At 44.1% G+C, this 576,716-nt stretch overlaps 4 protein-coding genes across 14 annotated transcripts; 1 reads left to right on the forward strand and 3 right to left on the reverse strand.

Moving 5' to 3' along the window:
• Positions 1–27,163: 27,163 nt before the first annotated feature.
• On the reverse strand, positions 27,164–130,526 carry SMAD9 (SMAD family member 9). Of its 2 annotated transcripts, XM_030200387.1 has the most exons (8): positions 130,293–130,526; positions 123,860–123,944; positions 82,316–82,901; positions 62,654–62,902; positions 59,339–59,449; positions 56,691–56,912; positions 40,983–41,239; positions 27,164–28,279 (listed from the first exon to the last, which is right to left on the reverse strand). In XM_030200387.1, exons 3-8 carry the CDS (start codon positions 82,725–82,727, stop codon positions 28,136–28,138), a joined length of 1,395 nt encoding a protein of 464 aa, XP_030056247.1. In that variant the 5' UTR covers positions 82,728–82,901; positions 123,860–123,944; positions 130,293–130,526; the 3' UTR covers positions 27,164–28,135. The 2 variants fall into 2 exon arrangements, with proteins under 2 accessions (XP_030056247.1, XP_030056248.1); XM_030200388.1 differs by lacking the exon at positions 123,860–123,944.
• Positions 130,527–177,747: 47,221 nt separating this feature from the next.
• On the reverse strand, positions 177,748–263,619 carry ALG5 (ALG5 dolichyl-phosphate beta-glucosyltransferase). Its single transcript, XM_030200400.1, has 10 exons — positions 263,296–263,619; positions 255,155–255,323; positions 252,849–252,895; positions 246,968–247,036; positions 246,608–246,700; positions 241,950–242,063; positions 238,859–238,918; positions 223,383–223,534; positions 186,232–186,317; positions 177,748–178,641 (listed from the first exon to the last, which is right to left on the reverse strand). The coding sequence occupies exons 1-10, from the start codon at positions 263,353–263,355 to the stop codon at positions 178,526–178,528; spliced, it is 966 nt and encodes a 321-aa protein (XP_030056260.1). The 5' UTR covers positions 263,356–263,619; the 3' UTR covers positions 177,748–178,525.
• Positions 263,620–266,028: 2,409 nt separating this feature from the next.
• On the forward strand, positions 266,029–300,918 carry EXOSC8 (exosome component 8). Its single transcript, XM_030200401.1, has 11 exons — positions 266,029–266,296; positions 266,665–266,701; positions 278,577–278,640; positions 281,240–281,313; positions 282,832–282,877; positions 285,620–285,725; positions 285,833–285,878; positions 287,344–287,440; positions 290,880–291,000; positions 298,685–298,791; positions 300,627–300,918. The coding sequence occupies exons 1-11, from the start codon at positions 266,280–266,282 to the stop codon at positions 300,740–300,742; spliced, it is 831 nt and encodes a 276-aa protein (XP_030056261.1). The 5' UTR covers positions 266,029–266,279; the 3' UTR covers positions 300,743–300,918.
• Positions 300,919–301,011: 93 nt separating this feature from the next.
• SUPT20H (SPT20 homolog, SAGA complex component) lies at positions 301,012–468,935 on the reverse strand. Of its 10 annotated transcripts, none has more exons than XM_030200390.1 (24): positions 468,768–468,935; positions 430,385–430,475; positions 425,979–426,014; positions 423,495–423,553; positions 423,342–423,408; positions 414,364–414,490; positions 407,475–407,578; positions 401,414–401,530; positions 400,536–400,589; positions 382,396–382,535; positions 380,788–380,947; positions 380,623–380,679; positions 376,365–376,436; positions 371,693–371,850; positions 370,642–370,674; positions 362,845–362,962; positions 360,892–361,000; positions 358,288–358,443; positions 354,920–355,223; positions 333,235–333,386; positions 319,831–319,886; positions 306,722–306,841; positions 304,961–305,066; positions 301,012–301,258 (listed from the first exon to the last, which is right to left on the reverse strand). In XM_030200390.1, the coding sequence occupies exons 2-24, from the start codon at positions 430,388–430,390 to the stop codon at positions 301,164–301,166; spliced, it is 2,406 nt and encodes an 801-aa protein (XP_030056250.1). In that variant the 5' UTR covers positions 430,391–430,475; positions 468,768–468,935; the 3' UTR covers positions 301,012–301,163. The 10 variants fall into 10 exon arrangements, with proteins under 10 accessions (XP_030056250.1, XP_030056252.1, XP_030056255.1 ...); XM_030200392.1 differs by lacking the exon at positions 468,768–468,935 and adding an exon at positions 448,125–448,163; XM_030200395.1 differs by lacking the exon at positions 468,768–468,935 and adding an exon at positions 447,837–447,875 and having other exon boundaries at positions 425,979–426,011.
• Positions 468,936–576,716: the final 107,781 nt, after the last annotated feature.

Genomic DNA, 576,716 nt, shown 5'->3' on the forward strand with positions numbered 1-576,716 from the left:
GGAAAGTACTGGGTGAGAAGGAACAAGGATAGGGGAATTGAGTAGTGGTTAGGAGCCAAAAGCAGAGGTGAAAAGGTGGGTTTTCAGCATAGATTTGAAAACAGAGATGGAGCTAGGTGTACAGGCTCAGGAAGTCCATTCCAGGCATAAGGTGCCGCGAGGGAAAAGGAACGAAGCCTGGAATTAGCAGTGGAGGAGAAGGGGGACAACGAGAGATTACGGGGAGGAATGTAGGGAGAGAGGAGAGGTAATGGGGGGGGGGGGCTGCAGAATGGATGCATTTAAAGATCAGTAAGAGAAGTTTGAACTGTACGTGGAAGCGGACAGGGAGCCAGTGAAGTGTCTTGAGGAGTGGGCTAGTGTGGGTAAAATGATTTTGGTGGAAAATAAGTTGTGCCGCAGAATTTTGGACAGACTGGAGAGGAGAGAGATGGTTGAGCAGAAGACCAGTGAGAAGCAAATTGCAATAATCCAAGCGAGAGGTGACAAGGGTTTGGATAAGGGTTCTGGTAGCGTATTCAGAGAGGAAGGGGCGAATTTTGCTAATGTTGTAGACAAAGAAGCGACAGGTTTTGGCCGTCTGCTGGATGTTAGCGGAAAAGGAGCAAAAGGAATCAAAGATGACTCCTAGGTTGCGAGCAGATGAGACAGGGACGATGAGGGTGCCATCTACCGAAGTAGAGAATTGGGGGAGGGGCGAGGTGGGCTTGGGAGGAAAGACAAGCTCAGTTTTGGCCATGTTCAGTTTCAGGTGGCGGTGTGACATCCAGGCAGCTATGTCGGTCAAGCAGGCTGAAACTTTGGCCTGGGTTTCAGCAGTAATGTCAGGTGTGGAGATGTAGAGCTGAGTGTCGTCGGCATAAAGATGGTACTGGAAACCGTGAGATGAGATCAGAGAGCCCAGGGAAGAAGTGTAAATGGAAAAAAGAAGGGGGCCAAGGACAGATCCCTGAGGAACTCCCAACTGAGCGTGGGACAGGGGTGGAGGATGATCCACCAGAATATACTCTGAAGGTACAGTGGGAGAGATAAGAGGAGAACCAGGAAAGAACAGAGCCGTGAAATCCAAATGAGGACAGTGTGGCAAGAAGAAGACTATGATTGACAGTGTCAAAAGCAGCGTATAGATCGAGCAGGATAAGGATGGAGTAATGGCCTTTGGATTTGGCAAGGAATAGATCATTACAGACTTTGGTGAGTGCTGTTTCAGTTGAATGTAGAGGGCAAAAGCCGGATTGAAGTGGATCAAGGATGGCATGAGAGGAGAGAAAATCAAGGCAGCGGCTGTGAACGACACGCTCAAGTAACTTGGAGAGGAAGGGTCCAATGACGGTTTTTTGAGGAGCGGTGTGACCACAGCATGTTTGAAGGCGTCAGGAACAGTTGCAGTGGAAAGAGAGAGGTTGAGGATGTGACAGATAGAGGGGGTGATAGTGGGAGAAATGGAGTTAAGTAAGTTATAAGGTTTTATGGTCTAAAAAAGAGACTTTTAAAATGTTAAATACATATATGGTGACAAAATCTGGAACTACAGTTTCTAGTCTTTTCCTGTTCCAACCATTTTGCTAGACTGAGCATAAGTTACATTTTTAAAAAATACAAGTTTTCTAAGTTAATTGGTCACTGGGGTTTGATTAGTCAAATCTATGCCCTCATTAACTCACACTTGTAAAGCAGTGGATATATTATATTTTTGCTTTTTGTCCAAAAGCAATGCCACTGCTTTAATATTGGCTGACTATTTCATAGAGAATAAAACTGCTAAAGAACAAGTGTTTAAAATCTTAAGCATACAGAGTGTAATAACACATGGAGGGGCATTTTTGATATGATGTCTAAATCCGATGTTGAACGTTTTGTGAAAAACAGCCAATCCAGTAGCGAACATGGCCCTTTTCAAACCAGAAAATCAATAAAAGGTCCTCTTAAAGATTTGTTTAATATATCCTTGCAGATGGGAAAGGTTCCGAGGGATTGGAGAACGGCTGAGGTGGTCCCTCTTCACAAAAGTGGTGATAGGGAAGAAGCTGGAAACTACAGGCCGGTAAGCCTCACTTCGGTTATTGGAAAAGTAATGGAAGCGATGCTGAAGGAAAAATTTCCTGGAAGCCAATAAGTTGCAAGATCCGAGACAACATGGTTTTACGAAAGGGAAATCGTGCCAAACGAATCTCATTGAGTTCTTTGATTGGGTGACAGGAGAATTGAATCAGGGACGAGCTATGGACGTAATCTACTTAGATTTCAGCAAAGCTTTTGACACGGTTCCCCACAGGAGGCTCTTAAATTAACTGGATGGGCTGAAGATAGGACCCGAAGTGGTGAACTGGATTAGGAACTGGTTGACGGACAGACGCCAGAGGGTGGTGGTGAATGGAATTCGCTCAGAGGAGGGAAAGGTGAGTAGTGGAGTGCCTCAGGGATCGGTGCTGGGACCGATTCTGTTCAATATATTTGTGAGTGACATTGCCAAAGAGTTAGAAGGTAAAGTTTGCCTATTTGCGGATGATACTAAGGTCGGTAACAGAGTGGACACCCGGGAGGGAGTGGAAAACATGAAAAAGGATCTGAGGAAGCTAGAAGAATGTGCTCACTGTGTCTATCTTTTAGGACCATTTTTTTTTTTGGGGGGGGGGGGGGGGGGGGGGGGGGGGGGGGGGGGAGGCCAAGGGAAAAATGCACAAAAACAAGCCATTGGGATATGTGGGGGCTAGCATTCTTAGTAGACTGGCCACACTGACATCCCAGCACCTAGGGGCCACTGCAGTGGATTTCACATAAAAAGTCCCTGGTACACATACCACCATTACCCCCTTATATTGTATAGTGAACACTCCAAAACCCACCAAAAACTAAGTGTACCCAACTGTACATCACTACAGTAGCCCTTATGCTGCAGGTGTCACCTATATGTGGGTATAGCAGGTATTTTGGAGGGCTCACACGTTCCACCACCAGTTTGCCAGTTAGAGTGGGATAGGGGTCTGGGTCCCCTTCTCTACAGTCCACTGCACTGACCACTAGACTACCTGGGACCTGCTTGCTGCTCTAATAGAACTGGCCATAACATTTGATACTATTATAGAGCCTGGTATGTACTGTCACTGACACATCTTAGAGGTCTGGCGGGGGTGGGGGGGGGGGGTCTGTGACCACGGGAGGGAATAAAAGGGTTATGCCTTAATCCTTCCAGTGGTCATTTAGGGCACCATTTGGTCACTTGTGATTGACATTTTTGTCTGGACCTGTTTCAATTTTGGCCCTAGAGATTTTCATTTTGTTCCATTATTACAGAAAAATGTCTTTATCTTTTCGTTCTGCCTGTTTCCTGCCCAAAACACGCCCCCTTGAAATTTGGACAAAAGTGGAGCAAAATGACTAAGGAACTGAGTTTGATTCCCACTTCAGGCACAGGCAGCTCCTTGTGACTCTGGGCAAGTCACAACCCCATGTAAGCCGCATTGAGCCTGCCATGAGTGGGAAAAGCGTGGGGTACAAATGTAACAACAACAAAAAAAAACTTTGGAGTATCAGAATTTGCAACTTGTATGTTTCTAAGAGAAAAGAAGTCTTTCTGCCACCTTATGATTTTTTGTTTTGAAAATGTGCCCCTTAACTTTTAGATTATTTTTATTTCCACCTTATATAAATATAAACATTCTAAAATGCATATTTTTAATTCATGGGGTCACAATTTACATGATAACTTCACATGGTGTATGAAGATTTGGAAAATTTTCTTTAACTGTCCTGTTGATAATTAAGGAGTCAACTTGATGCAAGCAATGTATAGACAATTGGCTCACATTTGTGTAATTCTCAAATTTTGATTTGGAAAAGACAAAAGGCATACACATTTTATTGTTGTTTCCATGTTATTTTACAAAAAGGGCCAGTCACCCCTCTCTTTGAAAGTACTTTTTTTTTATTACATTTGTACCCTGTGCTTTTCCCACTCATGGCAGGCTCAATGTGGCTTACATGGGGCAATGGAGGGTTAAGTGACTTGCCTAGAGTCACAAGGTGCTGCCTGTGCCTGAAGTGGGATTTGAACTCAGTTCCTTGGGACCAAAGTCCATTACCCTAACCACTAGGCCACTCCTCCACTCCACAATTTGATAAGCGAGGGGTAGAAAAAGTCTTATAATGCCATGGGAACTGGCGTATGACAATGTGGATCAATACCTCATATATGGGTGATGTCCTCTTGTGACCCCCCCCCCCCCTTCCAAATGTCAGTAACGTGCGGTTTTGAATTTTCTGTTGTGTTCAATTTTTCCAATAATGCTCAATTTTTCTTGCACTGTTTGTATTTTTAAGAATGAAAGTGGTGAGCAATCAAAAAAGTGAAATCACTTACCTGTAGGCTCAGTCAGCTCTAATCTATGAGCTAACTGAGGCTACAGCTGATGAGCTGATTGATCTTACAGATTAGAGCTGACTGAGCTTACAGATAAGTGATTTCACTTTTTTGATTGCTCATTTTAGAAAGACCTCTGGATCTACAAGGCCCTTGGGAAGTGGATTTGGTGGAAATACAATACCCACACGTAGGACAATGTTACAAAAGACCGATTTTACGTCTTGATGGTGTATGGCTTACTGGATAAAACATTTGTAGTATGGAGAGGTTATTGCTCGAGCATGGAAACTTTAACAGAGAGTATGAATGATGACATTGCCATTTGCTACGATAAGCAACACCTGTTAATCTCTTATGACCCCATCAGGTGAAGAACTGTAATAAAAAATATGGGTTCATTGGCACTCCTCCGAGCAGATGACAAATTGGCTATCATTTTAGGGTTAGAGCCTAATGGTTTTACTAATAGTGTGAGCTTGCCCACTGACATCACAGCTGGTTTTAACACCTCCCTGGCCATCCCCATGGCCCCCCTCCTCTCTAGCCATCCTCAGCCCACGTTCTCACTATCTGTTTCCCACAGCCCCCTCCTCCCTAGCCATCCCCCTCAGCCCCTCATCCCTATCTCCCACAGCCCCCCTTCTCCCTCTCCTTTAGCAAAGGAGCATCAGTTAGTAGCGAAGCATTTTGTACCACTGCTGTGTTGCGCACTGGTTAAAGGGAAAAGTAATGAGTTTGTCACCTTCACATATAATAATCCCCCTTATGTCCTTGTGAAGAAGAACCATATTGATGCTATTTCCTTTGAAATAAAGATGGATCAGAACAGGCACAATTTATTTTGCTACAAGAAGGTGATCCTTAAGCTTTTTTTTTTTTTGTTACATTTGTACCCTGCGCTTTCCCACTCATGGCAGGCTCAATGTGGCCTACATGGGGCAATGGAGTGTTAAGTGACTTGCCCAGAGTCACAAGGAGCTGCCTGTGCCTGAAGTGGGAATCAAACTCAGTTTCTCAGGATTAAAGTCCACCACCTAACCACTAGGCCACTCCTCCACTCGCGACCTTGGAAAGTGAACGTGTTTTAATATGGTAGCAATTAAAACTTATGATGACCAGTGGCATGCAGAGATTATTTTGTAGCTCAGGCCAGTTGCAGGCTTTTACGGATCACCCGTTATGTATAGAACGTGGATTGGCGGTCTGTTTCATAGTCTCTTTAGAAAAGTGCTACCGTTGCTGAGAAGGGACATTAAGAATGTTAAATCGCATTTGAAAAGCGGGGCTAAAAACAGCCAAAGATGTGATGGGTCATATCACCATGGCTGTTCTGAATAACATGAACAACAACAAAGCTGAGCAGAACGGATCAGGAATAGCAGTTGTACAAAAAGCCCTTAAAAGAAAGTGAGGTGGGCAGACGCTTTTAGAAGGCCCACCTGAACCCCGTAAAAGAAAGAAACTGAACTGTGTAGTGTCTCAGAAGTTTAAGTGCAAGGCTAAGAAGAGAGTCAATGCTACAGAGCCAGAAGATATATTTTGAAAAAAAAATCATGACTTTTGTGCACAGTGGCTTGGAAGAATACGTTAAATCAGAATTGGACCTCTTTCAATTGTCACCCACACAAACCAGTATCGAAAAAAGCATTTATATGGAAATACCTCCTTTATTGGCCTTATCAGAAACCTCGCCGCTTGACAGTAAAGATTATTTGGATTTGAACAATACATTGTTGTATCTGACCTGTAAGATCATGAAAGAAGATGGAATGGACATTGCAGTGGTGGCCAAAGTGGTGCTAGAAAATTATCCGATAGCCTCTCCAGCCAACTGGACGTGACGATTGGAGACTGGCTCATCAGTCACAGCAACAACTGCTGCCCTTATAGAGCCCTCATGGAGCTGCTTCTCAATTATGGCAAAGGACCCCTCAAAATGCAGTTTACAAGTGGTCTGTTTTATAAACACTCAGCCAGGAGCCAAGAGTAGACAGACCCTGGCAGTCACAACGCCGGTTTCAACGAAAGGGCTCACTTTACAGCAGGTAGCCATAAAATAGAATTATAAGGTCATTTGCACAGTGATCTATTTTTCCAAGAAAAACTGATCAACGGCATAGATGTTAAGATAAAACTGAAGAGAATTAAAGATTGCATCTGTTTAATGAATTGGGATGATGAACAGATCCTGTTTACATCGTTGTTTATAAAGAGAGTAAAAGTGTCACCAGGAGTAAGGTTGGATCACATTGAAGCGCTGTTGAAGTCCAACGTCAAGTATGCTGTTGATCACGTGGGGCTGAAGGTGTTTAGCATACCTGCTAGAGCTCTTGTTTCCAACCAGGAAAACCTCTTTTTGGGACAGCTGCCCAAACTCATCATCCTGGGGTTTGTGGACAACGACACTTACAGTGGGTCCTATAGTAAAAACTTCTTTAATTTTCAATATTACAATATCAACTTTGCCGCTCTGTACATGGACAACAAACAAGTGGAGGGAAACCTCTGCAACTGATAAACGTATGAAAGATAGCGCTTTGATGATCAACCATATGGAGTTTTACAGAGGTTACACTTTGATGGCTTTTGATCTGTCATGTGACCAAGAATGCGCAGATCACTACTCCTTGATCAAAACCGGTATCTGTGCACAGAAATCCGCTTTGCGAATTCTTTGCCCCATACCATAAACATGGCTAGGGAGAAGGAAGGGCTGAGGGCGATGGTTAGAGAGAACAAGAGGGGCTATAGGGCTGTGGTGGATTAGTCTTTGTTAAAGAGGCTGCAGACTGATTGATCATAACATTAGGAAGAAACAGCAGCTGTTTTACCACCAGCTTTTTAAAAATAGCTAAACTCGCAAACAGCAAAATAAAATGGCTGTTGTTTCTTTTTTTTACTTTCTTTTGACTGTTAGAGCAAAACAAACCCTGTATAAAGCATTGTCCTGGACTATACATTCCACATGACCTTGCCTAGCTTTTTTTTTTTTAATGTATGTGTCTTAATAAAGCATTGTTCTGCCTCTATTTTCATTTAAAATGTAAAGAAAAAACTTTGCTTATCTGTAACTTTCCCTGTCAATAAAATATAATTGTTCATTTCTGTGATCTTCCCTAGCTTTGTCACATGTAGAGGTGGGGATGGGCAGGGTACATCATGATGTTAACCATGGAGTGGAGGAGTGACCTAGTGGTTAGAGCACTAGTTTTATAATCGAGAGGTGGCCAGTTCAAATCCCACTGCTGCTCCTTGTGATCTTGGGCAAGTCACTTAACCCTCCATTTCCTCAGGCATAAACTTAGATTGTGAGCCCTCCTGGGACAGAGAAATATCCAGCATACCTGAATGTAACTCAGCCTTGAGCAGCTACTGAAAAAGGTGTGAGCAAAATCTAAATCAGCATCTTTTTTAAAACAGACAAACTTGCAAACATAAAATATGTGGGTCTGGAGTTTTATCTCTGCCTGTTTGTTATGCAGGGCTATCTGCTGCTGATCCACATTGCCATGCTCTGATCCTACATACAGAAAACGGAGGGGGTTTGGGACAGGGGCGTAGCCAGACACCCAATTTTGGGTGGGCCAGAGCCAAAGATGGGTGGGCAGAAGAACTCAGCCGTGTCTCACAAGTAATTGGTCTCTCCCTCTCTTGCCTGCATGCCATATGGTCTCTCAAACATCCCCCCTCTCCAGCAGACCTTTTAAATAGCAGATTTTCACCGGCAGCGAGCAGCAACTAATACACACTGCTCATGTTGGCCCCACAGCCTTCCCTCTGATGTAACTTCCTGTTTCCATATAAGTGAGAATACATCAGAGGGAAGGCTATGAGTCCAGTGCGAGCAGTATGTATCAGTCGCTTATCGCTGCGGGCGAAGGTCTGCTATTTACAAGGTATGCAGGAGAGACAGTTGTTGGGAGTTTTCGGCTGGTGGGGCTTGGGGATCCCTACCAGCCACATCATAGGTGTACTGCTACCGAGTGGGCCTGCTTCCAAAGTGGGTGGGCCTGGGCCCACTCGGGCCCACCCTTGGCTACGCCACTGGTTTGGGAGAAACTGCAGCCTGATTGATCTTACACAATGAATAGCAAGCATGCTAAAAAGCTGAGAGGAGGGGAGGAGGAGTCCACTTGAAAGAAGAGAGTCCAAAGTTACAAACAGTAAAAGTCAGCATGTATTAAAAGTCTGATGCCTCCCCCCCCCCCCTCCACATGGTTTCTTGTGAAAGTTAATCCTACAATGACTTTGCGTCTGCTGCCTCGTGTTGTGAAAAAAAAACCAGATCCTTTTGAAAGGAAAATTCTGAAGTCTAAAATGCCTATTTTCTTTCCTATGAGAAAAAAAGCTTAAGCTGCACACTTTCCTCCTCAGCTGTAGGGAGCGGTGTTGGGCTGCATTTGACATCACTTCCCATCATGTGACCCCATCCAAGATAGCAGCTAGTAGTGGAATCAGGAAATGATGTAGCGTGCCCAGTGGTAGCCACCATTTTGGAAAAAGAGGTGTGGCTATGATGTCACATCCAGTGACATTACTAAAATGTGGATTCTGCAAAAGGAGGTGGGGCTATGCAAATAAGTCAGGAAAGGGGGAATGGCTATGCAAAAGGGGTGGGGTTTTGGCAGGGCTATGACATTGCATCGATTATGTCCTCAAAGGAGGTTTGGCTTTGTCATGCCCTCGCTTCTGATTGGCTGAGAACCCAGAAGTAGGCGGGTCACCTATCAACATCAATTAGTATGACCAATGCTGGTGAGATACAATACTTCTCTTTCCTTGTAGATAGTGTTTACTATATTTTCATTTGTCTCTGTTTTGATGCGATTTGGAATGCTTTGTGTGAAGGTGTTCATTTTGGCTTTTAGTTATAAATGTGTCTTTGAATAATTCTATTTGTATTGCAGTATTAGTATGGAGTCTATTTGTATGCAGACTTCTTTCCAGACCTGTTCTGCACACTTGTTTTCCTTAGAGGCCACACAATGAAAACATGTTTTTATTTTGGTGAACTCTACTGACTGGCTGTATTTTACTAACTCAAGAACAACTTCTAAAAATGAAGATGAAGAGAACTTGCAGAAACCACTGAGGTATCAGCAGAGAGATTTTTCACTGTATTAGTATAGAAATACAATACAATCAGAGACCATATTTATTATTTTGGGATTTTGCTCACAACTTTTTCAGTAGTAACTCAAGGTGAGTTATATTCAGGTACACTAAGTATTTCCCTGGCCCTGGAGGTCTCACAATCTAATTTTTGTACCTGAGACAATGGAAGGTAAAGTAACTTGCCCAAGATCATGAGGAGCAGCAGTGGGATTTGAATTGGCACCCTTGATAGCAAGCCCAGTGCTCTAACCACTAGGCTACTCCTCCATTCCTAATAAAAAATCTGGTACAGGTGGCATTTTTAAGCTCCTACTGCTATCAGCTTCTCTCCCTGCTTCTAGGTTCAAACAGTTGATCTGTATAAGAAAGAGGACTACAAACAAAAGTGAAGACCACAAAGGAGGGAAAAAAGGCCGCCCAGGATTTCCAATAGTCTCTTTATTACAGCAAGTTTATAAGCCCATTTCTAATGTGGCCATAAAAGAGGCATTTTTCTATTTGTTGAATATCTGACCGTGTGCTGTTAGTGATACCTCACAGCCATTTTAAAAAATGAATGTGGAAGCACCTACTGCCTCCTATTTAAAAATACATTGGCTTAGCTTATGCAGATCGCATATCTAATGTAGATAATCTAAAGTCAGTCCTGGAGTATCCCCTTGCTAGTCAGATTCTCAGGATATCCACAATGAATATGCACGAAAGAGATCTGAATACAATGGAAGCAGTGAATTTATTTATTTATTTATTAGGATTTATTTACTGCCTTTTTGAAGGAATTCACTCAAGGCGGTGTACAGTAAGAATAGAACAAACATGAACAATAGGCAATTACAGCAGTAAAAATATTCAAATAACAATACAAAGTATGGCATGGTATACTACTTACAATGTCAACACAATACGTAATAGAACACTTTAAATGATAGTGAAGGGTAAAGCTAAGATGTAACATATAGATTGATAAGAGAGTAAGAAGAGTTAGAAAGTAAAGAGACTGATTTAACGAAAGTTGCACACGAAGTCAGAGAGATGGTTAAATATTATCTCAGCTAGGGTAGAAGTGGATAAATATGTCCTGCTGCAGTATGTGCAGCCCAAGTCACTCTTTGTGTGTGTGAGACTAACAAGTTAGTTAGTTCTTCCATTAAAGGCCTGGTTGAAGAGCCAAGCTTTCACCTGCTTCCTGAAGTGGAGATAGTTTTGTGTTAAGCGGAGCCTTTCAGGCAGTGCATTCCAGAGTGTGGGGGCTACTCCAGAGAAGGCTCACTTGCGGTTATCACATCCTGTAATGTCTTTTGGAGAGGGTGTGGTTAGTGCAGTGGCGTACCAAGGGGGGGGGGGGCGGTGGGGGCGGTCCGCCCCGGGTGTCAGTGGGTGGGGGGTGTTCCGCTGCTGACTGCAGTCAGCCCTCGTCTCCTGCCTCCATCTGGGGCTTTTAAAAAAATTCTGAAAAGCAGCATGGCAGGCAGCGCTTCGTGTCTGCCCTGCCTGCTTGTAAAAGAAAGCGCCGGCAAACCTCCTCATCGACGTCACGACGTCGCGTTGGGTCTTCCCTCACTGGGTCCCGCCCTCGCGGGGGGCGGGACCCAGTGAGGGAAGACCCGACGCGACGTCGCGACATCGACGAGGAGATTTGCCGCTTTCTTTTACAAGCAGGCAGGGCAGACACGAAGCGCTGCCTGCCATGCTGCTTTTCAGAATTTTTTTAAAAGCCCCAGATGGAGGCAGGAGACGAGGGCTGTCGTCGAAGGTGGTAGGTGGGTCGAATTGGGGGGGGGGCTTAGATGGGCGAGGAGGGTTTCAGATGGGAGAAGGGGACTTGAGAGGGGGCCTCAGATGGGAGAAGGGGACGTGGGGAGGGGGGTCTCAGATGGGAGAAGAGGGGAGAAGGGGACTGGGCTGGGGAGAAGGGGGTGGGGGGTCTCAGATGGGAGAAGAGGACGTGGGGAGGGGTGTCTCAGATGGGAGAAGAGGGGAGAAGGGGACTGGGCTGGGGAGAAGGGGGGTGGGGGTCTCAGATGGGAGAAGGAGACTTGGGGAGGGGGGGTCTCAGATGGGAGAAGAGGGGAGAAGGGGACTGGGCGTCTCAGATGGGAGACGGGGACGTGGGGAGGGGGTCTCAGATGGGAGAAGAGGGGAGAAGGGGACTGGGCTGGGGAGAAGGGGTGGGGGTCTCAGATGGGAGAAGGGGACGTGGGGAGGGGGGTCTCAGATGGGAGAAGAGGGGAGAAGGGGACTGGGGTGGGGAGGGGGATCTCTGATGGGAGAAGGGGACGGGTGGGGAGAAGGGGGGTGGGGAAGGGGCCATGCGAGAAAATGGGAGCCATGCCTGGGGCTGGTGGGAAAATGGGTCTGGGGCTGAAAAGGGGTCCCTAATGCAAGGCATGTGGATTAAGGGGGCTGGAACTGGGGGCTGAAAAGGAGGGTAGGTGGGATAAGGGGGCTAGTACTGGAACTGGGGGCTGAAAAGGGACAGAGGCTGAAGCTGGGGGGACTGGGGGCTGAAAAGGGGACAGGGAGAAGTGGCTGGGGCTGAAGCTCGGGACTGGTGAGAGAAAAGGGCTGGGGCTGAAACTGCGGACTGGTGGGATAGTGGGGCTGAAAAGGGGGAGCAAGTGGGAGATGTGGGCTGGGGCTAGAACTAGGGGCAGGTGGGATAAGAGGGCTGGAACAGGGGACTGAAAAAAGGGGCAGAGAGAGAGAGAGAGGGGACAGACGATGGATGGATGGATGGATGGATGGATGGGGGGAGAGGGAGGGCAGACCCTTAATGGATGGGGGGTGAGGGAGGGCAGACCTTGGATGGATGGGGGGGAGAGAGGGAGGGCAGAAAGTGAATGGAAGGGGGAGAGAGAGGGCAGACATTGGATGGAGGGGACAGCAGAGAGGGCAGACACTGGATGGCAGAGAAAGAATGAAGACAGATGCTGGATGGAAGGAAGACAGTGAAAAGAAGATGAGGAAAGCAGAAACCAGAGACAACAAACTGTAAATAAAATATATATTTTTGTTTTTTTTGCTTTAGGATAAAGTAGTATTGTAGCTGTGTTAATAAATGTTTATAATAGAACATGTAAATAAGGTAATCTTTTTATTGGACTAATTTTAATACATTTTGACTAACTTTCGGAGAACAAAACCCCCTTCCTCAGGTCAGGTTAGGACACTGTAACACACTATACTGTATTGACCTGAGGAAGAAGGTTTTGGCCTCTGACAGCTAAATGTATTAGTCCAATAAAATGGTATTTTATTTTCTAAATCTGTTTTGCAAACATGTATCTATGCATTTTGTCTGCAGTGCAGCCAAATCACAAGAGGGCATGTTGGGAGCGTTTCAAAGGCGGGCTTAGAGCATGCCTAACACTTGGAAATTTTACAGCCATAATGGAATGAAACAAAAATGTCTAGGATGAAAACTTCAACGTTTTGGTCTAGACCTGTTTTTATAATGACTAAGACACAAAAAAGTGCCTTAAATGACCACTGGAGAAAATCACGGATAACTCCACCAGTGATCGCTGACCCCCCTCCCACCCTCCATGAATGTGAATAAAAATAGTACTCACCAGCCTCTATGACAGCCTCAAATGTTATAGCCAGGTCCATTAGAGCAGCATGCAGGTCCCTGGAGTAGTGTAGTGGTGGGTGCAGTGGACCCAGGTCCATACTTCCCCCTACCTATTATACTTGTGGTGAAAACTGTGACCATTCCAAAACTCACCAGAAACCCACTGTACCCACATATAGGTACCTTCTTCACCCATAAGGGCTGTTGTAGTGGTGTACAGTTGGAGTAGTGGGTTTTGGAGGATTCAACAGACAAGATAAGGGAGCAATGGTGAGATGTGTACCTGGAAGAATTTATATGACATCCACAATAGTGCCCCCTAGGGTGCCCCACTGCTCTCCTGGGATGTTTGGGGGACCAGTCTGCTAAAAATGCTGGCCCCTCCTACATCCCAATGGCTTGAATTTCTACATTGTTCACTTGTACTTTTTTTTTTTTTTCAAAAATGGCCTGAAATAATAAATGCACAGAGCACAAAATGAGCACCTTAGTATTCTATAAGAACACTTATGAATGTACGTGTTCTTATAGAATAGGTACACTGCCCATGGAAATATGGTGCCTAAATTGTGGTCCCCAGTTATACAAGGTGTCTGGAAAAAACGGGACCCCCAAGATTTTTCCAAATAGCCCAAGAATGTCCTACTGCAGCAGAAATTTCTGCCTGAAATTCAAGCTATTTCTGAATACTTTACTTTTCTACAGGATGGAGCTCCAGCGCATTGAGCTTGCAAAAGAGCTCTTAGGAGTGGAGGAGTAGCCTAGTGGTTAGTGCAGTGGACTTTGATCCTGGAGAACTGAGTTCAATTCCCACTGCAGCTCCTTGTGACTCTGGGCAAGTCACTTAACCCTCCATTGCCCCTGGTACAAAATAAGTACCTGAATGTATGTAAACCGCTTTGAATGTAGTTGCAAAAACCTCAGAAAGGCAGTATATCAAGTCCCATTTCCCTTTCCTTAATGAATGAAACTCCAAATGAACTGAGAAAGCAGTTCAGTGGCATCGAAGACTTTGTGAATGTGTCAAGTTTAAAAGAGGACACTTTGAACACAAATTATGAATTAAGTACGAATAAAACCCATTATATTAATGTATTTTCAAAGGTCAAACTAACACCCCCCCCACCCCCGTTTAGTAAGCTATGCTAGTGGCTGCTGTTACAGCCCATTCAAAGTGAATGGGCTGTAGCTTAGTAAACAGGGAGGCAAATGTTTAAACAATTGCAAAGTAAGTATTTTGAAATTATTTAAGGGATCCTGTTTTTTCCCGACACCAGACACCGTGTAGAATTGGCCATAGAATATTTTCAAAAAAGATTCAAATCTGGCAAGTAATCTTAGAGTGCCCATATCCACAGTGAAAGCAACACGCCCTACAAAAGATGACACCAGTGACTTACCAGAATAAAGTGGTCTTGAAATATCATTTAGGACTAAATTACCTAAAATGGCATTACTGAGCATTAGCACACAATTCCATTTTATGCAATAGGACCTATTTATGAATACAAAATATTTAGAAATCCACCCCAGTTTAAATTACCTTGCTTCATTATGTTGTGAGTATCTTGTAATTACTTATACAGTATCAGTAAAAAGCTAATCGCATTTAAATTATGCATATTAATTATTTAGGACTAAGGTTGCTCTCTCCAAATGAAGCATGTGTGGTATTGCCCCAAATCAGCTTAGTATGTTGATGTGCACTTAAATTTGCATTTTTGTGCTTAAATTGCTATATTGTAATTATAAGTCTTGTATTTATAGTCATTAAAAAATCACTTAAAAGTGCTTTAAAATTTTTTGTAGTCATTTTGGAGTTGCTTATTAAAAAAGAGTAATGTGAGAGGAAGACAATGAGGTCGACATTGAAATTCACTTATATTTTCCTTCTGCCTTGGATAAGGCTGACAAGCTGATCCAAGGGACTATTGAAAAGAAAGAGAGAGAGAGTTGGGGGGGGGGGGCAAAGTTGCTCTGCCTCCTCCCCCAACAAGCTTGGTCCATCGGCTACCTCCCCCCTTCCCTGGCACAGAGGTGTATCCAGGCTGTGCCAACCACAGATTCAAAGCCCTTCACTGCTCACTGCTCCCTTTCCTCCTCTATTATATTCCCAGTACTGTGCACACATTCACAACTCACAGTCACTTTCTGTTAGTGGTTGCCTGACTTTCAAATCTGTTTGCAGTACTGGCACTATCAAGAAAGTGGAGGACCAGTGGAAAGCAAAAAGCATAAGGTGCCACTATGAAGGAGAGGAAGGGGCAAGACGCCAGATCCCAGAGATCACTAGAGCAGCCAAGTGCAGCACAGGGCGGAGGAGAATTGGGGGAGGGGGCCCCGTACGGTTACAAAAGACTTAAAAGGTAGGCCCACAACGGAGAAAGAGCAGATAGGGCAGGTATTCACTGAGTATTTTGCTACCCTATATATGGCAGAGGCGCCCCCCCCCCCCCCCAGAGCAGGCCATGCAAGAGTACCTACACCATGCGGGGCTCTCCAAAATCACAGCAGAAGAGTTAGAGGCCTTGACTATGCCCTTAGGGCTGGGAGAACTACAATAGGTGATTAAGTCCCTAAAGCTGCGCTCAGCTCCAGGCCCTGATGGTTTCACAGGAGAATATTACAAAAGTCTACCTGGGGAAGCCCTGGCAGCTCTATTAGAATATTACAATGAGGTTATAGAAACGGGACAATTTCCAAGATATGCTAACACGGCTCTCATATCGTTAATACCTAAGCCGGGTAAACCCCATGACAGGGCTGAGTCTTATAGGCCAATCTCTCTCCTCAATGTAGACATTAAAATAATAGCTAAAATGTTGGAGGAGAGATTGGCCCAGTTCTTACCGCAGTTGATCAACGCAGAACAGGTAGGGTTTGTGAGAGGCAGGCATTCGGTACACGTCAGGAATCTCTTGCTGGCAATTGCAGCATGTAAACAAGATGGAGGGCCCTCCTTAGTAGTAAGTTTAGACGCGGAAAAGGCCTTTGACCGGGTCGGGTGGGACTTCTTGTTTCAGACCTTAGAAAGCATGGGTATAACGGGGTGGTTCCTGCGGGCTGTTCGTACTCTATATTGCAAGCCCACAGCGAGGGTTCTTGTAAATGGCACAAGAGAGTCAGAGTTCTAAATATGTCATGGAACGAGACAGGGGTGTCCACTCTCCCCGCTACTTTTTGTTTTATCCTTGGAGCCACTGCTGAGGATCATTGCATCTACCCAGGACCTTGAGGGGGTCACCTTGGCAGGTCATGACATCAGGACGTTGGCCTACGCAGATGATCTGCTGGTACTATTGAAAAACCCTACCCAGAGCTTAAGCAGGCTGCTGCAGATAATTGAACAATTTGGGAAATTTTCTGGCTTTAAATTAAATTTACACAAGTCCATTGCACTTCCCATTTTACCAGATGTCAAAACATCTTGGCCTGGACAGTTTCCCTTACAGTGGGCGCAGGGCATGATTAAGTATTTAGGAGTATGTATTCCAGCTGATTTGTCCCAGTTATATGAGCTAAATATACAACGCTTATTAAAAGACACTGAAAGACAATTGCAGGCATGGGGATCCCTTCCACTCTCTCTCCTGGGGCGTATTGCATTGTACAATATGATTGTAGTTACAAAGTGGCTCTACGTTTTTCCAAACTCTCCCGCTTTACTTAAAGAGGGGGGAGGAAAAGAAACTAATGAGGTTAAAACTGTTACTGAGAAATGACTGTTCCCTCTTTAGTTAACACAGATAAGAGGTAACCTGCAGTGAAGTGGCCAGCTATTTTAAAAACTTGTTCTGAGCTCTGATTGGCCCAGGAGCTCAAATTCATCAAGGAAATACTGGATTTTTCTCCAGTCTCAGATTGAAAAAGAGAAAGATCTCTTCACTGAGAGCCTGTGAACAGTTACATTTGATAATCTGTGAGCAGCTATATATCCTGATCTCCCCAGGTACTATTTAGATAGTAAACAAATGTGTAGATAATTTTATAATTGATCCATATTCAGTTACCTGTTATTGTGTACTGTTTTTGTTCCATCTGTTTTTATATTTTTCATGACAATAAACATTTTTAGTTTATTGCCTCTGCTTGTCTGGACTGACTAAGAATCCTGGTGGTTTGTGTGTTGAGTCTACGAGTGCTTTCTGAAAATTGTGGGACCACTGGGAGTGTGAACCCAGTAACCTAGGAATCACTGGGGATAACTTGAGAGCGGTAGACTCGCCGAGAGGCAATTGGGACACAGTCGGTAGGAGGAGGGTACTAGTGTAGAGCACAAACGGCAATCCAGTTTAGTATGGTCTGAAGAGGGTTTTGATGGAAACTCCACTAATTTGGAATGTGAGGATAGTGCTGGGCAGACTTTTAGGGTCTGTGTCCCATAAATGACAAGACAGATTTGGATAGGCTGAGTGGGCGTTGATGGCAACTTCAGTAGTTGGAATTTAAGGACAGGGCCAGGCAGACTTCTATGGTCTATGTCCCAGAAATGCCAAAGAGAGACAATGATCAAGTATTTTATATCACTTTCATTGTTGGTTTAATCATGACTTGATAATAAGTGTGACTGATGGGCAGACTGGATGGATCGTTCAGATTTGCCGTCATTTACTATATTACTATGTTACAAGATGCCGGGTCCATACCGTTCATTTTTTTCAACACGTATATTTGTAAAATGGATACTCTTGCTGCATTTGTCAGCAAGTACATGTGCACTCCTGCAGGTATTTTAGAAAAGGCCATCAGAATTGAGACTATAGCAGTGTGTATATTCAGCTGTAATGGTGAGCACTATTCCATCTAGGCAGCTAAATAATAGGGAGGCCTAATGCAGGCCTCAAATGAGATTTTTAGAATACAGACCATGAGGTCTGTCTTGACTTCCCAGTTACTCCGCCTCATTTCTCTGTCCTGTCAGTGCACTGTAGTTCTATTCTGTTTCCTTTCCCAGCCCAATTTTGGCTAGTATACACCGTTCTGATTCTAGCCTTGAAAGGCAGTATATCAAGTTTGAAATAAAGATAAAGGAGTAAACATTCAGCCAGCAGTGGTGAGCATTTTGCTGACCGTTGTCAGCTTTATTCCCGGATATTCAATGCCAGGCCATGTCTGGGCTTTGGCCGGCTGGTTAAGTCAATATTCAGAACTTAACCAGCCATGATTTGCCAAATAAAGATAGGACTGTATTTTATGCAGTCCCAATTATGCTACGAACTCTGTGCATGAGAAATGCTGCCTGAATTGGTAGACAGTGTAACCTATTATCTTACAGGTCATGAAAGGGGTCCTGCCTTTTGTTTACAGTTGGAGTTTCTTCTCTTCAAGTAAATACAGTATTGATGCTTGTATATTAGATTTCTGTCTTCTGTCATAGAAGCAAAAGTACATTTGAAAAAGTCTAAAATGAAACAACTACTCACTACCAAGTCTGGCAGCAGTCAGTATTTTTCAGTGCTTGGCCATGTTTGGGCTCTCGCATTGAATAAGCAGCATCAGCATGGCTCAGGTTATCTGCGGAGGGGCTCATAGGAATTAGGTGTGCTCTGCTGAAGGTGACTCGGGCTAGGCTTTAGTAAACTAGAGGAATAGTATTTCTTTGGAACATATGGTACAGATATAATTGTTTTATGTGGTTTCAGTCTCTTGCTGTTGTTTATATGACCTAAGCTGGTGCTACATAAGATATGGATAGTATTGTTTTTATCTAAGCAGATTTAGTTTTCTGTTGTTCTTTTTCTTACTGTTTTTAGCATACGTTGTTAGATGTTGATGCTGCTCATTTACACGCTATACCATATGCTGCTTTGGTTCTCCATCATTTCATACACTGAGCCATTGTTTTATTTTGTTGTTTTAGTCCAGTACATGGAATTGGTTTTACTGCACCACTGGAGTATGTATATATTTGTGTGATTTATTTATAAATTGTTTTATGATGTTTTATCTTTTAGTATTTTGTTCTGGTATGATTTATTTATACACATATGTATATGTTTTTTTATAATTGTTATATGTTAGCCCCTGACGCAGCCCTTTAGGAGGGCGAAATGCGGCCGTGCCGGGCCTATTTCAAATAATGTGGTGAATAAATTATTTTTCTCAACATTGCCTTTGGCGGTTCGCATCTTTTTTCTATTCCATGCTGGATCTTGAGAATTGCCTGCTTATTTGTTTTCTTGGACCTGGAATGAGCATTCCATATAGTAGGCCCAATCACACTAAATATTTTATTTCTGATGTACTTGTATTTAATGTGTCTGAAGTTTGGGAATACAAGTAGCTGCTGCTTACTCAATCTCACTAACCTGCTAGTAAATTAAGGAATTAAAAGGCCTGATAGAAAGAGTAGGTATCCAGATTGCTGCATCTTGTAGACCAGCAGGAGAATTTTATATATATCGGTGGATAATGGCAACCACTGTGCTTTTTTGAGCAGAGGCATAATGTGCTCATTAGTTCCCATAACAAGTAAAATTGCCACATTCTGGATGAGTTGAAATCATCAAGTCTCAGAGAGTTTGATACCTTGATATAATGCATTGGACCAGTGCCTGAAGGGCTGACTAGTGAAGCAGGGGCTTAATTGAGCAGATCTGTTTCAATTTATAGAAGCAACGTTTCACTACTGAAGAGATCTGTGACTCGCTGTCTCAATGTGCTTGCTGTGCTATGCAGTCTCACATGACTTCAAGAAGTGTTCACACCTTGACAGCATTATAAGGGAAATACAGGCAGTAACAGAAAGTCAGAACTAATTGGTGTCTGAAAAAACTCAACAATTTGAAGGCCCTGTTGGGAAATATTAAACACACAGTACAGCTGAAAGGAATACTGAATATTGGTGTCTAGCCCCTATGGGTCATGTGGAGGAGTTGATGCAATTGGACCTTTTAAAGGTGACTGCATGCAGCTTTGGTGCCCCCAAGTGGTACATAAGGAAACCTTACAATGTATGATTTAGCCTTTTTTACAACCTACTGTGGGATAACATGACCATGTGACTGCAAACTGGGAGGGGGGGTGGGGGGGGGTGGAGGAAAAAAAGAAGAAATCAATTTGTGAGGAGTTAGGCTTTATGAGAGAGTCTTTTTGGCTTATTCATCAATGCAAATAAAGTATTCAAACTAGGACAATTTTACTGTAGAAAAAGAATTGGAATCCATTCATAATTTATTCTTATAAACAGTTCCGGGAGTTACATAGGGGAGTTGTTAATTATTCTTGTTTTATGTCTAGCAAAATGTCTCATCCAGCATGGACAATATGCATTGCAAGTATTACAGAGAGAAAAAGAACTGATTTTGAATTTATTTTATTGTATAAATTTTAGTCCAAAAATACCTACTAACAGAGGCGAGCCAGAAAATCCACATAGTAGGGTTTTGACCCTTGGCTGTCACTTGTTCTTGGAGTGCACCGGCAGTCTTGAAGAGTGCCAAATGTGCACAAGATTCCCTGGACTTGTTTCATGCTATAATCTCTGCTGCATTTCAGCTAGGTGATCTTACCCCCCCCCCCCCCCCCTATTTACTAAGCCACACTAGCAGCTGCCATGCTCTAATGCTGATAAGGCTCATTCACTTTGAATGGGCTGTGTCGGCATTGCCATGCAGCTTAGTAAACAGGGGGGGGGGGGTTAATTCTTTTCCTGATCCTGTTGCTCCTTTCTATTCACTTCTGAAGTCTGATGTCCTTAACAGTTTAAATCATTGTTTGTCCACCTTCTGTCTACCCCCGTCCTTTGTGGTCCTCACATCAGAACTATGAGGGTCAGATCAGGTCAGCGCTCCCAGCAGTGCAACTTGAGCACCCTACACAGGTCGTGAGAACAGAGCACTAGAGTAAAAAGAAATAACTAACAAGATTCTCTACTAACTAAAAATAAATAATCATTTTAAAAACCATTACATTTGAAATTCTCTCTGTGGAGTAAGCTACTTGAGCACTCTCATCTGCTCCATCCCTTAGCATTCCACATTTTTTTGTGCACGTCTTTTTTTAAATACATTTCCTGAAAATATTTCAGGGTTTATTCTGGAAATGTTAAAAATGGGATGAAATCAGGGGGAGGGGGGAAGAAAGAAACCCAAATCCAACCTCTCCACCACCCCCCACCCCGCCCCCAAAATAGTAACATAAAGTCTTAGGGGCCCATTTACTAAGCTGCAGCAAAGAAAATGGTCTTGGCGTGCCCCTATGTGGGCCTTTCCCACTTACTAAGGTCATTTTTTATCAAGGGATAAAATGGCCTATTTTCAGATTTTTCCATTAATGGTCACACGTTAATTTTCCCTAAACTTGCTCTAATCAGTTAGCATGCAGCAATGCCAATACGCTGATTTGCATAGATGCACACACTCTCTACCTCCCCAGAAACGCCCCCTGCACTGAAAAAAAATTATTTTTTGGTGTGTGGGTAGCACGCACACATGGCAAAATTACCATTGGCCGCCTCAGCATGTCCCATGGTACACCATTTTTTTGCTGCAGTAAGCATGCGTTAGTGCTTACTGCAGTTTAAGGGTCCCTTAATTACCTACACAGTTTAGTAATCTGCTGACATCTTGCTATACCTAGAGTGTTTGTTTTTTTTATTTATTTATGTGGATTTATTTTACCACCTTTTTGAAGAAATTTACCCAAGGCTATGTACAGCAAGAACTGGGACATAGAAAATTTCAGCAGGAAAAAATTCAAATAACAGAACATATCATGACACATTATGGTACAATGTCAACACAACAAACCATCTTAATTGACTGTATAGGATTTAAACAGTTTCTCTGTTTATATCACGGAAAGAAATAGGGCTGTACTTACAAAATGAGTCCTACATTGTTGGGTCTCAGCCGCAGCATCACAATTTCCATTCTATTTCTTTCTAACATTTTTAGGGGCCTTTTTAGTAAGGCGCACTGAAAAATGGCCTGCGCTGGTGTAGGCGTGAGTATTGGATGCGCGCAGGTCTACTTTTCAGAACATCTGCAAAGAAGGCCTTTTTTTGCCAAAAATGGACACGCAGCACAATAAAAATCAGCGCGTGTCCATTTTTGGCCTGAGACCTTACCGCCACCCACTGTCTAAGCAGTAAGGTCTTATGCGTTAACCGGGCGGTAATCATCAGCACACATACACTGCCGATTACCACCCGGTTAGCGCCATGCGGTAGAATATAGAAATTATTTTCTGCCACACATTTTGGACATACTTCAAAATTAGAATTACCGCCCAGGGCACGCAGTAGCCGGGCGGTAGTTCTAATTTTGACGTGCGTTGTACGCACATAGGCGCCTACACGCCTTAGTAAAAGGGCCCCTTAGTTTTGTTTATTTTGTCATTTGATACACTGCTTTTTGGCATTTGTCAAGGATCAAGCAAAGTGGTTTAAAGAATTCAGAATTTTATTAATGTATGTCAAATTCACCTTTGTCTTACCATCTTGAACATTTCCAAGCTCTGACTTTCTTGCACATACTCAGCTACTGATTTGAATTTTTCTATAACTGCTATTATTTCTCATTTCTATAGCACTACAATTGTATACAGCACGAACAGCTGCATCTATAAGAGAGTCCCTCCACTGTAAAGCTCAGTCTAGCCAAGACACACAGACAAGACAAATAAGTGGCTTTAGGAAATGTATTTATTACAGTAAAACATGGTTAAAATCAACAAGGCTATAATCAAAGAGAGTCAAGGTTTAAGATTTAAAAGCAGCCTCAACAATGTGGGGTTTTTTTGTAGGATTTGGAATATGGCCAGAGAGGAAGCATGCAGAAAGGCTATTCCAGCCCTACGGTGAGGCAAGATGGAAAGCATGGAGTTGGGAGCTGGCAATGGAAGAAAAGGGCATAATGGAGGGTGACTTGGCTGATGAGTAGGAATAGGGAAAACAAGACAGGAGAGGTAACATAGCATGGACTGCACAGTGAACACACCTGTGGGTAAGAAGAAGCTGGTGAGCTAAAGCAGGGTCTAGAGAAGAGGGGTTTTAGCTAAGTCACATGGCTGAATTTTAAATAGATTCTAGTGGAGAAAAAAGTCCACTCAGCAGCAAACTGACGAGAAGCAGGTTGCAGTAGTCTATGTGACAGGTGATAAGAAAGTAGGTAACGGTTCTGGTAGCATGTCTAGAAATGGAGATAAATATACCGATGATATTATACAGAAAAGACTGACGTGTTTCTGGCCCACATTTTACTTTTTCTACATGTGAATATTTACATTCAGCAGGACATTAAACAGAAGCACTAGTTGGAGAATGAGATTAACATTAGTCTGATTTCCTGATCAGCTCCACCCCATATCTGTAGTGAGCTGTACGCTCCAAACGTGAATAGCCTCACTGCTGCAGTAGAAAAGTGCCTTATGTCTCGGTATTTTATAATAAAGACCCGGAGAAAATGCTTAAATAAGCTGAAAAATGGTGTAGAGTGCTAAGGGATCTTTCTATTAAGCTGCATTAGGTATTAACACGCGCCTAATGCAGCAAAAAATGGAGTACCGAGGAATGCGCTCAGATGTTTTGCGCTAATTTGGAAATCTGCATGCTGAACTGCATGCTAAAAAAATTTTGTCTTTTCTTTTTTTGAGGGGGCACGTCAGGGGCGGAGAGTGTGCGTTCCTGTGCTAACCGGTTAGCGCATCTACATTACTGCATGCTAACCGGTTAGCACACGGATACTGTAGGAGCTCTTACCTCCTCCAAAATGGGTGGTGGTAAGTGCTCATGCGATAATGTAAAAAAATGGCCGCACACTAATGGCAACATTAGCACATGGCTATTAATGCAACAAACAGAAAAAAATCCATTTTTACAGTCACAGTAAAAATGGCCTTTGCATGCTGGAAAAATCCCGCTTAAGGGCGCGTTAAGGTCTATTTTTACCACAGCTCTGCAAAAGGACTCCTAAAATCTGATGGGCCAATATCCAACTGGTACAGTGAACCAGTCTAAGGGGCCTATTTACAAAAGCGCGCTGAAAAATGGCCTGCGGTAGTGTAGACACATGTTTTGGGTGTGAGCAGAACCATTTTTCAGCGCACCTGTAAAAAATGCCTTTTTAAAATTTTTGCTGAAAACGGATGAGCGGTAAAATGAAAATTGCCGTGCATTCATTTTGGGTCTGAGACCTTACCGCCAGCCATCGACCTAGTGGTAAGGTCTCATGCGGTAGTGATCTACGCACATAGAGTGACGATTACCACCTGATTAGCGCCCGCATGCCAGAAAATAAAATTATTTTCCGGCGCGCCTAGTAAACAAGCGTCAAAAATGAAATTACAAGGGCCACGCAGTAGCCAGGCAGTAACTAAAAACTGACGTGCATTGGCCACGCGTAGGCACCTACGCGGCTTAGTAAGAGGGCCCCTAAGTTAAAAGCCAGCCACAGCATAACTTATCCATCTATTCAGCACCACTATCCGTACAGGTAGCGACCCTGAATCTACAGATAGTGTAGTGGCGTATTACTTATACACATAGCAAGTGAGTACCTGACTTTGTCGCACTTTCTTTTTTTTATACAGATACACTGCTAGGCCGGATCAACCTGGTGAAACTGGTGCTTTTTCCTAAATGGTTATACTTATTACAAATCCTGCCCCAGCGTCTTTTGCATAAAGACCTTAATAATCTTAACCGCCTTGTTTCACGTTTCTGCTGGGCTAACAGAAAACCAAAGTTACACTTTTCTTTCTTATTGGGAGGTTGGATACAAAGGGGTTTGGGGATTCCAAATATGAAATTATATAATCAGGTCTGCTAGACACTTGGGAGACTGGTTCCGTCAGAGCTCTACGTATACACCTTTGAAATCTGAGAAGGCATCTATGCCCCATACAGCTTTTATTCTTTGCTGCCGGGTGCCTACAATATTGCGGGGCAGTTTGTTGTTGACTCCAGTGCGGGGTGTATGGAGGATCTTGGTACATCATTTAGGAGGAGATCCCCAGGTCACAGATCAGCTGCCTATTAGAGGAAACATGACTTTTGAACCAGGGTTAGAAAACCAAATTTTTGATTTGTAGGAACAAAAAGGGATTTGTATTGCCTGCAAAAAGGGATTTGTATTGCCAGATTAAGCATTATATTAACTCCTTAGATAACAGGTCGCTAACTAGTAAAAATCGGAGAACAGATACAGGGCTTTATCAATGCAGTATCTGAGGAGGAACTCACCATCTCAGGTCTCCATAAAGCCTTATATCAAAGGGAACCTCCTAAAGATTTGGTGGCTTTGAAAACTAGATGGGAAGGGAATGTGGGGACCTCTCTAACTGACTGGGATATCACACATAGTCTGAAGGAGGTACCAATACGAAAGCCCTGTACAAGGTTGAGGGAATGTTATTTTAGTGGTGCACTGCGCTTACTGTGCGTAATCCCAATTATTCCATATGGGGGGTCTGCAGTCACCTCTCTGCTTCAAATGTGGGACTGCTGTCAATTCCTTTTATCACTCTTTCTAGCAGTGCCTGCAGATACAACACTTCTGGGGAAAAATTAGTCATTATTATCTTAACAATATTTTGGAGGAGAAGATAGCAGGATTGGCGGAACAATTTTTATTGGACAAATTGGGGTCTTACTGTAGCAGAAGTAAAAGCAATAATATATTGTTTCGAAAGCTGTGCCTCATGGCATGCAAATGCATATTGCAATATTGGATGAAATTAGAGCATCCAAATGATTGACACTGGAGAAACCACCTACACCAACTGGTGACTTGGGAAGCCACAGATGCCAGGGGCTTGCCCACGTAAAAGAAAACGTTTTTGGTTGATTTGGGATCCTTACATGCAATCACTTCACCCACGGGGCCAGGGTTTAATCCTTAATAACACGTAGACCCCAGTAAGATCCTATTATCATATGATCCAGGTACCTTGAATTTCTGTTGGGGGAGGGAGGATTCCTGCTGTTGTACTGTAGGATCAAAAGGCTACAAGAGTACAGGCCTTCAGATGCCGCTATGTGGATATGGTGATATTTTGGTTGCTATGGTCAATGGTTTATTCCTTTCAATAAAAATTGTTTAAACATAAAAATAATTTTTCAGAGGAGATGTGTCTTGGGTGGAGAATGGGTCTGGAAGCGTTAACCAGCTAGCACATTCACATTAGCATGTGCTTACTGGCTAATGCGTAGTTAATGCGGGAGCATTTAGTGCTCCCGAGTTAATTTTTTTTTGCATCTCCCATGTACTAATGGAAAAATAGCGTGGGACCTGCAAAAAGTCCTATTTTAGGGAGGCACTAGAAATGAATTTACTGCGTGGGAAAGATTCAAGTTAGCAGGCACTAAGCCCTTTTTTTTGGCGCATCTTAGTAAGAGGGCCCTTTTGAAATTCTAATATCTGAAAATGTTGAACACTAATCATCCTGCATTAGTACCCTGTTCCCACAGGCCAGTGTTCTTCAATGCAAGGCCCGGGAGCCAATGGCAGCCCCTGAACTCCTCTGGAATAGCCCCCATCCTCATTCTGCTTTTTTTTTTCTTTTTTTTTTTTTAATACTCTCTGCTTCCCTACCCATGTGCAGGACAGATATGCTCCATGGAAGGCTAGATGCAGATAAAAAATCTGTCCAGGCCTCAATTTAAGCCAGCATTTTTTAACTAGTTGTGCTGTGGAGTCTGCAGGGATCCCGTGGGAATCCGCTCCAGGTCTGCAGGAATCCCTGGGAATCTCCTCCAGGTCTGCAGAGATCCCATGGGGATGGAAATAGTTCATGTGAAATTCCCGTGGGAGTGTACAAGCTTCTTAGTGACCACCTACCTACCCAGGGTCCTCCAAAACATCCAAGTACCGCCTCCTCCTCTCTTCAGGAATTCAGCGCAGCCATATTTGCTCTCTGCCCAGGCAGAGGTTAGCAAGGCTCATGTCACTGATACACAACGGGGCCAGCAGCATCAGAGGTCACCTTATCTACAAGCACATGCATGTGGTGACCTCAATGTGCAGGCCAATGTGCGCTGAATTATTGAAGCGAGGATTCAAGAGGACTTGCTGTACAGTGCCAGTTAACCGTGGTTTGCCACTAAAGTGGTAAGTGTTAAATAATGCACCGGAGTTATAAAGTTAGCACCAATGCTGATCACATAAGTCTTTTTTTTTTAATTCATGCCAGAATTTTACAGGCTGATGATTCTAAGGTCTATTGTTTTGATAGGTTGTGGAGATTAATGTCACTGTGGTCTATAGCTTGTTGTAGTTCATACCATGCATAGAATTGTGAATCTGGCAGAGAAAAATTGCTTTTGCAAGGTATGAAACGTTTTGAATTCGTCTTGTATTAGCTGACCCAAAAACCAGATTTGCTTTGTACTACAAATAAGCAAAGGCACTTTATTCATTTGGAAATCTTAATCGGAAAGAATACATACTTTGTAAATGGGTCTCTGCCTGAGCCTCTAATGTATTTCAGTAGCATAATTAAATGAAATAACTACTTCTGAACATTACAGGCAGGAAATGGATCTTAGCGGGGATGGGCAAGTATGGGTTAGAATCCAGCGGTGTGCCTTGACAATTTTTGCACCGTATAAGTTTGCCACAAGATGAAAAAGGTTGAAAATCACTGGTTTAAGCATTTTAACTTACATTTACAATGAAGGAAAGTGGAGACAAGTTGAACAGAGCAGCAGCATCGTGTAAATCTTTGGACTTTCAAATTCTATTGAAATCAGACTGTTTGAGGCCTTCTCTTTATGCACAGAGTACACATTTTAAATACATTTTGCTACCATTCTTCAGTATTGACGTACCATGTTTTTCCTATATAAAGGCATATGAGCAGCTTCCTACAGTTTGAAAAGCCCTGCAAAAAAGAAGTGTCCTCTCACAGGATAAAATACCACATTCTGTATTAGAAGCAAGTCCTTCTAAAAGGACCTTGTAACATCACACAGGCATCAGCTTAACTAGAAGCCACAAACACAGATTCTGAAAATAACAAATATGTTTAGGAGAATGTACATATCTTTATATACAAAAGAAACTTCTCTTAACTGCCAATTTGAAATTCTGTGGAAGCCACTGCCTGCAATACCATAGTTGGAGTGAATGTGAACATGGCAGCTAAGAGACGGAAGAGATGGGGTTATGAGGCGAGCCCATCTGGGTCAGAACCTTGTCCAGCCACTGCAGTGGTCCATGCAGATGGATCTCGATCCAGCAAGGAGTGCTGGTGACATCCTGGCGATGGTACTCAGCTCCCCAACCCTGAGCAAAACAGAGAGATAAAAAAAAAAAGAAACTAAGTTTCTACCTGCCTCCAACCTCCCTCAGGTGGCTTAACTTTTCACCACCTGCACAGCTCATGTTACATTTCAGTGGACTGATATTCAGAAGAGGTTATGGTGCTTATTTATGTTCAACAATTTTTATTGATGACTTTATGCAATACAACTGTATCACGATGAACAAGGTGCAAACTAACCAAACGTATACAAGAAAGCCATTAAAGAGGCCTTCATCAAAATGTTTCACAATTTTCTCCTTTTTCCCATGCCCCACCCCCTATTACCTGATGCTTTTTTGTTATTTATTACAACAGAATATGTACATAGAAACACAAATCTTATTAAGAGAAAATAGCATGCGTCAACATCTCCTTTTCCCATTCCCACCTCCCTCTATACCCAACCCACTCCAGAAACAAGTATAGTATCAAGACCCCTATTTCCCAAACACAAAATTACACCCTCCCACCAACCCCCGTTACAGAATGGTTATGGTGCTTATTTCCAAAGAGCTATTCAGGTTTTAAATGCGCACACACTGGCATTTATACCAGTGCTTATCAATCATTTTGTGGTCATGACTTCATGATCGTAACCAAATAAAATTGTGTGACTCCTCAGGATGTAGAATTATGATGTTCCTATGGGATATTATATGTATAAGAGTCGATTTTGCTCAGTACACACATAAGTGCCAGTAAATATCAGTGCTGGATTTTGCAAAACTGCACATACATGGAAGAGATAATTAAAGAGCTATTTCTAAACCTCAATTTTTTTTTAGGTGAGAGTGATGAGCATGACGCCCCCTCACTTTCTCTTCAAAATCTCAGTTCCAAAGGAGCACTTAGCTCACACACCTGGGTGATTCATCAGAGGTGTAAATGACAAGGAAATCTTTGAAATACACATGCATAAAAACAAGTATATTTTAAAAGTCTGCCAGCACCATCCAAACAACATGCTCCTTGAAATCTGTTCGTGCTGTAGATATATGTGCTTTTCTAAGATTGCTACCAAGAAACATGTTAATAAAAAGAGAAGCATTATTCAGGGTTTTAAAAGGGTAAGTACTGGATTTTAGAAAAGTAGATGACCAGGAAGAACCAGTTAAGAAGCGAAACCAAATAAGGGACCTTATACTAAAACGCATTAAAAATGGGTTCAGCATGTTTTAATACAGAACGTTCCCATGCGCTAAGCCCATTTTTAATGTGGCCATAAAATAGGGCTTTTTTCTTTTTTGCAGACCGTGTGCTAATTTTTCTATTAGCACATGAAGCCTGCAAAAAATTAACATGAAAGTAATTACCGCCTCCTACTTGGGAGGTGCTATGTGCTCCTGCATTGCCTGCGTTATTCAGATAGCGTGCGCTAATCAACACTTCCACGCTCATCCCCGCCCATGGCACAGCCCCTCCGAAAAAAGTTTTGAAAAATAAACAACACTTGCTTAGTGCACAGGAAATGCCAAGTTAGCTCAGAACACTTTAATACATTTTATGGTAAGCGTTTTCCTGCACGTTAAGCACAAATTAGGGCTGAACGCCCTTTAGTAAAAGGGCCTCTGAAATCTCTGGGCCCTATATTCAGCTGGCGGTAATCAGCATTTTGCTCACCACCATTGGCATTATACCGAGAAATACAATGCCGAACCATGTCTGGACTCCAACATTGAAATTTCCGGGTATATGGAGCTGCTGAAAACAGAGATCCCATGGAGAAACAACATTACAAATAAACTAGGCAATCCAGAGACAAACCAGGAGACTTCAGTCGGTATGGAACAATTTATTAGTGAAGACGCAACACAGTACTGTGTTTCGGCCGGTAGCCTGCATCAGGAGTCTTTAAATAAAATGCAACACCATCAAACGGTCAGTGACCTTAGATTTGAGAAAGAGGAACAATGTGGTCACTTGATTACTTACCCCCACATTTTTTATCCAAAGGTCTTTTTAAAGACCACATTGTTCCTCTTTAAGGTTATTGACGGTTTGATGGTGTTGCATTTTATTTAAAGATTCCTGATGCAGGCTGCCAGCCGAAACACAGTACTGTGTCGAGTTTTTACTAATAAATTGTTCCATACTGACAAGTCTCCTAGCTTGGCTCTGGATCGCCTAGTCTATTTCCCACTCCTCTGTTTCTGCTGGTGAAAACATAGCCAGTTAAGTTTGATATTCAGCATTTAACCGGCTATAAATACGTCAGGCCCCCTCCCTGCCCATCTTCAAATCTTTGCTTAAAGCCCACCTCTTCAATGTCGCCTTCGGCACCTAACCTCTACACCTCTACCCAGGAAATCTAGACTGCCCAACTTGACATTTCGTTCTTTAGATTGTAAGCTCATTTGAGCAGGGACCGTCCTTCTTTGTTTATTTTTATTTTGTACAGCGCTGCATAACCCTAGTAGCGCTCTAGAAATGTTAAGTAGTAGTAGTAGTATAAATAACCGCATAAGGATAGGGCTGCGTTTTATGCAATCCTATTTATACAGCTATCTTAGCCGGTCAAGTGCTAAAAATCAGACCTTAAGTGCCAATCCCACCCCCGGAACACCCCCTAAAATAGGCAGCTTCAGCTTAGGCACTAGCTGGGCATTGTTAGTGACATTATCCAGTTAAGTGCTGCTGAAAATGCCCAATTAGCCCCAGAGAGATGATGTAAATGGCTAGGAATATTGGACCCTCTATTTTTTGGATTTTTGAAATGGTTTTAAATACCAGCGAGGTAAGCACATTTGTCCGCTCCATCACTGGTGCAAACCTCAGGTCCAAACGAGTAGTAAGCTGGCACTTACACCCCCACTCGAAGCATGTACAAATGCCCAATATTTAGATTGTAAAGAGTATGTAGGCAGCTCTGGGGAACAGAAAGAAAAGAAGAGAGCAAGAAACTACAACTCCCTGCAGGCCCCAAAGGAACCCTGGGATAGGCAAGAATACCCCCGGTACAGGCAGGCATTCCCCAAGAAAGAGCTAGAAAAAAGGAACTACAACTCCCAGCATGCCCCAAGGGAACTTGAGGATAAGAGAAACAATGTGCATTCCCATGAGTCACCAGAGGAGGGCCGCAGGGGAAGGAGTAAGGCTGATTCTCCAACCTGGTGGAAGAGGTGGTGGAACAAGTGGGTGGAGAAAGAAGGGACACCAAAGAACTCTAATGAAGGAAAGGGGGAGCAGCTGGAGGAGGGGCGGGGTGAAGAGAATATGGATTGGGCTCCTGAGGAGAGGGAGGCAGAGAGTGAGCCTGACCCTATGGAGCTGACTGAACCGGAGAACGCCCTGGAAGAGCCAATGGACTTTTCAGCTCTGGCACAGCGAAGGCCAGCGAAGTAGAGGGGCCAAGCCGGGTCAAGCGGGAGGAGGTCAGGTAGGAGTATGACTGACCAAGAGGGTGGGACCCTAGGCTTTGAGCCCGCGCAGAGCCACTGTGTTTTGAAAGCCTGGCTAAATTGAATGGTGGTTTGAAAGCCTGGCCAAAATTGAACTGTGTTTTGAAAGCCTGGCTAAAATTGAACTGTGTTTTGAAAGCCTGGCTAAATTGAACTGTGTTTTGAAAGCCTGGCTGCACGGAGATGTGTTTTGAAGCTTGGCAAAATTGAACTGTGTTTTGAAAGCCTGGCTAAAATTGAACTGTGGTTTTGAAAGCCTGGCTAAATTGAACTGTGTTTTGAAAGCCTGGCTAAAATTGAACTGTGGTTTTGAAAGCCTGGCTAAATTGAACTGTGTTTTGAAAGCCTGGCTAAAATTGAACTGTGGTTTTGAAAGCCTGGCTAAATTGAACTGTGTTTTGAAAGCCTGGCTAAAATTGAACTGTGGTTTTGAAAGCCTGGCTAAATTGAACTGTGTTTTGAAAGCCTGGCTGACTGAGCTGTGTTTTTTGAAGCTGGGCAAAATTGAACTGTGTTTTTGAAAGCCTGGCTGCACGGAGCGGTGTTTTGAAGCTTAGCCAAGATTGAACTGTGTTTTTGGAAGCCTGGCTAAGCTGAACAGTGTTTTGGCAAGCCGGGCTACACTGAACAGTGGGGGTTTTTTTTCTCTTTTCTTTTGCTGCTACTCTCCTGAGGAGAGAGGGAGAGGAAGCAGCTGTGGAATCCTGGACGGTGTAACTAACCGGCTTGAGTAAGGTGAAAGTGAAAAGGAGCAGTACTGGAGTGTGTCCTTGGGTGGTGGAGAGCTGCAACTACAGAAAAGGGGGATCCACTTTACAATTGGTGTCAGGAGTGGGATCGCTTCGCGGACCTGTCGCTCAAGGAGGCCAAGACCAGCAACACCGAAAAGCCCAGCGGAGGGGCCAACGCTGAGAAAGGCGCAGACCCGTCTAGGGTTCCGGTAAGCGGGGCCTAGATTGGGGGGAAGTCGAGGGATCCTAGGAAAAGGGGAAACATAAGTGGTGAAACCGCACTTGGGGTTGTCCTCTGTTTTTTTCTCCCCCAGGAGTCGTTGTTCCGGAGCAGAGATGGACCCCAAGGAGATCTTCGCTTGGATGACGATGCAGTTCCAGAAACAGCAAGAACTGACCGCGAAGATGGTGGAGGACTCCTTGACTGCGGCCCTAGAGCAGCAACAGCCGGTGCTGAATATGCTACAGGACTTTTTCCAGAGGGGGATCAAAGCTCCAAGGGACGTAGGAGCCGGAGCTACCGGACAGGGGCCAGGAGGAAGCGGTGCGGTAGGACCTGTATCCCTGAACTCACTTACATGGGGAAAGTTGTCTGAGCAGGATAATGTAGATGATTTCCTGACCGCATTCGAGAGGGTGGCAGTGGCCGCAGGATGGCCACAAGAGCAGTGGGCCATGCGGTTAGTGCCTTCATTATCTGGGGAGGCTCTAGGAGCCTTTAGAGACTTGGCTCCTGCGGACGCTGCCCACTATGGGAAGTTGAGAGAGGCCATTAAGGACCGATATGGACTGAGCACCCAGGCTTATAGGTGTAAGTTTCGGTCCACTAAATGGGACAAGGGGGAAACCCCTAAAGCGGTGGCCACTAAATTGATGGACTTGGTAAAAAAATGGTTGGAACCTGATCACCACACCACAGAAGAGATTCTTCAAGAATTGGTAGTGGAGCAGTTCCTGCAGGGCCTTCCCAGGGAGATTAGGGCGGGATTGGTCCAAAGGGGCTGTAAGACGGTAGAGGCCGTGACAGCCGGGTTGGAGTGTTACTTGGAAGCTCAACATTGGGGAGGACCCTACTGGGAGGAGGGGAAGTCCCGACCTCAGGGAGGTGGGGGTCCCAAAAGTTCCTGCCTTAAGACAGATCCCCAGGGAGGGAAGCCCAATTACAGCTGGGGGGGTAAGAAGCCAGTAGTGCCCCCCAGGCCCTGAAAAAAAGGCTACCTCCTATGAGGGGAAGATGTGTTATAAGTGTGGGAAGGTTGGGCACTTCAGGAAGGATTGCCCAGATCGAGAGGGATGGACCTCGCAGGTGACCCAAGGGTTTAGGCCTCGGTATACTGCCAAGGTGGAGGTGGAGGGTTTACCTATTGTAGCCATGTTAGACTCCGGGGCAGACCAGTCCATGATCTCTAGGAGGTTATGGGAACAAATAAGAAAGAGGAGGACAGGAGGTAAGGGTACCTATGAGGGAGCTGTGGCTATTCAATGTATACATGGGGCCAGTACGCGTTATACCCTCCATAGGGTTCAAGTGAAGGGGCCCACAGGAGAAATAGAGATAGCCCTTGCCGTTCTGCCCAGGTTGCCACAGGAGATGATTTTAGGAAGGGACTGGCCCCCGTTTACCGAATGTATGAGTGAAAAAAGAGTGTTGGTCACTACCCGCGCTCAGGCTCGGCGAAACCCTGAGGCGGAGGAAGAGGGCATAGGAGGTATTTTTCCTTTTCAAGGGGAGGTCTTAGGGGAGCCGGGTAAAGAGAAAAAGGGGAAAGCTGTGAAAAAAAAGGAGCAGAGGGGTAGACGGGAGGCCTTGGAGCAGGCAAAAAAAGAGAGTTATCTGCCAGTAGCCCCGAAAGAATTGAGGGAACAGTTTCCCCAGTTTCATAGGGAACAGGCCACGGACCCTACTTTAGAATATGCCTGGGAAAGGGCACGACAGGGGGAGGGCCGGGAGGTCCCGGGTTTCGTGATAGAGGGGGACATTCTATATCGCCGGGTACCAAATTGGGAGAATGCTGAAGCGGGGAGACAGCTAGTAGTGCCCCAAGCTTTCCGTCCCCTAGTAGTGAGGCTCGCTCATGATCACCCTTTGGGTGGGCATAAGGGCTCCCAAGCTACCCTGACGCAGATATTGGGGCGGTTTTATTGGCCAGGAGTTTATGGGGAGGTGGAGAGGTATTGCAAGTCCTGCCCCAACTGTCAAAAGGTGGCGGACCGGCTACCGCCTAAGGCGCCTTTAAAGCCCCTTCCTAGGGTGGAACAACCGGGGAGAAGAATCGCCATGGATATTATTGGGCCGGTAACAAAATCTCAGAGAGGCTTCCTCTATGTTTTAGTGGTTATGGATATGGCCACTAGGTACCCCTGGGCTATACCTTTGAGAAGCATATCCGCAAAGGGCATTGCCAGGGAACTGATAAAAATCTTTTGTGAGGTGGGATTCCCCCAAGAAGTTTTGACTGACAGGGGGTCCAACTTTATGTCCAGTACCTTAAGGCAAGTGTGGGAGGCTTTTGGCATACAGCATATCCGTACAGCGGCCTACCATCCTCAAACCAATGGGATGGTGGAACGTTTTAATAGAACTTTAAAGGGTATGCTAAAAAAAAGCGTTAGGCGAGGATAGGACAGGTTGGGACCAACTGTTGCCCTTCGTGTTATATGCCTACAGGGAGAAGGTGCAAGACTCCTTAGGAGTTTCGCCGTATGAACTAATGTTTGGCCGGAGGCCCAGGGGAATTTTAGATATATTGCAGGAGCAATGGGTACCCCCGGAAACACCCGATCAGTCAGTGGTCGAATATTTACAGGATCTGAGGGCCAGATTAGATAAGTTACAAGAATATTCCCAGGGTAGGCTGGAGCAGAGCCAAAATCAACAAAAGGAATATTATGATAAAGGTACTCGGGAAAGGGAGTTTGTAGTAGGAGATAGGGTCCTTATCCTAATCTCTGAGGATCCTCATAAGTTTGCCTCTAGGTGGAAGGGTCCCTGGGTTGTGAAGAAGAGACTAGGGCCTCTCACGTATGAGGTGGCGAACGAGAAGGGACGGGTCCAAACCTTCCATGTTAACCTGATGAAACCCTGGATAGCAAGGGTAGGCTTTCAGACCAGGGGGGAGGAAAAGGAGGGAGAGGAGTTGGGACCGCAAATAAGGGATATCTTCAAGCCAGGGGAGCCAGGGGTTAATCCCCGGTTGTCACAGGTACAAAAGAAAGAGATAGGAAGGCTCCTGCAGGGGTTTGAAGATGTGTTGACGGCCTGCCCGGGGAGTACTCACCTAGTGAAGCACGACATTATAACAGAAAGGGGTAAAGTAGTGAGGCAAAGGCCATATAGGCTCTCCCCCATGAAAAGGAGGGAGGTTATAAACCAGGTACAGGAAATGTTAGACTTTGGGGTGATTGAAGAGTCAAATAGCCCCTGGTCAAGCCCCGTGGTGTTAGTACCAAAACCGGAGGGGGAGTGGAGGTTCTGCATAGATTTCCACCAGCTTAATAATATCTCTCAAACAGATGCATATCCTATGTCCTTTATTGAGGAGCTGGTGGACAGGCTAGGATCCGCACAATATCTCACTACCCTGGACTTAACAAAAGGATACTGGCAGATTCCCCTTACTTCTGAGGCCCAAGCTAAGACCGCCTTTAGTACGCCCATAGGCCTGTACCAGTTTAAGAGATTACCCTTTGGCCTTAATTCAGCGGCTGCGAGCTGCCAGAGGTTACTGGACAGGGTTCTCCGACCACATCAGGCATATGCAGCCGCGTATATGGATGACGTGGTAATACATAGTGGGGACTGGAACACCCATTTAAAACAGGTAGAGGCGGTTCTGCAGGCTTTTAGGGAGGCAGGACTCACCCTGAACCCAAAAAAATTTTACTTTGCGCAGTACCGGGTGAAGTATTTAGGGTATAATGTGGGAAGGGGAGAGGTGCGGCCCTTATTAAATAAGGTTAAAAGCATCCAGGAGTTTCCCAGGCCAAACACCAAGAAACAATTGCGTAGATTCCTGGGGATGGTAGGGTATTACCGCAGGTTCATCCCTCAATTTTCCTCAATGGCCACTCCCTTGACTGACATGCTAAGAGGGAAGAATCCGGACCATTTGAGGTGGGGAGGGGAGGAGTTAAGGGCATTTGAACAGATGCAGAGAGCCCTGTGCCAAGAACCTGTGCTGAAGGCAGTTGATTTCGAGAAGCCCTTTGTCCTTCAAACAGATGCTTCGGGGAGGGGGTTAGGAGCAGTGCTGTCCCAGGAGCATGAAAGGGAGGAACACCCGGTACTCTACTTAAGCCGTAAGCTCCTGCCTCATGAGGAGCATTACTCCACCATAGAAAAGGAGTGTCTGGCCATACGATGGGCTGTGCAGGAGTGTAGTGTCTATTTAGAAGGGAGAAAATTTAAACTGGTAACGGACCATGCTCCCTTGAAATGGCTGAATCTGATGAAGAATAATAATGGGAGATTAATGAGATGGTACTTAGCGTTACAACCTTTCCAATATTCCGTGGAGCATCGCCCTGGGCGATGTTTAGGAAATGTTGATGCCCTGTCCCGGGTAGAGGAGGAGAATGAGAAAGAATGGGGGGATAGAAGTTTAAGGGGGGGGGGGGGGTATGTAAAGAGTATGTAGGCAGCTCTGGGGAACAGAAAGAAAAGAAGAGAGCAAGAAACTACAACTCCCTGCAGGCCCCAAAGGAACCCTGGGATAGGCAAGAATACCCCCGGTACAGGCAGGCATTCCCCAAGAAAGAGCTAGAAAAAAGGAACTACAACTCCCAGCATGCCCCAAGGGAACTTGAGGATAAGAGAAACAATGTGCATTCCCATGAGTCACCGGAGGAGGGCCGCAGGGGAAGAAGTAAGGCTGATTCTCCAACCTGGTGGAAGAGGTGGTGGAACAAGTGGGTGGAGAAAGAAGGGACACCAAAGAACTCTAATGAAGGAAAGGGGGAGCAGCTGGAGGAGGGGCGGGGTGAAGAGAATATGGATTGGGCTCCTGAGGAGAGGGAGGCAGAGAGTGAGCCTGACCCTATGGAGCTGACTGAACCGGAGAACGCCCTGGAAGAGCCAATGGACTTTTCAGCTCTGGCACAGCGAAAGCCAGCGAAGTAGAGGGGCCAAGCCGGGTCAAGCGGGAGGAGGTCAGGTAGGAGTATGACTGACCAAGAGGGTGGGACCCTAGGCTTTGAGCCCGCGCAGAGCCACTGTGTTTTGAAAGCCTGGCTAAATTGAATGGTGGTTTGAAAGCCTGGCTGCACGGAGCTGTGTTTTGAAGCTTGGCAAAATTGAACTGTGTTTTGAAAGCCTGGCCAAAATTGAACTGTGTTTTGAAAGCCTGGCTAAAATTGAACTGTGTTTTTGAAAGCCTGGCTAAATTGAACTGTGTTTTGAAAGCCTGGCTGCACGGAGATGTGTTTTGAAGCTTGGCAAAATTGAACTGTGTTTTGAAAGCCTGGCTAAAATTGAACTGTGGTTTTGAAAGCCTGGCTAAATTGAACTGTGTTTTGAAAGCCTGGCTGACTGAGCTGTGTTTTTTGAAGCTGGGCAAAATTGAACTGTGTTTTGAAAGCCTGGCTGAACTGAGCTGTGTTTTAAAGCTTGGACTACAATTGCACTGTGTTTTTGAAAGCCTGGCTGCACGGAGCGGTGTTTTGAAGCTTAGCCAGGATTGAACTGTGTTTTTGGAAGCCTGGCTAAGCTGAACAGTGTTTTGGCAAGCCGGGCTACACTGAACAGTGGGGGTTTTTTTTCTCTTTTCTTTTGCTGCTACTCTCCTGAGGAGAGAGGGAGAGGAAGCAGCTGTGGAATCCTGGACGGTGTAACTAACCGGCTTGAGTAAGGTGAAAGTGAAAAGGAGCAGTACTGGAGTGTGTCCTTGGGTGGTGGAGAGCTGCAACTACAGAAAAGGGGGATCCACTTTACAAGATTTAATTATTGTTTATGCAAAATCATAAATACTGTACATGAAAACATTTCATTACTGATCAAAACTTGCATACTGAAGATTTACCCGTACACAGTGGCTTTTCTAAACTTAAACTTAGATGTGTATCATTTATAACTGCAAATTTAATTTAGTTTTAATTTCAAATTTGGTTAACTGCCTAAGGGGTCCTTTTACTAAGGTGCGCCGAAAAATGGCTTACACTGATGCAGACACGTGTATTGGACGTGCGCAGATTCATTTTTCAGCGCACCTGCAAAAAAAGCCTTTTTTTGGCCAAAAATGGACATGTGGCGAAATGAAAATTGGCACGCATCCATTTTAGGCCCGAGACCTTACCACCACCCATTGACTTTGCAGTAGGGTCTCATGTGTTAACCGGGCGCTAATTGTCAGCAAGCGTACAATGCCGATTACTGCCAGGTTAGCGCCGTGCACCGTAGCGGACGTGTGTAAAAAATGAAATTACCGCCTGGGCCACACGGTAGCCGGGCAGTAGTTCAAAAGTGATGCGCGTACATGCCTACGTGGCTTAGTAAAAGAGCCCCTAAGCCACCAATCACTAGGCACTAAAATGACCTTCTCAATTTGGAAGCCCCTAGAGCAGGCCTAACTTCAGAAATATTGTTTAAGTGCAGTTATGGTGTTTTATATTCAAAACATTGCTATTGGTGTCTGCTCTATCTGAATATAGACACCCAACTTATAGCAGCTTAGGAGCCTGTATTGCAGGGCTTGCCAAACCGGCCTGGGGACTCCACACTCAGATGTTTATTAATTTTTTTTTTTTAGGATCTCCACTTCGACCGCATCTCGAATATTATGTGCAATTTTGATCACTGCATCTCAAAAAAGATATGGCAGAATTAGAAAAGGTACAGAGAAGGGCAACAAAAATGAAAAAGAGGTGGGACGACTTCCCTTTGAGGAAAGGCTAAAGTGGCTAGGGCGCTTCATGTTGGAGAAGAGACAATTGAGGAGAGATATGATAGAAGTCTATAGAATACTAAGTGGAGTGGAACACATGAATCGCTTGTTTACTTTTTCCAAAAACACGAGGACTAGGGGGCATGCAATGAAGCTAATAAGTAGTAAGTTTTAAACAAATTGGAGAAAATATCTCATCACTCAGGACTAGATTCTATATATCATGCCTAAAACAATCGGCACCAACACAAAATACACCTAGACATAGTCTATAAACTATGCCTAAATTTAGGCATACTTCATGGAATACCCCTAAATTTCCACACGGTTTATTTAATACACTGAGCGCCTATCCGTGCAACTAAATTTAGCCGCGGGCAGTTAAGCCAAGTAAAATGGTGGTAAATACCGATGCCTAAATTAGGTACAGACTGGGTGTATTCTATAACAACAGGCATTAATTTTAGAAATGCCCACAACCTGCCCATGGCCATGCCCCCTTTTCAAACTATGTACTTAGAATATATGCGCATCACATTACAGAATACACTTAGACGGTTTTGCACATAAATTCTACTTATTGCCAATTAGTGTCAATAATTGCTTGTTCATTGGCAATTGACGGCGCTAATTGGCTTGTTAATTAAGTGTGCACAACTCCAGAATATGACCGGATTTGCTTGTGCAATTTAAGTCGCGCTATATAAAATCTGGGGGTCTATGTGTAATTAACTCTGGAATACGTTGTCAGAAAATGTGGTAAAAGCAATTCGCTTAGCAGGGTTTAAAAAAGGTTTGGACAACTTCCTATAAGAGAAGTCCATGAGCCATGATTAAGAAGGACTTGGGAAAATCCACTGATTATTTCTAGGATAAGCAGCATAAAATCTGTTTAACTCTTTTGGGATCTTGCCAGGTACTTGTGACCTGAATTGGCCACTGCCTGAAACAAGATACTGGGCTTGATGTACTTTTGGTCTCTCCCTGTATGGTGATGATTATGTTCACAATGAAAAACCAGCAAGTCCTGGTAATGTTGAGTTGGCTGGTTTACAGGTAATAAGGGGGTAATTCTGTAACACAGCTATTAACATTTACATACCAACTACCTGCATATATGTTTAGAATAAAAGTATTTATATGCATAGGTGTGCACACGTGGGTAACTGCAGACTTCTGCCTAAGTACTGTTCGGTAAATACACACATAACTTACATAACATGTATGTACAAGGGGAACAAAAATAGGTAGAGCTTGACTGGGGATGAACTTAACATGTGTAACTTATAGAATACTGTAAATTACGTGTGTATCTGTAGCAACTAGGCCCTAACACACCACCAAATTGCTTGCTCCTAACTTTTAAAGCACATACATTCTTGGTTAGGCTGATATTCTATAAAAGGAAGTAGATAGAATAAGCTCCTATCAGATGCCCTGTTATACCACTGTCCTTGATCTTAATCCCAGTTCATGAGGGCCACCAACAGATCAAGTTTCAGGATAACCCTAATGAATGAGATTTGTATGCCAACTATCACCACTGAATGCAGATCTCTCTCGTGCATATTCATTAGGGGTATCCTGAAAACTTGATCTGTTGGTGGTCCTCAAGGTCTAGAAGTGAAGATCTAGGCCATAAGTAGTTTGAGGTGCCTCTTTTTGAGACATCCTTACCTTCACAAAGCTCATGCGGATGGTACACATTTTGGTCAGCTCATAGACCACCTCGAAGCCCTGGTTCACAGACTGGGCGAGCAGTTGGGCAAAGAGCTGGTTGTTGAAGATTTTAAGGCTGCAGCCACTGGGGATCTTACAGACGGTAGCGGGATGGAAGCCATGCTGATAGTTACAGTTGCGGCTCTGAACGAAAATGCTGCTGTCGCTCACACATTCAGCATAAACCTCACCCCCGACATAGTACAGGTGCACACCTGGAAGGAGCCAAACAGCCACATTAATCTATACAGATTGGCAAGAAGCACTATACCAATTTAAGTATCTTTCTTCTGGGATGACTGAAAAGCATACATACTTTATGGTCACACAAAACTCTGAAACAAACTTAGATTTTTATTCAATTCTGGTGTTTAAGGGGTCCTTTTACTAAGGCGTGCAGATGGATTTAGCATGCACTGACCATTAGTGTGTGTTAAGTGTCATGCAGCCTACTGCATATCTATGGGCTGCATGGCATTTACGGTTAGATTCTATATATGGCATAAAAAAAAAATTCAGCGCCGAAAAAAAGCACTATTTCATAAGTAAAGCTTAAAGTTAGGCATGGTTTATAGAATAGCATTTATGCCCAGGAATCGTACCTAACTGTAGGCGCGGCTATTTGCACCAACTGAAATGGGACCTAAGTGTTTTGCATAGCTCCTCTCACCTAGCCACTAGCACTAAGATTCAGCACACTGAGATGTTTCTATGCTGACAGGGCCCTGTTTACTAAGCCGTGCTAGAGGCTTGCTAGTATTTTTAGCCCGTTCTAATTATTAGCGTGTGCTAAACAGTAGAGACACCCATAGAAATATATGGGTGTCTCTAGTGTTTAGAAAAGCTTATTTTTAGGACGCACTAAAAACGCTAGCACACCTTAGTAAACAGGGCCCTTAGTGCAATGCCTGCATATGGAATTAAATAAATTATAAAAAGCCTGCATACAGTCTGAGGGAAGGAGATTAAAGAAAATGACCCTTGACTGCACAAACAACTGAAGTAAAATTAATTTGGTCTAAATATAAAAAGACCCTTAGGAATGAGAACAACCAACTAAGGAAAAGAAGAGCCAGGTGATCTTCTCAGTGGTCAAGCTAACAATGTGAATTTAATGTCACTTCTGATAACTCAGGGATGGGTAATCCACCTGGGTGCATGAACAGAAAAATCCCACACAACACAGAAAACAGAAGAAAAAGTGGGAAATGGACCAATGACTCCAGAGACTGGAACAACTGAGTTGAACAGGAAAACTTTATTACGGACTCGACACAGATCTGTATTTCGGCCACAGGCCTGCCTCAGAAATCTAAAAATATATAAAACAGTGCATAAACATAAAAAATAATGATAAAAAATGTATAACATGTACAATAAAATATAAAAAATGTTACAATTGTAAGTATGTAAAAATAAAACAAAATTTAGAAACTATCAAAAGGGGAAATCAAAGAATAAACCAAGTAGACAAAGCATAAATTAGATATCATACAACATGTCTATTTTTGATTTAAAAAAAACATATATAGAAATTTTGTTGTATTTTTACATATTTACAATTGTAACATTTTTTATATTTTATTGTACGTTATACATTTTTTATCATTACTTTTTATGTTTATGTACTGTTTTATATGTTTTTAGACTCCTGAGTAAGGCCTATGGCTGAAACACAGATCTGTGTCGAGTCCGTAATAAACGTTTCCTGTTCAACTCAGTTGTCCCAGTCTCTGGAGTCATTGGTCCGTTTCCCACTTTTTCTTCTGTTCACTTCTGATAACTCATCCATCAGTTATGAGTGTACATGTTGTTTCATTTTACTTAAGTTTTGTTTTGTCTTTTCATTTAAGGGCATACTAAAACCATTTAGTATCAGCTACACTAAAAAAAAAAAAAAAGAAGAAATATATATCAGCAATTCTATTTTATCATGTTTTCTTTCATCAGTTTTTGTTTTGTATCATTTTGACTTGGAAAAGACAAAAGGCATACACATTTTATTGTTGTTTCCATGTTATTTTACAAAAAAGGCCAGTCACCCCTATCTTTGAAAGTACTTTTTTTTTTTTTGTTACAGTTGTACCCTGTGCTTTCCCACTCATGGTAGGCTCAATGTGGCTTACATGGGGCAATGGAGGGTTAAGTGACTTGCCCAGAGTCACAAGGAGCTGCCTGTGCCTGAAGTGGGAATTGAACTCAGTTCCTCAGGACCAAAGTCCACCACCCTAACCATAGGAGCCAACTTTTCAAAATGATTGGGGGTGCTGAAATTTTTTTTTTACAGGTGGTGCATTCCCCACCGCACCCCCGCCCCCTCTCCTCCCCCCTCCCCCCACATTCCAGCCCCTCCCCTCCATCCCTCCCAATTCCAGGCTCCCTCCTGAGAAAGCACTGCGATTTCCAGCCTCACCAGCAGCACAGGGATATGGGTTCTGTGAAATTATTGGGTTCAAATGCTCACACTGGATTATGAATCAGCAAACATACTATTATTCTTTTATAATAAATTCACCAATAACCATCTTTGTACAAGCTAATTAGACTAGGGGGCCCTTTCTACTGAACTACATTAAGCTTTAGGCTTAACACACTGTAATGCAGATTTATATGTCTACACACCTAAATAAATAACCTTACCTACGTCATCTGGGGCTGGGCTGGCACCTTTCCCTGTACCTCGTCCTCTCTGGCTCACTCTCAGTCTCTGCCCTTCAATCTGGACCGCTAGTAAGCACACCACTGACCACACAGCAGCTGCCTTCGTGCTCCCGAGCTCTCCCTCTGCTGTCTGCAGGCTGCAGCATCCCGCGATTCCCGCCTATGCGGGACAGGAAGTTGAACAATGAAGCTGTGCAGGGCGGGCCATGGCAGGGAGCATCAGGGACTGGATCGGGAGCCGGCCCGGGACTCGGGAGAGACAGGACAGGCGGACCGAGGACATGATCACGCCGTCACGCGCGGTGCCACCGACCCACCCCACCACTGCCTAAGTTCGGGCTTCTTCGGCTTCGCAACGGTGGCTCCGCTTCGGGACCGGAAGCTCCTCTGTGCTCTGCCTCTCTGTTGCAGCATGGTGATGATTGATTGATCATCCCGCCTATGCGGAACCGGAAAGAGCAGAGCCAGAGGGAAAGCTTCCGATGGCGAACGAAGGCAGTGTCTGCACACGGAAAGTCAGTCCGGAGCATTGAAGGAAGGAGCCAGGTAGGAGGCAGAGCGAGTGGGTGGACGGACAGCATAGGCGGTCGGTGGCCCAACTGTTTGGGGAGGCTAAAGGGGGCGGGGTTAGGGGTGGGGCCAGGGGTGGGGCTTAAATCCATAATTGTCTGATCACACACAGAAAAAAAAAAATGTCACAATTAATACCTTTTATTAAATTTAGATATTAGCTATGTATCATATGTCAAAGAATAAAGTGGTTGCTCAAAGCATATACTAACCACAATCGCTCAACTGCAAAACACTATGCACAACTTTGTGCAAAAACACACTCTGAACCTTACTGTACCATAAATATTACACTGGGCAGAACCTAATACACCAATATACCACCCATATGGAAAATGCAGACCGTCAACAATATGAAACAAGGGATCATAATATCACAATTCTCATGTAGAGCCACAAAACATCCTAATTCATGTTTAATGTGGGATAAAATGTCATAAATAAGTAAATCAACTTTTAATGTTGCACACCTAATTCTCAAAGTGAACATATTCCAAACACTATAATGAAAATAAAATGATCTTTTCTACCTTTGTCGTCTGGTGACTTTGTTTTTCTGATTGTGCTGGCCCAGTATCCGATTCTGATGCTATCTGTCCTCTTAACTCCGTTTCCAGGGCTTCCTTTCCATTTATTTGTTTACTTTCCGCCTTTCTTCTTCATTTCTTGTCCTACATCCGTAAGTAAAAGCTGGGTCCTCCGCAAACTTGACTGTCCAGTGGATCCAGCTTTTGCCTATTTTCTTCATCCATGTGCAGTTTTTCTACTCTCTTCCTTTTCTGTTATCTCATCTCCTTCCTTCCTCACTCCTCCCTCCCCCTCCATGTCCAGCAACCCTCCTCTCCCCTTCCCTCCATCTAGCAACTCTCCTCTCCCCTCTCCTCTCCCCTTCTTCCACCATGTCCAGCAACCCTTCTCTCCCCTTCCCTCCATCCAGCAACCCTCCTTCCCCTTCTTCCACCATGTCCAGCAACCCTCCTCTCCCCTTCCCTCCATCCAGCAACCCTCTTCTCCCCTTCTTCCACCATATCCAGCAACCCTCCTCTCCCCTGCCCTCTCCTCTCCCCTTCTTCCACCATGTCCAGCAACCCTCCTCTCCCCTTCCCTCCATCCAGCAACCCTCCTCTCCCCTGCCCTCTCCTCTCCCCTTCTTCCACCATGTCCAGCAACCCTCCTTTCCCCTTCCCTCCATCCAGCAACCCTCCTCTCCCCTTCTTCCACCATATCCAGCAACCCTCCTCTCCCCTTCCCTCCATCAACCCTCCTCTCCCCTGCCCTCTCCTCTCCCCTTCTTCCACCATGTCCAGCAACCCTCCTCTCCCCTTCCCTCCATCCAGCAACCCTCCTCTCCCCTGCCCTCTCCTCTCCCCTTCTTCCACCATGTCCAGCAACCCTCCTTTCCCCTTCCCTCCATCCAGCAACCCTCCTCTCCCCTTCTTCCACCATGTCCAGCAACCCTCCTCTCCCCTTCCCTCCATCCAGCAACCCTCCTCTCCCCTGCCCTCTCCTCTCCTTCCACCATGTCCAGCAACCCTCCTCTCCCCTTCCCTCCATCCAGCAACCCTCCTCTCCCCTTCTTCCACCATGTGCAGCAACCCTCCTCTCCTCTCCCGTCTGCCCTGTTTCCTTCCGGGCCCCCCCCGCCCCGCCCCGCCGTACCTTTAAATATTATAGTTTTGCTGGAGTCGCGGGCAGCCGGCATTGAAGACATCGGCAGGCTTACGCCGGTTCCAGCAGCCTTCCCTTCCCTCGTTGCAAGTCGGATGATGGCTCCGCCCTCGTAGAAACAGGAAATACGTCAGAAGAGGGCGGAGCCATCATCCGACTTGCAACGAGGGAAGGGAAGGCTGCTGGAACCGGCGTAAGCCTGCCGATGTCTTCAATGCCGGCTGCCCGCGACTCCAGCAAAACTATAATATTTAAAGGTACGGCGGGCGGCGGGGGCGGGGTAGTGGCGGGCTGGGGAGGCTTAGCATCCCAAGCCTCTTATACGGGGCGCCTATGATGGACCGCACAGACAGCGGTGCAGCCAGCAGGGCAAGGAGTCGGAACGGACAGTGCAGGGAGGGAGCGGTCACGTCACCGTCGTCACGTGCCACTGCCAAATTATTGGAGGTGCTTGAGCACCCACAGCACCCACGGAGTCGGCGCCTATGACCCTAACCACTAGGTCACTCCTCTCCTCCCATTTAGCAATAGGGATGTTAGCGGCACACGGATGCCATGGAGAATTTAACAGTGATGCCTAACGGCATAATGCCATTCAGCACAACGTTTGCACTGTGCCTGGAGCAGCAAAATTCTGATATTAGTTTTATTTTTTTTGTTGTGTTTTATTATATTTGATTAATAACTGCAAGTTAATATGGGGTTAGGAGTCTAGTTATATGTGTTTCTTGTTCTTAGCAGGTATGTTTTTAATACTAACTTTTAATTTAGTATATAATTATGGTGCTTGTCATTCAGCTTTTCCTTATTTACTTACTACAAGCATGTTCTCTAACAATGTACTTGTTTATCCTCGAGCCTTAACCTATCCAATTGAGGTTTTACAGAATTCATTTTATCATCAACGATCCAGATGGAAAAGAAAAAAAATCATTTCAAGGTTTAAAGGATCGTAGATGTTCCTCACTCAAATATACTCAATGTCAAAAACGTTACAATTTAGATTACATCCCGATCCCTTATTATTATATGAATATACAATCAGTGTGAAATAAATTAGCACTGATTAAGGATAGGTTGGAGGAACATCATCCAGGATGTCTCTTTTTGACAGAGACCTGGCTTCTTTCCGAGGATGATCCACATCTTAAAGCATTCTGCCCTATAGGCTATGGTATAATCTCATTGTCATGAAAAGGAAGAAGAGGAGGGGGAGATTGCTCTTATCCATAAGAAGATATTGGAAGTCTCTCTCATTGATTCGTTTATGAATTCAGATCTGGAGATCTTGGCTCATCAGTTTAGAGATTCCACTCTCCAAGACCAATTAACATGTATATTATGCTACTGTCCACCAAGTAAGTGGCCTAAAGTGTGTTGAAGCATTCCTGGGTACATTTAAGGAAGGTACTCCCAATGGTGCCCAGCGTTTCACAATATCATGCTGCTGCCTCGTGAGTTTATTTGCACATCCTTTGAACTATCAGGCAAGTCTTTAGTGATTGCAAGTGGATAGTGGATCTTTTTGACCCTCAAGTGGTTTTCAGCAATGGGATAACCAATGTTGGTGTCAGGTGAAATAAGCTTTGAACTCCTGTTATACAGTGCTGTTACAGATATATTAAGGTGGACAAATAGGTAAAAGAAGCAATAGCAAAAGCTAGAAGGATGCCTGGGTGCATAGGCAGAGGAATGGACAGTAGGAAAAAGGAGGTGATAATGCCCCTGTATAGGACTCTGGTGAGACCTTATTTAGAATATTGTGTACATTCTGAAAACCACACCTTCAAAAAGATATAAAAAGGATAGAATCCCTGCTGGCGTTACAAGATGGCCGCCTGAATGCTGCGCGAGGTTGACTGAGAACGCTGAAAACTTTTCCTCCTTGAAATATGCCACATACTAAAAGGAAGGGTGCGACGAAAAGCCTATTGCCGAAGGCAATAACTTCGACCCCAACTCAGCAAACTCTCGATCACTTCTTGCAGAACATCCCACCTGAGACCGGTTTGGCGAGCCCGATGCTAAGCCCCGACGGAGGAGCGTCGGCGCTTCTGGGCTATGAGGTTTCTCTCATGCCGCCGGAGTTGATCCCGCCTCCCTGCCCTGCTTCGACCCGAGATGGGGAAACCCCGCTGGATGCGGAAGGCGCTGCTAGGGGGACTTCGTTCGGCAAACTACCTCGGAGTTCTGACGGGGAGGACTCAAAGTCCCAGGAAAATCCAGGAGAGGTTACATTAACGGAAGTCTGGAAAGCGGTTCAAGCTTTGACGGTAGCAGTGACTAAATCCACTAATGAATTTGCTACAATCGTGAGTAAACTAGAAAAATTTGATGCCTCATTGGAAAAAATAAAAAACGATACTAACACCCAAACTCAACAGACACAAATTGAAATTAATGGTTTAAAATCTTCAGTAGAAGCTCTAATTAAGGATAAACAATAATTCATCGGAAAATTGAATTAATGGAGAATAATAATAGACGTTTGAACTTGAGACTTTTGAACTTTCCTATTTCTTCATTGATAAAAGCAGATGAGTTATTTAAAATGTATTTGAAGGAAATTCTGCAGTTACCAGCTTCAAATTTACCCCCATATAATAAGATTTATTATTTACCTCTGAAAAAAGGTTTGAATACAGGTCCTGCAAGAAACTTACAAGGAGAACCCCAGGAACCACATGATCTGACTGCATTTCTGGAAGATTCTAATATGGATATAACTGATAGAGGAACATTATTGGTTCAATTTGTGCTTGAGCAAGACTTAAACCATATCTTTAAATTATATTTCAAAAATTCCACTAAAATGTTTTATGGACAGAAAATATGGATCTACCCAGATGTTGCGAAGGCAACTCAGGATAGAAGGAAACAATTTTTGGATTTAAGAAATGATATTAGAGCTTTGGGTGCATCGTTTTTGCTAGCTTACCCCTGTAAGTGGAGGATTAACTTTCAGGGGAATAAATATGTTTTCTCTGACCCTTTACAGCTACGATCTTTCCTAGAAATGAAAAAAATCAAGGCACCTGTTTTGTAATAACATCATTTATCAACTAGTAGTATATGTGGGTTTAAAGGCAAGCCGAATTATACAAAAAATTTTCTTTTTGATTCAAATGTCTCCTCATGTTTCTTAACGTCTCTCACCAATAGAGGTCTAAGGAAGAATGTATTTCTATCATTTTAGGTAGATATATGCAATATAATGTTACATGAGATTGTTGCTTTCTGTTTTTCCTGTGCAAGTTAATGTACTTGTAATTTAAAATCAATAAATAAATAAATAAATTAAAAAAAAAAAAAAAAAAAGGATAGAATCAGTCCAGAGGGCGGCTACTAAAATGGTCGGTGGTCTTTGTCATAAAGCATATGAAGACAGACTTAAAGACCTCAATACGTATAATTTGGAAGAAAGACAGGAGAGGGGAGATATGACAGAAACGTTTAAATTTGTTTTCTGTCATAAATGCACAGGAGGCGAATCTCTCAATTGAAAAGAAACACTGGAATATGGGGGCATAGGATGAAGGTGAAAGGGGATAGACTCAGGAGTAACCTAAGGAAAAACTTCTTTATAGAAAGGGTGGTAAATCGGTGGAATGGCCTCCCAGTGGAGGTGGGTGTACACGAGTGGAGCCAGGGCACACACTTAACACGTGTAACTGATAGAACACCATAAGTTATGTGCGTATCTCCCAAACTTAGGTGCACACATTTACACTGGCTCTATGGCTAGCATAAGTGCTTGGACCTAAGCGCATGCATACCCAGTTAAGGTAGTATTGTATAAAAGAATATAGGCACCTTTATAGCACCTATCAGATGCTCTCTGAGCACTTATATATAGGTGTATGGTATGGCACAGGTGGTGATTTTACAAATCCAAAATGAAATTGAGGATATCTGTAGTGAATCTGGATACGTATCACAAGGTGTTTTTTAATTATTATAAGAAGTTATATGCATAGCAACAATGTTACAATAATACTCATCAGGTTCAGTTAGAAGATCTGAAGCATATGCTTGATGCTTCAATGTCGGAGATGGAAATGAGACTTAAGATCAAGGAAAGCTATAGGCTCCAGCAGGTTCACATCAGTTTAATTAAAAAATTCACAACTATGCTGGCTCATTTGATAGTAAGAGTGTTAAATAAGGCTCCAAAAACAGGTTCACTGGCTCAATCATTTTCTAAAGCACATGTTACTTTAATCCATACAGATGGTAAAGATCCTCTGAAATGTAGCTCTTACAGACCAAGATCGCTACTCATTAAAGGCAGGAATTCCTCAGATAATGTTCATAGGGTACTGGACTTCCTAGAACAGTGTACTAGGTGTGCAACTGATCCTGTCGTCTTCTTGGTGCTGGATGCCAAAGTAAGTATTTGATACGTAAAGTCGCCCTTTCTTCTTCATGTGCTGAAGAAATTGAATTGCAGTCCAGTTTTTCTGAAGATAATAGAGACACTTTTTTTTTTTTAACTCAGCTTCAACACAGCTAAAGATTAATAGTAGGCTGTCCACAGAATTTAATTTGAGGTGAGAGACAAAGTAAGGCTGTCCTTTCTCTCCATTGTAATTCGTATTATCACCCGAGCCATTTGCACATTCTACTTGACTCAACAATAATATAGGAGGCATAGACTGTATTGAACAGAAAATAGTCCTATATGCAGGCAATCTTTCTTTTCCTTAGAAATTCAATTTGCTCTATGACTATTTATGAAGTTATATGAATCTTTTGGTAGGATGTTATTCTACAAATTGAATAAAGCTAAATCCATAATTCTATCTACAAATATACCGATGGAAATTATCACTGTTCTCTTTTCAATGGCAGAAGGCCAGTACAAGGTATTTGGGAGTGACTGTTCCTCTCTCTCTACAAAAACTGTATAGGCTGTATTACTCACCACGGCTAGAGAGTATGTGGAAAGATTTCAACAGGTGGAAACATATAGCTCCCTCTCTCTCAACAAGAATAAATGTCATTAAAATGAATGTCCTTTCCTGCTTTATGTATCATTCTACGTTTCCTTGTGAGATCTCTAATAGCTTCTTTTGCGAGTTAATCTCCAGATACATATAAGGTAAGTTTTGCACTTACAGCATGTTTATCAAAAAAATTAACGTGCAGCAAGTATATAGGCTGTGCAGTAAATATTGGGGGCATGCCCTGCATTTACCACACAGGACACCCAATCAATGCATGGTCACCGTGTTACATGCCTGGGCCGATAGTATGGGCCCTCCTTGTTATCAGCCCAGGCATGTAATGTGGTGGCCATGAATTAACACTCCATAGTACAGCTACTCATGGTTGCTCCCCAACCCCCACAACTCATCCCCCACTGACAAAAAAATCCCTGACCCCCTGACATCAAACCCCCAACCCTCTGTCACAACACCCTGCCCTTAATTCATAGTGAGGCAGTCAGGCACCCCGGCCTTGCCACATAAGCCCCACCCTCCCCACTTTCCCAAGACCTTCCCAGGAATCGGTATCAGTAGTGTAATGATCCCATATCTTGGAGGGGGTAGCATGGGTGGGCTTATATGGTAGCAGGCGGGGTTTTGAGTCAGGGGTTTAAGTCAGGGTGTAAGAGTTCTTGGCTGAGGGGTTATTCTGACCTGGGGGAGGGAATCAGGTCAAGGGGTGCAACACACTGGCGTAGTAGTGTTTATTCACCATGCTACCATTCTGTGGAGTGCAGCTGCACTTACTATTTTCTCTTGAGATGGCAATAAATGTGCTGCACTATTGGTAGTCAGGTATATAGATATGTCACGTGTTTTTAGTTCTATTACTGTATCATGACTCCTTTTTGAAACATTTGCTTTTCTGTAATAAATGTTATGAGGGTGTTGTATTTGTTTTGTCTGCTATGCTTTGCTTGTTACATTTTATAGGTTTTAAATTGGTATGATTTTTATTATTCAAGGCAGTGTATTTTATGTTGGTTTTGTTTTTAATTTATTTAGGCTACAGGTAAAGCAGAAATTGAAAAACATACATGCACACATACAATAATGCATACCCAGGTAAACAATCTGTCTGTGAATACATGACATCCAGGGATCAACAACAGGTGTACTTTCATGTGCAGGAAAAGAAGGTGGGCGCAGCAACATTAGGTTGGGAAACATAACCTGTGTAATTTTGCATTTACAAAAGAACATAAGAGTTGCCATACAAGGTCAGACCAAAGGTCTATCTAGTCCACTATCCTGCTTCCAACAGTGGCCAGTTCAGGATACAAGTTCCTGGAAGAGTCTCAAGAAGTAGCAAGATTCCATGTCACTGACCCCAGGAATAAGCAGTGGCTTTCCCCGGGTCCACCTTATTAAACAGTTTATGGACTTTACCTCCCAGAACTTATTCAAAACTTTTTATTTTTTTTTTTTTTGCAAACATGTTTATTGTAATTTTCCAATATAAGAACAAAGCGTTTGAAAAAGAAAACAGTAAAGAACTAGGAAAAATAAAATCACGAGTAATTCTGATAAGTAGGATAGAGTAAGGTATACAATACCCAATCCACTGGGAGTAACGTATTACAGTTATTTTAATTATCCAATTGTACTTTGTTCTTTTAGATGTGCTGATATTTGAGTATTTTATTATTGTTAGACTGTCACGATAATTTAAGCTGTTTATTTTCCATTAAGTTTCCTGTACAATGCCTTGGCTTTCTCCCAAGTTTTGTCATCAGAAAAACTTGGGAGAAAGCCATGCCTGTAGTTCTTTCTTTCAGACTGATATTTAAGCAGGGCTTAAGTTCTGGGGAAACGACCTAGAACACAGTTTTGCCACTTCTTTTCAGATACCAGAACAGCAGGATATTCTGCTCCAACTCCTCCCTTTTCGGGAGCCTGCAGGGAAGAAAAGGGATAGGGGGAGCTTGGAGCAGAGCAGAGAACAGTCTCTCCCTAACCTAGCCTGTATTCTCTTGTTGCTCTTGCCTCGGCCCATCTGCCCACCCCCCCCTTCTCTATAGTTCCACTTCCTTTTTACCTACAAATTATGCTCTGTTTGTAGTTTTATTCCTCCTTTCAAGTATGTGGCTGAATGCCAACCTAGTTAGCTTGTCTAACTGGCCGTGCTAGAATGTTCCAGATGATTCTTTCAAGATCTGACATCGTCAGGATACCACTGTGTGATACCAGCTTTGGAAAAAAAATAATCACTCTTGGTGGTTGATATTCAGCCAGCAGCGGTCAGTGTTTTGCTGACAGCCGCTGTCTTTATTCTCAGATATTCAATACCGGGCCATGTCCGGGCACCACAGCATTGAATATCCAGGCATACACGGGTGATTAAAGCATAGCCAGTCAAGGGGCCCTTTAACTAAGCCGCAGTAAAAGGGGCCCTGCAGTGGCATCCTACCGTAGCGTTCTTTTGGGTTGTGTTTTTTTTTTTTAAGAAAATGGCTGTGTGGTAAGTACAAACTTGAAATGCAGCCATTTCCTGGGACAGCCCTCACCGCCTCCAATTACTACTGAGTAATCCCCCAGCGGCAAAAATAAAAAATATTTCTGGTCATTTATAAAATATGTCCAAAATAGGCACCCTCCTGCCTTCTCACCTAGGCGACTTGTAATAAAATTACCCTCTACAAGATTTGTCTCATTTTGTATCTAGGTTTGGAACTCCAGATATCATAGGTATTCAGAACGGGTGTATTGGAAATTGAAACCGGTGAGACTATGTCGTTTTTTGAATTTCAGTGTTTCAAATATTGATGCAATCTTTAATTTTGCCCCATATTAATTACTGCAGTGGCCTTTATTTTATAGGTTTGGCATAAAATACACCTACAGTGACTACAGGCAGCATAAAATTCTTCTGGATGGGTGATTTTGGGTGTCCTAAAGAGGGGCACTGCTAGCTCAGCTGCACTGGCTGCCCAATTCAACTGCAATTTGAATTGATCACAGTGACCTTTTGTATTTTGAGGGAGAGGGGTGCTCATATTAACAAGAAAGGATTGACTGGTATGCACTAGAGAAAAGACTGAGATCTAGTCAGGATGTGTTATTAAATGTACCCTCAATGAAAGTGACAAAGGGAGTACAGAGTCATAAGTACATAAGTACATAAGTAGTGCCATACTGGGAAAGACCAAAGGTCCATCTAGCCCAGCATCCTGTCACCGACAGTGGCCAATCCAGGTCAAGGGCACCTGGCACGCTCCCCAAACGTAAAAACATTCCAGACAAGTTATACCTAAAAATGCGGAATTTTTCCAAGTCCATTTAATAGCGGTCTATGGACTTGTCCTTTAGGAATCTATCTAACCCCTTTTTAAACTCCGTCAAGCTAACCGCCCGTACCACGTTCTCCGGCAATGAATTCCAGAGTCTAATTACACGTTGGGTGAAGAAAAATTTTCTCCGATTCGTTTTAAATTTACCACACTGTAGCTTCAACTCATGCCCTCTAGTCCTAGTATTTTTGGATAGCGTGAACAGTCGCTTCACATCCACCCGATCCATTCCACTCATTATTTTATACACTTCTATCATATCTCCCCTCAGCCGTCTCTTCTCCAAGCTGAAAAGCCCTAGCCTTCTCAGCCTCTCTTCATAGGAAAGTCGTCCCATCCCCACTATCATTTTCGTCGCCCTTCGCTGTACCTTTTCCAATTCTACTATATCTTTTTGAGATACGGAGACCAGTACTGAACACAATACTCCAGGTGCGGTCGCACCATGGAGCGATACAACGGCATTATAACATCCGCACACCTGGACTCCATACCCTTCCTAATAACACCCAACATTCTATTCGCTTTCCTAGCCGCAGCAGCACACTGAGCAGAAGGTTTCAGCGTATCATCGACGACGACACCCAGATCCCTTTCTTGATCCGTAACTCCTAACGCGGAACCTTGCAAGACGTAGCTATAATTCGGGTTCCTCTTACCCACATGCATCACTTTGCACTTGTCAACATTGAACTTCATCTGCCACTTGCACGCCCATTCTCCCAGTCTCGCAAGGTCCTCCTGTAATCGTTCACATTCCTCCTGCGACTTGACGACCCTGAATAATTTTGTGTCATCGGCGAATTTAATTACCTCACTAGTTATTCCCATCTCTAGGTCATTTATAAATACATTAAAAAGCAACGGACCCAGCACAGACCCCTGCGGGACCCCACTAACTACCCTCCTCCACTGAGAATACTGGCCACGCAATCCTACTCTCTGCTTCCTATCTTTCAACCAGTTCTTAATCCATAATAATACCCTACCTCCGATTCCATGACTCTGCAATTTCTTCAGGAGTCTTTCGTGCGGCACTTTGTCAAACGCCTTCTGAAAATCCAGATATACAATATCAACCGGCTCCCCATTGTCCACATGTTTGCTTACCCCCTCAAAAAAATGCATTAGATTGGTGAGGCAAGACTTCCCTTCACTAAATCCGTGCTGACTTTGTCTCATCAGTCCATGTTTTTGTATATGCTCTGCAATTTTATTCTTAATAATAGCCTCCACCATCTTGCCCGGCACCGACGTCAGACTCACCGGTCTATAATTTCCCGGATCTCCTCTGGAACCTTTCTTAAAAATCGGAGTAACATTGGCTACCCTCCAGTCTTCCGGTATTACACTCGATTTTAGGGACAGATTGCATATTTCTAACAGTAGCTCCGCAAGTTCATTTTTAGTTCTATTAATACTCTGGGATGAATACCATCAGGTCCCGGTGATTTACTACTCTTCAGCTTGCTGAACTGACCCATTACATCCTCCAAGGTTACAGAGAATTTGTTTAGTTTCTCCGACTCCCCCGCTTCAAATATTCTTTCCGGCACCGGTGTCCCCCCCAAATCCTCCTCGGTGAAGACCGAAGCAAAGAATTCATTTAATTTCTCCGCTACGGCTTTGTCCTCCTTGATCGCCCCTTTAACACCATTTTCGTCCGGCGGCCCAACCGACTCTTTGGCCGGTTTCCTGCTTTTAATGTATCTAAAAAAGTTTTTACTATGTATTTTTGCTTCCAACGCTAATTTCTTCTCAAAGTCCTTTTTTGCCCTCCTTATCTCCGCTTTGCATTTGGCTTGGCATTCCTTATGATCTATCCTGTTACTTTCAGTTGGTTCTCTTCTCCACTTTCTGAAGGATTGTTTTTTGGCTCTAATGATTTCCTTTTTCAGTTCCAGCCCCATTGGGGTGGAATAGTTTGCTATTGTCTTGCACCATGAAAAGAACTGCTTGACCTTCCGGAAACATCTCATTAATCTTCTGTTCTCAGATGGAGCATAATGTTTTGGCAACTCTGCTGTTATGACTGTTGCATGGTGAAAGAGAGAGGATGGCTGAGCCTATATTTGTGTTTTATATGTAAGTTAGTGTTGATGTGTTTTTTATGATTTTATGAGTTGCTGTTTTATGAGTTTTATTTGTACATCACCTTGGGAGTAATCTTTTTGGATTTGGGAAGATGATTAATCAATCTGAATAAATAAAATAAATACAGTACAAAAGGCCTGATGTGTGATTTTAACTAGATAAATTTGGCAGGATATAAGCTATTTGTTACAGAAGAAATCTCACACTGTTAATAAAAATGCCTCAATTTTATAAAGTGATTTTCTTCTTTGGAAACCAACTTTGAACACTGAAGCTATGAGTATTTCTTACAATATAGAGTGGCTATTGCCATAATATGGAAAAATAACTGCAACACCTTTTTAGAATGAATAATCTCAGTACTTGAGCATTCTGTTTCTTTCCTATGCTCTTACCCTTTCCAATGTGCCTCCTGGTGTTTTCTATGGTAGAATTTCTGTTCACATTGGACAGAAGGCCCAGGCAGAACCTGCTCTTGTTCTTTGAAGGATCTGTGAACCCATCTATCAGTACGCTTCGAGAGGATGCTTGGAACGTCTCCCCTACTCGGTTGTTGAGTTCATAGTAAGCAACAGAGCACCAGTGCAGTGGCTCCTCATAGCAGACAGGTCGGAATTCTGAAAGAAAAACAATAGATTATGTACAGTGGAATCAGCCTAGAACTCCGTGCAGTAATATGGCAATTCTCATGCATATATGGCTAATTTTGAATCTAATTCGCCAAGCCTTTATTCCCATGGAAAAGAATGGGAGAAAAGCCTTCGAATTCAAAGGAGGAGAAGCCTAGTGGGGTTAAGGCACCAGGCTGACAAGAGAAGCCCTTTCAAATCCCACTACTGCTCCTTATGATCTTGGGGAAAGTTATTTAACCCTCCAATGCCTTGGGTACAAACTTAGATTGGGGGAACAGGGAAATACCTAGGGGCCGATATTCAAACCGCGGGAGTTAGACCGGCTAACTCCCACAGTCTGCGCTAAGCCCAGGTAGTCAATGCTGACCAGCATTGAATATCTGGTTTATTTTTGACCACTTTAAAGATACCCAGCTAAGTGAATATTCAGATTTAGCCCATTACTATCAAACCGGCCAAAGATATACCAGGTTTTCAAGTGATCAAATGACTGCTAAACCTGGTTTAAAAATTGGTGGACAGCTGGTTATATTGCATAATATAACCAGCTATCCATTAGCTGGTAACCAGAGATATTCAGCGGAGGATAGCCAGACTTCGGCGGGAGGGGGGTCCAGAGCCTGAGGTGAGGGGGCACATTTTGCCCCCCCCCCCCCGGCACCAACTTAAGAACTGAGGCCCCGATGCTCAGAAGCAAATGCACCGGATTAGCACCTGCATTTGCTAGCGAAGAATGCTCACAGCCGACGAGCATGTGAACCAACGAGCTCGCCAGCTCACAGCGCAATGAGCATGCAAATGAGGTCATTCCCTATTCCTTGCCAATGCTCAGTGGACAGTGCGCAAAACAAGAGAGCTCTTTCCGCTGTAAACTCTACATCAGCTCGGAGCAAGCATTAAGCTGTCTGGGCATCGGGGCCAACTAGGAAACTCCATACCTCATCTTTGCTTTCCCAACCCAAAGAGAGAAAAACCGACACTGCTGGGTTTATCCTCATCCTTGATGTTGCTTGGAAGTGCAGCATGTAGAATTCCAGCACTTCTTTCCAGGCTTTCTTTTTTTTTTTTTTTGACAAGAGCGACTGGCCCGATCCAGCACCGGAAGAATTTGGACGCACAGGTTGTGTAATGTCATAGAGGGATGGCGTCGAGTGGCACATGCCTCTTTTTGGCAGCTCAGGTAGAACCGTGGTGTAAGGGAGGTCAGTGGCTGATGAGCTGCTGGCTAACGAGCAAAGTCCCAGAGAAAAGACGGATGGTGTTGGTGACAGCAGGCTCCTTCTCCCCAATTTGACTGGAGATGCGCACAAGAGCTCTACTTGATGCACAACTCTTGAGTGCGTGCCTTCTTTTTCACTGCTCCTATGCTACGCCATGCCCTCCCCCTTTTCTTATTTGAAGTTTAGAGCTGCTTTGACGGCCCATTTCTCCTCTAGAGCTTTTGAGGCAGATAACTTGCCGGTTACCGACTTGAGCAATTCTGTTACTTTTGTCTTCTTCTTTTCTGCCTCTTTCCTATCCATGTTTGTAGTGCCTTTTCATTTCTTGTTTTAGATTTGTAAACCACTTTGACATTCTCCATTGAAAGATGGTATATCAAATGCCAATTAAACATTAACCCCCCAGTTCTATAAAAAGCACTAAAAATTGTGTGTGCAAATTTAGGCACATACCCAAATTGTGTGCACAATTTAACTGAATGAGCCAATTAGCACCAATAATTGGCTTTTTAAAACAAATTATTGGTGTTAATTGAAATCAATTAACATGTACGCGTGTAAATTTAGGTGCATGAGCCACACCTAAATTTTATACGTGTCCTGGAAAAGGGGATGCAGAAATGGGAGGGTCATGGGCATTTCGGGGTGGAGCATGGATTCCACTTATGCGTGCAATTACAGAATAAGGGGGTTCTGCACGTAAATCTAGACGTGGGCATTTACACCAGGTTTTTATTGGTGCAAATGGGCGCACCTAAATTTACAAGTGAGCCCCGCACTTAAGTGCTATTCTAGAATAGTGCTTAAGTGTTTTTTTCAGCACCAAGCTTTTAGGTGCCATTTAGAGAATTCACCCGTAAATGGTTATTATTCAGTGTCACCAGCTTATCTGAATATTCAGTTAAAATTAACCAATATACTTTAACCAGATATACTGCCACTGAATATTGGCATTAAAGAGCCCAGTCATCACTGCCGAATACAGGAAGTTCCAGCTATGAAACCTTCCTACCTAACAGCCTTAACAGGAAACATCTCATTGAATGTATGCCCAATGTTCCTAAATTAGAAATTATTGGAAAAGTACTGTATGTTACCCAGTAATAAAGCAGTTTTGGTTCTTTTAAGGTTTTCTTGGTACAAAATGCAGGGACCTAAACAGCACATGCAGGTTATCCTCAGTACAGTTACCTCTATTGGGCAAGGAAAGCACCAAGTTACAGTCATTTGTTGAGTTTGTAGGCCTTCCGTTGTGGTTTCCTGATGCTTCAGTTGGATTATACGGTGGAGGTGGTGTTTCAGCTACAAACAGGAATAAACCAGTATCAACATTTTGATAGGTTATAGTGTTTACTATATTCAATTACAAAAATCTTGCTGTGGGAATATTATACTTGTAAGGCCAATACATATAAAAGCCAGACAATTCAGAGTTGTAAAAGGCACAGCAACTTCAACTCCCCTTTGCATTGTCATTCCCTGGGCTTTACATTTTGATTAGACCGTGTCATTTTATTTGTTTATATGGTTTGTATTTTATGTGTTATATCTTTTAGACTCCTGATGCAGACCATATTAGCCGAAACACGACTCGTGTCGAGTCTTGGATGTGTATGAATAAAGTCTTTACTCCAGTGACATCGTCTAGTTTTTTTTATTTTGTGTCACCTTCGCTGTGTGGTGTGTGACTTTTGCCCAAACCAAAGCGCACTGGTCTGTAGGGCAGGAATTTCAAAACTTTGACTATCGATCCCCACAATTTTTAGTCAGTACTTATACATTCACAGAAAATTCTAAAACCTAGGGGCCCTTTTACTAAGCCGCGTAAGCGTCTACACGCGCCCAACACACGCCAAAATGAATTTACTGTTTGGCTACTGTGTGGCTCTTATGGTAATTTCATTTTTGGCGTGTGTCCGATATGCGTGTCTGAAAAATAATTTTTATTTTTGGACGCGCGTATTGGGCAAGTGGCATTTGACGCGCATAGGTCATTACCACCCCGTTACCGTGTGAGACTTCACCGTTAGGTCAATGGCTGGCAGTAAGGTCTCAGACCCAAAATGGACGCGTGGCAATTTTCATTTTGCCACACATCCATTTTCGGTAAAAATGTTAAAAAGGCATTATTTGCAGGTACGCTGAAAAATGATTCTGCACGCGCCCAAAACACACGCCTAAACTATCGCAGGCCATTTTTCAGCGCACCTTAGTAAAAGGACCCCCTAATTTCTAACTCCTCTTTCTCTGAACCTAGAAATATGAAAAACTAAACAGTATCAGCTCTGGCTTTAAACTCCAGGGGGTGAAGAATTTGAGTTTAAAACACAAAGATGCTTGTGAGCTAAATGAGGGCAAAATTTAGAAAAGTTTTTCAAACTAAATAATGTAGCTTACCTTGCTCTGCTCTATCTGGAAAACAAAACAAAACAACAACAAAAAACACTGAGCCAATTTTTCTTGAGGGAATGTGACACATACAGGTTGTGCCAGCCTTTATGAAGCAGAGGGCTTTCTTTAGTAACAATGACGTGATGAATAGAGGGGTTTAACACGGCAGTGCCCTTCTAAACATAAGTATGACGGCACTATTGAACCACCATAAATCCACGTTTTCATTCTTAAACACTAATATCACTGGCACACTCTGATTTTTGTAGCTACTCTATGTAGGGTGGTTGAGAAAAGAATCTGAGGCATATCTTCCTAGTACTACGAACAAGCAAAACCATTGGTTGTGCCAACAAATCCAATTCATAGCTTTTAACTTCAATTTAGACTTGAAGGTCATTGAGGTAAGCTCTCTTCTACTTGATCCCATTGTGAAAAAGAACAGGTTGTGTTAAAAGCAAGGAACAGAGGAGAAGCAGAAAAGGAAAGGTTGTAAATCACTGATGAACTGTATTCCCATCCCAGGCACACCACACCACATTTTCCAATGAATCAGCAGATATCCACATGTGATACATAATAGCTTTGAAAAGTGCCCGATCTTTATTGCATCAGAGATGCTAATTTATTTACCCAGATAAAATCATTTGACTGAAACATAGGCCCTCCTCAGCTGCTCTTGAAATGGTGAGCAGCTTCCAAAGCACAGGTTCATTCAGCTGATTAAAAGGAGGAGTTCCTCTGGGCGTGTTTAGGTATGGGAAGGAAATTAGCACCACTTCATAGGATTTCTGATCCCTCTCGGCCACCCACACGCACATAGCAGCTGCAGAATATGTAGATGCTTTTACAAGAACAAACTCTGCACCTGCTCATTTTAAAAGGGAAGCAATGTGGGTTGTTTAGCTTTCGTAACAGCTACAAGGTACAGAGGCTAAAATAGACTGCCCATGTGCACAGGGTCTCGGCTTCTGTAAAGAGCATTTTCAGCCCATAATTGACAATCTCCAACTGTGCTGTTCACTCCAGTTAAAAAAGCATTCACATTGCTGTCAATCTTTCAATTTTCAAATCTCTACACACGTACTTTTTCCAGTGGCTTTCCGCAGTTTTCTAAGGGAAAGTACAAGCATACTCGTCCTTTGAAAACTTCATTAAATACTTACAAAGATTTTGTACCTACTTTTCAAATGAGTACTTTCTTCATGGAAAATTGTGTGCAGTTTTGAAAATGCAAAACTGTGTGAGCTATTCCGCCCCTGAGAGCCTCTCTACACAATGTGGAGGGTGGGTGGGGAATTTCTAACTTTATTTATTGGCTGAATACAAGGAGAAGAGAAGGGTAAACACAGCTCTTTATTAACATTAATCATTATATTCTTGATATTTTGGATATCTCTGATATTGTTGATATCAACAGATACTTCTGATCTTTATTATATAGGGTGGGCATTTTCTAAGAACCCTTTAACCCATGTAAATCAGTATTAACCCAGATAAATTGCTTTTGCAGACTGTCTTCCCCATATAGATCACATGGCAAAAGAAAGGGTCAGAGTACACACACAAAACCAAGAGAAAACAGCACCAAGGGCCTCCAAGATGGGATAGTCAAGAGTCCTTTATTGATAAACCCGTCATGGGCTGTGTTTCAGCGTAAAACACACCTGCATCAGGGGATCAGATCAATTATAGTCAGACTCTTGAAAAAATGATATCACAGCTCACCACATCAAACCGGAGTCTTCCAGCTTGCAATTTCTAACTGATTAAGGAATCTAACCACCACAAACCTGCATCCCTATTTAGAGGACACTGGTTTGTAGCAGTTAGCTTCCTTAATCAGGTACAAATTGCAGGCTGGAAGACACAGGTTTGATTTGGTGAGCTGTGATATTGACCCCTGATGCAGGCATTCTTTATGCCAAAACACAGCCCACATCGGGTTTATCAATAAAGGACTCATGACTATCCCATCTTGGAGGGCCTTGGTGCTGTTTTCTCTTCGTTCCCCATGGATCATGCCATTCACAGGACTCTTAGCATAAAGAGTCTCTAGACTTCACCATCATTTCTAAGTAGGGCATTAATGGTTCCACCTTTGCTGTCTCTGACCTGTGACCTGGTATGGACTTCCTGGAGCAGAAGAACTTCCAGGGGAATCAGGGTAGCTGACGGGCGACTGAGGGAACATGTTGGGTGAAGCAGGGAAAGTGGGGCACGTGGCTTGCTGGAAGGATTCAGGGTAGGTTGCATTTTGTGGCATCAGTGGCTCACTGTGGAGAGATGCGCTCCGGAACTTAGCAAGCAGACTAAGCTGCGGATTAAACTCGCTGTGTCTTGGAACTAGCACCGGTGGCAGCACTGAAAAAGAAAAAAGAAAACCAAAGTTGCAGTTTTACGGTAGGCCTCCAGCTTTCACACTGAGCATCACAGAGAATCAATTTATAGAATGAAAAGTTCACATGTTATAATGCTGACATAAACATGCCTTATGTCAAAAGTGAAAAATGGTTCAAGCTGCGTTCATTGCTGCTTTCTTTTTATCCCTTCTCTCAGACTGACAGGAAATCATTGATTTGTTTATCAGGGCAGCTCATGTAACAAGATAAAAATAAATTCAAATCCAGTACCAAAAATATCTGACTGGCATTTGCATTCCCAAACCCGCGTGCATCTGAAGGTTTTTGTTAGAAAGCTTTACACTCTTTTGTTTATTTTATATAGCTTTCAATCCAATACTTTTTTTTTTTGGGGGGGGGGGGGTGCCCACTATATTGCCAGCTGCTTTCACTATGTTTGAAACAATGAAACCAAATATCTCTCCATTCGAAATTTAGCTCAATACAACATATACAAGAAGAGCTAAATGATTTAAACTCAAAATAAATAACTGAATGTGAATGTTCACGCTAACAGTGTTAAAACCTTTTGCATAATGTCGTCATTAGTCCATTTTAAACTACAGCATGAAAGTGAAAGTGCTTATTCATTCATAGTAACAAAGTAGATGACAGCAGAAAAAGACCGGCACGGTCCATCCAGTCTGCCCAACAAGATAAACTCATATGCGCTACTTTTTGTATATACCTGATCTTGACCGTAGAAGTCTGCCCAGCACTAGCCCCGCCTCCCAACCACTGGTGCTGCCCCCCAGGCTCCACTAAGCTTCTGTGGATCCATTCCTTCTGAACAGGATTCCTTTGTGCTTATCCCTTGCATTTTTTAATTCCGTTACCGTTTTCATTTCCACCACCTCCTGCGGGAGGGCATTTCAAGTATCCACCACTCTCTCCATGAAAAAATACTTTCTGACATTTTTCTTGAGTCTGCCCCCCCCCCCCCCCCCCTTCAATCTCATTTCATGTCCTCTAGTTCTACCGCCTTCCCATCTACGGAAAAGGTTCATTTGTGGATTAATACCTTTCAAATATTTGAATGTCTGTATCAAAACCCCCACTGTTTCTCCTTTCCTCCAGGGCATACATGTTCAGGTCAGCAAGTCTCTCCTCATACATCTTGTAACGCAAATCCCACACCATTTTTGTAGCTTTTCTTTGCACTGCTTCAATTCTTTTTACATCCTTAGCAAGATACGGCCTCCAAAACTGAACACAATACTCAAGGTGGGGCCTCACCAACGACTTATACAAGGCCATTAAAACCTCTTTTCTTCTGCTGGTCACACCTCTCTCTATACGGTCTAGCAACTCTTGTTTAAATTACTTCTTTTATATCACAGTATATTCAAATTTTAGCATCCATTCATCTCAGGCAGTTTTCTGCTTCCTGATGCAGGATCATGCTGAAGGAGGGCTCTTAAGATAGGTCTTTATTATAATTGGAAGACATTTTGAATGAAGATATGTTATGCTATACTGTGATCTAAAAATGGAGATGAACTGTTGAATTGATTTAAACAAGAATTTTTGAATGAGAACTTCCATTTTTACACTATGGAGTAAATTCAATAGGGCTCTTTTACTAAGCTGCGTAAGTGTCTACGCGCGCCAAAATGGACTTACCGCCCGACTACCAAGTGGCTCTTGCAGTAATTTCATTTTTGGCGCGCATCCAATACACGCATCTGAAAAATATTTTTTCTTTTCGGGCTTGCGTAATAGACGCTCGCCCATTGGCATTTGGTGCGCTTAGGTCATTACCGCTCAGTTACCATGTGAGTCTTTACCGCTAGGTCAATGGCTGGCGGTAAGGTCTCAAACCCAAAATGGACGTGCGGCAATTTTCATTTTGCCGCACGTCCATTTTCGGCAAAAAATTTTTAAAAAGCCTTTTTTACAGCCGAGCTGTAAAAATAGATTGGTGCGTGCCCCAAACCCGCATCTACACTACCGGAAAGCCATTTTTCAGCACGCCTTTGTAAAAGGACCCCTATAGCAGCACCTAAAAATTGGTGATGAAAATTTTACGCATTGAGCGCTATTCTATAAAGAGTACACATCCTTTATAGAATAGTGCTTAGGGCATAAACCGCGCCTAACTTTAGGCACCAGCAATTACATCTGCTAAAAGATGGTGTAAATACTGGCACCTAGTCTGTATTTACGCGTGTAAAATTTTGGAACACCTCAGAATGCCCCTGCAATGCCCCAAGGCTAGTCCCCCAAAATTTATGCGAATTAGGATTTGTGTGTTGATCGTTATAGAATACAATCTGCGTGTAAATCCTAATTAAGGCCAATTAACACCAATAATTGGTTTTTAGCAGCCAAATATTGGTGTGATTAAGTTGTGCACGCCAATCAGCTACGCACGCTGATTTGCGTGCACAACTTTAGTTACTGTTTATAGAATCCAGGGGTATATTTTAAAATGGACTAATGATGACATTGTGTAAAAGCTCCTAACCTATAGAGAGAACCTTGGCATGTTGAAATCCATCACAATCGATTATTTAGAGTTTAAATCATCTAGCTCTTCTTGTTGTATATGTTCACTGTGTTTGAACATGGATAGGACAAGGTTGCAGGACACCTACCACAATGCAGACTATGTGTCCACCTAGGGCGGCAGAATTCAGAAGGTGGGAGGGAGAAGCAAGGCTGGTCGGACAGCAGCAGTGCAGCACTTAGAAACAACTGTCAGTGCGGTGCAGGGTCTTTTGAGTACGTGTGTGCTCTAGGCCTGCCATGTCCCAACCCATCTGACAGGAAATCTGCATCAGAGGAGACAGGATGTGGCAAACCTTGAGCATACGCAGATGCTCAAGGGTCCTGCACTATGCATGCTGCCTTTGAAACTGCAGAATAGCCCAGGCAGAAGTAAGGGTACAGCAGCAAATGAACTGAAGGAGCAGAACTGACAAAGAAAAGAGGGAATGCTGGTCTCAGTGGGGGGAGGGAGGGGCAGAGATAGGAAGGGGATATGCTGAACACCTTGGGGATAAGGAAAGAAAGGGGAGATGCTGAATACCTGGGTGGGTAGGAAAAGGAAGATGCTGGAGTATAGGAGGGAAGGGAGATGCTGAACATGGAGAGGTAGTATGAAGAGGAGATGCTGGATATCGGGACGGGTAGGGAAAAGAAAGGGGAAATACTGGACATGAGGTGTAAAGATGGAAATATGCTGGGCATGAGAAGGTAAGGAAGGAAGATATTGAACTATAGTAGGGAAGAGAATGGGAGATGCTGGGCATGCAACAGAAAGAAAGAAAGAGATGCTGGATACAGGAGTAGAGACTGGAAGGGGAGATACTAGTCTTGGGGTTGGGGTGGGGAAGCAGAAGCAGATGCTCAACACAGAGAGGGGGTGGGAAATGAAAAAGAAGACGTGGACACAGAGGAGTATAGAGGGAAAGTGGGAATGCTGGACAAGAGGGGTCGAGAGGGCCTTGAAGCATCCCAAGGGGAAAAATGGGGGGGGGTGTCACATGGCTGAAATTTCATCTAGAGAATCGGACCTTTCAGTTGACCCCACATAGCTTTCCTGTGGTAATTAGTCACTAAGGGAATGAACTGAAATTTGCCCCGAGGCTTTGCCTTTAGCCAAAAGTTCCAGAAGATTCTTGCTAGGACCCTTCCCATAGGGCACAGACTCAGAGCAGGTACATCTGCTTTGCCTTTCTTCCTCATGTGATCACATTGTATGCCACCGCACCTGAAATATCATGTAATATATCTGCCCTATTCAATACCAGCATCCTGTATCTAAAATTAAAGAAATTCTGATGAGATCTGCAAGTAACTCTGTTGACTTCATGATAGTTCACTGATCTGATCACACTGAATGGTGTCAAGGAAAACAATCTGGAACATTCAAGAATCTTTTATGATTAGTGCTTGTCTTGTGTATGTGCACATCTCAAACATTATCAGTGAAACTCTTGTTTTAAATATGTTTTATTTTATGTTGTTTTGCATTTTTGTGAGGCCCAGCAGTTCACTTCTGCTCCTTTCAGCTTCCAGTTCAACTGGAACTGGGATCCAGTGATATGACCCTTCAACTGTAACTATCCAGATATATTTTTCCTCTATTTTATAACTACACTCCCTTAACCTAGTCATTTGGAGCAACAAGCCCTAGCTTGGGATCATATACCAAAGAATCTTCCATATCCCAACAATCATGAGCCTAAAATTCAGCCACTAGATGTCATTATTGCTGTTTAACTGACTCCCTCTCCACCCAAAGATCCATACAGAAAGCTGCATACTAGAGCCACTGACCACACAGCTGCTAATGCAAGCTTTCAGCACAAAAACTATTGCCTGGATACAGTAACCAATAAGTATGCAAATTCCTTCTGTGTTAAAATTGCAGCAGTAATCTACAATTCACTGTAAAAATGTCTCCCTTCCTGTCAATGAGTAAGGGGTGATTGGCTCATGCACTGATAGGAAGATGAACATTTTTTTAAAAATCTGCTGCAAAAGAAAGTCATCACAACACAACAAACGTCTGATGGCACCTCTCTCTCTCTCACTACCAACTTGACCCCACCTGGCCTGACTCAATAATAAATTCCCTGGTGTCTAGTGGCAGCCATCTTCCAACCTCCCCTCCTCCCTTCCCTCACTCAAAAACAAAAATCCCTGTGCATGGCACACCTTGCCACCCTCTTGACAAGACTCCCCCTTCGAGTCAAAAATAAAAATCCCAGTCTAGTGACAGCACCCAGACCACCACTCCCATCCCACTTGGCCGATATACCTTGAAGAGGCAGGAGAAATGCCCACTCCCTTCTGCCTCAGTGCTGCCATCTTAGAAAACAGCAGTGCCTGACCCTGAACAATGCATCCTGGGACACACTACATGGGATTAATCTGCTAATCTTAGCATTAAATGCATGAAATTCCCTTATTCGGCAGACTGACCCCACATGGTGTATCCCAGGATGCACTGTACAGGGTCAGGTGCTGCCATTTTCCAAGATGGCATCGTCAAGGAAGGAGTGAATGTGCATTGCTCCTGCTTCTTCTAGGCACACCAGCTGGGGAGGGGTCTGAGGGGGGGGTGCTGTTGAAAACCTGGGATTTTTATTTTTGAGTCAAGGGGAATGTGAGTCAAGTTGGGTGGGGGGGGGAGGAGGATACCAAGGATTTTTGTTTTTGAGTTGGGGGAGGAGGGGTTATGTTGGGGGTGGAGCTCCTAGACAACAGGGATATTTAGGGCCAATGCAGAAGCTATACTAGGGGCTGGGAGCTCAGGTTGGGGGGGGGTCTCATTATTCTTCTACGTCACCTCAAACATGGCAGAACATTTCTTCTCCGGTAGACATCAGCGCACAGCTTTAAAATGTCTCTGCATTGTTGTGGATTAGCTTGTAGCCTCCTTAACATACGTTTTAATATGCTGTATTCTGATGTCCACCACATGAGTTAACTACAACACTGAAACACTTTCTCCATTGAACGGCCATTAAAGGGCACAGAGCTCTCTTCAACTGCATGCTTCTTTCTGCCTGCAGTAGCTTTCTGCATCAGTCTTCCAGAGGTTGTGAACGATATCCCCATGGCATCCCCAGTTCCAGTCATCCCTAGGGAGTGAAGACCTCGTAATTGAATCTAGGTTTACTGAGTTGCCAGGCTATCCCCTCCCCTCCCCCCCCCCCCCCCCATTTATATTCCCAAATAAAATTCATTACATTAGAAACAGAGAAAAATGTAGGCATATAAACACCGCGGGAAACAGCATGTGCCAACTTCAACATTACCGCCAGGTGGGCACACTAACTGGACGGTAGTGTCGATTTGGTGTGTGCTACATTCGTGGTAGCCATACCTCTGCTTTGTAAAAAGACCCCTAAATAAATTGATTCTTTTGGGGGTTCGTTTTTTTCTCTCTTACAGATGAAGATTTTCCTAAACTATCTGGATCTGAAAACCCACGAGACCAAGGAGGTATTTCTCTGTAATTTATTCTTTCTGCCTTTAACTAATTTTTTTCCCTTTGTCTGTGTGCAGTCTTTCACCAATCTTCTTTGGTGAGTTAGTTCTTCTCCTTTCTTGCATTGGAGATCAGTAGTCTTCCTCCTCCTCTTCTTCTTTCCTTCTACATGTAGCACCTACTAACCTGTCTGTAAATAACTTCATAAAACAAACTAATTTCCTGACTATGATGGTTTTAATTCTTTTTTAAGGGACTTTAAATTAAATGTCATTTTTACTGGGGTTTTCTAAATACGTAAAATAACCTAATAATCCTTTTCCTTGTCTAGTGTCCTATTCTATTACTTGGTTCCCTATATTAAAAGTGCTGGCTTTTTGGTCATAGCAAACTTTATTGCAGCTCCTGTTTTCACACACACAATATTCAGAACTGGTGTACACACTCTTGCTCAGACTATCCCAACATTGGACCAGGGCCTTTTTTGTCAGACACCCCATGAGCCAAGGACAGCACTTCTAGTTTCCAGATCTCTTCTTGAGATCTTACCTCAGAATGAACAGTGTTACCCTTTTTCAGACCTTCTCTTTAACCCAATAGGCTGAATTTGGCTTTGCCCTGGTTTACAGGCCAAGCTTACTCAAAACATAGCGAAGTGTCTCAATTCTGCCAAAAATCCTTGAAATTGAAATATCAGTAGTATATCTTAAATTCAGCAATCAAACAACAAAAGGCAAATCAAGTACTACCACCTTAAAGGATCCTAAACTGCTTAAAATCTCTCACACTGGCAATATACACCTGAAACATTCAAAAGCTACCATACACTTTAGTAAGCTTACTGTATTTTCACTCTCACAATATACAATTTCTCCCAAACATTTTCTTTCACACAGGAGCACCTCAGATGCACATCTTTTCAGCTCCTTGTCTTCTGCCTTTCTCCCCAAATGAAACTGTCTCCATCTCCTAGCAGACTGACTCCACTGAAATCATCAGTGATTTCACCCTTTCCATCACAGAGCCCCTCGGTCAATCTCAGAAATGCACTAAGAAAACTCTAATAATTCTTGCATGCATCCATGCCTGGTCTTGTTGCAGAACAAAATTAAAATCAAATACAGATTCCACTGAAACTCCCTGTGAAGGGCCTGCAGAATGACCCGTATTGCACATAAGAGGAGGGAGTTTCAGGTGATTATGGCTGCTTTTGTTCCTGTCAAGTTGGGCCCTTGCGTATTCTGTGTTGTGATATGTTACTCCGACTTGTTGTTTTCCGTTGTATTGCTGTAGCAAATAAAAATATTTAAAAAATACAGAATCCAGTCATTCACCATAGTCTAAGAATCCTCTTTTTCCACAAAACTTGATTTTAAAAAGTCACTTTTTTCTACAGAAACCTACAGTTATCTATATATATAAAACTCATCCTCAATGTTCTGAAGACAGTGACGTCAGTGAAGCCAAGCCCTCACTTCCTTCAAAAAGGTTCAAAGGTTCGTGGTGGTGAAGCCACCAAAATCGCTACGGGCCCTGCCCTCAAGGGCGGAGCAATGGCAGAACAATGATGGCAGGGAGGGAGGCAGGGAGGCGGATGGAAAATCGCTACGGGCCCTGCCCTCAAGGGCGGAGCAATGGCAGAACAATGATGGCAGGGAGGGAGGCAGGGAGGCGGATGGAAAATCGCTACGGGCCCTGCCCTCGAGGGCGGAGCAATGGCAGAACAACCAAGGGGTTGGCAGGGAGGGAGGAAGGGAAGGAGGCAGGGAGGCGGGGGGGTGGGAAATCGCTACGGGCCCCGCCCTCGTGTCAAACGTCATGATGTTGAGGGCGGAGCAATGCAACAACAACGAACCAGTTGGGGGGGGGGTGTTGCCGACGATAACCTTGCTAGCGCCCGTTTTATCTGCTCAGAAACGGGCCTCTTTTACTAGTTCCACAATAAACACTAAAATCCATGGAAAAATTCCCAAATCCTCATTTATAGTGTTTTTACTTCACAAAGCAACAAATTAAGAAAATTGGAAAAAGAAATCCCACTAAAATCTATTTGGTTCATGTTAATACAAATTAAATCCAACCACCCTCTCATAACACCCTTGCTGCATTGATATTTTAACCCTTTTAATACACTTTAACCAATTATGCCAAATAAAACTAATAAAATAATTCTATAACCCCACCTGCTCCGGAGCCCTCCAAGCTCTAAATATAATTAAACTAATTGAAAACAATCTTAAAGCCTGCTAAATTAGGGAAGGTTTACTATATTCACATCAACTCTTGCATCAATAAACTCTTTCAACTGTTTTGGATCTACAAACTGGGGTCTGAACCAGAGGAAGCATCTATTGATTATTAATTTTTGTATTTTTTTCTTTTTTAATTTCCTTAATCTTGGAATCAAATTTCTTTAACTTGTGGACAAATGGGCTGTAAAGATATATACTTATCATTTTTGTTTCATAATGTTAAATAATGCCGACTGCATATTCACTTTATGTGGTGCTATATTGGAAAATTTAAATAAATAAAAAAAAATAAAAACAATCTTAAAAACCGAATACCCATAACATGAAAAATACTGAAAATTAAATTAAATCCTAACTAAACCCATCTCAAAACCCTCTTACTTGGCCCTCTTAGCCTGGTCCTAGCCACTTTTGTCCTTCTCCAGGCTCTGGATAGATCTCTGATGGCACCAGGACCAAGCCACAAACTCTGGCGGTAGGCCTGCCGCTTAGCCTAAAAGCACAGCCTCGGCTTCAATTTGGGCCTACTCCAGAGCTTCAGAACACTATTGAGCATACACTGTGGCCTAAGCCCAGCTCAGTCCTCAGCATTTCCTAGCCTCGACAGACGCATCGGCTGCCTTTCCTTAGGTGCACACAGTGTGCTGAAGGCCCTGCTCAGCCTCCTGAACCTTTGGGATGGTCCTGGAAGACCCAGGCCATTTCCAACTTGTCCCTGCCATCTGCACCATGCCTTAGGAACCCCCCCCCCCCCCCCCGGGACCCTGGATAAGCCTAGACCACCGGAACCACCTCCAGGCAACCTCGGGAGCCCAAAGAGGCACCCAGAAGCCCCAGGAAATCCCCAGGCAGCCACAGGACCACCTTCCCTGCCTTCACCCCAGGTAATTTAAAATTAACCCTTGGGTTACAAAAAGCATCCCTTATTCTATTGTTTCCAATGGATTAGTTAGTTCTACAGCTTATTTGATGAGCCAAGATGTAGAATCACACCTACTAGCCATCACTTCTTGCATATTTTTTCTCGATTGGTTGCTTCTTTCTCCATTAATGCTATCTATAACCCACCTAAATTTGTTTCAGCCCACCTGTTTTACTTCTTCCCAATCATGGCCTCTTTGTCTTAAAACAGAAGAAAAACCATGCCCTGTTGAGTCCAGCATCCTATTTGAGACAGTAGTCAGTTTCAATGGGAGAAAGTAACTGATTAACGTGATGGAGGAATGAGAAGAATTAGAGAGATTGCTGTGACTGAGGGGGAATGAGACACAAGGGGAATCTACTGAGGATAGGGGGTTGAGACAGGCCTGCACCACTGTTCCTACTTGTGAATGTATGGAGGAACAGAGAAGATGCTGGTGCCCACCCCCTTCACTTTCCTGTCTGTTCTCAAGTGTCCATATGTACAAGAGCAAAAAGCAATTAGAAAGACTCGACATGGCTGCGTTTCGGCAAAAATGCCTCAGTCAGGATTCCTATGGTCCAAAAGAACTCAATGTCATAAGCTCATGGACTCTGAGGTTTGTAAGTCTGGGTTTCAAGATAACCACATTAAATATACATATGATAAATTTGCATGCACTTCCTCAATTGTATGCAAATCTACCTCACACATATTCATTGTGGGTATCCTGAAAACCTGACTGGCTGGATGTATCCCAAGGACTGCATTGAGAACCCTTGTTATAGACTAAAAAGTTCATTAAGGCCCAAGTTTTCAAACAAAAAGTCCATTTCATCAGATGCATCCCTAAAAAAAGTATATAGATTCTTGTCTTCAACAGTTTATGCCTCAATAAATCTGTTCATTTATAAGGCGCCAACACCCTTATAAAAAAGATTTTTGGCACTCAGGAATAATGAGGACATAAGCAGGAATGAATTCATTTGTTTGACTCCAGCAATACATATAATAGCTGAATGCTACATTGAAAGGCAGAAGTTGAAAGACCTGGATTTAGAAATATTAGACCAGTGTGAAGTTTATAAAGGCAATTCTATAACCAAGTACCTAAACTCAGGCACCATCTCCCGGATTCTATAAACTTGCATAAACTACTTTACACTTAGTTTGGAAAATTGTGCATGTAAGTTACAGATTAAGATCAGTTATGCACGTAAAGTAGTTTAATAATTAACTAGCAATAATAGGCTATAATTGGCCTTAATTAGCACTAACGGGCATCAATTAGCAGTTACGCACGCAACTGCCCTAAATCTGTATTCTATAACATACACACGTTAATTTTATTGTGCGTACTTACTAGGGATGTGGCCGTGGAAAGGGCATGGGAGGGTCAAGGGTGTGCCTAGAAGTTACATGTGCAGTTCTAGAATACTCCACTTCAAACTTAGCAAATATACACCACAGGAAGACAAATATACAAAAATGAATATTCCCATAGTGATCCACCACAATAATAATCCTGCCAATCTCAGTGGTGTAACTTGCTGGTAATTAATTTTAACTGCAAGATTTATAACACCAACCTCCTCATCGATCAGGCAGTGTGAAATACATTTTTAAAAAATGAATGTAGCCAATTCAACCACAATAGAAACTTATTCTATTAATCAATTTTTCAAAAACTTCAAAAAGTACTCATCTTATGTTTATCCCCATCTGACAATACTCCATACTTTGTTAAGATGAGTACTTTTTGAAGTTTTTGAAAAACTGATTAGTACTGAATAACTTTCTATTGTGATTAAATTGGATACATTAATTTTAAAAAATATTCCTTCACACTGCCTGATCGATGAGGAGGTTGGTGTTGTAAATCTTGTGGTTAAAATTAATTACCTGCAAGTTATACCGCTGAGATCGGCAGGAGTATTATTGCGGTGGATCACTGTGGGAATATTCATTTTTGTGTTATAGAATACTAGTAAAAAAGGCCCGTTTCTGTTAGAAATGAAACGGGCGCTAGCAAGGTTTTCCTTGGAGTGTATGTTTCAGAAAGAGCGTGTGTGAGAGATGGAGCGTGTGTGTCAGAGAGAGAATGTGAGAGAGAGAGAGACAGAGTGTGTTTGTGCGAGAGAGAGAGTGTGTGAGAGACAGTGTTTGTGTTTCTGTGTGACACTGTGTGAGAGAGAGGGACAAAGACAGTGAGTGTGTGAGTGAGAGTGTATGTGGCAGACAGAGATTGAGTGACTGCGTGTGTGGTGTGAGGAACCCCCTCACCCCCTCCCTCTCCCCTGCCCCCTTGCAGCCAGGCATGTGCAGCGACCCTCCTCTCCCCGTGTTCCCCCTGCAGCCACCCATGTCCAGCATCTCCCTGCAGCCACCCATGCCCATCAACCCTCCTCTCCCCCTGCTGCGTCCTTCCTGTCTCCCCTGCTCCCCCTGCAGCCACCCATGTGGTCTCAGGCCCCCCCCCCCCCTCAGCATCCCTCCTGTCCCCCTGCAGGCACGCATGTGCAGCGTCCCTCCTCTCTCCCCTGTCCCCCCTGCAGCCAGCCATGTCCAGCGACCCTTCTGTCCCCCAGCCCCCCCTGCAGCTACCCATGTCCAGCGACCCTCCTCTCCTGTGCAGCCACCCAAGTCTGAGGACACTCCTCTCCTTTTTCACTGTTCCTCTCCTGTGGCCAGCCATGTCCATCGACCCACCTGTCCCCCCTGATGACCACCAACCCTTCTGTCCCCCCGCCCGCCCTGCAGTGTCCGTCCTGTATCCCCTGTCCTCCTTGCAGGCACCCATGTGGTGTGTGGAGCCCCATCCCTATCTCCCTGTTCCCTGCCCCCCCTGCAGCCACCCATGTGCAGCGACCCTCCCCTCCCCCTGCTTCCTTCCAGCCACCCATGTCCAGCGAGACCCCCACTTCCCCCCTCAGCCGGCGCAACACCCAAAGAAAGCCCCTTGTCCCCCCCCCCTTCGCGCATCACCCGACCCCCCACCGTGGCACATCACCAAGCCCCTCCCCCCTCATCAACCCCCTCGCCACCCGCTAATACAAACTGTGTCCTGCAGCTGCTGCTTCTGCTATTCAGTAGCAGCAGCCCGTACATAAAGAAACCCCCCCCCAAAAAAAATCCTCCTAAAACGCACCTCCGTTGAGAAGCATCTCACATTGGCTGAAGTCTCAGCATGAGCTCCTCCTCTCCCCTCTGACGTCTCGGCGTTTCTCCGGGGTCTTCCGGTAGGGACACTGACGTTGAGGGGAGAGGAGGAGCGGCTGCAGAGACGTCAGCCAATGTGAGATGGTTCTCCACGGAAGTGCGTTTTAGGAGGTTGTTTTTTTGTTTGTTTTCTTTATGTACGGGCTGCTGCTGCTGAATAGAAGCAGCAGCAGCCGTCAGACAGAGTGTGTACTAGCGGTCGCGGGTGGAGAGGCGGTCGATGTGGGGGGGAGGGGCTTGGTGAAGCGGCGGGGGAGGGGTTGGGTGATGCGGCGAGGAGGGAAGGGGGGTAGGGGCTTTCTGATGTCCCGTTGCACGGGTTGTTGTGGCAATGCGGCGGGGGGGCACTTAGAGGTGCCCCGTCGAGGCTGTTTGTGTGTGTGTGTGTGTGTTTGTATGTTTGTTTGTGTGTGTGTTTGTTTGTGTTTGTGTGTGTGTGTTTGTGTGTGTGTGTGTGTTTGTGTCTATGTTTTTGTGTGTGTGTGTGTTTCTGTGTGTGCGTTTGTGTGTGCATTTGTGTGTGTGTTTGCGTGTGTTGTGTGTGTGTGTGTGTGTTTGCGTTTGTGTGTGTGTATATGTGTGTGTGTGTGCATTTGTTTGTGTGTGTTTATGTGTGTTTGTGTGTTTATGTGTGTGTGTGTTTGTGTTTGCGTTTGTGTGTGTGTTTATGTGTGTGTGTGTTTGTGTTTGCGTTTGTGTGTGTGTTTATGTGTGTGTGTGTGCATTTGTTTGTGTGTGTTTATGTGTGTTTGTGTGTTTATGTGTGTGTGTGTTTGTGTTTGTGTTTGCGTGTGTTTGCGTTTGTGTGTGTGTTTATGTGTGTGTTTGCGTTTGTGTGTGTGTTTCTGTGTGTTTCTGTGTATGTGTGTTTGTGTGTGTTTGCGTTTGTGTGTGTGTGTGTGTGTGTGTGTTTGTGTATGTGTGTTTGTGTTTGTGTGTGTTTCTGTGTATGTGTGTTTGTGTGTGTTTGCGTTTGTGTGTGTGTTTGTGTGTTTATGTGTGTGTGTGCGTTTGCGTGTGTGTTTATGTGTGTGTATGTGTGCGTTTATGTGTGTGTATGTGTGTTTGTTTGTGTTTGTTTGTGTGTGTGTATGTGTGTTTGTTTGGGTGTGTGTGTGTGGGGGGGGGGGGTTGCGGGTGGCTTTTGTGGTCGTGTGGTTGGGGAGTTTGCCAGCAGTCTGTAGCGATTCCTAGGCAGGGGGAGGAGTACGGAAACACTCCCCCTGCCTGGGTTGTTGTTTGTTGGAGGGGGTTGCCAGTTGGTAGGGGTGCCTTTATGGATCCCTTTACTCTCTGTGTTCCGCCCTCGAGGGCGGGGCAGAGAGACATGGTGAGTTGGATGGCTTCACCACCATGAACTTACGAACTGTTTAGGGATTTTGCACATGGCTTCAGCAGGTTGTCTTCAGAATGTTGAGGTAGCGTTTTATGTACAGACTAGTAAAAAAGGCCCGTTTCTGACACAAATGAAACGGGCGCTAGCAAGGTTTTCCTCGGAGTGTGTATGTTTGGGAGAGTGTATGTGAGAGTGACTGTTTGAGAGTCAGAGTGAAAGTGTGAGTGTGTGAGAGAGAGAGTGAGTCTGTTTGTGAGAGAGTGTGTGTGTGAGAATGAGAGTGTGTGCAAGTGTGTATGTGAGACACAGTGTGAGAGAGAGTGTGTGTGGGCGAGAGAGTGTGTGTGACACAGATTCTCTGTGAGAGTGAGTGTATGAGACCAAGCGAGTGTGTGAGTGACTGTGTGGCACATAGAGAGTGAATGTGATACAGTGTGAGACAGAGTGTGTGAGAGTGAGAGTCAGAAAGACATTGTATATGAGAGAGAGAGTGTGAGCCCTGCCCTCCCAATCCATGGCCATCTGTCCCCTGCCCCCTCCATTCATCCTTTTCCAGCAATTCCCCTCTCTCCCTGAGCCCTGCCCTCCCAATCCATGCTCCTCTGTCACCTGTCCCCTCCATTCATCCCTATCCAGCAATTCCCCTCTCTCCCTGAGGCCTGCCCTGCAATCCATATCCATCCATGCCCATCTGTCTCCTCCATTCATCCCTATCCTCTGTCCCCTGCCCCCTCCATTCATCCCTTTCCAGCAATTCCCCTCTCTCCCTGAGCCCTGCCCTCCCAATCCATGCCCATCCATGTTCCTCTGTCACCTGCCCCTCCATTCATCCCTATCCAGCAATTCCCCTCTCTGCCTGAGCCCTGTCCTGCAATCCATATCCATCCATGCCCATCTGTCCCCTCCATTCATCCCTATCCAGCAATTCCCCTCTCCCTGAGTCCTGCCCTTCCAATCCATGCCCATCCTTGCTCCTCTGTCACCTGGCCCCTCCATTCATCCCTATCCAGCAATTCCCCTCTCTCCCTGAGGCCTGCCCTGCAATCCATATCCATCCATGCCCATCTGTCCCCTCCATTCATCCCTATCCAGCAATTCCCCTCTCCCTGAGTCCTGCCCTTCCAATCCATGCCCATCAATGCTCCTCTGTCACCTGGCCCCTCCATTCATCCCTATCCAGCAATTCCCCTCTCTCCCTGAGGCCTGCCCTGCAATCCATATCCATCCATGCCCATCTGTCCCCTCTATTCATCCCTATCCAGCAATTCCCCTCTCTCCCTGAGCCCTGCCCTCCCAATCCATGCCCATCCATGCTCCTCTGTCCCCTGCCGCCTCCATTCATCCTTTTCCAGCAAGTCCCCTCTCTCCCTTCCTTGACCCCCCCTCGCATCCATGCTCCTCTCTCTCCCATGTCCCAGCCTGGCCCGCCCTCTTCGCATCCATGCATCCCCTTTTGTTTTTTTCTTCTTTTTAAATTTACCTCCGTGGCGGTTCCGGCAGCGAAGCGTCAGGGAAGGAGGCGGTGCTCCCGACGTCTAGCTTTCCCTTCGCTGTGTTCCGCCTTCTTTTGACGTCATCCTTGACGTCAGAAGAAGGCGGAACACAGCGAAGGAAAGGCTAGACGTCGGGAGCGCCGCCTCCTTCCCTGACGCTTCGCTGCCGGATTTGTTTGGGTTTTTTTTCCGCCCTCGACATCATGACGTTTGACGCGAGGGCGGGGCAGAGACGGCTGGCTGGCTTGAAGGCTTCACACCACGAATCCACGAACCCTTCAGCCTGGGAGTGACGTCAGATGGCTTCAGAACGTTGTCCTCAGAACGTTGAGGGTGCGTTTTATTATATTAGATGGGGCATGGCTGAGGGCGGGTCTATGAGTGAGGGTGACTGGTCCTAGCCTATGAAGACTACAGGATTTTTGTGCTTCTCTGCCTTGGAGTGAGCTTCTCTGCCTTGGAGTGAGCTTCAGAATGTTCAAGGTGGGATTTATTAATATAGATTAGCATTTGCACGCCTAACTACCTACAGCCTTTGACATGGCATAAGTACTTGCGTCTAAAGTTAGGCACATTAAGAGGCTTATTTTCAAAGCACTTAGCCTCCCAAAGTTCCATAGAAACCTATGGAACTTAGCCTCCCAAAGTGCTTTGAAAATATGCCTCTAAGTGGCCTTTCACTAGTATTCTATAATGCAGGGGTCCTTAAATCCGGTCCTCGATGTCCACAACTCAGTCTGATTTTTAGGATTTCCACAATGAATATGTAAGAGATCTATTTCCATTCACTGCTTTCATTGCATGCAAATAAATCTCATACATATTCATTGTGGAAATCCTGAAAACCAGACTGGGTTGTGCACCTCGAGGACTGGAGTTGAGGACCCCTGCTATAATGGCAACTGCACACGCAACTGCCATTATAGATTCCATGCTTAGCATGCTGTATCCCGGCACCTAAATTTAGGTGCCCTTTCTTGAATCTACCCCCAATTTGTGCATACTAGCAATCATGTGTACCACTTTCCAATGTAAGTGCTAGCACTACGTTCTGTGGTATTCTATAAATGGTGCTCAAAATTAGGCGCCGGAAAAAATCGGAAATAGCGCTATTCTGTATAGGATGTGTGCAGTAGTGTAGCCAAGTTGTGACGCCAAGGGGAGTGGAGAAGCATGCGCTTGCACTGCGTAGGTGTGATGGACCAGCTGAAAAATGGGCACCAGCACGGTCCAAATTCAATTTAGGGGAGCAACCATTCCCCTGGCGCCCCACCTATCTATGCCACTGGGCGCGTGTCCTTTATAGAATAGCGCTTAAGTGGGGATCTTGTACCTAACTTTGGACTTATGTCTGTTGAAACCTGGTGTAAATGCTGACGCCCAAGTTAGGCGCGCTTACCCAGCATTCTATAATTACACATGCAAATTTTTGGAATGCCCGGACATGCCCATGCTCCTCCCATAGCCACACCCCCTTTTGATACACATTAAGGACTTAAGTGCACTGCCTTATAGAATAGTGCACAAATATTGAGTGCCAACTAACATCAATAACTGGTTGCTAGCACCCAATTATTGATGTAATTGAGCTCATTAAGCAATTAAATGGCATGTGCATTTCAGGTGTGCAAATCTGGGCATCATATATAGAATCTGAGGGACAATGTGTAACTGTAAGTGGGCAAACATGTGGGTGAGGCATGGGCACATCTCCAAAATATGTGCAAAACTTACAGACTATTATGAGTTAAACACATAGCTGGCTACCACTGTTCCCTCTAAGTTGAATGGGAGTCTTCTATCTATAGTCCTGCCAGTGGGGGGTGCTGTTTCACTATCACATTCACAGAAAAAACACAGAAGTGAAAAGAACACCAATATCCCACAAGGAGTTGCACGAAAAGACGAAGAGGGACAGGCAAATTCTGCAGGACTCCAAGGAACTTGCCTGTCCCTAGAGACTGAAAACAGAATATTGAAGCACCAACCCCTACTGGTAGCAATGCAGTTGAAGAACTCTTGCTCAGCTTAGCGATAACAGTGCTTGCCATACATAGGCATGTTCACTTACACCTGCCAATGACATGGCATAAGTGGGCATGCCGATGCCAACTTACACTAGTATTCCATAACAGAATCTTAGTGCCCAGATGCCAATATAGAATTGGCATTCAGCTTGCGGCCTCAATGCACCTAGTTATAGAATTGCCCCCTTTCAGCTTGAGGTGACTTCCCCTCATCTTAAATAACCTTCTCAGTTTAAAACAGACACCTTTTTACCTCTCTCCACCTTAACTGTCTTACCAAATTTACATGGGGATCAACAACACAGATTTCATGAACTAATATATTATAAATGAAATATTTCAGCCCTTCTGTGTCAAAAGTCACAAAATCAGCCTTAGCAAAGCTTGAGCAGGGTGAATAGGCTGAATCGATAAATGGGTCAGAAACACACACACCCTGTGAATACACAAGAATGCACCATCAGTGCTGAATACCAGCACCACATCTACGAAAATACCAAGCTCTAGGATTCAAAGAAGCACCACAACTTTCTGAAAAGCTCTCTCTAATTCTCTGCTCATGGCAAAGCTCTGCTAAAACAGAGCCCTTATTCTCCTCCCCAAAACAGACAGAAAAACAGTGTCTATGATACAGTTTTTACCACATAAATAAGCTAGACACTTTCCAAACATTCGAAGGTAATGTTTATTTTTCAGAGCAGAATGCCCTGCAAATGCATTCAATTAGGTAGGGAGACGTCCAGGAGAGGAGGAAGAGGCGGCCAAAAGACCCACCAGCCATTTTATGGGCTCACAGATGAGTCTGAACCGTTCTTATTTTATAAATGAATTACCTTAGATAAAGCAATCCCTTAGGTTCTTCATCCCTAACACTTTCATTTAACTGTAAATAAGAGGTTACAGCTATGATTTAGGTTTCACTAAAGGGCTCCTTTATTAAACTGCATTAAGGGCAGTTATAGAGGAATAGTCTCATTGTCAATCATCAGGCCCCTTCGTTTGATTCTTTCATTCAGTCATCCCTACTGTTTTTTCATATTCAGTTTTTGTGGGGAATTTGTTCTTCTTTCTTGGTTATTCTTCTAAACATTTAGGGCTAGATTCTGTATATAGTGTCTGAAAAATCTGCGTGGAAAAAAAAATCATGCCTAGGTTTATTCTCTAAAGTATGCCTAAATTTTATAGAATAGGCTTAAATGTCCATGCGGTATATAGACTACACTGAGCAGCTAGCCACGCAACTAAATTTGGTTGTGTCCATTTAGGCCACATTTTACTTGGTGTAAATCCAGACACCTAAATTGGGTGCAGACTGGGTATATTCTATAATAATGCGCATAGATTTTAGAAATGCCCATGTCGCACCTCCCTTTTCAACTATGCGACTTAGAATTTAGGCACACACTTAGTGAGTCGCGAGCATAAATCTCAATTAATGCCAATTAGTGCTAATTGCTTGTTACCATCCAATTAACAGTGCTGGTTAGGTAGTTAACCAATTAGGTTATGCGCATTGTTATAGAATACGCTTTGGTTTCCGCGTGAATTTTTAGGTGCCCTATGTAGAAGCCAGAGATAAATGCATAATTGCTGCATAAATGTTAGCGTCTACTTTATAGAATTAGCCTCTTAATGCCTGATTGGTCACCACCTTACAGAAACAGAGCCCGGTAAAGATCTTTAAAGTGAACTGGTTGGAGACAGTGAGCTCCATAGACTTACGACGTTACATGTTACTATGGAACTTTGTGAGTCTATGTGCTTTGAAAATGAGCACTAGTGTGTCTTGCACAGTAAGTAGAGGTATAAGGCCTTGTAGAAGCTTCTCCCTACCAGGTCTCAAGAACCCATAAATACAAAAAAGTTGTTCTGCAGCCTCAAAAATCTACCTCTATAACAGGGTTTCACCACAGAACCAGCTAAACAGTTGTGCAGAAACTTGGCAACAATATCACTGAAGTTATATTTATACATCTGTCATTCAAGGGAAGAGCTTTATAATCAGCATCTCGGAGTGGCCTAGTGGTTAGGGTGGTGGACTTTGGTCCTGGGGAACTGAGTTCAATTCCCACTTCAGGCACAGGCAGCTCCTTGTGACTCTGGGCAAGTCACTTAACCCTCCACTGCCCCATGTAAGCCACATTGAGCCTGCCATGAGTCGGAAAGCGCAGGGTACAAATGTAACAAAATAAAATAATCTCACCTGGGGTCTCCACCCTTCGGTAATGATAAGGATTGATGCACACTTCTTTCTGTTTTGAACCAAAGGGAAATTCACAACACTCCAGTGGCTTCAACTCATGGTGAGACTGCAGATCAGGCCAGCGCCAGACCCTGCAGTAAATGACATGGGGTAAACCTTTGCGATGAGACACCTGTAACCTTCCATCCAGTGACCGTGGAATGGTGACGCACTTGCTGGGCTGCCCAGGGCAACTGAGCGCTCTCTCTAGATCCTCCATGGCTCCTTTCTTCTTCTTTAGTTTTTTCACCAAGGAATCAACCGCCTTCTCTGCCCATTTCTCCTCTTCATCTCCTTGCTTCCAGCCCAGCAGTCTTTTCACTGCCGGGCTAGTGAAGGAGAATAGGGAACTTATAGGGGTGCTGGAGTGCATAAGTACTGTCAACACAGTCCAAGGAAATTTTCAGCAGTGAGTGGATGGCAGCCTCATTAAAGCAACATGCCTGTCCTACTTCTGCATTTGACTCTTTTCCGAAACAGCTTGGAATGCCTTCACATCTGCATTGTTTCTGATCTCACTGAAGAGGCAGGAAAATGTTGGGTTATCCTGGAAAGAGAATAAAAGTCTTGATCAGTTGTAAGTACAGGGGATCTCTGAGGGAGAGGAAGGGATTGTACAGCCTAGTAGTTGGTACAGATGGGAAGACTGGACAGGCAGTATGGTCTCTATTTGCCATCATTTTCTCTCTTTCTATGTATGCATATTTGACCCTTCCCAAAGTGTTCCATTTCCATGGAATTGAATAGCAAAGCAGTTTATAGCCATCACTGGTTATGAGTGATTCCTTTCTGCTTGCTTAAGAAAATCTTGACCAGTTATGTATCAGTATGATCATAGTTTTCCAGAGAAATCCTCTTCACCACAAAGAAAATCAATGTCTCATACAGATAACACTATACATATTTTGCACAGAAATGGGTCATTTTTCCCACCAGGTTCTGTAGAAGATAGGAACAGATTTTTTTAAATTGGGATTTATCAACTGCCTTTTTGAAGAGATTCACCCAAGGTAGTGTACAGCAGGTAAATTTTAATATAAAAATTGGAATTATATTAACAGCATCACAATAATAAAATGACCAAATAGAAGCACAAATACAATCAATAGGGCAAACTATTGTGTTAGAACTTCAAAAGTAAAAACTAGTTAAAAAGAAAACTGCCAATGTAGTTGGGTAACTGACATTTTTGAATATCCATTAGCCTTATTAAGGTATTATTTCTACCTTGCCTAATCTTGTAAGTTGATTCACCCACAGTCTTTTTGACCTCTGAACGGTGAACTTTATGAAAACCCAATAGCAATTGTCATAAAAGCATTCAGAGGTGTAGATGTGATAGTCTGATGTAACAACTGACAGAGGCAGGGGGAATCTTACAGTCTAAGGTGCCAATATTCAGATCGCGGGAGTTAGACCAGCTAAGTCCCATGGTCGGCGCTGAGGCCAGATATTCAATGCCGGGCCGTTTCCGGTGACCGGCATTGAAGATTCGGTTTATTTTTGGCTGATTTAAAGATAACCAGCTAAGTCAATATTCAGACTTACCCAGTTATCTTTAAACCGGTCAAAGATATCCCACATTTTTACGTGGCCAAATATGGCTACTAAACCAGCTTTAAGAATCGGCAGATAGCCGGTTATATCGGGCATATAATCGGTTATCTGCTAACTGGGGATATTCAGCAGGGAATAGCCGATTATCCCCCACCGAATATCGGCGGATATCTGGTTAAGCTCTATTTAACTAGTCAGCAGCCGTTCTGGCCTGTTAAATAGAGCTGAATATTGGGTGGGGAACAATTTATTGAGCATGAGCTTTCGAACACCAGAGTCCCCTTTGTCAGATGCATGAAATGAGGTTCAGGAGGTTGAAAATTTATATGAAAATGGGGGGGGGGGGGGTTACAGGATACAGAGTATAGAGAAGACCTTGAAAATGGGGTAGAAAGGGAGTGAAACAGCAGCATAGTAAATTAACTGACAACTGTGATCAGTGAGAGAAAACAAAGACAGGATGGCCTAAGAACAACTGGAAAAACTGAAGATGGACACAGTCATAGGATGGGGTGGGTGGAATCCATTCCAGGATACTGAGGGAGCTTAGCAGCCAATGCACAAAGCTTACCATGCTAGGAACATCTTATTTTGACTGCTTCTATCCAGTTTTTGCATGCATGTTATTTAATGAGCAATGCACAAAGGGTTTCTGCATCCATCTTACTAATTGAGGTAGCAGGTAATGATAATCCTATGCAAATATATTACAATGAGCTTATTAGTATTAAAATGAGTATTCTAAGCAATGCACAGCCGTTTCCGAGTGATGCCCAGAAAGGAACACCTATCTTTAACTTACAAAATTTTCCGTGAGGTCTGCAGCTATTGTTGCGTGACGGCAACTTTAGGGAGAAGACTCTGCTTGCATTTTTCAATAGCAAAACTTGTCCAAGAACAGAGAACAGCTTAGAGGGGTAAAGAAACAAGCGGGGGGAGGGGGGGGATTTCAGCAAGGAGGAAATTTTTTTCAATCGCAAATTACTCTGATGCTGGCTCCACCTTCCTCTTGCAACTCCTTCCCTCAGGCTACCCTGATGGTTTTGCTTGGGAATCTCCTCCTTGCTGAAAGCCCTCCCCCAGCCGACATCATAAGGGCTTTCTCCCAGCCAACTGGCTGTCTGCTTGTTCCTCCACCCCCTCTCAGTAGATAACATAGCTGCAGTCAATTGGCTGTGGAAAGCCCCTATGATGTCAGCCGGGGGGGGGGGGCAGAGAAACAGCCAATCGGCTGGGGGAAAACCCCTATGATGTCAGCTTGGGGCTTTCAGCATGGAGGAAATTCCCAATCATAAATCAGCAGAGGCAGCCCGAGGGAAGGCAAGTAAGCTGCAGGAGGAAGGTGGAACCAGAATCAAAGCACTGCAGGAGATAGGAGATAATGGGACAGTGGAGTCAGCAAGTAGTGCAGGGAAGAGTACAGTAGTGGGATTCCTGGGCATCTGCAGAACATGGTCACGTATCGTGAGACTGTTCTGCGCATGTGCTAGGCGCTTTCCCTACCCAGCTGCTTGCTAAATTTATGTGAATCTCATTTGCATGCAATTTCCTTTGAGCATTGCTTGCTATTTCAAAACTGATAACTTCTACAGCGGATCTAAACAGTCTTTGAGCATTGGCCCCTCAGAGAAGTTCTGGCGGGTCCTCTTAAAGGCTTGTTTAATAAATCCCTGGAGGCGGGAGAGGTTCTGTGGGACTGGAGAACAGAGGATGTGGTCCCTCTTCACAAGTGTTGACAAAGAAGAAGCAAGAAACTACAGACCGGTAAGCCTCATTTCAGTTATTGGAAAAGTAATGGAAGAGTTGCTGAATGAAAGGATAGTAGATTTCCTGGAATTCAACTGTTTACAAGATCTAAGGCAACATGGTTTTACCAAAGGTAAACCGTGCCAAACAAATTTGATTGAACTTGTTGACTGCGTGACAAGAGAACTGGATCGAGGCCGGGCAATAGATGTAATCTACTTGTATTCCAGCAAGCTTTTGACACGGTTCCTCATATAAGGCTCTTAAATAAACTTGACAGGCTGAAGTTAGGACTCAAAATGGTGAACTGGACTAGAAACTGGTTGATAGACAGATGCCAGAGGGTGGTGCTCAGTTGAATTCACTCAGAAGAAAGAAAGGTGAGTAGCGGAGTGCCTCACGGATCAGTGCTGGGGCAGATTCTGTTCAATATATTTGTAGCGAAAATGCCGAAGGTTTGAAAAGTAAGGTTTGCCTTTTTGCAAGATTTGTAATAGAGTGGACACCCCAGAAGGAGTGGAAAATATAAAAAAAGATCTGCAAAATTTAGAAGAATGGTCCAGTGTTTGGCAGTTAAAATTTAACACAAAGAAGTGCAGAGTGATGCATTTGGGAAGTAGAAATCCAAGGGAGCCATATGTCCTAGGAGGTGCGAGGCTAATGTGCACAGACAGGAAGAGGTACCTTGGGGCGATAGTATCTCAGAATTTGAAGGTGACAAAACAGTGTGGCAAGGCAGTGGTCATAGACAGAAGGATGATAAGCTGCATCGAGAGAGATGTAACCAGAAGAAGAAAGGAGGTGTTGATGCCTCTCTACAAGTTGTTGTTGAGGCCCCATCTGGAGTACTGTGTTTAGTTTTGGAGGCATATCTTGTAAGGAAGTGAAAAGACTAGGAGGCAGATGCACTAAACGTTTTTCATCGTTAAATGAGCCCTCAGGGAAGAATTTCCTATCCTTTCCATGCACTTAAGCCTATTTTCCGACGACAGTAGCAGCTAACGAAAACGGAATGGAGATGAGCAATTAGTGTGAAAACCCCATTGAAACGACATGCACTAACCTTTTCCGATTGCCTTTACGCAGGAAAAAGGCAGGAAAACTAACGAGAGGTCTGGACCTCTCGTTAGGACAGCTCTGTGCCAGGAAAAAGTGTTAATTGAAAAAATAAACAAACTTTGAGCCAATCCCAGCGCATTAGCAGAGCTAAAAGCGCTGTGATTGGTCCAAAGGACCTCAGAAAACACATAAAAAATAAAAATAAAAAAGGATCGGGAGGGGGCAAGGGCGCTCATCAGGAGCGTCCTGTACAGACGGCCTTGCCCCCCCCCCGCTGCTCCCCACTTTCCGCCGCTCCCCCCACCCCGAAAAAGCAAACTTCTAGAAGCCCCTGCCCCCCTCCCTTCCTCAGTACTCTCTGTCACCTGTGCTCCGCCTCCCGACATCCTCCGTCCGTGCCCCGCCCCCTTTTGGGGTCGTCGCCGCCATTCCCCTCCTCCATCGGGCCCCCCTTCCTCTTACCGGGCCCGTGCAGCGCCTCTCTCCTCTGTCCGAAGGCGCTGCACGGGCAAGAAGAACGCTGAATCAGCTGATGCCTGCTTTCGCGATGGGCGTCTTTCTCCTCCTGGGCCCGCCCCTGTCTGACGTCAGTAACCTACGTAGGTTACTGACGTCAGACAGGGGCGGGCCCAGGAGGAGAAAGACGCCCATCGCGAAGGCAGGCATCAGCTGATTCAGCGTTCTTCTTGCCCGTGCAGCGCCTTCGGACAGAGGAGAGAGGCGCTGCACGGGCCCGGTAAGAGGAAGGGGGGCCCGATGGAGGAGGGGAATGGCGGCGACGACCCCAAAAGGGGGCGGGGCACGGACGGAGGATGTCGGGAGGTGGAGCACAGGTGACAGAGTAGTGAGGAAGGGAGGGGGGCAGGGGCTTCTAGAAGTTTGCTTTTTCGGGGTGGGGGGAGCGGCGGAAAGTGGGGAGCAGCGGGGGGGGGGGCAAGGCCGTCTGTACAGGACGCTCCTGATGAGCGCCCTTGCCCCCTCCCGACCCTTTTTTTTTATTTTTGTTTTTATTTGGGAGCCATGTGCTTGCGATTTGACTGTGTTGTGACTGTTTGTGGCATGCGCAGAGCAGCTAACATAACGTTTGGCTGCTCTGCGCATGATTTGGGGGCCGATTAACGATGTGTATTGTGATTCTTTGATACATTGTACGTTTCACTACCGATCTCAGCATGTGTGACTTTTTTTTTTGGTGCATTTTTCGTTATTTTAAAATCGTTAGGGACTTTAACGATTTAGATTTTTTTACGTTTGGTTGCTGCATCTGCCTCTAGAAGCAGTCCAGAGGAAGGTGACAAAAATGGTACAAGGTTTGCGCCAAAAGACATATGAGAAGACAGGAAGACCTGAATATGTATATCCTAGAGAAAAAAAGGGACAGGGGAGATATGATACAGATATTTAAATACTTGAAAGGTATTAATATAGAAACAAATCTTTTCCAGAGAAGGGGAATTGGTAAAACTAGAGGACATGAATTAAGGTTGCGGGGCGGTAGAGGACATGAATTAAGGTTGCGGGGCGGTAGACTTAGGAGTAAGGTCACGAAATTCTTTTTCACAGAGAAGGTGGTTGAAGCCTGGAATGCCATCCCGAGGGAGGTGGTACAGGCACAAATGGTAGCAGAATTCAAAATGGCGTGGGATGAACACAGAGAATTTCTAATTAGAAAACGGATAGTATAAAAAAAACCTAAACTTAAATGGCTGTATTTGTGTGGATGTGTTGAATGACGCTTAGATGGCAACTAGGGCCGACGCCAGACTTGTACGGTCTGTGTCCCATATATGGCAATCCAGTTTGGGTTGGGCTGGAAAGGGCTTTGAAAGCAACTTCAGTGGCTGGAACTTGAGGACAGTACTGGGCAGAGTTTTACAATCTGTGTCCCGCAAAGTAGTCTGACGGACAAATTAACACTTTAGACCACATCCTCCCCATCTCCTTCCAACTAGACTGTTGCATTTTGAACTGTGTGGTTCAACACTTAACAGTCTTGAGAAATTTATTGCACATAAGAATTCTTGACTGATTAATTAATGGGTTGGTAGGGTTAATATGAGCTGTATAATTGGTTAGTGGGTACAGTATTAAGAAATGTATTTTTCTTATTTTTCTTCAATGAATACTTTGTCATTTTTTATTTGGTTTGGTCCCTCCATAATACGAGCTTAATAAAATATTTTTCTTGAGTGGTATATTTTGCTACGTATATTTATGGGGGTTTTTTTTATTTCTTTATTAAGCAAAACCAATGACACACACATTAGAAATGCCAAAGCACTTAGAAATATCAATCATGTAAAACTAATCAAATACAGCCACACAATTATACAAACATCTTCTTCAATAGTTCAGACCTATTCCTTTTCTTATTCCAAAAGGGTTCCACTGTGAGTGAGCGAGGAGAGAAAAGCTGGGGGGGGGGGGGGGGGGAAAGAAGGGAGATAAGATGAAGGGGGATTGGGGAGAAAGTGGAACAATGGGTATTTCATGTTTTCAGTCTTCCTTTGCTTGTTATCAGTATATATTAGTAAAATGAAGAAAAAAAAAGAGTAATAGTCCAGCCTAAGGTGCCAAGTTGCTGCTGGAACTGCACCACACCACAAAGGAGACAGGGCAGCTCCTATTGTTGTCATTCCCACTACTTTGACCTTCAGTTTCCTATGGCAAATCTACAAGGTAAAACACTTTGCATATTTTAATGGTAACAGAAATACTATATACTTAAAAACCAGTATGGAGCCTTCCTAACTGCTCCTCTTGCAATGATAAGTAGATAAGGGACTTGGTTGTGAGCTACATTGTAGCTCTGTTACCAAGGTACCCTTATTTGCCATTGACCCCTAGCAACAGTACCACAAGACTACCTCTAGGAGTCATAGGCATCATTTTGAACCTGGGCAGCAACAGGGGAGGGAACAGATGGAGGGGGTCACTCCTACGCTGTCCTGTCCACCAGGCCAGTACTTCACAACCTAATCCTCAGGGCATACTAGCCAGTCAGGTTTTCAGGATATCCATAATGAATATGTATGAGATAGATTTGCATACCAGGGAGGTGTTGCATACAAATTTCTCTCTCATGCATATTCATTGTGGATATCCTGAAAACCTGACTGGCAGGGTGTGCCCTGAGAACGGAATCGAGAACCACTATACCACCAGGGTTAACCCTGGTGGGAAGATGCATAGAAATGGGGAGAGGGTTGAGTGATACTCTGTGATACTCCTAAGTCGGGGGGGGGGGGGGGGGGGGAGATGTGCTCAGAGGGGTAGGGTTTGGCATCAGGGAGGGAGATGGCTGGTGTCTCCGCAATCATGGCGCCTTTTTTTTTAAGTTCTGGGGCCCAAGTCAAATGCATCATTAGATAGCACAAATGCACTCGCACTATGTGCTGATACATTTAACATGGGCCCATATAATAAGTGCATGTTCTGTGTGCTATCTTGCACGGCATTTGCTGACCATACCTAACAGTTTATGCACAGTCTTTGCATTTACCACAGATTAATTTTTACTCATGCAATAATGGAAAAACTTACCACATTTAATAGTAAACAGGCACTGAAGTGTTTTGAAATCCTTCATGCTGTCTCTGAAACTCAAGAAGTGAACAGCCCTTTTTAATGGAGTATCTTACACAGAATGGGATCTGATTAGTTTCTGCAACATGTGATCCTAGGGTCCATAGATTATTTCTCTTCTTTGATCCAAACAAGAATGCACCCTGAGTCTAGCCAGTAGGTGTCATTATTGTGTAATTGCTAAGTCCCCCTTCTCCCAGGGCTGTGCATGCTGCCTCCACAGCATTTCCAGCTCTGGTTTTCCCGGAAAATTTCTGACTCTCTTACTAATGGCTGTTCTCATGACCACACAAGAATTAAAGGGAATAATTTGTTTAAGAGAAAAAAAGACCTAGCATGTAATAGTTCTAATTATTAAAGGACATTACTTCTGAAATAGTAACAAGCCACAAAGGGTATGGATATCTTTATCAGAGGCAAAACAAACCGTGATGTATAACAGGATAAGAAAAGTGGGCTTGAAAACTACGATCAATGAGTTTCTTTCTTGTCTGCCTCGGGTGTTTGTTCTCAGTTCCTTCTTGCGAAATTCTGGCACTCTAGGCTTAGAAGGCAGGCCACGTTTCTTATCCGAAGTCTTTTCTATAGCGTAAGTACACAGTTGCACTTAATAAGCCAATGAATTCCTTTGACCATATATTATTGTATCAGTTAACACAAGATAATGCAATAGCATTCAGCAGTTATTATTTTTTTCCTAGCAGTTTTAAATAAACATGGCTATCACTTGCAGACAAATGAAATAAGTTGCCAGTGACATCAGAGCACTATTGTTGTCAGTGGGAAACATGCCAGGGTGTGTAGTAAAGTGAATGGGGCACTTAACTGCACACCATGTGATACAGCTCAAGATAAAAGGACTGCATTGCCTAATTCCATCCCTGCTCACTAGGTCCATTAAAGTATAATTTACAAACCTATATTGTCAGGTGGAGAAACTCTACAAGGCCCTGGTAAGAATCTACTCTATCAAACATATAAACGGCAAGTGACCGTACTCACTTGCAAATGTGCAGTACAGACTTCCCTCTTTGTCCCGCCCTCGCGTCAAGACGTCATGACGTCAGAGGGCGGAACAGAGAGGGAAACGGAGTCGAACTGTCGGAGGACGACGCCGCTGCCGCCGCCGCCGCCGCCTGGAAAGGAACATCGCGCGAAACAACCTCGACCTCCCCCCCATCCCCGCTGCCACTCCCGCCCCCCTCCTTATCGGGCCCCCTGCACTGACCTGACAGCGCCTCTCACCTCCGTGTGTAAGCGCTGCAGGCAGCAGCAGAGCGATCTGCTGCTGCCTGTAGCGCTTTCACACGGAGGTAAGAGGTACTGTCAGGTCAGTGCAGGGGGCCCGGCACGGAGGGGAGCGGGAGCGGCGGCGATGAGGGTAGCTGGACATGGGGGAAGGGCAGGGGGAGAGGCCATGGTTGCTGGACTTGGGGTGAGAGCAGGGCACAGAAGAGGGTTGCTGGACATGGGGGGGGGGAGGCCAAGGGAAAGACGAGGGTCGCTGGATATGGGGGGGAGGATCGGTGGACGGGGTGAGGCCAGGGGAGAGAGGAGGGCTGCAATACTCGCCCGTTTTTAAGGGCTTAATGGCTAGTAAAGGAATATAGTATCAAGGAACATACTACTAGCCTAACCAGGTATATATTATTATATATTTGGATTGTGATCACACCTTTTTCAGTAGAAGCTCAAGGTGAGTTACATTCAGGTACACTGGATATTTCCCTGTCAGGCTCACAATCTAAGTTTGTACCTGAGGCGAAGATCACAAGGAGAAGCAGTAGGATTTGAAGTAGGCATCAGTGGATGTCAAGACTGGTGCTCTAACTACTAGGCCTCTCCTCCATTCTACCCCTAGACCACTCCTACTTCCACTCCATATGTGCTTAATATGTAGGTGTGAGCACTTATGCCAGTCACACATCTGGTGTGTTAGCACCTAACAGCTGCGGGTACACACAACTTATAGTAGTGTAAGTAGGTTTGAGCTCTGCCCAAGCTCCTCCGATGTGTACACCCCCATGCAAATACATGCTATGTAAGTTAAACAGGAGTTGCAAAAAAAAAAAAAAACCACACACACACAGAGGAAGTGACCAAAAAATTAAACTCCACACCAAAGGTGCTGCAAACACTTTATTGATCTTCAATAGACTCAAGTCAAATTTCTTTGGAGCACTCTACCATATAAACCATTGTGCAATACCATAACTGAATTATTAGCGTTCACAGTAAAAAAAAAAAAAAAAAACATAAAGTGTAGCCCCGCCCCCAGATTACCTTACAATCCCTGATCATCTAGTGATATACCAAATCACACAATTCATATCGTATTCACCTTAATATAAACAAGTGACACCTCAAAAAGTCATCATCGGCAAAAGAACAGAGCCAGTTTACACAGCAGTAGTACAAGAACAGCAAGATCTCCAGAAGAAGCCATTGCGAAACAGGTCCCCGTTGGGACCGGAGCCGTCTGGACCTGTTAAGCCATGCTGTGTTGGGAGCCACAGCACTGCTCCAACACACAGAAGTCTACAGTAAATTGTTCCTGCTGAAAATTTCATGGTGGGAAGAACTTCTATGAGTCAAGAGTGCTCATTTTTGTGATTTAAGCAAGAATATAAGTAGACTGGTTTTGGAGGTTTTTCTGACCAATGATGACTTTTTGACTGGCTGCCAATTCAAGCGATTATACTAGAAGATCTACATATTTGTAGAATTATTGGCACCAGTTTGATGAGATCTTTTCCTCCCTTTTTTTTAAATAAAAAAAAAACTGTCTTAAAAAAATCACCTGAAAAAAAGTATGTGTGTTGGGAAGTTTTCCTTGACTTATTACATTTTACTTTAGCATTTCAAGGTAGGGTCTAGTGATATAGTCAGGATAGGAGCGATGCCTCAGTTGTAGCAGCCATTTTGAGAGAAGAACCAGCTTGGACAGGAGTAACTGGGGATCATTCCTTCCCAAACTATACCACTAGACCACCAGGGGGGCCTACAGGTGGGGGTGGGGAGGCACTCAGTGCAGGGGTCCAGAAGCAAGGGTAACCTGTTTGGGGGGGGGGAGGGGGAGGCAAATGGGAAAAAGCACAAATTTTTGGCTTCCACCAAAAACTCATGGTCATTTTTGGCAGAAACCAAAAACATAGCCAAACATTTAAAAATAACTTCTTTGCCAAAACCAGGCACAAAAAGGATTTGGGGCCAGTTTAGGTGCCAAAACTGAAACAGAAATTCAGTCAGCCTCTACACTGAATATCCAATTATATCTAGCCAGCTACAGTTCTGAAAAGGCGCACTAACCAATTAAGGGGCATAAGTATCAGTGTGGGCTACCATTATTTACCACAGGTTCCATTTTATGCAATGAGACCTAGGTACTAACAATTAGGATTAACAGTAAAATAACACATCTTAACGGTAGTCCACGTTCACAACTTTCCCACCCCCATAAGTTCTCTTTATTAGAAAAAAAAAAAAAAAAAAACAGTGATCCCTATTCCTCTCCCCTCAAGCCTGCAAATACATGCTGAATGGGGCTCTCTCCTCTGTTACAGAAACATATTAAACTGCACTTCCCCTCCCCCGCCTCCAACCAAACTCATTCCCACTCCTCCAATAACTAAAATATGGCCTAGCACATTCCACCTTTCAGTCCCACCCCTCCCACAATAGTAGAACCTGTGCCTACAAGCCCAAGGAGGTTTAATAGACAGGAGATGAAGTGACATCAGAACGCAGAAACCAATTAGGTCAGTCGAAGTTTCCCCTTCCCAGCACAGCTGTCATCCCTGTTCACTCAAACCAAAGCAAGCAAACCTATGAACTTCTGCATCCACCTTGTCGTTCTTTATTGTTGGTAGCATTTTTATTTAATCTCACTCATATTTTCAAACATGCCAGCTTGTGCAGCATACAGATGTACATAGAGGAAGTATAACAATGGCATAACTTTTCATAGGTAGAGTAGTAATTTGTTATAAATCTTAATCAGTGGTCAGTTGGAGGGGCTGGTTACAGGGACACCCTAGCACGTTATATTCGTGCAGAGATTTCTTTTCTCCTGGTAACAGGCCACTAAAACAGACATGTTATGAGAATCAGGTGCTCAACATTCAGTTTCTATCTATTTATTTATTTATGACATTCATATCCCACACTTAACATGTATTAGGTTTGAAAGCTTTTTTTTTCTCCCCTTTTCTGTGCCTAGATCAAAGAGAAAGATGGTTTGTGGGAACTTGCTCCTTCTGTTTAGAAGAATGCAGTGATACATTATAAAAATGCACTTAATATTGTTTATTACTATTATTTACTAAGGGTTGATATACAGCAGAAGTTAACTAAGTCAACTTCATGCTTTGTAATATAATTTTGAATAGCATTTTCTCAGTTATTACCCAAATACAAATAAAATTATAATGGTAATTATACAACCATGTCTGCCTCTTATGGTAGTTAGGATAACCTGGTCCTGTAGTTACCCAAGGCAGTCAGGTTTGTCCAGATATTGACAATGAATATTCATGAGAGAGATTTGCATACAGTGGAGGCAGTGCTTGTTATGAAATGCTTTGAGTCCTACTGATCTCTACATCTGTTGTGTTATTTTGGCTGGTGGAAACAGGTGGGCTTATAGGGAGGGAGGGGAGTACGGGAGGGGAAGAGTTTTGGGGGTATGTTCTCTGTAAAGGTTTTCATTGTGCCACGGTTTACTGTTTTTTTTTTTTCTTGTTCTGTATGAAGCTTATCAACTAACATGTTTTGCCTTTAATAAAGATGATTAAAACATACAAAATAAGTTTTGGATGCTACTAAATGATGTTACTGAATTCTATTATTCTGTCTCACTGTATTTCCAGTTTTGGCACAGTATAAGCCATCACAAGAACAAAATATAAGAAAACCAATATTAGTGGGGTAAAGACTAGGAAAGGAATGTGCTAGCCCAGTTTGCATACTGGAGGATTGAGGAGGTGACGGAGGATCCTGCGGCGGGGGGGGGGGGGGGGGGGGGGGAGAAGGGAGTGCCTGCTGCGCTATTAGATTCTTTTGTATTGCTTCCATAGGTTTGCCCACTAGATGGCATTAGGCTAATGTGTTTGTAGTTGCCTACCCCTCCTCATTGCCAGTTTTGTGTCGAGCAGGGTCGTAGCAAACTAAGGGTGCTGTGCTAAAAATTAGTATGCGCTAATGCTAGAGATACCCAGTGCTGTTTTTGTGACGGTACGTGCCGGTACGGCGTACCGGCACCTTTTTTCACCTGTCCTGACTTTGAGCTGTGCTCTCGCTCGCCGCTGCCTCTGCTCTGCCACCAACGGTACGGTAGCTGTCCTAAGCTTCTCTCTCAACCCCCCTCCCCATACCTGTTCCAATTCACCTTTCGAGCACTAACAGAAACAGCGTTTCACATTTAGCTGCCTGTCCTGCATCAGCCCAAGAATCTTTCTCTCTGCAGTGCCGAACCAGCGCGCCCCTGCGGAAACAGGAAGTTACAGCAAAGGGGGCGGAGCACAGCACGGCAGAGAGAAAGGACTCCTGAGATGACGCAGGGCAGGCAGCTGAACGTGGAACGCTGCTACTGTTAGCGCCAGAGAGGGAAAATCATTTCAAAATGTACTTGGTAGGTGGGATGCATGGGGAAGTGTTTACCGATGCTGGCAAGGGAGGGGGACAAGAAGAGAGACATGGGGAGGGAGGAAATGTTCATTTGACCTGTGCACAGGGGGTGGGGGGCGCAGGAGAGAGACATCCTGGACTCGAGGTTAGAAAAAGCAGGAGACTGCTGACGGGGTGAGTCTATCACACTGCTTCACCCAAAACAATTCCAAACGCTAACAATAGCAAAAAGATAATAAGAAATAAGGGACTGCCTATGCCTGTCCATCTGTAAAAAGTTTAAAGCTGTCCTAGTTGGATAGACAGTGTCTTCAAAGGTGGAGGAGAAAAAATTATTTTTTAACTTATTGGACACCTTTTTAATTTATTTGAAAGCTTCCCATATGTAGATATAAAGAAACTGTATTTTGTGCTCTTTTTTCTACACTGTCCTATACAATACAGTTGGCAAAATTTCAGTGAGGATAACCTGTTTCTTGATGGGTTCATCTTAACTGTTGCTGTAATCTGCTTTGGGAAGCCTGGTATTTTAAATATTGGAACATAGTAACATATATAGTAGATAACGGCAGAAAAAGACCTGCATGGTCCATCCAGTCTGCCCAACAAGATAAACTCATATGTGCTACTTTTTGTGTATACCTTACCTTGATTTGTACCTGTCCTTTTCAGGGCACAGACCGTGTAAGTCTGCCCACCACTATCCCCGCCTCCCAACCACCAGCCCCATCTCCCACCACCGGCTCTGGCACTGACCGTATAAGTCTCCCGCAGGAGATGGTGGAAATGAAAACGATAACAGAATTCAAGCACGCGTGGGATAAACATAAAGGAATCCTGTTCAGAAGGAATAGATCCTAAGGAGCTTAAATATTGGAAGTACTATTAAAATCTCTATTCATTGGGGCACATGGAATCGCATCTTCACCTAGACATAGATAGAGAGGAAAGCAGGAGAAAGAGAATTGCTGGACATGGATGGCTGGAGGGGTGGACAGGTAAGAGAGGAAAATCGTTGGACATGGAAAAGAGGAGAATTGCTGGACATGGATGACAGGGGAGGGGCAGGGGAGAGAGGAGAATCGCTGGACATGGATGGAAGGGGAGGGCAGGGGAGAGAGGAGAAGCGTTGGATATGGATGAGTGGGGAGGGCAGGAGAGAAAGGAGAATCGCTGGACATGGATGGCAGGGGAGGACAGGGGACAGAGGAGAATTGCTGGACATGGGAGGGGAGTGCAGGGGAGAGAGGAGAGCAGGAGATAGAGGAGAATTGCTGGACATGGATGGATGGAGGAGTTGGCGGGGAGAGAGGAGAAATGCTGGACTTGGATGGAGAAGAGGGCAGAGAGAATTATTGCTTTATATGGTTACAGGGGAGGGAAGGGAGAGGAGAAATGCTGGACATGGATGGAGGGCAGGAGAGAGGAGAAGTGCTGGACTTGGATGGAGGGGAGGAAAGAAAAAAGAAAAAGATGCACATGGATGAAGATTAGGGAAAGGGAAGAGAGGAGAAAAACTGCACATGGATGGAGAAAATAGGCAAAAGCTGGATCCACGTTATACCTCCTCCAGTCAATTCCATGGAGGAGGGCCAAGTTTTTACTTATGGATGTATGGCAAGAAATGAAGAAGAAAGGAGGAAAGTAATGAAATAATTGGAAAGGAAGCTCTGGAAACGGAGTTAAGGGAACAGATAGAGAGCAGTAGAATCAGAGACTGGGACCAACATGGATAGAAAAACAAAGTCACCAGACAACAAAGGTAGAAAAAAATCATTTTATTTTCATTTTAGTGTTTGAAATATGTCCAATTTGAGAATTTACATCTGCTGTCTTATTTTGCACTGGGTATCCTGGAGCTGTAACAGCTTACAGAAATTATTTCTAATGAAAAAAATCACGTTATTTTTTTTTCTCCTATACTAGTATAACATTTACATAGTAGATGCCGGCAGAAAAGACCTGCACGGTCCATCCTGATGTCTGTTTATATGCGCCATAGCTGGTATAAGGGGTGTGGCTAATATGGGGGTGGAGTCATATGTGGTGACCCCGCCCACAGTGAGTACCGGCACCTTTCTTTCTACAAAAAAAAGCACTGGAGATACCCATATATTCCAATGGTTGTCTCTACTGTTACAATGCTAATTTTTAGCATGCACTAAAAACGCTAGCCACCTTAGTAAATAGGGCACTGAGCTTTCAATCTAGCCTGTGAGCGTGAACTGGATCTCAGCCTTGGAATTGAGGGACAGTGGCTGCTTCCTCTAGCTGGTCTGGGGAAGCTGCAATAGGTAGGGAAACCAGTCTTCAGATGGGACCTCCCTCCTATTTGAAAGTGGCAGCACTGGGCACCAGCCAATAGGGCCCCCAGGTCAAAACGTTTGCCCATCCGTGGTGCAGCAGGACCATATCCATTCTCCTCTATTCCCTCAGAAACTCCACCCTCTTCAAAAATGTGTTGAACAGAAGGGTGAGGGGTGAATTAGCACCTTCTTAAACTCTTCTAGAATCCTGAAATGCACAGCCACATATCCCAGAGCCTTAAAAGCTACTGAAAGTTTCTGCAAGCAGGCATGATTATACACATGTCAAAACGAAATGAAGTTATATTTAAGTACTGACTTACTAATTATCAAGGTTGTTTGGTGATACTAATTACTTAGCTGTAAAAAGGTAAAAATGACAGCAGCAATGTGAATTTCTATAATTTTATTTTCTTCATGACATACAATCTAAAGTTTTGTGGGAGAATGTGAGCACATTACATTACCTTTGCATCAAAAAATGTAAATTGTATATATATATATATATTACGTACAAAAATGTATACATACACAACCACACGCATAGATGCAACATTTCCTCTCACAATAGCAAATATTATGTATCTTATTCCACACTCTTTTCTATTTTGAATCACTTTTCCATATGCCTGTGAAATGATTTAGTGAAATAGATGGGGAAAAGATTACAGTGCTCAGCCTCACAATACTTCCTGCCCTTTCTGTATCTGAGGAGCAGGGATTTCGGGCTGCCATCCTTCCCCTCCACTGCTATTCTATGGTTGCACAAGCGGGGGCCACACCTCAGTTTTCCTTAATGTTCTTTGTGAAATCCTACGGAACATGTCTCAACAGATCTCTTCAGTCCAACATTATATATGCTAACATACTTCATCTGAAGGTGCCCCAAAACTGAAAAACTGGGACAATATCAGGCAAATGATAATGAACCACTTATCCAACAAGTAGTTGTTTTTTCTGGGTAGAGCTTCAAATTGTTAGAAAACAACCAGTTTGCCATTGCTGAAAGGCAATTCTGCAAAGGCTGTAAATCAATGTTTAAAGGCTATACTGGGTAAACCAATAACATGTCATCAGCATAAATACAGCCGTTGGCAGTTAGGTGTGTAATTCCTAGCATTCTATAATATCCACGTGTAACTCCTAGGCACGTTCCTGACCCACCTATGCCCCTCCCATGGCTACGCCCCCTAGAAGCTGAGTGCCACAGAAAAATGAATGTGGTTTATAGAATAACGACCAAGGTTGTGCACGCAACTGACAATCGGTGTCAATTAGCACCAATCAACACCAATTTAAGTTAATATTAAAAGCCAATTATTAAATTAAGGTGCATAAACAACCACCTTGTTCTATAAACCAGGTGCCCAACTTTATACGCTCAAGAGTAGATTCTATAAATGGCGTTGAAAAATTGGCACTGAAAAATTTAAACGATGAGTGCTATTCTATAAAGGATCTGTATCCTTTATAGAACAGCGCTAAGTGCATAAACAATGCAGAATTACTTCGGTAATAAATGCCGGCACCTAAATTAGGCGCTGATTGAGTCTATTCTGCCCTAATGCGCATAACTTCTGGGAACTCCCCTGGAACACCTCCCTCCTCCAAAATGCCCCTCTCCACAGCCCCTTGAAATTTGCACAAGTTTTGTGCACATTATAGAATACGATGTGCATGTAACTGCCATTTAATGCCAATTAATGTCAATAATTGGTTGTTAGCAGTCAATTACTGGTGCTGATTGGCTCATTAATCAAGTTGCGTGTGCAAAACAGCTATGCGCGCACAACTTTAGTCACCATATAGCGAATCCAGAGGTATGTGTACAGTTGGTCACCCACATTTATAGAATTAGGGGGACCGTGTTCCTCAACAATATTGCTCAAATTGTCATATCATCTCAAGAAGAACACAGTCTCCTCCTAGAACTGCCAGACTTTGAGGGTAGGACTATGAAGCATGTGCTGACAGTTACGTATCATTTATACCTATAAATCATTACAATACTGGCACATGCCAAAATTATTCCTAAGGGACCTTTTACTAAGCCGCATATGTGCCTATGTGTGCCCAGCCTGCGTCAATTTGGAGTTACAGCCCGCTACCGCGAGGCCCAGGTATTAATTTCATTTTTATGGGCGTCCGCTACACGCACTGGAAAATATTTTTATTTTCCTGCATGCGCGCAGCAGAAACCGGGCAGTAATCGTCATTCTGTGCACATAGACGATTACCGCACGGTTACTGCATGAGACTTTACTGTTAAGTCAATGGCTGGCGGTAAAGTCTCAGACCCAAAATGGCACGTCCATTTTTGGCAAAAATTTAAAAAAGGCCTTTTTTACAGGCGCGCTGAAAAATGGATCTGCGTGCACCCAAAACATGTACCTACACTACGCAGCCCACTTTTTGGCGCACCTTAGTAAAAGGACTCCTAAGTGTTATTGAGAATATGCAAGTGTCTTACATACAGTGCACACACAGGTGGAGTCTGGGCAGAGCATACTGTAAGTTGCACACATATTTTGTTTATTTATTTTATGGATTTATATCCTGCTTTAAAATCGAAGTGGGTTACAATAAAAACATTCACAATATAAAACATATCCATCAGACATTAATGGACATATAAACTCATAAACCTTAAGTACTATAAATATACTAGAAAGAACTGCTAAGACAGACTAATCTTCATCCATCAATAAAAAGTTTTCAACAATTTCTTAGGCACACTTAGTTATGTCTAACTCATAGGCACATAGTTTCACTGTTAGGCTAGTATCCTATAAAGGAAAGTAGGATAGAATTACCCCCTTAGTGAAATAACACAAAATCCTGTCAAAAAAACACTCAGAACCTATAACAAACATATCATTTAAGCATTTGGATTTTGCTCATACGTTTTTCAGTAGTAGCTCAAGGTGAGTTGCATTTAGGTACACTTCGTGTTTCCCTCTTCCTGGAAGACTCAATATCTAATTTAGTACCTGAGGCAGTGGAGGGTTAATTGACTTGCCCAAGATCACAAGAAGCTGCAGTGAGATTTGCACCAGGCGCTCATCATATCAAGCCCAGTGCTCGAGTCTAACCACTAAGCTACTGCTAACGACAACAGTCAGAATTCTCAGGATTCAAACTGCAACAACTCTACCCATAAAAAAATAAAAAGCGACCCAATTTCAAAAGTTTGCCCAGGGCACCATAATTGGTAAATGCAGCCTTGAGAACACATGATACTGGAAAGCTAGAACAAGGTGGATTACTATTGATCCCTACATAGGAATTACACATTAACAGAACCCATCATACATGTAGAACGCAGCCAGACCCTCATTTACCATAATACAGAGTACAGAACCACAAATTAGGAATGGGAAACTGTAGCCAAAACTGAAATAGAAACCTCAAGAAAGCCAGACCGTGCAAATAGGGCAATGCCAGTAAAAAAGAAACTGATTGTATTTTGTATAGTATAGGAGGAAATGCTAACACAGAAGAGAGGCACATTAAGCAAAGCTGGCACATTCCAGTCCCTAACAATTCCAAATACTGTTGTTGTTCTTTCCTACCTTTGCTGTCTGGGCATTTATTTTGCTAATCAAATTGGTTACAGTCCATTTTCTATTTTCCTTCTGTAATACTAGCCGTTAAGCCTCTTAAAACGGGCGAGATTTCCAGCTACCCTCCTCGCCGCCGCTCCCTCCCCTCTCCACTGACCTGACAGCGCCTCTCACCTCCATGTGAAAACCCTGCAGGCAGCAGCAGATCGCTCTGCTGCTGCCTGCAGCGCTTCCACACGGAGGTGAGAGACGCTGTCAGGTCAGTGCAGGGGGCCTGATAAGCAGGAGGGCGGGAGCGGCGGCGGGGATGGGGAGGGAGGGTGGAGGTTGGTGCGCGCGATTTTCGTTTCCAGGCGGCAGCGTCCGACAGTGACTCCGACTCCGTTTCCCTCTTTGTTCCGCCCTCTGACATCATCACGTCTTGACGCGAGGGCGGGACAGAGAGGGAAGTCTCTACTGCGCATTTGCAGGTGAGTCGGTCACTTGCCGTTTATATGTTTGATGCTTCTGACATGGTGTCCTTTCCATTTCTCATGTCTTCTCTTTCTTCCCTATCTGTCCTTTCATTTTCTTTTAACATTTCTTACTTTTCTTCTTCTCCACTCATACTTAGCTTTTATCCCTCATTCTTCCTTCTCACCCTCCAGTCCTCAGTCTCTAGCAGCTTTTCATTTTTATTTTCACTTGTTCTCCAACTCTCCCATTTTCCTAGCTTCCCTTTCCCCCATCTTTCATTTACTCCCTAATCCCCCATTCCACTATAATACTCATCACATCCAAGACATCACCTACCTTCTGTTAACCTGTTCCCTCTACAGCCACAGCTTCTTCCATGCCACTCCATGCCCCTTCTGGCTTCCAGACCCTTTCTTCTTTCACTTACCACCTATCCAGCTTCCCATTCCCTCTCTTTCCACTCCTTTCAAGTCCCATTTCCAATTCTATCACCTCTTCCATCGTCTCCTGCCTCTTTCCTCTCTCAAGCCCTTCCTAGCTCTTCCACATCTTTCACACACTCTCTCTGCTCCTCTCTCCAGATACTCTTCTCTTCTTTCCATTCTTAGAGGCTCTTCTCACTTCAGATGTTACTGCCCCCTTTTCTCTCCCACCTTCCACTTTTCCCTCTTCAAACTCCCTCCATTCTTTCCTCCTTGACACTTGTTCCCTTCTTTCCTCCAAACGCGCTTTCCTCTTTCACTCACTTCCTCTTTCTACAGGCTATTCCCTCAAATGTTTAGAGCTATGGGTTGAGAACCAGGGAAACCAGGATTCAAATCCCACTGTAGCACCTTGTATTCTCAGACAAGACAGCACTTCCACTGCTTCAGCTACAAAGTTAGATTGGAAGGCATGTGGTGATAGTGAAATGCCTACTGTACCTAAATGTAACTCACCCTGAACAACTACTGAAAAGCTGTGAACTAAATCTGAAATCCCCTTCCTTTCTCACTCTGTTCCTGCAAATGCTCTTCCCTCTTTCTCACGCCTCTTTCTCCTTCAACATGCTACTTTCACTTCTCATCTTGATGCTCCCAAACTTCTTCTTACCCCACTACTACTACTACTTAACATTTCTAGAGCGCTACTAGGGTTACGCAGCGCTGTACAATTTAACAAAGAGAGACAGTCCCTACTCAAAGAGCTTACAATCTAATAGACAAGTGAGCGGTCGGCCCGATAGGGGCAGTCAAATTGGGGCAGTCTGGATTCACTGAACGGTAAGGGTTAGGTGCCGAACGCAGCATTGAAGAGGTGGGCTTTAAGCAAAGACTTGAAGACGGGCAGGGAGGGGGCTTGGCGTAAGGGCTCAGGAAGGTTGTTCCAAGCATAGGGTGAGGTGAGGCAGAATGAGCAGAGCCTGGAGTTGGCGGTGGTGGAGAAGGGTACTGAGAGGAGGGATTTATCCTGTGAACAGAGGTTACGGGCGGGAACGTAAGGGGAGATGAGGGTAGAAAGATAGTGAGGAGCAGCAGACTGAGTGCATTTGTAGGTAAGAAGGAGAAGCTTGAATTGAATTACACCGTTCTATCTTCTTCTCCCACTTCTCTCTCTGGAGGGGCTGGGTTGGTTGTAGTTACCTCAAGCACAATCTAACTCTTTACCACATATCCCACAAGCTGGCAGAAGGACAAGTGTTGACTCAGGCGTCACCTCCTGCTGCTGAAAGACCGCTCTCTGGTAAAAGCAGCAAGATCCTGTAACTCTTACCCTAAGTCTGCCCTGCAAAAGCAGAAGATATCCTATTCAAACACTGCTGCTGCTGACTAGAGAGAGGCTGCAAAGAGGTGGCTCAAATGATAAGCTAGGAAAGCAAGCCATTGAATCAGGCAAAGGAATGAGTAATATCAGGCCCACAGGCATATGTGCCTGATTGACTGAGAGGGGGAGGTAAACCTTTACAAACCTTTGTACTTCTTGATCCTATATTTTCCTTTCTTAATCATTCTTCAATTTCATTCTTGTTTTAGGTTTTCAGTTTTCATTTCTCTACCATTTTCTTATTTATTTTTCCTCTCCCTCTTTGATTTCTATTAGATGTTCTTTCGTCCTTTTCACTAAATGTTCTACCTTACTTTTATCTTTCTTCTTTCACTTATTTCATTTCCTATCTTATTTCTTTTCTTTTCCATTGGTTCTTCTTTATTGTATGCATACACTTTCATTCTCCTCTACACTCTCTCCCTCATATACCCCTTACTCTTCTTCTTCTTCTCCTCCTCCTCTCTCTCTCTCTCTCTCTCTCACACACACACACACACCTGCTCCCCCATTATTTACCCTCCTCTACTTCTTAAGTACTGCCACCCTTCCACTCCCACCACACATCCCTTATCTCTTTCCCTCCTCTTTCACCCATCCTCCCCTCACCACCCTCCTTCTCCCTTTATCTTTTCTCCTCCTCTCTCCTCTTCCACACCTCCATCCTTCTCATCTCTTTCCTTTCTCCCCTTTACATGCTCATATCTCTTTTCTTCTTCCTTCAATCTCCCTCCCTCTCGTCTTCTCTCCTCCACCTTCCTTCTCCCCATCCTCTTCCTTCACCCTTCCTCATGCTCTTTTACCATTTCTTCCTTTCACATCCTCTCCTTTCCTTATCTCCCTCTCATCTTAATAGTTCTTTCTCACCGCTCCTTCCTCCTTTTCCACCTCCCCCACCCCCAGTCTCTTATGTCTGCCTTTCACCCCCATGCTCACTCATACTTGGTCCCCTGCCTCCTCATCACCCTGGCTCTTCTTTCCCTCACCTATTCCCATCACTCTCCTAATCTGCCTCTCATTAAAGCTCCTGTCCCCATGCCTCCCTTCAACTCACCCCAAGCCAGCACAAATAGTGGCACCTCCCACAGCATCAACTTCCAGTAGTAAACGGGGCCAGTCTGTATTTGCAGCAAGATCTACTGGAACTTGCACAACTCTGGAAGCTGAAGCTCTGTGTAGGGTGTTTGTTGCACAGGGGATTATTAACACCCACTCATTATTTTGGCTTCCTGCCTGCCTGCACATTTGCTCCCTGGGTAGGGGAAGCTGAAATTTATATCTGCCACTGTAGTCCCTGGCCAACTCATATTGGAGCATTTGCACTGGTACTGTGGTGGCAAAGGGGTGGCAAGTCATTTTTTGGAAGTGACACTTGCCACCCCCAGAGCAACCCCTACTGTTGAGGCTGGCATGGTGGCTTAACGGCAAGTGCTGGGCATTGATATGCAAGGAGGCCTGGATTTGATTCTCAGGCCAGGCTCCCTGGGCTGTCTGGGAATCCTGTGGATGAAGCATCATTAACCCCTTGGTGGGAATCCCACTTAGTATTCAATGGCTACACCTAAATTTAAAGGGGTGTTTAATAAGGTGCAGTAAATAACTGTTGCTAAATTTACTATAGTAGTCACCAATCTGGGCAGTGGAGGAGTGGCCTAGTGGTTAGAGTGGTGGACTTTGGTCCTGGGGAACTGGGTTTGATTCCCACTGCAGGCACAGGCAGCTCCTTGTGACTCTGGGCAAGTCACTTAACCCTCCATTGCCCCAGGTACAAATAAGTACCTAAGTCGCATTGAGCCTGCCATGAGTGGGAAAGCGCAGGGTACAAATTAAAAAAAAAAAATTTGCAGGGTTGGCCCAAGGATATCTGATGACCTAGGTGAACCCTCAGCTATATGTTCCCCTTGAACTTGGGGCAGCTCAAGACCCTCCCCCTTTTGTCCAGCATGTCCCCTTCCTTTCCTTACTCCCCCATACTCCAGAATCTCCCCTTCACCACTCTACACCCCACATTCACATCTCCTCTCCCTTTCCTTACCCTTTGTCCAGCATCTCTTCCCTATTCCCCGCACTTGCTGTCCTACCTCTTCCTGGAACTGGGTGGAAGTGTTACATCCTGCTCCCCTCTGACACTACAGTTCCCTTCAAGGGAGGGAGGAATGTGTCAGTGCTTGAGTGCAAGTCTGTGTTTAATGGCCCCATACTAGGACTGAGTCTAACTGCAACTTCAGCCCAGGTCCAGGAAAAGGTGTGGCAGCAGTGATGGGGGCAGGGGACATTGGAGAGGGGACACTATAGACCGGTGAGTCTGACGTCGGTGCCGGGGAAAACGGTAGAGGCTATTATTAAAAACAAAATTACAGAGCACATCCGAGGACATGGATTACTGAGACCGAGTCAGCACGGCTTTTGTGTGGGGAAATCTTGCCTGACCAATTTACTTCAATTCTTTGAAGGAGTAAACAAACATGTGGACAAAGGGGAGCCGGTTGATATTGTGTATCTGGATTTTCAAAAGGCGTTTGACAAGGTACCTCATGAAAGGCTACAAAGGAAATTGGAGGGTCATGGGATAGGAGGAAATGTCCTATTGTGGATTAAAAACTGGTTGAAGGATAGGAAACAGAGTGGGGTTAAATGGGCAGTATTCACAATGGAGAAGGGTAGTTAGTGGGGTTCCTCAGGGGTCTGTGCTAGGACCGCTGCTTTTTAATATATTTATAAATGATTTAGAGATGGGAGTAACTAGCGAGGTAATTAAATTTGCTGATGACACAAAGTTATTCAAAGTAGTTAACTCGCGACAGGATTGTGAAAAATTACAAGAGGACCTTACGAGACTGGGCGGCTAAATGGCAGATGACGTTTAATGTGAGCAAGTGCAAGGTGATGCATGTGGGAAAAAAGAACCCGAATTATAGCTACGTCATGCAAGGTTCCACGTTAGGAGTTACGGACCAAGAAAGGGATCTGGGTGTCGTCGTCGATAACACGCTGAAACTTTCTGCTCAGTGTGCTGCTGCGGCTAGGAAAGCGAATAGAATGTTGGGTATTATTAGGAAAGGTATGGAAAACAGGTGTGAGGATGTTATAATGCCGTTGTATCGCTCCATGGTGCGACCGCACCTTGAGTATTGTGTTCAATTCTGGTCGCCACATCTCAAGAAAGATATAGTAGAATTGGAAAAGGTGCAGCGAAGGGTGACTAAAATGATAGCGGGGATGGGACAACTTCCCTATGAAGAAAGACTAAGGAGGCTAGGGCTATTCAGCTTGGAGAAGAGACGGCTGAGGGGAGACATGATAGAGGTATATAAAATAATGAGTGGAGTGGAACAGGTGGATGTGAAGTGTCTGTTCACGCTTTCCAAAAATACTAGGACTAGGGGGCATGCGATTAAACTACAGTGTAGTAAATTTAAAACAAATCGGAGAAAATGTTTCTTCACCCAACGTGTAATTAAACTCTGGAATTCATTGCTGGAAAATGTGGTGAAGGCGGTTAGCTTAGCAGAGTTTAAAAAGGGGTTGGACGATTTCCTAAAGGACAAGTCCATAAACCGCTACTAAACGGACTTGGAAAAATCCAAAATCCCAGGAATAACATGTATAGAATGTTTGTACGTTTGGGAAGCTTGCCAGGTGCCCTTGGCCTGGATTGGCCGCTGTCGTGGACAAGATGCTGGGCTCAATGGACCCTTGGTGTTTTCCCAGTATGGCATTACTTATGTACTTATGTACTGTTCTCCTGCTACCCCTCAAATGCTGCCTTCTTAGGCAGATGCCTAGTGACTGGGCCGGCCCTGCCAACCTGCACTAATTCATCATAGCGAAATTTAATATGGAAGTCACTAACCTGTTCCCACAATAAGTTTCATATTGTGTTGCTGCAGCCAGGAACATTATGGATTCCTGGCCACAACAATGCAAAGACAATGGATCCCAAGTCAAGCCTGGGGCCAGGGTAGGTACCAAATCACCCACACACCAATCACATCATCCCACCCTTGATAATGATGCTCAGACCTTCACCCCCAACAAACCCCTCTGATCATTCCCCCACCCCAAAACACATCCTCACCCCCAAGGGAGACCCACGCCCCCTCAAAAGACACTGCAGAACACCTTCCCCCTCAGCAAACAGCCTTCCCTCCTCCAAAAACACTCCTAGACCCCCATCTCTCCCAGAAGAAACCCCACTCCCCAAAGACCCTCCCCCAGGACCTACCAGGGGCTTCCCTGGTATTTATTGGGTGGGGCAGGAATGATACCCAGTCACTCTTGCCCCACTGGACAAAATGGTTCAAAATGGTTCCATTTATCCCCTAGTGGTAGCCTCCTTCATTTGCATGCTTTGCATCTCATTATTACATATTTCACATTGTGCAAAAAAAGATGCATTTGAGGCAAATGACGTAGGAATTTGACTTCTGACGTGCATTAAGGGGGTCAGTTCTATACCTGGGTACCTCCAATTAGACACCCAGAGAGTGTCTGGTAACAGACTATTTTATAAAGGAAAATAGGTGAATACTTTCCTTTATAGAATACTAATATAATCCAGGATATGCACACCTAACATTTAGGTGCTCACACTAACACCATCCATAGAGCTGAGGGTCTAAGTTGTGCGTAACTTACAGTATTCTGTACGTTATGAATGTGAAAGGCCTACCTATGTCCCATCCATGCTTCACGCCTGTGTATTACCCCCTTACAAATACACACTACGCAGGTAATTACAGAATGGTGCTTAGTCAGAAAACTAGTTTCTACATGTATAGGTACGCACATACACATATATGAAGCTAGTATATATGCGTAGAAATGGGAGTGTTTAATTTTAAGACTTGTCCCATAAGTGGCAAAAATCCAGTGTTATCCTCGTAATGCACATTAGTAACTACTCTCCTTAGGGTTTACACAGCTGAACACCAGAGCAAGCAGCAGTTAGTGGCCCCTGGCCAAAGCTGCTGTTAAACATGCAGCAGCCCAGGACAAAAATTTCAAAGAGGGCCCCAAATTCCACCAGTAGCCTGCGTCTCTTTCAGATTTAGCAAAGCTTGGAGACCCTCTGTAGTATGGAGCCCAGGACAACTGCTCTGTTTGCATCCCTCTAACATTCGCCCTGTCCTTGGCTGAGTACTGTTAACCAAGAAGGCTGCGTAGAGTTACGAAAGGAATATTAAGAAGGGGGAGGGGCCATAGGCAGATGCCAACCAAGGCTCACAGTAATGTCACCTAGTACAACTTGACTGACTGAAACTGGAATGTCTACACTGCAAAGAAATCAGCAACCCCTTCACCTTGTACAGTCCCTCAACACAGAGATCCCTCAACCAAAACATGTGGGAGCCACCAGAAAAGCATAAGGTCCTTTGAGATTCCGTGAACTCGTATCCAAAATGTGACAGACCAACTGTCATCCAAAAATTAATAACTCGGAGCACATTTCCATCTTTTTAATAAGGTATGACTGGGTGACTCAAGGCTATGCACACAGATTAAAACAATCAAGTACATAAACCAAGAATATATTGAATATTATTATTGTGCTAGTGTGGGAGAAGACATTAGTCATCACATGATTCTTTCTATAGAATCAATTTAGTGCTTTATTTTACTAAGCTCACAACATATTAAAGTGATTATTTCATAATACCTTTCATTGTGTACCAGTTAACAATGTACAAACATGGAGCTGAAATAGTACTGGTTTCTTAAAGCCCAGCTGAACATATAATTTCATTTCTGTAGCTCAAAGCCTTTTCATAAACTATTGCTGGGCAGTAGAGTGTGGCATAACAATAACTTATAAACTGGGCCGAGTTCAGGTATTTATCATTTATAAATCTAGGCATTTATTTCTTAGGCACTTTGATATTTTTGGAGAAAATTAGTGTGTGCAGGTGTTTTTGCATGAAGAACAAATATTTCCAGGTAAATTTTGGATAAAACAGTATAGTAGCCATATTAGTCCACTTATAAAGGTAATCAATAGAAATAAAAAAATGATACCTTTTTTATTGGACTAACGTAATACATTTTTTTATTAGCCTTTGAAGGCAATACCTCCTTCTTCAGATCAGATCATTTCTGATCTGATCGAAAGCTAATCAAAAAATGTATTAAGTTAATCTAATAAAAAAGGTATCTTATTTTTGTTTCTTTGTTTTATTTGTATTTCTTACAATAAAATTTTAAATGGACTCAATTTTGAAACATTTCCAACGTTTTAAAGCTTTTCTAAACCTGTAGTTAAAGTTGATTAAAAAATGGCCTAACACAAACAAAAGAAAAGAACAAACAAAACATAACAGAGAAAAGACTATGAGGTTGCCAACCCAACTACAGGTTGACTAAACAGGCAAACTAAGTCCTGGGTTCCACTGCCTGCACGGAGCAGTTGTTATGGTTTATTAAGATTTTCAATGCTGTCTTATCTGGCGCACGGGTCCAGGCGGTTTACAATCTAAAGTAAATTAGGGAAAGAAGTTCATTTTAATAACAGAAAAGAGTTCCATTCACTGAAGAACATTAGTAAGAAACATGAGATAGACATACATGAGTCAGTCAACGGCAGTTTGGGACTAAAAATGGCCAAAACTGCTGTGACCCATGTATAAGTCAAGGTTCCCTTCCAGCCCTCCCTCCCTCACCTGGTCCTGCACCCTTCTTTACCTCTCCTCTGCCCCCAAGTTCAGCATATCCCCCTCTCTCTCTCTCACCCCCCCCCCCCACACACCCCTGGGTCTATCCTAAAATGTATTTTTCTCTACAGGGAAAGGGGAAAGGGAATTGGGACTTGATATACCGCCTTTCTGTGGTTTTTGCAACTACATTCAAAGCGGTTTACATATTCAGGTACTTATTTTTGTACTGGGGCAATGGAGGGTTATAGAGGTCAACGACTATGGAAGCAGCAGCAATACACATATGCTGCCTGCGGCCTGACCTGGAAACTATCCTCTAAGGGGTCCCACCCCCCCCCCCCCCCCCTCTGATGCAATTTCCTCTTCCATCGAAGGTGGGACATTTCAAAGTAAAGGCTCCGGGTCAGGCCAAAGGCAGCGTATATGTATTGCTGCGGTTGCCAGCAACCTCTAAAGATAGAATGGGAAAATTAGGTTCTTACCGTGATAATTTTCTTTCCTTTAGTCATAGCAGATGCAGCCATTACAGATGGGTTGTGTCCATCAACCAGCAGAGGGAGATAGAGAGCACACTTTTTTCAGTGCCTCATACCAGCTTGCTCCACTGCCTCTCTTCAGTATTTGAAGCTTCCAAAGCAGTATGGCAAACCGCAATGGGAATAACATGAGCTTTCCTCACAGCGAACGATGGCCCTACAACAAAGGGCATTAACTCAGAATGGAGGGAATGAAACATCCTCCCGGAGGGCATAACCTCATCCTCCACTGAGACATAACTGGAGGGAATAAACTCATCCTCCAAAACATGAAACTGGAGGGAATTAAGTCATCCTCCTTTAATTGAACAAGAATCCTGAAGACTGTTTTCCGACTTTCTCCCAAGGACGGAATCTCCAGGAAACACGAACAGAACCTGAAATAGATTTACAGCAGATAGCATCAGACAGGGAGGGATCATGGCTGCATCTGCTATGACTAAAGGAAAGAAAATTATCACGGTAAGAACCTAATTTTCCCTTCCTTGTCATCAAGCAGATGCAGCCATTACAGATGAGATGTATCAAAGCAATCCCTAGATAGGGTGGGAACAAGCCACACCACGCGCCAGCACTTGCGCTCCAAAATGTGCGTCCCTCCTGGCAGCCACATCCAGCCTGTAATGTCGGGCAAAAGAGAGCTTAGAAGTCCCATGTTGCTGCACTACAAATCTCTTGAAGAGAGAGTGCTCCAGTTTCAGCCCAAGAAGCGGAAATTCCTCTAGTGGAATGCGCCTTAAAGGCATCAGGAGGAGGCCAGCCGGCAAGCAAATAAGCTGAAAAGATAGATTCTTTAAGCCAGTGGGCAATAGTGGCTTTAGATGCTGGAGACCCTCTGTGAGGACCTGATAGCAAAACAAACAGATGATCAGAGGTCCTGAAAGAGTTAGTAACTCGGCAGATACTGCAGCAGAGTCCTGCGCACGTCCAACAGGTGCAATTGCCCAAAAGATTCTGGAAACTCCTCCTCGACAAAGGAGGGCAAGAAAATAGGTTGGTTTAGGTGAAACGCTGAAACCACCTTAAGCAAGAAGGAAGGCACGGTCTGAACCGTGACCCCGGACTCTGAAAACTGCAGAAAAGGGTCTCTACAGGACAGCGCCTGGAGCTCTGACACCCGTCTCGCCGAAGTAATGGCCACTAACAAGACGGCCTTCAGTGTCAAATCTTTCTCTGAAGCACGCCGAAGCGGTTCAAAGGGAGCACCCTGAAGGGCCTTCAGCACTAGTCCCAGGTTCCAAGCTGGACAAGGTGCACGCACGGGAGGACAGAGCCGAAGCACCCCTCTAAGAAACTGTGCCACATCCGGATGAGCAGCTAAAGATACGCCTTCAACCTTGCCACGCAGGGAGGCCAACACTGCCACTTGCACCCGCAGGGAATTATAGGCCAAGCCTTTTTGTACACCATCCTGCAAAAAGTCCAGAATCGGCGAGACAGGAGCCCGCAGGGATGTGATCTCTCTGGAAGTACACCAGACTTCAAACTGGCGCCAAATCCTGGCATAAGCCACGGAAGTGGAACGCTTGCGGGCTTGCAGGAGAGTGGTAATTACTTTATTGGAATAGCCTCTGCCTCTCAATTGCGCCCTCTCAATCGCCAGGCCATAAGACCAAATCGGCCGGCATCCTCCATGGTCACCGGACCCTGTGACAACAGGTTGGGAACCAGAGGTAACTGAAGGGGATCCTCTACGAGCATCTGTCGGAGGTCCGCATACCAAGGCCTCCTGGGCCAATCCGGGGCGATGAGAACCACTTCTCCTGGATGCAGCCGAATCCACAGGAGCACTCGCCCTATCAAGGGCAATGGAGGGAACACATACAGTAGGCCCAGAGGCCTGCTTGTCGCCATTAGATCGATCATGGGCTTGCCCCACTTGGCACATATCTGCAGAAACCCTTCGTCTGCAAGTACCTACTCCGCTGGATCAAACTGATGCCTGCTTAGTTAATCGGCTTGCACGTTGCTCTGACCTGCAATGTGAGCTGCCAACAGAAACTGTAGATGCAGCTCGGCCCAGTGTCAAATTTGTTCGGCCTGCGCGGCTAGAGCTCTGCACTGAGTGCCGCCTTGTCGATTTATGTAGGCCACTGCTGTCGTGTTGTCCGACATCACTCTGACAGCCAATCCATCCAGGGTCACTTGAAAGGCCAGAAGCGCCTGAAACACCGCTTTCAACTCTAGGCAGTTGATGGACCACTCCGACTCCTCGGGTGTCCATAGACCCTGGGCATGCTTCCCCTTGCAATGTGCGCCCCAGCCTTTCAGACTGGCATCTGTCACCACTAGGCACCAATCGGGGAGCGCCAGTGGCATTCCTCGCCGCAACATGCTGTCTGAGAGCCACCACTCCATGCTGAGTCGGGCCGCAGGGAGCCAAGAGAGTCTGCATTGGTAATCCTGAGATACTGGAGACCATCTTTGGAGTAGAGCATACTGTAGAGGTCTCAGGTGCGCTCTCACCCAGGGCACCAGTTCCATGGTGGCCGTCATCGATCCAAGCAGCTGGACAATGTCCCAAGCTCGCGGGCGGGGCATCCTCAGGAGCAGACAGACCTGATTCTGAAGCTTGCACCACCTTTTCTCGGGTAGGAACACATACCCCGAGGCTGTGTCGAACCTGGCCCCCAAATATTCTAGAGACTACGAGGGGGTCAGGTGACCTTTGGCCAAATTGACGACCCAGCCCAGAGATTGAAGTACTGAGACCACTCTGGTTGTTACATGCTGACTCTCTGCAGCAGAGTTTGCTCGAATGAGCCAGTCGTCCAGGTACGAGTGAACCCGAATACCCTCTCGCCTTAGAAAGGCAGCTACTACCACCATAACCTTCGAAAAGGTGCGGGGAGCTGGAAATGCTTTCCCATCACCGCAAACCTCAGAAACTTCTGGTGCGGGGGCCAAATTGGAATGTGCAAGTAAGCTTCTTTCAGGTCCAGAGACGTGAGAAACTCTCCTGGCTGTACCGCCGCAATGACGGAGCGCAGGGTTTCCATGTGAAAATGCCGCACTCTCAGGGACTTGTTTAATTCTTTTAAGTCCAGAATAGGGCGAAAAGACCCTCCTTTTCGCGGCACCACAAAGTAGATGGAGTAGCGGCCGCAGCCGTGTTCGGCGGGAGGTACCGGGGACACGGCCCCTATCTGAATCAGACCTTGTAAAGTCTCCTCTACCGCCGCCCGTTTGGCGGCAGAACCGCATCGGGACTCCACAAACACGTCTCTTACAGGGGCGTCGAATTCTATTCTGTAACCGTCTCTGATCAGGTCCAAGACCCACTGATCTGAGGAAATGTTGGCCCACTCCTCGGCAAAGAGGGAAAGACGTCCTCCGATGACAGGACTCGAGGAGAGGGCCGGCGCACCATCATTGAGAGGGTCGCCCCTGAACTCCAGGCCTTGAGCCAGTGGAACGTTTGTCCGAGCGAAAGGAGTTCCTCTGCTGAAAACGGGCACGAGAACTGAACCCAGCAGAACGCCCCGGGCGGTACCTTCGAGCTTCACGGAAGCGAGGTCTGTAAGAGGAGTGGACCGCCGCACCCTTAGAGGAAGGCCGTGGCCTATCTTCGGGCAAGCGCTGAGGTTTAGCCTCACCCAGGCCCTTCACAATTTTCTGAAAAGGGCTCCGCTCCATCACCGGGCTGTTCCACTGCCTGTTGCAACCAAGCCAGGCAGGCTCTAGCAGCATAACAACTGCATGCAGACGCCCGAATAGTGAGACCTGCAATTTCAAATGACCGTTTAAGTGCTGATTCCAGTCTACGGTCTTGAATATCCTTCAGGGCAACACTTTCTTCAACAGGGAGGGTAGTTCTCTTTGTCACAGCTGTGACTAGGGCATCCACTTTAGGCATAGCAAAGCGAGCCATATGCTCCTCACTCAGAGGGTATAATTGCCTCATAGCCCTGGAAACTTTCAAAGGTCCCTCGGGGTCAGCCCATTGAGCCGAAATAAGCTCTTGGATGGAGTCATGCAAAGGAAAGGCTCGAGCAGGCTTTTTGGTACTAGCCATCCTAGGATTCACAGAGGAGGCTGTGCCACTGGCAGGGTCCTCAATAGAGAGAGCCTGCAGGGCATCAGAAATAAGCGCCGGCAGCTCATCACGGTGGAAAATCCTCACTGTGGAGGGATCGTCCAGATCCTGAGTCACTTCTGCACCAGACTCTGGCTCCTCAGACCATGAAGGCCTGCCAGAGTCCTCCGAATCCTCGCAGCCCGACCATGGGGGGGAAAATGGAGGTGCAGCACTCTCTGAAGGGGAATGAGCCCTTCTGCGCTTCATATTCTGCCAATTATCAGGGAATAATGCCTCAGAGGGCATACCCAGGCTAGAATCCACCGGGGGGGCATTAGAAGAGGCCCATGCCGGGCTTTGTGGGAGAGCTCTTTTAAGCATGTATGCTTTATGCATTAATAAGACAAAATCAGGGGAGAAAAACTCACCCTGGGCACCCGGATCTCTGCCGGGGCTAGTAGCTCTCATATCAGCCTCACTCCGAGGCCTCCCCCCGGGCTCAGGACTCTCCGTCTCAGCGGAGGTCACGCCATGTGGTAAATTCAAAATGGCGCCCGCTGCCAGCTCAGAGCGCGAAGAATCGTCGCTCACCATGCTCGGACCGGCTCTAACATCTGTACAGCACGATTTACAGAGCCCCGCTGCTGATCTGCGCTTGCACACTTGGAACAGCGCTTTACTGTCTCCGCAGCCATCGCCGAAAACGGCGGTAAAATTCAAAATTGCCCCGATCGCGGGCCCACCCCGGAGGAGTCAGAAAACACTCTTACCTCACTGGACCGAGTATCACAGCTCCAGTCCCACAGAAAAAGACAAGGAAAAACCTCTTCTTTTTTTTTTTTTTAACGCTGTGAGGAAAGCAGAGGTAAATAGAACTCCAGAGGCTCAGGTGAGTGGGAAAGGCAGGGAAAGGGCGAACCTATGTGCCTGCATGCACTGTTGGTGGGGAAGGACAGGGAAAGCTAAGCAATGTGTCCACATCCACGGAGGTATGGGTAAGGCAGGGAAAGGGCGAACCTATGTGCCTTTAAAGTGAAGCTGCTATAGCCTCCAACACCCCTGCTAACAACTGGCAAAAGCACAGGAGCAACCTCCAGGCAGATTTTAGATGGAGCTCGAAGCAGCTGCAGCCACTCTGCTAGGGGAGATAGAGAATACTGAAGAGAGGCAGTGGAGCAAGCTGGTATGAGGCACTGAAAAAAGTGTGCTCTCTATCTCCCTCTGCTGGTTGATGGACACAACCCATCTGTAATGGCTGCATCTGCTTGATGACAAGGAAGAAAGATATTGTACGGTAGACCAGGGGAGTGGGGGGGATACTGAACTGCAAATGGGAAGGAGGGTTCAGAGAAGGATGGGGATGCTGGACAGCAGGGGGGGGGGGGAGGGTTTAGGGAGAAATATATGCTCATGAAAAATGACATGGATAAGATAACCCTGTTTTAATGAAACCATTTTAAAGACTACATTTCTCAACATATACATTATTTATTTATTGCATTATACATGGTAAGTAGCTTAAAGACTGTTATTACAACTGTAGGACTAATTTCCTAAGACCTGATCTCAGACTAACTTCCCAAAGGCTCAAACAAATAAGCAGATTTTTAAGGCTGTCTTAAATTTCCTGTAGCACATCTCTGCCCAAAGTGAAAGAGGAAGACTATTCCACAAGGCAGGTGCTAGAAAGAAAAATGCAGCATGCTTTGTGGATTTTAACTGAGGTAGAGAATGGCCTGGAAGTACTAAGTGGTCCTGTTTGCTCTATTAGGTGCCTTTTTACTAAGTTGATGTAAAATGGGCCCTGAGCTAGTGGCAGCGGCCATTTTTGCCATATGCCAGGGTCCCTTTTACCACAGCGGGTGAAAGGCCAAAAACAGAAATGGCTGTGCGGTAAGTTCACAGTTGCCATGCAGCCATTTCAGGGGGGAGAACTTACTGCCACTCATTGAGGTGGTGGTAAGGGCTCACGTGCTAACCCAGCATGAACCGGGCAGTGTGTGCAGCACTGTCCAATTACCACCAGGTAACCCCTGCATTAGAAATTCATACCTGATTTTCTGTAGCGCTGGAAAAGGTACGCACAGGCAGTGGAACTACTACCAACACCCACGTTAGGCCGGCGGTAGTTCCAGGTTGCCACACGGCAACCCTTTAGAAAAAGGGCCCCTTAATTTTCCTATTAGCCCTCTTTTGCAGTCTCCACTCCTTCACTCCCATCTTCATCCCTATTTTTTCTCTTGTACCCTTTACCAGGGGCGTAGCTATGTGGGGCCACAGGGGCCTGGGCCCCCGTAGATTTGCCCCTGGACCCTCCCTCCCGCCGCCAACAACCCGCTGTCACCTACCTTTGCTGGCGGGGGACCCCAACCCCTGCCAGCCGAGGTTCTCTTCTTCCCAATCCCTTGCAAGGTATCGTTCTAGTCTGACGTCCTGCAGGCCCTCCCGCAGAAGTCTGGCTACGCCCCTGCCCTTTACATGCCTTTGTAAACACGTTCTCAAAAGTATCCGCAATAGTGCACATTCTTTCTCACAAATTTACAACTACTCCAAAGAAGGTATGAATGTGTGCGCATACTCCCCCGGATTCTATATGTGGTATCCAGACTTGCGCACCCCAGATAAGCGAACAAAATAATCGGGTAATGAGCAGGGGAAGAGACGGCTGAGGGGAGACATGATAGAGGTATATAAAATAATGAATGGAGTGGAACAGGTGGATGTGAAGCGTCTGTTCACACTTTCCAAAAATACTAGGGCTAGGGGGCATGCAATGAAACTACAGTGTAGTAAATTTCTTCACCCAACGCATAATTAAACTCTCCGTTGCCGGAGAAAGTGGTGAAGGCAGTTAGCTTGACAGAGTTTAAAAAGGAGTTAGACAGTTTCCTAAAGGAAATGGACTTGGGAAAAATCCACAATTCCAGGAATAACATGTATAGAATGTTTGTACATTTGGGAAGCTTGCCAGGTGCCCTTGGCCTGGATTGGCCGCTGTCGTGGACAGGATGCTGGGCTCGATGGACCCTTGGTCTTTTCCCAGTGTGGCATTACTTATGTACTATGACCATTAGACCACCTGAGGCAGGGGCCTTGGGCAGCATTCTTTTGGGAGCGGCATCTCCCCCTTCCTTCACCCCATTCCCCGGGTTTACCTCATTTTTTTGTTCTGTTAAAGCCTAACATCAATTTAGTTTTTCCAGGGCCGTTAATCAATAGGAATTCAGCAACCCGATGTGACATGCTCTCTGATTGGTTGATGGCCATCACCTACCAGTCAGTCAATACCTTCTTCAGCTTGTAACTAAAGGGAAGGGAAGGAGACGTATTTGGAATTTTGTTTGACAATTTTTTAAAATATAAATGTATAATGTCAAAGAAGCTTCCCATGAAATCAGCTGTATTTGAGCATTTCCCCGTAACTCAAGATGGAAAATATTTTCTGTGTCAGTGTATGACCCAGATGCCATGATGCCAAGATCACCACATATTCAAGCAGCAATAAAAATGCTGCTACAAGAGCTTCCAATCTTAAAAGACATTTACAGCGCTTTCATCCATAAGTATTCAAAGCTGCGAGTAAGGATAACAGTAAAAGGAAGGAACCAATGCTCAGTACTTCCAGCAGGTAAAGGATCAGCAAACATCACAGACATCGCATATGCTGTGTTGTGCACTCGAGAATGGCACAGGGACAAAATCTGTCCCATCCCCAACCCGTCCTCGCAAGCTCAGTCCATGTCCCAGCCCCATCCCTGCGAACTCTGTCCCCATAAGCCTCAAAACGTTATGTAATACAACACCAGAAATATAGAAAGAGATTTATTAACTCTTGTATTGTGAAAAATATAAAGATGGCACATGCCAGGGATGGTGTTAGGGCAACTGCCCTTGGCCCCTGACTAGGGAGGGCTCCAAGTCTGCTAGAAGCTGAAGAAAAGTGCAGCCTGGTAGTGGGCTTTGGGTTTTCCTCCCAAAATTCTGCCCTGGGTCCCAGCTATGTCTAACGCTAACTTTGGCAAGATGTACACTTCAATCACAATAATCACAAAATAGAAAAGAACATTATTTTTTCTACCTTTTGTTGACTGGTCATTTTATATTTAAAGTCATAGTCTCAGGTTTGGGTTTCTGCTTCCCCCTGTCTTCCCTTAATTCACTCACCAAGTTCTCCTGTCCATTTTACATCTCTTCTCTCTCCATTTCTGTGTCCCTATCGTCGTTCCCCCCCCCCCCCCCCCCCCCCCCGCATTCAGCATCTCCCTTCTGTGTCCCTTTACTTCCCTGTCCAGTATCTCCTCCTGTGTTGAACAACATCTCCTTTTTGTGTTTGCATTGCCTCTCTCTGTCCATATACCATCCCCAGGCAGCATCTTCCCTTTGTGTCCCTGTCCCCCCTGTTACCTCCCTGTGTCCAGTTTCTCTCCCTTTCTAACCCCATCCAGCATCTGGCTCACCTGCCTGCCCTCTTTCCCTATCTCCTTCCCACTGTGTGTTCAGTATTTGACTCCCTCTTCCTTCATCTCCTTGGTCCAGCATCTCTTTCTTCTTCCATCTAGCCCCCCCTCCTCCCATGGGTCCATTCAGCACCTCTCTCCTTTTCCTCCTCCTCCTCCAACAGGTCCAGCCAGCACCTCTCTCTTTTCCCTCCAGGCTAAGCCCTATCCCCTCCTACCACGGGTCCAATCAAACCCTCCCCCCCCCCCACATTTCCCTCCAGCGCCCCTCTCTCCTTTCCCTCCCATGGGTCCAGCCAGCACTTTTCTCCCCTCCCCTCCTCCTACCCACGAGTCTCACTTATAGGTTCCTGCAGCCAGAAGCAATTCACAGTCAGAGGCTGTCTCCATGGCCTTCCTCCTGCCACATCCTGCCCGCTCCACTGCAACTTCCTGTTTTGACACTAAACAGGAAGTTGCAGTAGAGAGGGCAGAATGTGGCAGAAGGAAAGCCAAGAAGACAGCCTGTGAATGCAAATCACTGCCGGCATGCATGAACCTGTGAGACCCGCAGGGAGGAGGATGAGAAGGGAGGAAATGATTTTTTACCACAGGAATAAAGCTTTTTACCATTCCCATGGGGTGGTAAAAAGATTTGTTTCCACATCCGTGGTGATTATAGTACTGCCATAACCGTGGACTTACCACAGTTTACCGCTGTATATCTACGGTAATGGTAACGGTATCCGTATCATTCTCTATTGTGCACACTCTGCAGTTGGCAATAAGAGACAAGGACAGGCTTCTGCTCTGATTGACAAGGTGAGGAATGTAGTTATTGCTGCCAGAACTCCTAAAGTTGTTTCTATTTTGATGAGATGTGCTGGAAAAGTGGCATTTACTGATCAAGCCATACACTAAAAACATAAGAACATAAATATTGCCATACTGGGACAGACCAAAGGTCCATGAAGCCCAGCATCCTGTTTCTAACAGTGGCCAATCCAGGTCACAAGTACCTGGCAAGATCCCAAAACAGTACTATACATTTTATGCTGCTTATCCTAGAAATAATCAAAAAATATAGCAAAAAATGGCAACCCTCCACCACTTATAATTTGAACCATACACAACTGTCAGTGGAGCAGCTCACACTTATTTATGCTTTAATAAGGGGATGTCTCATACTGTCACACAGGCACTTCTTTTTTGTGCTTCCTTAAAGCCTCAGCTTTAGTGACTCAGTTATAATCATCGACTACCCCCAACCACCGATAGTGCTGTCAACCACCTCAACATAAGTGTTCTGCAATAAATTAATCCATGTTTCAACTGTGCTTATATAACAAAAGCACTATAGAAATGATTACTAGTAGTAGTAGTAGAAGATAGCGCAGAAGCAAATGCTGGCCTTATCACTGAAAACTTCTTACGTTCAAGGAGAGGGTTTCCTCTGCATTTCTCACATTAAACTGCCAGTTTTGTGCTCTTTTCGGAAGGAAGCCCGTGCAGCCTTTAAGTGCTGAGAGTGAGAAACAAAGGTGTGCGAGTCCAAGCAAAACCAAAAGTAAAAGTCTGTTGTCCTGTGCTTAAATATAAGCCTTTCAAACATTTAAATGCAAACAATTTTTGAAAAGCTTTTTTTTTTTTTGTTTAAAGCAACTTACCAATTTTACAGGAAAACCTTGATCTGAAAAGAAGCAATATCACACAAAGAGGGGTTTACATTACATCAGAAAACAAACAAAGAAACATCTTAATCCACTCCTTATTTTACACAAAAGAAACAAAGAAATCAATAAAGTGATAATCCTATCTCAAGTCCACAAAAGGAAGGCGAGGCAAGGAACAATTCAAAGAAAGCCTAAAAGAAAAAGCAGAAAGCCAATACCAAGCTAAATATACGTTTACAGAGTAGATGTTGTTAGCATCGGTAATGGTGCAGGAGGGGTGAAAAACAGCTTAGAGACCAAGAGAATGAGAAGGTTCGAAAAAGATATATTTTACTGACTGCAGCTTTACCACACGTTTACAAGGAAAATTAAGCCAAAATATACCCCCTAATTGGAAAATACATGGACACAGTTTCAAAAAGGATTGACGCTTCCGTTGAGTTTGTCTGGAGATATCAGGGGAAAACTCTGACCTATGATTCAGGAATAGCTCTTGCCTGTGACGAAAAACAGCCTCAAAATCCAATCTCGAACTGGTTGTAGAACAAAATCCACAATCAACGTAGCCATCTGCATTCCCATAGTTTCACCTTCCATCGTCTGTGTTAAGTTCAAATTATCAAAAGGTACTTCGGACCCCTCTGTTACTGGATATTCAGAAGATTTATTACAAAAGGTGGCAAATATACTCAAACTAAACTGGCTTGCAGGCCAAGTATTAAAAATATATTTTTTTCCTAGGTTCAATGCTTCGATAATACATGCTCCAAGTGAATTTTTTGATCCAAAGAACTAGCGTTATAGCAGTTGAGAACGTCAGAGTCCTCTGACTGGCTGTTAGATCATTGGCGTCTCTGATAAATAGGAGCACCATTTTTAATATTACAAAGCTTTGGTTACTGAAACAGAGAATGGAAGGGTGAGCCCATGATAATCATCAAGGCAAGTCCTGGACAGTTCTTATACTAATTTCAACTGTATTTTTGCATTTTTAGAAAAATATGATAGAGCATCTAGAAGAGAAGCATTTTAGATGCCTGGCTAGAGACGGCAGCTCCTGACGAAGCGATATACAGCAAAACAGAAGGGCTCTGTAGAGCTTATGCCGTGCTGAATACAACGTTTGAGTTTATGTCCTGCTGAGTGCAGTGTTTTCACCAAAGCTAAGGGCCCTGTTTACTATGGGCATCTCTAGCGTTAGCACGTGCTAATTTTTAATGCACACTAAAAACGTTAGAACACCTATAGCGTGGCTTAGTAAACAGGGAAAGGTTATATAAAGTTATATATAAAAACTGAACTGAACAAACAAATAATTTAAGATATAGAAAATAGAATGGGGTAGGTTTTCAGACTCGTGATGTGGTACACAGTAGCTATGTTATAACTGTAGCACTGTTTTTACTGAATTCTTTCCTCCACCTGAATTAATATATGAATTGGTGCAAATAAGTAGCAGATGGAGTTGAATAGCCCATGTTGATAACTTCTTCTCTCAGTGCTTATGGGGATTTCAATGCTATCAACCATATCCATTACTTTTTTGGGCTATTATAATCGCCAAGCTAGCTTAGAAACACAAGGAAAGGATAGGTAGCCTGGCCTGGCACTGTACTTCCACAGGAACCCAGCAGGACCTACATGCATCACCGCAGGATCCCCGCGGACCTGGAAGGGTTCCCCACAGGAGTCCTGCGGGAACTATGGGATTCCCGATAACCCTGTTCCCATGCTGCTCTCTACTTTGAATATCTACCCCAATATTTTTAATTTAGTGTTAGCACTTTTATTCTCCAAAATAACATCAAATCAGAGGACACAGCAGGTTTTAGGGAACTGATGTAGTTCTTAAAGCTGAAATAAAGACTAGGGAACAATTCAATAACAGGGTGCCTCCAAGTAGGCTCCCTGAGAATATACACAGTGACAGCCTACTACATCTGGGTGCCTGGATTCCATTAAAGAATACTAATGCAACCCGGTATCAGTGCACCTTACATTTACATGTTCACAATTACACCAGCCCCAGACCTGGCATAACTGCAGTTACATCAGTGTGGGCGAAACATATTGTCACGAAAGGTCTAGATCCACCTGGGGTTACCCCTTGGCCACTTAGACGGTCTATCCCCACCACAGCTCAGGTCCACTTACACCTGTCACTCATGCTCTACACTAGCACCCTCCTCCCACTGACTGGGTCACAACCGCCTCTGGGCGAGTCTCCCGCTCTCAAATTTCCCCCGTGATTTCTAGGTTACCGGAGGCCACACTACCAGTGGTCCCACAGTTTCCAAAAAGCACTCAAAGACCCAACACACAAACCACCAGGATTCTTTATCAGTCCAGACAAGCAGGGCAAACAATTGTGTTTGTTCTCATAAAAATATTGAAGTGTGGACCGAAAAAGTGCAATTAGCAAACAGTAAGAAGTAACTGAAAAAAGTAGATCAATCAGAAAACTAAACATTTGTTTACTTTCTAAAAAGTACCTGGAGAGATCAGGACATAGAGCTGCTCACCAGTTTTACAGGGCTTCAGCAAAGAGCTTTCTCTATCTCTTCTTACGGGCTGAAACTGGAGAAAAAACCAGTACAAATTAAAAAATAAAAACTCCAGGGCCAATCAAAGCCCAGTCAATAAGTTTTAAAAGAGAGCTGGTAACATCACTATAGGCATTTCCTTTATCTGTAGGCTACCTAAAAGAAAGAAAAGTCAGTTCTTTTTAACAGCTTAAAACATAACATGCACCACCTGCTGGCCAAACTAGAGAAATGCACTTCAAGAATTAATAAAGGCAGTTTTACAGGCTTAAAACACACATATGTCACTTACTCTGTAAGTTACACATGCAAATAGGAGCCCCAACCACTGCCTGCCCATGCTCTACCCATGTGTATGCCACTCTTGCACTTATGCACAATACTGCTTACGCATGCCCTCACAAACTAGTGCTTAGGTGCACTGCTAGCACTTTCATGGGTACATATACACTTTACATGCGCAAAGGGCAAATAGATGAGGGTGCCGAGTTATAGAACTGCCCTTCATGGAAGGGCTATAAATTCCCCTTGTTACTGCAAATAAGATCTGCCCCAAAACGATTTCTAACTACCAGCCAGCATCCACCGAACAACTCAGAACTAACACTGAGGCCAATTACTTTCAATGAAGAACTGAACCACAATCACTGCTAACGGCTTTCGTTACTGGAAACTGACAATGTAATTCATCTACTATTCATAGGAGAGGGTGGCAGAATGTCATTCCTGGCAAGTTTCTTGCAATTTACTGGATTCTTACGCTGTCCTATTTATACCAGTTCTTTGGGTTTGCATACATTTGGCTCGGATTACATCCCGAAGTCCAACCACTGCGGTGATTTACACGGTGTGCTGAATCCTATCAGTGCTAGTGTTCCCTGTGCAAATCAGTATTTCTTCATTTGGCTTGGGGGGGGGGGGGATGAGAGTGTAGCTGCTGCCCACTGCATTAAGGCCCTCATGATCAAAAGCAAACTCTGGCGCTAGAGGCTGTTAACGCCATACTAGCGCCAGAGTTTGCAGCCGATCCATGATCAGAGCCCTCGAGCGCCTGAAACAGCGCACTCGAGGGCTCTCAGCGCAAGTAGCATGCAAATGCATGCTAAACAGGGCTTCTAGCGCAATTAGCTTGCAAATGCATGCTAATTGGCACTTAACGCATTCACCCCAATGATCAGCGACCAGTGCGCCAAAGATTGGGTCGCTGGCTGCAGCAAAATCAACGCCAGCTCCGAGCTGGCGTTAGATTTTGCGGATCATTGGGGAGGAATGGTGAGCCCTGTCCAGCATGCAGTTGCATGCTGGCAGGCCCCCCTTCCCCCCCCCCCCAAGGCAAACGCGAAATCGTTGATTGGCCGCCTCCGGCCAAAGGATCTCCTACTGTGATCCATCGAAGGGGGGGGGGGGGGCTGGAGGTCCGGTGGGAGATCCTTTGGCCGGAGGCGGCCAATCAACGATTTCTGGGGGTTTCGGGGGCTGGAGACCCACCGATCCTCCAGCTCCCCCCCCCCTGTCAGTGGGTGGGAGGGTGGGAGAGGGTTTGGCCGGCAGCGGCCACGACGTTTTCTGGGGGTTTGGGGGAGGGGGGGCCTCGTTGTTCGGGCCTCGGGGCAGGCTGTTTGACAGGTTTGGGCTTTTGACAGCCCAGACCTGTCAAACAAGTGCGGGAGGATTGTGCTGAGCATATGCTCAGGCGCAATTCTCCCGCACTTCAACATGATAATCAAAGATAATAGCGCTGCTTAGATTTGCATGCATTATCTTTGATCATCGATGCAGAAAAGCCCTGCGCTGTCCCGACGCTATTTTTAGGGCGCTGTTTGGAACAGCGCAGGGCTTTTGATCATCTGCCTATAAGTGCTCAGTCTCAGGAGCCCCACTGTGCATTCCCCTTAGGATAATCAAGCTCATTGCCAAATTATTCTATAGATACTATCATATGTCCTACCTGCTTTCAACTGCTTATTTTTTCCCCTTTCAAGGTCAAATCAATCTGTAAGTCTTGTTGCAGTGTTTTTGCAAAATCTGAGGACCTGCTGTTGAATACATTCACTATGTTAGAACTCAGAGAAGCAAAATGTAAATATACTTAGTGCTAAAATTGAAGTCTGTATGAGAAACCAAAAGGTGCAAAGATTTTGCACATCTGTTGGATAGCACAATTTTGAAATAGATGCAAAATCAGTCACTCAATAGATCCAAACCCACAAAGTGTATCAAAACTCAACATTTCTATATAATGAGAAAGTAATATCAATGAAAAAGTGCAATCTGAAAACGCACATCTTTTGCCCATGTAATTAATTTCCTGCAATTTCTGGAAAGGATATAATTGCACAAGCCCAAAAAACAAAAAAAACACAAAACACCTTGGCATGTTTACCCAAAAGGGCAAAATGAAAGAGAATGTTCAAAATGAAAGAACTAAGACAAGTTCAAGGAAACTAAGTTTTTTAAATTCTTTTTTTAACCCCACTTTTGCATGAGACTTAAACCTGATTCTACAACTTTTAGCAATCTGCAGCAAGACAAAATAACCCTTTTATAGTTTTGCTCAAAGAGAGGGATACTGCGCCCCCCCCCCCCCCCCATGTTAGCTTTCAGTTGCCTCTCAGGCTTATTTTCAAAAGGGATCGCCGGCGATCTTCCGACATAAATGGGGAGATCGTCGGCGATCTCCTGATCCCAGCCAAATCGGTATTATCGAAAGCCGATTTTGGCCGGCTTCAACTGCTGTTTCGTCGCAGCACCGGCCAACCTTCAAAGGGGCATGTTGGTAGGGTAGCAAAGGCGGGATGGGGGCACGGGTACGAGATGGCCGGCTTCGCCTTATAATGGAAAAAAAAAGAGGCCGGCTCAAACGAGCATTTCACCAGCCGGACTTGGTCCATTTATTTTTAGGACCAAGTTTAAAAAAAGTGCCCCAACTGACCAGATGACCACCGGAGGGAAGCGGGGATCACCTCCCCTTACTCCCCCAGTGGTCACCAACCCCATCCCACCCCAAAAAAAAAAAAATAAAACTTTTTTTGCCAGCCTGTATGCCAGCCTGAAATGTCATACCCAGCTCCTTGACAGCAGTATGCAGGTCCCTGGAGCAGTTTTTAGTGGGTGCAGTGCACTTCAGGCAGGTGGACCCAGGCCCATCCCCCCCTAACTGTTCCACTTGTGGTGGTTAATGTAGAGCCCTCCAAAAAACCCCAAAACCCACTGTACCCACATGTAGGTGCCCCCTTCACCCCTTAGAGCTATGGTAATGGTGTAGTGTTGTGGTGAGTGGGTTTTGGGAGGGATTTGGGGGGCTCAGCACACAAGGTAAGGGTGCTATGCACCTGGAAGCTATTTTTGGGGGGTTTTAAAAAACTTTTTAAGTGCCCCCTAGGGTGCCTGGTTGGTGTCCTGGCATGTGAGGGGGGCCAGTGCACTACAAATGCTGGCTCCTCCCACGGCCAAATGCCTTGCATTTCGCCAGGTTTGAGATGGCCGGGCCCAGTTTCCATTATGGCTGAAAAACGAAGCCAGCTATCTCATATAAACCCGATGATCCTTCTCTAAACCCGGCGAGCGATTTGGCTGGCGCCAAGCGTATGGGCTCTGCCCGCTTATGGCGCAGGCCCCGAAGATGGCCAGCTATCGATTGGCGCCATTCAATTATGCTCTTCTCTGTCACTTTGCACCTTGTTCAATATATCACATATTTTTTAAAGTTTTCTCCACCAAAATCATTTCTAGCTTTTCGGATGGAATAAGCAGTGCTCAGCACCTAACACAAATTATGCAGAGCTGAAATACATTTTAGTTTGGGGGGGAGGATTTCGATGGGTTGTTTCTCTGCCACACTGATGAAGTTATAGATTAAGGAACTAAAAACAGAAGGGAGACTAATACTTTGCTTCATGTATGCCCCAAACAACAAACAATAGAAAAAAACATAAATCCTCAAACTGTGTGTAGTGTAGTTTGTTCCTTTCAATGGTTGATTTGGTGAAATGTTTAAGTCTTGGAAGGCTGGGAATTCAGTGTATTTGGACTGGGAAATTTTATATTATTATTAATGCATTTAACTCGTGCTTTTTTCCAAGGCAAGTTCATTCAGGAATAGTAGGTATTTTTCTCTCTCCCTTGTGGGCTCACAATCTAAGGGGTCCTTTCTACTAAGCTGCCTTTACACAAGTCCTTCCCGTGCACTAACGCCATTTTCACCATGGCCATATAATGTCCTATTTTCTATTTATTTCATTAATGGCCATGCACTAATGTTACTATTAGTGAATGGCCATTGAAAAGAATTAATGTGGGAGCAGTAAAGGCTCTTGGGGTAACCCTTTGGTAACCAATGTGAACTAATGTACACATGATAACTGGTTACAATTTCCACACCCACTCTCTGCCCATGCCACACCCCCTTCCCCCCAAATTAAAGAAAAATAAATACTGCACATGCAGACGGCAAAAACTAACACAGTACGCTTTAGCTCATCCTACACAGGGTCACCAAGTGACAGAGCCATGCCTAGGGCAGGACCGCCCCCTCCCACTCAGGATGCAACTGCCACTGCCATCTCTCATGCACTCAGTCAGCCACCCCCCTCCACCCCCACCTTCCTATGACAGTGTGTCTGCTCCTCCCCATCCTCCAAGGGGTGCCCAGCTCCCTGCCCAGCTCCAGGTTATTGTCGCGTTAACGCAATCATCCGGGTCCCGACAGAAGCAGGATATACACACCCCCAATGCCAGGCCCGAAGAATTCCCCCCCCCCCCCTCAACAGCCCTGATCCTGCGTTAGGCAATTAGTGCCTAACACAGCTTTGTAAAGGGCCCCTAAATTTGTAGGTGAGGAATGGAGGGATTAAGAGATTTGCTCAAGGTCATAAGGCACCACGGTGTGATTTGAAACCACCTCCACACACACCCCCCTCTCAGACCACTGCTCTAACCATTGGGCTACTCATATTGTCCTATCCAAATGGGATTACAAATTTAAGGTACAGAAACTGCTATTTTAGGAGACAATTATTTAACACTCCATGCTGCCCCTTACCCATCTCCACCCTATATTTAGTAGAAATAAAACACTTCAGATGATGACCAAGCAAAGCCCCGCCTGCACTCAGGATTCTCCTGTTTTCTTCCCACTAGTGATGATTCTCCTAATGCACTTGAGTTCTGCACATTATCGATCAGAACTGCTCCATACAAAAAAAATTGCATTCAAAGGATGGGGAACTTCTTCCCCCCCCCCCCCCTAAATGATTCAAAACCTTGATATGTGTACTGAAAAAAAAGATAAAAGGTGAAACAATGCTAGGGTCTGCACATGAGGAAAAAAAAAGCCATGCCAGCTCTAGCCACCACCCTAGATAGGGAGTAGCCTGGACGGACAGACTGAACAGTTGCAGTTATGATTGGGAGTTCCGAGCTTGCAAAATAATGTATACAACTAAGTTCATTTCCTTAAATTTTCCTCTCTTTGATTTCTTTTAATAATATACAGGTTGTCTGGTGAAGGGTTTTATCTTTCTCTTCTGCGTAATGCTCGATTTGAGCACTCACAAAGGGCATCTTAGATTACATTTCTCCTTCCCTATATCTTTCCCATATGCAACACTGATTACGCACATTAACGACGTAATTCGCTATTCCACTTGCAGGTGTAATGCCACATGGCTTTCTTTCAAAAATACGTGCATCCTACTCAAGGAAAGCGAAAAAGAAAACAGGTACAAGCGATGGTGCGGCAAAAGATCAGAATAAAGTGTACGTTACTAGACCTCCCCGTCCTCTGTCTACATGAGTGATGATTAGAAGCATTTTGCGAGCCCAGCCATCCAGAGAAATAGTTTCCTTGGCGCTCCTCCTCCTCCTCCTTTCCGATCACAATACTGGCGTCAGTTTGTCTCCTGTATCTGTCCCCTCCCTCCTCCCCCCCTGCAAATATCTTCTAGCACACACACTAATATGAACGCCAAAAAGGAAAGACACAGAGCTCCAAAAAAACAGGACGACCAGCAGCTCTCACAGCCTCGCCAGCCAGACAGTGCATCGCTCGCAACTTTCTCTACATCTTTCAGTAGCTACAAATTCAGAGCAAATGAATCAATTGCGCCTGGCTACAGTTCAGGAGACTTCTCGATCCATTGCCATCCGGACCAGAGATTAAATCTGCCAAGGCGGGATGCCTCCTCAGGACACTTTAGTTTCTCTGAAAATTCGCGGCTTATAAATGTACGTGCAACCACGGGTACAAAATGGATCAATCCATACATGGGCGCCTAGAACTCTGTACACGAGCGCTGCTGCTGCTCTTCTTCTCTCTGCCGCCCCAGCCCATCCTCCCCCATGCTGTAGTTGCCTATCGCGTCCTCCCAGCACTGCCCCTTACCTCGCTGTCGGGAGACCCAGTCCCTCGTAGTGTCGGTACTGCCTAGCCGCAGCGGGGAGTGAGAAGTCAGCCGCCGCCACCGCCGCTGCTGCAGCAGGAGTAGTGGTGGCCCCCGGCGGCGTCAGTCAGGCTGGAGCCGCCCAGCAGCCTTCTGGCTATATTAGTGCGCCTGGCTGGAAGCGGCCCAGGACCTGTCTTTACTCACACACCCCCACACGCTGCACACAGAGAGATAGCTAGGCAGATAGATGCACGTAGTAACAGCATGCACGCTACATACACAACAAAAGGGTGGCACTGAAATAAAGGTTAACAGCTCACAACTAGAAGGTGATAACTTTTTTAGTGGACTATTAGCGTTCAAGAGCTAACACCTCTTTTCTCTAATCGATGACGTTACCAAAACCTGCCTAGATTCCTGTAGGTTTCATTTTGTACTGTAGTTATAACCAGTCGTACTGTGAAGGGAAAGTCGTTTACTACCAGGTGGGTGACTCGGGGACAAATACATTATGCACTCTTTTGTATTACAGATGAGCCCCTAGCAGGCTGTATCTGACAGCCACACCCACCCCATCCCCCTTAATCCTTCACTGCCATTGCTAATTCCTAAATTAGATTACTTCTAATTCCCACATTTCCAACTCAGGATCAGGGTTGCCAGGTAGAAATTTTTTTTCCAGCCCAATCCGGGCCAGAAACCAGCCCAAAACCCGCCCAAACACAAACCCCGCCCCTGACACCCCCACCCCCGCGTCACCGGCCCCGCCCCCGCCGTCACCGGCCCCGCCTCCCACGTCATCGGGCCCGCCTCCCCGTCATCGGCCCCGCCTCCCACGTCATCGGGCCCGCCTCCCTGTCATCAGCCCCGCCTCCCCGTCATCGGCCCCGCCTCCCACGTCATCGGCCCCGCCTCCCACGTCATCGGCCCCGCCCAAAACGTCACTAACCCCGCCCAAAAACGTCACTAACCCCGCCCCCCGCGGCCGAAAAAAATCAAAAAGCCGCCCAAAAAGCCGCCCGGAAGCCTAAAAAACCGCCCAAAAAACCGCAACCCGCCGCGGGCAAAAATTTCCCGCGGCGGGGCGCGGAAAACCGCCCAATTGGGCGGTAAAACCGCCCACCTGGCAACACTGCTCAGGATAGAATTTATTTGAACATCAGCTGCCTGAAAAGATACCAGTACTAGTAGCATCGCCTCTGATTGGCTAGTTAATATTCAATGTAAAAAAAAAAGTGCAGAATTTTGCATTGGAGGTTCAAAAGTTCAAGAAAGTGTACATAACAGGGGTAAGGGACTGGTATCATCTCTGATAATCTTAATAAAACAATGTAACAAGCTAATGCTCAAAGCCAGAAGAATGCTAGGGTGCACAGTGTAGCAAAATTACCAGAACAAATGAGGTGATCATAGGCATTGACAGGGGGATGATCAGATGCAAACGCCCCCTGATCAGAGCCCTCAAGCGCGTGAAACAATTCGCTCAAGGGCTCATGTCCAGCATGCATTTGCATGCTGGCAGGCCCCCATTCCCCCCCAACAGCAAACCTGCCAGCGACAGGGGGCTGGAGGTCCAGCGGACCTCCGGTCCCCCCGACAACCCCCCCCCCCAGGTTCAGGGAGTGCTGGAGATCTGGTGGGTCTCCAGCCCTCCCTAGTCCCCCAGCAAGGGTCCCTTATGGTCCAGTCCCCCCTACCCCCCTATCTTGTGGGTTGGAGGAGGGAGGGTAGCCTGCCTCCCTCCTCCTCCTGCGACACCGCAAAATGGCGGCACCCAGCCCTGCCCAGTGTATCCTGGGATGTGCTGGGCGGGGCTATACACCATATCCCTTATATGGTGTATAGACTAGTGCTGTACACTTGAACATGAAGAGACAGTCCCTGCTCGACAGAGCTTACAATCTAATTAGGACAGACAAACAGGACAAATAAGAGTGAAGGGAATTACTAAGGTGGGAATGATATACAGAGCAAAACCAGAAAGAAACAGTGATGCATGTTCCCCTGTACTATGCAAAATATACAGATAACAGACATAAATTTCAAAATGTGACGCATTCTACTCATTAAATTTTAAATTAATAAATAAAAATAAAACAAAAATGGAGAATAAAGTTATAATTTTTTATTGGACTAATTTAATGCATGTTTTTACTAACTTTCAGAGGCCAAAACCTCCTGGTCAGGATAGTTCACTGACCTGAGGAAGGAGGTTTTGGCCTTTGAAAGCTAGTCAAAAAATGTATTTAATTAGTCCAGTACAAAGGTATTACTTTATTTTTGGGGGGGGGGGGAGGGGGTGTATTATTTTAATTTATTAGCTTGTAAAGTGGAGTAATATGGCTACCTATTAAATAATATGGGGCACAATTAAAAAAGAAAAAAACAAATTTGTACTAAGAATGGCTGAAACTAAACTGACTGGCTAAATATTCAACCTGACTGACTCAGTTCTTGTCTTCACTACCTTTTTAGATTCTAAGAAACATGTCAAGTAGCTAGGGTCAAAAATATATATTATTTCATATTAGCAAAATTCATAAGCAGATGAGCAAATTTGAAAGGAGATTGAAGAAACATATCACTGTCTACAGTTCTGATTTCTTGACACATTGAAAGAAAAACCTTTCTCTTCTCCTGTGTTCATTTAGTGGTGGCAATGTTTGTGGCATATAAAAACTGACAGAGGCGCTCTATTACATCATCTCTTTTCCTTTTTAGGTGACACTGAAAGACACAACCTAGCTTATTTTTGGCTTCTTTTATCAAGCCACGCTAGTGGCTTCCGGTGCGGTAATGCTGACAAAACCCACTCACTTGGAATGAGCTCCATCAGCATTGCTGTGCGGGAACCGCTAGCACGGCTTAATAAAATAGGTCCTTTATGAATGATTAAGAATTAGGGACCCTTTTACTAAGCTGCGATAAGAAATGGGCTTAGCACACCCTCGCACAGGTCTTTCTTACATGTTAAGCCCATTTCTGGCATGGACATAAACTCGGCATTTTAATACTTATTATTTTTTTGTCCATGCACAATGTTAGCATTAGCACGTGGCCATTAAAAAATTAACACAGGAGCACTTACCACCTACTATTTTGGAGGTGGTAACAGCTCCGATGTTAAGCCTGTGTTATTCAATTAGCGCGTGCAGTGTCAGCATGCTGGCTGAATAGTGCATCTGGGCCCATTCTCTGCCCCGATATGCCTCCTCCAAAATTTATTTTTTAATTACCATGCAGTTAGCACATGCAGATGGAAAAACTGATGCGAAACACTTTAGCACGTCACATGTTAGGTGCACATTAGCACCTAATGCAGCATAGTAAAAGGGTCCCTTAGTTATATCTACATCAGAATGATATTTTATGTTCATTATTTTTATTAAATTATATATATTATACAACTCATAGAGCAATAATACAAGAAATTGGAAATACCTCATAACAAAATATTCAAAGTTATCCATAACTGAAATATCTTCACCATTTTCGTCCACTATACATTAGGTAAATTAGATCCAAGAAAGGAAAAACATTACTTAACATTGTATCTAAGAAGCAATACTAAATTAATGCTACCCAGGTAGCCTACTCCATGCCATCTTACAGTGTACATCTATGTCTAGACAATAACATTAACCTCTTCTTTAGACAGCAAAAAATCTTCTCTCTGCTTGGGATCAAAGAATTGAAATTGTTTAGACTGAAATAATATTTTTATTTTTATTACATTTGTTACATTTGTACCCCGCGCTTTCCCACTCATATATACATATATGGCATATACAAGGAAATTTAAGTACAAAATTTGCACCTAATGCCAAAGTCCTTGGGCGCAAAACCAAAAAGGCTTTAATCCTTTTCTGTGTTTCTCCAGACAAAGCTGGATAAATTCTTATTTTAGACCCCAAGAATAGAGAATCCAAATGACAAAAGGAAAGTCTCAGTACTGCATCTCGATCCATCTCCAGGGCAAAGGAAACCACCACAGTAGTTCTCTGAAATTACCTCTAATGAGGATTCCAAGAAAGATGTGAGATTCATAGCATCTCCTACTTGGGTTTGAGAAGTTCCAGGTAAAGTTTTTATGTTAGTTTGTAAGTACTGCTCCTGAGTTATAGGAGGCAATGAATCCCCAGCCATTCCTAGTATTTCAACCAAAATTTCTATAGGTGTAATTAAAGGTGATCTAGGAAAATTTGTCAGCCTCAAATTAAGCCTCCTAGATTGATTTTCTAAGTATTCCAAACGACGAAAGGTAAAGTTTCTTCCTTTAATTGAGACTTGTCCCACAGATTCTAATTGTTTTAATTTTCTCATCTAAAAGTTTCAATTCAGAGGATTGTTGAGCATTTACCAGTGCCTGGATAATGGCTGCTTCAGACAATACCTTAATTTCACTAGTGTTTTTAGTTATCAATACTTGTAAAGAAGATTGAATGTTAAATGTCAGGTCCCCGAGTGACTCCATTGTCACTACGGCTGGTTTTGCTATAGTCCCCGAAGAAAAAACAGGAAGAGAACATCAATAGACTGTTTCAAAGTACTCACTATCTGTGATGGCAATGTTTGTATTGCTAGTTGTTCCTCCAGCCTGGTGCTCCTAGTCGTTTCTCCCAGCATGGGCAGATTCCCTCCCTGCACACCCAGGTCCCCTACATTCAGAGCCTGAGCTGCCAGACTTGACTCCACGCTGCCCCTTCCTGGCTGAGGGGGAGCCGCACTTTGGACGGGGCTCAAGGAGACCCTGTCGACACTGCTGGCCAGCGCTGACGCGCCGGCTCCAACGGCAGGAGAAGAGGCTTGCCTGGGTCCAGGTGCTAACCTGAACTGATCCAAGGTCGTCTGGTGGTGGAGTTGGGTCCTGGTGGAGGTTGAGGGATTCTCCCGCACCTTCCCTCTCCTTTTCCCCATTGTCTGCGGGGATCCGGAGCCTCTCCCAACAGTGCTTCGATCAGGTAACTGGGCACGTCTGGTGCGATTAAACGCTATGCCGCCATCTTGGATCTATCCCCCAGATTGATATTTTATTAACATTATACCTCTGATGCAGATGGTAGCCGAAACATGATGATGTTTGGTTTTATGGATTTTACCGTGTTTTAGTTATTTATTTGATCACTGACAACAAAACTGAACGCATCCTACAGTACACCATTTTAAGCTGCATTAGGTGTACTTTAGCAACTAGCACAGCTTAGCAAAAGGGCCCCTTAGTGACACCGTTGAGACCTTGAAGATTGTGCTGGCTATAGGCTAGTGGTTCAGATTTCCATTCTAGACAGATTATCCAAGGCAATTATTGCAAATAGGTTACAGCATATATTGAAGACTGATTTGTTAAATGGAACTCAGTCTGGCTTTAGAAACCAGAGCACTGAGACTCTACTTGTTGGTCTCTTGAGAGATCTTAAGATGCAATTATATACAGTGGTGGAAATAAGTATTTGATCCCTTGCTGATTTTGTAAGTTTGCCCACTGACAAAGACATGAGCAGCCCATAATTGAAGGGTAGGTTATTGGTAACAGTGAGAGATAGCACATCACAAATTAAATCCGGAAAATCACATTGTGGAAAGTATATGAATTTATTTGCATTCTGCAGAGGGAAATAAGTATTTGATCCCCCACCAACCAGTAAGAGATCTGGCCCCTACAGACCAGGTAGATGCTCCAAATCAACTCGTTACCTGCATGACAGACAGCTGTCGGCAATGGTCACCTGTATGAAAGACACCTGTCCACAGACTCAGTGAATCAGTCAGACTCTAACCTCTACAAAATGGCCAAGAGCAAGGAGCTGTCTAAGGATGTCAGGGACAAGATCATACACCTGCACAAGGCTGGAATGGGCTACAAAACCATCAGTAAGACGCTGGGCGAGAAGGAGACAACTGTTGGTGCCATAGTAAGAAAATGGAAGAAGTACAAAATGACTGTCAATCGACAAAGATCTGGGGCTCCACGCAAAATCTCACCTCGTGGGGTATCCTTGATCATGAGGAAGGTTAGAAATCAGCCTACAACTACAAGGGGGGAACTTGTCAATGATCTCAAGGCAGCTGGGACCACTGTCACCACGAAAACCATTGGTAACACATTACGACATAACGGATTGCAATTCTGCAGTGCCCGCAAGGTCCCCCTGCTCCGGAAGGCACATGTGACGGCCCGTCTGAAGTTTGCCAGTGAACACCTGGATGATGCCGAGAGTGATTGGGAGAAGGTGCTGTGGTCAGATGAGACAAAAATTGAGCTCTTTGGCATGAACTCAACTCGCCGTGTTTGGAGGAAGAGAAATGCTGCCTATGACCCAAAGAACACCGTCCCCACTGTCAAGCATGGAGGTGGAAATGTTATGTTTTGGGGGTGTTTCTCTGCTAAGGGCACAGGACTACTTCACCGCATCAATGGGAGAATGGATGGGGCCATGTACCGTACAATTCTGAGTGACAACCTCCTTCCCTCCGCCAGGGCCTTAAAAATGGGTCGTGGCTGGGTCTTCCAGCACGACAATGACCCAAAACATACAGCCAAGGCAACAAAGGAGTGGCTCAGGAAGAAGCACATTAGGGTCATGGAGTGGCCTAGCCAGTCACCAGACCTTAATCCCATTGAAAACTTATGGAGGGAGCTGAAGCTGCGAGTTGCCAAGCGACAGCCCAGAACTCTTAATGATTTAGAGATGATCTGCAAAGAGGAGTGGACCAAAATTCCTCCTGACATGTGTGCAAACCTCATCATCAACTACAGAAGACGTCTGACCGCTGTGCTTGCCAACAAGGGTTTTGCCACCAAGTATTAGGTCTTGTTTGCCAGAGGGATTAAATACTTATTTCCCTCTGCAGAATGCAAATAAATTCATATACTTTCCACAATGTGATTTTCCGGATTTAATTTGTGATGTGCTATCTCTCACTGTTACCAATAACCTACCCTTCAATTATGGGCTGCTCATGTCTTTGTCAGTGGGCAAACTTACAAAATCAGCAAGGGATCAAATACTTATTTCCACCACTGTAAATGTAAAAAAAGACTAGTAATGCAGCTGGACTTAACTGTGGTATTTGACTTGGTGAATCACAATATACTAGTGGAAGAATTGAGTGCAATGGGAATAGCAGGTAAAGTCTTGAGATGGTGATCCTAAATGTGGTGTTTCAGAACGCGGCTCCATGTATTGTTGATTGCATTTCAAGTGTTTTCATTTGATGTTAAGTCATATCCATGATCTTTTTGAGAGATTTGACAGTATTTGATCCCTGACACAGGCACATGTTCGCCCAAACACGGCCCTTGTCAGACCTATCTAATAAAGATTCTTCATTGTTCCAGTCCTGAAGGCCCTTTTGTGCTGCTGTCTGCAAGCCAAGGACCTGTGGATTTGGAGGGATTTAGTTTCATCCCATGAGTTGTGAGTCACGTAACCACAGCATTGAAGCAGTGATTCCTTGGGGTAAGATCAGACATCAATGGGTCAACCCAATAAAACAACTGGATATCAGCAGCACAGTAGTAGTCGATGACTCCATGATCCTGTACTAACAAGGTCATAAGACTGAGGAAAATGTTAAAAAGGAAGCCAGAATTAAAACTTAGAAGCACCTCATGGAAGGACATGCAGCCATAGCCAAAGAGGCTTGACAAAAGGGGTGTGCCCCTTTGGAGCCCAGTCAGAGTTCATGTTGTAGGAGATTGTAAAATGGAAGAAAACATTATTTTTTCTGTCACACATGCAATGATCTTAGGTGTTCTGGACTACTGCAATATATTATATTGTGTGTCGGTCTTCCCAGCTAAGATACTGAGGTGCAGTCCAAAATACTGTGGCGGATTGTTGACTGGGGTAAGTAGATGGGAAAGGGCTCATCTATCTTTTTAAGGAAGCAGTATTGGCTCTCCATAAAGGAATGGGCAGAGTTGAAAATGATGATTTTGACGTTTAAGTTGTTACGATTTCCAAAACTGGCTTACGTAGGGGAGAAATTACACTGATATAGACTAGGTAGACCATAGGCTAGCTAAAATGTTCAAGTGAAGGATGCTTGTTGAGGTTATTAGAAAGCTTGCTGGTGGAAGTGCTTTCTCTATAGTGGCACCAACGTTTTGGAATGCAGTAGTTTGCCTATGGAGGTGTATTGTGGTTTTATCTTTCTTTTAGGGACAAGTTGAAAGCTTTTTTCTTTCCACCATAGTGAAGTGTAGTTGGTGATATTTGAATTTCTGCCATTAGGAATGGGAGATTTTGATTAGTTGATTTTGTACTTATTGACGTGATGTGGTATTATTTTATTGGTGTTGCCTGATTAAATTTTATATGTTAGATGTTCTTATGTTTTAATGTAACCATCATGTATATACGTTCTAAACTGCCTTCGATGATTGTCAGGAAGACGGTATATAAATATTTAAACATAAATAAATTGGTAAAAAGAAGGTTAAACCTAAAACCTCTCTTCTGGGTGCTCCTTTATTGACATGAGGACTTGTGGATAGTTCAAAAACTCATGGTGGATAAGCTGTAGACTCCTTCTCGGATTTGGGAGCATAAATGAGCTCTAGCAATAGGATTCCATCTATATGATTAATAGTTTTGGTTTACCTGGACTGAAACCTGTTTCTGGAGAAGTATTGGGGAAAGCTCTAGCAACAGGAATGAATTATAATTTAATGTCCTCTAAGAAACAGACAGGCTGCCTGGATTCTAGTTTGAATTTGCTCCCCTCCCAAAGGCAGTTATGATGCCACAAGTTCATCAGGGTGGGAAGAATCTTCTGATTAGTAAGGATGTCTCTGGTAGACATCTGGGATGTCATTTCTTGGACTAAAATTATGCTTCAGGGTTCAGTCGCTCAGTTGTGTTTGTTTATGATGGAAACTGTTGTCAAACTAGATGAACAGGAGTGGAGATGTTAACATGCTGAGTCATGTTTAACTAAATCAGAATCTCAAGTATTTATCTTGCAAATCACCAGACTGGGGCACATTAATGATAATTTACTACTGCACTAGAAGGTTAAGGCTATGGAGAATGTAGAGCTTGAGATTTCTAACTTTTCTGAAAACTCAACTACTTTCTCCTTCAGAATTGTTAGGAATGTATGTAAGGGATGCTTTCAAATTCCCTAATGTTGAGGTAATTGATATACTTCAAAGTTATTATAGTCCCTCTTATGTAAGTTTAGAAAATATCTCCCTACACCCCTCCCTGGGAACTCCATTCATCTAGTAAATCACTGTACCCTTCTCCATCACCAATTCCAGACTCCGTTAATTTTATTTTAGTGGATTGCATGCCTGAAATAGACTTCCCCAGTTGGTACGTCAAGTACCATCTCTGGCCATATTCAAATCTATTCTAAAAGCCCATCTTTTTGAGGCTTTTAAATCCTAACTCCTATTCACCTGTTCAGTACCCATGTCTATTTTAATAGTTTCCACTATATGTAATTCCCTTATTTATCTTGTTTGTCAGTCTTGAATAGATTTTAAGCTCTCTCGAGCATGGACTGTCTCATATGTGTTTAATGCATAGTGCTGCATACATCCAGTAGCACTAAAGAAATGATAAGTAGTAGTAGTAGTAGTAGGAAAACAGACTAGGGGGGGAGGAGGATGGTTCCATTTAATAGTATCTTTAGAGAAATCTCATGGCTTTTTTGGACTCTTCATCTGATGATATTTTGCTGAGTCACCCTGTTAGTTACTTTTGTCTCAAAAAAGATAAAGTTATATTATTAAAGGTATATTGGAAAAAATAAAAAGGTTTGTTTTGGTGGACAAAAGATTTTGGTATTGTCAAATGTGATGAGAGCCACTCAACTCTGTATAAATTTCTTTCTTTCTTTCTTTCTTTCTTTCTTCCTTTCTTTTTCTCTCTCTCTCTCTCTCTCAAAAAGGGAGGCAGAGAACCACAGCAGATCAATACCACAAATCACAGAAAAAACGTTTAAAAGCTTTTATATGTATTACGGTACATGATGGCAAATTAAAAATCACAACTTGATACGGCCATATTTTGCCCAAACTGGGCTTCAAAAGGGGTTAAATATAAAATAAACAAATTAGTAAAACATAAAAACACCACATTCACGAAGCAAAAATGATAGTCTTACCTAAACCAGGTAAAGATACTACATTAGTTTCTGATCATAGACCAATTTCTTTAATAAACCTTGATGATAGAATTTTATGCAAAAATACTGGCTCTTAGATTGTCAAAAGTCACGGATAGTATTATCCATCCAGATCAATGTGGTTTTATGCATAATAGATCCATGAGTGACAATGCCAGATTATTCTTTAACATCCTCCCTATAGCCAATAAACATACTGATAACCTAGTTGCTTTAACATTAGTCGCAGAAAAAGCGTTTCATAGGGTAGAATGGAAACTTCTTTTTGCTACCTTAGGGAAATTTGGATTAGGACCAAATTACATCAATATGGTTAAAATGCTTTATCAACATCCCAAAGCTAGTATTTTTGTAAATAACAAATTATCTTCTTATTTTTCAATTTCCATTATCTCCACTTTTATTTAACCTTGCCATTGAACCCTTAGCTAATAATATCTCTGACTTAAATATTGGTTCATGTTCTGTGAAACGTTCTCTTTATGCCATAGGAGCCGGCTCTGTGGGTGCTGTGGATGCTTGAGCATCTCCAATATTGAGAAAATTCCTTGTATATGTCCAGGGAGGGGTTATTTCCAGTGGGCTTAGCACCCCCAATAATTTTGAAAAATGAGGTCCCATGCTTTATGCAGATGTTTTATTAATTTACATCAACGTTTCCTCAATTCCCCACATTTTGTTACTAATTTCCTCATTCTCATCTATCTCAGGTTATAAAATAAATTGGGAGAAAACGGAGTATCTACTCTTGCATGATGATTTCAATATACAAGAATTAAGCCCATTCCCATTCACTATTCAAATATCTCATATAAAATATTTTGGCATTTATTTAGGAAGATCTATCATAGAAATTTTAGATAAAAACATGGATTTACTCCAAACTCTAAGGACATCTAGACAAAAATGGTCTCCATTACATTTAAACTGGTGGGGCAGATTAGAAATCATTAAAATGACCTTAGAACGAGTTAATTATTTGTTAGGTACGCTCCCAGTGGAACTTCATCCCAACTTTTTCAAGACAATTGATAGTACATTAACCTAATTTTTATGGCAATCTAAACCTCCATGAATCTCCCTCAACTGAAATTGCCCAAACAAGGGTTTTAATTGGTTTCAAGGGGAAGATCTTTTTACTACCCCTACATGACTTAAGTTGGAAAGGGAATTGTGATATCCAGTTCCATTAACAGTTTTGGCCCATCCTTATGTTTACTCATGTTCCATTCCTCACAAGAATAAACCAGTGTTGCATAATACTTCTTTAGCATTCAATTGACTAGTAAAGTCATTGCCGAAAAATCCTGGAGTGGAGTGGAGGAGTAGCCTAGTGGTTAGTGCAGTGGACTTTGATCCTGGGGAACTGAGTTCAATTCCCATTGCAGCTCCTTATGACTCTGGGCAAGTCACTTAACCCTCCATTGCCCCTGGTATAAAACCTGAATGTATGTAAACTGCTTTGAATGTAGTTGCAAAAACCTCAGAAAGGTGGTATATCAAGTCCCATTTCCCTAATGATATAGATGATATACCATTATGGAGGAATATACAATCAAACACTTATTTAGCCAATTTGGCAAAACTAAAATTTTCACACCTGAAACTGGATTATGACATTCCTGAATCTCAGTTTTTACATTGGTACCAGTTACAAGGTCTCATTAAATCAAACAACTGGGTCTTCACATGTAAATCCAATTTCCAATGTGTCTTCATTTATTGAAGGCCCCGTACATTGTCTCATCATGCCTCTTTTTTTTTATATAAAACATTTCAAACATAATAAATATTTCTGTAAAAGTATTTAGCAGGTATGGGAGAAGGATCTTGATGCTTCATTATTAGATGCTCAATGGTCTCTGATATGGTTTAAGGGTCCCAGAGCATCATTATTAGCTGCTATTACTCAATCTATGTTTTTTCTGTATCATAGAGTTTTATGGACCCCTCGTAAATATAAAGCGATTGATCCATCAAACTCAGATTTATGTTGGTCATGTAAAACACAGAAAGAAACTTTGATGCATTTAATTTATGAGTGTCCTAATACTTAAATTTTTTAGCAAGATGTCTGGTCCAAATTACAGGACATTTTTCAGTTTCAGTCGCCATTATTACCCAAGTATATAATATGGAAATCTATATCCATTCCCTTTATAATATCTGATGAAAACAAATTACATTTTTACTTCTTAATCACCATAGCTCTGAAACTGATAGTTTCTCATTGGAAAGACAATTCTCAGCTTAACATCTATATTTGGTGGAACTGGACTTTTATATAAAAAATATGAACAAGCTCTTCAATTTCATCAAAGCGATTTACCAGCCAGAATTAAAAAATAAAATACATTGAACTCTTTTCTATCTTCAAAGGTTTCTTAATTTATGGCTATGAATAACCACAGTAGCTTAGTTTTTGCAGCTGTCACATTACTAAGTTTGCAAATCATAAAAATTGCAAAAATTATAAAACGGGTGTTTCGGTGTTTACCGCCAGCTGTTGGAGAACGAGGCCAGTGCCGAGCAGACTTCTACAGTCTATGCCCTGAAAATGGCAAGGACAAATCAAGATCAAGTATACATGTGTAGTATCACATCATACCTTATGCTATGAGTTTATCTTGTTGGGTAGGCTGGATCAAATTGGTATTTTTGAAACCTATTTTGCAGACGTTTATCTATGCAATTTGCAGTGTGTCCAAATGACAAGGGGGCATGGCATTGGCATTTCAAAAGCAGGATTTGACATTTTGTAGCCATAATGGAGCAAAACAAAAACATCTTGGACTAAAACCAAGATGTTTTGATCTAGACCTGTTTTCAGAACAAATAATGCACAAAACATTGCCCTAAATGACCAGATGACAACTGGAGGGAATTCAACCCCAGTGGTCACTGAGCCCCTCCCACCCCCAAATACAACCCCAGTGGTCACTGACCCCCTCCCACCCCACAAAAATGTAAATAAAAATATGACTTACCAGCTTCTATGACAGCCTCAGATATTAAAGGCAGGTCTATTAGAGCAGCATGCATGTCCTTGGAGTAGTGTAGTGGTTGGTGCAGTACACAGTGAGGGACCCAGGCCCTTATCTCCCTCTACCTGTCACACTTGTGGTGGAAACTGTGACCATTCCTGGACTCACCAAAACCCTGCTGTACCCACATATAGGTGACCCTTTCATCTGTAAGGGCTATTGTAATGGTGTATAATGGGGGACAGTGGGTTTTGGAGGGCTTAGGTGACAAGATAAAGGAGCAAAGGTGAGATGTGCACCTGGGAGTATTTTCATTAAGTGCACAGAAGTGCACTCTAGGGTGCCCTATTGCTCTCCTGGGATGTCTGGGGGACCAGTCTACTAAAAATGCTGGCTCCTCATATATCCCAACAGCATGAATCTCTATATTTTGCACTTATTCTTTTTTTTTTTTTTTCAAAAATGGACCAAAAAAACCCAAAACATCCAAAGCACAAAACCTTGTTTGAAACAGAATTAAAAAAACAATGCGAGAGATGTTTTTCTTTTTTCGAAAATGATCTTATTTCCTATTCTGATTTTGGACTAATATTTCCATTTTCATATGGAATACACATTAGGGACTGCTTGAATACACATTAGGGACTGTTTTATAACTGGTCGCCAGAATGAGAGGGCAAAAATGTGCCTATCTTCAGCTTATTTTACAAAGGTACAGAGGAGCTTACGTGTTTTATAAAATGCTAGGGGCAAAGTGGCAGAAATTGCAGGTAAAACAAACCCATATGCTTTTATGCCTGCTCAGGTTCAGATGATCTGAACCTGAGCATGCCTACACCGGATGTGTGTATAAGTACACATGGAGGGGCAAAATGGAAAGATCGTCCAAGTACGAATTAGGGCGTTCTTACGATAACGTCCAAAAATAGACCTGTATAATGGAAAAATAGTGTGGGCGTTGTTCGACAATCGATTATCCCTGTAAGAAAACAATCAAATGACGAGCGCATAAGCGTGACTAAATTGGGCGCCCTAACACGGTCGACTATTGCAGGTGCAAACGACCAAATCACGTGGTGTGTAAAATAATGTACATAGGTGTATCGCAAGTACAGTACATGTTGTTCAGGCCATCCAGGTACGGAAATATATGACGAACGCATATATGTGTCAACTACAGACATATCATGCTGCTCCACCCATACATTCATCATATGTGCCCATCTGAATGTGCGGATCTGCATGCACTGTACACCTACTGAACATGCAGTAAATGTATATTGTGTATATGTGAAAAGGGTCGGGTGGGGTGCGTCATACTCATCTATAGAAGCCACGTTTCACACTCCTGCAGGCATGTGCACGTCAAAGACGTCTATGCTTACGAGGGCGTCCACGTGCTGATAGGGGCCATATATGGAATGGTCATCCATATATGGAGCTGTGCATGAAACGACGTCCCTCACGCAAGGTCGTCTATATAAGGCACTTCTTTTCCAACACGTGGAAAAATGGCACAACGCAGGGAGCCAAATTTTGGAGAAGAGGAGAGCCTGCTGCTTGTCCGGCTCTGCCTAAGGCACCGCCATCGCCTTTTCATCCAGCACCACCACCTGCCCCCCAGGCTGCAGGCCATGCGAGCCTGGTCCCGTATCCGGGAAAGGCTAGAAAGGTAAGGTTATGGCCCAACCCCCCTCCCCTCCTGTACCTACACATATAACAGCTCCGTCATCAATGTTACCAGCAGTAACTGGAGTGTCCATGCAAGGATCATGAGTAATATAGGAACATGCACAATCACTAATAATTTGTATGTTATTGAAACGACCACCATTCCCACATCCCTACAAGAATGTATTTCGTTAGGTTAGGTATGTGACTATGCTATTAGTGTTATGTGACAATTTCGTTAGTTATGTGAAGGCCACATTTTCCAACCCCTCTTTGCAGCCAGTGGGTTACAACGCCTCCGAATAGTGGAAGCATGAGACCAATGAAACCTATACCATACTTTATAACATGGTCATGATAACACATATAAAGTAGTTTAACAAGCATACATTATAATGTATACAAATGGTACTGTCTGGCCTCATGCCCACCTCTCTGGCATCATCTGCATAGGAACCAACTCGGTGGCTGCTGTGGGTGCTTCACCACCCCACCCCCAATATCAAATATGTATGGAGGGAGGGGTCATCTCCACTGGGGGTTCCACCCCCCAAAATGGAAAAAAGGTGGCTCCTATGATTCACTACCAATGGAGGTGCCCCCCCCCCCCAACACTGTAGACCCTCTCTCTCTGGTATGTGAATAGCAAATGAATGTGTGCAGAGGACAAAAAGGACCAACACCCCTGACCCCTGCTCTACAAACTTATATCTTACAGACGCTTTGGAGTCCACCGGGACCTCGAGTCCCTGCGGAGGCGGTTCCGCAGGGTGAGGCGGGAGAGGCCCGACGTCATCCGGGCGGTGCGAAGGCACCTCAGGGCTCGCCGTAAGTATTCAAAAACAGGACACCTGTATACAGATTACTACATACATTTCATGAATAAAGCAAATGTGTTGTACAATATCACTTCCCATGTGCCTAATAGCCACCTAGTAATACCATATCTGTCCCAGATCAAGGATGCAGGTTGCAGGGGTTCTCCCATGAGCGTGCTTGCAACGTCCGACCATCCCCCCGAGATGAATGAGATGATATGCCACACTTTACTATTCCCCTTATTGTGGTGGCTGATTACTGTGTCCTGGTACAGCTGCCTGAGGCCCTACTTTTACTGCATGTTATGGCCTAAATCACATAAAAGAATTGTGCTCAACACCCTTCCCACTGGCCCCCCCCCCCAATAACTCCTACAACAACTGCCCATCAACCCCTCGTTGCATCTCACAATGCAAACATGCTGGTCAGCAATGAATTTGGTATGGCAACATGTCCTGCGTGGTGTGTGTCAGAGGAGGGTCCAGGGTTCTGTTTCATGTCATCTGATGCAGCTCATTCCCCATGGGCATAGGCTACGCCTTACCACACCCTGCCCCATCCCCTGCCTCACGCCACCCAGCTACTGCACTATGCAAGCCATGGTGTATGCACTGATCTCAATCACACTCCTTTTACATACACAGGGCTCCACCAGCAGGAAGCTGAGCGGGAGGATGAGGAGGGCCACCACCTCCAGGAGGAGGAGGAGGAGGAGGAGGAGGAGGAGGAGCAGGAGGAGCAGGAGGAGGAACATCAAGAGGAGGGGCACCTGGATGAGGAGGAGGAGGAGCAGCCAGGCCAGGAGGCGGCCCACCAGGAGGACTCGGAGGACTCGGAGGAGGGAGTCCTCATCATAGATGAGGAGGACATTCATGAGGACCCCTCCCCACCTGCAGCGCCATCGCCTGGCCCACCTCCATCCCCTGGGCCAGCTTCCGTGTCCCCTGGCCCACCTCCATCCCCTGGGCCAGCTTCCGTGTCCCCTGCTGGCCCACCTCCATCCCCTGGGCCATCTTCTTCCGTGTCCCCTGGCCCACCTCCAGCCTTTGGGCCTGCCACTGTGGTGCGCCTCCTGCAGCAGCTGGTAGATGGCCAGCAGCAAATTATAGTTGGCCAGCAGCAACTTCTAGTTGGCCAGCACCAGCTGCTGCAGAAGGTGACAGCCCTACGGCAGGGCAATGAGCAGCTCCAGGGCCCACTAAGGGTACTGCTGGGGCTGCTCATTGCCCTGCTACAGAGGGCCTTACTAAGAGGGCGTGGCCGCCCTTAATTTAAATAGGGGGGGCCTGTTGGGGTTGTGCGTGTGGGGGGAGGGAATTGTTGGGGTTGTGTGTGTGGGGGGAGGGAATTGTTGGGGTTGTGTGTGTGGGGGGAGGGAAATGTTGGGGTTGTGTGTGTGGGGGGAGGGAAATGTTGGGGGTTCTGTGGGGGGTGGGGGAGGGAATTGTTGGGGTGTGTGGGGAGTTGTGGGGGGGAGGAGGGCATTGTTGGGGCTTATTTTGTAGGGGTGGGGGTGGGGGGGAAATAAATGTTTCTGTTATTATAATATAACTATCAGGGTGTGTGTGTGTGTTTGTCTCCCTTGTGCATTACATATCACCAAATGGTGCTGTTGAGTTGAGAGGAAGGAGGCAGCAATATGCATAGCATTAAATGTGCTGTGTGAATGAGAAGGTGATGTATGTCTGAGAATGTTGGCCAGACAGAACGCCACCTGTTCATTCCAACCTGCATGGCCATATGTGCAGGGGGGTTGGGCCAGGGAGGCTGGATGGATATTTGTGTTCATGAATACAAATGGCCAGCCAGCATCTCTCTCTCCCTTCCTCCCTCCCCTCCACCATACTGACCCACAATACAGAGTGCCATCAATAAGAGATTAATAGTGTACCACGTGTGATCTGCCAGGTACACACTTCCACATAACTCCAGGTACCACATACACAGTGTTTGCTGTCTGATGGACACATATCCGTACCCACAAGCCACATTGGTGGGGGGGGGGGGGGCCCAAGAAGGACCTACAAACAGCTGGCTCATATTTTCACATTGAATACATCAGCTATGGTATATAATGCTGAGGAGCAAAAGGGAAACAATGGGAAACCCAATAGATGGATGGTTACTTCATCACAGTTGCAATGTAATACTTGTGTTAGGGAAGGGCACAAAAAAATGATGCTCATTATTTGCAGCTGTGATGACACTTTCTCCAGTAGTCCATCAAGGTGTGTTACATTCAAGTATTCTGGGTTTGTGTCAAACTTTGTCTCTGAAGTAAGTGACTTGCCTTAGGTGGGATTTGAACCAGCAACCTTATGATTATAAGGCTGGTGCTCTAACCACTAGGCCACAGCAGCCACCAGGTTTTAGCCACCACCAGTTACTTTGGGTTGGTACCTGTACACACACCCCTCTCCCTCACCACCACGTCATAGGTCTCAGTGGCACTACCTGTAGCCACCTCGATCATTTTGTCCAGGCTACCGATTAAAAACAATGTAATGTGCATGTTCCCTACCCTACTACCTATGGAGCAATTTAGGAAGGTGTTCCATAATGTGCTATACACATCCATTGCATTAATCATTCTCCCCTCCCCCGCCTATGGACCTTGAGAATGGGTGGCCACTTCATAAATGGGGACTGGGGTACACCACATAAACAAGGAAGATGGAAGCTACCGGGAACCAATACAGCACCTCCAACAGCTGGCCCACACCACTGAGGACCTGCCAACCCCACAGTACAGTGCACAGGAACCTGGTGAAAAGAGAGCTACCTAACATCTGACTCCAGACTACATACATACAGTGAATGCACACTCCTTGACTATGAGCACAAAGAGAAGAGGTGGCAGACAAATGAGAGCTTACCATGAACGTCTGTTTCAAGACTGTGTAGTGCGCCTTTTATCTTCTGGAACATTAGCTGCACATCTCCCTGATTGAAATGACCCTCACCGAGGGGTGTTTGATTTGGGCCGACTGTACTAAATTCGTGGCCCCCACACACTGCCTGCTACAACTAGGCAGAGAGAATGGGAGAAAGAAAGGGAGCATCAGGGGATGTGGAAGACAGGAAACGGAAGGCGTGGTGGCTGAGGGCCAACAATAATTTCCCCCCCCCCCCCTAAATACACAGGTGTACCCAAGCATACATTGCTAAACACATACCTTCATATAAGTGAGGGTAAAACCCTGTAACTGATTATTACGAACATCGGGCAAGGTCTAAGTGCAGGAAATGGCAGGTAAAATGGCAATGAAGAAAGGGAAGGCAGGTGGAGACCCCCATACTTATCTACTCATAATCGAAAGCATGTGTTCCTAATCGCTATCTGAGCTGGGCACGCTTAGGAATTATGTGTATAATTGAAAAAGTAGCGCCCAAATCAGAAACGCCTATTCCCCCGTCTCAATGGGCGTTCTTGGCGCCTATATAAACGCCCACTTCGTATTTTCCAAAACCCCATTGGTACAATGCCACCACGCATGCCGCCGACCCGGAAGGGTAATTTTCTCGAGGCAGAGGTGGAGCTCCTGGTGCAAGAAATTGTACAGCGGCACCGGAGTCTGTTTGCTCCCACAGGGCAGAGGCTGGCAGCAACAGTAAAGCAGCGGGAATGGGAGGCAGTACGGGACAGCCTGAATGCTGTCTTCCATGCTGGGAGAGACGTGGAGGACTGCAAGAGGAAGTGGCGGAAGCTGAGGAGGGATGTTCGCAGGAAGGCAGGGGCCAATCCCCCAGGCAATGACACTGCCAACCTTACACCAATGGAGCTGATGGTGTACTCCCTCCTACCCCAGGAGGGCATCCACGGGATTGGCTCCATGGACACCTCGGGCCAGGCTGAGGACTCAGGTAGGTGTTTCATTATGCAGTTGGGGTATCTGTTGTGCTGCACTACACTTGTGTTGGGGTCAGGGGGAGGGAGGTGAGGAGTGGGGGGCAGGAGGAGGGAGGTAGGTGTGGGGGGGGGGAGTATCTCTGGCTGTCTTTATGTATATTAACAGCCCACCTTTATGATGCTGTTGTGACCTGGTAACCCCTACTCCCTAGCTCTCTACCCTTACTCCCTATCCCAACCGTTGTCATTGGGTTTCCTCTTACCTGTCCTGTGTGCCCATATTTATTGAATTAATTGTAAGCTCTATTTGAGTAGTGGTAGTGGTCATGTGTGTTATAGGAGCAAGCAGACAGGGTGGACAGGGTGGGTGCTGTGTGTGTGAGCACCCCCAATAATGAGGAAAGATCATGTAGCTGTGCAGGGAGGAGGGTTGGTCACTGGGCTTAGCACCCCCAATACTACTTTCCAGTTGGCTCCTATGGGTGTGGGTAGGTTACTACTGTGGCAGAACTTTGGGGGCCGTCCTTCCCTACTACTCCTCTATTTTCCCATTACCAACCTGTGCCTAGTTCCTCCTGTGACCTCTGTGCTCTACTGAGTGTGGGCCACATGCATTCAACTGAAGGAGCCTGTAATGGGGGTCATAAAGCAGTTCTATGCAGTTTAGCAAGTCAGTAGTAACACAACACATGCTGCAATGTTGTTCAATTTAACATTTATACAACTAACAGCTTGAGCACAACGTTGTGAGTGGTGTCCTTCTCTTGGCTGCTCATCCACCACCTCTACCCAGCTGCCTGCGGGGCTCTCTCTTTCGTACCCGTGTCAATTCCATTCCTCCTCACCATCTCTTTGCTGGGTCATCAGGTTGGGGGACATACCAATGTATATGAATGCTGAAAGACAAAAGTGGGTTATTTGCACCAACACTATTCCTCACTCTTGTGCTATACAGGTGAAGACTCGGAGGAGGCCGGCCCTAGTGGCCTGCAAGGCCAACGCCCTACACCATCCGTCCAGCCTGAACCTCCACAGCCTGCAGCACCAGCAGTCCAGCCTCCACCACCTGCACCAGCTATGCATCCTCTGCGTCCACCACCACCTGCACCAGCTGTCCAGCCTCTGCCACCACCACCACCTGCACCAGCTGTCCAGCCTCTGCCACCACCACCTGCACCAGCTGTCCAGCCTCTGCCACCACCACCACCACCTGCACCAGCTGTCCAGCCACCACCACCACCTGCACCAGCTGTCCAGCCTCTGCCACCACCACCACCACCTGCACCAGCAGAGGCCGCACCTCCAGCACCGGAGGACTTTGTTGAGGAGGAGGAGGAGGAGGGCCCAGCTCCCCGCCAGAGGCCATCTGGCCAAAGGAGGCAACTCCTGCGGCTGGCCACGGAGCTACTCCGCCACAACGTGCGCTTGGAGGAGTACCGGCAGCAGAAACTGGAGCTGCAGCGCCAAGCACTGGAGGCACAGCAGCGAGCACACCAGGAACTCCTCCAGGCGCACCGTGAAGGCCACCAGGAGGTGCTCCAGCAACTGAGACGGCTGGAGCAGAGCATCCAACACCTGCGCCCTCAGGGCACCGCGCCTACTCCAGCCCCCGTGCTGCTGGAGCAGCCCCTGCCATCAACATCCTCCTCCACTGACCACCAGCAACCACCAGCTAAGAGGTGGGCATTGCGCTCCTCAGCCTCCGCACCCACTCCTGCAGCACCCGCGAAATCTGCTCCCATTCTGGGTCCTGTGGCCAGACCACTAGAAGCAAGAAGGTGGCCCGATTTCCACGGTGCAGCCGAAGCCGCAGGCTGCCGTGGGGATACGGAGGAGGACACTGGGAGCAGCAGCTCAGAAGAGACTTCCCATGCAGCACCAGCTGCAAAGGAAGGGCGTGGGAGGGGTAGGAGGGGACGGGGGAAGGGAAGGGGAAAATGATGGGACATGCTGTAGGGTGAGGGTTGGTGGGAGGGGGGTGGGTGTGGGAGGGGGGTGGTGGTGGTGGTGGTGGTGGGGTTGACCAAACACATATGCACTGTATGTACAAAATAAATGTTCACTTACATTCACCTAAAACTTGTTTCAATGAGTCTTTGTCTTGCTCTTACGCCAAGCTGGTAGGCATTGAGCTCTGCTCTGTGGGCTGGGGGTGGAGGGGGCTCCTCTTCCAGCTCATCTGGGGCCTCTTCTGGTGGTGGCTGTGGCTCCTCTGGGAGAGGCTGTCCTCTGCGCTGGGCCAAATTGTGTAACATACAGCACGCCACAAAGATCTTGGCCACCTTTTCTGGACTGTAGAGCAGCTCTCCTCCAGACCGGTCCAGACAGCGGAAGCGGTTTTTCAATAAACCAAAGGTGCGCTCAATGATCCCCCGGGTGCTGCGATATTTCCTGTTGTAGGTTTCTTCTGGCCCTGGTTGTGGGTGGATCAGGGGGGTCATGAGCCATGTCCTCTGCGGGTAGCCTCGGTCACCTTTGCAGAAAAGCAGAATGAGATAGATGAGTGTGTATCGCTTGGAGCAGGTACAGGGGGGGCGTGGGGATTTGGATAGTGGGTTGTGGTGGAGGAAGCCAGGGCGGAGGGTTGCCCAGTGGAGGAGGTCTAGTATGGGTGGTACATGCATGTTGCACTTACCTAGTAGCCATCCACCAATGAACTCCCCTCGCTGGAACCTGCGGAAGATGCCCGAGTGCTGTAGGATGTAGGCATCGTGGCTGGAGCCGGGGTACCTGGCACACACGTCTAATATCTCCCCCTGGGCATCACATACAACTTGCATGTTCATAGAATGAAATGCCTTCCTATTTCTGTAGGTGGCTTCGTGTGCCCGGGGGGGTCTGAGGGCTACGTGTGTGCAGTCTATCACACCGATGACCGAGGGGAATCTAGCAACAGCATAGAAGGCGGCCATGTTGTTGTGCAGGGCCTGGGGGGTGGTGGGGAAAGTGATGTAGTGTGAGGTGTGAGTTATGAAGGCATCCAGGAACTGGGTGAGACAGTGTGAAATAGAAGCCTGGGTGAGGCCTGTGTTAGCAGCTAATACGGATTGAAAACTGCCAGTGGCCAGGACAGAGAGAGCGGAAGTGATTTTGAGGTGGGCAGGGATGGGGTTACTCCTACGTGTCTGGGGCTGAAGGAGGGGTGTCAGCTGCTCACACAGCTGACGAATGGTGGCCCTATCAAACCTGAACCTTGTTAGACACTGCTGGTCAGTGAGTTGTAGGAAGGTGGTGCGGGGCCTAAACACTCGGGCCCGTGAATACCTCCTGCGGTGGGTGGCCTCTTCGTGTAGCATGCATGCCACAAGTGCATTAAGTGCATCCATATCCCCACCACCAGTGCAAGTATTAGGACTAGTAGTCAAACAAACAGCAACACACACAGATCTGTCACTTCCAGCCACCACGCCCTCTGGCCACTCACTCGCCAAACAGTACAGGAACACAGAGACAAACGGAGGTCAGGGAATAGAGTATACACGTGGGAAGAGTGAATGGGGAGGGATAGGGGGAGGGGAAGGGGGCGATGGAGCAAAGGAGTAGGAGTAAGGAACGGTGAAAGGGTAAGACACAAAAAGAGGCAGGGCACACAGACGACCGTCACAGGTACTGAACACGCTCGGCTTTCTCTCTGCAACCACCACTTCAGCTCTTCCACCAACTGTATCGCCACTCTCCAACTACACACAATCGCTAATGGGTCTAAAGACGCATTCCCCCTTGCTCTGGTCGCTTTTATTTCGGGTCCATCATATTACGCCCATCTTCCCGCCCAACCAGAGCCCTTTCGCTATTCGTTATACGTTATACCCGTCCACGTCGTATCACCACCCCTAACACGCCCCCGACACGCCTCTTATTTGGACGTTTTTACGTCCACGTACGAGCGACACGGACGCACTGAAACATTGCTTTCAATTATATGGATTTACTCGTTTTTGTGAGATTAACGTCCATCTCCCGATTTAGGTCGACTCTTGGGCGTTTTTTTCGTTCGATTATAAGCAGGATAATCTTGCGATCATGCTTACCCTTTACCTGTGGAATAATTTTAAAGGAGCATTATCCCCCAGATTCTAAAAACGGGGACTAACGTTATGCATGCAAATCTGCATGCACAACCAATTTGCGTATGCAACTTAATTGCTTAACCAGCTAATCAGCGCCAATAATTGGCTGCTAACAATCAATTATTGTGGAGGAGTGGCCTAGTGGTTAGGGTGGTGGACTTTGGTCCTGAGGAACTGAGTCCAATTCCCACTTCAGGCACAGGTAGCTCCTTGTGACTCTGGGCAAGTCACTTAACCCTCCATTGCCCCACATAAGCCGCATTGAGCCTGCCATGAGTGGGAAAGCACAGGGTACAACTGTAACAAAAATAAAAATAAAAAAAATAAATTATTGGCACTAATTGGAACTTAAGCACACAACTTTCTAAGCGTATTCTGTAAAGTGGTGCGCATAAATTCTAATGTGTGGACCACAAAATGGGTGTGGCCCTGGGAGGGGCATGGGCTGGCTGTGTGCATTCCTAAAATTTATGCGCACTGTTACCAAATATGCTCGATCTGCACCTAAATAAGACGTGGGCATTTACACCAGGTTTTAGTTGATGTAAACAGCTGCACCTCAATTTTAATCACAGGGTGGCTGCTATGCATATTCTATAAGCCATGCCTAACTTTAGGCAAGGTATATAGAATAGCACTAAGCGTGGCCTTTTTTGGTGTTTAGTTTTTTTTGCACCATATATAGAATCTGACCCTATGGGGACAATTCAAAACTTGCTAATGCCATGCACTGAGCGCCAATTCTATAACAGCGTCTGTGAGCCAAGATGCCATTATAGAATGCTAGCGTCAACTTGAATTGGAACGCACTATAGCACTTAGGTATCAAATTATAGAATAATGCTTAGTGCACTTATATGTGTAACTGCCAATTTTGGCACCTCTGACACGTCCTAAGTGTCAGGAACAAGTTATAGAGGGGCCCTTTTACAAAGCAGCGGTAGGACTAATGTGTGGGTAGCTCGCACCAAATCGACACTACCACTGGGATAGCACTGGTGCCCGGTGGTAATTCTAAAGTTAGCGCATGCTGGTTCCTGCGGTAGAAAATGATTTTCTATTTTCTACTGTGGGGTGGGGAGGAGGGGATCCCGGTGGTAATCACAGCCAAATTGGCATGTGCTTCATGATTACTGTGCGAGTGGCTCATGAGCCTTTACCGCCAGGTCAATGGCTGGCAGTAAGGGCTTAGACCATAAATAGGCACACGCTACTTATCATTTTAGTGCACGCCCATTTCCCGGCCTATGGAAAAATGACCTTTTCCCCAAGCTGCGGTAAAAAATGGCCTAGCGTGCCCCAAATACACGTGCCCACACAATCGCAGGTCACTTTTTACTGCTGCTTAGTAAAAGGATCCCAGAATATGCTAATATTGGCAAATACTCAACAAATATACCCCTTAGTGGGGGAAACTTACCACTATTTCTTTACTGTCTCCTAACATAACTCTCAGATACTGCACCATAGGATGTAAGTTGACCATAGAAAGAGAAAAAATATCAGAAAAAAAATAAAAAATCTCTATAAAGGGTTATGGATTTGCTATATTGCGTTTCTGTGGTTACAACCAAAGTGGTTTACATATACTATATGCAGGTACTTTTTCTGTCACTAGTGGGCTCACAATCTGTTTGTACCTGGGGCAATAAGAGGGTTAAGGGGCCCTTTTACTAAGTTGCGTAAGCATCTACGTGCGCCCAACGTGTGCCAAAATGGTGTTACTGCCCAGCTACTGCTTGGCTCTTGCGGTAATTTCATTTTCAGCGTGCGTCCAAAAATAATTTTTATTTTCTGACGCATGCCAAGTGGCATTTGATGCACGTAAGTCATTGCCGCCCAGTTACCACGTGAGACTTTACCGCTAGGTCAATGGCTGGCGGTAAGGTCTCAGACCCAAAATGGACATTCGCCAATTTTGATTTTGACACATGTCCGTTTTCAGCAAAAATTTTAAAAAGGCATTTTTTGCAGGCATGTGAAAAATGGATCTACGCATGCCCAAAACAAGTGCCTACAGTACTGCTGGCCATTTGTCAGCGCACCTTAGTAAAAGGATCCTTAAGTGACTTGCCCAGGGCCACAAGGAGCTGTAGTGGAAATCAAACCCAGTTCCCTGGATTCTCATTCCACTGCACTAACCACTCCAGTGCTGCAAATTTGGGTTGAATGAGCATGAAGTGAATTAGAAAAGTCTCCTTAGAGTGGAACAGTAGCCTAGTGGTTAGTGCAGTGGACTTTGATCCTGGGGAACTGAGTTTGATTCCCACTGCAGCTCCCTGTGACTCTGGGCAAGTCACTTAACCCTCCATTGCTCCTGGTACAAAATAAGTACCTGAATATATGTAAACCGCTTAGAATGTAGTTGCAAAAACCTCAGAAAGGCGGTATATCAAGTCCCATTTCCCTTCCCCTTCCCTTCTTAGCTGAAATAAAGAATGAATGCCCTGAGGTCTTTAGAAGCCTGGAACATGAGCATACCAACAAGTTATTAACTCCTTATCTCAACTGATCTCTCAGAATGGGAAGGGGGCATCACTCAGCATATGTTCTCCCCTCCGAGTCATATTCCAGCATCTTCTGTGTGGATTATGGGGTATCATATCTCAAGCTGGCTTCATTCCCATTAATAAACAGTGACTCATCCATTTATGGTACATGCAGGTCTGCTTCTCTTCCCATCTCAGGGACATAGGGGATCTACACATCTTTTAAATATAATGTTTTGACGTAGGTTCTATCCCTTCATCAAGGGAGTCAAATGTCATAGGCTTTTTCTTTAGATCAGTCTAATGTGTGAAACGCATTTGGCAGCTTGCTTGCTGGAAACCCTCCATTAAAACAGAAGGTAATGCAGGGTGACAAAGAAAGTCACTGGCAAGGATAAATCTGTCTATGCATATGCAGTTATACACCATGAAGACAATAATGAAAGAAATAAAAGCCATTAAAATATATATTTACAGGTTGATGAAGGATACTGTGAGATTTTAAAAATGATTGAAAGGGTATCTGTTTGTGGAGGCACATGGAAGGGAGAATTTAGGGTAGATATAGATGTTATCTGTCATGGGATTTTATGTGATTTTAAGATGTAATGTTTCTGTTTTTGTCTTTTCTTGTGATTTTATGATTATGTATGTCAGTTATGTGATCTGCTTAGGTTTAAGAAGAATACAAATCAAAAACTAAACTAAACTCTAGAGTAAGCTATGCAAAACTTAGGGCCCTTTTATTAACCTGCAGTATAAAATGGGCTTAGCATGTTCTAATGCGGGACTTTCCCACTCGCTAAGTCCACTTTTTTTATTGTGGCTCTAAAATAGGGCTTTTTTTGTTTTTATCTTTGCTGGTCCCACACATTTCTTTTCTATTAACTACTACTACTACTACTTAACTTTTCTAGAGCGCTACTAGGGTTACGCAGCGCTGTATAGTTTAACAAAAAGGACAGTCCCTGCTCGAAAGAGCTTACAATCTAATGGGCAAAATGTCAAGTTGGAGCAGTCTAGATTTCCTGAATAGAGGTATGGTGGTTAGGTGCCGAAGGCAACATTGAAGAGGTGGGCTTTGAGCAAGGCTTTGAAGATGGGTAGGGAGGGGGCCTGGCGTATGGGCTCAGGGAGTTTATTCCAGGCATGGGGTGAGGCGAGGCAGAACCAATGGGACCAGCAAAAATGTTAATGCAGGAGCATTTCCTGCCTGTCGGTACTGAACAAATGTGCTCCTTCCTAGGCTCCTGTGTAGCTCTTCTAATATCAGGAACCATCCTAAACTTTAAATCCAAAACCAAGTCAGTTCAGTGACGAAAGAACAGGGCCGTGCCAAGGGTCTCTGCCGCCCCCCTGCAGACAATCAGTTGGCATGCGCCCCCCCCCCCCCCCCCCCGGACCTGCCTGGCTCCAAGGCGCATAGAAGAGTGTGAACAGTGTACATTATATTGCTTTTGTCATAGCCATGCCAGTGGCGTAGCCAGACTACCAATTTTGGATGGGCCTGAACCCAAAGTGGGTGGGCACAAAATTTTCTCTCTACCCCCCTCCCCCAGCAAAATTTAGTCACACTAATCAGATGCATTTGTCACACAGGGTAAAGTGCTGCTTTTCAGTGCATCAGATTTTAGAAAATTTATTTAATAGCCTAACACCCTTTTCAGTGAGCTTTCAGAGGCCAAAACCTCCTGCCTCAGGTCAGTATAATGCTGTTACGGTATCCTCTCCTGAACTAAGGAAGGAAGTATTGGTCTCTGAAACTTTATTAACAAAGGTACCATATTACTTTATCCTAAATTAAAAATAAAATTATTTTATTTACCTTTGTTGTATGGCCATTTACTTTTTCTCATTATGTTGCTCCCAGTCTCTAGATTCTGCTTTCCTTTGTTTTCGCTTAACTCTTCTGCCAGGGTTTCCTGACCATTTGTCATTTTTCTCTTCTTTTTTCTTTGCTTTCTTCAATATTTTTCTGCCTCTCTCTGTCCAGATTTAATTCATTCTTACTATCCATTCTTTAATTTCCTTCATCTACTTATGGCTTTTCATCTTTTTCTCACCCTTGTTCTCCCCATACCCCTTCCTCTTATTCTCCAGTCTTTCACTACTCCCCTTTTCCATCCAGCAGCTCTCCTCTTTCTCTCCCCATCCTTCCAGTGTCTCCCCTCTCTCTCCCCATCCTTCCAGTAGTCTCCCCTCTTTCTTTCTGCATCCTTCCATCCAGTGTCACCTCTTTCTCCCTACCCTACCCTGGAGCGAAGCAGGGGCAGTGACGTAAGAGACGGGAGGAGCCTGCAGAGCCAGCAGCCAATGCCTCAAGGCTGCCTGCGGTGCCGCACTTTCTTTTTTAAACATTTTTTGTCGTTACCACTCAGCTCAGTCAGCTGAGCACTTCTTCTTTTTGTAGCGCCGGCCCTGCTGCTCAACAGGAAAAGCAGCAGTGGCCGGCAGTGGGGGGCTGGCGCGCTGGGCAGGCCTGGAGGAAAAGTGAGCACTGCTTGTGGAATGTAGCAGGGCGGAGCTGAGGTAAGCGGCATAGGTAAGCACTGCGGCGGCGCCCTCCAGAGGTCGGCGCCCCCCTGCGGTGCTTACCCCGCTTACTGTGTTGGCACGGCCCTGCGAAAGAAATCACCACAGAAAACGATCTCTATCATGGGGAAAAGTAAAAGTCACCAACAGGGTACTCCTTTTGGTTGAGGTGGTAACAGACTGTTCTATAAATCTTGTAAGGTCCAGATTATCAGCTGATACCTCTTTCACTTCAATATCACCTCCTCTTCGTCCTTAATGCCACGTAGAGGGTATATAGTTGGCTTTACTCAGTGGGGGAAGGGAACTTTTAAAATCTCCAACATCTATTTCTTAAATAGATCCATCAGACTAGATATAAAAGATTTAGGAAAATTTAGTACTCTCAAATTTAAATATCACAAGAAATTGTCAATATCCTCCAACTTCTGATGGGTATCAATCTTGCCTTTAACAAAAGCCACTTCAGCTGCTTGGAGGTTCCCTATCAAACCCTCTACATTCTCCAACCATTCAGTTAAGGATTTGAAATCAGTAGATTGGCCACTAAACTTCTGCTGCATATGTGAAAGTGAAAGCAGAAACTAAACAGTGCAAAAGTGCCAAAGCATCCCAATTGCTACCAAGAATAACTTTTGCTGGTTTTCCAAAGATGGCAAATCAATACCAGATATACCTGTATTAGGAGGCAATTACCTTCCTCTTTACAGTGAGGTCCCAACTCCTCCCTCTCTGGCATCCAATCACCACTGCTTTACTGTATACTTGTACTAATGCTAAATATTTCTGTGCACTTGCACTTTATTTATTTATTTATTGCATTTGTATCCCACATTTTCCCACCTCTTTGCAGGCTCAATGTGGCTTACAATACATCATGAATGGTGGAAATACATAAGAAAATATACATTTAGTATTACAGAAAGATCTTGGGTAACATGATAATGATAAAACATGATAGTAGTGTAACAAGCAAATATTGTAAGACAATTCTGGATATTTGTGTAGGAGTTCACATTTTTTTATCTTTGTGGTATGCCTTGTTAAAGAGATGGGTCTTCAATAGTTTGCGAAAGTTAGTTAGTTCATAGATTGTTTTTAAGCTGCGCGTTCCAGAATTGCGTGCTCAAGTAGGAGAAGGTTGACGAATGCGCTAGTTTGTATTTTAGACCTTTACAGTTGGGGAAGTGAAGATTAAGGAATGTGCGGGATGATTTTTTAGCATTCCTGGGTGGTAAGTCTATCAGGTCTGACATGTAGGCTGGGGCATCTCCGTGAATGATTTTGTGAACTAGGGTACATATTTTGAACGTGATGCGTTCTTTAAGTGGGAACCAGTGTAGCTTTTCTCGTAGGGGCTTAGCACTTTCATATTTTGTTTTACCGAATATAAGTCTAGCTGCAGTGTTTTGAGCTGTCTGAAGTCTCTTGATTATTTGCTCTTTGCAGCCAGCGTAGAATGCGTTGCAGTAGTCTAGATGACTGAGTACCATTGATTGTACCAGGTTGCGGAAGACGGTCCTTGGGAAGAAAGGTCTTACTCTTTTTAATTTCCACATTGAGTGGAACATCTTCTTGGTTGTGTTTTTTGCGTGGTTCTCAAGTGTTAGGTGTCGGTCGATGGTAACTCCAAGAATTTTTAGGGTGTCCGAGATTGGAAGATTCAGTGTTGGTGTATTAATGGTTGTGAATTTGTTCGTGTTATGTTGAGAGGTGAGTATTAGGCATTGGTTTTTTTCTGCATTGAGTTTCAGCTGAAATGCATCCGCCCATGAATGCATAATATGTAGGCTTTGGTTGATGTAATTGGAAATTTCCTTTAAATCTTGTTCAAATGGGATGTAGATCATTACGTCGTCTGCGTATATGTATGGGTTGAGGTTTTGGTTTGATAGTAGTTTGGCCAAGGGTATCATCATTAAGTTGAATAAGGTCGGTGAGAGGGGGGATCCCTGTGGAACTCCGCATTCTGGTATCCATTTGGCTAATGTGGTCAAATTAGATGTCACTTGGTATGATCGTGTGGTTAAAGGCGCTAGACATGTCAAATTGTAGAAGTAGTATGTTCTTGCCAGTTGCAATCATTTGTTTGAATTTATTCATGAGAGTAACTAGTACTCTTTCAGTACTGTGGTTAGACCGAAATCCTGACTGGGACTCATGTAGTATTGAGAATTTGTTTAGATAGTTTGTGAGTTGTTTGGTCACCATCCCTTCTGTTAGTTTGGTTATTAAGGGAATGGATGCTACTGACCTGTAGTTAGTTAGTTCGCTAGCACTTTTCTTTGCGTCTTTGGGTATGGGGGGGTGAGTAGAATGTTTCCTTTCTCCTTCGGGAAGAATCCATTTTGTAACATATAGTTCACGTGATTCATTAGGTCTGTTATAAATTGTTGAGGGGCAGATGTCATAAGGTTGTTTGGGCATATGTCTAATTTGCAATGAGATTTGGCGAATCTTTTGAGCATTTGGGAGATGAGATCCTCCGATAATATCTCGAAGTTGGTCCAGGTTCTGTCTGCTGGGTAAACACCAGGGTCTGGATCTAGACAGTCAAGGAGTACAGCGTAATCGACGGTACTGACTGGTATTTTAAGTCGCAATTGTACGATTTTCTCATTGGAGTATCTCGCAAGATTGTCTTCTCCTGGTGTATCTTTACTCTTGGTTTTGATTGGTGTGATATCTAGTAGTTTGTTTACGAGTTGGAAGAGTTTATGTGTGTCTTTGTAGTTTGATCTAATTTCGGTTTTGTAATATAATCTTTTATTTTGTCTTATAGTATAAATCTATCTGCCAGTTAATTCATTTTTAGAAAATACCTTTATTATTTATTTGCTTACAAAACCTAATACCTTATATCATTCCTTCATACACACTCACTTACAAATGTACTCTCATACACATTTCACAATAAAACCTTAATGGAGCAAACCCACTAATACATGTTATATCCTAACTGTTCAAAATGCCCAGTAACTTCGGCAGGATATTTGTTCAAAAAGTTCCTCTGATGCTAGTGCTGCACTACCCCCACGGGGTGTGCCTGTTGCTTTAATCTTCCATACTGGTCACAGCACTGCACTGCAAGTTCAAAAAGTTCATCTAATTTTAGTGCAGCACTACCCCCTAGGGCAGTGATGGGCAACCTTTTGAGCTTGGTGTGTCAAAATTCGCGAAAAAACCGAGCATAACTCGGGTGGTGTGTCACTTCGAGAAAAATCTACTAGGGCCGCCCCCGGGCCCCCCCTACCCGAGATCGCTGCCCACCCGAGGTCGCTGGGCCCCCCCTCCACCTGATACCGGGCCCAGAACTAACCTTAAAGCCTCCTTTCACGTCGCAGCAAGCAGCAGCAGGGCAGACCTCTCCTCCTTCCTTCTGTGCTCTGCCCTCGCGGACGTTACGTCAGGCGAGGGCGGGACACGGAAGGAAGGAGTGGCCTGCCCTGCTGCTGCTTGCTGCGACGTGAAAGGAGGCTTTAAGGTTAGTTTCCGGGAGCGAGGAGGGAGGGCGGACCACACTGCAGCGGCGCCGCGTGTCATCAAAAATGGCTACGTGTGTCAGTGCTGACACGCGTGTCATAGGTTCGCCATCAGGGCCCTAGGGTGTGCTTGTTGCTTTAAACTCCCATCATAGCCACAGCACTACACAAAACTACCCTAGGGGGTAGTGCTGCACTAAAAGTAGATGAACTTTTTGAACTTGCAGTGCAGTGCTGTGACCAGTATGGAAGATTAAAGCAACAGGCACACCCCGTGGGGGTAGTGCAGCACTAGCATCAGAGGAACTTTTTGAACAAATATCCTGCTGAGGTTACTATTAGATTGTAAGCTCTTTGAGCAGGGACTGTCTTTCTTCTATATTTGTGCAGCGCTGCGTATGCCTTGTAGCGCTATAGAAATGCTAAATAGTAGTAGTAAAAGTAGTTACTGGGCATTTTGAACAGTTAGGATATAACATGTATTAGTGGGTTTGCTCCATTAAGGCTTTATTGTGAAATGTGTATGAGAGTACACTTGTAAGTGAGTGTGCAAGAGTGTGTATGAAGGAATGATATGTTAAGGTACTAGGTTTTGTAAGCAAATAAATAATAAAGGTATTTTCTAAAAATGAATTAACTGGCAGAGAGATTTATACTGTTAGTATTGTTGGTTCAGTTAGCAAGTAGGGTATAGCCCAGTATTATAAGGTTATTTTGTCTTATGGTATATTTATATTTTCTTTGAAGTTGTTTGGTAATTAATCAAATGCCTCCTTATAATCAATCCAGGTGTATGCGAATCTCTTTTTCTTCTTATAGAGTTTTTGAAGACTATTTTATCAGTATAGTAGCTGCTCCTGGGAGAAGAGGAGGGTCCTGTTAGCTGCCATTGAGGTAGTGGCACATAACTGGAAGCGAGTGGAGGGGCCCCAACCAGGGGAATGTTTGGATTAAGTGGGAGAAATTATGTTGTAAAATAAGCTAACAGCCTTGCTTAAAAATGGAAAGAACAATTTGAAGATGTTTGGTGCCCCTACCTTAATTTTGTGAACATTACATCGGAGTGACTCAAGGTAATAGCTATGGTTCCTATTGGTGTGACATTCCTGCAAGGGGGAGGTGGGAGGAGGAGGAGGAGGGGGGAGATATAATGCAGACAGCCTGTGTGGAAGGGGGGATGGGGAAGGGGGGTAGGGATAGGGGAGTGAGGAAGGGTGAAAAGATGCCGTTAGTAGGAGTGCCACTGTTTGATAACTATAACTGGTTCACAATATTTATGTTTGTTGCCTGAAATAAAAATAAAGTTATAATTAAAAAAAAAAATAAGTAGCTGGTCCTTTTGTTCTTAAATTTTTTAATTTTCCTTTCTGCTCAGCTCGCAAGAGAGTTTGATTGTAGATTGACTCCGATAAAATTCCAGTATATTTATTTATTTATTTGTGACATTTATGTCTCAAAGTATGCCAAACAAGTTTGAGTTCAATGTGGCCTAGAATAAACAGTATAGGATACATAAAAAAAGAATAATGCTTAAGAAAGTAATTTGTTGTAAGAATCTAATTTTACAATACAGTATCATAAACATACTGGGATAAATATAGAAGTTAACATTTAGAAAATCTATTATGAATGAGAAATTGTACATGAAGCAAAGAGAAAGTTAATGGTAAATAGAGTAATAACCAATTCAGGTACTAATTAATTGTTTGAGATATGGTCATTCTTTGTGAGGGTTTGTTTGAATAGGAACGATTTGAGGATTTTGAGGAATCTAGTATATTCCTGTATATTTCTTGTTTGGGTTGGTAAGGCGTTCCACCATTTGGTTCCTATGTAAGTGAAGTCTGCAGCCTGGACAGTTTTGGAGATCAATTTTGTAATTTGGGAGGTGTAGTCTGAGATAGTTTCTTGCCTCATATTTAGTGTTTCTCTGAATAGCTTGAATGCTGTAGGCCAACTAGTTATAAGTTGTTAATTTTCCGGAACTATTCTTTTTTGTTTACATAGTAACATTGTTGATGGCAGATAAAGACCTGTACTGTCCATCTAGTCTGTCCAAGAAGATAAATTCATAGTATAAGGTATGATACTTACAGTGGTGGAAATAAGTATTTGATCCCTTGCTGATTTTGTAAGTTTGCCCACTGACAAAGACATGAGCAGCCCATAATTGAAGGGTAGGTTATTGGTAACAGTGAGAGATAGCACATCATAAATTAAATCCGGAAAATCACATTGTGGAAAGTATATGAATTTATTTGCATTCTGCAGAGGGAAATAAGTATTTAATCCCTCTGGCAAACAAGACCTAATACTTGGTGGCAAAACCCTTGTTGGCAAGCACAGCGGTCAGACGTCTTCTGTAGTTGATGATGAGGTTTGCACACATGTCAGGAGGAATTTTGGTCCACTCCTCTTTGCAGATCATCTCTACATCATTAAGAGTTCTGGGCTGTCGCTTGGCAACTCGCAGCTTCAGCTCCCTCCATAAGTTTTCAATGGGATTAAGGTCTGGTGACTGGCTAGGCCACTCCATGACCCTAATGTGCTTCTTCCTGAGCCACTCCTTTGTTGCCTTGGCTGTATGTTTTGGGTCATTGTCGTGCTGGAAGACCCAGCCACGACCCATTTTTAAGGCCCTGGCGGAGGGAAGGAGGTTGTCACTCAGAATTGTACGGTACATGGCCCCATCCATTCTCCCATTGATGCGGTGAAGTAGTCCTGTGCCCTTAGCAGAGAAACACCCCCAAAACATAACATTTCCACCTCCATGCTTGACAGTGGGGACGGTGTTCTTTGGGTCATAGGCAGCATTTCTCTTCCTCCAAACACGGCGAGTTGAGTTCATGCCAAAGAGCTCAATTTTTGTCTCATCTGACCACAGCACCTTCTCCCAATCACTCTCGGCATCATCCAGGTGTTCACTGGCAAACTTCAGACGGGCCGTCACATGTGCCTTCCGGAGCAGGGGGACCTTGCGGGCACTGCAGGATTGCAATCCGTTATGTCGTAATGTGTTACCAATGGTTTTCGTGGTGACAGTGGTCCCAGCTGCCTTGAGATCATTGACAAGTTCCCCCCTTGTAGTTGTAGGCTGATTTCTAACCTTCCTCATGATCAAGGATACCCCACGAGGTGAGATTTTGCGTGGAGCCCCAGATCTTTGTCGATTGACAGTCATTTTGTACTTCTTCCATTTTCTTACTATGGCACCAACAGTTGTCTCCTTCTCGCCCAGCGTCTTACTGATGGTTTTGTAGCCCATTCCAGCCTTGTGCAGGTGTATGATCTTGTCCCTGACATCCTTAGACAGCTCCTTGCTCTTGGCCATTTTGTAGAGGTTAGAGTCTGACTGATTCACTGAGTCTGTGGACAGGTGTCTTTCATACAGGTGACCATTGCCGACAGCTGTCTGTCATGCAGGTAACGAGTTGATTTGGAGCATCTACCTGGTCTGTAGGGGCCAGATCTCTTACTGGTTGGTGGGGGATCAAATACTTATTTCCCTCTGCAGAATGCAAATAAATTCATATACTTTCCACAATGTGATTTTCCGGATTTAATTTGTGATGTGCTATCTCTCACTGTTACCAATAACCTACCCTTCAATTATGGGCTGCTCATGTCTTTGTCAGTGGGCAAACTTACAAAATCAGCAAGGGATCAAATACTTATTTCCACCACTGTATACTTGGTCTTGATTTGTCCTTTCCATTTTCAGGGCATGGGAAATATTCTCCTGTTACCCATTCCCCCCCCCCCCCTCCCCATACACACTCTCTCTCTCTAAAAACAACTTTTAATATCAAAAACTCTGATGTTCAATTATATACCTTTGCAGGATCCTTCTGAGATGGTGTTGGGGCGATCATGATTGATTTGTTTTCAAAATCAAAAATAGACCCGGGAAGACACACATTGACCTCTGTTGGTACAGTTTTTAGGTTTGCACCAACTGGTTCCTCATATCCCTGACACAGCCTGTACTCTTGGCAAAACATGGCCATGTTGAGCATCTGATTGTGAATCCTGGGAGCATCAATACAACTTATTAAAGACTGTGTTTTCTTCAATCTGTGGATATTATAGACTGACTGCCTTCTTGTTTCTTTACTTGGGCCTAAAAGATTGAAAATTAATTGGGGAGGAGAGTGGCAGAGGCTGAACGTGTGCTGAGTGCATCTAACACCCTTTCATCAGCCCTGCCTAAAATATTTACAGCATAACAGAGTTCTGTTCTAAGCTTTTACAACTTTCTGTTGCAATAGCAAATTCTGGAACATCTCACTTGTCAGATGCACCAAGAAACAAATATTTTGGTACTCAGGGAAAAGGTCAGATCAAGTTGTTCCTGTTGACAGATTTTAGGGTTTAGATGCCAGCTTTCCTTGGGGCTTCAAGCTTTCTCTTGATGGGTGAGGCATATGGGCTGCTTTAAACTGTTTTATGGTTTTTACAATTCATTACTTCAGATGCCATTTGTGTTTGGTAGGACAGTATAAAAGTTTATTATAAATAATAAAATAAACAATTAATTGTCCCCTTCTCCTCTTTTCCAGCTTAGCTTGCCATAACTATGATTGACTTTCTTAAAGTCCTTTTCTAAAAAAAGACTATAAAGCTTAGCAGAATTCGTTCTTAAATTCCTGGTTTGGATACAAGAACATTTTATTTTTTGGTCCTGGAATTTCCAGCTTACCTGAAAGAAGGTCTGGGATCTGGTCCCAGGTTCCTTTATTAATTTCTAACTGGGTTCCCTCCCCCACCCTTTCTCCTATTTATAACGGCTTGCTGCACACCCTGTAACATAGACCAGTTCCTCATCTCATATTTAACTGTATATGTAATTTGCCTTCAGTTTAGCTACTCATCTGTTTATCCCAATGACTTAGTACTACTCAGCTTGTCCTGTCTATATATTGCAACAGCATTTACCCCCTAAACTATCTATTAAGATGTTGTATTATGTGGTACAAACAGCATTAGCATCATGTATAATTGGAGTGAGCTTTGATGGCAGCTCTAGAATTGGGAAGTAAGACCAATGCTAGGAAGACTTCTAGGCCCTATGAATGGTAAAGATAGGTCAGGATCAAGGCTGGAGTGGGCTTCAGTGGTAACCCCAGTAGTTGAGAAGTAGGAGCAGTGTCAAGCAGAGATCTATGGTCTATACCCCCAAAACTGACTGGGAGAGATAAAGTATGCCAATGTTTAATTATGAAGAAGTAGAACCTACACATAGTGCCAGACAGAACTCTAGCCACCTTGTTTGTCAGGCCCCAGAAAGCAAACAATCAAATGGTCTGCAGACACCAGAATGGCAAAACGGATAGCAGACCAAAGTCAAAAAGAAGGATTTATTGAAATAGCAACAACACAGGAGGGGTATAGAACAAATTGACCAATGAAACTCAGGCTTTCATGATTTTATATATCTATATAGAGGCCCATTGAATTTCGATTTTGGATTTGGCACCAAAACTAGGCTGAAATAAGCAATTGCTTTATTTGAGTTTTGGTTAAAAATGCCACTGCCTTTTCGGTTGAAACTGAAACTTTTGGTCCTATGCCCTGTGGCTCTCTTCCCCTCACCCTGAACTGAAGGAGCTCAACTTCCTCCCTCCCTCCCCTCTTGAACAGAAGTCCCCTCTCCCAGACCCACCCGTAGGCCCCCTCTTGGCCTACTGTACACCCTGGCGGTCTTTCTACACAGAAGTGATCCCCGGTCACTCCTGCTCTTATCATCTCTGCAGTCAAAATGATTGCTGCGACTTCCAGTGGTAGTCTCATGAGACTGCCGCTGAAGGTTGTGGCAACCATTTTGGAATTGAAGCCAGCACAGACAGGAGCAATCTGCAGTTGCTCCTACCCATGTTGGCTCCAGTCCCAAAATGGCTGCCATGATCTCCAGAGGCAATCTCACGAGACTGCCACTGGAAGTCCACAACAGCCATTTTGACTGCTTGGGCAGGAACAACTGTGGATGGGGTTCAAGCTAAGTTGAAGTGGGGAGGGTAGATCCTGAAGCTAAGTCAAAGTGAGAGAGAGCTGCATAGGGTAGATCCTAGAGAGTGATATTACTGGGGATTGGGGAAAGAAGCAGCTGGGGGGGGGGGGGGGGGTCAGGCCTTTTGAGTGGAGACATTTTGCACAACAAATTACAAATAAAGATTGCAGAATTTTAAAATATTGTGCAGAGAATTTCCAAAATATTTACAGAGATTTTTTTGTTGTTTTGTACGGAATTCCCTCAAGAGTAATAGGTGGGATTCTTGCTGTTTGAATCATAGCATTAGTGCTACTGTTGTATGACATGTTTGCTAAATGTTGAATTTGGATTTTCTTTAGGTTTTGTATTTCATAGTGTCCCTGGAGTGGAGAAATTTGTGTTGCTATTGCTCAGATGACAGGAGAATCAGAATATTTTTTTTGTATTGTAACGTCTGTGGAAAAATGTCTGAGTTCTGATCTGCACTTGTTGGGGGGGGGGGGGGGGGGGAAGGTTGGACTTTTGTGGATGCAGCCCATGTTTATATTTAACTCTTAAAAACTACTATAATGTGTCAGACTAATGGTTTATGAGGGTCATATGTGCTATACAGTATGTCACATATATGAACATCATCTATCTGGTGTGTCACAACTTAATAAAGGTTAAGAATCATTGCCCCAGAGAAGGGGTTCTTAACTAATACACCTAGCCAGGCGGGTTTTCAGGATACCTACACAATCAGGTCTTAATTGCTGGTGGAATGGCCTAGAACACAGTTCCATCACTTCTTTTCTGACTCCAGAGCAAAAGGGATGTTCTCCTCTAGCCCTCTCTTTCAAGCTGCCTCCAGAGGAGAGTTGGTGAGGGGATGAGCCTGGAGCAGAGCACAGAACAGTCACTGTATTCTGAAATCCAGCCCCTTTTCTCCCATTGCTCCTGCCCCGGCCCACCTGCTCCTTCCACAGTCTCCACAGTTTCACTTCCTTTTTATCTACAAACTAAACCCTGCCTACAATGAATATGCATGAGATAGATTTGCATGGAATAGAGATAGCACATGCAAATTTATCTCATGCATATTCATTTTGGGTATCTTGAAAACCTGACTAGGTGTTTCTTGAGGACTAGATTGAGAATCCCTGTCCTCTAAACAGCATGCAGATCTTTCCATACCCCCAGATGAACTGCTAGAAAAGTTCATTCATTGGCTTTCAATATCGGTCATTGTGGTAGTAAAACTCAGTCTTTGGGATTGGCCAATCTTGGCATCTCGGAACAGAGGGTGAGGGGGCACACAGGCTCTGGCCCGGTGGCTCCTACCACACCAAAACTTGTGCCAGCTGCTACTTTCTACTACCTGCTTGGCCTGGCACCACTAAATCAGCTGGAGAGCGGGGAGATCCTTTTTTTGCTCCAGCTGCTCTGAATCCCAACACCACGTAGCTGCTAAAATCAAAGAGAATTGTGTCATGAGTGATACAGGAAGTATTTGTTCTCTTCTTTCAACTCATGTGCAGTGCCAGTGGCCAGAGTAGCTGGAGCAAAGACAGTTGCTCCCTTCTCTGCAGATTAATGGTATCGGGCAGGTGAGAGATGGGAGCTGTGACTTGGAATGGGCCTGATACAGAGGATGAGAGAAGGGCATTGGTGGTGGGAGAAGGACCAGAAGGAAAGATATTGTTGTGGGGGGGGGGGGGGGCGAAGGGAATGAGAAACATGAGTATATGTAGGGGAAGGTGAAGATGGAGGATCACAGTGATGGATGCTGTGGTTAAGGTGGAAGAAAGACAGAGTAGATGCTGGGGAAGTGGAGAAGGAAATATGGGAGAAGATGCAAGGACAATGGCTGCTGGAGAAAGGGAGAAAAGACAGAAGACTATGAAGAGTATGAGGGATAAAAAATATGTGACATAAGTGAGAGAGTGTCACAGTCATGCCCAGGTTTCAGGCTCTCTGTTATCTCGCCCCCTGGTGGCTGAATTGGATTGTCTGTGTTCCAGACTTCAGCCCAGTCCAGTCCGGATCTTCCGGCCTGCCAGACTTGCTTGTCTTGTTTGAGCCTGCACAGCACTCGTAGCTGCCTTGTGATTACTGCATCTGAATCTCAGCTGCTGCTGGGCTTATTAGCCATTGGAAACTCTCTGCTTTGCCTTTGCATCACTTAAAGCCCTGGTATGTTGGGGTGCTGGTGCACTTCTGCCTAGTCCAGTTATAGTCTGTAATTCTTGCCTGATTCTAGTTTAGTCTTTGTGTAGCTTTGTGTTCTGTATTGCTTGTTTTCTGTATTGCTTGTTTCCCAGTCTTGTTTCTTGTTTGTATGTCTTTGTCTAGTTCTTGGTTGCCTGTGTTTCTTGTTCAGTGGCTGCCTGGCAGCTTTCAGGCCTGTCCCTTGTCTGAGAGTCCTAGTCTAGTATTCTGCCTAGCCTCCCTGTGTGTTCTAGTCCCTGTGTGTATCCTGCTGGTATCCAGTTCCTGCCCTGTCCAGTAAATCCTGCCGGCCACCTGCACCTAGGGGCTCAACTCCTGAGGAACGGTGGGCAAGTGCAGGTGAAGTCTAGCTGTCCCTGTCAGAGTTCTGTCTTATCCCTGTGTGGGGTGGTTTTGCCTGCTGCTGCCGCTCCTCGGCAGTGGTCCAAGGGCTCACGATCCTAGTTCCTGCTTTTGGTAAATGTGACAGAGAGGGTGGAAATAGGAGAGGCAAAAGGGGGAATGGGAGTCTGAATAAGGGGGTAAGATATAAGAAAGTGACTAGTGGTGGGGAGAGGATAAATAACAGGGAAGGAGCAAGGTAGAGATCGGGGAGGCAATGAATGCAGAGGGTGGAAATGGGAGACTAGAAGTGGGTGAATAGGAGGCTGGGGAAGGAATGAGATGAGGTGGATGGAGAAGAAAGGAGAAAAGTATAGGAGGTGAAAAGCTGATAAGAAAGTGAAAGAGGAGATCAAGGCTTGTGGGGAGAAAGAGGAATGGAAACAAATGGTTTAGTCATCAGAGTTATGTCTAAGGAAGAAAACAGGACAGAGAAGAAACAGAAAATGAAAATGTTATCCTGATGTGGCTTGGAGAAAAGCAACAAAAGGTAGTGGTAAAGAGAGACCAGGACTAACCCCAATTGGAATAAACAAAATGGTCAGAAACAGTGGCGTAGCCACAGGTGGGCCTGGGTGGGCCGGGGCCCATCCACTTAGGGCTCAGGCCCACCCAACAGCAGCACATATTTAGTGCTAGCTAGTGGGGACCCCAAGCTCTGCCAGCTGAAGACCTCCCCCTGATGGTGCTGCAAACACTACTCTCCACTTCAGCAGTCTAAACTTCCTAAGCTGCTGATACTGGCCTCATCGCATTGGGGGGGGGGGGGGGGGGGGGGGGAGAGGAGAACACTTGGTGCCCACCCACTTCTTGACTAGGCCCACCCAAAATCTGCTGTCTGACTATGCCCCTGGTCAGAAAGCAAAGATACAAATTTATTTTTGATATTTAGAGAAAGATAACAGCTTTGAAAAATGTGCATTTCTTGTATTTTGTTCTGTATTGAAGGAATTGCATCATTTCTCTTTCGTCAGAGTTTCACTGCTCAGTCTGATTTCATTGGTTTTCCATATCATTTTTTTCCATATTTTTTTTTTTAATAAGTGATGGACAGTATTTTCCTTGTGTTGACATACAGGTTTCATATGGGAATCTGTAGCAGTCAATTGTGTTCTCTTTTCCCAACTGGATAAGAGCCTCCACACCCCCTATACTTAATAAAATACCCTCCTTCCATACCCCTGATCCCTGGAAATGTGCTAAGATTATAGAAAATTTGCAGTGTTGACTTTTCATAGGTAGGGTTGGTACAATTTGAATTCTTAATTTGGTGCTGGTATGGTAAGCTTCTGAATGTCTATTTACAAGGTTTCACCTTACACCACACCGTGTCTGGTAGTGGAGGGAGTTTGTGTTGCTATTGCCGATTTGACACTAGAGTTTGTATGTTGAGTTATAAAGTGAAATGTTCTACTTCTGTTCTATACCTCTTGTTGGGACACTTTTATTGGTTGATCTGGGAATGCCCCTGTGAATGAATAATTATATAATTTACATACTATTGATTTCTCTGTGAGTAGTTTTGCTCCTCATCCCAGACCTCGCTGGTGTGCAACTAGGCCCTGGCAGCCACGATCACCAGAGGGTTCAACCCTGGTAGAAAGGATTGCACATTTTTCTTTGTGTGTGGTTCAGCGGCATACCAAGGGCGGGGCAGTGGGGGCGGTCCGCCCCAGTTGCACGCCACTGGAGGGGTGCAGAGAGCAGCCGTGTGGCTCTCGGCTCCACTGGTTCCCTGCTCCCTCCGCCCTGGAGCTTACTTCCTGTTCCAGGGTGGAGGGAGCAGGGAGCCAGCGGAACCGAGAGCCATGCGGCTGCTCCCAACAGCTAAGCATGCACCCGGGGGGGAAGGGTGTTTGATGCACCGGGGGGGGGGGGGGGGGGGGGGGGGGGGTGTCATGCTGCCCCCGGGGGGGAGGTGCGCATCGGCGATCCACCACGGGTGGCAACCGACCTAGGATCATCACTGGTGTGGTTTGACTCTGGTTTTATGTGTATATTATATGGGAACCATCTCATCCCTCGCCTCAGGCAGCAGATTGCCCTTGAGCCTCCCCTTGTAAAAGGTGCTAAAACTCAGGCACCAAAAATGTGGGCACTAACCACCAATTCTATAACAGCAATATTGTGCATAGTTGCTGTTATAGAATACTAATGTAAGTTTGCATTTTGCTGCCTAACTCTAGGTGCGAGCACTTACGCTATGTCAATGGTTGATGTAAATGTCTGCACCCAAATACTGGCAGTTAAGCACATAATTGACAGTATTATTTATTGGGATTTATTAACTGTTTAAGGAATGGGCATAGTTTGGGGGGCGAGGGGGGCAGTGCCTCCCGCCACAAGCTGCCACCCCATCCTCCAATCCCTGAGCCGCTGGCAGCCTCTGTGAGAAAGCAGCACGCAAGCTGCTTTAGACCTGCTCCTGGAAGCCTTTCTTTCTCCTTCAACTTCCTGTTCCCTTGCAGGCGGGAAGCTGTAGGAGAGACAAGGGCCTTTGGGGCAAGTCTAAAGCAGCATGCGTGCTTCTTTCGCGGAGGCTGCCGGGGGATTGCAAGACAGGGGAGGGTGATACCAGGTGCCACTGGAAGACTCCGGGGGGGGGGGGGGGGGGGGAGCGGTAGCGGGAGAGACACGCCCCATCCTTTGCCCCCCCCCCCCAAACGAAACTGTCAAACTACGCCCATGGTTTAAGGTTTTTTTTTTTTTACAAAGGCATGCTATTGTTTTTAGCACGTGCTAAATGCTAGAGGTGCCCATAGGAATATATGGCCATCTCTAGTGTTTAGCGCATGCTTATTTTTAGCGCACACTAAAAACGCTAGAGCAGAGCACCTTTGAAAAAGGGGCCCTTTCTGAAGATATTGACAGCACCTAATTGCTTGGCACACCCCTCACCCATCCATACCCCCTCCCACGTCCATACCCTCCTTGGAGTTGCACACAATTTAAATTAGAAGCTAAGTTCACAGAATACATTCGGGAGTCATTTAATTCAATTTATTTATTTATTTCAACATCTAGCCTGTCCTCTCAACAAAGCCCAGCACAGGTTACACACATAAGTATACATTAGCGCAAATTAGTGCTTCTTGACACCAATTATTGGTAGCGCTAATTTAGGTATGCTCTTAAATGACCCCTGCATTCCCAAGCTGTAGCGCCAGTTATAGAATTTGCAGTATTTTGTGTGTGAGTCTTCCCATTTACCTTGGTAAACTTTCCACCATCTCTATGTGTAATGTGTGTTTATGGCTCTTTTGCATTTATGTGGCTGTTTGAACCTTTTTTTCCTTGTGCTTCTGATTTGAACAGCAGTCCAAAGCAAGAGCCATACTAAATATATAACGTTTATACCTTCATTGCCACTGCTAGTCTATTCTTATACCATTTTAAAAACTAACTCCTAACTCCTAGGCATCTGTTCAGTACCAATGTTTCTTTTAATCATTCCCACAATAAAGTAATTCCCTCATCCCCTTTTTGTCCTGTTTGTGTGTCTTGAATAGATTGTAAGCGCTGTTGAGCTGGTAGTGTCTTATACATGTTTAGGACCAGATTCTATATATGGAACCTAAAAAATCCACACGGTAAAGATTTCCACCTAAGCATATTCTATAAGTAGCAACTAGATTTAGGCATGGTATAAAGAATATGCTGAGGCAGAAATCCTAGTACCTTAAAGAACATGCATCCATTTAAGCCAATGAAAACATGGCCTAAATCCCTGTGCATAGATGCCATATTTTATAACTGTGCAGGTAAATTTTGGAACACCCACAATTCCCATCTCCTCACCCATAGCCACACCCCCCCTTTGAACTGTGTGCATTAGAATTTAGGCACAGCTCATTACAGACTATGCTTAGTGAGTTTTGTGCATAAATTCTAATTATTGCCAATTAGTGCTCATTATTGCTTATTATGTGCTGTTATCAATGCTGATTCAAGCTAATTAAGTTACACGCGCTGTTATAGAGCACGCCTAGACTTCGGTACAGATTTCTATTTTCAGTGCAGATCTCTAGGCGGCTATATAGAATTTGGGGGTTAGTGTACCACGCTGCATACGTCTAGTAGAGCTATAGAACTGATAAGTAGCAGTTGAAGGAGTAATATATATTGTGTACTGATTTTGTAATTTCTCAATGAAGTGAGGCATATATGTTTTCGTTGTTGGCATTCTATTCATTTACATTTATTGCATAAGATGTAAGAACTTTATGCAAAATATCCAACAGGTAGATAACTGTCACAGAATTTGAACATTTTGCAGCAGAGAATGACATGGGGACAAAGCTTGTCCCCTTTCCCCAGCCCATCCTCACGAGCTCTGTTCCTGGCCCCATGGACTCTGTCTGATCCCATCAGCAGAAGCCTCGAACAGTTAGCATTTTATATTTAAATAATTTTATTAAAATATAAAAAGCAACAATATTTTGTACAACTGTACAATATTTCTGACTCATTCTTTTATGTTGAATGATGTAGTAAAATGTTCTTCACGGGGGGGGGGGGGGGGGGGGGAAGGGGGAAGGAATAGGGAAGAAAAACTTCAGTTAATAAGTACTGTTATTAATGATAGCAAACTATATTACATTTTCATGTTTTATAGCAAAGCAACTTTAAAAGCATTAAATGCCATGATATTTCTTAATAAAATGAGTTCAGGAAGAGAGGGGGAACAGGTGGTGAATAAAAGCTCTATATTAAGTTGTAGATTTAATGGGATTTTTTTGGTTCCATGTGATATATCTGTAATGTTTACATCAAAAACAAATCCTTCATGAAAGCAATGCAGAAAATAGATTTGTACTTTAGTATTATTACCATAATTTTACAGCTTGACCTCTACAACCAACATTATTTAACCTTCTACAAAGGGTGCTATTACTCACATGCCATGCCCTACATGGTAGTCAGAAAGAACCTCACAATCATTCGCAAAACAGAAAGTTGCATCTGAAGGTGGGAGTCAGCAGAGGAAGGAAGGCCCTGGCGCAGGCCTATGGGGAATCTCCTTGCATCGTGAAAAGGAGGAAGGGAGGAAAGAACAAAGGAAGGAGGGAGAAAGTAAACGCTGGACCCACGGTAATCGCAGATTTTTTTACCGCGGGAGCAAAGTTTTTACCGCTCCTGTGGGGCGGTAAAAGGTTTCAATCCCACACCTGCAGTAGACCTTGGCAAATGTTTTTTTTTTTTTTTTTAACTGCGGATTTACCACAGGTCCCTGTCCCATCCTCTACTTACAACACCTTAAGTTTTGCACTCGAAGTGCATTAAGTGTACATTCTGTGCTGGTAAATGTGGAGGTTATATAGCCAGCATTTGCTCTGCATTTACCATGAGCCTACATTACATGCCTTTGCAGATAGCATGAAGGCATCAGCATTGTCTGCCGAGGCATACAATGCATGCCCCAACATCAATACAAAACACTAGAGGTTGGGCAATTCACATGTTTACGAAAAAAAGCCAGTTGTAAAAAGCTATTAACGCAGAGCCACCTCCCCCCCCTCTATGTTTACCTCAACAGCAGTGCTCAGGCTCCGGGCTTTTCTCTTCTTCCATGGCACTGCTTCAGAGTCCTTTTTCTTCCCCTGCAAAGTCAGGCTTTGCAGATACTTGAGCAACACCATGCAGGAAGTTGGGGGAAGTCTCACAGTTTCAAGTCCCGTGAGACTTCCCCCAACTTCCTGCAAAGCGCGGCTCAAGTATCTGAAAAGCCTGGCCGTGAGGGAGAAGAAAAGGGACTTTGAGGCAGTGCCAAGAGGAGAAAAGCCAGAGCCCTGCTATTGAGGTAAACGTGGGGAGAGGGGGTGGATCTGCATTAAAAAAAAAAGGGGGTGCCTGAGACAATAGAGGGTTCAACAGGAGAGAACCAGTAGGAAAGGGTGAGAGAGATGCCCAAAATGCATGCCCTGATTAAGCACAATTAAAATTTTTAATCGTTGCACACCCCTACAAAAAAACCCCTGCACATGTAGCAAGGCACATCAAGGTCCCTTCCCCCCTCCCCCAAATGATAGCACCCTAAATCCCAGACTCCCTCCACACCCCCATCTAGTGGATGGGGCAGGAGTGATCCATCTTTGCTTCCACTGTTGCTATCTGGGTTCAAAATAACAGCTATAATCCCTAACAGTAATCTTGTGGTACTACCGCAACTGCTCCTTATTTGGCATATTGATTCTTAGTAGTAGTAGTCGTCCTAAGACAACTGCTTGGGACCAGAGCTGCTATCTTATCCTGCATGACAATGGGGCAGAAACAGAGAAGGATCCCACCCATCCTGCCCACTAGACTACCAGGTATACCTTTGGATATGTCCCAGTGGGACTGGGTCAGGTTTTGACCCTTGTGGGTTGTTGAAGCAGCATACCACCACCTCTTGATGCAGCATTAACTGCAACAGTGCCAGTGTGTGGTATCAAATGTACACTGTGCTGACCATACCCTATCCCCATCCAGTTCCTGTCCCAATCCTCACTAAACAGCATGTTTTTTTTTTTGTTTTTTTTACTGTGTGGGAGCTCTTAGCACATGCCAATACCTGTGCTAACTGCTTAGCCATCTTGGTAAACAGGCCCCTTAGTTACCTAAATGTAATCTAATCTAACTCATTTTTGACATAACATGTGTTACTTTCTCTATAAGAACATGATTTCAGTGTGTGATCATTAAAAATAATACAAAAAAATGTCATACCCCACAATGTTTTCCAAATGCTTTTTATGTTTGTTATATAAAGTAATACACCTCTTCCTTCCTTTAAAGACCTTGAAATACTATACATGCCACCTTTATGAATTTCTGTGTACTGTTCTTCTGTATACTATATGGAAGTTTTAAAAATGACTTTTACAGTTATAATCAAGATACAACTCACATAGTGTGATCTCATTTGTAGGTAAAGTAACCAAAAATGTACAACTTGTGAGGTATAACTGGCTACTTTTAAAAGCACATTTCTGAACAGGATTACAACCTCCAGCCTATGTATTATTGCCTTAGTGCAATGATTCTCAAATCTTTAGCCTCTCCATAATGAATATTTGTGATGTATATCTGCATACAATTTGGTCAAAACCCAATGCAATGCTCACATCTGATTTAGAAAACTAGCCTTGAGGGGATGTCAAGGCCCTTGTTAGCCAACATCTGCCGTAGCGTTTGGCTTTCAAAAAATGGCACTCCCTTGACCTCCAGCTCTGCGCCTTACAGATGTAACTATAGAACAATAAATGCCCTCTCATGCTTCATTCAGTGCTGCACCTGGACATGAATCACAGTCCAGAGTTTTGGCACAGTCAGTTACCTGAAGGAACATACGTCATTTACCGCAAAAGCTAGTGAAAACTGCTTTATGCAACAAAGGACAGGAAGATCTGTGGTCTCCAGATGTTGAAACTTTTGAATTGTTATTTGTTCCAAGACAGGCTTACTAATGTCCATTAAAAAACAAACATCCCTCTTCCCCCCCCAAAAAACGCTCAAATACAGTACACAAAAATCAGCAAAGGCACGGATTCCAGTCCCTTCCATTTCCCTCAACTTTCGGACAGTGGTTCTGCTCAGATGTGTCTATCAGTGGGATAGGTGATGGCCAACAATTCAACTTATTTTTCCTTTGGCTTCAAGTTTCCAGGCACCAGTCAAATACCGCAGTCGTATAAAAAGAAGGTCTCTGCCCATCTGTAGCCAGCTCCAAAAAGGGACCAGTTTAGATCCTGGGGTGAAAAAGCAAAGAAATGCAGCATAAGAAAACTGCATCCATGCAGTACATTAGGGCACTTGTCCAAAGAAAAATAAATTACAACTAATGTAAGACAAATTGTAAATCTTATAGATATACCACTCATTTCATCTGCTGTATCACTGTGAAAGAACTTAACTGATGAGTTTGTTATTCGGTCAAATCTTTTGGAATTTAATTTAGGGCTGGAGAATAAAGCAGATACATAGAATGGCATGAGGATGTTTGACATATCTGAACTGACACTGTATCCAGGGCAGGGCACTAAGAATTAGACCTGCAGAACACAAGAGTACTTCACGAATCAGGCCTTTACAAAGTTTTCTCTGAATCAATCCGAAAAACCTAGGAACCAGTGGTGGAGATCTCTTTCAAAATCCCCCTCTCCCAAAGCTGAAGGGTGGGGACAGGGGAGAAATTCTCTCCTAGAACTGCTGTAGCTTCTGTAGGATCTGATTTACTAACTTTGTGTTCCCATTCTGGTCTAGATTTCATTAAAAGTATGTTAATGCCATTAATACATTTTATTTTAGAGACTAGGTCATAAGACCTGTGGTAAATAATATACATTAATGTAAAATAGTGTGCTTTAGTAAATCTAAGGGGAAGAATACTAACAAGCTTATTTTCGAAAGAGAAGGGCGCCCATCTTTCAACACAAATTGGAAGATAGGCATCCTTCTCACAGGGTCGCCCAAATCAGCATAATCGAAAGCCGATTTTTGGCGTCCTCAACTGCTTTCCGTTGCGGGGATGACCAAAGTTCACGGGGGCGTGTCGGAAGCATAGCGAAGGCGGGACTGGGGTGTGCCTAACACATGGGCGTCTTCGACCGATAATGGAAAAAAGAAGGGCGTCCCTGACGAGCACTTGACTTGGTCCATTTTTTCTTACGACCAAGCCTCAAAAAGGTGCCCCAACTGACCAGATGACCACTGGAGGGAATCGGGGATGACCTCCCCTTACTCCCCCAGTGGTCACCAACCCCCTCCCACCTTAAAAAAAAAAACTTTTTAAATATTTTTTTGCCAGCCTCAAGTGTCATACCCAGCTTACTGACAGCAGTATGCAGGTCCCTGGAGTAGTTTTAGTGGGTGCAGTGCACTTCAGGCAGGCAGACCCAGGCCCATCCCCCCCTACCTGCTACACTTGTGGCGGTAAATGTGAGCCCTTCAAAACCCACCAGAAACCCACTGTACCCACATGTAGGTGCCCCCCTTCACCCCTTAGGGCTATGGTAGTGGTGTATAGTTGTGGGGAGTGGGTTTGGGGGGCTCAGCACCCAAGGTAAGGCAGCTATGTACCTGGGCGCAATTTCTGAAGTCCACTGCAGTGCCCCCTAGGGTGCCCGGTTGGTATCCTGGCATGTCAGGGGGACCAGTGCACTATGAATGCTGGCTCCTCCCATGACCATAGGGCTTGGATTTGGTCGTTTCTGAGATGGGCGTCCTCGGTTTCCATTATTGCCAAAAACCGGGGATGACCATCTCTAAGGTTGACCTAAATGTTGAGATTTGGGCATTCCCGACTATTATTGAAAGAAAAGGTGGACGCCCATCTTGTTTTGATAATGTGGGTTTTTGGGCGCCCCATTCGATTATGCCCCTCTTAGTAAATCAGGCCCCTTAATACACCACGTGTGCTGCTAGCAAAGTCCTCCCCCACCCTATCCACAGCACATATACTCAGATTTTCTGTCTCCAACTGTCTTCTTCTGTCAAGTTCCTACCATGTCTTAATGTATATAAATTTCAAAAACAAGAACATAAAAGGCTTTAAGGGCCTGTTTTTGCTGTGGTGATGAAAATTATATGGCCCACTGGTCCCATCCTTCAAAGGGACCTCTGATCCCTGGTGGCTCAGTGGGCCTTATGCTTCCCCTTTGTAATCCTGACACAGTTCTAAAGTGTTGTAAAGACATACCCCTTCCAGGAAGCTACATCCTTTTACAATGAAGTCTGAGGGGAGAGGGGTGATAGGCGCAGGAGTTAGTGAGATTGCTTCTGCTCTCATTGCCGCCCTCCATCCCCCACATCCTCTGAGGTGAGCTGGAGACCTTTAGATTATATATAAGAGGCAGGGCTTCAGGGGAAGATGGATTTAAAACATTTTAGCCCTGTGTCAGAGTCCAGGAGCAGGCTCTTTAATTTTATGGCACCACTTAGTAAAGGAAACATTATTATTATTATTTCTCAAGCATTACCACAGGACAGAACATGTGAAGTTCCAGCTGTCTTGGTGTCGGTGGCAGCACAAAAATCCCAAACATCAGGGGGAAATTTCTAGTTGCCACAGTGACCCGACACCTAGGATTTAATCGAGCCTTGGAATGAATATTTAAAATACTTGAAACTATCAAGCAAATAGCATTCAGACGCAACAAACTAGCAGAACATGCATTGCTGTTTTAGGCACAACCTATGGTGCTTCAGAAAGGCACCCAGACAAGAATATCCTGGCCTGCATTACTTTTCCCTTTGAAGTAATTTTCTTCAAACTTAAAGTCTAATGAGGCAGGACACATCATGCTATTCCAGACATCAGGTGCACAGCTGTGCCAGGAAAGTGTGGGATTTATAGCATACTCTGGTTTCAGCTTTTTAACTAAAAGAATCATCTTCAGAGCTGGGCCACCGCCAGAGGGGAGTAAGCACACAAGATACCTGATATGCATCATTCCTATATACTATGATGGAGATCTTTTTGGTTGCATCCTTTATAGTTATACTTCTTGAGATTGAAGAGAAAGGTATTTCAGCAGAATATACTGGGATTTACACTGTACATCTGGATATTTTTAGTCCACTGTTTCTCAACCCATTTCTAGAGGTACACCTAAATAATTAGCCAAGGTTCCAGGATATAAAGCATGAAAGACTTGCATATAAAAATCTGAATTATTCTAAGTAAAGGGGAACAAATTGTTTTCCTTCAATTTGATAATTTAGTGGCTTTTGACCTAGTCGACCATTCTTTATAGTTTAGGCTTAGTGAGTTAGACATAACCAGTAGGGTTTTTAAATTGGTTTGAAGAATTCTCAACTAACCTCAATTTCTTCAGCATGGTCTCTGGGATGCGGGGTCCTCCAGTGTTCACCACTCTCACCAGTGCTGTTTAATGTTCATTTTTGGGCGAAGCTTTTTCTAAACCAAGAGTTTCTATTCTATCTTATGCAGATGACATTTTCCTTTCAAGTCCTGTGTTAAACAGCTTTGTAGATACTATGGAGCTCATTTTCAAAACAGAAAAACGTCCAAAAAGTGGCACAAAGTGGCAGCTGGACATTTGCCAAAACATCCAATTCTCTATTTTCGAAACCCATTTTTAAGACGGTTTTCTCTGCAGTTCTTATACACTGCATCAAAATCACTAAGGGGGGTAAGCAAACATGTGGACAATGGGGAGCCGGTTGATATTGTATATCTGGATTTTCAGAAGGCGTTTGACAAAGTGCCGCACGAAAGACTCCTGAAGAAATTGCAGAGTCATGGAATCGGAGGTAGGGTATTATTATGGATTAAGAACTGGTTGAAAGATAGGAAGCAGAGAGTAGGATTGCGTGGCCAGTATTCTCAGTGGAGGAGGGTAGTTAGTGGGGTCCCGCAGGGGTCTGTGCTGGGTCCGTTGCTTTTTAATGTATTTATAAATGACCTAGAGATGGGAATAACTAGTGAGGTAATTAAATTCGCCGATGACACAAAATTATTCAGGGTCGTCAAGTTGCAGGAGGAATGTGAACGATTACAGGAGGACCTTGCGAGACTGGGAGAATGGGCGTGCAAGTGGCAGATGAAGTTCAATGTTGACAAGTGCAAAGTGATGCATTTGGGTAAGAGGAACCCGAATTATAGCTACGTCTTGCAAGGTTCCGCGTTAGGAGTTACGGATCAAGAAAGGGATCTGGGTGTCGTCGTCGATGATACGCTGAAACCTTCTGCTCAGTGTGCTGCTGCGGCTAGGAAAGCGAATAGAATGTTGGGTGTTATTAGGAAGGGTATGGAGTCCAGGTGTGCGGATGTTATAATGCCGTTGTATCGCTCCATGGTGCGACCGCACCTGGAGTATTGTGTTCAGTACTGGTCTCCGTATCTCAAAAAAGATATAGTAGAATTGGAAAAGGTACAGCGAAGGGCGACGAAAATGATAGTGGGGATGGGACGACTTTCCTATGAAGAGAGGCTGAGAAGGCTAGGGCTTTTCAGCTTGGAGAAGAGACGGCTGAGGGGAGATATGATAGAAGTGTATAAAATAATGAGTGGAATGGATCGGGTGGATGTGAAGCGACTGTTCACGCTATCCAAAAATACTAGGACTAGAGGGCATGAGTTGAAGCTACAGTGTGGTAAATTTAAAACGAATCGGAGAAAATTTTTCTTCATCCAACGTGTAATTAGACTCTGGAATTCGTTGCCGGAGAACGTGGTACGGGCGGTTAGCTTGACGGAGTTTAAAAAGGGGTTAGATAGATTCCTAAAGGACAAGTCCATAGACCGCTATTAAATGGACTTGGAAAAATTCCGCATTTTTAGGTATAACTTGTCTGGAATGTTTTTACGTTTGGGGAGCGTGCCAGGTGCCCTTGACCTGGATTGGCCACTGTCGGTGACAGGATGCTGGGCTAGATGGACCTTTGGTCTTTCCCAGTATGGCACTACTTATGTACTTATGTACTTATGTACAGGGAGAATCTGGGCATTCCCAAAACTGGGGCTAAAGTCAGACAGTTTGGTCTAGACCTGTTTCAATTACTAAGTCACAAAAAGGTGCTCCAGCTGACTAGATGACCACTGGAGGGACTGAGACATAACCCCCCACCCCTTTACTCCCCCAGTGGCACACTGAATCCCTCCCATCCATGAAAGACGTGAAAAATAAAACAGTACATATCAGCCTCTATGACAGCTCCAGATGTTATTGCCTGTCCTATTAGAGCAGCAAGCAGGTCCTTGGAGTAGCCTAGTGGTCGGTGCAGTGCACTGTGGAGAAAGGGACCCGGGCACATATCCTACTCTAGTTGTTACACTTGTGGTGGAAAGTGTGAGCCCTCCAAAACATCAAAAAATTACTGTATCCATATATAGGTGACACCTGCAGACATAAGGGCTATTGTATTGATGTACAATTGGCTTCAGTAGGTTTTTGGTGAGTTTTGGAGGGTTCACCATAGAATATAAGGGGAAACGGTGAGATGTGTACCTTGGACCTTTTTTAATGTGAATTCCACTGCAGTGCCCCCTAGGGTGCCCCACTGCTCTATGTGGCCAGTCTACTAAGAATGCTGTCCCTCCCCCCCATACATCCCGATGGCTTGTTTTAAGAGTTTTTCTCTTGGACCCCTCCCCCCCACAAAAAAAAAGATAGACGCACTGAACACAAAAACATCTAGCAAATGGCTACTTTTGAAACAAAATTGGGGCATTTTCCTAGTTTGAAAATGGCTATGTTCACTACTGGATTTTTGGACGTTTATTGAAAATGCCCCTCTATCACTTTTGAAAAATCATTTCATTAATCGCCATCAGGACAAGAAAAAAAATTTAAAACTGAACAAACAGAAACAAAGATACTCTGGTTTGAGAATTATGAAACCATACCAAACCAAGATGTAGTTCTATCCTCAGGTGTACTTAAAAAAAAAAAAAAAAACCATAATGGAGTTCTGTGAATTTTAGACTCTAAATTGACTTTTGACCTTGTCAAAGAAATTCTTTTTTTTTTTTTTAGACTATGACAACTTTGAGCTATTCTATTCATTCATCTTTTAAGTGTTCAAAGTTTTAGGATTATTACTCAGTCAACCTTATTTCCACAGTGGGATTACTGCAATTTTGTCTTGCAGTGTACTGGTTAAAATGCAGGTAAAGTAACAACTATTACAAAACACAGCAGCTAGAACAGATATATAAAGTAGGCAAATTTGATAGAGTTTCTCCTCTTCTGAAAAGCCTACACTGGTTACCAATGAAAAGAACCTGAATTAAAAATAGCTTGTTTGGTTTTTAAGTTACTACAAGGTCAAAGTCCTGAAGTCAGTTACTTCATATCCCCAACTACTGACAAAATTCTCGTTTCCCCACAACTTGTACAACTGGGTTATCCTTCAAATTAAAATATTTGGTTGATGTCTTTCTTTCTTAGAACACTTTCTCTAATTTGATGAACTCTGTGTTGACTGTATATATTTATTACCTTCCCTCTTTTCTTGAGGTTTCTTTTATGTCATCTGCCATGAATCCTTATTCAGAAATTGAGTGGACTATAAGACAGAATAGAACAGAACAGAACCCCATAATGCTGAGAACTTAACCAAAATCTGTAGAATACTGCATTGTACTGATCTCTATTTGGCCACCTACTAATGGACTTTTTAGGCAACAGGCAATATTTGCATTTCTCTTTTCACTCAGCCATAGCAAAAATTCTTCTGCTTCAGAGTCGCAGACCATGGTTTCCTTTGACGTCTGAGTTAGTCAGTAGGTGGGGATTCTCTCTCACCTGTAGGCTTGCGATCTTGGATTCTCCAGCTCAAGAAGCAAGACCAGGGTCAGAGCATCAAGGTTTGCCCTTACAAGAAATGTATTTAAGTTGTTGAACTCTACATTAAAAGAAATATAACCCACACAGCTCTGCAACAGCCGGTCCTTAAGATCTATAGATGTTCTAGAGATCACACCTATATTACAATGAACATTCAAATATGTTTTCACATTTTTGATCACAGATATTTTTCCCTCTAAGGTGTGTGATGCTCCCAGTATTCTTCCAGTGATCATACACACATCTGCCTCTGCAGGACCTGGTATGAGGCTCATCCCATGACTGCTAAGATCTGCCAGATGACCATGTACCATTTTAGATCAGCAAGCAAGAAGTGCTGACCTGCGATGAAGTTTCTAGCAGTGCAGGCACAGACAGGATAGGAGTACCAGCCTGCAAGTTTTGAAGTTGCTTGTAGTGCCAGCAGATACAAGAGGGATCAGCTACCATCAGATGGGCTGCCACTACTCAGTTGCAGCAGTGGGGTGCAAATTCTGGAGAAAGCAGAAAAGTAAGACACGGAACAAGAAGCAAGAGGCAAAGAGACACACAAATGGAGGGATGATGGAGACACGAGGAAAGAATAGAAAACAAGGCATATAGATGAGGGAATGAGGAGACAGAGAAAGAAAGGAAGACAGAAAAATGAAATGGAAAGCCAAGTGAAAAGCTAGGGAAGATGGCAATGAATGGGAGAGAGTAGTAGTAGTAGAGGAAGAAGGAGACAGTGAATGAGAAAGATGGAATTCAGATCCTTGATGGTAGCAGGAGCATTAAGTGGTACTGCAATGCTAGAAAAAAGCTAAGGGGAAGTGGATTACAAAAAGCACACAATGACAAGACCCTCTGCCATTTTATAAAAGATCTGTGCTTAGCTGTTGTGTGCTTCCCCCTCCCTCACCTGCTGAAAATACTGGCGGGAGTACTGGTCACACAGGTTGGGAAATACTGAGCACGCCACTTGTTTATAGGAGAGAACATGGACATTTAACAAAGAAGGGATTCTTCATCTCTGTTTGTACTCACCTTCGATTTCTGTCCAGTTTACAGCCACTTCAGCTATTGGTATTTTTAAGCACTGTGCTATGTAAAGAAGTTCTACATCAAACGCCCTGCAATCAAACCATAGACAGAATACATTTGTTAAAATTTCTGTGCAGAAGAGAGATGACTGAACTAATCTCCAGATCTTTAACCTGATTTAATTTACTTTGTAATGACTAAACTTTCTGAAGGTAGCCTGTAAAACAGCTGTGCATTTGAGAAGCTAACAGTGCCTTAAGTTAATGAATTCTTTCATAATATGCCCAAAGTTTAGGCAGAAAACTAGAAACATCCAGCTTTTGTGAAGTGTGGGCAGACATCTTTGGCTTTGTACTTTCATTCTTCAATGGGTACCACAGAGTATGCTAAAGAGAGAATTGAGTCAAACAAAAATTCTGCATGAAACAGCAACGTGGAATCCTTATGGATAGAAATTCATGTGTGAAGGGAAAGAATATATGTGTATGGCTATAGTACCATCTACCAGTCCAGAACGATCAGACAGATGAAGATATGTTAACAGAAACTAAAAAAAAGCTAGCAAATTGGCAACAGTATAATAATGGGTGATTTCAATTACCCCAATATTGATTGGTTAAATGCAGGGAGTGCTAGGGAGGTAAAATTCCTAGATGTAATAAATGGACTGCTTCTTGGAGCAACTGGTTCAGGAACTGACACGAGGAGGAACTATTTTAGATCTAGTCCTTAGTGGAATGAAGGACTTAGTATAAGAGAAAATGGTGTTAGGTCCATAGGAAACAGTGATCATAACATGATAAAAGTTGACTTGATAACTGGAGTGCAGTCATTAAGGAAATCTACCGTAGCAGCATTTAATTTTTGAAAGGATAACTATAATAAAATGGAGGAAAGTGGTTAAAAAAAATAACCGAGGGTCAGCTGCAAAGGTTAGGTCTTTAAATCAGGCATGGACATTGTTTAAAAATGCCATTTGGAAGCCCAGACCAAATTTTAATAAAGGTGGAAAGAAAAGATGCCTTTTAAAAGGAACTGTTATTGATATTCATATTCAGAATTGATGTTAAAGGTTTGCAACATAGGCTGTAAGAAGCTCTTTGCAGGATTCAGTGTTACCTCACAAAGTACCTAGCAGTGAACGGATTTTGTGTTGCTATTATTGAGGTTCTATCAGAATCTGAATATATTTTTCCTATGGAAAGTTGTAAGAGGAATCATTCTAGCTATGTTCTATGTGTTACAGATTCCACAGTAGGCAGAAAAAAATCTTGATGTGGACAGTAAGATTTTTCTTTTTTTTTTCATCAGTAAGAAATCTGGGTCTCTGCTTCATGTGGTTTTGAAGAGCAGACAAAGGTTAACATTTTGAAAAATGTAAGTTTATTAACTTGTGTAAGTGAATTGTTGTTGAAATGAAAGTAAATTCTGTTAAAAAGAGTAGTTTATATTTCCCTTGTATTTGAAGGATATACACCATTGCTGTAATTATATTGCAGGATCCTGTCTGGTATGTTGAGATGTTTGCCATTATAGTAGACTTATGACTGGTCAAATTTAAGATACAGGATAATGTAATTACATTTTAAAAATATTGGTTTTTCCCGTTAAGTATATAAGGGGTTTATGTTGATGCAGGGCAGCTGTTGGGCAAACTACTTAGACATCCATCATGAAGTGCATTCCAAGGCATTATCTGTTGGTATCACAAGAAACACTACATTAAGTGTTTCTTGTGTTGCCATACTGGGACAAACCAAAGGTCCATCAAGCCCAACATCCTGTTTCCAACAGCGGCCAATCTAGGTTACAAGTATCTGGCAAGATCCTAAAACAGTACAATAAATTTTATGCTGCTTATCCTAGAAATAAGCAGTGGATTTTGTCCAAGTGTATCTTAATAATGGCTTATGGACTTTTCTTTTAGGAAGCTACCAAACCTTTTTTAAACCCCACTAAGCTAACTGCTTTTACCACATTCTCTAGCAACGAATTCCAGAGTTTAATTACATGTTGAATGAAGAAATATTTTTTCTGATTTATTTTAAAATTTACTACTTTGTAGTTTCATTGCATGCTCCCCAGTCCTAGTATGTTTGGAAAGAGTAAACAAGCGATTCATGTCTACCCGTTCCATTCCACTCATTTTATAGACCTCTATCATATCTCTCAACTGTCTTTTCTCCAAGCTGAAGAGCCCTAGCCGCTTTAGCTTTTCCTCATAGGGAAGTCGTCCCATCCCCTTTATCATTTTCGTTGCCCTTCTCTATACTTTTTCTAATTCCACTATATCTTTTTTGAGATGCAGTGACCAGAATTGCACACAGTATATACGAGGCGTGGTTGCACCATGGAGCGATACAAAGACATTATAAAATGTCCTCATTTTTGTTTTCTATTCCTTTCCTAACACCTAACATCCTATTTGCTTTCTTAGCTGTTGTCACACACTGAGAAGAGGGTTTCAACGTACCATCAATGATGAGACCTAGATCCTTTACCTGGTCGGTGACTCCTACTGTGGAACTTTGCATCATGTAACTAAAGTTTGGGTTCCTCTTTCCCACATGCTTCACTTTGCACTTGCTCACATTAAACGTCATCTGCCATTTGGATGCCCACACGTAATAGCTCTGGGCCCACCCAAAATGTCAGGTCAGGCTGCGTCACTGCGTTAGATCATAAAGGAGTAAAAGGGGCACTCAGGGGAGGCTAGGGCCATAGCAAAGAAGCTGAATGAATTCTTTGCCTCAGTCTTTACTGAAGATGAATTAAGAGATCTACCTGTATCAGACATGGTTTTCAAGGGTGAGAGTGCACAGGAACTGAAAAATCTCAGTTAACCTCGAAGATATACTGAGCCAAACAAAAAATTAAAGAGTAGTAAAACACCTGGGACTGAATGCTATACATCTCAGGGTACTGAAAGAACTCAAGAATGAAACTGCAGATCACACCATGAGTATTGTATGCAATTTTCTGGACACCATATCTTAAAAAAAGATATAGCATAATTAGAAAAGGTTCAAAGAAGGGCAACCAAAATGATAAATCCTCATTTATGAGGATGGCTTAAGAGTTTAGGACTCTTTAGCTTGGAAGAGAGACGGCTGAGGGGGGGGGGGGGGATACGATAGAGGTCTACAAAATACTGAGTGGGGTAGAATGGGTAAGTGAATTGCTTTTTTCCTCTTTCAAAAAGTACAAAAGTCTAGGGAACACTCAAGAAGTTACATGGTATTACTTTTAAAACTAATAATATTTTTTCACTCAATGAATAGTTAACTCTGGAATTCATTGCCAGAGGATGTGATATCATAGGTTAGTATATCTAAGTTTAAAAAGTCTGGAAAAGTTCCTGGAGGAAAAGTCCATGGTTTGCTATTGAGATAGGCGTGCTTGTCCCTGGGATCAGTAGCACGAATCTTGCTACTGTTTGGGATTGTGACCTGAATTAATTGGCCACTGCTGGAAGTAGGATACTGGATTGGATGGACCATTGATCTGACCCAGTATGGCTATTCTTATGCCTTCTGCCATTTTACCAGATATGGAGGTAGATGTGTCTCTTAAAAGGAACGAGGGGAGAAGTCAACCGAATAGTAGCCATAAACCCCCTAAATGTAAGCACCATGCATGCTAAGAATATAGAATAGTAGCACTTACATGTATATAATATTCATACATGTTAAGTGCTAGGTGCATGCTCAGCAGTATTTTATAAGCATGCAAGTTACGTAGTGCCTGAATGAAAGGGGGTGGTGGGGAGTGCATGGGCATGTCAAACTTTTACACAAATAAGTTAAAGAATACTTGCATTTACATGCTAGTGTTGACATGGCATAAGTGGGAACACCTAAATGTTAGTGCATAAGTGCAAACTTACACTAATATTATATAAAACTATTGTTACGATGTTAATAAAAAATTGTAAGTTTCATGTGGACCTGCTGTACACCGTCTTGGGTGAATCTGTTCATAAAGGCGGTTAATAAATCCCAGTAAATAAACAGAATCTGGGAGCTGATATGCTGCTATAGAATTTGTGCTCAGTGTGCAGCATTTGCTACATTTTGCCACACTATAATGGACCCCTATATGCTCTGTGACAAACTGCAGCAGAGCTTGTAGACTATGTAAAACCCCGTTATACCCAAAAGGTAAGACATAGGATGCATTCTTCCTCAACCCTTTTTTTTTTTTTAATCTCAGAAAATCAGTAACTGCATGAATTTCTGTTTAGCCAGTTCATCACATCTCCTTTACGTTTGAGCAGAATATCTGAAGCAGGAATTTGGTTGGGTATTATGTTTATTTAGGTTAGACAGTATAAGTCTACCCTGCCAGTGAATATTTCACTGTGCGCACTGTACCGCAGCCAGAATAAAGACCAACTTCTTGTATCTGTGGAACTCATTAAAGTTCTCTTGACATATGTGCAGACATTTGTTTTCAGAAAATGGTGCCACAAAGTCTTTTGTTCAGACAGCTTGTAAATATTAAATGTCATTTATTATCTGGTTAAAGAACATTAAATTCAGTGTTTATGCTTCAACCAGTTATATACGGACTGAACTACTGTTTTTACAGTTACGTCTCCAGGTATGCTCGACGGATCCTGTTGCTGCTCCACTGCATTTATCTAAAACATGTGGAATATAGCAAAGTTTGAATTTAGATGTGATAATGACCTACTAAGATGACAATAGGGCATCCTTGCTGGCATTTACCACACAGTTGAAAGCAATACAGTAAACTCTGCTTTACACAGACAGAAGAAATTGCTCTGTCTTTCACCAGGCCTTCCAAAGCCTGTCCTGGGGATACCATAGCTAGGTTTTCAGGCTATCCACAATGGATGCGAATGAAATAAATCTGCATACACTAAGACTGCAATATAAATATAAAAATTCACTATGGATATTCTGAAAACTCAACTGAGTGGGTAGGGGATCAAATTATATATGTTTGTTTAGGAACCACTGTCTATCCCAAAACTGTTCTATCCCGAAACCCCTACGAGAAAAACTACACTGGCTTCCACTAAAAGAACGCATCACATTCTTTAACCACCTCTTTAACATTGCTTTTGACTCGTAACCACTTGTAACCACTCGCCTCCACCTACCCTCCTCTCCTCCTTCCTGTACACATTAATTGATTTGATTTGCTTACTTTATTTCTTGTCTATTAGATTGTAAGCTCTTTGAGCAGGGACTGTCTTTCTTCTATGTTTGTGCAGCGCTGCGTACGCCTTATAGCGCTATAGAAATGCTAAATAGTAGTAGTAGTAGTAATTCAAACTCTGCACCCTAGTCCATAAAATAATCCATGGTAACGCCCCAGCCTACATGTCAGAACTAATAGAATTACCACCCAGGAATGCAAAAAAATCCTCTCGCACTTTCCTTAATCTTCATCCTCCCAAATGTAAAGGTCTGAAATACAAATTGATGCACACATCTACCTTTTCCTATACGAGCATGCAGCTCTGGAACGCGTTGCCACGGAACCTGAAAACGACTTATGAACTGACCAATTTCCGAAAACTACTGAAAACCTATCTCTTCGACAAGATATATCACAAAGATCAACATGTGTAATTGTATAATCTTTAAAACTTCCAGAATTGTCTATAATGTCTGCTGCTTTAACACTATATTATGTATTTCACCACCATGTAACACATAACCTTCTGTAAACCAAATGTATATTCTCTTCTACTTCCAGTATCCATGATGAATTGTAAGCCACATTGAGCCTGCAAAGAGGTGGGATTATGTGGGATACAAATGCAATAAATAAATAAATAAATAAATAAATAAATAAACTTGTTTATACTCTCTGCATTTCTTCTGGATGACCAATTTAAAGATCACACAGGCCACTATTTAATCATTTTTTAAACTGCCAGCAATCCAAGCATTCTGGTGACCGATAGCAGTACACTGCATAAAAAGATGTGCAGCCACTGCACATTAATCTTTTAAAAGCATCAAATGAATTTAAAAATGCTCATATATGCACAGCACCCAGTTATGCATTGATATCTTAAGGAAAAAAAATATCCTTTTCAAGCTTCACATGTTAACACTGACATACTTGTTAAGTACCAACTGCCAAATATTTAAGACAACCCCCCCCCCCCCCCCACCTTTCATTAAATTGTTAATTTTCTTTTAGTTCTACCACACCAGTCCAGGGAAGTGGGTTATGCATCCCTGCCAGCAGATGGAGCCAGAGAAGGGAAAAAAAGGGCTCAGTTCTGTTGTCATTCTCCTTCATAAGGAACTGGTGCTGCCTTTTGCACTTCAGTATATGTATGTCAAAGCTAAGAACCCTGAATGAAAAATTAACTGAAGACAACAAATTTCTTGCAGCTGGCCAGGTGGTACAACAAACAAGTTTGCTTCATTGACATTTCAACCATCTTGTAGTGGTTTTGGCCACTGTGAAGAAAGCCACAACAAAATGGCTGAAACAGACGCCAAGACACCAGTTGTGGAAGCCTAATAGCTGTAGAAGACTAAGAACACAACACAACAAAAAAAATGGTTTTGTCTGAGCTTCCAATACACCATCAAAACCAAACCTAATGCAGTCAAAAACATCTCCTTGATCAGTAACCTAGAGTCAAAATAAGACTCAAAAACATGGGTAAAATTAGTTCCAAATAACTTAAAAATGGCCACTGCATTTCTATTCTTGACTGTCATGGCTTTCTGGGTGCTGCAACATTGACAGAGTCTGTGATGTGGACAGATTCAAGAGAAGAGTATTTATCCATAGTATTTATTCTTGCTCTTTGCCTTTTTTCTACACTCAAGACCTTGATGACCCCTGAAGGAGGCTTTCTGCCGAAACTTGGCTGAGTTGAGTCATTAGTCAAGTGTTAATAAAAGTGAATGTGCAAATCCATGGTTGTCTTCTTCTCTGGACTGCCTCTGCTGTTTGTTGTTACTTATGTTTATGTCTATTGTCAAACCTAATATGCTGCCCTTTGTGGATACATCAGAGCACTTTACCAAAATAAACTATGATGTTCATCCATAAGAAGTAAAAGAAAGAACAAGAAAAAACTGAGATACAGAGTCCTTATCCCCAAATGTTTGGCTGAAAAAATAAGCTTTGAATCTCGGCAGTGAAGTCTCAATTTGAAGATATTTTGGAATGAATTCCATAATAAAGGGGCCAAAAAGTAGAGAACAGACAAACCGATTTCTTCAAGGTGAACTTGAGAATGGTAGAGGGATAGCAAGACGGTTGTTACTCTGGGATCGTGAAAATTAAGCAGGCAAGTGGAATAAGCACAACGAAAAGTGGCACAGGCAATGCAGTACACAGTCTTGAACATGAGAACAAGTACTTTTTTTTACTCCATAGGACACAGACAGCCAATGGAGCTCCCTGAAAAGAGTGTGTGTGTGTGGGGGGGGGGGGGGGCAGAGAGGAAGACAAATGATGGGCTCCCTTTGCATGATAATCTGACTACAAAGTTTTGAATTATCTGAATTCTAAGAGCACCTTGACAAACCTGGTTATAAAAAGTGTTGCAATAATGAAGTCAATTATCAATGCATGAACAGCAGCAAAAAAGGGCCCAGAAGGTAAAGAAACAAATCTAATTGTTAACTGAATCTGGATTTTAAATATTACACAAGAATCAACACCACTACACAAAACAGGAAAAGGTTTGGATGATGCCTCTTCTGTCCAGCAAGGGGACAAGAGGAGGAGCAGAATCTCTCCCCGTTACCTACACAGGTATCAATTTCTGAGAGTTAAATTTGAGACAATTAATATTCAACCACTCAATATGTGCAGGATCCACATAATATACAACCTGAATGTCATCAGCAAAAAGAAAGGGACTTATTCCTTCTGACTGAATGAAAGAGCGAGGGGGCTAAGCAACAAATTGTACAGGTGCCAACATCAAACCCTGTGGAATGCCAGCGGATAGATGTATTGTAAAGCAGATAAAGTAAATTCTACAAAGATCTGGAAAGCTCTCTCCAAAACATGAAGAAAGTCACCTAAGAATATCCCCCTAGACCCCTGATGGCGAACCTATGACACGCGTAGCCATTTTCGGTGACACGCGGCTGCATGTGGCCGCATACAGAGAAGCAGCGGCGTTCCCCGGGGCGGATCACCGATGCGCCCCCCCAGGTGCAGCGCGACCTCCCCCCCCCCGACGAAATCACCCCCCCCGGTGCATGTTTACCCGCTGGGGGGATGCCGTGTGCGCTCCTATTGGCTCCCTCCGAGTCCTCCGCTTGTTCCCTCCCTGCTGCTCCCTCTGCCCCGGCTCCTGCACGGCCGTTAGGGGATCTTTGACCTCACTTCCGGCCGGCGGAGCAGAGAGCAGCGGAATGCCGTGGGGGACGCATCTCTGGGGGCCCTGTGATCGCCATTACCACATAACCACAGCAACCATCATCCAATCTACTGTTCTGGGGTGTCGTGGATTTCTAATTGACCATCATTACTGAGATAGGTGAGGGGGAGGCTGGGAGAGGCGAGGGCATGTGCTATGGGTGCCGTTTCCCGCCATTAGAAATAGCGGCAGCCATCTTAATTTACATAAGGTGGTCAGTTAGGCTAGTTAACCCCTAATTGCCTGCAGGGCTAACAGGCTATCTATAATTCTATCTTCTGTCACTGCCCCCCTGATGGAGAACCCAAAAAATAAAAAACCAAGGTTAAGTAAAGGAAGTGGTAGTAGCAGTAGCCGACCCTTTCAAGAGACATGGACCGAGATGTATGGCATTATAGAAAAAAATGGCAGATCATTTTGCGTTCTATGTACTGAAACGGTAGTAAGCAGAACGTGGAATATAAATAGACATTTTGAAACTAATCATTCCCAGCTCTTGAAAAAAAGTGAGGATGAAAGGAAGGAATACATTTCCAGGCAGCTACACTTTTATAAGAGCCAATCTAATTTCATCCTTACATTTGTAAAAGGTTCTACAAATTTAATATCTGCAAGTTTGAGCATTGCTCACTCCATAGCTCAGCATGGAAAAGCACTCAGTGAGGGAGGATTTATTAAAGAAACTCTCCTAAGATGTGCACCAGTTCTATTTCACGATATGCAGAATAAAGATGCAATTATTAAGAGAATATCTGAGTTACCAGGAAATTTGGAGTGCCTGGATCCGATTACCAGACACTTTTAGGACCCTGAAAAATATAGCAATGGCTTTACTCACAATTTTTCCCTCTACGTACTTTTGTGAAACCTTATTCTCAGCGTTAAATAATATCAAAACCAACAAAAGAAACAGATTGAAAGATGAAGTTAGTAGCGCTTGCTTGGGCTTGAAGTGTACAAAATACCAACCTTCAATTGAAGATTTAGCCAATGAAATTCAGCAACAAAAAAGTCACTAATAGGCAGATTAGTTAAAGAATTCCCCCTCCCCCTCACTTATCTTAGTTCACGGCACCCCACACAAGTTAAATAATATCAAGACCAACAAAAGAAACCGACTGACAGATGAACAAAGAAGTCACTAAGCAGGTAAGTTAAATAATTAGTTTTTGGTTTATTAAATACAGTTATATATTACAATTATACATTTTTGTTATTTAAACTATAAATATCGCGAAATTATGGTTTTTTTTCTCGAAGTGACACACCACCCGAGTTATGCTCGTTTTTTTGGCGAATTTTGACACACCAAGCTCAAAAGGTTGCCCATCACTGCCCTAGACCAAACTCACACAGTATAGTCAGCAAATGATTGCTGACCAAGTCAACAGCAGTCAGACACTAAGCATGTTTCAGAAAACTGAACTGGTGCAGGTGACACACAAAGGTTTTACTGATGAAAGATTTAAGTTTTAGAAGTATGATCTTTTCCATAATTTGAGAGGAGAGATAGGTGGGAAACAGGTCAGTAATTAGCTGGGAGAGAAGGGTTGAAAATAATTTCTTCAGCAAAGGCTTAAACATTGAAACAGAAAAATGAAGGCAGATAAAGACCATATGGCCTACCCAGTCTCCCCAACCATGAAATCTATTATTCCTTCCTGTACCTTAGAGGAGATATTATGTACTTGTCCCCAGCTTGTTTGAATTCAGATACAGTCTTCTACACAAATTCACTACCCTTTCCATGAAGAGGTATTTCCTCAGATTACTCCAGTCTGTCCCTTTTCGCCTTCCTCCTATGCCTCCTCATTCCAGAGTTTCCTTTCAATTGAAAGACATTTGCCTCCTGTGCATTTATGCTACAGAGGTAGTTAAACAACTGTCTCCCCTCTACTGTTTTTTTATTTTTTTATTTTAGTTAGCTTACTTTTATATAAATGTCCCTTTCAGGTGTTATGACCTTTTATGATAGTGTTTTTTTTTTGTTACATTTGTACCCCGCGCTTTCCCACTCATAGCAGGCTCAATGCGGCTTACATATTGTATACAGGTACTTATTTGTACCTGGGGCAATGAAGGGTTAAGTGACTTGCCCAGAGTCACAAGGAGCTGCCTGAGCCTGGATGCTTATTTGACTTTCAATTGTATGAGTGTCACGATTACTCTATCTTACCATATGCTCTCAAAATCTGCCAGCCATCCTGGTGGTTCCAGCACTTTTTTTTTTTGGGGGGGGGGAGGAGACAAAAAACAAACTTTGAAAGTGGTTAAATTCCTGTTGTGACTTATTCTGTTAACTGGCTGTGCAGAGAAAGGAAGAACTCTTAATTCTTCTTGTCATAGGGAGACTGCTGCTACTATCCTGTTAGATCAAACGGAGAGCCTGAAACTATGAGACACACCAGAAAGTGCATCTGAGAACTACTTGGTGAGAATCTGTGAAGGGAACACAATTGGAATGCTCCAGAGGAACCCAGGACTGTGAGAAATCTCTCCCAATCTTGCCGTCTTGTAGAACTCTTTCCAAAACTACTAGGACTAGGGAGCACACAATGAAGCTACAAAGTAGTAAATTTAAAACAAATCAGAGAAAATATTTCTTCACGCAACATGTACTTAAAACTCTGGAATTCTTTGCCAGCGAATGTAGTAAAAGCAATTAGCTTAGCGGGGTTTAAAAATGGTTTGGATAGCTTCCTAAAAGAAAAGTTCATAAGCCATTATTAAAATGGACTTGGGGAAAATTCACTGCTTATTTCTAGGATAGACAGCATAAAATGTATTGCACTGTTTTGGGACCTTGCCAAGGTACTTGCAACCTGGATTGGCTACTGTTGGAAATTTTTTAAATTTTATTTTTTTGTTACATTTGTACTCCGCGCTTTCCCACTCATGGCAGGCTCAATGCGGCGGGCAATGGAGGGTTAAGTGACTTGCCCAGAGTCACAAGGAGCTGCCTATGCTGGGAATCGAACTCAGTTCCTCAGTTCCCCAGGACCAAAGTCCACCACCCTAAACACTAGGCCACTCCTCCACAGGAGGAAACAGGATGCTGGGCTTGATGAACCTTCGGTCTGTTCCAGTATGGCAATACTTATGGACTTATGGTTATAGTGACTTTTAACTTGAGTGACTTGAAAAGATGGTACCAAGGCGCTAGCAGTTGAATTAAAAATTAGCTGCTAAAACATCTAGGAGTTTCCAAGAAACTGGTTACCTACAGGTCTAGAAGGAAACTAATCCTTAAAGATGAATTTGGAGCAACCACAGCTCTGTAGGGAAGCTTCCAAGAACTTTAGTTGTAAATGTTCTGTGGATCTACCTACTAGAATCAGGTAGCGCCACAGAGGCATCTGATAAAAGGAGCTCCTGAGAATCACGGACTTCAATTGACTCACTTAGTGTAGATCCATCTGGGAGTCATTTTGCCCATACAGGAAGGCTAAGCCATCAAACCTCTGCATACCATGTCCTAAAAGGAAAAACCTGAGGTACAATTTGAAGGTTGCTGGACTCAATGCAAGAAGCCTCGTCACATAACAACTGTATAAACACTGCACTGGGGTTGTGGTCTTAAACAGCTTAATACCCTCTTTCTGGGGATGGGATACAGCTTTACTATCTTGGTCACCTTAAGGCTGGAAGGTAAAATTATGTATCATACCTGATAATTTTCTTTCCATTAATCATAGCTGATCAATCCATAGACTGGTGGGTTGTGTCCATCTACCAGCAGGTGGAGATAGAGAGCAATCCTTTTGCCTCCCTATATGTGGTCATGTGCTGCCGGAAACTCCTCATATCCAAGCTCCATCCGCAGGACTCAGCACTTAGAGAATTACACCCACAAAGGGACACTCTGCCCAGCTCACCACCGCCGAAACGGGGGAGGGGAATTAACCCAGCTCATCCCCACACAAGTGGGGGAATCAGTCCAGCTCATCCCCGCGGAGCGGGGGAGGGACACCACCCCGCCGATGCGGGGGGATCTGGCTTATCCTGCAACTGCAACCGCGGGAGGAGCTGACTGACCCTAACACCGCCGAAGCGGGAGGGGTACAAAGCGGCCCTACAGCCGCACAAAGCGGGAGGGAGCGCTGGCAGAATTTATGTCTCAATCCAGCCCCGTAAAACGGAGGGGAGAGGAATGCAGCAGCTCACTGTAACACAAACTCGTCTCAACTCTTGAAGAATCCAATTGAAAAAACTTGAACACGAAGTCCTCCTGAAGGAACTGAAGACTAAACTTGAACCTGAAATGCAACCAGAATATAAACAGTGCAGATATCTGGGAGGGGCTATGGATTGATCAGCTATGATTAATGGAAAGAAAATTATCAGGTATGATACATAATTTTACCTTCCATATCATCATGCTGATCAATCCATAGACTGATGGGATGTACCGAAGCAGGACTCACCCAGGGTGGGACATAGAAATCCCTGACCGCAACACTGAAGCTCCAAACCGGGCCTCCGCCCGAGCAGCCACAGTCAAGCGGTAATGCCTGGAGAAGGTATGGGCCGATGCCCAAGTTGCCGCCCTGCATATCTCTTCCAAGGAGACGGACCCGGCCTCTGCCATCGAGGCCGCCTGAGCTCTAGTGGAGTGAGCCTTCAGCTGAATAGGCGGCACCTTCCCCGCGGCCACATAAGCCGCTGCAATGGCTTCCTTGACCCATCTTGCCACAGTAGGCTTAGCAGCCTGCAGACCCTTACGAGGACCTGCAAACAGGACAAACAGATGATCCGATTTCCGGAAATCATTGGTCACTTCCAAGAATCTGATGATGACTCGTCTCACATCCAGAAACTTGAGAGCAGAGTATTCCTCTGGGTAGTCCTCCCTACGAAAGGAAGGGAGACAGAGCTGCTGATTCACATGGAAGCGAGAAACAATCTTGGGCAGGAAGGAAGGCACTGTGCGAATAGTCACTCCTGCCTCAGTGAACTGCAGAAAAGGCTCTCGACATGAGAGTGCCTGGAGCTCGGAAACTCTTCTGGCTGAAGTGATAGCCACCAAAAAGACTGCTTTCAACGTCAGGTCTTTCAGAGATGCCCTCGACAAGGGTTCAAAAGGCGGCTTCTGCAAGGCTCTTAGCACCAGGTTGAGATTCCACGCAAGCACCACTGAGTGCAGAGGAGGGCGTAGGTGATTAACTCCCTTGAGGAAACGTACCACATCTGGCTGCGAAGCCAGGGAAGCACCCGTCAGGCGGCCCCTGAAGCAAGCCAGAGCCGATACCTGGACTTTAAGGGAACTGAGCGACAGGCCTTTCTCCAGACCTTCTTGCAGGAACGCCAGCACTGAAGAAATTGGAGCAGTGCAGGGAGAAAGTGAGCCTGCTTCACACCACGCTGCAAAAGTACGCCAAACCCTGGCGTAAGCAGTAGAAGTAGAGCGCTTCCTCGCTCTCAGCATAGTGGCGATGACCTTGTCTGAGAAGCCCTTCTTCCTTAGACGCTGCCGCTCAATAGCCAGGCCGTAAGACCAAAGGGGGAGGGATCCTCCATCACCACGGGACCCTGATGCAACAGGCCCTGCTCCACTGACAGCCGCAGAGGGTCGTCCACTGAGAGCCTGATCAAGTCCGCATACCAGGGACGTCTGGGCCAGTCCGGACCCACCAGGATTATTCGGCCCGGATGCTTTGCCACCCGATCTAGTACCCTGCCCAACATGGGCCAGGGCGGGAACACATAGAGAAGCTCCTGTGTCGGCCACTGTTGGAGAAGAGCATCTACTCCCAGAGATCGAGGGTCCCGTCCTCTGCTGAAAACGCGCGGCACTTGGCAATTGGCCGATGACGCCATCAGATCTAGGCTCGGCTGGCCCCAGCGCTTCGTGATGTCCAAGAACGCCTGAGCCGATAACTGCCACTCTCCGGGATCCAAGGTATGGCGACTGAGAAAGTCCACCTTGACATTCATGACTCCGGCAATGTGGGCCGCTGAAAGCTGCTCCAGGTTCGCTTCCGCCCACTGGCATAGATTCATGGCTTCCTTGGCTAGAGGGGCGCTCTTGGTACCTCCCTGGCGGTTGACATAGGCCACAGCCGTGGCATTGTCCGACAGGACCCGTACTGGCTTCAACGCCAGTACCGGGAGGAACTCCAAAAGCGCCAACCGAATGGCTCTGAGTTCCAGGAGGTTGATAGACCACTTTGCCTCTGCAGGAGACCAGAGCCCCTGCGCTGTCCTTCCCAAGCAGTGGGCTCCCCAGCCCGTCAAAGAGGCGTCCGTCGTGACGACAATCCACTCCGGGGTCTTAAGAGGCATCCCTGCAGACAACTTGTCTGTCTTCAGCCACCAGCTCAGCGCCTTGCGCACTGCTGGGTCCAAGGGAAGGCGCACAGCATAATCCTCCGACACCGGAGTCCAGCGCTGCAGCAGAGAGTGTTGTAGTGGTCTCATATGAGCCCTGGCCCAGGGCACTACTTCCATCGTGGCCGTCATAGAGCCCAACAGCTGCACATAGTCCCAAGCCCGAAGCGGAGAGGCTACTAGGAACTGGTCCACCTGAGCCTGAAGTTTGACAATCCGATTGTCCGGCAGGAACACTCTGCCTACTTGGGTGTCGAATCGAATTCCCAGATACTCCAGGGACTGAGTCGGGCGCAGCTGGCTTTTCTCCCAGTTGATGATCCACCCCAGGGAGCTCAAAAGAGCAATCACCCGGTCCACAGCTTTGCCGCACTCTGCATAAGAGGGGGCTCGGATCAACCAGTCGTCCAGATAAGGATGGACTTGTACTCCTTCCTTTCTCAGGAAGGCCGCGATGACCACCATTACTTTGGAGAAGGTCCGTGGAGCAGTAGCCAACCCGAACGGGAGGGCTCTGAACTGGAAGTGTCGGCCCAGGACTGCAAAACGCAGAAAGCGTTGATGAGGAGGCCAGATGGGAATATGCAAGAACGCTTCCTTGATGTCCAAGGATGCCAGGAACTCCCCTGCCTTCACTGCCGCTATAACAGAGCGGAGAGTCTCCATGCGAAAGTGCCGAACTTTCAAGGCCCGATTGACCCCTTTGAGGTCGAGGATAGGCCGCACAGAACCTCCTTTCTTTGGTACCACAAAGTAAATGGAGTAACGTCCCTTGCCAAGCTGATTTTCTGGCACCGGAACGACCGCACCCAGGCGGATCAGATTGTCCAAGGTCTGCTGCACTGCCACAGCTTTGACCGGAGACTTGCAGGGAGAGAGTACAAACCCGTCTTTTAAGGGTCGGCAGAACTCTAGCTTGTAGCCGTCTCTGATGACTTCCAGCACCCAAGCGTCTGAAGTTACCCTGGTCCACTCGCCCAGAAACGAGGACAGGCGTCCTCCAATCTGCACTGGGCCATGGACCAGGACCCCGTCATTGGGTACGAGACCCTGGGGGAGGACCGGAGGGCGCACCTCCGGGACGGCGGTCTCTGCGAAAGGAATGCTGCTTGGGGGAGAAGTTCCTCTTGAAGGAAGAGGGGGCAGTGGAGCCCGACTTGCCCGGGCGGTACCGACGGGCTTCCTGAAACCGTCCTCTGGAGATACCGGGGCGAGCACTGGCCCGAGCCCTGACCTCTGGTAACCTCTTGCCCTTAGACGTGCCGAGATCGGTCACAATTTTGTCCAGCTCGACCCCAAAGAGCAGCTTGCCTTTAAAAGGCAACTTAGCCAGGCGGGACCAATGTTTCAGCCAAAGCCACCGCCGCGCAGACTGTCTGAGCCATACCTTTAGCCGAGGCTCTCAAGACATCATACAGCAAGTCTGCCAAATAAGCCAAGCCCGATTCCAGGGCCGGCCAATCAGCCCTCAAGGAAGGATCCGAGGGGGAAGCCCGCTGCACAATCGTCAGGCACGCCCTGGCCACGTAGGAGCCGCAAACTGAGGCCTGCAAACTTAAGGCAGCCGCCTCGAAGGACGACCTTAAGGCCGCCTCCAATCTTCTGTCTTGGGCGTCCTTTAGGGCCGTGCCACCTTCCACCGGCAACGCCGTTTTCTTAGTCACCGCAGTGATTAAAGAATCCACGGTAGGCCAAAGAAAGGCCTCCCGTTCACTTTCAGGCAAAGGATAGAGGCGGGACATAGCCCTAGCCACTTTGAGGCTCGCTTCCGGGACATCCCATTGAGCCGAAATTAAGGTGTGCATGGCATCATGCACGTGGAAGGTTCTAGGCGGGCGCTTCGTCCCCAGCATAATGGCGGAGCCAACAGGGGCTGAGGGAGAGACGTCCTCTGGAGAGGAAATCTTCAAAATGCTCATGGCCTGCACTAACAGGTTGGGCAAATCCTCTGAGCGAAAGATCCGCGCTGCAGAGGGGTCATCCGCTCCATCCGAGCGGGAATCCGTCTCCTCCAAGGAATCCCCAAAGGACCGTTGGGAGAACTCAGATACGCTGCCCTCATCTACATCAAAGGAAACAGAGTCCTCTAAGGCCTGGGAATCCACCCGAGGGCGTTTACTTCCGGGGGCCTCAACCCCTTTATCGGACAAGGGAGAAGGGGCAGCGTTTTGCATAAGGAAGGCCTGATGCAGCAGCAAAATAAACTCGGGGGAGAAACCCCCCAGACTGTGCACTTCAGCAGCCTGGGCCACAGCCCTAGACGCACCCTCAACCGGCGCTCGCAAGAGCAGGGGAGAAACATGCTGCGCATCCAAGATGGCGTCCGGCGTGACACTCCGCGAAGGAGCCGTGCGGGAAGAACGGCGCTTAACTTTAGCCGCTTTTTTGCCGTCGCCCAAATCAAGGGCGGCCATGGCATTAACGTCTCCCAGCTCAAGGGCGGCCCAAGAAGAAGCCGTCCGAGCAGAGTGGCCGGCCAAGATGGCGGAGGCGAGCAGCAGGGGATGGGCGTTTATGGCGGGAAAAACCGCCGCACCGGAGGAAGACCCGGGACACTGACCGGCCTCCGAACTGACACCCAACAAGGGCGAATCAGACTTTAAGACCCCCGCATCCCCGCTAGAAGCGCACACGCGGTCCGGGGAGCGATTCTTCGCGCCCTCGCCCTCCGACGCCATAGGCCACGTGGAGATTGATCGGGGAACCCCCTGCCCGCTATAAAAAGGTAAAAATTACCTGCTTCTCGCTCCGAGCTGTAACGACCTGGTGTCCCAGTGAGTAGCTGCAATAAACGTTTAAATAAATGTCGAAATAAACGCCTTTAAGGACGTCCAAAATTTTTTTTTTTTTTTTAACGGAGCCAGCGGGAGGGGGGAGAAAAGGAGGGACCTGGCGCCACCAGGTTTGCACTTGCTCAAGAAGAGCCCTCAACGCCAGGTACTCAACAAAACCTAAAAATTAGGCTTGGAGACCTAGCCAGAGCTGCTGCTGTGTGTGACCACCACCTGCTGAGATAGAGAACATACTGAGGAGTTTCCGGCAGCACATGACCACATATAGGGAGGCAAAAGGATTGCTCTCTATCTCCACCTGCTGGTAGATGGACACAACCCACCAGTCTATGGATTGATCAGCATGATGATATGGAAATAGGCATTTCCTACTCCAAAGAGAATCTCTCAAATAAATTGAAAAAGCAGGAAGCAAGGAAATCACATGGTTAACAAGACACAGAAGCCAGCTTTTCAAAACAATGACATTTCTTTCAGAGGAGAAAGGGGGATGAGAGATGAGAGCCTGCTTTCCACAAGGATCTCAAGACAGCCCACAGGAAAAGCCTCCCCCCCAACCAAGATAACTTGGGGAGGGGGAAGGAGGGGGCCCAAATGCACCTAAGAGACATTAGGAAGAGTTTTGTCCCAAAGAAAAACAGCTCTTCCTCCCCACTAGACATCTGCAACTCGCAGATGCCAGGTGTGTTCACTCCACTGTGCTCTTTTCTGCTCGAGATGTAATGACAACAGGGACCTGTGGAAGGAAGTCTGGGGGAAGGAATGGAGGATGGTTTGTGGAAATAAGATATGATCCTCCTGATCTAGCCCTGTTCTCTGCCCCTGCTCAACCAGAGGGCCACTGTAGACAAAAGTCTTGAGAGAACATTTAGCAGAAGCAGCCGCTGAACCATGGGAGCTTGCTTAATAGGAGACCAGCATCCCAGAACATGCCTAGCAACAGCTGCTGGAACCAAAACTTGGAGCCTGCCTAATTGGGAGGTCAGTACCTGCTCTACATGGGGCAGCCAAAGGCTGAACTCTAGAAGTTTTCTCAACCGAAGGCCAGTGCCCTGGAAGCATGCTTACCAGTAACCTGCCCATCACAGGAACTCAGCCCTGTGAACCTTCTTAATTGGGGGAAATCAGCCTCCAGGTGGTCACCCTGGGAGCCCAATTGGGATCTTTCGCCACACTAGGGAGGATGGCCTAGAGATCACTGCCCTGTGGTTTAGCAATCCTGCTGCCACCAAGCCACACTTATGCATCATCTGCTGCAGACAGAGAAATACTGACAAAGCTGAATTAGTTGCCTTTAGGGTGACTCAAGTCAGCTCTGAACTTGTTCCCTGTCTCCATCTGTGTTAGAGTGATATAATCCACTTGTCTCAACTGGTTTGGAATGGACAATAAGGTATCTTAGCACAAAACCGAGGACCAATATTGCTTCTGTGAACATTATGAACGTACCATTCACAAGTGCCATTTATCCTGCGTGTCCCATTGCACTGCTTCCTCTACTGTCCTATGACCCGCTGAAAGCTTGCACTGTTTACATTTCCAATTCCAAGTATATTGTTAGGGTGAAAGCAGTGTGGATGCTATGTGGAAAATGTGCTTGCAGCATCAGTTCTGTGAGGGAGGAATGCTAACACGCACTTAAAGACAGAAATAAAAGCATGACCATCCCTTGGCTGAGAGATGCCTGAAGGCAGCCAACATATACATGCTATTCTGAGGGACTCATGGTCTGTGCACGTTAAGAATGAGGGATGTTGTCATGAAGCCCCGGTGAAAGATAGTGAACGGGAAATATAAAAAGGTAAGATTTTTTTCCTTATTTTTAAAATGATGACTGTCCTTAGAAAGGCAAGATGGCTGGCCACCTCCAGCTTCCCTGCACTAGGCTCCCTGCCCAGACACTGAGGCGCTTTTGTAGAGTTGGCATGTCTGCACTGTCAGCCCCAGCTCCTGAACGTCCTCTCCCATTTACATCCATGCCAGGGACGTGGTCACCATACACATGCTGCAGCTGTCCTCAACAGTATGTATTGACACATCACACTAGAATGCATCAGATTTGTTTCATTCCTTCCCTTCTTTTCCCCCACCCCGAAAAAGGTAATGAACTGTTTTTGCTTTTTAATATTCACAGAAACAGGACACTAAAAAAATGTAGACTGCTGGTGCACTAAAACAGGGTCAAAGTTTTGTGGGACGTGTTATAATTCAATGGAAGTGTAAACATTGACCCTCATTTCATTATGGTAGCATGAGTATTTCAATCACTTGAATATAAACATAATAGCTATTTCAATTGGTTTCAGATACCAAGTTTATCCTATTACATGCAGAGACTTGCAGTTCCTATTTTCCAACTATATTCCCTAAAAAAAGGGGGAGAGCACAAGTCCCTGCAGGTGATGGAGTAAGCAACCTATCAGGTGCATCTGGAGCAACCTGGCAACCTAACAAAGGGTCAGATCTGCCAAGTTTAACTACAAAGATTACAGAAATGCCCGGTACTGTTTAGGGAAAATGTAGTATTTTTTCTCCTTTCCTAAAGTTAGACGTTCATGTCACAACTTTTAGGGGAAGCTGTGGGTTGGTGGTTATACTGCAAGTTATAGCACTGCAAGTTAAGAGTTTGCTATCCAACATAATTTGGGGTCAAGTCCCAGGATATGCATGTTTTCTGTTACAGCTCTGCCACTACAGCTGGCGCTAACAGAACCTTGCAGGCAGACTCTCAACCCAACTATCTTGGCCAGGAGGAACCCTCACATGGCTGCTACAGATCGCCAGGAGGGAGAAAATAAGATAAGAAATCTCCATGTATTCTTTTCTCTATCAATAAGCTAAACCAATTCAAGTGACAGTATTCTGCGGAATCTAAGACCAGAGCTTGCAACTTGAGAAGACAAAGAGCAGCAACACTGCAAACCCTTATTTCATCTCTATTTTATTACCACTCCTTTTACTAAGGCACAAATCATAAAAAATACAACACACATCATCAGACAAAAACAATGCACGGATCTGACACTCCACTTCAAACCACCTCCTAAATGACAAAGTCTCTACTTTTAGATGTCAATAAAAAGGCTGGTGGTTTGTGTTAGGGTTTGTTGGTGTTGCAGCTCTGTTCTGTTTGGAATTCTGTTTGACAGTGGTCCCACATTTTTGGTAGGTCAAAAGGGTAGCTGGGACTTAATGAGATCTATATGAATTAGTGTCAGGCAGCATCTATAATGGCCACAAATCACTTAATTGGCTAAGTTGAAAAGGAAACCTGTTCCAAAGGAAGGGCAGAACCCAACACAAAGACTGGATTTCAAGCGCTGGCTAAACATCTCTTGGAGAGGGTATCTTAAAAATCTCTCATATATAGGCCATGAATAAGATTAAACCCCTAAATTGAATAAGATTAAACACCTAAATTCTATGCTCATCTTCACTGGCAACCAGTGGAAGCCATACAAAAACAAAAAAATCAGTAAGATTATCTAAGAGCTGAAATAGTTGAAGTAAGGGAGGAGGTGTGCACATGAGCTTTGAGGCAGCACCAACAGCAGTCAATAAGCTATGAACTCATACTGCTCTACAATGTGCAAAGGAGCAGTCTAGTGGTTACAGCAGGTCTTCCCAAACTGTGGGTTGTGACTCCAAATTGGGTCACACACACTATGTTTGGGGTTGTGACCTGTTATGGAAGTAAAATCACAGCATTGTGCCTTGACAGGTTGTGGCCCAAAAAAAGATTGATAAGTGCTGAATTAGAGCTCCAGGCTAATCATCAGCAAATCCAGATTCAAATTCTGCTTTGTGATCTTGGGCAAATTATTTAACCCTCCACTGGCTCAGATACAAAATCACACTTTAAGCCCTCCTTCGGGCAGGGAAATATCTAGAGTAAACTTTCATTAGTGTGAAGTCAAAATACATACAATAAATGATGTCTGAACAAATCAACTTGAAAAATGTTTTCTTCTGCCATGACTGGCATTGAGTGCAAAAGACCGGCTAACTCCCTGCCTGAAGCTGGGCTCATCTACAATGCTTCAGTTCAAGAACTCATGGTACAAGGTTCCAGGCAGGAGATGGATAGAAGGGTAGTGGCAGCATGCATGGAATAGATTCCCAGTGGTGACTGACAAAACAGCAATGGGATTAGGAGAAAGAATAGAGGATCCTTATTAACAAAGAAGTTAGAGGAAGTCAGATCACCCAAAGTCTGTGATATTGAACCAAGACTACACTTTACGGTCCTCTTACAAGAATGCTGAGATTGAAACATTGCAAGCAACCTGCCTTTCGCTCCTTTAAGGGCAAAAACTCTATCTCCCACTCAATATCTACCCACAGATAAAAACCATCTACCCCACCGCTCACCTGCTATCATTCGATCAGAGTAGTAAGTCCCCTACACCATATCCTTTAGTTTCCACGCCCCAAAGGCGACTGATCCGACCCTGTCTTCCTTTATCTGTCCACAATGTAACCCAGAATCGTAATGTAAGAATTGTACTGCCATCATTTACAATGTATTGTAAGCCACACTGAGCCCGCAAATAGGTAGGAAAATGTGGGATACAAATGCAACTAAATAAATAAATAAATAAATAAATAAATAAAACAAGAGATGTGATTAGGACAGAACAACAGACCAAGACAGGAAGTCCTGGGGATAAGACCAAGGGATAGCCATGTTGATATCAGCAGGCTATGATTCTTAAAATCAGCTGGGTCAGCGTCAACAGGTTGAGCAACAAGATTGGATGTAACTTGAATGACAAGGCGATCTTAAACAGATAATAAATGTGGCTCCCTAATCACTTATTTATCCCATTTGTCTTGAATAGATTGTAAGATCTGCTGAGCAGTGACAAAACTGCTTAGACCTTTAGTTTATATATGCAGTATAACAAACAAATTGAACTTGACTTCCACTTAGGTGTTTGTGTACAGTACTGCATATATCTAGTAGGGATATAGAAATAAGTAGTAGCTTGCCATTGATCATGCAACAAACTCAAATTCAGCTGTTGTCACAGTCCATCAGGCTGGCCATTGCTCTTTTAATGGAGTCCAGCCGTTCTCTCAGACACAGTGAGCAACAGGAGCTTCTTCCTGAAGTGATTATACTAGGAAGAGAGTTCAGCAAAAAACAATTAGCACTTCTAGAAGCATCTCTCTCTCTCTCTCCAGGACAATTGTAAATTGCATTACACACGTGATCACTGAAACTGCAGAAAGCTTCCTGCACAAAGTGTCCAATACATGGATAAAGTGGGAGAAGCTAGCAGATGCCTCAAGGTGGATGTCTAGCAGAACATTAACACTTCCAACCCATGCAGAGCCAGCCCAATATTAGCCTTAAAGGAGCTGAACTCCTGACCCTCTGAGTTTGGCAATACAGCCTGCTTCATGTCAAATTTTTTTTTAACTTTTGTCATTCTCCAACACAGTCCAGAGCCATGCTTATACATTTTGAGAAGCCTTTGAGACATGTAATACCACCTATACAAGATTTTATAGCTATTTTCTACTAGGTAGCTGGCAATACAGAGACCTTCAATAAATGCCTAATGCTTATTGCTCATTTTCTCAACTCAAACATAGCCCCCATATCCATTTCCCAGTGATTAAGATAGTGCCCCAACGGTGTGCTGGAGGAGAGCAGGGCATCATATAGGCAGGAGATCCCCTGCCGATGCCCCCCCCCCCCCCCCCCAATACCTGCTCCAACAATGTCTGTTAACCCAAGCTCCCCCCTGGCTCTGCACTGGAGATAATCTTGAATTTGTCTATAATGAAACACGATGTGATGGTAGCCCATATTCCTCCTGTAGCTCATTAACAAGGTAGTGTTTCCCCCTCTTCCCATATATGGCCTAATGTACGAAGTCCCTGTGTCTTCCACATACCAAACACAGGGTCTAAAGTCCCTCGGGCAAAATAGCTATATGTAAGAAAATTTCAATCTGGAAAAAAATTTAGCTCAAATTTTGTACCAAGTCATAAGGGGATGACACAACCCCAGCAGGGCTTTTTAAATAGTCTCCAACAAGTTATGTTTGGGAAGCTATAACAAAGCCCAAAGTGGAACACCATCTAACCATTCTTGTTCTAATTTAACCCATATTTTAGTTGGGCTGTGGAGCCATGCTGTCAGTACCCGAAGCTGGGCCACCTGATAATATAAATGAAAAGCTGGGACTCTCATCCCACCCTATTGCTTAGGTTGGTAGTCCAGCTTACTCATAGAAATGGATGGCAACACTGCTCTATCAAGGTAGTAATGGATATCTGCATCTGTAATTGAGATATCTGGCCGATAAAGACAAGTGCAGTATTGCATAAATATCTTGTATATCCTTTGTGGTGGTGTGTGGTTGCCCACTCTCATCTAGAAGTGAGGAGACGTGATTACGGTGCTCTAATTAAAAAAAAAAAACTTATTAGCTAAGAGGCGGCTAGACTTATTTCCAAATTCAACTTGTCGCACTTTTTGTAGATTTTCAGAGATCTCTGCCGTGAAGAAACAGTGTGTTTTAAGCCTGTAAAATGTACTGGATATTTTCCTGCACTGATTATGTTCTGAAGAGTATTTCTCCTATTTGGCCAGCAGGTGGTGCTTTTTTGCTGTAAAGCTGTTACAGAGATCTGAGTGTTTTTTCTTTAGTTTGACACAAACAGGAAGCAAGAAGCAATATATATCTGAAATCTTGTTGACTGGGCTCTGATTGACCTGGAGTTTGAAATTACCCAGCAGTTGCTGGCTATTGCTTCAGTCCTAGCCAGGAAGAAAAGAGAGCAGACTCTTTTTGCTGAGTCTCAGTAAGGTAAAATTATGTATAATCATACCTGATAATTTTCTTTCCATTAATCATAGCTGATCAATCCATAGACTGGTGGGTTGTGTCCATCTACCAGCAGGTGGAGATAGAGAGCAAACTTTTGCCTCCCTATATGTGGTCATGTGCTGCCGGAAACTCCTCAGTATGTCGATATCAAAGCTCCATCCGCAGGACTCAGCACTTAGAGAATTACACCCACGAAGGGACACTCTGCCCAGCTCACCACCGCCGAAACGGGGGAGGGGAATTAACCCAGCTCATCCCCACACAAGTGGGGGAGGGGAATCCGTCCAGCTCATCCCCGCGGAGCGGGGGAGGGACACCACACCCGCCGATGCGGGTGGATCTGGCTTATCCTGCAACCGCAAGAGGAGCTGACTGACCCTAACACCGCCGAAGCGGGAGGGGTACAAAGCTGCCCTACAGCCGCACGAAGCGGGAGGGAGTGCCGGCAGAATTTATGTCTCAATCCAGCCCCGTAAAACGGAGGGGAGAGGAATGCAGCAGCTCACTGTAACACAAACTCGTCTCAACTCTTGAAGAATCCAAGTGAAAAAACTTGAACACGAAGTCTTTCTGAAGTAACTGAAGACTAAACTTGAACCTGAAATGCAACCAGAATAAAAACAGTACAGATATCTGGGAGGGGCTATGGATTGATCAGCTATGATTAATGGAAAGAAAATTATCAGGTATGATTATACATAATTTTACCTTCCATATCATCAAGCTGATCAATCCATAGACTGGTGGGATGTACCGAAGCAGTACTCACCCAGGGCGGGACATAGAAATCCCTGACCTCAACACTGAAGCTCCAAACCGGGCCTCCGCCCGTGCAGCTACAGTCAAACGGTAATGCTTGGAGAATGTATGAGCCGAAGCCCAAGTTGCCGCCTTGCATATCTCTTCCAAGGAGACGGATCCGACCTCTGCCATCGAGGCCGCCTGAGCTCTCGTGGAGTGAGCCTTCAGCTGGATAGGCGGCACCTTCCCCGCGGCCACATAAGCCGCTGCAATGGCTTCCTTGACCCATCTTGCCACTGTAGGCTTAGCAGCCTGCAGACCCTTACGAGGACCTGCAAACAGGACAAACAGATGATCCGATTTCCGGAAATCATTGGTCACTTCCAAGTATCTGATGATGACTCGTCTCACATCCAGATATTTGAGAGCAGAGAATTCCTCTGGGTAGTCCTCCCTACGAAAGGAGCTGCTGATTCACATGGAAGCGAGAAACAATCTTGGGCAGGAAGGAAGGCACTGTGCGAATAGTCACTCCTGCCTCAGTGAACTGCAGAAAAGGCTCTGGACATGAGAGCGCCTGGAGCTCGGAAACTCTTCTGGCTGAAGTGATAGCCACCAAAAAGACTGCTTTCAACGTCAGGTCTTTCAGAGATGCCCTCGACAAGGGTTCAAAAGGCGGCTTCTGCAATGCTCTTAGCACCAGGTTGAGATTCCACGCAGGCACCACTGAGTGCAGAGGAGGGCGCAGGTGATTAACTCCCTTGAGAAAGCGCACCACATCTGGCTGTGAAGCCAGGGAAGCACCCTTCAGGCGGCCCCTGAAGCCAGCCAGAGCCGCTACCTGGACTTTAAGGGAACTGAGCGACAGGCCTTTCTCCAGACCTTCTTGCAGGAACGCCAACACTGAAGAAATTGGAGCCGTAAAGGGAGAAAGTGAGCCTGCTTCACACCACGCTGCAAAGATACGCCAAACCCTGGCGTAAGCAGTAGAAGTAGAGCGCTTCCTCGCTCTCAGCATAGTGGCGATGACCTTGTCTGAGAAGCCCTTCTTCCTTAGACGCTGCCGCTCAATAGCCAGGCCGTAAGACCAAAGGGGGAGGGATCCTCCATCACCACGAGACCCTGATGTAACAGGCCCTGCTCCACTGACAGCCGCAGAGGATCGTCGACTGAGAGCCTGATCAAGTCCGCATACCAGGGACGTCTGGGCCAATCCGGACCCACCAGGATTACCCTGCCGGGATGCTTTGCCACCCGGTCTAGCACCCTGCCCAACATGGGCCAGGGCGGGAACACATAGAGGAGCTCTTGTGTCTGCCACTGTTGGAGAAGAGCATCTACTCCCAGGGATCGAGGGTCCCGTCCTCTGCTGAAAAAGCGCGGCACTTGGCAATTGGCCGATGACGCCAACAGATCTAGGCTCGGCTGGCCCCAGCGCTTCGTGATGTCCAAGAACGCCTGAGCAGATAGCTGCCACTCTCCGGGCTCCAAGGTATGGCGACTGAGAAAGTCCGCCTTGACATTCATGACTCCGGCAATGTGAGCCGCTGACAGCTGCTCCAGGTTCGCTTCCGCCCACTGGCAAAGATTCATAGCCTCCTTGGCTAGAGGGGCGCTCTTGGTACCTCCCTGGCGGTTGACATAGGCCACAGCCGTGGCATTGTCCAACAGGACCCGTACAGGCTTCAACACCAGTACCGGGATGAACTCCAAAAGCGCCAACCGAATGGCTCTGAGTTCCAGGAGGTTGATAGACCACTTTGCCTCTGCAGGAGACCAGAGCCCCTGCGCTGTCCTTCCCAAACAGTGGGCTCCCCAGCCCGTCAAAGAGGCGTCCGTCGTGACGACAATCCACTCTGGGGTCACCAGAGGCATTCCCGCAGACAACTTGTCTGTCTGCGTCCACCAGCTCAGCGCCTTGCGCACTGCTGGGTCCAAGGGAAGGCGCACAGCATAATCCTCCGACATCGGAGTCCAGCGCCGCAGCAAAGAGTGTTGAAGTGGTCTCATATGAGCCCTGGCCCAGGGCACTACTTCCATCGTGGCCGTCATAGAGCCCAACAGCTGCACATAGTCCCAAGCCCGAAGAGGAGAGGCTACTAGGAACTGGTCCACTTGAGCCTGAAGTTTGACAATCCGATTGTCTGGCAGGAACACTCTGCCCACTTGGGTGTCGAATCGAACTCCCAGGTACTCCAGGGACTGAGTCGGGCGCAGCTGGCTCTTCTCCCAGTTGATGATCCATCCCAGGGAGCTCAAAAGAGCAACTACCCGGTCCACAGCTTTGCCGCACTCTGCATAAGAGGGGGCTCGGATCAACCAGTCGTCCAGATAAGGATGGACTTGTACCCCTTCCTTTCGTAGGAAGGCCGCGATGACCACCATTACTTTGGAAAAGGTCCGCGGAGCAGTAGCCAACCCGAATGGGAGGGCTCTGAACTGGAAGTGTCGTCCCAGGACTGCAAAACGCAGAAAGCGTTGATGAGGAGGCCAGATGGGAATATGCAGGTACGCTTCCTTGATGTCCAAGGATGCCAGGAACTCTCCTGCCTTCACTGCCGCTATAACAGAGCGGAGAGTCTCCATGCGAAAGTGCCGAACTTTCAAGGCCCGATTGACCCCTTTGAGGTCGAGGATAGGCCGGACAGAACCTCCTTTCTTTGGTACCACAAAGTAAATGGAGTAACGTCCCTTGCCAAGCTGACTTTCTGGCACCGGAACGACCGCGCCCAGGCGGATCAGATTGTCCAAGGTCTGCTGCACTGCCACAGCTTTGACCGGAGACTTGCAGGGAGAGAGTACAAACCCGTCTTTTAAGGGTCGGCAGAACTCTAGCTTGTAGCCGTCTCTGATGACTTCCAGCACCCACGCGTCTGAAGTTATTGTGGTCCACTCGCCCAGAAACGAGGACAGCCGTCCCCCAATCTGCACTGGGGCGTGGACCAAGGCCCCGTCATTGGGTACGAGACCCTGGGGGAGGACCGGAGGGAGCACCTCCGGGACGGCGGTCTCTGCGAAAGGAATGCTGCTTGGGGGAGAAATTCCTCTTGAAGGAAGAAGGGGCAGAGGAACCCGACTTGCCCGGGCGGTACCGACGGGCTTCCTGCAACCGTCCTCTGGAGGTACCGGGACGAGAACTAGCCCGAGCCCTGACCTCTGGTAATTTCTTGCCCTTAGACGTGCCGAGATCGGTCACGATTTTGTCCAGCTCGACCCCAAAGAGCAGCTTGCCTTTAAAAGGCAATCTAGCCAGGCGGGATTTAGAGGCGTGGTCAGCAGACCAATGTTTCAGCCAAAGCCACCGCCGCGCAGAGATTGTCTGAGCCATGTCTTTAGCTGAGGCCCTCAAGACATCATACAGCAAGTCTGCCAAATAGGCTAAGCCCGATTCCAGGGCCGGCCAATCAGCCCTCAAGGAATGATCCGAGGGGGAAGCCCGCTGCACCATAGTCAGGCACGCCCTGGCCACATAGGAGCCGCAAACTGAGGCCTGCAAACTTAAAGCAGCCGCCTCAAAGGACGACCTTAAGGCCGCCTCCAATCTTCTGTCTTGGGCGTCCTTTAGGGCCGTGCCACCTTCCACCGGCAACGCCGTTTTCTTAGTCACCGCAGTGATTAAAGAATCCACGGTAGGCCACAGATAGGCCTCACGTTCACTCACAGCCAAAGGATAGAGGCGGGACATAGCCCTAGCCACTTTAAGGCTCGCTTCCGGGACATCCCATTGAGCCGAGATTAAGGTGTGCATGGCATCATGCACGTGGAAGGTTCTAGGCGGGCGCTTCGTCCCCAGCATAATGGCAGAGCCAACAGGGGCTGAGGGAGAGACGTCCTCCGGAGAGGAAATCTTCAAAGTGTCCATGGCCTGTAACGACAGGTTGGGCAAATCCTCTGGGCTAAAAAGCCGCGCTGCAGAGGGGTCATCCGCTCCATCCGAGCGGGGATCCGTCTCCTCCAAGGAATCCGCAAAGGACCGTTGGGAGACCTCAGACACGCTGCCCTCATCTACATCGGAGGAGACAAAGTCCTCCAAGGCCTGGAAATCAACCTGAGGGCGTTTACCTCTGGGAACCTCAACCTCTTTACCAGACGAGGGAGCAGGGGCAGCGTTTTGCATGAGGAAAGCCTGATGCAGCAGCAAAACAAACTCGGGGGAGAAACCCCCCAGACTGTGCACTTCCGCAGCCTGGGCAACAGCCCTAGACGCACCCTCAACCGGCGCTCGCAAGAGCGGGGGAGAGACATGCTGCGCATCCAAAATGGCGTCCGGCGCGACACTCCGCGAAGGAGCCGCGCGGGAAGAACGGCGCTTAACTTTAGCCGCTTTTGTGCCGTCGCCCAAATTAAGGGCGTTCAAGGCATTAATGTCTCCAACCTCAAGGGCGGCCCACGAAGAAGCCGTCCGAGCCGCGTGGCCGGCCAAGATGGCGGAGGCGAGGAGCGGGGGATGGGCGTTTATGGCGGGAAAAACCGCCACGCCGGAGGAAGGACCGGGACATTCATCGGTCACGAAACTGTCACCCAACAAGGGCGAATCAGGCTGTAAGACCCCCGCATCCCCTCTAGAAGCGCTCAAGCGATCCGGGGAGCGACCCTTTGCGCCCTCGCCCTCCGACGCCATATGCCCCGAACCCCCTGCCCGCTATAAAAAGGTAAAATTACCTGCTTGCCGCTCCGAGCTGTAACGAACTGGTGTCCCAGTGAGTAGCTGCAATGAACGTTTAAATAAACGTCAAAATAAACGCCTTTAAGGACGTTTAAAATTTTTTTTTTTTTTTTAACGGAGCCAGCGGGAGGGGGGAGAAAAGGAGGGACCTGGCACCACCAGGTTTGCACTTGCTCAAAAGAGCCCTCAACCCCAGGCACTCAACAAAACCTAAGGATTAGGCTTGGAGGCCTAGCCAGAGCTGCTGCTGTGTGTGACCACCACCTGCTGAGATAGAGAACATACTGAGGAGTTTCCGGCAGCACATGACCACATATAGGGAGGCAAAAGTTTGCTCTCTATCTCCACCTGCTGGTAGATGGACACAACCCACCAGTCTATGGATTGATCAGCTTGATGATATGGAAACAAACAATTATATATCCTGATCTTCCCAGATACTTTTCTAGGAAGTATGCAAATGTTTAGTTAGTGTTATAATTGATCCATATTTCAGTTACCTGTTATTGTTTGCTAATTGCTCTATTTTGTTCTGTTCAATTTTTTTAAAAGACAAACAACATTTAGTTTATTGCCTCTCTGTCTGGACTGAAAGAATCCTGGTGGTTTGTTGGTTGGGTTTGAGTGCTTTCTGGGAACTGTGGGAGCAACGTGTGTAGCTCCAGTAACCTAGAAATCACTGGTGATAATTGAACAGAGGCTGTGACCCACTCGGTGGGAGGAGCGTGCTAGTTTAGAGCATGAGCAACAGGTGCAGCCAGACCTGAGCTATGCTGGGGAAAGACTAGGCGTTTCGTGACATCTGCTAATTGTATATCTTGGAGCTCTAGTATTTTATTTATTTTTGTTACATTTGTACCCCACACTTTCCCACTCATGGCAGGCTCAATGTGGCAGGCAATGGAGGGTTAAGTGACTTGCCCAGAGTCACAAGGAGCTGCCTCTGCCGGGAATCGAACTCAGTTCCTCAGTTCCCCAGGACCAAAGTCCACCACCCTAACCACTAGGCCACTAGGCTCAGTCTATGAAGCTGCACATTCAAGGTTGGGGATTTGGGGCCACTCTTAATTGATGATCTAATCTCAATCTGGTCATGCAACTGCCCTTCCTTTGCCAAGCAGGTTTTTCATCGATAGGCCTGAAGGGCAATTATTTTACCACGTATCTCCACCTTAAGCCCTTCCATAAGGTCCCTGAGGATACCTCCCCAGTACAAGATCTTTCTCCAATTGGGTCACATTGGTCAGGGTCCAGCAAATATAGTGTCACCTAAGCACCAGTAGCAAAAGTTAAGGTTAATAGCAGTGGTGTTAGGGGTTATGATCAGACCATGTTCATATTAGTATCTGTGTACTGTGAACCCTTCATATTTGTATCTGCGTAGAACCCTACATGGTATAGATAAGTCCCTAAACCAATAATTAATACGGGAGTGGGAACCGTGAACATGTGAATAAAAAGTAGTGGTAGGGTAAAAGTATCTCCGTACATCACGTAAGTCCCAATCTGCAAAAAAACACTGGTACTGGACTCTATTTTTATGAGCATACTACACCACCACGGAAGTAATTATCTAAATTAGGTTATATCAAATTGAAATCCCCACCCAATAAAAGGTGGAGCAAAAGAGAACTAAGCCTCTCAAAGATGGGCCCTTACTCCTCATTGAGTACACAGATATTGATCAGGGTAAACATATCAGTACCTAAAGAGATTAACAAATATCTCCCTCCCTTATCCCCAATTACCTTTTTAACCTGCCATGGATAAGGATAATGCAATTAAAACCCTCCTGGACTTTTTTCTGCAGATAATTAGAACCAAAATATGAGGAGAGTTATTTCCAACATTTACATAGGTGTTCATAAAAGGGTAGATGTGTCTCTTGAATAAACACACATCAGTTCTCAAATGCACCAGTTCCTTAAAACAATAGTTGACACTTTATTGGTGAATTTAAACCCATTCAAAGTTAAAAAGGTTAAAGTGTCTAATGGAATAATCCTAAAAGGCAGGCCTGCCCTACTTTCCCTTTCTGCAGTACATAAATATATCCCTATATGTGTAAAGGTGGCTCTGAATAATATCCCATGCTGACCCTTAGGATTCCCAAATATCTATCCCCCTTCCCTCTCCTTTACCATTTCCAGTTGAACACTCTCTGCCAGAGCGAGGTGCCAGATTGAAGAAGTGCATCCCCATCGCCAACCCCAAACTAACATCAAATATAAAATCTCATTTCAGAAACATTTTCAAACATTTAACTGTATAAGCAACTATGTGGAGGTACTAACGTGACTCAAAAGAGAATACTTAGAAAAACAGCAGCGTCCCATGCAGCAACCACAGCCCCACCAGGACATAATCCAAAATATAAAAGTCAAACTGTCCAAAGTCTCAGGTCGCCAAATGTCCTGCAGATTGACATCTGACTGCTGGTGTTTCAGATGTCCTTTGCCAGTGGCGACTTGTTGCCATTTGGGTTTCCCTCTGTGGCTGGGAAGCCTGCAGCACTTGGGGATCTGCCTCTGGAAACAGCTCTCATGCTTCACAATGGGTGTGGACACAATGCAATTTGTAATCCTTATAAAAGAGAAGGGCATAGGGATGCTGCTACTTGTACTTTATTCCCTGGGAATGTAGCTGCTGTGTAAGTAATCTCTGCTCTGATCTCCATTTTATGGTTGCTGCAGCTAAGTCCTGATATATTTCAATTGAGTTGGAATCCCAGAAGTGCTCCGTAGCTCTGGCCTGGTGCAATACCTTTTCCTTGAACTTATACTCGCCAAAGCAGGCCACAATATCCTTAGGCTTGTTGTTTCTTGGTGTACCCAATGCCCTATGCATCCTTTGAATATGTACTGAAACTGGGTCTATGCTGGACTGATTCTCTGAAAGCAAAACATTGACAATTTTTAGATTACTAACTTGCAGTCTGCATAAGTTGGGGGTTCTGGGATACCACGGTGTAGATTGCGTCTATGACTCCTATTCTCAAGATCTTCCAGCTTATCGAAAATATGCTGGTGTGTAGCCTTAGTGTCTTGGAACTTTATCTAGGCTCTCCAGGGCATTAGTGTGTTCATCTAGCCGCAATTCAGCTTCTTCTACTCTATGAACGAGATCTCTAATTTCTCCTTGGAGGTCGGCCCCTAAAGTGGATCTCTCAGTATGTACTGCTTTCCACTCTGAATTTCTCTGGAAACCAAGCTTGAATTTTTGCTAAAGGCTCTGTTCCAAGTTCTCCTGGAGAGTCAGCATTCGAGAAAAGATCTCTGTGATACCTCTAATGGTTGCAGGTCTGGTAAGACCACAATGCTACTGTTTTCTGTGTGGTTCGATGCGGTGTTTTCCATATAGGCAAACTCCGTTGGATCAACTGGACCGCGTTTAGCGTTCAATTTATTGGTAGGGCTTCTCACAAGATCAGTCTATCAATCCAAATAATCAAATGGATCCAGATTGTCACGATATCATTAAAGCTCTTGTGGAGCTGCTTGGAGTTAGCTGCTTAGGCATCCATTCCAGTTGGTGATGTAGCTTCCCCCCCTCATTTCAGTATTCTCGAGTTCAGTAATGCTAAGACTTTTCCACTGGCTCATTAGCCTCTATCCTGCAGACTTCCAAAATCTGGAAGGAAATCTCGCAGGGACAGTCTCAAAATACTTGAGAAAATGAAACTGTAATGGCCTCAATACCTTCTGATATTTGTCATGTATGGGATCCAAGAATGTACCAGCACAGAGGCCTTATTGTTCAGAGCTACAATGAAGTAGAAATATGATTCTGGACTGCTAAAGAATAGTGAAGACAGTTATGAGATGGGTATATTCTCAAAAGAAGAGCATTTCCCTCAATTAACATTTGGCCTCAATTTATAATCTAATTTAATCCACACAGTTATATTCCGTCAGCTCCCCGTAAAGGCCTAAAGCAGATTACAATAATATATCTGGGAAGTACAAACTACTCAGCTGTTACAAATCTTCAATCATGAAAATGCTCAGAGCCTAAATTAGGAAAAATAATCTACACAATAGTTTTCAATTGGCGGTAAACAGTTAAATAAGATAGCTACTAACAGTGTGTGCTGGGTAAACTATTCCAAATTAAAAGATGCTCGATGTGGAAGTGAGCTATCCAATGGTTTTCTGCAATGTAAACCTTGTACTGATGGAAAATCAATAGCAACTTATTTTTTGTCCTTGAGACTTTTGATGCCCTGGGAGAAAGCAAAAGACACAAAACTGTCAGGACTTACATCTTCAAAGCACGACAAACTCTGCCTTAAAAAAAACAGGTAAATTGCAGAACTAGATGTTGATGTTTAACACATCCCATCCAAAAGAGTAAAGCCCAGAGAGTACAAGCTCTCTTATTTATGAGGCTGCAGGAATAAAAAGGAAAAGGGGCCGAGATTTGATATGCTGCCTTTCTGTGGTTACAATCAAAGCAGTTTGCATATTATATACAGGTACTTATTTTGTACCTGAGGTAGTGGAGGGTTAAGTGACTTGAACAGAGTCACAAGGAGCTAAAGTGGGACTCAAACCCAGTTTTCCTGGTTCTCTGGCCGCTGCACTAACCGTTAGGCTACTCTTCCACCTCTGCTAACTGTAGTGGCAGAGCTGCAAGAGGACATATACATCCTGTGATGTGACCAAATCATGTTGGATAATAAACTCTTAGCTTGCATCTTCAGTGCTATAACACGCAATAAAACCGCCAACCTACAGCTCCAAAAACACCTAAAAGGGTACTCTAAGAATAACTTCTGCTACCCCATTTATGCTAGTAACATTTCAAAAATGATGTGCAAGGGACTGGTGAAACTCTTCCCACAGGGTGTCATGTCATTAAGCTGTAACTCTAGTAGAGCGGCAGGCTGTTTTGGAGTAGCAGTCTCCTGCTTCCAGACAAATGGAGAAATGTTTATAGAGAAGGAATGGGACGAAAAGATGATATGCCACTGGGGGTGAGGTGGGGGGATGACTTCTTGCCAGTCAAATGACATTTTATATCTCAACAAAATCTTCATATACCATGAATTGCATTTAAAAAAAAAGAAAAAAAGGAAGGGCAAGTGAAAGATTATGTTCGCCAGCATAAATCTGCTCCTCCCCCCATTAAGGCAAAGTATAGTTCTTTAAAATTTAATAAGGCTTTGCAGCACTCAGAGCTGAGGCAGTGGGTCAGTGTAGGAAGTGCATAGAATGCCTTTAGTCACTCTGCAGGGGGAGGTGAAGGAATGACATAAAACCATACCAAGCATAGACATAAGATAAGCAGTTTATCAAAGACAGAGAAATATAGGCTAAGGGTTTAACAAAATGTAAGGTAAGCTACCTACAGCTCATCTCTACCGTGAATCTATTCACACAGAATTAGATTAGCACAGTGATATAAAATGATGTCCCAGCTGGTTTATCCAGAGGGGCATAATTGAAAGGGACACCCAAGTTTTGCTGAGGACGTCCTCGCAAAATGTCCCGATGGAGGGGCGGGGAAACCCGTATTATTGAAACAAGATGGATGTCCATCTTTTGTTTCGATAATACGGTCGGGGACACCCAAATCTTGAAATTTAGGTCGTCCTTAGAGATGGTCGTCCCTAGACTTGGTCATTTCTGATTTTTAGCGATAATGGAAACCAAGGACGCCTATCTCAGAAACGACCAAATGCAAGCCCTTTGGTCGTGGGAGGAGCCAGCATTTCTAGTGCACTGGTCCCCATGACATGCTAGGGCACCAACTGGGCACCCTAGGGGGCACTGCAGTGGACTTCAGAAATTGCTCCCAGGTACATAGCTCCCTTACCTTGGGTGCTGAGCCCCCCAAAACCCACTAACCCCAACTGTACACCACCACCACAGCCCTTACAGGTGAAGGGGGGGCACCTAGATGTGGGTACAGTGGGTTTCTGGTGGGTTTTGGAGGGCTCACATTTACCACCACAAGTGTAACAGGTAGGGGGGGAATGGGCCTGGGACCGTCTTCCTGAAGTGCACTGCACCCACTAAACCTGCTCCAAGGACCTGCATACTGCTGTGATGGAGCTGAGTATGACATTTGAGGCTGGCATAGAGGCTGGCACAAAATATTTTTAAATATGTTTTTTGAGGATGGGAGGGGGTTAGTGACCACTGGGGGAGTAAGGGGAGATCATCCCTGATTCTCTCCGATGGTCATTTCAGGCTTCTTCTTGTGCCTTGGTCATAAGAAAAACAGGACCAGGTAAAGTCGTCCAAGTGCTCGTCAGGGACGCCCTTTTTTTTTCCATTATGGGTCAAGGACGTCCATGTGTTAGGCATGCCCAAGTCCCGCCTTCGCTACACCTCCGACACCCCCCCCGGGAACTTTGCTCATCCCTCTAACGGAAAGCAGTTGGGGACTCCAAAATCGGCTTTCCATTATACCGATTTGGGCGACCCTGGGAGAAGGACGCCCATCTTCTGATTTCTGTCGAAAGATGGGCGTCCTTCTCTTTCGAAAATAAGTCTGCCAGTCTGTCCAGTTGCTCCCACCTTCACTATTCTAGCAAAGGATTTATCCCAGATACTACAGTACAACCCTGACCAACTGCAGGATACTACTCCCTATTCAAGTTAGTTTGGTTTTCTTCATTTTCGGGTGCTCTCCCATTCTGGAGATATAAGCATTGAAGGTCCTAAATTTAAACCAATACCTGGCCACCCCCTCCCCCCCTCCAAATCTTTTACTTAACCTCTCAATACTGTATTTATCCCATGTGTCTGCCCCATATATAGCAATAAGTCATTTTTTAAAATCACACCAAACAAGGTTACTTGGTTTATACAGCAGCACACTTGTAACTGGCAATTACTTGCAAAAGAAAGATGAAAGCCGATCAGACTGGGCTCAAAGCATGAGGAGAGATCAGCAAATCACAGTAAAAGAGCAAAGTAACAACTAGAAAATTGCACTGTTTGGTATGGTTAGAAAATCTATTTACAAGTCTTTAATGGTAGCTAGCAGAGTTCTTGCAATACCATTAGAAGGTTAATGAATATTTACAGGTGCAAGCCTTTGGGACATCTGAGGCTTTTCCTTCAGATACTGTGTGGAGGAAGAAGCATTTGACCTAAAATCTTGCATATGAATAGTTTAAAGTATCATTGCTATTCTTTTGGTTCTACTAATATGGATACAGGCTCAATGAGATGTCTTATCAAAGAGATCATTTTGAATGCATAGCTAAGGAAAGGGAAATGGGACTTGATATACTGCCTTTCAGAGGTTTTTGCAACTATATTCAAAGCGGTTTACATATATTCAGGAAAGGGGATGGGATTTGATATATCACTACATATTTCATTACAATTACTTCATCACAAGAGAGAGAGAAGAATAAATGAATCAGCCCTTCAGACAGGTCGACTCACCAGCGGTCAATATGAAGTGAAGAAAATGTACACAAGGCAGCCTCACGGGTGAAGAGCTTAAATCCACACTGTGTATCCCGGATACCTTTAACACAGAGAAACCACACCAGAAAGTGGAACCCAAACATAAGGAATGTCCTGAAGAACGAACGCTGTGAACAAAGCCAGACAATAGCTTTAAGATATATAAAAAGTCTAAATAAAACTTGTTCATTACTTCCACAGCACACCAGGCCTCATGCTATTGCTTGGAGGCTACTCACACAGACTTGAGGTGAGAGTCAAGTTACATTAAAGAGAAACTGTTCTGGAGTTACCTAAAAATGGGTTACAAAATCCCTACTCAAGTCCAATAAGATGATCTAATCAATCTAGGCAAAATATTCAACATTTTATTTATTTTATTAGGATATTAGGATTTATTTACTACCTTTTTAAAGGAATTCACTCAAGGCGGTGTACAGTAGGAATAAATGAAACATAAGCAATAAACAATTAAAGCAGTAAAAATATTCAAATACAGTATACTACTTACAATGTCAACAATACATAATAACACATTTTAATAGACATGGTATAAGCAAAGATGGAACATATAAATAGGTAAGAGAGTAGAGAGTTGCACGGGGACAGAAATCTTACCCATCCCCGCATGTCCCTGCTAGAATCTCACCCATCCCCACAAGAATTTAACCCATCCCCGCAAGAATTTAATGGCACATAAAAGAAAATTCTGGTCAGCTCCCTCAGTCTCTCTCTAGATTTGAGCCACATCACTGTAGGCAAGGAAGGAATGGAAGCTGAAACTTAGAACACTCTGGTGTGCACATGTTTGTCTCTGATTTCTGGCACTGTGTGCTGAGAGGTCACCACATGCATGCGCCAGTAGGTCAGGTGTCAGACCTGAGGTCTGCGCATCAGTCCGGGAGCAAAGAGGATTAATGGTAACATAGTAAGTGACAGCAAATAAAGACCTGAACGGTCCATCCAGTCTGCCCAATAGTCACACTCATTATCAATTCATGATTAAATCAACGAGTGTGATATTATATACTTTCTTTCGTGTTTCTGGAACATAGACCATGGAAGTCTATCTGGCCCTATACTTATGTTCCAACTGCTGGAGTTCTCGTTGAAGCCCACTCCAGTCTATTCGTCTTCTCATTTGTGGGATACAGACCGTAAAAATCTGACCAGCATTGTCCTTATGTTCCAGCCACTGAAGTTGCTGTTTAAGCCCTTTGTAGCCCATCCTAAACCAGACTGCCATATATTAGACACAGACCATACAAGTCTGCCTGGTATCGGCCCTAGTTAATCACAGCCAGAGTCGCCATCTAAGCGTCACTTGACACATTCACACACATGCAGCCATTTAAGGTTAGGATTTTTATAACTTCCATTTTCTAATTAGAGATCCTCTGTGTTCATCCCAAGTCTTTTTGAATTCCATCATCATTTGTGTCTCTACCACCTCCTTAACGGAAGACATTCCACATTTGTGCTGTTAAAGCAAGGAGGAAGAGGAGGAGGAGGAGACAGCACTCAAGGTACTCGGTAGATGAGAGGCTGATGCAGTGCAGCTTACACTTCCACAGGAACCCCGCAGAACTGCTTCCATCCCCGCGGGAGCCCCACAGGACCTGCTTCCGTCCCCACGGGAACCCTGCAGAACTGCTTCCGTCCCCGCGGGAGCCCCGCAGGACCTGCTTCCGTCCCCACGGGAACCCCGCAGAACTGCTTCCATCCCTGCGGGAATCCCGCGGGTTCCGCGGATTCCCGCAAACCCCGTTCCCATGCAGCTCTCTATAAGAGAGTAAGAGGAGTTAGAAAATAAGGGGACTAATTTAAAGAAAATTGCACGAGGTCAGAGAGGTACTATCTGGTTTAACATCTATGGTATAGCTGAATCAGACTTGCAAGAAGGCCAAGGTAAACCGCACAGTGTGGCTTACATGTTTCACATTTTCATGGTAGTTTGAATTATTACAGAGTATAGTGACAAGACATGGGGGAGGAATAGAGTATAATAGGATTAAATAATAAAAAGGGAGACAAATCCTGCAATAGTCAAACAGCAGAGGTGATGGAAGCCAGAACACAACTTGAATATGCTTTTAAGAGATACAGAAGGCAGCAATAGAAACAGGGCTGAGAAGCTGTGGGAATGGTGTGGTGAGAGCAGCTAGTGTTAGTTAAGTAAAGAAATGTATATGTACATTTACTCAACGTTACGAGAATGAATGAGGAAGACATATGAGTAGACTGGATGGACCTATAGGTATTCATCTATCATCATTTACTTTATTGATCAAACATATAGTAACAATCAGTAATCTGCAATATTTTATCGTTTTAAAAATAATTTTAAGATGGCCGACAGATAGGACGCTGAGATCACTGCTCCCCAAACAGAGTCTAAACTTTTTCCTGTTTAAATTTGTTTCTGATAAATTTTACCTTTATGTTTGTGGAATGCCGAAGAGAAAGGGGAAATGGAGGGGACCTCTTCCTCCCAAAGTGGAAACCCCTTCTCTTCGCCAAACATCTGTCTCGGCATTCTTGGCTTCCACTCCGACGGGTGTTTCCGCTGCCGGTGCTGGGGAGAGCACTGGCTTGGAGAGTGATTTCTCACTCAGCCCAGCTGGCCCTTTGACTCCTCCGTTCCCGCAGCCGACCAGAGTATTTGTGCCGAAGGTGAATCCTAAGTCTCCGAAGGAGAGGCAGACACCAGAAAAGTCCATAGAGGCGCGGGAGGAAATGAAGGAAGCCCAGTGTTCTCAGGCAACAGAGGCTGTCCCGACGCAAGATCTTACCACGTTACAAGCTGAAACAACTTTATTGTTGGCGGGGACACAGCCTCTGATAAGACTGGCCGAAATTTCGCTGGAGACTATTTGGACTGCACTGGAAAGCCTCCACAAGGTCTGTTTATCTTTTATTTCTGTATCCCTGAATAATGCAACACAAGTAAAATCTATGAAAACTGAACTAGAAACTATTTCTGCTAAACAATTGAAAATGGATGGAGAGTTGAGAAAATTAAGTGAAGTCCAAACCCAAGTAGTTGGAGAAAAATTGATGACTATGAGAAAAATTGAAAATTTAGAAAATTCTCTGCGAAATCAAAATCTAAGAATTCTGAATTTTCCTTTGAATGACTTAATATCACCGAAAGAGATGTTCTTTAAACTTTTGAGAGAGGAGTTTAAGTACTCTGAACAAATGTACCCTCCTGTTCATAAAATCTACTACTTGCCAGTAAAACAGGAAATGTTACAAGAACATGAACAAGGAATTCAAGATCAATCAAAAGACCAAGTAGAGGGGTTGGACTTAACTACCTTTCTAGAACAATCCACTGAAGAGGAAAAAAAAGAGATCTGCATTAATTGTGAAGTTTGTCTTCCTCCAAGATAAGGAAGCCTTATTGAAACTTTATTTTCAGAGAACTAAAATAGATTTCTTAGGAGGGAGAATTCTTATTTTTCCTGATGTATCTAAGTGGACACAAATGCATAGAAAGAAGTTTTTGGAATTAAGACAAGATGTGATTTTATTGCAAGCTAGATTTCAATTGCGTTTTCCATGCAAATGTTTGGTATTATACAAGGATAAGAAATATATTTTTTATGAGGTTGATCAACTTTCTGACTTTATAAAGGCTAGGAGGCAATCTGGACAATCCTTATAGTTAATGGGTCTAAGTTATAAGAGAAGCCAAAAATTTTTGTTTTACTATTTTTGATTTACTACCAACTCCTCTTGGTTAATACTTAGGACATCTTGGATCCTAATTTGTGGACTAATTAGAGCCACCAGTTAAGCTGATTTATATGTTTAAAACATTACCTATTGAATAAAAGTGTATCATGTGCTCTGTAATATTTCCTCAAAGATATTTATCTTTGTAAACCAAACGTTTAAAATGAATAAATAAATAATAAAAACATTTTAATACAGAAAATGTCAGTGTAAGAACCACTTACTGCATTCAGCCTCCGATTTGTGCCTTTCTAATATGCTGTTGCCAGCTTTACTCTGCCTGTGGTCTTCTCCCTCCCACTACAGCATGCATAACTTGAAAATACTGCTACTTCCCCAGTATTATACCCTGGCATCCTGAAACTTGAAAATGGAAAAGACATAAAAGCAGCCATACTGGGTCAGACCAATGGTCCATCTAGCCCAGTATCCTGTTTCCAACAGTAGCCAAGGCAGGTCACAAGTAACTGGCAGAAACCCAAATCATGGCAACATTGTATGCTACAAACCCCAAGGCAAGCAGCTGCTTCCTCATGTCTGTCTCAATAGAAGACTATGGACTTTTCTCCCATAAACTTGTCCAAACCCTTTTTTAAACCCAGATACGCTGCTAATTACTGTTACCCCATCCTTCTGCAAAGAATTCCAGAGCTGCTATTCGCTGAGTGAACAAATATTTCCTCCTATTTGTTTTAAGTATTTCCATGTAACTTCCTAGAGTGTCCCCTAGTGTTTGTACTTTTGGAACAAGTAAAAAATTGATTTACTTCTACTCGTTCTATTCTACTCAGGATTTTTTAGACCTCAATCATATCTCCTCTCATCCTTCTCTTTTCCAAGCTGAAGAGCCCCAGCCTCTTTAGCCTTTCCTCATACGAGAAGAGTTTCATCCCTTTTATAATTTTGATCGCTCTTCTTTGAACCTTTTCTAATTCCGCTATTTCTTTTTTGAGATACGGCAACCAGAACTGAATGCAATACTCAAGGTGCGGTTGCACCACGGAGCGAGAGGCATTATAGTATTTTTGGCCTTATTCAGCACCCCTTTCCTAATTCCTGTTTGATTTTTTGGCTACCGCTGCACACTAAGCAGAAGATTTCAGCGTATTATCTACAACGACACCTAGATCTTTTTCTTGAGTGCTGATCCCCAAGGTGAACCCTAGCATCAGGTAACTATGATTCGGATTATTCTTTCCAATGTGCATCATCTTGCATTTGTCCACATTAAATTTCATCTGCCATTTGGATGCCCAGTCTTCCAATTTCCTAAGGTTTTCTTGCAATATTTCAGTCAACACATGTTTTAACAACCTTGAATCGTTTTGTGTCATCTGCAAATATAATCACCTCACTCGTTCCGATTTCTATATCATTTATAAATATGTTAAATAGTACATCTACATATGGGAAGTTTTCAAATAAATTAAAAAGCTGTCAAGTAAAATTTCTTTTGTCCTCCACCTTTTACAGACTACCTATCCAACTAGAACACTTTTTGACTTTTTACAGATGCACCACACATAAACAGTCCATTATTTATAATAATCTTTTGCTATTGTTGTCAATAGCGTTTGCTATTGTTTTGGATGAACCAGTGTGGAGGCAATCTCCGCCTACTGGCTTCAACCCATATAATGGGCTACATAGCCTCGTACCATTTCCTGCTCTCAATCTAACCTCCTTGTCCCTTACCAATCTCTTTTCCATCCTCCCCCACACCACATCCACCCACGAATGAACGAACGACATCCATCCACCTCCCCCCTCCCCTCCAGCCCTGGGTACCCTCTCCTTGCAGATACCTCAAGGAACCCTGGTGGTCTAGTGGCTTCTTCAGGGAGGAAAGACCCCCACTCTTTCCTGCCCGCTACCTCTGATCTTCATCTCACTGCCGCCGCTTTTTTAAAATGGCCGCTGAGACTTCACGTGGAAGACTTGTGAGGCCACTGTTGGACGTCTTGGCAGCCATTTTAACAAAGCAGCAGCAGCAAGAGGATCAGTGGCAGAGGGCAGGACTATTGTTTTGAGGTATGTGCAGGGATATGGCTCAGGGGAGGGAAAGAAAAGGTCGGTTCGCTGCACCCCGCAGGATCTGGGTCCATCTCTGCGGATCTGGAGGGGATCCCCGTGGGATTCCCGCTATCCCTGTTCCCGTGAAGCTTTCTACTCCAGACTAATACTCTAGGACACAAATTCTACTGAAGGACACAGTACTATGAAATATTAAATGATGTATCAAAGAGCAATGGCAACACCTAATGGCTGGAGGTAGGACCCATAATTACAGGATTCTGGAAGAAGCATGGTACTCTGGTCCAGAACTCTCACGGCAATGACCGGACTAAAGTAAGATGGGAAGGACTATAAAATAAAGGGAAAATCGTGAATAGTTATGAATGAAGACTAAGTGTTGGATCCCTTCCTAGGTTCTGACTGTGCTAGAAGCCGGAACAGGAGGAAGAAACTGCAGGGCTCAAAACAGGGAATAAAGTTCACAGAAAAACTATGGAAGAAAAAAAAATATCTTCCATGAAAAGTACTGCAGGATTTTAAAATGATAGCGTGAGAATCACTAATTTATCATATTAAAGCTGTTCTAGACAGAAGAAAACTGAATCTTTTAGTGTGGACTGATAGAAGCTGATGGCATCTTGTAGACTAACCAATTTGAGGCATACGCTTTGGAGATCAGAAACCACTTTATCATATGCACATCTGACAAAATGGCCTCTTGTCCCCAGATGGTCTCTATAAAGCACAATGCAGTTATTTCATATTGCCAACACATTTTGAAATTTGGGATTTTTTTTGGAACTGCACCTGTTTTTCTAATAAAAGACAAGACAATGTTAGGAGACTATGAGGAAAATAAAAATACTAATTGAACTGAGGCCACTATTACAATCAAAGATGCAGAAGGGTGTGTGCAAGTGAGACACACGTGTGCATGCATGCGCACACCCACACACTTCTTTCCTGGGGTAGCTGCTGGTAATTCAGATTTCCAGTACAGAATCAGGAACTGGGCACAAACTGAACGCAGAAACACTGCAAAGCCTGTTTCTACAGACCAGCCACTGGAAAGAAGAACAGCCGCCAGTTTCACAAATATAAATCAATGAAGTTAAAAGAAAAACTGCCCAGTAACAGACCTTTTGCCACAGAAATTCAATTATCCTGCCTCACCAATGCCAAAATACAAGTGAGAAGACACACTGAGTTTGAAGGTCATCTAGTTCAGAAAGGACTTACAGTACCTAAATGATCCTAGACACAGTTTGTCCAGCCCGCTTTTAAAAACCTTTAAATGATGCTTCCTCCCTAGGAAACTTGGCTGTTTGTACAAACCTTTGGAAGCTAAGCCTGTTGTGTACTGGCCCATTCCTCTCAACTTAAATTGTTCTGGGCATGAGGATACTGCCCCTGGCCCCTCTTCTCCCCTTAAAATTTCTCTCCCTCCTTCCCACCTAACCTTGATGCTGTAGCCCGTGCTGCTCAATGCTCTGGCTGCTACTGCTGCAAGCCAATGTATATCATTTCATGCAAACAAATTCCAGTAACTGTGTGTCCCTCCTCTGGTAGCTATTCACATATTGCTTACCTTCAAAGTCCTTCATGTTTAAGAGGCCAGAATCAAGAGAGACCTATCGTTTGTTAACATCAACAGTCCACTGGGGGAAGCCAGATCACCTGATAGAGCAATGACCCCTGCTCCCAGGTAAAACAGTCTCTTCTGTTTACCCTGGAACACCTATATCATCGATCTTCAATACAAGGCCTGTGACCTAATGGTAGCGTCACCCCTGTTTTCCCAATTTTTTATTTTTTTAAATTTGTTTTTTAAGTTTTGGCCTACAGGAGAAAAACAAAACCTGAAGTTATAGCCTATAACTGCAGGGTAGAGAGTTTTTTTTTGTTTGTTTAATTTTAGTATTGCAGAAGCCTCCCCCAACAAAATCCTACCCCCTCCTTTCCAGGGCCATTTTGGAGTAGAGCACTGGCATGCCAGTCTGTTAAGAAAAATGTGGTGTAAAAGCTGCGTTCCCATGGTGATGCTGCTACAGTTTTGACTGTGTGAGCCTTCCAGCAGTAAAATCAAAAACTGTGCACAGCCCGTGCAGAATTCTTTTCACTGCTGACCTATAGGACATAGGATTCAGATCAAGGCACAGCTAAACTAGGACAGTCAGTGTTGCAGTGTAGTTCCAGATAAGCTGCTGGTCCTGTAGCTCCACTGACTGCATTTACTTTGCTGGCTGCTCTTGTTATAAAGAATTTCGGGCTAGGAGTGCACCACAGTCTCAACAGGTTACACCCAGTTCAAAGTAGTACACAGACACAGTCGTCTCATCTGAAATGCAACTTTTCTTAGAGGCAGGGCAAGGAAGGAAGAACACATTCTCCCAAGCTTGTGTACCAAGGGGATGACATGATACCATTTCTATCGTCTGCAGCTACTTCAGGACCCTGACTTGGCCTGCTGTATTAAAAAAATACTTGAGGTGGAAGATCGCAAAAGGTGCTCTAACTGTAGCTCTAAGAGAAACAGATGACACAAGATGAGAGGTTAAGGGAGAGAAAGTGGTGGTAGTACGGTTCACTGGACTTTGTCGAACCTAATTTGCATATATTTGGCAGGTGGTCATGCCCACCTCTGGTCGAGTCAGCCAATCAGAATCAAGGATCAATGAAGTTGCTAGAAGTGATGTCATAACTCCACCCAAACCACACCCCTTTTCCAAGATGGTGAACAGTTTAGTATTCCAAATGACGGAAAGAACATACAGTAAGTGTTGCTGTACTTGGATAGACCAAAGGTCCATCAAGCCCAGTATCCTGTTTCCAACAGTGGCCAATGTGATCTACAAGTCAATCTACATGTCAGGATTCTCTTACCTCTGTACCAAATGGTGGAATTCATCAGATGGGAACCTAATTATTTGATATTCAAGAAACACCTTAAAGCCTCTCTGTTTAAGCAATTTCTCACGGATGATCATAATTAAACCCCTTAATTGTACAATTATTCAATTTCTCAGTTCCATTCTAATTATTATACATGGATAACTATAAATTGCTACCTTGAGTCTAGCATTCGTTTCCATATTACATACTGTAATTACTCAATCCTCATTTATTTTATTACTACTTAATGTATACTATCCAGCACCACTGTTTGTACTGTTAATCACAATAAGCTGTTAGCCACATTGAACTGATCTAGTGGGATAATGTGGGATATAAATGAAATAAATAAATAAATAAATAAATAAATGTTTACCTATTATTCTCCGAGGACAAGCAGGCTGCTTGTTCTCACTGATGGGTGACGTCCACGGCAGCCCCTCCAATCGGAAACTTCACTAGCAAAGTCCTTTGCTAGTCCTCGCGCGCACCGCGCATGCGCGGCCGTCTTCCCGCCCGAAACCGGCTCGAGCCGGCCAGTCTTCTTTTGTCCGCACTCGGTACGGTCGTTTTTTCGCCGTGTCGAGCCCCGGAAAGTCGACCTCGCGCGTCCAAAGTTTTTTTGAGCGTGTTTTTTCTTCGGAAAAGCTTTCTTCTAGTGCGGGAAGTGCTCCGGAAACCCTCCCCGGGTTTCGTGTCAATCCTCCCCGTACTTCCAGCTTTTTGCCCCGATAAGTTTTCTTTCGTCGTCGGGGTAGGCCTCTTTCGGCCTCGGTCGAGATTTTTCTCCCTCTAAATTTTGGTGCTTCAATTTTCGCCATTTCGGCTTTTGATTTCGCCGGCGTGATTTTTCCGCCCATGACATCGAAGCCTTCCAGCGGCTTCAAGAAGTGCACCCAGTGCGCCCGGGTTATCTCGCTCACTGATCGACACTCGTCGTGTCTTCAGTGTCTGGGGGCTGAGCACCGCCCTCAGAACTGCAGTCTGTGTTCCCTGCTTCAAAGGCGGACTCAGGTAGCGAGACTAGCCCAGTGGAACGTGCTGTTCTCGGGCTCTTCGTCGGCATTGGCACCGGGATCTTCAAGTGCATCGACGTCGTCAGCGTCCAGACCATCTTCCTCGGCCGCCCTTGCATCGAGTGCATCGAGGCATCGGGCCTCTGCATCGGCGCCGAGACATCGGATAGCTGCATCGACGTCGGTGGTACCGGGACCTCGTCTCCTGATGTCGTCGGACGGTGGTGCATCGAGTGGAGTGCAGGTGAGGGCTGTCCATTCCCCTGCTGGTGGCGGTGAGCCCTCGGGTGGGTCTCCTCCTACCCTGAGGGCTCCTGCGGTACAGCCCCCCCGAGGTCGACCCTCTTCGGTCTCGGCCCCGAGGAAGCGACGGATGGATTCTACGTCCTCCTCGTCGGTGCCGGGGAGCTCCGGTGACATGCTTCAGAAGAAATCGAAGAAGCATCGACACCGGTCTCCTCCCCGTGTCGGCACCGAGAGCTCTGGGTCGCCGAGGGATTCGGCACCCAGCAGGCATCGGCACCGAGAGGACCGCTCACCCTCTGTTCAAGAGGTGTCGATGCGCTCCACTCTGGACAGCCCGGAACAGCCTCCTCGCCCGGAACAGGTTCTGACGTCGACGCCTGCATCGACCTCTCAGCCTTTTTCTGCAGCCACTCTGAACGAGAGCCTCCGGGCCGTTCTCCCAGAGATTCTGGGAGAGCTGTTGCGCCCTACCCCTCTGGTACCGGCGGTGCTTGCGCCTCCGGTACCGTCGAGCGTGGCGCCGGCTGGCCCATCGCCCAGGTTGAGGTCCCCGACGTCGGTACCGCGTGCGGTGCCGACCGCGGCCACCTCCCAGGAGGGCTCCCCGACTACGTCGGCGGAGGGAGCTTCGCCGATGCGGGCGAGGGAGTCTTCCTCTCGACGCCCCCGTCGTGGACGTGGTTCCACTGAGTCGAGCAGGGCGAGGTTGCAGACACAGGTTCGGGAACTTGTGTCTGACACCGAGGGTGAGGCCTCGTGAGAGGAAGAGGAAGACCCCAGATATTTCTCTGACGAGGAGTCTGAGGGTCTTCCTTCTGATCCCACTCCCTCTCCTGAAAGGCAGCTTTCTCCTCCTGAGAGCCTGTCTTTCGCTTCCTTTGTCCGTGAGATGTCTACGGCCATCCCCTTCCCGGTGGTTGTGGAGGACGAGCCCAGGGCTGAAATGTTTGAGCTCCTGGACTATCCTTCTCCACCTAAGGAAGCGTCCACTGTTCCCTTGCACCATGTCCTAAAAAAGACATTGCTTGCGAACTGGACAAAACCCTTAACTAATCCCCACATTCCCAAGAAGATCGAGTCCCAGTACCGGATCCATGGGGACCCAGAGCTGATGCGCACTCAGCTGCCTCATGACTCTGGAGTTGTGGATTTGGCCCTAAAGAAGGCTAAGAGTTCTAGGGAACATGCTTCGGCGCCCCCGGGCAAGGACGCTAGAACCTTAGACTCCTTTGGGAGGAAGGCCTACCATTCCTCTATGCTCGTGTCCAAGATTCAGTCTTACCAGCTCTACACGAGCATACACATGCGGAACAATGTGCGGCAGTTGGCGGGCTTGGTTGATGCTCTCCCCCCCGAGCAAGCCAAGCCTTTTCAGGAGGTGGTCAGGCAGCTGAAGGCGTGCAGAAAATTCCTGGCCAGAGGAGTTTATGACACTTTTGATGTTGCGTCCAGGGCCGCTGCTCAAGGTGTGGTGATGCGCAGGCTCTCATGGCTGCGTGCCGCCGACCTGGAGAATAGACTCCAGCAGCGGATTGCGGACTCGCCTTGCCGTGCGGACAATATTTTTGGCGAAAAAAGTTGAACAGGTGGTAGAGTCTCTCCACCAGCGGGACACCGCATTCGACAAATTCGCCCGCCGGCAGCCTTCAGCCTCTACCTCTACAGGTAGACGATTTTTCGGGGGAAGGAAGACTGTTCCCTACTCTTCTGGCAAGCGTAGGTACAATCCTCCTTCCCGACAGCCTGCGGCCCAGGCTAAGCCCCAGCGCGCTCGCTCTCGTCAGCAGCGTGCGACTCAGCAAGGCCCCGCGGCTCCCCAGCAAAAGCAAGGGGCGAGCTTTTGACTGGCTCCAGCAGAGCATAGCCGACATCCAAGTGTCCGTGCCGGGCGACCTGCCAGTCGGAGGGAGGTTGAAAGCTTTTCACCAAAGGTGGCCTCTCATAACCTCCGATCAGTGGGTTCTGCAAATAGTCCGGCAGGGATACACCCTCAATTTGACATCGAAACCTCCAAATTGTCCACCGGGAGCTCAGTCTTACAGCTTCCAACACAAGAAGGTACTTGCAGAGGAACTCTCCGCCCTTCTCAGCGCCAATGCGGTCGAGCCCGTGCCATCCGGGCAAGAAGGGCTGGGATTCTATTCCAGGTACTTCCTTGTGGAAAAGAAAACAGGGGGGATGCGTCCCATCCTAGACCTAAGGGCCCTGAACAAATATCTCGAAAAAGAAAAGTTCAGGATGCTTTCCCTGGGCACCCTTCTCCCCATGATTCAGCAAAACGATTGGCTATGCTCTCTGGACTTGAAGGATGCCTACACACACATCCCGATACTGCCAGCTCACAGACAGTATCTGCGATTTCAGGTGGGCACACGCCACTTCCAGTACTGTGTGCTACCCTTTGGGCTCGCCTCTGCGCCCAGGGTGTTCACAAAGTGCCTAGCTGTGGTAGCAGCGGCACTCCGCAGGCTGGGGGTGCACGTGTTCCCCTATCTCGACGATTGGCTGGTAAAGAACACATCAGAGGCAGGAGCCCTGCAGTCCATGCGGATGACTATTCGCCTACTGGAACTACTGGGGTTTGTGATAAATTATCCAAAGTCCCACCTTCTCCCAGCGCAGAGACTCGAATTCATAGGAGCTCTGCTGGATTCTCGGACGGCTCGCGCCTATCTCCCAGAGACGAGAGCCAACAACTTGTTGTCCCTCGTCTCGCGGGTGCGAGCGTCCCAGCAGATCACAGCTCGGCAGATGTTGAGATTGCTGGGCCACATGGCCTCCACAGTTCATGTGACTCCCATGGTCCGCCTTCACATGAGATCTGCTCAATGGACCCTGGCCTCTCAGTGGTATCAGGCCGCCGGAGGTCTAGAGGACGTGATCCACCTGTCCACGAGTTTTCTCGACTCCCTGTATTGGTGGACGATTTGCTCCAATTTGACTCTGGGACGTCCCTTCCAAATTCCTCAGCCAGAAAAAGTGCTGACCACGGATGCGTCCCTCCTGGGATGGGGGGCTCATGTCGATGGGCTCCACACCCAAGGAAGCTGGTCCCTCCAGGAACGCGATCTGCAGATCAATCTTCTGGAGTTACGAGCGATCTGGAACGCTCTGAAGGCTTTCAGAGATCGGCTGTCCCACCAAATTATCCAAATTCAGACAGACAACCAGGTTGCCATGTACTATGTCAACAAGCAGGGGGGCACCGGATCTCGCCCCCTGTGTCAGGAAGCCGTCAGCATGTGGCTCTGGGCTCGCCGTCAAGGCATGGTGCTCCAAGCCACATATCTGGCAGGCGTAAACAACAGTCTGGCCGACAGGTTGAGCAGGATTATGCAACCTCACGAGTGGTCGCTCAACTCCCGAGTGGTGCGCCAGGTCTTCCAAGCGTGGGGCACCCCCTTGGTAGATCTCTTCGCATCTCGAGTGAACCACAAAGTCCCTCAGTTCTGTTCCAGGCTTCAGGCCCACGGCAGACTGGCATCGGATGCCTTCCTCCTGGATTGGGGGGAGGGCCTGCTGTATGCTTATCCTCCCATCCCTCTGGTGGGGAAGACTTTGTTGAAACTCAAGCAAGACCGAGGCACCATGATTCTGATTGCTCCCTTTTGGCCGCGTCAGATCTGGTTCCCTCTTCTTCTGGAGTTGTCCTCCGAAGAACCGTGGAGATTGGACTGTTTTCCGACCCTCATCACACAGGACGAAGGGGCGCTTCTGCATCCCAACCTCCAGTCGCTGGCTCTTACGGCCTGGATGTTGAGGGCGTAGACTTTGCCTCTTTGGGTCTGTCAGAGGGTGTCTCCCGCATCTTGCTTGCTTCCAGGAAAGATTCCACTAAGAGGAGTTACTTCTTCCATTGGAGGAGGTTTGCCGTCTGGTGTGACAGCAAGGCCTTAGATCCTCGCTCTTGTCCTACACAGACCCTGCTTGATTACCTTCTGCACTTGTCTGAGTCTGGTCTCAAGACCAACTCCGTAAGGGTTCACCTCAGTGCGATTAGTGCATACCATTACCGTGTGGAAGGTAAGCCGATCTCAGGACAGCCTTTAGTTGTTCGCTTCATGAGAGGTTTGCTTTTGTCCAAGCCCCCTGTCAAGCCTCCTACAGTGTCATGGGATCTCAATGTCGTTCTCACCCAGCTGATGAAACCTCCTTTTGAGCCACTGAATTCCTGCCATCCGAAGTACTTGACCTGGAAGGTCATTTTCTTGGTGGCAGTTACTTCGGCTCGTAGAGTCAGTGAGCTTCAGGCCCTGGTAGCCCAGGCCCCTTACACCAAATTTCATCACAACAGAGTAGTCCTCCGCACTCACCCTAAGTTTCTGCCAAAGGTCGTGTCGGAGTTCCATCTGAACCAGTCAATTGTCTTGCCAACATTCTTTCCCCGTCCTCATTCCTGCCCTGCTGAGCGTCAGCTGCACACATTGGACTGCAAGAGAGCATTGGCCTTCTATCTGGAGCGGACACAGCCCCACAGACAGTCCGCCCAATTGTTTGTTTCTTTTGATCCCAATAGGAGGGGAGTGGCTGTAGGAAAACGCACCATATCCAATTGGCTAGCAGATTGCATTTCCTTCACTTACGCCCAGGCGGGGCTGGCTCTTGAGGGTCATGTCACGGCTCATAATGTTCGAGCCATGGCTGCGTCGGTAGCCCACTTGAAGTCAGCCTCCATTGAAGAAATTTGCAAAGCTGCGACGTGGTCATCTGTCCACACATTCACATCTCATTACTGCCTGCAGCAGGACACCCGACGCGACAGTCGGTTCGGGCAGTCAGTTCTTCAGAACCTGTTTGGGCTTTAGGATCCAACTCCACCCCCCGAGGGCCCTGTTTGTTCTGTTCCAGGCTACACTCTCAGTTAGTTGGTAATTTTTTTAGGTCAATCTCAGTTATGTCCTCGCCGTTGCGAGGCCCAATTGACCATGGTTGTTGTTTTGAGTGAGCCTGGGGGCTAGGGATACCCCATCAGTGAGAACAAGCAGCCTGCTTGTCCTCGGAGAAAGCGAATGCTACATACCTGTAGAAGGTATTCTCCGAGGACAGCAGGCTGATTGTTCTCACAAACCCGCCCGCCTCCCCTTTGGAGTTGTGTCTTCCCTTGAAGTGTATTGTCTTGCTACATACTGGACTGGCCGGCTCGAGCCGGTTTCGGGCGGGAAGACGGCCGCGCATGCGCGGTGCGCGCGGGCGCGCGAGGACTAGCAAAGGACTTTGCTAGTGAAGTTTCCGATTGGAGGGGCTGCCGTGGACGTCACCCATCAGTGAGAACAATCAGCCTGCTGTCCTCGGAGAATACCTTCTACAGGTATGTAGCATTCGCTGTACTGTAATCTTTTCTTGCAGCACTTAACTGCTTTTTATATTTCTTAATGGCATGTTTCCACAATAATATTCCCCCCAACCTAAGCTTGATGATTACAGCAGAAAAAAAAAAAAGAGTTGCAAAAAGATAAACACACTCTAAAATTTTCATAGGAAATGAACAGCCAACATTTCTATGTAATAAAACAAAATGCATATCAGAGTAAAATGACTTACCTGAGCTATTGAGTCCTGTTCCAGATGAGCCCGAGACCCACAAGATATGGCCATATTATCCTGGAAAAGCATAAAAGCAAAAAACAGCCACCAAACTGTGTTTCAGAATTAGAGAAATTTAATAATGTAAACTGCTCACTTTGGACACTGGGGAGGTAATTTTATCAAGTCATTTTCATGCGCAAGTGGCTCTTATAAAAAAGCCGACTAGCATAAAAGTTCATATGATGAATGATGGCACATAAGGTGTATACATTTTAGAACAGGCTGTCAGCAGATCTGTTCTAAAATACATAAGAAATGGACGTCCATATCTGACATACAGACTTGGATGTTGTGGCTTACAGATTGCCTCAGGGGCAAACTTAGGGGCCCTTTCACAGAGCAGCGGTAAGTCCAACACAGGCTTACTGCTTGCTCTTCCAGGACTACCACCGGTCCAATGCGGCCGCCAGCGGTAGTCCCGCCCCAAGCGTGCACCATTTCCAGGTAAAAAAGAAACCCCCCAGAAATGGTAATGGTAAATTGGTTTTCTATCCCGCTATTACCTCGCAGTTCTAATAGGGTTACAACTGTTAAGAAGCCAGTTTCATTTATCTGGGAAGGAGAGACGTAATAATAAATTTAGTACTTAAAATGATAATTAGTAAATCAGTAGTTAAAAGAAAAATAGTAATCAGTGGTTAGCATGGGATACATAGTTCTGAAACAAAAGGGTTTTCAAATTTTTCCTAAAAAGAATATAGGACTGAGAAGATTTATATATAGGTGAAATCATAGTCCATAATCTTACTGCTTGAATTGCCAACCCTAATTTCCAAGTAATGTAATCTCTTTTTACCTTTTGATGATGGAAAGGAATAACCTACAGTACCAGTACATCTTGTTCTCAAAGCATAAATGAACATAAAATGTGGATATAGATAGTCTGGTGCCAAGCCATGTAGAAGTTTAAAGAGAAAACACGGCAGTTTGAAATAAATTCTAGCCTCAATAGGCAACCAGTGTAATGATAAATAACTGGGAGTGATCCTATCAAATTTAGACAGTCCAAAAATCGCTGTATTCTGTATCGTTTGCAGTGTCCTCACCAAACTTTTACTACATCCTAAATATACCAGATTACAATAATCCAACTGAAATACTAAGAGAGACTGAACCAGTATCCTAAAATAATCTTGTTCAAAATAATTTTGCACGCATCGGGCATTGCTGCGTGTTGCTCAGTTACCACCGGGTTAGTGTGGGAGCCCTTATCACCACCTCAATGGGTGGCAGTAAGGGCTCCCCGCCAAATGGCCACATGGTAAGAGTTCTCACCATGTAGCCATTTTTTTTCTGGCTTTCACTGGATGTGGAAAAAAACGGCCCTGGCACGTGAGAAAAACAGCCCCTGCCGCTAGCACAGGGCCCTTTTTCCAGCATCTTGGTAAACGGACCCCTTAGATTGTAAGCCTTTCAAGGACAAGGGCATGAACATCCATTTTACAAACAGAAACATCCAAACTATGAATGGGGCAAAACAAAAAGATATGGATTTTGTGGCAGCAAAGGAACGTCCATATTATAAAATGGGCAGAGCAGCCAGCAGAGAAACAGAGGTTCTGTAATTTTTTTTTTCCCTTAAATTGTGAGTCTTCCAGTCACAGAAAAAGACTTCCCCTTCTGCAATCGGAGTTGGATATTCGTATATTGGCTTCTCCCTAGTCCTGCCCATAACCCCCCCCCCACCCAATCAACGTAGTACAGTTTTAGACGTTCATATTATGGCTTTATAAAATCAGGATTTGGACATCCATGCAATATGGACAACTAAGTTTTCAGATGTCCAAAACAGAACAGAGTTTCTACAATAACCTCTTTGGCCAAGATCACAATGAGCATCAGTAAGATCTGGCTACTCCACCCATCTGGGTTTCTTGTCCCAACAGTATATCACATATTAAGGCTCTACAATTTTTATATAAAGATTTAATATTTTTAAGTGGCTCTCACTTTTTAAAGAAAGCCACAATTCTGTGACTCGAGTTATGTGTTTGTGGTCTGAGGCAGGATATTTGGTAAGTCTATGTTAGTTGACAAAACTCACTGTTCAACACCATTGCTTCTCCGTTTGAAACCCTAACACCAGCTCTGAATTGGCGTAGGGTTTCCCTAGTAAGGCTGCACTGTTTTTTTGAGTCAAGGAGGGGGAATAGGGCACAACCTAATTTTAATGTTAATTTAAATGCTATTTGTGTCATCCCTTGGCACGCTGTTATTCCCCACAGTAGGGGCCTCTGAGATGGTGTGCCAGCAAACACAGGTGCTAATGGCCTCTAGCACCCGCATTTGCTTCTAAGCATCAGAGCAGAAACAGGATGCTTAGAAAGTGGATCTGCTATTTGGTGCCATCTAGTGGGTGAAGAGCATGCAAACCAAAAAGCTCAATTTTAGGCACAGGCCTACTCCTGCTTAATCCAACACACATGAAGCTACGTTTACATAGGGGATTCGCCTCTCTCCAATAGATTTCACAGTCTTGAAACAAAAAAAATGCCTAGTGTAGCAGCTCAAAATGTTGATACAGAGAGTTATTAGGGAGCAAGGTAACAACAACAAGAATATCACATTTCTATTTGAAATAAAGTTTCATAGGGCACATAAAGCTTTCTCCAGATTCCCCTTGCTGTCAAAAGGAAGCACAGGGAAACCTAGAATCCTCCATCTCCAGCCCCTTCTCTAAAAACATCAGATTCCAAAAAAAGGGGTCTTTTGGGTGAAGGAAGGTGGGGAGGGAGAGAGAAGGTATCTTGAGGTTTTCTAGGATGTTGATACTGATGTGAAGGAACCACACAAGCAGTCTCCCCTTTTGTGATGTCTTATGAGAGCCAAGCTTAGCAATAGGAGTGGGGGGAGGGAGGGTTGTTTTATGTTCTGGCCATATTCTTGTGTACACTGACTTATTTTAAGTACGGCTGTGTTACACCGCTGTTCTTGTTGGTAGTTATGTGGTCTAAATGTTTATAAGAAAATAGACTCCTGGATAAACATACACTATTACCAATACAAAAAAAAACCAACAACAACAAAAAAAAAAAATCACACTCACTGGCCAAGGTTGGAGACTTTGGAGCCCGTTTTCCACTTTTTCAATATCTATAAACTTGGTAGCTCCATCTGCATCAGCCATCAGGATGAATTTCCCTCGAGATCTGAGTACACCCTGCAAGCCAGAATGTCAATGAAATGCAAAGATTTCCAACTACACTGAATGAAAAGCATGTTGAACTTTGGCTACAAAATCCCCAAAGCTTTTGTTACTAAGAACAAAAATTAAGACAAATGAAGAGGTGCTGTGAGACAGAAAGAGAGAAATCTTCACTGGTAAGAACTTGCTGGTAAATTATTTTTAAACTTGTGGAAAGGTAGCGTTAAATAGGTAATCTCAGAGAGTTTATTCTAAAATAATCTGCTCACTTAGCAAAGGGGTTTAAGGACTAGTTTTCTTAGCATACAGTCTCTGTTACAGTTCCATAGGCTAGCATTTAAGGGGGTCATTTTACAGTTACTATCAGTATAAAGCACAGCTAACAGGCACAGGAAGCCTCAGTTTGGACTTTAATTCTCTTCCACCCACCCCAACTGCTACCCACCCCCTGCCCTGATCTCTGATTTATAGGTCCTTGAAACAATTAGAAGGATACAAATTTAATTAGGGCATCTCTATCACCAGTAATTAGCTCTTAGAAATACAATCTACTTAGATCTATAAGGGGGAACCTACTAACAACATTAAAAGAATAATAAAAACCTAAATATTAGCATAGCCTAGCATACAACTAGCAATCCTATGGGACTTTAGTTTACATATTCCTACTCCATTAGCAACTTAATCAAGAAATCATCAATAATAAGATGCAGGCAGCAGTCCAGAAGCAAGATGGGGGCTATCCAGTCTTTCGCAATGCCTCATGTTTGATTATCTCCCAGTTGGTGAGAAGTCGTGTGTGTTTATGTGTGTGTGTGCTCCTAGCACATTGTACCCACATGTAGGTGGCCCCCCTTCACCCATAAGGGCTATGGTAGTGGTGTACAGTTGTGGGGAATGGGTTTTGGGGGGAGGGATTTGGGGGGCTAAGCACCCAAGGGAAGGGAGCTATGTACCTGGGAGCAATTAATGAAGTCCACTGCAGTGCCCCCTAGGGTGCCCGGTTGGTGTCCTGGCGCGTGAGGGGGACCAGTGCACTACAAATGCTGGCTCCTCCCATGACCAATGGGCTTGGATTTAGCCGGTTTTGAGATGGCCGGCCTCGGTTTCCATTATCGGCGAAAACCGAGGCCAGCCATTTCTAAGTCTGGCGGCCCCAGGAAGGGGCGGAGCCAACTGTATTATCGAACAAGATGGGCGGCCATCTTTCATTTTGATAATATGGTCGGGGCCGGCCAAATCTCAACATTTAGGTCAACCTTAGAGATGGTTGACCTAAAATGTTGAGATTTAGCCGGCCCTGACCGTATTATTGAAACGAAAGATGGCCGCCTATCTTGTTCGATAATACGGTTGGCTCCGCCCCTTCCAGGGGCCGTCCCTGGAGATGGGCGCCCCCGTTCGATTATGCCCCTCTGTGTTACCTTCACTGGGAAGCATGAAGCCACAATGCTCTTCTGGCTGCAACCACCAGGGACATGTTCTGAGCCGAGGCCCTAAACAACGGAGCACATCTGCCAAGAAGGATGTCCCAATCTCTATCTTGGACACCTCCTGCACCAACGCCTCCTTCTCCAAAGAAGATCTATCCAGTACCTTTCCTGCCCACCTAAGATGCCCTATACACCAGGCCCCCCGCAAATGGACACGAAGAGCCAATGTCGACAGGTCAAAACTACGCTTCAGAACAGTCGCCATATGCCTATCTTGAGGGTCTCTAAGTGCCGCACCACAGTCCACCAGAATGGTAGTCTTTTGATAACGGCCATTACCACAGCATGCACAGTGGGAGGTTTCAAAGCATCCCTACCCACCGCTGGAATCGGATACGGCTTGCCCATTGCCTGAGCGACCATACAAGGGGCACTGGGGACAACCATTCGGCCTGCACCATGTCCCACAGATCCTGATTCACAGGGAAGGAATTGAATGGCTGACAAATCCCTTTCATCAGAGGATCTACCTGCTGGGCCACCCCCCCCTTTCAAAGACCAACTTGTGCTCAAAATTTAAGGGTAGAAGACAAATGAGCAATTAACGCTGTCAGCCCATCCCTATGGAAAATTCGAATGACAAAAGGATCTTCTCAAGGCAGCAGTGCATCTTCCTCAAGACCCTGCACCACCGGGTCTTCCCCCTCCAAATCACCAACCTCCTCCTCAGAGAAGAGGACCGAGGGGTCCTCCACCTTCCCGGCCCAGTCCATCCTAGACCTCTTTGCAGCCTTTGAATAGGGGGAGCTCACCACTGGATCTCCCTGTAATGCTTCACCTGCCCTCCAGGCCTGACAGAGGGACCAAACAAACTCAGTGGGGGAAGCTCATGCCCCTTGAAGCCACTCCCGATGAAGAGGGACCCTGGAGGAGTGCTTCAGGAAACAGCTGCAGTGGAGCCTGATCAGCATGGGAAGAATTCACAATGGTGACAGTTTCCACCAAAACTGGAGCCACCACTGAAGAGTCAGCTGAAGCCAAGCCCGCTGAAACGTTGGGAACATTTTTCAACCAGCAAATCGAGCTTCTGAAGAACCTTCCAAACCTTTTTTAGGGTTACCACCGCTGGGGCTATCTCACATGTAGCTCCAATGCTTTCCTCCTGTCTGAAGGAGCAAGCTGTGTGCTCCTTCAGAAAGGCTTGCAACGGGACCTTCGGACTTCTCCTGTGGAAGTTTGATGGCATACTTCTCAATCCTCTGCTGGATAAGAGAGGAGGTGGTCACCTGGAAAGACACAGCTCAAACCACTCCCTTTCTCTTAGTATGCGGCATATCTCTGAAGAAAAGTAAGAGCACCAGGGAGAGAAAACAAGAGGCACAATCCAGCAAATGCTCATGCCACCATCTTAGGCACACACCCCTCTTAAACCTCTCTAAAATAACCAGTTATACAATGGTGGTATGAGAGAGCCAGCAAGACGTTACCAATCTTGTGAGTAAAGTTGACTCTCTCTCATTTCTTTGAAGTCCATTAAGAAAGATATTGCTGAACAAGTTAATCAAGTTCAAACTGAAGTCAAAGGTATAAAAGAGACTTTGAATGTGGTATTGAAAGAAACTTTTAATTCATTGTAAGATTGACCAATTGGAAAATTTTAACAGACGGCTTAATATTCGAGTTTAAATTTTTCAAAGACTTCAAGTTTTTCTCCTCTTGAACTTTATTATAGATTTCTTTTAGAAAACTTGACGTTACTCTAGGAAGCTATTCCTCCAATAAATACTAACTTCCTAGTGTTTCTAATAAGATGGAGGAGAAGGGGGGTGGGGGGCTCAAAGTCAACAATCACCAAATAAACATTTGTCTGCTACATTGGAAGAATCTTTTCTGAAATAAGTGAGAGATCTACTCTGTTACTCTCGTTTTGAACAGGATTTAAATGCTATTATGAGAATTTACTTAAGAAATCGATAATCTCTGTTTTGTGGGCAAACGATATGGATTTCTCCAGATGTGAATAAACTTACACAAGATAGAAAAAAAGGATTTCTGGCAATGCGAGAAGTTAAATATGGTTTTTTTTGCACCAGATCAACTTTAGAACTTTTTTTTGGACTTGAAGAACATCTCTGGTGGGATTGTAGTATCTGAGAGTTAGCTGATGTTATATATGTACCTATGTGATTATCATGTTAGGTCTGTTCCTGTTAAGCTTCTTTTCTTTTTTTATTTACTCCTTTAAATTCGTTTCATCCCCCTCTAATTGATGGTGGTCTAAACTACTACTACTATTTAGCATTTCTATAGCGCTACAAGGCATACGCAGCGCTGCACAAACATAGAAGAAAGACAGTCCCTGCTCAAAGAGCTTACAATCTAATAGACAAAAAATAAATAAAGTAAGCAAATCAAATCAATTAATGTGAACGGGAAGGAAGAGAGGAGGGTAGGTGAAGGCGAGTGGTTACAAGTGGTTACCAGTCAAAAGCAATGATGCTCACAATGCTTTGTTTGAATGCTGGTGCTCATGCCAGTGAAGGTACATTGTTACTATCTAGAGCAGTGTTTCCCAAGTCCAGTCCTGGAGTACCCTTGCCAGTCAGGTTTTTAGGTCTAAAAGGAATAATAATGTTGAAACTGTAATGTATTCTCTTCTTTAGATAAATTTTCCCTGTATTTCTGTTACAAGTGTTAATGCTTGGAAGATTTGCTCAAAAACTGCATAAATAAAATGAGAGGTTTGAAGATGGGAACAGCAGGCAGGCTGCGTATCAGTGCAAACAGTTTACTAGGGAGCCCATGCTCTAGACCAGTGTTTTCCAAGTCCAGGCCTGGAGTACCCCTTGCCAGTCAGGTTTTCAGGATATCCACAATGAATATGCATGAAAGATTTGCATACACTGCCTCCATTACATGCAAATCTCTTTCACGCATATTCAGGACTGGACTGGACTTGGGAAACACTGCTCTAGATAGTAACAATGTACCTTCACTGGCATGAGCACCAGCATTCAAACAAAGCATTGTGAGCATCATCAACATCTGAAGAGGAAAAATGGAGGAGACGAGCAAAGGTGTGGGAGTGAAAGTTCTTAAAAAGAAAAATTAAGAATTGTTTATTACCATCCTGATGGCTCCTCCCTTACCACGATTCTTCACCAGAGACAGCACTCGCACTCTCTCACTTCCGAACTGCTGGGTGTATTTTAGTGCCACCTGTTCAGAAATGACAGCCAAGAGAGGCCTGAGTCTACTAATCCCACATCTCAGACCTTTTTTTTTTATCCACAGCAGTACAAAGAGCCATGATGCTAACACTGTGTAATGCTTTTCAATACATTTATTCAAACACACTGGAAGGGACTAGAGCTTAGGAAGCAGTTGCTGCTCTGGGAGATTTGTCCTGTTTCACACTATATGATGGAACTGCAATAATTCATACTAGCTCCATTTGTATATGCAAACAAAAAACTGTTTCCTCACCTGTGAGGTTTGATCTTTGCTGCCGTCATCCACCACAATAACTTCATAAGTGAATGAAGGATCGTGTATCTGTGTGGAACAAAGTAAAGTTCACTTGCTTTGGTCTGGCTGAGAAATGAGACTCTATGAACTAGGAAATGCAGAGGAATGTCAAAAGCATAACCATGACAGGCTATTGGTAGTTTAATGAGCTATGATACTTCATAGAACAGTGACTAACTTGCTGGTGCTGGCAGACAGTGGGGAAGTACTAAAGGAGGGCAAGTTCTAGAGGATGTGATGAATACTGCCAACCACATTCCATCACCAGCAAAATCAAGTGCTCAACAAGCAATCAATCATACAGACCTGTACAGGTCCTCAGAAGTGCTTCCCAGCTTTAATGTTACTGCATGGCTAAAAGTGGGGGAAAGATACGATGGTAGACTGATTTGTCCCAGTTTACACAGAGATGGGTCAGTGTGTTGGGAATCAAACTTGGGGTTCATGATTTTTAGGTCCAAGCTTTGAACACCAGTACATTCCTCCTCTCCCTTCCCAAGCACTGTCCCCCTCCATCTTGAAAAAGGGTCCAGAGAAAGCACTTACTGAAGTCTCGGATCCCAGGGGACCAAGACTACAATAAAAAACAAACAAAAAAAAAAACAGCCCACGCCCTGTACCATTTATGTAGCTACAGTGGTGGAAATAAGTATTTGATCCCTTGCTGATTTTGTAAGTTTGCCCACTGACAAAGACATGAGCAGCCCATAATTGAAGGGTAGGTTATTGGTAACAGTGAGAGATAGCACATCACAAATTAAATCCGGAAAATCACATTGTGGAAAGTATATGAATTTATTTGCATTCTGCAGAGGGAAATAAGTATTTAATCCCTCTGGCAAACAAGACCTAATACTTGGTGGCAAAACCCTTGTTGGCAAGCACAGCGGTCAGACGTCTTCTGTAGTTGATGATGAGGTTTGCACACATGTCAGGAGGAATTTTGGTCCACTCCTCTTTGCAGATCATCTCTAAATCATTAAGAGTTCTGGGCTGTCGCTTGGCAACTCGCAGCTTCAGCTCCCTCCATAAGTTTTCAATGGGATTAAGGTCTGGTGACTGGCTAGGCCACTCCATGACCCTAATGTGCTTCTTCCTGAGCCACTCCTTTGTTGCCTTGGCTGTATGTTTTGGGTCATTGTCGTGCTGGAAGACCCAGCCACGACCCATTTTTAAGGCCCTGGCGGAGGGAAGGAGGTTGTCACTCAGAATTGTACGGTACATGGCCCCATCCATTCTCCCATTGATGCGGTGAAGTAGTCCTGTGCCCTTAGCAGAGAAACACCCCCAAAACATAACATTTCCACCTCCATGCTTGACAGTGGGGACGGTGTTCTTTGGGTCATAGGCAGCATTTCTCTTCCTCCAAACACGGCGAGTTGAGTTCATGCCAAAGAGCTCAATTTTGTCTCATCTGACCACAGCACCTTCTCCCAATCACTCTCGGCATCATCCAGGTGTTCACTGGCAAACTTCAGACGGGCCGTCACATGTGCCTTCCGGAGCAGGGGGACCTTGCGGGCACTGCAGGATTGCAATCCGTTATGTCGTAATGTGTTACCAATGGTTTTCGTGGTGACAGTGGTCCCAGCTGCCTTGAGATCATTGACAAGTTCCCCCCTTGTAGTTGTAGGCTGATTTCTAACCTTCCTCATGATCAAGGATACCCCACGAGGTGAGATTTTGCGTGGAGCCCCAGATCTTTGTCGATTGACAGTCATTTTGTACTTCTTCCATTTTCTTACTATGGCACCAACAGTTGTCTCCTTCTCGCCCAGCGTCTTACTGATGGTTTTGTAGCCCATTCCAGCCTTGTGCAGGTGTATGATCTTGTCCCTGACATCCTTAGACAGCTCCTTGCTCTTGGCCATTTTGTAGAGGTTAGAGTCTGACTGATTCACTGAGTCTGTGGACAGGTGTCTTTCATACAGGTGACCATTGCCGACAGCTGTCTGTCATGCAGGTAACGAGTTGATTTGGAGCATCTACCTGGTCTGTAGGGGCCAGATCTCTTACTGGTTGGTGGGGGATCAAATACTTATTTCCCTCTGCAGAATGCAAATAAATTCATATACTTTCCACAATGTGATTTTCCGGATTTAATTTGTGATGTGCTATCTCTCACTGTTACCAATAACCTACCCTTCAATTATGGGCTGCTCATGTCTTTGTCAGTGGGCAAACTTACAAAATCAGCAAGGGATCAAATACTTATTTCCACCACTGTATAAAATCTAAATCTAGGCTGATGTGTAAGAAGATGTCCTCTTCAGTTCAAAGACAGCTCCTCTAAATCCCTTAATGTTTCTATGGAACTTTGGAAGGCTAAGTGCTTTGAAAATATGCCTCAGAGTGTGTCAAGCTAGTTGGTTCTTCCATTAAAGGCTTGGTATGTTATATTTGCCACGGTGGATGGGTAGATCAGTCCTCCTGGGTCCAGTACGAGATGCGTGGAGATTCTTGGGTAAACACTTGGGTGGTGATGCACAGGTGTCAGAACTTTTAACGATTAGGGGGAACCCAATGTTTGGTCCAGGACAGGAGAACAAGGTGTTTGAACGATGGGAGGATCTGGGCCTTAGCAATTTAGGGGCAGTGATAGACCAGGAAGGAGAACCTAGAACTTTAGATCAATTGATCCCTCGTGAATCCATTTACTGGGGTGATAATTTTGCCTATTGCCAGTTGAAGCACTATGTTCGCTCTCTAAACAAAGAGGCACTCAAACTCAATCTAGGTGAGAAAATTCAGAATTTATTTGCGGAGACCTCAGAAGAGGCGCCTTCCATTTCCAACTTACAGAAGAAAATTTGGTCCTTGGTACCTGGAAAGGAGCTGGCCCAGCTTCGGCGAAGGTGGGAAGAAGATATAGGGAGTGATCTTACTTCTTGGGACATAGCAGCTCACCTTAAGAACATTCCTCAACTAATTAGTGGGGCAGGATACCGAGAATGTGCATATAGAGTTGTTAATAGAGCATACTTTTCACAGGTGCAGTTATTCCGAGCAGGGAGAATTGACACACCCACTTGTTTGAAATGCAAATCAGCTGACAATTCTTTATACCATGGGTTTTGGGGATGTCCAGTTATACGATGTTTTTGGAGACGGGTGGTGGCATACCTCTCACTTTTGATGTCATGTCAAGTACAAGGGACACCTCTGTAAGTGGTGCTTGATTGCCCCGACTCTTTTAGGGGGCATAAAGCCGGAGAAGCGTTGTTGTGCCGCAAGCTATGTCTGATTGCTAGACATTGTATACTGCAAAAATGGGCTTCAAAGGACACACCAGAATTCTGGCACTGGCGCAACCAAATATATCAAGTAATAACATGGGAAGCGCAAGAGGCCAGAGGTTCATATAAACGTAAGGCCCGTTTTCTCAAGCTCTGGGGTCCCTATCTAGCTAAACTATCACAGCAGGGAAGGAGTTTAATTCTTAATAAATTATGAATGCGGACACCAACTGTTACAATGCTCAAGTTACATACATAGAGGTAAAGGGAGGGTTAGGGAGGGGGGACTTTGGGGACAAAGGGGTTTAAATTGAGGATGGGTTTTGGATGATAAGTGTTACACAAGCTGAAGTAATGGAAATATGTTATCAATGTTAAATGTATCTCTGCAATAATTTTCTTTGGTAATCTCATTCTCACTAAAAATTGTTGAATATAAAAAATTATTGCATAACAATGGAGGGGAAGAGGTATAAGATAAAAAGTGTGATGACAGCCTAGCTCCGTTTGTTTGCAAGGAGTGCATGTTAGGATTGGAGCAGAGTTCCTTATACCAGCAGATATCTGGGCATGTATTATTCCCAATAAAATATTGAAGTTATGGAATAGAGGGGTGGGGCGGGGAGAAAATATGAAAAGTTGGATGACAGACTGTATCATTCAGTTTTGAAGATGTATATGTTTAGCTGAATATGTAAACGTACAATGTTGGACATGTGTTTTACATTTTGTCACCAATAAAAATGTTGAACTATAAAGGCTTGGTATGAGTGAAGCCTTTACATGTAGGTTTGCAAAATGGTAAATCCTACATGTATGTGAGCCCAATTTTTCAAAACGCATACGAATGTGGGCACACCCCTGTACCTGTGCTTTCCACATGGATTTCTCACCACTTTTTTCTAAAATTGCTCCTCCCACAAAATGTGTATCCCTAACATACATGTTTGACTCTCTGCTGTAATTTTTCCTGCTTGTACTTTAGAACAGGCTCTATGTCAGAAGATCCTGTACTAAAAACTAATACTGAAATTGTAAAAGTACTGACCTACATGTGTCAATTCCGGTTTCTATGTTCTTTTTAATATGTGTCTCTATATGTATTAGGGCTGTACCGAATATTTGTATTCGGCTGAATAGTGATTTAAATTTGAATATGAATAATCCAGGGCTATACTGTGCTAAATCCTACTGAAATAAACACTCAATCTCTGATTTCACCTTGCTTCTTTTAATATTTGTTATGTTAAAGCTCAATGTCCATTATATGTATTCGACCAAATAATATTTTTCATTATTCGCATTCAGCCAAATAGTAAAATATGCTATTCGGTACAGCTCTAATTTATGTATAGACTATGGGGCCCTTTCACTAAGCTGTGGTAACACTAGCATGTGGCTAACGCATGCAAAAAAGCACTACTGTGGGACACGGTGAGGCATCCTATGATACTGTGCCATTCAGTGAACACTAATTCCTCAAAGAAATATTTATTTAAAAATTTTCAGCACTGGGAGGTGTGCCCTGCGCTAATCAAGTAGCATGATACATTGCCCCGCGCTGCCCAATTACCATGGGAGTCCTTACCATCAAGTGAATAGGTGGCAGTAAGGGCTCTCATGGTAGTGGCCATGCGCTAATTGGGAAATTAGCACGTGGCCATTAATAGGGGGATGTAGCAAATGTTCTTAAAAAAAAACAAACAAAAAAAATCCCTACATCTCACCTTTCCTACCTAAGGAGAATGATCATTTTTTCTCAGTGCACACACACTCCTTTTTTCTCCCCCCCCCCCCCCCCCCCCCCCCCCCCCCGCAATCAGAATTTCCAACTCTTTTTACACCAATTTCTCGGCTAAACTTCCTCAGCCAATCAACTGGCTTTTAGCTGTAGCTGTTTACAGGTCACCTGATAATTGTCATGCACACTTCCCTGCAGGCATGACCTCCTCTCAATGTACGTGTTCAGCACAAACTTTCTATCAGCTATAACATTTACAGATTTTAAAACAATCACTGCTATTTATTTTGATCACTTCCCAGTCTCACTTGCGCCGCCTCATCCAAACCTTTTCTCTTTAAAATTTGAACACTATTCAAGCTCACCCTGGATTAATAGGTTTTTTTTTTTTTCACACCAGGGACATATATAGCACTGACTATTCTCTAAAGTATGTCTGTGCTGAAGTCTACTGTACTTCCACGAAGCTAACAATAGCAAAAGTGGTATAGTACTGATCGAAATGACCCATAGACAAGACAAACCTGGACTTAGGCCCATGGAAGCATCTTGTGTTCTAAGGTGACGAAGTCATAATTTATATACCTAGGATATGTGCATCAGGGAACTTTCCAGCCTAACACCCATTAGGGGCCCTTAGCGCAGCTTATTAAACAGGGCCTCTAATGTATTGTGTTTGTGTGTTATGTTATGAACATCTCACATAACTATTAATAATCAGCCCTCAGTTAAAAAGAAAAGTTAAGATTTTTTTTAAAGTTTTCAAATATTTCAAGCATAACAATCTTAAATCCTGAATGCATTCCATATTTCAGTCCGACCCCCCCCCCCCCCAAACACTTCACATGTAGTAACATCTTACCTGTCTGTTTTCTAAATATTCCAAAGCTTCATCCAGCATAGCAGGTACTGAAAGCAACAGGGAGCAAGTCATTTCTGGCATTTGGGTTTCTAAGCACAAAAAAAAGATTTTCACATCCTGACGCTGTGCTGGAGAAGCAATGGCAGTGGGTTTCTTATGATCAGGATTTAACTATTTCATGCTAAGATTCTGTGATATGCACATAGCACTCAGTACAAATATGCTGCTCCATGATACATGGATATTTGATTAAGCTCTACACAACACCTTTCCACGTAGTACTGAAGTGCACCTGCCAGCAGAAGCCTCTGGATGGCCAGGCATTTGGTCACATGTCTGACCTGTAAAGCAAATTCAGAAGCTTGGAACAATCCATTCTAGCTGGTACTAATATTGCTGTTCCCCCTACCCCCACCCACATGTGCTTTTACCTATTTGACCACTGCACTTCTGGAGCAAAGCTCTGTTCTTGGTCCATTTTGCTAAACAGAGGCCAAATGAATTTTGTTTTCAGCTTTGGCACCAAAACTGGCCGGAAATCCATATTCGTTCATTCTCTAGTTTCGGACGAAAATGACGGTGTATTTTCAGCTGAAACCAAACCGCCTCCCTCCCCCCCATGCCAGACATCAGATCTTACTTGGCTGAGCTAACCACAAATGTTCTGTCCTGCCACCACCCAAAGACCCTCCCCAGGTCTACTTTTCAATGCCCTCGTGATCTAGTAGCCTCTTCCATACAGAAGGATCCCCTGTCATTCCTGCCCATGCCGGTTCCAATCTCAAATTGGCTGCTGGGACCTCCCTCAGAAGTATCGGCAGCCATTTTGAGGGACAAGAGTGACTTCTGTCTGGAAGAGGCCACTAGAGCATTTAAAAGGTAGGTCCAGGGAGGGTCTTTGGGTGGTGGTCAGCCTGGCAGCACTCGCTCTCTCTGCCAGCAGGGGGAGGGGGCATTTTCAGTTTTGGCCAAAACTGAGTGGCAAATTTCGGCTGCTGATTTGGTTTTAGTTGCCCTTTATCAATAACCTACCTTTCTCCTTCCATAACTCATTAATTGTGGCTATCATGATTTCTTAGGACACTTGATCCTTCCCCTTGTATAACATCCAGTTATACTGACTCCATTGGAATCAGCTTCCCTCATCTAAGACAATTCCCAAGTTTTGAGCTCTCCCCAGGTAGGTAGCTTTGTTTACCCTCAGCTCTTGATTCTGTCCATAGACAGAATTTCTGCCTTTGATCCGTGGCTGTCTTTCCATCACCTACGCCACACTATTTCTGCCAGCTTTTCGACCTGTCTTTTGATCTCAATCCTAATTGTTTCATATCCCAAATGCTGCCATGTTCTTTTCTATAACCTTTCCAAATACATAACTTGCCGGTAGTGGGAGGCGGGGCTGGAGGTTGGGAGGCGGGGATAGTGCTGGGCAGACTTATACGGTCTGTGCCAGAGCCGGTGGTGGGAGGCGGGGATAGTGCTGGGCAGACTTATACAGTCTGTGCCAGAGCCAGTGGTGGGAGGTGGGACTGGAGGTTGGGAGGCAGGGATAGCGCTGGGCAGACTTATACGGTCTGTGCCAGAGCCGGTGGTGGGAGGCGGGGCTAGTGCTGGGCAGACTTATACAGTCTGTGCCAGAGCCAGTGGTGGGAGGCGGGGCTGGTGGTTGGGAAGCGGGGCTAGTGCTGGGCAGACTTATACGGTCTGTGTCCTGAAGAGCACAGGTACAAATCAAAGTAGGGTATACACAAAAGTAGCACACATGAGTTGTCTTGTTGGGCAGACTGGATGGACCGTGCAGGTCTTTTTCTGCCGTCATCTACTATGTTACTATGTTTCAAATAAATTTAGAATATATTTAGCCACCTGAACCCACTGCCAGAAAGAGAACGATACTAACTCAGTCTTCAGACTTGCACAAGAGACCTATCCATTCTACGATCCAGTTCAAAGTTGCCTTGTCAGCTCTGTGCAGCTGTTCCTGCTTCCTCTTCCAACTTAATTTCTCTTTTTTAAATTCTCTCTGCCCTTCTATCTTCTTTTTTCCCATGTTCCAGCTCCTAATTCCAGATGTTTCTCTGTGGGTGTACTCACTGTGTGGAGCGACTCACCAATACTTTTTCCACAATACCAACTCTTTAAATCTGGTCTTGAAACTCACATCGCTTTACTGTGCTATGAGTGTTAAGCTTATCCCGAGTCGTTACTTTATCTAGTATGTGAAGCATGCATTTTTTAAAAGACAACTGAGGAAATATTTACATGACAAATGCAAAACAATACCTATAGTAAAGAATGATGCTTACATCTTTTTTCTTCATTGTACGAAGGCACGACCACAGTCAGATGCATGGTTGGTGGACTGTGTATACTAGGAAAAGTTTCCTTTTTGCCCACTTTGTTCAGAAAGAACTTCTCCTCATGCTCATCACAATTTGGCATTTTGGTGGCAGTTACATGTGCACTGATCAAAATCTGTTGTAAAAAACACAAGCAAACAGCAGTTGATTATCTTCATTTTCCAGCTCAGGTTTGTTTTTTCCTGTGCATCATGGGAAACAAGACATCCACACATTTGTCTCCTTTCCTTATAACTGGCTCAAGCCCTATTTGTCTCCTTTCTTTATAACCAAGCCTTGCCTCCTCTTAAGTGTCATATGTTAACAGCACTTCACATGCAGCACATGGTCAGCAGCCCTCATTAAAATTTATATACATCACTGATAAGAAGCTGCCCATTAGATCAGCACTGTAGGAACTATCTGGATCTGAAATCTATTGTCTAGGCAGAAGGAACCATCACAACCATATGAATAAGCAAGAAAAAGTTTTACTTCAAATGAAAATCCTGTTAGTGGTGGCGGAATGTCATCCTCATGCTCAGAACAGCAAAACATATTTTGAAATTGTATCAGCCAGAAATTTATTTTTTGTGTCTGTTTTACAGAGAGATCTCTTTTTTAAATCAATGTATTTATTATTTGCTTAGAATATTTGCTTTGTCTCTTCGGTTCATCCATTCCTGCTAACCTTTTCTGGGGCTCTCTCTCCTCACCTTTTCAGTTTCTCTCTAGCGTGGGAAGGAGGCAGTTCATTTTGTGGTGAGCGTTTTCTGGCTTGTACCTACACAAGTGGTAACAACTCCTTCAGTTGTTGTACTGGTGTTAAGGCTTGCCGCAGCATACCTTCCTAGGTTAGGATGGCGACAGATTCCAAGAGGCACCTATTTTAGTATCTGGAGGTTTCATACTTCAATCCTAATTAAAAACGTGTATATGCTGTTTTTCTTATGACAAGAGAGGCTTCTATGATAAGGGTTGGCTACCTACCAGGATGCTAACCTAAAGTCTCTGGCCTGTATCCTTTATTGACCCATTCACTGTGTTGACCTTTACAAACTTACTTGTCCTCTCTACTCAAAGGCCACTCAGGACAAAAATGCTAACACTGGATTCACCTTGCCCCAAACAGTGCACATGCTGACCCTATAGAAAATATTCTTGAGTTCTGACATGAGAAATGGGTGTAAGCTTCTGAAAGCTAGTCAAAAATGTTTTTAGTCCTATATCCTATATAATAAAGCTCACCTCCAACGTTCTGAGGCTGCCTGGGACGACTGTGGCTTCCGGTGGTGGTGTCCTTTATGGAGTAGATAATCGTGACGTCAGGGAGAGGGGAGGAGCTGCCAGTGTCCAATGTGGAGGTGGAGGAGTAGGGAAACGTCAGGGAGAGGGGAGGAGCCGCGACTGAAAGTGCTGTTACCTACAGGGGGAGGAGTAGGGAAACACACTACTCCTCCCCCAGCCTAAACAACAACCCCCAGTGCCCCCCCTCACACGATGCGGTCGTCGCCGAATGGCCCCGCCCCACTTGTGGTCGTCGTCGCCGCTCTCCGTCTGCCACCGGACCGCCGCCCGGCTCCTCACAACGCCTCTCACCTCCGTCTCAAGGCGCTCCAGCACGCAACAGCTAAAAGGAGGGAGGCCAGAAGGGAAACAATCAGCTGTTACCTCTGCTGCAGCGCCTTCACACGCACGTTAGAGGCGCTGTCAGGGGCCGACCCCCCCCCCCCCCCCAAGCAACACTGGCCCCCCTCAAAACCCCTCCAAGCCCTCACTGCCGCTGCAACACACAACAACAGCTGACCCTATTCAGTTCCCTGTAAGCAAGGAAGCCAATTTGGTGATCTCTCTTTCCACTCTCCCGCGCAGCCGTCATTGCTATACACTCAAAATAAAGCAAGCAAACGTATGAGCTGCTGCATGCATCCAGGTTCTCCTTCTTTATTATTCATCCATCTATAACAAGTGTAAAGCTGTTTCATTTGGACCCCTCCAAGCCCCTAACCCCCCTCCAACCCCACAGCCACTCCCTCAAACGTCACCATCCACGCCCCCCCCCCCCACAAACATTCACAAACACACACTCTACCACACAAAAAAACAAACAAAATGACAGCCACCAAAAACATGACATGAAGGATCCCTCACTTTCAACCCATCACCGCAGGAACGCAGCCCCCCCTTCAAAACCCCCTCGCCACTCTCTCACATTTCACCATCCGCCCCCCCACCCCCCTTAATACATAAACTGTAACATGGAAAATTAAGGTCTCACTCACTCAGACACACACACACACACACACCCAACACACAACATCATACACAAACTCTGCCATGGTGAATCTGGATCTCAGTCTGCCATTTGGCACTGGAGCACCACAAGTACGCGAAGGCCCACCGCAGGGCCCTGCAGAACACCTGGACACTTATGGACAAAGTGGTGAGTTGCAGGGGACTGGGAGAGGGGAGGGAGGACACCCTGGAACTCGGAGGGCACGAAAGGAGGGCGTGAGACTTGGAGGGAAGAGAGGGAGACAACACAGGAGGGAGGGGCGGAACCCTTGCTAGCGCCCGTTTCATTTCATCCAGAAACGGGCCTTTTTTACTAGTAAGACTATAAGACAATAACTTTTTGATTTACTAACCCTTGGTCAGCACTATTACAGTTTCTCTTGATAAAATAAATGGGAAGCATTTCTTTATGGTTTTAAAAGGAAGATAAAAAGGGACAGACTCAGAAGTAACCCAAGGAAACACTCCTTCAAGGGAAGGGTCGTGAATGTGTGGAACAGCTTCTCGGTGAAGGTGGTGGAGACAAACTGTATCTGAATTCAAGAAAACTTGGAACAAGTACATATGATCTCTACGGGATAGTAGATGACATAGATGGGCAGACTGAATAGGCTCTTCTGGTTTAGGGGAGGGGTGGGTGAAGGAGGTGGCCAGATACCACAGGGGATGGAAGGGAGAGAACAGGAGGAATGTGGGACACCACAGAAGAGAGAGAGAGAGAGAGAGAAAGGAAAGGAAAATTTGACTATAACTCTTAAGTACATAAGTACATAAGCATCGCCATGCTGGGACAGACCAAGGGTCCATCGAGCCCAGCATCCTTTCTTTTTTTTTTAAACTTTGAAGTTTATTAAACATACTCAAAACAACTTCAATAACACAATGTCTCAGCCCAGCACCCTTTCACCGACAGTGGCCAAAAGAACAAGCAATTTGTCCCGCCTGTTTATATTTGAGTTAATATCCCCCCCCCCCTTTTTTAAAGGAAAAATGTTATCTGGGTTTACTGGGTCACAACCGAATCTAGGCGAGTCTCCTGCTCCCAAATTAACCCCAGTGATTTCTAGGTTACTGGAGGCCACACTCCCAGTGGTCCCTCAGTTCCCAGAAAGCACTCACAGACCCAACACACAAACCACCACGATTCTTTATCAGTCCAGAGAGGCATTAAACTAAATATTGTTTACTGTCTTTTAAAAATAGAACAGTGGAACAAAATAGTGCAATCAGCAAACAACAGGTACCTGAAATATGGATCAATTATAACAACACTAACTAAACATTTGTATACTGTCTAAACAGTACCTGGGAAGATCAGGATATATAACTGTTCATAGCGCCTCAGCAAAGAAATCTGTCTCTCTTTTTTTCCGGGCTAAGACTGGAGGCAAAATCAGTACACTCTAAAGGAACTGAGCTCCTGGTCCAATCACAGCCCAATCAACAAGATTTAAAAGTATACTGCTGATTGCTTCCTGCTTATCTTAAAGAAAAAGAACATTCAGTTCCCTGTAACAGCTTTACAGCAAAGAAACACCACCTGCTGGCCAAATAGGAGAAATACACTTCAGGACATAACCAAGGCAGGAAAATATCCAATACATTTTACAGACCCAAAACACTGTTTTTTCACAATATTCAAGTATATTTGGTATCACTCCACAAGAAGGAAGCAGAAAACTCAAACCTATTTGTCGGACACCAGTGGTGGGTAAAACAATCATGCAATATCTTTAAAAGATGGAGTTTCAAGATCCTAGGAACCATAATTTTACAAGGGGAAAATGTCATCAAACTGAATTCATTCTTTGGTGATCTGACCTGAGTGGTTCAGAGATATATTGAAATCCAGGCAGGCCACTGCCTAGATAGACTTGGTGGGACTGGAGCAGGCTTCAACAGCAACTCCAGTAGTTGAAAATGAAGCCATTGATGGGCAGACTTCTACAGTCTGTACCTTGAAAATGGCAAGGACTGCTAAAAATTAAGTACACATAAGTTAGACAGATTGGATGGACTATATAGGTCTTTATCTGCTGTCATCTACTATGTTACTATTTACTGTAAACATTACAGATATATTTATATTCTGCATCTACCTTTCAGTTCATTGCAAATTACAAGAAGATTAGAATAATAGTGCTGGGAAAAACAATTAAAACATACTTTAATCTCTATAGTGCTGGGAAAAAAAACAAAACATTAATCTCCTAAAAAGCAACTAAGCAAGTTTTTAATTTATTTCCAAATAGGCCAACATTAGATTCTAATCTGATCAAAGACAGAGAATTCCAAATATTTGAAGCCTAAAATGACAATAAAGCAAGCTGCAAATATGACCGAGCAGTCCATAAAGAATAATAAGATGTCAAGTAATAAAGTATAATTAGATGTCAGTTAAGTTGCTTGATCATTCAACTTAAATATTTTCAGCCATAATTAAAAAAAAAAAAAAATTGTTTAGTGATCCACAGAATACTGACATACTCAAAGCACACTCTCTTAGTTCTAGCTCTAGAGTAGCCCTTCCTCACTGGTCCCAATTTTTATATTTTTGTATGAACGCATCCTTCTTATACAGAACTTAAGATTTTTTTTATTTTGTAAGAAAATAATTTTCCAGGTACTTATCTTGAAACTGCTATTCCAAGCTGCTGCAAAAACAGCACTGAAATTTGGAGTTGTATCCCTATGGAGTGAAATTCCATATGTAAAGGGGAAAAGGATAGTGATAGGACTGCACTACCGTCCACCTGGCCAAGATGAACAGACGGATGTAGAAATGTTATCAGAAATCAGGGAGGATAACAAACTGGGCAACACAATAATAATGGGTGATTTCAATTATCCTAATATTGACTGGGTAAATGCAGGGCCGCTGAGAGCCTGAAGTCGGTGCTGAGCAAAATGGCAAAGACTATTATAAAGAACAAAATTACAGAGCATATTCAAAAGCATAGATTTAGTGAAGGGAAATCTTACCTCACCAATCTATTACATTTCTTTAAAGGGGCGAATACACATGTGGATAAAGGTGAACCGGTCGATATTGTGTATCAGGATTTTCAAAAGGCGTTTGACAAAGTACCTCATGAAAGGCTCCAGATGAAATTGGAGAGTCATGGGATAGGAGGTAGTGTCCTATTGTGGATTAAAAATTGGTTAAAAAGATAGAAAATAGAGAGTAGGGGAGATGGGTAGATAGTGGGGTTCCCCAGGGGTCGCTGCTTTTTAACATATTTATAAATGATCTAGAGATGGGAGTAACTAGAAAGATAATAACTTTGTGTCGTCAGCAAATTTAATTCAAAGTTGTTAAATCACAACAGGATTGTGAAAAATTACAAGAGGACTTTACGAGACTGGGCATCTAAATGGCAGATAATGTTTAATGTGAGCAAGTGCAAAGTGATGCATGTGGGAAAGAGGAACCCGAATTATTGCTACGTAATGTAAGGTTCCACATTAGGAGTCACCGACGAGGAAAGGGATCTAGGCGTTGTTGTTGATGATACGTTGAAACCCTCTGCTCAGTATGCGGCAGTGGCTAAGAAAGCAAATAGAATGTTAGGTATTGTTAGGAAAGGATGTTATAATGCCTTTCTATTGCTCCACGGTGTGACTGCATCTTGAATATTGTAGTCAATTCTGGTCACCGCATCTTTAAAAAGATGTGGAGGGGCATTTTCGATAGAACGTCTAAATCAGAATTTGGACGTTTTACAAAAACATCCAAATTCTGAACAGGAAAGGAGGTCATTTTTGAAAAATATAGATGTCTAACTTTTGTGTTCGAAAATATTATGGACGTCTTGTGATTTGGACTCTTTTTTTTTTTTTAGTTAATTTTCAAACAAAAAACGTCCAAAATAGAGGAGTGGCTTAATGGTTAGTGCAGTGGGCTTTGATCCCGGTAACATGGGTTCAATTCCTACTGTTGCTCCTCATGACTTTGGGCAAGTCAAATGCACAAGGAGCATTTTTGGATATGACACCTAAGTCTGAATTTGGACGTTTTTTGCAAAACGTCCAAAATCAGAAAGAAAAGGCCATTTTCTACAAAAAAAAGTCTCTCTTTTCCTTTTGAAAATGCTGTTTGGAAAAACATTTTATGATTTGGACGTTTTATTATTTGGTCCACTTTCAAACAAAAAACATCCAAATGCAAAATGTACAAAATACACAAGAAAATCTACAATAGAGTGAAAGCATTCACATGTTCTAAGTGTGGTAAAAGCTTTGGTTGTAATGTAAATCTCAAAGAGCATCATAAAGTCCATAAGGGAGAGAAACCATTTGCATGTATAGAGTCTGATAAAAGCTTTGGTCAGAAGGTAAACCTCACAATGCATCAGAGAATACACATAGGAGTGAAACCATTTACATGTCCTGAGTGTGGTAAAAGCTTTGGTTGGAAAGAAAGCCTCACACACCATCAGAGAATCTACACAGGGATGAAACCATTTACATGCACTGAGGAGGTAAAAGCTTAAATTGTATTGGGACAGATAATTAGGGAATGTACACTCTTCCTTCACTGGCTCGCTTCACTGGCTTCCGATCAGATACCGCATTCAGTTCAAGCTTCTCCTTCTCACCTACAAATGCACTCAGTCTGCAGCCCCTCATTACCTCTCCACCCTCATCTCCCCTTACGTTCCCGCCCGAAACCTCCGCTCACAGGACAAATCCCTCCTCTCAGTACCCTTCTCCACCATCGCCAACTCCAGGCTCCGCCCATTCTGCCTCACCTCACCCTATGCGTGGAATCAACTTCCTGTGGCCCTATGCCAAGCCCCCTCCCTACCCATCTTCTAATCCTTGCTCAAAGCCCACCTCTTCAATGTTGCCTTCGGCACCTAACCTTAGACTGCCCCAATTTGACTGCCACTACTTGATTGTCTGTACATTTGTCCATTAGATTGTAAGCTCTTCGAGCAGGGACTGTCCTTCTATGTTATATTGTACAGCGCTGCGTAACCCTAGTAGCACTTTAGAAATGTCAAATAGTTGTAGTAGTAGTAAGTATGGAAAAATAGCGCTCTGGTATTTAGATATATATAATGAAACCTCATTTTTATCTATAGATCTGAATTCAAAGCCCAAATCTACTAATAAACAATAAACAGATGTAAAAAAATATATAGAAAGCTTGGCATCAGGTAGCATAGTGGAAAAGTGACATCCCAGGAAAGCAATAGGGCATCCTTGGGGGCACTGCAGTGGCCTTTATAAAATGCCCCCAAGTACACATCTCACCATTGCTCCCTTACCTTGTCTGCTGAGCCCCCCCAAAACCCACTACCCCCAACTGTACACCACTACCATAGCCCTTACAGGTGAAGGGCGCACCAATATGTGGGTACAGTGGGTTTCTAGTGGGTTTTGGAGGATTCAGTTTCCTCCACACTCCGTACATGATGATCTACTATTTGTACTGTACAGGGGTGTGGTAGCCATGTTAGTCCACTCTTAAAGGTTATCAATAGATTACCTTTAAGATTTCTATTGATACTGTACAGGGGAATCTTCCTAGTCACCAATAAATTCCAGTTAAAGACATATGTATTTATCTCACACCTTTACTACTGCAGCTCAAGGTGAGTTACATTCAGGTCCTGTGCGTATTTCTCTGTCTCTAGCTTACAACCTAATTTTGTACACGAGTCAACGGAGGGATAAGTGACTTGCACAGGATCCTAAGAAGCAGCAGTGCGATTTGACACTACTGTTAGGTAACTGCTCCACTCTAGCAGCGTGTCTACGAATTGTTGATAACGCTCAGATGAGCTGGACATTTAACACACGCTTACCACAACCAGCAGTAAGAGCACCAAAACGCTTAACAGCTGCACCATCTCCAGCAGTTCCATCCTTGAACTTGAGCCGGCGCGCACCACTACACCTCATAGACGTAGCCACAGCGCGCGCCGCACCAACGCCGTCTCGCTAATACTGGAGCGAGGGCCAAGGAGGCGAAGACTCTCTGCTGTCGGAAGCTCTTAGGGCCCACGGGAGTAATGAACACATAACAGATCAAGCAGGTTTAATGACACGAAAGCTCTCTGCCAACCTATAGGGCTCATCCAGCTCTACGGAAGCGCCTTCCGGTCTTGCGCGTGAAGGTAGGCAGATGACTAGTTGGAAACAAGGAGACGGGAGAGAGAAGAACCACTAGAAATGCATATAGACATTAATGGTATGCAAATCGCCGCCTCCGAGGTCTGGAACGTTTCAGGAGCGCACTCTGGCGGGACCTCCTATAACTGCTTCCAGGCTTTTCCTGTGCCCTGACGAGCAGGAAATCGGGGTGGCTTTTCAAAACGTGTGGGGTGGGGTGGTTAACCCAAATTAGCCCTACCTACGGAGAGTTGAAGGTACTTCCTCAATATCAGAGGCACGCTGAAACACCCACGGAGCTAAGTATCTATGTGAATGTCGGAAATGATATGTAGATCGGTTCATAAAATCCATAATGTAAAAGTAAAATGACTAAAAATTAATACCTAACTTCATCCACTGAAAGCAGCATCGCTGGTTTGCAGCAAGCACGTTAGATTGAGAACAGGAGACGGGGGGGGGGGGGGGGGGGGGGGTGAAGCCTAACTAGCCCACATATGGGCTGAAGCGAGTACGTAGGCGAGATTGCCACCATTTTCGTTCACCCAAAACAATAGCAAACGCTATTGGAAACAATAGCAAAAGATTATTAGAACTAAGGGACTGTCTATGCGTGGGCCATCTGTAAAAAGTCAAAAGCTTTTCCAGTTGGATAGGCAGTGCTTTAAAAGGTAGATGATAAAAGATTTTTTTCTTTTTTTAGTTTTTGGACAGCTTTTTATTTGAAAGCTTCTCATATGGAGATATAAATATCATGAAATAAAAATTGAATATAATTAAAACTGCTTTAAAAAATATTGTACCTGGTAGAAACAGCAGTTATAAACTCTGTATTTCATGTTCATTTTTCTACACTGTTCTACACAATACAGATGGTCAAATTTCAGTGAGGATATCATATCCTGTAATCTGCCTTGGGAAGCCTGGTGTTATAAAGATGGAATATATTGAAATTGCATTGAAGTAAAATTAAACTCTCCTTTCATTGGGGTACATGGAATCATATCTTCATCTGTTTTGTAGACGTTTAACATTTTAGATACACAAATGGATTATTCTGTTTTCAGCATATTTCATAGACAAGTGGTTTTATAAGTCAAAATAAAAATAAATATTTTGTTTCATGCAAATCTCTTTTGTTTAAACATAATGAAATGGGCTATAAACCCCTAATGCAGTCAATTGGTTTTATTAGATGACCCAATAATCCTTGACATCTGCCCTCTGGGATATAAAATCAACCATTGGACCAGAACAGGTAAAAGAGGAGGAGGCATAGCCCTAATCTACAAAGACAAATTCATTTCAGAACCCATTGCGGAATCCATTAATACACAACTTGAAATCGCCGCAATCAGGTTACAAAACAAATCCCTCCCAGCTCACCTGACTTGCATCATATTATATCGACCACCAGGAAATTGGAAAGATGCCAAACCAACTCTCGTGGACTTTATATCAAACACATGCCTTGCAAATCCTAACGTAATAATAATAGGAGATATAAACCTTCACCTTGAGGACACAACCTCAAATGGCACACTAGAATGCAAAGAGTTCTTACAAATATGGGACTTCCACTGGTCACAAGTCAACCCCACACACATAAAAGGCCTTGCACTGGATCTATTAACATACAAACTATCCAATGACCGAACCTTTTCGATAATGGACCAGCAATGGAAAAGCGTACATTCATTGTACAGCTCCTCTGTATTTCTTCTCTCTGTACACCTAGCTAATAGTAGTAAAAGCCTATTTATGAAAATACACCAGGGTTTACACACAGAAAAGTAAGTATGGTGCCAGTAAGGTGTATACTTTTGTGACCCGTGTGTAAGCAGCTTCTGGGATGGAGTTGGGCAGAATTATACAATGCACATACTTGGGCAGTAACATCTACACCTGATCTGAAGCTGATATTATTCAGTATGTGTATCACACTTAGGCACTAACATCAAAGGGAAAGGGGCTTGATTTACCACCTTTCTGAAGCGGTTTACATATATTATATGTATCCAAGGTAATGCTCCCAGGTTTCAACCTAATTAATGTTTTTTAAATTGTACTTATAAATAGTAAGTCTTATTGTTAAGGACCTGATCCTTATAACATGACATCTGTTTTGGTGGCCCTTTACTAGGTGAAAACATCTATGCACAATACAGGGAGTCCCTATAACCAGCCCCTCCAAATGACACAATGATTTAAAATGTAGAACTAATTACTACTCTTACCAATGAAACCAATACTTCCTCTATGCATATCGTATGCTGAATAAGCCGGCATGTTTAAAAATATAAGTGACATCAAATAAAAATGCGACCAACAACAAAGAACGACAACGTGGATACAGCAGCTCATAGATTTGCTTGCTTTGAGTGAATAGGGATGACGGCTGCGCGGAGGAGAGGGAAAGGAAGAGTAACCTAATTGGATTCAACGTTTTGACGTCATCGTCCCGTCTCCTGTTATCTAGCCTTCTTGGTTTGCACTGCTGCAGCCCTTGTTGTTTCTTCTAAACCTAGCTGAATTTAGAAGCGCAAGCACAAGTACAGCGGTGGACCCGTCCGAGTGTCACGTTCTGTCTCCCGCACGTGTCTCCCTCATCCCTTCCTCCGGTGGCGAGAGCTGGAGCCGAGCTCTACTTCGTCTTAGTTGCCATACGCAGACGGACATGGCGGCTGGCTTCAAGTGAGTGAGGCGACACAGGAGCCTTTAATGACTTGAATATAGCGTTTTCCCTAACGGCGCTGTGAGTTCTCCCCGGCCGAGGCTGAGCAAGGAATAGCGCAACTAGTAGTTACGAGAAAGCTTACGGCTAGGCTCTCCGCTGACCCATTCTTTGCAGGAGTCTTCTGACTGCTCCGGTCCGGTAGTACTGGCGCTTGCCAACCACGTGGCCAGCTAGGAACTTTCACATTACCGTTTTGTTTCTCACCGTCTTGGAAGGTTGGGTGGTAACTGGTTTCTGAGATCAAGGTTATAGAAATAGTACAAGATTGTAAAGTTGATTTTTTTTTTTAAATGAGTGCTTACACAGTGTTTCGTTTTGTTTTTAGAACTGTGGAACCTTTGGAATATTACCGGAGGTTTTTGGTGAGTGCTGTACAGAGTTATACTGTTAAGTGCATTGCAGCTTCAGGATGCTTTGTCTGGCATGGATGGTCGTTCACTTTTCTTCTATGACAAAGGATTACATGAAAGCCAAATTTGAACATCTCTTAAATGTGAGAGATCATATGAAAGAGTGCTCGCTTTTTTTAAATCTAAATTTATTTCTAAATGTCACATCATCCCCCTGGTGAGTTAGTTTACTTATAAGGGTGAAAAAGAAAGGTGCAAACTATCGCAGGCAGAGGCTGTCACAAATTTGGTGCCCAGCCAGGGTGCTAATCAGTGATGTTAATTTCTGTGATGCTGCTTTCCTGTAGGATTATGTCAGTGATCATTAATTTTTGAGTTGAAGGGCCACAACATAGCTGACCACTGTGTGTCAATAATCCTCTACCTAGTTTAGCAGTTTATAAAGGTTGACATCAATTAATACCAACCGTATCTATCGGATCGTTAGACTGAAACAGGGAGGCTATATGGAGGATGAAGATGCCCCAAAAGTGCATTGTTTTTTATTGTGGCATAGCCTACTTCAACTGGGGAGCGTTCACGGTCATCATTGGCTCAACCCCTCCTCTTCCTTATGGTTTTAGTCCTTTAAGTAGTACAAGTTTTCTCTTTTAGTTTTATTTTTTTAATGTACTTGTCTATGTTAGCTGTCTGTTACAGTCAGAGAGCCACGGCCAACTATGGCCAGAGTTTCGAACCTTCTTCAGGGTCCGTTGCAAATCTCTCTACAAAATACAAAACAGCGCTTCAAAATTCTGGCTACATTGTAACCACACTAATCAAACCACTCTATTATAAACCACAGTTTCTCACATCACTGTTCTGGCGATCTATGTCCCGTTCCTACAGGTCTCTTGTATATCCTTCTTTAGTTTCAACCCTTTTTATTGACAAGTCAAAATAAAACATTTGCAAAAAGATGCAAACAATACAAAGTAACATCTGTCATCCAAGTTTTAACCTTTTAGCCTCTCTCCCCCCCCCCCCCCCCCATCTTACTAGTAACATATACCAGGTCCCAGAAGAGAAATAGTATTACTTATCTACATACAATCCTCAACCAGAAACATGCTCAAAGCCAAGCCCTGAGGAGCACACTTCATACAAAAGAGCCAAGTTCCAGCCGACTCTTATCGCCTCGCCTTCCACCCCATCCCAAATCTCAAGACAAAACCATGGTGCTTCTCACAGGCATCTAATGTGAAAGTGTCCCTTACACACCGACGACAAACAAAAAAAAAAAAAAGAAGAGGGAACGCACAACCCAATACAAGCCGTGAGTTAGCACCTACTATAATTGAACAAGACTCCCCAATAAATCCCTCCCCCTTCATCCTATAGGTCCTATGTAGAGGTACCTCCTATATCTTCCATCTCCTAGAGGACACAAAAGCACCAATTCCCAGGAATCAAAGAGAATTAACTACCAGACTTCTGCCCCTAGTAACATAGTAAATGACGACAGATAAAAGACCTGTACGGTCCATCCAGTCTGCCCAACAAGATAAACTCATTTTACATGGTATGTGATACTTTATATATATCCGATTTTGATTTGTCCTTGCCTTTCTCAGGGCGCAGACCGTAGAAGTCTGCCCAGTACTGTTCTTGTACTAAGTTCTGAAGCTAACATCGAAGCCCCTTAAAATTTACACTCCAGCCCATCCCTATCCAGGCACGATCAGGGCGTAGATCGAAGAAGTCTGCCCGGCTCCCATTTTGTTTCCAATTACCGGCGTTGCCGCCCAGTCTCTGCTAAGATTCCACGGAACCATTCCTTCTAAACAGGATTCCTTTGTGTTTATCCCACGCATGTTTGAATTCCATTACCGTTTTTCATCATCACCTCCCGTGGGAGGGCAGTCCACATATCCACCACCCTCTCCGTGAAAAAATATTTCCTGACATTAGTCCTGAGTCTGCCCCCCTTCAACCTCAATTCATGTCCTTTAGGTCTACCGCCTTCCCGTCTCCGGAAAAGGTTCATTTGTGGATTAATACCTTTCAAATATTTGAACATCTGTATCATATCACCACTGTTTCTCCTTTCCTCCAAGGTATACATGTTCAGGTTGGCAAGTCTCTCCTTGTAAGGTTTGAGCTGAGGTACTCTTGGTTCATGGGAATCATTGAACCATGTCTCTGTAATAGCAACAATATCCAAGTTTTCTTCAAACATCAGGGCTTGCAAGTCTTGAACCTTTTTACCTAGACTGCGAGCATTTGTGCTCATTGCTTTCCATCTGCGTAGAGAGTTTAGGTGGTTTTCTGTATTTAGATGACCTTTCCCTCTGCCATCAAGTTTTCTGTATTTAGATGACCTTTCCCTCTGCCATCAAGTTTATTCTGTGGGTGACTTTCTGAATTTCCTTGTTTCCTTTTGTCACCCCCGCCTTCTAGTTTAAATGTCTAGAAACATACTGTCTGAATTTCTCTCCAAAGATCCTGTTTCCCGTCACCGAAAGATGTAGCCCATCATTACAGTACAGCCTGTTATTTTTCCACGTATTACTCCACGCCCCTATGTGACTAAAATCTTCTTCTTTACACCAAGACTCAAGCCACTTATTGAACTCCACTGTTTTGCGTACACAAACAGGAGAGGAGACAAAGGGCACCCCTGCCTCATACCCCTGAAAATCCAAAACTGGCGTGAGCGTACCCCATTTACCCATACATACGCCTGAGGCTCTAAATACAGAACACAAACTGCATCTAAAAAAATCCCTCAAAGCCGTAATGCCTCAGAGCAGCAAACAGATATGGCAATCTCACCCGATCAAACGCTTTCTCTGCGTCAAAACTAACTAAAAGGGAAGACAAGCGTTTTTGAGCTACCACTTCCAAAGATGCCAAAATAGTGCGGACATTCTTAACTGCTGTCTGCCCTTTCATAAACCCCATGGGCCACATAACCAGATCAGGGAGTACCATAGCCAGCCTATTTGCTAAAATGTTTGCATATAATTTTGCATCAACGTTAAGGAGAGATACTATCTTAAGTGATCCCAGAGACCCAGAAGTCACATACTATCAGAACAAAACATTCCTGTTCAAAACGTGAGGAAGAACGCCCCCCAGACCCTGGGCTCCTTCCCTCTATCCACCCAATCAACTTCCCTTTCACATAATTAACCCTCAGGCACCTCACACATACTCCCCCCTCCTACCCCATCCCCATAGGAATCCCAACATATCTTATGCGAAGTAAGATCACGCGAGCTCCCTCCCTCCCTCCCTCCCTCCCTCCCTAAAAAACAAACAAACCCCTCATACATACTTTAACTCCCATATCTCCCAGGTAGCGTCCTGTAATAATACCTTAAAACATTGTAAAAATGCAGAGTTACTTCATGGAGAGCACACAAACCTCCCACAACCCAGTCCAAAGTAAAAAAAAACAAAAAAAAAAAAACTGTCATTACTGGGAGAAAACAACTTCTTCTGCTGGATCAAACTTCACCAAGAATCGGCCTCATGAAGAAACAATTCACACAGAAGGTTCACGTTATGAGGAATCTCAGCCAGTTCACATAAAGTTCACGACCTGATGATTCTCCAAAAAATAAAAATACCATATGTCTCCAGCTTACCACATAATATCAAAGTACCAAGAGGTATCCCATAGAAAGTTTAGGATATGAACAAAAACTGATCTGCATACGTCTGTCCTCCACATAGCAGGTCACGTCTGCTCCAAAGTGCCCACTTCATGTTGCGTGATTTTCAAAGCCTCTTCCGCTGAAGTAAAAAGTTTCTGTGCCCCTTTATACCAAATCTTTAATCGAGCAGGGTACCGCAGAGCAAATTGGACCTTTCTGGAGAACAATAAATTGCAAACTTCTCTGAATGCCCGCCGTCGCATGGACACCCCAGCAGAAAAATCTTGAAAGCAGCGAATCGTAGAATTTTCATATTGTAAGGGGTTTGTCGAATAGCACGAAAAATGTCCTGTTTATGAGCAAAGTTTAGTACCTTAAAGATCACCACCCGAGGACGCGGGTCATTAGTTTTCCCAGGCCCCAAACGATGGGTGCACTCCGCCGAGAGTTGTAACTTCAGCATTTTAGGAAGCCAGCCTTCCAAAAACTCGCAGCTCTGAGTCCTTTACCGTCTCGGGGAGCCCCACCGTCCGTATGTTACTCCTCCGTGCCTGGTTCTCGAGATCTTCCAGTTTGGCCTCCAAGTGTTCCACTCTGCGTTGTAAGGACTGCTGTAACATTTCCTGGTGCTGCACCTTGTCTTCCACATTTGACAAACGCTGCTTATAAAGGGAGAATTCCGACTGAATAGTGCCCAGCTTCTTATCAATCCCCACTAGCTGGTCTGTAATCCTCTGCAATTTTAAATCCACTGAAGCCTCTGACATCAAGGAGACCTCCGCAATCACCTCTGCGGCCCACGCGGAGCCCACAGATTTCGGGCTCGCGCTTTCTCCGTCCGCCATTTTGGATTCCGCTATGCGACTCTGAGTCCCTTCTTTCTTCGCCTGTTTAGACACCATCCCCAGCCAGAAAATAGATCCAATCTGCTTAGGCACTTCCCCAGTAGGTAAGCAATTCAAAACTACTCGTTTACCCCGAAAGTAGAAATTAAAAAAAAAAAAGACGTCTGGGCGAATATTTAAATGGGGGAGGCAGAAGCTCAGCCAGGCAACAGCTTCTCTGTAGCCATGCATCACGTGATCTTCTCTTGTATATCCTTTTTTTAATATGGTACCAGTATTTATAAACTGATGTCAGGCGCCTACACTAGAGTGTATCCACTACGAAAACATATGTAGAAAAATGTTCAGAAAGATGTTTAGAAAAAATGGTTCCTTCCATATCATCATGCTGATCAATCCATAGACTGGTGGGTTGTGTCCATCTACCAGCAGGTGGAGATAGAGAGCAAACTTTTGCCTCCCTATATGTGGTCATGTGCTGCCGGAAACTCCTCAGTATGTTCTCTATCTCAGCAGGTGGTGGTCACACACAGCAGCAGCTCTGGCTAGGCCTCCAAGCCTAATTTTTAGGTTTTGTTGAGTGCCTGGGGTTGAGGGCTCTTCTTGAGCAAGTGCAAACCTGGTGGCGCCAGGTCCCTCCTTTTCTCTCCCCTCCCGCTGGCTCCGTTGAAAAAAAAAAATTTTGAACGTCCTTAAAGGCGTTTATTTCGACGTTTATTTAAACGTTTATTGCAGCTACGCACTGGGACACCAGGTCGTTACAGCTTGGAGCGGAAAGCAGGTAATTTTTACCTTTTATAGCGGGCAGGGGGTTCCCCGATTGGTCTCCACGTGGCCTATGGCGTCGGAGGGCGAGGGCGCAAAGAGTTGCTCCCCGGATCGCGTGTGCGCTTCTAGAGGGGATGCGGGGGTCTTAAAGTCTGATCGCCCTTGTTGGGTGACAGTTTCGTGACCGATGAGTGTCCCGGTCCTTCCTTCGGTGTGGCGGTTTTTCCCGCCATAAACGCCCATCCCCCGCGGCTCGCCTCCGCCATCTTGGCCGGCCACGCGGCTCGGACGGCTTCTTCTTGGGCCGCCCTTGAGGTGGGAGACATTGATGCCATGAACGCCCTTAATTTGGGCGACGGCACAAAAGCGGCTAAAGTTAAGCGCCGTTTTTCCCGCGTGGCTCCTTCGCGGAGTGTCGCGCCGGACGCCATCTTGGATGCGCAGCATGTCTCTCCCCCGCTCTTGCGAGCGCCGGTTGAGGGTGCGCCTAGGGCTGTAGCCCAGGCTGCGGAAGTGCACAGTCTGGGGGGTTTCTCCCCCGAGTTTGTTTTGCTGCTGCATCAGGCCTCCCTTATGCAAAACGCTGCCCCTGCTCCCTCGTCTGGTAAAGAGGTTGAGGCCCCGGAGGTAAACGCCCTCGGGTTGATTCCCAGGCCTTGGAGGACTTTGTCTCCTCCGATGTAGATGAGGGCAGCGTATCTGAGTTCTCCCAACGGTCCTTTGCGGATTCCTTGGAGGAGACGGATCCCCGCTCGGATGGAGCGGATGACCCCTCTGCAGCGCGGCTCTTTAGCTCAGAGGATTTGCCCAACCTGTTAACGCAGGCCATGGGCATTTTGAAGATTTCCTCTCTGGAGGACGTCTCTCCCTCAGCCCCTGTTGGCTCTGCCATTATGCTGGGGACAAAGTGCCCGCATAGAACCTTCCACGTGCATGAGGCCATGCACACCTTAATTTCGGCTCAATGGGATGTCCCGGAAGCGAGCCTTAAAGTGGCTAGGGCTATGTCCCGCCTCTATCCTTTGCCTGAAAGTGAACGTGAGGCCTATCTGTGGCCTACCGTGGTTTCTTTAATCACTGCGGTGACTAAGAAAACGGCGTTGCCGGTGGAAGGTGGCACGGCCCTAAAGGACGCCCAAGACAGAAGATTGGAGGCGGCCTTAAGGTCGTCCTTTGAGGCGGCTGCTTTAAGTTTGCAGGCCTCAGTTTGCGGCTCCTACGTGGCCAGGGCGTGCCTGTCTATGGTGCAGCGGGCTTCCCCCTCGGATCTTTCCTTGAGGGCTGATTGGCCGGCCCTGGAATTGGGCTTAGCCTATTTGGCAGACTTGCTGTATGATGTCTTGAGGGCCTCAGCTAAAGGCATGGCTCAGACAATCTCTGCGCGGCGGTGGCTTTGGCTGAAGCATAGGTCTGCTGACCACGCCTCTAAATCCCTTTTAAAGGCAAGCTGCTCTTTGGGGTCGAGCTGGACAAAATCGTGACCGATTTCGGCACGTCTAAGGGCAAGAAGTTACCAGAGGTCAGGGCTCGGGCTAGTGCTCACCCCGGTACCTCCAGAGGACGGTTTCAGGAAGCCCGTCGGTACCGCCCGGGCAGGTCGGGCTCCTCTGCCCCCTCTTCCTTCAAGAGGAACTTCTCCCCCAAGCAGCATTCCTTTCGCAGAGACCGCCGTCCCGGAGGTGCTCCCTCCGGTCCTCCCCTAGGGTCTTGTACCCAATGACGGGGCCTTGGTCCACGCCCCAGTGCAGATTGGAGGACGGCTGTCCTCGGTTCTGGACGAGTGGACCACAATAACTTCAGACGCTTGGGTGCGGGAAGTCATCAGAGACGGCTACAAGCTAGAGTTCTGCCGACCCTTAAGAGACGGGTTTGTACTCTCTCCCTGCAAGTCTCCGGTCAAAGCTGTGGTAGTGCAGCAGACCTTGGACAATTTGATCCGCCTGGGTGCGGTCGTTCCGGTGCCAGAAAATCAGCTTGGCAAGGGACGTTACTCCATTTACTTTGTGGTACCAAAGAAAGGAGGTGCTGTACGGCCTATCCTCGACCTCAAAGGGGTCAATCAGGCACTTTCGCATGGAGACCCTCCGCTCTGTTATAGCGGCAGTGAAGGCAGGAGAGTTCCTGGCATCCTTGGACATCAAGGAAGCGGACTTGCATATTCCCATCTGGCCTCCTCATCAACGCTTTCTGCGTTTTGCAGTACTGGGCCGACACTTCCAGTTCAGAGCCCTCCCGTTCGGGTTGGCTACTGCTCTGCGGACCTTCTCCAAAGTAATGGTGGTCATCGCGGCCTTCCTGAGGAAGGAAGGAGTACAAGTCCATCCTTATCTGGACGACTGGTTGATCCGAGCCCCCTCTTATGCAGAGTGCGGCAAAGCTGTGAACCGGGTGGTTGCTCTTTTGAGCTCCCTGGGGTGGATCATCAACTGGGAGAAAAGCCAGCTGCGCCCAACTCAGTCCCTGGAGTATCTGGGAGTTCGATTCGACACCCAAGTGGGCAGAGTGTTCCTGCCAGACAATCGGATTGTCAAGCTTCAGGCTCAGATGGACCAGTTCCTAGTAGCCTCTCCTCTTCGGGCTTGGGACTATGTGCAGCTGTTGGGCTATGACGGCCACGATGGAAGTAGTGCCCTGGGCCAGGGCTTATATGAGACCACTACAACACTCTCTGCTGCAGCGCTGGACTCAGATGTCGGAGGATTATGCTGTGCGCCTTCCCTTGGACCCAGCAGTGCGCAAGGCGCTGAGCTGGTAGACGCAGACAGACAAGTTGTCTGCAGGAATGCCTCTGGTGACCCCGGAGTGGATTGTCGTCACGACGGACGCCTCTTTGTCGGGCTGCGGAGCCCACTGCTTGGGAAGGACAGCGCAGGGGCTCTGGTCTCCTGCAGAGGCAAAGTGGTCTATCAACCTCCTGGAACTCAGAGCCATTCGGTTGGCGCTTTTGGAGTTCATCCCGGTACTGGCGTTGAAGCCTGTAGGGTCCTGTCGGACAATGCCACGGCTGTGGCCTATGTCAACCGCCAGGGAGGTACCAAGAGCGCCCCTCTAGCCAAGGAGGCCATGAATCTATGCCAGTGGGCGGAAGCGAATCTGGAACAGCTGTCAGCGGCCCACATTGTTGGGGTCATGAATGTCAAGGCGGACTTTCTCAGTCGCCATACCTTGGAGCCCGGAGAGTGGCAGCTATCTGCTCAGGCGTTCTTGGACATCACGAAGCGCTGGGGCCAGCCGAGCCTAGATCTGATGGCGTCATCGGCCAATTGCCAACTGCCGCGCTTTTTCAGCAGAGGACGGGACCCTCGATCCCTGGGAGAGATGCTCTTCTCCAACAGTGGCCGACACAAGAGATTCTCTATGTGTTCCCGCTCTGGCCCATGTTGGGCAGGGTGCTAGACCGGGTGGCAAAGCATCCGGGCCGGATAATCCTGGTGGGTCCGGATTGGCCCAGACGTCCCTGGTATGCGGACTTGATCAGGCTCTCAGTGGACTAACCTCTGCGACTGCCAGTGGAGCAGGGCCTGTTACATCAGGGTCCCGTGGTGATGGAGGATCCCTCCCCCTTTGGTCTTACGGCCTGGCTATTGAGCGGCAGAGTCTGAGGAAGAAGGGCTTCTCAGACAAGGTCATCGCCTCTGCTGAGAGCGAGGTAGCGCTCTACTTCTACTGCTTACGCCAGGGTTTGGCGTACCTTTGCAGCGTGGTGTGAAGCAGGCTCACTTTCTCCATTTACTGCTCCAATTTCTTCAGTGCTGGCGTTCCTGCAAGAAGGTCTGGAGAAAGGCCTGTCGCTCAGTTCCCTGAAAGTCCAGGTAGCGGCCCTGGCTTGCTTCAGGGGCCGCCTGAAGGGTGCTTCCCTGGCTTCGCAGCCAGATGTGGTGCGTTTCCTCAGGGGAGTTAATCACCTGCGCCCTCCTCTGCACTCAGTGGTGCCTGCGTGGAATCTCAGCCTGATGCTAAGAGCCTTGCAAAAGCTGCCTTTTGAACCCTTGTCGAGGGCATCTCTGAAAGACCTGACGTTGAAAGCAGTCTTTTTGGTGGCTATCACTTTCAGCCAGAAGAGTTTCCGAGCTCCAGGCACTCTCTTGTCGAGAGCCTTTTCTGCAGTTAACTGAGGCAGGAGTGACTATTCGCACAGTGCCTTCCTTCCTACCCAAGATTGTTTCTCGCTTCCATGTGAGTCAGCAGCTCTGTCTCCCTTCCTTTCGTAGGGAGGACTACCCAGAAGAGTATTCTGCTCTCAAATATCTGGATGTGAGACGGGTCATCATCAGATACTTGGAAGTGACCAATGATTTCTGGAAATCGGATCATCTGTTTGTCCTGTTTGCAGGTCCTCGTAAGGGTCTGCAGGCTGCTAAGCCTTCAGTGGCAAGATGGGTCAAGGAAGCCATTGCAGCGGCTTATGTGGCCGCGGGGAAGGTGCCGCCTATCCAGCTGAAGGCTTACTCCACTAGAGCTCAGGCGGCCTCGATGGCAGAGGCCGGGTCCGTCTCCTTGGCAGAGATATGCAAGGCGGCAACTTGGGCATCGGCCCATACATTCTCCAAGCATTACCGCTTGACTGTGGCTGCTCGGGCGGAGGCCCGGTTTGGAGCTTCAGTGTTGAGGTCAGGGATTTCAATGTCCCGCCCTGGGTGAGTACTGCTTCGGTACATCCCACCAGTCTATGGATTGATCAGCATGATGATATGGAAGGTAAAATTATGTATCATACCTGATAATTTTCTTTCCATTAATCATAGCTGATCAATCCATAGCCCCTCCCAGATATCTGTACTGTTTATATTCTGGTTGAATTTTAGGTTCAAGTTTAGTCTTCAGTTCCTTCAGGAGGACTTCGTGTTCAAGTTTTTTCACTTGGATTCTTCAAGAGTTGAGACGAGTTTGTGTTACAGTGAGCTGCTGCATTCCTCTCCCCTCCGTTTTACGGGGCTGGATTGAGACTTAAATTCTGCCGGCACTCCCTCCCGTTTCGTGCGGCTGTAGGGCAGCTTTGTACCCCTCCCGCTTCGGCGGTGTTAGGGTCAGTCAGCTCCTCCCGCGGTTGCAGGATAAGCCAGATCCCCCCGCATCGGCGGGTGTGGTGTCCCTCCCCCGCTCCGCGGGGATGAGCTGGACGGATTCCCCTCCCCCACTTGTGTGGGGATGAGCTGGGTTAATTCCCCTCCCCCGTTTCGGCGGTGGTGAGCTGGGCAGAGTGTCCCTTCGTGGGTGTAATTCTCTAAGTGCTGAGTCCTGCGGATGGAGCTTTGATATCGACATACTGAGGAGTTTCCGGCAGCACATGACCACATATAGGGAGGCAAAGGTTTGCTCTCTATCTCCACCTGCTGGTAGATGGACACAACCCACCAGTCTATGGATTGATCAGCTATGATTAATGGAAAGAAAATTATCAGGTATGATACATAATTTTACCATTCCACTCTGAGAGTTAAACCTGTTGGGAATATTGTCTGTAGACAGACGATCCATCTTTGCTCTAATTGGTCAAGATGACGTTTACTGTCTCCGCCTCTCGCACTTGGAGTGAGTTTTTAAAAAAACATTTTTCTGCATATGTTTTTGTAGTGGGTGAGGATTGGATACACTCTAGTGTAGGCGCCTGACGTCTGTTTATAAATACAGGCGCCATATATCCTTCCTGTTTCAGTCTAACAATCCGATAGATATGGCTGGTATTAATTGATGTCAACCATTATAAACTGCTAAACTAGGTAGAGGATTATTGAATTTGCATGTTACATGGTGTAGCGGTATCCTTGTCAGCTTGTATTATTATATAATAGAAAGATAAGCTTGCTCATGCCTATAAAAATCCAAGAGGTTACCTTGGTGAAGAAGTTCACCAGTCTGGCATTAGTTGGATGCAATTCATGTCTATGCACTAAAAGGTTTCTTTGTAATAACTTCAGGGTAATTTCAATGCTTCATATACCACTTTTCAAAATCAGGTCAAAAAGAATTTACAGTCAGCAAAGTAAAGAAGGTATTAGCATAGTATGTCCAGTAACCCAGAACCAATGCTGAAATCATTGCCCTGAGCATTTCCAAAAGCCAAGGAAAACAAATAGGTCTTCAGTGCTGCTTTAAAGCAGGCATTAGCTAGGTTAATGTCTCAGGTGTTGTGGGAGTGAGATCCATTCCAGAGGGCTATAGAGAACGCAGTTCCCTGGTCATACCTAGGCAGTGATTAAGTGAGCTGGAACAGAGTCTTTGCTTTTAAAATGGTAATTGGTGCTGACAATTCTAGTACCGGTTGCCTGAGTTGTTGATGAATTTTTTCTCTGTGAAGACCTGGTGCTCTGAGCATCCCTTGTTCTGTAAAGGAAGTTTGAGCATTCCCTGGAGACTGGGAGAATTCTGCTGTAGTAAACATGAATGATTCTAAGCATCACAGTGTTCTTGTTCTTGCTTATAAGCTTAATATTATGTGCTTAACTTGCTGGAAACTTTTTTTTTTTTTTGTTAGATCATTCCGTTATTTCCTAGTTTTGGAGGTTGGCTTATTTTATATTTCAACAGTGACACCCGCCTCGTGGCTTCTGCATGATTCATAAAATACTTTGGGGATGGACAAGAGCTACTTAGGAATCATAATCCAAAAAAATCTGATTTCTTGTTATCCAGAAAGAGAACTGTCGGCCTGATGGAAGGGAACTGGGAGAATTCAGACCCACCACTGTTAATATCGGTAAGAGTTGGTATGCTTGGAGGGCTCATTTTCTTGCCGGTTCTGCTTGCAAAGCAGGTTTGATATATGTATGAACAATTTTATTGAATGAACAATGACAACACTGTACATTTGCATATTATGAGGCAAAACTTCTGAACAATCTAATAATTGTCTTAACAGGTAATTTCTGTCCCTAAATGACCCACCCATAAATAGAATTGCTAAACAGGATAAAAGCAGCATTATGAAATGTGTCTTTCCCCTCAATTAAAAGCAACCATATAAAAACCCAGCAAATCTACTCCATGCAAATCTAAAACAACACTTACAATACTAGTTCAGCGAAGAAGTCCCTAGTTTAATCGCTGCGTAAAGGCGTGCACCTTTAGCTTGTACCTTAGGTGAAGCGCTGAGTGGCAGTGCATCACTAGGCACCACGGTTAAATATCCATGACATTTGATATCAGGTTCACTGGGCAGAGCAAGCTCCCACGTTCAAACTCGGCAGCACTAGCAGGAAGTGCTTAGATGTTAATTTTAGAACAGAGAAGCACTTAGATGACACAATAAAATCAATTAGTGTAAGCATATAGAGATTGAAAAGTCAGTATGTGCTTCAGCCTTGTGAAGTTTTTTTTCAGTTTTCTGTGAACGCCTTGTGGACCATAGATTAGAAACCATTGTTGTAGTAACCTTAATGATCTTGTTTCACTTTCCAGCTGATTTGTGTGGTATTTTGTCAAACCTGCTATATTAAGCATAAGAACGATTGTGTATTGGTGGGATGCTAGTATAACTTCAGTCCTGGTTTTTGTATTGAGATGTAGTCCTTCTTTTCTGGAAACTCCATTTGGAGGTAGGAGATGTAAGCAATGAATTAAAGTTGAGAAAAAAACCACCAACAATACACAATCTGTACGGGCCTTTTATGTATCAACATATTAAGCTTTTTTAAATTCTTAAAACTTTTACATTTTGTAATATGGGTGAAAAAAGCCTATGATTGAATGGCAAACAGCCTGAAGAGAAAAAATTGGCTATTTAGCTTCTGAAGCTTTTTTTCACCTTTAGATAAAAATATAAAATATTAAAACATTTAAAAGTTTAAGAATTTAAAATAGCTTAATATGCTATTTCAATAAAAGGACTGCATAGATGGTGTTTTTCTTTATTGAATATTGACTGAGGTTTATTTCACTGTCATCTTTTTTTGTTTTTTGAAGCAATGAAGTAAAACTAAGGCTGGCTCAGCTTGTCTCTCCAGACTTGAACCTATAATGCATATATTGTGTATGCAGTGTTCTCTGGAGGACCTTTTGAAAGCTCGTGCCTTTCCTGCTAATTTTACTGGCCAACTTAACTGAAAATTTGTTAAAAGGGGATGGGATTTGATATATTGCATTCCTGAGGTTACAATCAAAGCAGTTTACATCTTATATAATACTGCACAGTATGCCTTGCCATCATCCAGCTGCTACTTCACCCGGCTGGGAAGAATTTCTGGGGAGAACCCCGTATTTGTGAAATGTGAGAGCATTGGGCAGATTCTGTGATTGCTGCTACAGCCCAGACAAAACTTAGCTCTTGGGGTTTTAATCCTTGCTTCTAAACCAGTGACCTCCTAATTCTGTAAACTTGCTTGCCCAGTTTTATACTTAGCATTCAAAATTGCACACACAGGTTGTACAATAGAATCAGTTGTGTGCATAACGTAATTGACAGTAACTGCCATTAGTATTCTATAAATTGCATGTGCAAAATCTATCATACACACCTGCAAGGGGGTGTGCCTAGGGCTTATTCATGCAGGTTATAGAATACTAGCAGTTATGCATTTAACTTTGTACGGTTGGGCACAAGAATTTACACCAGATTGTGGATGTATGCTAATAGTCTGTGATGGCAGTTGCACATGGTGCCTAACTTTTAGGCAGCCTATAGGTAATTACCCCTCTTTGTGTCAGGAAAAGTGCCTGCAAGCAGCAGATTTCTCTAGTCCAGTGGTATTCACTCCCATTCCTCGAGGGCCGCCAACAGATCAGAATTCCAGGGTATCCCTTATAAATATGCATGAGAGATTTGCATACAATGGAGTTAGTAGGCATGCAAATCTCTTGCGCATATTCATTTGGACTGTGGAACACATTACCAAAAGCCTTGAAAACGACGTACGGCTACCTAAACTTCCGGAAATCACTAAAAAACAACCTATTTAAAAAGGCATACCCTACTGATCCAACTTAAATGCCTAATCCCTGCAACACAACCAGACTAAAGCACGAAATGGACATAACACAACTCTTCCGTTCTCCGATTCCCTAATGTAGCTGTGCCACATGAACTTGATCTTACCACAACATCACCCTGTGTTTGTTCACACCCGAGCCTGCAAAGGCCTCTCCAGTACTATGTAAGCCACATTGAGCCTACAAATAGGTGGGAAAATGTGGGATACAAATGTAACAAATAAATATCCTGAAAAGCTAATTCGTTGGCCCTCAGGAACTGGGAGTGAAGACTAAGACTGTAGCCTGTGACTGCTCCTCTCCCTTTCTCTTTGCCCAGGTTCTCGGAGGCTGCTTGACTTTTTATAGTCCTTTCTCTTGTTGGCTTTCAGGTTCAATCACAACTGCAGATGGATCGTCTCTGGTGAAGCTTGGAAGTACCACCGTTCTTTGCGGCATTAAAGCGGTATGATTGTGGGTTCTCCCTTTCACGTGTAAGAGATGGCCAAGAGGTTTAACGGAGCATAGCTAGCTAAGGGACCCTTTTTACCAAGCTGCACTAGTAAATGGGCTTAGCATGTCCTAATGCAGGTCTTGCCCTTTTCTAGAGCGGCTGTAAATTCAGCATTTTTCAATTATTTCATTTTTCTGGCTGTGCGCTAGCATTAGCACGCGGCCACTGAAAACAAATTAACATGGGAGTCCCCTCCTTTTTGGGTAGTGCTAAGGGCTTCTGTGTTAAGTCAGCATTATTCAGTTGGCAAACACTGTGAGCACACTAGCTGAAAAGCCCATTCTGTGGCTCTGACCCACCCCTCTTTCCTACGTTAACCGCATGTTAGCACTTAACACAACTTAGTAAAAGGGCTCTTAAGTTCTCTGAGGCTTAGAGGAATGTTGGCTTTACAGATTCTGAATGTACACCTCTTCAATAGCTTTCAGGCTTATAGATGGTGTATAAGAAAAAAATAATTAAATTATAATAGTGATGGTGCATTGCTTACCAGTTCAGGACTGTCAGGTGGTGTCACTTGAAGGTTATGGGGTATAGTGTATTGTATGCATACCTGAGTGACACAAATCCTCTTGGAAGAGTTAAGACTATGGGAAGAATAAATGGGAAAAAGTTAAATTTGTGCTGGCAATACAGCAGTAGTGGCTAGTGAGAGTACTGCTAGCACTGTTCTTTTAATTTAGAAATTACATTTTAGCTTTATATGAAGGATATCGTGTGAATTCAGCTTCTGTTTAGAAAATGGATTTTTAAATTCATTATGTGGATGATAACATCTATTCAACTCAATAGCACAATTTTCTCACCCTTTGGTAAAGACTGTAAAGGTGCCTTTCCTGTTTAAGGCAGATAAACACATAAACACAACTAAAACAATACACTTTGACCAGTCTAATGCATACCTTTTAATGTTACAGTGGGCTGTAACAAAAAAGTTTAAACTGTTATTTCTGTTATGTGAATGTTTTACTGTGCTGTTCTAATGTGTGCATTACTCACACATTAGATATTGCTATCAGTTTGAATTAATTTGCTATTACCATTCTAATTGTTTAATGACATTTGGTCATTTTACTCCTGTGATGCTGTTACTAAAATATAAGTTGTCTATATCAAGCTACATCTGTATTACACCACCTTGGGTAAGCCTGTTCATGAAAGGCGGCTAATAAATCTTAATAACTAAATAAAATATGAATGCTAGTATTGCCCCATCCTTCCTGAACTACAGTAGTTGTGTCAGCAGAGGTTGTTAGAGCCACCTCCCTCCCCCTTTTTGCTCAGCTGTTGCAGGCCCAGTAGGGTCTCTGTTTGCAGCTTTTTATCTAAGGAGGACTGGTGGTTAGTGTCTCATACCTGTGGTCTCATTAGTTTGCAGAGCTCCCCTCCCCTCCATAGATCTTAGATGAAACTTGCAAATCTTGCTTAAGTGAATAAAGTTATGTTCATACACTTCTTGGTGTATTACAGGAGTTTTCAGCACCCCCAACAGATGCACCCAATAAAGGATATATCGGTGAGCAAGTGTCTGTTCAACTCTTTACACTTCTGGATGGTATTTAGGCATATGATGAGGAGAGGCACACACATATATGTATGGCCTATGAACTAGACTAATTTGGACACCCAGAAAAGCAGAGGGTAAGATTGGTTTGGTTTTTTTTTTTTTGGTGTTTTATTATTATTATTTTTTTAACACTGACCAATGCAGGCTGAACGGATATATATATATATATATAATCTCATCTCCAACGTTCTGTGCGTCTGCCTGCCTGTGTCCGTAACTTTCTTCACAGATGGGCTCCGAAGCCCTAGCTGATGTCACTAGACCCATTATGACGCGTCCTATATAATTCTCACCCCCAACGTTCTATGCGTCTGCCTGCCTGTGTCCGTAACTTTTTTCACAGATGGGCTCCGAAGGCCCGAGGGTTGGCGACGGGAAGGGGGGCTCGAGAGGGTCGCGGCAAGGGGGTCCAGGGGTCAGGAACTCCGAGGGGGGGTCGGGAAATCGGAGGGAGAGAGGCAGGGAGGTGGGGTCTAGAACTCAGAGCAGGAGGGGTCTGGAACTGAGCGGGAGGGGTCTGGAACTCTGAGGGGGATCTGGAATTCGGAGGGGGGGGCGGGAGGGGGGTCTGAAACTGGGGGGGAGGGAGGGGGGTCTGGAACTTGGAGGAGGGGGGAATGCACCACCTGTACAAAAACAAAAAACGGGGCGACGACCCTGGAACTCGTAGGGAGGGAGGGGGAACGACAACCTTGGAACACGGAGGAAGGGGGGACACTGGAACTGGGTGGGAGGGAGGAGCCCCTGGCACACACACTCTCACAGACACACTCACACCCAGTCTCACTCTGTCACACACACACTCCGCAGATTCACTCTCTCTCTCTCACACAGTCACTCTTACAAACACTCTCAAACATACACACTCTGAGGAAAACCTTGCTAGCGCCCGTTTCAATTGTCAGAATCGGGCCTTTTTTACTAGTATATATATATTACCAGGCCTAACGTGGCTATCAGCACTGACTATCTGGGTCTTTGCAGGCCACTAAAAGTTATCAGGGTATGGCCAATATTGTTGATACGTAGTTAACTAACCGAGCATAGTTAGGACAGCATTGTTCCCCAGATTCTATATATGGTGCACAAAATTGTGCATGCAAATTTGGGCATGTGCCCAGTTTGCATGCTTTGCATTCTCAATTTAATTGGGTAATGAACTAATTAGCACCGATAATTGGGTGCTAATAGTTCTAATTGGCAATAATTAGAACTTATGCACGCATCTTACTAGACTCTGTTCTATAAAGATGCAAGTGTGAATTTATTGTGTACGGCTTCAAAGAGGGGGCATGGCCATTGACAAATCTTGGGCATTCCAGGGATTTGCAGGCAGTGAATGTAACAGATTTGCACCGGGGATTTACAACAAGTTTCAATTGCTGTAAAACCTCCTGCCTAAAAGTAAGGATCCAGATGCTAGGTGCTATTTTATAAATGGCGCCTCACTTGGAGTGCTGTTTATAGAATAGCGTTTAACATTCCTTTTTTTTGTTTGGCGTCATATATAGAATTTGATCCTATATGTGGTCCTACTTGCACGGTTAATTCTTAAGCACCAGCACTGAATACTGGCAGTCTGCTGTAGTGCTGTCCAATTTACGATTCAAATCAATTTGATTCATTTTGGACAAAAATTGGGAGTCTCAGTTCGGGATTTCCCTCCCACCCGTCGTCACCCAAGCCACTGCTTCCCTCTCCTGCTGTCACCCAAGCCGCTGTCGCTGATACTGTTCAACCCGACTCTACCCTTGTCACTTAACCAAAGAGTGCTGCATCGGTCAGAGCTAATATTCAGCGACTCTGTTTGCTTAAGTGAGCCATTGCAATTTAACCAGGCCTGCCTGGTTAAATCTCTCTTACTATTGACTCACTAATATCTGCATTTTTTATTAAAAATTTCTATACCATCTGGATGTTTGTGATCATGGTGGTTTAGCTGAGATTGGGTGATAGAGCTGGAGAGGGGGAGGCGGGGCTAGTGCTGGGCAGACTTCTACGGTCTGTGCCTTGAAAATGGCAGATACAAATCAAGGTAAGGTATACACAAAAAGTAGCACATATGAGTTTATCTTGTTGGGCAGACTGGATGGACCGTGCAGGTCTTTTTCTGCCGTCATCTACTATGTTACAAGGTACAGTACAATAAAATATGAAAAGGAATGCCATAATAAAAATAGGATAGACCTATACATGCAAGCAAGTGATAACATCTCTGCTATAAATTAGTAGTCACTCTTGCTTCTCAAAGGTTCATATGTTTTGTTAGATTAAATGGATCTTTTTTGTGTGCCATTTTTGAGTAGGGTCAGGTACTGGTAATTTGTCTGCTGACTATCCTGTGTCCAGTACTCCAAAATTATGTCAACTGCAGAAATCTGATATTCGTAAATTTTAACCAATAATCATACAGTTACTAGCATTGCTTGTTAAATCCATTGAATGTGTTGATGTCAGAATCAGACTTCTTGCTACTCTGTGGGAGCCATAAACAGATTCCAGATAAAGCATCTTACTGGTATTCTTAATTTCCAGCTATCTGAATACACTGGTCTAAAGATGACATGTCATCTGGGATTGTAGAAGAAATAGCTTTATTTTAGTTTAAAAATTTGTTTCTCAGTATCATTTTAAATTGCTATATTTGGTTTAAGGAAAAGGTAAATTAACTTTTGAGGAATCTATTTTCAGTTCCTAATGTGGATTTACCATCTCTGTGTTCATCAAGATTTCGTCCTGGCCCTCCTGGAGAAGAGGCTCAAGTGGCCAGTCAGTTCATTGCAGATGTGATTGAAAAGTGAGACTTTATAGCTGCCATTATTTTCAGACAAGCTGTTTGGTACCATTCGCCTACTGACCCCCCTCTCTCTTTCTCCGTCTCTCTCTTTTACTCATACTCTGTAGTTCACAGATCGTGTTGAAAGAAGACTTGTGCATTGCAAATGGCAAGGTATGAAGCAGATTATTGCTGAAAGTATTTGTGTTGTCACATCTGTTTGAAAGCGGTTGGTGTGCCATTTGCTGTTTGGGTTGTAATCTGTGACACTGGCGTGCTGAACAGTATGGCACGTGCAGATAAATATTTGTATCCTTGGGGGAGACTTTCGTTGATGTCAGACTGATGATACTTGCAGACCCTTGCGTGACTTGTTAACTCAGATTATGGCCCTCTTGTAAGGGACTAAGCTACTCCACTGTGTAATCATTTACGTTCCAATATAATAAAATCTAATGCCTGTCCTTCATGCTGCCGTAAAGGGAGTCAGAAGCAGTGTGACTAGTGGACTCATTTCTGTCCTTCACATTTTACATCAGAACAGTTTTATTTGTAATTACTAGATTAGAATATTTGACTTACAGTAGCAAATGCCATCACTTGAGAAATGACATGAGCAGGCTTCTGTACATGCTGCAGGAGTATACTGGCAGCATAATATTAATGTATAGTCTGCTGGTGCCAGTACTAAAAGATGTCAATGCAGAACGTCCAAAGGACTCGGTTCAGATCAGAAGTTTATTCAAAAAATGTAATGGACTCGATATGAATCGTGTTTCGGCCACAAAGGCCTGCCTCAGGAGTCCCTAATCACGGAGGTATCAAAACTGGAGCACTTACAAGCACAGTCGTATCAAATGTACAGTAAAACACCATGTAGCATTCTTGTTCCTTATTAAGGGGCAGGAAATAATTGTATTTTCAAGGTTTCTGCCTTGGGTTTTCTGCATCTTATCTGTCAAACTGAACATCGCCGTCCATGACTTGGAAGTGGGAGTAGCTGCTTAGACATGTTTATCAGTTTCTTGGGAGTAAAATGTCAAAAAGCAAAACAGCATTAGTTTGGTTCCACATTTCCTCTTGTATTTGAGTGAGGTTTTGGAGGATGAGTGCAAGACCACATTGAGGTAATAGGGTTTAATTTGTGGAACAGTGCAGTCATAGGCATTTCAGGAACAGAGGATCTGGACTAGGGAGAAGAGACTGTTCTCTGCTGTGCTTCAGGTTTGCTCCTCTTCCCTGTAGGTTGTCTGGAAGGGAGGGACTCGAGCACCACACATGTTGCTCTGGAGTCTGAAAAGAAGTGGCCAGGCCATTCCCTTAGAAATGAACTCCTCATTAGTAGTAAATTATTTAGTTAACAGATCTGTATATAATGAGAAATCATTTGAAGTGTCTGCATACACTGGAAACCTAATTTAACACCATCACGTACAATTGCTGTAAACTCGCTGCCTTTAGGTGCAGTGTGAAAATAATTTATTCCTTAGCAAGGGCATTCCAGAAACTTGATGCCAACTGATCACAGGGTTCTCTGGAAGTTTCTAATGTATGAAGCTTTAGAGGGTCAGCAGTGCAAGTGGTGTGGGAGAAATGTGATATTGCTGGAGGTCTCACTCTGGTTCCCTTCCTTTGTTAGCTTGCCTGGGTTCTGTACTGTGACATCATATGTCTTGATTATGATGGGAACATTCTGGATGCCTGTACATGTGCCTTGCTGGGGGCCTTAAAGAATGGTATGTTAATTACAGCTGTTAATTTTTAATGTTGCTAATGAATCTCATTTTGTTTCTGTAAGACCTATTATATTGATTCAAGCTACTCGGTTTATTGTACTCTGTGCTGATGGGAAGAATTCTCAACATTATCATATGTAAACTGTGACATTGGGGGCAGTGTCTCCCAACTTGCACAATAACCCCCCCCCCCCCCCACTAGAGTAACCACGTAACCACAAAGGGTTCAACTTGCACAAATTACATAGATATAATAAAACGATACCACCTAAAAAGGGAAAAAAAAACTGTAAGGGAATCTATATAAAATACATCTCAAGAAATAAAAGTACAAATCAAAATATGCAACATACTCAATATGTTACCCAACCACATGCATTGGAATGAGATCCTTAAAATAGGCCAAGGGCTGGGGAGGCCTACGTGGAGGGCACCACAATAATAACGTTACTGAACAGTGTATATTGTCAGTGAAACAGTTGATGGATCTTCCAGCTGTATAACCAACCACAGTTTTAAATAAGCACAGTGCAAATCAGCAATAAGGGATGCCAGTGATCAATCCCATAATACCCAGATTTTTTTTTTTTTTTTAAATTCAGCAAGGTCTTTTATTGAAAACCAATGCTTGGTACATTACTTCAATAAGACGAGTCCCATAAAAGCAAATTGCTTTGAGAATGGAGAAGAACATCAACATTGCATCTCCATTTTTTTGTAGTTGAGAAACACAAAAAAAGGAAAAGGGACTTGTAAAAACCACAGAAAGGCGGTATATCAGCTACATTCAAAGTGATTTACATAGTATATACAGGTACTTATTTGTGCTTGGGGCAATGAAGGGTTAAGTGACTTGCCCAGAGTCACAAGGAGCTGCAGTGGGAATCAGTTCCCCAGGATCAATGTCCGCTGCACTAACCACTAGGATACTCCTCCACTCAAAAAGAAAACATGCCCTACTGTCAAACTTCCCCACTCCCCCCCCCCCCCCCCCCAAAAAAAAAAAAAAAAAAAAAAAAAAAAAACTTAAGGAAGCAAGCCAGCATTGTCCCCCCCCCTCCTTTCTCCTTCCCCCAATCAACAACTCAAAAAGAGGGAAAAAGAAGTCACAGACCCAAAGAAAAAACTCCCCATCATCCCCTAACTCCCAGGAGGAGGCTCATGAGCTAAACTATAAACCTTCAAGAGCATATAATTACATGGGGGCTCCATAACGTTTCATATTTAACCATGAATTAACTTTTGGCTCTCCATTTCAGCAGGTGTCTGCTAGGGAAATATATCTGGATTGTGGGTGAAAGTTCATCATTGGTTGCTAGTAAAACAATGTATTTTTCATAAAGTTGCCATGCTTATTTTTAAGGTATAGCTGATTATTTATCTTGCCTTACAATCCTGTACTCCCCTGTTAGACTTCTCTGTTCACGTAATGATCATTGCCCGGCTCTTCCTGGTCCTAAATTTGCTCAACTAGACACTCTCAGGCTTATTTTCGAAAGAGAAGGGCGCCCATCTTTTGACACAAATCGGGAGATGGGCGTTGTCCTCTCAGGGTCACCCAAATCGGCATAATCAAAATCCGATTTTGGGCGTCTCCAACTGCTTTCCGTCGCGGGGATGACCAAAGATCCCGGGGGCGTGTCGGAAGCGTAGCGAAGGCGGGATTGGGGCGTGCCTAACACACGGGCATCCTCGACCGATAATGTGGAGGGGAAAAAAGAAGGCCGTCCCTGACGAGCACTTGGCCAACTTTACTTGGTCCATTTTTTTCTTATGACCAAGCCTCAAAAAGGTGCCCGAACTGGCCAGATGACCACCAGAGAGAATTGGGGATAACCTCCCCTTACTCTCCCAGTGGTCACTAATCCCCTCCCACCCTCAAAAAAAAAAAAAAAAAAAAAAACCTTTTTTTTTTTTTTTTTTGTTACATTTGTACCCCGCGCTTTCCCACTCAGGGCAGGCTCAATGCGGCTTAAATATTGTATATAGGTACTTATTTGTACCTGGGGCAATGGAGGGTTAAGTGACTTGCCCAGAGTCACAAGGAGCTGCCTGTGCCTGAAGTGGGAATCGAACTCAGTTCCCCAGGACCAGAGTCCACCACCCTAACCAGTAGGCCACTCCTCCACTTTTGTGCCAGCCTCACATGTCATACCCAGCTCCATGACAGCAGTATATGCAGGTCCCTGGAGCAGTTTTAGTGGGTGCAGTGCACTTCAGGCAGGCTGACCCAGGCCCCCCCCCCACCTGTTGCACTTGTGGTGGTAAATGTGAGCCCTTCAAAACCCACCAGAAACCTACTGTACCCACATCTAGGTGCCCCCCTTCACCCCTTAGGGCTATGGTAGTTGTGGGAAGTGGGTTTTGGGGGGCTCAGCCCACAAGGTAAGGGAACTATGCACCGGGAGCGATTTCTGAAGTCCACTGCAGTGCCTGGTTGGTGTCTTGGCATGTCAGGGGGACCAGTGCACTATGAATGCTGGCTCCTCCCACGACCAAATGGCTTGGATTTGGTGTTTCTGAGATGGGCGTGCCCAGTTTCCATTATCACAGAAAATCGGGGATGACCATCTCTAAGGTCGACCTAAATTTTGTGATTTGGGCGTCCCCGACTGTATTATTGAAACGAAAGATGGACGCCCATCTTGTTGCGATAATATGGGTTTCCTCGCCCCTTCGCCAGGACGTCCTGCCAGGATGTCCCCAGGAAAACTTGTGCGCCCCTTTCGATAATGCCCATCTCTGTCGTCGTCTTTTTTTTTTTTTTTTTCTTGCTTCTTTTATCTGGAATGGGCTTCCTCTTTCTCTTCACAGCATTCTCTTTTAAAAAGTTCAAAGGCGAGTTAAAAAAAAACCTGGCTGTTTTCTGTTGTGTTTGGCTAGGGTCTTGGATTAGGGTCCCCAGCGACAGTTACTTTCTTTTCTTTTTTATGCATTGTTGATGTTTCCTTGCCCCCTAATTTATCCAGTTTTTTTTTTTTTTAATTTTGTTGTATGAATGATTTTACTATGCTATCAAAATTGTAGTTTTTTCTTTTTGTAATTTTTATGTGTTTATAATTGAATTGTACACCGCTTGTCTCTGTTTACAGTTTTATTAAATTTACTATACCACTCTTAACTGGTGAGCAATCTGCAGTAGGAACTTATCCTACCTAACTACAAAATGGCCTCAGATAGCTCAAACAATATGCATGCTGTTGAGACTGTTGTGGAAGTAATCTGCTAGATTGAGGCCTTAAAGGAGCTTGAGGCATTTCAGCCTTCTGTACTTCCCTACAAGATGCAGTAACAGCACTGTGCGTCATCCTAAGATGAGGGTTAGAGTTGTAGAACACCCCGAGTGGACACGTCCCTGAGTTTGGCAGTACTAGGTTCTGCACTGCAGGAAGAACCCTTCATCCACATAGTAAAGTTGCTGTTCTTATTTTGTGTCCAGTACGGTTGCCATCGGTCAAGATAAATGAAGAAACTGGTTTAGCAGAAGTCTGCATGAAAGAGAAAAGTCCATTGAAAATTAGAAAAAATCCAGTTGCTACGTCATTTGCTATATTTGATGAGTAAGTACCTTTAATAAGAAATAAAATTTCTTAGTTGTTTCTTCAGTAGGATCTTAGCCAAATATGTAAACAATCGGTAGCTAATATTTTTTGTAAGGCATTATCTGAAATGAATACATATATAAATGTATGTTTGGGGTTTTCAACCCGGTCCTCGGGGCACACCATCCAGTTGGCATTTTCAGCATTGAATTTAATGGGGATGTCCTGAAAACCCTGGCTGGCTGGGTTGAAAACTTAGAGACTGAATGTTTGACTTTTTGGCCCTCCCTCAGTCTGTCCCAAACTAGGCTCCTTTTCTGGACATGTAGCTTAGGCTGATTTATGACTAAATAGCCAAAGTTATATGTGGATCTGCTGCAAATTAAAAAAAAAAATAATACTAGGAAAAACACTTATGCAGCCAGTGCCATGAACCCTCATGGTGCTCTTAAGAACAGATGTGTATTTTCCCATGATGGAAACTGGTCTTATTTTCACTTTAGGAATGAACACATGCAAAGAGAGAGAGAAAATATTGAACTACTTGATTATTTGCACAAGGCTGCAAAAATACAGACTAGCAGGAATTGTTTAGGAACCAGACAGGGATGGTGAACTTTGGTCGTTAAATGCTAGGGGTAGATTGAGGTTTCAGTACTGTCAAATTATAGCAAAACAACCTATTTATTTTTTTTTGTAAAATGCTTGCAAAAACATCTCAGATTTTGCCATCTTAGCTAATATCCTTCTCTTCCCTATTCCACCTCCAGTATTCCTCCTCCTGATCATGGCATATGATCAGAGTCAAGAAGATGACTGTGTATATTTTGCTCCTGGTCGCCACAGTGCCACTTACTTCATTGTTTAATATTAATATTTAAAAGAAAAAGATATATCACCTTTCTATTTTTACAATCAAAGCGGTTCACAAATCATAAAACAAGGAACTACATCAATGAAGAAAAGAAAAAGAACAGGCAGAAGGATAGAGTCAGGAAGGAAAGTATGTTCCCACACTGGACAGAAATCCAGACTACTCTACAGCCCCAGAAGAAAGGTCTGTGTAAAAACATATACCTTCAAGGCAGATCTGAACTTTGGGTAGGATTGTCCTGTCTAGGCTGCAAAAGGCCATGAGTTCCAGAGAAATGGGGCATAGCAAAATAAATCTGAGTGACATATGTTGATTTTAAGCAGGACCATTAAATAGGGAGGAGTGGACAGATGACCAGCAGACACAGTGCAGAGGGCATGGGACAGTAGGTAGGGGTAATGAGAGGAACGGTAAGAAGGGGTGCTTGAGTGTAATATTTTGTGCTAAAGTCAGTATTTTATGTTGGATGCAAAATGCAATGGGGAGCCAGTAAGGGTTTTCAAGGAGAGGAGTAACCCGATCATAATGGGGAGCACGAGTAAGAAGCCATATAAAAGTATTCTGAACTGTCTGTAATCATTTAAGTGCAGAAGCAGAAAGGCCCAAATAAATGTTAATCAAGGTGTGATGCCAAGAGGGCATCAAGAATTGTAGCACAGGCTTGCGTCATCAATGTAATGGTGGAAAGAGTAAATATGTTGGGAAGAGATAGGAAGCAGGATCATGCAACTGAAGAGAGATGAGGTAGAAACCAAAGCTGAGAATTTAATGTCACCCCTACCTATTTCATGGAATTCAGTGTTACTGCAGAACCTCGTAGCATAGGAATAAGAAGACGAGCTAGTTTTTTGATGGATTAAGGCTCAACTTGTTGGAAGTGATTCAATAATCTATGGCATCTAAACAGATTTGGAGTAGAGGGATCCCGGGTGGAGACTAACAGGATATCATCAGTATACATATAAAACCTGATAGAAAATGATTAAATTAGGGAAGCAATAGGGCTGAGGAATAGATTGAAAAGGAGCACAGAAAGCACTGATCTTGAACACTAGAGGTGAATGGGTTGGGAATTGATATGCAGGAGGGATGTTCAACCTGAAAACAATGGTCTGTAAGAAAAAGGATGAAAACAATTGAACAATACATGAGACACCAAAAGAGTAAAGTTAGGAAAGGAGTGGTTCACAAGATTGAAAGTAGCTGTGATATGTAGTGAGATTAACAAAATGCTGTGGCCAAATGCAGAATGGAGGTAGTTAAAGAGAATAGTTTCCTAGGATAATTTGAGGAGTTGTTGATTCAATTTGTATAATATTGATGACAGAGAGTCCTGAGTTAAGATCGATACTGTTTCAAAAGATCCTTACATCTCTGGGGACCAAGATTGATGCCAAATGTGTTCTGCCTTGTGTAGTTCTCGTTTTAGGACCCGGAGATCACCTCAATACCAGGGTTTGTGCATGTGTTTACAAAAACACAATTCCTATGGCCATCTCTTCCCACCCAATACTGTGCAGAGAAGAATCCTAAAGCTGAGTCTGCTCAGTGATTGCTGGTGAGGGAATATCAGTAGGAAAAGATGAAAAGAGAGGGTAATGTCCAGAGGGTCAACAAGCGTGAAGATTTTGATGGGAGGTGCAGTTCAGTTGCTTAGACTGGAATGTTGTAGGGAAGTGGAGAGAGAATGAAATGAGAAAATGATCAGTCCAGGGATAAGGATGGCAGGAAAAATTAGTACGAGAATCTGAAGGACGAGAAAGCACCCTAGTCAAGTATGTGACCAACCTGGTATGTGAAAAATTGGGTAAATTCAAGTTCAGAAAAGAAGGCGGCAAGATGTCTATCAAATAGTCATAGACCAGGGTTAAGGTAGACCATTAAATTCACCAAGAATTACCAAGTTAGGGAAATGGCAGCTACATCAGAGACAATAAGAGATTGTCCTGTAGAGAAACATTGGATGAAGGCAGAACATACATAGTAGGAGGAAGTGGAAAGGAAGCACATGGTAGGGATAGTAAAAGTCAGCTGTAATGACCCCTGCACTGTCCTCTGTGCCTCCAGTCTCTTAGCTCTATTGCTAGGGAGGGTGGGGAGGAGGAGTAGCAGCCCCACTTAGGTTTTGGGAGCCAGCATGGAATTTTAGGTGACCTGATGCCTGGGAAACTTCCAGTGTTCACTCTATTACTGGAGGCCATATAAGTGGTTATAGTTTACACAGTTGCAGGCAGTTTGTGACATCAAGTTTGAAATAAGTGTTTGCAGGTGTTAAATATTAAGTGGGGTGCTACATTTTCAGAAAGCAGATTTAAATATGTGCTAGAATAGTGTATATTTTCAAATGAGGCCAATGCAATAGTAGAAGTAAATATGTCATCCTGGAGGAGAAGTGTTTTATTATTATTATTTTTTTTGCCTCTAGACTACTGGCTCCCACTTTTTTTTTTTCTTTGTCAGTACACCTGGCCACAAGGTTCATGTCATTGTAGCACAGCATAACTTACCTTTTTTCTCCAGTTATCTGTCCTTTATCCTCCTTAGGAACTCATCAGTCTTGCACTCTTGCCCATGGAATTCTATAGAGAGCACCTGGAAAGAAAGGCTAACTAGTTCTACTACTACTACTACTTAACATTTCTAGAGTGCTACTAGGGTTACGCAGCGCTGTACAATTTAACAAAGAGAGACAGTCCCTGCTCAAAGTTCTACTATTTATACTTTTTTACTAGGCTGACTAGTTTGCTTCCACTCAATGTATAGTTAAGCTCTGGCACTTGTTGCTTGAAGCTATGGTAAAAGCAGTTAGCAACAGTTCTAGTGAAGGTGCAGGGCATATGATTGTAACTGACAGTTTCTGTATTAAAGAATGAGTTTGATTGCTGCAAGATTTTTTAAATATAATTGCGCGGTCAAAACTTTAGTTAAACTTACTGTTAAAGCCAACAAAAAGCTTAAAAATCCATCTAAAAGAGAAAGATATACTAAGTTGCAAAACTCATAAAATGGGATGAAGGCAGTTCTACATTGTTTGCCTCTTGTCTATATCTTCCAAGCATTATAACTTTTGTTAATAAATATTACTTAATCTTGTAAATATTTTTTAATTTAACACTTGAAAATATTTTATTTTCCTCTTAGTGGTGTTAAACATATTTTGTCCCTTATGTCTTTTAATAATTGTTGTTCCATCGCTCGAGTCAATTATCTTGGGAGTGGCAGTACATCTACTTTTGGTCAGTTAGGCTATAACAGTATAGGCTGATTTCACCTTTCCAGGTGCTGTCTGTAGAATTCTATGGTGTGACTTAGACCATGATAGCTCTTCTGAGCCCTGCAACCTGTGGATGTGCTTGAGCTTTTGAGCCCAGCTAGGTCTGCGCCTGTTTGAAGAATGATCTCTCTCAATCCTGGAATTTCTTTTGCCCTCATTTTATCAATCCTATAAATAGTATTGCAGTCCAACAGCCCCATTTCATTTATGAAGATGGATGAGTTTGCTGTACTGATAACTGAAAAACATCAGACTGTAAAGATTGCAGACTCTTCCCTTCAGCCACATTCCCAACAAAAAGTGTTATTTTCAAATTCAATTTGCAAATGAGAGGTACCATTACCTAATAGGACCCACCTTCATTTAGCATAAAGGTTTGTGCAAATGCTACGTTAATATTTTCTAAGCAAAGTAATTCTTCATTTTATGGACAGTGTGCTTTAGGTTTTGTAGAGATGTACAGTTTTGTTTTCTTCTGTGAAGTTCCAATTTTGTAGGAGGGAATGACTTGAAGTGCACATGCTTTAAATGTAGGAAAAACATGTTTTGACGAATAAAGTTTAGCTGGCTGTGTTAGGCCAAATCCTGTTTTAAAGATATCTTCTTCTTGGGTTACTATTTCAGAAACAAACTAAGCGTTACTATGGTGTGAGAGGTTTTAGACTACCAGCCTTTGAACCTCCTCCCAATGATGCCAGTTCACTATTCATCTAAATTGGACCCCAGACCACCCAGTACTAGCAGGCTTTACTCTTCATTTTTGCTGGAGTTCTTATTCAAGCATTGTATGCGATTTTTGTACCTAGGCACAAAAACATTATAATGTACACCTGTGAGTGACACATCATGGGAGGGGGTACAAGCAGATTTTTGTGCCCCTGGTTCATCCCAAAGATTAGAGCCTTTCTTACTGAGTTTTAACATCAACGTGCAGGTTTCACACAATTCAATACAAACTACAGGGTGGCATTTTTAACAATAAAAATAGTGGGGTCGATATTCAAAGTGATTTCACTGGGCATTAGCCACCTCTCATTTAACTCACTCTGGCCAGCAGGGAAGCAGATATTCAGCAGACTTAAGTGGTTGTGCCCAGATGGGGCCTAGCACTGAATATCCAACTCTAGCTGGCGGGAGTTAAAGAAACACTGACTGCACCGGGTGAATAAGCCCAGTATTAAAAGTTGGCAAAATACAACAAATAATAATTCTTATATCTCTGGCCTGGTCTCCACAGAAAGTTATAGCTTCTTGAGATTTGTGCTGTATGTATGTGTTGGTGGAAATAGCCCCCTTATCAAGCTGCCTATTGTCTGTAGAAAAGATGATGGTTATTGCCATAATTGTAAACTATACTCATAGCAAGTGCAGGAAAAGTGAAATTTATTTTTGTGTTAATTTTCCTAGTGCAGTGCTGCTCGACTAGTCTATAATAGGTTATATTCTCTGAACAGATGACAGTATAGAAAAATAGAGTCCAATGATAGCACTGGTACAACAGCAAGGGCAGCCTGAAGGTAGTCAGTAGAAATCTAATAAACCCAAGAAGAACCCTGTAATGCCCCTTGAAACCTTTGTTCAAAAGCAGAATTAAACAATAACAACCAAACTGAAGCTATAGAAGAGCTCTGAGCTAAGCAGATTAAAGTAACCTTGCCCCTGAGCAAGAAGTGAGCACTCCCAATCTTTGTCTGTCAGGTAGGAAAGTGGACTGGTAGGACTCAAGGAAAGTAAATTTCACCTTTATCATTCAGCTAGACCAGTCCACACCCATGGGTTATATCAAAGCTTGTTCATCGGAGTGGGAGGAAGACACAGGCTCCCTGCAATGCCAAAGGTGCTGTTGCCTCTAGCCCAAAGATCCAATTTATAATACTTCTCAAAAGAATGAAGAGAGAGTACCAAGAATACACCCACACCTTCTCCTTGAGGAGGAAGGCAGCAGCCACCACTGTGCTCTTAGAAAAGGGCTGTCAGGCCATGTACCACCACAGCTAGCTGCCTGAACCTCCAAGACAGGTGTAGGTAAAACACCAAGCCCTCTAATTGGGGTCCTTAAAGACAGTACTGCCCTCCACTGGGACTACGGCATCTATGCTAGGCAGACAAAAGAGTAAGTAGATGACACCCTTATGTGTGAATGGATGCAGCTGCCCCAAGAGCATAGATCCCCGCAATACAGAATGCAGGGTCTCCCCTCCTTAAGGACCATCTGAGAGGGCCCAATGGAGGGCTAAGGTCTGCACCAGCTTTCAGTACCCCATCAACAGTGGGTGGTGCCCACTGATCTGTTGGGGGGGAGGGAGGTGGCCTGAAGACAGCTGGAGCACCTCAGAGACTTGATTAGTGAGTGCTGAAATTTCATGATGAAAAAGCCACACCTCCAAGGACTCCCTATCATCTTCCAGGGTGAGCTCTCCCAACTCCAGAGAGCCCAAGGAGGGGGGATTGAAGAGAGAGAAGGGAACAACTGCCAAACCCCTCTGAAATTAATGTAGCAATCATGCCTGGGGGCTCTATAGGGCCATCAAAGATGGCTGCAGGTCCAACATTGAGAGAAGGGAGGGGAGTCACTGCACTGCTGGGCACCTTCTCTGCAAAACCCCCTCCCCACTTAGCAGTCCAGTGAAGCTCCTCAGAGCGCTAACCTGCAATTAGGGGCATGTCAATTCAACTGTAGCTGACAGGACCTGTACTGCTATACAGGCATGCTGCTGGTCCTCCCCCCCTGCACATTAATCTGAACTGATGAGCAGATTAATCCAATAAAGGGCCCAGAGCCTCAGCCAAATTGGTGGTCCTGCTAGAGATTTTTTTTTTTTTTAATTCAGCTGCAAAAAGCAGCATAACAGCAAAGCTGTAAACTGCTTTGTTTTATTTTAATGAGGGAGGGATTTGGCCTGAACTGGTAGGGGCTCCCTGCAAGTCTAGGGGCATAAAGCCCCTGACCTCAACCAGGCAGCAGCCCACAAAGCCTTGTAGAAGAAAATGCCAGCCTGGGTCCATGGGAGTCTGGCTGAAACCAAATAGCTGCACCAGTCCAACCTACACCGTTTGCTAGAGGTACAGAAATACTGACTAGCTGCAGGCTTGCACTGGCATATCTGTTTTTCTCTACCTTCATCTAGTGGATATAACCCACTAATGTGGCTGCTAAATACTGGAGATCAATTCCAATTGATAAGAGACTTGAAAACTCTTACACGGCTTTTTGCAAATGTCTTTAAGACCTTTTTGTTTGCTGATTGCTAGCTTACTAAATTGAGATTAAGATGTACCTCTTGACCTTGTTGGGAATTTAGTGGTAAAAAATTAGATAAGGAAGATCATTTTTTACCATATTTTGTTTGCATTAGTATTAGAATCTGATATTGTTTTAATAAGTGATTTTATACATAGATCTGAGAACACATAAGCACTATTTATTTCCCAAATAAAGGCTGCATGTTTTACTGGTACAGTTGGTAAGTCAGAAATCACTATGCTTAACTGACGTAACAGTTTGTGTGGTAAGGAGATCATTTTTGCTTGACTTTGCTTTTGTGTGTTGATAGTACATTATCACTTGTGGACCCTACGGCCGAAGAGGAGACACTGGCAACTGGAACAATAACCATTGTAATGGATGAAGATGACAGACTCTGTGTTCTACGTAAACCAGGTATTTTGTGGTGATACTCACTATAAAATAAAACATGAATTGTGCCTAGTGCCAGCTGGCTAAGGTGAAAAGAGGTAGCCTGAATCTCTTTGTTGTTGTTTTAGGTATTTGCAAGTGCCATAATATTAAAAACAGAACCTGGTTTTACTCACAGCTGTTGTGGTTAGTTTAGGTATTGTCATTATCCTTTTTACTAGAGGATAATTCCTCTCTGCTGCTTTATTTTGACAGACTTTTATAGCAGTGCTTCTCCAGCCTGTCCTGGAAGTTCACAATTACACAGTGAATATGTATAAGAGAGATTTGCGTATGTGGTTCTGTACTCGATGCAGATTTATCTCATACATATTCATTAAGATAATCCTGAAAACCTGACAAAGTAGGTGTGCTCCAGGAGAGGGGCTGAGAGGTGCTCCCTCTGTTGTTAATACTAGTTAGTAAGGATAGCCTCTCTCACTTGTGATATGACAACAGCAAAGATGACTCAAAAATAGGTAGATGATACTTCAGATGGTCTAAATGTTTATTGTAAAGCAAACGAGACTCGACACAGCTGTGTTTTAGCCAACAGGGCTTGCATCAGGAGCCTCTTAAATTGCACTGAAACATCCACTTGGAATGATGGCTTTAGTCACTATGGGAAAAAAAACAAAGTGCTCCATGTGCCAAAGTGGGTGAAAGCTCACCTGAGCTTTTCGTTTTTACAAATGGACTTTCACTTGCAGTATAGAAGCTCAGGTGAGCTTTCACCTACTTTGGCGCACAGAGCGCTTTTTTTTCCCCCCCATACCAACTACAGCCATCATTCCTGTATTTCCATCATTTACAATGTATTGTAAGCCACACTGAGCCCGCAAATAGGTGGGAAAATGTGGGATACAAATGCAACTAAATAAATAAATAAATAAATAAATTCCAAGTGGACGTTTCAGTGCAATTTAAGAGACTCCTGCTGCAGGTCTGTTGGCTGAAACACACCTGTGTTGAGTCTTGTTTGCTTTACAATAAACATTTAGACCATGTGAAGCATCGTCTACCTATTTTTGAGTCATCGTTGCTGTGAGGATTTGTTTTTTTCTGTGTACACATCGGCTCTCATTTGTGATGACATAGGAAATGCATTTCCTATGTTGTTACCAAAAATGAGCAGAGAAGGCAGCACGTTTCAGGTTATGTTTGCTGGAAATAGCGTGCACTCTTTCCCAATAGTGGAACCACCATCACATACACAAACTAGTGTGCACGTGTAATTGAGGAATGAGTGTGCTCTTTCTGAAATAGTGTCCTTTTTTTCCAGACAAAATGACCAAATAAAAATGAATAAAGCTAAAATTTCCATCCCTACCAGTTACTAAAAAAATATCCACTTGTTACCCAGTACTGTTTTCAAAATCCCATCTTGTAGATATTAGGTATACTCTTCTTTCACTGACAGTGGGGGAAGAACAGCTGTTACTTATGATTGTGGACCTGCTGCTGGACAGCTAGCAGCAGCATCTAAACAAGGAACCTTATTGAACAGTAGCCTGGAGGTCAGTGTCTCTTCTCACCCCCACCTACTTTTTTTTTTTTTTTTTAAGGGCTTACAAATTGTCTTTAAAAAGCAGTCAAGATGCTTGCAGTAAAAGTGATGCTACCTTCTTGATTCTATAATTATGTTCTTGACTTATCCTGTGAAGCACCACACAAATTACTTAAATAAACCCTCGCACATAGCTGTCAGTGGAAAAGCTGCACTATGTTTGCTTTCTTAATGACTAGCATGATTAGATATCAGCACACTGTATAAGCATTTGAATCCACAGGATGAAAACTCATGTTTTTCATTTCTTCAGGTGGAAGTGCCATATCAGCAGAAAAACTTCAGACGTGCATCAGTCGAGCAATTACAAGGCACAAGGAAGTAAGGAAGCTCCTAGATGAAGTGATAGAAAGCATACAGCCAAAATAAACAGCACCAAAAATCAGTCTTGACTGGACTTGTAAAAACTGTATTCTCTGCAATGATCACAATTTTTTTAAAACTAAATAAATAGTGTTATTAAAATCCCCACAGTTCATTCATATCTAAAACATCCTATGTCCCCTTTAGTTATTGACAGTCCTGCATGATGGTTAAAAAAAAAATCAATCACAAAACATTTCAAATGATTCATTGACTTCAGTTACAAATGCTTTGGCTTTGTAGAAGGCCCACACTTCTTACTGGAGGGACTCATGGCAAAGCATTCATTCTCCCATCCATCTGAATACTTGCTGTTTCTGAACACTTAAGAGGGCTTTCACCACCTTTACCCTTTAAGAGCAGAAGGGAAACAAAACCTTGATCCAGGCTGATGAGTTCTGTGTGTGGGAAGATGTGCCTCTCCATTTTATTTTTTGATTGGTTGCCTGAATGATGCAGTACTTGTCACTGAGCCATTTGCGTTGCTGCCATAACCATTGGATGCTGCAAGAATTGCAACTGCTGTCAGGGGCAGAAAGGGAAGGAATAAAGAAAAGGTTTTTAAGTCATGTTAGCTGAGACCCAAATCTTCCACTAAGGTAGAATTAATGATGGAATGCTATTTGTAGCGCTATAGAAATAAGTAGTAGTAAAATGGAGAGGAGTCAGAGAAAAGAAAGGGGATGGGACTTGATAATACCACCTTTCTTCTACTACTAATTATCATTTCTATAACGCTACTAGTTGTTTACATAATATGTAGAGGTATTTGTTATATGGGCACGGGATGGTTAAGTGACTTGCCCAGAGTCGCAAGGAGCTGCAGTGGGAATTGAATCCAGTTCCCCTGATTCTCAGCCTACTGCACTAACCACTAACTACTCAAACAGCATCAATGACAAGGGAGCCTATAAAGGCGTGGCTAGCACTTAATGGGGCAGCTACAAGCTTGTTGCCCTTTAAGTCTATTCCAATGCTGGCAGCAGCCTCAGAAACTTAATAAAATTAAGATATATTACTTTGCATACTTGGAGTATGTACAGTGCAGCTATGGTAAGCATTCTATTTATCTGCAGCAAAGCATGGTTTAGGTACACTAAAGCCAGGAACTGTACCCACATGAGCGTGATGGTACCTAGCACTCCTTGAATATTGGTAAATGGGCAACAAAACAGTAGGGATGGGTAATCCACCTAGGTGGATGAACAGCGAAATCCCACGAGCGTGAACAGAACCAAAGAAGAAGTGGACCAATAACTCCAGAGACTGGGACAACTGAGTCGAATAAGTCAAACTTTATTACAGACGCGACACAGATCTGTGTTTCGGCCACAGGAGTCTAGAAACATATAAAACAGCATATAAGTATAAATAATAATAAAAAAAAAGTCTTGCATGTAAAATCCAATTTAATTTTTTTTAACAAATATATATAAATACCAAAGAATAATTCAAATAGACAAATCATAAAACACATATAACATGACTTATTAGTCACTAGTAAAAGAAGCCCGTTTCAGAGCAAATGAAACGGGCGCTAGCAAGGTTTTCGTCGCCAACACCCCCCTCCCTCCCTGGCCAACCCCTTTGTTGTTCTGGCATTGCTCCGCCCCCAACGTCATGACGTTAGATGCGAGGGCGGGGCCCGGAGCGATTTTCCACCCCCCCCCCCCCGCCTCCCTACCCCTTTGTTGTTCTGCCATTGCTCCGCCCTTGAGGGCGAGGCCCAGAGCAATTGCCCACCCCCCTGTCTCCCTCCCTGCCAACCCCTTCGTTGTTCTGCCATTGCTCCGCCCTCGAGGGCTGGGCCCGGAGCGATTTTGGTGGCTTCACCACCACAAACCTTTTTGAAGGAAGTCAGAGCTTGGCTTCACTGACGTCAGTGTCCTCAGAACATTGAGGGTGAGTTTTATTATAGTAGATGTTATATATGTGTTTTATGATTTGTCTATTTGGTTTATTCTTTGGTATATATATATATGTATTTGTTAAAAAAATTTTAAATTGGATTTTACATCCAAGACTTTTTTTTATTATTATTTATACATATATGCTGTTTTATATGTTTCTAGACTCCTGAGGCAGGCCTGTGGCCAAAACACAGATCTGTGCCGCGTCTGTAATAAAGTTTGACTTGTTCGACTCGGTTGTCTCAACAAAACGGTAGACCAGTGCTTCCCAAACCTGGTTCTGGAGGCACCCCAGCCAATCATGTTTTCAGAATATCCACAATGAATATTTGAGAGATATTTGCATGCACTGCCTCCACTTGCGTAGACAACTTAAACCTACAAATACTTAAAACACCCTCTCAAGCAAATTATCTAATATAATAATTTGTACCTCAAGCTTCTCTAGCTGGCTGGCTTTATAACTTCCTGACGTCAGCTCACCTCTAGCATTCCTTTCCCTATCACTGTCCCTGCCCTCGCGTAAAAGTGAAATGATGTCAGAGGAGGGCGGGACACAGAGGGAAGGAACCGCTGGAGGCGAGCTGACGTCAGGATTTTACGAACCCAAGTGAAGGAAACGGAACACAGAGGGGAGGGCAGGGCACAGGACGATCGCTGGACATGGAGGGGAGGACAGAATTGCGGGGAAGGCAGGGCAGAGGAGAATCGTTGCACATGGAGGGGAGGTCAGAATCACGGGACACGGAGGGGAGAGAGGAGAAATTGCTTAGATGAGAGCCTTCCTAGGGCCCATTTCATTATTGACAAAACGGGCTTTGTTTCGTTAGTATTCTTAAGATTTCAAAAGCTTAGACCACACAGAGGAGGGCAGCCCCTTTGGGAAACAGGTAAGAGCTTGAGTCACACTACAAAAGTGAAAGCAGTCTGGGCAGAGGAGGCAAAGTGCTAACAGAAAGGTGGACTAGCTTTGTGTATTAGGCATCTTCATTAACTGAAATGAGGTGTGTGTATGGGTACAGAGTAGATAAGTAAACTTACATTTCTTCTGAAAGTAGTATTGCAATATATTAGGGAGGTTTGTTTTCTGTAAATTAAATAAAATAACTACAAAACTACATACCTTAACCAGGGCTTGACAAACCCCAGGCGCCAGGTCACCTAAAAAAAAAATCTGACCTGCTGCTTGAGTTTTGAATCATGAAGATACTGTCTCTACACATAGTACCTCTCTTTTGCCCCTGCCTGGACAATATGAATTTAGTGCCAAAAAAGCAGAGGAAGAGGATGTGGCCAATACACAGTTGCTTCTTTACTTCTGATCCTTACTGGGCAGGAGGTGGGGTCACAGCAGAGCAAGAGCTCTATGTGTGTCTGCATATACTGGGCGGAGGCAGAGCGAGAGTTATGGGTGGGCTGGTGGGTGCTGGGTTGTGGCAGAGCGAAGGAGATAAATTTGATGGTATCCACCCTAGAGAGGCAGCCATTATAGCCACCTTGATCAGGAAGATACTTTGAGCGCCAGCAACTGCAGAAAGCAGCCCTGAAGGAGCACTGTTGTTGAGGCGGTGATACTCCAAGTAGCCCTATTGGTAGGATAGATTTAAATTTTTTTCAGAATCTAGGTTTTTTTTTTTTTTTTGGGGGGGGGGGGGGGGGGGAGGAGATGTGCATGGGGATTGTGAAACTACTGTTTTTTTGGGGGTAGAGGAGAGATTCAGAGGCTACCGATGTGGATGTGAGCCAAGGCTGCTGCTAGGGTGACTGGGTAGCTTATGAAAAGTGACCGTTTGCTGGGAATGGATAGGACTAGCAGTGGTGAGAGTTTAAACTGCAGCTGCTGGGGGGCAGGTGGGCAACGGAGAGAGACTAAGGCTACAGCTTTTGGGGGTAGGTGGATGGGTGCACCATTCCACCCGCCCTTAGTAGCTGTAGTTTTGTCTTCTCTTCAATTGCGCTACCCACCACAGCCTAAAGGCTCTTTCCATTGTCAGATACGCAGTAGTATGGGCAAAGGTGAGAGCTGATGCCTCCTTCCTTGCTACTATGTTAAATAACTTACTGTGCATCGTCTTGAGCACATTATGAATCTGCAATTTATAAATATCCATAAATGAATAAAAATTCCAGTTCCAAGTGTGGCTTCTAGAGCCCAAGAAGCCTTGTCTAGCCCTAGCCTTAACTTTAAGATACACTTATTGTGTAAATAGAGGTGTATGGGAGCATCAATATACAATAAAGAATGAAGGCAAAGGTGTATGAAACGCATTCATGGTATCTCAGCCAATAGCGATAAGGAGAATGTGATACATACCAGCTGCCTGAGGTGGCATGAAGCTCCCTACTCCAGTCAGGTTTATAACAGCAGCTTGCTGAGCAGATAGGACCTGGTCTGGAATGTTAGACCCTTGTTCAGACCCCTGGCAGGAAGAAGCAGCCTGTTATATTAGAGGGCAACTTGTGCTATTCTAACAGAATGGAAACTATAATAGTGGTGCATGAGTGTACTAAACTTATACACATTTTCTGAAGCGTGTGAAAAGCATAGCCAATTTCAAAACTGGCACAGCACTATGCTTTCCATGCAAATGAGGCAGTTTTTTCTATATCCACTATAGTGACATGGCCACTCTGAATAACCATGCATTTTAGGTCACCCAATCTAAGGCTAAACATGCTCTTACAAGACTTCAAGAATACTTAAATGTATGACAAAGCATTTCACCACTGGCATCATTATACTGGAGTGCAGTGACATTGCAGACTGCTCTAACCCATGGCAACAAACAGCTACTATACCCTCTGTTTACTAAGCCGACATAGCTCATTCACGGCTTAGTAAACGAGGGATAGCGAATAAATACACTGATTCTAACTTTCTTTCCAGTTCTCTTGATAGACCTTCCTTCACCTTAGTCCTTCGGCTTCACCATGTTCAAATGTGATTTACATAAGTTCATTTGTATTAGTATAAAAGACTTGTACTTTTTGACAATGCAATCTTGCTTTTTTTTTGTTCAAAGTATTATGTACCAAGTCAATAAACATTTGAGAAGAAAAATGTAAATGGAAGAACAGAGTGCATATGTTGAGGTATTCAAAGAAAGTAAAACGCATTTTCTTTGTTCCTTAACAATGGCACACACACTAAACTGCTTTCAGCAAGCTATTAAAACTTTGTGAGAAATGAACCTGTGTGGTCTTGGAAACTCATGTGCTGCAGTAATACTATTTTAATGAAAGTTTCACAACTCTAGTAGTCATGGACAAAATCTGTGTATTATATCAAAATGCTTATCTATAAATAATATTTATTATGGCACTGTACTTCACTTAAAAATATACCCTACCCATCTGTTAACACCACACTTCAACTCGTCTCACACATTTAGGATCAAGAAGCATACAAAGATTTTGGAACCATTATTTTAGAGAGAAGATAAAGCAGAATGGGTGTTTGCTAAGTCCATCACGAAGGATAAATTCAAAAGAAAAAAATGTGTAACAAAAATCAAGTCTTTTAAGACAAGTTTCCTTGCCACCAATGTGTGCAAGGTTAGGAAGTGAGTCAAGCTTCAGGGGTCACCCATTCACTGGTTATGTGCTGTAATCCAATATTTCCTCGTCACTCTACAATTCTCCCACAAGGTGGAGCCCCATTATTAGAAGCTCTAAACCAGGCCTGCATGTCTGCAGCCCCCCCCCCCCCCCCACCAATGCAGCCCCCCCCCCCCCCCCACCAAGAGAGCTAAACAAGGCATTGGCTTCCAGGTTTACCCACCTACCTTATGTATACAAATAAATGCACACTGGTGATACCTTCTCAACCAAACCAAAAAATGTAAATGGTTAGCGAAGTATTTGTAACTTAAGAGGGGTGGGCTAGGTTCTCTATACTGGTATGCATGAATAATGCCAGCCTGTGAAACCAAAACCTCCCCCCCCCCTTTCCATATTATTTATTGTTTGGAGCTTCAGGTTTGTCATTGTATCTTTAAGAATTAGTTTTAAAATTGAGGCGGTTCAGCCTGTCCATTTTCTTTGTGTGTGTCCCGACTAATGGTATATGGCCCACCTGTTCTCCCTGTTGAGGACTAGAGGTTGGGGGCAGCTGGGACTGCTGTGGAGAAAACTGGGAGAGCTGCTGCTGTTGCTGCTGCTGCAGAGGGTTGAAAATGAGTGAAGCACCTGGAAGCTGTTAAAAGATTTTAAAAACAAAGCAAAATAAAACCTTAAGTGTGTAATGTACAAAATTCAGTCACAGTAGTGTACACCCTCTCCCTTTGTCCTCTCTATATAAATGCAGGACTTTAGATGTGTCTCATATGAGACAAGTACGGGATCCTCAGCACCTCTGCCCCTACTGCTGACAGGAAAGAGGACAGTGGTAAAGAATGGTGCTCTCCATAACTTAGCCTTAGGCATATACTTAATAGGACAGAAACTCTCTCTCTGTCTATGCTAAAGGCTGTCCCTATGATGCAAGGTGCTATGCTGCTTACAGTCTGTTTAATTAAAGGGAGCTTGTAACTAGTGCCACAAAAAACTCTAGACACTATCATACAGTGCCTTGCATAAGTCTTCAAAACTTTGTATATTTTTCACATTCTGCTATCTAAAAAACACAATTCAAAATGAATCCAAGTAGGAGTTATGCTAATCTATACATCATACTTTACACTTTCAATGTGAAAGATCAATTACAACAGTATTTAAAAAGTAACTAAGAATAAGAAATCAAATGGGTCTTACTTGCACAAGTCCTCACACAATACTTGTTGGAAGCCCATTTTTGACCAATAACAGTCATGAATTGTTTTTAGCAACTTTGTAGGAAAGGACGATGCAGTGTTTGCCAATTCTCAGGAGAATAGCTCAAGTGGCTGGGGACTGCAGTCTTCAGGACTTATACATTTTCTATTGGATTCAGGTCTGGGCTACTCATACACACTGACTTTTCTCTTACTGAGCAACCCCATTGTTGCTTTGTGTCTAGAATCATTGTCCTGCTGAAAGTTGAATCTTCGCCCCAGGCCCAGGGGTACTGTACAGCAAATTAGTAGAATTTTTTTTTCCAGGATCTATCTTTACTTTGCACCATCCATATTTCCCTCAGTATTGATATGCTTATCTGGTCCCAGTGTTGCAAAGCATCTGTACAACCCATAATGCAGCTATTCCCATGCTTTACTACTGGGATGCTGCAGGATGATGGTTGAAAAGTTGACATTTCATCAGTATAGTTCTTTTAGATTAAGTTAGATTAAGCCTTGCAGTGCCTTTCCCCAACATCTTCCTTAACCCATGTGTACTTGTGGGTGGGATCTTTCAGGTTTAGGGGTAAGTTTTTATACCTATGTGGATAATATTGCTCTTTTACTTTAGTAAATGCATTGTTTTTTTAATTGTACAGAATTGGGTACGGTCACACGGGTTTAAATTGATTTTAGAAAAGACCAAAGTACTTTGGTTGAATGCTCCATCGTTGCAACCTATGTATAGTAGCTTTACTGTTTAGGATGATGTTTTGCACTTTGAATATGTCTTGTGAACACTATGTATGACCTTGCATCTAGGCCTTATTATGGATGCAGATGTTAAATTGTTGACACATCTGTCAAGATATGTGTTTTGATAGTGCCACCCCTTTATTAAAGAAACTACAATGGCTTCCAGTGCAAGCTCATATTCATTTTTATTTACAACACTTTTATACCACAATTTAGTCTTTTTTTTGTTTGTTTTTAGATGACTTTTGGTGGCATCTAATTAGGACAAATAAGGGAATTACTAAGGCGAGAATGATAAAAGTGGGTAAGGGTTAGGAGTTAAAAGCAGCATCAAAAAGGTAGGTTTTTAGCCTAGCTTTGAAGATGGACAGAGATGGAGCTTGACGTACTGGCTCAGGAAGTCTATTCCAGGGATATGGTGCAGCAAGATAAAAGGAACGGAGTCTGGAGTTACAGTGGAGAAGGATGCAAATAAGCAAGGTTTACCCAGTGGACGGAGGTCCTGGAGAAGAATGTAGGGAGAGATAATAGTGGAGAAGTATTGAGGAGCTGCAGAGTGAATGCACTTGTAAGTCAATAAGGAGTTTGAACTTTATGTGGAAACTGAAAGGGAGCCAATGAAGTGACTTGAGGAGAAGGCTAATATGAGCATAGGGACACTGGTGGAATATAAGTTGTGCAGCAGAATTTTGAACAGATTGAAGGGGAGAGAGATGGCTTAGTGGGAGACCTGTGAGAAGCAAGTTGCAATAGTCTAAGTGAGAGGTGATAAGAGTGTGTATAAGGATCATTTAGTTTAATCATTTTTGATAGGTGGTTAGGCCAAGATCACTGTCAGTCCACACTTCATTGATGCCACCTTTTTAGAATTCTTTTATTAATTTTAATTCTATATAAAGCTTGTATTCAAGGTTCAGAACCTAAGAAAATGCTAGGTTGCACAGAAAAGGGAATAAATAGTAGAAGGAAGGAGGTGATAATGCCTCAGTACTCAAGTGGGGCCTCACTAAAGACTTGCACAGTATTCAGTTTTGGAGGCCATATCTTGTTATAGGTTCAAAAATACTTGAAGCGGTTTAGAGGAAAACAACAAAAACAGTATGAGGTCTGGGGGTCTGCACCAGAAGACATACGAGAAAATACTTAAATATGATACACTAGCAGAAAGGAGGGGCAGGGGAACTATGAAACAGACATTTAAATACTTGAAAAATATGAACAAACAACTTTTTCAAAGCCAGGGACACTGTAGAGGGCAGGAAATGAAAGCTGCAAGAAGGTAAACTTCAGAGCACTATCAGGAAATACTTTTTCACAGAAAGAATGGAGGAAGCCTGGAATGCCCTCCCGTGGAGGTGGTGGGGACAAAAACTGATGGAATTCAAAAAGGTGTGCGATAAACAAAGGATCTCTATAGAACAAGATGATAGAATTGAAGCAAAACTTGAATGTCTTTCACACTTCGAAAAACAGAGTGGCAGGTACAATCCTAAACAAAGGCATAACTCCTCTAGCCATATGTCTTTATCTGCCATCATTTCATTTACTATGTATTTGGTTTGTATTTTTAGAATTTGTAGTGCTTTGCTGATACTGTGGAGTAGATCAAGCAGAAAGTGTACAAGGATATAAAGACTTTAGCAAGGTTCCCATTTAGTCTCTCAGAGAGAAAGATACTGGAGGAGAGGGCGGAAGGATTACTAGTTGCATATCAAATATACTAATCCTCCCACTGCAGAGTCATATGAGCTCTAAGGTGCTCATTTTTCTTAACCTTTCTGATAAAGCCAAGAGTTACCTTAGTGGCTAATCAGAGTTATGATATAGGCTTCAAACTGTAATGCAATGAAGGCTCTATAATGTTTCCTGTTAACTGGTAACCATAGTTCAGAACACTTCATGTTGAAACAGGAATCACACGATTCTGAACCTGAAGTTCTGACTCTAGGAAGGCTTTTTTTTTTTTTTTTTAAAGTGAACAGCTATTATTTCCCAAAGTAAAATATTTAGATGTGCACAGAAGAAACTTCTCTCACATGTAGGCTTCCTAGCACCCTTTCAGATTGAAAAAAGGTGTAAGGAAGGCAGCATGTGTATAAAAGAAGGAAAAATACGGAAATCACAGCACGTTTACAATGCTGCTTTCAAACCTACATATCTATTTACTTATTACAGTTTGGCAGATGAAAGGGAACGAAGAAACACATGTAGAAATTGAAAATGAAGGAATGGTTGCGAAGAGAAACAATTGGTTTATATTTTAGCTTGGTGAAAGTAGGAATAATGGATGCTTAAGAATAAAGCTCGAGGATGCTGGGCACCTGACTGAGAAAGTTATAAAATAATTTTCATGGATACTGAAAAGTAACAAAATTATACCATCTCAGATCATAAAAGCAGCAGTAGTTTTAAAGAGGCTAATCTAAAAATTTGTTAAATGTTCTTTGCTGAAGCCCATAACAGTTATCTTTTTCTCTGAAGTATTTCTGTCTATTCAAATTTTCAAGTAATTTTCCCTGGTCAATCATACTTGAATGGGGCAACACCAGGATTGTTTCTTTGTTGCCATGCAGTGTAGCTGCAGCATCCTTACACTTCTTTACTTAATTCTTTATTCCTCCTTTTACTGAGTAGGAAGTCACAGTTTCTGTTAGGAAGAGAAGGTAAAATTATGTATCATACCTGATAATTTTCTTTCCATTAATCATAGCTGATCAATCCATAGACTGGTGGGTTGTGTCCATCTACTAGCAGGTGGAGATAGAGAGCAAACTTTTGCCTCCCTATATGTGGTCATGTGCTGCCGGAAACTCCTCAGTATGTCGATATCAAAGCTCCATCCGCAGGACTCAGCACTTAGAGAATTACACCCACGAAGGGACACTCTGCCCAGCTCACCACCGCCGAAACGGGGGAGGGGAATTAACCCAGCTCATCCCCACACAAGTGGGGGAGGGGAATCCGTCCAGCTCATCCCCGCGGAGCGGGGGAGGGACACCACCCCGCCGATGCAGGGGGATCTGGCTTATCCTGCAACCGCAACCACGGGAGCAGCTGACTGACCCTAACACCGCCGAAGCGGGAGGGGTACAAAGCTGCCCTACAGCCGCACGAAGCGGGAGGGAGTGCCGGCAGAATTTAAAGTCTCAATCCAGCCCCGTAAAACGGAGGGGAGAGGAATGCAGCAGCTCACTGTAACACAAACTCGTCTCAACTCTTGAAGAATCCAATTGAAAAAACTTGAACACGAAGTCCTCCTGAAGTAACTGAAGACTAAACTTGAACCTGAAATGCAACCAGAATATAAACAGTACAGATATCTGGGAGGGGCTATGGATTGATCAGCTATGATTAATGGAAAGAAAATTATCAGGTATGATACATAATTTTACCTTCCATATCATCATGCTGATCAATCCATAGACTGGTGGGATGTACCGAAGCAGTACTCACCCAGGGCGGGACATTGAAATCCCTGACCTCAACACTGAAGCTCCAAACCGGGCCTCCGCCCGTGCAGCCACAGTCAAGCGGTAATGCTTGGAGAACGTATGGGCCGATGCCCAAGTTGCCGCCTTGCATATCTCTTCCAAGGAGACGGACCCGGCCTCTGCCATCGAGGCCGCCTGAGCTCTAGTGGAGTGAGCCTTCAGCTGGATAGGCGGCACCTTCCCCGCGGCCACATAAGCCGCTGCAATGGCTTCCTTGACCCATCTTGCCACTGTAGGCTTAGCAGCCTGCAGACCCTTACGAGGACCTGCAAACAGGACAAAACAGATGATCCGATTTCCGGAAATCATTGGTCACTTCCAAGTATCTGATGATGACTCGTCTCACATCCAGATATTTAAGAGCAGAGTATTCCTCTGGGTAGTCCTCCCTACGAAAGGAAGGGAGACAGAGCTGCTGATTCACATGGAAGCGAGAAACAATCTTGGGCAGGAAGGAAGGCACTGTGCGAATAGTCACTCCTGCCTCAGTGAACTGCAGAAAAGGCTCTCGACATGAGAGTGCCTGGAGCTCGGAAACTCTTCTGGCTGAAGTGATAGCCACCAAAAAGACTGCTTTCAACGTCAGGTCTTTCAGAGATGCCCTCGACAAGGGTTCAAAAGGCGGCTTCTGTAATGCTCTTAGCACCAGGTTGAGATTCCACGCAGGCACCACTGAGTGCAGAGGAGGGCGCAGGTGATTAACTCCCTTGAGAAAACGCACCACATCTGGCTGCGAAGCCAGGGAAGCACCCTTCAGGCGGCCCCTGAAGCAAGCCAGAGCCGCTACCTGGACTTTAAGGGAACTGAGCGACAGGCCTTTCTCCAGACCTTCTTGCAGGAACGCCAGCACTGAAGAAATTGGAGCAGTGAAGGGAGAAAGTGAGCCTGCTTCACACCACGCTGCAAAGGTACACCAAAACCTGGCGTAAGCCGTAGAAGTAGAGCGCTTCCTCGCTCTCAGCATAGTGGCGATGACCTTGTCTGAGAAGCCCTTCTTCCTCAGACGTTGCCGCTCAATAGCCAGGCCGTAAGACCAAAGGGGGAGGGATCCTCCATCACCACGAGACCCTGATGTAACAGGCCCTGCTCCACTGGCAGCCGCAGAGGATCGTCGACTGAGAGCCTGATCAAGTCCGCATACCAGGGACGTCTGGGCCAATCCGGACCCACCAGGATTATCCGGCCCGGATGCTTTGCCACCCGGTCTAGCACCCTGCCCAACATGGGCCAGGGCGGGAACACATAGAGAAGCTCTTGTGTCGGCCACTGTTGGAGAAGAGCATCTACTCCCAGGGATCGAGGGTCCCGTCCTCTGCTGAAAAAGCGCGGCACTTGGCAATTGGCTGATGACGCCATCAAATCTAGGCTCGGCTGGCCCCAGCGCTTCGTGATGTCCAAGAACGCCTGAGCAGATAGCTGCCACTCTCCGGGCTCCAAGGTATGGCGACTGAGAAAGTCCGCCTTGACATTCATGACTCCGGCAATGTGGGCCGCTGACAGCTGTTCCAGGTTTGCTTCCGCCCACTGGCATAGATTCATGGCCTCCTTGGCTAGAGGGGCGCTCTTGGTACCTCCCTGGCGGTTGACATAGGCCACAGCCGTGGCATTGTCCGACAGGACCCGTACTAGCTTCAACGCCAGTACCGGGATGAACTCCAAAAGCGCCAACCGAATGGCTCTGAGTTCCAGGAGGTTGATAGACCACTTTGCCTCTGCAGGAGACCAGAGCCCCTGCGCTGTCCTTCCCAAGCAGTGGGCTCCCCAGCCCGACAAAGAGGCGTCCGTCGTGACGACAATCCACTCCGGGGTCACCAGAGGCATTCCTGCAGACAACTTGTCTGTCTGCATCCACCAGCTCAGCGCCTTGCGCACTGCTGGGTCCAAGGGAAGGCGCACAGCATAATCCTCCGACATCGGAGTCCAGCGCTGCAGCAGAGAGTGTTGTAGTGGTCTCATATGAGCCCTGGCCCAGGGCACTACTTCCATCGTGGCCGTCATAGAGCCCAACAGCTGCACACAGTCCCAAGCCCGAAGAGGAGAGGCTACTAGAAACTGGTCCACCTGAGCCTGAAGCTTGACAATCCGATTGTCTGGCAGGAACACTCTGCCCACTTGGGTGTCGAATCGAACTCCCAGATACTCCAGGGACTGAGTCGGGCGCAGCTGGCTCTTCTCCCAGTTGATGATCCACCCCAGGGAGCTCAAAAGAGCAACCACCCGGTCCACAGCTTTACCGCACTCTGCATAAGAGGGGGCTCGGATCAACCAGTCGTCCAGATAAGGATGGACTTGTACTCCTTCCTTTCGCAGGAAGGCCGCGATGACCACCATTATTTTGGAGAAGGTCCGCGGAGCAGTAGCCAACCCGAAAGGGAGGGCTCTGAACTGGAAGTGTCGGCCCAGGACTGCAAAACGCAGAAAGTGTTGATGAGAAGGCCAGATGGGAATGTGCAGGTACGCTTCCTTGATGTCCAAGGAAGCCAAGAAGTCTCCTGCCTTCACTGCCGCTATAACCGAGCGGAGAGTCTCCATGCGAAAGTGCCGCACTTTCAAGGCTCGATTGACCCCTTTGAGGTCGAGGATAGGCCGGACAGAACCTCCTTTCTTTGGTACCACAAAGTAAATGGAGTAACGTCCCTTGCCAATCTGACTTTCTGGCACCGGAACGACCGCACCCAGGCGTATCAGGTTGTCCAAGGTCTGCTGCACTGCCACAGCTTTGACCGGAGACTTGCAGGGGGAGAGTACAAACCCGTCTCTTAAGGGTCGGCAGAACTCTAACTTGTAGCCGTCTCTGATGACTTCCAGCACCCAAGCGTCTGAAGTTACTCTGGTCCATTCGCCCAGAAACGAGGACAGGCGTCCTCCAATCTGCACTGGGCCATGGACCAGGACCCCGTCATTGGGTACGAGACCCTGGGGGAGGACCGGAGGGCGTACCTCCGGGACGGCGGTCTCTGCGAAAGAAATGCTGCTTGGGGGAGAAGTTCCTTTTGAAGGAAGAGGGGGCAGAGGAGCCCGACTTGCCCGGGCGGTACCGACGGGCTTCCTGAAACCGTCCTCTGGAGATACCTGGGCGAGCACTGGCCCGAGCCCTGACCTCTGGTAACCTCTTGCCCTTAGACGTGCCGAGATCGGTCACGATTTTGTCCAGCTCGACCCCAAAGAGCAGCTTGCCTTTAAAAGGCAACTTAGCCAGGCGGGACTTAGAGGCGTGGTCCGCAGACCAATGTTTCAGCCAAAGCCAGCGCCGCGCAGAGACTGTCTGAGCCATGCCTTTAGCCAAGGCTCTCAAGACATCATACAGTAAGTCTGCCAAATAAGCCAAGCCCGACTCCAGGGCCGGCCAGTCAGCCCTCAAGGAAGGATCCGAGGGGGAAGCCCGCTGCACAATCGTCAGGCACGCCCTGGCCACGTAGGAGCCACAAACTGAGGCCTGCAAACTTAAGGCAGCCGCCTCGAAGGACGACCTTAAGGCCGCCTCCAATCTTCTGTCTTGGGCGTCCTTTAGGGCCGTGCCACCTTCCACCGGCAACGCCGTTTTCTTAGTCACCGCAGTGATTAAAGAATCCACGGTAGGCCAAAGAAAGGCCTCACGTTCACCTTCAGGCAAAGGATAGAGGCGGGACATAGCCCTAGCCACTTTGAGGCTCGCTTCCGGGACATCCCATTGAGCCGAAATTAAGGTGTGCATGGCATCATGCACGTGGAAGATTCTAGGCGGGCGCTTCGTCCCCAGCATAATGGCGGAGCCAACAGGGGCTGAGGGAGAGACGTCCTCCGGAGAGGAAATCTTTAAAATGCTCATGACCTGCATTAACAGGTTGGGCAAATCCTCTGAGCGAAAGATCCGTGCTGCAGAGAGGTCATCCGCTCCATCCAAGCGGGAATCCGTCTCCTCCAAGGAATCCCCAAAGGATCGTTGGGAGAACTCAGATACGCTGCCCTCATCTACATCAGAGGAAACAGCGTCCTCTAAGGCCTGGGAATCCACCCGAGGGCGTTTACTTCCGGGGGCCTCAACCCCTTTATCGGATAAAGGAGAAGGGGCAGCGTTCTGCATAAGGAAGGCCTGATGCAGCAGCAAAATAAACTCGGGGGAGAAACCCCCCAGACTGTGCACTTCAGCAGTCTGGGCCACAGCCCTAGAAGCACCCTCAACCAGCGCTCGCAAGAGCGGGGGAGAAACATGCTGCGCATCCAAGATGGCGTCCGGCGCGACACTCTGCGAAGGAGCCGCGCGGGAAGAACGGCGCTTAACTTTAGCCGCTTCCTTGCCGTCGCCCAAATCAAGGGCGTCCATGGCATGAACGTCTCCCAGCTCAAGGGCGGCCCAAGAAGAAGCCGTCCGAGCAGAGTGGCCGGCCAAGATGGCGGAGGCGAGCAGCGGGGGATGGGCGTTTATGGCGGGAAAAACCGCCGCACCGGAGGAAGACCCGGGACACTGACCGGCCTCCGAACTGACACTCAACAAGGGCGAATCAGACTTTAATACCCCCGCATCCCCGCTAGTAGCGCATACGCGGTCCGGGGAGCGATTCTTCGCGCCCTCGCCCTCCGACGCCATAGGCCACGTGGAGATCAATCGGGGAACCCCCTGCCCGCTATAAAAAAGGTAAAAATTACCTGCTTCACGCTCCGAGCTGTAACGACCTGTGTCCCAGTGAGTAGCTGCAATAAACGTCGAAATAAACGCCTTTAAGGACGTCCAAAATTTTTTTTTTTAACGGAGCTAGCGGGAGGGGGGAGAAAAGGAGGGACCTGGCACCACCAGGTTTGCACTTGCTCAAGAAGAGCCCTCAACCCCAGGCACTCAACAAAACCTAAAAATTAGGCTTGGAGGCCTAGCCAGAGCTGCTGCTGTGTGTGACCACCACCTGCTGAGATAGAGAACATACTGAGGAGTTTCTGGCAGCACATGACCACATATAGGGAGGCAAAAGTTTGCTCTCTATCTCCACCTGCTGGTAGATGGACACAACCCACCAGTCTATGGATTGATCAGCATGATGATATGGAAGGATGGCTGCAACTGAAGGTATGAACTGGTAGTCATATTAGACTGGATCCTCAAAAATAATTCTAACAACTTATTAAAATTTTGCTAGTGGAGTTCTTCTATTTATAGTGGATCTGTAAAAAAATCATGAATCTTTTTAAAGATCAACCACGTGAACATCTGAAATCAAAGTTTATGTTTCCCCTAAGTCGGTCTGTATTTTAGCACAATTTATATTCAAAACATGATTAGGTCCTAATATAAACCTTGATAGCAGAAGCATAACCCCACTGAATAACTCAGTCACAAAGGACATATTTTGATTATTTTTACAACAAAAAGATTCATACGAACATAAGTGTTGCTATACTGGGGCAGACCGAAGATCCATCGAGCCCAGTATCCTGTTTCCAACAGTGGCCAATCTAAATCACAAGTAGCTGGCAAGATCCCAGAACAGAAAACAGATTTTATGCTGATTATCTTAGAAATAAGCAGTGGATTTTCCCAAGTCCATCTAAATAATGGTTTATGGATTTTTCTTTTAGGAAATTATCCAAACCTTATTTAAAACCTGCTAAGCTAGAAGCTTTTACCACATTCTCTGGCAATGAATTCCAGAGTTTAATTACAAGTTAAGAAATATTTTCTCTGGTTTGTTTTAAATTTACTACTTAAGTAGCTTCATTTCGTGCCCTCTAATCCTAGTAATTTTTGAAATTCACCTCTACCTGTTCTACGCCACTCAGTATTTTATAGACCTCTATCATATCTCCCCTCAGCCTTCTCATCTCCAAGCTAAAGAGCTCTAGCCTCTTTAGCCTTTCTTTCCTCATATGGAAGTCATCCCATCCACTTTTTCATTTTCGTTGCCTTTTTCCTATACCTTTCTTAATTCCGCTATATCTTTTTAGTGATGTGGTAACCAGAACTGCACACAGTATGAGGTGCAGTCACATCATAGAGTGATATAAAAGCATTATAACATTCAACAATATATATCCTTATGTGAAAAAGTATGTGAAACTTTCATTAACTAATAGTACCTCTCCAAGAAGCAACAGCTTCAATTAAATATTTCCTGAACTATCAGTCTCTCATATTGCCCTTCGGGGATTTTGGCCCATTCTTCTTTACAGAATTGTTTCAGGCTTTGCTACAATATTTCAAAAGGATTTAGGTTAGAACTTTGACTTGCCCATAATGAAACTCTAAACTTCATCTTCAGCCACCCTCTGGTAGATTTACTTCAATTTTCAGAGTAATTGTCTTTTGCATGACCAGTTTTGGCTCAGCTTCAGCTCATGGACAGATGTCTTAACATTTTCCTTTAGCTTTCTGACAAAGCAGAGCTCATGGTTCCACCAATGATGGTATGCCATCCAGGTCTTGATGCAGCAAAGCATCCCCACACTATGACACCTCCACTACCATGCTTGAAGTTCTTACTCTGGAAAGCAGCATTTGGTTTTTGCTAAATAATATTTTTATTGTGACCAAAATGCTCAATTTCTGACTCATCTGTCCAGAAAATATTATTCCAGAAATCTTGTAGGTCATCCAGAAGCTCTCAGGTGAGCCTGAGGTGGGCAGCAATGTTCTTTTTAGTGAGCAGATACATCACAGTCAGAGGAAGTATGTCTATACGGTTATATTAGTTCTTGAGTTCCAGACAACATGGCCTATCTTTCTTTTACAAATATCTTGAACATTTCCTTCAAAAGGCATCTGTTCCTTTGGTGGAAAAAGCTTCACTAGTTCTGTCTGCATAAAGGAGGAGAACTCCACTTTCAGCAGTTCCTGGACAAGGACTACCTTAAAACAACCTAGGATGGATGACTTGGTGGGATTTTCAATAGACAACATCTGTAGCCTTAATTTATAAACAAGAGAACCAAGTTTCTAAAGTTACAAGGGGTCAACAGTGTAAGTTAAATCTTATTACCCCTTCTGCTCAAAAGGCAGGACTCAAGAGACTGAAGTTTAAGAAATAAGCTCTGGATCTGGTCATAAATTTGATAGCCCTGGGTGATAACTTTGAGCACATGCCAGAGCCAGGCTTATCAAACTGATTTAGTTGTTTCACAGAAAGGAAGTATATCAAATCTATGACCCTTTATCCTTTATTGTGCTCTTGAACTAAGCAGCACACAAAGCTTTTATAATCATTTGTCATATTTTGTGGTTGCAGTAGGGTCAATGCTTGAAGTTACTGTACTGTTCATCCATGGTAGGGAAAATCTTTGATGCAAAATCAAATGCAAAAACTCCTATGGGTAAAAATTTGATTGAGGCTGTTGAAGCAGGCTGCACTGAATGTACTCTAGAGGTCCAAGCAGCCATGCCAAGAAAACAAACAGGTTTCTAACAATGTAAATGTTTTATTAAGAAACTAGAAGACAATGAGGAGAAAAAGAATGATTGAGGCAGCCCAGTCTTGAAAGATGGTGAAGAAAGGACAAAATGAGGGGTGTGCATGAATGTCACCAAGTACAAAAATTGACAGAGAGAGCTCTACAAGGTGATGTCCATGGGAGAAATTCCATGCATGTCCAGAAAAGCTCTTAGGTTTTCCAGAACATTCACTGAAATTCTATGCATTCTGTCATTGAATGACAGTTCGCAGAGGTGTAACTAGTTATCCTATTTGTCCTTGGAGAATTTCACTTTTTAACTTTTAAAATTTTGATTTTTAAAAATAAAAAGAGATCGAGTTTCAATGAATAGTTAATCCAAAGAGACACTGACCTCTCGCACTAACATCTGATGTATTTTGTGATACGGCAACGTTTAAGCACACAGCTCTCAATTCAAGCTTTTACTTTCACAGTTTATTTATATGCACAATAACCTAGCTTACAAAAAACTCCAAGACTGATGCAAGCTCTGACCTAAAAGTATTATGTTTTGACAGTATTAAAAGGTCACCTGTTGCTTTAAACTCATTTCTAAATTTTAAAGTAATGCACAAAAAAAGATAATTTTGTAAGTTTTTATAGAGACCCGTATACCACTGTATGAGGTCACTTTGTTTTATCACCCTGATCCCAAAGCTGCAATTTATCTCCACATGACAATATGCTCATGGTCTATCAGTGGCACAAAAGGAGAGAAAAAGGACTAGATGCTTGGTCATACGGGGCAATAAAATCCATTCAATTTAGTCCATGTTTATCATAATTACCTGTAGAAGATTTAAGGGTCTGAGACTTGAAGTATTTTTTAGACCAAATGGGCCACCTGTCAAAGAAAAGTCTTATGTTTAAAAGGCAAATATATTTTACACAAGTGTTAAATAATCATTGGACTGAGGAGCTGTTTGGAATCTCAACGCAAAGAAATTACTTTTGATTTTAAACCTAAAGAACATACTACACCTAGAAAAAAAGATACAGAGCAGAAAAACAAGAATCAGGATTATGAAGAGAGACTCCAGAAACCAAGGTTCTTCAACTTGGAAGAGTGACTAACGAGAGAAACAGATATATGAACTCATGAAAGGTGTGAACAAAAGAGCGACTAAACAGAGATATGACAGACAAAATCACGAAAGGTGTGAACAGAATAGTAGGGAAACTGTTATTCACTATAAGCTCATAATAAAAGTTGGGGGGGCATCTGATATCATCAACAGGGAGCAGTTTTGTAAAACTTATACACAACATATGGTGCATAGTTAATCTCAAACTCATTGTCAGACAATGTTATAGAGGTAAATAGTATAAATGGGTTTAAAAAGGGATCACAACGTAGAGGAAAGGTTCACAGTCCTTGGGAAACAGGAGTCTCAGAGTTAATTCAGTGGTGGCACCTATTGGTTGCATGAATACCAAGTTCCTGTGGGATCTATTGTTCCTAGTCAAAGGCAATCATTGCAATGGCTGGGTTTGGTAGAGTTTAAAAAAATAAAACAACAGCGAGGCTTGGGCGGGGGGGGGATTGAAAAAAAAATAGGATAGTTCCAAAATGAAAGCCCATAGAACCATATGGCAACAGAGGCAAGTTCTGACTGAGTTGGCAGACCAGTCATGCCCCCCCCCTAAAAAAAAGGACTTGTATAAATTTATGGAAGACAGATCAACCACAGACTATTTAACACAGAATTCAAGGAAATCACCCCACAATCAGTATATCCCTAAAACATGTCTGCTGGGAATAGTAGGATTGACAATAGTTAAATGACTACTAGACATTCTATTTCTTTGCACACATACTCTAAGTGTAAAGTGTGTGCCACTGCTGGAAGAAGGACTATGTTCGATGGACTTTTTATCTGACTCAGTTTGGTAATTCCTATCTTTACACTTTCATTTATCCAGACTCCTCAATTTTTGGAAGATTTGTTTTCTACTTAAAAGCAGTGATGCCTTCTGACTGCAGTCCATTCCTCCTTTGCTTGGATCTATTAGATTGTAAGCTCTTTGAGCAGGGACTATTTTTCTTCTATGTTTGTGCAGCACTGCGTACGCCTTGTAGCGCTATAGAAATGCTAAATAGTAGTAGTAGTATTTCTTAGGCCCCTGGCCACTGAATAATTGTGGATTTTATAGTTTTCAGTTTATGTTTACTCATTCTTGCTGTACAGCCCTTTATTAAACAGCAAAGCTGTTAACACATGCTCACTGCTAGATGTACACAGCAAATTCCAAAAGAGTAGGAAGGAGTTGTTGATTCCATGATTGGCAGTTCTTGGAAACTGATTGGCAAACTACACCAGTGGTTTCCAAACCTGTCCTGGGGGCTCCCCTTAATAAGGAGAGGAATCCTATCCAAGTGACCAAGCTTATTAATTATTTGCTATACTGCTCATCGGGAATCAGTTGTTACCGGAGACTTTATTACACACAAAGTATGTCAAAATGGACATATACACACCAATGCATTGTTTTTTTATTTTACTATTTACATTTCTCTGGAAACTATGAGTAATAGGTGAATTCTAATCTGGTTGCTTCCTATATGCAACATGTTTAGTAAAAGGGGAAACATTTGTAGAAGTCCCTACACTGCAGTGTTTTCTGTTCTGTATCAAAGGTGACAGTCCCATAAGATGTAAGCCATCACAGTTTGAAATGTTGAATTGGCACAACAGATGCCTTCATTACCTCACAAGAACAATTTCCTCAAAGAGATTCATAGGTACAAAGCCACAATACCAAAAGGATGCAAAAGGTAAATTTCCCTTTCCCAATGTTTCTTTCATAACAGACCCATTAAGAACTACACATTTTAATATCAGTCACATCCACACTGAAAAAGGGCCTTTGACATTGTAGAAGGCAGAGAAAATGGCATAGGGTAATCTTCATCTGTCACCAGATGAAGACTATCCTATGTAGTCTTCATCTACCACCACAGTCCATGAAAGGGGCTGTGTGAGCCTTAGTTGTCCAAAAAGGATCTTACCAAGTTTCATTTACACAGAAAAGCAACAGCACAAACTCAATCTTTAAAATATTAACATGCTTGTTTCATGGCTCTTGTTTCATGTATGTCTTTGTCCAATTTTATTCTTAATTTTTTCTGGTCCTAATAATTTTATAATATTTTAATGCTCTTTTGATATAAAAGGTTTGAATTTATTTTTTAAAGATATTTTTCTTTTTTCTTTATATTTTTATTTTTCTCTTTCTTGCCTAACAAGCAGTCATGCCAGGATCCTCTCTCTGGGTGGTGGTGGGGTGGGCGGGGAGGTCTGGGGCTTTTGATCCTGCTCATCCTAATATGACAGCCCAGTCATAAGAGTTCAGACACAAGCCATTCAAGTTATGTTTTCCAACGATACGGTCAGAACGGTGTGTGGTAGTGGGTTGGTAATATAAATGGGATTGTGAGTTTCTCTTGTCTTATGTTATATGATGCCTTGTTTCATATTATTTTACTTTTTCATTCTGATGCATTGTACTTGATTGTTCTTATTGCCTAACTTTATTGTTTATGGTTTTACTGATCCCAAATAAAAACTGTTTAAACAAAGCTCTGCTTTCTGTAATGCCTTCATAAGCTGCTCGTGCTATACTGGTGTTTTTGATGTATTGGCATATTGCCTGCATAAGACCAAAAGCAGAAGACACGCCATTTACTTAAGACTCACAGTGGGTCTTTTACTAAGGAGCGCATGTGTGTTTAGTGCGTGCTGAAAACAGGCAAGTACTAAACATTAGAGACGCCCATAGGAATACATTGGCGTCTCTTAACATTTAGCACACGCCTATTTTTAGTGTGCGCTAAAAACTTAAGTGCACCTTAGTAAAAGACCCCCACAATGTGGTTGGACCACTCATGTGATCTTACCAGAAGTTAATTGGGCCCAAATATGTGTAAATTAGACAAAGTTGTGTGTCCGAACAGCATCAGGTGGCTTGTTACTAGTTATATCAGGATATATAAATATTTGAGAATTACAGCACACATATATGAAGAATGTAAGTTCATGGACTAGATCACGATTAATGGTTTCAATTAATTGCTGGGAAAATATATGAGTTAGACTGCTGAAGCAGACTGTTTTCTTTGATTTATATCTTGAAATGACTCTGGGTCATATGACTGGTAAAACTGCCAGGTCACAGTCTAACTAAAAACAGGAAAGATGAGTTTTGAAGATAGTTATTTATACACTGTCACATATACTTTCCTTAGAAGAAAAAACAGTTCTGGTGTGAAGGTGCAGTCTGGAACAGAAAAGAATGGGTCTAGGATAGAGGTCAATCAAAACTTTTTTTTTTGCCCAGTTTTGGCTAAACCGAAACTGCCACCAAAACGGTCTGAAAGTTTGAAACCAAAACTGCAGCCGAAGCCAAAAATTAAGTTTGGTTGTGTGAATGTGAACCAGTGAGGGCTGCTGGGGATTGTCAGAGCTTGCAGTCTGCATCCCCTTGCAAAACCCACAGTATCCAAGCAAATATAACAATTTAAATAATGAGACTGTATTTTACTCCAAGCAAAATAGCCTCCACACACATGGAATGCAGCTAATGAAAAAACTGTGTCACGGGCCAGGGAGGGCGAATTCTTGGGCTGCAACCAAGTTTAAGCAACCTAACAATCCTGGAGGCCTAGGTAGGGTCCCATTGGTAGCAGGCGAGTCGTGCCTAGTCTAGGATCAGGGTTGACTAAGTCTTGAGGTTTACCAGGAGAGCAGGGAGTACCATAATAGAGGCCAACTGCAGGCAAGTTGGTCTGGATACCCTCAATGGTACTGAAGAGGCTCTAGAAGTCCAAACAATTCTGGAGTTCATGGCATGCTGAGATCAAGGCGAAGTCAGGCAAGTAGGAATCAGGGCAGGCGGCGGTCCAGAGGAATCAAGGAGACAAGCCAATCTGAGGAAAGAAGCTGGAACAAGGGTGGGCAGGCGGGCTTGAGAGGCAGATAGGACCAAGAGTGGGATTGGAGGATATGCATACAGAATCACCTCCCCCCCCCCCCCCCCCCAATCAAGAAGGAAGGTATCCAATGAAAACCTGCTGTGTGGTCCAAGTCTGGAGCAGTACTGAGGGACTTTGCTGTTGAGATGAGCGGCAAAGAGATTCACCAAGGGGGTGCTTCATTCTTGGAAATTCTTGCGGGCTACGCCTATATTGAGAGACCACTTGTGTGGTTGAATCATCCTGCTCAGTCTGTCCACCAGACTTGCTTTTTCCTCCAGATATATAGCTCTGAGCACCATGCTATGCGTGGTGACCCTCTGCCACACTCTGACTGCTTCCTGACACAAGGAGTAGGAACCCCTACCCATCCTCTTGTTGACACAGTATATAGCAACCTGATCGGCTATTGAACCAAATTGTTCTCATTCAAACAATCTATGAAAGCCTTTAGAGAGTTCTATATTGCCAACAGCTCTACGAGACTGATGTGAAGCTGGGCCTCCTAAGCGGACTAATGACCCTGGGTGTGAAGCCCAACTACATGAGCACCACATACCAGGATGAATGTATCTGCGGTCAGAATATGGAATGAAAGTCCCAGAGTCAAACTGGTTTAAACTGTCCACCAGAGAAGGGATTGCCTCTGCTCTGGGGTGACCGAGATGGTATCCATTAGGTATTCCGTGGCCTGACACCACTGGGAAGCCAGCATCCACTGGGCACCTTGTAAATGGAGGCCATGTGGCCCAATAACCTCAACATCTGCTGAGCTGTGACCTGTTGGATGCTTCAAACCTGAAGAGCAATTCAAATGAGTTTATCTGTTCTCTCTTGAGAAAGGTAGGCTCGAGCATGAATCGTGTCTAGCAGTGCTCCAATGTACTGGGAATACATTGGAGTAAGTGGGACTTTGGATAGTTGATTACAAACCCAAATGGCAGAATGCGGTACTGGTAGTGGTGTTTCTCTACTTGAAATCTGAGATAGCAACTGGATGTATTTGGAAATGGGTGTCAGCAACTCTTAAGTCTAGAGAACAGCCAATTGTTTTCCTGAATCATGGGGAGAAGGGTGCCCAGGGAAATCATCCTCAACTTTTCTTAGACCAGATATTTGTTCAGGGTCCTTATCTTTTTGGGTATGGGGAAGTACTTCAAATATACAATCATTTCCGTTCTTCCCCTGGTGGAATGGGTTTGACTGCATGGGCCTTTAAAAGGGAAAACGGTTCCTCTGCAAGCACTTCCTTGTGCTGAGAGCTGAATTTTGAACTCTTGGTGGGCAATCCGGAGGTGGTTGATGCCAATTGAGTGTGTAACTCACCTGGACTATTTGAAGTATCCACCAGTTTGAGTTTATAAGGAACTACCTTTCTTGGAAAAAATTCAGCCTCCCGCCAGCTGGCAGGTCATTCGGGATGGGCACTTTTATGTTGGTCATGCTCTGCTGGAGCCAGTCAAAAGCTTGTCCATTGCTTAGACTGGGTTGCGGGCTGGGGCTTTTGGGCCCACTGCTGCCTAGGACAGGAGCACGGAGCCTGGGTCTGCTGTGGAGGGAGGAACAAGGGAGTAAACCTACACCTTTGAGAATATGTTTATGTTTATTAAAATGCTTGATACCCTGGCATTTCTGAAAACAGGCCATGGCAGCTAACAATAAAAACATTACAAATTAAAAATTGTAAGTGTATGTGAAAGGAACGCAAAAGGTAAACAGGAAAGGAAAAGACCATCCAACGGAAAAGCAATCACATAAGTTAATAGGAAGCTACAGAAAGTTGTTAGACACACGTGGGTATGCTGCTAGGACAATCAGATTACTGTGGAACTCCAGGCATGCCGCTATGGAGGTTCAAAAGCCATTAAAAAAAAGTTTTAAGTAAGGTCTTGAATTTTATATAAGATATTTCTGAATATATGTAGGGGAGAAACAAATTTCAAAGTGAAGGGGCCAAAAAGTAGAAAGCAGATGATCGGGTGGACTTGTAATGTACAATCTTGGGAGAGGGAAGGACCAAACAATGAGAATCCAAAGAACAAAGGACACGAGAGGGGGTATATGGTAAAACAACAGAAGCAAGATATGCTGGGGAACCTAGGTAAAGAGCTTTATGGGTCAGACAAAAAATTTTAAACTAACATCTAATTGAAGAAAAAGAGGAGTGATATGATCATATTTACATGCCTTAGAGTTTATGGTCTATGAAGCAAGGCAGAAGAGATTCCACAAAAGAGTTACAATAGTTAAGACATGAAATGACAAAAGCATGTAGTGTGTGGAACGAAGTGAAATCCAAGAATTGACTACTAGCTCAAAGATGACACAACCAATAGAATCTCTTCTTGATAACAGCAGAAACATGAGGATCAAACGAGCGTTCTGAATCAATGACAACACCTAAATACCGAAAAGTCTGAACAGGGGTGATGGTGATATCAAACAAGGAAAGTGGTGCAGATGGATGGGTATAATAAACCATATATCCAGCAGGCAATGGTTTTCCAGGGTTTAAGGCCATTTTGTGACTGTAGAGATAAGAGATTTGGATTATGGGGAAAAACTGAAAAAATCAAAAGAATATTGTCTACATAGAAGAATTTAATATTAAAATCCTGGATTGGAAGATCTAAGGGACTGAGAAATATATTAAAGAGTACTGGGGAAAAGAACAGAACCCTGAGGGACACCATAATCCAGTGACAAAGTAGTAGATGTCGAAATAAAACTGGACACTTAAAAGTCCTACCAGAGAGAAAAGAAGAAAACCAATGAAGTACTGAACCTGAAATACCAATAGAGTGAAGACGAGCCAAAAGAAGAGAGTGGTCAACGAGGTCGAAAGCAGCAGATCGATCTAGAGAAACACCATCTGACCAGAATCAAGAAAATAATGTAGTTCACTCATCAAAGCAGTAATGGTAGTTTTAGTGTTATGGTTACTGCAAAAACCTGTATGACGAGAGTGAAGTATGTGGTGACTGTCTGTGAACTGTACCAGCTGATTGAAGACAATATGTTCCATAAGTTTGGAAATAAAACAAAGGTTAGAGATAGGACGATAGGAGGGGTTTAGTGAGGAATTCTTAATGGGCTTCACTACAGCATGCTTCCAAACTGATGGGACATGGCTAGAAGAAAGACTTAAGGTTACTAGGTGCAAGGCCAATGAGAGAAGACAGTACCTATCGATCTTTAACCAGCTAGAAGGAAGGAGATCCAGGGGGGAGATTGTCAAATGCATACAAGTCAAATGCATATATAAGACAAAGCTTTACAAAGTTGGATTAAATAGTGAAAAGTCGTCCAAGATGAGAAAGTAGCAGTAGAAACTTGAAAAGTAGGAAGATCAACCTAAGCAGCCATAGTACATCAACCTGAGCAGCCATAGTACAAGTAGAAAGGGAGGTGCAGTCAAGTGCTAATCTTAATGTCGAAACTTTTTTTTTTTATTGAAAAGGCAGAAGTAAGCATAAACAAAGTTCTACTAGAATTTTTGTATTTACACAACTGGTTAGAGAATAAGATTTTTTGCCTAAACAGAGCTGAAAAGAATAAAAATGAGAAGATTTTCTGTATGCTAGCAAAGCTTCTTCAGATCTACATTTCCACCATTTTCTTTCAACTTCTACCTGCAAACCTCTGAGAAGTGGAGGGCGCGGAAGGATGGGCAGAGATAGGTACTTGATGATATTGGTTCTCTTCTTTATGAGATCTGCCTGTTCCTTCCACCTTGTCCCCAAAAATATTGTCTCCTTGGCAAGGAACATCCGCTAACTCTTCCTGAACCACTGGTTCGAGGTACAAGACACACAGCCATGAAAGTCTGCAAAGCTTGGACACCACATCGAAAGAATCAAAAGTTGCCTAAGCTCTGTGCTTCTGACATTCCTTCTGCTTAGCAAGCTGTCAAAGCCCTGTGGCCTGCTCCAGTGGTAGAGTGTTCAAAAACTCGAGCACACAGCTCACCAAGTTCTTCAGTAGAGCTGGTAGGACTGGATGCAGAAAAGGAGCATTGAGTCCTGAAACACCTTTCTCCCAAAAGACTTCAGAGCGTAAACATCACTGCTTGGGGTAGCCAAGGCATAGGTCCTCAAACCTCTGGCTCTTTTGAGAGTGGATCTGACCATCAAGTAATGGTGCACAAGCTGCAGTTTCTCAAATCCAGGAGCCATCTGGACTCTATACATGGAGTCGCCTTCTTTGGGACAACCTGCACAGAGAGAGGGGTCTCCCAATTCTTAATCTGTGCCATCTTAAGGATGTTGTGAACAGGCACTGTCACAGTTTCCTTGGGTGTGGAGTCATAGTCAAGGATGTCCAACATGTCAGCCCTGAGCTTGTTCTCAATCTCCAACTTAAATGGAATAGCTTCCGCCATTTCCCTCAAAAACTGGAAAAAAATAGCTCTTCTGGAGGAGACGTCCTCCTTTCCTTGGGGGATGGAAGGGTCTGAAGGAAGACCAACAGAACTCTCCTCTGAGGGTTCCTCTGATTCCCTTTCAGACCCCTGAGTCATCCGTATCAGACTCAGTGAAGTACTCCTCCTGGATCATCTGAGTCTGTGGTTACCTTGGATCACTGGACATGTGACCAGGGATCTGGGAGAAAGTGCCATGGGAATGGGGTTCTTTCCTGGCATCCAGGGTTGCTTCCTTCCCCAACAGACTAGAAAGGAAAACTGCATCGGTTTGTGCAAGCTGTGGCACCCAACGAGGCACCAGCATTGACGAAGACCTGATAGACAGGGCATGGGTCTCCAAGATGGGCTAGAGTGGCACCTTAGCTGGCATTGATGCCCTTAATACCTCAGTGTCATGCCAAACCAAGCTGTACCCCAGTTCCTCTTGTAGCATGACCTGGAGCACCTCTTTGACGGCAAGCATCAGTAAAGATTGGGCTGGTGTCAGAGTGGAAACAGCCTGTGAAGATGGAGGTGGGGGTCCCAGCTTTGGGGAGACTGGCACAGTGGCACTACTACCATGGATGGGGAGTTGTTATGGCGTTGATACTTCTTGGGTACCAGTGATGCCACTGTCCTTACACTCCAGGAACCATGCTTCTTTGCCTTCAATGTAGAACATCAGGATTCCTCAGTGCTCACGAGAACGACATGAAATCCTCAAGTGTTCTCAGTGTAGGATTCATGATGCTAGGCCTAAGTGGGTATTAACAACACACAATGTTGAGGTAAGTGGAGACCTCCCTGGTGTTGGTGCACCTCCAGCACTTGATGCCAACGGGGTCGATGCCTCCGATGCCAATGTTCATGAAATGGACTTCAGCATGCCAAAACATCTCTCACGCTGGGCCTCACTACTCTTCTGTGTTCTTTTCTGCATTTGAGAACAGAATTTACAATGAGAGGGCTGATGAGGACCAAGGCATGGGAGGCACCAGCTAAAGAGTTTAATTACACGTTGCGAGAAGAAACATTTTCTCTGATTTGTTTTAAATTTACTACCTTGTAACTTCATTGCATGCCCCCTAGTCCTAGTATTTTTGGAAACAGTAAACAAGCGATTCATGTCTACCAGTTCCACTCCACTCATTATTTTATAGACCTCTACCACATCTCCCTTAGCCGTCTTTTCTGGAGTGGAGGAGTAGCCTAGTGGTTAGTGCAGCGGACTCTGATCCTGGGGAACTGGGTTCGATTCCCACTGCAGCTCCTTGTGACTGTGGGCAAGTCACTTAACCCTCCATTGTCCTAGGTACAAATAAGTACCTGTATATAATATGTAAACCGCTTTGAATGTAGTTGGAAAAGCCACAGAAAGGCAGTATATAAGTCCCATTCCCTTTCTCCAAGCTGAAGAGCCTTAGCCGCTTTAGACTTTCCTCATAGGGAAGTCGTCCCATCTTTTTTATCATTTTCGTCACCCTTCTCCATACTTTTTCCAATTCCACTATATCTTTTTTTTTAGATTCGGTGACCAGAATTGCACCCAATATTCAAGGCACAGTCGAATATAACAAAAAATAAAAATAAAACCATGGAGCGATACAAAGGCATTATAACATCCTCATTTTTGTTTTCATTTCTTTTCCAAATAATACCTAACATTCTATTTGCTTTCTTATCCGCCGCAGCACACTAAGCACAGGGTTTCAACTTATCAACGATGACACCTAGATCCCTTTCCTGGTTGGTGACCCCTAATGTTGAAACCTTGCATTACATAACTATAGTTTGGGTTCCTCTTTCCAACATGCATCACTTTGCACTTGCTCACATTAAATGTCATCTGCCATTTGGATGCCCAGTCTCGTAAGGTCCTCTTGTAATTTTTCACAATCCTCTTGCGATTTAACAACTTTGAAAAACTTTGTGTTGCCAGCAAATTTAATTACCTCACTAGCTACTCCCATCTGTAGACAATGTATAAATATGTTAAAAAGCAACTGTCCCAGCACAGACCTCTGGTGAACACCACTATCTACCCTTCTCCATTGAGAATAGTAACCAATTAACCCTACTCTCTGTTTTCTATCTTTTAAGCAGTTTTTAATCCACAACAGAGCACTATCTCCTATCCCATGTTTCTTCAATTTCCTCTGGAGTCTTTCATGAGGTACTTTGTCAAATGCTTTTTGAAAATCCAGATACACAATATCAACCGGATCAACTTTATCCACATGTTTGTTCATCCCTTCAAAGAAATGTAGTATATTGGTGAGGCAAGATTTCCCTTCACTAAAACCATGTTGGCTTTGTCTCATTAATCCATGCTTTTCAATGTGCTCTGTAATTTTGTTCTTTATAACAGTCTCTACCATTTTGCCCGGCACCAACATCAGGCTCACCGGTCTATAATTTTCCCGGATCTAATATACATTGGCCACCCTCCAGTCTTCCGGACCCATACATGATTTTAAAGATAAAATTACATATTACTAACAATAGTTCTGCAAGTTCATTTTTCAATTCTTTCTGTTATCTGGGATGAATCCCACCCAGTCCAGGCAATTTGCTACTCTTCAATTTATCAAATTGCGCCATTACATCTTCCAGGTGTATAGAGATTTCATTCAGTTCCTCTGACTCATCAGATTTGAATACCATATCTGCCATGGTATTTCTCCCAAACCTTCCTTAGTGAAGACTAAAGCAAAGAATTAATTTAATCTCTCAGCTATGGCTTTGTCTTCCCTGAGTGCCCCTTTACCCCTCAGTCATCTAGCGGTCCAAATGATTCTTTTGCCGGCTTCTTGCTTTTACTGTACCTAAAAGAGTTTTTACTATGTGTTTTTGCCTCCAATGCAGTTTCTTTTCAAAGTCCCTCTTTGCGCTCCTCATCAGCTCGTTGCATTTTACGTGCCATTCCTTATGCTGTTTCTTATTATTTTCAGTTGGATCCTTCTTCCATTTTCTGAACGATTTTCTTTTAGTTCTAATAGCTTCCTTCACCTCACTTTTTAACCATGCTGGCTGTTGTTTGCCCTTCCTTTCTCCTTTTTTAATACATGGAATATAACTGGTCTAGGCTTCCAGTATGGTATTTTTGAACAGCATGCACGCCGGATGTAAATTTTTGACCTTCGCAGCTCCTCCTCTAAGTTTTTTTTTCACCATTCTTCTCATTTAATCATAGTCTCTTTTTTTAAAGTTAGATGCCAATGTATTGGATTTCCTGTGTGTACTTACTCCAGAGCAGATATCAAATCTGATCATATTATGATCACTGTTATCAAGCGGCCACATCACCATTCTCTCCTACACCAGTTCATGCGCTACGCTAAGGACTAGGTCTAGAATTTTTCCTCCTCGTTGGCTCCTAAACCAGCTGCTCCATAAAAGCAGTCCTTGATTTCGTCAAGGAATTTTACCTGCCTAGCATGCCCTGATTTTACATTTAACCAGTCAATATCGGGGTAATTGAAATCACCCATTATTATTGTGTTCCTCAGTTTGTTAGCCTCCTTAATTTCTAATAATATTTTTAGATCTGTCTGTTCATCCTAGCCAGGTGGATGGCAGTACATTTCTATCACTATCCTTTTCCCCTTTACACATGGAATTTCAGTCCCTAGGGATTCTAAGATGTTTTTTTGTTTCCTGCAGAATTTTCAATCTATTTGATTCAAGGCCCTCCTTAACATACAGTGTTACCCCCGCCACCAATTCGATCCACAGTATCACTATGATATAATTTGTACCCCGCTATGACAGTGTCCCACTGGTTATCCTCCTTCCACCAGGTCTCAGAGATGCCTATTATATCTAATTTTTCATTTAGTGCAATATATTCTAACTCTCCCATCTTATTTCTTAGGCTTCTGGCATTCACATATAGACATACAGAGGTGTAAAACTATGTTTGTTGTTCCTATTTACAGCTTGCTCAGCAGTTGACAGTGATAATTTGCAATCTTCTGTCTGCTTTTTATTTAAAAGACGCCTGGTCTATGATGGTCTCTATTGCAACCTCGCTATCGAGATTCCCTATCTTCCCTGTTGGTGATATCTTTGAAAGATACCTTGTGCCAAAAGCAACATTAAATCAGAGATAAATTGTTTATTTCAATATGATTTAGCACAGTAGCGTCACAGATTATTCGTATTTGAATTTAAATTACTATTCAGCCAAATATGAATAATGTATTTGGGGCACTATTTGGGGCCGAATCGAATAGGCATATTCGATACAGTCCTACTGAATATATTCCTTAAACACTGTGGTCAATGTTCAAATAAAAATGTTGATCGCTACCACTGAAAATGAGGCCCACTGTGCCTTAGGGCTATTCCAAACATACACGTACACCAATTCGACAGCAGTAACAAAAAAAAAAACCCCAACAAAAATAAGTTAGAGCAGGTGCTTTAACACTAAAGCAGGGTTTCTCGACCCAGTCCTCAGGAAACATCTAATCAGTTTTTTAGGATACCTACAATGAATATGCATGAGATAAATTTGCATACAAATAGTTGGGCATCCAAATCTCTCTCATGCATATTCATTGTGAGACTAGGTTAAGAACCCCTGCACTAAAACTGTATCTCTCAAATACCACAACACATGAACAAAGTAATTTTGCTTTAAAAAGGCTGAAAGTTTCTTCTGCTCAGAGCTGAAGAAAAAACAAAAGACCATCCAAACCTAATATCCGTTTGCACCAAAAATCATTTTCTGAGTTATGATAGGTGATGTTTCAGTCAACATTTTCCTTCTGGACTCTGAACTAAAATGTCTTGAGGAAAATCATGTATACTAACCTGCTTGAGCGGCAGACTGCATGGTGGCTGGCAATGCACTCGACACCAGCCCTCCTGATGGTAAAATATTACTCAGATTTAAGCCTGCAGTGTTTATGGCACCAGCTTTACACCCTAGCATGGGATTAGAGCCAATCAATGTCTGTGGACCACTGGAGAAGGAAAAAAAAACCACAGGGTATAAGTGTGTTAGAAATTTGTATTCAAGGAGAAGTTAGGTCTTACCTAATGATTTTCTTGCCATCAATCCTTCCCACTATTCCAGAACCTGTGGGATAGTTGTGTCCATCAACCAGCAGATGGAGATAGAGAACTGAAAACTGAGCTGAGACATCTCTCTTGGCATCCAGTTCAGCTCCTCAGTATTTACACAGACAAGCAGAAAAGAAACTCAGAATAAACACAAACTTAAACTCGCTAACCTAACACTAACCAGAAGCGCAAACATGTGTGGACCTCTCATTTCTGGACAACTTTTGAGAACAAGAGATATGTGTAGGAAACACCATGCAAGGTGACAATTATTTGACCCATTACTTCACAGCCACTAAACATTTCAGAAACCCTGGGTGGGCCTCTGGAATAGTGGAAAGAAAATCATCAGGTAAGACTTCATTGCATTACATAGCGTCTCACTATTACAGAACCTGTGTGATGTTTAAAAGCAATTCCTAGAAGTGGGCGGGATCCTGGTGCTGCTGCCCTGAGGACCGAAGTCCCAAAACTGGTTCCCGAGGTATGCAGTGTTGACCGTGTCGCCAGCTTGCAAATATCTGTTGGAGACAGTAAGGTAGTCTCTGCCCAAGATGTCACTGTATGCCTCGTAGAATCAGCCTTCAAGGCCTGAGGAGACTGCTTCTCCACAATCAAATAAGTTGACGCGATAGTCTCCTTTGGCCATCTAGCAATTGTAGGCTTAGAAGCCATGAGGCCAAGCTTCTGTTTACCAAAAAGCAAAACAGTCTGTCCAATTTGCAAAATCATGACTTGCAGATATCTAATGAGGACTCTACGCACATTGAGAAGCTTCAAGGAAGAATACAGAGCCTCTTCTTTCTTTCTGCTAAAGGATTGAAGCTCCACAGAAAATATGCCAATACCACTATATGCATGGAAACCCTCACCTCTGAAAAGCAAAAAAAAAAAACAAAAAAAAAAAGGGATCCTGACAAGGGAGAGCCTGAAGCTCCGAAACCCTAAGTGGCGATGCAACAGTTACCAAGAACTCTGTCTTTAGTGTAAGATCTTTCAAGGAAGCCTTCTGGAGTGGCTCAAAAGAAGAGCCTGAAGGGCTAAATTAAGGTTCTACTCTCGATATGGCATATGAAAAGAGAGGACGCAAGCAGCCTACTCCCCATAAAAAAATTCAAATAATATTCGGGTGAGCCACATAAGAGGTTTTCTGTAGTCAGTTCCTGAAATGGGTCAAAGCCACGAACTTTTACAGAACCCCAAACCAATCCTTTCTGAAGACCTCCAAGGATGTAGAATGTTTCCAAGCCTGAAACAAGGTAGCAATGATCGAATCAGAATAATCTTTTTGTCTCAACTGAGCCCTTTCAACGGCCAATCCATAAGACCAAAGGGGAATGGATCATCCATGTGCACTGGACCTTGATTCAGTAGGCCATGTACCTGCAGAAGACAGAGAGGACCCTTGTCCAGCAATTGAATCAGGTCTGCATACACTTTACACTGGACTTATAGCCCACAAATGCCATGAATAGTTCTACGCTGGTCACAAACAAAAAAAAGAAGTGAACCAGTTGCTCAGATGATACATAGATCAATAAGTACAATAAGTCATCAACAACAACAAAAATTCAGTACAAAAACCTTGAAATTATACTTGAAAATATGTCTTAAATAAAATCTTAAATGACTTTCTAAGAAGTAAATAATCACTCATCATACATAGTTCCGATGGTAATGATACTGCCTGATAAGATAAAGAAGTTAGTACATAAGTAATGCCACACTGGGAAAAGACCAAGAGTCCATCGAGCCCAGCATCCTGTCCACAACAGCGGCCAATCCAGGCCAAGGGCACCTGGCAAGCTTCCCAAACGTACAAATATTCTATACATGTTATTCCTGGAATTGTGTATTTTTCCCAAGTCCATTTAGTAGTGGTTTATGGACTTGTCCTTTAGGAAACCGTCTAACCCGCTTTTAAACTCTGTCAAGCTAACCGTCTTCATCACGTTCTCCGGCAACGAATTCCAGAGTTTAATTATGCGTTGGGTGAAGAAACATTTTCTCCGATTTGTTTTAAATTTACTACACTGTAGTTTCATCGCACGCCCCCTAGTCCTAGTATTTTTGGAAAGCGTGGACACTTCACATCCACCTGTTCCACTCCACTCATTTTATATACCTCTATCATGTCTCCCCTCAGCCGTCTCTTCTCCAAGCTGAAAAGCCCTAGCCTCCTTAGTCTTTCTTCATAGGGAAGTCGTCCCATTCCTGCTATCATTTTAGTCGCTCTTCGCTGCACCTTTTCCAATTCTGTTGACAAAAATCTCTTAAAACTAATCTTATAAACTAAAAGAAAGTGTAACAAGAGTCGACTATGCAAACTGATTTATTGCTGGTGAAAACATTAGCCTTTTCACAAAATATGGAGCCTCATTTGCAACATCCTAAAGATAATAGACCTTAAACTCCACCCACGGCCACACCGGCAGAAAATCCGGGGCTATGAGAATTATTCAACCATGGTGCAATGCGATCCTTTTCAACACGTGGCCTACCATGGGTCAAGGAGGGAAGACATATGGTAGATGAATAAGTACATAAGTATTGCCATACTGGGAAAGACCAAAGGTCCATCAAGCCCAGCATCCTGTTTCCAACAGTGGCCAATCCAGGTCACAAATACCTGGCAAGATCCCAAAAAAGTACAAAATATTTTATACTGCTTATCCCAGAAATAGTGGATTTTCCCCAAGTCCATTTAATAATGGTCTATGGACTTTTCCTTTAGGAAGCTGTCCAAACCTTTTTTTAAACTCCGCTAAGCTAACCGCCTTTACCACATTCTCCGGCAACGAATTCCAGAGTTTAATTACACGTTGAGTGAAGAAACATTTTCTCCAATTTGTTTTAAATTTACTACATTGTAGCTTCATCGCATGCCCCTTAGTTCTAGTATTTTTGTAAAGCGTAAACAGACGCTTCACATCTACCCATTCCACTCCACTTATTATTTTATAGACCTCTCATATCTCCCCTTAGCCGCCTTTTCTCCAAGCTGAAGAGCCCTAGCCGCTTTAGCCTTTCCTCATTCGTCCCATCCCCTTTATTATTTTCGTCACCCTTCTCTGCACCTTTTCTAATTCCACTATATCTTTTTTGAGATGCGGCGACCTGAATCTCTGGCCAGGGCTGCATTAGGGTATTAATCCTCATCGAGCCCAATTCTTTCCAACGGCTGTAGAACTTAGGCACTTTGGCATTCCTTTTCATTGCTATCAAGTCCAGAAGCGGAGAACCCCATCGGTCCACTACCAACACCTGGCTAGCTAGTTCCCATTCTCCTGGGTCCAAGGAGTGTCTGCTGAGAAAATCTGCCTCCACATTCAAGGACCCCACAATGTGAGCTGTCAACAAACAGAGATTTTTCTCTGCCAAACTCATGAGGGAAACCATATCCATCGCCTTTCGAATGCAGGTCCCGCCAAACAGGCCAACCCCACTTCCAGCTGGGCATTATGGCGCCCATCTTGTATTGCCGACTGCTGATGCCACTTCAGGCATGTTCTTGCCATGAACGAGTTGCACACTGTTGCTTGAAGGCCCAAAGAGGCCAATTCAAAAGCTTGTATCAGTAAGCCTTCTACCTTCATATTCTGTAGGTCTTTTAGGGCAATGCTTTCTTCCAATGACAAGGTGGTCGTCTTAGTCATCGCTGTGACCAAGGAGATCACCCTGGGAAGCTGCAATTTTTCTCCTCTGGAACTAACGAGAAGAGCTGAGTCATGGCTCTTCCCATTCTCAGCCCTGCATCTGGTGAGATCCATTCTGCTGTAAATCAGCTCCTGAATGTCTGGATGCATCGGGAAGACCTTAGAAAGACCTCTAAGTCCACTTATGATCAACAAAGAAGGAACTCCTGATGCTGAAGCAGAACGTTCTTCAATGGAAAGCACTGCCAGTACCTCAGAAACAAGAGTACTGTTTCATAAAGAGGAGCTCAACCTCAGTACTTCCTGATCACCCCCCCCCCCCCTCAGGATGGAATTCTCCCTCCTCTAATGGCTCCCCTGAATAGACTGAGGTTACATCAGATATGGAGGGAGAAGCAGAGACAGTCTCATCTGCCCACTTCTGGAGGTAATGAGATCTCTTAGGAACTGGAGGGGCAGTGGGGTGAGAAACTGAAGCATCTTGCAGCATCACTGACTGTCCCTGATGTATGAGCAATATAAACTCTGGAGAAAACAGAGATCCCGATGCAGCTGAATGCTCTGTCAGGCCCTGAAGTTGTGCTCCGTGCATGATCAGACAAAGGCTGCTCCTCACTGCCCGACGGCCCCAACAAAATGGCACCCATTCCCGCACTCTTCTGCATCAAAATATGCACCAGCTCTGTCAAAAGATCCCTGCATATTCAGATGCTGCGTTGAATCTGAAGAAAACGTGCTGCCACTGACTTTTTTCTTCCATGTCCTACAGGATTCTTGACTCGCACACACTGCAAAGCTCCGATGCCAGCCAGTGGGTCCCATAGCAGGAACACTGCTTAACTGCCTCTGCTTGAGTCATTATTCCCCCCCAACTGTAACAAGCACAGCAAGTGTCCCAAGCGGTGAGTCAGGATTGCTCCCCTGCACCAAACAGAACTTGAGGTCCTCCAAGCGGTTATGAGTCAAACTTTAGTCAGACTTACCACTGCCTACTGCTTCCCCCGTCCCCCCAAGCTCACAGTCTCCACAAGACTTACCACAGATGAGAAAGGATCGGGACTGATACTCTGTCCCGTGCTCTCCAGCAAACCTTTTTCCTTCTTAAGGCTGTTGTGCTGGAAAAGGACAGTTCCACAGGAAATAGGAGGGAGGAAAGAAGTAAGCTTGTGGGGCACCAGAGACAGGGATCTGAAGACCTCAAGATATGACTGCAGACTCAAGCTACCTGCAAAGCTCAACTGGGGACCAGTTGACCAACTAGATTAGGAGCAAAGCACTCAGACCCAGAGGCTAAAAAACGTGTCCATCCACCTCCTGGAGATAGAAAATACTGAGGAGCTGGACTGGATGCCGAGAGATATTTCTCAGCTCAGATTTCCGTTCTTTATCTCTACCTGCTGGTTGATGGGCACAACTATCCCACAGGTTCTGGAATAGCAGGAAGTTATGTAATGGAAAAACTCTGTATATTGCAAGGTTACAAATCATTCAACGCTTATCAACCATGCAAATAAAACAATCTAATAAAATCAAACCCACTCCTCAAAAAAACTATCCATTTGAGCCCTAATGATATGAAACCTTTTTCTCAACTCTTAAAAACATCACCCTCCTTCAGTAACTACCTACACTGCAACTCACAGCCCAATAGTGAGCCATATCTTCAACTTCTGCACGAGAGACATACAAGGACTAGGGAGTGTACAATGAAGCCATTAAGTAGTAAGTTTAAAACAAATAGGAGAAAATATTTCTTGACTCAACCAACATGTAATTAAACTCTGGCATTTGTTGCTAGAGAATGTGGTAAAAGCAGTTAGCTTAGCAGGATTAAAAAAAGGTTTGGATACATTTCTAAAATAAAAGTCTATAAGCCATTATTAAGATGGACTTGGGGACTATCCACTGCTTATTTCTAGGATAAGCAGCATAAAATTTGTTTTACTCTTCTGGAATCTTGCCAAGTACTATGACCTGGATTGGCCACTGTTGAAAACAGAATGCTGGCCTGGATGGACCTTTGGTCTGTCCCAGTATGGCAATGCTTATGCTCTTATGTCACCTCTTGTCTCAGTTTGACTGGCATATTGTTCCACAGAGTGGGCACTGAATATACCCATATATTAAAGCAGGCCTGTTTCCTTTGGTCTAATTCAGTTGGGAGTCCTTTGTTAGACAAAGAATCTCAGTCTAAATGAAATTGTTGAAGAGGGTTTTTTTTTTTTTAATTTTCTTATTGTCACTTAGATGGTGGTTTAATTAGACCAAGTAGTGTTAACTTTGGTTTATGTAGTGCAATGCATTTGCCGATTTCTTGATTTTGATTTATTATGATGTGAATTTTCTTTGTCTCTTCTCATTTATGTGGACTGGAATTTATTTCTTGCTATGTTAAGAATTTGAAAATATTGAAAAAATAAAGCAGGCAAGAGAGTCAAGGAACAAAACCTGCTGTGAAGGAACCACTAAAAGAGCTCTCTGCCTGGACCTCAGCTCCCAAGATGACACCAACTAATTCGTTAAAGAATATTTTGTACCTGTCCCCAATCGATAAACCAAAGTCAGCAGCTTAAATTTAGCTGTAGTTAGTATGGGCAGCCAAAGGAGCGGATATAAAAATGAGACCAGTGCTAACAAAGCAGATCATCACAAATTGTCCTGACTATAGTGTGACAACATTTGGAACTTATGGACAGTTTTAGCAGAAACTAAGCCAGAAGCATTCTGAGCTGGAAGTTGAACACTAGTGAAAGGTTTGTACTGTATTACAAATGGGCAAATCTGTCTTGGGTTCTTGCATTCTTTAAATAGCAAATGCCAGAGTGCCACTGTAAATGTGACTAATTAGAACAAGATATTGCTACAGATGAGAAGGATAGCGAATGCTACATACCTGTAGAAGGTATTCTCCGAGGACAGCAGGCTGATTGTTCTCACTGATGGGTGACGTCCACGGCAGCCCCTCCAATCGGAATCTTCACTAGCAAAAGCCTTTGCTAGCCCTCGCGCGGCCATCTTCCCGCCCGAAACCGGCTCGTGCCGGCCAGTCTCATATGTAGCAAGACAAAGAGAAGGGAAGACACAATTCCAAAGGGGAGGCGGGCGGGTTTGTGAGAACAATCAGCCTGCTGTCCTCGGAGAATACCTTCTACAGGTATGTAGCATTCGCTTTCTCCGAGGACAAGCAGGCTGCTTGTTCTCACTGATGGGGTATCCCTAGCCCCCAGGCTCACTCAAAACAACAACCATGGTCAATTGGGCCTCGCAACGGCGAGGACATAACTGAGATTGACCTAAAAAATTTACCAACTAACTGAGAGTGCAGCCTGGAACAGAACAAACAGGGCCCTCGGGGGGTGGAGTTGGATCCTAAAGCCCAAACAGGTTCTGAAGTACTGACTGCCCGAACCGACTGTCGCGTCGGGTATCCTGCTGCAGGCAGTAATGGGATGTGAATATGTGGACAGATGACCATGTCGCAGCTTTGCAAATCTCTTCAATAGTGGCTGACTTCAAGTGGGCTACCGACGCTGCCATGGCTCTAACATTATGAGCCGTGACATGACCCTCAAGAGCCAGCCCAGCCTGGGCGTAAGTGAAGGAAATGCAATCTGCTAGCCAATTGGATACGGTGCGTTTTCCTACAGCCACTCCCCTCCTGTTGGGATCAAAAGAAACAAACAATTGGGCGGACTGTCTGTTGGGCTGTATCCGCTCCAAATAGAAGGCCAATGCTCTCTTGCAGTCCAATGTGTGCAGCTGACGTTCAGCAGGGCAGGAATGAGGACGGGGAAAGAATGTTGGCAAGACAATTGACTGGTTCAGATGGAACTCCGACACACCCTAACCTTTGGCAAGAACTTAGGGTGAGTGCGGAGGACTACTCTGTTATGATGAAATTTGGTGTAAGGGGCCTGGGCTACCAGGGCCTGAAGCTCACTGACTCTACGAGCTGAAGTAACTGCCACCAAGAAAATGACCTTCCAGGTCAAGTACTTCAGATGGCAGGAATTCAGTGGCTCAAAAGGAGGTTTCATCAGCTGGGTGAGAACGACATTGAGATCCCATGACACTGGAGGAGGCTTGACAGGGGGCTTTGACAAAAGCAAACCTCTCATGAAGCGAACAACTAAAGGCTGTCCTGAGATCGGCTTACCTTCCACACGGTAATGGTATGCACTGATTGCACTAAGGTGAACCCTTACAGAGTTGGTCTTGAGACCAGACTCAGACAAGTGCAGAAGGTATTCAAGCAGGGTCTGTGTAGGACAAGAGCGAGGATCTAGGGCCTTGCTGTCACACCAGACGGCAAACCTCCTCCATAGAAAGAAGTAACTCCTCTTAGTGGAATCTTTCCTGGAAGCAAGCAAGATGCGGGAGACACCCTCTGACAGACCCAAAGAGGCAAAGTCTACGCTCTCAACATCCAGGCCGTGAGAGCCAGGGACCGGAGGTTGGGATGCAGAAGCGCCCCTTCATCCTGTGTGATGAGGGTCGGAAAACACTCCAATCGCCACGGTTCTTCGGAGGACAACTCCAGAAGAAGAGGGAACCAGATCTGACGCGGCCAAAAAGGAGCAATCAGAATCATGGTGCCTCGGTCTTGCTTGAGTTTCAACAAAGTCTTCCCCACCAGAGGTATGGGAGGATAAGCATACAGCAGACCCTCCCCCCAGTCCAGGAGGAAGGCATCCGATGCCAGTCTGCCGTGGGCCTGAAGCCTGGAACAGAACTGAGGGACTTTGTGGTTGGCTCGAGATGCGAAGAGATCCACCAAGGGGGTGCCCCACACCTGGAAGATCTGTCGCACTACACGAGAATTGAGCGACCACTCGTGAGGTTGCATAATCCTGCTCAACCTGTCGGCCAGACTGTTGTTTACGCCTGCCAGATATGTGGCTTGGAGCACCATGCCGTGACGGCGAGCCCAGAGCCACATGCTGACGGCTTCCTGACACAGGGGGCGAGATCCAGTGCCCCCCTGCTTGTTGACGTAATACATGGCAACCTGGTTGTCTGTCTGAATTTGGATAATTTGGTGGGACAGCCGATCTCTGAAAGCCTTCAGAGCGTTCCAGATCGCTCGCAACTCCAGAAGATTGATCTGCAGATCGCGTTCCTGGAGGGACCAGCTTCCTTGGGTGTGAAGCCCATCAACATGAGCTCCCCATCTCAGGAGAGACGCATCCGTTGTCAGCACTTTTTGTGGCTGAGGAATTTGGAAAGGACGTCCCAGAGTCAAATTGGACCAAATCGTCCACCAATACAGGGATTTGAGAAAACTCGTGGACAGGTGGATCACGTCTTCTAGATCCCCAGCAGCCTGAAACCACTGGGAAGCTAGGGTCCATTGAGCAGATCTCATGTGAAGGCGGGCCATGGGAGTCACATGAACTGTGGAGGCCATATGGCCCAGCAATCTCAACATCTGCCGAGCTGTGATCTGCTGTGACGCTCGCACCTGCAAGACGAGGGACAACAAGTTGTTGGCTCTCGCCTCTGGGAGATAGGCGCGAGCTGTCCGAGAATCCAGCAGAGCTCCTATGAATTCGAGTTTCTGCACTGGGAGAAGATGGGACTTTGGATAATTTATCACAAACCCCAGTAGCTCCAGGAGGCGAATAGTCATCTGCATGGACTGCAGGGCTCCTGCCTCGGATGTGTTCTTCACCAGCCAATCGTCGAGATATGGGAACACGTGTACCCCCAGTCTGCGAAGTGCCGCTGCTACTACAGCCAAGCACTTTGTGAACACCCTGGGCGCAGAGGCGAGCCCAAAGGGTAGCACACAGTACTGGAAGTGACGTGTGCCCAGCTGAAATCGCAGATACTGTCTGTGAGCTGGCAGTATCGGGATGTGTGTGTAGGTGTCCTTCAACTCCAGAGAGCATAGCCAATTGTTTTCCTGAATCATGGGGAGAAGGGTGCCCAGGGAAAGCATCCTGAACTTTTCTTTTACGAGATATTTGTTCAGGGCCCTTAGGTCTAGGATGGGACGCATCCCCCCTGTTTTCTTTTCCACAAGGAAGTACCTGGAATAGAATCCCAGCCCTTCCTGCCCGGATGGCACGGGCTCGACCGCATTGGCGCTGAGAAGGGCGGAGAGTTCCTCTGCAAGTACCTGCTTGTGCTGGAAGCTGTAAGACTGAGCTCCTGGTGGACAATTTGGAGGTTTGGAGGCCAAATTGAGGGTGTATCCTTGCCGGACTATTTGAAGAACACACTGATCGGAGGTTATGAGAGGCCACCTTTGGTGAAAAGCTTTCAACCTCCCTCCGACAGGCAGGTCGCCCGGCACTGACACTTGGATGTCGGCTATGCTCTGCTGGAGCCAGTCAAAAGCTCGTCCCTTGCTTTTGCTGGGGAGCCGAGGGGCCTTGCTGAGTCGCACGCTGCTGACGAGAGCGAGCGCGCTGGGGCTTAGCCTGGGCCACAGGCTGTCGAGAAGGAGGATTGTACCTACGCTTGCCAGAAGAGTAGGGAACAGTCTTCCTTCCCCCGAAAAATCTTCTACCTGTGGAGGTAGATGCTGAAGGCTGCCGGCGGGAGAACTTGTCGAATGCGGTATCCCGCTGGTGGAGCTGCTCTACCACCTGTTCGACCTTCTCTCCAAAAATGTTATCCGCACGGCAAGGCGAGTCCGCAATCCGCTGCTGGAGTCTGTTCTCCAGGTCGGAGGCACGCAGCCATGAGAGCCTGCGCATCACCACACCTTGAGCAGCGGCCCTGGACGCAACATCAAAGGTGTCATACACCCCTCTGGCCAGGAATTTTCTGCACGCCTTCAGCTGCCTGACCACCTCCTGAAAAGGCTTGGCTTGCTCAGGGGGGAGCTTGTCCACCAAGCCCGCCAACTGCCGCACATTGTTCCGCATATGTATGCTCGTGTAGAGCTGGTAGGACTGAATTTTGGCCATGAGCATAGAAGAATGGTAGGCCTTCCTCCCAAAGGAGTCTAAGGTTCTAGAGTCTTTGCCCGGGGGCGCCGAAGCATGCTCCCTAGAACTCTTAGCCTTCTTTAGGGCCAAATCCACAACTCCAGAGTCATGAGGCAACTGGGTGCGCATCAGCTCTGGGTCCCCATGGATTCGGTACTGGGACTCGATCTTCTTGGGAATGTGGGGATTAGTTAGAGGTTTGGTCCAGTTCGCCAGCAATGTCTTTTTCAGGACATGGTGCATGGGTACTGTGGACGCTTCCTTAGGTGGAGAAGGATAGTCCAGGAGCTCAAACATTTCAGCCCTGGGCTCGTCCTCCACAACCACCGGGAAGGGGATGGCCGTAGACATCTCCCGGACAAAGGAAGCGAAAGACAGACTCTCGGGAGGAGAAAGCTGCCTTTCAGGAGAGGGAGTGGGATCGGAAGGAAGACCCTCAGACTCCTCGTCAGAGAAATATCTGATGTCTTCTTCCTCTTCCCACGAGGCCTCACCCTCGGTGTCAGACACAAGTTCACGAACCTGTGTCTGCAACCGCGCCCGGCTCGACTCCGTGGAGCCACGTCCACGATGGGGGTGTCGAGAGGTAGACTCCCTCGCCCGCATCGGCGAAGCTCCCTCCGCCGACGTAGTCGGGGAGCCTTCCTGGGAGGCGACCGCAGTCGGTACCGCACGCGGCACTGACGCTGGCGACCTCACCCCGGGCGATGGACCAGCCGGCGCCACGCTCAACGGTACCGGTGGCGCAAGCACCGCCGGTACCGGAGGGGTAGTGCGCAACAGCTCTCCCAGAATCTCTGGGAGAACGGCCCGGAGGCTCTCGTTCAGAGCGGCTGCAGAAAAAGGCATGGAAGTCGATGCAGGCGTCGACGTCAGAACCTGTTCCGGGCGTGGAGGCTGTTCCGGGCTGTCCAGAGTGGAGCGCATCGACACCTCTTGGACAGAGGGTGAGCGGTCCTCTCGGTGCCGATGCCTGCTGGGTGCAGACTCCCTCGGCGACCCAGAGCTCTCGGTGCCGACACGGTAAGGGGACCGGTGTCGATGCTTCTTAGATTTTTTGCGAAGCACGTCACCGGCGCTTCCCGGCACCGACGAGGAGGACGTAGAATCCAGCCGTCTCTTCCTCGGGGCCGAGACCGAAGAGGGTCGATCTCGGGGGGGCTGTACCGCAGGAGCCCTCAGGGTAGGGGGAGACCCACCCGAAGGCTCACCGCCACCAGCAGGGGAATGGACAGCCCTCACCTGCACTCCAGACGAAGCACCACCGTCCGACATCAGCAGACGGGGTCCCGGTACCACCGACGTCGATACAGTCGTCCGATGTCTCAGCGCCGATGCAGAGGGTCGATGCCTCGATGCACTCGATGCACTGGCGGCCGAGGATGAAGGTCTGGATGCTGAAGACGTCGATGAACTCGATACCCCCGGTGTCGATGCCGACGAAGAGCCCGAGAACAAAAAGTTCCACTGGGCTAACCTCGCTACCTGAGTCCGCTTCTGTAAAAGGGAACACAGACTACAGGCCTGAGGGCGGTGCTCGGCCCTCAGACACCGAAGACACGAAGCGTGCCTGTCAGTGAGCGAGATTACCCGGGCGCACTGGGTGCACTTCTTGAAGCCACTGGAAGGCTTCGATGTCATGGGCGGAAAAATCACGCCGGCGAAATCAGGCACCAGAAAAATAGAGGGAAGGAAATTTCGACCGGGGCCTAAGTAAGGCCTACCCCGACAACGAAAGAAAACTTACCGGGGCGAAAAAAACTCGAACTACAGGAAGGGAAAAACCAAAAGAGGTCTTTCCGGAACAATTTTTAAAGTTTCTCACAGAAACGAGTCGAAAACGACGCGCGAGGTCGACTTTTCGGGGCACGAACGGCGAAACACAACCGTACCGAGCGCGGAGAAAAGAAGACTGGCCGGCACGAGCCGGTTTCGGGCGGGAAGACGGCCGCGCATGCGCGGCGCGCGAGGGCTAGCAAAGGCTTTTGCTAGTGAAGATTCCGATTGGAGGGGCTGCCGTGGACGTCACCCATCAGTGAGAACAAGCAGCCTGCTTATCCTCGGAGAAGTAATTTTTCACACCTAGACTATATACTTCAACAGGCACCCTTGGGAATGGCAGCATGTGACTGAGTGACTCATATACAGTTGTGGTGCACCAGTCAAGATATGAAAATTGAAATAAAACAGAGAACTGATTTATAAAGATGGATTACTTCCAGAGCTTCAATCTTCATTATTGTCCCCAGAAGTTAAAAAGGGAATGACAAGCACAGGAATAAAATAGTACATTATTATTTTCCTCAGAAAGGTTATGTGATTATATTAGATACTAATCCTTGGGAATTTGGTTATGGACAAATATTTATTTTTAAAAAAGGGACGAATAACGATACTGGGAGAGCAGTGAGTGAGATTGTTTTGCTCACTTGAAATACGTCACCTCTGATAAATTTTTCCTGAATCATTGAGATTGAGTGGGAATTTATGTAATACTGGGATCTGATTGATACTTATGCTATCCCTGCACAAAGAAATTAGCCTGCTTAAAGTGAAAGACTATAAACAGTTATCACCACGACCAAGCATGTTGCAGAGCTGAAGTAAAAATCCACAGCTGATCTCAGTTTGTATATAGCCAAGCTCACAAAAGAGTAGGTTTGTATGCCTAGTGTCTTCAGAGAAAGCTTATCTGTAAACAGGTGTTATCTAAAGACAAGCAAATATACCATGAGGGGCATTTTTGAAAGGGACATCCTCGTTTCGATTTGGACATCCTCGCAAATTGTCGTGATTCGGGGCGGGGAAACCCGTATTTTCAAAACAAGATGGATGTCCATCTTTCGTTTCAATAATACGGTCAGGGACGTCCAAATCCTGAAATTTGGTCATCCCTAGACTTGGTCGTTTCTGATTTTCGGCGATAATCTAAACTAAGGACGTCCATCTCAGAAACGACTAAATGGTCATGGGAGGAGCCAGCATTTGTAGTGCACTGGTCCCCCTGACATAAATTGCTCCCAGGTACATAGCTCCCTTACCTTGTGCACTGACTCCCAACCTGCCCCAAAGCCCAGCTGTTTCCTCCACAAACGTAACAGGTAGGGGGGATGGGCCTGGGTCCACCTGCATGAAGTGCACTGCACCCACTAAAACTGCTCCAGGGACCTGCATACTGCTGTGATGGACCTGAGTATGACATTTGAGGCTGGCAAATCAATATTTTGAAAGATATTTTTTGAGGGTGGGAGGGGGTTAGTGACCACTGGGGGAGTAAGGGGCGGTCATCCCAGATTCTCTTCGGTGGTCATCTGGTGCCTTGGTCGTAAGAAAAACACGACCAGGTAAAGTCGCCCAAGTGTTTGTCAGGGACGTCCTTGTTTCTTTCGATTATGGGTCGAGGACGTTCAAGTGTTAGGATTGCCCAAGTCCCGCCTTCGCTACGCCTCTGACATGCCCCCTTGAACTATGGCCACCTCTGCGACGGAAAGCAGTTGGGGACGTTCAAAATTGGCTTTCGATTATACCGATTTGGACGACCCTGCGAGGACACCCATCTTCCGATTTATGTCGAAAGATGAGCGTCCTTCTCTTTTGAAAATGAGCCTGCATGTGATGTAAATGGGACTTTCTAACAAAACTCGATTGTCAACTGTTGTCACTCATTGGTCATTGCAACATAAAAGGAAGAAAGAAATAACCACAGAAACATAGCACATGGCATCAGATATTGACCATATGGCCTATCCAGTTTGCCCATCCATCTCTTCCACTCCCACAGGATCTTTAAGGGAAAGGAACAGTAAATGGTATGAATGGGCAGACTGGATAGTGGTCTTTATCTGCCACCATTTTCTATGTTTCTATGAAACAAAAAAAAGCAAGCAATAACTAACGAGTGACAACAGTTTTTATTTATTTTTTAATTTTTGTTACATTTGTACCCCGCGCTTTCCCACTCATGGCAGGCTCAATGTGGCTTACATGGGGCAATGGAGGGTTAAGTGACTTGCCCAGAATCACAAGGAGCTGCCTGTGCCTGAAGTGGGAATCGAACTCAGTTCCTCAGTTCCCCAGGACCAAAGTCCATCACCCTAACCACTAGACCACTCCTCCACTCCAGTTTTTGGGCTGGGGAAAACCCTTTTTTCAGGTTTTTAACGTTGACAATGGGGAAGACAAGTCAATCATATTCGGTAAAACAAAATATGAAAGCGCCAAACCCCTAAGAGAAAGATTACACTTGCTTCCACTTAAAGAACGTATTACGTTTAAGGTCTGTACCCTGGTTCACAAAATCATCCACGGAGATGCTCCGACCTATATGACAGACCTGATTGACTTGCCATCCAGAAATGCTAAAAGATCAGCATGCACATTCCTGAATCTTCACTTCCCCAGTTGTAGAGGACTAAAATACAAACTAACATATGCATCTAGCTTCCCCTATATGAGCACACAGCTGTGGAACACATTGTCAATGGACCTGAAAATAATTTACTATCTAATCAACTTTCGCAAATCACTGAAGACCTATCTCTTCAACAAGGCATACCACAATGACCCATAATAGTAAACTGTAATACAACACCTCTTGATATCCAAAATGTTTTCTCCCTATGCTTATTGTTTAGTTCTTGTAGATCATCTATATTCTCTGTAGTATACAAATTGCATCTATACTCTGAAATGACGTTCTATTAATCTATCTGTTTAATCTACCAGGTCATCAATATTCTTTAGGTAACACCAACTGTCTCTTTTACTCTGTAATAGCGATCCACTATGCTTATTCACATAATCTATTAGGTTATCCATGTTCTCTATTTAATATCAACTGTACCTTTTTACTCTGGAGTGGCAAATGCCATGAAGGAACATTGTAAGCCACACTGAGCCTGCAAATAGGTGGGAAAATGTGGGGTACAAATGCAGCAAATAAATAAATAAATAATAAAAATGGACCACAGAAATGAACTCTATCCTCCTTGAATAGGCCGAAGAAAAAGTTCAAACTTCCTATCTTGACTGGACGCCATCTCTGGTCAATAATATGATGTGATTGTATGAACTAAATGCCATATCAGTCTTGCAAATCTTCCCCAAGGAGACAGACCTCAGAGTATGTGGAACTTCTATTATGTCTGAGCACTTAGAGCAGTACACTGAGGACATCAGCTGAAGTGACAAAGTCTCTGCTTGGGACCTGGTGTTTGCTGCTTTCAGCTACTAATACAAATCTTTGCAATTCTTGTCCAAACTCAAGTAGGGAGACTGAGATTAGGATCAATGTTTTTAGCTTACCCTTGGAGTGATTCACCAATACGACACTAAGGATCTTTTCAGTGATACCTGGTCACCAATGCAACTGTGGTTGGCTTCCTAGGCCACATCTTCTGCTTTTGAGACCACCTTCTTGAAGCGACTTAAAGTTCATCAGCAAGGGAAAATACAGAACCTGTTTTTCTGGGACCTAACTGTTCTAGGTAACATCCTACAGCATATTTTACAATTATAAGCATCAAGGTCCTGTTTGAAGCAGATGTAGCACACTGTCATGGTCAATGATGGATATCTTTTGTGCACACTAGTATGAAGAGAAGAACAGTTAATGTGAAGATGGCAAATCTTCTTTTAGAGAAAAGATGCCTTCAAAAAGAAAAATCAGCTGGAAGCCTGCCTAATACCTTGTTTTCTGCTTAAAACAGATCAGGAGTAGGAATGAAAATTTAGCAGATCATCAAAGAATGAAAATTTGTGGATACAAAAAAAACCTGACTGAGGAACTAAGAAGGTAATATAAAAAGTCTCTGGCTGAGGCTAGGAAAAAATTAGAACGGATGCTGAAGAAAGTCATAGAGTCTGCTGGAATATGTGTCACTGGGCAGACAGAAAACCAGAAATTGAGAACAGCTGTGAGCCTGCTCTGTAAATTTCATCCTTTTGGCACTATGCATGGTCACATGACCCACTTGGGCGACATTAAGTATCTCTTGTCTTCAGAGCAAAATATGTATTTCTTTTGTAGCTTTTTAAAGTTTCACAGTAAAAGGTATTCCCTCCCTGAGGCTTTCAAGTCCCCTAGCTGGGAACTATTTGCTCCACTGTGAATTCCTTTATGATAGGAGCCAGCAAGAGATTAGGAAATACAGGACCTGGAAATAGACTAGGCTTAGCTGTGCAAACATATTGTTTTAATTTCTCCTCTGATGTTTAACACAGGAGACAAAAAATCTGTTACAGTTTTGCCCATCTTTAGTTTAATTCCAAGCTTAATATATGCATTCAATTTTCACATGGAGAGACATCAAACCTCTCAAAGCACCATTCTGAATGTTACATTACTACTTTTGGATTTAGATAGCTACAAAAAAAGAAAAGGGTTCCTCAACTCGTGCTTGACCCCTGGCTGACATCTCTTGAAATAATGAAATGGAGGCTATAAAAGGAATGTGTTCATCACAATCAATACACTGACTCCACTTCAAAAAGTCATAGCTAGTGTTGATGGTGTCAGGCACTGCTTAGTTATGGCAGTTGTACTGATACTCAAGAAAACTGAAATCTGCAGATTGTCTTGGAGAAACATAAAAACCTTATAAAGAGAAAGATGTGCATCCGTTTTAGAACACACAGATTCCTTCTTCAGATCTAAAGAACACAACTGAAGAAGGCCCTGTGTGTGGTCTTGAAAACTCATGGCTCTTTTCATTTTTGGACAACTTTCATGCTGGTCCAACAAAAGTTATCAGCGCCTACAAAGAAACCATGAATCATTCATTACACTGTTTAGGCAGACTAATGTAGTCTCCCCAAACATCTGAAATTAATTATAATGCATTATGACACCTGGCTCAGGACAGGAAAGGACCTTGGGCAAAAAGAATGATTCACACTACTGGCTCTGACAGTCCATAAGAACTATGGTGAACAATAATGATTATGAAGATAATGATGCCACTCAAAATCCCTAATTGATAGCACAAAAGAAGTTGCTGGAAAAAGGACAGCAACTGGTGAAATATAAACTAATTTGACAAGGAAATGTGTAGAACAAAAGTTGCAAACATTAATAAAACCGTAAGCAGTTAAAAAAAAACAAAACAAAAACCCCAAACAAAAAGCCCAAACTATGGCATTCCTAGTCCGCATCATGACTTTACTCTTTCATTCATACTAATAAAAGATAGGTCTACTAATGGAAGCATATATGTTGCTATGGGGTGGTATGTGCCGCTCTCCAAAAATTGGCATCCTTAAAGAGGTTGGGCTGTGCAGTTCAAACCTGCTCCGGTTGAACTGTGGGGTTCTATATCTATGTAGTCCTGTGTGGTTCAAACATCTATTTCAACCATGTGGATCAAAACAAATGTTTGAATCATACAGGGCTCCAGACTAGAAAGCTGCACGGGAGTGGGGATACCCTCCAGATTTGCGGGGATCCCGCAGGGATATACCCAGGTCTTGTGGGGTCCCCCCAGAAATGCACAGCAATCTGAGCTTTGCCTCTCCTCCCCTGAGCCGCAGGGTGCCCTCCCGTCACATACCTCAAGCCACCCTGGTGGTCTAGTGGATTCTTTGGGGCAGGAAAGATCCCCAGTCTTTCCTGCTCTCTGCCGCATCATTATCTTTAAAATGGCTGCTGAGACTTTCAGCGGCGGCCTCGCAAGACTTCAGCGGAAGTCTCGGCAGTGATTTAAAAAAGCAATGTGGCAGCAACAGCGTCAGTGGCAGCAGGTAGGAAAGATTGAGGATCTTGCCTGCCCCGAAGAATCCACTAGACTACTGTCTTGAGATATGTGCTGGGAGGGCACCCAGGGCTGGAGGAGAGGTCTAGAATATGTATGTCTCCTCTTTTGTCTAACCTCCTTGGTAAAAAGGATGGAGGGAGTGTGGGTGGGTGCATGGAAGAGGGGGAAAAAGATTGGTAAGTGGAAATAGAGAACATGGGATTGAAGGGGATGGAGAGGAGAGGGGGACATGCTGCTCATGGATATGTGTATCTTAATTTTGTATTTAGAGTATGGAAGAAAATTATTTATGTTACTTTTACTAGTATTTTTACTGCTTATAGAATCTGTTTTTCTTGGGAGGGGGGCCAAGGTGACTGCAGAACGGCAAGGGAAGGGCAGGCCGGGGGCTGGGATGGAGAAAATTACTTGAGGTGGGGACGGGTTAGCTTCCCTACGGGGACAGGTTAGATTTCTGACCCCGTTCAACTCTACTACAGACACACAGTCCCACAGTTTAAACACAGCATGCTTGAATTGCATGGCTCTGCCTTTGTAAGGAGAGAAGGAGGGGCTGTGTGACCTGTTGTTGCCACCAGAGCTGCAGCCCCAGCTGGATCAGCTTACGGGTGGTGGGCCAAGGATGGGGTTTGGAGACCAGGGAGGTGGGAGGAGAAGGGGTACAGAACAGAAGACAGCTGAGACTCATGGACTTGGTGGGACAAAGCAGAAGAACTGAACTTGGTGATTTCAGCAGGACAGAGTTGAAAGGCAGAGCAGGGAATTATGGTTGGGAGAGTGGAAATCTGGAGGATTTAGTGAGAACATGGCAATTTTTAGATGGGTTAGGAGAATGAATGAGGGTGTGAAATGAGGGGAGTAAGAGAAAGGTAATAAACTGTGGGGAAAGGTTGAGACACAGTGTGAATAACCTGGAAGACTGGAGAGAAGATGAAAGGCATTGAAAAGGGAAAGGATATAACAGGAATAGAATGGGTTTCTGAAGGGGTTGAGTGAATGTGGAAATGGGGTTTAAAAAGATTGTGAGAGATAGTAGGAGATAGTGTAGAGAGTAAAAGAAAGAAGAATGGCTTGGAGGCAAGAGAAGGAAGAAGAAACAGGAATGGAGCTGGGGCTGGTGAGGAGATGGGGGAAGGTAATTGAGGACTAGGAAACAGGTCAGAGAGAGACAGAGAGAGGGCAGAAGGATGCTGGACAGGAGATGAGTGGGAGATGGGAAAAGTTGGTAGGTAGATGGTAGATGAAAACGAGACTAAGGGTTAGAGGATGAGAGAAAGGGAGAATGAGGGGTAAAAATCACATATGAGTGAATATAGAGAAAAGTTGAAGAAACATAAAATAAAGATCAGTGGCAGACAGATATAGAGAAGGAAGGTAAGAAGACAAGGGGCAAAGGAGAAATGGAAAGGGAAGGACTAACCTAACAAAAGTTGTTTTTTTTTTCAATTTTTGAGGTTTGGAATGTAGCAGTTTAGAGGAAACATACATCTCTTCTCTTTTTGTATTTTGCAAAACGTAGGGGTAAACACATTTGTTTCTCCTTTTTCAGTATTGTATTGCCCAGTCTAGCTTTATTTCACTTTTTGTGTGCATGTTTGTTTCTAATTTCTGGTTCTTATTCTATATTAGGTCAAGGTCTTTCTACGTTCTGAGTGTGTCATTGAGGTGAGGGATTCTGAATGGGTATTAGTTCCTGTGTAGGGATCTGCTTCCCCAATAGGAAGAGTATGAATGTTCTAAGGCCTGATGTAATAGTTGCTCTATGGACTTTTGTAGGTAGGGTTCTTACTTTTTTGAGTCCTAGCAGTTTTTGCTGATTTGGCATACTGTTTGCTAAATAGGTTCCGAGTATTTTTTTCTGCAGGGTTGTACGATACTCAAAGTGTCTGGTAGTGGAAAGTTAAGTATGTCACTCCTATACCACAGTTTTAACATTTATATATTTTTGTATGGTGAGCTGTAAGGGGAATGTCCTATCTTATGCTCTTAACTTCATTATTGGGGAAATGTAGAGAGTATATTACAGAACACAGTTGTGCATAGACCCTAGACTTCACTCACAGGTAGAAAAATTCATTGAATGATACTTTAACTGGTGGCTGAAATTGAGTGGGGTTAATTTATAAATAAAATATTTTTGGAACCTGTTTTAGGTATTTAATAGCCAATTTAAATGTGAGGAGAAGGAAGGGATGTGATGTGGGCAAGATGTGTGGAAATGTCACTTTGCCTTGCTCACTCTATTGCCTCCCCAAATACTTCTGTCTAGACAAGTTACTGCACGGAAGGAGGGGCACTTCATAGGAGAAGCCAGAAAAAAACTCTAGCATTTGCTTAAAGAATTAAAGATTTCCATTCTTTATTTTATACTCCACTACTTTCCTTTTCTTCGAGTGCACCAAGTCAGACAAACTACTCAACCCTACTCTTTTGGCAAGTTCCTATTATCTCTCCCTCTCCCCTAGGCAAAAGCTAGAGGAACAAGGAACAAGGGTCCATGAAAAGCTCCCCAAACAAACAACCTTCATGCACAATCCCTAGAAATATGATCCCTCAAAGTCTCCTCCACCCTCTATGAACTCTGTCTTTCTATTTACCCTTTACTTTATTTGAGGACGGAATAGAGCTCCTTTGGCAGCTATCTGAATGGTACTACTATATTTGCCCATCATGTGCTGCAATCCCAGCACCTAGATCTCTCTCCTTGTCTCGGGGGCCTGCAAACATTACCTGTGCAGGTCCTGGTGTGCCAAAAGTCTTAAGCTAGGTTGGGACATGAGCCTGGGCTGGCAGGCAGGCTTTATTTTTACACTTTTAGGCTTTGCATGGGCTTTTTATATATTGAATTTTCATGAGTTACCTTTTTGTGTGTCTTTTTCTCAGAATAATTCAGACCATTCCTTTTCACAGCTGTACAATCAAGTACTGTACTCAACTAATATGCAAAGATACTGCTATGGCCCCGTTGTTTGGAATTAGCAGTGCAAAACACCCAATATATTTTTTGACCAACATTATTATTTTATAATCTATGCAACCACTGTGATGAAAAATATAATAATCAACCACTAAAATGAAATAAACTTACCATACCGAGCCCACTACATTGATGAAATTCAGTCCTGTAGCGTTTGCCATGACCTGGGTGGATGAGGTTACCGTTGTAATGGACGTTGCTATAGTGGAAAGAGGTATGCCCATTACGGGCAATGCTTGGTTCAGGGACATTTGCTGTTGAGCAAATGGAGTTAACAACGTGGGCTGAGGGGTGAAGCCTGAATCTTGGGGAGTAGGGGTGACAGGAGTTGAGGTCAGAGCATCAGGAGGGTGTGGGGTTGATGAAGGGGTGTTGGTTGGCGTAGGAGTAGATGGTTTAGGAGTTCCAGATCCTGCTTGTTGAGAAAAATAAAGAATGCTAGTTTGTTATAAAAGGACAATTCTTCTTAAAAATAGAAATTAAGAAAGCGCTCAATCTTATATAACAATCCTAGTTTCTTCCAGTTTCCTAACAATACAGTGACACTAACTTTACACGACATGACTGTTTTTTCAGTTAGCCCTTACATATTATATAATACAAAACTTGGACAGCTGAAGCAATGTGAAATCCCAGTCATCGTATACAGCTATTGTATGTGCAACATACTTAGCAGCCAAATTAAGTAATTCAATAAAATACCCTTTGGAATAAGAGATACTAGCATGTGTTTGCAATCAGAATATAGTAGGTGAATTAAAACAGTCGTTTACACTTCATGCTTTTTCTTTTACGAAGTGCAATCTTATAACACACATCTATCCTTAGCACTGGCATAAATAAAGGTTGTTAACATCAGTACAAAGTTACCAGGTGCTTTCTCATTCCCAATTGTACAGGTGTTACGAGTGGGGTTGTATCCCTAATACACCTGGGGTGAGAGAGTCCCTCATTTATTATCAACAAACTTATACCAATATAATTTAATCCTCTTATTCCATCCAAGGGAATCTGGCTTCAGCAGAACAAACATGACCTTGGTACTAAGAACCCCGCCCTTGATTTTAGGGTTCTCAAGTTAGCTTTAAAAGCAGCACATAAATTCAGCAACTGTTTGCACAAGGCCTTGGCTTGATACTGCTTGTCTTTAGAAGATTTTGCCCTTGGTGACTCCCTTGTAAAATTACTACATGTTCTTGCATTGGGTCTACTATCCAAAAATGTATACTGCCATGAGATGAAACTGATCAAAAAGCACATTGTAGCACATTAAGTACAGTAATAACCTGGAAAGTCTGTCCCTTGACACAATCATTTCTAATGTTTGTTAAACACTGAAGATTATTTTCATAGTTTTCTCTACAGGTAAACAGCTGTCTACCCATGAAGAAACAGGCTGAAAACTGCAGCCCCATCCCCAAGACCAGAAATAAGCGATGAAGGGGCAGGGGGAATATGTGTGGACCTTTCATTCCGAAAATGCTGTGCATATGTTTCATGGATATATTTGCACCTGTTCAATTCCTGTGGCCATCATATTTTTGAAGGGAAACTTATGCAGGGTTAACCTTTGAAAATAAACTTGCAACCTACTGGGGTCTCAAAATTGCCCCAAATGCATCTGATTCAAGCACATACTAAGATGGCCTTATAAAATTCACAATATGACAAATCTGAAACCTGCCAAGGATTCCATGTTACTCTTGAACTGAAGAGGATTATTTCTATACGTTTGTAATGGGCATCAATTTTCACCTTTCAATGCACTGGGTGTCTTCCAAACAATAACATATATGAAGTGGGATAACATTAAATCCAAGTGAAAGACACAGCTAAGTCAACTTAAAAAAGGAATACTTTGAATTCAGACTTGAAATCCAGAAACATACTACTTCAGTAAATTATTATATATAGCAATTCCAGCTGTTTACACATACAATGGATAAAGTGAACGTTAAGAGCAATGCTTTTCTTTAATATGTGAAAACTGCAGCAGCTCTGTGGTTCCTTTTTTTGGTGAAGTGGCGAAAGTGTAGGGGCAATAAGCTTATATATCCAGCAGAATAGAGAAGACCTCAACAGGTTGTATCCGCGACCATGCTGCTAGCCATTTCTGGGCAATAAAATATGTGCTTATGCCTGAGAAAAAAAGGATCCCCAACATTTTTCTAAATAACCCCAAAACATCCTACTGCAGCAGAAACATCTGCCTCAAATTTGAGACATTTCTGATTATTTTAATTTCCTACAGGATGGAGCTCCAGCAGGTTGAGCTTGCAAGACAATTTAGCTCTTAATTAATTAAATCCCAGAATTCATTGAGCAAACAGCTCAGTGGCATTGAAGACTTCGTGAATATGTCATGGTTGAAGGAGCACACTTTGAACATAAATTATCAATTAACTAAGAATAAAACCCATTATACTAAATGTATTTTCAGAGGTCATACTAAATGTTTAAACAATTGCAAAGTGTTTTGAAACTATGTAAGGGGTCCTGTTTTTTTCCAGACACCATATAGGTGTATGCGTGTGTACATATGAACATCATAAGGGTTAAGAATTAAAATTTTCTTTGGGCAAAATGGTTTGACAAGGTGAAAAAAACAACGTACACCCTTCCAAGCTATCAAATGTAAATGCTCTGATGCTCAAAAGTGGTTTATAAATAAATAAAATAATCATTCCGTGGTACACTGCCACTGATAGCACATGCACATGTCCAAAAAATGCTGCATGCCTTAAAAAAAACCAAAAGATTTTCAGTGTTTGCAATTTTGAATACTTATGTTCCTATTTGTAAAACAAACAAATAAAAAAAAAAAACCCCAAAACATAAACTAGCTGTTGTTGGTTTTAGAAAATTACATTTCTAAGTAATCTCATTGTATAATTGTTATAATTAAACTCATTTTCACACTTTAAGCATTGCAATGACTTATAAACCGAGTGTGTTTAAAAAAATCAGCAAACAGTTTATTATAACCACCTTTGTACTGATAGTTCAATTATATACATACATAGATTTAACAACCATAGCGGCTACTAAGACAATTTCTTTTTACAGCCGCTGCTTGAATTATGCAAAACTTCAAACTGGTCTAATGTGCTACTATTTTTTACACCGTAAGATGCTACATTTTGGAAATGTTAGACTGTCACATCAGGTGTCACGTTCTTAAAAAATAAAATAATAATAAACCCCCCTAAAATAAGTTATACTGGTTGAATCAAACTAATCTTACTAGGTATACACAAAGGGTGCATACAGAAAATACAGAACAAACATTTACATTAAACAGAAAATACATACTGTACAATCAACAAGAGACCTGCCTGACGCGCTGCATGGCTCGGGCATATTTAGTAGACGCTGTGCGTGTCTGCTTCACCGTCCCATAGGCTAAGAGTCTTTCTCTTGAGAAGCTCTAATTGGAAAGGCCTATGAAGATTTAATGGAGAATTTAGGTCGAGACTCACTTTGTGAAGAGCTGGCGGGGGACATGGCAGCTGAAGAAAGCATACTGACTTGATTAACATCCACTGATTGTTTCCGAGAAAGACTGGGAGGCTTAGGAGGAGGAGGAGTTGGGGATTTTAGGTGGCCGCTCGCCTGCTGTGGACTAAAAATATTACCTGAAAAAGCACAAGTGCAACAGATTATGATTTTGCAAGGGCAGTAGCAAGAAATAAGCTCTTCCCCATTATATCCATTTTGGGGCAATTCTACAAAGTGCGTTGAAAGTTTGATGCCAAATCCTATAACAGGATACGGGCATCCAGATTCTGTTATAGAATACTAGCGTAAGTCGGCATTTATTTCCCAACGTTTAGGTGCGCCCACTTAATGGCTACAGCAGGTGTAAATGTGTGCGCCTAAATGCGGCACTTTAGCACACATATGACAATAACATGTACACATAATTGTGGGAGACACCCATGCCTCGCCTATATGAACACCCCACTTGCATTTGTCTGCTATGTATGCTGTGCTCTAAGAATATAGAATACCACTTAGTGCTCAACATACATGTACACATGAATCTGTAGCATCCATGTGCATAAGTGCTAGTATTGTATAACCTGCACACACAAACAGCATGCACATTTAGGCACATATGTTATAGAATGAGGAGGTTTACGTTTTCTTAAACTAAAAGGCAGTTCTATCACTCTACAGTAAGGGTTACAAACTGAAGGTTTTCTCCCATTTTGTGTCTATGGGAAAAATGCTTAATATGTAGCACCCATGATTTTGCCAAAATATGAAGGTGGCAGCCCTTGCAAAATGCATGACACAATGCATGACACAGAGTACTTGACAAACTGGCATTTTGCAGTATTGAGAAGTGACCAACAAGCCAACAACATACCAAATTTACAGATAGGGCCTAGGGAACTATATGCAGTCACTGTTGAGAGAGAGAGTTGCACAACTGTCTTCAGTACAAGAATATTTATATTTTTCAAAGCAAAAACTGATAGCAAGAGCAGCTGCAAATACAGTAAGTTCTTTTAAAAAATAATGTGGCTTTTTTTCTTTTTACTTACATAATCTCTCAGGTTGTACTGTCAGCACAGCAATTATACACTGGCAGGCAAATTTTTTCTTTGGACAACGTAAAACATGAAAAACTAAAAACATGCTTCCATGTTCAAGGAATCTCTCTGGTCATGAGGTCGGCATAGAAAGGAGGACCCCCACTTCCCCAAGCTCAGAAGGGCCTAGATTTTGAATTGCAAAATCTTACTGTAATGCTGTTCCTCCTGCTGCCAGTTTAGGACCAGAGACTGGCACTACAGAGTTGGTCTCATGGTACTAAGGAACAATTTTCCATTAAAAAAATGCAAGCTAATTAAAAAGAACTATATTTTAGTTCTTTCAAAGACTTCTAGGTCCCCTCTTCCTACCCCACATATATTTAGGGCAGTTTTGTGTGATGCACACTTTAAGGTAAGTTCAGAACTGCAGCTGCCCTGGTTCCTTTCTGCAGCCACATTTCATGTTACGAAAGGGATATTGAATGATATCACTGTACAGCTTTATTTCAAGTCAGTTTACACATTCTAAAATCAAACTTGTGAAATCCATATGGAGTAAATCAACATTACACCGTTAGCACAATTTCATGTGGGAGGCACTGTGCATCAGCATAGGTAACAGAACTACTTTGTCTGTGTTCTGCCTTATAATTATATTGCTATGTATGTGGTTCACCCTCAATAAGAGGAACTTATATCTTGGGCCTAGAAATCTTCTGTTTCTATACATCCCATGTAGTAAAAATGATTGAAAAAAAAAAAAAACAAACAAACAAAACTATTTGGACAGGCAAGGACCTGTCCCCAGCCCAAATACACAATTTCAACACAAGCTTAGGCTTTAATCTACAGTGCAGCTAACTGGCAACTACCACAGTTTTGCCCCACTTCTATACATTATGTCAATTAGCACAGGAAAGTCAAAATGAACTGTCATCCCTTAAACACCTTAGCCTGCCTTAAATAAAAAGGCCATTAAAAACAACAAACACAATACTGCATTTGTTTTTTCCTTACAGTTCACTGGCAGTATGCTTTGGAGGATACATATGTGGTTCAATTGTGTGGAAATAAACAAGGGCCCCTTGTTCCCACTGGCAGGACATACATAAATGCATCAGTGTAATGTCAATCACATTAATATATAAAACCTTTTTCCCTGTCCCCAAGATGACAGGGCTCCCAGGGGCCTTCTTCACATCCACCAAGAGGGGGAAAGGGGCCCTGTATGGCATGCTTTATACTAGGGGTGTCCAACCTCGGCCCTCTCACCAGGTTGGGTTTTCAGGATTTCCCCAATTAATATGCATGAGATCTATTTGCATACAATGCAGGCAGTGCTTCATGGTTATTTCTTACATAGTCATTGGGGAAATCCTGAAAACCCAACTGGATTGCGGCCCTTGAGGACTGAGATTGGACAACCCTGCTCTATACTCTCAATTTCTTTTATTACCACCACACTGAAGTGAATCTTTTTAAAGAAATAAGTGTCCTAAAGAAATCTAGAGAGAAAAGAATCTATAAACTGAGACTATTTACCTGAAGAGCTGCTTCCGGAACTTGATGGAAGTTTAATGGGAGGGGGGCGATGCTTAACGCTTTTCCCTAACACTGAAGGCTGAACAGACCCTGGCAAGCTCTCCGTCTGCTGAAAGGAAAAAAAAAATTCAGAATCCTCTTAAAGAGCATGGAAACACATAGAGCCTTCTCAGAAGGACACTGGTAAGGTCTCTGAGATGGTGACTCCAACTAGCGCTCTCCTGTCTGTGAACTCTTGGATCTTCTTGCACCCCTGCATCTGATGCCTTGGTTCTCTTCCCTTCTTTTTCTGTTCCATATTTCTGCTGACTGCTGGTTCATTCTTGAATATTCTGTTGTAATGTAATGTACTTGGCTACTAACATAGTGGCTACAAATAAAGATTCACGTAACATTTTAGTGATGTGTATTCATTATCACACCTTAAAAAAAATATGAGGCTGGATTCAGTAAATGGTGCTCAAAATTTGGTACAAAAAAAGAAAAAAAAAATCTGTGCTGAACAGTATTCTATAAAGGGTGTTCCAAGATGGGTGCCCTTTACAGAACAGCACATAGTGCCAAGATCCGCACTTAACTTTGGCTGTGAGGATTTACACCCACTAAAACAGATGTAAATCCTGGTGCACAAGCTGGGTGCGGATCTGACCTATTCTATAACACTGCATTCATCTTAAGGGAATGCCCTGACCAATCCATGTTCCTCTCATCATCATGCCCCTCCCCTTTTGCAGATCAGTGCAAAAAACACATAGGTATTATTCTATAAATGGGCACATGTGTTTTCAAGTGGATCTGCAGTTTCTGCCCAGTTTTGGCGCCTTGCATCTGTTAGAATGCTTTTCCATGTCAGGCGGCATATACAGAATTTCCCTGACTGCGTTTTGCAAAATCAATTCAACATGTGCTGTGTCAATTTGTGTGTATTAAAGTTTTCAGGCGTTGGATAAGCGGTAGTTCTGTTTTAGCATGGGGTAAAGCTACCGACATTGTAAAAGGGACCCGCCTTGCTTTGGCATTGCCAGAAATGTGAAGTACCCTCCCATGGGGAACCCTGTAGTGACTTCTACCATTCCTGCGGGATTCCCATGGACCCGGAAGTCATACCCGCAGGTTCCGTAGGATTCCTGCAATTCCTGTTTCCATGCAGCTCTCTAAAATGAACTAGAAAGCAACCACCTGAAATGCCCCTGGTGAAAAGGCACAACTAAGACTATCTGGCTCAGAAAGTGAGTGTATTAGCAACGCTAATTCTTCTAGGACTGTAGGAGAAAGGAAAGGTTGAATCTTAGAAATGGATGGCTACGGATGTTACTGAAAATAGGGACACATAAGGAAACAGTGAAATATTTGTTCCTACAGTTTTGTCAGTGATAGGAACGGACTATTTCAAGTGCTACAGAACAGTACATACCTCTAGCTCTATTACACCACTATGGAATCCATACCATTAATTCTTTGGGAAAAAATTAAAACCATACGGGATTAAGGGACCATCTAAACAGGACAGCAAAACGCAGGAAATGTTCAAAACAAAAATCAGGAAAATTGAGAAATCTCCCTCCTGTTTACAAAGCTGTGTGGCAATGCCGACACAGCCCATTTATGCTGGCTTTGTCAACATGGGGGTTTATTTGGTAAAATAAGGCATATAAAACAGAAGGACAAATATTTTTATAAGACTTTCCCCTCAAGTGAATGTATGGCACACATTTTCTTTTTTTTTTTTTTAATCACAGTTCTGACAATGATGGCATATAAAACCTCTACAGCACTTTTTACAGCTCTCGTGAGGTTCACATCTGAATTTACCAAGACTACATTTGACATGCTGTACGGTAGATTTTGTGTTACACTGCCTGTCTTAAATGTATAGCTACCCTCTTTATTGTCCTTAGAACATGTTGCCTTGGTAACCCCATAAAAAACTAAAGGCAACATGAAGGCACTTACTTCAACCTCCTTCCCAGGAGAAAGTGGAGTCTGACTGATGGCGCCTCCTGGATTATGGGTTACCTTCATTGTGCACTTCGCTTCATTTTCAAACAGCTCGTGGTACTGACTGACTGCCCTGTGATACAGAAAGGTCTTTTAACGAACACATCAGTAAAATGAGAAGCAAGGACATTACTGCTGTTGCCTGAAAATTTAATTTCTAAGATTATGCCACCTAATGTTGGCATCTCTTGAAAGCTGTTTACAAGTTGAATGCATACCAGTATTCAACCGGTATGCCTCAGACCTGAATGGGTAAGCCACAAAAAAAATGTCACCAATGCCTGATGCTCAGATTCAGACCAGCACATGAGCTCTGCTCTTAGTACCTCACAGCAGCAAGAGACATTTGAAGCAGCTCTTACGTATTCATGAGCTTGTGTAGTCAAAGTTCCTTTCTATTAGGAGTAGCCTAATGGTAAGTGCAGTGGGCTTTGATCCTGGCAACCTGGGTTCGATTCCCACTGCAGCTCCTTGTGACCTTGGGCTAGTCACTTGACCCCCCATTGCCCCAGGTACAAAAAAACAAAAAACAAACAAACAAACCTTAGTTTGTGAGCCCCCTAGGGACAGAAAGTACCTGAATATAATCTGTACAGCGATGCAGAAATTAGTAGTAGCAGTAGTATAAAGAATGAGCTCTGGAATGTAGAAGTTAAGCAACATATAGGGCATAAACAACTAAGCCTTTCTTTGAGAATAAAGGACGTACTCCTCTACCCCTTGAGTCTTTCCAGCTCCTCAGGATGAATTTGAGTGGCATCTGAATTACCTGTGATTTACATTACAGTCTCTTTCATGTTTAGACCCTTTGTTTTTCATTTTGAGTTTCCTATTGAAGCTTTGAGTATATAAATGGCAATTCTATAACAAGGGGCTTAAGGGTACACACCCCTCTGTGCACATAAATGCACAAAAGATTTAGCACTTACATGTATAAGCGCCACAAGCACTATTGTGTAAGGGTGCGCTTAAGTGCTATAGTGTGCAAATGCATAAGGGGATATACACATGGATGTGCCTCCCAGTTACGTGTGTGACTTATAAAATACTATAAAGTTATGCACATCCTTGCTGCATTTAGGTGCACCCAGTTATACCGGGTCTAAGGCTGGGGTAACTGCACCCACCTAAATATAAGCCATGCTAATAGCACGTTAGGCTAGTATGTAACAGAAACTGGGTGCCCAGATGACATTATAGAATAGCATCATGGTGCCTAAAAGAAGGTGCCTATTTATAGAATTGCCCCAATATTGGTTTATTTTTATTTTATTATAAGAATCAAATTTTAATCAGATTTTAAAAAATCTTTTTAGACATTTGTTGCAAGTGATTTAAGAATTTGTTTTCCTGACTGGATTGTTCCAATAGACATCTTGTTCCAATAGAGATTCTAAGGAGAAATTCCAGCATCCCCAGAAATTAATTAATATACCTGTTGTCTCAAATATTTCTTCAAGGAGGTACCACCTATGCTCTTCCATTGACCTGTAGGCTGGTTAAAGTTCATTCATTTAACAATAAAGTTTTGGTTGGAGACCTGAATAAGGAAAATAAAACTTTTTGTGCCTCATGGAAAACTAAGGAGGAGAGGATGATACTCTAACACCTTTACATCTATGTCCTTGTAATTTTTGATCCATCAGAAGCCCATGGTGGCAGCTGACATCTGCTGTACCAGGAATCATTAGCTTCAGAAACAGATTGGGCTAAAGCAGTGGCTCTCAACCATATTCATGTGTGTGACACTCTACAAAATCAGTTGGCAGGAGAGAGAGCTCAAAGGCGTGGGAGCACTTTCAGACCATCTCCTCCTCCTCTGCAGCCAGCTGTGGTAGTACTTGTGGTCACAGGGATGGAGCAAGACACCATATTTCTGGGTCAGGCTTGCAGCAGGGATCGCAGCCACAGGGTAGGAAAGCAGGAACCCACATTTCTGGACCAGGCTGTCAGTATTTGAGGAAGTAGGATGCAGCATTTCCAGCCCAGGCTGGTGGAAGCACAAGTAGATTTAGGAAGCAGTGGTGCTGGTTAATGGTAAAAAGAAGGAAAGGGAGGTAAAGCAATATTTCCAGCTTGGGATGGCGGCAACAATGACACTGGGTGTGATGGTAAAACAAATAGTGAGTAGTTATGAGAATTTCAATATCTGGTTCCCTACGTTGTGCTCTCCCCAGCTTCATGCACATGTGGTTATTAAGGAAAGCATAGGATTACTATCTGTATCAAACTTTTGGTGAAACACCTTCCAGCTCTTGGTGACACCAGTGTGCCCTGACACTCTGGTTGAGAATCACTGGACTAAAGAATGAGGTGACTTGGGAGTGTTTAGTGGGGATCATTTCTGCCTTGAAGAGGCCACTAGACCACCAGGGTACCTTGAGGTATGTGCCAGAAGGGCAACCTGCGCTCGGGAGAGGGAAGGCACTTCTACAGGTTTCCTGTGGACCAGGGTCCATCCCCGCGGGATTCCCACATGCATCCCCACGGACCTGGAGGGGATCCTGCTATCCTTGCTCCCGTGCAGTTCTCTAGTCAGGATTCCTCCCCTGCACCAAGTAGAACCTGTAGTCCTTCCAGTGTTTGAGTCAAACGACTTAGCAATGCTGGATGCTGCTCCCCCAAGCTCAGTCTCCACAAGTCTTACCCCAGATGAGAATCAGGACGGATACTCTGTCCCACTCTCGCCAGTAAACCTCTTTCCTTCTTTTTCTTTTTTTAAACTTGGAAATTTTTAAATTAAATTAGTTTCATAGGAAAAACATACGAACTTTCTAAGGCTGTTGTGCTGGAAAAGGAGAGCTCCACAGGAAACAGGAGAAAGGTGAATGAGGGAAGAAGTACATTCATGGGGCACCAGAGACAGAGATCTAAAGACCTCCAAATATGACTCTGTAGACTCACGCCACTTGCAAAGCTTAACTGGAGACCAGCTGACCAACTGGACCAGGAGCGATTTACTCAAAATCAGAGGCTGAAAAGTGTGTCCATCCACCTGTTGGAGACAGAAATTACTGAGGAGCTGGACTGGATGCCAAGAGAGAGTATCTCCATTTGCTGGCTGATAGATACAGTGGTGGAAATAAGTATTTGATCCCTTGCTGATTTTGTAAGTTTGCCCACTGACAAAGACATGAGCAGCCCATAATTGAAGGGTAGGTTATTGGTAACAGTGAGAGATAGCACATCATAAATTAAATCCGGAAAATCACATTGTGGAAAGTATATGAATTTATTTGCATTCTGCAGAGGGAAATAAGTATTTGATCCCCCACCAACCAGTAAGAGATCTGGCCCCTACAGACCAGGTAGATGCTCCAAATCAACTCGTTACCTGCATGACAGACAGCTGTCGGCAATGGTCACCTGTATGAAAGACACCTGTCCACAGACTCAGTGAATCAGTCAGACTCTAACCTCTACAAAATGGCCAAGAGCAAGGAGCTGTCTAAGGATGTCAGGGACAAGATCATACACCTGCACAAGGCTGGAATGGGCTACAAAACCATCAGTAAGACGCTGGGCGAGAAGGAGACAACTGTTGGTGCCATAGTAAGAAAATGGAAGAAGTACAAAATGACTGTCAATCGACAAAGATCTGGGGCTCCACGCAAAATCTCACCTCGTGGGGTATCCTTGATCATGAGGAAGGTTAGAAATCAGCCTACAACTACAAGGGGGGAACTTGTCAATGATCTCAAGGCAGCTGGGACCACTGTCACCACGAAAACCATTGGTAACACATTACGACATAACGGATTGCAATCCTGCAGTGCCCGCAAGGTCCCCCTGCTCCGGAAGGCACATGTGACGGCCCGTCTGAAGTTTGCCAGTGAACACCTGGATGATGCCGAGAGTGATTGGGAGAAGGTGCTGTGGTCAGATGAGACAAAAATTGAGCTCTTTGGCATGAACTCAACTCGCCGTGTTTGGAGGAAGAGAAATGCTGCCTATGACCCAAAGAACACCGTCCCCACTGTCAAGCATGGAGGTGGAAATGTTATGTTTTGGGGGTGTTTCTCTGCTAAGGGCACAGGACTACTTCACCGCATCAATGGGAGAATGGATGGGGCCATGTACCGTACAATTCTTTTTTTTTTTAAATTATATTTTTATTAAAGATTTAGCCTTACATAGAATGCAAAAGTAAACACATAATCAAACAAAACCCCCCTTTAAAAAAAAAAAAAAAAAAAAAAAAAAAAAAAAAAATTCGTTATTAAAAGGCAATACCTGGAGACAAATTACAGAGTTACACAAGTTCAAGTTCAAGGCGTGCTATGTGGCTCCTGACAAAAAAGGTCTAAACGAGCCCAGGTCTTCAAAACAGACCTAATATTTCGGCGTCTATGAGCCAAAATTACCGTACAATTCTGAGTGACAACCTCCTTCCCTCCGCCAGGGCCTTAAAAATGGGTCGTGGCTGGGTCTTCCAGCACGACAATGACCCAAAACATACAGCCAAGGCAACAAAGGAGTGGCTCAGGAAGAAGCACATTAGGGTCATGGAGTGGCCTAGCCAGTCACCAGACCTTAATCCCATTGAAAACTTATGGAGGGAGCTGAAGCTGCGAGTTGCCAAGCGACAGCCCAGAACTCTTAATGATTTAGAGATGATCTGCAAAGAGGAGTGGACCAAAATTCCTCCTGACATGTGTGCAAACCTCATCATCAACTACAGAAGACGTCTGACCGCTGTGCTTGCCAACAAGGGTTTTGCCACCAAGTATTAGGTCTTGTTTGCCAGAGGGATTAAATACTTATTTCCCTCTACAGAATGCAAATAAATTCATATACTTTCCACAATGTGATTTTCCGGATTTAATTTGTGATGTGCTATCTCTCACTGTTACCAATAACCTACCCTTCAATTATGTGCTGCTCATGTCTTTGTCAGTGGGCAAACTTACAAAATCAGCAAGGGATCAAATACTTATTTCCACCACTGTATAACTATCCCACACAGGTTATGGAACAGTGGGAAGCTACGTAATGGAACTTGCCAAGTGTATAGCAAACTAAAAGTCTTATTATGAGCTTCCAAGCATGTCTTGAAATGCTGTCTATATATAATGCACCTTATGAACTCCAGAAAGGTGTTGCCCAATGTGCAAGCAGTGAAGTCATATCAGAGCTGGGGTGAAATGGTCTCAGGTGAGCCATATTCAATATAAGCCATTTAGCTGCATGCAAAACCAGCTGCAAAAGAGTTATGAGTACAAGCAGGCAAGCCATGCAACACTAGGTTCCCATAATCCACACAGAGCATAAATATGGAAATTGGATTCTGCTAAGCTAAGACGTGAGCATCTAAGCACCTTCAGCTTCTGGAAAACATACCCAGTTACAGTGGTAACATATGGACAAAAAGTCAATTATGTATCTAACAGAACACCAAGATACCGGAATACCACACACAGAGAAATATTCATGTCAGATATGCGAACAGGAGAAGACACAAAAGTCTCATCTTGTGTCACAAAGAGGGCCTTAGTTTTATGACAATGTACGATCAGACCACGACAGACTAGCCAAGAAACAACAGCACCAAAACTACCAGAGAGCTGGTCATTAAGAATCAACCCCCCAAGCAACAGAAGCATATAATAAAATATCATCTGCACAGGGTGGACTAACCATTTGGGCAACTAGGCAGTGCCTGAGGGCCCAGTGCAGTTAGGGTGCCTAGTACTTCCTCTCCATGTTAGACATCTCTCTCCCCCCTCTGTCCCTGAGTCCAGCACTCCCCCTCCCCCGTTTACCTCAAAAGTCCCTTTATCTGTACAGGGCCCTGGCTTGCCTGCTGCTGACCGAAACCTCTCTACCGCAGCCCGCTCCTTTCTGACGTAACTTCTTGCTTCCATAATGGTGGGCCGCGACAGAGAGTTCTGCAGGGCCCTGTATAGAGAAAGGGATTTTTGAGGTAAACGCGAGGGGAGAGAACTAGAACTGCCTTCACTGTATGTAAACAGATCGCAAGCATATTCATTGGAGAAATCCTCAAAACTTGACTGGGTTGCAGCTCTTGAAGACTAAGATTGCCCACTCCTGCTCTAGGGAGTTTTGTAGGGAACTGTTTTATCCTCTCTTCTGACCAGAACCTCACTGTACACATTTTACACTTCAAAAAGGAAAATGTTATTATTAATATTAGTCCATTCCTTCCCATCGATTAAGAACGAGTAGAAGTGAATCAATTTTTTACTCTTCCAAAAAGTACAAAGACACTCAATGAAGTTACATGAAAATACTTTTTTTTTTCAAATGGTAAAATATTTGTATTTATAAAACTCTTGGTAGAATATTTCAGAGTGAAGAAAGCAAATGTCTAAAATAATAATTTAGTCAACAACTTTTAAGGACTGAACACTGTGCACATTTTGACTTCTTCCACTTGGAACCGAAATTCTCCCGTTGACCGATGTTATCATTATAGATCTGGGATATTTTGCTGCAGTTGCTTGAGATATTGTTTGCTGAGTGACTGGATGATGCTTTTCTACAACCACTGAACTCATTGGTGGTGAAACTGCCATTGTATTTAAAGTACTACCAATTCTACTAACTCTTTGCCCCACATCTGATCTTCCTGTGATCCGGGCTGTTATTGTTTTTCCTGCGTTCTGTTGAGCTGATGTTACAACCCTAGTCAAAGGCATGTGTTGAGCTGATGTACTACTTGATCCTGCAATTGGAGTAGAGGCTGTAACTGAAGTCATTAGTTCATCTGCTTTGGACTCTGAAGATGTTGTAGGACAAAATGTAGAAGAGAAAAATGGCTCTGAAGTAAGACCTGTCATTTGAGGAGTGGGAGCATCAGAGTTTAAAGGAACAGAGGTAGTTGCTTGTGACTGGAAAGGAACTGAGGAACTAGGACCAGATTCCTTCCTTCTATGTGAATGATCATGATCTGTGCTACTTTCTCTACCTTGAAACACATTCATTGCTTCCATATGTAAAGCGCACACACCACACATAAATGCTTTCTTCATGGAGCCTTCAAATTGCTCTCTCTCACTATGCAATCTCTGCTCTCATCTCTTCTAAAGCACGGTTTAACTCTGATGTCCTTGCTTCATAATCATTATAAAGTTGTATGCAGACTTCTTGAGCACGAGCACGACAAGCTTCCTCTGCTCTGCTTTTCCAGCTAGATTTAACAACAGAGTGCCAAGCTCTCCAAACTTTCTGCTTCAGAGCCATGGTGTAATGTTAACTGCCAAGTTATTTATATAGGCCTCTTGTCTGGTATCTGCATTCTCCAATCGCCAGTGTGTAAATGTTCTCATCAACTCTGTCCTGTCCTTCTGTCGTTCTAATGCTTGAGTCAAGTTAGTGATTACCTCACCTTTTCTCTGGGCAGAAGTTTCATAGAAACGTAGTAGATCTTTCAGGTTGTCAATCTTTTTGTACAATTGATTCAAATACTTTTAAAAGAAAAATAGGAGTAAATATTTTTTTACTCAGTGAAGCTCTGGAACATGTTGCCAGAGGATACAGTAACAGGGTTAGCGTATTTGGGTTTAAAAAACGTTTGGACAAGATTTCTGGAGGAAAAGTCCATAGTCTGCTATTAAGACAAACATGAGGAAGCCACTGCTTGCCCTGGGATTGGTAGCATGGAATCTTACTACTATTTGGGTTTCTGCCAGGTACTTGTGAGCTGGACTAGCCACTGTTGGAAACAGGATATTGGGCTAGATGGACCATTGGTCTGACCCAGTATGGCTATTCTTATATTAGAGTACTCACCTTTCAATATCGTTCTTTGATCCAATCAGGAACCTATTATGAAAATAACAACATTAAAAAATTAAAATTGATACATTCATTTTTCTAATGTTTTTAGGCAACTAAAAAAACGTGTCTCCTAAGCACACTATTTTCCATCACATTTAATTTTATGTAGTAAAATGTATATACTGTAAGATCTCATAAAATGTACTAGGTACAAAAACTAACATTAAGAGCCCACTAGGAACAGAGAAAGCACTTGCATATAACAAATATAAACCACTTTGGCTGTACCACAGAAGGCAGTATATCAAATCCTATATATATATATATATATATATATATATATATATATATATATATATATATATAACACACCACATAAAATACAAATGAACAAAGACAAATAAGTCATTTAGAACCACAAAGCTTGTATAATTTCTTAGCAGAGAAGGATTTGCCTTATAACTTGTTCCTTTAGTATAATTCTCCCCTTAGATTACCTGAAATCTTGGATCTCCAATTATGGACTTGAGTGTCTTATAATTTTGAAAGCGTAAAGATTTATTTGCTCTTTCTTGTGTAATTTCCTTATGTAATAGTTCCTAGTTAACTGACACTTTCCTAAGCAAGATGTTTCTTGTAAATATTGATTAAATGAATAAATAAATAAATAATAATAATAATAAAAAAAGAACCACAAAGCTAAGGACTACTCTCTTGCATGTTGTTCTCTTTGTTAAGACAGACAGAAACAGAAACCATCAATGAGAGGAACACACCTTTAAAATCATTCAAATCTAACATAAAGCAACTTGAAATTCAAAATAAAGTAGTCCAGGATTGAACATATTGAGGAAGAATTCTAAGACTTATAACCACTAGCTAAAGAATATAAAAAGTATTAACTAAAAGCCATTCAGGCAGTGTTGTTTCTTGTTTTATCATACATCTTAAGGGGAAACTCTTTAGAAAGCTGAGAAATGAAGACAGAGTAGGATTTAGGCTCAGTTTATCAGTCCTTGGTGACAAGCTGCATGAATCCTCAGAAATAAAGCTTCTAACTTACTGAGGGGCTGAGAGTATGCAGTCATTTTCTTCATCGCCTCTAAATATCTGCATTTTGCCATAATATAAAGGATTGCCCACGGACTGGAAAACGGACAGTTTTGCTTTCTGAAACAGAGCACCACCTTCACTTTCAAACGTGTAATCTTCTTTCATATCCTACAGGTCAAGCATAGAAGAGAAGACAAAACCTTTTTTAATCTATGAAGTAGAGAACATCTCATTATCAGTGTCCTTTCAATATATAATTGGAACATTGCACCTAAGAAATTAAGCAAAGTTGCTTAGTATCTCCACAGCAGAGGAAAGGTCTATGCCAAAAAGGAAACTGGAGTTTAACAGGATAACAGCAGGTATAGTGAGAGAAAAAAAAAAAGGATTTGAAACAAAGCATCAGAAAAAAGTCTGATGCAGAGGGAGAAGAGGGGATCCAGAAAGGAGCACAAGCAGGACTGATGTGGAGAGAGAAAGAAGAAACTATTAGGAGAAAGGTTGATAAGAAAGGGGAGGCTCAGAACAGAGTATTAACAGGAAGGATGAGGTAGCAATAGAGAGAGGAGATCCAGACCTGCAACAGTAAAATAAACCTAATCTAATGTGGACATTTCTACTCTGCTTAACTGACCAAACAGCTCAAGGTGGATTACAGATTTAAATGTAAAAGGACAAAACCCATTTGCATATAAAAACATTAAAAATATAACCTGCTAGTACTTGTCAAATATTGCCCATATAAGTATGTTTTAACAGGTCTCCTATATACATTATATAAGGTGATTTCTCAAATTTCATGTGGTAATTTGCTCTATATATCTGTACCTCTACCAAAGATCTCAATCTAGTAGTAGATTTCCAACTATCAAAGATAAAAGGGATTTTTAATCTAACCTCTTGAGAAAAATGTAAAGATCTAGGTGCCAAATACAAACAGATCGAATTTTGAAGGAGCTCGGGAGCTAGTCTATTTAGAGAAGCATTTTCAATATAACATCTAAATCCAATTTTGGATGTTTTGCAAAAAGCATCCAAAAATCCAGTAGTGACCATGGCCATTTTCAAATATCTTTTTGTTTTGAAAATGGCCCATTTGTTAGACGTTGCTATGCTCAGTGCATCTATTTTTTTTTTGAAAATGGTGTGAAAAACGTCCAAAGAAAAAAACCCCACAAAAACATGCTATCAGGATGTATGGAGGGCCAGCATTCTTAAAGGTCAATGATCAAAAGTCCTCATTAAAAACCATGTCTATTTAGATCCACAGTAGTAGTTTCTGATTTTGAAATGGTGAGCAATGTTCAAAGGAAATCGCATGCAAATGCTAGGTACATTCCCTATACAGCTGCTTGCTAAATTTATATCAATCTCTTCAAATAAATTTAGCAAGCAGCTGGATAGGGAAAGTGCCTAGCACATGCGCAGAGCTGTCTCTCAGTAAGTGTCCATGTTCTGCGCATGGCCAGAAATCCAATTCCGCTGCTGTGCTCTTTCCTTTCTCCTGCAGTACTTGCTGGCTCCACTATCCCCCTGTCGCCTTTCCACCACAGTGCTCTGATTCTGGCTCCACCTTCTTCCTGCAGTTTACTTGCCTGCTGTCAGGCTGCGCCCCCTCCCCATGATTTTCGCTTGGTAATCTCCTCCTTGAAAGTCCCCCCCCCCCACCACTGGCATCATAGGGGCTTTCCTCCAGCCGATTGGCTGTCTGCCCCTATGTCAGCTGGGAGGGTGGAGAAACGAGCAGGCAGCCAATCGGCTGGGGTAAGCCCCTTTGTTAGCTGAAGGGGGCTTTCAGCAAGAAGGAGATTTCCAAGCGAAATCATCAGGGGCACCCTGAGGGAAGGCAAGTAAGCTGTAGGAGGAAGGTGGAGCCAGCATCAGAGCAATCTGAAATTAAAATAAAATCTCCTCCTTGCTGAAAGCCCCCCTCTAGCTTGTTTCTCTGCCCCTCTAAGCTGTTCTCTGCTCTCAGACAAGCTTTGCTATTGAGAAACGCAAGCAGACCGCTTCTCCTAGAAGTTGCCCTCACACAACGACAGCTCCAGACCTCACAGAAAAGTTTGCACGTTAAAAGGTAGGCGCTCCTAGTTGTGTATCGCTTGGAAAAGGCTATGCATCACTCAGAATGCTCATTTTAATACTAATCAGCTTGTTGTAATACAGTTGCAAAGGGTTATCGCTGCCTGCTATTGCAATCAGTAAGAAGGACACAGAACCCCTTTGTGCATTACTCGCTAAATAACATGCATGCTAAACTGGACAGAACCAGTCAAAATCTGACGTTCCTAGCATGGTAGGCTGTGTGCATTGGCCCATAAGTAAAACAGCAGAGCAGAGGGGCACCCTAAGTGGTACGGCAGTGGACTTCATATAAAAGGTCCCATGTACGCATCTCACCGTTACCCCCTTATATTTTATGATGAGCCCTCCAAAACCTACCAAAAACCTACTGTACCCAACTTTATGGCAGAGCCAGTGGTGGGAGGCGGGGATGGTGCTGGGCAGACTTATACGGTCTGTGCCCTGAAAAGGACAGGTACAAATCAAGGTAAGGTATACACAAAAAGTAGCACATATGAGTTTATCTTGTTGGGCAGACTGGATGGACCGTGCAGGTCTTTTTCTGCCGTCATCTACTATGTTACTATTACAACAGTCCTTATGTCTGACCTTTTTAACCCACTCAAGACATGTGTCATATGCAACCCTCAGCTTTGGTATTGCGTTGCCTAGCATGTTAAAGACTACTGAATTACCTACGGACTTGTCTGCACAGCCATACACCACTTGCAGCTTTGCAAGTTACAACAGTTGTGCTTGATTCAGAATGGGTACAAATGCTGATAGGGAAATCTTTTTACTTATATGTATGTTCCCACTGTAAAACTAAAAATACACATATAATTTTTTGCCGAGCTCAAACTACACCCCCTTCAAATCTGTGCATCCCAGGCATGTGTAAAAAGACAGATTTCATGAATTGTCATTTTCACATATAGCCTTCAATGTGTAAATACTGCTATTTGCTTATAGCCTAGTGGTTAGAGTACAGGGCTGACAACCAGGGAAGCCCACTTCAAATCTTACTGCTGCACCCTGTGATCTTGGACAAGTCACTTAACCCTCCAATGCCTCAGGTACAAACAGAATGTACCCTCTGGGAACAGGGGAGCAGCTACTGTACCTGAACGTAACTCACTTTGAGCTACATGAAAAAAAAAAACAGGTGTGAGCCAACTTCAAATAAGTATTTTTTTTGTCAGTACAGTATACAGTTACTAATGGGAGAATAACAAAATTATTTCTGCAAGATTCAATGTCAGAACACTTTGAAGAGGAGAAACTGATTGCAGACAATGCAAAATTACAAATAGGAAGAGTGGAGTAGCATTTTAGAAAGGATATCCAACTCAGAATATGGCCATCCAAGTCTGTATGTCATATATAGACATCCATTTTCCTGTATTTTAGAACAGGACCAGAAGACATTCAGCCTGTTCTAAAATACATGAGAAACAGACATACATGTGCTGTAGATGTCCAACATGAACATCCATTTTACAAATGGGAACATCCAAATTATGAACAGGGAAAAAATAAGGGACATGGACGTCTGTGTGGCAGCACCACATAAGTATACATGCAAAGCATAGGAGTAGCCTAATGGTTAAAGCAGTGGGTTAAGAACCTGGAGATCTAGTTCAAATCCCATTTCGGCTGTCTGATTTTTTTGTTCTCAAACTGTGAGCCCTCCAGGGACAGAAAAATACCTACTGTACCTCAAATGTAATCCCCCTTGAGCTAAGGTTTAGAAAGGAGAACTAAATGCTCATCCTTCACCTGGATTAGCTTGCTCCACACACTAACTTACATCAGTTCATTTCTTGATAAACTGCTACAAAGAACTTGCCTTCAGTTTAGCCAACCATCTATTTATCCCAACTGACTCTGTACCACACATCTTGCTCCCATCATATATCTACACTTGGTCCCTCAGCTATACAGTAAGCCATATTGTAGAAAATCTTTAGCTTCTTATCTATGTCAGTTGAATGTTCTGATGCATGCTTATTAGGTGTATAATTAGTATAATGCTAATATTGCATTATTTCTCTGGTATTTGAATTCCAGTTCTGTTAAATGTGTATATTTTTGATACTGTTTTGTGGTAGTTCTATTATTACATTTCAATTTGCTGTTTTCAAGTTTACCTCATTTATTGTGTGTGTGTTTATGCTTGGTCATTTTACTATTGTGCTGTTAGCAAAACTAAGTTTTATGTTAATCTGTACCTCCTGTACACCACCTTGGGTGAATCTCTTCATGAAGGCAGTTAATAAATCCCAACAAATAATACAATTCAAAATAGCAGGCAGTGGACATCAATCTACAAGCCTCACACCCCGGTTTCTTCCCCATGTCCCAACTTAACATGAACTAGCTAAACCTTATAGTATGACCTGAGAAGGTAACTGCTGATACTACATTGCTGCTTATTTTGATTTTTAATCTACTTCCTCTTTCCCATGCCATCCTCTGCCATCCAAAAAATCCAAGAAAACAAAAGAGGTTAAGGTGCCTTTAAAGTATTGTCAATTACATGAAGTCCTAAACTAGAAAGGAAGGGCATGCCTAAACTGAGATTAAAACTAATTTACACTCATTACTAAGTTACTCACATCAGCTGGCCAGACAGGTGGCTGTGAATCATCGAGTTTGATAGATTTTTCCACTTTGGCATATTTTTCTACCTAAAGAAGAAAAGTAAGTTTGGAATCAAATGTACAGGACAAAAATGACAGATGAGGTACCCTACCAATTTTACACATGCTATATCTGTATTCTGAGGAATTCTTCCACATACATTCAGCAAAGCTTATATTCACCTGGCCATGAAACCAACTGAGTAGAAAAGAAAATGCAGCTTTAGACACAAGGGTCTTTTTTTTTTCCACAGCTGTCACAAAAGGTATGCAAGAATTAGATTTTTTTTTTTGTCAAGGAAACTACAATGAAATTTACATTTACTTATTAAATTTCCTTTCCTTAAGACCTGTCAGACCAGTCCAGACAAGTTGGTTATGTAACCCTGCCAGCATATGGTGCTACCCTCCGCAATTCAGTATACATATACCAAAGCTAAAAACCCAGGTTGAAAACACCATTGAAGATAACAAAAATTGTTTTGTTTGAGCTTTCAAAATAATCACTGAAACTGAACCAGATACAAGATTAAGATTAGTAAAAAAAACCAAAACAAAAAAACCCTTGTCAATCTATGAATTCTCAGTTGCCACAGCTTTCTTGGGTGGGTGCTGATTATCAGACGAGTTGAAATTTCACCTTCAATCATGCCAGACTAGTCCAGATAAGTGGGATGTACTCAAACTCCACCTAGACAAGATAAGAAGGAAGCCATAACTGTTCTCAGGGCTCCTGTGCTCAAGGCTGAGACTTGCCTAATTTAAGCCTCCAAGAACAAGTGATTATAATAGAAACACAATGGAGACATGACCTCTATCCTGCCACTGTCTCCTTAAAGGAGCTGAACTCTGACTACGAGGACTCCTGCATCCTCATCAATGGGCTCATATGCTCTCTGGTACATGCCTTGGGCCAGAGCCATAACCTCTTTGACTCCTCTGTAAATTGATGCATTAGAAACAGCTGCATCATTTTCAGAACCCATTCATAGCCAAAGTGGCCTATCCAAATTCAAAAAACCTACGCTCAACCTGAGAATAATGGGTTCCTGCCCTGAAGGGATGAGTTTAAATTAAGCAACAGAAGGATACTATAAAGGAAAACATGGAAATGGTACCCTATAACTTCTAAGAGGAAAGGAAGTCAGAGCCCTCAGGACTAAATTCAGGTTCCAAGAAGAAAAGGAGCATTCAAAGCAGGCACTCAGGAGAGGAAAATACCCTATCAGAGACTACTCAGTGGAACTCTTCTGATCAATGCCCTCAAAACAAGTCAGAATCAGACTTGGCTTCTTCATCCAACCTCTGCTAAGGAAGAAACAGATTAAAAGAATGGAAACCAGAAGCGCAAATACTGTATCCTCTATAAAGCTGAACCACAGACACTTCAAACTCAGAAGACATCATAGAGGGGTCTTCCAAGTTAAAAGGACTCTGACCAAGAGGAAAATGAAGGCAGATCTTTTGTTTGCATCCTCCTCCTTGATCAAAGAACCTGCTCCTCATGCAGTTTCACCAGGTTAACTTGAGATCCACTCAAGGAGATGCCCCATCCAACCCCTAGCATGGCAATGGATACTTCTGCCAATTCTTATTTTTAGAGTGCCAAGACAGTGCTGGCTGTGTGAGCTATAGGGAGATACTGGGAAAAGTACCTTGGCCATAAGGTCTAAAAGGGCTCCCTGGCATGTTTCCTTCAGCTAGTGGAGTTTTATAGTTTGTTTTCACCTCTACTGATTTACCCTAGGCTGTTGTCTAAAACTGCCAGAGAATTAGAGGACTGACTTTGTCCCTAGTCTAATTAAGGCATCACTGAGCCCCCCACTGTTTCCTCTTCTGCAGTCCTGGACAAGGACATCCCCGCAAGCTACAAGGCTCATGTCTGAACACAAAGTTAGAAGGACATCTCCTGCTCCTATCCTTCAGGAGACACATATGAGTTGTCATTTGCACAGGTGCAAAAAGACCCTCCAAAAGGAAGAGGTATCACGACACTGAATGCACAGAGATCAACCAAAGAGAAAAACGAAATGCAAGGTGCATGTGTGCGCATACCCGAAGTACAGAGCTGCAGCTCTGGAGCATGAAGGAGAATGATGCTTGGGGTACACAAAAAAAAATAAAAAAGAAAAAAGAAAGATCTGGAAAACTGGGAGTGAGATATTGAGCCTTTTCCTCCAAAGGGAACATAACCTTCTTTTGGAGACAAAGGGACTCTCATACACTCCACAGACAGGGAAGGAGTTAAACTAATCCTCCCAAATCTAATGAGCCATTGTAGTGGATTCAACAACTGAACAAATTGCAAAATGTAGCTGAAAACCTTTCCTGTTCTGACTTGCCCTGCAGAGCCAGATGACCAAATAAAGAAGGGCAAAGAATCCAAACCAGGGATTGATAACATAGTATATATACTGTGTGCCATTTTTTTTCCAGATTTACAATGAATGAACTAATGCCACCGCAATACAAATGTACAAAACATACCAGATTGATTAAAAATTTTAACCATATCAATACAAATGTACAAAATATGGCAGTTCTATTAAATTTCAACCATTCTTATCAGTCTAAGTGGCTTCCTTGTGAACCTGTTTTTGAAGACTGTCAAACTATGTCCAGTTGGTAACTTGTCATTTGGATTCTAAGAACCAGTTTAGAGTTTTCAGCTGTCAGTTAATTACAAATAGAATGCAAGGTGTTCTATTGTTGAAAAAAAAAAAAAAAACTTGCTGATAAGTGGTATTAAAAACTGACAGCAGAGCAAATGCAATTTTTCTCATTGCAGAGAATTTTGCTGGCATTTGAGACCAATAATTTATTTATTTGTATCCCGCACTTTCCCACTAAAAGCAGGCTCAATGCGGCTTACATAGTAATAGGTAACACAGAATTTTGTTATGTAGGAAATTAAGTATAATATAGTAATGATGGGTAGTAATAGGATGGATGGGTAGGTAGAGATAGGTGATAGAGAGGAAGGTAAGGTGGGAGATAAAGTCTGGGTCAATGTTTTCTCTTCGGTATATGTAAGATAGATGGGTTCATAATCAGAGCAGATATCTAAAACATTTGTTTTGTTTTCCATCAACACCTCTCTCAGCTCATTAAATTTCTTAAGCCATAATTCTGAGCTTTAAAAATCAACTTGCTCCATTTCCAATGAATCAATTCCAAGAAACTCAAAGTACTGTAGTTCCAAACTATTTTCTGTAATCTTCTCCGGGCAGAAATGGGTCCATGGCATTGTAGAAATTTTCTCCCAAATTCTTCCTGTAGCAGTGCAATGTATCACAGCAGATCTTGCTGTGCCAAGCTCTTGTATCTAGGGTCAACATTGGTGAGTACTTTGACTCTTGGGAACTGCCTCAAATTCCAGTCAAAAAAAAATTTCCCTGGGAAAGTTCAGCTTCTTGCAGAATGATAACCATTCTTCATACAAATTCAGAACAGTTTGTCTTTTATCTTGTAAGCTGACATTTAACGTATTTAAATGTGAAATGATGCGAGTTAAGAACATGAGATTTAAGTCATTTTTGTCTTCCAGCTGTGGACAGTCCTGATCAAGCTCCTGGAGACAAAATGTTGACAATATCGAGACACTCAACAAACATGGTAAGAACCTTTCCCCTGCTCAGTCACCGAACATTGCAGTGCATAATGAGATGGTCATAAGTGGCTTCCATTTCTTCTACCAAAGTTTCAAAGTGCCTGCGGGTCAATGATGAGCAGGCTATGATTGCATTTAAAATTCATGTTGCATCAGTCAAAATGTTGTTGACAGCGATGTGTATTTTAGAGGTTATATGTTTCTTAGCATGCATTCTATGTGTCTGGGTGTTGAAAAGTTTTTTGTATGTGCACAAATGATTTATGCAATTAAATATTTCAGTATACATACAATGTGTGCATTTAAATGAAAATACTAAAAAAAACATGCATAAAACATGGGAAACATTTGGAAAATCAAAAATGAGCCAAATATATCACTAGTATGCTTGAGTGGCCTTGGTTAATCAAACAGCAACACTGAAACCTTCAGCCTGCCAGAAACACTATCCCTCCAGTCTCCACCTGTCCAGTGATCGCTGAATGCCCAATGGAAAGATGTAACAAATACGGACTCATTTTTTAAATTCAGATAACACCTCTTGTATTGGGAATGGCAAAAATCAGAACACCACATCAAAGTTACTAACATACACCTTACATAAAAAGAAGCAATCAAACTTACATCCACTTCTGACGGTGCAGTTAAGTAACAAGGGTTCTGTTTCCACACTGTGACACACTGTAAAATATAAATATTTATGTGAAAAATGATCATGTATTTAAAAAAAGAAAATGTACACAATCAAAAGAAACCAAGTGGATAGCTTTGCTTATCAAGAGTACTTACGTTTCCTGCCTTTGATATTTTGAGGTCAAACTGTGGTTGGGTGGGTTTCCTCTCTTTCCTCTTCTGAATGTAGTCGAGCAGTCTAAGCTGCGGTGGTGTTGTAAAATGAGCCACTTCCTGCTGCCTGTTCAGGGAGGACCTGGAGTATCTCTTCAGACACCTACAACGCATGGAGGTATGCACATTAAGAACAGCACATGTAAAGAACCCAAAAGTGGACACTATGGGGCCAATATTCAGACCTCAGGAGTTAGCCCAGCTAACTGTGGTAATGCTGGATATTCAATGCCAGGCAGTTTCTGGTGACTGGCATTGAATATACAGTTTATTTTTGGCCGGTTTGAACTTAACCGGCCAAGATATTCGACGCTGGCCGGTCAAGTTCAAACAGGTTAAAGATATAACAGGTATGCACACAGCCGCCAAACTCAAGCTGAAAATTGGCAGATAGTCAGTTATAATGCCCGATATAACTGGCTATCCACTAGCCGTGAATTTCCAGTTATGTCCTGCTGAAAATTCACAGACGGCCAGCCAAGTACCACTGAACCAGTCAGGTGACGTTCCTGGCCAGTTAAATGGTTTTGAATATCGGGGGGAGGGGGGCATACTTTCAGAATGAGTTCCAAACCTTAAGGCTTTCCATCCCTTTTGGCCTAATTAACAATGCAAAAATACACAACAGAAAAGCAAGATGGTGCTTATATAAATGCAGGTGCAGGATCTTTGCTTCATGTAATATATGTCTTGTTACATTTTTGCTCTTGTTTCTGACATGTATGAGCAAGGAAACTGCTGTCTTGTGATACAAAAAAACTAAATGTCTCAGGAAACTTAATGTGTCACAGGACATCAGTTTATATTAATACGTCAGCTTTGCCAGTGCAGAGTCAGTGAAGATGAAATGCTCCCTAGAGTGAGTACTCAAGTGGAGCGCAACATGTGCAAACCCAGCCAGGATTTCAATGCTCTATCCAGGTGCTGTTAAGTCAGCACAGAAATCTCTCAGGAAACACATGGTTCCCAGACAGATCATCTTTGTTTTTTCATATTATTTTCTATTTTTTTTGTATTTTTCCTTTTTCACATTATTTTTTGCATTTTTCCTTTTCATAGCTTTCTGGTGTGGATGTCTATACACAAATAAAACACAGGTTTTCACGATTAAGATATATATATTTTTTGCTCTTTAATTTTATTTCACTTGCAGGTTATGTCTGTACACCCCCATAGCTACTTCCTTCAGATCTCAAACCCATATTTCTTTTTCTGCACAAGAAGATACAAAAGGAGTTGAAATTTCAATTCCATCTGTTCTAATCTGTAGAAACAGAAAACTGAAAACAGAAAGTATAGCTGTCTTCCCTGAACTGCATGTAGATTTAATAGAAATGTCTAACATATAGAATAAGGGAGGAAAGGAGTTTTTGGATTAAGCTCATACCTTTTTCAGTGGTAGCTCAAGGCAAATTACATTCCAGTAGAGTAGATATTTTGCTGTCCCCAGAGGGCTTAAAAGCAATGGACAGTTAAGTGACTTGCCCAAATTCACAAGGAGCCACAGTGGGATTTGAAATGGGCTGCTCTAACCATTAGGCTACTCTTTACCTTTTCATTGGGCGCGTGTTCATCTTCTGTTTGTTGTAGAGAAGTCGGTTAGCAGTGCAGGTTACAGATATAGATGGATCAAGACACAAGGGCTCTGCTGTGGCCAGGATTAACTGGCTCTCAAGTAGAAGCTTGTCTTCCTATTAAACAAAGAGCAATCAATTAACAAAAACAAACTTTCCAACACACTGAACACAGATAGCACTTTACTGAATGGATGAGAAGTTTTAAGCGCTGCTTTGCTAGGCAAATATGGGTGGGGCCATGGCTCCTGTATCCTATCCCATTTAGCTGTATTATGTTTTCAGCTATGCAAACACAGGCCCAAAGTACACACTTGTACAGACTCCACTAAGGACAGCCCCTGCAACATACCAATCACCCACTCCCACTAACTCCCCCTATGGTAGCCCTGACCCACTGAGACATAACCAAATCCAGTTGCTTACCCTCAAATTCACTGCAACCCCTTTATTCCATGCACTCAAAATCACCACACATTGCACTCGGTTGTTATTTGTGTGAAAAATAAAGCATTTACTTCTACATATTTCTGATATTATGTCAGCGCATATTTTGGGAATTTTTGATAACCAATTTCCTGGGGCGAAGTTAGTGAAAAGTACATAAATACCACCTGTGAATATATAGTACGTAATGCAGCTCAGTAAAGAGTTGAATATCTACATGGGACAATTACTTTGTGTATGGCCCCCAAATAACCCAAATCATTAGTGTCGTATATTTATTAGGATTTATTTGCCGCCTTTTGAAGGAATTCACTCAAGGTGGTGTACAGCAAGAATATGTCAAACATAAGCAAACACCACACGAACTAAATCGAGAGCAAGGGCAAACAGCAAGTTTGGCATCTAACTACAATCTGGCTGCAAGTGGATTGCTCATATGCTGGCAATTGTTTTAACAAAAAAGTCAACCACCAGTTTGAAAGGATTTCAGCAGAAAGACTTAAACAATGTAATAATAATGGACAATGTTAAATAAAAACAAAACAAAACAAAAAAACCCAACCTTAAGAGGAGTGTGAATATTGTTCAAAAATACCATCCTGGAAGCCCAGACCAGATACAATCCAGGTAGAATTAGGCTAAATGACAGCTGGCATGGTAAAAATGTGAGGTGAAGGAAGCTATTAGAGCTACAAGAACATCATTCAGAAAACAGAAGGATCCAACTAAAGATAACAGAAAACAGCATAAAGAATGGCAAGTCAAAAGCAAAACCCTGATGAAGGCAGCAAAGAAGATTCTGAAAAGACTGCGTTGGAGACAAAAAACACATAATGAAAATTTTTTTAGGTACATTAGAAGCAAGAGGCTGGTAAAAGAATTGGTTGGACTGCTAGACGACCAAGGGGTAAAAAGGGCACTCAGAGAAGACCCATTGTCTCTGGAACTCCCTTGTATCTTTGTCAAGAATCATGTTTTAGGAAATTTAAACAGTGAATTAAGACTTCGCATTTCCAGCTGGTGTCTGGGGCGAAGACTGACTGGGAGATGCAGATATTGCAAATGTAACTCTATAGATGTTTATATCTTTGTGCCAGATTGTTACATGCTAGTGACTATGTGAATTTTTGTTTTTTATGTTTTTTTTCTTTTTTTTGTAAATCACTGATGGGCTGTTTTGTCTATTTCTGAGGCATGAACCCTCGGAGAACTATACTGCTCCACATCATGACATGCAATGGCTGTGTTTACAGGTTGATCCAATAAGCCTACACCTTAGCCTGTGAAGATAAGTTTATTTGGTGAAGGAACCCAAAATTACACACCACCACTGTTCAAACTTCTCTGGAGGATAAGCTAGTAAGTAAAAGCTCAAGCTGTGTGGCTTCCTGCTTAAAAGCATGTGTCAGAAACCTCTAGAATACCAAGGGCATGTGTTTAGTGGCCCTGAAGTCATTGTAGTCTATATGTCCCACTTTTCAGAGTGCTTCATCCATCTCTATGAGAGATTATGATCATTAGTACAATTATGTGTTGTCAAACTGAGGGCCAAAGAACAGCAAACACCATATAGGAGGTGAAACATTTTGGGGTTACACTAGATTCCAGCATCTACTTGAGCCCCAGGTGAGGAATCTCTAAAGAACCTTTTTTCCCTGTTTGCATTTACAACATTGGTCAAAAACATCTCTGATTATTTTAGAACAGTATTACAAGTTTATTTGGTTCAGTTTTTGACCACTGCAATATGGGAAAATTAGGTTCTTACCGTGATAATTTTCTTTCCTTTAGTCATAGCAGATGCAGCCATTACAGATGGGTTGTGTCCATCAACCAGCAGAGGGAGAAAGTGAGCACACTTTTTCAGTGCCTCATACCAGCTTGCTCCACTGTCTCTCTTCAGTATTTGAAGCTTCCAAAGCAGTATGACAAACCGTAATGGGAATAACATGAGCTTTCCTCACAGCGAACGATGGCCCTACAACAAAGGGCATTAACTCAGAATGGAGGGAATGAAACATCCTCCCAGAGGGCATAAACTCATCCTCCACTGAGACATAACTGGAGGGAATAAACTCATCCTCCCAGAGGGCATAAACTCATCCTCCAAAACATGAAACTGGAGGGAATTAAGTCATTCCAAGCTGGACAAGGTGCACGCACGGGAGGACGGAGCCGAAGCACCCCTCTAAGAAACCGTGCCACATCTGGATGAGCAGCTAAAGACATGCCTTCAACCTTGCCACGCAGGGAGACCAACGCTGCCACTTGCACCCGCAGGGAATTATAGGCCAAGCCTTTTTGTACACCATCCTGCAAAAAGTCCAAAATCGGCGAGACAGGAGCCCGCAGGGGTGTGATCTCTTTGGAAGCACATCAGACTTCAAACTGGCACCAAATCCTGGCATAAGCCACGGAAGTGGAACGCTTGCGGACTTGCAGGAGAGTGGTAATTACTTTATTGGAATAGCCTTTGTCTCTCAATTGCGCCCTCTCAATCGCCAGGCCATAAGACCAAATCGGCCGGCATTCTCCATGGTCACCGGACCCTGTGACAACAGGTTGGGAACCAGAGGTAACTGAAGGGGATCCTCTACGAGCATCTGTCGGAGGTCCGCATACCAAGGCCTCCTGGGCCAATCCGGGGCGACAAGAACCACTTCTCCTGGATGCAGCCGAATCCGCAGGAGCACTCGCCCTAACAAGGGCCACGGAGGGAGCACATACAGTAGGCCCGGAGGCCAGGGTTGAGCCAAGGCATCCAACCCCGCCGAGCGAGGATCTCTCCGTCTGCTGAAAAAGCACGGGACATTGGCATTGATGCTTGTCTCCATTAGATCCATCACGGGCTTGCCCCACTTGGCACATATTTGCAGGATTACTTCGTCTGCAAGTACCCACTCCGCTGGATCGATCTGATGCCTGCTTAGATAATCGGCTTGCATGTTGCTCTGACCTGCAATGCGAACTGCCGCCAGAAACTGTAGATGCAGCTCGGCCCAGTGGCAAATTTGTTCGGCCTGCGCGGCTAGAGCTCTGCACTGAGTGCCGCCTTGTCGATTTATGTAGGCCACTGCTGTCGTGTTGTCCGACATCACTCTGACAGCCAATCCTTCCAGGGTCACTTGAAAAGCCAGAAACGCCTGAAACACCGCTTTCAACTCTAGGCGGTTGATGGACCACTCCGACTCCTCGGATGTCCATAGACCCTGGGCATGCTTCCCCTTGCAATGTGCGCCCCAGCCTTTCAGGCTGGCATCTGTCACCACTAGGCACCAATCGGGGAGCGCCAGCAGCATTCCTTGCCGCAGCATGCTGTCTGAGAGCCACCACTCCATACTGAGTCGGGCCGCAGGGAGCCAAGATAGTCTGCATTGGTAATCCTGAGATACTGGAGACCATCTTTGGAGTAGAGCATATTGTAGAGGTCTCAGGTGCGCTCTCGCCCAGGGCACCAGTTCCATGGTGGCTGTAATTGATCCAAGCAGCTGGACAATGTCCCAAGCTCGCGGGCGGGGCATCCTCAGGAGCAGACGGACCTGATTCTGAAGCTTGCACCGCCTTTGCTCGGGTAGGTACACATACCCCAAGGCTGTGTCGAACCTGGCCCCCAAATATTCTAGAGACTGCGAGGGGGTCAGGTGACTTTTGGCCAAATTGACGACCCAGCCCAGAGACTGAAGTACTGAGACCACTCTGGCTGTTAAATGCTGACTCTCTGCAGCAGAGTTTGCTCGAATGAGCCAGTCGTCCAGGTACGGGTGAACCCGAATACCCTCTCGCCTTAGAAAGGCAGCTACTACCACCATAACCTTCGAAAAGGTGCGGGGAGCTGTGGCAAGGCCAAAAGGCAAGGCCCGGAAATGGAAATGCTTTCCCCATCACCGCAAACTTCAGAAACTTCTGGTGTGGGGGCCAAATTGGTATGTGCAAGTAAGCTTCTTCAGGTCCAGAGACGTGAGAAACTCTCCTGGCTGTACCGCCGCAATGACGGAGTGCAGGGTTTCCATGTGAAAATGCCGCACTCTCAGGGACTTGTTTAATTCTTGTAAGTCCAGAATAGGGCGAAAAGACCCTCCTTTTCGCGGCACCACAAAGTAGATGGAGTAGCGGCCGCAGCCGTGTTCGGCGGGAGGTACTGGGGACACGCCCCTATCTGAATTAGACCTTGCAAAGTCTCCTCTAAAGCCGCCCGTTTGGCGGCAGAACTGCATCGGGACTCCACAAACACGTCTCTTACAGGGACGTCGAATTCTATTCTGAAACTGTCTCTGATCAGGTCCAAGACCCACTGATCTGAGGAAATGTTGGCCCACTCCTCGGCAAAGAGGGAAAGACGTCCTCCGATGACAGGACTCAAGGAGAGGGCCGGCGCACCATCATTGAGAGGGTCGCCCCTGAACTCCAGGCCTTGAGCCAGTGGCTGTGGAATGTTTGTCCGAGCGAAAGGAGTTCCTCTGCTGAAAACGGGCACGAGAAGTGAACCCAACAGAACGCCCCGGGCGGTACCTTCGAGCTTCACGGAAGTGAGGTCTGTAAGAGGAGTGAACCGCCGCACCCTTAGAGGAAGGTCGAGGCCTATCTTCGGGCAAGCGCTGGGGTTTAGCCTCACCCAGGGCCTTCACAATTTTCTCCAACTCCTCACCAAACAGGAGAAGGCCTTGAAAGGGCAACTTCACCAACCTTTGCTTAGAGGCCATGTCCTCCGCCCAATGCCGTAGCCAAATGCCATGTGTTTAGCCCCAGCTCTGACAATATCATAAAGGGCGTCAGCAAGAAAGGACAAGGCTGACTCCATCCGCGGAGCCACATCTGAAAAGGGCTCCGCTCCATCAGCGGGCTGTTCCACTGCCTGTTGCAACCAAGCCAGGCAGGCTCTAGCAGCATAACAACTGCATGCAGACGCCCGAATAGTGAGACCTGCAATTTCAAATGACCGTTTAAGTGCTGATTCCAGTCTACGGTCTTGAATATCCTTCAGGGCAACACATCCTTCAACAGGGAGGGTAGTTCTCTTTGTCACAGCTGTGACTAGGGCATCCACTTTAGGCATAGCAAAGCGAGCCATATGCTCCTCACTCAGAGGGTATAATTGCCCCATAGCCCTGGAAACTTTCAAAGGTCCCGCGGGGTCAGCCCATTGAGCCAAAATAAGCTCTTGGATGGAGTCATGCAAAGGAAAGGCTCGAGCAGGCTTTTTGGTACTAGCCATCCTAGGATTCACAGAGGAGGCTGTGCCACTGGCAGGGTCCTCAATAGAGAGAGCCTGCAGGGCATCTGAAATAAGTGCTGGCAGCTCATCACGGTGGAAAATCCTCACCGCGGAGGGATCATCCAGATCTTGAGTGAGTCACTTCTGCACCAGACTGGCTCCTCAGACCATGAAGGCCTGCCAGAGTCCTCCGAATCCTTGCAGCCCGACCACGGGGGGGAAAATGGAGGTGCAGCACTCTCTGAAGGGGAAAGAGCCCTTCTGCGCTTCATATTCAGCCAATTATCAGGGAATAACGCATCAGAGGGCATACCCAGGCTAGAATCCACCGGGGGGGGGGGGGGGGGGGGGGGGGCATTAGAAGAGGCCCCTGCAGGGCTTTGTGGGAGAGCTCTTTTAAGCAGTATGCTTTATGCATTAATAAGACAAAATCAGGGGAGAAAAACTCACCCTGGGCACCCAGATCTCTGCCGGGGCTAGTAGCTCTCATATCAGCCTCACTCCGAGGCCTCCCACCCCGGGCTCAGGACTCTCCGTCCCAGCGGAGGTCGCGCCATGTGGTAAATTCAAAATGGCATCCGCTGCCAGCTCAGAGCGCGAAGAATCGTCGCTCGCCATGCTCGGGCCGGCTCTAACGTCTGTACAGCACGATTTACAGAGCCCCGCTGCTGATCTGCGCTTGCCACACTTGGAACAGCGCTTTACTGTCTCCGCAGCCATCGCCGAAAACGGTGGTAAAATTCAAAATGGCGGTGCATGCCAAATCGCCCCGATCACGGGCCCACCCCGGAGGAGTCAGAAAACACTCTTACCTCACTGGACCGAGTATTACAGCTCCGGTCCCACAGAAAAAGGCAAGGAAAAATCTCTGTTCCTTTTTTTTTTTTTTTTTTTTAACGCTGTGAGGAAAGCAGAGGTAAATAGAACTCCGGAGGTTCAGGTGAGTGGGAAAGGCAGGGAAAGGGCAAACCTATGTGCCTGCATCCACTGTTGGTGGGGAAGGACAGGGAAAGCTAAGCAATGTGTCCACATCCACGAAGGTATGGGTAAGGCAGGGAAAGGGTGAACCTATGTGCCTTTATGTTTCAACTGTTTTTTATTATGAAAGAAATCAACACATCCACATCTTGTAGACATTATAAAACTAATACAAGTATTTTTTTTGTTCCTCAATTATCTTGTAATAACATAATAAAACAGTATTTATCTTACACAGGGATAGTGTGTTTCTTTTTCTTCCTCTGTGTGTTTCATCAATTTGTATTATCCATGAATTCAACAGAACATTACATTATTGTCAACGTCTAACATAACCAAATATTGTTCCACCTTCTTTGTCCTATATTAGTACAACAAATCAATTATTAGTTTCCACCATAGTATAATGTTTCATTCTTCCATCTTTATACCTACTATTTCCCCTTCCCACCCTCCCTGCCCTCTTATTCTTCGTGTTTCCCCCTATAACCTATAAGAATCCCCATACTTTTCTAGTATCGCATAAAGTCCACTCATAAGGTATTAATAATCAGACTTCGCCCTTTCTGCGTCATTTTTTCCAAGTAGCATCCCCAGATTTTAAGAAATCTCGTTTTTCTTTTATCATTTCCTTTAGCCTCTTTTGCTTCCCAGACCAACAATTGATGTACCTGATTACGCCAATGCCAGAAATTTGGCGGGTTGTGTGTAGTCCAGTGTTGCATAATACATTTCCTTGCTACCAAACATAATTTGCGCTTTAGCAATACTTTATCTGCATTTAAACTCGGTTGTACCTCCTTCATATCTAATATTAGATGTAATGAATTCATATCTACTCTACTACATAACATAACTGTAAGATAATTAGTTATTTGTCTCCAATATCGTTGTATTAACACACATTTCCACATCGCATGATAAATGGAGTTCTCGGCATTATGACATTTTACACAAAGAGCTGTTTCTATACCCCCTGCTTTATACAATTGAACCTGTGTAAAGTATGCCCTGTGTATCATTCTAAATGCACATTCTCTATAATCAGTTCCCCCTATCAGGCATGGAATACTTTTGATTTGTGCTATTATATCCCAGGATTGCAAGTTCTTTCCCATATCTTTTTCCCATTTCTGTTTCAACAGAGTCATCTCCTTCTCAGGAGTTAGGCTCCATAATCTCTGATATAATTGCGATATAGAAGGGGCATTTTCTGTAATTTCCTCAAAGAAGGTAATAATTTTACTACCTAACCTAATTGTAAGTGCTTCTTTATTTAAGTTTTGTATGTAATGTTTAAGCTGATAGTGTGCATAAGTATCTTGCCATCCAGGTTCCTCTTGATGAAGCAGCTGCGGCAATGGCTTAATATCCCCATTCTCTCCTAGTGCGTCTGCCAGGGTTTCCACACCTATCTTTCCCCAGTCATCAAAGATTTTGTTCTCCATTCCTGGTTGGAAGGCCGGATTTCCTCTAATACTTATTAACTCCGTTATTCTTGAGTCTCCACCTAATAGTTTGCCTATAAATTTCCATACCTCTCTCATGGGTTTAAGTAAAATATTGTGTCTAATTCTTGGAGGAGTTTCCCCGCTCCGTAGATGCATTAGGGTAGTAAAGTGATATGGGTTAAATAATGCATCTTCTATCTCTATAGGTGTATGGTCGGAAGCATGAAATAATCTATCTCTCACCAGTCGCAATAAACATGCCATGTTATAATATTTAAGATTGGGAATTCCCAAACCCCCCTGTCTCCAACCTCCCAACATGTATTTTTGTTGTATTTTAGCTTTTTTCTTAGCCCAACAAAATCTGAGCAGCATTCGGTATAAGCGCTTTATATCTTTCTGCAACAGGGCTATTGGTAAAATCTGCAACATATATAACCATCTCGGTAATATCACCATTTTAAGAAGGTTGATCCTCCCTATGAGCGAGATTGTTAGCGTGCCCCATGATTCTAACTGCTGTTTTGTCTGTTCCAGTAATTTTTCAACATTTAAATGATATAGCTCTTTTGGTCTGGCCGGCAACTGTATACCCAAGTATACAAAAGATTTGTGTGCCTGCTTCAAAGGGAAATCTCCCCCCCATAGCTCGTGTATGTCCACATTAATTTGAAGCGCTTCTGACTTGTCTATATTCAGTTTGAAACCCGAATAATCTCCATATTCTCTAAAAATTTGTAAAAGATTCTCTAGAGTATCTTTTGGCTTCGTAATAATCATTAACAAGTCATCCGCAAATGCGGCTATCTTAAATTCTTGATTTTTAATATTTACCCCTGTTATCGCTGCACAATCATGTATGTCTCTAATTAATGGGTCTAATTGAAGTGCAAATAACAGAGGCGACAGAGGACAACCTTGTCTAGTTCCCCTATTGATCTGAATTTCCCCCGATATATTTCCATTTACCAGCACTTGTGCTCTTGGTTTATGATATAATGCTCTAATTGCCTGCACAAAGTTGCCATTAAATCCATATTTCTGTAGCACCGAGTATAGAAAGGGCCATTCCACTCTGTCGAACGCTTTTTCTGCGTCGAAGCTGATCATCACAGCTTGCTCTTTGGAATGACCCAGTCCTTCCAATGACGCCAAAATATTCCGCAAGTTTTTTGTACTTGATCGCCCTTGGACAAAACCAACCTGTGCTGGATGAATAAGGTGAGGCAATATCCCTCCTAATCGTTTGGCCAATATTTTTGCAAATAATTTTGCCTCTTGATTAATTAGGGAAATGGGTCTATACGATGTAACCAGCTGTTCATCTCGCTTTGGTTTAGGAAATACTACTATCCTAGCTAAATTCATATTATCAGATAAGGCACCCTTCTCTATCCATTCATTAAACATCTCAGTCAAGGTAGGGAGAATCGAATCCCCCATCATCTTATAAAATTCTGCTTTAAAGCCGTCTGGACCTGATGCTTTGCCTGATTTACTTTGTTTGATTGCCCATCCCACCTCGTCTTCACTAATCCTAGCATTTAGCCGCTTTCTGTCTCTACTTTGCAGCCTCGGGATGTGAACACCCTCCAAGTAAGACTCCCCCTGTAACTCGTCTTGATCTGCCCTCTTATAAAGTTCTTGATAAAAATTTTGAAAAGCCTGTCGAATTTCTTTATTAGAGTGTATGAGATTCCCATTTTTTTGTTTAATAGTTGTTATATTTCGGGAAGTAACCTTAGATGCTATAAGTCGAGCTAAATATTTGCCCCCTTTATTCCCGTGCTTGTAAAGTTGAAAGCGATAGTAGGCCTGAGATTTCACTTCTCTCTCATGTAGTTTGGTGTTTAGAGTTGCTTGTATGGTTAGAATCTCTTGTCTGATAGCATTACTGGGGTTCAAACCGTATTGGCGGTTTAATTTACCTAAGAGTTGTTCTAGTCTCATTATTTCTCTGTCTCTCACTCGTTTATATTGCGTGACATAACTGATTATTTCCCCCCTCAACACCGCTTTCGCTGCTTCCCAGTAAGTGCTGGTCTCAGCCACTGAGCCTTCATTAAAATGCTTAAATTCTGCCCATTTAGCATGTAAAAACTCCCCAAATCTTGCATCTTTAATTAAGTATGTTGGAAACGTCCAGCTTTTTAGCAAGTCTTCATCCTCCCCTCCCTTCCATGTCATTCCGACCACCGAATGATCCGATATGACACAGGGATCTATGTGTACCTCAGTAATGTCTGTTATTATAGTTCGTGATACCAGCAAGTAATCAATTCTTGATGCTGACCCATGTGCTCTAGATTGGTGTGTGTATGCTTTCTCCATAGGATGCAAGGTGCGCCAGATATCTATTAAATCTAATATTTCACATAAATCCGGTAGACCCCTAGTATCTATTTTTCTTATCTCCTTTGGCGGATGCAATCTGTCCATATTCGGATCCCAAGTCATATTGAAATCTCCTCCCATCACTATAGGCAAGTTTTCCAATTGAGTGATTTGGGATAGCAATTTCTTATAGAATTTTAAATCTAACACATTAGGAGCATATATATTTCCCAATATTATAGTTTTTTTTATTAATGGTTACTATGCTTAGTACAAATCTACCCTCTGGGTCTGAAATAGTTTTATGTATCTTAATTGCTAGCCCTTTCCGAAAAAGTATGGCTACTCCCCCTTTCCGGCCCATTGCCGCAGCTGCCACACAATCTGCCACCCACCATTTGGCTAATTTGGCATGTTCCACTGTTGACAAATGTGTTTCTTGGAGCAGTGCAATATCTGCTTTTATATGTTTAAGATGACGCAGTATTTTTGATCTCTTAATGGGGGAATGTATTCCCCCCACATTCCAGGATGCTACCTTAAGTAGTTATCGTTCATACAGCGATTTTCCATCCTCTGATTACCTTTTACTATCAAGAGTAGCCAGCCCAGCCTCCAGCCACTCCTGCTCATACCCCATGTTCTCATCTTCATATTTATTTGCGTCTGTAAGTTACATTGAGTTACTCCCTTCCCCCTCCCCCCCTTGCATTGTCCTGTAGTTATCTGTTCCCTACCCTCCCCCCTCTCCCCATTCCCCCCCAATAGCCCTCTCCTTCCCGTAGGAAGCAGGTCACTGTCAACGCTCCTCCTCCCATTATTTGTATCCGTCCCTTCTCTACTCGTTCTTCCGTTAATGATACATGTATGTGTGAGTAAGTATTACCTTTTTAACATTCAGTCCCCCAACACATTTAACTTTTGGATTTGCCATTCTCTACAATTATTAAGCAAAAGCAGTATTATTAGTCTTAAGTAATCTTATGGTTGTCAGATTCTTTCAAACTAAGATTGTAATACTTTCAAATCCAATTTAACTGATTTCAAGCCCTGCGACTTACATTACCGGCAGTATCATCTTGCTATCAACAAAAGTAATATCTTAACATTATTATACTATATCTATTATAACATACTTTCATGATTGTGTGAGTATGTATTACCTCTTTATCATTCAGTCCCCCAACACATTTGACTTTTAGACTTGCCAGTCTCTACAATTGTTAAGCAAGAGCAGTATTATTAGTCATATGAACTCTTAGTGTTGTCAGATTCTTTCAAACTAAGATTGTAATACTTTCAAATCGAATTTAACTGATTTCAGGCCCTGCATCTTACATTGCCTGCAGTATCAAATAACTAACAACAAAAGTAATATCTTAACATCCTTATATTATATCTATTATAACATACTTTCCTAATATCCAAGATTCTTGGCCACTTTTCATGCTTAAATCGTCCTTTCCTGTTATCCTGTTTGTATTTCAATTGGCCCTCTAATGTTTTCAATGTCCATTATGTCCACCTTAAATCCAACTTGTGTCGCTTTTCAATTTATCCTTTAATAATCTCTTTCATGGATCATCTGCCCCAACATCCTCTTATTATAATTTTTCACTTTTCACGCCATTGTACATTATCTCAAGCGTTTAGCGAAGTCAGTTGGAAAATGTCTTTTTTCAGCGATGTAATCCTTCACTCTCAAGTTTCCGGCCTCTCTTCCATCTGTTGCACAAATAGTTTTGCTTCTTCCATAGTGGTAAACAACTTCGTGCCCGAAGAATGAATGATTCTCAACTTCGCGGGGTATAATAGCGCAAACTTGATCTTTTTATTCACCAATGCTGAGCATATCGATGAAAACTTTTTTCTTTGCGCCGCCACCGCCGGTGAATAATCTTGAAAACAAAGAACTTTGCGATTTCCACTGTATAGTTCTTTGCCGTTGCGTAGAGCTTGCAAAATGGCGTTTTTATGATTGAAATTGAGGATTTTGCAGATGACTACACGTGGTCTTCCCTCCGCCGCGTTCTTCGGCCCTAGTCGATGTGCACGCTCGATTCTTAGCGGCCCCAACATCTCAGGTAACTCCAGTTCTGCTGTGAACCACGTTTCAAGATATTTACTGAGTTCACGATCTCCTTGCCCTTCAGTTAGTCCCACAATTCGGAGATTGTTCCTCCTCGACCTATTTTCTAGGTCTTCGAGTTTATCGTCATAGGAGGTGATTGTTTTCTTCAGTTGATTTATCTCTGCTTCTAGTACACTGACTCGGTCTTCCGTTTCACTGGCCCGCTGTTGATATTGCGCCATATCCGTTTGTATTTGGGCTATATTGTTATTAAGGGATTCCAACTTGTTGTCCAAGGAGCTCAATTTTTTATCTAATATTACCTCTAGCGCTTGTGTGACTTCTCCCACAATTTCAGCGGCCCAGGCGGACCCCACCTCTGACGTTCCCGGGCTCACCGGCGCCGCCATTTTGTCTCCAACTAGGCGAGTTTTTTCTTTCTCTTTTCTTGTGTTTTTTGTCGTCATTGCCGTAACCTTCTGCACTCGGTCCGTTCACTGTGAGTTCGGCTAATGTTCGCTCTCAATTAGCAGGATGTTAATCTTTGTTTTGCAGCGATTTTTTTGCCCAGATGTTTGAGGAGAAGGCAGGAGCGATCCAACTAGCGTCCACTCCCGCTCATAGCGTCACGTGACCTTCACCTATGTGCCTTTAAAGTGAAGCTGCTATAGCCTCCAACACCCCTGCTAACAACTGGCAAAAGCACAGGAGCAACCTCCAGGCAGATTTTAGATGGAGCTCGGAGAAGCTGCAGCCACTCTGCTAGGGGAGATAGAGAATACTGAAGAGAGGCAGTGGAGCAAGCTGGTATGAGTCACTGAAAAAGTGTGCTCTCTATCTCCCTTTGCTGGTTGATGGACACAACCCATCTGTAATGGCTGCATCTGCTATGACTAAAGGAAAGAAAATTATCACGGTAAGAACCTAATTTTCCCATATTGCAGTGGTTAAAAACTGAACCAAATAAACTTGTAATACTGTTCTAAAATAAATCAGAGATGTTTTTGACCAATGTTGTAAATGCAAACAGGAAAAAAAGGTTCTTTAGAGATTCCTCACCTGGGGCTTAAGTAGATGCTGGAATCTAGTGTAACCCCAAAATGTTTCACCTCCTATATGGTGTTTGCTGTTCTTTGGCCCTCAGTTTGACAACACATAATTGTACTAATGATCATAATCTCTCATAGAGATGGCTGCATCTGCTTGATGACAAGGAATATTACTTTAAGCTTCTCAGATCTCTCAGCAGACATCCTTGCCTCTGACTTTATTCAAATAGTTAAATAGTTAACTTCCATCATGCCTCTTTGCAGGTCTCCACTACTACCATTTCTTCTTCTTTTACTTAATCCATGCTGTCAGAAGCAAATACTTCTCCCACTACTCTTTGCATTTTGTCCCCTACCATGCTCACTAGCACTACCCTACATCTAGATTCACTGACCATTACTACGAATACCTCTGCCTCTACTATGCCCTTTAGCAGCTTACACACTTTCATGCTTCCATCTCTCTTAGATAATTCTAAAACCATATCTACCCTGCTCTCTTATTTTTTCAAAGCTCTTCTCCCTTCTATATTCTTTAAACAATTCTCTGATCCCTTTTTCCCTACTTACATACTATCATTCCATCTAGGCTCCAGACTGGTGTTTTCCCTGCCCAATGGAAACAAGCTATATTTTTCTTTGCAGTTGAAAGATCCTAAGCCCGATGCCGCCGTCCCATTTAAACTATTGCCCAAACTCCAATCTGCCTTTTTTGTCAAAATTAACTGGTCTCTATCCAACTCATATCCTTTATGGAAAAAGGTAATGCTTTTCATCCCAAACTTGTTTCATACAACGTTTTAGCACCAAACACACTTTGCAGACACTGACTGATTTCTTTCAATTTACTCTCGACTCCAGCTGGGAAGTCCTTTTGCTCTTGCTAGATCTCTCCACAGCCTTCAATCTTGTTGACCACACTATCCTTCTACAGCGCTCATTACTGGCACTGTTCACATGTGGTTTCAGTCCTTCCTTACTGACAGATCTTTTCAGGTGCAATGGCACGGTTCAACCTTCACTTCTCACTCTGTCCCCTGTGGTGTACCCCAGGGTTCAATTCTTGGCCCAATCCTTTTTAATAATTTACCTTGCACCACTTGCACTATTTATCCAATTCCTAGACTTAAATGGCTTCATTTACACCAATAACAACCAGCTGCTATTGTTCACCCTCTTTCTTCCCACTTAGATGATTTCTAGCTTTCTGATAAACTTGATACTATTGCAAACTGGCCTACTAATAACCGCCTCAAGATTAACCCATCCAAAACTACTGCTATGCTTTTTTGTACCAATAGCTTCCCCACTCTTCCTAGTCTGCCTATCATTTGTGGCAGTAATTCTGTTAAACTTCTGAGTCACTATTAATATTCATGCTTCCAACCTTGTCAAAAATAGTCCATCTTATGACAGCTTCATTCTCCCACTTTTTCTTCCCTTTCTCGTACATTTTTACATATATTTTTGAAAAATATTTTTACTTATAAACCACTTAGATATCTCTTTAGATGGGCGGTATAATCAAATAAAAGCAAACTTTGAAGAGCATGACTTAGGGGTGCATTTTAACATGGCCAAACAGGTAGAAAAATAACAGTAAAAGTAGAAGAAAAGTATGAGAGAGAAAGAAATAGGCAACAGGAAAAAGGAGGTGATAATGCTTCTATATAGGTCTCTAGTGAGACCTCATTTAGAGTACTGTATACTGGTCCTTCAAAGGATAACATCGGTCCAGAAGGCTGCTGCTATGCTACTAAAATGGACACATCCGATATAAAGCATATAGGGTAGATGGAAAAATTACCCCCCCCCCCCCTTGATATTTAGCAAATAGCACTTTTGCCGTTCGCCACTGGCATTGAATATCTGGTTTCATTTCTCCTCAAGACCCTTCACTGGCTCCCTATCCGTTTTCGCATCCTGTTCAAACTTCTTCCACTAACCTATAAATGTATTCACTCTGCTGCTCCCCAGTATCTCTCCACACTCGTCCTTCCCTACACCCCTTCCCATGCACACCGCTCCATGGATAAATCCTTCTTATCTGTTCCCTTCTCCACTACTGCCAACTCCAGACTTCGCGCCTTCTGTCTCGCTGCACCCTACGCCTGGAATAAACTTCCTGAGCCCCTACGTCTTTCCCCATCCTTGGTCACCTTTAAATCTAGACTGAAAGCCCACCTCTTTAACATTGCTTTTGACTCATAACCACTTGTAACCACTCGCCTCCACCTACCCTCCTCTCTTCCTTCCCGTTCACATTAATTGATTTGATTTGCTTACTTTATTTATTTTTGTCTATTAGATTGTAAGCTCTTTGAGCAGGGACTGTCTTTCTTCTATGTTTGTGCAGCGCTGCGTATGCCTTGTAGCGCTATAGAAATGCTAAATAGTAGTAGTAGTAATTTCTGACCACAGCAACTTAACCAGTTAAGTACTCAGTGATCAAAGATAGGCTGCATAAATAGCAGGCCTGCTTTAACTGCTAAACATAGCCGGTTTAGGCAATGAACATTCGCAATATAGCCAGTTAGTGGCTAGCTGTGGATATTCAGAAGTAAATAACTGGCTTTCTCCTGCTGAATATCCATGGTTAGGCTCTAAAATGCTATTTTTTTTTGTTACATTTGTACCCCGCGCTTTCCCACTCATGGCAGGCTCAATGCTGCTTACATGGGGCAATGGAGGGTTAAGTGACTTGCCTGAAGTGGGAATTGAACTCAGTTCCTCAGTTCCCCAGGACCAAAGTCCACCACCCTAACCACTAGGCCACTCCTCCACTGGAGCCTTTCCTGGTGGTTAAATAGTTTTGAGTATCAGGCCATATATATATATATATATATATATATATATATTAGTCATATTAGGAGAATACACATTGCCCCATCCCATGAATCCCCAAGATTGCTTTCCCACAAAAGGGCAGGGGTTCTTGAAACACCGAGCATACCAGAAGACAAGGCATTCCCAGGCTGGAGGGGAGGTCACACATGTCAGGAGATTTTTCAGGGGTAGGGTTAGTGAAGAAAGAAGCCCAGAGGAAGATGAGCCTCCCTGGATCTGCAGCCAATGTGGAAATGTCTCCCAGTAGGTTCAAGGGGGTGGAGTTCCTGACGAGAACTGAAAGGCTGGAGGAACCTACTCCTATGGAAGTGGAGGGGCCCAAGATACAAAGGGAGGAACAAATGTCAGAAGTGGAGTTTATGGACTGCTCCGATGCAGCCAATTGAGTAGAAACTGCCTTGAGTGAATTATTTCAAAAAGGCGGTAAATAAATCCTAACAAATAATAAATAAACCCCAAAAGTATGAAAATGTGAGAAAAGGGGATTCCCAGATACAACTTACAACTTTCTGGTTAACAGCTATGGGGTAGGGGCAGTGCTTCTAACTGTCAATAGTCTCCAAGAACTCAAAGCTAGGAGGGCCCAAATCAGACAGACTAAAGAAGGTATTGGATTTTTCCAGACCTCATGTGCATATGACTTCTGGACAGTTAAAATCCTTGGATTATAAAGTTGCTAGGGAAGGAATCCAGGGGTTGGAACTTATCTTGTGGACTTTACAAACCAATCTTAAAGTGTATAGTGTCTTGATGACGACTGGATGAAGATTTTGTTGTTCACCCTGAGTGGGAAGGTGGCCCAGAATCAGGACCCTGGGAGCAGTCAACAGGATAACAAAAATATATATATACCAGCCCATTTGGGCCATCCAGGGTTACAGACCTTTTTTCTTGGTGGAGCACTGGGTATTTATCTTTGAAAAGCACGTGGACTTGAACTGCTGCCAGAGAACCCCTACCTGGTACAATATACACACACAAACATGCCCCTTACATATGCACACAGAATACAGACATTTAAATAACTCCATGGCATAAATGTACAGGAAGTGGACCTCTTTTCAGCTGAAAATAAATTCTCGAACATGAACAGACATGATAAAGGTGAAAGAGTATAGACTCAGGAGTAATCTAAGGAAACGCTTCTTTATAGAAAGAGTGATAGATGCATAAACAGCTTCCCATAGATGGTGGAGACAAGGCCTGTATCTGAATGTAAAAGCACGAGACAAGCACAGAGGATCTATAAGGGAGAATAGTACAGATTTGTAGCTGGTATGGATGGGTTTTTATTTGTCTTCACTTTCTATGCAAGACACAATTCAGTCTACCCATAACAGAAAAAATGAATCTAATCTTGAACCCTCCATTGCCCCATGTAAGCCGCATTGAGCCTGCCATGAGTGGGAAAGCGCGGGGTACAAATGTAACAAAAAACAAACCCCCCCCCTTGTTTTGCAAACTACTTCCAAGGCCTTTCAAAGCTCCAGACATGCTCTTCTTTCATCAACAACCTACTGTTCAATGAAGGAATGTGCTAACAGCAGCTTTTGCAAGCTACAATTAATAGTGCAGGTTTTTCCTTTTCTACGCACATCACTGAGAATTCAATTCACTTTCAGACATATCGACCAAATTGATTTTTAACTCATGCTACTATTTTGTTTTATCTTTCAAATGTTATTATTCCTGTATCCTGGGGATCAAGAATATCTAGGTAAAACTTACCTGTGTCCATTTATGGTTGTCACTTGTGATAGAATGAACATCAGAAATCAAAGTCTGGACAGAAAAGAAATATTTTGGTCATTTTCAGGAGAGTTTATGTTTTTTTGTGATATTTTCTGTACTATTATGTTCTGTCTTCTTCCCTTCCTACCAGCCATCAGAACATTGCCCAAAAGCTAGCATAACAAATACATTTCCAAAGCATAAAATTACATAAACAAAAAATTAGGGTTCTGTGATTAACTAGTAATCATAATCCTATCCTCCATCCCCCTAAGGGATAAGAAAGGTTACGATGGTAAATACAAAGAAAACAATATAGAGGTAACTTTAGAAAGGCTTCCTATGTGTAAAAATCACATTTTATGCTCATGGAAAGAGCAGTTTCTAAAACAATGTGCTGGATACACATATAAATAAAGTATGTGCAGGCAGTGATCCTAGGCATACTTTCAACATTTGTTTTTTTAAAGTTAAGGTTCTAAATCTGCTGTTATTCAGTTTGATTCTAAAATTGCAGTCCAAATAACATACCCACCTACCCTAAATCACTATTATAGTCCCTAATCACACCTAAAGGTGCTCCCAAAGGCACCTCACTAGTAGCAAACTGCCCTTCTAGGAGGTTGCTTGCGTGGTCCCTCGATATCAGAAGGGAAGAAAGGAGGCTAAGATGCCTGCAACTAAGACAGCTGAAGGACACAGCAGAACTAAACAGAAGAGGTGAGGCTGGGAAGAAGGGATCAGGACACCAAGAAGGAAGGGATAATGTTCTGTAAAAGTGACAGCCCCCATTAGCAAGCTCTGTAATTCCACCCCCCCCCCCCCCCCCCCCCCGTACTTTCTCTCTGCTTTCAGTGATGTGTCTGGTCACTTACCTGCATTGTTGGGCGTAACAGAATATGCCTGCTTTGGTATGTGGGGGACTTGGGATTCCCTGACTGCCTATAATCTCGGATTTCTGTTATCACACATCCACAATGGAAAATGTTCACCTGTTTAAAAACAACAGAGTGAGCCTAAAAAACATTGCACCATTTTATGCAAACATCTTAAAAAAAAAAAAGACAGACACCGGCTTTTGACCTCACTTTACATAAAATGTGGATTCAGTTAAGTATTATAAAGTTACTCACTTTTCTTTTAAAGGATTAACATCCTGTAGGTATTTTTTTCCAGCAATAAATTTCTGCTGCACTATGATTCCTAAGGCTGTATAGTGTGCACACTACCGCAGCTGCCAGCTGAAAACACTAAGAACAGATTCTCAAATCTCATTTCTTGGCTCTGTTGTTCTTATGTTATTAGTATATTTTCTCTCATAACTGTACATTTTAGCATGGTTATACCCCACACTTTAGAAGTGTTTTAGTGTCTCTCTCTGATGCCTATATGACATTGACTGGTTAAGAAGGAGGGACTTTAAAGAGTAATATTTCCCCATGAATTATAAGGCTACTGTGATATTAAGAGAACTGAATTATCTGAAAATGATTTTATGCTAGAAATGTGGCTTTAACTCATGATAATAACTTACTTTTTGGAGTACCAAAGATTAAATTGACCTACTTCTTTAAGGCCTCTAGAGGATGAAGGGCAACAGCTATTTTAAAAGATTGACAAGATACCAAGAAAGTAATTACTCCAAGCCAGAGCATCACCACAATTATGCAGCTACTACTATTATCCACGGAAGTCAATTTCACATTTTAACAAATTTCTCACTTTTTAAAAGGCAGAAAATCTCTTCTTTGGCACTATCAAATATCCAAAAACACAAAACCAAAACAGGTACTTTCCCATATTTTGGTTTTTTTGTTTTTACTAAGGCACGCTATCGTTTTTAGAGCGTGCTAATATTTAGGGCGCGCTAAGCATTAGAAACATCCAATTTATAGCGTGCCCTAAATATCAGCGCACACTAAAAACACTAGTGCCTTAGTAAAAGAGGCCCTTTATGAGCTGTCTAAAGCTTCCAATGCAAAAGCTACTTTCAAAGGGGCAATGTTGTCATTTCCATCAGAGAGAACTAGTACTTTTTAAAGTCATGATGGTCTCTCTTCATCATTACACTACTCTTTCAAACTTTCTTATCCTAACCTAATCCTCTTAGTCACAATGTTAAACCCTTTCGTTCCCTGCTGCCATGCCATAATTACATATCATATACTCTCTCACATGCTTGCACTCCACACATTTTCTTACATGTGCATGGGTACCAGCTCAATTAACTCTTGAACTATGATACTGTTTTGCTCATATTCTCTTTATTCACTATTAGCTTTCTCCTTATCACCTTGTTGGACATTATTACCATACCACTGGATTTATGGAAATTTGTAGTCTGTTAGTACCATCCCATGTATGGCCTGCAGTTTCACTAAGTTTACTCAATCTCTAAACCCCATTACTACTATATTTAATATCCAGGTAGTCTGCCATTTCTTAACCTCAAGTTCTGACAACTCCACAGAGCCATCAAAAGTTAACGAGGTGGCTGTCCAAAATGTGGCCTTCCCGCAGATTAGCTCAAACTTCTTGGGAGCCTGACACAGTTGTACAACGGATGTTAGGGTTTTAGCCCATGCTTCATGCAAGTTAGCCAGAGTAGTTAGGGTTTAACCAACCCTACTGAATATGTACCTTTACTCTTTGTCCACTGGCCTCTGTTTCCCCCTCTTTAGTCCTCAAAAATATCATATACCTGAGCAAAACACTCAAGTCCCTTCCATTTCTTCTACTCATCACCATCACCTGTACTACTTGTTATCTGTACTTATGTCGTTCTGTGTCTGTCCCAATCATGCTCAAATTGTATCATGGTCTTGACTGTTACCTCTACTGGTAGACTATTCCAAGCATCCACTGCCCTCTCAGCAAAAGTAGTATTTTCTCATGTTTCCTTTGTACCATACATCCTGCCACTTGATATTATGACCTCCTATCCTGAAATTTCTGCTGTATGGAAGATTTCACTTTCCCCTACATTACTGAATAGAGTGATGTGGTAGCCGTGATAGTACACTTTTAAAGGTAATTAATAGAAATAAAATAAATCAAAAGACGATAACATGAAATCTTTTTTATTGGACTAACATTTTTTGATTAGCTTTTGAAGGTAACCCTTCTTCAGATCAGAAATAAGCAATAGACAGTACGCTTACATATGGGCTTCATGTTTAAATATCATGGGCTAAGGTTTTCATGATAGTAGGAGGGGAGGGGGAAGGGCATAGGCAGATGGGTGCGTGGAGTACGAATGTTGTGATGGGATGTATATGCATGACGGCTTGCTAGTGTGTGAAAGTGGGGAAAAAGGGGGGTTATAAAAGAAAATTCGGTATGGAATACATCTCACCTTTATGACAGTGTTTTATTGTTCTGTTGAATTTTGTATCAGTATTGAAGACCTGTCGCTTCTTCCTCTTTAACATCAGCAAAATTCGCCCTTTCCTCTCTGAACACACCACCCGAACTCTCGTCCACGCTCTCATTACCTCTCGCCTGGACTACTGCAACTTACTCCTCACCGGCCTCCCACTTAGCCATCTATCCCCCCTTCAGTCTGTTCAGAACTCTGCTGCACGTCTCATATTCCGCCAGAACCGATATACTCATATCACCCCTCTCCTCAGGTCACTTCACTGGCTTCCGATCAGATACCGCATTCAATTCAAGCTTCTCCTTCTTACCTACAAATGCACTCAGTCTGCTGCCCCTCACTACCTCTCTACCCTCATCTCCCCTTACGTTCCCGCCCGTAACCTCCGTTCACAGGATAAATCCCTCCTCTCAGTACCCTTCTCCACCACCGCCAACTCCAGGCTCCGCTCATTCTGCCTCGCCTCACCCTATGCTTGGAACAACCTTCCTGAACCCTTACGCCAAGCCCCCTCCCTGCCCATCTTCAAGTCTTTGCTTAAAGCCCACCTCTTCAATGCTGCGTTCGGCACCTAACCCTTACCGTTCAGTGAATCCAGACTGCCCCAATTTGACTGCCCCGATCGGACCGACCGTTCACTTGTCTATTAGATTGTAAGCTCTTTGAGCAGGGACTGTCTCTCTTTGTTAAATTGTACAGCGCTGCGTAACCCTAGTAGCGCTCTAGAAATGTTAAGTAGTAGTAGTAGTAGTAGTATTGGTGTGCAGAGTGACCTAGATGATGTTTTTTTCTGCTTTTTATGAGTGTATTGTGTACTGAAGAAGTTAAAAAATAAAAGAAATAAGCAAATGTTGATAAATAACATTATATATAAGTAAAACATCAAAGCATTCCAATGACAGTCTCACAGGAAAAGGGTGGGGTGGATAAGGTGAGAAACATGGAAGCTGCATGGATGAGAGACAGGGAGAGATGCATGGTGATAAGAGGGTGATAAAGCAAGGAAAAGAAAGCCACAGACAGAATCCCCCTTGCAGTGACATACAACCTAGAACTAGAAAAATTGAGAAAAATCATAAAAGATCTACAGCCACTACCCCAGGAGGATGAAAGAGATATTCCCATCCCCACCAGTGCTGGCCTTCCGAAAGCCATCCAACTTAAAACTAAGCAAGCTCCCGACAGAAACTTGAAGAGAGTGGCACACATCCTTGCAATATATCCAGCTAAAAACTATGCCAAAACATTTCACAGGATCCCACAGTCATTCACAAAGGAAAAATATTCAACATAAAGGAATCCTTCACATGCTCATCTTCCAATGTGGTATATATCATTCAATGTAAAAAGTGTTGATGAAGGGTGCTATATTGGAGAAACAAGTCAGATGCTAAAGAATAGATTTAATTTACATAGACATCATATGAAAAATGTCAGGGCCAACCAGGATGTCACCTCTGTGGGACAGCCCTTTACAAAACCAGAACACTGTATCAATGATTTCATGCTGAGAATACTAAAAGGAAACTTTAAGACAATCCAGAAAGATAAGAACTTTGAAGTCAGAATGATTAAATATTTTGACACCCACCAGACGGGACTTAAAGATCTCGGTTTTCTAGCCAATTATAAACCAAAAAATTGTACTGATTTGTCACCCTCTTATCATCATGCATTCTCCCTGTCTTTTATCCACCCAGCTCCCATGTTTCCCACCTTAGCCACTTCACCCTCCTTTTGTGACACTGTCATTGGAATGCTTTGAAGTTTCATTTATATATACTGTTATTTATCAACATTTGCTTATTTATGATCTGAAGAAGGGGGGGGAGGGTCACCTTCGAAAGCTAATCAAAAAAATGTATTGTTAGTCCAATAAAAACAAAAAAAAAGATACCATCTTATTTTCTTTTCTATATTTTATTTCTATTGATTACTCTCATTATTAAAAACTGGTCAAATATTTGAAAACTTCTATCATGCCTCTATTTATTTTTTCTTTAGGGAATATGCCCTGAGGAAATTCAATTTTTATAGTTTCTGTTGCATTGCATCATGTTAGTAGACCTTCTCTGTATCATCTCCATCCTCTCAATGTTCTTATGCACATGCATTAGCAACAAAGCAACTCCATACTTCTGAAAAGGATGACAGCCATATAATTAAACCAATTATCCATTATGAGATTTGGAGCAAGGGCTAGATTAAGCCTCCTTTACCTTAATTTTGGTTCTTTTTTGTTGTTGTTGTTTTTCATCATAAAATATCATTTTTAAATTGCCAAACTGAACAAATATCTTGCTGCCAGAATATTTCCAAGCACTGAATTGGACAAATCAAGAACATACAGACTAAATTATTCTTAAGTGTAGCTAACTAGCCCAACTAAATGTAGTCCAATGCCTGCTAACAGAGTACAAGACCAGTTTAAGATTGCCAACAGAAACCCAAGGAATGTGTGTATTTTTATTGTAATTTGTTCATACCGCAACTAGCGAACGCCGTTGCGGTACCATGTAAGCCACATTGAGCCTGCAAATAGGTGGGGAAAATGTGGGATACAAATGAAACAAATAAAATAAATGAGGTTTAAAGCAGAGTTTTCCCTATTTGTCTTACTGAAACCACAGTCCATTGGGTTTTCAGGATATCCTTAACGAATATGCATGAGCTAAATCCCACATACTGGAGACCCAGCATATACAATTCTTTATCATGCACTTGGGATTACCTGAGATACTAACTAGCTGGGAACAACTGGTTTGGACAATCATTTAACATTTGCTATCTTTGGGGTCCTTTTACTATGGTGCGCTGAAAAATGGGCTATGCTAATGTAGGCATGTGTTTTGAGTGCGCAGAGATCCATTTTTCAGCGCGTCGGTACAAAAGGCCTTTTTTACATTTTAGCTAAAAATGGACGTGTGGCAAAATAAAAATTGGCACGTGTCCATTTTGACCTTACTGCCACCCACTGACTTAGCGGTAAGGTCTCACGCGATAATCATCTACGTGCGTAGAATGACGATTACCGCCCGGTTTCTGCCACACGCAGGAAAATAAAAATTATTTTCCTGTTAGCATAGTGGATGCGTATAAAAAACAAAATTACCACCCAGGCCATGCGGTAACTCCAAATTGACGTGCTTAGGATGCAAGTACGTGCCTACACGGCTTAGTAAAAGGGCCCCTTTGTGCCTCTAACATCTCTCTCTAAACTGGTCTTCTGCTCCTTTTCCCCGCTCACTTTCAGGCCTATGTCCAATACAGCACCCATTCTTCCTCTAACCATTTTCAGTTCCTCGTTACTCAACTGCTTCATTACCAAAGGCCCTATAGTCATTTTGGATGTAATGGTGCCATAGTTCAGCAATACTTTTGCAGGAGCTGATGCATCACTACAACACTGCTGATTCCACATTTTTAGAAAACGAGTAATAATCAAGGTGCAACTGAAATCTACCTACCAAACTGTAATTAATTACTATACCTTATTAAAGATTATTTTAGGTTCAACACAGAGTACTGCAATTTTCAGAAACAGAAATTATTCTAACCTGAGATTTCTCCAGGAGATCTACCAAAATAGGAGGCAACTCTTCTGCATCCAAATACTCCAGCAGTTCTCCCTCTTCATAGGGTAATCGTATGGTTTCAGAATCTGAATTGAAGCCAAGAACACAATCATAGTGAAAAGAGCAGCAAAATCACAGCATAGAGAAAACAGTTAAAAAGTCAATGTCTGATATCATGTGCAGAGCTTGCCTCACACCATATCCAAGGTATGAAAACACAGAGGCCAACATTAAAAACTCACTCAGTAGATAAAAACCATGTAAGTGGTCCTTTTACTAAGCTATGGTATTTCCCATGCACTAAGGCCATTTTTTACTGCCACAGCAAAAAGGTTGATATTCCATTTTTTTGTATTAATGACCATGAGCTAAATGTTGCTGTCAGCACGCAGCCATTAAAAAAAAAAAATATGTAACACATGGGCACCAACACCTATTTTGTAGGCAGTAAGGGCTCACATGGTAATCCTGCTCTAACTAGTTAGAGTGCAGTAATGTAGCCGCACTAACTGATTAGCACAGGAATGCCCAATCTTCATCCCCCCCCCCCCCCCCCCCGATATGCTCCCTCCAGGAAAAAAGTATTTTTTTAAAGCAGGCATCCTGCAGTAACTGCCAAACTGGAACGCGAGTGTGTCCTGCATTATACCACTTTATTTATTTGGAACTTTCTATATTGCACAAATCTGACTAGTAGGTGTAGGCAGTTCACAGGCTACAACAAAACAAATTGTAAGAAAGATAGAAAAGACACTCATCCAAGACCATCCAGGCCAGTATAAGAAACACCCAAGATCCAAGGAAGGTTAGGCAGGGCAAGCCAGTTGAAAAAGCCATGACTTGATTTGCGATTGAAAACCTTTGAAAGACAACTCACTATGAATTACAAGAGGTAAGTTCTTCCAGAAAAAAAGCAGTAAAAAAAAAAAAAAGAATGCAGTGTGTCTTGTGAATTCATGTCAGACAAGATTAGGACCAGGTAAAATCAGCTGGTGGTCATTTAGTGATCTTAACAGATGGTCTTGGGTATAAGGGACTGGTTAAGGAGCTCAAATACTAAGAGGTACTTAATATGAAATTGGAAGCCAGTGATGCTGCTTCAGGAGACGAGTGACATTTACAGAGGCACATGAACAACAAAGTAAACTGATGGCGGTATTTTGTAGGGTCTGAAGTCTATTTAATGTAGACTTTGTAACACCTATATTGCAATAGTCAATTTGAGCTGTAAGAACCAAAGTAATATGAGATTGGAAGGAATTATGATCAAAATATTGTCAAACTGTGCGAAGTTGCCACAGAATGTAAAACCCGAATTTACAAATAGAAGCCACCTGTGGCCTAAAAAAAGCTGAGAGCCCAAAGTCACTCCTAAGTACCAGAAAGAGTTGACTGGGGATAGTGTGCCAAGAATGGGAAGGTCAAAGGTAGGATAAGGGAAATTGTCATTAAGCCAGCAGGCCTCGGTTTTCTCATAAAATGAATATCTGGGTTGAATGGATCAGTGAAGTAACAAGTTATCATCTGCACAAAAGTGAAAAGATACAGTGGGTTCCTGAATAATTGTTAAGGGGTTCATAAAGAGACTGAAGAGATCTGGGAATAAGATAGATCCTTGAGGCACCCCATACTGAAGAGGTTTGAAACCTGACTTAGCTGATGGTGTTATCACCTGACTAGTTCTGTCTTCCAGAAAAGATTTGAACCATACCAGATAGACCAAGTGAGAAGAGACAAGAAATTAATAATATGGAATGGTCAATGAAATCAAAGGCAGCCAAAAGGTCAAGAGAGACAGACAAAGCAATGTAGCCTTGATCTAATTTAAGGTAAATATCACTAAGGATGGAAGCTAAGATGGTCTCATAACTGCAGCTAGGCCAAAAGCCTGACTGGCAGGGGTGGAGAGCTAAAGTTCTATCTATAAAGTGGCTAAATTGAAGAAAGCCTGTAGAAAAACCGTCCTTAGAGAGGAAACAGATTAGAAACAGGGCAGTAGTGTACTGGTAAGGTGGGATCAAAAAGTTTTTTTTTTCAGAATGGATCTAATAACTGCCAATTTCCATACAAAAAGACCATATCTCAAGGCAAGACTTAGATTAACCTGAGTCCGAAGAAGTAATCCAAGGATGGTTAGAAGCAGCCAAGATGAAGGGAGAGGGTCCAAGAAACAAGTAGTCTTTTTCATAGATTTTATAAACTTTAGTCAGAGAGGTAAGAGTGGGGTCTTTGTGTATTTCTAAATGAGTTCAGCCTGATGCAGTTGGCGTTTAAGAAGGCGCAATACTGCATGATACCAAGGCTACTTATGAAGTTTCTTAAGAGAAATAGAATGGTAAGGAGCCAAAGTTATCAGTAAAGGTCGAGTTCTAACATTGGACTTGGGTAGAGATTGAGATGAAAAAATCCTTGGGAAAAAGAGACAGAAGCGAAGGTAACGACTGAAGACAGATATAATGGTGATGCTAACACTTGGTGAGAGTTTTAGTCAAAGTCTGGGAGGATGTGTAAGTACAGTAAAGAGAACTGAATTAAACAGTGGTCTGTTCAAGGGAAACCCTAGGATGAGTAAGGATATTATATATATATATATATATATATATATACACACACATATACACTGAATACCCCAACAATCAGGGAAACTGGGAATCATATAGCTGCGTCAGCTAAAGCTTGAAGACAAATGTTCCATTGATCTGATATTAGGAACAGGGTCAATAAAAAAGAACAAAATATAATGTAGCATGAGAGAGAGGAAGTTTACCATGAGGATCTCTAGATAAGGAAGGGCCTGCTGGACTTCTTGAATCTGCAGAGAATTATGAAAAATAAATGCAAGGCCTTCGCCTTTTCTAGAACATCTGGCTTGAAAAAGAGACATCAAAGTCGGGGGGGGGGGGGGGGCATTAATATAAATAGCCTTCCCCGCCCTCCCTCAGGCAGGTCTCTGTTAGACAAAGGACACAAATATTAGATGTTATGATAAGATCCCTAACTATAGTTTTTGTTCTCTGCAATCGAGAACAGCAACATCTACAGTAGCTAAAGTTATAATTGCTAACACAGAGGGTTTGACAAGGGGAACATAACGTACCCGAGGTGCCAGAGAAAATCAATTGCATGTCTGTTTGATGTGCCAGTCCCAGACAATTCCATCGGGTTGAACATCCAAGGAAACATGGAGGGGCATAATTGAACGAAAACGTCTATCTCCATGGGCGTTTATCTCCGAGAACGGGTACGTGAAGGGGCGGACCGAACCGTATTTTCAAAAAAAATAAACGTCCATGTTTTATTCGACAATTTGTGAGCTGGGCGTTTTTGTTTTTCAGTGATAATGGAAAATGAAAGCGCCCAGCTCAAAAACGAATAAATCCAAGGCATTTGTTCGTGGGAGGGGCCAGGAGTCGTAGTGCACTGGTCCCCCTCACATGCCAGGACACCAACCGGGCACCCTAGGGGGCACTTTTACAAAAACAAAAAAAAAAGGTAAAAGAGCTCCCAGGTGCATAGCACCCTTCCCTTGTGTGTTGAGACCCCAAATCCCCCTCAAAACCCACTGCCCACAAGTCTACACCATTACTATAGCCCTAAGGGGTGAAGGGGGGCACCTACATGTGGGTACAGTGGGTTTGGGGGGGTTGGACGACTAAGCATTAAGCAGCACAATTGTAACAGGTAGGGGGGGGGATGGGCCTGGGTCCACCTGCCTGCACCCCCTAACAACTGCTCCAGGGACCTGCATACTGCTGCCAGGGAGGTGGGTATGACATTTGAGGGTGAAAATAAAAAGTTGTGAAACATCATTTTTTTGTGGTGGGAGGGGGTTAGTGACCACTGGGGGAGTCAGGGGAGGTCATCCCCGATTCCCTCTGGTGGTAATCTGGTCATTTAGGGCACTTTTTGGGCCTTATTCGTGAAAAATCAGGGTCCAGGAAAAGTGCCCTAAATTCTAGCTACAAACGCATACTTTTTTCCCCATTATCGGCGAAAGGCGCCCATCTCTCCTCGGCCGATAACCACGCCCCAGTTCCACCTTCGCCACGCCTCCGACACGCCCCCGTCAACTTTGTACGCTTCCGTGATGGAGTGCAGTTGAAAACGTCCAAAATCGGCTTTCCATTATACCGATTTATTCGTTTTTGTGAGATAAACGTCTATCTCCCGATTTGGGTCGAAATCTAGGCGTTTTTCTCTTTCAATTATAAGGTGGATGGGCTCCTAACATGGTCTTGAACAACACAGATAGACAGAAGCAAAACCAACATTTTGCCCGAAGTGTTGCAGCCATTTCTAAGAAGGTTCGCCCCTTGTTGTTTGCCTCAAGCACCACTACTTGTTCCATGGGCATGCTGGCACACACTGCTGCAACACAATACACCACTAGTGATTTGCTAATATAGGAATCCTTTTACAAAGGCGCACTACCGTTTTTAGTGTGTGATAAATGCTAGAGATGTCCATAGGAATATATGGGCGTCTCTAGTGTTTAATGTACATGCTAAAAATGATAGCGCGCCTTTGTAAAAGGACCCCATAGTTTCCATTTCCAGGAATGCTCTCCTTATGTTGGTCACATGACTTGGTGTGGAGATGGCAGGGGCCCCTAAATTTGTAAATTTCCCTGGGTTTTAACCATTAGCCAGTTAGGTAAGCAGAACAGAAAATAAACCCCACCACAAAGCCATGATCTCCTTTCCCATTAAAAAAAAAAAAAAAAGAAAACAACAAACAGTGGCCGGAAATGAAAAAGTCATATTTCAATCTCTTTCAAAGTTTAAAAATAAAAGGAGGTAGCTAATGGTGTCTGAATGAAACCTGCCACCCTCCTCCTTGATTTAAAAATGAACCCTGTTTTGGTTGTTCACCAAATATTTAACCTGATCTTTGTTATCATTCCCTTTTATGTAATTATAATTTTTTTTCTGTTTTGCTCTCTCTGATTTTATATAATGTAGTTTCATTGAGGTCTTTTTGGCCTCTTTGCTGTAAACCATCCAGAGCCATAGGTTGTAATAGTATAGAAAAATTGTGTGTGTGTGTGTGTGGTTTTTTTTTTTTTTTTTTTTTTTGGAGGGTTCCTGGTCTCTTTTTCTGTACCCATCAGCTAGCAGGGGGATATAGCGCACTTATCTTGACAAGTCTGGTATAAGCATACAGCAGGAGATCACAATCCAGTTCTCAGGACACACCTAGCCAGGCAGGTTTTCAAGATACATGGATATGCATGAGATAAATTAGTATGTGTTATTTCCATTGTATGTAAATCTCTCTCATGTGTATTCAACTGTGGGTATCTGGAAAACTCAACTGGCTAGGTGTGTTCCAAGGACTGTGTTGAGAATCACTGGCATATGTATATTATGGGTACTACTATTACTACTACTTATCATTTCTATAGTGCTAGTTAAGAACTATGAAATATGAACCATGGTTAAGACCTGTAAAAGCAGGCCTTGAGTGTCTCTTTTAGTTGCCTCTTTACTGAATCAGAGCTCATGGTCTGCTAGAACTTAAGTAAACACTAAACTTAGTTGTCCACTCTACAGCGGAGTCAAAAGGGCCAAAGGCTATAAATCGTGAGGCTCAGGGACTTATGATCTGATAAGACATTCCTATGTGCAAACAGGCCTGGGAAAGGTGCAATTATGGATGAACAGAAAAATGTGAGATTTAGTGACCTGGGTTAGATGGTGTGAATAGAAGACAGAATGATTTCTCAGGAAGATAAGTGATAAAGCCTTGCTTAACACAAAAGGTATAAAAACAGCTGTATCAGAGCATTACGTGGGGGGAGAGGCGGAGGTAGACCACTCGTTTGGGTCCCCTGCGCTCCCCATGAGAAACTAGCATTTGTAATTGTAAATTACGCTTGGTAAATAATAAAAAAAGAATTTCCTCTCTCATTATCTTGTAGTTTTGGTTTCTTTTACTCCTTCCAGTACAGAATGGCTGGTTTATGCTAATTTGGGAGTAGATACAAGCAGCCTAAAAAACACATACAAGACGAAAATACTCACAGAGCAAAAATCAAGTCATTGCTGGGGTTACATAAGAACATAAGAGTAGTCACACTGGGTTAGACCAATGGTCCATCTAGCCCAGTATCCTGCTTTCCAAACAGTGTCCAAGCCAGGTCACAAGTACCTGGCAGAAACCCAAATCATGGCAACACTCCATACTACAAATCCCAGGAAAACAGTTGCTTCCCATGTCTGCCTCAATAGCAGACTATTGACTTTTTCTCCAGGAATTTATCCAAACCTTTACCACGAGTTCTCAACCCAGTCCTTCCGAAACACTAAACCAGTTAGGTTTTCAAAATACCCACAATGCATGAAATAGATTTGCATACAATGAAAGCTTGGTGTGACCTGAGGACTGGGTTGAAACCCTGACTCAGTGAATAGTACAGACAAAAATAGACTGAGGGGGCTTGTGGGATAAACAGCTGAATGGAAAGTCTTGTGAAGGCTCAGAAAATTCTTCTTGGTTTCTCTGAGCTTTGAAGGAGCTGCCAGTGTAAAAACTGAATGATTGATATCACTCACCTTGTGTGGCTGATTCATTCTACTTGTTGATGGAGAAAAAAAAAAAAAAAGAGATCTCATTTTTAGGCAGCTTAGATCATTGCTGTGCTTATGAAGTCTCAATATTTCAATAGGCCTGCTCTCACAAAACAAGTGACGCATTTCCCCATAGAATACATTTCTGCTAAAGATTACAACTTCTCATGTTTGCTTTTTGGCTTTTTATTTCAAGATCAAACAGATGTTTGTTAACAGCAGAAAAAATACCCAGAATTCAGACACCAGGCTTCCCATTCCCTATTCTTGAAAGACAATTGCAAGTGTCTCTTATTTGTTACCTGATCCATTTTTGCCCCTGAGCATGAGCGAGTACCCCTCGTTTCCTGGGTAGAGATTCACCACTAGACAGGATAGCGTCTCTTGCATAACCAGTTTCTCCAGCAAGTTCACATTTCGTCTCAGCTTCTGTTTTAGAAAAACACAGCGTTTCTAAAAATAATCTTTCTTGGACAAAGCTGCAGGAAATCTAATTTTGATAATTTTAGTCATTAAAAAAAACAACAACCCTACCTACAACTGTAATGCACCTACAGTACAAGGTAAAAAGTTCAGTATTCTACGACTAACCTACAGATGCTGACAGGAAACTTAGTCTCTAATATGGAGCTGCCTGTGGGTTTACACACAAATCCAGAGCATTAGTGGTCTACAATGGAGCTCATTTTCAAAGCACTTAGACTAACAAAGTTCCACAGGTTACTATGCAACTTTGTAAGTTTAAAAGTGCTTTGAAAATACGCCTCAATGTAACTTAAAGCCTCTATAACGCAATCTTGATGGCTAATTGTATTTTTAAAATACAATGCTATTAGAACCTTATGACACAATTCAATATAATCTGTCACAAACTGTCTACTAGGCCCCTACATTTCTTAATGAGGGTTTTTCAGGTCAAACACTATTAGATCATTGGCCCTCTTAAAAAAAAAAAAGCATTTCACGAATCAGGACCTTGAGAAGCCCCAGCAGATCAGGTTTTTAGGATATTCCCAATTAACATATTCATAAATTAATATGGTCTAAGAACAAGGTTAGTTACTCTGAAAATGTGATCTGTAGGGGACCAGTTAAGAGTAAAGGCCTGGATTTGGAAACCACAGCTCTCATACATCAGGTTTTTGTGGGTTTTACGGTGAGTGACGAGAATAGTAAGATCTACATAGTAAGTGACGGCAGATAAAGACCTGAATGGTCCATCTAGTCTGCCCAAGCATAAAGACACAATTTACTCCCCTCCCCCCTTCAGCAGTTCTCTCTCTCTCCCAAAGCCTCAAAACGCTCTTCCCTTGAAGAGGTTGACAGGGTACCAAACCACAGCAGTGCAGAGCTGTGCAGGGAGACCACAGGAGGAGTAGAGGGAGGGACCTGGCCACCTGAGTTTGACCCCCCCCCCCCCCCCCAAGGATTAGGGAGACCCCCACGGGCCTCAGCCTCCAGACACTGCAAGGGACACAGAAAAAAGTTACTCCTTACCCCGAACAAAATAACATTTATATGTTTAATTTAAAAAACAGCAGAAAAAAAAAAAGAGAAGAAAGACTGAAGGGCTCACCACCTTCCACCTGCTGGAGACTGAGAATACAGAGTCTAGTTCCAGTTAGTCAGGGCTCTTATTGGCTCTCTCTAGAGTCACAGTTTTCAGTCTCCACCTGCTGGAAGGTGTGCACAACCCATCAGTCACATTCTGGGCTGGTCAGGAGGGACGCTAAGGAAGGATCCCAGATTTAAATTTTAACTATAAAGGATAGGCCATCTTGAGAATCTCCTATTAATTGACTGATCACTAATATGTACCTGTGGGGGATTTCAAATAGGCAGTCTGTAAGAATCTGAAGTCAAAAAGACAGCAAGATTTTTTGTGGTCAAAAAACAACGCAAGGGTTGTAAAGGAAGAGAAGAAGGATGTGCGGCCTTATAGGTCTATCTGTAAACAGGTATCACCAGAACACTTTTGGATGTTAATGGAATAAGCACTTTTACACTCTTGTTCTAATATGGCTCAGATGCTCAACTTTAGAGTGAAATTCTAATATAAAAAAAGGTATAAGATCTTAGGTTTTCCTCCAGCAATAGTATCAAAAGTGAGGCAAATGGGGCAAGAAGAAGAGAAATTGTTCTACTACTTGAACTACGAGCAAAACACAAGAAAATGTTCCAGTATAGAAGATAAATGCATTCTGCTAAAATGTGATCTGTTGCATCATAAAACTGATGTATTTGGGCTCCATGGAGGTTGAGAAGGAGACTTCAATGTCAGAAGTGATCCTTGCTGGCACAAGAGAAGCACTAAAGAGATAAGGAAAGATATTCCCTTGATTCTGAGAAAAGTTGCAGTAATGGCTAGGGTGTAGGGTTACAAAAAGAAGAGAAGTAAAATATATTTCCAAAGGATATCTCTTGTCTGGTACAATGTAACAACCTGTTACTGCTTCTCTGACAGTTATGACATTTGTACCACCTTGGAAAACTTTAGAGAGCAAGCCAAGATCATAACTAGACTGTTCAAAAAAGATAAAGGATATCCCAACAAATCCTCAAAACAAGCATATTTAAGAGCTAGGTTTGCTCAACGCGAACTACTATTACAGGAGTTGACCATGGCACAACATGAATGCATGACATGTGTTTTACCTTATTCTGCTCTAACAAGATAGTGAACTCCTTAAGATCTCATTGGCATATACTCCAACTGTATCCGGGTTCTGAGGATTATTCAATAATAGATTACAAACGAGGCAAGATTCTTGGAGAGATCTTATCGCACCAACAGTATTGTAAGAATTCACTGGAACATTGTGAAGGATTGCACAAACAATGTGGGAAATGCCAATGGTGTTCCTTAACGATTTCTGGATACAATAAAAGTCTAAATATACCACATCTTGCAATACTGCTAATGTAGTTTATATGATTGAGAGAGTGGAGGGACAGACAAACAGGAGTCCCAAAGATGGGGGGAGGGGGGGGGAAAGTCCTACAAATCAAAGCAATTATTTAAATAAGAAGGCATTCATAAAAATATGGCTATGCTGCCTTTACATGTGTAACATTGGTTCAATCCCCCAAACATTTTATTTATTTATTTATTTTTTATATAAAGATTTTTGGATTCTTAGTTTTCAAAGCTGTGTGGTTCTCATAACTGCTGACTAGAGATTTTCTTTGCATTGGAATGTACAGCATGGCAAAGAGCCCAGATGTTGAGAAAATATGTACATCTGGCATCTCATTGAATGAATAATTATACAGGTATTTTGTCCTCCATCAGATCTGTTTAGAATATTATTATGTATGATCACACTATACGACTGAAATATAAAACATTCAGAACGCACACACTAAATCTGGGGGGGGGGGGGGGGGGGGAAGAGAGCAATGATTAAATAGATGTAAAGAGGGTAATCCTGTAAAGCAGATTCTACACAGAGAAAACATCTCTTATAAAATTGCACCTCTCCATACATGCATAAAAAGTATGGGCACAGAAAGCATGTGACTAATTTTATGGTATCTGTGTGTAGACATATCCAGGGGGCTAGTGTGGATGGAATGGAAGCAGAGCTACGATGTGCATGCATTTTTTTTTATGAGTAAATGCATAAGAACATAAGCATTGCCATACAGGGACAGACCGAAGGTCCATCAGACAATCCAGGTTACAAGTACCTGGCAAGATCCCAGAACAATAAAACAGATTTTATATAGCTTATCCTAGAAATAAGCAGTACATTTTCCCCAAGCACATCTTAATAATGACTTATGGACTTTTCTTTTAGGAAATTATCCAAACATTTTTAAACCCTGCTAAGCTAACTGCTTTAATCACATTCTCTGGTAACGAATTTCAGAGTTTAATTATATGTTGGGTGAAGAAATATTTTCTCTGGTTTGTTTTAAATTTACTGCTGAGTAGCTTCATTGCATATCCCCTAGTCCAAGTATTTTTGGAAACAGTAAAAAAAAAGTGATTTACCGCTACCCATTCCATTCCACTCCAATCCAATCAGTATTTTATAGACCTCTATCATCTCACCTCAGCCTTCTCTTCTCCAAGCTGAAGAACCCTTGCTGCTTTAGCCTTTCCACATAGGGAAGTTGTCCCATCCCCTTTAGAATGGAATATTGCCACTAATTGGGTTTCTGCCAGGTACGTGTCACCTAGATTGGCCACTGTTAGAAGCAGGATACTGGGCTAGATGGACCATTGGTCTGACCCAGTATGGTTATTCTTATGTTCTTTATCATTTTCATTGTCCTTCTCTGTACCTTTTCTAATTCTATTATCTTTTTTGAGATGTGGTGACTAGAATTGCACACAGTATTCGAGGTGCGGTTGCACCATGGAGCAATACAAATATTCTCATTTTTGTTTTCCATTCCACTCTTAATAGTTCCTAATATTCTATTTGCTTTCTTAGCCGCTGCTGGACACTGAGCAGAGGGATGCAACATATAAATCAGTGATGACACTTGGATCCTTTTCCTAGTCAGCGACTCCTAATGTGGATCCTTGCACCACGTTGCTATAGTTCGGGTTCCTCTTTCCACATGCATCACTTTGCACTTGCTCACATTAAACGTCATCTGCCGTTTGGATGCTCTGTCTCCTAGGTTTGTAAGGTCCTCTTGCAGTTTTTCACAATCCCCTTGTGATTTAACAACTTTGAATAACTTTGTGTCATCAGCAAATGTAATTACCTCACTAGTTATTCCCATATCTAGATCATTATATGTTAAAAAGCAGAGATTGCAGCACAGACCCCTGGGGAACCCCACTATCTACTCTTCTCTAGTGAGAATACTGACCATTTTACCCTACTCTGTGTAACCAGTTTTTAATCCACAGTAGGACATTACCTCCTATCCCATGAGTTTCTAATTTCCTCAGCAGTCTTTCATGAGGTACTCTGTCAATGCCCTTTAAAAATCCAGATACACAATAATCAACTGGCTCACTTTTAACCATGTTTATTCACTCCTTCAAAAAAAAATTTGGTAGATTCGTGAGGCAAGATTTTCCTTGACTAAATCCATGTTGACTATCTCATTAATCCATGCTCATTTATATGCTCTGTGATTTTGTTCTTTATAAAAGAGTCTCTACCATTTTGCCTGGCACAAGCTCATCAGTCTATAATTTCCCAGATCACCTCTGGAACCCTTTTTAAAAACTGGCGTTATATCAGACAGACACTCTCCAATCTTCCGGTACTATGCTTTATTTTAAAGATAAATGACATATCCTATATAATTTGCACCTCCGTCTGGATGCCTGTGTTCGTAACACCTGGGTTCATAACATAAGTACATAAGTAGTGCCATACTGGGAAAGACCAAAGGTCCATCTAGCCCAGCATCCTGTCACCGACAGTGGCCAATCCAGGTCAAGGGCACCTGGCACGCTCCCCAAACGTAAAAACATTCCAGACAAGTTATACCTAAAAATGCGGAATTTTTCCAAGTCCATTTAATAGCGGTCTATGGACTTGTCCTTTAGGAATCTATCTAACCCCTTTTTAAACTCCGTCAAGCTAACCGCCCGTACCACGTTCTCCGGCAACGAATTCCAGAGTCTAATTACACGTTGGGTGAAGAAAGATTTTCTCCGATTCGTTTTAAATTTACCACACTGTAGCTTCAACTCATGCACTCTAGTCCTAGTATTTTTGGATAGCGTGAACAGTCGCTTCACATCCACCCGATCCATTCCACTCATTATTTTATACACTTCTATCATATCTCCCCTCAGCCGTCTCTTCTCCAAGCTGAAAAGCCCTAGCCTTCTCAGCCTCTCTTCGTAGGAAAGTCGTCCCATCCCCACTATCATTTTCGTCGCCCTTCGCTGTACCTTTTCCAATTCTACTATATCTTTTTTGAGATACGGAGACCAGTACTGAACACAATACTCCAGGTGCGGTCGCACCATGGAGCGATACAACGGCATTATAACATCCGCACACCTGGACCCCATACCCTTCCTAATAACACCCAACATTCTATTCGCTTTCCTAGCCGCAGCAGCACACTGAGCAGAAGGTTTCAGCGTATCATCGACGACGACACCCAGATCCCTTTCTTGATCCGTAACTCCTAACGCGGAACCTTGCAAGACGTAGCTATAATTCGGGTTCCTCTTACCCACATGCATCACTTTGCACTTGTCAACATTGAACTTCATCTGCCACTTGCACGCCCATTCTCCCAGTCTCGCAAGGTCCTCCTGTAATCGTTCACATTCCTCCTGCGACTTGACGACCCTGAATAATTTTGTGTCATCGGCGAATTTAATTACCTCACTAGTTATTCCCATCTCTAGGTCATTTATAAATACATTAAAAAGCAACGGACCCAGCACAGACCCCTGCGGGACCCCACTAACTACCCTCCTCCACTGAGAATACTGGCCACGCAATCCTACTCTCTGCTTCCTATCTTTCAACCAGTTCTTAATCCATAATAATACCCTACCTCCGATTCCATGACTCTGCAATTTCTTCAGGAGTCTTTCGTGCGGCACTTTGTCAAACGCCTTCTGAAAATCCAGATATACAATATCAACCGGCTCCCCATTGTCCACATGTTTGCTTACCCCCTCAAAAAAATGCATTAGATTGGTGAGGCAAGACTTCCCTTCACTAAATCCGTGCTGACTTTGTCTCATCAGTCCATGTTTTTGTATATGCTCTGCAATTTTATTCTTAATAATAGCCTCCACCATCTTGCCCGGCACCGACGTCAGACTCACCGGTCTATAATTTCCCGGATCTCCTCTGGAACCCTTCTTAAAAATCGGAGTAACATTGGACACAGCTCCCATTGGTCCGCCCTGGGGATGACGTCACAGGGCGGACCATTGGGAAGTGAGAGGGAAGGGAACCCAGCAGCAGGAACCGGAGGTGAGTAAATGATCACCTCCTCCCTCCCGAGTTGCAGGACGCCCCCCTCCCTCCCTCCTTCCACTCCCCTCCGAGTTCCACGCCCCCCCCACTCCTCCAAGTTCCACCCCCCCGCCCCGCCTCTCTCCCTCGAAGTGCAAGCAGGACCTGTCCTCCGGCAGCCCCTTGCCTTCCTGTGTGCCGGCTCTAATTTAAAAATTGTTACCTCGGCGTCCGGCGTCAGCAGTAAAGGCGAGCGGCGCTTCACACTGCCTTCCCATCTGTCTGAGCTCTGCCTCTGGTCCCGCCCTTCCGGAAAAAGGAAATGAGGGCGGGACCAGAGGCAGAGCTCAAGATGGAAAGGCAGTGTGAAGCGCCGCTCGCCTTCAATGCTGACGCCAGACCCCGAGGTAACAATTTTTAAATTAGAGCTGGCACGCGGGAAGGCGAGGGGCTGCCGGAGGACAGGTACTGCTTGCACTTCGAGGGAGGCAGGCGCGGGGGCGTTGAACTCGGAGGAGAGGGGGGCGTGGAACTTGAAGGGGAGTGGAGGGAGGAGGGGCATCCTGCAATTTGAAGGGGAGGGGGCCGTGGAACTTGGACGACAGAGAGGGACAGAGGGAGGGCAGGGGGCCATGGAACTCGGACGACAGACAGGGAGAGAGGGAGGGAGGGAGAGAGGGAGGAGGGCGTGGAACCTTGTTAGCGCCCATTTCATTCCTCTACGAAACGGGCCTCTTTTACTAGTTACTAATAATAGCTCTGAAGGTTCATTTTCCAGTTCTGTCAGTATTCTGGGATGTATACCATCCGGTCCAGGCGATTTGCTACTCTTCAATTTGTCAAACTGCTCTATTATATCTTCCAAAATAAATAAATAAATGGAGGGGCTGGCCATCTAATATCACTGCCTTCAGTTCAGTTTCTCTATCTCCACCTGCTGGTAGACGGATACAACCCACCAGTTTTTGGATTCATCTGCTGAGGAGGCTAAGGAAACATTCATTCCTAAATCTAACCTGGATATATTCCAACAACAATGATTACAATGATCAAATCTTAAATCCAAAAAAAATCATGGAACTATTCTTCATTACCAATTTTCTTTATTCAATTACTAAACACATCTTTTAAAACCACTCTAGCTTTCTGCCTGTGGACTAGATCATCAAAACACATATTAGAGTGGTTTCCCCTTCCACAGCTGTAACCAATCATTAACAGTCACTTTTCAGAAGATTTCAAAATTCAAACTGTTCCAAAGTTCTCTGTATTCCTCCGACTTCCATATATATCATATCATACTGTTGCTTGTTTCACACATCACTCTTCATGATTACATCCAAAGAGGCGTCACTAATTAATTTGTAATGAAATGTCTCTACAACATCGCATTTTGAGCGAATTCTCAATTAGTCCCACAGAAGTTTTCGCCAGTTCTTTTCTCCACCATAGTCCTTAGTAAGTCGCTAGAGGGTAAGCTCGGAGGAAGCACCAAATGGAGTCAACTTTTCCCAGTGAAAGCCATGCAAATGTTTTTTGAAAAGATGTATGGTGTTATTCAAGTGTAAAAATATCTAATAGAGATTATGTTTAGTATATTCTTATTTGTAGTTTAGTCTCCTGAAGACGAAACATGACGTTGTGTAGAGACTAAGAACTATGGTGGAGAAAAGAGCTGGAAAAAACTCATGTGGGACTAATCGACTGAGAATTTGCTCAAAATGCAATGTTATGGAGACATTTCATTACTAATTAGCAACACTTCTTTGGATGTAATCATGAAGAGTGGAAGCAACAGTACAATATTATATAGAAGTCCAGAGGAATTTTTTTAGTTACATTTGTACCCCGCGCTTTCCCACTCATGGCAGGCTCAATGCGGCTTACATATACAAGTATATACTTTGGAATAGTTTGAATTTTGAAATCATCTGAAAAATGACTGTTAATGACTAGTTACAGCTGTGGAAGGGAAACCGCTCTAATATGTGTTTTGATGATCTAGTCCACAGGCAGTAAACTAGACAGGTTTTAAAAGTTGTGCTTAGTAACTAAATAGAGAAAATTGGTAATGAAGAAAAGTTCAATGATTTTTTGGATAAGATTTGATCAATGCACATACATGAGAAATGTTTGCTAACACTGGTCTAAGAACCAGGCTCATTTGTGTATTTTGACAGCAGTGAAACCCAGCTCTGTTGGGGAAGGGGTAAGGCCTCAAGGATCTTATTTAGAAACAACTTCTCCAGGGCCAGAGGAAATGTGTGAAGAAGAAGAAGAAGAAAAAAAAAAAAAGGGTCCTTGCGAGAAAACAGGAGAAAAGTGGCTGGTCAAAATGTTCTTGAGTGAAGCTTTGGTAATAAGGATGTTTTACTTACCTTTATTTCTGGCTCTTTTTCACATTCTTCTATGTATAAATCATACAACTTTTGAAAAACAGATTTCCTAGAAGATCAAAACATTTTTGTTAAAAAAAATGTGCAGGAATTCCGTAACTAGCATAAAATATTAAATGTTTATGTGCTCACTACCTCCCACCAGATGAATGTTTTCGCTTGAGAGGTCTCTGACGAGCGCTTTCAATGACATACTGGAAAAGTAAAACGGGCAGAGTCTTAATACAGATTTTTGTACAATAGAACTGAAAGCCACTTTAGGGCAAGCTAGAGAGAGAATGACAACAGTAAATCATCAATTCAGCCTCCAAGTTTTAATCTAATAACTGCTGACTAATACAATGTTACTTGGCAAAAAACAGGATCAGATAGTCCTCTTATAGAGAAGGTCTCTGCAGGAAATTTCTAAGAAAGCAGATTCTGAATGATTGTTTTTACACTCCAACTTTATAGATCCAGTACCCAAAATGTACATAAATGGCTTGATTTACTAAGCTCCCCCCCCACCCAGTAGACACAGACCCCCAGATTCTATATGGCGTGACCGAAGTTACATATGTTAATCCAGTCGTATTCTAAATTTGAATATGCAACTTAGTTAACAAGCAATCGGCGCCGATAATTATTTATTTATTGCATCCCACATTTTCCCACCTCTTTGGAGGCTCAATGTGGCTTACAATACATCATGGATAGTGGAAGTGTGAGGAGAGTAGACATTTGGTGTTACAGAGGATTAGGTTTTATGTTACTACTACTACTATTTAGCATTTCTATAGCGCTACAAGGCGTACGCAGCGCTGCACAAACAGTAGTAGAGTGGTAGAGTAGTACATAATAATAAGAGAAAAAAAAAAAGAAAAAAGCAACTGAAACTGGCATTAATTAGAATTTACAAGCAGAACTAAGTGTATTCTATAATGTGATATGCATAAATTCTAATATGCATAGTTGAAAAGGGGGCATGGCCAAGGGCAAGTTGTGGGCATTTCTAAAATCTATGCGTGTTATACAATACGAGCGGTTCGTGCGCAACTTAGGCATCAGGATTTACACCAAGTTTTACTTGGCATAACTGCCCGCCACTAAGTTTAATCACATGGACAGGCACTCAGCATACTGTATAAACTGCGCAGAAATTCAGGGTTATTCTATAAAGTACACCTAAATTTAAGCGACTTTATAGAATATGCCTAGGCATATTTCATTTTGGCACTGATTTTTTAGGTGCGATATATAGAATCTAGTCTAGAATGGGAACAAAGTCTTAGGAAATAAGGGCCAAAGCGTGCTGTGCTTTGATAGGCCACTGTATTTACAATCCTTTACTGCCAAGTTCTACTTCAACATGCTGTAATCCCAGCGCTGGGCATACACTTTTTTTTTTCTTTTCAAACTACACAGGGCTACATTTGTGACTCTCACACTCATCAGAACCTCTGCATGTCCTAGAGAAAGGTCACATCCGCCCACCCAGATCGGTTAACAGTACAGCAGGCAAATGTTCCGAGTAGCAGAAAACGTGTGACCCACTGAACGAAAAGGTAACAAAAGTGGCTTATATGACTTATTATACCACAAGATGGAGGGATATCAACTATATACTCTGTAAAATTTCAGCCTCGGGTATGGACTAATTATATCTTTAAAAAAAAAAGAAGAAACATTTATCAAAAATATGGTTTCTGGAAAAACGCATTTGAAAAATGGCAATAGTTTTTAGGCTGTAGAACATGAAAAACATCAAAGAAGTTAAAAAAATTGCATAGTCTCTTTCTACTGACCCTACAATATGCAAAACTTTCAAAAATGAAAGTTGCCCAAACGTATACATCCAAACTTTTATAGCCTTTATCGCTTTTATTTGTAACCTCACTTTTGATACCTTTTCGCTCAGCAGGTCACATGTATAAGACTATATACCAAAGATTTAGCGATGCCGGATCCCATTTTGCCAGTGACAAACTGCAAGATTACACCTAATACACTATAATTTAAGGCTCCTTAAACATTAAGGGCTTCTTTTGCAAAGTCGCACTAGCAATTCCCGTGCGGCAAATGAAAGGAAGCCCATAGGAACTTAATGGGTTTTCTCTCATTTGCCACACCAAAAATTGATAGTGCGGCTTTGTAAAAGAAGCCCTAAGGGACATACTGTTTGAATTGTTTTAAATTATTTCAGAAATCTTCCGAATTTGTTACATCTATGTCATTGCATAATCAGAGGGGCCAATGTATTCCTCCCTCCTCCACTCTCAACATCCCCAGTATGCACTAAACATATATTTGCTGGTGGGGATGCCGAAGCCCTGCCAGCCAAATAAACACAGGTGCCCAAGGCGCTCCCCTCCTCCTTGCGCTGCTTCCTTAACGCAGAAGTCAGCGTCATGCCTTCAAATGCCGACTTCTTTATTAAGGGAGCAGCATGAGGAGGAGGGGAGTGGTGGCACTGTATTTATTTGGCTGGTGGGGCTTCAGCATCCCTGCCAGCAAAGGTAAAGGGGTGCTGCAGCTCTGAAGGGAACCTGAGCCCTCTCCCTCCCAGCGGCTACACCACTGATAGGAATATATACAAGTGGATGAGATGACCACTACTATTCCATTAGTACATCAACTTACCTCTGCACGGTCCAGGGCCAATTCTAAAACGTGCTGCTGCAAAATTAAAAAACAAAGCCGTAAAAACACAGATCTTTACCGAGGAAATGTGTTCAGAAACAGGATTGTTTTAGACAATCTAGATCATCAAAACTATGAAAAGCACAGATTATGACTCATTATTTTACTGAACGAGTAACTTGCCAGATATTAAAAATAAAGGAATCTGAAGCAAATTAGAGCTTTTGAGAGCAATTTTATAATGTGTTCCTTAAAGTTAGACATGAATAATATGCACATATTTATAGAATTATACCACTTCCACATGTGACTGATATTGGTAAATCGGTAGGGGTAGACAACGATTAAAGATTTTAAACGTGGTTATTCACGGCATGCATTTTGGGCATTTCTCTCACCCTTTCCTACTGGCTCTCTCCTATTGAGCACAAACATCTCTCTCTCTCTCACCCTCCTCCCCAGTATCTCTCATGTCATCTCCCCACCCTTCACCCAGTTTCTCTCATGCCCCCTTCACCAGCCTTCAGCCAGATTCTCTAATGCCTCTCTCTCTCAGCGTTCACCTCGACAGAAGGGCTTGGGCTCTGCGTTTTCTCTTCTTCCTCACTGCTTCAAAGTCCATTTCCTTCCCCTGCACGGCAATCAAGCTCTGAAGATCCTTGAGCCGTGCAGGACGTTGAGATTTCCCCAACTTCCTGCACAGAGTGGCTCAAGTATCTGCAGAGCCTGATCACCATGCAGGGGAAGAAAATGGAAATGAGGCAGCGAGGAAATAGAGAAAATGCGGAGCCCAAGCTGTTGAGGTAATCATGGGGAAGTGGGCGGGTCCGCACTAAAAAATAAACAAAAAAAAAACTGGCATTAAAACATTATTAACGTGTTAATCATGTTATTAACATGATAATTGCCCACCACTAGTAATTGGAAGGTGCTATTCTATAAATGCATGCTTAAGTCCCTTAGAACACAACTGCATAGAGAGGTGTTGATGTTAGTGGAGCATGGACGTGTCATGGAAGTTTCACCTAACAATGCAAGCAATACTAAAGAATTAGAAGGAAAAATCTGCCTTTTTTTGTACGACACGAAGATCACCAATAGAGTGGATATCCTAGAGGGAGTAGAAACCATGACAAGGGATCTCCTAACATTAGAAGAATGGTCAAGAATATGGCAGTTAAAATATAAATCACAATCATGAGATATAAACTAAATTATATACTGCATACATATTATTCTAACTTTAATGAAATTAAAATAAATCCCAAAGGGGAAGTATTTCTTTTTTGAGAAGTGCTCAGTTCACACGTCAGTCACAAGTAAAGTGACTGGCCAGCCAATCATAGCACTTTGGCATTCTCAATTGTAGGAGACATACTAAATTCTCCCCTAACCATCAATCTACATCTTAAATAACAAATTAAGCAATATCAAAGTGCAGATTTGTACATAAGGGTGACCCCCGTAGCAGCAATTATATCTCTCAGCTGATATTTTTAGCTGATAATGAACTAACCATTTCAACATAAATGTTCTTGTCAAAGCAAATGATATCTCAATTGAATGTTAACCTTGTTGTAAGTCACTACTTCACTGCTTTGAAAAAAAGACCATCAAATGAAATGTCGCTGATGGCAAAGATGGCAGATAATGCAGTCATACCCTTTCAAACTAGAAGAGTCTTATCAACAACCACTACGGTTAAAATGTAATGCCAAGAACTGCAGAGTGATGCACTTAGAGTGCAGAAATCCAAAAGAGATGTACCAGATAGGAGGGGAGAGACTGGTAAGCTTGGCTCAGGAGAGGGACCTTGGGGTGCTTGTGTCTGAGGATCTGAAGGTGATGAACAATACAACAAGGCGGTGGCCGTGGCCAGAAGGATGCTAGGCTGCACAGAGAGGGGTATAACCAGTAGAAGAAAGGCGGTGTTGATGCCCCTCTACAAGTCTTTAGTGAGGTCCCACTTGGAGTATTGTGTTTAGGTTTAGAGGCTGTATCTTACTAAGGATGTAAAAAGACTAGAAGTGGTTCAAAGAAAAACAACGAAAATGGTATGGGATTTGCCTTGCAAAACATACAAGGAGAGACTTACTGACCTGGATATGTATACACTAAAAGAAAGGAGAAACAGGGATGATATGATACAGACATTCAAATATTTAAAAGGTATTAATCCGCAAACAAACCTTTTCCAGAGACGGGAAGGTGCTAGAACTAGAGGACATGAATTGAGGTTGAAAGGGGGCAGACTGAGGAATAATGTCAGGAAATAGTTTTTCACGGAGAGGGTGGTAGATACCTGGAATGCCCTCCCACGGGAGATGGTGGAGATGAAAACGGTAACGGAATTCAAAAATGCTTGGGACAAACACAAAAGAATATTGTTCAGAAGGAATGGCTCCAAAGAAGTGTTAATATATGGCCTAGCTTTGGATCTACCACTGGAATAGTGAGGGCCAAGGCTATGAAGCCTAAAATAACTAAAGTACTGACTAGGCCAAATATCTGTAAAAAGCAGGTCTGAACCATGAGTTCTGACACAAACTGGTACAACTGTCACTTTAAATCAGATGAACAAAATGGAGTCTATTAGTTTTGTATAGAAGGCTACAAAGGTTATACAGAGTTCTTAAGATGGTGTGAAAAGTATGTGAAAACTATTGCAACAGGGAACAGGTGTCTCAGAAATGAGATGTGAAAAAAGAACTTGTTCCCAAAACATACTGATAAGCCCGCGTGGGAACGTATCATCTCAGAAATTGAGAGCTAGGTTTCCCACCATTGACTTCTATGGAGAGGTTGTGTATAAAAGAGGGGAAAATGTGCCTTAACTGGGAGTTTTCTCAGAGGGCGAAGCTCTGTCCGGTTGTACTCAGAATCTCTCTGCTGAATGTACCTGATTAAAGTCTGATGTCTGTATTTGTACCAACTTGAAGACTTGTCTTTGGGTAAGAAATAAATAGTATCTATCTATTTAAACCTATCTCTGTCTTTATTCTATCTTCTCTTTACCTTACATTTAGCTTACAAGGCAGATCACATACACTCAGTTTCTGGAGAAACTTAGACAGAATTTTAATAGGCATTATCTGGGAACATAAATGGCCCAGAGTATACCTAGATCCAGGAAGACAGAAAGCAGTAGTTATGGGAATTAGAATTCTATTACAGCCCCTAATGCAAACCCAGAGCAGACCTCCTTGTGATTGGGTGACAATGGAGGTTGAAGGAACCACGCAGAACCTGTTATGTGAAATAGATATCTTTAGTCCCCCGTGTGATCTGGAGTCAGAAAGAGGTCCAAGAGGGGGAAATTAAAAACAGAAGCTTAGTGGAAATTAGGAAGCAACAATGGTAATTGGGAAGCAAAGCCAGTACTGGGCAGACTTCTACGGTCTCTGCTCTGATTGTGGCTGAATAGATTTGGATGGGCTGGAGTGGAGCTTTCAGGAGCTTTGACGTTAACTTCAGAAATTTTAGAACAAGGAAAGTGCTGGACAGACTTCTACGGTCTATGCCCTACAAGGACAAATCAAGAAAGGTATACATATGAAGTATACCAAAATATAGAGTGCAGTAAATGCTAGAGTAAACAAACGTAATCTAATACATGAAAACCAGGCTCTAGCCCTGACAGCTGTATGCAGCACTAATGTTCTCTGAGAACACCTCTATAAGGAGAAAAGTCCTCAGAAACCAAAGACACAATGAGGCATATTTTCAAAGCACTTAGCCTTCCAAAGTTCCATAGGTTTCTATGGAACTTTGGAAGGCTAAGTGCTTTGAAAATAATTATGAATGTCTTTTGGTTTTAAACACTGTTACATGAGTGATAAAATGCAACAAGCATTTGGTTTAAATCATAGGGCATAAAAACTCAAGTGTCTCAGTTCTGTGGTGTCACGAGCAATGCTGAATCAATCTAAATGATTGTTCCGCTCTGAAAAGTGTCTTAGTAATGTTACTTCACGAGCAATGCCAAGTTTTATCTCAATGATTAATCTGCTCAAAAAGTCAATTTAAAGTTCAATCGCTGCTGGAGCTTTAAGCTAAGTGCAATTTCCATCACTTTCTTATCTATTTAAAGGGAAGAGATATATAGATATTAATTGCAAAAATATTGCAAAGTCCCTTAACGTGGTTCTGTGCCAGCAATTACCATATGATAAACTATGCTTTAAGTGCTTAACACAGTTTAGTAAAAGGGCCCCAATGCAGCATAATTAGTTGCTAAAACAATGTATGTATGTAAGTGGAGAATCACTAAACATACTTTCTTGATCTTCCATAAACACTAATAACATTTAAGGCTAACAATTTAGAGCCAGGGTTAGAGAACAGACTCCCACACATTTCTTTGATGCCTACGATTCCAAAAATCATTAGCTGATTTGACAACTTACCATCATCCGTGTGTCCAGGTTTTTACAGATGATAGCAGCTGTGGAATGACAGGCAAGCAATCATCATACTTGTATGGAGATGGACACAGTGCTGTTACAATTTAAAATACAAATTGCTAATTAGTAATTCAGTAACTACAGTATTCTACATATACATACATATATATATATATATATATATATATATATATATATACATACATACACACACATATATATACAGTGCAATCCGCTTAAGTGCAAGGGTCTGGGACCAAAGGTTAACCGGAGCATGCACTTAACCGTTGTGACCCAAAGAAGCTTGACATCTGATAAACATATGTACAGTACTGTTTATTATTATATGTACAGTATACAGTCTCCATTAACTGAGATTAGGCTTACTTGAAGTAATCAGTTATAGTCCTCTGTACACTAATGGGTCTGTGAGTTCCATAGACTATGTCTGCCAGATGGTAAAAACTGTCATAGCACTGACATCCAGTGGCCTCCAGATAAGCCCACACGGTGTTGAGACTCTCCAGAGCTCTTGCAAAAAAGTGACAGGTGGAGGTTGTTGAATTTTGTCAGCATGTGCCTCGCTGCTCATTTCATCCTCTGTTTCATCAGCCGTTGTTGCCTGCGTGTAGGCATATATCTCCACATCAGTGCTGTCGTCAGCTGTTTGTAGATCATAATAACAGCTACGTAACGATGAAACTCCTCTTTAGTAACACCGGCTGGGATGTCAATAACCTATTTATTTGTTGCATTTGTATCCCACATTTTCCCACATATTTGCAGGCCCAATGTGGCTTACATGATGCCGGAGTGACAGTCACCATTTCCAGATCTGAGAAATACAGATTGTAATTTACCCTATAATGTACATGTTATACCAAAGTGATAATACCTTAATGTTCATGGATGAAAGAGAATTTACATTATGCCATAGTGGCAGTCACTATTTCTGGAACTGAGAAATACAAAGTGGTATAGCATTGGTATTCATTGATGATAGCATAAAGTACAAGGTGGTATTGCATTAAGGTTCATAAATGATATATTAAAGTAAAGGGTAGTTAGACATTCAAATATAGAAAGTTCATTAACAGTATGGATTTGCCAGGACAACAGGTGGTGGTGCATAGTATCTTCCACGTGTCCGAGTAATAAGTAGTCCAGTGTAGGGAGTTCGGTTTTGTTTAGTTTTGTTGTTATTTTGTGTTTGCTGTACAGGATGAATCGTTGTGGTATGCCTTTTTGAAGAGGTTGGTCTGGTCACCATAATGCTCATCAGACGACGTAGCACAAGAGCCCGATAATGTTGTTTGAAATTGGCTATTATGCCCTGATCCATAGGTTGGATCAGAGAGGTAGTGTTTGGTGGCAGGAAGACCACCTTCGTGTTAGACAGCCTGACATCATCACTGTGTGCAGCACAATTATCACAAAGCAACAAAATCTGACGCTTTTGTGCCCGCATTCCAGTATCTAACTTCTTTAGCCACTGCTTCCAAATTTCCCCAGTCATCCATGAATTTGCGTTAGCCTCGTATGACACAGGAAGTCGCTTAACTTTCTTGAAGCAACGGGGCTGTTTGCTCTTTCCAATGACGAGGGGTTCCAACTTCTCACTCCCATCCATATTGCAGCAAAGGAGGATCGTCAGTCGGTCCTTCGACATTTTACTTCCTGTAGTTTCGGCTTGATTGAATGTATTTATTTTTATTTATTTTCATCAATTTATATACCGTACCTTATTGCAACTGCAAGACAGAACGGTTTACAATTTTTTGCCTACCCCTGCATTAGTTACATTTGTACCCCGCTCTTTCCCACTCATGGCAGGCTCAAGGCAGCTTACATGGGGCAATGGAGGGTTAAGTGACTTGCCCAGAATCACAAGGAGCTGCCTGTGCCTGAAGTGGGAATTGAACTCAGTTCCTCAGTTCCCCAGGACCAAAGTCCACCACCCTAACCACTAGGCCACTCCTCCACTCAATTGAACTAATAATAAGTACATATTTTTTGATCCAGCCCAGTTTGATGAATTTTGATTGGATAAAGAACTTTATTTTATTTTCTCTGTGATGAGGGTGGTGATATGTTTCTGGGTATTCAAGGTTTGGATCAGTAAATGTAGTAGAATTAATTCCTTTTTCCCTTTGATTTTATAAATGTTCTTACCTCTTTCTTTCCCCATTTAAGTTGACTTTGGGGGGGGGGGAGGGTTCTTGTTTTTATTTCTTTGTTTTTGTAAAGGACTAACCCATTTCTTGGGAAACTTTTTTCTTTTGTACATAAGTACATAAGTAATGCCATACTGGTAAAAGACCAAGGGTCCATCGAGCCCAGCATCCTGTCCACGACAGCGGCCAATCCAGGCCAAGAGCACCTGGCGAGCTTCCCAAACGTACAAACATTCTATACATGTTATTCCTGGAATTGTGGATTTTTCCCAAGTCCATTTAGTAGTGGTTTATAGACTTGTTCTTTAGGAAACAGTCTAACCCCTTTTTAAACTCTGCTAAGCTAACCGCCTTCACCACATTCTCCGGCAACAAATTCCAGAGTTTAATTATGCATTGGGTGAAGAAAATTTTCTCCGATTTGTTTTAAATTTACTACACTGTAGTTTCATTGCATGCTCCCTAGTCCTAGTATTTTTGGAAAGCGTGAAAAGACGCTTCACATCCACCTGTTTATGTAATTTCAAAAACCTTAATGAAAATACGAAATCCTTTCGGTATAACATGGGATTGCTGTTTCATCTTAGTGAACAGGACGATAAAAGTTGTGGAAAGTGAATTTTCACACCTACACAGACTCATCATTCTTCCATACATCCAACTCTTTTGTCAGTTGTTGTACAAGATGTTTATGAGTCATGCCTGAACAAGAACTCAGTAACATAAAATCAGTCATTCCAAAATCTAGAGGGTAATTGGAAAACATTTGTTTTTGATTGCAGACAATTCTGTTAGAAGATGAGAGCTGTGGAAAGCAAATCTGTGTTTTATTTTTTTCAAACATACTTTGCTATAATAGAATGTCAGATTTCTTTCCATGACCCAGAAAGACATTTTAACTTCATCTTTTGTATAGACATGCATATATGTTACTCTGGAAAAATTGTTGCAATGGTATCTATTTCTTAGGAACATAATTACAGTACACATTCAGTAGTGTTTACTGAAAATATGCTTCCTTGTAGATTTAGCACAATTATCATGTTTTAGAGTCTGTAAAATGAAATTTAAATAAACCTTAGCTGTAGAAAGAACCCAAACACTGCTTTGCAAATGTGTGATATGCATTCTATAACCCTAAACAGCTACATGTTTCTTTTTTTAAATAAATATCTTTATAAAAGTTTCCATTATGAGAGGGAAGTGACGTCACGAGACGAGATGGCTGCCTAGGAACTCAGCTCCTGCATTTCCATGCGCTAGCAAGAAACTATCTAAAGCCATCCGCAGCCCTATTGGAGATTTTTTTGTAGCAGCTAAGTCAGCACACATTACTGATCGAAATGAGTAAAGCGACAGGGTCGCAACATCGAGAGAGAGAGCGCCATTCTTCAAGGCAGATGGCGAAAGGCCTGTCGCGCCATGCGTCTCCGGAGCAAAGACGTTCGTCTGATTCGGACACGGCATCCTCCCATGCGGATCAGCGCGCCTCGGTCCCCAAAAAGAAAAATGCTCCTAAAGACCTTGCAAAGTGCTTGGAGGCGATCCGCGAGGAAATCAAGGCTTCCCGAGTAGAGATCTTGGAACACGTGGACGCCATCAGCCTTGACTTGCGTGAGCTGGGGGGCCGAGTGGAGGAGCTGGCCGACGAACAGGCAGAGACTAATGACGCAATAGAAACGCAACTATCTAAACTGTCCGATCTAGCAGAGGATTTACAATACAAAATGGATGACCTCGAAAATAGGGGTCGAAGGCATAACTTGAGAATTCGGGGTGTACCAGAATCTGGAGGAGGAGAGGATGTCCCTACTATTGTGAAAGCGTTGTGTGCTACGATCCTGGGCGAAGGCACTGCTTCAGACGCTGTGGAGATAGATCGTGCACATCGAGCATTGGGTAGAACAATGGCTAATCGTCCCAGAGACATAGTAGTGCGCTTTACATCATACGCATTCAAAGAACGGGTATGGCAGAAGGCCCGTCAATCTCCCACTTTGGAATATAATGATGCACGAATCTCTGTCTTTCAAGATTTATCTGCATACACGCTGGCGCAGAGAAGGGCCATGAAACCGGTACTGGAGGTTCTGCTCAAAGAAAAGATCACCTATCGTTGGAACTTTCCTTTTGCAGTAAGTTTTGCATTAAATGGCAAACAGCTCAGGTTTCGTAAGGTTCCAGAAGCATGGAAAAGCCTTCATGAAGCAGGTCTGACCACCACACCGGTGCCACCCGCAGGGATTGCGCCAGCGACGAAAGCCAGAATTCAGAAGTGGAAGCAAGTTGGACAGAGCAACCAGAAGACAGGGACCAAAACTGGTTAGAGCAATAACTGACTATGTTTGATTCTGAGAGGTAAAGGATCAACGATGAATATTGATGTTTATCGGCTGGACAGATGCATAGCTGTAATGTATATTATATGCAGTTGAGGGGCTGTGAATGAGTGATACAATGTGAATGAGTGTTATATTGAGATCAACATATGAAAAGAAGTGGATGTGTGAAGTGCACGGGATGGGGGAGGGGTGGTGTTCTCGGGTTGTGGGTTGCTTCTTCTACTAACCCAAGCAGTGCCAGTAGCACTGTTTGGTGAAACGGTAGGGAGGGGGGATAAATTAGGGGGGGGAAGAGAAATGGGGAATATATCCATTGGTAAGATACAAAAGAGGGAGGAGGGCGGGATGTGGACAAGGGAAGGGATGCAGGGAAGAGGTAGAGGAGGGAGGACCAGGGGTTGCGATGGGGTAGTTAGACTAGAAAATACAATACAATTTGTTGAAAAGTTGTCCCTGCAAAATGAAATTGCGTGCTTAAAATCAGTCCAGTAATGAGCGCAGAATTGAAAATATTATATAATGTTAAGGGATTAAACATGCCCCAAAAGAGACAGAAGCTCTATAAGGAACTACAGCAGTTGAAACCACATATTGTTCTTTTACAAGAGACACACTTACGCTGAAAGTTTGAACGATTTCTCTCCTGCTCGGGATACCCGGGGGTATACTGTGCATCATCTGAGGCAGCTAAGAAAAGTGGAGTTGCAGTGCTGATACATAGCAAGGTAGGGGCCAAGGTACTGCAGGTTAAAAAGGACCCAGGAGGACGTTTTATATTCCTCCATATTCAAATAGACCAGGTTGACTTAACGATTGCATCAGTATATGCCCCAAATAGCGGGCAGGAACAGTTTTACGCTAAAGTGAAGTATGCTTTAACATCATTTGCACAGGGATCTATAATATTGGGGGGAGACTTTAATGCAGTCATGAACCCGAGCATAGACAGAACAGGAGCCACTAAAACAGAAGGGAAAAGAGAAGCCGTAGCGCTGGAGTCATTGGCCCGTTCTCTGGGAACTCTAGATTTGTGGAAATTGACACATTTAATGGATCGAGATTACACATTCCACTCTCGGGTACATAATTCCTATTCCCGCATTGACTATTTGTTTATAGATGCCACATTGGTGGAGCGGGGACCGCAAGCTGGAATAGGTAATGTGACAATCTCAGATCATGCCCCAGTGTGGGTCACCCTTCCAAATATTAGAACAGAAACCAAAGATAAGAGATGGACACTAAACACAGGCCTTTTACAGGAGAAGGAGGTGGAGGAGGGATACAGGAAAATGCTGAAAGAGTATTTGGAGTTCAATCAAAATTCAGGGCCCACAATGGCAGTAGTGTGGGACGCCATGAAGGCTGTTTCTAGAGGCTATTTTCTACAGCTTGCTAGTAAGCGATCCAGGGCACGCAAGATGCAAATAGTGAAGTGTCTGGAAAGAATACATGTACTGGAGGGCCAACATAAGGTAACTAGGTCACCTCAGGTGTGGAGTCAATTATGTGGAGAAAGGCTGATATTGGACTCTATTTACTCGGAACAGTTAAGTCTGGGTCGGGAAAGATTCAGGGCAGGAACATACGAGTTTGCCAACAAGGCAGGGCGCCTTTTAGCAATTAAGCTTCGGCAACAAAAAGTAGACCGTATGGTGAAACAAATTCGAGATGGAGAGGGTTTGATACTATACACTTCAGATCAGATACGTAAACGTTTTGAGGACTATTACCAAAGTTTGTATGCTCAAGAGATTGCCCCACCCATAGAGTCAATCGACAATTACTTGGCTAATAGTGAGCTGAGTACTCTGGCTCCTCCCTACAGGGAAAAATTGGAGCAACCAGTCACTCCAATCGAGGTCCAAGAGGCCATCCATAGTTTGCCCTCCGGTAAGTCGCCAGGTTTGGATGGACTACCAAATGAGTTCTATAAGAAATTTGCACCAGAGTTAGCCCCCATCCTGGCAGACTTGTTTAACAAGGTGGGAGAAGGAGAGGCATTACCCTTGACCATGATGGAGGCCTGGATAGCGGTGCTGCCTAAGCCAAATAAGGACCCGACAGAGTGTGGCTCATATAGGCCTATATTGGTACTGAATGCCAATGTTAAAATACTAGCGAAGGTGTTGGCAAGTAGACTAGCACCTTTGATGCCGACTCTAATACATCCAGACCAAGTAGGGTTTGTGCCGCACCGAAAAGCAATGGACAACATTAGACGCACTCTGGATCTTGTGTTTCTAGCAGGGAGGCATCAGAGGCCTCTATGTCTCCTGAGTTTAGATGCAGAAAAGGCCTTTGATAGGGTCCACTGGCCATTTATGTACAAGGTGCTGGAGGCTATGGGATTTGGAGCTCAATTTAGGAGATGGATTCAGGCATTCTACGCAGTCCCCAAAGCATGTGTCCGAGTGAACGGGAGTAACTCTGAGCTATTTACTTTGCATAGGGGAACTAGACAGGGGTGCCCGCTATCCCCATTATTATTTGCCATGGTTATGGAACCATTTGCCTCTAAAATCCGTTTAGAGCCAGAAATTTCAGGGGCACGAGTGGCAGATAGAATACATAAAATGGCTCTCTTTGCAGATGATATCCTGTTATATGTTACTCGACCTTTATCTACTTTCCCAAATCTTATACGCCTTATTGATGAATACTCCACACTATCTGGTTTCAAAGTCAACATGACAAAATCGGAGGCCCTGAATATAACACTTCCACAGGATACAGTGGAATCCCTGGAGGCGTCCTTTTCGTTTAGATGGGCTAAAAAACAAATTAAATACCTGGGGGTGAACTTAACACCAAAACTATCTGATTTATATGTGGCCAATTACAAAGGACTAAGTAGTGGCATTAAGAAAGATCTGGAGAGATGGGGGGGATCTAGAGGTTTCCTGGTTTGGAAGGGTAGCAATTGTCAAGATGAATGTGCTCCCTCGACTGCTATACTTATTTCAAGCGCTGCCTGTAATGCTGCCCAGGCGACTCTTGTCATCACTTCAAGATTCTATAGTGCGTTTCGTCTGGGCAGGAAAGAGACTGCGACTAGCGCGTAAGCTCCTCTATCAAGATGTTAGACAAGGCGGCTTGGGTGTCCCAAACCTCATATGGTATTATAGGGCAGTGCAGGCGAAGGCGGCAGTAGAGTGGTACCAAGACTATCCGGATAGACAATGGGTGCATATTGAACAGCACTCTCATGGGTCATCCCCGTTGGGGGCAGTCATATGGCTCCCCAAATCATTTAGAGCCTTGGGTGAGGGAGCGTGTCCATCCATAGGTGTCGCTCTCCACTATTGGGATAGTTTGTTTCCAGGGGGGAGGTGTACGCTTACACGCATGACACCAATAGCGTTTAACCCACTGTTCCTGCCCGGGAAAGACACTGGGGTATTTATTAGGTGGTATAAAAAAGGCTTGAGAACCTGGGGCCAGTTGTTTGAGGGGGAAACTTTGCTTCCCTTCGGGGCCTTGAAGAGTGTGGGTTACGTGGGGGAAGATGATGAATTTGCATATCATCAATTGGCCCACTTTCTTAAAACCGAAGCTGTAAAAACAGTACTGCAACGGAAAAAACTAGGCCTGGGGGAGGTTTGTGAAAATTACGCCTCTTCAAGGGGCTTGATTAGTTGTTTATATCGTGAATTACGAGTACAATCTCCCAAATACACCCTACACAGGAAAAGTTGGTCAAGAGAGCTGGGAGTGGCCCTGGGGGAGACCGAGTGGGAGAGAATAGAACGGACAGTACGGGGTGTTTCTACTCATGTACCGCTTAGGGAAAATGCTGTGAAAGTACTTTTTAGATGGTACCTCACGCCAGATCGCCTTAAGCGAATATATCCTAACTCCTCGGGACTATGCTGGAGGGGGTGCGGTAACAAAGGGCCCATGGGGCATATATGGTGGCATTGTGTAAAGGCCCAAGCATTTTGGAAATCAGTTAGAAGTAAAATACAGAAATGGACTGGAAGTTTAATTCCTTGGTCACCTGAGTTTTTTCTCTTCTCAGCAAAACCACCTGGTTTAAAGACATGCCAGCAGGACCTGGTGCGGCATGCTGTGGGGGTGGCACGAGTGGTTATTGCCTCACAGTGGAAAAATGTAGGGGTTCCATCGATTGTCAAATGGCACAATAAGTTGAGCTATGTGTGCGAGATGGAGAGACTTCTGGCTGAACGCAAGCACCAACTGGGCAAATGGCACTCAATATGGAAAAATTTCACATAACTGTATTATGCTAGTAATAAGTAAAAGAGATTAGGAAGAGGTTTGTAGGGTACGACAATCAGAGGTTGCACTGGGGGGGGGGGGGGGGGAGGGGGGATTCTTTGCACTATAAAATTGTTAAGAAACAAATAAAAAATTTTTGAAGTTACATGTGGTTTAAAAAAATAGAAACTATTGACGAGGAGAGATGGAGAGAGGGGAGTTATCATATGCAAATGTATCATTAAGACCCAATGCTATACTCTCACTGTAATGGATACATTATTGTATTGTTCAATTGTTTAATAAAGACTTTATGCAAATAGAAAAAAAAGTTTCCATTATAGCTTGGGACTGAACTGCAGAAGATTTAAGGCCTGTTAGTAGTATAAACGTTCCTCCAAATAGAAACAGAGAAAAATGAAGGCAGATAAAGACCATATGGCCTATCCAATCTGCCCATTCGTGCCATCAACTATCCCTTCCTCTCCCTTAGAGATCCTATGTACTTGTCCCAAGCTTGCTTGAATTCAGATACAGTCTGTCCCTGAATGCAGTTCTGTTGGGTCTTCCTTCTTGTTTGGGACTGAGAGAGGCTGCTAATAAAATGTGAGTTATCTTTTGTTTTGTTTTTCTGTCCTATTGGCTTGTTTGCCGAGTAGTTTTCTACCTGTTTCTGTTAAAAGTGATTACTTTATTGCTTGTTGATGTTCAAACTTACTATTAAAAACATAAACATTTATTACATTTGTACCCCGCTCTTTCCCACATACAGCAGGTCCAGTGCGGCTTACATAGTAAAAAGAAAGCATCTTATATGGTAAATAATACAGTAAAAACAAGGAAATGTAGAAACAGTATTATAAATTGTGATCATAACTACTTAAATTATGAAAGGCATTACAAAGGACATGTGAAAAGAACGTAATGAACTAAAATAGGGAAGGTAGACAAGGATATGATAGGTGAAAGGGAAGGCGAATGGGAGGGAAATGGTAAAGGATGGAGGGAAGAAGATGAGGGATTGAGTATAACATTGGGGTCAGAGTAAGCGTCGACATCTTAGCAGGAGTATCGTGGTGATCTGGTGGAATTAAGCTGGTCCATTAGGGTAAACTTGCTTGAAAAAAATGGGACTAACATTTTCCTGAAAGGTAAATAGTTATAAAAAGCAATGCCCTTAAAATAATCTAAACTAGAGCAAACTGGAAAGGTTTTCAAGTACTTGGCCAAAATATATAATCTGGGGGGATGCTAAAGAAGTCAGGCTGTGAGGCCTTGTGCTCAAGCAGGGCAGGTGGGAATAAAGTTATTTGTCATGACCCAGACATCTTTAGTATGCAAACAGAAATCCAAAATACGCATATTGTACTTGACAGAATAAGACTGACCCAGCTGGTTGACATGGAGGGGCATAATGGAACAGAAACGCCTATCTCCATGGGCGTTAATCTCCGAGAACGGGTCCGTGAAGGGGCGGACCAAACTGTATTTACGAAAAAAATAGACGCCCATGTTTTATTCGCCAATGTGTGAGCTGGGCGTTTTTGCTTTTCAGCGATAACGGAGAATGAAAGCGCCCAGCTCAAAAACGAATAACTCCAAGGCATTTGTTCGTGGGAGGGGCCAGGATTCGTAGTGCACTGGTCCCCCTCACATGCCAGGACACCAACCGGGCACCCTAGGGGGCACTTTTACAAAAACAAAAAAACAGGTAAAAGAGCTCCCAGGTGCATAGCACCCTTCCATTGTGTGTTGAGCCCCCCCAAATCCCCCTCAAAACCCACTGCCCACAAGTCTACACCATTACTATAGCCCTAAGGGGTGAAGGGGGGCACCTACATGTGGGTACAGTGGGTTTGGGGGGGTTGGACGACTAATAAGCATTAAGCAGCACAATTGTAACAGGTAGGGGGGATGGGCCTGGGTCCACCTGCCTGACGTCCACTGCACCCCCTAACAACTGCTCCAGGGACCTGCATACTGCTGCCTGGGAGGAGGGTATGACATTTGAGGGTGAAAATAAAAAGTTGTGAAACATCATTTTTTTGTGGTGGGAGGGGGTTAGTGACCACTGGGGGAGTCAGGGGAGGTCATCCCCAATTCCCTCTGGGGGTAATCTGGTCATTTAGGGCACTTTTTGGGGCCTTATTCGTGAAAAAACAGGGTCCAGGAAAAGTGCCCTAAATTCTAGCTACAAACGCATCCATTATCGGCGAAGGGCGCCCATCTCTGTTCGGGTGATAACCACGCCCCAGTTCCGCCTTCGACACGCCTTCGACACGCCCCCGTCCACTTTGTCCGCATCCGCGACGGAGTGCAGTTGAAAGCGACCCAAATTCGGCTTTTGATTATACCGCGTTATTCGTTTTTGTGAGATAAACGCCCATCTCCCGATTTAGGTCGGAACTTGGGCGTTTTTCTCGTTCGATTATAAGCTGGATAGTAATTTCTGTCACCGCCCCTGAGATTTGAACCTGTTATTCATGTCATTAAACAAGAGGTGGAAAGGTCTACAAGGATGTAGAAAAGGTACATTTACCAAGGACCTTACCATGACCTCTCTTTTGCTGATTTACAGGTACTGAGCTGTTCTGTTATGTTTTTCTTATGTCTTAGACAGATAAAGCCCTCTTGAAGCAGTGAGTGAAGGTATAAGGATGATCTTTGGTTGGGAGATAGAGGAGGGAACAAATGGAACAATTCTTCACTGCTACAAGCTGCTCTAGTGAAGCATATGGATTGAGAAAAATTTGACACACTGTACTGTACAAACATACAGTTTCCAGAAACAACACAAGTTGAGAAAAGTATACCATAAGACTATGGGAAAAACCAATTGGGTTTATAGTGAAATGTGATGACAGCAAGAAAAATGACAAAAACCAAAAATAATTCCACTAAGACAGTGGTTCCCAAACCTGGTCCTGGAGGCAATCCAGTCAGTCAGGTTTTCAGGATACCCACAATTTATCATTGAAGACGATGCCAAGAATTCTTATACTAGAAGCCCGAGGGATTGGATTATTACAGAGATGTAGAGAGACAAGATTAATATCTTCACTTCTGCTAAAAAGAAGGAATTTGGGAGCCAATCAGCGATCTGTGTGAGCTTAGAATTAAGGACTACAATTTCCTGAAGATTTAACGGATCAAGAATACAGAGTAACGATGTCATCAGCATAGACCAGTGGTTCCCAAACCTGGTCCTGGATTCAGGATACCCACAATGAATATTCATGAGAGAGATCTGAATGCAGTGGAGGAAGTGAATGCAGATCTCTCTCATGAATATTCATTGTGGATATCCTGAAAACCTGACTGGCTGGTGTGCCTTCAGGACCAGGTTTGAGAACCACTGGAATAAACAAATGTGGTAAACCCAAGAGAGTGTACTATGGGCAAAAAGGGTGCTAAGAAAACATTAAATAAAAAAGGAGACAGGATGGATCCTTGCAGGATACCATAAGAACATAAGAGTATTATTATTATTTGTTACATTTGTATCCCACATTTTCCCACCTTTTTGTAGGCTCAATGTGGCTTACACATAACCATTAACGGCGTTAGCCGATTCTGGTCTGAACAAATACATGGTATGAATGAATACAAAGTGATATTGTGGTAGAATGAGGTACATGTATGGTAGGTACAATTGGGGGGAACTTAGGGAGGGAAAGGGGGAAGAAGAGTCAGGTAATGTCCGTTATGGTCTTTGGTTACATTGTGTCGCAAGTCTCCAGGTATTTTTATGTTGGGTCGGTGAGGTATGCTCTTCTGAACAGGTCTGTCTTTAGTGCTTTCCAAAAATTTAAGTGGTCTAGCATAGTTTACTGGGTCAGACCAATGGTCCATCTAGCCCAGTATCCTGTTTTCTAGTGGCCAAGCCAGGTCACAAGTACCTGGCAGAAACCCAAATCATGGCAACACTCCACACTACAAATCCCAGGGCAAGCAGTTGGTTCCCATGTCTGTCTCAACAGCAGACTATGGACTTTTCCTCCAGGAATTTGTCCAAACCTTTTTAAAAAGCGGATACGCTAACCACTGTTATCACATCCTACGGAAAAAGTGCCAGAGCTTAACTATTCGTTCAGCGAAAAAATATTTCCTCCTATTTGTTTTAAAAGTATTTCCATGTAACTTCCTCGAGTGTCCCCTAGTCCTTTGTACTTTTGGAACGAGTAGATAAATATATTAAAAAAAAAATCGATTTACTTCTACTCGTTCTACACCACCCAGGATTTTCTAGACCTCAATCATATCTCCCCTCATCCATCTCTTTTCCAAGCTGAAGAGCCCTAACCTCTTTAGCCTTTCCTCATTTGAGAGGAGTTCCATCCCCTTTATCATTTTGGCAGCTCTTCTTTGAACCTTTTCTAATTCCGCTATATCTTTTTTGAGATATGGTGACCAGAACTGAACACAATACTCAAGGTATGGACGCACCATGGAGCAATACAAACGCATTATAGTATTTTCGGTCTTATTCACCATCCCTTTCCTAATAATGCCTAGCATCCTGTTTGCTTTTTTGGCCACCACCACACACTAAGCAGAAGATCTCAGAGTATTATCTACAATAACACCCAGATCTTTTTCTTGAGCGCTGACCCCCAAGGTGGACGCTAGCATCACGTAACTATGATTCGGATTATTCTTTCCAATGTGGATCACCTTGCATTTGTCCACGTTAAATTTCATCTGCCATTTGGATGCCCAGTCTTCCAATTTCCTAAGGTCTTCCTGCAATATTTCACAGTCCGCACGTGTTTAACAACCTTGAATAGTTTTGTATCATCTGCAAATCTGATCACCTCACTAGTTTTTCCGATTTTCACATCATTTATAAATATGTTAAATAGTACTGATTTCCATACAGATCCCTGTATCACTCTATTGTTCACTTTCCTCCATTGAGAGAAATGACCATTTAACCCTACCCTCTGTTTTCTGTCCAATAACCAATTCCTAATCCACACCAGAACCTTGCCTCATATCCCATGACTCTTTAATTTTCTCATGAGGAACTTTATCAAAAGCTTTCTAAAAATCTAGATACATCAACTGGCTCACCTTTATCCATATGTTTATTCACGCCTTCAAAGAAATGAAACAAATTGGTGAGGCAAGACTTCCCTCGGCTGATCCCATGCTGTCTCATTAAACCATGTTTGTCTACGTGTTCTGTAATTTTTATTCTTTACAATAGTTTCCACTATCTTGCCCGGCACCAACGTCAGGCTTACTGGTCTATATTTCCCAGATCACCCCAGAACCCTCTTTAAAAATCGGCTTCACATTGGCCACCCTCCAATCTTCAGGTACTACAGACAACTTTAACAACAGGTTACATATTACTAACATCAGAGTCAGCCTGAGCAGCACTACTTAGGAATGACAGTCAAGGAAAGAGTTATGTATATACTCTGTAATTTTCTTCTTTATAATAGTCTTTATAACATTTTGCCCGGCACTAATGTCAGGTTCACCTGTTTTTATAATTCTTCTGTAAGTGGCCCTTTCTGAGCACATTTTCCCTAATCCCAGTATCTTATGGGCTTTTCTTATTAGTTTGCCTTGTCTTCAAGCATGCTGGGTAAGTAGCCTGTTGCCCCCTCCCATTTTATCTGTGAAGAGTCGGAATGTTCACCACGTTTCTTCTGTGATGGTGCTACTTAACCTTTTCAAGTCCCTGTGATTTCATTGTGTTTTTACCATATTTAAGTATTTACAAAAAGTTACTTGCCTCTCCTACATGAGAGAGCTCGATACAGAACAGAGACTCTGATCTGCAGTGGCAGTGACTATTTCCAATACATCTCAACAGTAAGTGCTATTCTTTTTCTTTGGATTAACTGCATTAAAGAACAATTGGATCAACATTTTGAGTCTTTCCTGGTGATATTAATACTGATTTAGCTCTATGTCAAACTTTGCGATGCAACAATGCAAGAGTTCAGATGAAAGTAGGATGGGGGAATAATGTGACCCTGTCATTAAACATCTGAAAATGGAGCTGCAGACAGCCAACAGTCTCCTGGCTGAACATATATCTACCAAGAATGTTGTTTTCTGCAAGAGCTGCTTCAAAGATATCCATTTGAGTGGTCAAAAGGAGGTACTATTAGTACTGAATATTAAGTTAAACTCCCAGGGGAACCACAACTGCACCGATTATCTTAGATGCTTAATCCCCTTAACAAAAACAAACAAACAAAAACCCTTTTGGCTGGATGTGATGCTAATGTCTTCGGACCATTCCCTCTCACAATGCTAATGCTGCTATCTGCACTTTAATGGAGCTAAGGGACAAGCCGTTTTCCAGTCTGTCTTGCAGAAATTTGGGTGGGCATAAAGTCCTGAGCACCAGTGTACAATTTGTAGGCACCATGGTGATCTGGTACCCAGGATTTATTGAGCCCTCCTCTAATACAGATCATAGCAGCACATTTTTTTTCTGGTCTTCAGAAGGGCAGAGAATAAAGAATAACTGCCTCTGAGAATTTCTTTTCTTTATATTTCACTAGTAAAAAAGGCCCGTTTCTGACACAAATGAAACGGGCGCTAGCAAGTTTTTCCTTGGAGTGTGTATGTTTGGGAGAGTGTATGTGAGAGTGACTGTTTGAGAGTCAGAGTGAAAGTGTGAGTGTGTGAGAGAGAGAGTGAGTCTGTTTGTGAGAGAGTGTGTGTGTGAGAATGAGAGTGTGTGCAAGTGTGTATGTGAGACACAGTGTGAGAGAGAGTGTGTGTGTGTGGGCGAGAGAGAGAGTGTGTGTGAGACACAGATTCTCTGTGAGAGTGAGTGTATGAGACCAAGCGAGTGTGTGAGTGACTGTGTGGCACATAGAGAGTGAATGTGATACAGTGTGAGACAGAGTGTGTGAGAGTGAGAGTCAGAAAGACATTGTATATGAGAGAGAGAGTGTGAGCCGTGCCCTCCCAATCCATGGCCATCTGTCCCCTGCCCCCTCCATTCATCCTTTTCCAGCAATTCCCCTATCTCCCTGAGCCCTGCCCTCCCAATCCATGGCCATCCATGTTTCTCTGTCACCTGCCCCCTCCATTCATCCCTATCCAGCATTTCCCCTCTCTGCCTGAGGCCTGCCCTGCAATCCATATCCATCCATGCCCATCTGTCCCCTCCATTCATCCCTATCCAGCAATTCCCCTCTCCCTGAGTCCTGCCCTTCCAATCCATGGCCATCCATGTTTCTCTGTCACCTGCCCCCTCCATTCATCCCTATCCAGCATTTCCCCTCTCTGCCTGAGGCCTGCCCTGCAATCCATATCCATCCATGCCCATCTGTCCCCTCCATTCATCCCTATCCAGCAATTCCCCTCTCCCTGAGTCCTGCCCTTCCAATCCATGTCCATCCATGCTCCTCTGTCACCTGGCCCCTCCATTTTTCCCTATCCAGCATTTCCCCTCTCTGCCTGAGGCCTGTCCTGCAATCCATATCCATCCATGCCCATCTGTCCCCTCCATTCATCCCTATCCAGCAATTCCCCTCTCCCTGAGTCCTGCCCTTCCAATCCATGCTCCTCTGTCACCTGGTCCCTCCATTTTTCCCTATCCAGCATTTCCCCTCTCTTAGGGTTACCATTTTGTGTCCTCTGAAAAAGAGGACACATGTCACGCCCCCCTACCCCGCCTCATGCCCCGCCCCTGCCACGCCCCCTTCAGGTCCGGGTTCCGCCCCTATTCCCCCCCCCGTCACATAGTCCCCTCCCCCCCATCACATACCCCCCCCTCACTTACTGTCTAGCCCTGGTGGTCTAGTAGCGTCTTCTCTTCGGGGCAGGAAAGAGCCCCCTCTTTCCTGCCCGGAGCGCTGCCTGCCCTTGCCTGCTGCATCCTCCTCGGTATGGCTGGGGATTCAAAATGGCCACCGAGAGTTGAAGCGGCCTCGCGAGAGTTCAACTCTCGGCGGCCATTTTGAATCCCCAGCCAGACCGAGAAGGATGATAGACAGGGGAGGCAGCGCTCCGGGCAGGAAAGAGGGGGCTCTTTCCTGCCCGAAGACGTCACTAGACCACCAGGGAACATGGTAAGGAAGGGGAGGGGAGGGGACGGGAGACCACGCGCCGATCGCCCGCCCACACGCCCACCGCACGCACGCGCCTGCCCGCACCCGCGCCCACGTTTGTCCAGAAATCCGGACAAACGTGGGCGGGGGCAAAATCCGCCGGACGCCCCGGACATGCCCTCAAAAAGAGGGCATGTCCGGGGAAATCCGGACGTATGGTAACCCTACCCTCTCTGCCTGAGGCCTGTCCTGCAATCTATATCCATCCATGCCCATCTGTCCCCTCCATTCATCCCTATCCAGCAATTCCCCTCTCCCTGAGTCCTGCCCTTCCAATCCATGCCCATCCATGCTCCTCTGTCACCTGGCCCCTCCATTTTTCCCTATCCAGCATTTCCCCTCTCTGCCTGAGGCCTGCCCTCCCAATCCATGCCCATCCATGCTCCTCTGTCCCCTGCCCCCTCCATTCTTCCTTTTCATGTAATTCCCCTCTCTTCCTTCCATGACCCCCCCCTCGCATCCATGCTCCTCTCTGTCCCATGTCCCAGCCTGGCCCGCCCTCTTCTTCCCCCCCCCTCCCCCTCTCTTCGCATCCATGCTGTCGTTTTTCCCCTGCCCTCCTGCTCCCAGTGTTCAACTTTGCTGCCCACCCTCTTCTATCCCCCCAACATCCCTTTTCTTTTTTATTTACCTCCGTGGTGGCGGTTCCGGTAGCGCAGCGTCAGGGAAGGAGGCGGCGTTTCCGACGTCTAGCCTTCCCTTCGCTGTGTGTTCCGCCTTCTACTGACGTCATCATTGACGTCAAAAGAAGGCGGAACACAGCGAAGGGAAGGCTAGACGTCGGGAGCAGGGCCCGACCGCCCGAGTGCCAGTCCTCCCTCCCTCGGATGGCGCGCGACGGCGGAGTGGTGGGGGCGGTCCGCCCCGGCTGTCAGCGGGTGGGGGGTGGCCTGCACCCGCTGCTCCCACCCTGTCCTACCTTTAAAAAAAAGACTGTGGAAGCGCCAGAGGGACAGGCAGCACCGCGTGTCTTGCTTCCCTGCTACTAAAAATGTCTTCGACGTCGTCATTGGGCCTTCTCACATTGAGTCCCGCCCTTCTCTGAGGTAACTTCCAATTACCGCGAGGGTGGGCGGGACTCAATGTGAGAAGGCCCAATGACGTCGAAGACATTTTTAGTAGCAGGGAGGGCAGACACGAGGTGCTGCCTGTCCCTCTGGCGCTTCCACAGTCTTTTTTTAAAGCCAGTGAGGGTGGTGGGGACCGGAGAACAAAGCTAGTAGGTAGGTTGGGGGAGGGGGACTCAGATGGGAGAAGGGTGTGTGGGGTGGGGGTTCTCAGGTGGGGGGAAGGGTGGGGAGGGGGTTCTCAAATGGGAAGGAGACTACTACTTAACATTTCTAAAGCTGAGGTGGGGAGGGGGTTTACGGATGGGAGAAGGGGGTGGGGAGGGGGTTCTTGGATGGTTAAAGGGGACGGGTGGGGAGGGGACTGGGGTTCTTGGATGGGAGAAGGGGACCGAGGTGGGGAGGGGGTTCACAGATGGGAGAAGGGGGTGGGGAGGGGGTTCTTGGATGGTTAAAGGGGACGGGTGGGGAGGGGACTGGGGTTCTTGGATGGGAGAAGGGGACTGAGGAGGGAGTTCTCGGATGTGAGAAGGGGACGGGTGGGGAGGGGACTGGGGTTCTTGGATGGGAGAAGGGGACCGAGGTGGGGAGGGGGTTCACGGATGGGAGAAGGGGGTGGGGAGGGGGTTCTTGGATGGTTAAAGGGGACGGGTGGGGAGGGGACTGGGGTTCTTGGATGGGAGAAGGGGACCAAGGTGGGGAGGGGGTTCACGGATGGGAGAAGGGGGTGGGGAGGGGGTTCTTGGATGGTTAAAGGGGACGGGTGGGGAGGGGACTGGGGAGGGAGTTCTCGGATGTGAGAAGGGGACGGGTGGGGAGGGGACTGGGGTTCTTGGATGGGAGAAGGGGACCGAGGTGGGGAGGGGGTTTACGGATGGGAGAAGGGGGTGGGGTGGGGAGGGGGTTCTTGGATGGTTAAAGGGGACGGGTGGGGAGGGGACTGGGGTTCTTGGATGGGAGAAGGGGACCATGGTGGGGAGGGGGTTCACGGATGGGAGAATGGGGTGGGGAGGGGGTTCTTGGATGGTTAAAGGGGACGGGTGGGGAGGGGACTGGGGTTCTTGGATGGGAGAAGGGGACTGGGGAGGGGCTTCTCGGATGGAAGAAGGGGGCAGGCACTGGGGTCTGAGAAGTGGCCATATGGGAAAATGGGGGCCATGCCTGGGGCTGGTGGGAAAGTTGGGCATGCGTGGGTCAGGTGGGAGAATGGTTCTGAAAAGGGGGCCCTAATACAAGGCATGTGGATGAAGGGGCTGGAACTGGGGGCTGAAAAGGCGGGTAGGTGGGATAAGGGGGCTAGTACTGGGACTGGAGGCTGAAAACGGGATAGGGAGAAGTGGCTGGGGGGCTGAAGCTCGGGACTGGTGGGAGAAAAGGGCTGGGGCTGAAATGGGGGACTGGTGGGATAGTGGGGCTGGAACTGGGGCCTGAAAAAGGGGTGGAGAGAGGGGCAGATCCTGGATGGGGTAGCAAGAGGGAGGGCAAACCCCGGATGGATGGGAGAGGGAGGTCAAATTGTGGATTGAAGGGGCAGAGAGAAAGGGCAGACAGTGGATGGCAGGGATAGAAAGGGCAGACAGTGAATGGATGGGGGAGAGAGAGAGGGCAGACAGGGGCAGATGGTGGATGGATCATGGAAGGGGCAGAGATAGAGGGCAGATGTGGATGGAAGGAGCATGGAGAGAGGGCAGACATTGGATGGAGGGAACAGCAGAGAGGGCAGACACTGGATGACAGATGCTGGATGGAAGGAAGACAGTGAAAAGAAGATGAGGAAAGCAGAAACCAGAGACAACAAACTGTAAATAAAATATATATATATTTTTTTTGCTTTAGGATATAGTATTGTAGCTGTGTTAATAAATGTTTATAAATAGAACATGTAAATAAGGTAATCTTTTTATTGGACTAATTTTAATACATTTCGACTTAACTTTCAGAGAAGAAAACCCCCTTCCTCAGGTCAGGATAGGATACTGTAACAGTACTATACTGTATTGACCTGAGGAAGGAGATTTTGGCCTCTGGAAGCCAAATGTATTAGTCCAATAAAATGGGATTATTTTATTTTCTGTATTTGTTTTATTTCTATTTGTTAATTTGTAAAGTGGTGATTGGTATTTGTTAGTTTTTTCAAATTTACATCTGCTGTCTTTATATTTTGCACAGTACTAGGGGTCATTTTCTGTTTCTGTGGTGTTGAATTGTATGCAGAGTCTGGCATCTTGGGGGTTCAGTTTAATTTTTGTCTAAATATAAAGTTTAAATATTACTACTTATTCTATAGTGGATTAGGGTGTATCTGTGTTTGTGAAAAAGACATGGCTTTCAGTTGGCATTGACTGTGCAGGATCGACGATCTGTACTATTCTGTCAGGTTTCATTTTACAATAGGTGAATTGATGTTCTAGTGCTCACTGTAGTGTTTTAAGATGTTTTCCTTTTCTTTGTGTGATTCGTAGAAATGACTGCTTATGGTATGGTAGAATTGCTCAATAGGTCCTAGAGTGTTTTGTATTCTCGGCATACCTAGTACTGGATTTTGGAGGGGGTGTTAAAAAATGACCGGGAGGGAGGGGGGCCTTGGAGCTGGGAGCCCTAGGGGGGGAAGCCCTGGAGCTGGGGGCCTTGGAGCTTAGAGGGAGCAGCCCGGGAACTCAGAGGGAGGGGTAGCCAGCCCTGGAGCTAGGGTGGGGGCGGAGTTAGGTGGGGGCAGGGCTAGGGTGGGGCCCCATCAAATTGGTCTGCATAGGGCCCCGCACTTGCTAAGACCGGCCCTGGTCGGAAGCGCCGCCTCCTTCCCTGACGCTGCGCTGCCGGAACCGCCACCACAGAGGTAAATCTAATATAGTAAAACGCACCGTGCGTGGGTGCGATCCGTTTGTTTTTTTTTCTGCCCTCGCGATCCGTGTGTTTTCCCCGCCCTCGACGTCATGACGTTTGACGCGAGGGCGGGGCAGAGACGGCTGGGTGGCTTCACACCATGAGCGCCACGAACCCTTCTTCAGAGAGTGTTTTAGTGACTTCAGAACGTTGTCGGTGCGTTTTATTATATTAGATTCTCTCAAGGGCTAAGTTGGGTCTTCCTTTATAACCACTCCTTGTTTCAGAAGCCCTCTGATTTAGGGCAACCTTAATAGCTTCTCTGCCATGATCTTTTGTAGATGTTTATACCAAAATCATTTAGGTCAATCAGGAGCAAACAGAATGACCATCTCCACATATTCCAATATCATCTGCAGCCTAGTGGCCATGGGGAAGGAAGACATACAAGTGTTCCTTGATTGGCCATGTCTGAACTAGACACACGAAGCTACTGAAGCCTTCTGATCTTCTGGGGATGAAGTATGGGCACCTTGGCATTCCGCTTTGTCACCATTAGATCTATAAAGGGTAAACCCAACCCACTTTCTTCTGATCATGGAAAACATTTTGCCACCCAATTCCCACTCCCCTGCATCCAGAGTATGTCAAGAAATCCATCTTCACATTGTCTACCCCAGAGATGAGAGCTACCGCCAATGCTGTCACCTGATGCCCTGCCCAAGACATACTGAGTCTGGCTTCCCTTAGCGGCTAACGGATCCTGATGCCTGCCCCTCCTATTTACAAAGGCTACCACTGTCACATTATCTGACAGCACTCTGACTACTTTCCCACGAGAGGGAACAAAAGTGTTTTAGAATCAGCCTGACCACTCTGGTTTCCAGAGCCACTGGGCCTCTGCCTGCAACCAGAACCCTTGTACAACTTGGCCCTGGGAATGCACCCCCCCCCCCCCCCCCCCCAACACATCCAACCTTTTATGGTCGCATCAGTGGTAAGCATCACCCAAACTTGAAGCTCCAAATCCATTCCCTTTAGGAACTCGCTCCTGTCAAGTCACCAATCTAGGCTTTTCCTGGACTCTCTCTCAAATGGGAGGTGTTGCTAATGTCTGCTATTTGGGCAACAAAACTTCTTGCAGCGAGTGCACATATATCCTTGCCCAATGTACTGCTTCTAAGACTACTGCCCCATTGATCCTCAGATCTGCATACAGTCCATGCTCTTGATACAAAGGTCTTCAATATCTTTTGGACCTGTGTGTAGAGCATACTGTCCCTGCCCTGTGTTATAAATAAACTGCCTAGCCTTGGATTAGCTAGATCACCCTGGTTATTGTCCTCTAATTCTGTTCTAACAGTGCAAATTAGCCAAATACCCACTTATGAGGGGCCTAGAATCATCTCCTTGTGGAGAAAAACTGCTATCATGATGATCACCTTTGTAAAGTTGTTGGTGTTGTGGCTAATCCATAAGGTAGGGCCTTAAACTGAAAATATTTCCCTAGGATAGGAAGCCCAGAAAATCTCTGAAAGTTTTGCCTTCCAGAAATATGAAGATATGCCTCTGTTTGATCTAGGGGGATTAGAAATTCTTTTGCCCTGACTGCCAGAACAATTGACTGTAATTATTCCATGTCAAAGTGCAGGACCTGTAAAACATTAATGCACTCAGGGTGCCTTCTTTTTTGTCTCCATTCCCTGTCTCTGGAGGTGACTCTGGAGATGGATTAGCCACGTGTGGTTAGAGCAGAAGGATGAGAATCAGAGTCAAAACCTACTGACGCTTGGGCAAGTCACTTTACCCTCCACTGCCTCAAGCACAAACTTACTGTGTTTACAAAGGCGCATTATATGCGTATTAGCGTTTTTAATGTACATTAATGGTTGATGCACATTAAACGCTACACGTCTATAGGCATGTATTGGCATGTCAGAATTTAACACACCTTAACTTTAAAGGCATGTTAAAAATGCTAACATGTAAACATACCCTTTAAAATGTAAGCCCTCCTAGTACAAGGAAATACCTCTGTTACCTGTGTAATTCATTTTGAGTTACTACTACAAAATTTGTAGGCCAAATCAAAAACAAAATAAAATATTGTTGCCTCCAGCTTAAGAACCTGTTCGGTGTGACTCCTGCCTGTTTTTAGCTGGAAGAACAAGGGGAAATAACACAAGATTCTGATACAGGAGCTATCACCTTTGATTTATATCTGTGCTTGATTTCACTGAGAATCCATTCGTCCACTGTCACATGGCTCCACTCCCTAAAAAACTGTTGGGAGTATTCTTAAAGTAATACTAGTTGGGTGTGGATTCCCAGCCCACCACTGAGGAGGCCTCCTACCCTTTGGTGCTCTGTTAACAGTTTTTCAGAACAAACCTTAACGCATATTAACAATAGATTCCATACTTTATGCAGTACAAAACCCCCCGATCTCCCCCCTCCCACCCCCCTCAGGATCACACCGCCAACAAAATACACATTGTTTTGCCACAAAAGTCATCAAGTATAAACATCAGCCTGTAAGCCCCCGCCACTCTACATAAGTAGACCAGGTTTTAAGAAATCTCATCATTCCTCCTCTTCGCAGGGCAGTTAATTTATCCATCATACAACAGTAGTCCACCTTGATCAGTACTTGGTCCACCGTGGGCAGTATTTGTTGTTTCCAATATTTTGCAATTAGAATCCTGGCTGCTGTAACAATGTATCGTAGAAGTGCAGAGCAGGAGCCCTTGCTCTCTTTTGCAACTAAGTTCAACATACATAAGCCAGCATCAAACTTTATCCCCGGCCCCATCCCGCTCTGCAGTCTGGACTATAAATCCTGCCAGAACTGCTGTATCTTTGGACACTCCCACCAGATATGCCAAAATGTACCTTCTGCCCCGCACTTACGCCAGCAAGCTGCCGATCCATTTTTAAAAATGCGGAAGAGTCGGCTAGGGGTCATATACCACTGATATAGCATTTTATATCCATTTTCCAGTAGAGGAGTGGCCACTGAGAATGCCAATAAACGTTTAAATATTCTTTTCCAAACCAGTGGATCATATGTGGCACCCAGTAAGGTCTCCCATTTCTTAATGTATTTGCCCAGTGGTTGGGTCTTATGCAACATAGCTTTATAAATGCGAGATATCCCCCCTTTACCTTCCCCTGCTCTCATGGCTAACTCAAGCTCTGTGTCTGCAAGGGATAAGTCCTCTCTCGCTTTTCTCTGTATAAAATCTCTAATCTGCATGTAAAAGAAGTAGTCTTTGTCCCCTAATCCAAATTCCTCCTGGAGTGTGTGAAATGAGTGGCACTTCCCATCTTCCCATATTTGTCCCAGCAAGCGCAATGAAGCTGTAGACCACTGTCTATATACCCCATCTGCCCGACCTGGAGTAAAGTTGGTTGCAAAAATGATAGGGGTCATCACATGATATTTACGTCCAGGGAACCAAGCCGCTCTACATCTAACCCATTCCCCCAGGATCACCCCCATTGGGCCTCGTATTCCAGAGATAAGGCTTCGTAAGAGCGGCAAGGGAAGCCACGCCACAGCCCATATTGGCACCCCTTTTAAGCCCCATTGCGCATCATAGGTCCATAACTTAGTCGGGCCTCTCTGTACTGTGGACAGCATCTGAAATAGGGCAGCTTTATAATATAGGCTAAAGTTAGGCACTCCCATACCCCCATCTTTCCGTAGTTGAAAGAGGACACTACGAGCCACTCGGGGTGGTCTTCTACGCCAGATAAAGGCAAACATTTTCTTATGAAGAGTGTGAAAAAATGTATATGGTATATGAACTGTCACTGCCATAAAAAGATACAAAAGTTTGGGGAGTAGTGTCATCTTGACCGCTGCTATTCTACCCATCCATGACATATGCAGCCCTCCCCATCTGTCCAATTCTTGCAAAAGTTCGCGAAGTTTAGGTAGAAAGTTTTCCCGAAATAGGTCCCCAGTGTCTGGCGTTAAATTAATCCCCAAATATCTAATATACTGAGGTGACCAGAAAGTGGAAGGAGGTCTGTAACTGCTCCTGTAGCTCATTCGAGCATTGTATGGGCATGATCTCAGACTTTTGCATATTAATTTTGAGACCTGCCACCTGGCCATATCCTTGAATTATCTGCATTACTGCTTGCAACGATTTCTCAGGCTGCGACAGTGTCAGCAGTATATCATCTGCATAAAGCAGTAGCTTAGTTTCATGCCTCCCTATTCTAATACCGTGTACTGTAACGTCTGCTCGGATCAGAGTAGCTAGTGGCTCCATGGCTAGTGCGAACAGTAAAGGGGAGAGGGCACAACCCTGTCTTGTGCCTCTGAATAATTCAAAAGGCTCCGTTGTCGTGTCATTAATTCGCAGCTGACTCATCAGCTGTTGATAGAGCGCTGTGACCCAGCTTAAATATTGCCCACCGATTCCAACCTTCCGTAACAATTCAAACAGAAAGGGCCACAGCACCCTATCAAACGCCTTTTCGGCGTCCAATGACACAAACACTGCCGGGTGTCCCATTTGTTTGATTCTGTCCAGTAGGTGCTGCGCCCGCCTAGTGTTGTCAAAGGTCTGCCTATTTGCTATAAACCCGGCCTGGTCTTCATGAACCAGGTATGGGAGCACTTTCTGTAGCCGGGCAGCCAAGATGGTGGTCAAAATTTTATAATCAGTCCCCAGCAGGGAAATAGGCCGATATGAGCCACAGCTCTGCGGATCTTTATGTGGTTTTAGTAGTAAGACCACCTCTGCCAGGCGCCAAGATCTCGGGAGCCCGGTGTCAGCCTGTATGGCATTAAATACTCTCAGTAAGATTGGTGCCAGTAACGAGCTAAAACATTTGTAGAATCGGTTATTGTACCCATCTGCTCCTGGAGCTTTTCCACTAGGCAGACCCTTGATTGCTGATGTCACCTCCTCTAGCTCTATGGGGGCGGATAGCATCTCATAATCATTCCCCCTCAAACTCGGCATATCTATGCTGCTCAAATAGGTCCGAAGGGCTTCCTCCGCCACCCCCCCATCTGGGCTATATAGTCTCTGATAGTATTCCGCGAAGAATCTCTTAACATCTGCCGGTTGATCCCAGATCCGCCCATCCTCTGTTCTCACTCTACTAATGACATTCCTTTGCCTTAGCTGTCGTAGTTTATATGCTAATATTTTACTAGCTTTGTTATTGAATTCATAAAATTCCTGTTGTGTCCTCTGCATCTGCTCTTTAATAATCTTGAGGTCCAAGTCCAGCAATTGCACCCTGGCTTTATGCAGTTCCACTTGCTGGCTCGGGGAGGCCTGTTTCTGTTTAGCTAATGGGTCTAACTGTTGAATTATTTGTCTCAAAGCTGTTTCTTTTTCTCTATGATCTTTCTGTATGAAGGCTTGCATTGAGATCAAAGAACCCCTGATCACTACCTTCAGGCTTTCCCATAGGATCTCTGGTGTTATGCCCGGGACATCATTGAATTGCAAAAACTCCCTGATCTCTCCTGCGAGTTTCTGAACATTTTTTGGATCGTCTAACACTTTATCAGGGAACTGCCACTTCATCTGACTATCTTTTATTGGGAATCCCTGGAGCGTTATAGAAAGAGGGGCGTGATCCGACCATGTTCTTGTATGTATTTCTGCAGATCCCACCTGCATAGTCACGCCCGCACTTCCCATCCACATATCTATTCTCGAGTAGGAGTCATGAGGAGCAGAGAAGCACGTATAGTCCCTCTCTCCCCTATGTAACACCCTCCAAATATCCACCAGGCCCCATTGATTTAAAAACTGAAGCAAATTATCCCGGTCTGACTGCGCATAATTCGCTGTCCCACTTGAGTTGTCTAAGGAGGGGTCCATCGTCAAAGTCCCCACCCAGCAAAAGCTCCCCTTGTACACACCGCGACAGCTGCGCACCCAGTGTATCAAAAAATGCTCCCTGCGCATGATTCGGGGCATATATGTTAACTAATGTATAGGTATGACCCCCAAGATTCCCCACCACAATCACAAACCTGCCCCCCACGTCTCTCTTGACCGTTTGTATTTCCCATTGTTGCCCTTGTTTAAATAATATCCCCACCCCTGCTGTCTTTGCTGGTTGCCTATTAGATGCCAAGTATTGATGTGGGTATCTAGAGTGCTGCAGCAGATGTTCATGTCGGGGTAACAAGTGTGTTTCCTGTATAAAGAGAACCTCAGCTTTCACCCTCAGCGCCTCTCGAAAAAGCCTCCTACGTTTTAGAGGAGAATTAAGACCTCGTACATTGATGGATAAGCATATAAACCCAGTCATGGTGGATCCTTATCCGCATTTCTATCATCCTTCCTCCTGGGCTGTTTCAAGTTATCAAAACAATGTGTAGTGCTATCAGTTTCCTGAGAAATCCCCAGCTCCCACCTCCCTCCCTCCTCCCTTCCCCTAACCTTATTTAACCGATGGGAGAACTGTATCCCACCTCCAAAATTATGAGAACGGTGACTACCCATACGCCAGTAGATGTCCCAACTATCTCATATACTTGTATATAACCACATTATTATCGCCCTTACTTTCCCATACATATCAGCTCGTGAGCACACAAATCACATCAACCAAACCTTGAGCCTCAATGTTCATAGTATAACAGTCAAGTTATATTAGAGCGTGCTGATGTCAACTGCTTATCAGATTGTTGTCTAGTGAGGCGCCCCTTGCCTCTCTCCACTCGCGTCCAGCGTTGTCTTATCGGGCGTGCGTTCCCCTCTGCTCTGGTCTGCTCCTCCGGGATCCTCCGGGGCGCCTCTACTTCTGGCCATCTTTCCCGCGCTTCCTCCGCAGTAGCAACCCGATGCCATGTTCCATCTTGGTTATATGTCAAAGCAAAAGGGTGCTGCCATCTTTAGGGTATTCCTTTATCTCGTAGGTATCTGGTAAAGTTCCGCAACTCCGCCCGTCGTTTTAATGTGGAAGGGGCAAGATCTTGGTAAATTTCAATCGGGAAGGATTCCCACTGCACCACTTCCAATTTCCGAGCCTTACGGATAATTGCTTCCTTCGTTTTGTACTCCGTGAAACATGCGATAATGTCCCGAGGCACATTAGCTTTCGTGCGTGCCAGCACTCTATGCGCTCTGTCAATTTTGATCATGGAGGGTGTCACTTCTTGCCCCTCTTCTGATAGCAACATACTCGCGATTTGCTGTGTGACCAGATCACAATTCACATACTCAGCTTGCTCCGGTATGCCTCTAATACGGAGATTAGATCTCCTCCCCCGATTTTCTAGGTCTTCCACCTTCTCATTCAGAGACCTACACATGGCCTGTTGCGCCTCCAGCGTAAGCTCGACGGAGCTCAGGGCTTCCTGCTGGCTCTCCAATTGCTCATCTAGCTCCTCCACGTGGTGTCCCATCTCGGAGACCTCGCCGCGGAGATCTGCTGCTAGGGTCGCGAAATCTTCGCGAACCCCTTTAATGTCCGCTCGAATCACCTCTAGCAGTGCCCAGAAATCTTTTGCAGAGAGTTCCCCCTCCACCGCAATGTCCTCTGGGGATCTGTCGCGTCGAGCCGTATCAGCTTTCCCGCATTCTTCTGCGGGCGCCATCTTGTCCGCCATCTGCAGTGGCCGGTAAGAGAAATCTTTTAAAGATTTGCGGGGTCCAGACGCCTCTTTGCCTGCCATCCCCGTGCTCCGCTGCTTCTCTGATGCTCACTGTATCAGTCCGTGTGCTCCGAGTTCGCCACCTTCGGTTATATATTATCGATCTTCGTTACTGGCGTGCGGAGCTGTTCTCTCACACAGCCATTCCTCAGCGTGACGTCACCGCTCCGAGCACTTTTTATAAGTCCCCAAAAGGGTTGACCTTTGTCCTGGGATCTTATCCTCTGGGAAGACTAATATATATCCCCAGTCATTCTCCGAGGGCTCTTCTGGCTACTGGTCCAGTTTCTGATCCTCTGGACCCGCCAGAAGCATCTGGATCTTATCACCAAACAGCAACTTGCTTCTGAATAGCAACCTGTCCAACCCAAGCCTTCAGGGCTGAATTTGCAGCACAAAAGCAGAGCTAGAGACCTCTACAAACCATTACTGATGTGGCTATAGCTTTGGCTGCCATCCTGATGAGGTCCTGGTGTGCACTTGCCAAAAAAAAAAAACACAGCCATCTCCATCATGGCTGCTTCCTTTATAAGCACTTCCACCTGAAGCTGCTGAATCCATTACAGCAGGGCAAGTGCTACATAGCCTACGGACCACGTGAGACTCTGACCCAGGGTGCCACAGATAAAGGGCACCAAATGCCTGAGCCTGTGTTGTCATTGGTCCCTTAGGTTAAGCTGGCCCAGAGCTCACCTGGCAGCATTGTGTGAGCAGGAAAAAAAGAAGATCCTGTAACCCCCGTCCTCTCTCTCTCAGGCTGCCTTCCTCCACCTACCTTTAAAGCAGTTTTCCCCTCCTGAACACAGACAGCTATTCACCTAACGCTACATGCCTCAGCCCCGGCCTCTTCCTTCTACTGCACCCTGACCCCTCCATTGGCATAACTTTCTCTTTCTACAGGGGTATGGCAGAGGGAAGACAAGGGGCTGATGCAGGTAGTGTTAGGTGAAATGTCTGTGTTTGGGAGGCAAAAACTGCTTTTAAAAGTATGCTGGCCCTGGATCCACTCATTGGAAAACTTACTCATTGCTCTAATCCCCTTTAGATTGTATTTAGGGCATTCCACAACTAATAACCCATGTGTAATGTAACTTCTTAACACATGTTTGCTAAGTCAGCCTCATAATTACATCCACAGTTTCCTTTAGCAGCTCAGTGTACATTCTTTGGCAAGAGATGGAAATTTCAGCAGCAAAGTGTCACATTAATTAAACTGTATAAATTTTTATTTTACTTTATAAAAATAAATATATTTTCTGACATTTCTTGCGTGTCTACTTGGTTCTTTTTGGGGGAATAAATGGATCTTAGTGACTGGTGAAGAGAAAGAAAGAGAATAGGGGACGAGATCTAGGTCTCAGAGGAAGGAAATGGAGAAGGGATCCTGAATCAGGGAGAAACAATCTTTTCACAATCCACAGCTCCTTTGATCCCCTCCCCACACTCCACCCTCAATCCCCAGAGAACCCTCTCTGATCCCTTCACTCACAGTCCTCTCCCTAAATGTCACCTCTGATCACTGCTCACTTTCCCATACCCCTTCCAGTCCCCTCATCCATACGCCACATCCCCCTCTAATGTAACCCCACAAAATTCATATTAGCAGTCAAGTACAGGGCAGCAGAAGAGAAGGAAAAGGCCAGATATGCTACCACTCTTCTTCCTCTATTACTGCCATCTGATTGGTGAAATGCTCAGACAGACAATCAGCTGCTGCCTGCTTGACCTGGCTGAGTACCTGATCTCTCACAGCAATTCTGTGGGAAGAGGCATTTCCACAGCCAGAAAATCACAGAAGAGCAGGACTCTTATTATATCCTTTTTGGGAATACTTTTCAAAGGCCTTTCTGCACATTAAAAAAACAAACAAACCAAAAAAAGCCTGTCTGGATGCATGGACCTGGGGATCTAATATAATAAAAGGCACCCTCAACGTTCTGAGGACAACGTTCTGAAGTCACTCAGACTCCCAGACGGTTCGTAAGTTCGTGGTGGTGAAGCCACTGAGTCACTGACCAAGACTCGCTGCCCCGCCCTCGCGTCAAACATCATGACGTCGAGGGCGGGGAAAAATAAACGGATCGCGAGGGCAGAAAAAAAAAACAAACAAACTGATCGCACCCACGCACGGTGCGTTTCAGTATATTAGATTTCTCCAAAGACAAGGAGGCTGATATTCTCACAAGTGGGTGACGCCACGTCGGCCCCGGAGGATTTTAAAGCAAAATCTCTTTACGGCGGTCTGTCGCGCGAGCGATCGTACTGCGCATGTGCGCACACCTATTCCCGCTCGCCGAGCGGACACGCCCCTCAGTTTTTCTTTTTCCGCGTCTGAGGAGACACGGAGTTCGTTAGGGCTTCGTGTTTTCTTCAGGTCTTCGGAGTAAATCTCTTTTTTATTTTTTCATTTGTACTTTTTATGGCAGGCTCATTGTGGCTTATATATACAGGTATTTTTTGTACCTGAGGCAAGAAAAAATTTAAGTAATTGCCAGAGTCACAAGGGGCTGTGCCTCAACGAAGCATATAAGCTTCTCTTTTTCTTTTTTCTTCAAAAGTGCTGGTATATTGTTATCTGTGGGCTAGCCAGCAAATAAAACAAGCCCACATTTTTTGATCCATTTATTAAAACTTAAACAAATTGCTCTCGAGAGCTGTGAGAGCCTGCTTCAGCACACTACTGTCTTTGAGCCTCACAAGTGGTGAAGGTGTATGTCACAGGAAAAACCAGGAACCTAAGCAGGTGCATCCCTGGTTAGCCACTGAATGGGCAGCCTGGTGACACAATATCAGTGGTGTAACCTTTGAAGTGAGTCTCCACCCGTCTCGGCGTCTCCTGCTCTGCAGGTCATTCGGACGCATCGGCGGAAGTGTCTTGGGCCGGATCATCTCCCTGTGAAGCGCAAGTAGTGTCTCAAAGTACCGAGACGTATTCTACTCTGCCAGGGATGCCCAAAGGACCGGATCATCTCCCTGTGAAGCGCAAGTAGTGTCTCAAAGTACCGAGACTTATGCTACTTGTCAGGGATGCCCAAAGGAGTTTCTGGAGTCCGACAGAGACCGATGCACGCTGGGTATAGTTATGCATCGAGTAGGTCTCCACCTGCCTCGGCGCCTCCTGCTTGGCAGGTCATTCGGGCGCATCAGCGGGTGTCGGTACCATCGGTGCCCAGAGCTTTGCTCCCTCTGTTATGGAGGTATTCGGGCTTCAGACATCAGTCGGTGCCGAGAGCGTTGCTCCCTCTATTATGGAGGTATCCTGGCATTGGACGTCGATACACCGCATCGCGGGTGTCATGGGTACCGTCGGTACCGAGTATCATCGGTACCGGGTGTCATGGGTACCGTCGGTACCGAGTATCATCGGTACCGGGTGTCATGGGTACCGTCGGTGCCGAGTATCATCGGTACCGGGTGTCATGGGTACCGTCGGTACCGAGTATCATCGGTACCATGGGTGCCGTCGGTACCGAGTATCATCGGTACCATGGGTGCCGTCGGTGCCGAATGTCTCCGGTGCGTCGGTACCGAGGAGTATCGGTACCGGGAACATTGGTACCATGGTCGGTGCCATGGGTCCCGTCGGTACCGGTACCATCGGTACCATGGATTCCGTCGGCACCGGGTATCATCGGTACCATGGGTACCATCGGTGCCGAGTGTCTTCGGTGCATGGGCACCGTCGGCACCAGGTATCACCATCGGCATCAGATATCATGGGCACCATCGATCACAGGTATCATCGCCCATCGGTACCGAGTATCACGAGTACCATCGGTATCGGGTATCGTCGGTACCATGGATAGGTATCATGGATACCGTCGGTACATGAGTACCGTCGATACAAAATATCATGACCAGGTACCATCGGTACCATGGGTGCCATTGGTACCAGGTGTCTTGAGCACCGTCGATACCATGTGTACCATAGGTACCGTCGGTGCTGTTGGTGCCGAATATCATGGGTACCATCGGTACCACATGTCAAGGGTCCCTTCGGTACTAGGGTATCATGGGTACCATCGATACCAGATATCATGACTATCATCGGTACCAAGTACCATGGGTTCCATTGGTACCGGGGGTCATCGGTCCATGTGTATCATCGGCACCGTCGGTGCCATGAGTACTATCAGTACCATCGGTCACATCTCTGTTATGGAAGTCATCTGGCAGTCTGGTTTCGATTCCCTTGCATTGCCAGATGTTGTCCTTGGCTTCGAGACCATGGGTACCATTGGATGCCATGGATGCTACCGCCTCCCGCGGCATCTAGCTTTTCAACTGGTCTCCTTCACCGATGCTGCCTCTGGTATGGGTGTTCGCTCGTAGAACTTACCGCGCCTCCATACCTTGGCTTCCAGGCCCAGAAATGCATGTTAAGAACAGCCATTTTGCTACAGGAGAACATATTTTTCCATAGCTGTTCTGTAGAATTGTATGTATGACAGTTGCTCTATACTGGTCAATGTTTGCATCTGAGCTGCTCTGTTTGAGTAGTTGGCTCAGTTAAATGATGGTTCATCTGATGAACATGAAGGTCATGGGGTTTTCTCTGCTGAGAATCCTCTAGATCCTCTATTTGTCTTGACACATTACAATGGAGATTGTCAATCAGCCCAATGCCAGATGCTCGAGGTCCTGGACTACCATCTTCAACTCAGAACTGATAGCAGTTCTAAGAACTTGCTTCGGCGCCCCCGAGGCCAGAGCATACATCCTTAGCCTCCTTTGGAGAATGGCGTACCAGGCTGGCATGATCGCGTCCAAGACCAAGTCCTGCCAGATCTTTATGAACATTCCCACCGGAGTAGGCTACATCTTTTTTCATCACTTGTATTGTAACACCTAGATTTCTGCTCTAGGTATGGTGATGCGCAGACTCTCATGACTGTGTGCCTCTCACCTGGAGGAGGAGACTCAGCAGAAAATTGTTGATATGCTGTGCATACACTTCCTCATCTCGGAACTTCTTTAAAGAGATCAGCACGCTCGTTCTAGTCAGCGGCGTGCACCTAATCAGGCTCCTGCAGCTATTCCGCAGGAACCAGAGAGGGGTTTTGGAGTGGCTCCAATTCAGCATAGCCACTATATAAAAAAAAAAAAAAAAAAAAAAAACAACAAATGTCCGTACCGGCCAATCTGCCTGTCGGGGGGAAGTTCAAATATTCTCCACCACAGGTGACTTCTATATCCTCCAACCGGGGGGTTTTTTCAAATAGTCCGGTTAGGATACATTCTCAATCTGGAATCAAACCCTCCACATTGTTCATTGGAAGTTTAATCCTTTAGCTTCCATCAACAGTGAGTACTTGCAGAGGAACACTCTGCCTTTCTCAGTACCAATGCAGTCGAGCCTGTTCCACAAGGGTAAGAAGGATTGAGTTTCTATCCCAGGTCCTTCCTTGTGGGTTCCGTCCCATCATAGACATAAGGGGCCTCAACAGATTTCGTTCAGGATGATTTCCCTGGGCATCCTTCTTCCCATACTTCAGGAAAACGAATGGTTATGCTCTCTGGGCTTACAAGATACTTCTACTCACTTTGCGTCCAGAGTATGTTTTTCCTAGTGCCTAGCTGTTGTTGCAGCGTATCTTCATGGACTGGGAGTGCAAGTGTTCCCTTAACACGTTGATTGCCCGTCTCAACAGATTACAGCACAGTAATATTGAGACTTCTAGACACATGGCTTCCACAGTTCACGTCACTCCCTTGACACTTTTGCACATCTAGAGGATGTAACCCAACTGTTCGCCAGTCTTCGGAATTCCCCTCAGAGGTGGTTAATTCTCTCCATTTTGATTCTGAGGTGTCCAGTCCACCTTACTCAGTCAAAAGCTGCTGACGAAGGTTGCATCCCTCCTGGCTATCCAACCTAATTATTTTAATCAACCACACAATCGGGTTGTGATGTACTCGATAACAAAGGAGTACTGGATCTTGTCCTCTGAGTCAAGATGCCATGCAGATGTAGCGGTGGGCTCGCCAACGCGGCTTGTTTTCTCCAAGCCATTTATCTAATTGGCGTAAACAGCAGTCTGGCCGACAGGCTGAGCAACTTAGTTCAATCACAAAGTCCCTCAGTTCTGTTCCAGGCTGCAGGTTCACGGCAGACTACCATCGGATGCCTTTCTCCTTTGGGGGACAAGTTTTCTGTATGCGTATCCTACCATACATCTGGTGGAAAAGACTTGCTGATTCTCAAGCAAGATTGTGGAGCCATGATTCTCATTGCTCCTTTCTAGCTACGTCAGATACGATTCCCTCTTCTTCTGGAGTTGGAATGTTTTCCAGCTCTCATTACGCAGAACGAGGGGGCACTTCTACATCCCAACCTCCAATCTATGGCTCACACGGTCTGGATGTTGAGAGTGTAGGTTTCGTTGACTTTTCCAGAAGAGTGTCTCCCGACTCTTGCCTGCTTCCAGAAAAAGATTTCACAAAGAGGTGTTATTCTTTTCATGGAAGAGGTTTGCCGTCTGGTGTGACAGCGAGGCCCTAGATCCTGCCTCTAGTCTTATACAGACCTTGCTTGAGTTCTTTCTACACCTGTCTGAATCTGGTCTCAAGACCAACTCGGTCAGTATTCATCTTCGTGCAATAAGAGCTTATCATCAACGTGTAAAAGGTCAGCCTTTAGCTGTCCACTTCATGACGTTTACTTCTCCCACAGTATTGAGAGAATTCCTTGTATGTGTCTAAGGGGGATTATTTCTGTTGGGCTTAGCACCCCCAATAATTTTTACAGTTGGCTCTTATGCTTCGGTCAGAGCCCCTATCACTCCTTATTCAGTATCTTGGGGTCTCAATGTCGTTTTCATCCAGCTGCTGCAAGCTCAATTCGGGCCACTGGATTCCTGTCATCTGAAGTATTGGACCTGGAAGGTCATTTTCCTTGGTGGCTGTTCCTTCAACTCGAAAGGTCGGTGAGCTTCAGACTCTAGTAGCTCAAGCTCCTTACCTTACTTCTCATCTTAACAGAGTAGTTCTTCGCATGCAGCCAAGGTTCTTACGGGCGCTGGTATCAGAGTACCATCTGATCCAGTCAATTGTCTTGCCAACATGCTTTCTCCCTCATCTTACAAGCCCTGGCGAAAGCAAGCTGCGCACTTTTTGCGTGGAGCAGACGAGCTCCCTCGCAAGGTCCGCCCAGTTGTTTATTTCTTTTAATGCCAGTTGCTGTCGGAAACCGCATCATTTCTTCTTAACTGGCAGATTGCATCTCCTTCATTTTTGTCCAAGCTGGACTGACTCTAGAGGGCCATGTCACGGCTCACAAAATTAGAGCCATGGCTGAATCGGTGACTAATCTAAAATCAGTCACTATTGAAGGGATCTGCAAAGCTGCGGCGTGGTCATCAGTCCACACATTCACATCTCACTACTGCCTTCAGCAGAATAGCCGACGCGTCAGTCGGTTTTGGGCAGTCGGGGCTGCAGAACTTCTTTGGGGTTTAGAATCCAACTCCAACCCTCCTAAGCCCATGTTTGTTCTGTTCCAGGCTACACTCATTTAGATGTTTCTTCTTTTCAGGTCAATTTTTATTCTGGCCTCGCCGTTGCGAGACTCTATTGACCACTGTTTGTTGTGTAAGCCTGAAAGCTTGGGATACCCCACTTGTGAGAATATCAGCCTGCTTGTCTTTGGAGAAAGAGTAGTTACTTACCTGTAACAGGTGTTCTCCGAAGACAGCAGGCTGCATATTCTCACAAACCCTCCCACCTTCCCCTTTTGGAGTTGTCTCCTCCATCTTTTGGATATAACTGAGGGGCGTGTCCGCTCGGCGAGCGGGAATAGGTGTGCGCACATCCGCAGTACGATCGCTCGCGCGACGGAACGCCGTAAAGAGATTTTGAGATTTTGCTTTAAAATCCTCCGGGGCCGACGTGGCGTCACCCACTTGTGAGAATATGCAGCCTGCTGTCTTCGGAGAACACCTGTTACAGGTAAGTAACTACTCTTTACCTCCGTGGTGGCGGTTCCGGCAGCGCAGCGTCACGGAAAGAGGCGGCGCTCCCGACGTCTGTAGCCTTCCCTTCGCTGTGTTCCGCCTTCTTCTGACGTCAATGATGACGTCAGAAGAAGGCGGAACACAGCGAAGGGAAGGCTAGACGTCGGAAACGCCGCCCCCTTCCCTGACGCTGCGCTGCCGAAACCGCCACCACGGAGGTAAATTTAAAAAAAAAAAAAAAAAAAAGGGATGTTGGAGGGATAGAAGAGGGTGGGCAGCAAAGTTGAACACTGGGAGCAGGAGGGTAGGAGAAAAACAACAGCATGGATGCGAAGGGGGGGGGAACAAGAGGGCGGGCCAGGCTGGGACATGGGAGAGAGAGGAGCATGGATGCGAGGGGGGGTCATGGAAGGAAGAGAGGGGAATTGCAGGAAAAGGAAGAATGGAGGGGCAGGGGACAGAGGAGCATGGATGCCCATGGATTGAGAGGGCAGGCCTCAGGCAGAGAGGGGAATTGCTGGATACGGATGAATGGAGGGGCCAGGTGACAGAGGAGCATGGATTGGAAGGGCAGGACTCAGGAAGAGGGGAATTGATGGATAGGGATGAATGGAGGGGACAGATGGGCATGGATGGATATGGATTGCAGGGCAGGCCTCAGGCAGAGAGGGGAAATGCTGGATAGGGAAAAATGGAGGGGCCAGGTGACAGAGGAGCATGGATGGGCATGGATTGGAAGGGCAGGACTCAGGGAGAGGGGAATTGCTTGATAGGGATGAATGGAGAGGACAGATGGGCATGGATGGATATGGATTGCAGGGCAGGCCTCAGGCAGAGAGGGGAAATGCTGGATAGGGATGAATGGAGGGGCAGGTGACAGAGAAACATGGATGGCCATGGATTGGGAGGGCAGGGCTCAGGGAGAGAGGGGAATTGCTGGAAAAGGATGAATGGAGGGGGCAGGGGACAGATGGCCATGGATTGGGAGGGCACGGCTCACACTCTCTCTCTCATATACAATGTCTTTCTGACTCTCACTCTCACACACTCTGTCTCACACTGTATCACAATCACTCTCTATGTGCCACACAGTCACTCACACACTCGCTTGGTCTCATACACTCACTCTCACAGAGAATCTGTGTCTCACACACACTCTCTCTCCTCGCCCACACACACACACTCTCTCTCACACTGTGTCTCACATACACACTTGCACACACTCTCATTCTCACACACACGCTCTCTCACAAACACCCTCACACCCAGACTCACTCTCTCTCTCTCTCATACACACACACTCACACTTTCACTCTGTCTCTCACACAGTCACTCTCACATACACTCTCCCAAACATACACACTCCGAGGAAAACCTTGCTAGCGCCCGTTTCATTTGTGTCAGAAACGGGCCTTTTTTACTAGTTTATATATAATTGCACAATGGATGCATTTCTGGGAGCAGGGTTGGAGTGCACACTTACATGAATTCTTTTGAATTTCCAAAAATATGCATACTACTATACATGGGAAAATACCCACAACAGGTGCCAATGTGCACATTCTTCACCAAGCAATTTTTTAAGGGAAGCTTCCTTCTGAAAACCGACTACGTGTAAAACCTATCATCGGATTTAAAATAACCTCAAGTGCACTGTTTGAAAAACGTCTCTTGTATGAGCTATTTGTTTGTTCCTTGAATAGATCAGTCTCATTTAAGACAAATTAACATCAGAAATGACTGAAGAACTAAGAAAGTAACAAATACTGAAACCATTCAATACATCTTAGTGGTTTAATTAACTGGCTAGGTTACCGTCTGTGAAAGGGAAACTTCAGAAAGGGTGAAACCAGGGTTTATGTTCTTAGTTAATCATAGACAGCAACAGTCAAACAGGAACAACCCGCTCCAAAGACCGAGGTCAAATGATACTAAACCTACAGCTCTTACACACCCAAATTGGTATTCCGAACCACAAATCCCCCAGCTACAGTGAAATAATGAAGGAAACATTTGTGCTTAGGATTCACTATCTCTGATTTTTCCCTCTGTAAAGATACACCTTTACAATTACTCACCTCTCACAAACCATTATCTTCTCGTAGTTTTTTGATGGGCCACGGAAAATCCAATATCAACAACACTAGCTAAAAGCAACAGCACAGGCACAGTACAGTACCCCATACAGGAACTGACGCGCCAGCAAGAGGAAGCTGTCGTTCGTACCAGGCATGCTGGGATGTCCTTGCATGACTGCACTCCAGAAGCTGTTAGTATCACTTGGTATGCTGGGATTTGTAGTGCTGTGGGCAGGGTTTCAGATGCTGCAGACTAGTTTGGAGGGCAGAGATGCTATATTATTTCCCACAATATGTGAAATCTGTTTGCAGAGGATAATGCTTGCCCGAAATTGTTATAGATTGGTGATGTACTAATTTTCCTCATTTATCTCATGCTTATGTTGCAGTTGATTGTAAAATGTTATTAGGATATAAAATACAATTGTGAAGTACTGAAGTGTAAAATAAAACAGATCGGAGATGATAGATTTTAACACTAAGATCACATTTCAGAATATACCTTTTTTTTTTGCTGTATATTCTGATTATTTGTAACAAGTTACAAGTCTAACTGTCTTTGCTCTTTAAAAGCTGTTCTCTTTTCTGCTGTTGAATTAAGTACTATATAATGGACTCTTTATATATTTTTTTCCTCTTTTGAAAACATAGTTTCTAAGTCTTTTGCCAGAAATCACCATTTTTAGAACAGCTCTTTAACCAGAGTGGGCCTTTTTACTTAGATAAGATTCACTAAGAAATGGGCTTAGTATGTCCACTACTAATGCAGGACTTTCCCGCACTGAAAGGTCATTTTTATTTTACCACATCCATAAAAAGGGCTTAAAAAAAATCTGCTACCCAGATAAGTAGCGCTGACTGTCATTCATGGAATTTCAGCAATATTATCCATATACTCCTGGATTCTATATATGGTGACTGAAGTTACGTGCGCAAGTTTGGACGAGTGGACAAATTGTGGGGTCCTTTTACTAAGCTGCAGCAAAAAGGGGCCAGCACTGGTGTCAGTGCATGTTTTTGACGTGCGCTGAGGCCCCTTAAACATTTTCGTAGCGCGCACACTGGGGGGGGGGGGGGGGGGGTGGGAACTACTTCCAGGCTTCAGTGGTAGCCCAGCGTTACTTCCGGTTTATAATACTCAAGATGGCCGACCGACCAGTAGCCCAGTGACGAGCTTCCCAGACCAAAGCGGACCTTACGGATCCCGAGCCCGGGAGACCGAGGCTGCTAGAGGTCAGGAGAGACACCACCTCTGCTGGAACTGGTTTAACCGAGCCATGACAGTGCGAGACCCGTGTGAAACGGGGAGAGACCACATTAGACCCAGGCCAGGACCAGCCTCGGAGGCGACCTGAACGATTTCATTAACCTGAGCTCCTCCTGGGTTCCTTAAATCTCTGTGTTCCCCGACAGCTCAGGAACGTAAGAGGACCCAAGACCCCTCGTCGAGCGGAGGGCCGTGAACACCCTGAAGACGTGGTAATGCAGAGCCGAGTGGCCCAGCAGGAGAGGTGACGAACACGAGCAATGGTGCCCAGACCCGAAAGAAGTGTTCGTCCTCTCCCTGCCGACACGAGCGGAAGCCACGAGGAAGAGTGGATGCGGAGTGACCAATCCCCTAACCCAGTAAGTGAGGAGACGGGCGAAAGACAGAGCCCAGACCCGAGAGAGGCTGCACCATTGCAGCGACGGAATAAGGCAGAACACATCCTGGGAGTGAATGCTGAATTACCCGCAGCACCAGCAGGCAGAGACACGTGGCGGTCGGTTGTAGAGACAGCCGTGCTGAGACCTGCTGTGTCTGATAGACAGCGCTGTCTGAAGGCCTGGCGGAATTAGCCACGAGGTCCCGCTCCCGAACCGAACCTGCAGATATTCCCCGGAGGAGCTAGACCGCTGCAAAGCAGAGGGGACCGCCAATCCAGCTTCCCCCCTGCTTGTTCCAGTCTGCCCGATCCCAGCTGTTCCAGTCCGCCTGATCCAAGCTCGTTTCAGTCTGCCTGATCCCAGCCTGTTCTAGTCCGCCTGATCCCAGCTTGTTCCAGTCCGCCGATCCAGCTTCCCCCTTGCCTGTTCCAGTCCATCTGCTCCAGCCTGCTTGTTCCAGTCCAAATGCTCTAGTGTGCTCCAGTCCGCCTGATCCGCGCCTGATCCGAGCTCGTTCCAGTCTGCATGATCCCAGCTTTTTCCAGTCCGCCGATCCAGCTTCCCCTGCTTGCTCCAGTGTTCCAGTCCGCCTGTTCCAGCTTCTCCCTACTTGTTCCAGTCCATCTGCTCCAGCCTGCTTGCTCCAGTACACCTGCTCCAGCCTGCTTGCTCCAGTACATCTGCTCCAGCGTGCTCCAGTCCGCCTGAACCAGCTTCTCCCTGCTTGCTCCAGTACACCTGCTCCAGCCTGCTTGCTCCAGTACATCTGCTCCCCAGCTTCTCCCTGCTTCTCCCTGCTCGTTCCTGTCTATCTGCACCAGCCTGTTCCAGCCTGCCTGCTAGCTTGGCAGCCATTGCCTTACTTGCCTGCTTGCTAACTTGTCAGCCATTGACTTACCTGCTCCCCGTCCATCAATTCCACCAATTCCAAGCCTCCAATACAGCTTCTCCGCCCTATCTATCTGCTTCTCACCTCAGTCACTACATATACACCTGTTACACCACAATCACTACTTATGGCCCCGTCCACATTCTCTTCCTTGCCCTGTCCCTTCCTAATCTTTTCGCCCTCCCCCCACCACTGTCTACCGCAGGAACTCATTGCCCACCCATGTCCCCTCCCGTCCTACTCGCTACGGCAATACCCTATTCACCCCCATCCCTCACCACCTCTCTATCTCTCTTGTCCCCCTCCTCCTTCCTAGCTCTTAACCTTCAACACTTCCTTCCTGCCATTAACCCATCACCATTCCTCCTTAGTGCACCCTGTCTTCGTCGCCGGACCTCCCCCACCCTCCTCCGCACCCTCTTGCTCCTCCTCCTGCTATCTGCGGGAGACATTAATCCTAATCCAGGCCCCCCTCACCTGTCCTCCTCCTATCCATGCAAACGATTCCGTGATGTCTCCAATCTCGTTTCTATTCCCCTCCTCCCCCCCCCCTCTTCCCTCCCCTTCTCATGTGCCTTGTGGAATGCCCACTCGGTCTGCAACAAACTGTCCTTCACCCACGATCTCTTCATCTCTCGTTCCCTTCAACTGCTCACCCTAACTGAAACCTGGCTCTCCCCTGACGACTCTGCCTCAGTCGCGGCCCTTTGTCATGGAGGTTATCTCTTCTCCCACACTCCCCACCCAGATGGCCGCGGTGGAGGTGTCGGGCTACTACTCTCGCCCTCCTGTAGTTTCCAACCCCTCCTCCTACCGCAGTCTCACTGCTTCTCATCCTTTGAAGCACATTCCATCCGGCTATTCTACCCATTGCCACTCAGAGTGGCAGTCATTTACCGCCCCCCTAATAAATCCCTCTCTTCCTTCCTCACCGACTTCGATGCCTGGCTTTCCGTCTTTCTTGAACCCTCATCTCCGTCCCTCAGTCTCGGAGACTTTAACATACACGTTGATGACCATTCCGACCCTCATGCTTTTCAGTTCCTCACTCTAACATCCTCCTTCAACCTCCAGCTATGCTCCACCACCCCTACTCACCGAGACGGCCATTGACCTGACCTCGTCCTCTCCTCTTCCGGCTCTTCCTCCAATTTCCACGCTTCAGCTCTTCCTCTCTCCATTCATCACCTAATCACCTTCACTCTTCTTCACCCCCCCCCTCAGCCCCGTCCAACTTTAACCACTACCTCCAGGAATCTCCAGGCTATTGACCCTCCCACCCTATCCTCTAGTATTTCTAATCTCCTCCCCTCTGTCATGTCCTCCGAGTCTGTCGACCAGGCTGTCTCCGCCTACAATGCCACTCTCTCCTCTGCTCTGGACACCCTCGCACCATCCACCTCCCGTCCCACAAAGCGTACTAATCCCCACCCTTGGCTGACCCCTTGCATCCGTTATCTTCGCTCCTGCGCCTGGTCTGCTGAACGCCTCTGGAGGAAATCTCGCACCCATTCAGACTTCCTTCACTACAAATTCATGTTATCCTCCTTCCACTCCTCCCTATTCCTTGCCAAACAGGACTATTACACCCAATTGACCAATTCTCTCAGCTCCAACCCCCGTCGTCTCTTCCCCACCCTTAACTCCCTCCTCAAAGTGCCCTCCGCTCCCACCCCCCCCCCCCTCGCTCTCTCCTCAATCACTGGCTGATTACTTCCGTGACAAGTTGCAAAAGATTAACCTTGAGTTCACTACCAAGCCATCTCCTCCTCTTCACCCGTCAACCCTCTCCCTCAACCAACAAACCCAGGCCTCTTTCTCCTCCTTTCCTGACATCACCGAGGAGGAAACCGCTCGCCTTCTTTCCTCCTCGAAATGCACCACCTGCTCTTCTGACCCCATCCCCACCAACTTACTTAACATCATCTCTCATACTGTCACCCCCTCCATCTGTTATATCCTCAACCTCTCTCTTTCCACTGCAACTGTCCCTGTCATCTTCAAGCACGCCGTAGTCACACCTCTCCTCAAAAAACCATTACTTGACCCTACCTGTCCCTCCAACTACCGCCCCATCTCCCTCCTACCCTTCCTCTCCAAAATACTTGAGCGTACTGTTCACAGCCGCTGCCTAGATTTTCTCTCCTCTCATGCCATCCTCGATCCATTTCAATCCGGTTTTCGCCCTCTACACTCGACAGAAACAGCACTCTCTAAAGTCTGTAATGACCTGTTCCTTACCAAATCCAGAGGCCACTACTCCATCCTCATCCTCCTCGATCTATCCGCCGCTTTTGACACGGTCAATCATGACTTCTTGCCACACTGTCCTCATTTGGGTTCCAGGGCGCCGTCCTCTCCTGGTTCTCCTCCTATCTCTCCCACCGCACCTTCAGAGTTCACTCTCATGGATCTCCCTCCACCCCCATCCCGCTATCTGTTGGCATTCCCCAGGGATCTGTCCTTGGACCCCTTCTCTTCTCAATCTACACCTCTTCCCTGGGCTCCCTGATCTCATCTCATGGTTTCCAGTATCATCTCTATGCAGATGACACCCAGCTGTATCTCTCCACACCAGACATCACCGCTGAGACCCAGGCAAAGGTATCAGCCTGCCTAGCCGACATTGCTGCCTGGATGTCCAACCGCCACCTGAAACTGAACATGTCAAAGACCGAGCTCATCGTCTTTCCACCAAAACCCACTTCTCCTCTTCCTCCACTTTCTATCTCAGTTGATAACACCCTCATCCTCCCCGTCTCATCTGCCCGCAACCTCGGATTCATCTTTGACTCCTCCCTCTCCTTCTCTGCGCATATCCAGCAGATAGCCAAGACCTGTCGCTTCTTCCTCTTTAACATCAGCAAAATTCGCCCTTTCCTCTCTGAACACACCACCCGAACTCTTGTCCACGCTCTCATTACCTCTCGTCTTGACTACTGCAACTTACTCCTCACTTGCCTCCCACTTAGCCATCTATCCCCCCTTCAATCTGTTCAGAACTCTGCTGCACGTCTTATATACCGCCAGAACCGATATACTCATATCACCCCTCTCCTCAGGTCACTTCACTGGCTTCCAATCAGATACCGCATTCAAGCTTCTCCTTCTTACCTACAAATGCACTCAGTCTGCTGCCCCTCACTACCTTTCTACCCTCATCTCCCCTTACGTTCCCACCCGAAACCTCCGTTCACAGGACAAATCCCTCCTCTCAGTACCCTTCTCCACCACCGCCAACTCCAGGCTCCGCTCATTCTGCCTCGCCTCACCCCATGCTTGGAACAACCTTCCTGAGCCTTTACGCCAAGCCCCCTCCCTGCCCATCTTCAAGTCTCTGCTTAAAGCCCACCTCTTCAATGCTGCGTTCGGCACCTAACTCTTACTGTTCAGTAATCCAGACTGCCCAATTTGACTGCCCCTTTCGGATTGACTGTTCACTTGTCTTTTAGATTGTAAGCTCCTTGAGCAGGGATTGTCCCTCTATGTTAAATTGTACAGCGCTGCATAACCCTAGTAGCGCTTTAGAAATGTTAAGTAGTAGTAGTAGTAGTAGTAGTTTAGTGAGCGGTAAGCCTGCGTTGGGCTTACTGCCACTTAGTAAAAGACCCCCTGCATGCGTAACTTAATTGATTAACAAGCCAATCAGCGCTGATAATTGGCCACTATCAAGCAATTATTAGCACTAATTAGAATTTATGCGAACAACTTGCTAAGTGTATCTATAAAATGGTGCATGTAAATTCTACTGTGTGGATCTCAAAAGGGTGTGGCCATGGGAGAAGCAAGAGTGGGTCATGGGTGTTCCTAAAATTTATGTATAGTGTTATAGTACATGCCGGATCCACGCCGATGTTAGGCGTGGGCATAAACATCAGGTTTTAGTTGGTGTAAATGGCCGCGCCTAAATTGTAGTCACAGGGATGGGTGCTAGGCATATTCTGTAAACTGCGCCTAACTTTAGTCAAGGGTCTTAGAATAGCATTAAGCGTGTTTTTTTTCAGTGCCAATTTTTTAGGCGCCATATATAGAATTCCCCCATAATGTTGCTGAAAATTACTGCAGACCACCCCACTACTCTCCGAATAGTGCTAGGGTCATCTGGTGGCAGAGCCTCAGTGGAGCTAGGATTTATCTTGAAATCAGCAATATTCAAATAACTATCCAGATACCTAGGACAAGATAAAAAGCTCTCCTAAGTTATCCAGATTTGTATCCAGATAACGATGCTGAATATCACTGTTATGTGGATATTTCTGGCAGTCAGCATTGTACCCAGATACTCGGCATTTGTATTGGGTTATCATCCAGTGCTGAATATCTGTATATAACTTTAAACATCACAGTTGATGTTGAAAAGAAATACTAACTGCAGAGTGTGAATATTGTCCTGTATGTGGCTGCAGAGTTAGAATATTGCCTTGCATGTGTAAGACACCATATTAGACCATTAAGAGACAATGTTCTAACTACTAATTTTGCTGCAAAGCCTGTTGGTCTTTGCTCCTGTGTTCACCATGTTCATTCAACCCACCTTCTTTCTCTTTTTGAAGGTGATCAGCAGAGTGCTCCACAACGCCTTCCAGTGGCCCCCAGTGATGCAGACAGAGGTCTTTCCTCACCAGTGCGACCACCACCACTGCCAGCAGCAGCAGATGCAGCAGCACCATCACTGCCAGCACAGCCCTCCCCTCTGTTTTGGTTGGCTCCCTATTCCCTCAACTCTCCCGAGAACAGGGGTTCTCAGTCCTTGCTACACACCCAACCAGCCAAGATTTCAGGATACCCACAATGAATATGCATGAGATAAATTTGCATGCACTGTCTTCAATGTTTGCAGATCTATCTCATGTGTATTCATTATAGATATCTTGAAAACCTGACTGGCTAGTTGTGTTCCGAGAACGGAGTTGAGAACTACTGATCTAGACAGTAATGGGATTCAAACTGGAAATCTGGAGCTGCTTTACACAACAGGGTACCTCATCAGCAGTCTATCTTTTCAGACTGCTGGAGCAGCTAGGCAAACTTCAAAAATGACAGAAGATGGAGGGACCAATGTGATGTTTAAATTGACTCCACTGAGGTGCAGTGTATGTTTTCAAAAGTTGTAACACCCTTTCTTACTGGTGTGAGCTTGTCTGTAAAATAACTAAGCATTTCCCAGCTAGAAATGTTTATGAATGAGATAATTCTTTGCTGCCACTGCCTGCTCATATTATTGGGTGTGCTGGGGTCCCAGCTGTTGGGATGTCTCCTGTTCATCATTGTCTGGGGGTTCAGGCCAAAGGCTTTTTGGAGAAAGTAGCCTGCAGGTTAGGGTAACATTATGAAGCACATGATGGGCCATAAAGGTGTTATTGAATTATGAGGGATGGTAAAGCAACTGTCTACCCAATCTGTCCAAGTATATGATGCATATTTTCTACAAACCTACCCCTTCACGCTTCCCAAATGGAAAATATTGGACAATTGGTACAGAGAGATGCAGAGTTTGAGAATAATGCTGTATATAACATTAACCTTCAGAGCGTATGTTAAAGTGGTAGTTTGTTGCATAGATTATGCTATCTTTTGCCTAAGGATGATTTTTGTGCAGTTCTGTATGCCCTAGTTTTATCAAGTCCATATTACTGTAATACGGTTTTTCTTGGTTTCCCCACTTTGTCATGTAAAGTGCTACAATTTGTACAGAATGCTGTGGCTCAGTTAATTATGGGCTGCCACTGTCATGAGTACATCACACCACATCTTTAGACCTTACACTAGGTTTCAGTAGTTAGCCAGATATAATTCAAGGTGCTGGTCATGATATTCAAAGTAATGCATACCCTGATACCACAATATTTACAGAATCTGGTGAAATTATACATCCCAGGTTGTGCCTTTTGATCTGGGGAGCAGACATCTGCTGGTGATTCTCTCACCTTCAAAAGCTAGGCTGTCAATTACCTGCTTTTGAACATTTTCTTTTGTGGGTCTGATAATGTAGAATGATCTTCCAGAAGTATGATATGAGTAGGCATATTTTCCTTCTTTATGGTAAAAAAAATGAAGGCAGTATTGTTTACAGAGGCATTTGCCACTTGAAAAAGTTTAGCAATGGGGTTGGCTCTGGCAGGGGTTTTGTTAAATTGTGTCATTGCATATAAATAACACTGTCTTTTTGGTGATAGCTGTTTTATGTTTTTATGTTGTAATTGTAAACCACCTTAAGAAGGGGTTTCCCCAGATTGGATTATTATAAATATTTACAAATAAACTCCAAACTCTTATCTATGACTGCCCTTATCTGCTTTTGGGCTATGTCTTCACCCTAGGGGTTACCATCACACAACAAAATGAAGAAAAATTCCTTATGTTTATGGGGAAATATAGATCATATCAACAACTTTGATTACCACAATATAACGTGTTCTAACATATTAAACACCATAAAAGATTTTTTAAAATTTTAGGGCCCTGTTTACTAATCCGCAATGTAGGCACGCAACCTTTTTAGCGCGCACTAATGCTACAGACACCCATAGGAATATAATGGGTGTCTCTAGCATTAGCGCAGGCTAAAAAGTTAGTGCACCTACAGCACATCTTAGTAAACAGGGCCTTTAATGTGCTCATAAATTCTCAAAATGACTGTCACAGACCAACAGGTCTTATAATATCCATAGGCAACTAATTATTGCACATTTTCCATATATTTTTTAAATTCTTTATTTATGAATTTTCACCTTTACATTTATGCAATAAACATAAATCTTGAAATATGGAAAATACAAATCAATGAATTATATCAAAATCAGGCAATTATATAAATGCAATTTAGTCCACAATTAGTGATCCAAGAACTAGGAAAATAAATTTATACAAAATTCAAATGAATTATAAGAAATAATATATCTAAGCATGGAAGGAATTAGAGCTAGTGCAGCCGATTTATAGCGCTTAATCCAAGAAATATTCAAAAACCCTACTCTTTACTAGAAATAAATTCTAACAACTTCCATGGATCAAAGAAAATGTAATTAGTGGATTGCAAGGAAATATAACATTTACATGGAAATTTAATTAGAAAAGTCCCTCCTAGTTGGAGAACTTTCGCTTTTATAAGCATAAACTCTTTCCTTCTCTTTTTTGTGTCTCTTGAGAGATCAGGAAAAATTTGAATTTTTGATCCCAGGAAAGGAGTATGGATGTGGCGGAAGTAAAGTCTAAATATGTTATTACGGTCCGGTTCTAGAGCAAAAGTAACTAATAATGTTGTCCTTTCTGAGATAACTTCCAGAGAGCTTTCAAGGAATTGAGTTAAATTTAAATCAGAGTGAGGAGTTTGAGGTAATCTTCTTGTTCCAGCTCCAGAAATGTATTGCATTCTTGTTATAGAAGGAAAAATTCAGCAGGAAGACCCAGTACTTCCTTTTTTTTTTTTAATGTGGATGTTTCTGTGAGAAGGACATCCATGCCTGCTATGCCTCTGACACCCCCTTTATTTATTTGGATTTTGGATCATGAGTAGCAGCAGTGGGATTTGAACTGGCCACCTTTGGATTGCAAGACCAATTCTCTAACCACTAGGCCACTCCTCCACTTTCTATAATTTTTCATGTCATAATGTGCAAAATTCCAACAAAGTGCCAATTGAAAATTCAACTTAATTTTCTGGATCAGTGCTCTGATCCAGAATGTTAAGTTGAATTTTCAGTTCACCCCAGGGGTTGACAATGAGGTTACTAGCCATATCCTTAGTAGATAGTCCCTACTCCCTGTGGGGGAGAACGCAGAACAGACAACAGTTAGTAGGTCAGTGGTAGTATATGAGGCTGATAGGCATAGCAGAGATGGGCTCTGGTGATTCCCAGGCTAAACAGGCAAACATTCTGTGTAGAAAAAAAGGGATGTGTTTAAGTGGAGAATGAGTGTGAGAGGTGTTTGCTTACCTGGAAGCCAGCCCCTAGAGATGTCACCATTCTCAAAGTTATCATGTATGCCCAATAGTGACAGAATGTATGCATCATGGCAACAGCTGTGCACTCATATTGTCTGAAAGTTGCATAATATAAGCTGTGGAATTAAATTACTTTTGTATTTATTTAAAATATTTCTAGCCCACACTATCCAGTTAAGTGTACTTCTACCCTTATCCTACTCTGTATTGCTCACTAGAAGCTGTAGTCCCATCCCCGGAGACTTATCAGCCTCATTGGGATTACTTCTCTCTATCTGCTACCATATATTCGTCCCAGAGTTGTATTCTCTTTCCAGAACCTTATCAGCTTCCTTGCACCTCTACTGTTACTCTACTTTCCACTCTGTATATATTCCTGGAGTTGGTACTCTCCTCTCCGGAACCTGTAAGCCACATGGAGTCTACTGCTATGCAGGAAAATGTGGGATACAAATGTAATAAATAAAATAAATCTTACAATTCTAGGCGAGTTACAAAAGTAAACACACATAATAAAATAAAACAAATACAAAACACAAAAACAGGACATAAAACATTTCATGGCATAATAATCTAAAAACTGTAAGAACTACTCTGAGCTAAGACCTGGTCAAAGGCACAATTAAACAAAAAAAGTCTTCAAATATTTTATACATTGCAAAATTGATGTCATCTCTCAGAAATCCAAAGGCAACGTATTCCACAGGCACAGGCATGCACCTTCCACTTGCACTTAATTGTGCAGGCCCAGATATTAAGGGGCCCTTTTACTAAGCTGCAGTACAAAGTGGCCTGCACTAGTGTGGGCTCGTGAAATTGGTGTGCACTGGGCTATTTTGTACCGTGGCAGGTAAAAAGGCCTTTTTTAAAATGGGGGAGTAAATGGCCATGCACTAATATTAAAGATAGGCACGGCTATTTACTACCTGAGCCCTTACCGCCAACTATTTACTTAGTGGTAAGGGCTTATGTGCTACTCGTGTGGTAATGTGGCTGTGCTGTTGATTACCACGCCTCCCTCCCTGTTATGATTGGGGTCTGAACCCCTCTCAAACTTACCTCTTTCCGGGGGGGGGGGGGGGGGGGGGTCAGCTTCTTAGCTGGCTTCTGTTTCTTTTCTCTGTCCTTTCTAAGCTGGCTCTGTCTCTCTGTGCTGGCAGCTTCCAGCAGCATGGGGTTAATTGTTTTACTTTACTACAGCTGTGTGGGTGGACTGAGTTAGCTGTACTCTCTTTGGGTGTACTGGCTTCAAGTGCTTCACGGTGTTGCATTGGTGTGGGTTGGGCCTCTCTGGGTCAGTGTGCTTTTGCCTAGGTCTAGGGAGTGTGTCATCATCAGCGAGGGCCTTGATAAGGAAGTGATGTTGTTTCCTTCAGGGTCTTTGCAACGGTGGTGTTTGCTTTAGGTAGGGTGGTGCAGTGTGCACTTCTGACTTTGTGTCTAGTTTCCCTGCTTGCTTTTGCTAAGGGCCAGGTTAGTGTTAGTGCAGTGTGCACTGGTGACTGTGTGTTTAGCTTTCCTGCTTTTCCCTTATGGTTCCCCTGCTTTTCCCTCTTGGTTTTGGAAGCATTGCTGTGTGTAGGGCTTTGGAAGCTCTGTTGCTGATAGAAGTACTTCAGGGTTTGGCGTTGTTAGGAACACTGCAGAGTTTACTGTTAGAAGTACTTCTGGTGTTTGTGCTATTGGGAGCATTGCAGTCTTTGCTGTTGGTGTTTGGTGATTTAGAATCACTCTTGGCTTATGTGTTAGCTTCCCTGCTTTTTCCTTGTGGCTCCCCTGTCTTCCCTTTTAGTGCTAGGAGCTCTTCTGGTTGCTTGCCAGAGTAGTGCTTAGGAAGCACCGTGTTAGTTTTGTTTCTAGCTTGCTAGAGCAGTGCTTAGGTAGCTTGTTAGTTTTGTGTTTAGCTTGGTGCTTAGTAGCACCTGTGTTAGCTTTGTGTTTAGTTCCCTGCTCTGTTAGTTTAGGGTTTAGGAAGTCCCTTTCTTGAGCAGGGCTTAGGAGCTCATGTTTAGTATAGGGCTTAGGAAGTCCTTTTTGTCAGTTTACTGTTAGGAACACTCCTGCTGGTTTAGGGCTTGGGAGCATGTAGATCAGTTTAGGTTTAGGAGCACTTCTGTTTCCAGTCCTGGTCCCTGTGTCATCCGGTATCCAGTAAGTCCTGCCGGCTACTCGAACCCAGGAGCTCAACTTCTGGGGGCTTAGTAGCTAAGTGCAGGTGAAGCTGTACGGACCAGTCCAGTGTGCTCCAGTCCAGTGTGTTCCGGTCCGGTGTGTTCCAGTCTGGTGCGTTCCGGTCCGGTGTGAGTTCCAGTCCTGTGTCCTCCAGTCCGGGGAATTGCAGTCCAGTGTTCCAGTCCTGTGTCCTCCAGTCCGGGGGATTCCAGTCCATGTGTTCCGGTTCGCTGGGCAGTGCCTGCAGTCCCTGCCGGTGTGCTTGCCCAGTGTTGGTTGGTGGGTTTTGCCTGCTGCTGTTGCTCATCGGCAGCAGCCCAAGGGCTCACGTTTGCTCCAGAGCCCGGCCCCGCGGGCTCTGAACCTGAGAACCTGACACTCCCTCAGTACAAGATAGAACATTCGGAACTACCACCAGATGCCCACGCTAGTCCGGTGGTAGGGTCGATTTGGTGCATGCTACCTGCGCAGAAGCGCTACCACAGTTTAGTAAAAGGTCCCCTAAGCCAGCTAGGTTATTGTAATTTTTTATATGTTGGATGTGCGATGTGCAAATCTACTTTTAAAGAAACGGATTTATTCAGCTGGTAAATTTGACAGATTAACTCCATTACTGATTAAGGCTCACTGGTTACATGTCCAGGCTAAGATTTCTCTTTTAAAGCTTGTGCTAATACTTTTAAGAAATTGCATGGTTTTGTTGCTCAATATATGTTTCCACTGATAATTAAGGTTAAGAGATGTTCTGGTTTTGAATTTGCCATCATTTAAAGGAGTTAGATTTAAAAAGGTCCACCAGTCTTCTGTTCTTTTTGCCACAATGAAAATGTGGAATGATCTACCTATGGATCTCAGACACTTTATTTTTTATTTTGGAAAGTTCTGAAAACCTGGTTATTTCAAAGATACCTGTCTTACTTTGGTGAATAATATTTTATGATCAAAGTTTTTTTTTTGTTTTGTTTCGTATATTAAGAAGATGCCACATTTGTATTTTCCCAGGTATGCCTGGCTTCTTTGTATGCAATCTGCATAGAAGTGATAAGGTATTCACGGAATACAATCATTTTATTAGATTAGAATTCATTAAGCAGCGTTAGGGCCTTAACATGCATTAAGGGAACTAACGCATGCTAAATGCTAAGAAGCCCTTAAATCACGTTAAGGCTCTAACGCCCATGCGAAGGCCCTAGCGCTGCTTGATGAACTCCCCCCTCCTAATTATCCAATCTTATCTGTCTAAATGATGGCACATCCAGAATAAGCTTATCTGGAGAAAGTAAACTGCAGGAGGGTCGATAAATTTTTAATGAAGCAGTAAGTGCTAGGGGAGCTTCATTATTCAATGCTTTAAAGCTCCTGCGGCAAACCCTATGCTAGCTCAGGAATTTTTCCCTTATATGGTATTGAAACTCCACCCAGTGCATCCCAGGATGCACCGGGCAGGGCAGGGTGCCACCATTTTGAAGGTGGTGTCCCAAGAGGAGGGAGTGCTACTCCTTTCTCCCTTCTAAAGGTACAGGGGGTTTGGGGGCACTAGGCCACCAAGGCAGGTGGCAGGTGGGAGTAGTGTTGCCCACTGGGCCACCAGGAACAGTTTTGGGGGGTTAGGGGGCTAGAGGTCCAATGGACCTCCAGCTTCTTAGTGCCCTTGTGTCGGGGGAGGTCAGGGTGGGGGGAAAAGGTCACTGGGCAACCAGGAAAACTTGTCCGGGGGGGGGGGGGGGGGGGCTGTAAGCATGCAAATGCATGCTGGACAGGGCTCCCCAGTCCTCCCCAATGCTCTGCAAACCCTAACACCAGCTCCGAGGTGGCACAGTTTTTGCTGTGGGAGCAGCCCCAATGTTTGGTGTGCCACCCACTGAACATTGGGGAGAAACAGGTAATGCCCTGTTTAGCGTTCATTTCAATGTTACTTGCAGTCAGAGCCAGCGAGCTCCTTGTTCCACATGCTCGTCGGCTCTGATCATGGGGCGGGAGCAAACTTGGGCACTAGTATGGCACTAATAGCCTCTAGCGCCCGCGTTTGCTTCTGATCATCGGGACATAAATGCACATTAAGGCTTAACTCCCTTTGATGAAAAGGCCTCTAAGTTTTGGCACTCATCACTAATGATATTGCAGGCATTGCAAGTTACTTAGGTAAACATTCTGTTTCTGTAGCTGTCCTCATTACCAGTAGTGGCCTGATTGCAGTCTATAGCCCCTACAACAGATGGAAAGTGAGCCAGCTCAAAACATTTTTTTTCTGGTTTCATATACTTGCTACCCTTGTGCAGGGAAAACAATGTATTGACTGACACTCCTAAGAAAAATGCCCAGAAACATGTCCACGGTGCCCCCCTGAGGTGTCTAGAAGCTTCAGTCATGTGATGATCCATGTGCCCTTCAAGTGGCAGGCTGTAGCTGAGCCTTTAGCTGGTAATATAGATGGAGAATGGTCTTCTTATGAAACCTAAACCTGCACAGATAGGTTTGCTGTTCACCCAAACCCAGGAACTGTGTCCTGGGTCTGTCGATCCTCTGCAAGGGGTACTCCTCCTCATCTGTTGTTTCCCCTCCTCCAAGCCACTTGTAGAGACAACTTGTAGCTGGCTTCTCTACCATGAGCACCACCAGAAACAACACATACATAGAGTCAGAGACCACAATGAGAATGAGGGAAGGTAAGATGAGAGAATGAAGGGGTAGACAGAAATACAAGGAAGGCAAGAAAAAAGGAGAGGGAGAGAGAGAAGGGCAGAGAGCAGGCAGTAGGGAAGAAAAGTAGTCTTGAAATCCAAAGGAGGATAAGATAAGGCAGAAGACAGAATTATGAAGAGGAAAACTCTGATTATGAACTCTTATGCAAATATCCAGCACCAACTATTGACCAATTGGCCAGGTTCCAAAAGACAAGTCATTGCATGTCTAGATGTTATTTATAGGTGGTGCAAAAGTGGACAGTCTCTTTAGATAATGTGGAGAGGCATAATCAAACGGCGCCGGCCATCTATATGGCTGGCTCCGCAAAGAGCAGTCGTGAACCGTATTATCGAAGAAGATGGCCGGCCATCTTTCATTTCAATAATACGATTCGAGCTGGCAAAAGCTAAGTAACATTATTTGTTTAAGCAAGTGTTAAACATTCTGACTATCTGTGATGGGCTATAGTTTATTTCATTCTCAGCCCACATTTACACACAAGTGGAGTTTTTTATGACCAGTGACAATAACGGAGTCAATGAAATGCGGGCATCAAGTACATGTGGAGGGGCATAATCGAACGCGAACGCCTATCTCCATGGGCGTTTATCTCCGAGAACGGGTCCGTGAAGGGGCGGGCCGAACTGTATTTTCGAAAAAATGGACGTTTTTGAGCTGGGCGTTTATTTTTTTTAGCGATAATGGAAACTAAAAACGCCCAGCTCAAAAACGTCCTAATCCGAGCCATTTGGTCGTGGAAGGGGCCACGATTTGTAGTACACTGGCCCCCCTGATATGCCAGGACACCAACTGGGCACCCTAGGTCAGTGCGGTGGACTTTAGAAAAAGCTCCCACATGCATAGCTCCCTTACCACGGGTGCTGAGCTCCCAACCCCCCTCCCCCAAAACCCACTACCCACAAATGTACACTACCATAGCTCTTAGGGGTGAAGGGGGCACTTACATGTGGGTACAGTGGGTTTTGGAGGCCTCCCATTTACCAGCACAATTGTTACAGGTAGGGGGGATGGGCCTGGGTCCACCTGCCTGAAGTGCACTGCGGTACCCACTAAAAGTGCTCCAGGGACCTGCATACACGCAGGCCTCTAGGACTTGTTGTTGCTGTATAACATTGGCACACCAGTTGACACCTGAAGACTAATCTCTCCGAAAACGTCCTTTATTGGAATAAGCACGTTTACTCACAGTTAACTGCAGAGGTTGTGCCCCACTGGCAACGAGTCTCCCTGGTACTGAGATTAGCAGTAGGTCAGAGCTGGCAGAATGCTGTACAATGCCCTCTTTCAGCCATATTCAAGGGAAGAACTAAGTTGTCTAATGTGGCTAACATAGGAAAGGGAACTAAAACTGGCTTCCAAAAATGGCCACTACCGCATGGACTACAACAGGAAACACAACAGGGCACACTCTGACCCAGTAGGCAGGGGGAAAAGCACCATGGGAGAAGAGCCTACCAACTACCAACATCGTGAGACTGTAACACAAGCTAATGAAATCACGGAGCCCAATACCCTACACCCACCACAATGCAATGCTGATGTGACCCTGTAGTGCACCCGAGAGCCACATCTGACCCAGGGAAAGGCTGTGACAGGATCGAACACATTCTGCTGTCATGGAGGTGGGTACGGCATTTGAGGCTGGCATACAGGCTGGGAAAAAAGTTTTTAAAGTGGGGGTTTTTTTGGTGGGAGGGAGTTAGTGACCACTGGGGGAGTCCGGGGACGTCATCCCCGATTCCCTCCAGTGGTCATCTGAGCAGTTGGGGCACTTTTTTGGGACTTGTTCGTGAAAAAAAGGGTCCAAAAAAAGTGACCCAAAATCACAGTAAAAACGCCTTTTTTTCGATTATCAGCTACAGAGGCACATCTCTCCTCGGCTGATAACCACGTCCCAGTCCCGCCTCCAACACGCCCCCATCAACTTTATTCGTTTCCACGACGGAGTGTAGTTGGAAACGCCCAAAATTGGCTTTCGATTATACCGATTTGGGCGCCTTTGCGAGAAAAACGTCCATCTCCCGATTTGGGTCGAAATATAGGCGTTTTTCTCTTTCAATTATAAGCTGGATATTGTTCTATCGCTACGCAATGACTACTGAGGTCTTTTTCTCCACTATAAACAGAAGAAAAAAGTCTTCAACTGATACCACAGATTTTCAACATTTTGGGTTAGTTAAGCCCCATTCAGTTCTGCACCAGTACATTTGTTTCATTTTTTTGCTGAATTTTTGTCTAGTATTATCTATTCAAGGTTTGGACCAGCAAATGGAGTAAAATTAATTCCTTTTTTCCTTGACTATGTAAGTGTTCTTACCTCTCTCTCCCCATTGAAATTGAGGATAGCATTGGGGTGTGTGTGTGTGTGGGGGGGGGGGGTTCTTGTTTTTATTTCTTTGTTTTTATAAAGTTTAATGAAAATATGAAATTCCATAAAGTGTGTTTCTGTATAACATGGGATTGCTGTATTTCATTATGTGAAAACATATACAGTAATTTAAATACAATTTGCAAATTACATTTGCATTTTAAGCAGTACATTTCATCTTAGTGAACAGGACGATAAAAGTTGTGGAAATTGAATTTTCACACCTACACAGACTCCCACATCTGAGTCTTTTTGTCAGTTTTTGCACAAGATGTTTATGAGTCATGCCTGAACAAGAACTCAACAACATAAGATCAGTCATTCCAAGAGTTAGAGGGTAATTGGAAAACATTTGTTTTTGATTGCAGACAATTCTGTTAGAAGATGAGAGCTGTGGAAATCAAATCTTTCAAAGACAGACTTTGCTATAATAGAATGTCAGATTTCTTTCCATGACCCAGAAAGACATTTTAACTTCATGTTTTGTATAGAAATGCATATATGTTTCTTTGGAAAAATGTTGCAATGGTTCATATTTCAAATCTATTTCTTAGGAACATAATTACAGTACTCATTCAGTAGTGTTTACTGAAAATATGCTTCCTCTGTGGATTTAGCACAATTATCTCCACTTTTTTTTTTCAAAGACAGATTTTGTTAGAAAGAAATCTGACATTCTGTTATATGATTTTACTTATTTTACTTCAAAATGTTTTGGTGTGATTTATCAACATCACTATTTTAGAGGGAGGAAAAGACCTCAGATGCTCAACTTGTTCTATTTTAACAACAGGAATGCCGTGTGAACGTCTTTACCGGTCTGAAAAGCCTCCTCACTTTTTCAAAATTTTAATATAAATTTTCATTCACTTGAAAGCATTATTTAATTTCAAATCAATAGTCTCTGATTAAAACCTTGAGAGTTGAAGGACACTTATTTGTTTCATAGGGAATTGTTCTTTATTTTTTTCGGATTGCTCAACACAGCGGGTCCGTTTCAGTATAAGCTTCTTCAGGAGACAATCCGTCACCAGTACATTCTTAGGGCCCTGTTTACTAAGGTGCGCTAGTGTTTTTAGCGGGTGCACAAAATTAGCACACGCTGTGTAGACGCCCATAGGCTAATTTTGTGCACCCGCTAAAAACACTAGCGCACCTTAGTAAACAGAGCCTTAAGAATATACTGCTGACAGTTTGTCTCCTGAAGAAGCTCATAGTGAAACGGAGGTGCTCTGCTGAGCAAACTGAAAAAAACTACAGCAGAATCCTTTTGAAACAGATAAGTGTCCTTCAACTCTCAAGGTTTTAATCAGAGACTATTGATTTAAAGTTAAAGAATTCTTTCAAGTGAACAAAAATTTATATTAAAAATTTGAAAAAGCGATGAGGTTTTTCAGACTGCTGAGGACATTCACATGGCACTTCTGTTGTTAGAAGCTGAGCATCTGAGGTCTTTTCCTTCCTCCAAAACAGTGATGTTGATAAATCAAACCAAAAAATGTTGAAGTAAAATAAGTAAAATCAGACGAACTTGCTATTTTGTATATAGGTTGAGTATGCTTAACAGCAAGATATATGCCATATGAATTTTCAATTCTATTATATGAACCAGAAAGACATTTTAACTTCATATCTTGGTACAGTACATTTCTTTGGAAAAATGTTGCAAAGATTTCACAATCTTTTTCTTAGGAAAATAATTTCTATACATATTAGGTAGTGTTTACTGAAAATATGCTATCTTGAGGATTTAGCACAATTATCATGTTTTACAATCTGTAAAATGAAATTTAAATAAACCTTGCCTGTAGGAAGAACACAAACACTGCTTTGCAAATGTGTGATATGCTTTCTGTAACCCTAAATAGGTACATGTGTTTCTTTTTTAAATAAATATCTTTATAATAAGTTTTCATTATAGCTTCGGATTGGACTGCAAAAGATTTTAGTACATAAGTACATAAGTACATAAGTAATGCCACACTGGGAAAAGACCATGGGTCCATCGAGCCCAGCATCCGGTCCACGACAGCGGCCAATCCAGGCCAAGGGCACCTGGCAAGCTTCCCAAACGTACAAACATTCTATACATGTTATTCCCGGAATTGTGGATTTTTCCCAAGTCCATTTAGTATTGGTTTATGGACTTGTCCTTTAGGAAACCGTCTAACCCTTTTTTAAACTCTGCCAAGCTAACCGCCTTCACCACGTTCTCCGGCAACGAATTCCAGAGTTTAATTACGCGTTGGGTGAAGAAAACTTTTCTCCAATTTGTTTTAAATTTACTACACTGTAGTTTCATCGCATGCCCCCTAGTCCTAGTATTTTTGGAAAGCGTAAACAGACGCTTCACATCCACCTGTTCCACTCCACTCATTATTTTATGTACCTCTATCATGCCTCCCCTCAGTCGTCTCTTCTCCAAGCTGAAAAGCCCTAGCCTCCTTAGTCTTTCTTCATAGGGAAGTCGTCCCATCCCCGCTATCATTTTAGTCGCCCTTCGCTGCACCTTTTCCAATTCCACTATATCTTTCCACTATATCTATCTTTTAGGACTGCTAGTAGTATGAACTTTCCTCCAATTAGAAACAGAGAAAAATGAAGGCAGATAAAGACCATATGGCCTATCCAATCTGCCCATTCGTGCCATCAACTATCCCTTCCTCTCTGTTAGAGATCCTGTGTACTTGTCCCAAGCTTGCTTGAATTCAGATACAGTCTTTGACTCTGAATGCAGTTCTGTAGGGTCTTCCTTCTTGTTGGGGACATTGAGAATCTGGTAATAAAATGTGAGTTATCTTTAGTTTTGTTTTTCTGTCCTATTGACTTGTTTGCTGAGTTTTTTTTTTTACCTGTTTCTGTTAAAAGTGATTACTTTATTGCTTGTTGATGTTCAAACTTACTATTAAAAACATAAAAATAAAAAGCAATGCCCTTAAAATAATCTAAACTAGAGCATATTGGAAAGATTTTCAAGTACTTGGCCAAAATATATCAATCTGGGGGATTCTAACTAAGTCAGGCTGTGAGGCCTTGTGCTGCTTGAACGAACAGTCAAGCAGGGCAGGTGGGAATAATGTTATTTGTCATGACCCAGACATCTTTAGTATGCAAACAGAAATCCAAAATACACATATTGTACTTGACAGAATGAGATTGATCCAGCTGATTGACATAGCAATTTCTTTCACCGCCCCTGAGATTTGAATCAGTTCATGTCATTAAACAGAAGAGGTGGAAAGGTTTACAAGGATGAAGAAAAGGTACATTTACCAAGGACCTTACCATGACCTCTTTTTTTAAATTTACAGGTACTGAGCTCTTCTGTTATGTTTGTCTTATGTCTTACAGCTAAATCTCTCTTGAAGCAGTGAGTGTAGGTGTGAGGATGATCTTTAGTTGAGGGATAAGGAAGAGGAGGAAATTGCTACAAGCTGCTCTAGTGCATGAGTCCACGGTGAAGCATATGGAAAGAGAAAAATTTGAGACACAGTACTGTCCAAAGTAGAGTTTCCAGAAACAACATAAGTTGAGAAAAGTATACCATGTTAAGACTATGGGAAAAACAAATTGGGTTTATAGTGAAGTGTGATGACAGCAAGAAAAATGACAAAAACCAAAAATAATTCTACTAAGTCGGGTTCCCAAACCTGGTCCTGGAGGCACCCCAGCCAGTCATTTTTTCAGGATACCCACAATGAATATTTATGAGAGGGATTTGCATGCACTACCTCCACTACATGCAAACCTCTCACATGAATATTCATTGTGGGTATCCTGAAAAAATGACTGGCTGGGCACAATAGTGGAAACTATTATAAAGAATAAAATGATGGAACACATAGACAAACACGGTTTGATGGGACAGTCAGCATAGGTTCAGTCAAAGGAAGTCTTGCCTCACCAATTTGCTTCATTTCTTTGAAGGCGTGAATAAACATGTGGGTAAAGGTGAACCAGTTGATGTAGTGTATCTAGATTTTCAGAAAGCTTTTGACAAAGTTCCTCATGAGAGACTCCTGAGAAAATTAAAAAGTCATGGGATAGGAGCAGTGGCGTTTCTAGGCTGGCTCACACCCGGGGCGGATCGCCGATGTGCCCCCCCCCCGGTGCAGCGCGGCCCCCCCCCCGGTGAAATTACCCCCCCCCCCCCGGGTGCATTTTTATCTGCTGGGGGCTGCCGCGCGCCTGTCGGCTCCGAGTCCGCTCATTCCCTGCTGCTCCCTTTTCCCTGGAACAGGAAGTAACCTGTTCCGCACAGAGGGAGCAGCAGGGAGGGAACAAGCGGACTCGGCCAACAGTCACGCGGCACCCCCCCAGCGGCATGCACCCGGGGCAGACCGCCCCCCCTTGGTACGCCACTGGATAGGAGGCAATCCAACTTATTTTCGAAGGAGATCACCGGCCAAATTCTGACACAAATCGGGAGATGGCCGGCGATCTCCTGAAGCCGGCCAAATTGGTATAATCGAAAGCCGCTTTTGGGCACCCCCAACTGCAGTCCATCACGGGGACGAACAAAGTTCACGGGGGCGTGTCAGAGGTGTAGCGAAGGCAGGATTGGGGCGTGTTTATCGGCCGAAGAGAGATGGTCGTCCTCGGCTGATAATGGAAAAAAGAAGGGCGTCCCTGGCGAGGATTTGGTCTGCTTTATTTGGTCCCTTTTTTTTTTTAGGTCCAAGTCCTAAAAAAGTGCCCGAACTGCCCAGATGACCACCGGAGGGAATCGGGGATGACCTCCCCTTACTCCCCCAGTGGTCACCAACTCCCTCCCACCCCCCAAAAAATAAAAATATATTTTTTTGCCAGCCTCTATTGCCAGCCTCAAATGTCATACCCAGCTCCCTGACAGCAGTATGCAGGTCCCTGGAGCAGTATTTAGTGGGTGCAGTGCACTTCAGGCAGGTGGACCCAGGCCCATCCCCCCCTACCTGTTACACTTGTGGTGGTAAATGTTAAGCCCTCCAAAACGGTCCAAAACCCACTGTACCCACATGTAGGTGTCCCCCTTCACCCCTAAGGGCTATGGTAATGGTGTACAATTGTGGGGAGTGGGTTTGGGGGGATTTGGGGGGCTCAGCACCCAAGGTAAGGGAGGTATGCATCTGGGAGCAACTTTTGAAGTCCACTGCAGTGCCCCCTAGGGTGCCCAGTTGGTGTCCTGGCATGTGAGGGGGACCAGTGCACTACAAATGCTGGCCCCTCCCACGACCAAATGCCTTGGATTTGGCCGGCTTTGAGATCGCCAGCCTCAGTTTCCATTATGGGTGAAAACCGAGGCTGGCCATCTCTGACATTTGGGCGGCCCCAACCGTATTATCGAAACGAAAGATGGCCGGCCATCTCGTTTCGAAAATACGGTTGGCCCCACCCCTTCGCGGTGCCATCCTCGGAGATGGGTGCCCTTAGAGATGGGCGTCCCCGATCGAAAATGCCCCTCCATGTGCTTCTTTGGATTAGGAACTGATTATTAGAAAATAGAAGGTTGGGTTAAATGACCATTTTATGGCAATAATGAATAGCAAAATGACTTCCTGGGGGCAGAAAGAAAAACATCCGGAATTAGACTTGCTTTAAAAGCTTATTTTACTTCAAAATTTTTTGGTTTGATTTATCAACATCACTGTTTTGGAGGAAGAAAAAGACCTCAGATGCTCGGCTTGTTCTATTTTAACAACAGGAGTGCCGTGTGAATGTCCTCACCAGTCTGTAAAACCTCCTCGCTTTTTCAAAATTTTAATATAAGTTTTCATTCACTTGAATGCATTATTTAACTTCAAATCAATAGTAAGGGTAAGGCTAAACCTGTTTTTAGACCCATGTGTGATTTTGCTGAGTTGGAGAGTGGATGTGGTCATTTGTGAGAAATAATGGAGAGTTGCTAAGTGCTTTGTTACCTTTGTGTATTTGCCCCAGTCTGAACCTTTTGACCCTCACATTTCCTGCCTTTCCTTCCCTGTGTCTCATCTCCTCAACTCCTTGCCCACACCTGCTAGCCTCCCCCAGCCACACCCATCTCCTTCCTCACCAAATCATCACATCCCCCGAACCCCCACATCTCCCATTATACCTCCCTATCTGCTTTTCCTCAGTCTCTCATTATTCCTGTTTGTCCACTCCCAGTTTGTCACTGTGCTCTGTGCTGCAGCTTTGTGTGTAATGACTATTTGCTGGTGGTGGAAGAGTGAGTGCTTAGTGTTCCCAGTGTGTGCGTCAGGACTGTTGGTGGTGGGAGAGTGAGCGTTTAGGGCAGCTGATATGTTGTCTCATGTAGGTGTAGGTGCTGGTGCTGGGTCTCACAAAGTGCAGTAGGTGGAGGTGTGCACAGTGGTGTTTCTAGGGTCAGTGGGTTGCACCTGTGGTAGTGGGACACTGCACATCAATCATGGATGTGTTGAATGCTTTGGTGGCTCACACATTGCTGGAGATGGATTAGAGTTTGGAGAGGAGGTCCTGGAGGAGATATCCCTATCAGAGAGCCTTCAGGCCCCAGATCCATTTCCTGGATCTTACTGACCAGGAATGCCTTACTAGATTCTGCTTTGACAGGGCTGCCATGCAACACCTCTGTGACCAGGTACAACCCCACCTCTAGCCCAAGACATGGAGGAATAATCCTGTGCCAGTCCACCTGAAGGTCACTGCCTCCTTCGCTTTTCTGGTTACTGGCACTTTCCAGACAGTGCTAGCTGTCAATGCAGGCCTCATCCAGCCCACCATCTTCAACTCTCTTGCTAGTTGCTTGATGCCTTCCTCATCACTCCTCACACTATACTACCTTCCAAATTACTGCCCAGGCACTCCAGAACAATATGGCTCAATCATACACCACAAACTGCTTCCCCTACGTCATAGGTGTCATAGAATGCACATATGTCACACTCAGACTCCCCGGGGACACGAGGACACCTACAGGAATAGAAAACCATATCACTCCATGAACATGCAGGTCTTGTGTGATGCCAAAGAGGAGAGTGTAGATGTGTGTGCCTGCAACCCAGGCTCCACCCATGATTCATCTTCCAGCATTCCAGAATGTATTGCAGATTTGACTAAGGGGAGATGACCAGTAGCTGGCTCCTAAGCAAGCAGTACAGGGATTCCCATACCCCCTCCCCCTCCTAAACCTCAACACACTCCCTCCCTCTAGATGCCCTCAGAACACACAACCATTACTCCACCTTCACAAAGTCTCCATACCAGCCAATATACATCCTTGTTTGTGATTCTGTTCCCCTAACAGGTGACAAAGGCTACCCCCCACCCCCAGCAAACCTGGCTCATGACTCCCATAAACCACCCCCAAAATGAGATGGAGGAGGAGTACAACAAAAGGCATAAGAGCATCTGCACCATCAAGGAACAGACCTTAGGCCAGCACAACAATTGCTTCAGATGTCTGGACCATTCCAGAGGGGAGGTTGCCAAACTTTTCATGGCCTACTGCATGCTGCACAGCCTGGCTCTCTGAAGAATACAGGCCCTGCCAGAGGAGGGACAGCAACCACAGCAGCAGCCAGACCCAGAATGAGAACCCCATCTCTCTCCTGCCCATAGTGCTGACCAGGGAGCACACCAGCTAGGGGTCCGCGCCAGACAAGGACTCATTCTGACCAGTTTTCAGTAAAGCTAAGTGTACTATTTGTGAGCAGTACCTCTGTAACACCCCCCCCCCCCCTCAGCACACACCCCCTACGCTTAGCATCCCCAGGACCTGGCAGGGCACTATATGGTATCATGACTCAATTCAGGAAAGGCTCCATTCCCAGATGCCCTACAGTCATGAGCTCAGCCAGCATCCCTCTGTGGATTAGGGGAATGGTTTTAAGGTGAAATGACCAAAGGGGATTATTCCCTAATGTAGATGCAGTTACCTGGACATGAGGATTCAAAGCAGGTCACACAAATAGCATTGTGGGTTACAGTATGGGGCAGAATGCCCACCTACATCACCATTGCACTCTTTAGCCATCTTTCCCTGGGGTTAACAATCTGGTCATTATCCTGTACCAATGCTGCCACCAGATATCTGGTCTGAGGGAAAGCTGGGGTTGATGGGGCTGCATGGTCCATGATATAAGCATCCTGAGCTCTTCCACAATCTGGCCCAGTATTTGTCGTTAGGACAGCACCTCCTGCTGCAAGTCTCTGTGCATGGCTGAGGCTTGAAACAGGAGCTCTACTAGGATGTCTGTTTGAGTGGGACCACTGCAAGCATGGCAGCTGTTTCATGGCAGCCCTCAGTTGCTGTGCCCTCCAGTGTAGCTGCTGGGGAGTGGCTGTTCCAGTACCCTTTCTTTCCCCTCCAGTGGGGGCAGGTTCCTCAAGGGGTCTTCCCCGTCAGCCTCTGGATGTTTCCAGGGTGCTGGGTGGCCTGATCTGCGGGGGGGGGGGGGGGGGGGGGGGCTGGTCTTAGGCAACCTGATCTGGGGCAGACTGATCCTGGGCTATGAGTTTATACTATGAGTTTATCTTGTTGGGCAGACTGGATGGACTCTCCATCTACTATGTTGCTATGGACATCCTGATCTGGGGCTTGCTGGACCTGGGTGGCCTGATTGAGGGCAGGCTGGTCCTGGGCAGGCTGTTTGGCCCTGTGTATATGAAAGGTTTGCATCTGAGATTAACATATCCTGCATGGCCTGCATAGTGGTGCAGCTGGCTATTGGGAGGCAGGGACAGGGACAAATGGGGGCAGTTGTTAACTGGAAGACATGGCTGAGATTTGGCACCAACGAGATGGTATAGCAGGGAACCTTGGAGGCAATGATATCAGAGCTGTTTGTCACCTGAGAGGGTTTTCTGGTAATGGGCACGCAGGATGGATTCTGGCCCTGCTGAAGGGTCCTGGGTGAGCAGGCACTGGCTCTGAGGTAGTTTGGCATTGCGCTGTTCCATGGATGAAACCATTGTTACTATTTTTGTTAAGGATGTGGGTGTGGGTGTGTCCCCATGCCTTTGTGTCCTACAGCTGGCTGGATGGCAGAGGATCCTGTCGGCACTTCCTATTCTTCTTGCCATCTCTGCTGGGACCCCCAGGAGAAAGGCAGTTTAAAGATGTCAAGGTGGGAAACCTATGTTTCGGGGCATCTATCTGTGGGGTACTCATGCTAGCTGTTTTAGGGCTTTTACTGATGGCAGTGACTGCACATCACCCCCTGACTCATGCCCATACATTGAGACTGCTGGGGGAAGGGGAAATGTATACATAGGTTGGAGTTTCCATGAGGGGATTGAGGACCCACTATAATGTGGAGATTTCAGGGGCCCCCAGCTTGGGCCTTGAGGGATGTCTCACAGGGCAGCATACCGAGGTTTGGAGCTGTCAATTGTATATCCAATGAGTGTAGATTAGGGGGCATGACAGACCATCCATATGGGGGACAGCTGATGCTGTGGCTGCTCTCTGTGGTCAGTGTACTGTCCTCCTTCAACACTCCTGTGTCAGATCTGTTTTTGCCTAGGGGTTAGTGCTGTGTACCATAGATGTGTGTTTGATTCCCACTGTGGATATTTGAGGTTACTGTTTTATCTACCCTGCCATAGCAGCTACAATATACTAGGTAGGTGTGTGTGACACACTGGGCACTTTTCTACTGGTCGCTGAAGGATGCTGTCCAAAGGGTTTCCTCCTCCCCTTTCCTTTCCTTGTTATTTCATAGGTTGGAGGTTGCCTGCAGATATGGGGATTGTGGATGCCCTGTAACAAAGGTAGCTGCATACTCAGGCCTTAATTGGGGACAGAGCTGTTATAGAGGTGCTATGTCTGTGGTACTTATATTGGGCCCTGAGGCACTCCCTCATGCATCAGATTAGGGCAGGGTCTTCACTGTGGATATGCCTGTACTGATGCCGGAGCAACTCAAGGTCCCATTGGATACTGAAGCATCTGCAAAACACAAATTGGTGGAGACAGGGCTTAGATGATGGGCCTTCTTGGCATCACATACATTATTATTTTTTACAACATGTTGTGCAATGCTCCTCATGTAGCCTATGACAGATAGCAACAGTCAGATTTGGGGTGTGTATGTGGGGGGTATGCATTACACAGGCACATGTGCTGTGTGAGCTGAGGTGAACATGGGGACTGAGGATGGTAAGGTGGCCTTTTTGTGGAGCATGTGCACTGTAGTTGAGAGGTGGAAGTGGGCAGTGGGGTAAAGTAGGTATGCCTTTGGGTGGCTCAATGTACTTTAGTGAGCTGCTGTCAACATTCTAATCAGTATGTAGGTGTGGGTGGGATGCTAGGGGGAGAGGGGGTCCAGATATAGGCAGGCCCTCATTTTAGAATTGAATGGTTTGTGTAAGGGGCCCCATAATTACTTGTCATTGGATATTCTGTACATTCTGATTTCAGTAATATTGTGTTATTCTTTCTTATGAAAAATCAATAACATATTGCAACAACAAAGGAACCTCACTGTATCGGACCTTGTCTATGTATGGTACTTGCACATCAGTGGTGCTCTGATCCTTGGGGACAGTTGTTACTACTACTACTAACTACTACTAACTAGCATTTCTAAAGCGCTACTAGGGTTACGCAGCGCTGTACAATTTAAACATAGAAGGACGGTCCCTGCTCAAAGAGCTTACAATCTAAAGACAAAAGAACAATCTAAGGACAAGTGAACAATCTAGAGGACGAGTGAACAGTTAATCTGATAGGGTGGATAGATTGGGGCATTCTATCTATCTCGAGCGGTTAGGCGCCGAAGGCAGCATAGAAGAGGTGAGTTTTAAGTAGACATTTGAAGATGGGTAGGGAGGGGGCATGGCGTATGGGTAAAGGAAGATTGTTCCAGGCATAGGGTGAAGCAAGGCAGAATGAGCGGAGCCTGGAGTTGGCAGTGGTGGAGAAGGGTACTGAGAGAAGGGCTTTGTCCTGTGAGCGGAGGTTACGGGCGGGAACATAGGGGGAGATGAGGGTGGAGAGGTAGTGAGGAGCCGCAGACTGAGTGCACTTGTAGGTAAGGAGGAGGAGCTTGAATTGTATGCGATATCTGATCGGAAGCCAATGAAGTGATTTGAGGAGAGGGGTGATATGAGTATATCGGTTTTGGCGGAATATAAGACGTGCAGCAGCGTGCTGAACTGATTGAAGGGGGGATAGATGGCTGAGTGGGAGGCCGGTGAGGAGTAAGTTGCAGTAATCAAGGCGAGAGGTAATGAGAGTGTGGACGAGAGTTCTGGTGGTGTGCTCAGAGAGGAAAGGGCGAATTTTGCTGATGTTGAAGAGGAAGAAGCGACAGGTCTTGTTCACACTCACCTTGCCTGGGTGCCTCTGATAGATCGCCATGCCCTCATTGAGATATTGTGCGGGGTGCAGGTGGTGGTGGTGCTTAAAACTTTCTCTCCTATGCCTTAGAAGGAACATTCCTGCACGTGCAGAGGTATATATGCATGTTTTGAACATTGAAGGTATGTCCTGCCATTGCCATGGATGTTTTCTCGAAGCAGGGACCAGTAATGAGGTTGCACATTGTGTATAGTATATTTCTGATTGGCGGAGAAGTTTATCTGTGAACGTGTATGACATCTGACGTGCGTCCTCTCTTTTTTCCTGTATTTTCAAATATCAGAAAACGTTTAGGTCTTTCTTCCATTATGGACTTTCATTTTTAGACGTTTTCCGATAAATGTTTATTTCACCATTTGAATGTCCTATTGAAAATGCTCCTCTATATATTTATTTTTAGCAGATTATAATTTTTTTATGGTGGAGAATTGCCAAGGGAAGGCCCCTCCCTGCATGTGTGTCCCAGATTTGCAAGCCAAAAATGTGGTAACCTTACATGCAGAGGAGTTGGAAAGATTTCTATGAGCCACACTCTGCATGCTTCCCCTCTCTTTTTTTTGCAGCACTTCCAGAGTTACCCTCACTCCCTTAAGCAAGAGATGCACTACCATATATGCATCTCATACAAGGTCAGGTAGAAAGATGCTACACATGTTTTTTATTCACGGTAAGAAAAAGGGTGTTCCCAGGGGCAGGGAGAAACTGGGGAGGTAGTTGTACCTGCATGTATGACATTTTGTTCCCTTCATTTTTGACAGTTTCTTATACTGGTAACATTATAAAATACCTATAATGAAAATAAAATCATCAAAAAGTAGAATACAATAGCAATTAATACATTTAACATCAAAATGTCACATTAGGGCCAGGCCTAATCCAGCTTTAGACAGAAATGTTTTAACTATAACTATTTCCTAATATTAAAACTGGGTAAGAGGGAATAAGATTTAGATGATGTCACTCCCTAAATACATTTTAAGAGATGGTCGTCCTCGGCTGATAATGGAAAAAAGAAGGGCGTCCCTGGCGAGGATTTGGTCTGCTTTATTTGGTCCCTTTTTTTTTTAGGTCCAAGTCCTAAAAAAGTGCCCGAACTGCCCAGATGACCACCGGAGGGAATCGGGGATGACCTCCCCTTACTCCCCCAGTGGTCACCAACTCCCTCCCACCCCCCAAAAAATAAAAAATATATTTTTTTGCCAGCCTCTATTGCCAGCCTCAAATGTCATACCCAGCTCCCTGACAGCAGTATGCAGGTCCCTGGAGCAGTATTTAGTGGGTGCAGTGCACTTCAGGCAGGTGGACCCAGGCCCATCCCCCCCTACCTGTTACACTTGTGGTGGTAAATGTTAAGCCCTCCAAAACGGTCCAAAACCCACTGTACCCACATGTAGGTGTCCCCCTTCACCCCTAAGGGCTATGGTAATGGTGTACAATTGTGGGGAGTGGGTTTGGGGGGATTTGGGGGGCTCAGCACCCAAGGTAAGGGAGGTATGCATCTGGGAGCAACTTTTGAAGTCCACTGCAGTGCCCCCTAGGGTGCCCAGTTGGTGTCCTGGCATGTGAGGGGGACCAGTGCACTACAAATGCTGGCCCCTCCCACGACCAAATGCCTTGGATTTGGCCGGCTTTGAGATCGCCAGCCTCAGTTTCCATTATGGGTGAAAACCGAGGCTGGCCATCTCTGACATTTGGGCGGCCCCAACCGTATTATCGAAACGAAAGATGGCCGGCCATCTCGTTTCGAAAATACGGTTGGCCCCACCCCTTCGCGGTGCCATCCTCGGAGATGGGTGCCCTTAGAGATGGGCGTCCCCGATCGAAAATGCCCCTCCATGTGCTTCTTTGGATTAGGAACTGATTATTAGAAAATAGAAGGTTGGGTTAAATGACCATTTTATGGCAATAATGAATAGCAAAATGACTTCCTGGGGGCAGAAAGAAAAACATCCGGAATTAGACTTGCTTTAAAAGCTTATTTTACTTCAAAATTTTTTGGTTTGATTTATCAACATCACTGTTTTGGAGGAAGAAAAAGACCTCAGATGCTCGGCTTGTTCTATTTTAACAACAGGAGTGCCGTGTGAATGTCCTCACCAGTCTGTAAAACCTCCTCGCTTTTTCAAAATTTTAATATAAGTTTTCATTCACTTGAATGCATTATTTAACTTCAAATCAATAGTAAGGGTAAGGCTAAACCTGTTTTTAGACCCATGTGTGATTTTGCTGAGTTGGAGAGTGGATGTGGTCATTTGTGAGAAATAATGGAGAGTTGCTAAGTGCTTTGTTACCTTTGTGTATTTGCCCCAGTCTGAACCTTTTGACCCTCACATTTCCTGCCTTTCCTTCCCTGTGTCTCATCTCCTCAACTCCTTGCCCACACCTGCTAGCCTCCCCCAGCCACACCCATCTCCTTCCTCACCAAATCATCACATCCCCCGAACCCCCACATCTCCCATTATACCTCCCTATCTGCTTTTCCTCAGTCTCTCATTATTCCTGTTTGTCCACTCCCAGTTTGTCACTGTGCTCTGTGCTGCAGCTTTGTGTGTAATGACTATTTGCTGGTGGTGGAAGAGTGAGTGCTTAGTGTTCCCAGTGTGTGCGTCAGGACTGTTGGTGGTGGGAGAGTGAGCGTTTAGGGCAGCTGATATGTTGTCTCATGTAGGTGTAGGTGCTGGTGCTGGGTCTCACAAAGTGCAGTAGGTGGAGGTGTGCACAGTGGTGTTTCTAGGGTCAGTGGGTTGCACCTGTGGTAGTGGGACACTGCACATCAATCATGGATGTGTTGAATGCTTTGGTGGCTCACACATTGCTGGAGATGGATTAGAGTTTGGAGAGGAGGTCCTGGAGGAGATATCCCTATCAGAGAGCCTTCAGGCCCCAGATCCATTTCCTGGATCTTACTGACCAGGAATGCCTTACTAGATTCTGCTTTGACAGGGCTGCCATGCAACACCTCTGTGACCAGGTACAACCCCACCTCTAGCCCAAGACATGGAGGAATAATCCTGTGCCAGTCCACCTGAAGGTCACTGCCTCCTTCGCTTTTCTGGTTACTGGCACTTCCAGACAGTGCTAGCTGTCAATGCAGGCCTCATCCAGCCCACCATCTTCAACTCTCTTGCTAGTTGCTTGATGCCTTCCTCATCACTCCTCACACTATACTACCTTCCAAATTACTGCCCAGGCACTCCAGAACAATATGGCTCAATCATACACCACAAACTGCTTCCCCTACGTCATAGGTGTCATAGAATGCACATATGTCACACTCAGACTCCCCGGGGACACGAGGACACCTACAGGAATAGAAAACCATATCACTCCATGAACATGCAGGTCTTGTGTGATGCCAAAGAGGAGAGTGTAGATGTGTGTGCCTGCAACCCAGGCTCCACCCATGATTCATCTTCCAGCATTCCAGAATGTATTGCAGATTTGACTAAGGGGAGATGACCAGTAGCTGGCTCCTAAGCAAGCAGTACAGGGATTCCCATACCCCCTCCCCCTCCTAAACCTCAACACACTCCCTCCCTCTAGATGCCCTCAGAACACACAACCATTACTCCACCTTCACAAAGTCTCCATACCAGCCAATATACATCCTTGTTTGTGATTCTGTTCCCCTAACAGGTGACAAAGGCTACCCCCCACCCCCAGCAAACCTGGCTCATGACTCCCATAAACCACCCCCAAAATGAGATGGAGGAGGAGTACAACAAAAGGCATAAGAGCATCTGCACCATCAAGGAACAGACCTTAGGCCAGCACAACAATTGCTTCAGATGTCTGGACCATTCCAGAGGGGAGGTTGCCAAACTTTTCATGGCCTACTGCATGCTGCACAGCCTGGCTCTCTGAAGAATACAGGCCCTGCCAGAGGAGGGACAGCAACCACAGCAGCAGCCAGACCCAGAATGAGAACCCCATCTCTCTCCTGCCCATAGTGCTGACCAGGGAGCACACCAGCTAGGGGTCCGCGCCAGACAAGGACTCATTCTGACCAGTTTTCAGTAAAGCTAAGTGTACTATTTGTGAGCAGTACCTCTGTAACACCCCCCCCCCCCTCAGCACACACCCCCTACGCTTAGCATCCCCAGGACCTGGCAGGGCACTATATGGTATCATGACTCAATTCAGGAAAGGCTCCATTCCCAGATGCCCTACAGTCATGAGCTCAGCCAGCATCCCTCTGTGGATTAGGGGAATGGTTTTAAGGTGAAATGACCAAAGGGGATTATTCCCTAATGTAGATGCAGTTACCTGGACATGAGGATTCAAAGCAGGTCACACAAATAGCATTGTGGGTTACAGTATGGGGCAGAATGCCCACCTACATCACCATTGCACTCTTTAGCCATCTTTCCCTGGGGTTAACAATCTGGTCATTATCCTGTACCAATGCTGCCACCAGATATCTGGTCTGAGGGAAAGCTGGGGTTGATGGGGCTGCATGGTCCATGATATAAGCATCCTGAGCTCTTCCACAATCTGGCCCAGTATTTGTCGTTAGGACAGCACCTCCTGCTGCAAGTCTCTGTGCATGGCTGAGGCTTGAAACAGGAGCTCTACTAGGATGTCTGTTTGAGTGGGACCACTGCAAGCATGGCAGCTGTTTCATGGCAGCCCTCAGTTGCTGTGCCCTCCAGTGTAGCTGCTGGGGAGTGGCTGTTCCAGTACCCTTTCTTTCCCCTCCAGTGGGGGCAGGTTCCTCAAGGGGTCTTCCCCGTCAGCCTCTGGATGTTTCCAGGGTGCTGGGTGGCCTGATCTGCGGGGGGGGGGGGGGGGGGGGGCTGGTCTTAGGCAACCTGATCTGGGGCAGACTGATCCTGGGCTATGAGTTTATACTATGAGTTTATCTTGTTGGGCAGACTGGATGGACTCTCCATCTACTATGTTGCTATGGACATCCTGATCTGGGGCTTGCTGGACCTGGGTGGCCTGATTGAGGGCAGGCTGGTCCTGGGCAGGCTGTTTGGCCCTGTGTATATGAAAGGTTTGCATCTGAGATTAACATATCCTGCATGGCCTGCATAGTGGTGCAGCTGGCTATTGGGAGGCAGGGACAGGGACAAATGGGGGCAGTTGTTAACTGGAAGACATGGCTGAGATTTGGCACCAACGAGATGGTATAGCAGGGAACCTTGGAGGCAATGATATCAGAGCTGTTTGTCACCTGAGAGGGTTTTCTGGTAATGGGCACGCAGGATGGATTCTGGCCCTGCTGAAGGGTCCTGGGTGAGCAGGCACTGGCTCTGAGGTAGTTTGGCATTGCGCTGTTCCATGGATGAAACCATTGTTACTATTTTTGTTAAGGATGTGGGTGTGGGTGTGTCCCCATGCCTTTGTGTCCTACAGCTGGCTGGATGGCAGAGGATCCTGTCGGCACTTCCTATTCTTCTTGCCATCTCTGCTGGGACCCCCAGGAGAAAGGCAGTTTAAAGATGTCAAGGTGGGAAACCTATGTTTCGGGGCATCTATCTGTGGGGTACTCATGCTAGCTGTTTTAGGGCTTTTACTGATGGCAGTGACTGCACATCACCCCCTGACTCATGCCCATACATTGAGACTGCTGGGGGAAGGGGAAATGTATACATAGGTTGGAGTTTCCATGAGGGGATTGAGGACCCACTATAATGTGGAGATTTCAGGGGCCCCCAGCTTGGGCCTTGAGGGATGTCTCACAGGGCAGCATACCGAGGTTTGGAGCTGTCAATTGTATATCCAATGAGTGTGGATTAGGGGGCATGACAGACCATCCATATGGGGGACAGCTGATGCTGTGGCTGCTCTCTGTGGTCAGTGTACTGTCCTCCTTCAACACTCCTGTGTCAGATCTGTTTTTGCCTAGGGGTTAGTGCTGTGTACCATAGATGTGTGTTTGATTCCCACTGTGGATATTTGAGGTTACTGTTTTATCTACCCTGCCATAGCAGCTACAATATACTAGGTAGGTGTGTGTGACACACTGGGCACTTTTCTACTGGTCGCTGAAGGATGCTGTCCAAAGGGTTTCCTCCTCCCCTTTCCTTTCCTTGTTATTTCATAGGTTGGAGGTTGCCTGCAGATATGGGGATTGTGGATGCCCTGTAACAAAGGTAGCTGCATACTCAGGCCTTAATTGGGGACAGAGCTGTTATAGAGGTGCTATGTCTGTGGTACTTATATTGGGCCCTGAGGCACTCCCTCATGCATCAGATTAGGGCAGGGTCTTCACTGTGGATATGCCTGTACTGATGCCGGAGCAACTCAAGGTCCCATTGGATACTGAAGCATCTGCAAAACACAAATTGGTGGAGACAGGGCTCAGATGATGGGCCTTCTTGGCATCACATACATTATTATTTTTTACAACATGTTGTGCAATGCTCCTCATGTAGCCTATGACAGATAGCAACAGTCAGATTTGGGGTGTGTATGTGGGGGGTATGCATTACACAGGCACATGTGCTGTGTGAGCTGAGGTGAACATGGGGACTGAGGATGGTAAGGTGGCCTTTTTGTGGAGCATGTGCACTGTAGTTGAGAGGTGGAAGTGGGCAGTGGGGTAAAGTAGGTATGCCTTTGGGTGGCTCAATGTACTTTAGTGAGCTGCTGTCAACATTCTAATCAGTATGTAGGTGTGGGTGGGATGCTAGGGGGAGAGGGGGTCCAGATATAGGCAGGCCCTCATTTTAGAATTGAATGGTTTGTGTAAGGGGCCCCATAATTACTTGTCATTGGATATTCTGTACATTCTGATTTCAGTAATATTGTGTTATTCTTTCTTATGAAAAATCAATAACATATTGCAACAACAAAGGAACCTCACTGTATCGGACCTTGTCTATGTATGGTACTTGCACATCAGTGGTGCTCTGATCCTTGGGGACAGTTGTTACTACTACTACTAACTACTACTAACTAGCATTTCTAAAGCGCTACTAGGGTTACGCAGCGCTGTACAATTTAAACATAGAAGGACGGTCCCTGCTCAAAGAGCTTACAATCTAAAGACAAAAGAACAATCTAAGGACAAGTGAACAATCTAGAGGACGAGTGAACAGTTAATCTGATAGGGTGGATAGATTGGGGCATTCTATCTATCTCGAGCGGTTGGGCGCCGAAGGCAGCATAGAAGAGGTGAGTTTTAAGTAGACATTTGAAGATGGGTAGGGAGGGGGCATGGCGTATGGGTAAAGGAAGATTGTTCCAGGCATAGGGTGAAGCAAGGCAGAATGAGCGGAGCCTGGAGTTGGCAGTGGTGGAGAAGGGTACTGAGAGAAGGGCTTTGTCCTGTGAGCGGAGGTTACGGGCGGGAACATAGGGGGAGATGAGGGTGGAGAGGTAGTGAGGAGCCGCAGACTGAGTGCACTTGTAGGTAAGGAGGAGGAGCTTGAATTGTATGCGATATCTGATCGGAAGCCAATGAAGTGATTTGAGGAGAGGGGTGATATGAGTATATCGGTTTTGGCGGAATATAAGACGTGCAGCAGCGTGCTGAACTGATTGAAGGGGGGATAGATGGCTGAGTGGGAGGCCGGTGAGGAGTAAGTTGCAGTAATCAAGGCGAGAGGTAATGAGAGTGTGGACGAGAGTTCTGGTGGTGTGCTCAGAGAGGAAAGGGCGAATTTTGCTGATGTTGAAGAGGAAGAAGCGACAGGTCTTGTTCACACTCACCTTGCCTGGGTGCCTCTGATAGATCGCCATGCCCTCATTGAGATATTGTGCGGGGTGCAGGTGGTGGTGGTGCTTAAAACTTTCTCTCCTATGCCTTAGAAGGAACATTCCTGCACGTGCAGAGGTATATATGCATGTTTTGAACATTGAAGGTATGTCCTGCCATTGCCATGGATGTTTTCTCGAAGCAGGGACCAGTAATGAGGTTGCACATTGTGTATAGTATATTTCTGATTGGCGGAGAAGTTTATCTGTGAACGTGTATGACATCTGACGTGCGTCCTCTCTTTTTTCCTGTATTTTCAAATATCAGAAAACGTTTAGGTCTTTCTTCCATTATGGACTTTCATTTTTAGACGTTTTCCGATAAATGTTTATTTCACCATTTGAATGTCCTATTGAAAATGCTCCTCTATATATTTATTTTTAGCAGATTATAATTTTTTTATGGTGGAGAATTGCCAAGGGAAGGCCCCTCCCTGCATGTGTGTCCCAGATTTGCAAGCCAAAAATGTGGTAACCTTACATGCAGAGGAGTTGGAAAGATTTCTATGAGCCACACTCTGCATGCTTCCCCTCTCTTTTTTTTGCAGCACTTCCAGAGTTACCCTCACTCCCTTAAGCAAGAGATGCACTACCATATATGCATCTCATACAAGGTCAGGTAGAAAGATGCTACACATGTTTTTTATTCACGGTAAGAAAAAGGGTGTTCCCAGGGGCAGGGAGAAACTGGGGAGGTAGTTGTACCTGCATGTATGACATTTTGTTCCCTTCATTTTTGACAGTTTCTTATACTGGTAACATTATAAAATACCTATAATGAAAATAAAATCATCAAAAAGTAGAATACAATAGCAATTAATACATTTAACATCAAAATGTCACATTAGGGCCAGGCCTAATCCAGCTTTAGACAGAAATGTTTTAACTATAACTATTTCCTAATATTAAAACTGGGTAAGAGGGAATAAGATTTAGATGATGTCACTCCCTAAATACATTTTAAGAGAAAAAAATATAACTTTTTAAAAACCTATCATATTTCACTGCCTAAAAATTCAAGACATAAAGGCTTGTTGCCTCTTCCCCCCTCCCCCATCTCAATCCCCCACAAAGCAGCCATTAGTTTTCTCTGACTGTTTCGATTTCATTCTTTGTGAGAACATCCAAGTGCCCAGGAAATCTAGTGAGATAACTGGAAGCAGTTTCAAGAGAAATAATGCCGATATCTAGGAGAGTAGCTATACAATTTGCTCTGGGAATAGTTCTTAGAAGGCTGAGATGAACAATGGTAGACTGCAGCATGTCGAACCTTAATCGACACTAAAACCTGCAGTTGCAGGAAAGCCCAAGTAAGGGAGACATGTTGTACCATGGCCAACCTAAGCAGCTACAACACTTAAATTGTACCATTATCATGTGTGTCCTTTGGTTACTATAGCTAGGCAAGCTGTTAGTTTTTCATTGGTTTGGTTTTGTTTGCAAACCATGCATCCAGACCCATTAAAGAACTTGGAAGAAAATCAGTACTTTCCAGGAAAGGAACTACTATTTGAAGTTACAGTGTGTACTTTTGCTTTCAATCTCATTTTCCAGTGATTTCCTTGATTGCTCTCAATAGGCGGTGGCTTTCTACTCTGCTACTTCTTGGAACCCACTGTGATGAGACACACTCAATATAAACCAAAAAAAACAACAACAACAGGAAAAGGATCCCTACGACGTGTCCAAGATGCAAAGGAATAGAGAATGACACAATGACTTCCAGTGGTAAGTTCGGTGTCAAACTCAATCTTTTTGCTTCTTTTGGCAGCAGCTTTTGTTTGGTCTCAGCCGTAGGCTTACAACAGGCATATTTTCAAAGCACTTTGGGAGGCTAAGTTCCATAGGTTTCTATGGAACTTTGGGAGGCTAAGTGCTTTGAAAATGAGCCCCTCTTAGTGTACTATTGCCTTTTAACAACTAGCACCATTTACATCAAACTCTGTACCGCACAGCTGGATGAGCCACTGTCATTTCAGTGTCTTGCACCATCGATATAGCAATTGTACTTTACAGTATTGTTGACCCCTGAGGCAGGCGGTCTTATCTGCCGAAACGGTCCTGAATTGGTGCTTGTTTAATAAAGATTGAGTTTAACACCGAACTGCCCACTGGAAGTCATTGTGTCATTCCCTACTCCTTCTTTTGCATCCTACACACTCAGTATAATCAGAACTTTCACCTAAATTCTTTCTTTCTATAGGTGAACTACTAGCTAGATTCTTTTTTTTGGGGGGGGGGGGGGGGGAGGGGCGATATTTAAAGTTGATTTAAATGGGCAGGAGAGACTCCTGCCTGCTTAAACCACTCAGTGCTGCCAACTGCCAATGTTCAGCAGTACTTAACTGGGCAGTGCCACTAATTGGCTCTAAATGACCAACAGACAGATGAGTAGGTCAGATCAGTACAGGGGGCAGTATTGGGGAGGAATCGACAGTTATGCAGGTGCCAGCAGTATTCAGTGCTGACACCCACATTGCTAAGGGGTTGAATTTAGGACAGCTCAAAAGCTGTTCTAAATTCAGGTGCTTAGCTACGTGGCCCTGGCTGAATATTTGGCAGGGACCCGCATGACAAAAGAAAAATGAAGAGGACCTCTAATTCTTGGCTCCCCTCCCGGGGCCCAATTCTCCCTCTAGTTCCATGTCTGTGAATCCCCTCCCTGTCATGCTACAGCGATCCACCCTCTCCTGCCCCTGTCCACACAAATTCCCCACCCCCTCCTTCATGCAGGATAGCATATCCCCTGGGACCTATCTGCAATTTCTGGTGGTCCAGTAGGGGTAGTGGGGGCAGGAGCAAAGTCCACTCATTCCTTTCCCTAGAGGCTGCCTTTCCAAAATGGCTGCCACAACCTCTCATGGTAGTGACGCAGTACTAAAGAATCTGTGATTGAAATTAGCCACTCAGTTTTGACAGAAATCGAAGTAAAAAATTAAAATGGCCCTGACCTGATCAGCTCTCATCTGACCAAAAAGACACTCTTTCCAGACTCACCTGCAAGCAGCAGCCTCCCTCCCAAATCCATCTCCAGTGTCAGCCCCCTCCTGGGCTTACCGTATTATTGGTGGCTAATGGGGGCAGGAGCGATCTCCACTCTCTTCTGCCCATACCTGCTCCTGGCTCTTGCCACTGGAAGTATTTTGAGGCAGGAGAAGGTTTGGGCAGGAGCAAGTGGGGATCGCTCCTGCCCCTACTAGCCACCAATGAGTCTGACATGGTAGGCTCAGGAGGGGGCTGCTGCTGTAGGGGGTGAGTTTCAGAAGGATTCTGCTGCTGGTGGTGTTGCTACCTAATCTTTGCTAAGTTTCTCTGGATCCATTCCTTCTAAACAGGATTCCTTTGTGTTCATCCCACGCATTTTTGAATTCAGTTACCATTTGCAGATTCTGGCACTGAATATTCAGGTATTCTACAGCTGCCAGCACTTATCCATGTACCAGCACTATTCAGACTTGAACCCAGAAAAGTAACTGAATAATGTTAGGTATAACTGGGTCACCCTTCCAGGTGTGACTGAGGCTGTCCCTGCTTAACTTCTTCTGACTCTCGTGTGCTGGGCTCTCCTGTACACCTCATGGTTAAGACCAGCTTCTTCCCACTCAGTCTCTCCCTCCGTTGATCAGAGTCAGTATAGCCCCTAGTTTCTTTCTTTACCATCCTTCAGAGACTTTCACACACTCAAAGTTCTTAGAAAACAAATCCTAGGCTTTATTGTTCAAGTTCTTCAAACACAGTATTAGTTTTGACTTAAACCAATTCCTCCAGCATGGATAGTTCAGCTTATCATTAACAGTCATCATTTCCAACATAGTTCAATCCCTCCTAGCATGTATAATTCAGCTTATTATAACAGTCCTTAGTTCCAGCACAGTTCAATCCTATTTTCCACATGACAGTTGCTGACTCTGCTTACCAACACAACCTAACCTGCAGCACTATCTTTTATCAGCAGACAGTTTCTGGGTTAGTTGTTTCCACCAGCCTCCTCTCCACTGGCTCACTTTAGCCTCCCCCAACATCCACAGTCTTGGCAATACAGAGGCCACAAAAGCTTTTCCCTTTTCCCCACAAGTCTGAGCCAAACCAGCCACCTCCATACACTCTACCCCCTCTTCCACCCCCACTTCCTCTTTATTGCATTCCATCTCTTCCTCCTCCATAATTTCCCTCAGCTGCTCCTCATCCCCTGGCTCAGAACTCATCTCCCAATCATTCACTTCCCCCTCCCCCTCCTGTGAGTCCAACTGACCCTGCAGTGGCTTCTGGGGAGTGTAGTTTTTCCCCTGAACTAGAGATTTCACCGCTGGTTTGGCCACCAGAGGGCGAACTGCTCGCTTAGCAGGTCGGAATGAGGAAGGATGCTGACTATTAAAGGAACAGCCACCCTCCTTTCTTCATCCCAGTACTATAGAGTGCTCCCATAGGATGTCCTAATTGTATTTGGGTAGTTACCCAGTGAGTGGACTAAAAATCACCACTAACTGGGTAACTCCCAACTTTATACAGACTCCATCCCTAGACTGCACTGCTAGGATAGGTCTGCAGCGGTCTGCCCCAGATTTTCAGCAGCAATATTCAGTTATAGGAAAACATGGGGATCACCTAGCCAAAGCCTCTCCTATGTGGTTATCTCCCACTGAATATCAGCCCCTTACATTCTGCCTTTTGGTTCAAGACAGCAACAAAGCAGCTAATAATCAACAAAACATAAATTCACATAAAAGAATTAAGCTATTAAAACATATACACATGGGTTAATATTCAAAGGGACTTTTATGTTTATTGGTTGCTGCTAAACATATAAGTCCTCTGTTTTGCTGAAAGAGTATTTGTTGTGATTTTGTGACTTGCAGATACTAAGCTGACCCAACGCTGAAATCGCTATTGCTATCAGTGCTTTCTCCCGATTGCTGTCCCTCCCATGTGACATTCTACGTAAGCAACCCAGTCCTGGAAGAAACTATTTCAGTATAGCACCCTTGTTAGTGCACGATATGGGCACATACCGAAGGAGCACACCAAAGGAGCAGGTAGTTCTCCTTGGAGCAAGGCTCACTGTAACTATGGCTTCCTTCTCCCAACATTTCTTGGATCTCATTTTCTTTGGCTTTGCATCCTGGGTGGTATAATCTTGCATGTGGAGACTTTACCTGAGGCCTTCTCTATCCCAGTACTATGGAACTATCAACTTACGGTAAGTCATTCTACTTGTTTTCCTACCATTACACGCTTTCTGACCCCCTTGTCTCATGCATCAATTACGTCTCCACATTTGGTCTCTCATTTCACCGTCCTGGCAGCTCTATTGAACTGTAGGGCTATCAAAGCAAAAGCTCTTTTGCTTAGGGATTTTATTCTGAACCGCAGTGGTGCAAATGACCCCGCTTAAATTTACATGCGGAACTCCCTTATTCTATAATTGTGCACGTAACCCAAAACCATGCCCACGATCTGCCCGATCCGCCCATGAGCCTCTCATTTCTGTGCTCTTTTTTAGGATGCATGTAAAATTCAGGTACGGATCACGCGCCTACATTTATGCATGTACATTTTAATTGATTCTAATTAGTACCAATAATTGTTTGTTAAAAGCCAATTGTTGGAACTTATTGACTAGTTGTTCAATTAAATTGTGTGCACAAATTGGGTTCATGCCCAAATTTGTGCGTGCAACTTTTGGTGACTTTTATAGAATTAGTGGGTATATGGATAGTGCTGGGTAGAATGCCTAACTGTATATATAGCAGCGATATTCAGCCTGTATTTGCAAAGGCCAGAATAAGAACTTTCCTGAATTATATTGCACAGCTTTAAGTATAGCGACTGAATATTGCTGCTGCTGCTGCTGCTGCTGTATGTATATAGTTAGTGGTGATGACCACCTTATAGTAAATTCAGTGCTGCAGCCTATTCAGATAGTGGCAATGAATATTCATATATTTTTAAATGGTCAACGTTTGGTCAGGAACCAACAATAGGAGGAACAATTGTAGACATAGTCCTTTGTGGACTATTGGGCTCATTTTCAAAAGAGAAGGACACCCATCTTTCGTCACAAATGGAAGATGGGCGTCCTTCTCACAGGGTCATCCAAATCGGTATAATTGAAAGCGGATTTTGGACGTCCCCAACTGCTTTCCATTGCAGGGAAGGTCAAAGTTCAAGGGGGTGTGTTGGAGGCGTAGCAAAAGCGGGACTTGGGCGTGCCTAACAAATGGACGTCCTCGACCCATAATGGAAAAAAAAGGGCACCCCTGACGAGCACTTGGATGACTTTACCTGGTTGTGTTTTTCTTACGACCAAGGCACAAAAAGGTGCCCAAAATGACCAGATGACCATCGGAGAGAATCGGGGATGACCTCCCCTTACTCCCCCAGTGGTCACTAACACCCTCCCATCCTCAAAAAATATCTTTTTTTTTAATGAGCTGGCCGACTGGCTTCCCCTCCTAGGGAAGGAAATTCGCGTGCAAATGAGCAGCTCATTTGCATGCGATTTCCTTCATGCATGCCTTTCCCTTATCGATTCGCTAAGCGATCGGTAAGGGAAGGACTCTTCTGTGCAGTTTAGTGCAGCTGGCTTTAAATCTGCTCCAGGGACCTGCATACTGCTGTCATGGAGCTGGCTGGCATAGAGGCTGGCAAAAAAATGTTTTAAAGGTTTTTTTTTGGGTGGGAGGGGGTTGGTGACCACTGGGGGAGTATGGGGAGGTCATCCCCAATTCCTTCCGGTGGTCATCTGGTCAGTTTGGGCACCTTTTTGAGACTTGGTTGTGAAAATAAATAGACCAAGTAAAACCGGCCAAATGCTCGTCATCGCCGGTTTTCTTTTTTCCATTATCAGCTGAAGCCGGCCATCTCGTAAGCATGCCCACGTTCCGCCTTCTCTACCCTGCCGACACGCCCCCTTGAAGTTTGGCCGCCTCCGCAACGGAATGCCGGCGAGTGTGTCAAAAAATCGGCTTTCGATTATACCGATTTGGCCGGTTTTAGGAGATGGCTGGCCATCTCCCGACTTGTGTCGGAAGATCGCTGGCGATCTCTTTCGAAAATAAGCCTGAAAGCCAACATGGATTTAACAATGGAAATCTTGCCTCCTCAATCTGCTACATTTCTTGAGAGAGTGAATAAACATGTTGATAAAGATGAGCCAATTGATATTGTTTATCTGGATTTTCAGAAGGCCTCATGAACAACTCTTGAAGAAGTGAAATTGTCATAGGATAGAAAGCAGTATCCTATTGTGGATTAAGACCTGGTTAAAAGATAGAAAACAGACAGTAGGATTAAATGATCAATATTCTCAATGGAGTGGGGTTTCCCTGGGTTCTGTAGTGGGACTGCTTCTTTTTAGCATATTTATAAATGATCTGGAAACAGGAAAAACAAGTGAGGTGGTCGAATTTGCTGTTGACACAAAGTTATTTGAAGTTGTTAAATCACAAGAGGATTGTGCAAAATTGCAAGAGGACCTTACAGGACCTTACAGGACTGGAAGACTGGGCATCTAAATAGCAGATGATGTTTAGGGCCCTGTTTACAAAGGCACACTCACATTTGTAGCTCGCACTAACCATGTAGATGCCTATAGGAATATTTTGGGCATCTACATGGTTAGCATGCGCTAAAACCACTAGCGCAACTTTGTAAACAGGGCCCTTAATGTGAATGAGTGAAAAGTGATGCATGTAGGGAAGAGGAACCCAAACTATGGCTACATGATGCAGGGTTCCAGATTAGGAGTTACTGCCCAGGAAAAGGATTTAGGTGTCATCATCGATGATATGTTCAAACCCTCTGCTCAGTGTGCAGCAGCGGCTAAGAAAGTTAGGAATCATTAGGAAAGAATGGAGAACAAAACTCAGAATATTATACTGCCTTTGTATCACTCCATGGTGTGACAGCACCTTGAATATTGTGTACAATTCTGGTCATTGCATCTCAGAAAAGATATAGCAGAATTAGAAAAGGTACAAAGAAGGGCAACAAAAATGATAGCGGATGAGATGACTTCCCTATGAGGAAAGGCTAAAGAGGCTAGGGCTCTCCAGCTTCGAGAAGGGACAGCTGAGGAAAGATATGGTAGAGGTTTATAAAATACTGAGTGGAGTAGAACAGGGGGACGTCAATTGCTTGCTTACTCTTTCCAAAAATACAAGGAGTAGGGGGTCATGCACTGAAGCTACTAAGTAGTAAAACAAATCAGAGAAAATATTTCTTCATTTAACCTGTAATTAAGCTTTGAACGTCATTGCCAAAGAATGTGGTAAAAGCAATTAGCTTAGCAGGGTTTAAAAAAGATTTGGACAAGTTCTTAAAAGAAAAGTCCATAAATAATTATTACAATGGATTTGGGAATAAACACTGCTTAATCCTGGTATTGAGGAGTGACAAGGGAGTGAATCCGCTACCTACGTTCCTGTGCCTGCTCTGCCGAACACCTTTGGCTGAAATCCCTTGCCCATGCTGACTTCATACATTTCAAATTCTTGCTGACCTCCTTCCAGCCTGCTCTTTTACTTGCCAAACAGGACTATTACATCCAGTCAGTGGCGTAGCCAGACAGCCAATTTTGGGTGGGCCTGAGCCCAAAGTAGGTGGACACAATATTTTTCTCTCTGTCTCCGCCCCCTTCCTCTTCCCACTCTCCACCTTTCTCCTGGCACCTCCCAACTCAAAATATATTTTGGCGCATGAGTATCCTCAAGCTCTGTCAGCTGAAGACTTCCTGCGAAAATGGCCAGAACTCCTTTTCACCAAGATTAGCAGGCAGCAGAAGCATTGATGCTGGCACTCCCCACATGCTTGTTAGTGGCTCAAGGATGCTGCCGCTGTCTGCCAAGCTTAGTAGAAGGGAGTTTTGGCTGCCTTCAGAGGTCCTCAGCTGATGGAGCTTGGGGATCCCCACCAGCTACTGCAAGGGACAGGACTAGTGTTAGACATGCTAGGGCCCAGTACAGAAAATAAAGAAGCCCTCCCCCCCCCACACACAATTTTCTCTCTTCTCTGCCTCCCCTCCAATCTTACCACCTACCATTACAATCACACAGACAGAATCTCACTAAATACAGAACAAGGAATCACAAATTAGAAATAAAAATATATAGACAAAAACTGAACTAGGAACCTCGCCATGTACTGGACAGTGGAGAAATAAAAATAGAAATGTATGTCTTTTTCTATTGAACATAATAGAATGACATCCGCTATGCATATTTCTCAAGCTAACATACTTCAGTTAGTAAATTAAAAATAAAATGCCTTTTCTACCTTTGTTCTCTGGTCATTTTTTTCCCATCATGTTGGTTTCAGTTTCTCTTTTTCACTTTTCTGTCTTTCTGTTCATTCTCCTTCAAGCAGCTGCTGTTCATTTGTCTTTTCTCCACTCTCATCCCATTCTCTCACTACACTTGCCTTTGACATATTGATATTTCCCATTTTTTTCTTTCCTGCTCTTTGTCCACTCAGATTTTACCCTCTTTCTAACCCTTTTCCTTCTTTTTACTTTTCAGATACCTATCAGATTTCCATCTCCTTCTTTCACCCACTAGCTCTCCTATTCCTCATCTCACTCCTTCCCCAACCTTCCATTCCCTTCCATCTTCAACCTACTCTCTGTTATCATATTTCTACTCCCTGTAATCACTATCCTCCTCTCATTAATTTCTTTACCACCCCCTTGGCCTCTCTCACATGGTACCACCATCCCAGTGTCTCCCTCCTCTTTCTCTTCCCCCCACCCTCTACCCCCTCCCAGCATCTTCCTGTTCCTTCTCTCTTTCCTCTTGTCCCCTCACCTGGGAGCCAGCATTTTCCCTCTCTTCCCTCCCACCCATAGTCCAGCATTTCTCCCTCACTCCTTTCTACCCCTGGATCCAACATCTCCCTCCTTCTTCTCCCCTTCCGTGCACCATCTCTCCTTCCCTCTCCTCCACCCTCATGTTCTACATTGTTCCCTCTTCTTCCTTTTCCCTCTTTTCCATTGACCACCATCTCTCGCTCTCTCTCTTTCTTTCTCTATTTCTCTCTCTCTCTCTTACCCTTGCATCCCAAGTCTAACATCTCTCCCCCCATGCAGCATCTTGCCATCTCTTCCTCCCCTCCATCACCATGTCCAATATTTCTCCTTCATCCCTCTTTCCCTTGTGCAGCATCTCTCCCTCCCTTCCCAGTCCAACATTTCTTCTTCCCTTATCCTTCACCCCTCCTGTGCAGCATCTCTCCTGCCCTCCCCACCCTACATTCAACAATTATCCCACTCTCTCCCCACTCCTTGCAGCATCTCTCCCTCTCTCCCCCCCCCCCATGTCCAATAATGATCCCTCTCTTCTACCTGCCCATGCAGCATCTCTCCCTTACCTCCCAGGCCCAACAATTTTCCCTCTCTCCTTCACTCCCTGTACAGCATCTCTCCTTCCCCTCCACTCCCATGCCCAACAATTTTCCCTGTTTCCTACACACCCCCATGCAGCATCTCTCATTTTCTTCCTCCCCTCCACTTCCATGCCCAACAATTTTCCCTCTCTCCAAACCCCCCTCCACTTCCATGCCCAATAAGCTTCCCTATCTCCAGCCCCCATTTCCAACAAGTTTCCATCTCTCCAGCCCCCCCGCCTAACAATTTTCCCTCTCTCCTAAACCCATCCCCAAGCAGCATCTCTCCTTTTCACCCTCCCCTCCATTCCACTCCCATGCCCAACAAGTTTCCCTCTTTTCACCCCCACCCCCCATGAAGCATTGGGAGCACTTCAAACTTTTAAATACAAAGGATCTCCCAAGAAATTACATCATATTTGGGGGGGGGGGGGAGGGAATACGCAGCATAGGAAAGGCTTCCTTACAGTGGACTTGATAGGCTGACTCACTTGCACTCCACTCCCGAGGTTGCAGCGGCGAACTGGCGGGCGGGGCGCTACTCTCCAGTAGTAAAAGCAGCAAGCCGGCAGGTTCGAGTCTGCCCTTCGCTTCCCTGCCCTCTCTGCGTCCCGCCTTCCTCTGATGTCATTTCCTTTTGGGCGGGTGGGACGCAGAGAGGGCAGGGAAGTGAAGGACGGACTCGAACCTGCCGGCTTGCTGCTTTTACTACTGGAGAGCGGCGCACTGGCGCCCCGCCCGCCAGTTCGTTGCTGTGGGCGAGGATTCGAAGATACGGATGGACTCGGACTCTGGGTGGGTGGGCCTGAGGCTAAATTGGGTGGGCCTGGGCCCATCCAGGCCCACCCATAGCTATGCCCCTGCATCCAGTTGACAAATTCTCTTGGTTCAAACCCTTGACGTCTCTTTGCCACACTGAACTCTCTCCTTAAAGTGACTTCACCTCCAACCCCCCCTTCACTTGCCCCCCAGACTCTGGCTGAGTACTTTCATTATAAGGTTCACAAGATTAAACTTGAATTCTCAACCTGGTCACCTCCACCTCTCCTTCCCTTAGTCCATTCTCTTAAACCTCCAACCCCTGCCTCCTTTTCTTCCTTTCCTGAAATCACTGAAGAGGAAACTACACATCTTATTTCCTCCTTGAAACTAACTACCTGTTCCTACTACTACTACTACTACTTAACATTTCTAGAGCGCTACTAGGGTTACGCAGCACTGTACAGTTTAACAAAGAAGGACAGTCCCTGCTCAAAGGAGCTTACAATCTAAAGGATGAAATGTCAAGTTGGGGCAGTCAAGATTTCCTGAATAGAGGTGTAGTGGTTAGGTGCCGAAGGCGACATTGAAGAGGTGGGCTTTGAGCAACATTATCTCTCCTACTGTCATCCCTTTTATCTGTCATATCCTCAGTCTTTTACTGTCCATTGCAACTGTTCCCGATGCCTTCAATAATGCCGTAGTCACACCACTCCTTAAAAAACCTTCATTGGACCCTACCTGTCCTTCCAACTATCAACCCATCTCCCTCCTCCCTTTCCTATCCAAGATACTTGAACGTGCTGTTCACCACCGTTGCCTTGACTTTCTTTCATCTCAAGCTATTCTTGATCCACTTCAACCTGGCTTTCGCCCCTTCATTCAACTGAAACGGCGCTTGCTAAAGTCTCCAATGATCTGTTCCTGGCCAGATCCAAAGGTCTCTTTTATATCCTCATCCTTCTCGATCTATCTGCTGCTTTTGACACTGTTGATCACAGCCTACTCCTTGATACGCTGTCCTCACTTGGATTTCAGGGCTCTGTTCTTTCCTGATTTTCTTCTTATCTCTCCCAGCGTACCTTTAGTGTATACTCTAGTGGATCCTCCTCTACTTCTATCCCACTGTCAGTTGGTGTACCTCAGGGATCTGTCATGGGACCTCTTCTTTTCTCCATCTATACTTCTTCCCTTGGTACTCTGATCTCATCCCATGGTTTTCAGTATCATCTTTACGCTGATGACTCCCAGATCTACCTCTCCACACCAGAAATCTCAGCTGAAATCCAGGCCAAAGTATCATCCTGCCTGTCTGACATTACTGCCTGGATGTCTCAGCGCCATCTGAGACTAAACATGACCAAGACTGAGCTTCTTATCTTTCCCCTTAAACCAACCTCTCCTCCTCCCCCATTCTCTATTTCTGTGGATAACACTCTCATCCTTGTTGTCTCATCAGCTCGTAACCTTGGGGTCATCTTCGACTCCTCCCTCTCCTTCTCTGCACATATGCAGCAGACTGCTAAAACCTGTCGTTTCTTTCTCTATAATATCACCAAAATTCACCGTTTCCTTTCTGAGCACACTACCAGAACCCTCATCCACATCACCTCTCGCTTAGACTATTGCAACTTGCTTCTCATAGGTCTCCCAATTAGCCATCTCTCTCCTCTTCAATCTGTTCAAAATTCTGCTGCATGACTAATATTCCGCCAGTGTCGTTATGCTCATATTAGCCCTCTCCTCAAGTCACTTCACTGACTTCCTATCCATTTTCATATACAGTTCAAACTCCTCTTATTGACCTATAAGTGCAATCACTCTGCAGCTCCTCAGTACCTCTCCACTCTCATCTCTCCCTACATTCCTCCCTGGGAATACCATTCACTGGGTAAAACTCTCTTATCTGCACCCTTCTCCTCCACTGCTAACTCCAGACTCCGTTCCTTTTATCTTGCTGCACCATATGCCTGGAATAGACTTTCTGAGCCGGTACGTCAAGCTCCATCTCTGGCCGTCTTCAAATCTAAGCTAAAAGCCCACCTTTTTGATGCTGCTTTTAACTTCTAACCCTTATTCACTTGTTCAGAACCCTTATTTTATCATCCTCACTTTAATATTCCCTTATCTCTTGTTTGTCCTGTTCGTCTGTCCTAATTAGATTGTAAGCTCTGTCGAGCAGGGACTGTCTCTTCATGTTCAAGTTTACAGCGCTGCGTATGTCTAGTAGAACTATAGAAATGATAAGTAGTAGTGATTTAGGAGGGGTTTTCCCCCTGGTACCATTGGTTCCTCCCCTGGAAAGCCAGCAGAAGTGACTTCGGAGACCATTTGGACTGCACTGGATTCTCTCTATAGGGTATGTGCCAGGACATCCTCCCCACTTAATCAATATACACAAAGATTGGCAAATGTGAAGAAGTTTTGAATACTCATTCTGTGAAGATTAATGCTTTGGAAACTCAGGTTCAGCAGTCCCAAGCCTTACAATCTAGTTTGGCTCAGGACAGACTGTTGGTTCATCGCAGGCTGGAAAACTTTGATAACTATACCAGACATTTTAAACTTACGTATATTAAAATTTGAATAAACTTTTGACAATGCTGCCAAAAGATCTGTTTTACAGGTTTTTGAAGGAAAAATGTTATTATTCTGATACTGGTTTTTGCCTTTGCATAAGATTTATTATCTTCCAGTACCTAGACAACGTTCAAGTTCTCCAGATGCTGCCACAGTTGTGGATGTTTCTTCTGACAGTTTGAATATAACTCAGATTTTGGAGAGTTCTACTGAAGAAGTGATTGCAAGGTCAACCCTATTGGTGACATTTGTATTTCAACAATATAAAAAGGCCTTATTTTGCCTCTTTTTTTAGGCTCTCGGATTCTACTTTTCTTGGAGGGAAGTGTCTATTTTCCTAGATATTTCTAAATGGACTCAATTATGTAGGATGAAGTTCTTAGTACTTAAATCTCTTCTTGTCTCCTTGGTTTCAATTGAGATTTCCTTGTAAATGTATAATTTTTTTGATCAACATACATATGTTTTATGAACCTGCTCAGTTGCAATTCTTTTTGGAAAGTAGAGGGATTTCTTTGTTAACTCCTTTGACCTCTTACTTAATTTACGCTCCAGTTTACTAAGCTGCACTAGTGGCTGTCCATGCGCTAATGCTGACAAGGCCCATTCAAAATGAATGGGCCTTGTCAGCATTAGCTCATGGACAGCTGCTAGCGCGGCTTCGTAAACAGACCCCTTAGTTAATAGTTGATAACCTGCTATTTCCTTTGGTATTTGAACTGGATCTCTCATCTAATGTGGTCTAATCTAGCTTAATTATTTGTAATTTTGCTTCCTGTTTGGAAGTTTTGGGCTTTTTTCTATAATTAATGTCTGTTCTACATAAGTTTTTCTTGATGGAAATTGTAAAGTTTATAAAAAATAAATAATAAATAAATGTTTAGAATAATAGCAGTTGCACAACTGCCAAAATTTCACCTAAGCATTAATCTGTAAATAGCCACTGAATTTACCCAGGATGTATTTAGAAGGGGAGCATATACATTGGTGCAACTCACACGTGTGTGTGTGTAATAACTTAATAGAATATTATAAGTTACATGTGCATTTGTGGCAATTTAGACACTAAGGGCCCTGTTTACTAAGGTGTACTAGCATTTTCAAGTGTGCTAACGCTAGAGACACCTATATATTCTCTAGCATTAATGCGTGCTAAAAACACTAGCGCGCCTACAGCGTGGCTTAGTAAACAGGGCCGCAACAGTTAGTCCAGCTCTGTAAGTGCTCATGCCTAAGATTTAAGCAGGTATGTACATCGCTAGACTAGTCCTACTATATAAATGATGAGTGACTGACGTGCCGTGCATGCACAGAACAGCACAGCTGTTCTTCGCATGCGTGGCACGTCACAGGTCTCTGCCGACAGGAGAAGGAAGTGCTGGTGAGGGAAAAGCTGTTTGCAAGGAACCGCGCTCTTGGCACACGGATGCCAGCAGCAATTGCAACTTCCCCGAAGGCCAAAGGAAGGAGCGAAGTGGCTGACGAAGATGAAAATACGGGGCGACAGAGCTAAGGCGGGTGTAGTGAAATGTAGAGGTGGGGGCGGGGGTGCTGAAATGTTCGCTGTCCAGCCTGCCACTGCCTCTGGGCTCCTTCCCTGATGCATTTGCCGAACATGGTGTTTCCAGAGAAGGGGGGGGGGGGCTCTTTGTGAGTAACGACATCGTTCACAGATGAAAGGGGAAGCGTTAAAAACCTCGCTCTGACTTTGGATCTGCTAAATGTCAGACTATGATGGACAACTCTCCTCCCCCAGGTTGCAGTTGGCAGATGTGTGCAGCCTGCTGCTTTCCTGTCACCGCTGTATGGGGCTGGCACTGGCAATTTTTTTGGCAGCTGCTTAGAGCACAACACCTCTCCCTTGCCACTACAGCTGAAGTTGTTTGCCTTTTTTTTCATTCTCTCTTCCCCTCCCCCTCCACACACACACACACACACACACACACACACACACACACACACTCTCTCTCTCTCTCTCTCTCTCTCTTTGAGACACACGCACACACACTTTCTCTCTCTCTCTCTCTCTCTCACAGTGACTCTCTCTCACACACACACGCACACACAAAGAATGTAGTATATAAAACTGTACTGTACACATCCACTCTCATTTCTTCAGCAGAGAGGGGGGATGAGGGGGAGGGGGTCCTGAGACCGGGGGGAGGGGGTCATGAGACCAGAGAGGGAGGGGGAGGTATCTCTGTCGCATACACTCTCTCTCACAGTCAGTATCACATTCACTCTCTATGTGTCACACAGTCACTCTCACACACTCTCTCTGTCTCATACACTCTCTCGGTCTCACAGAGAGTATGTGTATCGCACACATACTCTCTCACACTCTGTCTCACACACTCTCTCACACACACTGTATCTGTGTCAAACACACTCTCACACTCACTGTGTCTCACATACGCACTCGCACACACTCTCATTCTCACATACACACACTCTCTCTCTCACAGACACACTTGCACCAAGTCTCACTCTCTCTCTGTCACACACACACACTCACACATTCACTCTCTCTCTCGCACATTCACTCTCTCTCTCTCACACAGTCACTCTCACACACACTCTCTCAAACATACACACTCCGAGGAACTCTCATTTCTTGCTTTGGCTATTTCATTACATTTTTCACAACAAAAATGTCGCACGTTTTAATGGGCTTTACGACTAGTATTCTATAAAGGAAAGTTGGCAGTTATGTTCCTTTGTACATTAAAATCCTTCCAGGTGCCCTGTTATAGAAGGGATCTTAGATTTATTACTCAGCTTTTCAAAATACTAGCTTAAGACTAGTTACATTTTCAGATATATGAATTATTTCCTTGCTCAAATTGGCTTATAATCTAGTTGTGTCTGAGACAAGGGAGGGTGAAGTATCAGTGGGAGAAGGATTTGAACTAAAGCTTCCCGGGTTCACAGCCTATTTCCCTAATCACTAAGGGATCTTTTTACTATGGCACACTAATATTATATTTAGGGCATGCTAAATGTTAATGATGTCCAAATATTCCTATGGACATCGCTAACATTTAGCGTGCCCTAAATAGTGCGCACTAAAAACTCTAGTGCGTCTTAGTAAAAGAGGCCCTAAGCTACTCTGCATTTTGAATGAAAAAGTTGCACTTTTATGGTTTCAATTCCTGTGACATATATTCACTATCAGCTTATCAAAAGTGAAGACATTTTGCTTCAGTAAAGATTAACTTTTGATGAAACACCACTCTGGTGGTAATTTTATGAGACTGTAGCAGCATAGGTGAGAGCAGGCCGGATCCTTGACAAAGCACAACCAGACAGTAGGTTTAAAAGTGAAACAAAAAATTTATTAAGTGTGCACTAGACTGTTCTCAAAAGGCAGCACAAACAGCTTGTCTTGGGCCTGGTTTCCCTAGAATTAAAGTTCTGTCTTTCAATGTTTAGCACAATCGGGCAAGCACACCGGATGCTTGGGGTCTGATGGAAGGGTGACCAAGAAGTGCAATTGGCACCCGGGGTCCAACAGCTGGACAGTCCTTGGGAACACAGTTGGTGCTTGGGCCTTGGGGAGACAGAAGGTATGGCGGCAGTGAAGGCCCTTGGAAGTACGATTGATGTTTGGGGTCTGATGGAGACAGAAGGCCCCTGAGAGCACAATTGGTGCACAGAGCCCAGCAGCTGAACAACCCCTGAAAGCATAGTCAGTTTGGCAGTAGCAGCAGCAGGACCACCTCTCGGAGCTCAATCATTGCTTGTGGCCTAGTGACAGCAAAAGCCACTGGGAACACAGATCCTCACTGGATATCCAACATCTACTAGTCCAGCCATGCACTAGCAGGAAGGTGAGATTTGGGACATGAGGAAAGCATTATTGAAGAAGCAAGGAGATAAAATTAACACTGCCCACATTGGTAAAGAGTATATAAATTGACAGATTAGTTTTAGGGGTATAGACTACATTGTTTGAAGGATGCTTAATAAGTTGCCAACCAAATGTGTTAATGTTCTACTGTTTTTATAAATTGAATAAATTGTTTAACGGTTCATCCAGCCTTGTTCACAGTGATCTTTTTGACTTTTCCTGGGAGGAAGGGAGGGACAACCCTCTTGTTAACACCTTTCTTCCCCAAGTTGAGATACCAGGTGCCAAGTATATGAGGGACTGACAGAGCCTACCTGAGGGAGACTCCTACCAGCTGGCCCTGGGCCCAGGAATGCTCACAAGGGGACATTGTTGGTGCCTAGGGCAACACTTAGTTGTCTGACTCTGGTTTCAACCCTGCATATAGAAATAAGAAAGTTCATAAAATTGCCGAGGCTATACATGAGTAAAAGTGCGTTCTAACTGCTTGTTAGTGTATACTTTTATGTGGCATGAGTATAGGTGTTCCTGGGAGTGGATTTGTGGCAGAGTTTGGACTTAGGCATGTGCTATAACATATGTTCAGGTGCATATTAAATTTTCATGGACATATGAGAGAGCCTCAGAGCAGGGGGTAATTTTATCAAGGCATCTTTGTGCAAAAGTTCCCTTTAGAAAATAGGTATAATATATGGTAGGAGCCCTGGTATAAAATTATCCTCTCTGCATCTGTTGTCATATGGGCTACTTTTATGGGTACAGTGAGTGTTGGGCAGCCCTAAACTGATCAAGATCCTACATTTGGTGGTACCAAACACAATACAAATTACCCCTCCTTGGACACAATCATGATGAATATTGACATCTGTCTATTATAATTTCTGGTTAGGTACCTTAAATCCTGTCTTTAAAGACCCTAAAGGCCAGATTTTCACCTGTTCAAGATGGATACAGGGTTGTCACATTTATTGAAAAAAAGTTGTCAACATCCAGCAGCTTTAATAGAAACTTCTTTAAGATGCTTAACTTCTCAACAGCTTCATAATCGCAGTGACAATGCTAAAAGTTGCTGGTGTATGTGTGTGTGTGTGTGTGGGGGGGGGGGGGGGTAACGATTCACACATTATCATATTTGGACTCTGTAGTGGTTTGGAGCATATGCAATGAAGTCCTGAAGTGTTGGCAAGCAGTTTAAACATTTTGCCCTGACTTTGAACTGATATAATGGCGGAAACATGCTTCGAGGGCTTCATCTGCCCAGTTCCAGATGTCCATGAAGTCATCTAAGTGACTCCATATATCTAAAGTAGGATAATGAGTTTCATGCATGCTTATTGTAATGAAGCCAATCATTTATTATGTGAATTTGAGAGTGGCTGGCCTCAAATATCATGTAAAGGGGCTTATTTGGTTTTCCTGAGATACTCTTAACTAGTGAACTGTATTTTTTGAACATAAGATGGGATTACTTTCATTCACTTGATGTGATGAGTACATTTCTGCTCAAAGATGTTCTAAGACCCAAATTTTAATAACATGAGCCCTTTCTTGAGTGCCAGAACCACTGGGTTACATTAACACATTTAATACATTTAAAATGTATTTTTGTGAAAGATTCACATACAGTATATCTGGGAGTGGTCATTCATATCCATACCCTTATGCCCACAGGAACAGAACAACAACAAATCAAAATAAAAGGAAACAAACAAAAAGTATGTTCATCTGTTTCACCAGAGGTTACCCATGCACTTCCAAAAAGTGTCAGCAGGAGGCCTCCTTGCAGTACCTTTGACTTTGGATTTGATGTTTACATGCCTCATGTATTCATGTGTTACACAGATGTTTGTTTTGTTTTTACCCAGAATTGATTAGCACTTAAAGTATCATTTAGCTTAGAAAACACAAAATGTAATCTTTGATTAAATGCTACACTCAAAATCTCTTCTTTTAAATAATTTATCAAAATCTTCTCTTCTTTTCAAATAATTTATCATATAAAACTAGACTTTTGTTTAATTCCATCATACTAGGTTTACTCCAGTATTTGTAGTCATTTGCCGATCCCTTTCCCTTCTGATGTCAACGTTCTGTTCTGGGGCAGGGGACCCACAGAGCTGACTGCTGTGTGACTGCTCAGCGCAACTCCTTGCTCGGAGGAGGGGTACTTTGCTCAGGGGTGGGGTGCTCCGCTCTGGGTGGCAACAAAGGTAGGTACAGAAATAAGAACAAAAGAAGGGGGTAGACCAATGAAGCATGTATGAATTGACATGCTTTTGCTGCTTGGCACAATTATTAGCTGATTCTTTTGACGCTGGTGTATTGGATTGTTCAGCTCCAGTGTACGTGCTTTACTGTTGTTGGCTGAGCTATTATAATTGACTCCTGAGGCAGGCACATTGTGTGCCGAAACGCAGACTGCGTCAAGTCCTTTTTTGACTGCTTTTAATAAACCACTGGTTTGGAATTTCTTGGGTCTACCCCATTCTTTTGTTTTTATTTCTGTGTTGTGACTGCTGTTTGGGGGTTTCTTCTCCTTTTTTCCAACAAAGGTAGGTACTGGTTAGTTTGTTCTTATGCAGAACCATCTGTGCGGATTTAATACCTGTTTCTTCTTTTTTTGCTCCAAGCATAACAGTGCCTGCAACTTTTTTCTTGGCCTTTATGAAGAGCAAGAGTTAAAGAAAGACAGAATGGGGAGTTGATGGTTCTGTGCACAGATCTGAGTAAAAGAAAATTTTTTTTTATCAGCACATCTGTGCAAGCGCTGCATTGCTATTCTGTGCATAAATATTGGCATTGCAATTTTAATGACAGAATAGCATTCCAGCAGATGTGCAGTTGTGTATGATATAGTTTTCTGCTCTGATGCACACAGCACTAGCTGTCCTTGGTCACAGAACCTCGTGTGCATGCATCTAGTGTGCTTTCCCTGATCAGCACATAATAGGTCCTATGGCAAACAAAAATTATGCATTAAGCTTCTGTTAGAAACCAGCCCCCTAATTCTATAAAAATCGCTAAAAATTGCACACTCAAAAATTTGGGCGTGTGCCCAATTTACATGTACAACGTAATTGAATAATGAGCTAATTAACGCTGATAATTGACTTGTTAACAAGCAATTATTGGCACTAATTAGATTAAATTGGAATATATACACCTAAATTTTACGTGCAAGTTCAGAAAGGGGGTGCAGAAATGGGAGGGTCATGGGTGGAATGGGGGCATTCCTAAAATTACCATGCACAATTATAGAATAAGGGGGAAATGTGCCTAATTTAGACGCAAAGGTTTGCACCATGTGTCAGTTGGTGCAAATGGCTGCACCTAAAGTTAGGCCAACTCCTGAGCATAAGAACTATTTTATAAACTGCACCTAACTTTAAGCGTGGCTTATAAAATAGCGCTTTCTTTAGGGATGATTTTTTTTGGCGCCGTATATAGAATTCACCCCCATGTGCTAAATTATCATTTTATGTCTCTAATACAAGTTTTGTGCATTGGCCCCCATAACTGTAAATGGATTGAATCAAAGGTCTCTGTTTTGTTTTTCTAAATTTCATCCTATGCCTGTAGACATTATTCTATGAAAGTATGGCAGTATGCGAGAAGCTATGCAGAGGAGAAAATCTCTATGGGGCCAAGTTCACCATTTCTCAAGCCTGCATGAATATCTTTTTTCACATGAGAAAATAAGAATGATATAGAATTACCTTCATAGAGGAAGCCACTGTGGAATTGCTGAGAAATCTTAGCTGGTTTTGTAAGAGGTTGAAGAAAAGCATTCACAGGCCTGGAAGAAGATAAAGCATCAAGATGACACTGTCTTGTAAAACACGTGGTTTTTATTGTGTGCAGTGCCACCGAGAGACCCAGCTGGGCCTGGGGCAGGACCAGACCACTGCATTCCCCCCAGTTAGGCCGCTGCTGCGCCACTTCCCCCACTCAGACCACTCCTGCTGCACCAACTTGCACAACCCACCCCCTTGCTGACTGTTGCTGTCCTCTTCTGCTCCTGCTACGCATGGCGCTCAGGACCCGGATGATTGCATTAACGCCATATTGCTTTCATACAATCATTTGGGTCCTGGGTGGGATGCAGCAGGAGCAGGAAAGAGAATTTGAGAGAAGACAGACCCATCTTGGAAGCAGGCAGGAAGAAGCTTGCCTGTGCCGGGCCCAGCGAATTTTGCTAGCACATAAATGTTTAAGTGCCCATGTTGGCCCACTGATATTATAGATGTATATGATATTAAAGTGGATTCTTCTGCCACATGTAATCAGGGCATGAATATCCATTCCTCCATGTATTTTAGAACAGGCTGTATGTCAGCAGATCTTGTTCTTAAATACTAGTGAAACTTGAGACATCCTGACCAGGATGAGACAGTTCCAATTTGTATATTCTTTCTAAAATGCTGCTCAATATCTTTTTCTCTTATCCTACATCTGTCAAATTTGTCCACTTGTATACAAAAGAAAATTAACTATGATTATCCATTCTGTGGTTACATATCAACTAGGCTATTGTAATATGTTGTTTCAGGGGTTTCCACTTTCATAAGCTTGCAATTCCTTCAAAATATGGCAGTTTCTTACAAGTGTCAAAATCAGCAACCATGTTACTGTTATTTTGAAGGAGCTGCATTGGCTGCCATTTGAAATTTATTTGAAATTTAAGGTTTTGAACATTGAATTCATTTCATTGTTTTTGTTCTGCAACCACAAAGGCTTTGGCAGATCTACAGTTGCCTTACGCACCAGGCAGAATTCTTACATCATTACAGCAAACATTACTAGCCATTTCCCCCTCTGTCATTGATTAACAGTTAAACTTGACATTGTCCTTGGACTCTGGAATTATTTACCCCTTGATCTATGTCTGGAAAACAGTTATTTATTGTTTCCTAAGAAATTAATGGCTAACTGCAAAGGTGAAGAACAGTATCACTAGTTACTGCTTGATATGACATCTCAAGGTATGGGTTAATATGTTTTTTATTGTTATATATTATATTGAGGTGTTTTTTTTCAAGTATTTACATTATAACTTGCTTTGTAAATCACAATGAATGGCAAGAAATCAAACAAAAAAACAAAACAAAACAGTGGAAGCATTCCTGGGGCAAGGTTGAGTTGGCGGAGGAAAGTACACATGCAGATTTGTATTTTCAAAATGGCACATGTTCTTATGGTTGGAAAAGGTATCCACAGAAAAAACAGGCGCAAATCTCCATAGATAGGGCTATCACTAGGATATTAGATGTCTGAGGATCATAGCTCATTATGTATAAAGAAAGGTTAAAGTCTGTCCAGAGAAAGGCAACCAAAATGGGTTGGGACTGCATCAAAAGCCATGTAAGTAAAAACTAAAGGACCCAAATACACCATAGACCCGTTATAATGTGTAATTGTTATAACGCAGTCAGAGCTTGGACCCCAATTTTTTATGTGTTTCAGATGTGAGCTAATTAGTCTCAAACTTGTTAGGGTTCTTTTAAGTGGCACAAGACAGTTCTGAGATTCTATATATCACACCAAGATTTCCGTGCAGAAATCGAACGTATTCCATAACAATGTACATAACTTAGTTAACAAGCTAAGCAGTGCTGATAGTTGGATGTTAATAAGCAATTATCAGCACTAATTGGCATTAGAATTTATGCACACTACTTGCTGAGCGTATTCTATAACATGGTGCATGTAAATTCTGAGTCGCATAGTTGAAAAGTGGGTGTGGTTATGGGTGTGGAATGGGTGAGTCATGCATGGTTCTAAAATCTATGCACATTTTTATAGAATACACCTACTCTGCACTTAATTTAGGCATCAGAATTCAACGTGACTAAATTTAGTTGCGTGGACCAGCACATGGCATATTCTATAAAGTACGCCTAAATTAAAGTGTACTTTATAGAATACTAGTAAAAAAGGCCTGTTTCGAAAACAAATGAAACGGGTGCTAGCACGTAGTTTGCTTTTCTGTTATTTTTGTCTTTTGATATTAAGGGATATAAGTGTTTTTAACAATTTTTTTTGTTAAAAGTTGTATTTGTATTGTAATTCTTTGTAACATTTTTAACATTTCATTCTAAACAATATGTTTTGTTACAGTCAGCAAGAGGTGCCTCATAGTGTTTGAGTGACATGCTGTTTGTTGTTGAAAATAGGTGCTGCCATTTGCTTTGGCTTCTTGAGCTGTAGCATTGCTGTAGTGAAGAAACTAAAATGAAACAATGAAAGAAACCATCTATGTCCATTAGTCACATAAAAATTACCAATCAACTCCCATATTGAATATGTTTAATGCTATTGTAATTGCATTGTACATATAAGATAGTGTCCTTTGAAATTGTCATGGAATAATTGAAATGGTTAATATTTTATTTCTGTAAAAAATATATCCCCATGGTATGGTTATGATTTCTAAAGGGTTTTTATTTTTACACATATATAGTTGTGCATACATGCATTTTGTCATAACCAGAGTGAAAAGGAAACGCATCCCACTGTGTAGGTCGTGGTGTTTGACAAAATGGTCGCCAAAAACAGGATATTGTCCTTTGAATTGCTCACAGAAATGATTTTTTGTAATGTATGTAGAAAACCTATCCCCACAGTTGTTGTGTTTTGTAACATTATTATTGTTAACAGATTTATAGTTTAGCAGACATCTATTTGTTTCAGTACTGGTAGTGGTGCTGAAAATGGCTGCCGATAAGAGCGTTGAAAGTAGCATGGAAATGGTGGGGGAAATAACAGCGAAGCAGCAAAGGTGTAGAAACAGAAATGAATCACGGTAGAGGCGTGCAAGCAGATGAGCAGCTACTAAAGTAGTGTGTAAAGGTTCGGTTGTTGTGGTCGGTGGGCATTCTAGCGGTGGAATGGTTATAGCACGGTGAAACGTATTGTGAAATTGGCGGGGGAAATAACGGAGAAGTAGCAAAGAGGAAGGAAGTGAATGAAATGAATGAGTGCAGATGAGTAGAAGCAGACGAAATCAGTATGTTCGTTCGGTGGCCGCTTTTGTTTATGTATTGTGGGCAGTAATGTTCCGGTGTAGCAGAGGGGGAATTGTGGACACAGAAAGCAGCAAGAAGCAGAGGGGTAATTGCGGACACAGAAAGCAGCAAGAAGTCGGTAATAAGTTTTTGTAAGTTTTGAAAAGTAAGTCCGTCTTACCTTTGTTGCAAGAAACTTAAGTAAAGCAATGTTGTTTGTCTCGTGTTACCCAGAGAAGGAGTGACCCCTTTCGCATGTAATGCTCCTCCTTTCTTGTGTAGCAGTTGGCTGTGATAGGTCCATCATCCGTCCTTGCATTCTGTTGCCTGGCAACGATGGAGGCGCAGGCAATGAGTGACCTCTTCGCGTGTGAGGCACCCCCTTCTTCTTTTTGAGTTGTTTGATAGGTGCATGAGGCGTGATTGCATTCCGTTGCCTCGCAACGGTGCAGTCGTACAAAATGACTCCTCCCAAATGACGCCTTCGCCTCAGACGCTCCTCCCTTCTTCTATTTGAGTTCCCTATTGGTGTGATGCTCATCCGTGACGCTCATCCGTGTGTGTTGCAGCTGTGACGCTCCTCCAGGTCAGGGCGGGGCAGAGATGTACTGTGCTTAAAAGTGGTTACAGAGCTTCGAACATACGAACTATTGAAGCCTCAGAGTGTGGTTCAGAACATTCAGGGTGCTTTTTATGTTCAGTTGGGGCGTGGCGTAGGTCGCAGATGGGGCGTGGCTGAGGGTGGTGGTGAGTAGTCCAAATAGCCTTCCCTACCAGGAGGACTACAGGAGGACTACAGCAGTTCAGGGCTTCACTGCCACAGTTGGAGGGAGCTTCAGAACGTTCAAGGTGGGATTTATTTATAGAGATGCTTCGATTTCCATACGGATTCGGCACAATATATAGAATCTAGTCCTAAATAATAACATGAAAATTTCTAAAAAAAAAAGGAAAAAGAAAAGCATGGTCAGTACAAGAAAAGCTAGAAGCTTTAGATCTTTTAAAATCAGGGAAAACAGAAGCACAGGTGTGCAGATGTGGATGTTAGCGAGTCCAGTCTACGGGGGTGGATCAATGATGAAACAAACTTTCAGCAAGCAACATGTGATTTTGATGCTGATGAAAGTCTCCAATTAAAACAGCTAAAGCAAGCAAGCAATGGCCTCTTGGATAAAGTGGTGTTCACTTGTTTTACCCAAGAACAAACAGAAGGAACACCTATCTCCAGAGAAATAATCAGGAGTCAAGTAGAAAACAAAAAATGGAACTGGACCACCAGCAAGGGCTACAAGCAGAGGAGAAGGAATTTACTAATTACTACTTATCATTTCTATAGCGTTACTAGATGTACGCAGTACTGTACACTTGAACCTGAAGAGACAGTCCCTGCTCGACAGAGCTTACAATCTAATTAGGACAGACAAACAGGACAAATAAGAGCTAAGGGAATTATTAAGGTGGGAATGATATACAGAGCAACACCAGAGAAAGAAACAGTGATGTATGTTCCCCTGTACTATGCAAAATATACAGATAACAGACATAAATTTCAAAAACGGACACATTCTACTCATTACATTTTAAATTAATAAATAAAAATAAAACAAAAATGGAGAATAAAGTTAAAACTTGCGGAGCTACTGTTAGTGATATGGAATTTATCCTTAAAATCGAGCATGGTACCGGAAGATTGGAGGGTGGCCAATGTAACGCCAATTTTCAAAAAAGGTTCCAGGGGAGATCTGGGAAATTATAGACCGGTGAGTCTGACGTCGGTGCCGGAGAAAATGGTAGAGGCTATTATTAAAAACAAAATTACAGAGCACATCCAAGGACATGGATTACTAAAACCAAGTCAGCACGGCTTTTGTATGGGGAAATCTTGCCTGACCAATTTACTTCAATTCTTTGAAGGAGTAAACAAACATGTGGACAAAGGGGAGCCGGTTGATATTGTGTATCTGGATTTTCAAAAGGCATTTGACAAGGTACATGAAAGGCTACAGAGGAAATTGGAGGGTCATGGGATAGGAGGAAATGTCCTATTGTGGATTAAAAACTGGCTGAAGGATAGGAAACAGAGAATGAGATTAAATGGGCAGTATTCACAATGGAGAAGGGTAGCTAATGGAGTTCCTCAGGGGTCTGTTCTAGGACCGCTGCTTTTTAATATATTTATAAATGATTTAGAATAGGAGTAACTAGCGAGGTAATTAAATTTGCTGATGACACAAAGTTATTCAAAGTTGTTAACTTGCAACAGGATTGTGAAAAATTACAGAAGGACCTTACGAGACTGGGCGGCTAAATGGCAGATGACGTTTAATGTGAGCAAGTGCAAGGTGATGCATGTGGGAAAAAAGAACCCAAATTATAGCTACATCATGCAAGGTTCCACGATAGGAGTTACGGACCAAGAAAGGGATCTGGGTGTCGTCGTCGATAACACAATGAAACCTTCTGCTCAGTGTGCTGCTGCGGCTAGGAAAGCTAATAGAATGTTGGGTATTTTTAGGAAAGGTGTGGAAAACAGGTGTAAGGATGTTATAATGCTGTTGTATCGCTCCATGGTGCGACTGCACCTTGAGTATTGTGTTCAATTCTGGTTGCCGCATCTCAAGAAAGATATAGTAAAATTGGAAAAGGTGCAGCGAAGGGCGACTAAAATGATAGCGGGGATGGGACGACTTCCCTATGAAGAAAGACTAAGAAGGCTAGGGCTTTTCAGCTTGGAGAAGAGACGGCTGAGGGGAGACATGATAGAGGTATATAAAATAATGAGTAGAGTGGAACAGGTGGATGTGAAGCGTCTGTTCACGCTTTCCAAAAATACTAGGACTAGGGGGCATGCAATGAAACTACAGTGTAGTAAATTAAAAACAAATCGGAGAAAATGTTTCTTCATCCAACGCATAATTAAACTCTGGAATTCGTTGCCGGAGAACGTGGTGAAGGCGGATAGCTTGGCAGAGTTTAAAAAGGGGTTAGACGGTTTCCTAAAGGACAAGTCCATAAACCACTACTAAATGGACTTGGGAAAAATCCACAATTCCAGGAATAACATGTATAGAATGTTTGTACGTTGGGAAGCTTGCCAGGTGCCCTTGGCCTGGATTGGCCGCTGTCGTGGACAGGATTCTGGGCTCGATGGACCCTTGGTCTTTTCCCAATGAGACATTACTTATGTACTACATGTTTTGACTAAATTTCAGAGGCCAAATCCTCCTGGTCAGGATAGTTCACTGACCTGAGGAAAGAGGTTTTAGCCTTTGAAAGCTAGTCAAAAAATGTATTTAAACAAATAATGGGCCATAATTGGAGTTAATTGACCAGTTATATGTGTAACTTCACTTACGCGTCATTCTATACTGTTAGTGCCTAACTTTATAGTGCATAATTGTGAGAGGCACGTGGACACGGGAGGGTTATGGGCAAGACAGGGGCGTGACAAGCACTTATGTAATAAGCTGTTAGAATATCATCAGTTATTTATTTATTTATTTATTAGGATTTATATACTGCGTTTTTGAAAGAATTCACTCAAGGCGGTGTGCAGCAAGAATAAGTCAAACACAAGCAATAGGCAATTACAACAGCAAAAATATTCAAACAACAATATGTGGAGGGGCTTAATCGAACGCGAACGCCCATCTCCATGGGCGTCTATGTCCGAAAACGGGTATGTGAAGAGGTGAGACAGACCATATTATCGAAAAAGATGGGCATCCATCTTTCGTTTCGAAAATATGGTTTGGACGGACCAAATGTCATGGATTTGGTCCCTTCTGAGATGGGCGGGTTTTTTTTGCGATAATGGAAACTAAAAACGCCCAGCTCAGAAATATCCCAATCCAAGCCATTTGGTCGTGGGAGGGACAAATGACAACACTACCATAGCTCTTAGGGGTGAAGGGGGCAACTACATGTGGGTACAGTGGGTTTTAGAGGCCTCCCATTTAGCACCACAAGTGTTGCGGGTGGGGGAGGGATGGGCCTGGGTCTGCCTGCCTGAAGTGCACTGCAGTACCCACTAAGGGTACTCCAGGGACAGGACTTGTTGCTGGTGTATAACCTTGGCACAGCAGTTCACACCTGAAGACTAATCTCGCTGAAAACATCCTTTATTTGAATAAGCACCTTTACTCACAGTTAACTGTAGATCAGAGGTTGTGCCCCACTGGCAACGAGTCTCACTGGTACTGAGATTAGCAGTAGGTCCGAGCTGGCAGAATGGTGTACAATGCCCTCTTTCAGCAACATTCAAGGTAAGAACTAAGTGCTGTAACATGGCTAACACATGAAAGGAATCTAAAAGTGTCTTACACAAATGGCCACTACCTCAGGCCACTACCTCATGGACTACCGGAAACAAAACAGGGCACACTCTGACCCAGTAAGCAGAGGGAAAAGCACCATGGGAGTAGAGCCTACCAACTACCAACATCATGAGCATTTGCCACAAGCTAGTGGAATCACGGAGCCCAATACCCTACACCCACCACAATGCATTGCTGATGTGACTCTGCAGTGCCCTTAACAGAAAAGGTATCACACTCACCCGAGACCCACATCAGAACCAGGGAAAGGCTGTCAGAGGATAGAACACATTCTGCTGTCATGGAGGTGGGTACGGCATTTGAGGCTGGCATACAGGCTGGCAAAAAAGTTTGTAAAGTGGTTTTTTTTGGTGGGAGGGGGTTAGTGACCACTGGGGGAGTCAGGGGAGGTGATCCCCGATTCCCTCCGGTGGCCATCTGGTCAGTTGGGGCACTTTTTGGGGACTTGGACCTGAAAAAAAGGGTCCAAATAAAGCAGACCAAATTCTCGTCAAAAACGTCCTTCTTGTTTTGATTATCAGCTAAAGACGCCCATCTCTCCTCGGCCGATAACCACGCCCCAGTCCCACCTTCGCCACGCCTCTGACATGCCCCCGTGATCTTTGTTCGTCTCTGTGACGGACTGCAGTTGAGGACGCCCAAAATCGGGTTTCGATTATACCGATTTGGGCGCCCACGGGAAACGGACGCCCATCTCCCGATATGGGTCCAAATATGGGCGTCTTTCTCTTTCAAAAATAAGCTGGATAGTATGGCCTAATATACTATATTACAAAGTCAACACAATATGCAATAAAACATTTTAATAGACAACATAGGGTGTAAGCAAAGATGGAACATATAGATAGATAAGATAGAGTAACAGGAGTAAGAAAATAAGGTACTAATTATGCACATAATTAATGCACATAACTGCAGCATTAAGTTGTGAACATTTATGTCTGCCATTAAGCTAGTGTAAGTGTTCATACCTAAAGTTAGGTGCATAGATGCGGACTTAAGCTAGTGTTCTATAACAGTAATTCTGCGCATAATTGCCATGACAGAATTTGCGCTTAGAGTACACACATTAGGGGCCAGATTCTATATATAGCGCTTAAAAACTCCACGCAGAAAACATTTCCACCTAAGCATATTCTACAGGTGGCGCCTAGATTTAGGCGTGGTATATAGAATATGCTTAGTCAATATCCTAGTGCCTAAAATTATGTGCATCAATTTAACCAATGAATACATGGCATAAATCCCGGCATGTAGATTTAGGTGCAGAGGGCCATATTCTATAACAACGGGTGTAAATTTTGGAATGCCCATGAAATGCCCATTTCCTCTCCTATAACCATGCCCCTTTTTGCCTGCACGCATTAAAATTTAGGCGCAGTATTTTACAGAATATGCTTAGGGAGTTGTGCGCGTAAATTCTAATAATTGCCAATTAGTGCTCTTTATTGCTAGTTAAGTGCTGTTAACAACACTGGCTTGTTAAGCCAATGAAGTTATATGTGTCATTATAGAATGCGCCTGCATTTTGGTGCAGAACGCTAGGCGTGCTATATAGAATCTGGGGGTAGATGCCTAACTTTAGGCAACCTTTTGAGAATTATCACTTCAGTGTTTTCTATCAAAAGAAGTCTTGAAGGAATACCACTGGCATTCTTATTTTTCTTTGCCTCAACTAAACAGCTGCAACTTTAGGACTTGACACATGGAATCACATCTGGATATGGACATAAATAAGATTTGTAAAACTAACTGTAGAAAACAGTCTTTTAGTGTGGAATTTCACATATTTTCAATCAAAAAGATAAGCAGAAGACACTGCCAAAGGACATAAAAAGGAATCCAAAACCCATATATTTAGTGTGTGGATGTTTTTGTGTTAACTGTGTTGTTCTTGGAAACAGTTTCTGAAGAGAGGTTATCGCTTGTTATACCAGTCTGTAACATTCACATATGGTAGGTAGATTAAATTAAAAGAGATTGACCTTTCTTTCATTCTCAATAGAATCTTAAAGCACTAAGGGGCCCTTTTACTAAGCCCCATAGGCGCCTACACGCGCCCAACGCACGTCATATTTGAGTTACCACCCGGCTACTGTGTGGCCCTTGCGGTAATTTCATTTTTGACGTGCGTCCGCTATGCGTGCCGGAAAATATTTTTATTTTCTGGCATGCGGGCGGTAATCGGGCAGTAATCGGCATTTTACATGTGTAGACCATTACTGCCTGGTTACCGCGTGAGACTTTATCGCTAGGGGTAAGGTCTCATGTGGTAATTTTTTCATTTTGCTGCATGTCCATTTTCATCAAAACTTTTTAAAAAGGCATATTTTACAGGTGATTCTGCATGCGCCCAAAATACACGTCTACATTACCACAGGCCATTTTCAGCGTGCCTTTGTAGAAGGGCCCCTAAATTTAATGTAGTCTCTCTCTTGCTGAAGAAATGATTCCAGCTAATTTTGGAGAATAGCAAACATTGAACACTGGCTATGCTGCTCAGCTGGTGTTACTGCTAGAGTAGTTGATGTATGGATGTCAGAGTGTTCAGTAGCTGATGAATAGAGTATATCAGAGGTTGCTAATGCAGAAGACAATTGTCAGGCTGTCTGCTTTGGAGCAAAATTCATATGTATAGCACCAAGTTTCAAAGAGAAAGAATGTGCATACTTTTATTTTGCCTGGGGTATAAAAACACACATGGATTTTTGCACTTGATTTTTGTGTAGTTGGTTTCTGTGAGGAAAATGATGTAGGTAGACTTGAGAAAGCAATCTACGTGTGTTATTTTTTGATCAAACCCAGCATATATCCTTGGGAATGTCTCCCCTAAATACAGCTGAAAGAGTGCATTTTTTTGAATTATTACCGTAATGAGGGAAGGAGATTTTTAAAGTAACTAATCTAATCTAATCTGCGGTTTATATTCCGTGCTCATCCCAGCTCGAGGTTCGAAGTGGTTTACATATCAAAAAGCTGCACGGTGGCAGGAAAAACAGAAAGAACTGACATAAAAGTGTACTGAAGGACGGGATCACAGATTTTAGTTTTGCATGGCTGCATATGGGTGGGTTCTACTGGAAGGTGGAAGAATGATATAGGATTTATTAAAAAGCAGAGTTTTCAATTTCTTTAACAGCCCCATGTAGTTTGATTCAGTTCACACTGGAGTTGGTAGAGAGTTCCATTCCATAATAGCATGAAGGGGGAACATAGAGTTGATCTGACGTTTGAATCGTATGTTATTTAGTGTCGGGTATTTACATTATTTACTCACATGAATGTTTTCCCAGTCAGAATCTTCTCCCAGTTGAAATATATTATTCCCTGAATTTTTCTGTTGACTAGGAGAAGGGGGGGGGGGGGGGGTAGTTATTAACATACATTACTTGCCCATTAATGCATGTTAAGAGGCAATAGCATGTATTATAGTACCATAATGCACATTAATATGAAGTACTGCAAGTACATAGTAATTAGATGCAAAGCATGCAAATGCATTCAAAACAGCTCATTGCTATGAAAATTGAATAACATGGATTGTGATGAATATTGCAAGGTATACTGTTCTTGGAAAAATACTGCCAGCTATTTTTCCATCCTGGGAACTGGAGGTCACAGAACCATGGCCTGATGCTGCTGGGCACTTCTTAAGGGGACGGGACACAGTACTCTGAGCTTCCTCCTTATAAAACAGCTTGACCCTTGTGATAGTATCATGAGACTACCACTAGGGGTTGCTGGTGTCATTTTGAACCACTAAACACCAGGGATTCTGCCAGGTCTTAAATTGGGGGAAAGCCATTAGAAGGGGGATCTTGAATGTGGAACCATTGGGAAAGGGGACCAGTATGGGGCAGGGGCGTAGCCAGACCTCGCCGGGAGCGGGGGCCACAGCCCTAGGTGGGGGGGGCACTGTTTAGCCCCCCCTCCCGCCGACGCCCCCCAGCTGACGCCGACACCACATTGCACCCCCCTCCCGCTGACCTCCTTTGAACCCCCCCTGATGATCCCCTTGAACCCCCCTCCCACCACCAACCCTCCCCCGCCGTCGCCGCCCGCCCTGCCGCTTCAAGTACCTTGTTGTTTGCTGGCCCCGCCAAAGAGAATCTAGTTCTTCAGCGCCGGAGTAGCGCCTTCATTCAATGAAGTTCCTGGCGTCAGAAACAGCTGGTCATGCCAGGAACTTCATTGAATAAAGGTGCTACTCTGGCGCTGAAGAACTAGATTCTTGGCTGGCGGGGCCAGCAAACATCAAGGTATTTGAAGCGGCGGGGCGGGTGGCGACGGCGGGGGAGGGTTGGTGGCAGGAGGGGGTTCAAGGGGATCGTCGGGAGGGGGCCAGGGCCAAATCTACGGGGGCCCAGGCCCCCTCAGGCTCCACGTAGCTACGCCACTGGTATGGGGGAAGGAGGATGAGGAAAGTCAGGATATTGCAAGCAGCATTATTCATATAGGGGATCTTTTACTAAGCTGCGGTAGCATTGTTAGCTCGTGGTAGAAATCAGATGCTGGTAAACACTGAGACACCCATAGTAATAGAAAGGGCGTCTTGGCATTTACCACCAGCTGATTTCTTCCTGGTATACAAGCACTGGGGGTGGATATGACACGCATTGGGGGTGGGAACTATCGCTGGGCTGCTGTGGTAGCCCAGCAGTACTTCCTTTTTAGCGAGCGGTAAGCCCGCGTTAGGCTTACTGCCACTTTGTAAAAAGGCCCTAACTGATTAGCACAGGATTATCGTGTGAGCCCTTACTGCCTACAAAATAGGCGTTGGTAAGGGTCATATGCTGATCTTTGTTAATGGCTGCACACTAATGGCAAAATTAGCGCATGACCATAAATTGAAAAAAAAAATGAAAAATTGGCCATTTTCTGATTGTAGTAAAAAATGGCCTTAATGTGTGGGAAAGATCCACATAAGGGCTTGCTAAGGCTACTTTTTACCGCAGCTTGGTAAAGCCAGAAGTTATCAGAACAGCAGAGATGAACCATGGCTGCCCACCCCTGCATTAGACATTTATTAACTAGGCCCTAAGGCTGATCCTTAAACACACACTGCTTCTTTCTGCTAATCCACACACATCTACCACCACTCACTCACTGGGGGTCTCTGATTTATACATGGATAGGCAGAACCATTGCAGCCATCTCAGGGAATGTTGTAGCAAAATGCTATACACCTCCTCTGTGCTCTAAGTGGGCATGCTCTTGATAATAGATAGATAGATAGATAGATAGATAGATAGATAGATAGATAGATAGATAGATAGATAGATAGATAGATAGATAGATAGATAGATAGATAGATAGATAGATAGATAGATACTACACTACCAGGTATTTTAGACCTGGATTGGCTACTGTTGGAAACAGGATGCTGGGCTTGAAGGACCTTTGGTTTGTCCCAATATGGCAATACTTATGTACTTATGCACTAATGAGGATCCTGAAAGGATTCTTAGATTTATACTAATTTCCTTCTTCATACTGGCTTCCAAACAAATTTTTTTTTTTTTTTTTGGGGGGGGGGGGGGGGGTGGATTATAACTACATTTACCACAGAATGACGCTCTGTAGTTCCAAAGTACTGGAATAATGTTTTAATTTTTTTGCTATGTCTAATCATGATGACAGGAAGCCATAACTTCTGTTCCTTTTCTGATAAATGTGCACTGTGGGCAGAAAGATTAAAGAAAGGGTTACAGAAAATATTCTAAAACCAAATCATTTGTACAATGTTAGTCCTCTTATTTTCTAACTTCTATTACTCTGTCTTACTGTCTATGAGTTCCACCTTTGCTTACACCTTATGATGTATATTCAAATGTTTTATTGCGTATTGTGTTGATAATTTAAGTAACATACCACGTCATGCATGTACTGTTATTTGAATATTTTTACTGCTGTAATTGTCTGTAGCCTTATTCTTGCTGTACACTGCCTAGGGTGATTATTTTTTTCAAAAAGGCAGTATATAAATCCTAATAAATAAATAAATAAATAAATAAATAAATGTACATACAAGACTGTTATAATTCAACAGAAAATGATCCCTCATTGGGATACACCATGTGCCAACTGTGTTCTGCAGAAGGCAGTTTCATCCAGGAAGTTTTGACTCATTTCTCAAGAATTAATAGTCTTGGGTGAAAGTCAGTAGAAATTCCCTGAATTAGACTTGATGAAAGAAATGAAATCATCTTGGAAAGTATCCCTCTCGGCATGAAGGAGGTAGAAGAGAAAAGCACAGCCAGGCTCCAGAATACCTATTGCTGTAGTGATGAGTCTCGCAGACCACTCCACCTTTCAAAACATTTTGGCATTAAAAACACTATTTAAACCCCACCAAAAAAACAACAACAGCAAGCTGCACCAATAAATCTGACATCCTTTTTTGTGAACACAAAAATTACCCGAAATGGTACTATGTTTTACAACGCAGATGCCTCAGCGATACAGACACAACAAAGTGTATGTGCCCTTAGCCCTCACCTAATAAAGACAAAATCCTCACACAGTGGCCCTTTTACTAAGCTGCTTAAGCGTCTACACCCGCCCAATGCGCACCAAAATGGAGTTACCGCATGGCTACCATGTGGCTCTTGCAGTAATTTCATTTTTGGCGCTCATCTGATACACATGCATGCCAAGTGGCACTTGACGTGTGTAGTTCATTACTGCCTGGTTACCGCGTGAGTCTTTACTGCTAGGTCAACGGCTGGCGATAAGGTCTCAGACCCAAAATGGACACGCGGCAATTTTGATTTTGCCACATGTCCATTATCGGCAAAAATTTTAAAAGGGCTTTTTTATAGGTGCGCTGAAAAATGGATTGGCGTGTGCCCAAAACCCTCACCTACACTACTGCAAGCCATTTTTCAGCACACCTTAGTAAAAGGACCGCATAGTTCCTTCTTAAAATGTAGGAGAGTCATAGTTCTCATGCAATTGGACTGTTCAGGATTTTGACTTTTTTAGGTGAAGCCTGAGAACACATATACCTTGTTGTGTTTGTACCCCTGAAGCAGTTGCAGGGTGAAACATGGTGCCATGTTGAGCAATTTTTGTTGGTGCAGCTTGCCGTTTTGTTTCTTGGATGTTTTGCGAGCTGACTATATCTCTGTTTTTGTCTACATATTAAAAAGATGATTTCTAAATTAGATTTGAACGAAGTATACAAAGGGATAATGAGCCTCAACGTTATGAAAAGGTGAGAAAAAGATAGATAGACTGATGTCCTAATTTACATATGCTGTATAAATTCATGTTGGTATACTGTAATTAGTGGAAATGCATTCTCTCCATCTCCCTCTGTATTGCAAATATTTTACAACAAGTGTACGCAAGTCTGAACTGTCTATGCATGAAGAGGGGAATGAAGGACTGCGTGGGGCATGGAGCATGGTGATGAAGAAGAAGAAAATTCTGATTTCATTCAAACTTGAATTGACTCATCACTAAGGTAATCAGTCAGTGACGGACTGCCAAAGGTGTTTTTGACATTTGCAAAATAGACTACTAATGAAGAAGAGAGGGAGACGGAATCAGCTGTAGTAAGTACCTTATTGGAGTGAAGATAGATGATTGCTGGAACTGGCTATGTGGAACAATTTGTCCATTTCAAACTAATTGATAAATATGCCAGTGGTTAATGGTAAACACAAGGCTTAAATTGCTCAGATTTTTGTTGTCTGTGCAGGAGGAACCCCCCCTATCAAATACAAACTTTTATAAAAGCAAATATTTGGTAGTTATTCATTTTAAACCCCCCAATTCTTCTTAGTATGAAATAAATACAGTACAGTCTCAATTATCTGACCTTCACTGATCTGACCATCCGGCATATCTGATAAACCCCCCTCCCTCCGGTGATGTCACATGGCTTCTCCTTCTGTTTTCCGAACTTGGGACCCTTCTTTTACCACCATTGTGAGCTGGGACTCTTCTTTTATTCAGGGCCGGATTAATACTATATTCGGCCCTAGGCAAACATATTTGTGCCCCCCTCCTACCAAAGACTCCATTCCCCACCATCATTTCACCTCTCCAGAAGTAGCAGGGAAAAGTGCAGAGTCTAACTTGTGGGTATGGTAGCAGTAATAGTTTGTGAGTGAGCATAGGGACTATGCAAGCACATGCTTTGAATGGAGAGGCTTAATGGGTAGAGAAAGAGAGCTGCCAAGGCACCCAGATTGTTAAAAATATTGAACAACATGTGTTTTTATTTGAATTAGTGTATCTTTATGTATTCAATAAAAATTGTTTTCTGTTAAATCTACAGAATAAATAAAGTCTACAGCTCATGTTTAAACTTACTGTTCTTCCATTTATTTGAATTTATCTTTTCTTCTGCTGAGCATTTAATGAGCTTTTAAATCACCCTAATAAGGAAGTGTACATTATTAGAAGGGTTAACTGTGCTGCTCTTAACTATTTTATGTTGTTACTTGTAGAGGCTGGTGATATCTATGTGTGGGGCTGGAATGAATGGGGGCAGCTGGGACTGCCCTGCAAGAGACTAGCAAGAGTGACTGAAAGGACTGCTTTGTTAAAAGAAGAGACAGGAGTAGCTGAGGTCCCTTCCAATCAGTACAGAGAAATGGGACAATTAAGCATTTCAAGCAAAACACTGAACCAGACTAACCAAAGGTCTTTCTACTAAGCTGTGTTAGGTGCTTATGCGCGCCTAACGCAGCAGAAAAAGGAGTATCACAGCACATGCTGAGGCATCCTGCGATAACCTTGAAATCTGCACACGCTAACCGTGTGTATCAGGGCAAAGAATGGGTGTTCCTGCGCTAACCAGTTAGCGTAGTGAAGAGATAGCAGCACAGTTATGGATCAAGGGATGTTGTTAAAGGTGAAGGCCGACCAAACTAACAGACATGACTGTAGTTAGAATGGTATGTGAACAGGAGTTCAGAAAACAGAACATGAGGTAATAGATAAAGTAGCAGAGAGATTTTGGCTATACAACATAAGAGAAAAAGTTGATAAGTGAAAAGAATGAACTAATGTTTTATGAAAGGGCTTTGTGTAGAAACAGCATATAAGCAGCAGCCTGATTAGTAAACGTTTGAGACAGTCTCAGCCAATACTTTTGTATAAGCAGAACTGTACTCCTATGAGAAACTTTATTTCTAATTCTGTATACTCTATTGGTAAGTTAATAAATTGCTTTTCTCATATGTGGCCTGGTCTTTTATCATTCCAATCTTTTCCCGGGATATGTATGAATATTGGGATGGTGGTAAAAAGACCTAAATCTTAATTACAAGATCCAGGAGGGAAATTCTGAGCCAGTTCTGGATTTCTTCAACCCTATCCTTGTACATTATGGGACCCGAAGTGCTGATTTCAACTGTTATGGTCTTATGAACACTAAGGGCCCTGTTTACCAAGCCACGCTGTATGCGTGCAAACGTTTTAGCGCACGCTAACACTAGAGAAACTCATAGGAATATAATGGGTGTCTCTAGCATTAGCGCGCACTAATTTTTAGCGCACACTATAACAGTTAGCACGCCTACAGCGCGGCTTAGAAAACAGGGCCCTTAGTGTGAACAGTTACTGGAGACTCCCTGTTCCATTTGATGGAAATTTTATTTTATGTCCATGTCCTGCAGGAAATAATACATACAAGCACTGCATTTCCTGATGCTTAAATCCTCCTCCTTCACAACATTTGAAACAAATATAAAAATAGGAAAATATAAAGTGGTCTTGTCCAATGAATGTAATAAACATTTATTTAAAACAGTTGGAAAAGAAGGCTTAAATCACTAGTCTCTCTTAGTGGGAGTCTGATCAGGGTGGGGAAGAGAGAGAGAGAGAGAGAGAGAGAGAGAGGGAGAGAGATTTTGTAAACATAAGCTATGTATTACTGTGCCAGCAATCCAGTATGTTTTCCATTAATCTTGTCTCTCCAGACTTCAGAATCTAGTATTTAACCTACCATTATGTGTTTTGGTTTGTTTAGTTAATATGGTGAACATTGCTATTTAACAAACATTCAACAGTTCCACAAAGCTATTGCTATGGGTTTTGGTGTGCTATCGTACCTTAGTAGCATTTTCCCCTAAATATAACTAAAAATCTACTGGTCAGCTTTCACAAGGGTGTCTAAATGCATAATTCTCAGCCCACATAACACAAAACCCTTTTCAAAATACAAAGCACCGATGTGCATTCTTTTTGGATTGTTAAGTAACTGACCCCCTCGTTTACTAAGCTGTGTGGCAATGAGCTATGTCGGCATTAGTGCACCGTAGCCACTAGTGTGGCGTAGTAAACAGGGGGTTAAAAGTAAGAGTATAAGCTCATATATTTGACTAATGTAGCTGCCACCTGAGTCTACTTTAAAGAGACACATTGTTTAGCTGCATTTGTATTTGTTGATGTTTACAACATGCATTGTCTATCAAGCCTAAATAGGTTGATAATGCAATGGTCACAGCTTTGTCTGATATTAGACCTATATTCTCCGTGTGAGAGTAACAAGTTCCTGATGCAGGCCCTGTCATCGAAACACAGTCCATGTTGAGTCAGGTTGAAGAATTGTCAATAAAAGATCTTCAGCCATTTTCATCAACTCATTTAGAACATCATGTACAATTCTGGAGACTACACCTTCAAAAAGATATGAACAGGATGGAGTTGGTCCAGGGAGTGGCAAAATACCGCATAGCCCATTGTATACTTATGGGCTGCATTGCACTTAACTCATAGGAGTCAACATTTTAAAATGATTGGGGGTGCTAAGTCCAACGGAAATTACCCCATCTTGGACATAGTCAAGGAGTTTGCTCAATATTGTGGGTGCTCAAGCACAGAGCTGGCTCCCATGACGCACACTCATTTTTTAGTGCGTGCTAAATCTGTTAGTGCACTTTATTAAAAGGACCCCTTAGTCATTAATCTGGCCCTGTTAGACGGTTGTATTTCTGTTTTAGATTGCCATTTAAATCTTTGAAAATGTAGTCCTCTCTGATATTATTTTCTTTTTGTATTACCTTATTCCTAATCTTTTAGTCTGTAGAATCTTGAGGTCTGCAAATAACTGTGCACAAAAGGAAATGTCTGTGGGACAGAGTCAAATAATCCCAAACCAGCCCAAACACAATGTTGGTAGTGTAAGAAAATATTTCTGAATGACTCTGTACAATCTATGACTATGTAGTATAGTAATTTTGTAAAACTAAGACTTATCACCTTATTCAGACAGAAAATGAATAGCAAGAAGCTACACATATGAAATCTTCCATTTAAGTGTTTTGACTACTAAGGGGGCGATGAGCAAACATTTTTATGTTGGTAAATATGTTTAATGGTGTAGAGCAGGGCTTTATTATTGCCCCCACCATCACAGCTAAAAGTGTGCACATGTGAAGGGCAATTTTATAAAGTGATGCCTACATTTAGGCACCTAGAGGGCATCCAATGAGAGCCTATTCTATAAAAGAAAGTAATCACTTACTTAAGCCAGCTATAGAGCTGGTGTAAAAACTCAGGCCTAGAGTCTGGAGAAATGCATGCCCCGCCCATGTTCTACCCAGACTCTGCCCATGTGAATGCCTACCTACATGCTGCTGAAGATAATCCAACTGATATTCAGTGCTATTTAATTGGCTAGGAATGGCTCCTGACTGGTGAAATAGCACTTAGCTGGTAAGCGCTAATATTCACAGCGGGATAGTCTGTTATCTCCGCTGAATATTAGTGCTTAGTGCATAGGGGGAGATTCTATATATGGCGCCTAAAAAATCACCACAGAAATCAATGCCGACTAAACGTTTTCTGTAAGCGGTGCCTAGATTTAGGCACAGTATATAGAATATACGTAGTTGATATCTCAACACCTAAAACTACACATCTCCATTTACACCAATGAAAATGTGGTGTAAATCCCGGTGCATAGATTTAGAAGCTCTGGGTCATATTCTATAACTATATGTGTAAATTTCGGAACGCCTATGAAATGCCTATTTCCCCACCCCTCTCCTTTTTGTCTGCGCACATTAGAAGTTAGGCACATTGCACTATAGAATATGCTTAGTGAGTTCTGCACATAAATTCTAATTATTGCCAATTAGTGCTCATTATTGCTTGTTAAGAGCTGGTATCAATGCTGATTAGATTGTTAAGCCAATTAAGTTACATGCGTTGTTATAGAATACGTTTGGATTTCAGCGTGGATCTGTAGCCGCATTGTATAGAATCCGGAGGATAGCGTATATTTAGCTAGCCAAGAATATTTAGTGCTTCACCAGATGTTTAGCAGCCAAATCAGACTGCCTGAATAGCAGTCCTATCTTTGGTCGCTATAAACTTAAGCAGCCAGTGCTGAATCTTAACTTGGCTGGATAAGTTTAAACCAGCCAAAAAAACTTGGATATTCAATACCAGTAACTGGAAATGGCCCAGCAGTCAATATCTGGGTTCAACGCAGATTGTGGCACTTAACCAGCCTTCCTCCCACAGGCTCAATATCAGCTGGCATGAGCATAGCTACAGAAAATGCACAGCTGGAGTTCCAGCATTTGCATTCATATAAGCTGGGATTCTGGTCCTTTATGCAAATATCTAGCAGCTAAATGTTGGCACCCACTTTATAGAATTACCCCCTAGATCATAGGTGTCAGAATGGGGTGAGCCATGGGTGCCATAACATCCCCCAAAATTTGGAGGAGGCAGGAGGTACACCAGGTTTGCCCACTCCCACCCAACACCTCGCTATTGCTGCTGCCACCACCGTTACCACTACTGCTGCTGTTTCAGAAGTCAGCAAAAACAAACAAAAATTGTTCCTGCTTGCAGCTGCTGACTCTGCCCTGGAAAGGGAAGTGATGTCAGAGGGGGATAGGACCAGCAGCCTCAAGTAGGAACAGATCGGCCCCATGACTCTTTTACTTTTGTTTGCCACCGCTGCTGCTATTGGTCTGAATAAGTAGCAGCAGCAGTGGGGGTGTTGGGTGGGAGGGGAAAGAGAGGAGGTAGATGCTGGATGTTGGGGGCAGAAAAGGGTGCCGATGATGGATATAGGGGGGAAAGAGGGACAGATGCTGGATGTAGGGGGAGAGGGGACAGATGGTGAATGGAATGGGAGAGGTAGGAGGGACAGATGCTGGACGGAAGAAGGGAGAGAGAAAGCAGATGCTGGATGGGGAGAAAATAGGGTACAAACAGATTGGAAAGGGGGAGGAAAGAGGGCACACGCTGGATAGAAGGGGGAGAAAAAGGGTGCACACACTGGAAGGAAGAGGGATACAAAGAGGGCACATGCTGGAAAGAAGGAGAGAGACAGAGGGCACATGGGAAATAAGAGGAAGTGAAATAGGAGATCCATAGTGAGGGAAAGAAATGGCAAGCTCTAAGTAGACAAAAAAAAAAAGGAAAATTGAAGGCTGCATACTAGGAAAGAATTTAATCTGGACAAAGGCAGAAAAATAAATTGAAGAAAGCTAAAAGGAAAAGGTGAAGAATGGAGAGAAAAATGACAAATGACAGGAAATCTTGGCAAGAGTGTTAAGAAAACAATGAGGAAAGCAGACACTAGAGACTGGGAACAACACTATTAGAAAAAGTAGATGGCCATACAACAAAGGTAGAAAACATTATTTTGTTTTTAGTTTAGGATAAAGTAGTGTGGTAGCTGTGTTAATAAACGTTAATAAATATAGAAAATGGAAATAAGGTGATTTCTTTATTGGCTAATTTTAATACATTTTTGACTAATGTTTGGATACCAATCCCTCCTGCCTCATGTTAGAACAGGACACCATAACAGCAGTATACTGTCCTGACCTGAGGAAAGAGGTTTTCACCTCTGAAAGCTAATTGAAAAATGTATTTAGTCCAAAAAAATGGTATCGTCATATTTTCCATTTTTTTGTTTGTATTTATTAATTTAGGGATTCTTTTACTAAGGAATGCTAACGATTAGCGTGCACTAAATTATAAGGCACCCATAGGAATATAATGGGTGTCTTATCATTTAGCGCATGCTAATCATTAGTGTGCCTTAGTAAAAAGACCCTTTAGTGTAGCAATTAGAATATGTCAGTTTTTGAAATTTACGTATGCTATGTTTATATTTTTCACAGTACAGAGGGATATGCATCACTTTTTCTCTTATTCTGGTGTTGTATGGTGGCTTTTAGTGGGTTCAGTCTACTATTTGTCTACATATTTATATTTTTAATTTGTGGTTAGCTATTCTATTCTGGGTGAGGGTCTATCTGTGTTTTGTGTATATGAAGAAGACATGGTTTTCTGTTAGCATTAACTGTGCAGGATGGATCTGTACTAATCTGGCTTCTTTAGTCTTCCAAAAGAGTTTTTTGGTGTTGTAGTACCTATTGCAGTGTTTGTGGTGCTGTGTTTTCCTAAGTAAGTGCTTGTTATGTGACTTTTGGACGTTACACAGCTTTATGGTATGGTAAACTTGCTCTTTAGGTTCTCAGTGAGTTTTGTAGAGTTTTGTATTACTTCACAGTGGGGGTCTTTTACAAAGGCACACTAGGATTTTTAGCACACACTAATGATTAATGTGTGCTAAACGCTAGAGACGCCCATAGGACTATATGGGCATCTCTAGCATTTAGCACACGCTTATTTTTAGCGTGTGCTAAAAACACTAGTGTGCCTTTGTAAAAGACCCCCACTGTGGGGGCTTACAGCTCACTAAAAAAGAAGTACTGCCGGGCTACCACAGCAGCCTGGTGGTACTTCCCACCCCAAGCGCCATCATATCTGATGCTACAAAGATATATCTATTTTTGTAGCCCCAGTGTGTACCTGGCAGTAATTGAGCAGTGCCGCATGCTGCCCGGTTACTGCTGGGTTAGCGCAGGAGCCCTTACCGCCACCTCAATGGGTGGCAGTAAGGGCTCTCCCCCCTGAAATGGCCACGCGGTAAGTTCTTTACTTGCCGCATGGCCATTTCCTGCAGAAAAGCAAGACCTACCTTTTACCTGCTGCGGTAAAAGGAGGCCTTGGCGTGCGTCAAAAACACATGCTGACGGCAGCACAAACCCCCTTTTGCTGCAACTTGGTAAAAGGGGCCATGAGTGAGGTAATCTTGAAAACAGTAAATTGAAACCTAATGATAGAACTACCGTGAAACAGTATCAGAAATATACACATTTAACATTTAAAAATATCCACTTCTGGTCTTCTCTGAGTAAAAATGAATCCAAATCACCTCCTCTCTATCTTGGTTTGATAATCTTGAAGACAAAGAATTTCAAATTACTAATTGCATGTCCCAGCTAGTTCCAATGCATACCTAAATATGCTGATTCTATACTTCTACTAATACAACTTTGATGCTCAGTTATTCTCATTTTAACTGAATGTTTTGTCTTTCCAACATAAATTAAATGACAAAGGCACATAATATATATATATATATATATATATATATATATATATATATATATAACATTGGAACTATTACAATTTGAGGTGTGTTGTAACTTAAACAAGTGACTCATGGTAGGATGAATGAATTCTTTCATATCTAAAGACTGTAAACACAAACTGCATAACTTACAGCTTTGATGTCCCATAGAGTCCTATGACTACAGCAGTTCTTGTTGGGGCTTTGCTGATTATCAATCTAGTGATCCCACAGGTAGTAGGAAAGGATACAAGAACCATGGACTAATTGTCTGGCTGACTTTGGCAGTAGTCATTGCCTTAATTTAATTGGTTGATCAGGGAGCGAGGAGGTGGTTGGTTGATTTGATGGGTTGTTGTGTTATATGGTATAGGTTGTAGTAGAATAACTGTGGGGGTCTTTTACTAAGGTGCGGTCTCGTTTTTGGCAAGCTCTAAAATTGTGGGCGCTAAACGTTAGAGACACCAATGCATTCTAATGTTCAGCGCACCTACAATTTTAGCGTGCGCTAAAAACGTGAGCATACCTTAGTAAAAGACACCCTGAGTTTGCTGTTCTAAAGGTCAAATAAAGCTGCGGCCCTCTTTTTGGCCATATTTTAGAGAGTTTGTGCTTTATTTTGGTTTGTCTTGGCCTATAAGAGAGTGCACGTGCTGTTTCTATAAAAGACACACTGCCTGGCTTTTGCTCTGATGCATTTCAAGTTAAAAATAAAAAGAGAAGAAGCAACACTCGCTATTAGTCACTCAATAAATGGCGGAAGTCTATATTTATTTTAGCTCAACTCTTGCTTAATGCTTGTTTGTCTGCTACTAACTGAGACATGCTTGCTGGTTGACTTAGCTGCATGACCTCTTAGTTACTTGATAATGAACTGGAGCCAACACATGTGCAGCTTTAAAGGCAAATGTTTTCATAACAGCATTTTTCTCTTTGCAATACTGCCAACATAAATTCTGTCCAAGCATTTGTTAGAGAAATACAGAATTACTGCATGGAAAAACATGTTTCAGGTACTGCTTTAACTAGCCATTACTCTGTTGGTGATACAAAGGAAAGCAGACATGGATTTTACAGTTTGCATTATCCTAGGAACAACTAAAGCTAAAACTGCAAGATCTCATGGACACGTTTCAGATCAATCATCCTCTTCGACAACTTCAGGAACAAAGAAGAAAATGGTTCAATAAAGTTTGCTTCAAAAAATAAATACAGAAAAAGAAAATGAGAATCCCTGGGAAGAACTGAAACTGAACACCTACTCTTCAACAAGTTCTAATACCTGAGGGCTAGAAAAGGCCATAGGAAAGACAGCCAGGATGGGAGAGAGACTAGAGCTGATGGAAACTGGATGAAACATAATTAGAGAGAGGCTGACTAAATTGCGCTCGAATGGCAGTGTCTGGTCAACAGCAAAGTATTCAGGGTACAAGGTGTCCCTAAAAGAAAGGCTGGGAGAGTACAAAGAGCTAAGAATTGGGAAGACCTCTTTGACATCCTGCTTGAGAGCCAGTTGCGATAGGGTATGGAGAAAGAAAGAAAGAAAGAAAGAAAGAAAGAAAGAAAGAAAGAAAGAAAGAAAGAGACTAGCAGACAGACAGAGCCATCACAGTGCAGAGTCCATGTACTCTAAAAGGGCAAAAAGGCTAGTGCATCACACATGGGGGCTAATTCTATAAAAGTTGCCTATATTTAGGCACTAAAATGCTGGGCGCTGTGTGACTTCTATATTGGCAATTATGTGCATAATTGCCGTTATAGAATACTAGCATAAGTCCATATTTTAGTGTCTAACTTTCGTCATAAGCATTTACGCCATGTAAAAGTCTTTACCCAACATCAAAACATATGTAACAGACAATATTCTATAACCTTATTGCAGAGGTTCTCAACCCAGTTCTCGGGACACAACTAGCCAGTCAGATTTTCAGGATACCCACAATGAATATGCATGAGATAAATTTGCATACAATGGAGTGAATATTCTATAACCTTGGTGCAGGGGTTTTCAACCCATTCCTCAGGACACAACTGGCCAGTTAGATTTTCAGGACACCCACAATGAATATGAGATAAATTTGCATACAATGGAGGTGGAGCATGCACATTTATCTCATGAATATTCATTGTGGGTATCCTGAAAACCCGACTGGATAGGTGTGTCCCTAGGACTGGGGTTGAGAACTCCTGCCTTAGTGCCTAAGTGCTGGGCATGCGTCTGACCTGCCCATGTCGCTCCCACGTCCACACATCCCCGAGCAGTTGCGCACTAAAGAAATTACATGCTAAGATTATAGAATATGACCAAGGGCAGTTACGCGCATATCTGTGAATTAGTGCCAATTAATTCCAATTATTGACAGTTATTGGTTGTTAGCATCAATTAGCATATAATTTAACAATTAAGTTACATGCATACACAATTTTGTATGCTAAGTGTGAACATGTGTGGACAAGATTATAGAATTACAAGGATGCTGTTCTTGGTGGTACAAACTTGTCCTGATCTAGCCTGAACAATTTCTGGCACAACTGATATACATGATTTCTAAGCCATAAGATAAGAGTATTTAGTTGAAGGGAGGGAGGATTCCTTGGATTTTTGGTTACAAGAGAAGGGAAATTTTATTACCTGTCCTTCAACCCTTACAAAAACAGTGGGAAGCAAGTTTTCCCCCATTCTGTTCAGTGTTTGTGAAGAGGTTGGTCCTTTACTGCCATCCTTGGAGTTCATCTTGTTTCTTCTTCTGTGTCCCTACTCTTCCGGGCTTGCTATGGACCCAGAGAAAGTGTTATGATTGGACAAGCAGCATCAGGCCAAGCTGCAGGCACTACAACAATTTTTCTCAGTTCACTCAGCAACAGCAGAGAACCCTGCAGCAGATGAAGAGTGAACAGGAGCTGATACGAATTTTGTTACAATACATCAGTCCAGGGGCAGCGGGATGCCTTTTTGTTTGGGTGAGCACAAGCTCTACCCCCAACCCCTACCCCAATACTGCCCTCAGCCTTATCATCCCATTGTCACCCCCCATGACATCCAGTATCTCTCTCCTTCCTTCCCTCCCTCTCAACCCACCCCACCCCACCTTTTAACGTGGCCCAGGAGCATCGGACTGCAGCTTGACAGCCCAGGTCAATGGAATAATGCCGCAATACCTCGGGTTAATGACTTCTGTGGTAAATCAAGGTGCAGTAAATGCCTGCCTTTTACTGCACCTCAATAACTGCCTGGAGGAAATAACAAGAGCAGATCAATAATAGATGCACATAATCCTTTATTGGTAGAAAAGCAAACTAAGGATCCCATTTACTAAGCCGCGTAGGTGCCTACGTGCGCCCAATGCATGCCAAAATGGACTTACTGCCCAACTACTGCATGGCTCTTACAGTAATTTCATTTTTGGCGGGTGTCTAATACACACGTCTGAAAAATATTTGTTATTTTCTGGCATGTGTAGTGGATGAGCGCCAAGTGGCATCTGATGCGCATAGGTCATTACCGCTCAAATTCTTTACCGCTAGGTCTATGGCTGATGGTAAGGTCTCAGACCCAAAATGGATGTGCGACCTTTTCGGCCAAAAAAAAAGAGGCCTTTTTCACAAATTTGCTTTTGTTTTAATGCTTTCGTACTATTTCTTTTTCACTTCTGTTTTACCACAAAATTTTACTTTGATACTTCTTTTTGACACAATTAGCTTACTGTATAGGAAATAAAATTAAAAAATTAGCACAGAATTAAAAATAAATCAGGGGCACCAGCATACTAATATCAGATTAAGGAGAAAGATATTTTTGGCAAACCTCTGGTATTAATGTATATCATGTAAATATAGCACAGGAATCAAGCATACTTCTGCTGTAACACTTCCTTCTATGACATAGGGTTTCTTTCAGTGTTTGTTAGAGTGAAATGTTTGTCTCTTGTTGACTTGCATACCCATTCAGAGGTAACTGAAAGGACATGGTGTATAAAGAATGGAATTTAGCAAATAGATGAGGAATGTTTTAAACTTTCAGTAAGAGAAAAAAATAAATAAATAAAATGCCATTGTGTAGAAAGAACTTCAGCTTTCAAAGGTATTTTAGGCTTTACCCAGGTAAAACAACCTTACTAGAAATTGCCCACCTTAAGGGGTCTTTTACTAAAGAGTAGTGCATGTTATCTGCCCCTGAGTTCATTTTATAACTTGCATTACTGTTTAGGAAAAGACCCCCTAAATCTGTCTGAAGGCAATCACAGTTTATTAGAGGTGTTCGGCCAAAATGTTATTTATTTAGTTTCTCGGGTTGTTTAAGGGAATTTTCATTTTGTTACGTTTTGAGGGGCAATATCGTAAACACTGTGCACTCATCTCAAATAGGGCACGCTCTTTATGAAAAATGTGCATTATTCCCCAATAGTGTGTGACTTGAAACAACATGGGAAATGTTGGTAGGCTTTCCCCAAGAACTCAGTAAGAAGAAGTGTACAAAATTATACCTCATACAACATAGACATCATAACACAAAGTCAGATTTTCAAATGTGCACGCTCTCGCCCGGATTCTATAATGGTCGGCTAAATGTACATGCCAAACTTTAGGCACAATCCTGAGACGTATTGTAAAGAGTATGTAGGCAGCCCTGGGGAACAGAAAGAAAAGAGGAGAGAAAGAGACTACAAAGTTCAGCATGCCCCAAAGGAAACCTGGGGTAAGCAAGAATACCCCAGGTACAGGCAGGCATTCCCCAGGGAAGAACCCGAAATAGGAAACTACAACTCCCAGCATGCCCCAAGGGAACCGGGAGATAAGAGAAACTATGTGCATTCCCGGGAGTCTCCAGAGGAGGGCCGCAGGGGAAGGAGTAAGGCTGATTCTCCAACCTGGTGGAAGAGGTGGTGGAACAGGTGGGTGGAGAAAGAAGAGAGAGCAAAGAACTTTAATGAAGGGAAGGGTGAGCAGCTGGGAGAGGGGCGGGGCGAAGAAAATATGGAGTGGGCTCCTGAGGAGAGAGAGCCTTGCCCTATGGAGCTGACGGAACCGGAGAACGCCCAGGAAGAGCCGATGGACTTTTCAGCTCTGGCTCAGAGGAGGCCAGAAAAGGAGCGGGGCCAAGCCGGGTCGAGCGGGAGGAGGTCAGGTAAGAGTATGACTGACCAAGAGGGTGGGACCCTAGGCTTTGAGCCCGCGCAGAGCCATATTGGGTTTTAAAGCTTGGATTGAACCTGAACTGTGTTTTGAAAGCCTGGCTGTGTTTTGAAAGCCTGGCTAACTTGAACTGTGTTTTGAAAGCTGGGCTAACTTGAACTGTGTTTTGAAAGCCTGGCTAACCTGAACTGTGTTTTGAAAGCCTGGCTGTGTTTTGAAAGCCTGGCTAGCCTGAACTGTGTTTTGAAAGCCGGGCTAACTTGAACTGTGTTTTGAAAGCCTGGCTAACCTGAACTGTGTTTTGAAAGCCTGGCTAACTTGAACTGTGTTTTGAAAGCCTGGCTAAACTGAACTGTATTTTGTAAGCCTAGCTAAATTGAACCGGGTGTTCTTTTTTGCTTTTTGCTGCTACTCTCTAGGAGAGGGAGAGAGAGGAAGCAGCTGCTGAAGCCTGGTCTGTGTACGCAACCGGCTTGAGTAAGGTAAACTGTAACAGGGGTGGGGTTTTGCGTTTTGGATCTGTACTTGGGAGAAGGAGGGACGCCCTTCCTATTCAATAAACAGCTTTATTTTGAGTTGGAGGTGAGCACGGCTGGAGAGGGTTCTTTTGTTTGGGGAGCTGCAACCTCGGAGAAAAGGGGAGCAACTTAACAATTGGTGGCAGTGGTGGGATCCCGTGGCGGACCTGTCGCTCGAGGAGGCCAAGACCAGCAAAGCCGAAAAGCCCGACGGAGGGGCCAACGCTGAGAAAGGCGCAGACCCGTCTAAGGTTCCGGTAAGCGGGGCCTAGCTTGGGGGGAATAAAGGGATCTTAGTGTTAGGGAAACAGAAGTCGGGAAGTCGCACTTGGAGTTTGTCCTCTGTTTTTTTCCCCCCCAGGAGTCGCGGAGCCGGACCCAGGATGGACCCCAAGGAGATCTTCACGTGGATGACGATGCAGTTCCAGAAACAGCAGGAACTGACCTCGAAGATGGTGGAGGACTCCTTGGCTGCTGCACGAGAGCAGCAACAACCGGTGCTGAATATGCTCCAGGACTTTTTTCAGAGGGGGATCAATGTTCCAAGGGACCTGGGCGCTGGAGTAACCGGACAGGGGCCAGGAGGAAGCGGTGCGGTAGGACCTTTATCCTTGAACTCACTTACTTGGGGAAAGTTGTCTGAGCAGGATAATGTAGATGATTTCCTGACCGCATTCGAGAGGGTGGCGGTGGCCGCAGGATGGCCCCAAGAGCAGTGGGCCATGCGGTTAGTGCCTTCATTATCTGGGGAGGCTCTCGCAGCCTTTAGAGACTTGGCTCCTGGGGATGCTGCCCACTATGGGAGGTTAAGAGAGGCCATTAAGGACCGTTACGTACTAAGTACCCAGGCTTATAGGCGTAAGTTTCGGTCCACTAAATGGGAAAAGGGAGAAACCCCTAAAGTTGTGGCCACTAAATTGATGGACTTGGTAAAAAAATGGTTGGAACCTGATCGCCACTCCACCGGAGAGATTCTTCAAGAATTGGTAGTGGAACAATTCCTGCAGGGCCTTCCCAGGGAGATTAGGGCAGGATTGGTCCAAAGGGGTTGTAAGATAGTGGAGGCCGTGACTGCAGGGTTGGAGTGTTACTTGGAAGCCCAACATTGGGGAGGACCTGACCTAGAGGGGGGGAAGCCCCGACCTCAAGGAGGCTGGGGTCCCAAAAGTTCCTTCTTTAAGACCGATCCCCAGGGAGTGAAGCACGAGTACAGCGAGGTGGGTAAAAAGCCCGCAGTGCCCGCAGGCCCTGGGAAAAAGGCTACCTTGTATGAAGAAAAAAGGTGTTATAAGTGTGGGAAAGCGGGGCACTTCCAGAAGGATTGCCCAGGTCGGGAGGGATGGACCTCGCAGGTTGCCCAAGGGTTTAGGCCACGGTATACTGCCAAGGTGGAGGTGGAGGGTTTACCGATTGTAGCCATGTTAGACTCCGGGGCAGACCAGTCCATGATCTCTAGGAGGTTATGGGAACAAATAAGGAAAAAGAGAACACGATGGCATGATACCTATGAGGGAGCAGTGGCTATTCAATGTATACATGGGGCCAGTACTCGTTATACCCTCCATAGAGTTCATTTGAAGGGGCCCACAGGGGAGATAGAGATAGCCATGGCAGTTCTGCCCAGGTTGCCACAGGAGATGATTTTAGGAAGGGACTGGCCCCCGTTTACCGAATGTATTAGTGAGAAAAGAGTGTGGGTAACTACCCGCGCTCAGGCTCGGCGGGACCCTGAGGGGGAGGAAGAGGAATTAGGAGGGATTTTTCCTTTTCAGGGGGAGGTCCTAGGGGAGCCGGGAAAAGAGAGAAAGGGGAAAGCTGTGAAGAAAAAGGAGCAGAGGGGTAGACGGGAGGCATTGGAGCAGGCGCAAAAAAAGAAAGTTATCTGCCAGTAGCCCCGAAAGAATTGAGGGAACAGTTTCCCCAGTTTCATAGGGAGCAGGCTAATGACCCTACTTTAGAATATGCTTGGGAAAGGGCACGACAAGGGGAAGGCAGGGAGGCTCTGGGGTTCCTGATAGAAGGGGACATACTATATCGCAGGGTACCCAACTGGGAGAACTCTGAGGCTGGGAGACAGCTAGTAGTCCCCCAGGCTTTTCGTCCCCTGGTAGTAAGGCTAGCTCATGATCACCCTTTGGGCGGGCATAAGGGCTCCCAAGCTACCCTGACTCAGATATTGGCGCGCTTTTATTGGCCCGGAGTTTATGGGGAGGTGGAGAAGTATTGCAAGTCCTGTCCCAACTGTCAGAAGATGGCCGACCGGCTGCCCCCTAGGCCACCTTTGAAGCCCCTGCCTAGGGTGGAACAACCGGGGAGGAGAATAGCTATGGATATTATTGGCCCGGTAACAAAATCGCAGAGAGGCTTCCTCTATGTGTTAGTGGTTATGGATATGGCCACTAGGTACCCCTGGGCCCTTCCTCTGAGAAGCCTATCAGCAAAGGGCATTGCCAGGGAACTGATAAAAATCTTTTTTGAGGTTGGGTTCCCTCAAGAAGTTTTGACAGACCGGGGGTCCAACTTTATGTCCAGCACCTTAAGGCAAGTGTGGGAGGCTTTTGGGATAAAGCATATCCGTACAGCGGCCTACCATCCTCAAACCAATGGGATGGTGGAACGTTTTAATAGAACTTTAAAGGGTATGTTAAAAAAGCGTTAGGCGATGATAGGACAGGGTGGGACCAACTGTTGCCCTTTGTGCTATATGCCTACAGGGAAAAGGTGCAAGACTCATTAGGGGTTTCGCCTTATGAACTAATGTTTGGCAGGAGGCCCAGGGGGATTTTAGATATATTGCAGGAACAGTGGGTACCCCTGGAAGCATCTGATCAGTCAGTGGTCGAATATTTACAGGATCTGAGGGCCAGAGTGGACAAGTTACAGGAATATTCCCAGGATAGGCTAGAACAGAGCCAGAACCAGCAAAAGGAATATTATGATAAAGGTACGCGGGAAAGGGAGTTTATAGTAGGAGATCGAGTCCTTATCCTAATCTCGGAAGACCCTCATAAGTTTGCCTCTAGGTGGAAGGGACCCTGGGTTGTAAGGAGGAGATTAGGGCCTCTCACGTATGAGGTGGCGAACGAGAAGGGCCGGGTCCAAACCTTCCATGTCAACCTGATGAAACCCTGGGTAGCAAGGGTAGGCTTCCAGACCCGGGTGGAGGAAAAGGATGGAGAGGAGTTGGGACCACAAATAAGAGATATTTTCAAGCCCGGGGAGCCAGGGGTTAATTCCCGGCTGACACTGGTACAAAAGAAGGAGATAGGCAGGCTCCTGAAAGGGTTTGAGGATGTGTTGACGGCCTGCCCGGGGAATACTCACCTCGTGGAGCACGACATTATAACAGAAAGGGGTAAAGTAGTTCGGCAAAAGCCCTACAGGCTTTCCCCCATGAAAAGGAGGGAGGTTATAAAACAGGTACAGGAAATGTTAGACTTCGGGGTGATTGAGGAGTCCAATAGCCCCTGGTCTAGTCCAGTGGTGTTAGTGCCAAAACCCGAGGGGGAGTGGAGATTTTGCATAGATTTCCGCCAGCTTAATAGTATCTCTCAAGCAGACGCATATCCTATGCCCTATATTGAAGAGCTGGTGGACCGGCTAGGATCCGCCCAATACCTCACCACCCTGGACTTGACAAAAGGGTACTGGCAGATTCCACTTACTCCCGGGGCCCAAGCTAAGACGGCCTTTAGTACGCCCATAGGCCTGTACCAGTTTAAGAGATTACCCTTTGGCCTTAATTCCGCGGCGGCGAGCTGCCAGAGGTTGCTGGACAGGGTGCTCCGACCACATCAGACATACGCCGCTGCGTATATGGATGATGTGGTTATACATGAAGACTGGAACACCCATTTAAAACAGGTAGAGGCAGTGCTGCAGGCTTTTAGGGAGGCAGGACTCACCCTGAACCCAAAAAAATGTTATTTTGCGCAGTACCGGGTGAAGTATTTGGGCTATACGGTGGGAAGGGGAGAGGTGCGCCCCTTATTAAATAAGGTTAAAAGCATCCAAGATTTTCCCAGACCCAACACCAAGAAACAATTACGTAGCTTCCTGGGGATGGTAGGGTATTACCGCAGGTTCATCCCTCATTTTTCCTCAATGGCCACTCCTTTAACCGACATGCTGAGAGGGAAGAATCCAGACCACTTGAGGTGGGGAGGGGAGGAGGCGAGGGCATTTGAACAGATGCAGAGGGCCCTGTGCCAGGAACCTGTGTTGAAGGCAGTTGATTTTGAAAAGCCCTTTGTCCTTCAAACAGATGCTTCAGGTAGGGGGTTAGGAGCAGTACTGTCCCAGGAGCATGAAGGGGAGGAACACCCGGTGCTCTACTTAAGTCGGAAGCTCCTACCTCATGAGGAGCATTACTCTACCATAGAAAAGGAGTGTTTGGCCATACGATGGGCAGTGCAAGAATGTAGTGTCTATTTAGAAGGAAAAAAATTTAAGTTGGTAACGGACCATGCTCCCTTGAAATGGCTGAATATGATGAAGAATAATAATGGGAGACTAATGCGATGGTACCTAGCGCTGCAGCCTTTCCAATATTCAGTGGAGCATCGCCCAGGGCGTTGTTTAGGAAATGTTGATGCCCTGTCCCGAGTAGGGGAAGAGAATAAGAAAGAATGGGGGGATGGAAATTTAAGGGGGGGGGGGGTATGTAAAGAGTATGTAGGCAGCCCTGGGGAACAGAAAGAAAAGAGGAGAGAAAGAGACTACAAAGTTCAGCATGCCCCAAAGGAAACCTGGGGTAAGCAAGAATACCCCAGGTACAGGCAGGCATTCCCCAGGGAAGAACCCGAAATAGGAAACTACAACTCCCAGCATGCCCCAAGGGAACCGGGAGATAAGAGAAACTATGTGCATTCCCGGGAGTCTCCAGAGGAGGGCCGCAGGGGAAGGAGTAAGGCTGATTCTCCAACCTGGTGGAAGAGGTGGTGGAACAGGTGGGTGGAGAAAGAAGAGAGAGCAAAGAACTTTAATGAAGGGAAGGGTGAGCAGCTGGGAGAGGGGCGGGGCGAAGAAAATATGGAGTGGGCTCCTGAGGAGAGAGAGCCTTGCCCTATGGAGCTGACGGAACCGGAGAACGCCCAGGAAGAGCCGATGGACTTTTCAGCTCTGGCTCAGAGGAGGCCAGAAAAGGAGCGGGGCCAAGCCGGGTCGAGCGGGAGGAGGTCAGGTAAGAGTATGACTGACCAAGAGGGTGGGACCCTAGGCTTTGAGCCCGCGCAGAGCCATATTGGGTTTTAAAGCTTGGATTGAACCTGAACTGTGTTTTGAAAGCCTGGCTGTGTTTTGAAAGCCTGGCTAACCTGAACTGTGTTTTGAAAGCCTGGCTGTGTTTTGAAAGCCTGGCTAGCCTGAACTGTGTTTTGAAAGCCTGGCTAACCTGAACTGTGTTTTGAAAGCCTGGCTGTGTTTTGAAAGCCTGGCTAGCCTGAACTGTGTTTTGAAAGCTGGGCTAACTTGAACTGTGTTTTGAAAGCCTGGCTAACCTGAACTGTGTTTTGAAAGCCTGGCTAACTTGAACTGTGTTTTGAAAGCCTGGCTAAACTGAACTGTATTTTGTAAGCCTAGCTAAATTGAACCGGGTGGTTTTTTTTGCTTTTTGCTGCTACTCTCTAGGAGAGGGAGAGAGAGGAAGCAGCTGCTGAAGCCTGGTCTGTGTACGCAACCGGCTTGAGTAAGGTAAACTGTAACAGGGGTGGGTTTTTGCGTTTTGGATCTGTACTTGGGAGAAGGAGGGACGCCCTTCCTATTCAATAAACAGCTTTATTTTGAGTTGGAGGTGAGCACGGCTGGAGAGGGTTCTTTTGTTTGGGGAGCTGCAACCTCGGAGAAAAGGGGAGCAACTTAACAGTATGCACAATTTAATTGGTTAATGAGCTAATTAATGGCAATAATTAACTGTTAATCAATTGTTGATGTTAATTGGAGAGGGATCTTGGGGTGATAGTATCTGAGGATCTGAAGGCGACGAAACAGTGTGACAAGGCGGTGGCCGTAAGTAGAAGGTTGCTAGGCTGTATAGAGAGGGGAGTGACCAGCATAAGAAAAGAGGTTTTAATGCCCCTGTATAAGTCGTTGGTGAGGCCCCACCTGGAGTATTGTGTTCAGTTCTGGAGGCCATATCTTGCTAAGGATGTAAAAAGAATTGAAGCGATGCAAAGAAAAGCTACGAGAATGGTATGGGATTTGCGTTACAAGACGTATGAAGAGAGACTTGTGGACCTGAACATGTATACCCTGGAGGAAAGGAGAAACAGGGGTGATATGATACAGACGTTCAAATATCTGAAAGGTATTAATCCACAAACGAACCTTTTCCGGAGATGGGAAGGCGGTAGAACTAGAGGGCATGATATGAGATTGAAGGGGGGCAGACTCAAGAAAAATGTCAGGAAGTATTTTTTCACGGAGAGAGTGGTGGATGCTTGGAATGCTCTCCCATGGGAAGTGGTGGAGAGGAAAATGGTAATGGAATTCAAACATGCATGGGATAAACATAAAGGAATCCTGTTCTGAGGGAATGAATCCTCAGAAGCTTAGCCGAGATTGGGTGGCAGAGCCGGTGGTAGGAGGTGGGGCTGGTTGGGAGGTGGGGATAGTGCTGGGCAGACTTATACGGTCTGTGCCCTGAAAATGACAGATACAAATCAAGGTAAGGTATACACAAAAAGTAGCACATATGAGTTTATCTTGTTGGGCAGACTGGATGGACCGTGCAGGTCTTTTTGTGCCGTCATCTACTATGTTACTATGTTAGTTGACACCAGTAAGGATTTGCATGCACATCTGGCTGTGCGTTATTCTATAAGGCAGTGTGTCTAACTACCATAGCGTGTATCTCAAAAAAGGGTGTGGTCATGGGTGGAGCACGTCAGGGGCATTCTGAAAATTTGCAAGGATAGTTAGGGTCAGTGTGCCTAACTTGGGCGCCGGTATTTACATCAAGTTCTGCAATGATAAGTCTGGCGCCCACAGTCAGGCGTGAAATCCACGCTTAAGTGCTATTCTATTATGGGTGCATGCCTTTTACAGAATAGCGCTTAATGTAGATTTTTTTCTGGTACCTAATTTGGACCACCATTCACCGAATCAGGTCCACTATGTTGAAATTAAACAAGAAACGACAGCCAGAAATGAATAACCTGACTAACTCTCACCGTGCGCAAACAGAATTCGGGGCCCTGACTTCTGTATAATGTAGGAAAATAGAACACAACAATGAAAGTGATTAAATAATGGCATGTCAACAGAAAGCTTCCCAGTCTTATCCTGTTGTTTCATGTCCTAGGTTGTGTTTTACACTGTAGATGTTATGGAAAGAATGTCTCAATGTTGATTTTGTCAAGAAAGGTTTCCTAGGTCATAGCTAGGTAAAATAATACATACTCTTCCTCTGAGATCTGCTTGACCTGTAGTTTCACTATTCAATCACACCCTAATTCTATAAACTTGGCGCACAATATTGTAATTAGCATGCACAATTACACATCCTAGAACAGCAGCACCTAACTTAATTGTTTACGTAGGTGCTAATTGGCTTTAACTGCCAGTAATTACCCTTAAGTGGCATTCATTGCCACCAATTTGCAGTTATGTGTGTAACTACCCTTTGGCACTATTCTATAAACAATGGGCCTGATATTCAAAGCCATTTAGCCAACAACTGCCTGCTTAAATCACTTGTCAGGGCTAGCCACTAATATTCAGCGGCATTTAACCGGCTAAGGGGTCCATTTACTAAGCTGGGGCCACTTTGGATTCTATTGAGCTGAAGGAGAGCCACCAAATATCTTCCCATGTGCAGCCACAACCAGTGTATGTGTCATTGACATCCATTCTCACAAGCTTCACTGTGGGGTGTTCTCAAGGTTCTGAGCATTTCCAAATGCATCCTTTTTTTTTTGTCTATACTCATCTATAAGTTAGACACAAGCATTATGCCAGGCACAGAGCTGGCATTAGGTTGTGCATGCCTAATAATTTATAAGTTACATGTGTGTGTGTCCTGCCATGCTCCACCCAGACTCTCTTTATGTGTACACACCTACCTGCAAAATAGGCATTTATTTATTTATTGGGATTTATTAACTGCCTTCATAAGGAGGTTCACCCAAGGTGGTCCTGCCCTAAGCCCGGTTCAGTTTCTCGGCTGCCCTGGACTAGTTCCGCATATCTTATTTAACTGTACATATAATTTGCCTTCAATTTGTCCTATGCATATCAACTTCACTTTCCCTTCATCTACCTATTAAGATGTTTCATTGTATATTGTATGAACATCATTAGCTTCATATCTATTATTTGATTGTTCTAGTAGGTGCCTAATAAGTTAGTGTGGTGACATTATATCTTATCTCTGTTATATGAATATTCTTCCATGCTATTATGGTATCATTCATATTCAGATGACATTTACTATATTTCTATTATATGTTTGTTTTACAGTGCTCTTAAATGTTTATATTTCTGCTATTGTTTCATGTTAGCTTTGTGCTAGGATTCATTTGTCATCTCCAAGTGTACCTCTTTGATTGTATTGCATGCTTATATTTGGACAGTTTACTATTGTTTATACTGTTAACAAAATTGTAAGTTTTATGTTAAGTTGTACTCTGTATTCCAACTTTGGTGAATCTCCTCATGAAGGCAATTAATAAATCCCAATAAATAAATACAAATTTTGCAGGTGTACATATAAACAGAGTCTAGGTGGAGCATGGCAGGACACACACACATGTAAGTTACAGAACACTAATTATGTGCGTTTCACCAGAATTTAGGCATGCAGAACCTAATGCCATAATGCTTGTGCCTAACTTATAGATGCATATAGATAAAAAAAGGATGCATTTTGAAGTGCTCAGAATCTTGAGGACACACCCCAATGAAACTTGTGGGAATGGATGTCATTGACACACACACTGGTCGTGGCCACACATGGGAAGATATTTGGTAGCTCTCCTTCAGCTCATTAGAATCCAAAGTGGCCCCAGCTTAAAAATGAATGAAGACCACTGCTTTATAGAATAGGCTCCTACCAGTTATGGGGGTAATTCTACATAGGATTTCTAAGGGAGAGGAAGGGATGGATGGGCAGACTGGATAGGCCATACAATCTTTATCTGCCTTCATTTTCTCTGTTTCTATCAATAGGGCACTAACATTTAGACACTGATTACATATGTAAATAATTAGAATAATGACAATGCCAAAATTCTACTTAAGCATTATTCTATAAATACACATATACCCCCTAATTCTATAAAAGTTGACAAAAAAATTCACACATGCAATTTGATTGAATAATGAGCAAATCAGCACCAATAATTGGCTTTTTAACAAGCAATTATTGGCACTAATTAGATTTAATTAGAACTTGCCTAAATTTAGGCACAGAATCTGCACCTAAATTTTACACTCAAGTAAAAAAAATAGAGGTGTGGAAATAAGAGGGACATAAGCAGAATGGGGGTGTTCCTAGCATTTATGCGTTTGTTATAGAGTACAGGGGATATGTACCCAGTTAAGGTGTGTACATTTGCACCATGTTCCAGTTGGGTTTTCAGGATTTCTACAATGAATATGCATGAGATCAATTTGCATACAATGGAGGCAGTGCAAGCAAATCAATCTTATGCATATTCATTGGGGAAATCTGAAAATCCTGAAAACCTGACTGGGTTGTGGCCCTCGAGGATCAAGGTTGTCCACCCCTGCTCTAGACCATTGGTTGTGGAAGCAATTTTCAAAGCAGAAATAAGCATGTGCTTTTGCTTTGAAAATCTGGCAGAGTCTGTATGTGTGTATGTATTATAATCAGGCATGCAGTTATAAACTTATGCCCTAAATAGGAAAAGCATGCCAAACTAGAAACTGGAGTTGTCTACATGCTGTTTCACAATGTGCAATCATCGATTATCATACAAAGATAAGAAGACCTTCAACAATTATCATATTTGCCCTACAGGCTGACAAACCCTACAAAAGATAAACTCACAGAACAAGAACTATCATGATGGTAATGTAAAATAATTCAACAATTCATTGTTCCTGATATCTTGATGCTGAACATTCCAGGTTTCTGACTTAACTGGTTAGAAGTTGCCAAAAAAAATTGTTTTCTTTTCTTTTTACTTTCAGAAGTTCTTCTATAGGGGTTTTCCAATAACGGACCTGCTTAAAACATGAATGTTTATTTCTCATTTCAGAAGGGGAAGGAACGTCCATGTCCTAACAGATGGATCTGGGATATTAGACCTATTGGTTTGGACATCCAGGGTGCCGTCTTAGGAATGAGCAGTAACTGTTTGCACTTACCCTGCGTTATATGTAAAACAAAACACAGATTAAGTGCAAAGCCTGTGAGATACATGCAAGGACCAGGTCCAGCATCTGCCCTGCATGTACTGCACAGGGCATTTACTGCACTCACTCCATCCAGAGTCCCCAGAATCCTGAAATCCATGGTGGTGTAATCCATGGTGGTGTACCCCCAAACTTATTGATCCCCTTCTGCTCTCAACAAGTTAAAGGCCCCATCCAAGATGGAGCCTCTACCTTCTAGCAGCCGCCATCCTGGATCCTAGTGCCTATGCCTTCCAGCAGTGCTAAAGGGCAGAGGTATTATTTTAAATCTTGGGGTCATAGGACAGCAGCAGTGAAGGACTGCTGCTGCTTGGCAACAGTGCCATGGCCCAGCTATACCCTGGGGGTGTGTGGGATCGGGGGTTGAAAGGTATGAGAAGTTAGAGTTCTGGGTGTCTGCTGATGTTGTGCCCAGGATGGGGTTTGGTGAAGGGACATTGGGCTGAATGGAGGGGGGGGGGGGGCACAGAAGAGGAATAATTGAATAGGCGGGTGGTGACCACAATATGAAACATCTATGTTGCTATTGGACAACATAGCAGTGAAATGGATGACCGTGCCTGCTCCTTCCCCATCCATACTTTGGATGTTTGTTTCTGACATGGACACTCCTGCTGAACGTTGTGGCACATAGATGTTCATTTCTCCTTATATTTTAGAACAGCCTCTATATTTAAGTTTCAAATTTATGCAGAAATTTCTATCCCACCCATCAAACAAGCCATATGGGTGGCTTACAGACTAAAAAGTAAAGTAATGTAACCAGACGAACAAGACTGGAAAGAAGGAGAAGAGAGGAACTACACATTTTTAATAGGATAGTGGGGTAAGGGGGAGGGAGGTTTTTTTTTGGTACATCATCTTGTTCAAGAATCTTTGTCTGGTTCCACCAACTTTTCAATCAAAGTACTAAACACCAATTGGGAATATCTTTTGTACACCATGATTGCTTTCATCTGTCACTTAATGACTTCACCAGTTTGGTGATAGTGTGGGACTAATTGCATAGTTTACATGTATAGTTTTTGTTCTAGCACATGCAGTATTTTTAGCAGTTTCTGAGTCTCCAAACAATGAATGTATCAAAACAGTCATACAGTTCATTGATTTACGTGATCGATGATGCCTAACTGTTTGAAATGCCAAAGTTGCTTTGGCAGCATGCGCTTTTTTAATTTTTTGTTCATATAAATTGTATTGAAAAAGTTTTAAATTACAAGCATTAAGATCACATAAACAGTAACTAACAAACCAGTAGTCCTCACACTACATCTATAATTTGTAGGGTAACAAATAGACATCACTTAAGTAATATTTCATTATAAGATGGCCGACTCCTATAATAGTTATAATTGAGTCAACTAGAACAAAATCTGTTAATAGGATCCCATAATTTCCTGTGAATGTGTTGAGTTTTGGAACATTCAGCCATTACTAACTTGATACATTATTCCACCAAAAATTAACATTTACCTTAGCATTATTTTTTTCATTCTCCTAGTACTGTCTTTATAGCAATAGCTAGCAATATATTAAGTAATTTGGCCTGGTTGGTGGAGAGGGTATGGCTAAAACCCAATCATCGAAATATGATAATATTATAAGAAATATGAGTTTGTATTGAATGGTCCAAAATCTCCTTTATATGGTCCCATACTGCCTCCCAAAAAGGTTTGAGTTGAGGACAGAAAAAAGGAGATACTCAAGCGTTCCAAAATCCCCTTCACAAGACCAGCATTTTTTAGATGATTTAGCATCAACCCTATGCTGTCGTACTGGAGTCCACAACGCTTTATGCATGAGGAAAAACAAAGACGGAGAAATGGCCGCAGAAGCAAGAAGTCTATTTTCATTCAACCAAAAAAATTGTCCATTGTTTTTCAGATAAAGTTACATTTGTTTCAATGTTCTATAAAGATTGAAATGCTGTTAAAGGCATACACTGAGAAAGAATAAGCTCTTTATAAAACTTGGATACAGTTTTACCCAATATTAACTTTTCTAATAAACTTTGAAAAATACTAGGAGTACTGTGTAAAGAGGAAAAAGAAATCTTTGCTGATATAAGACAAGATTTCAATTGGAGATATTGAAAGAATTGCAAAGAAGGAAGGTCATATCTGTTTTGCAAATATTGGAAAGAAACTACTTGATTGTCATTAAGTAAATCTCACAAAATATATATGGCTTTTTTTTTTAACCCAAACTGATCAAAAAATGAGTTGGTTGTCAATACGTATTAAACGGTTATTCCATAAAGGAGGCGTAAGAATTTTGAATTGAAACTTTCATGATAGCATCTAATTTCAGAATTGCAAGTTCGGTACTGTGATAAATATCATGGCCACATGGTGGCGGAGGTTTAGACAGAGAACAAAATCTCTTTTGTAATGGAATAGGGTTGGACATAGTAACTTCTATTGGTAACCAGGTAGGGTAAGATAACTACTACTACTACTTATCATTTCTATAGCGCTACTAGACGTATGCAGCGCTGTACACTTGAACATGAAGAGACAGTCCCTGCTCGACAGAGCTTACAATCTAATTAGGACAGACAAACAGGACAAACAAGAGATAAGGGAATGTTAAAGTGAAGATGATAAAATAAGGGTTCTGAACAAGTGAATAAGGGTTAGAAGTGAAAAGCAGCATCAAAAAGGTGGGCTTTTAGCTTAGATTTGAAGACAGCCAGAGACGTACCGGGCATAAGGTGCAGCAAGATAAAAGGAACGGAGTATGGAGTTAGCAGTGGAGGAGAAGGGTGCAGATAAGAGAGATTTACCCAGTGAACGGAGTTCCAGGGGAGGAATGTAGGGAGAGATGAGAGTGGAGAGGTACTGAGGAGCTGCAGAGTCAATAAGAGGAGTTTGAACTGTATGCGGAAATGGAAAGGAAGCCAGTGAAGTGACTTGAGGAGAGGGTTAATATAAGCATAACGACACTGGCGGAATATTAGTCGTGCAGCAGAATTTTGAACAGATTGAAGAGGAGAGAGATGGCTAAGTGGGAGACCTGTGAGAAGCAATAGTCTAAGCGAGAGGTGATAAGAGTGTGGATGAGGGTTCTGGTAGATAAGAAATAAGTGAAAATCCTGCTGCCCACCATGCTGAAGCACAACCTAAAAAGGCATAATTATAGAGCTCAAAATTGGGAAAATTTACTCCACTAAATTGTTTAGGTAGTTTCAATTTGGATAATACTATTCTTGATGTTTTATTATGCCATAGAAATGCAGATAGGATTTTAGCAACTTGTTGAAAAAAGCTTTTTGGGAATATATATGGAAGCACAGAAATAAGGTATAATAGTTGAGGGGCTAATATCATTTTAACACTTTCTAATTGCCCCCACCATGAAAGGTGGAGAGGAGCCCAGGTATGACATGATCCTGGTATATTTTTAATAATATTGGAAACATTAACATCTATAGGTGTCCTTTTACTAAGGTGCACCGAAAAGTGGCCTGCGCTGCTGTAGACGTGTGTATTGGACATGCACAGGTCCGTTTTTCAGTGCACCTGCAAATAAGGCTTTTTATTTGGCTGAAAATGGACATGTGGTAAAATGAAAATTGGTGCGAGTCCATTTTGGGCTATTCAATCACTTAGCGATAAGGTCTCACATGTTAACCGGGTGGTAATCGTCAGCGCACATACAATGCTGATTGGCGCCGCATACCGGAAAATAAAAGTGAATGCAGTATGCTATGTTGAGATACAGTGTAAGGAGAAGCTTGGCAGCTATGAAAAGAAGATATAGAAATTAATTTTTGAGTGTGAAAATAAAACATTCTAAAACACTTTGATCCCTTCTTATTGACCAGACAGGAACTTGAACATTTAAAGTATCCTGTTTCTGTAAATAATTTCTGCTATCACCACATTTAATGGAGAACATTTTTGTCTGGCATGACTATTTTGTTCAAGTTCAGAACATTTTTCTTTTTACTTGCTTTGCTGATTTTCTTTTATCTCTTCCTTCACATTACTGTCTTCCATTTTATTTCAGGTCAACAATATAAGTTCTGGATTCTAAAAAATTCTTTTAAACCTTATCTAAGACACCAAATTTTTAACACATATTTCAGCTGACATATTTGGCATGATTAATGGATAGAAACTTGAAGAATGTTATTAAGGGCTGAGGGTTGATTACATGCTATCAAGGGCTAAATTCAACCAAACTCTTTATGGTCTTATTGTGTGAAAAGAGCCAAAATCCTAAATACCAAGTGCCGCAAAAGCAAATAGAGAGGAGATATTCACCAAAACACAAAAATATTTTCATTACTGTCCAGAAAAATAAAGATATTTGGAGCATGCAGAAGGAGGAACCTAAGGCAGGAGAAAGACAGAAATGGAATGCAGATTCAATCAGATAACTCCTATGAGAGCAGTTTTGATACTTGATACTTATATGTGCTTGAAGAAAAAACTAGTAAATCTAGTTTAAACAAATTGATGTCATATATCAAGCAATATTTGCCAAAGTGGAGTCTAAGGTCTGAACAAAACCATCAGTTGATGCTTTGTTCATCTAATTCTTTTAGGGGGTCTTTTACTTAGCTCACGGTAGAAATCATCTGGCGGTAAACGCAGAGATGCCCATTATCCCCTAGATTCTACATAGCACGCCTAGAGATATGCACTGAAATGCAAGCGGTTTCTATCACAGTGTGCATAACTTAACAAGCTTAACAAGCTAATTAGCACTGAAAACAGCACTTAACAAGCAATAATGAGCACTAATTGGCACTAATTAGAATTTACGTGTACAACTTGCTAAGCATATTCTGTAATGAAGTGCATCGAACTTCTAACACGCATAGGCAAAAAGGGGCATGGTTATGGGCGGGGAAATGGGTGTTTTGTGGGTGTTCCGAAATATACGTGCATGGTTATAGAATATGGCTAAGTGCATGTAAATCTACACACCGGGATTTATGCCACAATTTTGTTGGTGTAAATGGATGCACATAGTTTTAGGCGCCGAGATATCAACTAAGTGTATTCTATATACTATGTCTAAATACTTTTAGTCGGCACTGATTTTAGCACCAATTTTTAAGGAGCCGTATATTGAATCTCCCCCTATATTTCTACTCCTACTGTGAGCAAAAAAGGCTACTGTGGCTTAGTAAAAAAACACCTGAGAGTTTAATCCTGGCAAACAAAAAACAATTCAAGGAATGGACCCATTGACTTGGAATTCATTGTTATTTGACTTAATGAAGAAAATGAAGACTTGCTTTGGGGTTTTTTTGGTAGGCAGTTGTCCAAAAGTCAAGATTTTATGCTTTTTAAAAAAAATATGAGATAAAAGTTAAGATTTTGGGGGTTGATATTCAGCCGGCAGCGGTGAGTGCTTTTTTGGATATTCAATGCCGGATCCATGTCCGAGTACCGGCATTAAATATCCGGATTTATGCGGTCGGTTATCTCTTGTGTGGTTAAGTGTGATAGTTAGCACTTAACAGTATAAGCAACACTGCATAAAGATAAAATTGACATTTATGTGGTTTGATTTAACCACTAAATTTAGGCAGTTAAGTTCTGAATATCGGCCTTTAACCGCATAAGTGCTGACTCAACACTGGACCGCCCACCAGATAGCCGGCTTTGGATTTAGTGGTCTGTGGTGATATTCAGCAGCAGTAACTGGTGAAGTACCACAGAATATCAGTGGATAACCCCAAACAAGCAATTTAACTGGCCAGGAGCTGTTTCTGGCCAGTTAAATCACTTTGAAAATCAACCCCTTTATTTTCTATTTGCTTAATATTGTTATTTATTTTTATTATGTTTTTAGATTATTTTGATTGCATTTGAACTTTTAGTACATTTTAAAGTTATATGTAGAATATACCCCCGGATTCTATATAGCGCGCCTAGAGATCTGCACCGAAATTCAGGCGTATTCTATGACAGCAGTTTGCTTTCTTTTGATTACCCAAGTCCACGAGGTATCACCTCCAAGAAATTTTTCTCAGGTTTATTTCCATTCCAGGTTGCCAAGTTTTGAGAATTTTTACTGCCTAATCTAAGATTTTTACCTAGCTATGTGTCACAGTCGTCAACGTCTGTGCCTTGCTCGCAAGTGCCCTATTCCACCTAGACCCATTAGTTTTCCTGCAGTTCTAGCCAGTGACCTATGGGGTCACTGTAGTGTGGTGAAAGCCAAGCTGGTGATGTCATCAGTGCTGAGCCCTTCTTAAGCTGGCTTTTGTGTGCACTCAGTGTTCTGGCAATAATCCCTGATTGAGCTCAGGCCTGCCTGAGGCTCTGCTAGTTCCATCTGTTGTTTCATTGTGGCCTGAAGCTTTGCTGTAGCTCTCTTCGTCTTGCTCTGTTCCAGTGGAGCCTGCTTCCAAGTCTTGAAGTCCTCTGTTCCAGTGAAGCCTGCTTCCAAGTCTTGGAGTCTTGAGACTTCTGTTCCAGTGAAGCCTGCTTCCAAGCCTTGAAGTGCTGAGAGCTCTGTTCCAGTGAAGCTGCTTCCAAGCCTTGGATCCTTGAGAGCTCTGTTCCAGTGAAGCCTGCTTCCAAGCCTTGGAGTCCTGAGAGCTTCTTGCCCTTCAGCTGAGTCCCCAGTCGTCTACAGTGAGTCCCTGGTTGCTGGCTACAGTGAGTAGGCCCTGTGCTGTGTTTTTGACTGTGTGTGCTGGGATGAGAAATATCCCTGGATGAGGTGGCTGTGCTTGGAGCATGGAGGGATCTGCGTGGGCTGTTCCTGGTTCCTGTTTGCTGCACTGTGCCTGTGTGTGTTTTTTGCCTTGGGAGAATTCGGCTCAGGCATTTCAGAGACTGTTACTGACCTGCTTGCCTTAGGAGCATTCGGCTCAGGCATTTCAGAGACTGTTTGTTTCTACAAGAGACTATTTAGAATTCCTTTGCTTTGCTGCTGCTCATCTCAGGCCTCTGAGAGAGCTTGCCATGGAGGTCCCGTGGCTTACATGAGAGCCCTTTCAGAATGAACCTTTAACTGACTGCCAGCGGACTCATCACTTTCAGCTAAGTGCTATTACTTTCCGTTGCCCCGCCAGGGCAGACCTTTGACTAGTCTCTTGTGCTCTTATGTTTGCTTTTCTTGTACAGCTAGGTTGTCTCACTATTTGCCAATATTGTATGCTTAAGGTTTTGTTTTGCTTTAGCTAGTGTTAGGATGTGCAGCTAGGCTGCTTATTGTCCTTTCTTCTCTTACATTATTGGTGAGCCATTTGTTTGCCTTTTGACCTGTGTTCTTTTGCTGCCATTAAAGCTACCTTAGTTCATCTCCACTTGCAATCCAGTCCAGTTCTTTGGGATACTCTTGGGACTCTGTCTACGCAGAGGTGGTTGAGTGATCATCACGTAGCTGCCTCTGGGCCAAGGGCTGACAAATGTCACACTATGGCACGTTTAGAAAGAGCCTAAAGACCTTACTGTTTACTTAGAATATTCTTTTTAAAATATAATATAACCTATAATGGTTTCTAGTAAATTTGTGACATCTTGGCCAAATTTTGCTTCAGTATCCTGTTGTAACCTGCTGTGAACTATTTAATATGGTATTAGCGGGCTATAAGTGGCCTAACTGTAAATGTAATTATCACACACGTAACTTAATTGGCTTAACAAGCTAATCAGTGTTGATAACAGCACTTAACAAGCAATAATAAGCACAAATTGGTAATAATTAGAATTTACGTTTACAACTCACTAAGGGCCTTGTTTACCAAGCTGCGTAGAGGCATGTTAGCAATTTTAGTGTGCGCTAACCATTAGCGTGCGCTAACTGTGTAGGTGCCCACAATATTCATATGGGCACCTACACAGTTAGCTCATGCTAATTTGTGCATGCACTAAAAATGCTAGTACACCTTAGTAAACAGGGCCCTAAGCATATTCTGTAATGAACTGTGCATAAATTCTAATGCACACAGTTCAAAAGGGGCGTGGCTATGGGCGGGAAAATGGGCATTTCAATGGCGTTCCAAAATAATATGGCCCAGTGCATGTAAATCAATGCACGGGGATTTAATTCATGTTTTCGTTGGTGTAAATTGAAGTATGTAGTTTTAGGTGTTGACCGTCCTTCCTTGTTAATTTGTACAGCGCTGCATAACCCTAGTAGCACTCTAGAAATGTTAAGTAGTAGTAAGTAGTAGGTGTTGAGATATCAACTAAGCGTATTCTAAATCTAGGCACCGCTTATACAATACGCTTAGGCAGAAATGTTTACCGCATGGATTTTTTAGGCACCTTGTATAGAATCTGATGCATAATGTCTAATTAAGTTAACTTGTGTTTATTTTTACTTTAATGGAAAATACCCCACAAATGATTTAACAACCTTTCCACTTTAAAAAAATATTTAGGGGGGCAATTCATAAATTGTTGCCATAAGTTAGGCACCACAAAAAGCCATGCTTAGCACATATTCTTTAACAGCATAGTAGAACAGCTAAGCTGTTATAGAATTCTAGTGTACAATTGCGTTTTGCGCACTGAAACTTAGGTATGACCACTCACACCATGAGAAAGGCAGGCATAAGTGAGTGCGTATAACTTGAGGAGGTTGATAGCGGCAGAAAATTATGGACAGAAAATAAAAGGGACACTACACAACAGAGCGTGGAAACGCCTAATGAAAAATTGGACAGCTTACAGAGAGGGCACATCGCAGTTTAGAAACAGGAAAAGCGGTGTTGCAACATTGGAGACCATGAAGAGAGGTCATTGTAAGCTGTAAGGTGTAATAGAGGCAGACCATTGACTCATAAGTTAAGTATTGTCTCATTATACAGCGCTATGAAAATATAGTATGTTACAGTGACTGACAGTACATCATAACATTTGACAACGTAAAAGCAAGAACTATATTTTTTACATGAGACAAGTAGTGTTTGTTTAGGTGCAAGACACCGGATAGAGTGAATGAGAGAACATATCCAGATATTTTAAGTGTGGCACATTGTTTATTTTGGAGCACATGAGGGTTATTGCTCACATGAAATAAAAAGAAAAAAACATTGGATATATTCTATGATTGAGAAGCTTGTCCACCCTCTGGGGCATAAATCACTTTGTGTAGTCCCGTTTGGTGAGTCTTTACTCTGAGATTTCTCCATTTATTATAAAAATATTTTCAAAGAAGTTGATTAGATTTCGGATTGCTTGTTCTCTCATTTGCTCTCTCATTATTATTATTATTAACATTTGTATAGCGCTACCAGACGCACACAGCGCTGAACACCTGACCTGACCTGGTTCGTTGCAGATCTTTGATTATTGTTACCAGAGGTTATTTTGGGATTAATTTTTAAGACTTGGTTAACCTGCATAATGTAAGGCATATAAGCTGGTACCATACCACATGCCCATGCTTTGCCCACATATATGCTTCCCTCCCAGTTGCGTACCAAGTGATTTGCAAATGAAGGTTCTAGAGTAGAGCCTAGAACGTATGAAGGCTATTTGCGATTTTTGGAAACAGTTACCTGTGTAAGTGTTAGTATCCTAGAACTGGTGTGCTAATGGTGCCTCTCATTAGGCACCAAGTTATAGAATTGCCTTCTTTGTCTTTATACTTTTAAAAGTTATTACACAAGCAAATGCATACTTGAAACAGAAAATAAAGTTATCATTCAAAAAGAGAAACCTTTGTTTTTGAGTTTGAAGAAGATTCTAGAGTTCCTAGAATAAAGATTCCAACTATCAAAAAAGGAAAAGGACTTGGGAGAGATGTTTGGTTGCTTAACTGGTACTTGATGGAGAAGAGAACTGCCTAAAAATGGGCCCTCCCAAAATTGAAACTGGAGGAAGTGTCCACCAGATGCCAACTTGAAAAAATGATGAGAAAGTGATGAAGATGTTTGAATATGCTTTGACCCAAAAGGCAAAGATCAATACCTCAAAATCCTAAGTGCCCTGTTTACTAAGGCACACTAACATTTTTAGTGTATGCTAATGCTAGAGACACCCATATATTTCTATGGGTGTCTTTTTCATTAGCATGTGCTAAAAACGCTAGCATGGATTAGTAAACAGGGCCCTAAGTGACTCCTTCAAACAAAAAGGTACAACCCCAAATCATCTCGATGAACACTGCTTCTTCACTTAAAAAACCCAGGGAAATCTTACTGCAGTAGAAAGAAAAGAAAAATTAAGAGATTCCCTCTTTTACTGACATACAATCCAGAGCTGGAAAAACTGAGGAATATTATAAAAGACCTACAGCTACTATTCCAGGAAGATGAACTGCTAAATGAGATATTTCCTGTTCCACCAAGGTTGGCTTTATGACAACCACCTAAAATAAAGCAAAAATGATTGAAAAGCAAGCTTCCAGTAGAAGCTCAAAAAGAAGAGATTGGCACATGTCCCTGAAATATATCAAGTTGCAAAATGTGCCAGCACATATCACAGGACTCCACAGAAAAAAACATTCAACATAATGGGAGCCTACTCTTGTTTTTCCTGAACCATAGTATATGTTATTCAGGTGCAGAAATCATGAAGCTGAGTGCTATGTTGGAGAGACAAGTGAGATGTTAAAGACAAGAATCGCTTCATATAGACGTAAGATCAGATGCCACAAAGCAAACCCGGTGACACAGAGCACTTTTCAGGACTAGAGCACAATATGAATGATCTTATGGTCAGAATGCTAAGTGGACATTTTAAAACAATCCAGAAACATAAGGCATTTAAATTTGAAATGACACTTTGCGACTAATGAGAAAGGACTTAAGACAAATCTGGGTTTCCTATTACATTATAAACCACAAAATTCTACTAATTTGTTGCCTTCTGATCACCCATTTGTCTTTCCCACTGTTCTCCTCCCTCATCCCTATTTTCCCCCTTGAGACTCTCATTGGAATGTGTTTAT

This window comes from Microcaecilia unicolor, chromosome 4 (assembly GCF_901765095.1).
Source record: "Microcaecilia unicolor chromosome 4, aMicUni1.1, whole genome shotgun sequence".
Taxonomy (NCBI): Eukaryota; Metazoa; Chordata; class Amphibia; order Gymnophiona; family Siphonopidae; genus Microcaecilia; species Microcaecilia unicolor.

Excerpts from the sequence above, each read along its gene's own strand:
- SMAD9 (XM_030200388.1), bottom strand. The coding sequence starts at position 82,727 with ATGCACTCCAGCACCCCTATAAGTTCCCTATTCTCCTTCACTAGCCCG. Across the intron at positions 56,913-59,338 it reads GCTTTCCTTGCCCAATAGAG|AATTCCGACCTGTCTGCTAT; the intron begins GTAACTGTACTG and ends TTTTTCTTTCAG. Across the intron at positions 41,240-56,690 it reads CAGGAGGCACATTGGAAAGG|GTGTGCACCTGTACTATGTC; the intron begins GTAAGAGCATAG and ends GGCTCCTTCCAG.
- ALG5 (XM_030200400.1), bottom strand. The coding sequence starts at position 263,355 with ATGGAACTGCTGGAGATGGTGCAGCTGTTAAGCGTTTTGGTGCTCTTA. Across the intron at positions 255,324-263,295 it reads TGCTCTTACTGCTGGTTGTG|ATTTTGATCAGTGCACATGT; the intron begins GTAAGCGTGTGT and ends TTTTTACAACAG. Across the intron at positions 223,535-238,858 it reads AACAGGACTCAATAGCTCAG|CGTTCGTTCTTCAGGACATT; the intron begins GTAAGTCATTTT and ends CTTTGTTCACAG.
- EXOSC8 (XM_030200401.1), top strand. Across the intron at positions 281,314-282,831 it reads TTCTTTGCGGCATTAAAGCG|GAGTTTTCAGCACCCCCAAC; the intron begins GTATGATTGTGG and ends GGTGTATTACAG. Across the intron at positions 287,441-290,879 it reads GCTGGGGGCCTTAAAGAATG|TACGGTTGCCATCGGTCAAG; the intron begins GTATGTTAATTA and ends TTTTGTGTCCAG.
- SUPT20H (XM_030200390.1), bottom strand. Across the intron at positions 407,579-414,363 it reads CAGGGGCAAAAATGGATCAG|ATTCTGAAACCATACGATTA; the intron begins GTAACAAATAAG and ends GCTTCAATTCAG. Across the intron at positions 380,680-380,787 it reads AAATATCAAAGGCAGGAAAC|TGTGTCACAGTGTGGAAACA; the intron begins GTAAGTACTCTT and ends TATATTTTACAG.